Here is a 506,895-nt window from a genome sequence, read left to right as displayed (position 1 = left end):
ATCTACAACAAATGCTATACATAATTTTACTAGTAAAGCTCTCGAAATCTTGGATAGTGGCAAAACAGCACTAGGCATTTTTTGTGATTTGTCTAAAGCTTTTGATCTTGTTAATCATGAAATATTGCTTGAAAAACTTAATCATTACGGTATCCGAGGCAAAGCTCTTGAGCTAATGTATTCATATTTGCACAACCGTAAACAGAGAGTGGAAATAAAATCAAACAATAACATAGTGTTCTCAGACTGGAAAGTCATTAAACATGGAGTCCCTCAAGGCAGTAACCTAGGACCTCTATTGTTCTTAGTGTATATTAATGACCTGCCTTTAAACATCCCACAAGCCAGCACAGTGCTATTTGCTGATGACACCTCAATACTAGTGAAAGGTAAAAATGTAGACAACATCGTATCTAAGGCAAATTTAATCCTTGGCCATCTAAATCACTGGTTGGAAGCAAATAAACTTGTACTAAATACCTCTAAAACAAATTGTATAAATTTTAGGAACAGACATAATCCAGTAGAAGAAAAGTTTGAATTAAAGTTTAACAGTAATATCATAACTAGAACATCAAATGTTAAATTCCTTGGTGTGAACTTAGATGAACAGCTAAAGTATAAAGACCATATTAACTCTGTCGCTAGCAGGCTAAGTGTATCCTGCTATGTACTAAGAAGACTGGCAGACATAGTTAGTATTGAAACATTAAAAACTGTCTACTACGCTCACTTCCACTCTATAATGACATATAATATAGAAATCTGGGGAAACTCTGTGGGAATTGAAACAATTCTAAAATTACAAAAAAGAGCTATTCGTATAATGACACATGACAAAATGTCAGCTCACTGTAAACAAAAATTCAGAAAACTTAAAATCTTAACAGTCATAAACGAGTATATACTAAGAATACTATTATTCATACATAAGGAGAAACGCTATTTACAAAAAAATCTAGATATTCATTTATACAACACTAGAAACTCCAATAAATTGAGAATAACAGGTCATAATACCAGTCAGTATGAAAAGGGCACAAATTACATAGGTATAAAAATTTACAACTTATTGCCACAAAATGTCACAAATATAACCCATTTACCTATATTCAAAAGAACAATCAAACAAGTTCTCTTAGAACATCCTTCCTACTCTCTTATAGAATTCTTTGACCTAATAACTGATAATAAAACTAAACTCTGGTAAATTTTATTTAAATACATCAGAAAACGAGAAATATATTGAGTTTTGTAAATTAACTCTTCACTCTGAGGTTTAGACCCATGTTCTTTTTTATGTACCCATGTTTTTTTCGTTTTTTTTTCTCTCTTTCTTACGTTTGAAATGTAAAAAGTACTGTGTAATATATATATATTTTTTTGTGGTTGTACAGTTTGTTTGTATATATGTATATATTTGTATTAACTGACTTATTCTATATCCCGGAGTCCTTACCTCCATATGGGATCTACAGAACAAAAATTGAATAAATAAAATAAATAAATAAATACAGCATATTAAAAACACGTGCTTCTGCATGTGCTGCTACCTGTCAAGCTGTCATAGAACTACTTACTAGTGGGGTGACTGCGGACAGCGCATTAGCGCGCACCGCGCGCTTTACTCAGAGTGTAACTGCAGGAATTATCTCACTTTATAAAAAAGCCGGACATTTTGGAGCATTAAGGAAAATCCGGCCGGACGCAAAAAAATACATAAAAAGGAGGACATGTCCTCCTTTTGCCGGACGTCTGGTAACCCTAGCCGCGACTACGCTAGTCAACTTAGTACCGTACTGTAAAATTTACTGGACCAGTACTTTTAATAAACAAGATTAAATTAATATTTTCAGTACCTGACTGTTATAACCAAAAAGGCCAAAGAAAATAAATACATCCCAGTAATTTAAAATACGTACCTAATTTACGTAATCATTTTCTACCGCATTTGTCTTGTGTTAACTTGATCACGTTAGTTTTGCCGAAATACGAGTGTTCTCGTACATGCGCTTTAGTTTAACGTATGGAGTACGTAATCTTTGGTGATTTTACAACACTTCTCGTACACGCACTATAGTTAAAGGTATAATATACAATACCTTTGGCATTTGTACGATAGTTTATATTACGTTGTACGAGAAATGCATACAAAATTCTCTAAAGTAAACAAAAAACAAAGCGCGCCTATATGAAAAAATGCTATGCGAGTTATGCGACGATTAATAATTTTTATTTTTATTTTGTCTGCGCTTGAAACTGTTGAGGCGACGATTATGCGATAAAAGTCGGAATATTACAAGTAATGGAATTTTGTTGTGTTGTTTTGTGAATGGTGTCAAATGGGGGTTAGAAAATTATAAAAACATATATTTTTTTTTTAAACGAACGTTCGGTTTTTCGAAAATATTTTAAGAGGTTTCGAACCGAACCGAACGTAAGGGTTCGGTTCGGTTCGAAATTTTCGAACTTCGGCCAGCACTACAATTTTCAATTACTACCTAAAACTCTTAAAAACCCACTTCGAATCCCACCTCGAATCCTACCTCGGATCCTACGAATCCTCGAATCCATAGGATTCGGTATATTCGACGAATCCAAGATTCGAAAATCCCATCCCTACTTAATACATAACATAATGAAATTACTTGAACACCTGCCAATCATTCTCCAACAAATTTTTCCAACAAGTTGGGAAGTTAGTATTCATAATGAATTTGACCTGCTGAATGACTTAAAGACATGCAAGTATTCCTGTGCACTCTATGACCTGCAAAACCAGTTGACTAACTCTTTAAGTCTAAAAATAAAAATATTCAAAGAAAATAGCCATTTTATTTTATGTTTTTATAATAGCAATTGAAGAATGCCTTAAGTACATAAAAAGTGTTTATTCATGAGACATTTTTTTACAGGATAAGCCAAAAGTTTTCAGTTTGGTACTGCAACACCATTGATTGAAAATTATGAATTCCTTACAGTTTATTTTAATATTAAATAAAATGAAAAACAGAAGAAAAAAAGTTTTAAAACAATAAAAATGTTTTACAGATTTCCCAACCAATTATGTTTGAAGATGTTTTTAATGATCAACTTCTTTCTAAAACAGAGACACATATTTACTCCAGCTTATAAGTACAAGTAGGTAAACATTAAAGTGTTCATAAACACAAATCTTTAAGATGCACTTTATTTGTAACTTATTATGCACAGAAAATGGGGTGCATTTTACATTCATCTGCATCTTACATCTCCCAATGTTGAATCTAAGATAAATTTACTGGGATTTAGAGTTTTATAATATAAATTGGCTTGCATTACTAATGACAAAATGATTATGAAACCAATTAGTATTCAGAAACTACCGTGTTTTATTGCATAATTGTCGTACATTTTATAATAAAATCAAGTTTGAAAAGTAGGGGTGCGACGTTTATGTAAGAGAAAAAAAAATTTGTTAGGTAAAGTTGTTCATAAAAACAAAACCCATACATGGAAAGTAGGTTTATTTAAAAAGTGAAGTATAAAAGAGCATGCGAAACAATTTAAATTACTAAGTCATGCCACAAAAACCTTTTTTCAACTTTAAAGAGAAAAACAAAATCTGTCACCCGAATGCGAGCCTGAACGAACGCATAACTATCGTCATAGTACACACTTACCACAAAAGAGTGTGGGCCATCAGATGTAGTTAACTCGGCACTCGACAGATAGCGCGCGTTGCATGCAATCGGCAAGATATCGATATTCGACTACGTGTGTGCGCTCTATTCGGGAAGCAACATAACCAAACATGAATGATGCCAACTAGTGCTGGCTACATTTTTATAAGCGGTACACCATGCCGACGCAGACAATCAGATAAAGGTTATAACGTTTAAAAAGTCTTTAAAAGAAAATTTACACATCAATAAACTTTGTATTTCCATTAATTAAATAAGTACTAAGTGGTAATGTCCGAATATATATTAAATTTCTACTTTAAAATACATTGCTTTATACGGAAAAAATACCTACACAAAGAGATCGGAATCCAATAGCGGGACCAAAAACATCATGCGACGATTACGCAAGAGGTTTTTTTATCCAAATTTTGACGCCCTAAAATATGGGTGCGTCGTTTGTGCGAGTGCAACGATTATGCAATAAAAGAGGGTATACACATTCTAAAGATCAATGAAATGCAATCAGATAATCTAATGGCAAGTTATAGCCAATTAATAATGTGTATTAATATTTATTCCCACTGCATTATAGGATACTAGCTGCAGTATTCGGCATTGCCCGGGTTGTACACGGCGTAATATACTGTCTGCGAGTTAAAGCAAAATGGATAGCGCTATACGACAGTATGGTGGACAGAGAGAAATAACACACAATATTGCTGTTTGTATTACTGTCGCAAAAGGGGTTCAGATTCTCGATTTAAGTAGATATGTACTTGGCTTTATGCCTAGGGCGCCACTACATGTGTTGTGGGCATGCGGACCCGGCGACTCTACTCTCAGGGCCGTGACTTCGCCCGTGTGCAGCGAGGCCCGTTCCCCCCAGTATCAATAAAAATCGTAATCACGGCCCCTCTCAGCAGGGGTCACGCTATTTATTAACACACTCAATAATGTAGGCTCTCGAAGGCGGCCCACACGCCTCAGTACTCTCTCCGCGTGGCCACGCGCACAAAACACACTGATATATTAATGAAATGAAACTTAAATAAAAACAATCTGCTGCTCGAGGCAAGCCCTGAAGTTAAAGAAGAATGATTTTGTATAGAAAAATAGCCAGATGAATGCGGATCGGTAATCGTCGAGAGCTGCCGATGACGGGAGCGTGAGGCTCCTTCTTCAGGCAGCGACGGCGACCGACTACCTTCCGGCGAGCCCTCGAGAGGCGTGCAACACTCACATCCGGCCAATGGCCATTACCATGTATTTCAATAAAGCGTGCCACCGGAAAAGAAATAAACGTACATAAACCCTTAATTAAATTAGCTTACTGGCTAAAAACAATAAAATTACATAATTAATTTAATATTAAATAAAGTCTGCCTCGGGAATGTTCGTCCACGCTCGGCATCATTCGGGAGCGAAGCACTGACGTCACACCGGTTGGCATGGGCCGACACACACACACATACACTACGGCGGGTGGTTTGAAACACTGGGGTCATAGAGGGTGGTGGTGGGAGGAGGAGCCTGCAAGGGCGAGAAGTGAGGCACATCGGGCTTAGGGAGGGCGTAGCCCCGGTCGACGTCAGTATGTATATGACCTATGATTTCTGTTTATCCATGGCGATCGGTTGAGAAGTTGAGCTGCAGAGCCATCTAGCAGCGAGTTACAAAAAAACAAAAAAGGATAGCATAAAAACAACCTTCTTCATGAAAAAACACTTCAATGTGCAAACTTTCAAGGTGATCTGTCAAACCTGACTCCAAGGCATCAGAGACACTGCTCTTAACTGCTGAGAATATTTTGACAAGAATAAAGAATTCTGCTACTTCCAGAAAAATCAGAAATAACTGATATTAGTGATTTTTTTTTTTTTTTTACAAAAGCCCTAAAGTTGTTCATTATTAGAAGTAGGGCATTAATTTTCTTTAAGCAAAAAATATTTAGTATTAACCTATTCTGTTTTTACTTCTTATTATTCAAATAGGTAATAATGCATGATTTTATTTATTTTTCCTATTACAAACTTAAACACAATGGTGGCAGACAGTCATTGCAAGCCATAACTTCAATTAACACTTTTTAATCTCTACAAGCATAACCATGTTCAGTGCATTTATAATAATATATGTATTGAACAGTGAGAGATAGGGGAACAAAAATAAAATGAATCATTTAAACAATGACAAATAACACTACATATTTTTGTTAAATATTAACAATATAAAATAAATATTGAGGTGGAAAGATCACTACCATTATTATAAATCTGCTCCACAGATAGTATTAAACACATCAGGATTCAAAATATTCATACATGATAGCATCTTTTCAACATAATGGATTAAGCTAAGCCACAATGCTAAAAGAAATTTTTCTAACTCATACAGTAAACTCCTGGTTATTTTGGTTGGAGACTTTTCGTTTATTGGTCATTCCTTAATCGCACACATTTGAAACCTTTAAATTTACATTCTGTCACCATTTATGTTCAATATCATGAGCAGTAATTGCAATGTTTTATTGTACAGTTCAATTCTGACCACACACACACACACAGACTTGGCAGGATTTTTGGTAGAATGTGGACTAGTGCTACTAATTGAATGTTCTACGGCTGCACGTAGGGATGGGTAAATGTCCAAAATTTTATTTATCTGAAATTTTCCTGGAAATTTTCATGGAAACTTTCCAAAAACCGAAAAACATAGGAAATTTTAGGAAACTTTGATGTTGGTTTATAAATAACCATTTCAGAGAATTAGACATGTGACAGTCTCTACTGTATGAAATTTTAATATTGTAAAATACAATATTCATAGTTGCAGTATTAAGAGGACATTAAAATATCTTTCGTTAGCGATGTAGAATTTACTGTGGGTGCTGTTCTAAATTAATTTCAACATTTAGGTGGAATTATTCTTTTTAAAAATACAGTTCACAAATTCATTGCAAGTAGGCCTAATCAGTTTTTAAATCTGAAAATTATTTAATCAGCTGCTTTCAACATTACAAAGAGCTAATGTAGTGGAAGAAAAATTAAGGTAAAGAATACTTAACTGCAGATTTAAAAGAAATGATTCCTTCTGAAAAACAATTACCTGGTCAATAACAGTTAAAATATTTTACATAGATTTGAAAATATTAACACTATATTATTACAATTTATCAACTGATTGGAAATAAAGACAAATAAGCTGTAACAAATAGAACACTAAAAAAAATATTGATCAACAATTAGTTGCATTCATAATAAGAAATCATACATATGTTACAGTTTTAACTGAATTGGAAACAAACATGTCCTTATTTAAGTCATATTGGGTCTTAGAAACCAATGAAATCATCATTGTCCTCATAACTGAAATCACTGTTTTCTTCCTCTTTTGTTTCATTGTTAGAACAAGATGCACTGTCTTCTTTTAAAACGCACTGTGGTAGTTTTTTCTTCTGCTATACTTTCTCACATTTGTCTTACACAATGACAGTAATAGAATCTTTCCTTTCCAATTTTTCAATGTCCTCCAGGATGTGGTGACACAATTTCCAGTTGTGGGCAATGAATGATATTTTACCTGCTCTTTCAGTGGTCAAGCGGTTTCTTAGTTTTGTATGTATACTACAATGTGTACTGAAAGACCTCTCTGTAGCAGCAGAGGTTACTGGCATACCTAAGATTCTGTTTGCAACTTTTGACAGCTGTGTATGACCACACAGACCTTTCCACCAAGTACAGGGTTCAATTTTACCTTTTTCAAGCGCCATCCAAAGAAATTCTTTGGCCCACATACCTTCTCTACTTCGGTACTGAGCTAACTCTGTTAAAACTATACCTTTTTCAATGTGTTCCATATCGGTTGAAATTTTTCATATATACTCAACAGCACTCAACTGTTACAGCTAAAAAAAATTCAATGTTTCCCAATGTTTCCACTTTTTTTCAAAGTTTCCATGAGGTCTGTAAATTTTCCATTTTTGAAAGTTTTCCGCGGGAAATTTCCGACTGGAAACTTTCCACTACCCATCACTAGCTGCACGTCAGAAGCACTGTAATGGAGACCACACGTCTTGAGAGCTGTCAGAGCAGTGATGATGAGCGGGAGAGGTTAGCGGGATGAAAGGGGAAGTAGGGGAAGGAAATAAGCATTAGAGTGGCGCAGCCAAGGTAATTGAAACCTCTCCTTGGGCACGGATGCTATAGCACGTCTAATCTTTAGTTTGCAGCATGTATTTAATTTAATGTTTATATTTTCTCACTCTCTCTTCTCCCTCTCTCCTCTTCTCTCTCTCATGCATGATTTCTGCCATTAGCGCTGTCCTTGGTATGGTGTGCTTTGATGCCAGGAAATGTAAAAAATTTTTTCCCCAATGTATTTGAAACATTGTATTTTTTAAAGTAAAATCTAGAATGAGAATTATTATTATGGAATCACATTTTCCTGTTTCATTTCATCACAAGAATCATTTGATGATATTCTTTTTTTTTATTTCTAAGGAGTCGTAATTGAAGGATGCCATCATGGTTTCAATAGTTTTTGCCCATAATTTAGTTATATCATATAATATTGAATTTATTTTTTTTTTTTTTTGAGCATAGCATACAATTTTATAGAATGCCTTGTTATTAGGTAATAGTGACCCAACGTCTACAAATAGTTTTTCAGTGAAATAATAATTGGTGTTTAGCACTGAATAATTTTTTTCTTTCTTCAAAATGACTACAACTGTAATAATACTTTCAATACAAAATACATTTTTGATCTTAATTTTTTTTAAAAAAAAATAAGAGGTTAGCAAGCTGGGGTAGTATTAATCTGGCAACAGTGGCTGCCATTTGCTTTGTACTGCAATCTAAGCGCGAGACAGACTGTATCCACTCAACATAATTATGTTGACCACATACAGTAAAACCCAGTTGTTACTACCCCATTTATAAAAACCCCTTTTTGAGGAACCATGAAAACTTTGCATTAAAAAGTAAAAAATCTGAGGAAATCAGCAAAAAAATCATTGGCAGCACGTTTATTGCATTTTTCTTGGCGAGCACTGTACTGAATGTGGCACAGTAGACAGCTCTTACACCTGTCTGATCCTATCTTCTCTCCATATCCAGATTATGGTTGTGAGATTCTGTCAGTCAAACATTGTAATATCACTTGCTCTCGTACACGCATCCCTCACTGTTTACTACTGTATTACTTGACACCTAAAAATTTTGTGATCTCGATAAACTTTAAAATTAAGTAATCTGTAATGATTAAAAGTTGGAATGTGATGTTAATTTATTTTACATCTTTAATACAAATTCCCACAAATTATAGCATTTTAAAAAATACGTTTTCACAACTTCCTTGCTAAAGTAACTTCATACTCATTCCACTGTAACTCCAAGCCATTATGACTGCTATCAGCTATGGGAAGAGTTTAGTTGAAAAATTACATGCTCTGTGTCTAGACTGTGTTACTTATGCCACTTCTGATTGCTTCCTGAACTATGAGCATCACATATGAGACATATTTGGAATGCCTGGGGTATAATTGGAGTAGAGAGAGGGGTAAAAGTGAGAAAGATAGAGAAAGTGTGCCCATGCGTGTCCATGTGACCTTCAAACAAAACAAATTTTGTGCAAACCTAACCTTGCCCGCTACTGTGCTACGGCGCTATAATAGGTACAAGTGCAACCAAACCTAGGCCTACCTTCATTTATGAACGTGACATCATAAAGTGATTTTGTCGACAGTGGCGACAGTTTATAGGACAAAATTATGTCACATGACCATTTTATATAAAAAAAAGCTTGGAAAACAGCGTGCACTGTTTTCATTTTGTTTATATCCTGTGTTTACTTCAAATACGGTACCGCATTTGTTTACAAGATACGTCAATGGATTTTCACTGAAGAAAAATTTGTTGCAAAAAGCACATGTATTAATAATCATCACGTTTATCGTGCCCCGTTTATAATAACTCGTATAAACAAGAGATTTCCGTAACCTAAAAATAAAAACACAAAATAATTATATTATAATATTTAGTAAATAACACCAAGCCGTGAAGCGTGAAAATGGCTGAGTGTTAGGCCAGCCAGCTTTCCATTTTGGAACTAAATTTAGCTGTGCTCCGCTATGCAGCGCTGCATGTCAATAATGTTTAAGATAAAATTACTTTCTTTTTGTTTGAATAAAATATTATAATAACATCGCTCATGCATTTTATTTGGCAATCAGTTCCTGATCGCCAAATCAAATGCATGAAATATTTATTTATTAAACATATTGATATTCTTGTATTTGTAACAGTTCCGGGCGAATAATCTTGCAGCGGAAAGTGTATTTACATTGAGAAGTTACGTAACTCGACGTTTGCAACACTGACTAGTGAGAAGCCAAAAACGGCATACGAATTTCGGTAAAAGTAAATACTGATACAAATATTAAGTGGATTTTACATGGAGAAAAAAATCGAACCACGGTAGACCACATAAGCTTAGTTTTTTATATTTAAATAACACAATGATTTGTTAATTAATCATTTAAAATATTTAAATAACATAATGATTTACTAATTAATCATTTAAAATATTTAAATAATGCAGATGCATCTTGGATACACAATTCTTATATCAATGGATGTGATGTAATATATTATTTATCATATTTGATGCAAAAAAATATAAAATTCTGAAACTAGAACTGACTCGACCTCTTCAAAAATTGTGTGGCTCGAACTCGACTCGACTCGAAATATGAATTGCTAAACTCGGCTCGACTCGACGCCAAATAACCTCAACTCGTCCATCTCTAATTATGTTATTAAAATTAGTTTATATTTAATTTTGAAAACTTGTTAATTTCTTGCCGAGTCATCTGAACACATACGTACTTGGTGTGAAAAATGGCCTATTGTGCTTAAGGGCGCGGTTCAAGTCGAAAAAATCGTCACTGTTCCGAAACATTATTTTGCGGTCATGATGTCATTAGGGGTCTCAAAGCGATGTCCCCCACTACTCCGCGCGCTTGTATTTAGGCTAGGGCCGGTCCCAGCGCGGTTCAGTCGCGAGAGAGTCGTCAAGCGGGGAGGTTGTGTCGCTGCTCTGTTTGGCCTTGAAACTGGAGCACGCGAGCTCTGGGAAACCTCCCTTCTCCCCTCATCCATGAGTGCCTAAATCCTGCGCGCAGCGTTGCCAGACTGCTCCCTCCCCTCCCAGGGGCGCGCGGCTGTCTGACGTGTTGGTCTGACCCGGCCGGCTGAACGCGATCCGTATGGTGTGGCGAGGATGCAGCAGCGTTTGGTTAGGGGAGTGGACGGGACAAACAATATATCAAAAGCATTATATGAAAGACACATTATCTTAAACTACGATTATATTCTCACTATCCTTTTATGTTGATTTGCAAGTGACGGTAGACATTATTTCATAGCCAAATATTCGTTGCGACGTCCATTATTTCCCTGCCGCTGTCACTGCTAGTAATTCTATTGGTAAATAACCTTTAAAAATAAACTTCACGAAGGTTGTTAAGTTATAATTACTTTAATTATCCTACAAAAATTTTACATATATTTGGCGGCACATTATATTTAGTGTCATGTCATGAAACAGTACAAAAATGAGTAGAAACTAATAAGTGAATTAAACAGCCTCATAAACATACCTTCTGATACAGTTAGCGGCTACATAAATATTCTATTAGACATGTTTTAACTTGAAATGCCAAAGTGTTCAGTTAGGAATTATTTGAATACTTTGCACCAGTTAAAACTAACTCCCTATTATGGCCTTGACCCCTCTCCCTTTGGTAACTGATATTACCATACTATTACTTATTGAAAGCGTGATCTGCCACGAAGGCAGGTATCGACCCGAGAGGCGTCGGGGAGAGAACCACTGCCCTCCAAGGTTCTCTACGTGACATGTTTCTGCGATGGTTTCGCTATTGCCTTCCGCAGTATGGCGTGAAGAACAAACACCACAACAGCTCTGCCCGAGCCGGGATCCGAGCCCAGGTCCTCGTGCACCGCAAGCCGGCGCCTATCCCACACTGGCCGCTGCCATTCAAGTGTTCACATTTATACAGTTCTGCAACTATTATTAGTATGGTGAAGTTAGAATTATGGATGAAATAAAATTTACAAACAAGAAACGAAGGTCTCAATTATATCCTTCACTTTTTTTTTTTTTTTTTTTAGAAAATTTGTTGATTGCGAAAACAATAAACACTTTGAATATTTCCAGCAACTGCAATTAACTTACGTGAAAAACATAAAACAAACACTATGTTACCTAATTCTATGTTAGCGTAACAATAAGCATAACTAACAAAACTGTTTATAACAGTGATGCAAGTGGCGATTGCTCAACATCTTGAGTGTTTTCGTCATTTGATTTTTCAATTTTCTTATTCCGAAAGTACAATTCTCTTGCAACAGCTTTCTTTGATTTCTTCAACCGGTGATAAGAGCTTTTCTCGTTGCCCATTCTCGTGAAAATGAACTAATTTTTACATTACGTATTAATTAAATCAGAGACTAAATTTGCAAAGCTTGTTTAGTCTCCCTCACAAGGTAACTGTATTCAAAATATGTTATTTAAATATATATATTATAATAATAACTGCAGAATTAAAATTGTGCTAAATATCACATTTACTGCAAAGCAATACGGCAACAGATCTCAAAAAACCTGTTCTTCTCTCTCTGCGAAGACACAAAATTGGACTTGGCAACAATGAGCGCGGCCTTCGCGGTTTGCTACTTGTGGCGCATTCTTTCGGAGCGTTTCGAAGTACATCGGAATGCTGCAGCACGCGGTGCACAAGTATTTCACATGCCATTCAAAATCTATACGGGCTATGTAAACCGCAAGTACCAATTCAAAATCTACGGAATTTCCTCTTTCAACGATGTTAAGTATAATGTGTTTAAAATGTGTTTTTCAATCAAAAAATGTAGTTTTCAAATGTTGATTAAATGCTACTACAGAGAAATAAATTATTTTAAAACTTTAATATAATATTCCATTCAAAGTTTAGGAGCTAATTCCGTACGAAAAAGTGATTATTCTTATAATATAATTTTTTTTTTATAGTTTCATTTGTTGTTTTAAAAGTTTTATTTGAAATTCTCATGTATTACAGCACATATGTTGCATTATAAATAATGGCAATTTTTTCACATTGAAAAAATATTAACCATTGGAACTCCTATTATACTTTTTAAAATAACCTTTATTAATCTATATGTATAAAGTAAGTCCTTGGTTTACGTCGGGGTTACGTTCCTGAAAACCGCGACGTAAATAGAAATGACGCAAAATGAGCCATGTTTCATGCCACCGGCCGGCCACGGCCCAAGGTCGGCCGGAAGCGCTAGCATACAGACGTGACAACGGGCAATTTTATCAGCAAATGACAACCGACAGCGTGGGAAACAAGTCCAACTAGTACTTCTCAGCTTTGTAGAATGGTTATTTAACCAGCTGCTTTATTACCTTTATTGATTGAAATATAAAAACAGATATATAGTACATACTGTACGTAAGAGCAGGAAGCGTCCCTCATGATGTATGATAAGGCGGTGAACGTGTAGCTTACACTACATAGCATAAATTAACTACCGAAGGAAACAAAGAATTATAAACGAATTATATACGGTGTTTTGGTTAAAATAAAGATTTACGGTCATCATTGTAAACGACGTTATTGTGAATCGGCGACAACTTAAATTGAAACATGAGTACTCAAACATTAGCGACGTTAATCCGAAACGACGTAAATCGGTACAACGTAAATAGAGGACTTACTGTACATGAATAACTTTTCCAGTAATCATATTTTAATGCCAGAAATTACAGCTATAAATGGTGCCAAATTGAAAATTTTGTTCAACCGCGCCCTTAATGAGTGATGGAGGCAAAGTGTTAAGTGTACAAAAATCACCCTTGATGTATTAAGAACAGTTGATGTGTAAACCGGCCATGCAGAGTAACTACTATTTGGTTTCATAGAGCTCCAACAACTATTATGCTCTGCTGGTCCGGTCCATTCCAAGCAAAGTGTTCCCATCAAATTATGAAGCCTAGCTTGCAAAACTTTGGCCTGCAAAAAGAATACCTTTTTTAACTGTGATTACAATATAGGTAAAATGGATTTTTACATGTATGGAAGCAAATGAAAATTAAAGAGATATATAGGGACACAACATTTGGTCATTTAATGTAGTTTAATAAATCCATTTACAATACAAGTTTTGAAAATGTGCTAAAGGTTTAAAAAAAACCTGTCAATATTGGATTAATTCAGATTTTTAGTGATAAATTATCCATTTGGGTATCCTGCAGTATCATAAAGACAAATAATTGAGAATTTGATGTTTACATCCAAAGATAATATGAACGAAAATAGACTAGACTTTTAAAATGTACTATCATGAATCACTTATTTTCAATATTCTTTACTAAACACACTATTAACAGATAAACATTAAAGTTTTCAAAATAAGCACATATGTAATTGAGCTGTACTAACTCCGAGTATAAACAAGAACATATAGTATGTTTAATGTTGAAGACCACACTAAAAATAAAACCATAAATAATGCTGTAATATCGAAAACTAAATGTCTATCAGAAAACATTTAAATATGGCAAAAAAAAATTTACTTAGCTTAACTTAAAAAGAGTGAATTAAAGAATTACATAATTGTAAAGTTTGACTATTCATACTAGACAGCTTAGTCAAACTGTTCACCTACTTATATCTTCTACAAAAAAAAAATTATACATAGTTAAATATTTATTTTTGTGCAAAGCATAGAAACTATTACATATACAGTTTATTTATTTATAAAGTACAGAAATTTGTCATTAATTGCAGTGCTTTTATAAATTATAAAAAATATAGTTATCATGAAATTCTAAAAATGGACAACTGGCAATATTGTTTACCAACTGGTTATGTCTTATATTTTAAAACTGTAAACTGGTAATGTTTTAGCCATGTAAAATCTATAAACATTCAAAAATAACTTTCAGTAAATAGAATACTGTTACACTATACAGTGCTGTACAGATGTTTCAAACACTATGTACATTTACAGTTATTATAAATAGTTTTAGCATACTATCATCAAAATAGAGTGAATTTTTTTTTAAATTAAAGAAATGAATAAATATTTGCAAAGAAATAAAATTTATTAAATTTATTCTGTACCTATGTAACAGAACTACTAACACTGTTGAATGAATGTTCAGTTCCAAGACCTTAGAAAACTGATAAATATACGTACAAAAGCTCACTTCAAACATAATCACATTTCTACAATAAATAATAAGTTAACACACAAAACTATACAAACAAGATATCATTTCATATACAAACAAACATAGTTTAAAATGACTGTAATTTCTACCAATGAAAATATAATTCACTTCGGCAAAACTTAAGTAGTTTAATTTACAAAAAAGTTCATGTTTCAATGATCATACATAAAATGTGGTTTCCTGCATACAACATATTAACTAAAAACTTTAACTTCAACTGACTACTTCATAACTTGTTACAGTATCTCAATTGAAAAAAATATATATATATATATTTTTTTATCTTCCAATGAAATAAAGTTCTACAAAGCAATTTCCTTCATTTTCTTTCAGTAAGCGAAATGCAAGTAAAAAGTACCTGCAGAACGACACAACGGAGGGACGAAGACTTGCTAGGGGTGCAAGCAGGCAGAGACGCCTCACGCAACGTCGCAACACCACCTGGCCGACAGCAGAAAAATCAGCATGGCTTAGCTAGCGGGTCACAGGTCACTTCTGCAAGGCAAACATCAAGTTATATTGCAAAATGCAGGGATCGGAACCTGTGCCAAACAGCATGCAACATACAGGATGTGCAACAAGCACTGTCGCTAGCGTCACCACCAACAAGTAGTTGAAAGTTCCAAATGGAAAAAATTACATTAAAATATTAACACAAATGGTTTAAAAATATAAAAAAATGTAGAAAAAAAGAACTGCACGAAGGTGTGCGATTAAGACTGTGAATATCCTTTGTGGATGTTTGCGGAAATTCTAAGTTTGGTGTGGAAATTTTTTATTTCCTACGATATACCTCTTCCAGAAACTTTTAATTAATGGCTCTGGCTATAACTAAAACCGCAAAACTCCTTGTCAACAATTATAACAAATACCGTGTTTTCTCGCATAATCGTCACATATTTTATTCTAAAATCAAGTTTGAAAAGTAGGGGTGCGACATTTATGCAGAAAAAAAAATTTTGTTAGGTAAAGTTATTCATAAAAACAAAAGCAGTTCATGGAAAGTACGTTTATTTAAAAAAAGGTGGAGTATACAAGAGCACGCCAAACCATTTATATTAATAATTCATCAAACAAAAACCTTTCTTCAACTTTAAATAGAAAAACCAAACTGTGACACGAACCCAAGCCACTTGAATCTGTGACGTGAACTAACGCATAACTTGCCACGAAAGAGTGCGGGCCGTCAAATGTAGTTAACTCGGCACCCGACAGAGAGCGTGGTGCACGCAATCGGCGAGATATTAATATTCGACTACGTGCGCGCGCTCTATACGGGAAGCAACATAACCAAACACGAATAATGCCAACTAGCGCTGGCTACATGTTTACAAAGCGGTACACCACGGCGACGCAGACGATCAGAAAAAAGAAATAACGTTTAAAAACCGTTCAAACTTAAGTATCAGGCAGCACAAGAATTCCGTGGAAGGAATTTAGTCATGAAAATAATTGAAATAGTAACAGCACAGATGAACACAGTGGGCTAGCAATGACGAGACAGTTTCAACAATAACAGTATGGTAAATGCAGGCAGACAACAAAACCTGGACAAAGTAGCAAATATATTAAATCAATGATAAAGATAACACAACAACAACTGGCATCTGTGGCATCTGTTCCTGTCATCAGGCAAAAACAGTGCCGAAAAGTCGCAACTGTTTTGTCATAGGAAACCTACTGTGTTTGTAGGTGTTGTCATCATTATGTTGTCCAGGTTTTGTTGTCTGCCTGCATTTAATATTATTGTTGAAACTGTCTCGTCGATTTTATCCCACTGTGTTCGTCTGTGCTGTAACTATTTAATTTTTCCTTCCACAGAATTCTTGTGTTGTCTGTTATTTAAGTTAGAATGTGTTCATCTATGCTGTTGTGTTGTCCATAATACCTGTTTAGGTTCAACATTGTGTTTATCTGTCTGATATCAGCTAATTTAGGCTTGTTATCTGTGGGTCTATGTTTTCATTTTTATTTCTTAATTTGCATTCTTAAATATTTTTCATGACAAACAGTGTAAAACTGCAATGTCGTTTTTGTCCAAAACATTTGTAGCATTGCAGTATACAAGCCTTTTCTACTAATAAAAGTGTTACTAAGAATGGGTTAGGTTGCCAGTATATTTTATTCTGAATTTATAATTATGTTTTTAATTATCATGTTTCTTCTGTCATCCTTTCAACTTTGTTTTGCTACTTATATTTACCTAATATTATGTGTAATGAGTTTTTTCTATTATTTATTTAAATTTGAATATTGTATTATTTTTATATATTACATTTTAATTAGAATGCAGATGTTACATAATGATTCTAGAACAAGGGATTGTACTGTGTCTGGGGTGATATGTAGAAAGAGAGAGGCATAAGAGGCCTGTAAGTGCAAGTGAGAAAGAAACAGTGATTCCCAGTAAGAGAGAGACAAAAGCTGGGATTTCCCACTGGTCGTGGGAACTGAGTGATAAATGCTGTCTCACGATGTGGGAGAGAGAGCAAGGATGTAAAGTCCCTGGCTCTGTGTGTAGAAAACTGTTTTCAAGGTGTGTCATGTATTCATATTGGCTTGTGATGTGTAGTGTGAATGAAGCGGGTGTGTGATTGGTCGGTAAGGTCATGTGACTGCCCTCCCTGCGTGAAGGATACAGTGCCATGATCTCACCAGTCGTCTGTCGATTGCTGCACGTGGAGGGTGCGTTCGGAGGCTTCTCATAAATTATGTAGTAATTGTGGAAGAGAAAATTTAACGTTGGTGGTCAGCTCCCTTGTCGAGCTCTAAGTTACCCTAATTGTTTTTATATTTTCATTCGGCCATTCTAATAAGAAATTGTGACCACCTTCGTCGGTGTTTGGCTCATGGCGAAATTCGGTTTCTCTGGGTGCGGCCCTGTTTGAGGCCGCACTGATCTCGTGTGCTTACAGTAAGATGTTACTGAAGTACTTAAGCTACGTTTGTTTTCTTTAATTTTCATCGCCCGAGCTGCGAGCATTTCTCGACAGGCGGATATACGTGTTGAATGAGTGAACAAAATATTGAAAGTGATTGGATTCAGTTGTTTCTTCTTTCGGACAATAAAACTCTCAAATGAAAGAGGAAGAAAATCTTTTTATTTCATATAACGAACCGTAACAAATTGTATTAAACCTCTTATTAGTATTCACACATATAACCTCATTTTATGTTCCGTTCTGTATCCATCTCAATGTTAAGGTCTATTTTTCTATGCATAAACTTTAAAAGCACATTTCTTTTGTCACAGTGGGCAAAACAATATATTTCCCTCCCTTCACCTATCTCCAATCTATCACAGCTAGTAGTAAGTCCGTGATTTTAATTTGAGAGAGAGCAAATCCGAAGCATAATTTTTTACATCTTCTCTATGTACAAAATTTCCTATAAAATTCCATCCAAATTTTAGATTGCATGTGGATAAGCAAGGCTGTATTACTTCCATCCCCAAAAACAAGTATTCCTGTCTTACACATACAAATAAAATCCTTATCACAACAAAAATGGACAGTATACTACAATACATAAAATAATTGGATATATGTAATTTCTTTTATAAATAACAACATAAAATAGCACAATAATATATAAGGGCTACATAAGGATAAAAAAAATGAAAATGCCTAATTAATGATGAAATAGGTAAATTCAAAAAAAGAAAAACAAAAACAAAAACAAAATGGACTATGAATAAATGCAGAAAAACTGGCACAGACATTGAAAATAGTTAGTGACTGGGAATGGCTTCAAATGAAAGATATATTTTCCTCACAAAGTCTCTTAAAACACTGGAACAGGCCCTGTGCATGAAAGAAAGTTGACAGAAAATTACCAGCCTCAGCCGAAACCCACCGATCAGAAGTGAGCTGGAAGGGAGGATTAAAACTTGTTTTGTTCAACGCCACTTGGCAGCACCACTTGCAGCAAGGACTTGATGGCCGTCTTCTCTGAGCAGCACAAAAAACAAACGCAATTGTTTACCATCAGGACCACAGAGGGAAGGCACTGTCCATAAGGTATCTTTTTTTTTAACTAACCTCTTTATACAATAGTTTAACATTCTGGTTTGTGCTATGTATGTCTGCAAGCAAGTAAATTGTTTCACAATGGGTAATGGAAAACCAAGCTAGATTGCTTTAGCAATGATTTGTCAAAAAAAAAAAAAAAAAAAAAGAATACAACGTAAATAACATTTAGTACCATAGTAATACTATTGTATATTGCAGGAAAGAGTACACTTAAGATAAAGAAACAAAAAAATAATAATAATAATCAAAATCAAGATAATTGTAGTAATATTTAAACAACTGCTCAACATTTGTTCATATCAAAGGTTAAATCAAAATGTTAAATCTATGGTTTTACAGTCCAAAAATTTTAGGACGTCGGACTCTTAATTAGTATTTTGTTACCAACTCAATGCTTGTAAATTAAGTCTTCTTTGGCATTGGAATAGAACCACAGCCTTCGCATTCAATGCTATTAGGAACCCTTCCTTACATAACTGTTGCCATATGCAAATGGATAAAAATTAATATTAATAAAGTGGGAAAATTTTTCTCACCTATATTGTCACTGAAGCTAATTCTTAAGTTTAGTCATGTGCTCATGTCCCTTCCAACAATGCTTTTTTGTGTGCGTCCTCAGGCTTATGTTGGTACCTATATTTTCCTATCACAATATTTGTGAATTTTTGTGTGTAAGATATAAAGGCAAACTCTTTAGCCACTGCCAGTCTACAATCATTGTTTTTCTGAGCAAGAAAGTTAATGTATAGTATAGCATTGTCATTCAGCTCTCTCTCTCTATATGTGTGTGTGTGTGTGTGTGTGTGTGTGTATACATATAATGATGTTAGCTGGCAAGGTGATCAAAAACTTTAATAATAAAAACAAAAAGTTTACTGATTAAAAATAGCAATACAATATGATCAACAGATTTGTTACTTTTCTATTTAATTTTACCCATAGGTGTTTTTCTAGTTTTCGTGACATTTAAGTAGTACATACTTGAAATATTCGTGAGCTAACAATACCATAACACTAAATACTTGATAAGGTATATGACTGAAACAGAAAACTTTTGTGTTAAACTTTGCTATGCTTAAAAGACCAAGCACACCATGGTAAATAAAGCAAACTTGAAAAAAAAAAAAAACATTGATACTCCATGCAAGTAAGACACAAGTATGGTCCCATACAACTATCTTAGTTGTTTTTTAAATGTTCATATGGTGAAAAAATAAAATTTAATGCTATATTAATTTTATAATTATTGCAGTTGTTTAATGAATAATATGTGTTAGTCACAACCATATTTTTTGGCATAGAATAAGACAAAGTTAAAAGTTAACTTTTAAGTAATATAACTAGCACAAGCGTAATAGTATTTTAAAATTTTCAAGTTTGAAATAGACAAAGACCAATAAATTAAACTAAAAAATTGAAATTCTGTGTAGGCTGTATTTTTGACTATAGCTACCAGGGGTTTGTTTCATTAATTTACATTGCGCTGAACAGAATGTTGTGTAAGAAATAAATAAAATAACTTAACAAAATCGATGTTCCTTCACTTTTTGACATGAATTCGATGAACATCTTATTTGATGGTCGGATGGCCATGCAAGAAAAATTTTGACATAAAACTGTGACAAACTCGGCCCATTGCTCACAACCACTGGCTCAACTGACTCCATATCAAAATCTAAATCATCAGAGAGCATATCAAAAATTTTCTGCATTCTCCGTCGCTTCTTGCAAGGTAGCTGGCTGAGGCTCTCTCGAGCGTGAATTTCACGCTTCGTTCTGGGTCTAGTTTTGCCCCACTAGCTCATTCCTCTCTGCTATTTTTTTTGCCTCAATCTATACCTACAACACTTCTCTGAATTTTTAATTGCGCTGCTCGGGTGATTTCGCATGTTTTCTTTCTTTTCTCCAAAAAAACCCGTTTTGCTTAGGAATTTTGCAATTAACAGATCCAAAACCAAAGTTGGTAATTTTATAGTTATTCCACTCAATTGGCACCACTCAGTGCTCACTAACAAGCAACTTAAAGCTTAAATCACACTATTTGGTCTATAACTTCAAGAGTTACAGCAGTCACAAACAAATTATACGCTCCTCACCAACGCTCATTAAGTCATCACTGCAAATGTTAACCAGGTGAGTCATACGTAACGACCATGAGCAAAGTCTGCTCTATTAAGCTATATTTACTTCAACTCTGTAGCTTTAATACTTTACGAGTTTTAAGTGGTGTCGAATCCTCAGCCAAAGTGACACCCAAACCATGATTACAGACATTCATATTCCCATCGGAAATTGATGTTGAAATAATACTGCTTAGATTTTACTTTGTGTATCGTACTCTCGTTTCTCTGCCTGGTTAATACCACCACAAAGCACAGTTGCTGACAGACCACCTTTAACTCCCTCCCTCCCATGCAAGCCAGCAAAAGCAAGCAGCTAGGCGAACCATGATTTTGGTCGTGAAACTGAGTTTGGGAACGGGCCCGCACGTGAATTATTTTTTCTGCAGGCGGCCAAAAAAAATATTACAGTGTCTTATTGAAGATGTTCTGGATACAAGTTCCAGTGATGTATGTAACTTAATATTTTTTGATGGGCACGAAAAACAATAATGGGCTGTCAACAATTTCCAAAAAATACAAGTCACAAATCTTACAACCTACGTATATTTTTTTACATTATTGTTGTGCTTACATTGGCGTGGAATGCAAATAAACAAAACCGATTACTAACAGCACTGCACAGGGTAAATGGATGCAACTCTCACTTTTTCAAAATAAACAAAACAGTTATGAGTATATTGCTTAAAAAATTCAGGTAAAACATCTTTGCTTATGGATTAGATGTGAAAAAGTAATAAGTCATGATATTGATAATGCATGAGTCTGCAAATACCTTGTGAACCAATTTCACGACGGTTTGGGACCATTTCATTGAAATTGTTTTCAATATTTTTATATCACAGGGTCCATTTTTTTTTTCACACAAGCAAAATTAAACTTAACATGTATTAAATCAAATTATGTATTAAGAAGACTGATACAAGTTAATTTAGAGACACTAAAAACTGTTTACTATGCCCATTTTCACTTGGAAATGACATTAATGACTTATTATAACATTGAAATTTAGTGTAATGCAGTGCAAATTGAAAAATTATAAAAATACAAAAAAAAGCTATTCCAATAATAACAAATGAGAAAAAACTAATCTAAATGTAAACCAAAATTTAAAAAATTAAAAACATTGACTGTCATAAATGAATACATTCTAAGAATCCTTTTATTCATTCATAAGAATAAAACAATTGAAAACATAGATATTTACATATAGAACACTATAAATTCTAAAAACATGAGGATAACAGAACATAACACCAGGCACTAACTTGTAATCATTTTACCGAGTTTATTGTTATTTTGCCGTACAAATTTAATATAATTTGGTGAATAAGTAATTTGATTTATTTATCTTCTTATTAAATTTCATACTAATGGAAAATATTTTGGTGGTACACTGATGAAGTTGATAACGAGTTAAAAGATGCAAAAAAAAAAAGGGCTAAAAATTGTTATATTTAATTCTTAGTCTTCAATTTTAATTAGTTTCAATATTTTAAGTAATAATAACAAACAGTTTACCAGTATTAAAAAAAATAACAGTAATTCTGGTGGTTGCGAAATGGGAGCTCGTAAAACATGGGCAGCAAAATGCTTTTGCAAGTGCATCGAAATACTGACGAGTAATTTGCAGGCAGGAACTACATATGCCTTAATAAGTGAGCTGTAGGAATCTCATCAAAAATTCTACAAGAAATTTCAAAGAATTTTGCACATCAAGGAAATGAGAAAGTTCAAGCTGGTTTTGCACTGGAATGATGGCTAGTGGCTGTAGAAATGAGTTGGCAGTGAATCAACATGATTTGCTGGGCGTGTTTTTACCTGGTTTGCCTACATATTTGCACGAGCCATGTACATAACAAATTCACGCAAATAGTTCGAAAATGGCATCAGTTCTGCAAGAAAATGTCGCCCCACCCCTACTACGAGACCCATGCTGCATGAAAATTTAATGGCAGTTTTTTCGCGTTGAGATACGCTGCAGTTTAATGCTTTAGAATTTACTGTACATTTTAACTGTTGTGCTGAATTATTTTGGGTTCAATATTTTTGTGCTGTCATCATTTGTGGGTTTTTTTTTTCGTTCTCTTAGTACATTTTTCTTTGTTTTTCGTTGTTTTGTTGACCATATTCCTGTTACGGAATATTTTGTGGTGTTTATATTGTTGTTGTTAACAACAATTTTTTTATATTTTTTTCTTCTTCTTCTTCTTCTTCTTCTTCTTCAACAGAAAAAGTTCTTAGCAATGGCGTATGTCCAAAAACTTACATCAAGTCATGCACTCCCATTGCACAAATGTTTCAAAGATAATCCCAAATATGAATTTGTCAACTTTGGAGAGGACACTGACAGCCATCACGGTCCTTCCAAAACAATCACTAAAATCAAGCTACATCAGTTACAGACAATGAAGTTATGCGATGATGCTCACACAGGCTGTGAAAAGCCAATGTTACCTGACAATACTACAAATATTCAGGAGGTTTAACACACCCCTGTGATCAAAAGCTCAGGTAGAAAGGCTTTCCTCCTATGTTCTATATTATTGATAGGGGTATGCACTTTTCTTGTTTATTTGTTCACAGAATTCGAGGTTAGTTTTCTGGAAAATTGGTGTTATTTTTCTCTGAAAGTGTGGCCATAGGCGGCATGGCCACTTGATTTTATATTTATTTTAATTAATTTTGAATTATGGCTGTTACGTAATTTTAGTTTTAGTATTTGCCCCTTTCCTTTTTTAAAAACAGAAAGTATTGGTTTGTTAAGTTTTGTAAATCTTATTTTTAAATATGTGTTTATATTATGTTATTTTTTACGTTAATGGTTTAGTTTCTTAATATTTAATAATAACGTTTTGGACTTTTAATCAAATACTGTGTGCGACGCTTCCCCGCTGTGAGCATGCAAATGGACTGTTCCGAGGCTATAAGGTGGTGGGGGAAATACGTCAAAGGAGGACAGAATGAGCTGTGCGTGAGTCGTCAGCTGATCGCCGGGTGACGCGTGTGCGCTTCGGGCGCGATGATGGCTCGTGGTATTGGGCCGGGCCAAGCTCGCGAATACTGTTTAAATAAAATCAGCTGACGTGTATTGAGCATTGGGGAATACTTACGTTGTCACGGGTGCTGCCAAGAAGAAGAAGAGTTCACGCTACATTTTCCGTTGAATGCAGAGTTAATATGAAGCATTTAGCACCTCTGCTAAATTACAGCCCGCTAAACTCCGGGCCAGGAGGTCCGGGGTGTGATTCGACGTACATCGTTCATCCAAGTAAGTGATTCCGGCTCCGAACTTTGGCCCCTGTAACCCCGGGGCGTTGATTTAGACTTCGCCAAAATAAGAGTGAATAATCCGAAAAATAACTTCTGCCAAAAGACCCTGATCACAACTGCGAGTGTATGTTCCATCGTGGTACCCATTTTTAACGAACCTTGTATCATGCTTGCCGCGAAGCGCCGTAAATTAAAAATCACCCGGGTGTAATTAAGACATTTTAGAGTGACATTTATTTTTATTAACTTTTATTTAAAAAGAATTGTAATTCATTATTTATATACATATATATATATTTTAGGAGCTGCTTGTCATCAATGTTAGATTTTATTACAGTAATAATTTATTGGTATATACTAAAACGTGGCTCTATTAAAAGCCTCTGTAGCACTATAGGGCAAAAGGTTATAGGCATTATTGTAATCTTTTTGAGATTTTGTTTTCAATTAAATTGCCTGCCATGTTCATGCGCAAGTAGTCCCATTAAAGTTGTTGGCATTGCAAGTAATTACGTGTTTTTCGTTTTAAATACTATTACTCTGTTCTCTTCCTTTTCCAAAAGGTCTTTGAATAATTTACTTAAGAATTTTGGGGCACTCGTTTATTGTAGCAGCGCGCAAAATAATAATTTGAGGAAGGCTGTTCCCAGACGGGTGTCTAACTTGTGGTGGTGTGACACAGGGGGTGTCAACCACGACAAAAGGGAGGTTATTTTGACTACCAAAATGGATAACAGTAATACCAATTTCATATCTCAAGTGTCGTGAAAATTGCTTTAACACTTAATACACACCAAATACTAACCTAACTACCATATTGATCCGAAGATAGGCAGACCTTTTTTTGACAGTTTTGTCAACCTTGAAATCTAAAGTCGGCCTATAATGGGGCACTAGCAAAAATAGTATAATTAAGCACATACATTTAAAGGAGAATCACTTATGGCATAAAAATGTTATCAGATATACAATTCATTGAACTAAAATTACGCCGTACTTACATGGAATTAATTTTTCCAACTTAGAAATTTAGTAAACACACTTAACTCCAATAATAACGTATCATATTTTAAGTTAAGTACACAGATGTGGTCACTTGTAGCACATAGCTTTTAAAAGCTCGGTCTGGTTATTTTTTAACTGTATTTAACTGGCTGCGGTAATTTTATTTGCTTGTAAAATGTGTTATTTACAGTAAAAAATTAGTAAAAACAGCAATTTTGCCGTAAGGTTATTTACCGTAGTATGCTTTATTTACTCTTCTACCACAGAAAAAACAAAATGGCACCAGTGTTGGCAACTTGTAGTTGTGACACGAATAAACAAATAGCGGTACATACCAACCATGGGGAGGAAACTGGTATAGGAATCGGTTGCAATGTTATGTAGCCTTTTTTTTGGTAGTTTCTGTTATTCCCGTGCCAGCGGAAACTATCGCTAGTTGTAACATATTAGGTCATACTGGAGACTTTTGACAATTATATTTTTACATATTAACGTAAATAAGTAGCTTTTAACAGAAATATTAATAATTTTTATTTTTAAATTCAAAACTATGTTTTAGTTAAGTTATAAGTAATCTTGTAATTATATATTTGACACATGTAGTCATAGTAGTGTGTTTGTTTGTGTTTGTAAGTTGGAATTAACGTGCATCTACGAACATACAATTATTTTTCATTTGGAATATTTAATTTACACAGTTGGAGATATACCTACTGATAAAACATGAAACTAAAGCCAGACTTTGCATGGAGAGGGAGGCGAGTGCAGTGGCATGCAGGTTGAGGACATGCGTTGTGATTGTGCCGTTTGGTTTGGTTAGGCATGTTTTTGTGCTCTGGCAGAGCAGTGAATTGTAAAGCCGTAATATCCTATGAAAAGAGCCGCATGCGGCTTGCGAGCCACGGTCTGCGACCCTAGCTCAAGGGGAATGATCCAATAGTTCCATTCGTATTCATTTCTTTGCTCTTGTTGATAGACGATACCTACGGACAAGAAATGAAAAATTCCATTGACCTTTATGAAAAGAAATTACATTTAGTGCTGGGAAAAATTGTATCCTATGTTGCATATGTAAAATTTAATTCTTGAGGAAAGTACTATGAAAACACAAACATTTATAAAAATGTTTACAGATTTCCAATTTCATAGTAACTACAAAAATGATAACTTTTATGTACAAGTTCTTGGCAATTGTTGCGGGAGTAATTTGGTAGACATTAATTTAGCAGCTTCTGCGAAACAATCAATGTACATATTTATCAAGATCTTTGAGAATATAACTTTTTGTCACATGTGGATTTTTATTGGTGGCTTTTGTTTTTAATGATACTTTCCACATGTGCCTATGTGCAGGGCAGAAATTTAGGATAGGTTTGCGAGATACATATGGGTAAAACATATACCGTTATTTTCACACTCGATTATAATTGTGCAAAATTTGTATGTAACGGGACAATTGAGAGTTATTTAAAATTTCGGAAAAGGTATACCTTTTTACAGATAAATGTGCATAGTCTATATTAGCCTGCCACTATAGTTCAGCCCCATGATATTTTGACACATTTATTGTAATATTTAGCATGGAAAATGGATTGTGTTTTGCGGAAACAATGGAATAGTCGGTATTCAATTTAATGTTAAGTAGGTAAAGAAAAATTCCCAGTATAACTTTTGTTTTGTTAATATTTAAGAAACTGTTCGACACTGCCAACCACAGAAACAAATGTAATATATTTGAAATTTAAATTGTAGTTCATGTACAACCCAGCCCTCACTAACATGGAGGATTTATTATGACAGGTTCTAAGTAGGGGCCCAATTATGTGAAGATTGGTTTTTTTCTATGCTTATTTTTTCGTATAACATACCTCCAAGTAGGTCACTTGAAACTAAACTTATTTTTTCAAAAATCTCAATTGGTTACTAAAGTTTAATTGAAGTCACTTGTCATTTTTTGTACGTTTTTGTAGGTTATGACATTGATCAACATTTATTATAACTTGACATTGGTGTTAATATATTTCTTAAAATAAAATTTTTTTTTTTTTGTGGTTACGTAGTTTGTGTTATGAAGAGGGGTAAAGATGACGCTGGTTATTTGGTTGCTATTCTGGAATCATATCCTTAATTGTTACCATCCTGTTTCTGAGATTGTATATTCAACATGTTTCCCTACACATGTATTGATTATGTGTAATATCGGTTGCTTAAATTTGTCAAGTTTATATGTTCACATGTTAACTTTTATAAGCCACTTTTGTAAAATCTATTCTTTCATTTAACATATTATTCATTTGTGAGAGCTTATGGTTTTTTTTGCTTGCATTTTCATGTTTTAATAGAACTTGTTAAATGAGTGTATATACTACAGAGACTTATGAAGATGTTATTTATTTCAGTGCCTTGCTGCCTGACTAAAAATATTTGTGTTTTGTCTTATCAGAGTGATAAAAGTCGTTTCTGAACTGTAGTTGCATTGGTGACCATGGTGCTTCACAAATATAGCTGTCAGAAATTCTTACATTGTTGATGTGTCACATTGCAAATAAACTTTCTCTACACTTGCATTAAAACTTTTTGATTAATCTAATTTCCTTTTTTTATCATCCTGTAGTGTAACCTGACAAGCAGAATATTTTGCTCCACTAATTTGTTAAAAACTTCTGTTAATTAATATTTAAAATAATAGCACATATAGGTTTTTCTGCTAAAACAAGATAATATAACTCATAAAAATACTAATTAATTAAATAGTGTACATACCAATTCAATTAGAATGCTAACTCATATTCCCAGATGAGAACATATTTTTTTAGTATATGGTATACCCTTTTGATGTTTGTAAACATGTTTTTATATTCATTAGGGAAACTTTTTAACAGAGGTGTTAGTTTCTCCCCAAACCTTTCCCCTTAAAATTAGCATTTGTAAGTAAATTAAAGTTGTAAATCTGGGATAAAAAGTTGTGTATGTACTTTTGTATGAGAGTTTCTAGAATATTTAATAATAATTTCGTTTACTATGTTATGGCATGTAATTTACATTTTAAGCAAAATTCTCGTGATATCCACAAGTTTTTACAAAAGGAATATATCAATATCCTATGTCAAATCTATTGCAACTTGAAACAATGTCACGATGCGTCTTAATAATTTTAATATACGGAGGCGGCAGCAATTAATTATGTAACATGTTAGAACCCACATGTATATCACGTCATAAGATTAGCAGCAAATAAGTATTACATCCGAAGCTGATCCAAACTCCATTATGCTTTGACAAGAAAAAACATTTTCATGGTTACGTTACCGCTACCAAACATAAACAAACAAAAAAAACATGAATGTGTGCGTGCGTGACAGCTTCCCACTGCGCATGCGCAAGTTGTTAGTTCTTATTTTGTCCGTGCCAGCGTCAACTTCGCTGCAAACGCTCCATAGCAGCCATGATAGCAGTCTGCTTATCGTGACACGCGTTTAACACTGCGTTACACGCATTCAAATTTTACCATGGTTACACGCAATGTATCTACCAGATACATATATTAATAAACATCACTTATATCTTTAAAAAGTATAATTATTTTATGAGTAACTTGTACATAATAGTAAACAAATGTTTGAGTCGACTTGCGAGTTAAGAAAATAAATTTACTCATTTGTTTACATGGTAATCATTACACACTTTAGTTATATAAGTTTTACATACACCTATACCGTTTCACTTTTTTGTTGCGGTATTTACTCAGATATTCGTTCAAAAGCTATATTCACTTATTCTTCTCGTCCCATATATGTTTCTTTTTGAGTATATTATATTTTGTTTTATTCTTGTTCCTGTGCAATAATGAAACATCCCTCTTATGTTTTACTACCCATTTCAATTCTTTTTGATCACACACAGTTTATCTCGCAAATACAAGTATTTTTGGAACAATTTCATTTACCACAATAGCATGTATACATTATTGAAAAGTAAAGGAATACTGAATTACTGGTATAAACTATTTAGTCTAAAAGAACAATCGGCTAAAAACTGGGAAAAAACAGTTCAGTCATCACTATCAGGTGTTCTGTTCGTTGCACAGTCTGAGCACACAATTTTTGCATGTTGCAGACACAACCACTTATTGCATTTTATGCAATGATATTTGGTAAGGCAAGTTTTCTTTGTGGTAAAACAAGGTTCACATCTTTTCCTCTTCCCATATTCTTCTCTGCCTGATTCGATCTTCTCCTGTTCATTTCGCCCTTGTAACCTCAGTTGCAATGATGATGGAATCCCTCTGGTACTTTGTGCTCGATGCTCTATATGCTCGGCTGTCAAATCTCGCACTAACTGTTTCAGAAACTGTCTCCTATATTTGCTTTCATTTTTGTTGCCCAAATAAATAACTTGAGCATTTACAGCTGCAATATTCAACATGCTGTAAAACACTACCATCGGCCAGCGCCTTGTATTTCTAGCAACGTTGTAAGTTGCAGTCATTTCATCCAAGACATCGACACCTGATTTGGTAGCATTATAAAACGTTATGATTTCTGGTTTCCTAAGGTCACCACTCTCTCCATCAATTGCTGCATTATAATGAAGGCTTGACAGAAGAACAACTGTTTTTCCCTTTTTTGGCACATATGACACTAAAGTCATTTCATTTCGAAAGCCAAAGATGCTACTTCGTTGCTCTCTATCTCTAGCAGAAACAAATTCAACAGGCAGCTCTCGCTCTCTCAATGGTGCCAACGTAACTAAGCTTATATTTTTTCAACTTTTCTACGAGTTCCACACTAGTAAACCAATTATCACAGGTTATATTTCTACCACTACCATAAATATGTTCTGAAAGCCTCATGACAATTCACTACCACTGTTGCCATTTTTGAATGGCCCATCAGGCTGCTGTCCAACATAAACTTCAAGATTGCTCGCATAATACATTTTTGCATCCACCAGAGCAAAAATTTTGATCCCATACTTAGCTGGTTTTGATGGGATATATTGTCGAAATCCACATCGCCCTCTAAAAGCTTCCAGTTTCTCATCAATTGTTACATTTTCTCCAAGAGAATAGCATGCCTTACAGTTATCAACAAATTGTGTAAAAATATCACGCACTGCAGCCAATTTATCAGTTTTCTTTCTTAGTTCTCTTGTGTCCTTGTCGTCAAAGCGCATGCAGCGAATCAAAAAACAGAATCTATTGACGGACATCACAGTACGAAACATCTCGACACCCATTCCATCTGAACTCCACAAATCTCTTACATGTAGCCGGTTGTTTCGCAGCAAACCCGCCAGGTATAGTAAGCCAATGAATGCTTTTATCTCTATTTTATTGGTATTCTTGCAGTCTCTTTCCCGAGAATATTTCCCCTTGATAGAATCTATGTACTGGTTTGTATGTTCAACAATAATGTTTAGCATAGAATCATCAATGATACAATACCAAGAATCCTCTGGTGTTTTGCAGCCTACAGCTTTACCACGAACTCCTGGTAGATGAACAAGCAAGTTGTGTGATCTGGTTCTGGTGTTCCTAGCTGGCTCACGAGCACTCCATTTGGAATTATCTTTCCCTGAAATGAAAGTGCATGAAATGGAAATAATTATTATAACACATGAATGAAAAAACAACTAAGAGTGCAACATTTCTCTATACTGGATAGTAAACCAATGTAAAATGGTGAAATAATCTACACAAAAAAAGATATATTTCAGCACATTTATTCAGTGACATAAGAAATAAAAAATCAATATTCATTTTTCAAATTTTATGTTACTACAGAAAAAAAAAAAACCTGTATAAATTGAACTACAGTGCCGTGGTTCTTCATCAGCGACACTCTCATCAACTTCACATTCATGGTCAGTGTCAGAATTTTCCACTCTTTCTTCAACAAAATCACTATCTGAACCAGAGCTATCGCTAAAATTGTCATCTTCGCTATCGCTATCATCTGCGAACAACAAACGGTGCACTTCTTCGACGTCTCTTTCTTTAGACAGGTCGAAAATACGACCAGTTCGCCCCATTTCAATTTCTTCACTGAGCTCGCACAACTACACGCAATGTATCTCTCAGATACAATACTGCTATCTACGTGCTGAGAAAAGGAGTAACTTGGGAACCCCCCTGACACCAAAAGCAGTATCGTATTCTGATAAGGTACCAAAAATATCAGTGTTGTAACATGAGCCATTTAAAAATAAACTCAAGAAAACAAAGGCATGTATCTGTCAGATTGATTGCGTGTGACGCAGGGTTAACATGGGAGTTTCCACTCTTTCAGAATGATTGTATGCTCGTTGATACCAACAGTAACAAGAAAAATAAAACCTATTTGCAATATTGGCTGTTTTATGGTTGATTCATACACATTTACATGAAACCATTTTGGGTTTTTTACGTCAAAATTAAACGAACCGGTAAATATTTTTACGTCACAATTTCTATGAACTTAGAAAATGTAACCATTGCCGTATAAAATGTTTGCACCACTACAAAAGAATGTGAAGATAAACGGAAACACAGCTTATATACAGTAGAACCCCGATTTTGCGAACACGGATTTAACGAAAACAGCGATTTAACGTAAAGGTTTTCAGGAACCAACAAAAATCACCAATTTATTAAAATAATAATATAGATTTCCAAACAATGCAAGTAAATAGTAATGGAATCTTATTAAAAAATACACTCTGTGGTGTCAGTAATAGAATGGAGGTACTATATATTAATATGTGCCTTTGCATCATCTGTCCAAATACGAAAAAATTAAAAAAATTGTTCAAATTTCTTAAAAACTGCGGGCGCTGTAACTGAATTGCGTAGGTGCGTGCCAAGGTCATTAGATACCAGGTCGTCTCAACAGAAGAAAAACGAGTTTGGTCGTTCGGGTGTTTCCGTGAAATGACGTATCCGCTAGACCTTCAAAGTAAACAAAACTGTGAAATTGCGTGCATGTTTTGATTTTGTTTTCGTGCTGTGGTTTAGTAATGTAAAAATGCCTGCTGTTGAGAAGAAATTGGTTGCTTCATTTGTAAGAATAAGGACTTTTTTAAGATTGAATCATTTCAATCGACAGCTAAGTAAAAAACGTGTTGGAAGAAGCAGCAACAAAGTGTGCAAGAAAATGAAAAAAATTGTAACATAAATAGTAGGCTTATAGATTTTTTGAAGGAAGTGTCATTTAATTTAGATTTAGCAAAAAAAATTGTGGGGTGTGTTTGGAGTGATAGTAATCTTTTGTATTTCATATGAAATAATTTACATGTAAATTGCAGTCATGGATAATTTCAGAATGTGTGTTTGCTACAGAATTGTTTAACAAAAACTTATGACTTCGCAAGATAGAACTTCTAAAACTGTTTGACAGGACTAAATGTTATTGGATGTATTATGTTTGTAGGAAAACAATAAGGCTCCTGATATTGCTCAGCGTTCATTGAATAAAAGCATGTTTGATGTGAACAACACCTAATGAACTTCATTTTCTGGTTTAATTAATTTGTCATTGCTTTGTTTATCTTTAAATAGCAAACATTCCATAGCTTGTCAGATCACTCATTCTTTCATTGTATTGTTTTCTTTCTCTGGTTTTTCACTAAATTGAAACTAAATAAATAACTCTGGTCATATTGCAAAGAGTTGTCCCTTGTTACATTCACAAGTAATTGTCTATGTTCTTATTATATTTACATATTTGTGCATTTTATAATTTTTAATATGTTTTGTGGTCATAATTGGGCCACAGTGATTTAATGCAGTTTAACAAAAAAAAAACCTGAACCTAACCACAGTTGTTTTCAACATGAATAGAAAATATGTAGCATATCAAACTAAGTAATTCGGATGCATGGAAAAGTTACAAATGTGTTTGTATACTTAAGTAACAAGCAAGTGCACCAATGTGATATTTTGAGGGGGGGGGGGGGGGGGGAGGAAGTGAGATCTGGAGGTATATGGTGTTTTAAATATTTTGGAAGACAAATGGTGATTTGTAAGTAGGTACATATATTTAAAATCTTCTACGTGAAAATATTTCAGTGTTGGATGACTTATACGTAACTACATTTTTGTCTTTCTCTATCAAGGGGGGGGGCCCAGGTATGGGTGCCCATGGTAACAAGTAATAATCTAGTGATGTAAAATATGTCTTGTTAGCTCCAAATGAAGTATTTAGGGAGTCATGCTTAGTTTTACCTCAATTTATAACCTGTATTTGTCTACCACACACCAAAATTTATACTAAGCATCATCATCCACTGTTTCCAGCCTGTGGCTGGGTCAGCCAAGTGGGTCTTGTGACTTTGTCCATTTAACAATCACATTAAAGTGTGATGATATTGAAAGCCTTGCATTTTATATTTTATTCGTACAATTATATAGTAATGTATGTGTGTGTATGTATATATATACACACACATACATACGCCATATAAATTTCAGAGATAAAGAAAATATGGTATTAATTTTCATGGCTAGCTGCCACACTAATTCTTTTTATCCAGGATTTTGTGCGAAATGACTTTTATAAAAAAAAAACTAATGGCAACAGTATAATAAATAAATTTAACATTTAATAGAGGTGGTATTAACCAACATGTAAATAATGTTATATCATTTACATAAATATCTTGGTAACAAAATTTATTTATGTACATATTTCATTAAGGAGACTTAACGCTAAACCATTTGAAACTTCGCAAATATGTAAAATTACAGAAAAAATATTAAATTACTTTTTATGTAAATTAATGTAATAAATGATCAGCTACAAGTTGGGAAAACAATTCCTACACATTTGCATTGAAAAAAGCAATTAAAGCAAAATAGTAATGAGATAATGCCTGTAGTAAAAAATAAAGTTTTGTGTATTTTTGTCAGCTTTTTATTTATCTTTCAAATATGTGTTCATTATAAAACATACTTAAAGTGCCTATTTATGTTGATGAAATATTTAGAAAGAAAAATCATGTCAATTGATGTAGTTTGTATGACAGAACATAGTGACTAATTGTATTTCTTTTATAGCTTCTTACTCACCACAATTTATAATAGGCATAAGTAAATGTAGATTATTATGGATTACCAATATATTTTGTTAAATACTGAATTTTGATGTAATGAATTATGTTCTGGGATCAGATTTGGAGTGTTGAAATATTTCTGATGAATTATTTGAGAAAAATTACCTTGTTACTGTTTCTAGCAGTAAAGAATTATGATGAGAGTATACAGACTGCATCTAATAAAATGAAAACAATTTAAGATATGGAGAAATGTGTTATGTGCATGAAAAATAATGAAATTCTGTTAAATTAATGGTGACTTTGAAATGCAAATCATCAATATAATCACGAGTACATTTAGTAATAAATTTAATAGTCACAAAAATAAATATTGCAAGTTTTAAAAGATGTTACACTCCTAGGATACAAACACTTACCTACAATGAAATATTTTTCACAGTAAATTATTATGTTTATTTGGCTCAGTGGTTTGTACGTAGTTATGGATTACAAGTTTCCAGGTTTAAATCCTGTCACTTAAGAATTATTTTAAGTAGGTACATACATTTTTACTACATTTTAACCCACTAGAGTTATAGTGGATTATATTATTGATGGTTATTTGTTCACATAATTGTTGTAATTACTATTGGCTTGGTCATTTTTCACTAGGTGGTCTTACACATTTATATATTTTTTACTTGTAACAAAAAACTAATCTTACAAACACAATCAAGGAGATTAATTACGAACATGTAAATAAACATTTATATTGATACAAATTAAGTGTATATGTTTGTTTGCATGCTGTTTTTTTTTATATACAAATGTACAATTTTATTCTACACAAATAAAGTTTTGCACTTTTAACCTTTGAAACTAGAGGAATGTCACTGTCTAAACATTTAAAAAACCTGCCTCTTTTTCTACCTCTTACAGCAGAAGTTTGGCATTTTGTGGTGAAATTTTTTGTAACTAACAGTTCAAAATATGATTACAACTGTGAAAATCTGATCACAAAATAAAAAAAAAACTATTCTCATGCTCCATCTTCTACCAGTAGTTTAATTTTCTGACAAATTAAAAAAAATATATTTTTTTATTCTAGTTACTCTCGTTCAAAAAAAAATTATGTTTGTCTTAACTGCAAATGATGTTTATGTGATACTGTTTCTCATTAACGGCTTAGTACAATTTTACGTTCCAATGTTAAGAGATGAAATAAAATTACCCAGCGATGTATCATGTAATAAAGACTTTGAACAATGGTCTGTGATATTTGTGTTTTAAGCCACATATTTGCGGACCACTTGTTGGAAAGTATCACAAGGTAGGAATAAAGTGTTTCAGTGTTTTAGGCATGTTTTCTTCCAGAAGAAGTGTTCAGGTAAATCAGAAACTGAGTATGCCTTACTGCCTGCACTATGGTGCGTAAGTAGTGGCCGTAGTGGGAAAGGAGCATATTTAGGAATACCAGCTTGGAAACATGTACCTGCCAAGAATGCCAAAATACCAAAATATTTTTATCATGGTAAATGATCTGGGAGTTTGTTTTGCAATTTTAATTTGAGATTTTATATCAAAATTTAATAGTATATGTGGTAATTTTGGAGACTATTAGTTTTTGGTAAATAAGTTGAGTAAGGATTACAGGGTGGCCACTCTTCTGGGATAATAAAATTCCTGGTTTTTTCCAGGTTTTTTCAAGGGTGGTTTTTATCAATATTTGCCTACAATTTGCATTTTTGTTACACAAAGCACACACAATATGATGTTTTATTGGCGTTAAACAATAGACAACTTAACTATAGGCTTAAAAATTAAATCAATGAACTTGCTTAAAACAAAACCTACCACCAACAAAAAATTTATAATCTCACGTCACAAAAATTACTTGACACCAAACGCATGTGTTTTGCCTCTCTTGCGTGGCTGGCTAATGCTGTTCTTCCCATCCATGCTACCGATATTGATTTTAACATTACACAAATTGCAAATAGCGTGTGTCCTGCACTTTGGATCTTTCTCCACCCATTCAAACTCTTCCGTATATTTGTCATTGTACGTGGTGACCGAACTCGTTCACATTTTGATAGTCTGCGCCAATTACATGTTAGTTTAAAAAATTCAAAACAACGTCCCGCACAACTAAACATTTAAAAAAACTCAAGAAAAGTATCCGTGATACCGTGACGCAACAACATGAGCGCAAAGTTTAACAAATATACATACAAAACTAGTGCTACCAACATGCAGTGCGACAAATTACTACCACCCTACAACAACGTTTTCAGCCAAAATGCTGTTGCTTTTGAATACAGAAACATAATAAGTATGGAAGTCTGAATTGTTAACGGTTTCTTACGTACTACAAAAGTTTTTAAATGCAATATGAACAAATTAACTTTCACAAAATATAGCTCACGAGCACGCTGTCGTGCTTCGACGGGTGGTGAACGTGATCATTTAACAGCCGTATGTTATTGTGATCGTTACTTCATAAAAAAATTCCCGGTTCTAATAAAAATTCCTGGTTGATTCCCGGTATTCCTAGTTTTTTTAAGAAATCCTGGCTATTTCCCGTATTTCCCGATTTCCCGGTTGGCTGGCCACCCTGGATTAAAATGAAAGAATTTAAGCAGGGAAATACATATCTTTTAAAGAATTAATTACTTTAAAAAAATAATTGTGTTATTATTGTTAATTATTATTAATCTTTCACTTAGAGCTACCATTTTCAGAATTACAGATCCTAGTTAACCTAGCAAACCTTTCACATAGTGATCATTTACCATGTTACTCAGGAGTTACCATTCTTAAGAATTACAGCTGATGGAAAGGGACATGGTTAATAGTAGGCCAGACAGCTTTAGAGTGCAGTTTAATTTTTTTTACTTAAATTAATAATTATAAATGACAGGTCTGTAATAAAATTTTCTATGCAAAATTACTAGCTCACTTAATATTAAATTAATTGTAGGAAGAGGGAGTGGTGACATGGAGTACGTACCACAGGGGAGTGCCATGGGGCCCTTGCTGTTCATAATGAAAGATGTCTGGGAAAGCATGATGAGTAGATTAAAAAAAAAAAAAAAAAAAAAAAAAAAATAGCGGACGGTGAAGAAGGGAGTAGGGGTCTGGGGTTAACTGCTATGACACTAAAGGAGAGAAATAAAAGTCAATGAAAAGGCATCTTCCATGCTGGTGATAACCAGATATGGAATACGCCACAGGAATTTGGGACTCGTACCTAGCGATGGACATTTAAGAGTTATAAAGGTACAATGCAATGTAGTGAGATAAGTGACAAATATCGGAGGAGAAACGATGACGGAAGAAGGAAGATGCATAGACCATCAGTGATGATGATGGAGCTTGTGTGGGACACACTGTAAAGGAGGAGAAAGAAAGAATGGTGAAATAGGTAAAGGTAATTAAAGGGAGGGGATTTTGGAAAGCTCAGAGATAGGTAAAGGGCAGAGGGATCACATGTGGAAGATCCACAGGTTAGAATGCAATGGATTAGACAAAATCATATTACTGCACACAAATATAAAATTTGGTAGTTAAAGGGCCATTAAATATTCTTAGAATATTTTTTGGAGGATAGTCATTACCATAAAACTTGTTATATTGTATGATATTTAATACACTTACAAAGTTTGTTTACTACTGCAAATGAACGTAACACGTTGAAACTTAAACATCTAGCAAGGAAGCTAAATGTAATATTGAATATAATTACTTATCAATGGTAACAAGCATAAACAAACTAGCATTAAATAACACAATGTTGTGAATATTGCAAGAACAGCATGCATCACAATGTTTACCAACAACACCAGTTTAGATTTTAAAATACACATTTGAGCCTAATTTACGATTAAATAACTGACAACATAACAAAGATTAAATATATTACTAGCGGAAACACGTGATACATTTAACCTGTACATAAATTACATCAGTCTATGTGAATCGGAAAATTTAAGAAAGTGCCATTTAGACACGTGATTAATTTGAATTCCCGCGGCAATATGGTCTAGCATGTACGTCAGACGCGATTGACCAATAACAGTAAAATAGCGGGATGAGATGACCTGGTATCTAATGACCTTGGGTGCGTGCCATTGCGCGCGCCTGGATAGATAGACTGTCCGCGACACATGACGTCATGAAGGGTTTCTTTGTCCGCATCCCCCTCCCCCACCAATGCCTGGCTTGACTCACCACGTTATCTTCCAAACACGCCCGCATAGTAACAGTGCTAGCCAATAATCACACGTTTCCAAATATTCCCTTTCCCATCCTCCAGGTTTTTTCAACTTGTGACCACGTCACACCAATACGCCATTATCATTATTCTCTAGATGTGTAAAAGTAACGTAAAAAAGCGTACCCGTATGTATTCGTTACTATAACAATTAGTACTCGTTACTATCGTATCGTTACGTTACTCGTTACTTCTGAAACCGCATTAAAAAGCTATGTTATGTTGCACCAACGAATCGAGTCGTATTGCGTACGCGTACATTATGACGTCGCGTAAATAATAATAAATAGAATATAAACAATTAACAATATTTGATAATTAACCGTTTTTGTTAACCAAGAAACAATTAAATCTCATTAATGCGGCTTTTTTATATTATCTCTTTTAAGATAATAACAAAAAAAAACGTGAAAATACGCTATAATAAAAAACAAAAACATACATATTTCTAATTTGTAAACAATACTTTCTTACGTTGTTTCTGTTCCAATCTCAAACTTTGTCTACACACACAATACCTTTAATAAACAGTAAAAAACTTTGACGACGAATTTCCAAATTATACTTTACTTAATAAACAAACATCGTTCTTTGTAACGCAAATTCATCGAATATGCGCGCGCATGCGTAAAACATACGAAAAATGCGAGTAACGAGATGCAGCCGTGTGTAACGTTTCGTTACTCGTTACTAGATGGCGCACCCGTTACTCAGTACCGAATACATACGGTTTGCTACAGCTCTATATTCTCAGTAAGAGCTTTGTGCGCGGTGTTTAGTTTTTGGAATACGTTTTTTTATAAGTGCTGCGCATAGGGATGCAAACGATACATCGATGTTTTCAAAACATCGATGTATCGTTCATGAAACATCGATGTTAGCATCGATGTTTTTAAGAGCGATACATCGCCGATGCATCGATGAAAAAGTCCAAAAACATCGACATCGTTCATCATTAAAATTACCCTAGTTTTTATTAATATTTTGGCTATCATTTCATGAATATTTATTGAATATATAAAAAACATTACGATACGATATTTAGTTTTTAAGATACAATTTTTTTAACTGTCTATACTTACTATAAAAACCTACATTTTTAAGTAGGTATCAAAAATGTTGTAAATACTGAACTATTTGGTTGATTTCAGTATCAATTTTTTTACAGTACTTTAAAATGTGTAAAATCATTTGCAGGGCTGGTGCAAGGTAAATTAGCGCCCTAGGCGAAAAACCTTAATTCCCTCCCCCCCTCACCAATCTCCCCAAAAATTTTTTTTCCTTGCCTCAAAATACATCACGTAAGCCTAAGATTTTGTCAACAATCAAATGTAAGCAGGCTTGTGTTTTTTTTTTACTTTTTTACTTATTACAAATCATAAGCAGGTCACCGTGGACTTTAAATAATTACTTATATCAATATAAATATTCCAAACTGTTACAAAAATCCATTTTCATCTAGTTTCAATAATCGTTAAACATATTATATCAGTTGTTATGTGTCGTGCTGTGCCGCCCCCAGCTACTTGGCGCCCTAGGCGGTTGCCTAGTGCGCCTATATGGACGCGCCGGCCCTGATCATTTGGAAAAAATAAATACCATTAAAAAAATTGGTTTACATAAGAATTTTCTTTTCAATTTTGATAAATATAGGGAAAAAGCAGTGAGACGTTATAGACAATTTCATAGCTTGTTGTACATACAAGCTTTTGATTGGTACCGATACGGTCTCGCTAGCTCTATCGAGAAAATTAATGTTACATTTAAAACCTGCACATACACTTCATGCTTTTTCCTTCTTTTTTTTTAAATTGCTTTTAATGCATGTTTTTGTTCTGCATGAGACACGACTGTAAATGGGTTGTGGATATTGTGGCTACATACTATAATTTAAATCATTTTGGCATGTTTTTCCTGATATTTAAAAACATCGGTTAAAACATCGATGTATCGGTTTTCAGAACGATGTTTTTTGACATCGATGCTTTTTCGTTTGAACATCGATGTTCGTGATATCGATGTTTTTAAGAGCGATTTTGCATCCCTAGCTGCGCAGCTAGGCGAACAAAGAGAGTCAGCCGGCGGCCACGCCGCGCCGTAACAGCAGCTGACCGAGTACAATGACCTTTCTCCGCGTACGGCGCGCTATGGACGGTAAATTTCCATCAATTTGCGGCCTTTTTTTTTTTAATTTTTTACTGTGACGCAATGTGTATGTAGCTCGTTTTTGTTATAAACGCTGCAGGTTGCGACTGTATTTTAATAAACTTTAACGTATTTCTTACACTTTACATATTTTTAAACTTTTTTTATGCCTCATTTTTCACGGTTTCTAAAAATCTGTATGTACGACCGAGGTGTACGTACGAACCGGGGGCCGTACGAGCGAGATCAAAAACGTTGAAGATGGAAAGTTGACGAAGTCTGAGATAGCACGGCAGCACAAGATATCAGCGTCGACCCTGTCTACGATATGGAAACGTAGGTACGCGATTATGAGTGCGGGGGTCATTGAAAATCGGTAAATCGGATTTAACGAAACATCGATTTAGAGTAAACATTTTCGGTAACCGTAGCACTTCGTTAAATCGGGGTTCTACTGTACATTTATAAATTTTGGTAAGTAAGAATAACACATTTTGTCAGTTCAATAAATACTAACTTAGTTGAAGTGTTACTGTGGTAATATGCTGCTGATAATCATTTTAGTTAGTTAACATTTATTTTTCCCTGATTTTAAGTGTCCTGTAGTAGGGGTCAGCCTATTTTCGGACCAATACGGTACTTAATATTAAAAAAGATGACATTAAAAAGGTATAATTGACATTGAATGTCCAGTATTTGGAGAAGTATGAAGTCATTTCTCAATTCTTATTTAAATACTTACTGTACTCACTGTTTTGTTCACTTCAAACCATTGGCAAACTGGGACCTTAGTGCTTCAAAATTATTACAACACTTAATCAACACAGCAAACACTATTTAAAATGAAAGTTAACTTAAAATAAATGAATATCAATTAAAAACAACACAGTAAGTAGGCTATGCTCACTAAGTTATTCACAGCTCAAATCTTCAAAAGAAAATATGGCCATTGTTGCAAGTTTTGACTTTGTGAGTGTTGTTCTATCCGTCAACACTGTATTGTACGAAGACAAGAACCGTTCACAGTCAACATTGGCACAAGGGAACCAAATCGCTTCGAAACACTTGGTCACAAAATCTGGCCTTGTTATTAATTTCACAACTCTCAAAGCTGTGAGAATGTTTGGGCAATTACTTTCTGAAACCTGCTGGTTCAGTGCCGCTTGCAACTGACAGAAAACTGAATTTATTTCTTCAGTATCCAGTGAAGTAAATCCAAAAATATTTCTAATATTTTCAACCAGGCTTGGGTTACTGTTGCTAGGATGATATATTTTGGATCCAATACTTTAAGGTGTTCAAACATTTTTTTGCTGGGATCCTGTGCCATTAATGAAGTCAACTTTGCTTGGCTTGTGAAACTATTCTTTGAAGTGATAGTTTTGCTTCTGCTGCCTTAGTTGGGGCAAGAGACTCTAGTGCAATTTGGGTGTTATCAAAGTAAACACCATTTGAAACAGCTGTGTAGCATTCTTTGAGATGCTCCAGTTCACCATGTAGCAAATGTGAAGTTGGATATGATGAACCCTCCAACTTTAGCATCAAATCCACCAATTCCTTGGCATGCTCCTTTACGAAAATTGGTTGTACATGAACAGCTGCCAGATGCTGTTTGCTGATGGCACTATTCTACACCAGCATTCTGAAGCGCTTTGATCTCGTCTTTTTGGCAGAAGTCAGCAATATGAAGCAAATAATCTGCAAGGTAAAACACAGATGTGAACCAAGAGTTCCACCTAGTAATTACAGGAATGAGGGACAAAGGTCGTTTCTCTCCGTACTTCTCTTCTAGGAAACTTGCATACAGGTGTCGCCTCTTCCTAGTATTCAAAAAAATTTTCTTTACCTTAACAACTGTAAGATTCAGATCGGACAGTTCTTTGATTCACATCCCACCTACAAGATTGAGTTTACGTGGCCAGCACTGCACATACTGTAAATGATCGCAAACAATGTTTTCCAAAGCTTTGCTGCACTTGACCATGTACCTTGCAGAGTCTGTAACTAAGAATCTCACATTGTCATATTTGATGTCGTACTTATGCAAGGAATCAACAATTGCTCTTGTGCATGTAGTTGCATTAGCTGCAGATAAAAAATGTAAACCACCCAAAACAATTTGTGGCTTATCAAAATCATCAACAAAAAAACAAAATAAAACAACAAACACACATCTTCCCATACAATCTGTCGTTTCATCACAAAACACATCCACTCGTTTCTCTTTCAGGACTCTCTTTAGGTCTTCTACTCGCTGGTGTGCCAAGTCTTCCACACATTTTTCTCTCAAAGTACGTGCATTCGGCAGATCCTTCTATGTACTTATCGAGCCATTTCTTAATGTTCGGATTATAAAGTTTTTGTAAAGGTATATTTACTTTAATGAAAGCCTCTGTGGTATCCTTGATGAAGTTAGTCTTGAAATCTGTCTTCTTTGCGATGTTACTGAAAGATGCCAATATCGAACACTGCCGTTTTACACTTTGCTCAGCAAAACTTTCTGTTGCCTGTTTCTTATGTTTTTCACTGCCAATATGCTTCGCACACGAGTCTTTGCGGTCCCATGTCACAGACACATTACAAAAACGACAGAAAATGGTTTTTTCATCGCTCACATACAAACCGTGTTGTGAAAACTCTCCGGCCCGTTGTTTGGCAGTCATTACAGGTTTCGGCATTTTTGTCAACAAAAGTAATTACGGTAAATTAACGCAGTTTTGTTAAAAATATTTATTACTTTGGATAAGTATGTAGGCCTATGCCACGTAAGTGTTAGAGCACAACTACCACGCCACGCAAGTTCAATTCATACCGTTTACAAGTTAGTCGTATTCAACCACGCGCAGGCACGGCCGTAAACAGCTTTGTTTTGTTGTGACTTTGTGTGAGTGTGCATGAGCGTGACTGCGCGTGCAGCCTACCGGCTGCCAGCTGCACTGCTGCTGCTGATTGCATCATTGTGTGAGCTCAGCGAGTATGGACGTGTTGTGTAGCTACTGAGTATTTGTTTGATGTTTTGTGTACAAGTTTATCACACTATACTCACGTCTTTGCTTACATCGTTCAAGTTATTCAAAACATTCAATTTCGCCTCTATACATATTTACACAGTTTTTCTTACCATAAATACTAAAAACATTGTCACATGTTCGCGTGTGAGAGGAAGCAGCGTATCGTACTCTAGTTGGATTATGGCGGCTGTGTTGTGTTTACAAATTCTGCACCAGGTTAGGCCTGCGTTACTGACTTCGTCATAAGTACGTATTTTTAGCATAGTTTAATCAAATAATTACGGATATCAGGTTTATTTGTTTTCAAACGTTAAGATTCACGTAAAAATGGTATCCTATAATGTGGATATTGGGTTTATTCGTTTTAAAATGTTCAAATTCGCGTAAAAATGATTTTATTGCAAATTTGTGATTATTCGCTTTAAAATGTCAAAATTCACGTAAAAAATTGTTTTATCGCAAATGTGAATTTTGCATACCCCTAATTATTGATAATTATCATGTATTTATATATTTTTAAAGACACAGATTCAATTCAATTTTGATAGGCATTTATTTTTGCTAAGCTACACTTTGTTATGTAACATATACATGTAACTGATTTTGCCAAAGAAATAGTATGTGATCCTTTTATTTTTTGATGTATTTAATTTTTTTTTAAATTCTTAAAGAGAGTATATTAGGGAGTGTGAACAGTCTACCTGATGATGGCAGCTGCAATGACTGCCGAAACATCGCAAGACAATTACTTGACACGGCCTACACCCGGAAGCCAAGAAAATGCTGTAAGTTTTCCTTTAGGATGTTGAGAAATACCCACAATTGTGGTCTTAGAGCTCAAAAATACAGTGTTGATATTAATAGTGGTAAATTTGCATATTCATTCATAGGCAAATATGAATATTTGTGTTTTCATATTCTCTAATATGCAAATACAAAGATTCACACAAAAATACTAATACAACTGTATTCGTATTCACACCTGCAAATATGAATATTCTCTTATTCATACCGTACACTGAAAATCATAGAAAATAATTTTTTCACATACAATTATGCCCACTACTATTTTTAACATGCTTTCAGTAACAGAAACAGTCTCAGAGAAAGATAAAAAAAGAATAGTTGAATAACAACAAGCAATATGAAGTTTCTGAGGAGACTATCGCTATCCCATCAAATGTTACAAAATAAAGATAGTAACAATGAAGATGATGACGCATCTACCAAGGAAGGCCTGGACTATAGAAACAGTCACACTAAGAGTTTGAGCACTATCAAGAAGGTACTACTTCACACAGAACAAAACAACATGTCACCCGCTGAAATCATTATGTTACGGCATCTGAACAGTATGGCATCAACGAAGTAAAACAGTGCCATGAATCAGAAGACTGTTCTAGATTTTTCTCAAAATCTTTAAATCAATGTCTTTCAAGTGAGTTTAAGGTATGTAATGTCATGCAAAGATCAATATTAGTTAGTGTCCTTACATCATACAGTCTATAATTCAACCTATATTTTTCCACTTTTATATAATTATTCTTGTCAAAAAAAAAATGCTTGCAGTACATTTTTAAATGTCTTGCCAACCCTAACATGATACAACAACAAACAGTAGTCTTAATATTGCTACCATAGTAATTAAGTAACTCAAAATAGACAACCTGTTTTCTTATTCTAACACTGTCCTCCCCGATTTTGCTGTACCGAAGTTTCTACTGCCCACGTTAATACGGTTAATCGACACTCTACAGTAATCTCAAGCAGATAAAAAAAAAATAATCTTTCAATTGAAACTACCACAAATAAAAATATCTCTAAGGAGCAAAAATAAATGAGCCAATAAAGGTGAGAAACCAAATGACCCGCAGGAGCGTAATAATTACGTGCAGAGGAAGAGCAGAAGCTCAGGGTCTCGACCTGCCGGGCCACTGGGACTCCTTGTCCGTGAGCGGGACGTACACCACGCCCATGAGCGGCGTGCGCGTCACCGTGCCGTCAGCGCTCTTGTCGATCTGCTCCAGCTGCTGGTTGCCGCCCTCCGGCCCCACCGGCACTATCAGCCGTCCGCCCGGCTTCAGCTGCGCCATCAGCTGCGGCACAGACAACATTCACTGCCCCGCGCCCCGCCACTTCCCACGGCACACCACAGTGTCGTGACATGCCCCTCTACAAGTTTACCTTCACCTTATTACCCTGGCATGTAGCAACCACTCCAGTGGCCGTCCTATCCCATCGCCCTCATGGGACCATTCACCCTGTCTTCTTGGATCACTCAAGAACTAAAACAACTGGAGATAATAAACGACTGTCTGTCAAGTTAGTTGAAGTTCTATATTATTTTGTAAAAATATATTTTCTGAAATCTTTTCTTTTTACTGTACACAGTTTGTAATTTTTTTTTAACTTAAGTTTTCTTGATAAAACTATAGTTTAATTGATAATGACTTTTCAAGAAGTTTGATATTTCTAAAAAAAATAAATATATAGTGGACCCTCAATGCATGGATCCCGCATCTAACATTTTTCCGTATCAAATGTTTGTTTATTCTGGTCCCTTCGATAAGTGCACTTAAACAACGTTAAATAGTCCCGTTTGTGTCGTTTTTGAATGTTCATTTTTCCCGTATTGATCGCTCAAAATGTTGGAACGCACCCTTTGTTTTTCTTGTATCGATCGTTGAACAACTCAAGATGGCGGTTAATGTACTTCTACAATCGATAGTTGCGCTTTTACCCATAGCTCGGGCAGTCTTTTTGTCTTGTTGGCAACACTACACACTTTTTTTTTATGTATCTCGTCATCATTGGTCTAATTCATTTCTGTTTTGTTTTATGTACCTGTAAACATTTTTTGGCACGTGGTCACGTGATAATACGGTGCGTTTGAAAGTATTCAGCAGCTACATTAAATATATTTTAACGTTTTTATTGTGACCCTGGTGATGGCCCGACCGAAAAAAGTAAGAACACTAGAAGAGAGGTTAAAGATTGTCGAAGAAGTGGAGAAGAATCCTGACGATAAGAGAGTGGATGTTGCTAAACGTCTCGGAATTCCACCTTCTACACTAAATTCTGTCTTCAACAAACGTGAAGAAATACGTGCGCAGGTCAGCAAAAACGGTCTATCAAGTAAAAAAAGAAAGACCGGTAGGGATGATTCATGTACATATGTATTTTGAAATTAGTGATCTGCTTAGTTTAAAGTAAAACTGATTAAACAAATGATTACTTTTATTTAAATTTTTATAATGATTTTATGTATAAAAGCTTGGAAACCATTGCTTATGCACACATTTACCGAGGTCTGTAAACACATCTATTGTTTTCCTGCATGCATTGTTTTTTTCTGCTGGTCCTTTGAAAAATGATGGATAGAGGTTTCACAGTAAAACTTATTTATTTTTCAAAATTTTGGTTTCCCATTTAACTAGCACTCAAAAAACCCAAAAGCAATCAATACACAACACACAAAATGCTGCACATTTTCCAAAATTACTATAAATAGTTTTAATTTTACATTAACTATTTAACTTTTTATTAAAATAAATTATGAATGTTTTTATCAATTTAAAATAAAATAAGAGGAAAGTGACAAGGGAAAGGAGTATTAAGTCTCACATTACAGGTTGCTTATTGTTTTTGTAACCCCATCTCTGCCAACATAAGAAAACTGGACATTTTTTCACAGCTCATGCTCCATGTAGCACTATCGTCTAGTGAAAAAAAAAAAGTGTTAAATTGAAAACTTTAGCTTCCTTAATTTAATTCTATATGAATTATAATTCATTCTTTCCATTTATCCTTTAACTATACAAAAAAAAACCTGAGAGTTAACCTTTTTGCACAGCACACAAATGCAGTAAGTAAAACACTTCATATTCCAAACTTTACAGAATAAAATATGATATTGCTGATTAATGCAGAGTTCCCACAATTCTCCTGAAATTTCTCCATTTACCCTGTCCAACCAAACATTAAGTAAACATAAGGTAGTTCTTTAGGGCTGTGCGGGATCCTGAAATTCAGGTATAGTGTTTAATTCACTATGGTGTTAAACCCATTGGGAAGCGCTTCAAAGCGCAAATAAAGTTTTTTGTGTTTCCTTACACTTAAATTATTTTAAATAATTATTACTAAATTAAAAGGAATAAATTTTCACAGAAAGAAAAAATAACTAAATAAAATAGTTTCACTTACTTTCAATCGAAACTAAAATGCTTTTTAGTCGACATTCTATTTAAAACCACCCTCCAAATATTTACCCAGTTTAAAGATGGTCAACTCATTTCTACAGCAATTATTTTTATTTTCTTTACATTCACATCAAAACTTACTAATTTTGTTTTAAAATATAGTTTTTGACACAACATTCTGACCGTAGAACACCTCTTAGTTCCTAAAACCTAAGATGTATGTTTTTAATGTTACGAAGGAGGAAAGAACATTTCAGGAAATATCTTGATTCTATGTAACTATGTAGTTAGCACTGTTTACTTCACTAAAAGTTTTTCTTGATCCCGTCCTGATTCCCGCAAGAAAAATTATTTCCTGCCCAAAAATTACAAACTGAAAAATCCATTCCCACATAGCCCTGTTTTTCTTTCCTCTTCATTTTGCTATATTATGGTAATGAACAAAAAAAATGACAAATACAATTATATTTATTATTCTTCGTTACCAAACATTTTTTTGTAAGCCTGCAGGAAAGAAAATATTTATGATTTTTATCTGTTCCATCCTGGAGAAAAAACAGCCTTGTTCAAGAATAGGCATAATCTATCTCACTGAATTACGTATTCATCACTTAAACAAGGGAGGCTTTTCAATAGGCCTACTTTTATAATAAATATCAGCATTTTTATTACTAGGTTACAACCTCCAATATTTCTTAAAAATTATAAAATCAATACAAAAAGAAATATTACATACCTATCAATTGGAAAACCAATTTTAGAAAGCTTACCAAATATTCTGTCATTATTTTCCAATGGTTTTAAGAACTCTGTTGAGTACTGGAAAGGCACAAAATTGTGCACGTATTGAGATACCAATCAGGTTTCACTCTGGTACTGTAAGCTGAGAATTAATTATTCTAAACCTAGACTTTTTAATTGCAGTGATATATGATAGGTAAATAAAGGCCTATTTTATGATTCCCAGAAACTTGTTAAGCTTGTAAGGTACTCACTGCTTTAGGCAGGTTCGGCGACGCGGCCCCAACATGGATGGCATTGTACGGGGCATCTTCCTCGTAGCCCTGACGACCGTCACCCACTGAAATGCACAAAATCACAACAGTGTACAGATAAACTGACCACCTGCTGCATAACCCTCTGCTCAGTGACAGTTACACGAGGGAGGGGGTCAAGGATGATGGCCCAAAGATTTGGTGAACACATTCTAGAGAGCAAGCAAGAACTTACAAAGGTGTGTCCATAAAATTAAGGAAATTAAGAGAGAAATATTTATTTTTTAGTATAAACTGTATAAGTTTTATGGAAACCAAGTTTACTTATTCCTTTTTTTACGGCCTACTGTAGCAATATCTTGTTTGAGCTGACCAAAGGAAGTGGGTAGGTGAAAAACTACACAGTGGAGTCCTACTAATCCAAAAATTTGGCTAAACCAAACGAGTCTTCAACCAATTATCAACATCTTTAGTGATTTTGTACTTTTAAAAGTGTTATATACTGAATAACATGATAACTTAAAGCTTATAGAGATGTATTTTATATTTTGTATTACTACAATTATTTGGCTAATCCAAAAATTATGGTAATCCGAAAAAGGTCTGGTCCCAATTGCTTCAGATCAACAAAACTCTACTTTACTGCCTTTTTTTTTTTAAATTCTAACTTGGTTTCAGTCCTGAAGACATTAACATATGCGACTGCCCCCCCTAATACGCAGCCAGATGAAAAAGAAGCAAGCCAGAGTAGGTATGTTATGTTGTAGTTAGGAATGACCAGACACGTGCTGAGCCGGCACGCGCATCTACAATATTCTGCAACCAACGATGTGACCAACCCACGAGCTTGACCCGCCCGCTCTCCAGCAAGTGCGCGTGGTCCTTCATGACGTTCGCCCGCGAGAAGTTGACCAGCTCCGGGATGTGGTCGATGCCGACGGCACGTCCCGTCTCGCCCACCATCAGGGCCATGCACACGGTGAGGTAGCCGCTGCCCGAGCCCACGTCCAGGGCGCGCTCCCCCTCCGTCAGGTGGCCACTCAGCAGCTCCAGGGCGTGGGCGTGCTGCCCGACACACACACACACATGCGCTCATCCTTGCACGGCTCGCAGGACTATCTTTCCACAGCTAACACCGCCAAATTAACGTGGTCAGCAAATGATCTTTTATGATGGGTTCAACAGCGAGATACCAGTGTGGTAGGACACAGGACTTGCCTTTCCGAGGACCCCAAGGCCCCAAACCCTGGTCTTGTCATCCTGATTTCGGTTTACCATAGTTTCCTGAAATCGCTCCACAAATACGGGGGCTTGGTTCATGGTCCCTAACAAAGGCCAAGGATGATCACTTTTCTAACATTCCTGGTCCGTGCCACATGTCGTCATCTCTCACAACCTCATTGTCAAAAAGACGTTAAGTCCAGATAAATTTTTTTTGTAAGAATGTTAGACATGACCACATATGTTTTATTTAAAAACAAAAACATTGGTCATAATGTGATTATTGAGGTAGGTTTGGACGTGATTAACGAGAATGAAACCATTACATACAAATACTCTATGCTAATTGATTGTAATCCTTTACAAAAACTGATCAAAATTGCGGCCACTTGCTTCAATACGAGCTTTTTGTACACTTTCAGAATGTCGAGGCAGATACCAGCAAACACACACACATACACCACACACACTCACAAGTCTTTCCTTCAAATCAACTGGAGTCACTTGAGCAAGGCTCTTCAGGTGTCCCCCCAAATACAAAATTGACGAATGGGGCAAGGCTGGGTGAACAGAAACATCATGCAATGGGTTCACAGGAGCAAACTATTGCTCACCAAAGCTGCAGTTCAAATGTCCTATGGCTTCTTTTACAATCTGTCCAGTTTTTATTTTTTAATTACCTTACAACCAATATGTTTGAAAAAATGGAAATTCAAGTTGCATACCTGGCTACTAAAAAATTTGAACCAAGCAGTTAAAGTTTACTTATCATGGAAAACAGTAAAATATAGTGATGAATACAAACTTTCAAAACCTCTTATCTTACCTTTAACTTTTCAGTTGCCCATCAATAGCACATTCTACAGCTGTTATTAACTGCTTTGCATACTCGTTGACCTCTACAGTTTATCAATTTACCCTTCCCTCAGTTACAAAAAAAAAAAAAAAAAAAGGTTTCAGGAGTATTACTTCTGTAGGTAGGCCTCTTAACATGTAAAGGTAATTAATTGCTTTCAGCTCTGAATACTTACACGTAAGGCAGGGACCACAATGGTCCATCACATTTATTCGTCACGCAATCTCTAGCCAATCACAGAGCCAACTGTCTCTTTGTCAAAATTAACTATGATTCTCAGAATAACTGTTAATATAATTATGTAAGAGTGAAAACAACTGTGTGTAACGAACAACTCTTTCTGCTGAGCATACGTGTTAGTGGATTAGCAACCTTTCAGAATACAGTTGAATGGATTGAAAACAAAGAGTCCATCAATAGCTGGAAAATGAGTCACGTAACTGAAAACAGACAGGTGAAAGATGGATATGAGGACTGTAGTTTTTATTCCAACCCATTTAGCACTGTACTCACCATATGAGGTGCGCTGATAGTTACACCATAGCCTATACCCTGGGGGGCATCCATGTAAGGGTTTGCCCGGGCAAACTGCCCACGATCAACTTTAAGCATAGTTTCTTCAACAATTTTGCTGCGGATTATTCCATTAGCTGAAACACATTAATCATCTGTTGCTGTAGTTGAATAATTCAGGTTTTAAAGACAGCATTTACATTGTATACACAATGAAACAACATATTGGAAATGAGTAAGTAAAAAAATAACACATGAAGAATTAAGTCCATACATAAATACTAACAATGTCCTTTAAATCCATTGCCAGGATCCTAGAAAAGGTTTTTTCATTAATTCTCTGGTTTAATTACATTAGCAATAAGGATTCTAAAAAAGTAAGTTTAAATGAACTAGTGACTGATCCAGCCCACTTTGCTGGGTTGAGAGCAGTAATAGAAATAAATTATATTTGTAATTATTATGGTTTTTGGGATCATCAGCAGTTATATACTTAATATAAAATAACTCAGTATTTGAATGTCAGAGGATGTATTTGTAAAATGCTAAAATCATTATGTATACTAAAACAGGAAATTATATGAAGTCTAATCAATTTTTTTTTTAGTCAATGTGTGTGTATTTGTTGAAGCAAAACATAAGAACTGTTTGAACAATTATATTGATTTTCTAGACAGCTTAATAATTCCTTTTAAAGGAAAGCTTAATGTTCCCACATAAATGGAACTAAAACTGACAATTGATGATTACCGTAGTAGGTATAAGACACAAAACTCTCACAAAATTACATTTTTTGTCTCCTTTCTAGAAAAACTAAAAGAGTTTTTTTTCTGATCATTTCAATTTGGACAATCAATCAAATATTAATTTGGCCATGAATAAAACACTACTTTTTCAAATCTGAATGTGCATATTTGCATGTTTGTTGAACATAATTATTTTAATTAATAATGTAAATTCAATGTTTTAATGAAAAAATATGGAGTATATAAGCCAATTATAGTCATTAGGAGTCTTAAGAACTTTGATTTCCTATTCCTTAACAAAATCCCTTTCGGCAGCTGGGCATACAGGGCCAAGTCGCATTTCAAAGTTTAAAATTCTCTGAGAAGATTCCTAAAACCTCTAGAACTTTCTAGAATCTCTATGTTCAAAATATATATATATATATATATATATATATATATATATATATATATATATATATATATATATATATATATATAGAGAGAGAGAGAGAGAGAGAGAGAGAGAGAGAGAGACACACACACACATTCTTGAATATTTCACAAACATTTTTGCATATTTTAAAGGAGGTACAATAACTTATATATTATCTCAAAACTTTGTCTGAAACAATTTTTGATATGACAACCCCGACTAATTTCTCCCTTGAAAAATACAATATGAAGCTTTTTTTTTTTAATTTTTCTAAATATTTCAATAGAAAAAATATTCTATTTTTTTTTTTATAACTGCAACTCTCAACACAAGGGGGCAATAAATTTGTTTATGCTTAGGTTATGAGAGTAAATGAGCAATGTATTTACATGAGTTTCCACTATAGAGCATCCCACTCTTAGATTGCAGTGTGGAAGTAAATGTGTGCATTCTCTCTCTCTTTAACACACGTCGATTGCCGTTAGCACTGTGCTTGTTTCTTTGTGCGTTGTTGCCAAATATCAAACGAAATTTTAATTTTAATTTTTGGACCAAGCTTTTTTTCATATTGTATAGCATCGAAATACACATAAGGCAATGCTTATTTTGAATACTTAACATTATTTTAAGTGTCTGAAAAAATTAAAAAAACATAACTTATTCGCTACGAACTGTTTCGAAGTATTCCGATATGTTTCACATAAAAAAAAAACCTAAATGTGTATTTCATTCAGATTTTTTTTATTAATAAATTAATGCCTTAGGACGCCACCGAACAAATGTTAAGACAAAAACTGTACAGGTTTCACTTAAATAATTTTTTAAATACATATATTGAAATGCATTTTCTCACAAACTGACACATCAAAAAGTTGACCAGCGGAAAAAAAATTTTCTATTAAAGATAGATGGGGGACGAAAGCGTGAAAAATGTTCACAATGAATTGAGTTAGTTATTAAAAGCAGCTCCATCTCAATTGCTTCTACAGTTTCCGTGGAAATAGCTGTTAAAGATGTGTCTTATTAGTACAAGAGCGCGCGCTGCCGTCGTAAGAGGAAACAGGGTCGAGTGTTTAGATAAGTGGGGTTCTGTCCTACAAGCAATTTCAATTTCCTTAGTCAACAAAAATATTTTAATTGATTCTTGAACATAATATGTAAAATGTATGAAATAAATACGAAGGAATTTAATAGCGATCATGGTACAATATTTTGAATTATTTTTCTAACCTTCTCAACACCAAGCATCTTATCAAACATTGTTTTAGACAAAGTTTTGGAAAATAATTATGATATTTACAAACTATTTAAACAGATTTTATAAGCTGTCTACTAAGGCAGTTACGTTTTTTTTGTCCGGTGAAAATTTTTTTTGAACCCATGCAGTTATGGCTGGTTGTATCAAAAATGTATTTAGAAAACATTTTTCGGCATTAGGTACTCCGAGTAATCATACATTAAAACGGATTCGATATTATTCATATTATAGGAGTTGTTGCGATTTTTCTGTTTTTCAAAAAATCTTCCCCAGGTCGAACCAATTGTTCGGATTTTTCCCATAACATACTCGACCGAGAATTTCCATTACCATATTTTATTTATCATTTTGGACATGACTTGTCCAAAAATACGGCATTTATCGGGCCCATGAAAATGTGATATATATATATATATATATATATATATATATATATATATATATATATATATATATATATATATATATATATACACACACACACACACATACACACACACACACACACACACACACACAGTGGAACCTGGATAATTCGAACTTCTTTAATTCTAAATCTTCTTTAATTCGAATTTTCCTCTTGGTCCCTAGCATTTTGTATCTAAACAATGCTAAAATTCGTGGATAGTTCGAATTTTATTTTGGATAATTCGAATTTTTGGTGCGTCTAATTTAGTGAATAAATTATAAACTACGGCTCAAAAAATTGTAAATTTATCGGGAAATACGTTTTACAAACAATACTCGGCAAAAGTTAAGCGTTTGACCAAATGCGCGGTAGCTTGTAGTGTGATGACTCACCCTTCCCCTCCCGCACACTTGTGCCGAGTGCCGACCGCCTGCGCGTAGCAACAACACGCAGCAGTAGTGTCTCCAAGGTCACCCCTCCCCACACTCACCCCTCTCCACTCCGTACTGTACAACTGTGCATCGTTCTGTGTATCGTCTGTTTTGTAACATACAGTGTACTGTAGCTTATTTAAAATTGTCTTTTGATGTGTGATTACGTGTAGTTTTTACGTACAGTGACGTTTAGTGAGTGAACTGTGAGAGTAGCAACCATGGCGTCGACCTCGTCTACAAAATCCCGTGCTTATAAAACTTTGACTCTAGCTGAAAAAGTAGCGGCGATTAGGGAAGTGGAAAAAGGCGTGAAAAAGAAATTGGAAATCGCGAAGGACTTTGGGATTCCACCCAACACTCTATCCACTTTCTTGAAGAATAGAGATAAAATTCTCAGCAGTGCAGAGGAATTTGATAAAGACCGAAAACGACTACGAGAACCAGATAACCCAGACGTCGACAATTGTGTTCTTAAGTGGTTCAAGCAAGCCAGAGACAAAAAAATTCCGTTGAGTGGTCCCCTAATAAGGGTAAAGGCCGAGCAATTCGCTAAAGAATTGGGCAAACAAAATTTCAAAGCTAGCACTGGATGGCTGGATGGTTTCAAAGAACGTAATAAAATTACGTTCAAAGCAGTCTGTGGCGAAAGTGGGGCAGTGAACCAGCAAGAAGCCGGCCAGTGGAAGCGAGATTTAGAAGAGATGATCCAAGATAGAGACCCAAACAATATTTTCAATGTTGATGAGACTGGCCTTTTTTTTAAATGCACACCGGACAAAACATTGGCATTTAAAAGCGAAAAATGTCATGGTGGAAAACTAAGCAAAGAAAGAGTGACGCTTTTAGTCGGAGCAAACATGGACGGCTCAGAAAAGCTGCCCTTGTTGATGATTGGAAAATCGGTTAATCCCCGTTGTTTTAAGAATGTCAAGTCGAAACCGGTGGATTACGTTAACAGCTCAAACGCTTGGATGACAGGCGACCTGTTTTCAAAGTGGCTAATAAAGTTGGACAAGAAGTTTATTAAAGAAAAGCGTCAGGTGGTCCTCTTCATCGACAACTGTACTGCGCATAACACCATACCAGTGTTGAAATGTGTTAAAGTGGTTTTTTTCCCAGCCAATATGACATCTGTTGTCCAGCCAATGGACCAAGGGATAATAAAAAATTTGAAACATTTCTACAGAACCTTGCTGGTAGAAAACATACTGTCCGGAGATGGAAACGCCCTGAAAATAAAGCTCGATATTCTGCAAGCTTCCAGAATCTGTAAGCAAGCGTGGGACAGAGTGAAGCCAGAAACAATCAAAAACTGTTTTAAAAAGGCAGGTTTTGTTAAAACCGAGGACGAAACTGTGGAAGCCACTGAAGCGGAAGCCATTCCAGCAGCAGTCGACGGCTGGGAGAATGTGGGAGCCGACCCGACCATCTCGTACGAAGACTTTCTCAATGTCGATGAAGATGTTGCGGTGTGCGGTGACGTCACTGACACCGAAATCATCGCAGAGGTGCTCGGCAGTGAGAAGCAAGACGATGACGGGGAAGGTTCGGAAGAAGAGATCGCTGGAGTAGAAGAAGAACCGGTGCCGAGTGCAGCTGACGCCATGAATCACATAAAAGAACTTAGACTTTTTTTGAGAGCCGAATTAATGTAAGTGATTCATACTTCATCTCTTTGAATAAGTTAGAATCTTTTGTAATGGCCGAGAGCCTTAATTCGAGAAAACAGGCCAAAATATCATCTTTTTTTCAAAAACAATAGGTTGTTTTTATGTTTCAGTTCAATAGTTTTAAGGTCATTTTAATATGTATGTATCGTTTAGGCATTAATCGATGTATTTATTCAAAAAATGTCAACCAATAAAGAGTTTTAATAGAAAATATGATTTTTTATTGTTTTGGCCCTATTTATATTACGAACTTCCTTAATTCGAATTTTTGGATAATTCGAAGTTTTTGACTGGTCCCTTGAGGTTCGAATTATCCAAGTTCTACTGTGTGTCTATATATATATATAGACACACACACACATACATATATATATATATATATATATATATATATATGGGATTTTTAGAACATAAAAGAAAACTATAAGAAATTTTTGTCTACAATAGGTAGTTTTTATTTTAAATTTACATAAAAGTGGCATTATTACAAAATTATATGTGTAATAGTATAAAATATTATAAATTACGATATGATTTCTTAAAATGCTTCTTGTTCGATCCGAATTACAAAGACACGCATCTCCTGAAATTTGTAATGTGTTAGAGATTTGGCAACAGCGCGCGCCATAAGCCGTGTACTGCAATCTAAGAGTGGGACGGGCTATAGCAGCACAGCATAGAACTTACCAAACAGGACCTAATGGGCCAATGTCAAAAATATTGCCATGTCCTACATATTGAGAATAGTCCAGAAATTCTATGAAAATTATTTAATAATTCTGAATGCATGGAATTTGCAAGGTGACTTTTAAAATATTTACTTAAGAACATACAGGAATTTTAGTTTTAAAAGTTTCCAAAATGTTCTAGAAAATGATTTGTGCCTAATTAATTAGGGTGTAAATTCAATTAAGGGTGAAAACAGTCCTAGCCCCAGCCATAACGTACTGACATTAACACCCTTGTTTTAATTTTAAGAAATTTAAAAAAAACTTAGTTATGCTGAATTTCTCAGGATCTCTGGAGAACCACAGGATCAAGTAAACAGTAGGGTGGCGACAACAATCATGCCACTCTCTCAAGGAAAACAGTTTCGGCTAAACTATTAAAGCACAACATGGCAATGGCCACATCAGTGTACAAGCTACCTAATGTACCCTACAAATGATACTTCTCAGACACCTGCATGAATTTAGAAACGCTGGTTGAAGTGTAAATTGGGGAAGATATATCTGTATGTTTAAAAACAACAATTATGATGTAACAATGAAGGTAAATCTGTATTGTACGGATTAGCGCCAAAAAAAATCGTACAAATATGAAATAACTTTCATTATATGCTCTTTTACGTCCTCTTTTCAAAACCGCCTGCGAAGATTAAAAATTCCAATTACTTTTGGAGATATCGCCGTTCTTATTTTGCAATACAAGCCCTATGTAATCATTCAACAGACGCCATTTTATATTTTGCCGTGTGTGCGTGAATGCCTAAATAACAGAAATTTTCCATTAAGTAAGGTTAGTTACATGATAAATACTTCAAAATAAACGGAAATTAAAAATAATATCAATTAATTTTACTTGTATAATTTTAAGTATTTATAATGTAACTGACCTGACCTAACAAAACGGGACAAAGGTAGATTATGTCAGGTCAGCTACAGTATAAATACTTTGAAACTGAACGGACATTAAAAATAATAAAAATTAATTTTAATGGTTGTTTAGTTTTAAAGTATTTATAATGTAGCTGACCTGACCTAACAAACCGGGAAAAAGGATGAACAGTAGGAACTCACGTAATTTTCATTTTACGTGATGTAGTCGTTCAACTACGTCGCGAAAAAAAAAAAAAAAAACCATACTTGTAAACAAGCAACAATGGTGAACGCGAAGCCTACGATTCACTCATCTTTCTGGACATACCCGAATATTCACGTTGGCAAGCCTTCTTTCAACAGACGAGAGGCAAACGCCCGATCGTGCATCTTCGGTTTTTTTTTTTGTTTTGTTTATTGTAAATAAATATGCAACTCATGAAAACTAATGGTCAATTAGGTTATGTTAGCTACATTATAAATACTTCAAAACAATGTGGATGGTTGATTTGGTTAGGATAGCTACATTAAAAATACTGTGAAATCATGTAAACGGTTTCCTAGCGCTGGATAGCTACATATTAAAAAGTTATTTGCTAAGCAACCATAAAATGATTTTACAGTTTTTTTAATGTAGCTATACTTACCTAATATAACCAACCATCCACAGTGTTTTAAAGTATTTTTAATTACTTCTTGCTAATTTTAAGAAAAGAAGGCTTGCCAACGTGAGTATTCGGGTATGTCCAGAAGGATGTGTGAATCGTAGGCTTCCCTCTCAACGCCGCATCAGTGCACATCATGAAAATTAAAAAATTCCATATCTCCTAAAGTATTTGGAATTTCTGATCTCCGCCGGGTTTAATGAAAAGAGGAAGTTAAAGAGCACAGAAGAAAGGTATTTTCGGATTTTTAAAATGTTTTTTTAAAAAAATCGCCAAAAAATGAATATTAAAAAATTCGATATCTCCAAAAGTAATTGGAATTTTTTATCTCCGCAGGCGGTTCTGAAAAGAGGACGTAAGATAGCATATAATGAAAGTTATTTCATATTTGTACGATTTTTTTTGGCGCTAATCCGTACAATACAGATTTACCACAATGAATAATGATCATATCAGATAAAATAAAAATCGGGAAATTAAGTTTTTTTTTTTAATTCCTAACATGGTTTGTATTGTAATATTTTTGTTATGTCGAGGATCTTTCGACGTACTAAATTAAAACATCAAACATCATGTACTATAGGATTAATCATACAATATCATTACAACAGGCTCACAGGGTAACATAAAAACTTAATAACACACAGGCTCCAAAATACCTACCTTTTAAATTCCGTACCATGTCAGCATTGTCTTTTCCATGTGACCTCCACGCCATTCCGATGGTACGAGTGAATGAGAGGTATAACAGCAAACCTACAGCAACAGGGACAATGTTGTCAAGTATCATAGGTAAGGCCTATATCTTGTATTTTAACCTGCAAAAGCACAGCAATATTTGAAAACAAACAACATTATTTATAGAAACACTAATAATATCAGTTCATGTAAGTTAACATTCATTGATTACCAAAAATGACCATATAAGAAGTTACAACACCTGAAAAATTAACCCCACGAAGACGACTGCCGCTTAAAAACAATAAACACATTGCTGCATAATAAAACCAGAGACTACCAAAGTTAAAGACTACACACTTATGGCTATCGGTAGAATTTTATTATTTATTTTAATCACTTGTCTCATATAAATTTGAATATATTGTCCAACTAAATTGTTAGGAATAATTTATAAAGATACCAAAGATGAAGTTAGTTCATCCAATCATACAAGTTAACGCCAACCGTCGATGCACATCTGTCGCACAGGCCGTTATACCACTTAGATGCCCAACCCTATAATTTGTGTGTACCAAGAACACATCGGTAGTGTAAGAGAGTGCAGCGAAGGGTATGGAACCGAGGTCGATGGGTCGCTAGCCACCCGCGCGGCTATGGAGTTTTAATGTGTTCTTTCACTGATGCTGTGTTTGTATTCGTCCGCCGGATGTAGTTCCCAGACTTTGTTATGTAGATATATATTTCATTGTTAATTGTTAATCAAAGTAACATGATCGTTTGTCTTTCCTATTTAAAAGAATATTGTTGGCCTTTTTGAGTATGCTACAAATCTTAGCCCAAGTCATTCCCATGCTTCGCGTACTTTGCGCAGGAAACATGGCTCTTAGTGGCTCGGAGTTTCCGAGGCCGTGCTAATCACCACTCACTCAGCACAGGGGTCGGGCACATATACGCACCATTGGTCTACAACATTTTGCCATAACCATCATAGTGTAAGTTTCTTGAGCCTTTTACATCGGCCCTGTGGTCGGCCCCGCTTTCGGTGCGTTTTGAAGGAACTCGCCACATAACTTATTCTTTCGTTCAGAGTAACGAGTTTTTGAGTCTTACATTTCCTTCTTTTGTATTTGATGGGACTAGTGCGCGCATCTATCCTCAGGTAGGGGGTATTACATGTGAACTTTCAACATTGCCCGCACTGGACTGCCTATGGACTAAATGTGTCTACATTCTACATAACTTTTTAACTAATACGTTAACCTCAAGGATCTGTGGTAGGTCTTGCTTTTCTACATGAGAAATGTGCTTGTGAGAGCCTGCTGTCCATATTTAAAACCAGAGATTATTCTTCTCTTGCAAAACTTCGTCACCATTCCAAATTGTAACATAACTGAAATGAATTCAAATCCTCGAAAGAGATATCAAGCTGCCAACATCCGTGTCTCATAGCTCCATGCACAGACTCCCTACCAGCTGTGTGTGTAATAGTAATGTAACTGTGTAGTGTTCAATTTCCATGTTCTGTAGTGTGTATAGTGTTTGGCGTATTCTATGTCACGGACATGATGTATCAGTATCATATCATAGCCCATGGACTTTCACATGAAATGTCAGATGGACATTCGTTATCATTGCTGCACACCGGCTTAAATCGTAACAGTAATGATTGCATTTAATAAGTACTCAGAGACATTCTCTGGCAGCGACACAATACGAGCCGAGTGGTGTGGTAGTACCATGTAACATGTTACATCTTTTATAATAAATCAACATCGTTTTGGAGGTTTTTTTTTCCATTCAATCACTGCTGTCTCCAGCCTCATGACTATGAACCCCCCTTGATAGCTAACCGAGCACAAACAATGGGTACTTCAACCACGAGTCAGCCCATATGATGACAAAGTAAACATTTTCATTCATACAAGTGTCATAAAAATACGTATCTGATGCTTAACTGAAACGTAAACATAAATACGAAAGGGTAATTTTATCTGTAGACAGTAAACTTACATCTGTGCTCTACCTAATAATTCGAAACTAAATTAAAGTTTTAAAAGACAATTAAAAATATAAACATTATTTAAGCATCTACCTTTGTTAAATGTAAATTTTCTTAACTTTTTAAGACAACTGTACAAAAAGTGTTTCCCAAGAAAGGTTACTAAAAAATTTAATTAGACCATTTATTGAAACACGCCTACCTTTTTTTTGTGCATTAAACATTGTCATGTTGATGCCGCCCGTCGGTGCTCCCTCTGTTCGCACAGGCCGTTATGTATCCTCAACACCCGATCAGGACAAGTGCAACGAACACGCCCGCGTGTGCCGGGAAGGGTGAGTTAGAGCAGTGTGCCGAACAGCATGACACAAGTCACAGCTGGCTGTGTTGTACGACGCGCCCAGCCAGGTGCGGCACTGCACCATCAAAACATAGTGCACATGTAATTGTAATTCAGAGAAAAACTAAAACTTTTTATTTCCTTAAAAACTCTAATTAATTCATGTTGATCCAGGTGCTTTTGTGTTACAACACTGGCCGTCACCATCTCCCCGCGCTCCGTAACTTTCCGCGGAAAGTCGAGCCCTCCCTGGCCAAGTTGCCCGGGAGCAGAGTCAGTCGCAGTCAAGCACTTATCATGGCCGGCAGCCCTGCGCACGTGGAGCCTTCACCTTCGCGAAAAAACCAGCATGTAATATTCAATAGGTAAAGTTTCTAAATCCGTTTTCATCCGTTCCACGGCCGGCCCTAACCGACCGTGCGAGATTTCGCGCGGTCCTTAACTAGTTGATTTCGGCTCAGCCATGAGAATTTTTCGCATCCTACGTAATTTCCCTTTGTAAGGGTACCACGCAGATGAACCCGTGCTTCACGCCTGAACAGATCTGCTAGGAGTTTGGACTTTGCCCACGCGGGGCTTCTCTGTAGCTAAATGCATTCACCAACATTTTAACAACGACGGAGTTTCTGGGCTGTGTAGTGGCCGCGTGCAAGTTTTCCTTGACATTGATAGCGCCGCGTCCACGCCCAGCACTCGTGCCCGCTACACCACAGCAAGAACGGAACTCTGGTAACTATTTCCAATCCAACCTGAACTCTACATCTTAACGGATTCATTTCGCTCCTCAGAGCACTTTCCGGTCAGGAGTAGTCATATAGTGGTAATCCTAGGGCTTGTTTCTGCTATCAGCCACATGTGGTGTCCGCCTGCGTCAAGGGCGTGCTAGTGCAGAAACGTCCGGCACATGTACATGTAACTTTCAATTCTCTAGGGTAATTTGCAGTCAGTTTAATTATTTAGTGACTCCTGATAATTCCTAACTATGCACACATAGTCCTTTCCTGTAAAATATTAATGGCAGGAGTGGTGCTGCTGACAAGGCTAGTAGGACTCAGGCTCTAAATACTACCTTAGAAGCTAAGATGTCAATACATGCGTTTAAATGTCATAACTTAAATTATTTGTATACATTTAAAGTTTTCTACAAAACAAAAAATAAAAAAAACACAGGGCTTACACCTTGTTCTATGCCTTACGCTAGGTAAACTGGACAGTTTTCTTGATAAATACTAAGCCAATGTTGTCTCCCTGCATAGAAAACAAGAATTGGTCTAGATTGCAGTCATATAAATGGGAAGGCTTCTTTTCACAGATGAGAGAGCCAAAACCCGAAGTTCCCCGAAGTTGTTGCTCGCTTTTCCCCCCGTAGCTTTAATGTAGCTATCCTAACCGAATCAACCGTCAAAAATGTTTTAAAGTATTTATAATGTAGCTAACCTAACCTAATTGATCATTAGTATCCTTTTATCTACACATTTACAATGAACAAAAAAAAGGGTGTATGGCTCTCTCGTCTGTGAAAAGGTTTCCCCATATAAATATGTCTGACAACTTTCTATCCTTTTCGAGAAAAAGGAGGTTCCAGCTGCGCTTTGGAGGAGGACGGACGTGTTCCGTAGCTGCTCTTCCAGAACTTCGAGATCGCCCCTTCAGCTGTGGCTAGCACTTTTCAGTGCTACCCAGCACTCGATGCTTAAGCTGTAGTTAGCACTTATTAGTGCTACCCAGCGGCTGTGAAAGGTGCCTGTGTGCTAAATGCGCACAGGCGGTAACGGTCATCCGTGTAAGGTGTAAGTTGTAATGATCAACGAACTTGGCAACACCCGGAGAATTAGATCCCCTGTAGCCTAGCCCGAACCCGGCTAACTTAGCCCTGGGGGACGGTCAGTGGGTGGACCCGAGCGTCAGAAGACAAAGAATTACTATGACAAGTAAATATGTCGAGATGGCAGTTAGTGAGTCCTCTTCAGGGCCTAGCAATGACCAATCCAGTGACTGGATAGTAGCCACTGGCAAGCGAGTGAAGTGCCTGCACACGGAGGTGTCTGGTGCGGGCAGCGACGACGAGGCGGGCACCGCCCCCCACCCCCAGCAGCCAACCGTCACAACCGAAACCACCAAGAAATCGCCCCGAGTCAAGCCCCTGTTCGTTTTCCTCAACCAGGGGCACCAATACCCGAGGGTATACATCGCCCTTAAAAAAGTGGTGCTAGACAAGTTCACATGCCAGAACCGCGGCCGTGACGAAATTCAAGTGAATGTTGTGTCCGTCCCCGATTACCACAGGGCAGTGAAAGCCCTGCAAGCAATTGGTGCACAGCACTCCGTCCTCCTTCAGAAGGACGAAGTGCCGAAAAAGTTTGTGTTGTGCGAAATGCACCGCCACACACCATCTGAGTTCCTCCAGGAGGAATTCAGCATCCTAAATCTGCTGGTCCAGAACCACTGGTTCTTGGAAAACTGGCAACGATGCGAGAAGTGCGATGCACTTGTAATCGAGGTGCCTCAGAGCTGCGACTCTGAGCGCATCTATGGACTGAAGGAGTTCGCCGGCATGCTTGTGCATGTCGACGACTACCATCACCCCTCAGGCCCCTCTCAATGCAGCGTCTGCCAGTACTATAATCATGTTAGCAAGGCCTGCCATGCGGCCCCTGTGTGCCGGTGGTGCAGTGGACCACACCGAGCTACCGACTGCCCCAATGGGGGGAACCTTGAATACAAAAAATGTGCGCACTGCAAAGAACTGCATTGCGCAAACTACAAAGGCTGCCAAGAATACAAGAAGGAGACATGTAGGCACCTCCCGCCCCAGGTGCGCAAGCAGCGCGAGCAGCAGTCTCACCACGACTTGCGCGACAATCGGCGGGCCGCAACGCAGCCCCACTCGCAACCGACACAAAGGGCCCCTCAGGGCTACTACTTCGACCCCCCGAGGCCAAATCCCTGGGGAACCCCGAGGTGCCCCCCTCCCCAGAGCTTCGGCGACTACCTGCCTCAGGCAGGTAACAACAGATTTGCGCCCTTCGAACAGCACTGTGAGCCCAGCAACAACGAGCTGAACTACCCAGTGATGGCAAATAACCCCTGGCAGCGGAAGCAGGGGTTCAAGAAGCACCCGACGGGCCATAAAAATGGCCAGAGCAAGCCCCCACGACCCACCCAGGACAGGCCCTCGCAGCCTGGGCCGGACAGGCCACGACAGTCTGCCCAGGAGAAGCTTGTGGCAGCCAAGGCTGCACCAGCTCCGGGGAGGCATACGACCGCACTCACCCGGCCGCAGGTAGCTCCGGCACCTGAGGCCAACATGGCGGTGGATGCAGCACCAGTGCTGCCAACTGCATCGCCCGCGCCCCAAGAGCAGCCAGCCCCGAAACCAGGCCTGGCCGACTTCCAGAAAGTGCTTGAGCATTCGCGCACTTTCAACACAGATGAAAATCTGGCGGCCACAATTGTCCCCATGTGCCAGCTTATGGTTATATGGTGTGACCCATCTGTTTCCCTAATGGAAAAAGTCCATGCGATGATGGGCTTCGTCCAGTCACTGGCTGCCAAGCCCAATGGCAGCCACTAGACGGGCCCTGTGTTGCATAACAACCCAGGCCGATAGGTTAAGTCTACATTCCATCCTTTTCTGGAATGCACGTGGCATTAAACATGAATTACCGGAATTCATCCACCACCTGGAAAAATATAAAATTAAAATAGCTGCCATTAATGAGACGCACTTGCGGCCGACCGACCGACTCACTATACTAAACTATATAGTTTATAGGCGCGATAGAGAGCCAAATAGAGGCGGAGGAGTAGCTCTGGTAGTTCACCGCAGCATTAATCACACTGCATGCCAGCTAACCATTTTTCAAAATTTAGAATAAGCAGTTGGAATAAACTTAAACATAAACGAACAAAAACATTAAACTCATTTCAATGTATGCTCCACCAGGTAAATCCCTCAGTGTGGCGGATCTAGATGCCCTGTATAGGGTAGCCCCGAACTTCCTCGCTGTAGGTGACATAAATGCGAATCACCTGGAGTGGAATTGCAGGTGCGTGACGACAAATGGTAGGCTTCTTTATGCGCATAAGCTTGATAAAAACTATCAGGTTCATGCTCCTACTGAACCCACATTCGACTCAGGTAGGCTGAACAATCTTCCTGAAATATTAGATATCGTGCTTAACAAGCGTGTAACCTCGGGATTCGAACTCGAGGTCGTACACGACATGTCGTCCGAATACTTCCCTATTCACCTTAATTTCGACAATGCGAATATGGAAACAAACCCGCCACGTACAATTCGGGACTACAATCACGCCGACTGGGAAAGATTTAAAACTCAAGTCGCGCAAAATCTGTCAGACTTCGCTGACATAACCGATAGCGAAAGTTTAGACACCGCAATAACTAAATTTACTGCGGAAATACAGGATGGTATAAATAAGCCAGTGCATCTCAGAAAGGGAGGTTAAGTTAGTGCAAGATGAGCTGCCAGCATACATACGCGACTTGATATCGCGCAAAAACAGACTGCGTCGTGAATACACACGACGACGCACTCTTAAAAAAAAAAAGAATAAATGAACTACAAATCAATATTTCTGACGAAATCTCACTGTGGCGAAGCAGTCAGTGGGAAGCAAAAATCGCTTGACTAAATATTCAGGACGGGAGTGCCTGGACTATGACGAAGCGATTTTTGAATAAATCTGAAAAAATTCCACCTCTCGAAACCAATAATGGCCTAGCCTTCATACTCCTCGACAAAGCACAAGCTTTCTCTAGTATGCTGGAAGCAACCTTTCAACCAAACATGGTACCTTGTGATAGGCAATATACAGCGTAAATTTACCGCGAATTATGCGAGAAATAGCGCCAGACCACTATTCCTGAGCCTTTATTAACTCAGGCACAGGAAATCAAGCGAACTATCAGGAAAATGAAGCCGCGAAAAGTTCCTGAGAATGACAGCATACACGCTATCGTTCTCAAACAGCTCCCAGATGATGTCTTGGAATATTTGGCTGAATGCATTAATGCAAAGCTCAGGCTAAGTATCTTCCCCTCCCAGTGGAAGGAAGCTAAAGTAATTGTTTTCCGTTTTCCACAAGCCAGGCAAAGATAAAAAACTGCCCCAGTACTATGACGACAGTCGTCGTGCCCTCCTAGGCTTAGAGGCTGTTTCTGCCCATAGCCGGGTACCTGAGGGGGCATGCCATGCCCCCCCCCCCCCCAGTGTTGTACAGTGTAGTGCTACATATTAGCGACGCACCCGCGTGCGCCATAATAGACCACTCAAAGAAGGACATTTCTTGTATATTTGTAAATATTGCTTAATTAATAATTTTATGTTCATTAGGGTTTATGTGTAGCTATGTAGAGGCCGCACCTGGCTCGCGGCGAACACGTGGACTCTTCGCACCGACTTCCCTCCCTCCACCACTCTCCAATAACGCGGCGCAGGACGCGCGAGAGGCGGGAGGATCTAGTCACTAGTCAGCAGGGTCTCCAGAATTAGTACTTTCGTACTATATCTAGTACTTTTATAACTTTTTTGTGGTTTAGTACAGATATAGTATGTTTTTCTTTAATATAATAATATTATTGTAACTCCAATATGTTTTTTTACTAAGCGTAATTATTTAAAAAAAAAAACTATGGAATGCATGTGTTTGTGGTGTGATATTTAAGTTCGAGCATTGCAATGTCATAATAACTTCCTAAATTAATAAAAACCATAACAAATTATAATTTAGTACTTTTTTCTAATCAAGTACTTTTTTCTCGCCTAAGTTGGTACGAGATATTTTTTTTTCTTGTGGACACCCTGCTAGTCAGTCGCCGCTTGGCTGACAAGGAGTGCGGATCTGCGTCTCCGCGCTCCGCGTGTTCTGGCACCCACAGCCACGTACGGGCTTACGTTTCGACTCGTAGTTTTCGGCAGTTTAACGTACTGGTCTACCTACGTCTACGGACTAGATTTTCGGTGTAAGATTCTTTTCGCGGTGCGACGGGAAACGTGTGTTTCCGTTACTGCGGGACAGGTGCGGTCAGGGCTAAGGTGGACAAGCCGCAGAATAAATCAATGTGCAAACAATTAGCGGACGTTTCCTAATTTTTAGACCTGACTTCCAACTCCCACTAGCAGTGGCGAGGTGTGAGGTTTACATGAGGGGAAGCAACAACTCCGTTCACACCAAAACATGATTGTGGGGGTGGGGGTCCAGGGGCACTCCCCCGGGAAAATATGTATTTCAAGGTACAAAATGGTGCTATTTAAGTAGTTTTCTTAACTGAACATTGACTATTCCACAGGTAGAAAAATTGACATTTTTTTAAAGTAAATTATTTTTGAAAAATATTGTTTGACTTACATTATTCTGATAGTAAAATACCTACCTACTCTACATTACTTATATACTAAGTGGGAGTGTAGTATCATCGATATCTGGTACAAAATATATAAACAGACAACTCATGGCAAAGTAAGTACTTAAAATAAAGAGAAGAACCTCATAAAAATGTACTGGAATAGTATAAATTAAATCTTGGTATTTTTCATCCCAACACAAAAGAAATTATCTTCATACGTGATCAGAAACTCTGTTAACTGGTACGTGTACCAAGAAACTGGCACGTCAATCATTCCTGAAATGCCACGATTTTTTTCCCTAGCCTAAATTATTCTAAGTGTGTAAGGGGAGGGTCCAGGTTAGGGGAGGACCTAAGTGTGTCTCAGGCCGAAGCCTATACACTCCACCATGCGGGCTTTTATTAATGCAGGACAAGGGCGCGTGCATCGTGTGCTATTGGGGTTTACTAGCCAGCCATGGCTGCGATTGGCGCCATGACTGACGCGCCATTGGTCGTCTAGCTTAAAAGCTAGCTAATGTGACCCAGGTAAAACCTGCATAGACACAGGGAAAACCCTGGGCCGGGTCATGTGGGGATCAATTAACATGCATTAAGCAAGCAGGTAACTATTGGACAAGAGGGAAGAAGGGTCCAGGTAAGAAGAGTTGGAGGGGCTGAAAAATCAACCATGCTGGAGTTGGGTGCTTGGGCCTTGCGGCCCGCATTTAAATGTTGGGTACTCCTGGGTTATTATTAGCCAGGGCGCATGCACCCCCAGGGGCGGGCGACTTCACTCGTCAGCCAAGCCCAGCTGCCCAGGCAGCCACAGTTAAAACAGATGTGGGCAGACGAGCCAGTAAATCGGGTGCACGGGGCGAAAGGCAGCCTGACATTGCGCTATCTTCATCTTCCTTCTTCCAGTCAACAGCCAACAACCTTTGAAGCCAGGGTGGGGGTAAGTCGTTCAGGCAAAAGAATTATCTTGCGAGTCGGACCCTCTTGTCCTCCAAAATCCCAGGACGGTTGAAGGTCGCGCCGCCCAGGCTACCACTGGCTCCAACAGGGCCCCGACTTGAAGGCGCCGCCATCTCTTCCTTCAGAGTTACGATGCTGTTCAGTTCCGTTGCGCGCGCAGCAGTCCATAACTCCGCAAGTTCCAGCCCGCAGTTAGTCTACACTTCGCACCTAGGGCATATCGAGCTCCCCTGCGGTGCCTTCGCCGACGGAACTGCTTTCTGCCACGCGCCGAGTTGCGTTCAGGCTACCTTTCACCCCGATAGCCGTGATAACGACTCCACAGGCCGGCCATTGGTCCGCGGACTGCTATTGGTTATTCACAGTCACCCCAGCGAGATTGCAACTCTCTAGCTGGGATCCCGTATCCGCCACCCGCGGGACGCGGTCGGTAGCAGTTGGCACTGCTAGGCCGCCTCCCGTATGCCCACAAATCCCCCTCGTACTGCCAGCCAACAGCCCGCGAGAGAGATGCGCGCGCCCCGAGAGACGACCGCCGACTGAAACGCCACCTCGCCACCTGCCGTGCCGACCTGTAGCAGACATAGCCGAAGCAGTCGGCGGAAGAATTCCACCGTCTGCTTCGGCCATGTTCGCTTCAGTTCGGCAAGAAAGCGTTACCTTCGTAGCTTCTACCGTGTATTTTTACAGCCAATCCCCTACCTGAACATTTGTACTATGTCACCCCCCTTCCGAAAAGAAACTACTGCGGCAGCCTTCCTGCTGAAAGCGTTCCTACCAGCGCTTCTAAACCTAGCAATGCTTCTAAAACAGCATGTTTTGTGTGTCAACGGGTTATTTTCTTATAGCGCACAGTGCACAGTATTGGGTCCCAAGAAGATAGTGTAAAAAATACATACACCTAACTGCACGAGCCAAAGTAAAATACTATTCTGAATAAAATATTTATTTAAAAAATACAATGTCTGGAAAGTGTCTGGGCAAGCACTGCTTGCCTTGCTTGCCCTGACGAGAAGCCATTGCCCACTAGTCTGTCCGAACCTCATTTCTTCAGCTCCCGGTCCCGGCCAAAGTAGTCTGGATTAGCCGGGCAATTCGTAATAATCCATATTTCAGACATAAATCAGGGACCGGGAAGGGACCAAGACCTCTGGGGACGCCAAATGGCGCCCAACTAGAGTGGCCACTGGACATTACGAACAGGACGCTTGACGCCGGACATGGACTTCCACGCGGAAACAGGGGTTGGTGCGCGCCACGGCGGCACGACAGGAAGAAGCTGCGTCTGCACGTCGTGGGAACGACGCGAACCGGAGATGGTGGCATGTTAGGATCCATCTGCGCGCGATAACGCCGCGAGCCGAGGGTGGGTTGTGTTACCGATCGGCGAGGAATATGAGCGCTACCGATAACCATGACGGGAAGAAGAGCAATTCGAGATACAGAGGATCTGATAAGATTTGACACAGTGCAATACGCCGCGCGGGATACGATGGCGAGTGACGCTGGCGATGCAGATAAATACGCTGCGTGGGACGCGATAAGCAGAGTCGTTGGCGACGGAATAAAATACGCCGCGCGGGACACGAAAACCAGTGACGTTGGCAATACAGTGAAATACGCCGTGCGGGACTCGAACAAGAGTTACGTTGGCGATATAGGGCAATTCGCTACGCGGGACACAATAACCAGTGACGTTGGCGATACAGTGACATATGCTGTGTGGGACACGATTAAGAGTGATGTTGGCGACATTGGGCAATTCGCCGCGCGGGACACTTTAACCAGTGATGTTGGCGATGCAGGGCAATACGCTGTGCGGGACACGATAAGCAGAGACATTGGCGACGCAGTGACACACACCGTGCGGGACACGAAAAACAGTGACATTGGCGACGCAGGGCAATACGCCGCGCGGAACAAGATAGGCAGAGATGTTGGCAAGGCAGTGAAATTCACTGCGCGGGACACGAAAAACAGTGATGTTGACGACGTGACACAGTGACACACATTGCGCGGGACACAATAACCAGTAAAGTTGGCGAGGCAGTGGATTACGCCGATTGGGACACGATGACCAGTGATGTTGGCGATGCGGAGAAATACGCCACGCAGGACACGTTAACGAGTGACGTTGGCGATGCAGGGCAATTCGCCGGGCCGGACAGGCGCATCGACGGCGAGGTGACAGTGATTGAGTACATGAGTGCGCCACTTACGTTACCGACATTTCCGGGTCACGACAATGTGGATCCACGGGAGTTTGTGCGGGAGTGCGAACTCTCCTAAAACTATACCAGGTACGGCCAGCCGAATGGGCCTCGCGGGCAAGCGGACAGCTCCGTGAATACGTGAGGGACTGGTGGTCCATGGCGGGGAGTTTTAGCACAGGATGGGGTGATTTTGTACGTCAGATCGAGGCCCGTTATGACAACGACCAGGTGCGTGCGAGATGCCAGAGGGCTTTCTACTGCCGGCCACAAAGGACGGATGAGGGGGCAGAACGCTTCGTTTACGAGAAGCTGCACCTTCACTGGCGGATGGTGGGAGAAGGGACCCGCGTGCGGCGTTACCTACAGTCGTCGAACTAATGCTACTAGAGTTTCGGTCCTTCATGAGGACGGCGGTCGGGCGGAGTCCGTAAGAGTTTGTGGCCTTCGCCTGCGAAATCGAACAGGATCTGCTACAGTGGAGACCGGAACGAAGGACTTCGCACGTGCTCCAGGCCCAGCTGGGGACAATTGGACCGACCTTAACTGAAGTACCGGACGGCGGCCGACCGGTGGTGAGATTCCGCGGCAACTCAGGCTACCAGCAGGTGTCCGGTCAGGGACAGCAGGACGAGTGAGGACAAGGACGAACGTCCGCCGCGTTGCAGTTTCTGTCCAGAGGCTTATCACTGGCACCGCGTGTGCCCCACGAGGGCCGCGCTGGAGCAAGCGCACGAGTCAAACACACCGTCGGCGGGAAACACGGAGCCTGGGGCGATCAGACAGCTGGGTGCCGTGCCCCGGCCCATCAGTCATCAGCAGATCCAGCACCCGAACTGATTCACCTACCACATCATGCTCGGGGGATCCAGACACGGCCGGCGGAGCAGAATGGAGAAGCACTGTTGCCATTCCCGTGGCCTTGTCAATGGTCCACCGGGGGATGGACCCACCACTCCGTCGGCCTGACGCCGGCAGAGACACCCACCAAGAAGACGACGCGCTGGTGCCGGCACTGCCAACGGAGGACCTCAAGGGTTTTCCGTGTCCGGGCGACTTGGAGCCTGGTGACGAAGGGGGCCAGGTGCTGGTCTACTTGGGACGAGTCAGACCCGAGGAGCCGGAGCTGCTACGGGTACCAGTCCGTGCTGACGGCCAGGCGATGCTAGCCCTGGCGTGGCGTTTAATTGTTATGATGTCGCGAAGCCCCACGTTGCGGGACACTTGTCGCGGGGGGGGGGGGGGGGGTCGATCGGTCGGCTTTACAGTGGATTGTTAGAGGGCGCCACCACGTGGAATGGCACGTGGACCCGGTGAGACTCCTAACTCAGGGCGTGACGTCGCCCATGTGAGACGTGATATTCCCTCTTGAAAACGTCTAGCCCTAATTCCTGCCCGCTCTCAGCGTCGGGCACGCTTTTCCCTACGAAGTAGGCTCTCAGGCGTCCCACACGCCGTCACTCTCCACGTGGTCACACAGATAGAAAATAAAAGAATAATACATTAAATTCGCACGTCTGATTTATTCCGCTAATTCCGCTCACACACGTACACGGTTGAAACAGTACAAAAATACCCGCGGCACGAATTGGTCTACAGGTGATGCGCCACCACGTGGTCACACATTGAATTACATTGTACAAGATAAAAGACCGAGACTGGTTGTAAATTAATTAATAAAACAGTCCCCCGACCGAGAGCTGCTCCGAGGACTAAAAGAAAGCGATTGAGATGAAATTAAAGTTAACAGAATTACTTAACAGAGAATACAAGCGCAGAGGTCCCCGGAGTGCTGACGCGTCTGCTCTCGGTCGTTGATGGCGGCAGACTAGGGTGAGATCATGGCTCGCTCGACTAACATGGCGTCCTACCGCCGAAACAATTGCCGTTAAAAGATATTAGCGAATTCGTGCCACGGGAAACTAAATTAACATGACAAGAAAGCATTGAAAATTATGTAACAATTTTTGAATGAATTGAAAAGATTGTACAAATTATTATTACTAAGATTTAAATTTAATTATTGTCTGGCTTCGGGTTTCCTCGGAAATGTCCGGAAACGCTATGATATTTTAATACATTAGTTAAAAAATAAAAGTACATAAAACCCTCCCGGCCGATCTGCCGTCACGTTGCACTTAGGGAAAATAAAAACAAACAACACAATTATAAATTCTTATGTTTTTAGGGGTGCGGCGCACTGCATCTAAGCGCCCTCTTGCCGGGCGAGCACACACGCACGCACACGTACGCACGGGTAGGCGGGAGGTTTGAATAGAGGGATGGTGTTTGGGCGGTGGCATATCGGACTTAAGAGGGGCCGTATGCCCGGACGATGTCAGTTACATTTTGAGTACCATGTGACTTTGCACCAAAGCATGAGGGTGCGCCACTACCGCCCGCCACTGAAGGTGCGCCACTGCCGCCCGCCACGCGTGCCACTTTGGGCGCGCCGCCTGCTGCTGGATGCTCCACGACGCCGCCGCCGCCGCCGCCCACCTTGGCCGCCCCCATGGCGACAGGTGCGGCCCACAAAGGCACCACGACGCCGCCTCCCAACTTGGCCGCCCCATGGCAACAGGAGCGGCCCACGCGCACACCACGACGCCGCCGGACACAGCAGGTTAGTGCTTAGTGCGCCAATCAGTGTACCTCTTCCATGCGTGTGAGGAGCAGTGTTGTTGAGCATAACGGCCTCGTTGAGGGGGGGCATTTGACGCCAACCGCCGGTGCTCCCTCTGGTCCGCAAAGGTCGTTATGCCACAACAACACTGGCTCCGAAGTGCGGCGAACACGCCTGAGCGTGATCTTCACAAAGTGTAAGAAAGTGCACCGCAACGAACGCCGCGACGACGACAGCGCCCGGCCGGGTGTGGCAATGCGCCTAACTAAACACTTGATTATTTTGTTAATTAAAATAACCAAATTAATAACAATTTAAAAGAAGGGTTCATGTAAGGGAAATTATGTCTAATTGTCTTATAAGCATATGTTGTATAATTTGTTTCTAAGTCCAAAACTGGTCGGGTCGGTTTTCCCGCGTTCCACCGCCGGGCGGTCTCGCGCACAGTCTTCGTCGGGGGCTTTCAGGGGTCGGACGCTCCGCGAACGTCGGGCCAGCACTTCTCGTTTCTCTTCCACATTTTAGCAATAGTGTAAGTTTCTACAAACCTTTCAATCAGCTCGGCGCCGACCCCACTCCAGTCGCACGATACTTCGTGCGATTCTTAACTTAATAATTACTCCCTACAGGGATCTTTAACTTAATACGTAAGGCCATGTCCAGTTGAAGGACAGCGTAATATTGGCACGCAGTTTGCGGCTTCAGTAGCCAATTAATTGTTATCGTCGAGAATCTTGTGAAAGACTGAATAACTTTCATATTGTAACTTTCTTCGTGTTTTAGTATAATTGGTAACGTGTGTTTTAAGTGACTATTTTGCCACGCATTGAGACTTTACGCGTACGTCGCTCACTGACGTGATTGCATAACTTTTCGAGACTTTAGTTTTTGTCGCAGGCTAGACTGCAAACCGCCTTAATCACAGGGTTTCCGCTATTCGTTTACTTTTCTACATAATTTGTTGCAACTATAATTCCGTGACTGTATGCTGAATCTTACTCAGGGACACGTAGCCACCGCTTCAACCCGTTGATTTCACTTTGCAATCTACCCTAGTCGCGCGTATTTGTTCGCCCACGTGTATACGTGTGTCACAGCGGTTCGACAACGGACGCGGCCAATAACAGGACCAATCAGTGTATCAACGTTGAATAAAGTGCAGTGTTTCGGTAATCTGTTTATTAGTCATTTACAAGGCTTACTGGTGGCCTAAACAGCCCAGGTAATTTTGAACGTAATTTTCAAACTCCGAGACGCACTCCTGCCTGCAGCCACGAGGCCGAACCCCCGTTAAAAACCCTGAGATCTTTTCAAACATTCATATTTAATTATAAAACATAAACAGGCAGCGGGGATAGCGTCATTTAGCGCCCAACTAGTGTGGCTTTCGAAAAACGAACTTTTGAACGTTTTCAAAATTATAAAGAATATCAAAATTAATTCAGCACAAGTGAGTTTAAGGCCGGCAAGTGGCAGTCAGTTTTTCGTGACATTTCATCATTCCGGGACTATTCAATAAGGAACATTTGTATTTTAAATCATTTTAAATTTTTTTTTTATTATCCCGACGCGACGGTCTCACGCCAGGGCGACAGCGGAAGCCGGCGCGCCAGGACACGGGAGACGGCGCAGCGAGATAGCGACGGGAGACGGCGCGGCGAGATAGTAACGGGAGACAAGGAGATCGGTTTCGCCGCGACGCGATAACGCCAGCACCGCGGGATACGGCCGGGATCGGTTGCACGGCGTCTCACCGCGATCGGTTACGTCTCGGAACCGCGGGAACGACGCGCAGCGACCGCGGGACACCTGCACGGCGCAGAGTGACGTCACACAGACACAGCCGCGCACAACCGCGCACGCATCACCGGGCTTCCGCGGGACAGCAGGCGTGCGAGCACGGGACACCGACTCGGGGGTGAGGGGAGGCGGTCCTCCCTACCTGCTCGCGCCCTGTCATCGGCGTCCTGATCCGTCGACCGGACAGTCTGCCGCGACCGCGTTACAGAGGCCGCACGTCGTTATCAACATGAACTACTTCCAGGAAGCATATGAGTCCTGGGCCGATGCGGGCTTCCCAGAGCCAGCAGAGAGTTGCTTGCACTACTCAGATTATGAGTGTGATTATTGTTACGAGTACCGGACGCATGGGATGACGGTGTGCGGTGTGCCATCATGCCCCGGCGGGACAAGTTACGGGTGGTTCTGCTGGACGTGCGTGAGTTTATGGCACAATGAGTGTTTACATCCGATCGCTCGAGAAGAGGCGGAGATGTCTGGATTATTGAGGTGTGAACGTTGCCGAAAGAGGCAGTGTACAGGCGGGGCCGCAATCGCCACGACAGAGGATCATCCTTAACTTCGACGTAATAAACATCTCAGATGACCTTGGTCAGTCAAAGATCATCACAAGACATGGAATTAAATATCCACATAGAATTCTCAACACATAGAAGTCCTCACTATCTTTGATGCTTTGTGGGAGTGCAGCTAGAGAAATTCTGCCTCCTTATGTGGTGTATAAATCTATGCAATTGTGGAATACTTGGTGCCAGGGAGGATCAACTGGTGCCAAATATAATCACACACCATCTGGGTGGTTCGATGGAGCAACCTTATCCGCTTTGATTAGGGATTTGGTGGTTCCTCACCTCTGCAAATTGCCTGGCAAAAAAGTACTCATGGGGATATCCTTGCAAGACATTTCTCAATCTCTGCACTTGAACAGTTGAGCGAAAATGAAGTAATTATTATTTGTTTGCCACCAAACACCACACAACCACTTGACAAAATGGTATTTAGGCCAGTTAAGGGCCACTCCTATTGAGCTGGAAAGAAACAAACTCAGGTGGAATGGGAACAACAATTGACAAACAGTATTTCCCATACCTCCCAAAAAAGCTGTGGGATGCTATAATTCCACAAGTTTGCATAAAACTAAATGCAGGTTTTGAAAGCTGCGAAATTGTGCCCATTGCACAAGATAAAGTAATGTGATTTGTTGAAAGCTCTGAAGTTGATAGGTACCAATTATTTGCAAGCTTCTTTTATTGAAGCATTAGAAAGAAAACAATAAGAGTGGATTAATTTGCGAAAGTCTAGGAAATGAAAGAGAATTAATGTGGTGCCTGTAGTGGATGGTGAAGTGTCCATGACAGATGATGATGGTGCTGCAAGTTGTGAAAAAAATTCTGCCAACAAAATGAATCACCTGGGGAAATATTTTGAGTTTTGATGACAAAAATGAGGAAGAAATTCAAAGTTTTGCAAACTACAGCTCTGAAGATGAAACTTTGGAACAAATGGCTGCACGGTTTGAACAGGAGGAAAAAAAGAGCAAGACTTCAACACATTCATAATCAGCGGAGGGAATAGTAATATAAAACTTAAGAACCTCAACAAAGTCGTCTGTGAGCATATTGTGTATGAAGGTTCGTTCTTACCTGGAAGAATTAAATCTATTTTTGATAAAACTGTTACTGTTTCAACCATGGTAAAAACTTTGAAAGCATGGAAATGGCCAACCTCAGCTGATGAACTTGAAAATGACTGGGAAGAGGTGTTTGGTGGGATCGAAATTCCTAGGCTTTTTAACAAAGGAGGATTTTACTCTAAGCCAGAACTTGGGAATGTATTTGACAGTTGAACAGATGATTTGTCTTTTTCTTTGGGTCTTAATTTCTTATTAATATGGTAGTTTAGATTTTTTGTAAATTTATCTACATTGTGAAAGTGAATGTTTTGGTGTATCTTAAAACAGTTGATAATCAAAAAGACAATATGCTTTTATTTTAATTGTTTTCCTTCTGTAATTGATATGTGATGTGTTAAGGGCATAGTACAAAAGCTTTAAAGTATTCCTACATAGCTGACTTTACACCTAAACATATTTCCTAGTATTTGTCAGAGATGAAAAATTATTGGTACAAAATCACTTAAACCAGGATTTCTTTGCACCCAGAATTATATAAAAAAAATTTTGTTCATAAAAATTTGTGTAGAATATATTAGCAACTGACATATGAATTAACACTGTTAAAACACTATATTTATAGAATTGTTAAAATGTAATAATTTTTTCAAGTGGAATATCACTGGAAATGAATTTGTAAGTGTAAAATATGGTGCAAAGTCAGGCCATGTGTAAATGTCCTTTAATTATCAAGTTATGTTTTATGAGATTTTTTCTCTGTTGGTGTTTCGTAACATGTATGTTTTGTTTAAAATTAAAAATTTATGTGCTCTAAGTTAAATGTTGTTTTAGTAAAATTATTAGTTCAATATTTTCTTCTAAATACCTTTATTGGTATGGACATCATTTACCAATCAGTGACCCTGATTTTAGAAACTTGTTTCAAAATAAATGCTGTCAGTGATGCACACCAGCCAGGTGTGTAAGTAATTCACCCTAAATTTTGTATGGTTGATTTTTTTTTGGAAATTGGTGGGTAAAAGAAAACACAAGACAACCTATTTCGTCACTTTTGTTATGTGTTGACGTCGACCCAAGTGTCTCTTCGGCTCCTTCAGGCCGTTATGCCTCGTCAACGTCCTCCCTTGCGTTACGAGTGCACCATCTGTGTAGTGCGACGGCCAGGGACGCACCCGCGTGCGCCCTAGCATGCCAGTGGGCCTCTGTAAGTGTGTAAATAATGTAACCGTAATGTATTAATTATTGTGTAAATAATCTTGTAATTTTCTCAAATGTCTCGCAGTGTTAATATGTAATCGCGGCCTGGCGCTCGTCCGCGTCGCGAGGGGGGGCGCTCTCCCACGCAGACCGATTTCTCCTCCCCTCCCTCGCGGCTCGTGGGTCTCGGCCCGCTGGCGGGCGGGGAAGGGCAGTGTTGCTCAGCGCTCGATCAGGGACAGACGTGGACGCCGCTCCGCGCTGCTCGCGAGGCGCGTCTTCCGAGCTCGGGGTCCGATGACAGTGTAGCTGCACGGGTTGTCGCGACAGCTGAGCTGCATCCGCCGAGTCGCTCACATGGTTGAGCTTACGAGTTACGAGTTACGTCACGGGTCGAACATCCTAGGACGCGTATGTATGGTTCCATTTCCGTTTTTTATTCAATTGTAATGCAAAACTGAAATAGAATGGAATTGAATTGATTTTTATAGCTAATTTGAAGTTTGTTTTAAATTCTAGCATAGCATAATTCATTATGACAAAAGGTGCCTGCACTAGTCTTTAGTAAATATTCAAAGTTTAAAAAGCATAACAAATTTCACAAAGTTTTTTGTAAAAAAGTAATAATAATGTTTAAATATGAGAAAAATACTTGTTAAGGCTTGGTTGTACATGCAGAGTTTGTTAGTTAAATTTCTTGTTTTTTACCATTACATAAAATATTTTCCTGTACATTTTTCTTATAGCAGTCTTTCAGTTGTTATTGGGTCACAAATTTTCTAACCAGATACAGTGGAAACTCTTCAATCTTTGTACAACCAGAAACACGGCCTCTTGGGAATATTTATTTTGCAAGATTATTGAATATCAATATATTTTTAATGTGAATACCAATGAAAAATTAATATATAGTACGACAGTATTTTAAACAAGTTGTAATAAATTGCCTGTAGAACGAAAAAATATGGATTAGGGTTACTTTCTCTCACTAAATCACTACGGAAATGCAGCAGTGAAATGTGATGTGTAACCAACCCGCTTTAAAACGGTAAACACTGTACTGAAATGAAAACTGACAAACGTTTCACTGTGAGAAAACTAAAAATGCCGGCAGCAGAGTAATGTCACGGTCAACAGCCGGAATACACCTGCAAAAAGTCTGGATGCGAGCGAGCGGCTCACTTGACACCGGATTAGAGAATGTGTGAACAATAGAATGTCAGATTAAAAATATTTCACTGTACTTACCTACTCAACATTATTACAGAGCTTCAAAAGGTCACATAAGTTATATATTAATTATTGATAACATGTGTGTGATTTTAGATGATATTAATAGGAACAAGATATTATGGTTGTAATTTTAGAGTTATTTTACTTATTTTGTTTTTAAAACATGAGATTTTGGTGTTATTGTTTTTATTTTTATAATTTGTCTTCATTCATAATGAAACCAAAATATTTCTTAACACTTATTTCAACAAAATAGTCTCATTATAACTGAGGCATGATGCACTTATACAATAAAACCACTAGTAATAAATATGTCTATAATAATAATAATAATAAAATAAAAAGGGTTGAGTTTGAAACATCTGCCAACATCACTTATGTATAAAAAAAAATAAAAAAAAAATAAAAAAAAAATTTAAGAGATGCAAGATGAAACAATGTAATTTTTTTTTAAATTTAGGTAATACATTTTGTTAAAATTAGTGTTAATTTACATTTAATAATTAAAATGACACTATTTTTGTAATTAGAGTTTTGTCAAATTGCTTATTGATTTCGTGTTTTTGGTTAAATGCTGATATTGGTGCTACATGGTGCATAAACTTGCAAATTTGGTGTTATATGTATGTTGTATTGACATGCTTTGTTATGTAATTTCAGTTTTACAGCAGTTCACAGAATAATCTTGTTCCTAGGTGTAAAGTAAAAATATGTTGAAAAATTTTGAGAGGAATCTTATAATGTAAGAGAGCTATTAGGGCAAATTTACAGGAAGAGCCTCCCAGTACTTTAAATAAAATCACAATATATTTAAATAACCAATAGGAATAGTGCATATTTTCCCTAAAAATAATGAGATAATGAGACAATGAAATAATTAATTTTCATATATTATGCATTCATTATTTAAAAAAAAATTAAAACACGTTACAGCTTTCTCATATAAAAGTATATAAATTAACTTATTTTAGATTTTACAGTTTATTATTTGTAACACTCAAAACTTCTAATGTCACAAATATAATAAAATTTATAACACAATCATGACAATAACAAATAACAACAACAACAACCACCACAACAAAAATAACACAGTATACTGGGGTGAGAACAGTTAAGAGTTAATAGCAAAGGGATGATCAGCTACCGACAAAGTAATTCTTTGAAAATATAATTTTTATAACATAATTTTTGCAAGGAAATGCAATTAGTTCCGGCATCTCAATAAGCTACGCTACAGGCAGCTAGTAATATGCAAAGGAGAACAAGTTACTAAGTTGTGCCAACAGATTTACAAAAATATCTTAAATATTTTATTTCTTATCTGATAAGAACTCTTTTTTTTCTTTCCAGATCTCATACAATCCTAAATATTTTCTTTAGATGTAAAAAGTTAACTCCGGTATGTAAACATAGTACAGTAGAATCCGTCCATTTATTATGACTCCGCCTATATTGACGAACCGCCTATTATGAGGTAATAACACAACAAAATTTGGTTTTCATATACAATTTTTTGTAAATAAGTCGGATATAATGACTTTGCTTACAGTGACATGTCGCTTATTGTGACCCATTTTTAATAAATTATGTCCGGTTATAATGACCGGCATGATTCTTTACACCTTCGGCAATGTTCGTTAATTCCCGATGACGTGGCACGTGGCTCGTTTTTGTTTTGAACCTCAATGAGTAATTGACACTTGAAGGTCATGCGTTGTTGTTTGTGATATCCTGTGGAAAAAATGTCATCTCAACGCCGTAAAGCATTTACGATTGAGGAGAAAGGTGCAATTATATGCAGATTAGAAAATGGAGAATCAAACTCTTCTCTCGCAAAGGAATTTGGCGTGGGTCATTCGACAATCTCAATGATTTTCAAAAACAAGAACCAGATTAAGCAATCGTTCAATTCAAATGTATTGAAACCGAAGAGACTTCAAAAATCGCGACAAGAAAATGTTGATATAGCATTAATTCAGTGGTTTAAAATCACGAGAAACAAGGGAATACCTGTCAGCGGCCCTATGCTACAGGAAAAAGCAAATATTTTTGCCACGCGTTTTGGTATTCTCGACTTCAATTGTTCTGCAAGCTGGATCAGTCGTTTTAAAGTTCGACATAACATTGTGGCGGGAAAAATTGTCGGTGAATCCTCGTCTGTTGATCAAAATTCAACAACTGGTTGACGTCTGTGTGGCCGAATCTACAAAGACAATTTTCTGATGAGATTTTTAATGCTGATGAAACTGGACTGTTTTACAAATTAATGCCGGACAAAACTTTGAAATTTAAAGATGAGAATTGTAGTGGAGGCAAGTTGTCGAAAGACAGAATAACTGTCATGGTAGCAGCAAATATGAGTGGCACAGAGAAAAAGAAATTGCTTGTCATTGGAAAGTCACAAAAACCAAGATGTTTTAGCAGTGTCAAATTGTTACCTGTCGATTATGCTAACAATCGTAGAGCTTGGATGACGTCAGAGCTTTTTGAAAAATGGCTTCGATATTGGGAACATGATTTGGTGAAGAAGAAGAAAAAGATTTTATTGCTGGTTGATAATTGCCTGGCGCATCTAAAAGTTACTAATTTAAAGTCTATAACACTTGCTTTCCTTCCGCCAAATACAACATCAGTACTACAGCCAATGGATCAGGGAATAATACTATCACTCAAAACTAATTTTAGAAAAAACCTTGTGCTCAAAATTATTGTTTTGATGCTAATGATAACAACTCTTCTACGAAAATAACGGTGCTAGATGCAATTCTGATGGTTAATGATGCCTGGAATAAAATGTCACAAAGTAACATTCACAACTGTTTCAAACATGCTGGATTCATTGGAAACCACAATGGTTTACCTGTTCAAACAGCAAAACATGAATTTGATGAAGAAGATGACATCCCTTTATATTTGTGGTCACGAAACCTAAATTCAGATTCTTTAGCAGCACCGGAAATGTGGGAAGATTATGTTGACATTGATAGTGCTCTTCTCACATCCGAATAACCCACCGATGAAAATATCGTACAGAACATTAATGCTAGGGAACACCTCGAAAGTGATGGGGAAATGGAAGAGGAAGTCTAGGAAGCACCATTACCTACCGCAGAAGAGGCATTAAAGGCTGCAAAATTATTATCACGATTTGTTCATAGCAATATTGAAAATGATAGTAATTTGACCATGGCAATGTCTTCTATACACAATAGTATTAGAGACTGTTATTACAATAAAATTACAAAACAAAAGCAGACAAAAATTACAGATTACTTAATTTAAAAATGAAAAATATGTATTTATGTATATGTTTCATGTTTGTACACGTGTTTATATGCTAAGTTTCTCTATTAAAATACATAAGTATTCACCTAAATAAGTTTTTTTTTTTTTTCACAAAACGCTTTGTATGACGTCCACTTATTATGACGTGTTTGTCAATTACCTTCGATGTCATTATAAACGGATTCCACTGTAATTTGAATCAAGTTCTCTTAGTTAAATAAGCTATAATGGGTACATTAAAAGTATAAGTTTCCCTCCCAATTTAATTACAGTTAATATTGTGCCAGTTGTTTTTTATCAGTAAAAACAAAATGAAATTAATTTGCAGTTTAATTAATTTTTGTGTTTGAAGTTGACTAACAAAGTAAAATGGGCTGTTTTTAGCTAAGCATTCCTTCAGACTATTTCTTATTTTATACAAGGAAAAAATTCGCAAATAATAATATTATATATACATCAAAACACACATTTCTTAATGCAAGAGTGTTATGCCTGAAACAGTCTTGTTAGAGAAAAATTATGGATTGTTATATCACTAGTTTCAAATCTAGTAGCATTTGGGTAGAAAAATTTACAAATATTGATAAAATGACAAGTACAAAAATAATTCATATACATAATAGTACACTACTTTTAAAAATATCACAGGTCATAAGTTTTAATCTCTCACACAGATTATATCCTAACAAGTGCGTAATATTTATTTACAGGAAGTGGAAATGTACAAATGATAAAAATAAGTGAGTGGATAAAACATCATTAAAAATTAACATTCATAAAAAGGCCGCATTCACAGAATTCATGAAATTATTTACACTACTAGGTATCTATGTGTTTCACATTCAGTGTCTGAACATGCTAGCTAATTCTCTAAAACACTAGGATACAGACTCATATACAGACAATGGGAATACATTAAACAGAGCATTGTTTTGCAGCATCCAGTGAAATTTCATTTGCATACTTGAAAAATAGTGCCACTTAGAAATTGCTAGCGACATCTTCTTACGAGGTCCGAGAAGTCTGAAATAAAAAAAAAATATTAAATAATATACATATAAAATATTTTTAAATAAAAAATACACACCATTTCATAAAATTGAAATACATAATTGAGGCACTAGCTGCAATAAGGGCCTTTGTGACTGAAGGCCCTTTTTTCGGAGAACGCATTTTCTGAATCTCCATCTTGTTTTTAGTATACTCACCAAGTTCTGTTCATTTCCAACCTCTTTGGAAGATTTTACAGCTGTTTTAATAGTTCAATGTCAAAGGCCCTTCTTGCAGAGAACATCTGGCTACTCTTCAAACTTTATTTTTTTTTTTACATGTTTAGTGTGAGGTTAAGATTGTTTTTAAATGATTTAATGTGATTTATACTAGTTCTCTGTAAAAATGGATGGTGATAATATTCTTAATAATAGCAGGGAAGATGTTTTGAAAAATAATGTGCCAAAAGGAATGAAGAAGAAAGCTGAAAACAAAGAAGGCTGGAAGAGAAGTATTGCAAAGAAAACCCGTATTCAAGGCAAGGAGTATGTGTCTCTTACTTCGGGTAAAACTATTTCAAATAAACAATTTATATTCTTGAGAGCTTGTTGTGGTGAAAAGTGCGCTGAACATTTTTCAAGATGTGAACAACAAAATTTGTTTGATTCTTTCTACGATCTTCAAAGTAAGGAGTGTCAGGATATTTATTTGAGTGGTTGTTCGACATTGAAAAGTGAAGTGAAACATAGAGTTGTTGAGCCCAAGCTTAAGAAAGAAAATTTCTGGGAGTCCGATAAAGGTGTGCCGAAAATTCCTTCTCAGTCTTTTTCAATTATCCCAGAAAAGAATTAGAGTATTACAGAACAAAGTTGTTAGCGGGGCTTCTTTTGAGGAAAAAAGAGGAAAAACACCTAACTCACAAAAAATACCTGTTGAAGTGTATGAATTAGCTATGGAACACCTGAAAAGTATACCACATAGACCTTCTCACTATGCTGGCTCTAAGAGTAACAGACTTTACTTTGACAACACTGACTTGAACATCAAAACAATTTTCAATGAGTTTTCTAATAACTATTTCCCAGAGAAAACAAACTCAACATTGAAAATGAAGTATAAAACTTACTTCAAATTTTTTTGGCAAACAAATTTTACTTTTAAACCTGTGAAAACAGACACTTGTGACTCTTGTGAAGAGTGTGCAGTGAAATTAGAGAATAACCCAAATGATGAATGTTGAAGACCTTATGAAGCTCACCGAAAAAAGGCTGAGCGATTCTATGAGCTGAAAAAAGAGTACATTGAAAAGGCTAACTCAACAGATTCTTCATGTTTGGTAATTGAGTTTGATTACTCTCAGAATCTTCCACTACCCAAGTTAACAGTAACAAAGCAATTCTATAAAAGACTTTTGTGGCTGTATGTTTTTAATGCCCATGTACACGACAATTCCTCTTTTTTCTATACTATGTTGGAATCAACAGCAAAAAAGGGTCCAAACTCTTTTGCGTCTTTCATTTTTGACTGCATCAGCAAGAAAGCCAATGAAATGACCAACTTGAAAGAGATAATTTTTCTTTCTGATGCAGCAGGCGGTCAGAACAAGAATAAAACAATGATGTTCTCTTCTTGGGCTGCCAGAACGTTTGGTGTTGACATCACTCATTTCTACCCAGTAAGAGGTCATTCTTTTGGTCAGTGCGACCGGAACTTTGGTGTGTTGAAGTCATCATTGAAGAAAAAAGAAGTAATAGAGGTGCCTGATGTGTATTATTCCAAAATAGTTGAATGCCGCAATGAACCATCACCATTTGAACTCAAAATCAATATCGATATTCTCGAATGGAAGACGCTTTAAGATCTCATTTTCTTAAGAGCCCACAATCATTAAGAAACAAATTTACGCTACAAAAATTTTCTAAACTAAAATACAGAAGGGATGGAACCATGGTGGCATATCCAGCATACGGAAATCTTGTATGTACACCGTACAGATTTATGAAGACACACCCTGAAGAAATCCAGCTGACAACAGCCAAAAGAGTTCCACTGAAAGCAGCTAAAGTGAAGGATTTGCAAGACTTATTCATTTATTTGAAGGAGGACAGTAAAGTTTTTTATGAAAAGTTTCTAGCAGATGCAGTATTACAAGATGATAGCAATGAAACAGATAGTTTGAACGGAGATGTAAATGCAGAACTTGATTTGGCTAATGAATAAGAATGTTGCAATGATTTTTATTGATTTTTTCGCTTTTTAATTTTTGCCTGATAAGCAAATATTGTATTGGTTTCTAAAATTATTTTTGTTCTATTCATAGGCCTACTTATCATGATATTTCAAGTTTCTGAAGTTTTATTGCATTAAATAACCGATGTAAAAATGAAAGCCTTTAATGCAGAGAACTGAAAATTGGTCTTTTTCTTGTTCTCTAACAAAAGGGCCTTTGACATGGTTCTCTTCTTTATTTGTTCTAGATCAGAGTAATTGACTGTCTGGCATTCAAATGTCAGATCTCCATAATAAAAGTTATAACTAATCAAACACATAGGGTTGAATAGTTTTAATCTTCACTACAGTTTTCCACTACATGAATGAAAACTTTGACAGCCGATATCTCAAAACACAATTTTTGAATGTAGGCCCTTATTGCAGCTACCGCCTCAATTTTTATTTCTTAAAATATGTATTGTGTTTTGAATATAAAATAATGTACTTTTAAAAGCTCTCTACTGCAAAATTATTTTGCAGCCCATTTTTAATGGGATGTACAGATAAGATGATAATGTGGAGTCGACCAGGGCTACACCCCCCTCACTGACCACCATACCCTCTATGTCCGCCACGTGCTTTTAAAACTTCCGCGAAGGTGTGTGTGGAAATGTGCATGTGCTGTGCTCGTGTGGCAGATATAAAATCAATGCCATTCTCCCCTTTATTATTACTTTAAATATGCTAATTAAATGGTAACTGTACGTTTCTTGTTTTGCCCAAATATACTTGTTTCAGGAATATAATAACAGGCAGCACTATACGCTCACATTCATGAACACACCCCACCTGGGCGGTTTAAATTTAAGGATCTACTCATTTGTTTTAGTAACAATGTAATAATGATTAATTTTTTTTAAGGCCATCATCTTCGCCGCTCACAGCAGCAAGCAGCTTCCGCACCTTGTGGACTTCAATCTTTTGCATACCTGATCTGCTGACATCCACTATTCGTGTAAGAATTTTAATTTCCCCCTGGATGTTTTAAATTAAGGACGACAAACGATTTCCAGGCCAGGCCACGAGGTGCCATGGACTGCACATAAACCGACTAACTGCTGCTAGCAATTTTAGCAGCTTTATTATTTTATGTGTTCTCGGACAACTAACATGTGGAGTATTTATGTTAATAACTCGGCTCATTCCAAAGCTCCATGATTATCTTTTACCCGACCCCATGCGTGCGGACATAAAAACATTTGGTTCTTTACATTCCATAGCCACAACTTAACTTGCCATAGCTGATGTTTGTACAACAGCCAATAGCGTAGTCAGATCTGCACGTGCATCTCTTTCCCCCTCGTATGGCTAACTATATGTCGCGGCACATCTGTTTTTTACCGAGTTGAAACAGACTTCGTGGTGTTATGACAGATTTTTTTTCTGCCTGTGGCAATTTTGTGCTAATTGAAATTTACAGATGTGCTAAGTGAGGGATTGGTGTGTATGTAAAATATCAGATACTTGCATGATATAATGATTCAACCATAAAATTACAGACATGTAAATTTGTAAGAATAACATAGCATTCTCATGATTATGATATTTTAGTTGCAAAATCCCAACATTTTAAATTTCTGGCAAGTCTTGCCTTCTATATTCTATAGTTCCTTTTAAAACTTGACTCAAATTAGTTTTATCACAATAACTTTGACTTCAATTCAAGCCAAACGATTAAAGTAAATATGGCTTCAAGATTCAAACACATTTTACTAAGTTTATTTTTACTGCAAAATTTATAGGATCCTTTAAATTAACGAAATATAAATTCATATTCTTGTTTAATCTGTTAAAAAATCATAATTAGAAAATTCAAAATGGTATGTTTAAGAAAAGATGGTTAATATCGGGACAAATATTATGTTACTCGTATTATTTAACGTAAGCTGTGCAGATGTTAAACTGAAATATTAAAACTAGGGGATAGGATTCAGTCAGGAAAGATACTGAATTTTTGGGATTGTGATTGGAAGCAACATCATTTACTTTGTAACGGTTCGTTACTTACAAAAATAAAAAGATTTTCAAGCGTCGATTGTAGTGTTTGTTTTATTCCTTCAAATTAGGATGCACAGAACAATCCATAACACTTTCAATTGTTCATTCACTCGTTTCATTCGTACATTCGCCTGTCGAGAAATCCTCACAGCCCGGGCGATGAAAATTGATAAAATAACGTCGGTTAAGTCCTTCAGTAATGTTTTACTGCAAGTACAAGAAAATGGGGCGACCTCGAAAAGGGCCGCACCCAGCGAAAACGAATTCCGCCCCGAGCCAAATGCAGACGAAGGTGGCCGCAATTTCTAATTCATTGTCCGAAAAAAAATAAAACAAATTAGGTTGACTTACTATTCGGCCTGGCTCCGACCACCAACGTGAAATTATCTATTAGTACATTAAATTATAATTCAGTGAGAAGCCACCGAACGCGACCTACTGTGGCAGCGATCGACAGACGACTGGTGATCTCATGAACTCGTCTCCTCCACGCAGGGAGTAGACGTCACATGACCTCACCGACCAATCACATGCACGCTTCTTTCACGCTACAGATATCAGCCAATTACAGAACAAGTTACAACACATGAAAAAATCTTTTACATACAGAACACTGGGCTTCCCCTGATCGGTCTCTTTTCAATTTCACATCGAAATCGGGGACTTCCATTCTCGTTCTCTCTCCCACACCGTGAGAGAGCAGTTATCACACAGTTCCCATGCAGGGGGGGAATCACCGTCTTTATCTCGGTTGGCGGGGAAGCACTGTTCCTTTCTCACTTACACTTACAGGCCTCTCATGCCTCTCTTTCTATCCCTGAATCATTCCACACGTTAATGAACACTACAAATAGCAATTATAATACAAATTACTTTACCAAATTAAAATCATTTAGAAATAACCTGAAAAAGTAGGCCTAAACAGGTAAAAATCTACTATAACAGCTCATTTGTGAATAATTTCATAAAAAATAGTAATGATTAAAAACGTCTGTTAAATATACAAAATACCTTCTTAAAACACATAGCAAGTGAAAATAACATATATTAATAGCCATAACGTTTGAGTATACTGTCTCATAACATACACACCACTCTAAAAACATTGACTCATTTATATTTACTTATACAGAAAGAAGTTTAAAAGAAAATTACTTAATTCAGAGGGCAGGGTTCTGCAATGTTACATAACCCCCCCAACTTTTCAATTAAATTAACACTACATTTAATTGAAAAGTTACAAAAGTGAAAAACTAATCTGTACAAAAATAAACACAAGACATCCTTCAACTTAAATGCATCCTGTCATTACACTCTTGTTTATAAAAGAAATTAAAAAACAATTATTTATTTTTTTTTTTTAAAAATTACAAAGATTAATACCAATTTTCTGTTAAATTTAAAAATGATATTACAGTTTTGGTACAGTCAACAATCCTTATCCCTCATGTTCTCTTGGTTTTATTAATACAAAATACAAGTAGTTTCAAAATTAATTTCTTCACAAATTTCAAGTAGTGTTCCCTGGTTTACGAAGAATCCTTCTATCACATCTCAACTCTGGTTGGAACAGCGGTGGACACCTCTACACAAACTGCAACAACTCCGACAAACTTAAATCTCGACGACATAACTATCTCAGCTGCACTAGCTGGAACAAGAACTGCAGGCATTACGTCCCTCTGACCACCTGAAAATAATCTCGGCGACAAAATACAAACTCGACGATAAAAACAATCTCGACGACAACCTACTTCAGCTGTGGAGCACCTCGACACTAGCTGGCACATCTAACCCCAATTGACGATAAACAACAATCGCCTTCCCAAGACGACAACTGCACGACGGATAACTCCTCTATTACCAGGACCCCCTCACTTTCATTTATGAATCAATCAATTCCTCCACCCCTCATACTTGCACCAACAAACTTTAATAACACTAACTCAGACTGCTGACCAAACTTCTGATTCGACCTTTCTGCTGTTGATGCCTTTAATTTTAACTTCAACCACTGGACAACACTTATTTCAAAATTAAAACTAGACCGCTCAACCTTGATAACTTATGAAATATTAACTTCTAAACCGATGCTTCAACTTCCTACAGACACTGAAACTCACATAGTAAACTTTCCACAGTAGATACACCTCCAAAAAACATTAAATTAGTTATTTGAAACTTTAAAAACTTTTTTATAACACACTACCTTATCACTCATCATATTCCAAATTTCTTATTAACATGTTACACCTCATAGCATTTACACCAAATACACATTAACTTAATTCTGTATCACCATACTGCATTTTCATTTGACATTATTCACTTACATCTTCTATTCTCATTAATCATAATATAAAAAACACAAAAACATCATTATCATCACACATAAAAATTCAGTTCTTTTTCCTCCAACTTCCTTCTCCCTCATTCCTAGCTCCTGAGCTAGCCGAAAGGTAAGGGGCGCTCAATTACAACCCTTTTAGCTGCTAGTCAGCTCGGCTAACCTATTACACAAAAAAATATACCCACAAATTACATACAGTTTTTCCAAACTCCTGTATCATTCCTTCCTAGCTCCTGAGCTAGCCGAAAGGTAAGGGACGCTCAATTACAACCCTTTTAGCTGCTAGTCAGCTCGGCTAACCTTGCTGTTGGGCCCTCTCCCTGTGTGGTCCCTGCGTCCTGCCCTGGTACTCTGGGTCCCTGCCACGGAGCCCCTCTTCTCGCTCATCTCGTCGATCGAGAGTTTCGAGCAGCGTCACTACCTCCTCAACACTTTTGGCTCTTAATCCTAGGATGCAATTTTGTACCTGTCGGTTAAAATGATGTACCACATGAGAAATGAACCGCTCATCCGCTATAGGATTACTGAGGTATTTCGCCTGACTGTGCAATTTGCGAACATAATTAGCCATGGGACCATCCCTTCCTCGGTGTTTCCCTGAAAACAAATATTGCAAAAAATCATCCTGCACATAAATTCCCCAATATTTTTCCAGAAAGGCTTGCCTTGCCTCTGCAAAATTGTTCCACTCACTTTCCTTTTGCATTCCCCATTGCAATGCATCACCTGCCAATTTTGATACAAACAATTCTACTTGCTGTTCATCTGAACCCTTTAAATATCCAAAAACCTTTTCACACTTTGTGATGAACTGTATTGGGGTTGCCCCTCTGTCATCCCCATAGAATTTTGGTACGCTTTTCTCAAAAATGTTAACTTCGTCAACAGTAAGCACTGTACTCCTAATTCCTCCACTAGAATTTCCCCGTATTTTTCCCAATTTTTCTTCTACTTTTTTCAACCACTCTTGCCCAACCTCGTCTCGAAACTTTTCAAATTGGTTACCAATCCTTCTATTTTCCATCAAAACATTTTCAACGTTAACCTCAAATTTGCTTTTGATATCCTCAATTTCTCTTTCATTTAATAGAATACCCCGGGCATTCTCATTTGCTTTACCATGTACTTCAATAAGCTCATTGTGGTCCCTATCCATGCTAATTTGAACCTGACTGACATTTTCCTGTAATGCCGATATTTTTTCTCCATGTTCTTGTATATTATGTTTAATTATTCCTACACTTTCCTTTACACTGCCCACCTCCCCATTACAGCTTTCTAGGCCAGTCTGTAAGTTATCAATTACCAACTCACATTTCTCGACCCTTTGTGTACAATTGTAAATTTTTTCGTTTACTTCTGTTTGTACTTTCTTAAGTTTGGATTCTGTATTCACTAACTCCTGCCGTACCTGGTTGAGGATTTCATCTTTAACCTGTGAAATTTCTTGTTTTAATTCCTGCTGTCCTTGTTCCATTTTTGTTTGTACCTGTTCAATTTTATTTGTCATTTCCTGCTGCCCCTGTTTCATTTCCTGTTGACATGTAAAACCCTGTTCAATTTTTTGTGTCATTCCTTGCATCATTTCCATTAATTTCTGTAGCATATCTGACCCCCCCATAACCTCAATTGGGCTACTAATTGTGCGGGATTCCATATCCTGACCTAGTTCGGCAGGATGTTCCATATTTACAGGTTTTTCCTGTTGATATGAAAAATCCTGTTCAATTAAACTTGTTTTCAAATTTGGATTAGACTGTTCGGAATTTTCTCCGTTTTCCTGAAAACCCATAAAATCTGATTCGCTACTGTTGGTACTAGCGTTATCCATGTTGACATACACAAATTACCAAATTTTACACAAATACAAGTTAAATTTTCAAAACCAATACAAATAATACAGTTTTCTTAAATTTTCCACTTGCTATTTCGGCGATTCATCCCACGTTGTCCCGCGAAGTGACGATCTCGAAGTCCCGCGATGCGACAGGCCTGAAGTCCCACGGTGCCTTGGGTCGCTCTGTCCCTCGAAGTACCGTTTTTCGTCGTTTCTCTGGAACACTTCACTCGCTGAAGCAGCTCGTAGACTCTCGTCGCGAAGAAAAACCGCCTTCGCCGCTCAGCTGCGCCGATAATTCTGGAAACACTTTTCCGTTTTCTTCTAAACTGTTCACTATTTGTCGTAGATTGTTGTTATTTGAGGTTATCGTAGTCGCAAACTTGTTTTGAGAATGTTTATATTTTTTATTTACTGCCGAAAATGTCCGTCTTAATCTCAGGGTCGTGTCCAAATTCAAGCCGCGCGGCCGGGCACCAATTGTAACGGTTCGTTACTTACAAAAATAAAAAGATTTTCAAGCGTCGATTGTAGTGTTTGTTTTATTCCTTCAAATTAGGATGCACAGAACAATCCATAACACTTTCAATTGTTCATTCACTCGTTTCATTCGTACATTCGCCTGTCGAAAAATCCTCACAGCCCGGGCGATGAAAATTGATAAAATAACGTCGGTTAAGTCCTTCAGTAATGTTTTACTGCAAGTACAAGAAAATGGGGCGACCTCGAAAAGGGCCGCACCCAGCGAAAACGAATTCCGCCCCGAGCCAAATGCCGACGAAGGTGGCCGCAATTTCTAATTCATTGTCCGAAAAAAAAATAAAACAAATTAGGTTGACTTACTATTCGGCCTGGCTCCGACCACCAACGTGAAATTATCTATTAGTACATTAAATTATAATTCAGTGAGAAGCCACCGAACGCGACCTACTGTGGCAGCGATCGACAGACGACTGGTGATCTCATGAACTCGTCTCCTCCACGCAGGGAGTAGACGTCACATGACCTCACCGACCAATCACATGCACGCTTCTTTCACGCTACAGATATCAGCCAATTACAGAACAAGTTACAACACATGAAAAAATCTTTTACATACAGAACACTGGGCTTCCCCTGATCGGTCTCTTTTCAATTTCACATCGAAATCGGGGACTTCCATTCTCATTCTCTCTCCCACACCGTGAGAGAGCAGTTATCACACAGTTCCCATGCAGGGGGGGAATCACCGTCTTTATCTCGGTTGGCGGGGAAGCACTGTTCCTTTCTCACTTACACTTACAGGCCTCTCATGCCTCTCTTTCTATCCCTGAATCATTCCACACGTTAATGAACACTACAAATAGCAATTATAATACAAATTACTTTACCAAATTAAAATCATTTAGAAATAACCTGAAAAAGTAGGCCTAAACAGGTAAAAATCTACTATAACGGCTCATTTGTGAATAATTTCATAAAAAATAGTAATGATTAAAAACGTCTGTTAAATATACAAAATACCTTCTTAAAACACATAGCAAGTGAAAATAACATATATTAATAGCCATAACGTTTGAGTATACTGTCTCATAACATACACACCACTCTAAAAACATTGACTCATTTATATTTACTTATACAGAAAGAAGTTTAAAAGAAAATTACTTAATTCAGAGGACAGGGTTCTGCAATGTTACAACTTGGTATACTGAAAAAAATATTTAATATTAAAATTTGCATATTTATGTCACTCATACAACCATCCAAATTAAGAGCCAAATGATTTCAAATTTAAAAAAAAAAAATGGGTCTGTGCACTTATATACTCACATTAAAAGTTATACTTACTTGGCATAATAAAAAACCAATTTTGATTTTGCATGCAAATAATTAAAAGAAATGAAATAACAAAAGGACTGGAGTGATATTATAAATATGGTTGGTAGATTACAAATTCAATCAAATTAAAATTTCCTTAAGCTGGCATACCATAGTCAATGTGCCTAGCCGATAGATGCCAGTTAATGTTAAATGTGATACAGACCACTGTATTGCAATTTGTTGAGCTCTTCACCAGCTGAACACAGTGTGTAACTTTATGTTAGCTATCTGGACTTGGTGTGTTTACCAAGTGAAGTATTGTTCCTCCGATGATTATTTAAGTTTCTCTTAAGTGTGTGTACTGAGCAAAAGTGAAGTATTTTGGCATATATTATCATGGCAATATGAACATTTGTGAAGATTGTCTTCTTCATTTTAAATTCTAATAAAATAACATACTGGTGCATGGCCGTCACGCATGTCGGAAGTGCAACTTCACACACAAGAGGGATAGGAAATTTTTTAGGGTACTTTAATATTTGAAACACTCGTAATCATTCATTGAAAGTAGACTTTCACTAGTGTCTGTGAAATCTAAGAATGAATCAATGGATTTATGATAGCTCAAAATATGATTAATAACCCTGTTGGAAATGTTTATAATATTGTCATAATTTTAATGTTAAGATCGGAACCAACTTCAGAGATGAGAGTTTAGAGTTGCGAATTACGAATTGCGAATGTAAGCAAAAGTATGAGAAAGTATGTAAAAGTTTACAAAAGTATTTGAAAGTATATGAAATCTTAAGCTGTTGCTGCCATCAGTAACCCGAGCCATTGGGTAATATTCGTGTATCGCGCCATCGAGCAACCATTCACCAGCTATATCTCTCTCTTTCTCTTCCCCCTCCATGGCAGCGTTAGACAGTAACGCTAATGTTGAACATGAGAACCTCATATAAGAAATATAGCTTCAAAAAATATTGACACACAAAGACAAATAATAAGTAACAGATAATGGAAATAAAAACAAACATCTCACACCCTATTCTACTTCAAAGTTTTGTGAAGAAATACCAATTCTTTAACATGTTCACTTGTTATTTTGTTACTGACAAGATTGGATACACTAGAGAAAACACATTCACTGGTAACCTCCATTTCTAAGTTTTTCCTTGTCAAATGACTAACTCATTTTTAGCTTTAGGATGTTGTATTACATGCCTGTGCATTCCTGTTGTTGAACCATATTCAGTTTTCAGGACTGAAGGGAAAAAGTGCAATGCATCCTGTTATCAGGTAATTTTTTGAAGAATTTCCAAACAGGTGCTGAAGTCACACCTGGATCATCTTTGCCACTACTGCCTGAAATGCCAAATTTAAAAACAGCATGTTTTTATTTCATAAAATTTACCGCACACAATTATCACATCCACTTTTGAATTGCATTCTTATTTTTTGTAACTTACTTTTGATCATATATGATGACAAACTGCAAAAACCTAAAACTGTTGTGATGTTTCTGGAAATTGAACAGAAAATTATGGCCAATATATCTGAAACAATGAGTTTGTATTGTCTCGAATGTCACAAGTTTGGCACCATTGTTCATTACTGCTCTCGTGAAGTCCATTTTCAGACATAACCTAACAATACAGTAAAGATGTTTACTTTCGTCAAAAATTAATTTTTTTAATTTTTTTTGATCAATTGAGTACTTTATCTAGTAGGAGTTTTTATTTTAAACTGCATTAATGAATGTGTGCAAATTTACATTTCACAGATAGGGCTTATGTGTGTTTTTATGATATCTTTGTCCTTTGGTCAATACATGTGCAAAGTTGCTGTTTTTTACGCGGCATAAGTTATATGGTGACATATATGTAAGCATATAATGTTTTTATAATATAAAAAAATATTTTGCAGCAGGTTTTTACAATTAAAAAAATTGGTTTTCACGAGGTATTATCCTGAGGAGAACAGTTACTTTCCTGAAGTTTCGGAATGGTCTCTTTCCTGATTTTTAACCCGAGTTTCGGGATCCCGTCCACCTTTAATTAAAACTGGCCACACAAGTTAACAGTACATTGTTTTAAAAATTATGTGATAGATAAAATTATAACATTTTATGTTCCTTATGAATTTTGCACAACTTTTAACAACCAAACAGCAAATAATACTTTTGTTTCCCTACTCTTGACAATAAACCATACAAAAAAAAAATGGAAAAATGTTGACACCCAGTAGCCAGAGCTCAAAACAAAATACCTATAGTATACTACATTATTTCTCAAATGGTTGAATCTGTAATTATTATATCACTAACACTATATTTAGGAAAAGTTGAAGGAAAACTTTCAAAACTAAATTGTAAAAATAGTTTAAGGTATAAAATAGATGGAATCTCAAATTTTCATTCTTTTCCCCTCATCACTATTCCAAAAAAAATATATCTGTATCTTGGCTGATCTGACTCACCTGACACCAGTTTTCTTCAAGTCTTCCTCATTCATTGTGAGAAACTTGCTGAAATCAATATTTTTGGACAGAAACAGTGCATCGTATTTGCTGAGGTTCAAAAAGTTCAAAAACTTTGAGAGGCTCAAACTTCCCCAACCTGAAATCATGCAAACAACATACAGCAGAATGACTTTCCTTGTTCAAAGTTGAACCTCAAATTCAACACAAGATGGTATAGTGTTGCATCAGACTGAGCCCAAATCCAAGCAAACTTTCGAAGAAGAACACAATTTGTGGCCCAGCTGAGGTTCTGTTCGAGTGGGCCATACCTTCTGCAACTTAAGCAACCAAGTCATACATAAATTACAGTTTTTTCCAGATTGTAACAAAAATAATTCCTTTTACTAGCCCTTTTGGATTCAGGTGGTAGTTAGTTAGTTATTGCTTGCTGCGAATGGGTAACAACCCGGTGGCAAGCATTACCCCTACTTCCCTCTCAGTCTTCTCCTGAACTGAGCCACACTACTAGCCAACACACACTCATCTAACACATTCCAATCCCCCATCGTTCTTACAACCATATAATTTTTACCCCTTTCTGTATTTCTTAGTTCATTACAGACCTTCTTGATGTTCTCCCTCCAACTTCTAGGCTTCCCCATTGCAAATTGTCTCCCCAGCTCTCCCCACCCTCCCACCCTGCTCAGCACTGGCTACATCCTAACTACCATATTGGTCCGAAGATAGGCCGACCTCGAAAATAGGCCGACCCCTTCTACAGCCCACTCAATCAGGGAAAAATGAATTTTAACTAACTAAAATGATTATCAGCAGCATATTACCACAGTAACACTTCAACTAAGTATTTATTGAACTGACAAAAATATTTGAGAGTTCATATTTCCGTTTATCTTCACATTCTTTTGTAGTGGTGCCAACATTTTATACGGCAAAGGCTACATTTTTTAAATTAATAGAAATTGTGACGTAAAAACATTTACCGTTACGTTTAATTTTGACGTAAAAAACCCAAAATGATTATCTGCAGCATATTACCACAGTAACACTTCAACTAAGTAAGTATTTATTGAACTGACAAAAATATTTGAGAGTTCATATTTCCGTTTATCTTCACATTCTTTTGTAGCGGTGCCAACATTTTATATGGCGATGGTTACATTTTCTAAGTTCATAGAAATTGTGACGTAAAAACATTTACCATTAAGTTTAATTTTGACGTAAAAAACCCAAAATGGTTTCATGTAAAACGTGTATGAATCAACCATAAAACAGCCAATATTGCAAAAAGGTTTTATTGTTCTTGTTACTGTTGGTATGTACCGGTATTTCATGTCGCAACTACAAGTTGCCAACACTGGTGCCATTTTGTTTTTGCTGTGGTAGAAGAGTAAATAAAGCATACTACGGTAAATAACCGTACGGAAAAATTGCTGTTTTTACTGTTTACTGTAAATACAACATTTTACAGGCAAATAAAATTACCGCAACCTGTTAGATACAGTTCAAAAATAACCAGACCGAGCTTTCAAAAGCTATGTGCTACAAGTGACCACATCAGTGTACTTAACTTAAAATGTTAAAATATGATACGTTATTGGGGTTAAGTATGTTTACTAAATTTCTAAGTTGGAAAAATTACTAATTCCACGTAAGTACAGCGTAATTTTAGGTCAATGAATTGTATATCTGATAACATTTTTATGCTATAAGTGATTCTCCTTGAAATGTATGTGTTAAATTATACTATTTTGGCTAGTGCCCCATTATAGGCCGACCCTAGATTTCAAGGTTGACAAAACTGGCAAAAAAGGTCGGCCTATTTTCGGACCAATACGGTAGCCTATCCTTCTGCCTTCTGTCCTTTAGGTTCTCCCACCACATTTCCTTCATCATCTCTGTTGAACTATACTCTCCCTCTTCATCACTACCAATTCTCCTCCTCTTACCCTTCACCCGTGATATTTAAGCTCTATGTAATTTCTACATCCACAAATGTTTTCTCTCTACACTTACCACACCTTTTGGTGCACAAGTTGCAAGAGGTATATCCTACAGTGGGGGGTAAAAAAAAAATTTTCCTACCAGGTTTTACTATTGTGAAAAGTATTGAAAAACCAAACCATCATACTAAACTGGATGCCATTAAAGTAAAAAAGAGCAGCTCCTAGCTGGTGATCAAGTTTAGTTGCCTATCATAATAATGAATTACGATAAAACTGAATGTATGTCATTGAAATGTAACTCAACACACCCTATTAACACCACAATGCTAATAAATTACATAAAACATATAAAAAATTAAAACAAATTCCTACTTAAATAATTACATATTCAATGAACATTATTAATTCAGAACTTAGTTCAGTAAGTATTCATACCAAGTGGAACCAAACACCATGAAAAGTAGAGCCAGTGCCTGTGCCATGGTAAACTCACATGTCCCAACGATGTTGATCCAGAGGACGTCAGCCACTTCCATGAAGCCCAGAGCCTCCGCCACGCTGAGAGCAGAGGTGCCACTCCCAGTCACCACAGTGGCATCCGCGCCACAGCGCAACAACACCTTCACGAAGTCCATGTTGCCGCAACGCACTGCGACCATCAGCGCCGTCTCCCCGCTCTGTGATGCTCTGCAGCACACCGGCCAATCACCAGGGTGTGTACAAGTAATTGTTGGCAGGGTCATCGAGAGGAAGAGATGGGAAGGTGGGAAAGGGAGGAGTGGGGGGAGGGAGAGGGGGCCACCAGAGGCGGCCACAGTTTGATTTTGGGAATTTTTAGTTTCATGCTTAGGTTCACCCTAAAATGCCAAAAATCACAAGTTTATAGTTAATATAACTTATAGGAAACCTTACAAGTAATGCAATACATGCATATCACAATTACAATTATGGCCACAGTAACATTTAGTCTTTTAGACTTTTTTTATATTGAATTAAGGAGTTTGAAAAGTTGTACATTACATAATAGGGAGAGGGCCCGAAAAAATGATTTGCTACCCAAGCCTTTGGTTTCCCTTATTGGCCCTATAATTTGGACCAATTTCATGATTTTTTTCAAGGCCTTTTAATTATATTTTCCTACAACTTTTTTATATCACAGGGTAATTTTTTTTGGTATATAATAAATAATAACCAAATTTAAACACAATACCAAATTGAGCTAATATTCGCAGAAACATGCAGAATCTTATGTTAGAAAGCAAAAAGTTTTTCACAGATAATTTCCACATTACATATTTAAGTTGACATGCTCCAATTATTTAGCGTACCTAAATTTAAATGTCAGACTATCAACTGAAGAAAAGCATAAAAATAATACAGGGAGGTGTAAAATAAATGTAAGTTAGCATTAAATTTAAGTTTCATGGCTTACAGAACAGTTTCTGTTTATTTTCGGAAATCTTTCACAAACAATCCTTCAGTTTTACTTTTTGGTGGTTTAAATTACTTTTGTGTTTTTAATGAGTTTTGTGCGCTGTACACACCCTGGTCACAGGACACACATATCAGCACAGACCACGCCTGATGTAGTGTTACTCTGACGTGCTTAACAACAGTATTTGGAGCGTTTTAAATACTGAGAATAGTACAAAAATAATAAAATCTTTGTGCACAGGGTAAATGCTATCAGACAAGCAGCTTCTGAAGTTGAAACTATTCACATTTGTTTTCATTGTCCCAGAGATAATAATAACTTGTACAAGGTATCTACAAAATCAGTTTATACAAAAAAAAGTTAGTACTTATTTGAATGAATATTCGTTCAAATTGGCCAATCTAGTTTTTATCAGTAAACAGTCATGGTACACTGATAACTTCATGATTCTGATATACGAAATAATGATTTTAACTAGGTACGGATACTGAACCACCAAGATGTTTGCAAGAATGTGTAGCATAAAAAACTATTTTCAACTCATTTCATGTGAATGATTGCAAGTAGACTTAAAATACTCCAATAATTTTCATATATTATCCTCAGTTTGCAATGATATTAAATTTAAAAAAAAAAAACTTTAAACTATATTTAAAAACATTTTGTTTTTCATTTCTTTGTTATTCCAAATAATTAACAGCATAATTGTTTTATTTTTGTACGTATTAATATAGACAACTAGCCAATCCTTTTCTTGATATCATTACACCTGCCATATACATAAACTTCTTCCCATGAATTATGCTGCTAAAAATCCTTCAAGCTGTAGAAGATGATGGGTTCTGTAATTTCACAGACCCACTTGCCTAGACGATGTACACACATTCGTAGTATATGTGTTGTACCATTCTGCAAAATTGTTAAAACATTTAGTCCTTTTAACAAGCAACAATTAAATGTAGTGTTTAGCGTGAATAAATGCTAGAAAACTTCTTGCAACACACTGCAATTAGCAATGTAAATAATATAGGTACATGCAAACATCAAAGTAAAATGAAAAACAAATATTTCAATTGAAACTGAAAATAATATTTAAAAGCAGTCACTTTGTTTTTAACAATTGATTAAAATCACGTAGATTAGTGATGCACGCAGGCCAATAACTAATACACATACACTAACCTTCCATGCAGGGTAATACATATACATGATTTTAATTCTATTACACCTGTCCCTCACTTAGCACGGCTTCAGAATGCGTGAATTCATTTAGCGCGATGTTAATATTACTGCCCCAATCTTGAATAGCACGTCTGTAAATATCAGTTAGCGCAAAATCTCCACAGGCAAAAAAAAAAGTCGGGCACGACGCCACGAAGTCTGTTTCAACTTCTGTAAACAACAGAAGTGCCGTGGGATAGTTAGCCAAACAAGGGGGGAAGAGATGCGCGCGCAGATCTGACTACGCTATCGGCTGTTGTACAAACTTCATCTATGGCAAGTTAAATTGCGACTATGGAGTGTAAAGGACCAAATTTTTTTACGTCCGCGTGTATGCCGCCGTGACGTACCGCTGTCGACTGGACATAGATCGGGCCGTGAACTGTCTAGCCAGTGGCAGGAAATTCACACAAACCAAAGCAACGTCTGCCCATTCAGCTGCCGGTAACTGTACGTGCTTGATCACTCATAATGCATCGTGTTCAAGTATTTGAGACAGAACTAGAAGTATTACGGTGCGCAGATTGTCATGAAGGCCACTTATGTTGGTTGCACTTTAGTTTTAAGCAAGTCAACTGTGCGCACAATTTTCTTTTAAAGACTTTATAAACGTTATAACCTTTATCTATTAGTCTGCGTTGCCGCTGTGTACTGCTTATAATAATGTAGCCAGCGCTAGTTGGCATCATTCATGTTTGGTTATGTTGCTTCCCGTATAGAGCGCGCACACAGTCGAATATCGATAGTGATATCTCACCGATTGCATGCAACGTGCGCGCTGTCTTGTGCCGAGTTTACATTTTATAGCCCGCACTCTTTCATGGTAAGTGTGTAGGTACTACGACGATAGTTATGCGTTAGTTCAGGCTCGCATTTGGGTCACAGATTTTGTTTTTATATTTAAAGTTGAAGAAAGGTTGTGTTGCATGACTTATGAATTTTAACTGATTAGCGGGATTTTTTATACACTACTTTTTAAATAAACGTTCTTTCCTTAAATGGGTTTTGTTTTTATGAATAACTTTACATAACAAAATTTTTTTTTGCATAAAAATTGCACACCTTTTTAAACTTAATTTTAGTATAAAATGTATGACATTATGCGGTAAAACACGATAAGCACTTTAATTTTTGTAAAATTAAAATGTAAATATCTTGACAAGTTTTGAGGATCTCTCCTCCTATTTGATAACCCAGCCTTCATGCCTAAAAGGATTTTTAAGGCTGGGGCCCCCATGGGCATGGAAGCGGATACGCCGCATACGCAACCAGGAGGGCGTTAGAGCCGTTAGCTATACACAGAGGCTGAGGCTACCCATCCCAGCTTATGCACCACCTCCAGCCCCCTACCCCACTCAGCTCACCAGCAAGTTGGATGCTCCCTAGGCCCTCTGGAGTCATCACTTCTGGCGCCTACCCCAGTCTCCCGCATCACACCGGGACTCCTCAATCGCCCAGCGAACAATTATCTGGACACAATCTACTCAAAGTGGTACAATTGATTTAAGCAATTTTGAAAATACAAAACTTGATGAGAAGCAAAATGATGACTTGCAGACAGAGCATTATGCGATGAATATTACACCTAATAAAGAACAAGAATCTAATTCACAAAATTTTCCGACTTCTAATGAGGTAGAATTTGAAGCAGTAGATCATTCTAGTTCTTGCTGTTCTAAATTCTTTGGGTGCATTCTAATTATCAGGACAGTAATATCGGTTCCACTGTTAGTAAAGGATGGTTTGGAAAGGTAGGCGACGTGAGTTTGTCACGCCTGGGCGGGCAAGTCAGCCAGCCGACTGACGATACGTATCTCCCGTTACACGGTGTCGTATTTGTCATACAAAGTGTGATGGGAGGCATATAAAGATTATTGGTGTGACATATTTATCGTTGAGTGTTGTTATATGCATTTATATTACGTACAGTATATTTTCCTACACAATTTGGGAACACATTAAATAAATTAGCCTTGCTATTTATGGAAATAAATGCTTCAGAATAAGTGATTTTGAATAACACAAGGATCTTTAGGAACGAATTAGTCGTGCTAAGTGAGGGATAGGTGTATAATAAATAAAATGTCACAAGTGAGCTTCAGCAATTTGTTACTCGGCAACAGTACACTTGAGGCTAGTTTGTATATTAAACTATAGGTAGTAGTAGCACAAGGGCTGTTATTTTTATGTACTGTTTTTAAGGGTGTGTTGGAAAGGAAATTTAGCTTCGGGAATCATTCGGAAGGGAAAATCCAGATTTTACTCGTGAAATCTAAATAAATATATAAAATTAAAGTATGGCTGTCTTACATGGTGTTTACGTCGCACTTGTGCTGGATAAGGACCTGCAGGCACTCCAACTGGCCCATGTGAGCAGCGTAGAACAGCGCTGTCCAGCCTCTGTCGTCAACTGCTTCCAATGCTTCCTGCCGAGAGCCGTGTTTTACACATCCATCTCAGAAGTTCTTACAGCAAGTGCTTACAACAAGATGCGTAAACAGCGCTGTTACAACATTACAGCGTAATCCAACTACTATTTCAAACACTATCAAATCCATGGTAAGAGTCTCCTTTCAATTACTATTCAAGTCGTAACCTGTCCTATAATATTTTAAAATGGCACAAGTAATAATCCTGCTATGTTCTTATTAAAATTTTTTGCAGTTGAGGTTGTCAAATTGTTTACAATGGTTCAGGTTAGCTTGACTGTACTGTAGTTACTGCAAATGTAAGTGCAGAGAGAAAAAACTTTAGAAGGTAGAAAATGCCCAACAAATAAATTCAGTTTAGACTTCACCCTTTTTTTATAACCTAATTTTTTTGTTAATCATCAATATTTGGGGGATCACAAGGCATTAATCATATATTAAAAAAATGTATTTATCTTGTTATGGTCTGGTACTCACTGACACTCTCAAGTTTTTAACAATCACGAAGAAATAACCAATTACTTCATGCGAACCTCTAAAACTGTGTCAATAACTACACCAATCCACACACAAATACCTCAAACACTGAAAAGTCTGATTCTATGCCTTTTCAAGCCAAGAATGCAAATTGTGGCTAGTATTTGAAAAATCTGAGGTGAGTACTAATCACTCTAAACCTTTTTAAATAATAGCACACTCATAACACCTATGTTTTTTTATTTAAGTCTACCTACTACAACAGCTATCTGAATTTCAATTACTACCCCCTCCCCTCAAAATAAAGATTTGTAATCATAAGCTTTAGGCTCACACACTGAACACATATATGGTACACTTACATCAATGAGATTTATTATCAAAATTAAAATTTATGTATTGGTGAAAAAACACATGTTCAAGAAAATGAGAAAATCTAACTGCAAAAGATAAAATTTAGCTGTGACTTTTGCACAAAAACAGATGATTTAATTTAAATTAGTGTTACGTAAGCACATCAGACAAGTAAACACACAAATTCTATAACAATAAAAAAAGTAAATTATAGTTTTTGCTCCTAATACATAAGCCCTCTCTTAGGTCTTGCCTGTTCTGGGAACAAGGATAAGACATTAACTAAAACTTAAGTTAGTTAACTACCTATTTAATATACATAGATATGCTTACAGTGGGTCAATAGCTCCTCTCTGCTTTCCAAAATCAAATTAATTTATGCAACTCAACTTCACCAAAACATACAATTTGGCCCTCAGTATTGTTATTACATGATAGTGTGGCCAAAATAAAGTCACCTCATACACCCTCCTGGATTTGTAAAACGTAACACATACGTAAAACAATAAGCTGTACCAAAGTTTTAAGTTGTATGCATATAATATAAATCTTAAAACACATGATATCGCTGCAACATTACGCCCCCGCCACAAGTCTAGGTTTACTAGACTGTAACAGCTTTGCTATACAGGGAACAATAAGCTTTACAGGTCTGCTGCTCGAAAACAATCGGACATATCTGGATGTAAGTTGGAGAACACGAAACCAATTTTTTTTAAATGATGACAAATGATAAAACAGTGTGCCCACAAATATTAAAAAGCTTTTGCGACAGTTTAAGAATACTACGAAATCTTATAAATTAACAAAAAGTTCACATAATTGACCAGTTATTTAAAATAAAATAAGCATAAACTTCAGCTGATCACATAAACATTCTTATGACAATTCATATACTATGTAACAAGTCTGAATACATCTCTGTGAAGTTTTAACATTTTATCAATACAAGGCATGAAGTGAAATTGTATTTCCACAACTGCCCAAGATCCTCATTTTGCTTAATAAGTGCATTGTCAAAAACTAAGGCTCACGCTAAAGAAAACCATGCTTTGCTCCATAATATTAGTGAGTAACTGTTGATTAATTTTAAAGTAATATGAATATTGGCTTTCACTGAGCTGTTTCGCTATACCTAGATATTCTGTTCTACCTGAGGTGACGACTGCAGCAAGACGTTCAGTATGTCAGCGTGGCCATAAGCTACCGCCAACATGACAGCCGTACGACCCACGTTGTCATGAACGTCTGTCGCTGCCCCGTGCTGCAACAGCAGCTCCACCAGGCGCGAGTGGCCGAAAGCACAGGCGTACATGAGTGGCGTCCAGCCTGTGGCGTTCTTCCTCGATATTTCATGCCTTCCAGAAAGGAAAAAAATCATTACTTAGAGAAACAAACAGTGAGCTTTAAATTGCAACTTGTAAAATCTGTATTAAATTACTTCCCAAATAAAGTGATTACCAAAATCTTACTACGGAGATAGGCAACAGCGATAAAAAAGAGGTTTTAGACAAACAAACAAAAGACTAGAGTGCTGGTCAATGAAGAATGGGATGGAGTTAAATGTAAAAAAGACAAGTTGGTTATGTTTACAAGGAGGAGTACAGTATTAGAGGAAGTTTATCATGAGCAGAGGCAGGAGATACCTGGGGGTAAACTTATTGATCATGCAATGGGGAAAGTGGGTACATCGGTTAATAAAGAAGGGAAGGGTTGACTGGCAGGTCACTGGAGGGAACAGGAAGGAAAGTAAAGGCATATTCCATGTTGGTGAGGCATATGATGGTACGCACCAGCAATTTAGGATCTGTATCTGGTGATGGAGAAAGAGAGCTGGAGAACGTGCAGCACAGGGTAGCGAGATGGGTAATGAGAATGTGGACGAGGAGGCAAGGGGAAGACACATGGACCACCAGTGATGGCCACGGAGCTAGGATGGAGAACACTACAGGGGAGGAGGCGGACAGAAAGAGCACTCATTCCTAGGGTGGTCAATAAGGGAGGGGAATGTATTGGAAGAGGTGCAAAGAACCGCCATGGTAAGCTAAAAAAAAAAAAAAGGAAAGGGGAATAGGTGCATACCACCGGGCGAAAGCCCAATTGAAGTGTACAATATCTTCTTTAAATTAATCTTAATTCTGAGTATCAAAAAAAATATATTTAATGAATAAAGTTAATAAAATTTCAACCATTCAACAGAGCCAACCAAAACCTAATGGTGAATCGTTATATAAAGTAAAATCCCAAATAATGTTAAATATTTTTTGCAAATTTATTTCTGAATGTAATTACATTTTTATCTTTAGCTTGGACGGCAAACAAAATATAGCTGCTCTAAAAAAAATACGTCAAATATTAAACACGAGTGGTATACCGTTTACAATCTACGAAAAATTCCAGAACTCCAAGGCTTGCAGCCGTATGACAGTCAAGTGACATTTCTCGTTTCCTTTTAAAACCCTCCCAACCTGCAATTTCAATATTACCCATTCACCAAACAGGCATGAAAACATGCATTTACGAATAAAGCAGAAACTTAATTTCATTACATATTTCGTATACAACAACAATTTTCACTTTTAAATTTCTTCAAAGACTAACCAGAACTTGTAGTAGGACAATATTGAAAACTCGTCGATAAAGCGGGAGACACGTTACGTAGCACATTCTAGCGACAGCGCCTGATCCTACCGCATTAACGCATTTACGATAAGGGTATATTGGAATTTTTAATGTACTTTTAGCCCCCTAGTTTTAAGCAGTTATAATTATTTATTATTGTTGGAAAAGTTCATGCAATGTATGGTCAGAACAATTAATTACGATGTTGGTAACTGCTCAAAGACGTTTTTTGAAGTTATATTTCTTTTTAGGCGCATTTGTGCCGAAGTCATTTGCGTGTGCCGGTAATAACTTATTTTAAATTGTCTAACATGAACACCGGGGAACATATCAAGCGTGTCGGTGTGCCAAATAAATCTCTGTGATAGTAAAACTGTTCTAAAATTAATAGTCATACAAAGAAATAGTAGCAACTTAATAAATACATTATAATTTTGAGATTACAAATTTAATAACCCATTATTTTACCATCATAACATATTGGTATATTTAGTATTGTTATTGTGCTTAACTTTTAATTGACAACACATGGGTTGAAATCCCGATACATTAAAAATATTTTTTTAACCATTTCTTATATGGCTCATTATTACATTTTAACACTGTAACTGAAGATATGTGGTAACCAATTAGCCTATGTTTGTATCCGTCTCTCGGTACTATTACAGGTGTAGTAGTGTTGTTGTGGGCAGGGAAGTTTACTGGACTATAATCTAACATATATGTACACACTTCTGCCACATAACACACTGGTACGGTACTGCAATTGCAATAATAAACACTAATAAGAACACACACTAGCCTATAGATTGTAATAAAACCTTTATAGTGATACAGGAATACTTAGCTACAATAAACCAAATAGTGGTGGTTATAAATAAATATTCATATGGCTTCAGAATATTCAGTTTCAGAAATAACCCATTTGACGCGCCCCCCCAACCCCCCCACCCACTACCTCTAATGATTTTTACGTGATTTTAATATTGTTCGGGATCTCAAGGTAGGTTCGGCCTTGTGGCTAGAGGTAGCGGTACAATGCAGCAGGGCCCCCCGAGCTGTTATGGCCACTCGGGACGCCTGAAAGAGAACACGAAATTCCTGATTGATGTCTGGTGAATTTATTACGGCACAGCCCTATACATAGTGCTGCCCGCCCTGAATGTAACGGTTTTCCCGAATTGAATCGTCACACGCGCGGCCACTTTCTCAGTGGCAGCACACGATTTTGTTGCATGGGAAGATCATACACTTGCACACGATGCGACGGTTACAGAATAAACCCTAACATGACATACTATACCCTGACTAATAAAACACATCACAGTTACACGTTACGTATTACACTGGGCTAATAGCATGTAGGCCTGTAACTCCGGCGACTCTACCTGACTCTTAGACTTGTCCCAGATATTGACTCGTTAGTAAGTTTGGTTGCACGTGTTACCTACTGGCTGCCCCGTGCGGGCTGAAAACTAGTTAGCCGGTTGGCTAGGTTATTGCGCGAAGCGCCGACGTAACTTCTCGTAGATCACCCACAGTACTTACGTAAAATGCTGAACGCTCATCTCTGAGCACTGAATTAATTAAGTGAAATACCACATGGTAGGTCGAGGCCGACCACGGAACTGTACGAAAAGGATTGCGAAGATGATACCTATTGAAACTACATATTGGTGAAAAAACAAATTGCTGGTCCCGTGTTGCGTGGAGGCTGCCGGCCCCTCTGAGCTCCGGAAGGATACTGCCCCCCTCCTCCGCTGGCCCTCCCACGGAAACGTGTGATTTTCGCAGAAAACTGAACAGGCCAGGTTCGGGACAAGGCGCACAGTGAAACATAATTTTGAAAGAATTAAAATATTAATTGATGAAAATAATGTCTAATAAAATCCTGTGGAAAAAAATACATATATTACATTTGTTGTAGTTCGGCGGAGGGATATGCCACACCTGGCCGGATCCTTCCGCCGATGTAGCACTTGTTGCCTGGCGTTCACCTCTTGCATGCTCTACACTTTGGTGCGTGCACGAGCGCGTTTCGTGCACATGCCTTTGCGAGACGTTGATGAGGCATAGCGGTCTATGCGACATAGAGGAGCATTGGCGGTCGGCGTCAAATGCCCCCCTTCTCTGAGACCGCTATGTGCATCAACGCCTCGCTTCACACGCTGAGAACTTCACTGTCGTCCGCCGCACTGCGAGCCCTACACTAAGAGGTGGAGTAGTGGTGTGTTGTGAGGTAATGATTCTGCCCGGAATGCCTCTCCCACTCGATGAATGACAAGGGGGTATGCCCTGACCCGTGTCTGCTGTCCCCCTGAGAATGGGCGGCGACGTGCGCCTCCCCTAGCACAACCTGGTGACATGTGGGTGGAGGGGTCAGTGGGGTCGGGGTGTGGCGTGGTGGTGTAATAGACGATGTGGATGGGTGGGATGATATGAGTCTGGCAACGTGTGTTGGCGCCCCTGGAATGTCCTCTACAGGCAGCGCCCGGGTGGAGTAGCTCGATGGGGACCTGGACCACTCGTACTCCACCAGGTAGGCCGGGGGTCGACGGGCCCTCTGTGGTCGTGTGGTGGGAACTGTGTTGGTGTGTGTCTCCACTGGGCAAATTGTGGTAGGCTCACTCGTGTCCGGTTGGGTGGTCGGGAAACTGGTCTCCACTGCGGGGACAGGGGTGAACTCTACCGGCTCACTGTCATCCACATAGCACATCCTGACCGGGGCCCGATGTCTGCGTATGGGGTGTCTACCCCTTCTGTCTGGTTCCTCCTCCTCGTCCTCGGGCTCATCCACGGACATCCGGAACGTGGCGTCCACCAGGCTCAGGTCCAGAGGCCACAGCGGCTCGTCGTCCTCTTCCTCAGAAACCTCTCCCCTCTCCTCGTCAGGGAACCAGACTAACGGACTCTCTACCTCCGCGGGGACATGCTGAACTGTAACCGTAACTGTCCCGGAAGTCGGGTTCGGTGCACTCGGGTGCCTGGTTGTGGTTACCCCTGTCTGGGTCGCCCATGCGCGTGTCCCCCCGGGTGGCGATTTCGGGTCCTGCTCCTTCCCGCGGTGTCACTGTGGCATCCTGGAGTGTGGGGGGTGGGGAAGAGGGGGCAGTGGGGTCAACTCTGACTCTGTGGGCGACTAAGCGCAGGTTGTCCCGATGTACTTTGGCGGGTCGCCCCCTTGGCATCCGGACCGCATAGGATGAGGGGCTCGTCCTCCACAGGACCTCCCGCGGCTCCGACCAATTGGGCGCTAGCCCCGCACAATAGTTTCGTGCCCCGAATGACAAATGGTGCTGCCTGACATATACCAGCTGACCTGGCTGGATCGGAGGTGGGGAGTGGCTACTCAGGGGCATGTGGACCGCCAGGAATTGGGCCTGTTGTTGTCTGGCGTGCTCCCTCCCCTCCTCACGATTGGGGCACATCACCGTGCCCATGGCGACGTCGGCCACCCTGCTCTCCCCGGGCAACGCCAAGTTTTTCCCGTACAGGAGCTCGGCAGGGGAATGACCGGTGACGGCGTTGGTGCGGCGCCGGAGACAATAGAGCAGCTTTGGCAGTTGGACGTCCCACTTGGAGTGGTCGTCCCCCAACCTTAGCCGCAGCTGTGCCTTGACCTCCTGGTTTCTCCTTACAGTGGGGTTGGCCTGGGGATGGTAGATGGGAGTGGTGTGGTGGTCGAGGCCCCATCGGCGACAGTCAGCTCGCCAGCACCTCCCGCTGAACTGACAGCCATTGTCCGCCAACAGCACGCGCGCGAAACCATACCGCCGGATTATTTCATGGTCCAGTAGGGTGGCTATGGTCCCGGTGCACACGTTGGACACCGGGAACGCCTCGACCCACCGAGTGGTCCGCGGGTAGGGCCCCATTATGTCAAGGGCCAGGGTGTAAAATGGGTCGCGGGGCCGGCGGGGACGCTGCTGCTCCACTCCGTCAGACCGCCTCGTCTTCCTCTGCTGGCACTGCTGGCACCGCCAAACCAGGTCCCGCACGTCCTGCATCACCCTCGGCCAATGGAAGGTCTTACAGATGTCTAGTTGTGTTTGATGTGCGCCCGGGTGGCCCGCCAGTTCGTGCGAGTGGTGGAAGCCCATGACCTGCTCACGGGCACCGAGCGGCACATGGAGGCGCCAGGCGTCCATGTCCCCGGGTACCCGGGTCTCCAGCACCCCATCTATGCACCTGTGGTAGGGGTGAGCCTGCTCCCAACATGACCGCACCTCGGCCTGTGTGGAGTCGTCTGTCTGCTGGGCATGTATCACGAACTCTACTAAGTCGCTCAGGGTCCCCACAGGCAAGGCAGCGGGATGGTCGGGGGCCCTTGGGATGTGAAACAAGGTTGCGGGAGCCTCCCCCGGAGTGACTGGGGGCACGACTCTCTCTGGTGGCAACAGCCCTTCCCAATCCTGGTCGTCCTTAAAGGTGATGTGCGGGTCGGGATGGCGCGACAGTTCGTCGGCGAACTGGTTGTCCCGTCCAGGGACGTGCTCGACCGCGAAGTCAAAGTTCTGGAGCATCAGCACCCACCTCGTGAACTTTGACTTGCGGCCCTGAGCGGAGTCCAGCTTGCGGAGACACTGGCTGTCCGTCCACAGCGTGAACCAGCGGCCCTCCTGGTGGTGGCGGTAGCTGCACATAGCCCAAATGACGGAAATGCACTCCTGCTCATTCACATGGTACCGCCGTTCGGGATGGCCGAACTTATACTCCACCACTCGGCGCCCGCCTTTGTCCCCCACCTGGTACAGGATGGTCCCCATCCCCTCCTGACTGGCGTCCGTCTGAAGGTACAGGGGTAGGTCAGACTGCAGACAGGTGAGCTGGTAGTACTCGCGGAACTACCGCTTTACCGCGGCCAGTTCAGCATCCGCCCCGCTGGTCCACTGAAACCTGAGCTTGGGTGACATCAAGTCCGTCATCGGGGCTGTGATACTGGCGAAATGAGGAATGAATGAGGGCAGCCAGTTGAGTAGGCCCATAAACTTCTGCAGCTGCTTGCAGGTTCGTGGGGCGGGTTTCGACTCTATCAGGTCCAGGTGCTTTGGCAGGGGCCGGCAAACCTCGGCGTCTACTATGTGCCCCAAGTACTCCAGTTCGGCCGCACCCACGTGGCATATCTGTGGGGTGCACGTGAGGCCGTGTCTGGCCAGCCGCTCAAGGACCAGGCCGAGGTGCCAGGCGTGGTCCTCCCATGACCGTGACCAAATGATGATGTCGTCTATCAGTTGGTCCGAACCCGTATGGCTTCACGAAATGGGGTTGGTGAGTTCGGGTGGGGATGGCGTGTTCTGTGGTTGTGGTATGGCGGAGCATGTCAGTGGCTGCAAAAACCTGAGGATGTTGGGATAGGACGCTATTTATGAGCACTACATGGGCAGTTGGTACACCATTTCTCAGGTCCGCGAGCATGATAGGAGTTCCCTGTTAGGCGGGTGGCCGATAGCGCAAGCTGTAAACCGTACGCCGCTCATGATGGTCAACGTGCAGTTTCCCTCCCTGACATCCACAGTGGCATCCTCCTGTGCTAGCCAAGGTAGTCCCAGGATTAGAGTCTCCCGTAGCCCCTCTACGACTAAGGCAGCTGTGTGGCTGACATGATCCCTGATGGAGAGGGTCATGTTCACACAACCGACAATACGAACTGTTGCCCCTTTCGTCGCTAAATGTACCTCCTCCGCACATGAGTCAATGTCCTGTAAGCTCGTGCACTGGGCTGACACATACGTATGGCTGGCGGCCATGTCGACGGGGCGTGCAGGTGCGTCAGTGGGCACCGCAGGTGCTGCAAGTGTCGCCGGGGCCACCTGGTGTCCGGTGCGGCTCGCCGACGACCCGGTGCGGGCTGCTGACGGGTCGGGTGAGCGGCGCCCGTCCGTCCTGACGGGGCGTGCTGGTGTGTCAAGCGGTCCGCAGGTGCTGCCGGTGTCGCCGGGGCCATTTGGTGTCCGGTGCGGCTCGCTGGCGACCCGGTGCGGGCCGCTGATTGGTCGGGTGAGTGGCGCCCGTCCGTCCTGACGGTGCGCGCCGGTGTGTCAGTGGGCACCACAGGTGCTGCCGGTGTCGCCGGGGCCACCTGGTGTCCGGTGCGGCTCGGCGACGACCCGGTGCGGGCCGCTGACGTGCTGGGTGAGCGGCGCCCATCCGTCCTGATGGGGCGCGCTCATACGTCAGTGGAGGCCGGACTAGGTTTCCAGGGGCAGTGGCCAGCCAGGGCACCACCCCCTAGTGGACGTTTCTCGATGTGGGCCTGCCCGTCCCGCAGGCTTGCCAGACAGCTGCCTGCGTGGGGCAGACGTCGTGCCAGTGGTACCTCTCCTCGCTGCAGTACTTGCAGCGGTGGGGCTCTCTGGTTTGGTGCCTCGGCGGTTCCCCTGGTTGTGGTGTGTCGGTACGGCTGCTCCCCCTCTTGCCTCGGTGCTGGCGCCACATACGGTACCAGGGCCCTGGAGTCCTCGGGTGCCGCTAACACCGGTGGTGACGCCACTGGCCGTCGGATAGGTGGCTCGCGGCCGCGGCGAACGATCTGCACGTCGCGCTCCACCTCATTCGCTAAGCGCACGAACATCTCCAGGCCCCTGTCAGTGGCGGCTCTGAGGAATGGCCGCAGTTCAGGCAGCATGAGCTGGACGACCACCCCTAACATGCTGCTGTCATCCTGCCTTCCGCCAGCCGTCGGTTGAGCCGTGCCTTGGATCTGTTGAAGGCTTCCGCACTCTCCCCCACCTCCTGAGGCTGGCAGAACAGTGATTGCTGGCACCGAGCCCGGGCACGGGCGTCGTTGAAACGTTCCTCCAGTCTATCAGCGAAGTCGCCCCACTCCATCCCGTATTCACGGGCTGTGGCCCACCAGTCCAGGGCACACCCTCTCAGCTGGTCGCACACCTTCACCGTCCACTCGTCTGTAGGAACCGAGTATCGGGCCATCCTGTCCCGGCATGTCCGTAAGAATTTTACGGGATCCTCGTGCTCCTGCCCCGTGAACTCCGGTAGCTTCAGAGTGCCGCTGGGGCGCAGTGTGATAGGGGGAGCCGGTACTACTGGCGGTCTGTCTTACGCGAGCTCGCACGCGCGGCACATAAATAGCCCATCTCTGAAGTTGAGAAACTCATGTGCCTCTGTGCACGAGCGGTGCCTCATGTACCACATTGGTGACAGAACGCCATCTCATCGGGCCGCCTATGGCACCCCACCGCGCCACATTTAAGTGTCGACGTTGGCCCAGGTTTTCTGTCGTCAACGTGTGTTTTGGGCTTCCTCTTCGTGTCGCAGGTACAGATGGCGAATGTCCCTGTCGCGGCATGATTTACCGGCAAGCCTGGCAGTAGGCATGCATGGCATACCCCTTCCATGTCTATGCTCACGGCTCCGTCACTGCTCATGTCGACGCGCGCGGCAGCGACGCAGCTGCGTCACCCGATCTCTGTGTGAGGCGCGCGGATTTCCACTCCCACAGCCGTTATAGCGCCTGGCGCATAACTTGATGCGCGCCTTTAGTGCACCTTGCGCGTAACTTGACGCCTGCTTATCGCCAGCGCCCACTCCTTTGGCTGTCTGCGCCTCGCGTCTGTTTCCGCGCGATTCCTTTGTCCCTAGACGAGCCCTTGCTGCTACACTAATTTTGATGCAAAAAAGAAATTTGAAAATTAATAAAAGCCACACTAGTTGAGCGCCATTTTGACACTGTCCCCACTACCTCTAATGATTTTTACGTGATTTTAATATTTTTCGGGATCTCAGGGTAGGTTCGGCCTTGTGGCTAGAGGTAGCAGTTCAACGCAGCAGGGATTAGACTTTTATTGTATATATTTTGTTTTTAATTAATTGTAAATAATTTTGGTTTAAATTTTTACTTAATTTTTATAGTTGTATTGTTCACTGGGCACCTAGGCCTTGGTTTCCAACTGTGGCCAATCCTCGTGTTCCGTGGGCTCGCGAAGGCGGGGGAAGACACGGGCGCTCGGGTGTGCTGGGCGGAGTGGGAAAGTCAGTCGAGATCTTGCCACGAAAGGCATGGGTCGCGGGAGAGGCGTCGCTCCGCGCTGGGGATTGGGACAGGCAGTCGTCATCCTGGCACGAGAGGCAGCGGTCGCGGGAGAGGCATCGCTCCACGCTGGTGGTGAGAGAGTCTAGCTGAGAGAGGACTTGACCGTGCGCGGCATCTATAGTAGTCATTAACTGTTCAGTGCCCGAGTTAACCATAGTTTTCGGTCGCGTGTTAGACACAGCCAATTTTCGTTCAAGTTTCAATGAGAGTCTTGTGAGTCGTGAACTATTGAACTGGAAGTTAGCCGTCGCTAGCATAGTTTTTCATACGCGTCTCCCCAGTCACTGTTTCATATAGTTTGTCAGTCATCGGGTTGGACGCAAGTCATTGTATATAGTCATTGCTGCTTTGTTTTATCCTAGAGACTATGTCAGTGGAGTATTTGCCGGAATAGGGACATACGGATCTTGTGATGTTTTCCTTATTTTTCACCAGGCTACGTCAGCCATGTTTAGCTTCGCATCTAATAAGAAAGGGTCTATATCGGCACGGGCGGGACGTTCGTATTTAACATAGCAAAAGTGCGCGGATCCGGGCTACGCATTATCGAGATTGTCACAGGCGGATCCGCGGTAGGCCCATGTAAAGTGTCTACATTGATGTGTATAAAGGACCCGGAAACTTTATTTGGACTTCTTATTTCTGATGAAACTAGATCCCTCGGCCACGCGGCACTAACCCCCTCTACCGAACTCCTTAGTAGCGGGCAACACCGTAGCAATATTAGTGACTAGTCCCCAGCAGACGACAAAGCTTTACATTTATATAGGAATTATGTATAGGAAGTTTGCATACTGGACCTTAAAAACAATAGGAATTTAACTATCTACATAATATTCCTAAAAACCACTTTTATTACATTTTCCCACCCCTTAAAGTGGAATTTCGGTACTTCTTTGTGAAATATTTAACAATTAACATTTACAACAAGAGAAATATTTCAAATGTTATTATTGGCTACATCTTAATGTAAATAAAAGGTGTCAACAACCTTTATAGAAGAAATCTAAATTAAATGATTGAGTATGAAGTAACGAAGTTACATACCTGCAACATTTAATCATTTTAAATAATTAAATTTTTATATAATAATGTTTTAAAAACATTTTGTAAATATTAAATTCTAATTTAATAGAATAGATGCACTTCAAAAAAATTAACTCAATTTCTGAATTTTTTTTAAATTCCTCTCAATCTGTTTAATAACAACTAAACAGCATTGCGATATTTTAAGTAGTTCCTAGTACCTATAACAATTGTTTACTGTTTTGAACAGTTGGTGTGGTTAGGTTAGTGTTATGTATGGTAGTAGGGATAATTGCCTAGAATGGTAAATTTGCATAGCCTCTGTCGGTACCACTGTCAAGTCAAGATGGACAGTTGCTGTTGTGTTGTGTATGATGTGTACAAGCCACAATAAATCTAAAACTAAATATAGAACACTGGCGACAAGGATAGTATAAGTAATTCGTCTAACAGCAATATCGGCATGGCTTACCTGTTAGTCCACATTGAGAAGTTCGATGCGAGTCGGCCGCAGGGATGGGATGCGTATGCAGAAAGTTTGGAATTCTATTTCGAGGAGAACGAGATTACAGCGGCCGGGAAGAAATGGCAGTGTTTTTGAGTGTGTGTGGACAAAAAACGTATGCAATAATACGGTCTCTCGTATCACCTGAGAACCCAGCAACGAAAACGTATTCAGAAATCGTCGCGTTGTTGAAGCACCATTTTGCGCCAAAACCTTCCGAAATTTTTCAAAGGTTTAAGTTGACGTCGTACCGACCATGGCCTTTAAGGCCTTGCTCCGCACCGCCAGTACCGGATCCCGTTTTCGGAGCGCACCCCTAGCCCATCCGGAATGAGTCAAGCGAGCGCCCCGGGCGTGACCTCAATTAACTGAATTAAACATCAGGACACGAAACCCCAGGGGCTCGACTACGGAAAACAATTCCCACGAGGCATTAAGACAAAATTAATTAATCACAAGCAGTGAGCAAGTGTGTTGTAGAGACTCCGTGCGTGCGCAGCATGCACGGAAATGAAAACAAACCTCGTTATGTGCCGTGTATTAGGTATTTAGGCACGTTTTATTTAAAAATTTTGTAATCTTAAATATTTTTGGAAATATTATTATTATTATTTTTTTTTTATAATTTTAATTTTAGGTATGACCTTTCAAATTAGGTATGCCTATAGACGAAACCATGCTCTGCTACCATTTTGTAATACCCCAAGTGTCTTAAAGAATAATTAAATAATAAGGTTAAAAGATTTGGAAGCTTTGATTACTGAGGCCCTCAATTAATAACTATAAAAGTCAACAACAGAGGCGACACTAGAAGTAAACAAAGAAAATTTAGGGCCTCCCTACAAATACTTGGGAGTAAAAGGATCGTTATTATATATTAAATAAATAAAAACAACTGTTACGTCTATAGACTTACTTATTTTATTAATCATTGTTCTTTTTTTTTTGATAGATTAAATTTTCCTTAGTAAAGACTGTTTTTCATTGATAAGTGATCTTATTTACATAACTCACAATTACACTTATTATATGATATTCCTTAACGTTATTTACGATAGAGCCGGCCCTCAATGTATAACAAAAATTAAAATATTTAAAAACAAGAATGAAATTAACATTAGTAACTTTAAAGATTGTACATATAGTCCTTCCAAAACATAATATAAATTTCTTCTCCTCGAACTGCCTTTTACTGTCCGCTGTCTTAACTGGATTACACTAATCTTGGGTTCGTGAATAAAAAGATAGAATTATGCGGGTATCAACCGGGGCTGTAGGTAGACGGTGATCAAGGTAGTAGGCCTAATGATGTTGGATTCTGCGCAGGAACCGACTCCAGAGGTTCTGGCAGAGGATTTTGGTTGCCCCAAACTTGGAACCCTGTCTGAAACAAAAGTCCAAATTCCAAAGAATTAGACCTGTTTCCAGACAGTATACTTAAATGGCGCAAAAGGCCAATAGAGGGAAATAAAAGGGGGGGGGGGGATGACGTCAAGACTTACCAAAACAGGGTGTTGGTCCTGGCGCTCAGGAGAGGGCGTCTCGTCTCCGCAAACCCGAACCACGATTCGCGGTAGCCACGGAAGTCATCATGATTAATTAAAAAAAATAATTTATATAAAAATACTAAGTTTCTCTACATTCAACTAAACTACTGACTGGTTAATAATTTTAGCTAGGGACTCCATCCCTTTAGTCTGAGAAGACTACATAATATACGATGTCGATGATTCGCAGAAGATCGCAGATACAAACGGTACCAGTCAGTCCGGAGGCGCGCACCGAAGTAAGTTCAGAGCGCGATATCACCTGAATATCATAAGCGCGGGGTCTCTAGAGAATGGGAGGGGGGTTAGGCTCTGAGCCGAAAATTACCGAGTCCACCCGAAGGTGTCCGGCATAAAAAAAATAGATCTTACTGGAGTGACTGCGCGACTGAGGCGCTATCTTTTGGTGGCGAGAGGAAGTACTAATAAATCGACTAGTGACCGACGAGAGTGTCAAGCTAGGGGGTTAATGGAGTAACCAGTGGTGCCACCTAGCGGCCTGAGACATAAGGAGGGGAGAGAGGTTGTCGTTACCTCCGCGCGAGCGCGGTAGTGTCGGCGCTGCCGACGCCTCACCAGTGGCATTAGTTACCACAGCCGTCGCTAGGTGTCGTTAAGGTGCAGAATCGTAACTGCGGCTGTGAAGCCTGAGATGGCCTTGAATTCGGTTAACGCACTCGAGCGGTCGTCGCTCCTAGCCACTTCTGAGAAGAGAGGGTGGGTGAGCAGGCGGGGGGGTGGCTTCAAAAAACGCATGGTCTGTGGGACACAAGGCCCACGGGATCCTCCTGTCGTGTCTTGCTGCTAGTGAACCTTATACCGATTCGTGACAGAGTTAGCAGGGCTCAGCACTGCTTCACAAGCTGCTCTTAGCAAAAGGTGACCCGCGAAGAAATAACGTTACCGGCTCCGACGTGCCTGGAGGCGGGAGAAATATTAGCCAGAATGCTAGCCTAGCATGAGGCTGGGAAAGAAAATCAGCTCGCCTCTGAGAACAGAGGCTGAGGGCCTGGCCGTAAAGAAAATAAGATGAGAAAAAAAAATAATAATATTTCCAAAAATATTTAAGATTACAAAATTTTTAAATAAAACGTGCCTAAATACCTAATACACGGCACAGTTACTAGCTACAGCGGCTATTGGCCTTGATTAATTGCCTGTGATAGTAGTCTAGCCAAACCAAGGGAATTCAAACCCAAACAGTGCACGTTGAGACAATTTATAGTTAAATTTACAGTCGCAACTTGGTGCCGCTTTTAAATTATTAAATCATTTAAAACAACTGTTAAGCCTTAGGCAACTATTTACCAGGTGCAAAGTTTTAATCAAGCACCTGGAACATGTTTTTAATCATAGTATAACAAATTAGGTTGTTATAAGTTTTTGGCGCCGACTCACAAAGGAGGTGAAAGTTCCCTCCCTTGCGAAGCGGCCATCTTTCGGCAGTCGCCAATCACTCTGCGCCGGGAACAGACGTGTGTCCGTGGGCAGCATTCAAGTTAGTTTCACTGATTATTTTTATTCTGCACTCTACCTTCATAACAAAATCCTTTTATTAATTCACCACTGCCCACATCGACTCGGCGCGTATTTTGCGGAACTAGGCCTATCCCGACCGTCTTCATTGTGATACCGCGCTGCGTATCGGATCACGAAACTTACGGTACTGGCCGACTCCAGCGAGAGCATTTTATTTAAGGACGCCTTGCATATGCCTGCCGGCTGCACTATCACGTAAGTGTTACTCCGAACTTAGGAGCCCGCTCATCGAGCCCCCCCCCCCCCCCCCCTGCACCCATTCACTTTCGTTGCTGGCCATCTCCAGCGAGCATTGACCCACGTCCCGCGAGACTGCCGTGGTAATCATTTCAGTGTCGCGTAGTGTAGTGTTTTATGTTTTTTGATCGTTTTGTAAGTGTAACTGTGTAACCGCTAGACGTTGCCAAGTGTTGGTGAGAGATTTTGTAGCAGGACTGGACCGCGGAGCGAACGTGTAGAGCGTCCCGTGTACCCACGCGGACCCCCGGTGAAGCTCTCAAATTAAACGTAATTCTCACCAACTTGTGTTACAATCATTTTCGTAGTCTTCTGTCCTCCACACGGCAAAACGGCCTTCACAGCCTAGGGAAAACCATTCAGGTTAGATTTGAAGCCGTGTACCTGGCAGGGAAACGCGGGGGGCAGAGTACCCACGACCCGACATCAACGGCCTAGAAGCCCACTAGCCTGGCGCCCCTCCGAACTACAACAGCATCGCGATGCCCGAAGCGCCCTTCAGGTACCTCCCAGGCCTTTCACAGAGGTCGGGTGACGGCAAAGTTTCATCAGCGATGTCAGCGTACCAGTGAGAGTATTGCTGAATTTGTGGCGGAGCTGCGCAGCTTTGCTGAACACTGCAATTTCGGTGAAGGGTTGGACTTAACCTTGTGGGACCGTTTTGTGTGTGGGTTAGGCGACTAAGTGGTGCAGCACAGACTGTTAGTTGAAGTTACATTGTCGTTTACGCAAGCGCAAGAAAAGGCCATAGATTTTGAAGCTGCCTACCAGAATTCCAGAGAAATCAGAGGGGCTTCTGCATCTGTGGTAAATACAGATAAATAAAGTTGTATGCCTCTCCAGGCTGCACCGGATCAGGTTGGTGGAAACAAAGCACATCTTATAAAGCGTGTAGTTCCTTGCTCAAGCTATGGAAATCGTCACAAACCTCAGTGTAGGTTTAAGGATAGTGATTGTTTTTACTGTAAGAGGAAGGGGCACATGGAGAGAATCTGTCTAACCAAAGCAGCACAGTTGCAATCTAATGTCAAGGTAAATGCTGTACAGGATGCGCCACAGTCCGCGATAGTCAACGACATGCTCGAACCAAATGTGTATCACCTGTGGAATATAGGAGTGTCGGAAGCATCGGAGTTCAGCACTACCGTAACTATAAATGGCTAGTTAATTGAAATGGAAGTGGACACTGGTGCGGGTCTATCAATAGTGGATGAATGTATCTATCAGAAGATATTCCTTTGCCCACCTACCACACTCAGTAAGGGAAATTGAGACGATGGGCTCTTGCAATGTCCAGGTACAATATGGGTCACAACAGTGCACACTTCCCCTCATCATTGCGAAGTGATTGAAGCGTTCCCTTCTTAAAAGAAATTGGATGCACGCCTTGAGGATAGAATTTATTGGTGTGTTACGTATCTCAGAAGCGTGTAACGATGTTATCAAGGAATTTCCAGAGGTATTCAGCAAACATTTGGGTAAGTTCAAGGGACCACCTATATCGTTTTAGCTTGACCCAGGAGTCAGACCTATACAGCTTAAGCCTCGTTCAGTTCCATTTGGACTCCTTCCAAAGGTGGAAAAGGAGTTAGAAAATCTAGTTTCCCAGGGTGTATATACACTGGTTAAGCATGCGGAGTGGGCGACACCGATTGTTGTTGTTATAAAGCACAGTGGGGAGGTCAGAATTTGTGAGACTACAAGAGCACCTTGAACAAAGCATTAGAGCAAGACTTGTATCCCATTCCACTTGTGCGCCAGCTACTAACCAAATTGAATGGGGGCACCACTTTGCGAAGATCGATCTTGCACAGGCATTTCAGCAGCTTGTCGTTGATGAAGACGCTGCAAAGGCTCAGGCAATCATCACACACAAGGGTGCTTTTCAGGTTAATCGGCTGAATTTCGGTGTATGTGTTGCCCCTGGAATTTTCCAGTGGTTTATGGAAAGTTTATTATCTGGCCTAGATGGAGTGGTTCCATATTTCGATGATGTTTAGGTAAAGAGTGCATTAGCAGAAGATTTGCATAGCAAGGTTCGACAGGTACTGCAGCATTTCCAGGAAGTTGGGATTCATGTTAAACCAGGAAAGTGTCAGTTTGGAGTACCAGAGGTAATGTTCTTAGGGTTCGTAGTGGACCAAAGTGGGTTACGACCCACACCGGACAAGTTACGTGCCATTCACGATGCACCAACTCCATCCAAGAAGGAAGAGCTACAAGCCTAACTTGGACTCTTAAATTTTTATCATTCCTTCTTGAAGAATAAAGCTGATGTGGCAGAATCCTTGTACGATCTATTGCGAAATTCAGCGAAGTGGGAGTGGACACAGCGACATGAAGCAGCTTTTGCCGCGACCAAGCGCCTCTTGTCAGATATCTTGTTGGCTCATTATGACCCTGACCTACCACTAATTCTGACGTGTGATGCATCTCGATTTGGAGTGGGAGCTGTTCTAAGTCAGATGAGCGCACAGGGTGAAGATATTCCTATTTCTTTTTTACTCCCATACAATGACTTCCACCGAGTGCTATTATGCTCAGATTGACAAAGAGGCACTGAGTATCATTGCTGTAGTCAATAAATTCCATGACTTCTTATATGGTCGGCGGTTTGCGATCCACACAGACCACAAGCCGTTGCTTGGATTATTTACGACAGACCGGGTAACTCCAAACATCATTTCACCATGCAAGCTGCATTGGAGTATCATCCTCAGTGGCTATGATTTTGAGCTCCGCTATAGGCCTGGTTCCAGCATCGCAAATGCTGATTGACTCAGCCGTCTCCCATGGCCTACCTTTATGTAGATATTCCAACTCCGATGGAGGTCCTTCTTCTCGAAGCATTAAATGCACCACCTCTGACCGCATGTCACATCGCTGCGATGACTCGAGCTGATCTGATCCTATCACGTGTCTGTCATTGGGCTTTGACAGGCTGGCCACATGACAAACAGGAGGAGAAAGGCTGCGACGGCATGTTGACCAGCTGCGAATGAGGTATCCATCAATGGTGGAACGTGAGAGGGATTTCTCTCCAGATGCGAGGGGTTCCCAGGAATCACAAGAAAAAGGGGCAGATCAGCCAGAACCGACAAGGAGTTCTGAAAAGGGAAATGCACAGGCATTGTAATTCCCAGTCAGTGGGGAGGAGGCTGGAGTCAAAGACGTCGGCCAGCCTCGAGAGTTGTCACGGCCGCCAGGGCTGCTACCACCACTTCCGGTCCAGGACGAGGAGGCTTGGTTCAAAAGATTCAAAAGGTGCATCAAGGGAAGAGTTCAAGTAGAGACTTGTTGTATGATGGAGGCAGGCCACTCAGGGCATCAGTGAAACCAGCATGGACTAAGGACTATGTGATGTGAAATTGTGTGTCATATGCTGTGTGTTATTGTGTATAGTAGAGTGTGGGAACCTGATGTAGGGGAAAGGAGTGTTATGTATGGTAGTAGGGATAATTGCCTAGAATGGTAAATGTGCATAGCCTCTGTTGGTACCACTGTAAAGTCAAGATAGACAATTGTTGTGTTGTGTATGATGTGTACAAGCCACAATAAATCGAAAACTAAATATATAACAGTTAGCTACATTGCAAATGCTGAACAATGATGTAAATGTTTTGTTAGTATAAGTTAGCATCATTAATATCACTGAATAATGTTTCCAAGGACATTAGTACCGAAAAATACCACTTTCGGAGTTTTCATATATGTGTATATATGTGTGTGTTTGTGTGTTGTGCACCAATATTAAGAAATTAAAATTTTATAAATGTTATCAGGTTTTACGAAATTATTACTGACATAATAATAGATTTACAAAAATTCTGGTTTTTCATTATATTTTTGTAGATTATGAAAACTTGTTTAGTTTATGAATATATTGTTTTTATAAAAACGTATGAAGTGTAAATTCACTAATCTACGACAAGAAGATTTCAAACTATGAAAGTAGTATATAATAGCCGGAGCTGCGCCAGGATTCAGGATGTGGATTGATGATTGTCTGTCCGCCATCTTGGATTGTGACGTCACGGCGGCCATCTTGGATGACCTTGACCTTGACCTTTGACCTTGACCTGGAATTTGATCCTCAAAAATCGCCAAAAATGACCAAAATTGGGCAAAAATTGCCCAAAATTCCTCAAAAATCGCCAAAATTTCAATTTTTTTGAAAAAAATTTCCGCCAAAAAATCTCAAATAATTCCACAGTTCAAAAATTAGGATTTCGAAAATCCTCAAAAGTCGCTTTGCCCTAGAAAAAACGAAAACTCCTAAAAGCGGCTTAAAACTCCTAAGAGCTAGCCGCTTATAAGCCGCCGACCTTGAAAATAAGGATGTCATGGCAGCCATATTGGATGATGATGTCACCGTTGCAAATTTTGTTACGGCCGCCATCTTTAACTTTTTTATTTATTATCCGATTTTAATGAAAAAAAAATTTAAAAATTATAAAAAATCCATTTAATAAAAATTTAATAAATTATTTATAAAAAATGTACTTTACGACACGGAGCTCAGAGTCCTCGGTTCGAACCCGGTGAGGACAAAAAAAAAACTAAAAATGACATCCGATCCTTCCCTCGTGGAGGGCGCTGGCATACTGACTCCCACCACTTTTTTCAAAGCATATATATATTCACCTAGTATGACGTCATGTCCGCCATCTTGTCTTCGATGCTGGAAGCCATCATCATTGTATCGTCGGCTAGAGTGCGCTGACGCCATGTTAGTTTAACTCTTACCCGCTAGAGTGCAGTAATCATTTATTACTAAGGTGCCCGCCATCTTGAAATTTGGCCGCCATCTGGAAAATCCGTAATTATTTAGCTAGAAATTCGGGAAAAGTTCCAAAATTCATTAAATAAATCACTCATTAACTTACATATCGATTCGACCCGCTCCTGTTCTTGGTTCGATACCCGATCGATGCAATAATGTTTAATTTTATGAAAAAATAATAATTTCAATAAACCATGTTAAACTTTCGTAAAGAGACTCTAAATCCTCTACTACCATCATCCTATCAGACGTCAAGACTACCATATTGTAAATTCGTAATTTTAATGCTAGAGATTCGGGAAAAAGTTCAAAATTCATTAAATAAATTTTTTAATTTATATACTGATTGATTAGATCGAATAAGGTCCTTGGTTCGATCCCTGGCCGATACAAAACAACTTTAATTTTAAAAAATACCACGAAAGCGACAGGTTTGAGAAAATAAAAAACACCACAAATTCTTTTAAAAAAATTTATTACATAAATTCAATACACTACAAGTACAAAAAAAAACACTGACAAATTACCAAAGCCTTTTGGATTCCACGTTTCAAACAGTCTTCTTATTGTACGGACTAAGCCTTTTACATGACTTTAAATGTCTATCCGATCCGTTCATTACCTCAGCCAGAGACGGACTGAAGTCCATATCACCAGGGTCTCACTTATATAGACTCATCAGTCGGTACAACACATGAGTCAAAACAAGAACCATGTTCATTATACTCACACTTAACTTTCTCGGAGCATTTTACATAATGAAGATGTAAGCTATCAAGACGTGAAATTAGTTTTTTGCACTTATTGCACTGAAATTGTATTCTTTTAACATTATTAGAACAACTGCTTCTTTCATGTCTGCGAGCATTTGAGGTGATAGTAAATGATGCGTCACAGTATTTGCACTGACGCAATGTACGCTCTTCATTAGTTGAAGAATCCATTGCTGACGATGAAACTTCGGATGATGGTGGTATCACGTCTGTTGAAATCTCCTCCACTGTTGACATCGTCGGTGCACACGGGATCTGCTCCTTCTCCGTCGTAGCTGTCGTCAAGGTTCCCGTAGTCGATGGTACAACCTCCGAGTTCAACGTTAAAGACGGTAAAGATGCCATCGAGGTCTCAAGAACAGCTAATTGACACGACTTATGCACCAGAAGAAACAAACTAGGTGATCCTTACACCGCTGTCGTCAGAAACAAACTGAGCGTCCTGCTGTCTAGGACTCGCTTATATACATGCACCGTATGGAATAATACGATAGTCAAATCAATAACCAATTACTAAAATACTAGAGTCAAATCTACAAATTAAAAAAGAGGATCATTTGATCGAAAAAAAAACTCTATCTCTCCAATATACGCCAGGCTCCAAAAGCTACTATTCACGTCATCAGATCCATCTACATTTTGCTCCTATGCTTCAATTGACCATTAGCTGCAATTGCTCCAACAGCTCCATCAGCTCCAACACGTAATGTACGCAATGTACGCGCAATACATGCAATTTACACGCAATAAATGTAATGATTACACAGTACACACAGAAAACTGAACGTACACACAGTACACACACACAGGAAACTGAACGTACACACAGTACACACAGGAAACTAAACGGACACACAGTACACACAGGAAACTGAACGTACACACAGTACACACAGGAAACTGAACGTACACACAGTACACACAGGAAACGGAACGTACACACAGTACACACAGGAAACGGAACGTACACACAGTACACACAGGAAACGGAACGTACACACAGTACACACAGGAAACGGAACGTACACACAGTACACACAGGAAACGGAACGTACACACAGTACACACAGGAAACGGAACGTAAACACAGTACACACAGGAAACGGAACGTACACACAGTACACACAGGAAACGGAACGTACACACAGTACACACAGAAAACGGAACGTACACACAGTACACACAGGAAAATGAACGTACACACAGTACACACAGGAAACGGAACGTACACACAGTACACACAGGAAACGGAACGTACACACAGTACACACAGGAAACGGAACGCACACACAGTACACACAGAAAACGGAACGTACACACAGTACACACAGGAAACGGAACGTACACACAGTACACACAGAAAACGGAACGTACACACAGTACACACAGGAAACGGAACGTACACACAGTACACACAGGAAACGGAACGTACACACAGTACACACAGGAAACGGAACGTACACACAGTACACACAGGAAACGGAACGCACACACAGTACACACAGAAAACGGAACGTACACACAGTACACACAGGAAACGTAATGATCACACATACAGTAGCGGAAACACACACAGGCTTTGTTGGAAATCAGAATACAAGAAATAAAAACATTAAATTTTTACTTTCAATATTTTATTACTTCTCAACATTACACAAATACAAGTAAAAGAAGCCATTATTGTATGTAGCCAGCTTTCCTCAGTTATTTGAGTATGAAGGATATTTCTTTGATGCACGGATAGTTTCCTGCACAAAGCGAGCCATGTAGAAGTCTTAGCCGGTCAACCAATATGTTTGGATCTTTCCATGATGTGTAATCAATCTCTTCTACCACCATCTTACTTGCTTGTTTATTATAAATACTTTTAATATCACAATCGTCCCAGTGATCATAATAAGCATTATCAGATTTATTTAATATATCACGTCGTTTCCATCGTTTCGGTCTCAGGACACCGTCACATTCTTCGATCTTGTCAGCTTTAGGTGCTTCATCATAGTCTATGTCTTTGTCAACAGCCTCAGAGTCACTGTAACAATCACCGTAGAAGGAATCGTCTTCACCCAATTTACCGTAATAATTCGTTGTTGATGATTTCGAAGTGTCTTCATCGTCTTCATGCTTCCTTTTTAGGAGTCGATCATTTTTACAAAGTAGGAAAGATCTACTTGAATTCGGCTGGAATATATTCTCACTTTTCACGTTAAGGATTCTTCCATTGTCTTCATTCTTCCGTAAATCATCAACCTCCTTCAATTAATGTTCTTCCTCACGATCGGGTGAGCTAATACCATCACGCTCAGGACAAGGAAAATTATTGTCATAATGCAGATCACTCTTCTTTAGTCTAGTGGATCCATCGGTGTCCTCTATGCCGTAAGTAGTCTTGACTTTACATGTTCTACCATGTCTTTTTAAGCTGTCAATTCGTGTTAACAACCTGCTACAACGATTACAGCTTAACATGTTGCGTAGTGGGTTTCTAGCACAATCATTCTTCTCATGACGTCTAGCATTCCTTCTCATGACAAAATCCTTGCCACAGTATCTACAGCGGCTTCCTTCCGATTCAGCTATAGATAACAAACCACGATCCATGGTAGCTTCTGTGACTAATGTTAGATACAAACTGTCAGTTTTCTCCAATTGGAACCATTTCTTAAATATAGTTTTTGAAATATTACATCAGCGAGAGTTAAGTTATCTAATGCAAAGCAAATTGATGCAAGTAGTTCCGGCTATCGTCAACAGATGGCGCCACGTGTTGCTTGCAGGTAAATAATATTTAGTTCTTTTATGCGGGATGCGGGATGCTCACTAACGATCGCAAAAGAAGGATGGCTTCGCTAGACTCCAAGGAGAAGGAAGTCCGTCCTTCCTGTTAGTGCTTCTTAGATATCTCAGAGATTATTTGACTAAAAAATGATTTTTTTTATTTTCCACCTGATAAAAATATTACAAGTGTTGATTAAGTAGCAGAAATTCACTAATTAAATATAACCTTAAATAAATTAACATGACTCATTACATAGAAAAAATCCTTCATGAAGAGATCAATTGCTCATCTGTAACCAGAAGCACTTGCAGAAAACCATCAAAATATTGCCAAGTATAATCAGGAGCACACGGAGAAAACTATCATAATATTTTCAAGAATAAACGGGAGCACACGGAGAAATCCACCATAATATTGACAAGAATAATCAGGAGCACACGGAGAAATCTACCATAATATTGTCAAGAATAAACGGTAGCACACGGAGAAAACCATCAAAATATTGACAAGAATATTCAGGAGCACACGGAGAAAACCGCCGCAAGTTTTCTTTGATATCATAAAATAATACTAAAAAATAAAAATAAATTAATAAAAAATTAAAAAAAAAAAAAATACATAAAATTCTGGCTTCTACTAGAACTCTATCTTTGTTCAACAATGAGAAGTTCACAAGCTAGCAGAATATATTTATGTATTTTTTTATTTTATTTTTTTTTTAAATTTTTTATTAATTTATTTTTATTTTTTAGTATTATTTTATGATATCAAAGAAAACTTGCGGCGGTTTTCTCCGTGTGCTCCTGAATATTCTTGTCAATATTTTGATGGTTTTCTCCGTGTGCTACCGTTTATTCTTGACAATATTATGGTAGATTTCTCCGTGTGCTCCTGATTATTCTTGTCAATATTATGGTGGATTTCTCCGTGTGCTCCCGTTTATTCTTGAAAATATTATGATAGTTTTCTCCGTGTGCTCCTGATTATACTTGGCAATATTTTGATGGTTTTCTGCAAGTGCTTCTGGTTACAGATGAGCAATTGATCTCTTCATGAAGGATTTTTTCTATGTAATGAGTCATGTTAATTTATTTAAGGTTATATTTAATTAGTGAATTTCTGCTACTTAATCAACACTTGTAATATTTTTATCAGGTGGAAAATAAAAAAAATCATTTTTTAGTCAAATAATCTCTGAGATATCTAAGAAGCACTAACAGGAAGGACGGACTTCCTTCTCCTTGGAGTCTAGCGAAGCCATCCTTCTTTTGCGATCGTTAGTGAGCATCCCGCATCCCGCATAAAAGAACTAAATATTATTTACCTGCAAGCAACACGTGGCGCCATCTGTTGACGATAGCCGGAACTACTTGCATCAATTTGCTTTGCATTAGATAACTTAACTCTCGCTGATGTAATATTTCAAAAACTATATTTAAGAAATGGTTCCAATTGGAGAAAACTGACAGTTTGTATCTAACATTAGTCACAGAAGCTACCATGGATCGTGGTTTGTTATCTATAGCTGAATCGGAAGGAAGCCGCTGTAGATACTGTGGCAAGGATTTTGTCATGAGAAGGAATGCTAGACGTCATGAGAAGAATGATTGTGCTAGAAACCCACTACGCAACATGTTAAGCTGTAATCGTTGTAGCAGGTTGTTAACACGAATTGACAGCTTAAAAAGACATGGTAGAACATGTAAAGTCAAGACTACTTACGGCATAGAGGACACCGATGGATCCACTAGACTAAAGAAGAGTGATCTGCATTATGACAATAATTTTCCTTGTCCTGAGCGTGATGGTATTAGCTCACCCGATCGTGAGGAAGAACATTAATTGAAGGAGGTTGATGATTTACGGAAGAATGAAGACAATGGAAGAATCCTTAACGTGAAAAGTGAGAATATATTCCAGCCGAATTCAAGTAGATCTTTCCTACTTTGTAAAAATGATCGACTCCTAAAAAGGAAGCATGAAGACGATGAAGACACTTCGAAATCATCAACAACGAATTATTACGGTAAATTGGGTGAAGACGATTCCTTCTACGGTGATTGTTACAGTGACTCTGAGGCTGTTGACAAAGACATAGACTATGATGAAGCACCTAAAGCTGACAAGATCGAAGAATGTGACGGTGTCCTGAGACCGAAACGATGGAAACGACGTGATATATTAAATAAATCTGATAATGCTTATTATGATCACTGGGACGATTGTGATATTAAAAGTATTTATAATAAACAAGCAAGTAAGATGGTGGTAGAAGAGATTGATTACACATCATGGAAAGATCCAAACATATTGGTTGACCGGCTAAGACTTCTACATGGCTCGCTTTGTGCAGGAAACTATCCGTGCATCAAAGAAATATCCTTCATACTCAAATAACTGAGGAAAGCTGGCTACATACAATAATGGCTTCTTTTACTTGTATTTGTGTAATGTTGAGAAGTAATAAAATATTGAAAGTAAAAATTTAATGTTTTTATTTCTTGTATTCTGATTTCCAACAAAGCCTGTGTGTGTTTCCGCTACTGTATGTGTGATCATTACGTTTCCTGTGTGTACTGTGTGTACGTTCCGTTTTCTGTGTGTACTGTGTGTGCGTTCCGTTTCCTGTGTGTACTGTGTGTACGTTCCGTTTCCTGTGTGTACTGTGTGTACGTTCCGTTTCCTGTGTGTACTGTGTGTACGTTCCGTTTCCTGTGTGTACTGTGTGTACGTTCCGTTTTCTGTGTGTACTGTGTGTACGTTCCGTTTCCTGTGTGTACTGTGTGTACGTTCCGTTTTCTGTGTGTACTGTGTGTGCGTTCCGTTTCCTGTGTGTACTGTGTGTACGTTCCGTTTCCTGTGTGTACTGTGTGTACGTTCCGTTTCCTGTGTGTACTGTGTGTACGTTCAGTTTCCTGTGTGTACTGTGTGTACGTTCCGTTTTCTGTGTGTACTGTGTGTACGTTCCGTTTCCTGTGTGTACTGTGTGTACGTTCCGTTTCCTGTGTGTACTGTGTGTACGTTCCGTTTCCTGTGTGTACTGTGTGTACGTTCCGTTTCCTGTGTGTACTGTGTGTACGTTCAGTTTCCTGTGTGTGTGTACTGTGTGTACGTTCAGTTTTCTGTGTGTACTGTGTAATCATTACATTTATTGCGTGTAAATTGCATGTATTGCGCGTACATTGCGTACATTACGTGTTGGAGCTGATGGAGCTGTTGGAGCACTTGCAGCTAATGGTCAATTGAAGCATAGGAGCAAAATGTAGATGGATCTGATGACGTGAATAGTAGCTTTTGGAGCCTGGCGTATATTGGAGAGATAGAGTTTTTTTTCGATCAAATGATCCTCTTTTTTAATTTGTAGATTTGACTCTAGTATTTTAGTAATTGGTTATTGATTTGACTATCGTATTATTCCATACGGTGCATGTATATAAGCGAGTCCTAGACAGCAGGACGCTCAGTTTGTTTCTGACGACAGCGGTGTAAGGATCACCTAGTTTGTTTCTTCTGGTGCATAAGTCGTGTCAATTAGCTGTTCTTGAGACCTCGATGGCATCTTTACCGTCTTTAACGTTGAACTCGGAGGTTGTACCATCGACTACGGGAACCTTGACGACAGCTACGACGGAGAAGGAGCAGATCCCGTGTGCACCGACGATGTCAACAGTGGAGGAGATTTCAACAGACGTGATACCACCATCATCCGAAGTTTCATCGTCAGGAATGGATTCTTCAACTAATGAAGAGCGTACATTGCGTCAGTGCAAATACTGTGACGCATCATTTACTATCACCTCAAATGCTCGCAGACATGAAAGAAGCAGTTGTTCTAATAATGTTAAAAGAATACAATTTCAGTGCAATAAGTGCAAAAAACTAATTTCACGTCTTGATAGCTTACATCTTCATTATGTAAAATGCTCCGAGAAAGTTAAGTGTGAGTATAATGAACATGGTTCTTGTTTTGACTCATGTGTTGTACCGACTGATGAGTCTATATAAGTGAGACCCTGGTGATATGGACTTCAGTCCGTCTCTGGCTGAGGTAATGAACGGATCGGATAGACATTTAAAGTCATGTAAAAGGCTTAGTCCGTACAATAAGAAGACTGTTTGAAACGTGGAATCCAAAAGGCTTTGGTAATTTGTCAGTGTTTTTTTTTGTACTTGTAGTGTATTGAATTTATGTAATAAATTTTTTTAAAAGAACTTGTGGTGTTTTTTATTTTCTCAAACCTGTCGCTTTCGTGGTATTTTTTAAAATTAAAGTTGTTTTGTATCGGCCAGGGATCGAACCAAGGACCTTATTCGATCTAATCAATCAGTATATAAATTAAAAAATTTATTTAATGAATTTTGAACTTTTTCCCGAATCTCTAGCATTAAAATTACGAATTTACAATATGGTAGTCTTGACGTCTGATAGGATGATGGTAGTAGAGGATTTAGAGTCTCTTTACGAAAGTTTAACATGGTTTATTGAAATTATTATTTTTTCATAAAATTAAACATTATTGCATCGATCGGGTATCGAACCAAGAACAGGAGCGGGTCGAATCGATATGTAAGTTAATGAGTGATTTATTTAATGAATTTTGGAACTTTTCCCGAATTTCTAGCTAAATAATTACGGATTTTCAAGATGGCGGCCAAATTTCAAGATGGCGGGCACCTTAGTAATAAATGATTACTGCACTCTAGCGGGTAAGAGTTAAACTAACATGGCGTCAGCGCACTCTAGCCGACGATACAATGATGATGGCTTCCAGCATCGAAGACAAGATGGCGGACATGACGTCATACTAGGTGAATATATATATGCTTTGAAAAAAGTGGTGGGAGTCAGTATGCCAGCGCCCTCCACGAGGGAAGGATCGGATGTCATTTTTAGTTTTTTTTTGTCCTCACCGGGTTCGAACCGAGGACTCTGAGCTCCGTGTCGTAAAGTACATTTTTTATAAATAATTTATTAAATTTTTATTAAATGGATTTTTTATAATTTTTAAATTTTTTTTTCATTAAAATCGGATAATAAATAAAAAAGTTAAAGATGGCGGCCGTAACAAAATTTGCAACGGTGACATCATCATCCAATATGGCTGCCATGAGATCCTTATTTTCAAGGTCGGCGGCTTATAAGCGGCTAGCTCTTAGGAGTTTTAAGCCGCTTTTAGGAGTTTTCGTTTTTTCTAGGGCAAAGCGACTTTTGAGGATTTTCGAAATCCTAATTTTTGAACTGTGGAATTATTTGAGATTTTTTGGCGGAAATTTTTTTCAAAAAAATTGAAATTTTGGCGATTTTTGAGGAATTTTGGGCAATTTTTGCCCAATTTTGGTCATTTTTGGCGATTTTTGAGGATCAAATTCCAGGTCAAGGTCAAAGGTCAAGGTCAAGGTCATCCAAGATGGCCGCCGTGACGTCACAATCCAAGATGGCGGACAGACAATCATCAATCCACATCCTGAATCCTGGCGCAGCTCCGGCTATTATATACTACTTATGAATGAAATTATATGCCCATATCGCTTAAGGGAATTTGAATTCCGAAGGAATTCTCCAAGTTGAGTCGCTTGGAATGGAGAAACCACGGCCAGGCAAAGTGAACCAGGTGTGAGGGCCAGCACTGTGCCCATTACCTGGCACCAGGGCGTACAAGCAGGAGTCTTGGCATCAGCTTCCCCAACAGGAAAGGAAGAAAAGGGAAGTGCAGTTCCGTCGTGCAAAGCAGAACAACCAGTGGGCTGCAACAGCTGTCAGTTCTCACCTTCCCACCAGCAAGCTGGCCCCTCTCACCACAAGCCACAGGAACAAGTCTGTCATACATCGAGGTATGTCCCTCTCTCCAGCAATGGTAGCAGCCAAATTGTAATTTCCTAAACCAGTACGTGGCTTCTGACCCATGTGAGCTGGAGTCATGGCGAACCCAGACAAACCTAGAGGCAAACGCCTGCTCCAGAGGCCTCTGAAGAAACACCATTCGGGACACAAAAATGGTAAAGGCTGGGGGCAAGGACAGGAGAAAAACACCAGCACCCAAGGCCACAGCCACACCTCCTCCCAGGAATTCCAATAAGTTTCTCCCGAGAAACAACAAGAGGCCAGAATGATGCAGATTGAGCCAGCACCAACAGTGATGCCAACTGCTTCACCACAGTCAAATTTTCAGAGAAGCAAGCGATGGGCATGAGCGATTTTCTGAGCTCGTGGACCAATCGAATGCCTTCAACCAGGACCCTAATCTGGCACACACCCTGGAACCAATGTCTCACTTATGGCCAATAGGTGTAATCTGTCCATGTCACTAGAGGAAAAAATAACAGCCACCATCATCTTTATTACAGCCTTAATGGTGAGCTTTAATGCCGCACACCCATAAAATAAATTCTGTCATTAATCCGCCTCTCATTGATAGTAGATTAAGTACCATCCTTTACTGGAACGCACGAGATATTTGAATGAAAATAATATAATTTAACGACCATTTAAGTACCCATAAAATTTAAATTGTGCCACTAAATGAAACTCATTTGATTTCAACTTTTACGCCTTACGATCTTAAATTATGTTTATAGGCATAACCGCGATAATAGAAGCTGCGGTGTCGCCGCCTTAGTGGTTCACAAAAGTATAAAACAAACAGAATATAAATTACTAGAATTTAACAAATGAGAAGCAGTCTGTATAAATATTATAATAAATTATCAGCAAAAGTGCTAATCTCAATATATGCACTACTGGGCAGGTTACTAACGAAGAATTAGCTGGACGTCTTATACGGCTCTGCTCTAGCACTTTTGGTAGTTGGCGATATCAGTGCCAAACACAAAGACTGGAAATGTTGGACAACACAGCCAATGGCGTGTTGTAGTACAGACACGAGTCTAGAAACAATTATAAAATTCACGCTCCCTCCGAGACAACTCATGACAGTGGATCACTAAGGTCCAACCCGATTACTATATTAGATATTGTGTTAGATAAAATATTTCAAACGGGCTTCAAACTCAGAGTGATACACGGAATTTCATTTAATCACTTTCGAGTCTACTTATTAATATTCGATGCGGCAGACACAGTCACCAATCCGGTGAGAAAAGATAGAGTAAAAATGAGCTGACTGGCGAGGCTTTAAGATGTAATGAATTGATAATTTGCTAGCAGTAGATGCTGCCAACTTAGAAAGAAAAGATAATGTAGAATTTGCAGTATCAGAACTTACAGTAAAATTTCAAACCTCAATAAACTCTTGTATCCCGGAGAAGGATGTTAAATTTAAGCAGGATGAACTGATGGGGTATACCAGGGCTTTATTTATCTTAGAAAAATAGATTAAGGAGCGAGTATACTAGATGCAGGCAGCGCGACATAAAAACTGGCATTAATGAATTGCATGGAATAATTTCCAATGAAATAACTCTATGGTGAAGCACCCAATGGGAGGCGAAAGTTTCCCAGCTTCATGTGCAAGATGGTAGCCTCTGGAGTATGACAAAGTGATTTCTCAATAAGAAAGATAAAATATCTCCACTACATATCCACACCGGAGTCGCATTTAAATCGACTGTAATGGCACAAGCCTTCGCGAATACCCTCTAATTAACCTTTCAACATAATCTCGAACCCTGTGATCCACAATTTAATGAGAGACACATTAGAATTAACCTTAATCAGCCTTTAGCTTTAGAACCTTACTTAACTCAAAAACATGAATTTAAACTGGCTTTCAAGTGTATTAAACCACGTAAGGCACAGGGAAACGATGGCATCCAGTCATTAGTCCTTACGAAAGTGCCTGACAGTATTTAGAAAACCTTGCTGAATTAATAAATGCCATACCTAAATTACAGTAAAATTCTGGCTTATATTAAAACACTATCCTTGCTCATAAAAGAAGTTCACAAGCTGGCAAAAGTTGTTTTTGTAATTTTTCATTCAATTCTTGTTTTTTTTGTTTTTTATTATTATCATTATCGTTTATATAATTAGGTATATAATATACATAATACAATTTAATTTTTATTTTTTGAACTTTTCTGTGATTTTTCTGGTATTAAGGAAAAAGTGCGTTGTTTTTTCCGTGTGCTCCTGATTAATTTAGCTAATATTTTGATGGTATTATTAGTCCTGTTGAGACTTCTGCTGATATTCTGCGAGTGCTTCTGGATGATTGTGAGAAATCAATCTCTGCAGGAATTTTTTTTTACTTAATGAGTCACGCAGTTTTATTTTGAGTTACATTTAAATTGAGGATTTCTGCTGCCAAATTATCGCTGAAAATATTTTTGTCAGGTGGAATTAAAACAAGAAACATCCATTACTCAGTCAAATAATGCATTGAGACAGCTGGAAAGCACTAACATGCAAGACGAAATTCCTTCTCTTTGATGTCTAGCGAAGCCTTCCTATTTTTTTTTTTTTTTTTTTTTTTTGCGATCGTTAGTGAGCATCCCGCATCCCACATAAAATAAATAAATCATTCTTTCCTAAACACAACAGAGGCGACATCTGTTGGCAGGAATCGGGACTACTTACAAGTTCTTTTGCATGAGATAAATTAACTCTCGCAGCTGAATGGAGTCAAAGACAGTTACAGTCAAGTAGTCTCGTAGCCTCGTAGACTTGTTGCCCAGTAGTCTTGTAAAATAATAGTCTTGTAGCCTCGTAGTCAGTTGAAGCCTGCTTGCAGTCCTGTAGTCTCACAACTTCGTAGCACATAATCTCGTAGCTAAATAGTAGCTAAGCATAAGACAGTTGGAGCCAAAGACAGCTGGAGCCAAATACTTTTGGAGCCAAATAATTTTGTAGCCAAAGACTTTTGGGAGTCAAATAATGCTGCAGCTAAAGACTACTGGAGCCAATGACTGTTGTAACCAATGACTGTTGGAGCCAAAAAGACTGATGAAGTCAAAGACGGTTGGAACCAATGTCCAATGGAGCCAATGACCGTTGGAGCCAAAGACTGTTGAAGCCAATGACTGTTGAATCCACTGACTGTGGGAGCTAATAACATTTCGAGCCAAAATACTGATGGAGCAATAAACTGTAGGAGAAATATCCTATCGTAAACTGACGATCAAATCATACTGATTTAAATGTTCATGAAAATATATGTCCATTTCGTTAAATATACATAATCAAGCCTTTATTATCGTATCTTACTGCTGAGAACGTATCCTTTTCGATGATTGTGCCTCCTTTTCTTTGATTAAGCTTCCAATTGTGCTTCCTCTTTGTCGAATGTGCTTCCGGATGTGCTTCCTTTTCGTTAATTGTGCTTCCAATTGTGCTTCCTTTTTGTTGATTGTGTTTCCTCTTTGTCGAATGCGCTTCCGATTGTGCTTCCAATTGTGCTTCCTTTTTGTTGATTGTGTTTCCTCTTTGTCGAATGCGCTTCCGATTGTGCTTCCTTTTCGTTTATTGCGCTTCCAATTGTGCTTCCTTTTCGTTTTTTGCGCTTACAATTGTGCTTCCTTTTCGTTAATTGTGCTTCATTTTCGTTGATTGTGCTTTCAATTGTGCTTCATTTTCATTGATTGTGCTTCCTGTGTGTTCATTTTGTGTCCAGTGTGTGTACTGTGGGTCCATTTATTATCCGTACTGTGTGTTCATTACGCGTCCTGTGTGTACTGTGAGTCCAGTGTGTGTACTGTGTGTTCTTTTCATTGTTGATTGTGTGTTTTCGTTAAATATGCGTAGTAAAATCTGTAGTAGCTCTGAATAATTACTAGTTCAAAACCTCTTAGTCTAGATAAAACATTTTCAGGGATTCTTTGTCCTTTAGTAAGGTAAAACATGTTCTGCTGGTCTAATTGATTTTATGATACTTTATGTCTGACGGTTCGAAGTCTTAGTCTTTACTGGTTGAAATATGTTATATTAGCTATCGACGAAGGTCATGAGGTTCGGAAATGTCTGGTCTATACGACTGACATTGTTCATGACCTAGAGGTGGGTTGGGACAGCAATTTTCGGTATCAGTCCCAACCTGATACTGATACAGTAATGTACCTAGGTACAAGTCTCTGATGCTTCTGTATCAGACGGTCCCAGGAGGCAACAAAGCTCCGCGTACGCAGACCGTGCGACCGGAAGGAGAATCTGATACATTATTTATCACGCCCGGTAATTCTCTACCTCTGTTACTCTCATGCCCGCCTGATACAGCCAGTATCAATCAGTTCAACATTCACTGCAGTTCGTCCTGGCCGTGTATCACCATGTACATTGTTGCGGGCTGTCATGCTTTGTAGTTAGTATATTTATAGTGAAATAAGGAATGGATAAGTGCACGAAAAAGACTTCATTTGTGTGGAATTTTTTCACGGAAAATAATGAGTTTGCTAATTGTAATTTGTGTAAACAAAAACTGAGTTATAAATCATCGACTAATCTGAAGAAACATTTGAAAAAACATTGATATAGTATGCTTACTAATGTACCTATCTGTTTTTTTATTTTTTATTTTTGATAAAATCGTGAATTTTTAATGTATAAAAACACTAGTTACTAATTGTTTTCGAAAAAAGAAAGTCCATATGTTGATTACATCTGTTATTAGTGTCAACTGAGAATTTATTTGCATTTTCATAGCTGTTAGGTGCACAAATATAAATATTATATCTTGTATTAATGTACTTTTTAATATTAAAATTTCATTAGTTTTATTATTGAACGAGACGGTGCACGCACTGCGCACTGAGCGTACTTTGAAGTAGGACAATAAACAAAACGACTTGTAACCAGGGCTGCCACTCTGATATTCATGAAAAACCTAGATAACCTACAAAAAAACCCAGACACATGGGTAAAAAACCCAGATGCGTCTAAAATGCTATCGTTGAAAATGTTTGCGTACTAATTCAAAAATATAAACATAACTGGTTTTAATATAAAACAATTAATTACCTTACAAGACTGAAAACGGTTAAATACAACCAATACAAGAAAATTACACTGCAGCAAAATGGCTGTATAAGTAATTCTTGGACCAGTACATATCATAAAAAAACCTACAAATATATACATGACAAAACAAACACCATCACTGCATCCTTTAAACCGGTAATTGTTTTTATAAAACTGCATCATGTACGTTAGTCTTTATTCAGAGTCTGATTCTACAAGATTGGTTTGAAGGTTAATTGTTGCATTGGTTTTGTGTTCTGCAAGCCTCTTTGAAGAATGTGTCTAATTTAATATTCGACTTAGCTTCTTGAAAACTAGTTTTGTGTTTATATGTATTTTTGTGTGTGAAACACATAGACTTGTTTGCATTTATCAAACAGATATTGCAACAGATACAGTAGCTACTACCTTTATTATTGTTTTAGGTATAAAAATAATTAAAATTATAAAAAACCTAGAATTGTTGGAATTCATTATTTAAAAACCCAGAAACCCAAACACCATTGGAAAAACCCAGATCTGGGTGGAAAAACCCATGAGTGGCAGCCCTGCTTGTAACAATATCGCTTTGCGCCTCTCCTTCAAGGCTTCAACGCCTTCCCCTGCGCTTCCTCCCCTACATTCTTTCCCTTCTTTATCCCTTATTCGTCGTTCCTGCTCCCTCCCCTTTCACAAGCTCCGCCCAAGTGACCGTCATCTGCGATCGGGTACTGTATTCATTGGCCGTGGTGTTGTTCCAGCTGAATTCTGAACTGATACTAAAGTCTCTGATACTTTTCAAGTGTACTCGTTTGCCGTTCCTGATACAGGCGCGTATCAGTGCCAAAATATCAGGTTGATACTTTTCGACCCACCTCTATCATGACCTGGTCTCGTGGTCCGAAGACACTTGGCCTATACGTGTAGCATTGTACATGAACTGGTCGGAATTTATTCTAAGTATCGAAAGATTAAACTTACATGTTAGGAATAGCAACAACGTATTTGATTCGTTGGACAGGTATCTTGTCTAGAGTTGTTTTTATTAGAGTGAATTCTCCATTAAAGGTAATGTGAAACAGAATTTAATATTAATTTTAATCTTTAGATATTCTTATCACTGATTGAGAACCAACCCAAAGACAGAAATCTATCGCGTCAATCATTAATTTAATAAGGGATATTTTTGACGAATTTTCGAAATTTTTCCGAATTTCTAGGTCAATAAATACAAATTTACAAGATGGCGGTCATATCGGCTTATTGGATTCTGGTATATGAGGAACTAAAGCTGATTGCAGGATTTTGAACATGATTTATTAAATATGTATTCTTTGTCTAAAATATATATATTTTTTGCATTGCCAAAGGATCTACCAAGAACAGGAATCCATCGATTGAACCAATAAATTAATAAGTGATTTTTTGATGAATTTGGGAATTTTTCCCGAATTTTTGGATTAATTATTATGAATTTTTAAGATGGTGGTCAATATGTCATCAATGGCTTACTAGAGACTGGTAGATGGGGAACCTGAGTTTCTTTTAGGACTTTACATAATATTTTATTGATTAAGAGAATTTTTCTATATAAAATTATTTATTTTGTATCACCTAGGGATCGATCCAAGGGCAGGAACTTATAGAATATATCAGTATATTAATTGCATATTTATTTAATGAATGTTGTGATTCCCAATTTTAAAGCATAAAATTTGTGGATTTTCAAGATGGCGGTCGTAAAGATAATTGCATGATTACGTTATAATTCAATATGGCGGGTGTGAATTAAGAAATGTTTTACATATTCATTTTTTATAAATAATTTTTTCAATATATTATTAATAAATTACATGTTTACTCTCGCCGGGAATTGAACCGAGGACTGAAATTGATTAAGTAACTAAACATATGAAGTAAGCAATTTTATAATAATATTTTTTGGAATTTTTCGGAAAAAATTAATGTTATGTTTATGTTAATGTTCATGTTTATGGTCAGGGTCAAGGTCAAGGTCGTGACGTCGGTGGCTTAGGGGCGGCTTGCTTTTAGGAGTCTTAAGCAAATTTTAGGAATTTTTGTTCATTCTAAGGCAAATGTCTTTTGAAGTTTATCGAGTTCCTAATTTTTGAATTATCAATGAATAAAACGGGAAAATTTCCAACAACAAGGGAATTTTCCCCTTCGAAATAGGGGCAGTTTTATAAATCTTGAGTAATTTTGAGTGTTTTTGAGTCATTTTGAGTCCAAGATGGCCGCCGTGACGTCACAATCAGATATGGCGGTCGGCACCTCAGGCACCAAGCCTTGAAGCCTGGCGCTGGATGCCCTATTATATACTATTATTGTGTGTTATTTGCTTTTGTTGGGTCAAGATTGACCTCGTGGTTCAGAGATGCCTGGAATACGCCTGATATTGATCATGAACTGTTTAAAATGTTCGTCGAGTATCATCGAAAAATATCTCTTGATTAGGAGACGCTTGGCCTATACGTACAGAATTGTACATGATCTGTTTTAAAGGTATTCCATGCATCGGAAAGTTAGACTTCCATGGTAGGCACAGCGAAAACATGTTTATTTCGTCGGCCAGGTATCTTTGTATAGAGTATTTTTCGTAGAGAGAATGATTAATAAATTCCACTAAAGATAATGTGTAACAAAATTTAAAATTTATTTTAAGCTTTAGTTACTCTTATCACTGGTTGAGAATCAAATCAAGGACAGATATCGATCGAATTCATCATTATTTTAATAAGTTTTTAATTGATTTTGGAATGTTTTCCGAATTTCTAGTTCTATAAATATAAATTTTAAGATGGTGGCCATATCGGCTTACTGGAGGCTGGTAGATTAAGAACTTAAACCACATTTAGGATTTTTCACCATATTTTGTTGAATATTTTTTAAAATTAAAATTACCTTTTTTTTTTGCATCGACCAGGGATCGAACCTAGGACAGGAATCGATTGAATCAATCAGTATATACAAAGGCGATTTATTTGGATGAATTTAGAAATTTTTTCCAACTTTCTAGCTTAATAATTACAAATTTAAAATATGGCGCGCAAATGTCAAGATGTCTAATACAGTGACAGTTGACTGTTAATAAATTATTCCTGCACTCAAGCGAGTAAAAATTAAACCAATATAGCGGCAGCTCACTCTGGTAGACGTGTACACTAGCGCTCCTGGTTTAGATTACTGAAAACAAGACGGCGGAAGCACTCTCTAGCAGGACTCCTGGTAACACGTATTGAAAATAAAGATGGCGTCAACGCCCATCAGCAGGTGATGATATTATTCCTTCAAATTAAAAAAAAAATACAATTCCTAATATGTGTGTTATTTTTTTGTATACCTACCTTATTTAATTCTCGAGCTGGTACATGTCTTGATGGCCGGGTGAGCCAATCCAGAGTTCCGAGCTGTCATGGTTCGAATCACAGCACTATCAATATATTTTGTAAAAAAAAAAAAAATTATTCTGCCGATAAGGACCACAAAAACATTGGCAGGTAATGAAACAGAGCAATGCTGGTGCTCTCTAGGAACAAACAGCAGAAACAAAGATGACAGAATACAATATGACGGCCTACAGCAGAACAGAAAAAAAACAAAATGGCGGTCATGAAAACATCCAAGATGGTGGCCTCCAGCAGACTAAAACAAGATGGCAGACATGATGTCAATATAAAACAGTGGCTACTATAAGATTCAAGATGACAGACATGTTGATATTAGAATTCAATATGGCGACCGTAACGAAAATTGCAACATTCGGGAATTGTGGCGCTCAATGACAAGATTTCGAAATTAAATTTCAAAGGTCAGGGGTCAAGGTCATGTTCAAGGTAAAAGTACAAGGCCAAAGTCAAAGGTAAAAGTTAAAGGTCAAGATCACAGTCAAGGTCAAAGTTCAAAGGTCAAGGTCATTAAATATTGAAACCGTGACCTCAAAATCCAAAATGGCGGCCGTAATGAAAAGTGCAACAATGACGACGTCATTCAAGATGGCCACCGTGACGTCATCGGAAATGTAGGTTCCAAGGCAGCAGAAACCGCCACCTCACACCTCTCCCTGGATCCTGTGCCATAATGCCCATTCATATAGGGCCTACTACTCTCCTGGAATACCAAATAAACAACAGCAGGTCCCACTATTTTTAGGCATCACTGGCCAACTAGTAATGCTTACAAACGTTCCCATAACGACTGCTAAAAACAAATAGATTCGTTGACTTTTTAGTGTTCCGTTAATTATTTATTAACCAGTTTTCATTGCGTACCACTATCGGAAACTTATCATGGTGTAAAAACAGATTTTAGAGAGCTGCATCTTATACATACGTATCAAGCGATTAAGAGCAGAGAGATGGTGAAAAGCTTTAAAACTGATTATGCACCACAATCAATTATACCAAACTGCAACTTATTACCTCCTGTTATCAAGCTGAAATATAACCGCAATGAATCAGGAATGCAATTTTTAACCTAGTTTTTGTTTGCAATACTAGTAAGTTAGGCTATTAGAAAACGAGAGAAGGTTTAAGAATAAGTGAATTGGTCAACCCAATACCACTAAAAGAATCCATAAAAATTACACCACTCCTTATGTATCTGCTTGTTTGAATATTCCTGCATTACGTGAATTGAACACTACTGAGCGAGTTTGAATGAAACTTTTTGTTAGTAAGAATTTTGGCTAGCCCCACTAGGAGTGTGAATGTGTCTATATATTTACTCTCTCATACACACGCACACAACCACATACACACACACATATATAATTTTACCCGTGACGGGACGGAAACTGCGTAAATATTATTTAATGCTAAAATATCTCCAAATTTAATTAAGTGGAAGTTACAATATTAAAAATGAATAGTGAACAAATAAAATACTCTAGCTACCCGTCACCATTTTTCGTTACTTTTTTCCTCTAAGCGGGAAAAGGGGGAAATATCGTTTTTTATGAAAATTATTTTATTTCTTTTAATCAAGCAGAATGGGAGATAAGAAACTGAGCACCAATAACGTAAGTGAAAAGTAGTGTAAATTTTTCCAAATTTGACTGATATGTGGTGGAATAAGGGATAAGATAAACTCGATTGTAAAATTTAATTTCTCTGAAGCAAATCAAGTATTAAAGAAACTGAAGTTTAGTGACATAGTTGTTTTTGCTCATCAAAATTATGTCACTAAGAGGTTGAAAAAGCGTGATAATAATAAAAACAGTAATGTGGCTGAAAATAAATAAGCTCATGTTATGAAGTTTAGTTTATATGATAACCATACTAAAACTGCAAACGTCTATACGCTAATTACCAAAATTCCGCTCCTTACGGGGTGAAATGAGATAAGTCAATTTTTATAAAACAAAAAACTATAAAACTAACTAAGCGAGATGTAAGAAACTTAAGAAAATACATACAAAGTATTAATTTTCAGAAATTAAATAGCAAAGATACTTTTTATACAGTTACTTTTCATAAGTTATTATGATATTAAAAAATTGTGCATCATAACAATAAAATGTGAGCTAGTCTTTTAGTACTAACCTCGGTAACAAGCAAATTCATATTTTCTTATGTTGCAAATACACTTATAATAAAAAAACTCGGAAAAGAAAATTAACGTAGAATTCAGAATAATGCAGGGCGTGATAAATAAACGCAAATTGTGTTTCCAAGTACATTTATGGACGTGAATCACACGTAGTGTCCGCACCCACTGCTATAATTTGCACAAGCTTCATCATGTTCGCAAAGCAATACTCGAAATCACAGGCACGAAGCAGACAAAATATTAGAAGAAAATGTTTCCCCAAATCGTAAAAATAAAAACCCGAAACAAAATATTGGCAGAAAGTCACTACTTGGAACATAACAATAAAATGTGTGTGAAACGTAAACTAGGGTCAAGATTTAAATTTCCTACCACGAAGGGGGGGGGGGGGGGGACGCAGAAACAATCGGTCAAAGAGGGGCGGAGCTATCCCATTTTTATTCCTGGCTCTCGCTGCCAGGGAAGTGTGATTGCATAGCCAAATCTGTTAGTACCGTAAAAATTAAAAAAAAAAGGTGTAAATGCTATTGCAAAACGCTCAACCCGAATGAAAATGAGATCTATAGCACAGTTAAAGAATGGGTCAGGCTTGTACGTACGCCCTTTTCGCTCAGCAGGAGAGGGCAGTGGCGGATATAGAACGCAAATGAGGGGTGGGAAATGGAAACGAAAAAAAAAAAAAACTTTTCAAAGCGAGCCCTTAATACCGCTAGTCTAAAGAGAGCTCTATTTTTTTTAATACCACATTTTAGAGTCATATTAATGCACGGTGTTTTACCCGGAAAACCGTGGTTTTACGAGATTGGTATTCCTAATTCTGACACGTCTCGAGAGCCCGAGATTCACTGGATGGCTTACAGCGAGGAGGGCGCAATGCTCAGTATTTTGACAGTTTTGGAGTCTTAGACCCGCTGATGGAACTACGCAAGTATTTGAGAAACTGTGAAACAACATACAATTAGGATAGACTGCAAAAACTATACACATGAACTGTGGACATTTAAGTTTGAAGTTTATACATAGTGTATATAAAAACTATAAAATATATGGTACACACTTAGTGTTCAGTGGAATGTTAAGTACACAGAAAAAAGGATCCTTTGGACAAAAGTTGCCCAAAAAAATAGTTTGCAATACAAGAAAGATATTGTAACTTTGTACAACACACGGGTATGGTTATGTTTGCATATATGAAATACGTTTTTCGATATAATACTCAGCAATTCTTATAAAAATTGGCACATAATTTTTTTTAACGTTAAGAAGTTTTTAAAAAAGTTTCTATACTGAAGTCCCGCCAGAATTAGTGATGAAAAGCTCTTGTTGCCAACATTTTTAATATATCTCGTGAATCAAGGGTTGTATCGCCAAATGTTGTACAATAGAGTTGCGATAACCCGAGCCTCGATAATCCGAGATTCCGTGCAATATGAGATGTAAAAAGAAAACCGCTTGAAGTGCGCCAAGTCACCAAAACAAGCGGTGTACGGTATAGTAATCTAGAGCTGGCTCTTGATTGTTAGGCAACACTACGTCCAAGGTCACTTACGCGGCGGCAGCGTCTACTTGTACTATGACCGGTTCGTGCTCATTTGTGTTGTTCAGTACAGTGCGTTACTACAGTAGGCATACTGTAATTTGAAACTTGATTTTATTGTTCTTTCGTGAGTTATGTTTTGCAAAAATGAGTGGAAAGGCCAAGAGAAAGTTTGTTTCTATAAAGGAAAACTAGAAGCATTGAAGATGATTGATCAAGGTGAAGCACTAAAGAAGATTGTAGCTGACTATTGTGTTGGCGAAAAAACAGTAGGAGATTGGTGCCGATACAGAAGTAAAATTGAAAAGTTTTCTTCTGTTGAATGTGTTAACATTTCGTCGTCCAACAGAAAATCAATGACAAAAATATGATTAGGAAAGAACTAGTGAAATACTTTTTTTTTTTTTTTTTTTGGTTTAGTTAAAAGCGCCAAAAAGAAAGTCATATTTCGGGTCCCATTCTTCAAGAAAAGGCTATGTTTTTCCGTAATGAACTGGAAGAAGGTGAAGAAGTTTTCTCTGCAAGTGCAGGATGATTGGACCGATGGAAAAAAGATTTGGTATCAGACAACTTGAAATCTGTGGTGAAAAACTGTTCGCATAATTTGAAGTTGTAGAGAAGTTTTACGAGAATTTTCAAAAGATTATTACAGAAGAAATTCTTACGTTATAACATGTGTATAGCTGTGACGAAAAAGGACTAAATTATAAGATGTTACCTTCTAAGACCCTTGCCTCTAAAGAAGAAAAGGCGGCACCGGGTCTTAAAAAATCAAAAGAGAGGGTAACAGTGCTTGCTGCAGCGAACGCAAGTAGTGACCACAAACTGAAGTTAATGGTCATCAGTTAAGTTGCCAATTTTAGGGCTTTAAAAAACATCACAAAATCTACATTGCCTGTTATTTACACCTATCAGAAATCAGCGTGTATGGACAAAACAATTTTATAAATTGGTTTCTTGAATAGGTTTTGCCCAAAACAGAAAAACAATTTTTTAAGGAAAAAAAAAGTATATGAAAGCGATTATGACACTAGACAACGCAGGGTGTTACCCTGATGAATAAGAACTCACTTGTGACGGAATCCGAGTTCTATTTTGGCTACAAAACGTCACAAGCACGATACAGCCCATGGAACAAAGCGTATTAGAAACAATGAAAAAAAAAGTATCGACGTCGTTTGCTACAGATCAAGCTGCAAGCAACCTAAGGTGAAGTGACAATAAGCAATTTTCTTAAGAAAACTACAATGAACGATGTTGTTTATTTGATAGCCGAATCTTGGGATGAAGTGAGCGCTGAAACCGTGAACAAATCTATGGAACAAAATTTTAAACCTAGAAATGAACAAAACGATCCATATGACTATTTTACCTTATTATAACTCATAAAAAATATTTCTGGTTGTGAGAACACAGACGTCAGTGAAGTTTCTAGTGGTTGAATAATGATGAGAAATTTTAAGTGACTGATTCTGCTGTCATCGAAATGGTGTCTGAGCCAAATGAAGGAAGTGACGAAGATAGCTGTGCTGCGACTGTACCAGTGATGACTCACACAGACGGACTGGCGGCATTGGAGGCAGCGCTACCATACGTTGAGCAACAACCAGAGGCCACCCCAAGCGAAACCCTTCTACTTGGACGATGGCATGACATCACTGCTTTAAAGCGTTTTTTTTAAAGCAGAAGACCTTGGACAGTTTTTTAAAATTGTAAATGCTTATAACGAGGTTTTCTTCTAACACTAATTATGTATGTAGTGTATATCTGTAATTTTATTATCTATACATAAAATTTGACTTAGTTTTACATATATGTAGTTGAAAATTCCATTATTTTCCTTTTTTCCGAGTTTTTTTGTAATCCGAGTTTTGTACCATCAGCCCCAATTACCTCGGATTAGCGCGACTCTACTGTATATATTCTGAAAATAGACCACTATACGTTGCCTGTTAGTACCCTTACGCCATCGCGCGCCTACGCGATTGAGCCTTGGAGAAAGAAAAGGGGGTGGGGGGTAAAAAGAGCCTCGAAATTCACTTTGTGCGACCAAAGAATTAGTTATAATTCCGTAATGGAAAGGGTTACATCTACATGGGTTTTGTGGATATTCAGGTGTTCTAAAAGGTTAGCTAAGTAGTGGAAAAAAAAAGTTGTCGAGTGAAAAGTTGTGCCGGGTGACAGTTTACATAACGTTCTAAAACTGCTTGTATCAGGCGTTCATTGTTCAACCACTAGAAACTTCACTGACTGCTGTTGAACCTCCAAGGAGTTCTGAATGACTACGATCACTAATGCGTAGAGCTCATGCGTCGGGGCATTGAATATATATAAGTTATATATATTCAATGGTCGGGGGTAGTGGGCTCGACTCCAGTGACACGTAATGGCTCAAATATACAAAGACTGAGTTGGAGTTCAAAGGTTCAGAGCCAATCACCTTCTTAGATTTCATCGTCTAAAACCACTATGCACAAGCGCAAAATGTATCCTATATACAGAATTTGAACCTCCAGGCCCGTGAGATGAAATAAAGTGGATAATATTATTAGAGAAGCCCTAGTTTTAAAGGCATTCGTGGTTTCTCTGACGAAAATATGTAATAGAAGGAAATCATAGGGCATGCACCATTTTATTCACTTGTGATACAGATGACATCTATATGTGATAGTTTGCAAAAAATAAGTCACAATACATAATAATAGGGGAAAGTCTTACAGTACCGACCGTCTTACAGTACCGACCATCGTTAGTTCTCGCTTGTGGCGCTAGATAGCAGCACTTTACAGGCATTCAGCGAAGTGTTTTATCTTCATTCCTTATATTCTTTGGCGACACCTTTGTCCGTTCAGAGTTGTGAGAGCTACGGGACCTTGAATGTGCTTGTTGTTGTTTTCAGTGTTGAAAGTTATTTTGATTACGCTGTTTCTCCTTTTTTGGGTGAGTTTTTGATTTCTTGTTTACATATATTTAATCTACATGCAATTACGTCAAAATGCATGTAATGATTTTAACGATGTGATGAATAAACAATGCGTGGTCGACACTACTGCTACCAGTGTACGTCGTACAGTACCGACCACTTAACCATCGTACAGTACCAACCACCTGTCATCCAGTGCTTACCACTCAAAAATTGTCCACTGAGCCAATCAATCAATGTAATTTGTATTAAGTTATAAACAAAAAAGTATCATTTTCGTTTTTTGTCTCTTTTCAGAAAAGAAATGGCTGAAAGTGAGAGGAGAAAAAAAGGAAAATGGAGTGAGAATAATATGAAAATGGCTATTTCTGAAGTTCGTTCTAACAGAATGTCACAACGTCAGGCGGCTATAGCATTTTCGGTTCCAAAAACAACACTAGGAGATCGACTGAGAGACATCCAAGCTGGGAAAACTGTAATGTTAACTCCTCAGATGGGAAGATTTCAAATAACTTTTAGTAACGAAATAGAAAATCAACTGGTTTTTTATATGAAAGATCAGGATGACAGATTCATGCCCCTAAGTAGGACAGAATTTATGAAATTGGCATTTGATTTGGCTGAGCATCTTAAGATACCTCACCAGTTTAACAAACAACAAAAAAGTGCTGGTAAACAGTTTTATTACGACTTTATGGCACGCCATCCTGAGCTTTCTCTACGAACACCTGAATCCACAAGCATGCAGAGAGCGTTAGGTTTCAACAAACATCAAGTTGAACGTTTCTTCAAAAAATACTCAGAGCTACTTGACAAGCACAGTTTCTCTCCCAGCAGGATTCACAACTGTGACGAAACTGGCGTTTCGATTGTTCATGACAATGATGTCAAGGTGATCGCACAAAAAGGTAAAAAGCAAGTGAGCAAAATCACATCGGGGGAGAGGGGGAAAAATGTGACTGTGCTACTGTGCATAAACGCTGCAGGTGACATTTTTGTACCTCCTCTTTTTGTCTTTCCTAACAAACAGCGAGTAGATGCAATTCTAAAAAAGGATGCCCCTTCTGGAAGTGTATTCGCTGCTGAAGAAAGTGGTTGGATATCTGCCAAATCATTCTTGAAGTGGTTGGAGCTGTTTGTTGAAAGAACTCATCCTACTAAAGAAGAACCAGTTCTTCTCATACTTGATGGGCACAGCAGCCACAAGGATCTTAATGTTATTCTGTTTGCAAAAAAACACAATGTTCACATGATAAGCCTTCCGCCTCATACCACACATAAAATGCAACCCTTGGACAGGGCAGTAATGCGGCCTTTCAAAGCAGCCTACAATCAAGCATGTGGTGTTTGGATGAGAAAATATAGCCCTTTGAAGATCTCACAGAAGGATGTAGCTAGTTTGGTCAACACTGCCTACACTTCAATATGTAGGATGGATTTGGCGCAATCAGCTTTTGCATGCACTGGACTCTGGCCTATTAACCCGGGTGCCTTCACAGAATTGGATTTCATACCATCTGAGCACTTTCGACAGCCAGAAGCAAGTGATTGTGAATCTGGAGCAGTAACTTTAGAGGCTCGTCAATCTGTAACATCTACACCCTGTGAGATGTCAAATGTTCTTGACTGTATAATTACATAACCTCTTAGTCCAACCGACTTATCAGAAGAAGGACCTGCATTAGCTGTCACTTCAACTCATCTCACTGTACTAGAAACAAGGACTTCAACAGACAACAACCTGTCAGAAGAGGAACCTTCATCAGTTCTTTCTCTTCTGGAACAAGGAAATTCGACCCAAACGAACATTCTAGAGCACGGAACTTTATCAGCTCTCACTTCAACTAATCTCACTCTACTGGAACCAGGAACTTCAACACATATGAACATTTCAAGACAGGGAACTTTACCAGCTGTCACTTCTATCCACCATGAACCACAGCCAGGACCTTCATCTGCTCTTGTTTCAAACTCTTTCGTCGGCCCATCTCTTCCAGTTTCTTCAGTTTCATCTGATTTCAAGAAAATTCTTACAGATATCTCTCCAGCAAACAATTCTTCCCGAATTAAGGTGAAAAGGAGAAAACAACGATCACAGCAATCTGAGATTCTTACATCAACACCGTACAAAGAGCAGCTTGAGGAAAAAAAGAAACTTGCCGAAGAAAAAAGAATGAACGCAGAGAAGAGAAAGGCTGAAAGAGAGCTACGAAGAAATGAAAAAGATAAGAAAGCACGAAAATCAGGTGTTCCTAAAGAAAGTAAAAAGAAAATAGGGGACAATCCATATAAGAAGCATGTTAAGAAATTGGACTTTGATGAGGTTCGTAGTGTTCCTATGTCAACAAAAGAGATCACAGAGTGCATAATTTGTCAAGAATCGTTTGAAGAAGACTGGGTGCAGTGCATCAAATGTCAAGGTTGGGCACATGTTGAATGTACGGACCAAGAAAATATTGTTCATTTCACATGTGACGTTTGTAAACATAATTAAATGGACAGCAAACAGAAATGTCAAAACTAGGATGTAGTTAATATCTAATTTTGTAATATAATAACATTAGTTTTATAAATTAACATAGTTATGTTTGCCATTGCTTTTATAATATCTGTAATTACGAATTACTACATTAAAATTACCATGGTACTATTATTATTAGGAAATAAAGATTTTTAATCATCTAAAAGAGGAACTGGTCGGTACTGGACGACACATTTTTAACTTTGATATATTATGACATTTTTGATTTTGTTTTCAAATAATATACTTCATAATATTTTGATACATTGTTAGTTTTATTTTATAAACGATTGATTGAGCTAACATTTTAAATTTTTTAACTGGCCATTTTGTACATCCCTTTAAAGTTACATTCAAAAACATTAGGGTGGTCGGTACTGTAAGACTTTCCCCTATATCTTCCAGTTTACTATCCCAGACCTCCGCTGAAAAAGAACAAACAAGAAAACACGATTCAGATTTTGTTGAACAAGGTAAGTTATTTTTTGAGGAGAAATTATAACTTTGATATGTAAACACTTTTCAGTTTTTTTTAAAACTTTACTTTAAAGAAACAACGTAGTACAAACTGTAATTGTTTTCACATCTCGCGATGATTACAGAGTAAAAAATATAAATCTTGTATGGCTACCAAAGTCACCTTTCAATGGCCTGTGATAAAATACATCATAAAGTTTTGCACTTAGGATAAACATGAAACGAACACAATAATCTTTAATAGAGAGCACATCATTCTTGTTCTTATAAATCTACCAAATTAAAACCTATTTTTCCTACGCTGATTCGTTAAAAAAAAAAAAAAAAAAAGGCTATATCTTAAGTACACAGTATAAAACTCTGCAGGCTTGCATGCACTAGCGATGCGTGATGTGGGTCACTGCGATGTAATGGTCACATTGTAGATGCAGAACGAAGGAAAATGCCGCACATGAAAGCTGTCCAAACTGTTCGGAGCAGCTCGAGCAGCCGTGTGGACGTCTGGACAGCCCCTGAGCCGGGGAGCGACTTGCTCAGACGCGCGGCGCGAGCGTGAGGTACGTCTTGACGAACTGGCCGACCATGTTGAGAGCCGGGAAGGACTTCCTGCTGGACAGCCGCCGCCGCAGCAGCACGTAGAACAGCGTCCTGAAGACCACGTAGAAGCCGACCAGGCCCACCAGCGACACCCAGAAGTTGGCCTTCTCCATGCTCGTCTCCACCAGCAACGTCTTGGGGTGCCTGCGGTCAGGACACGGGACACGAGCCTCAGCACACAGACAAAGGTTCAGGGCCAGTTACAAACCTCTGTGCACAATCACACAATGCATATTATGTACAGCATATGCACCTGCACGCCCCTGGGGTGAAATAAGAGGTTGAATATTATGTTCTTTAAATGATTCACGCAATGGGAAATTTTTATTGAATACAATTTTGAACATAAGCCATTGCAGTTTTGTCACGGGGAAAATTCATAAAAGTAAAATAAGAAATAAAAATTAGAACATAGACCCACAGAAAACAAGCCCAAATCAGCTGAGTCAAAAAGATAAATCCAACGATGAATCTAAACATGTATTATGGGCAACACAACGACGAAAGTACAGACGATCACATTAAAACATTAAATGTGCTGTGCACTGTCCCCCACTTGACTGTTATGTTTCATATGCCACCTCGATCTATTTTAATGCTCATGCATTAAAGAAGAGCGGACAGTTTCACCATTTTCACCAGCCTTCCTGATGTGCGGTAGCTATTCTGGCAGCGATTATTACGCTCATTAGACTTTAAACAAGGGATATCTGCGCCAGCGGTTTCTTCCTTAAAATTAGTGACCGTCTGCAAGATGAGCTAGTTCCTTATTTGGCCGGGACGTGTTTTCTTCCACACTATGATCCGTGTACCAACAGTAAGCATGCACCTGGAAGAAACTCAGCTAATCACGAAACACAGACGATGTTACAATGTTTTAGCTAGAGCTAATCTCGAAATATTTTCGCGAAAAATACATGTCCCTAGTGATCTGTGATGGTTGAGCTAGCCTAAAGTCTAAGTTCTATTTAACCCCACCTACTCTATTGCGGGAGGAGAGCAGCGTGGGCGGTAAGATGGAGCGGAAGTGGAAATTAGAGTATGAGTTACTTGTACTCTTAGAAATGAATAAACATACATTCAACAAAGAATGCGCCTCAAATAAAAGAAGAGTTCTTCGTAGTTCCAGACAACTGTGTATTCGAAGAAACTACGCAGGACTCCGACTTTAGAATTCTCTTTTCCATTGTAAACAAGGTAAACATGTACATGGGCTGAATAAAAGTGGTTTCGCTTTAGGCTTAACGATTTTTTTTCTCTCGATAATGTTGACGCACTAATATTCTCGCGAGTCTATGTTTGTAATGAGGAAACTCAGTTCCCGTGAAATTACGAAGTCGTCCGTAACTATGTCCGAAGAACCCTGGGTAGTTTGCAACCAGTGTTCATCGTAAATTTAGGGAGAACATTTTCAACAGTTGTTGGTAAGCGTCAGTAAGATGACTAGGACATCATAAAGTACATCCATGTATTACTCAGGATTCTAACTCAGAGACCCCGTACCATAGCCCGGTGTGTTGCCGACTACACGACGAAGGCAGTCTCCGCTCGACCACTAATTCAAATATACCTTCCTTACAGCCCCACTGTCTCAGTATTGTTTAATGGTAGTAATGGTCACTAAAAATTTATTCCGCATATTTTATATGAAGTGTATAATCCTAAGCAAGTTGGTGGATGCTGTTTGTTTGGATGGCTGAGTTCTTTGGGAGACTGGCTCATGATGATGATAACGCGTCAGTGTAGAAATAGTGTTGCAATGATTTGTAAAGAAAACTGGAGTGTACGCTGATGTTTGATGTGATAAGGAATTACAGGATGTTTCAGCAATTAAAAATAGATAAATAATTCTTTCACAAAGCAGTAGTGTATAAAAGGGGCTCCTGTTACTGGAGGCGGAGTGAGGATTAGGATGGGGGTCAATGACCGACCGATCTCTGACGTCACGGCGGCCATCTTGGACAAAAAATGCCTCAAAAATGCCTCCAAATTCCTAAATATTCCTAGCAATTGCCCTATTTTGAGGGATGATTCAAATTTTGAAGGAAAATTTCCCGTTTTCATCTCCGAACAAAATCTGGAGGGCTAAAATTCCTCGGAGAAGGGCAATTTTCCTCAGAGATGGGAAATATTCCTCGGAGAGGGAAAAATACCTCAGAAGTTCCATCATAGTCATGACCTTGACATTGACCGTTAACTTGAAATCTTTAATATTTGACCAAAAATCTTTAATACTCGATCTAAAAAATAATAATAAACTGTTAAGTAAGTTACGTTTCTGGCAATGCAAGCACGATCTATAACGTCTCGCTTTTGAAATACAAGGAAACATTGGACGGACATAGATCAGAATGCGCTGAATTTTCGATTGTTTCAAGATTACTTTATATAAATAAAGAATTATCAATATTTTTGGTACATAGATCAATTTGCCACGGAACACTCCAATACATAAGTATACCAAAGGAACAAAGTTGTTAGGCCTAAAGGCCCTGTCACACTGTCAAACTTTCGCTTCCAACACATTCAATAATTTTTTGGTTAAATAATGTTGGAGTGTTATGCCATCACCAAAAACATCAAAAGTGCAGCCATGTTTGTTTTACAAGTTGGATGACTTGAGTTTCCATAAAATATTTTGCATATAGTACGGGTGCTAAAATAGGTATGTAAGATGACGGACGGGATTAGCCAATCAGAATCATGCCCAGTGAAAACGGATATGGGTCCGTTTGCGCCACAACGAATCTATAAAGTGGCGATAAACACATTTGTGATTAAAGGGGTTAGTGAAATTACTTAAATAAATGAATATAAATGGTGTTTCGAATATAATTTTATATGTAAAAGTACATGATATACTATACATTTGAAAAATAATGGATCATGTTTTAAACAACGTTACAAGTATAAATGTTCAATTTATAGATGTTTAAAAGTTAATCAAAGCACAAAAGTCATAACAAGTTTAAAATTTCCATCCAGCACTGTGATATTTAAATTTAAAAATTATATTAAAATCGAAAAGTTTGAGATAGCTGAATCCAAAAATGAACGTAGTGTGGCATGATTAAAAAAATGTTTGAGGCTATCTGACCAAATTTATTTGGTGGAGAAAACTATAATACATTTTTCTTCCAACATTTCCCTTCCAACTCTATTGTCACATATTTTTGGGGACGGAAATTTGTCAGTGTGGCTGGGCTTTTAATAGAAGCCTTCTAAATTGTTTTGTTTCTATTAGTTAATGATTTTGCACATGATTTTTATGACATATATAAACAGCTTTTTCCACTAAAAAGGTCCTTCATTAATGGTATTTATGAACTTAAAGCAAATTTTTAGGTTAATGCTTGCATGTACTGGAAGCATGAAATCGTTTGGTATACAGTTCTGGATTAACATGTCGTATGTAGGCTTAGTCTTGAACCTTTTTTATTTTTAAGTACGTATTAAATTTATAAATAAATAAAAATTAGGTTTCATTGAACCGAGGAAAAATCCGGTTTCTATAGTTTTGGCAAAACCTGATTTCTATTGATTCGTGAATGATTTACTAAAACAAGATTTTAAAAAAAGGACTATATACGAATGGTTAATCCAAAACTGTGTACCACACGACTTCATGTTTTAGTATATGCTAGGGTTTACATAAAATCTATTACAAACGGACTTATTGTTTAGTAAAAAAAAAATGTGAGCGAGTGTTTCAGAACTCGCCAGTGATGTGTAGACATCTAACCTCCATAAAGAGCGCATTCATGTGTTCTCGTGTTGTTCGTGTTGAAAATAAACTTATAATTCGAATCACAGACACTAAATGTAACGTAGAATTCTTTAAAATAATGCAGTGTGTGATAAATGAACTATAAAACAAAAATATTCGCTTTTTAAGGACAAAAACTTCTGGATACGAATCAAACACATAATTTCTGTGCCCGCCGCTATAATTAGCTGCCTGAATTGTAATGGTTGCTTGCCACCATCGAACGCAGACAGCAGCTAGGGATGAGCGAAATGGTTATTTTCCAATACCAGTCATGGTTCCGATTGAATAACTGGTTATTTAGATGGCTAACGTTATCAGTTATTGGGCATGAACGTTTTGTTTTCAATCATCCACTATTCCAATTGCAAAGAGTGACTAAAAAAAATCATTACAGCCATGAAAATTATGGCGTTTTTTTAATACTGGCATCGTAATTCTCTTTTTAATTTTTTAAATTAAAAAACTACATTTTATCGCTGTTGCAGATGTAATTATATATAATTTTATCCAAGCAACCTATTAATGTGCATAATTAAGAATAAATTTCAACTGATTAAATGACACATTTGATATCATTTAGCTCATATTCTGCTTAACTTTGACGTGCAGACACTATAGTCTTACTGACAAACACATGAAACAACCATAAACTGTTAGTCTGTTAAAACCAAGCAATTACAAAATATTGAATAACTGCCACTTCCTGGTAGTTGTTAAATAACTGAGAATTGGTAAAATTTCGATTGCGTGCACAGAACGATTTCTGTCGATCGTTAGCAGAGAACTGTTTCTGTAGATCGCGAGCACAGAACTGTTAACGCTGATCATGAGCAGAGAATTCTAGTATAAATATTACTTTAAAGAGTTGCTTTTAATTGAAGAATTTAAAAGCTGCTTAAATTCTTGAAAAAACGTTAAAAATGTCAACTGTTTAACGATTATTTTATAACCGAGAACTGTGTAAAGAGAAAGCACGGTATAGATAGTTTCGTTCAGAAAATAGTTGTTGCTGTTTAAGAATCGATACTATCGATATCATGAACTGGTTTTGCGCTAGTAAAATGCACATATCGCGATACCTGTGGCAGCACAAGAGTTGAAGTTACAATATTTTATTTGCTCGCAAGATCGGGCCATGTGCGCTACTGCACATGTGAGAATTAGTTTCTCTTTATTCGATAACCAGTTATCAGAGACCCAGCAACGTAATGAAACGGTTTTGGTTTTATAACCTTTGTATATACCGGTTATCTTAAATACCACTCAATTATGCTATGCTATTATATGCTATTATATAATTATGCTATTAATAGCAGCAAAAAACGACTCAGATAAAACCCCGACTTTGGACCTGATTAAAATACTACCAATCATGTAAAATTCACTAAACAGTTAATTATATAAAGTTTCCGCACACTTTGTAAATTATTCTTCTATGAAATTACTAAAATAGTAACCTGAAACATTTAAAACACATTTTACCAATAAGGTTATATGTTTGTTTTCGCTTAAACGACTAAAATAAGTCCGTAAATACTTTCTAAAAACTAACCTTAACATTATTGAGATGATTTTTTGTTATTATTATATTATAATGTTATTAAAAAAGTAATAAAAAAACTCCCAGAGATGAAATTTGAACTACATCCCTTGAAGTTGACAAGCGTGCGCTTTACCGCTGTGCTCAGTAGCGGATCCAGAGAGGGGGGGGGGGGGGGCTAAGGGGCTCAAGCCCCCTCCAAAAGCATCTGGGTCCACTATTGTTTTAGTGTTTGCCTTGATAAAGCCTAGCCTCAGCTGGGTCAAGCCCCTCCCAAACCAAAATCCTGGATCCGCCACTGGCTGTGCTATTAAGCAAACTGTCTTTTTAGGTATGTTAAAATTTGAGATTACCTTTTACTATGACTATTTTAGTTTACCAAATATAATCCAGAGTAAGTTCACTATCATAAAGTTTCATTTGGCACACCGATGCATATGGTACGTATGTACCATAATGTTTTCGGAAGTAACTATATACGGGTTTATGTTGCTACACGCGAGTCCGCCATCTTTATTTCACATTTCCGTTCATCGACTTCCGTTCCATTTTCACGAAATTACTCTTGCCAAATGTCGTACACCGGGAGCTAACTGTTTACGTGTCAATAATCTTGTAATAAACAATTAAATATGGATACATCCGGAATGGATATAAATCAAAAGCAAAATGATTGGGGACACTTCCCCGTCAAGCAGAGCGTCGGGTCGTTACCACAACGCCAAAATACCACAACGCCGAACGTACAATAACGCCGAATACCATAACGCCGAATGTCAAAATTGACCACAACGCCGACAGCTAGAAAACTGCTGTGTACCGCAACGCCGAATTACAACGCCGAAATATGATTTTGCGTGGAAGGAGGGGGGGGGGGGGGGCACAGGAGCAAAATGAAAAGCAACTGAATGAATTTGTGTGCGAACCTTACCTAACGTAACCTTTGTGGCAGTCCTGCAATGACATTTTTCGGCGTTAATGTATTTCGGCGTTGCGGTAATTCGGCGTTGTGGTACACAGCAGTTTTCTAGCTGTCGGCGTTGTGGTCAATTTTGACATTCGGCGTTATGGTATTCGGCGTTATTGCACGTTCGGCGTTGTGGTATTTCGGCGTTGTGGTGCGACCCCCAGAGCGTCACGTGACGACGTCGAGGGCCGGTCGCCTCACCTGAAGTGGCAGTACGCCTCCTGCGGCGGGCACGCCATGGGCGCGCGGTCGTTGCCGTACATGGCGATCGTGAGGCCCTCCAGCGAGTAGCGCAGGTAGCTCATGTACATGAAGGGCTTGATGTACATGGGGATGGTGGCGCTGCCGCCGCCCAGGCCGTAGGCGGCCAGCAGCATGAGCGGCACGGCCAGCGTGGGGCCCAGGAAGATGCTGTTCTGCAAGGTCGCGACACGGGGCTCTGTCACCGGCGCGCAGCGCGAGGCACGGAGACACGGGCGCCACAACTAAACTTCCAAAAAGGGGGGGGGGGGGGCAATATACCTTTTTATAAAGAATCATCGATCCCCCCTATTGAAGCGGGGAGTCCGGGGGTCCTCCCCCGGGAAAATTTGTATTTCAAGGTGGAAAATGGTGCTATTTAAGCAGTTTTATTATCTAATAATTGATTACACAGCACTTTCTTTGCCCCGTTTGCCCCCACTACAAGGTTTCAGAGGGGGGCAAAATACCCTTGCCTTCCCCCCCCCCCCCCCGTTGTTTCGCCCCTGCACGGAGACACGCATCTTTCGACGTGAAGGGGCCAAAGGATACTTTAAAAATAATTTTCGTCGCGGTAATGTGCATGATGTGTGAGTGTTTCGCCTGTCAGTTCATTAAAAAAAATAATTAAAACCTAATAATATTACTTATGGCCTCTGAAGTGGGAGTTGAACAACTATTTTATTGCGAATAATAGAGAAAGTATTTAATATAGAATGCTTAGGGTCTGGATAATGTTCAGTTAAATAAATTTACACAACCTCTGAGAAATTGGTCGCTATCATAAAACACGCCAGAAAAATGTATGGAAAAAATATATTTGTTACTCTTAACAATATTAATGAAATCATTTACGACCGCAATAAGTTTTGCATTGGTTGTAGAACTTTGTTTAGTGCAATTTTATTCAGACGCTTATTACTCCGTCTGAAATACTTTCTCTATTATTTGCAATAAAAAACAAATTGTTCACTTCCCACTCCAAAGCACTGTAGACCATAAGTCGTATAAATATGTATGTATATATATACACAATATATATTATATATATACACAATAATCTTCAGCTGCAGCATCATCAAAAATAAGTTGAAAACTTATATATAAGTTTTCAACCTTTTTTTGTGATGATGCTACAGCTGAAGATTATTGTTCGAATTATGATTCAGTTTGTCAATTATTTATCTGCTCATATTTGGTTTTATAACGTATTCCAGTCAAAACTTGCAATACGACATTAAAAAAAATTAAACTATACACCAATACATTGGTGCCCCATATTTATATCATAAGATGAACAATAATACGGTGTAAAATTAAGAGCAAAGTAGTAGGTTGGGACAGGGTGCTTCTGCGCACACCAACTTGGACACATCTGACGTCAAAGGAATTTCGCAGCGCTGCGGGGAAGGCTGGAATGTCCCTGAATGAATGGGTTGGTTAATGTCTCATCGACCTTGAGTTCGTTAGAGACGACGGGGGGTTGAGATGTGATTGGAGCATTAGTGGAATGAGTGGGCGGGAGAAACTGCAACAACTTGTACGGATTGCCATGGTTTGGGGGAAAGCGAGCGACTAAGTAAGGTTTCCCCATGGTTGGGAACATTTACTTCTTCATACTGACACTAGTTTTGCACGAGCTGGTGTATTTTTGCACGAGGAAGAAGAAAAATATTTCTTAAAAAATAATTAACTAAAGTTTAATGAAAATGACACATACATTTACAATATCATTGTTTTAATTTTATGTTTTGTGGTTATAAAAAATTAAAATATAAGTTAACAAAATATATCCATTGCATAGGTTCTTAAAGTTTAAATACTATATTTTTATGATTATATACTAAACAATATATGAAAAAAATTAAGACATAAATGGTTTTTGTAAAAAAAAAAAGAAACTACATTGGAGGAAAGAAAATATACATTGGCAGCTGTATTTAATACTGAAAACGAGTATTCCACGAAGACTAAAAAAACAAATAACTTACAACTATCCCCAGGGTCGAGGAAATGGCATAGCCGAGACTCTCAGAAGACACTCCAGTGAGCAAACAGATGGTCAGGAACTGCGCGTATCTCGAGATCTCCAGAGGCTGTCCCGTCGTTATGTACACACAGGCCAGATAAGTAGTGCCCAAGAACAGCTGAAACAACAGGAAACAACGTTGCAGCGTCGTAACGTAACGCATTAGTGACTGTGTGCCATCTGCGAACTGCTACTGTCTCGGTAGAACCAAAATTAATGAGTTCAGAGTCTGTCCTGAGACGAAAATACTTGATGTAGAGGTGGAGCAGCAGTAATCTCACAAACAGTGAACGAGGTAATCAAAGAAGAGAACCTAAGTTTTTGTGGTATTCGCAACATTTAAAACTTAACTATGAATACACATTAAAAAAATTGTGAGCGAGTCTTTCAGTAACTCGCTAGTGAAGTGCAACAGCCAGCAAACTCATGTGTTCTCATGATGCATAAACACTTGAAATACTAAACTTTGTCATGAAATACAACGTAGAATTCTTTAAAGTAATGCCAAGCGTGATAGATATACGCGAATTGTGTTTCCAAACTACATTTTTGAACATGAATCACACGTGGTTTCCGCACCCGTCGCTAGAATTCGCTGCTGGAGCAGCTACGTCAACTGTGAAATCATTTTATTTCCACAGCAAAATTTTAAACTATTTAATGAAACGGTTCCGATAAAAGCAAAAAGACTTAAAAAAAATAATACAAAAACCCGGTTTTGGACCTGATTTTCGCAAGGATTTTTTTAAATTAAAATACTGTCAATTTTGTTAAGATCGAAAAAACAACCGATACTCTAAAGTTTCCCTGTTCTCTTCGTGAAATTTGGTTTGCATCATCCGCCACAGATTGCAGCACCGTGGATGTTACACATTTCCGTTCCTTGACTTCCGTCGCATTCACGAAATTACTCCCACCGAATGCCGTATACCAAAAGCTAAGATGTTACACATCAGAAATATAATCAGAATACCCAACTGAGGGAGTCAAGGTCAGAAAAAAAAATGTCTCAAGTGGTGTGAGGCTCATTACTGACTGCTGAGAAAATGTTAGTATTTTCGATGTGGACTTACCTCCAGTGGTAGTCTCGACAAGGTGAGAGCGAAGAAATATGCGTTGAGACTGTACCACCTGTTGAAATACTCGCGCTTCAGCAGCTGTACTTCCACTGGGACTGAAACACGACAGAGACGAAGATGGCAGTCGCTCACGGAAGAGGAGAGCGAAGACGCGGAGGAACCCCCCGGCCGAGGCTACTCACAGTTCAGCAGCACAGGGAGCATGGGGATGTACAGGAAGACGATGATGCACGTGTAGATGAAGCCGAAGTTGAAGAGCGTCTTGGAGCCGTCGTTGCCCATGCGCCAGAACATGATGGTCACCATGAAGGTGATGAACAGGTAGAGAACCACTTTCATGATCAGGTAGCTCTAAAACACATATTTATTATTTGTAAAACCTCATATAATTACTATGACATAAACTTTTCTATGATATGTGAAATTTTTTTGGAGAATAAAAACAAACGATAATAGTACGAACATCGGCCTTAAGGTGACTACTACCAGCCTCTCTACTGGACAAATAGAATGAAGAGCATTACCCATAGGAAGATTGTAACTCGCAACAAACATCAGCTCAAAAAAATTTCTAAATGCTTTAAATTTAGTAGATATTTTTTTCTTCTTCCAAATTTCACGTTTCTGGCATGCACTGTAAAACAATTCGCAAAGTTGCATATCCAAAGCGCAAATAATTTTATATTTTGTCATGTAGTGTGTATTAAAAAAAAAAGAGTACAATTTGTGTAATTTGATACAAATATTACCAGAAAACCAAATTGTGTTATTAGCCAATGGCGTTTGCTCAGTGAATATATTGCTAAATTGCTAAATTTATCGCAAATTTCCTGCGTTTGATGTGCTAAAATATTTAAAATGGTTTTTAAACACCCATGATAATAATGTATGAAGTCTAGCAAGAATTCGATATGTAAGTTGATTTGTATGTATATCTGAAAAACAATAAAAAATATCTAGGCTGTAAACCAATAGGTTGTGGGTTCAGTACCTCAATTGTTACTCAGACTGTTAGAAGTATAAACTTGATCATCAAAAAGTTTGAAAATTAAAAATCGTTCTTAGGTTACTATTATTTATTAAAAAGTAGAAGATATTTTTTTTTTTTTTTAGAAAAAGTGCAAACTTACATTTTAATTAGTGATGTTACGTTATTAAATAGTGAATTATAAATGACAGAAAGTTTTGGTAAATGTCACATGCATGCAAATGTAAATTTATTTACCAACTAGTGAAAATATGCAAACAGTTTTAGCATAATTACCAAGTCATTTCAAGGGTATATTTTAAAATTTGATAGTAATTTGCTTGAGCACATGAGAAAAGAACAATAAATTACACTAACATCCGCGAAGGCTCTGCTGTGTATACATTTTGTGTAAAATTAAACAATTTTTTACACTAAATGCTTTATTCAACTAACTAAGTTTAACATTTTCGCATTTTTATTTAGTCACTTGTGAATGACGCACACTAAACTACAAGGTTTTAAATTAAAACTTTGCATTTATAAAAACCAAACATATGATACCTGGACCCAATTGCAATATTGTGCTAAATTAAATGGAAATATATTATGTGCCGTAGGTTCAAAGTACTTGAGCAGCTAGCAAAAAAAAATATTTTTTTCTCTCGTTTTTATTGGCTCGTAAGAACACAAAATAACGCCTTAAAAAGAACTAGACAAGATTTTAAGGTTAGTTCTACTACAGGTTAAGAAGAAAACGTCCTTACGTTTTGTAAAGGGAAGATTTCGGCCGCTAGGTGCACTCGTTTTCTCTCTAGGTAACATGTCATGCTATACGTAGAGACCCGGAAAATTCGCGGGTTCAATAACCTCCAGGATAGACTCCAATATCATCTACACACTCGGGCAAATGCCAACTGTTCATTGGCTGCTGACTTGTGAGTCGTCTCGACTGGGTGGCCCGTGATTCGACACTTCTATGAGTGAGGGTCTCTAATTGGCCCTCAGTCCTCCAGATTAACAGTGAACCAATGACAGAAGCAGCACTAATGTATAATTATTTGAATTTTAGCATAACACGAAATGAACCCGCAAATTTTCCGGGTCTCTAGCTATACGTAAGTGGTAGAATTATGAATCGTGATCAGTTATCTTTTCAGAAGAAAAAAGTTTGCTTTTTATTAGGTACTGCAGCTATGTGTTTGTACTCACGCACTACGAGATTAAGAAATAAGTGTCGTGTCTCCATTCTTGACGAGATAACTTAAGTGCCCGAATCTACATTTTGGACTTAAAAATGACTAAGTGCGAAACCAAAGGCAGGTACTTAAGTAGTTTTTAGATGTTGGGTCAGAATTTAAGCAGATTACACAAAATTCTATCCAATACCGTCTTTACCATAAGGGCACACAGGGCCCGTGTCCAGGGCCCCGAAGCACCGACAATTTCTCTCACATTTATTCTCAAAACATTTTTGTCGAGCACAGTACCTAACAGCGCCACCGTCAAAATTTTTGTTTGTCGGGTTGCACTAATTAATAATATTTCAGAACGCATCCTAATTTACTAAGTACACCATCTAGCGATCAAACATGTAAACCACTCCAATTCCAAAGTCAAGCTGCACAGTCTAAACAAGGCCTAAAATAGATGTTGACATTGTCTATGGTTGGGGAAATCCCCGGATGATGTATTAAACTTTCAGTCGGATAGAAGTGGCGTGATTTAGTTTCGTTTAATCTATTGTGTATTAGAAGTTTTGATTTGTTCGTTTGAACATTATTTAATTATGTATAAATGAACATATTTAAGTGGTTCACAAAAAATAAAAAAAAGTTATAGTTCAAAAAGAAATAAGGGAAAACTTCCTAAGCTTACTACTTTTTTTACGGTTGAAGAAACAAATAAGCTGAGGGACTCTTCATTCTCACCACCTCAAGATAAAAATACCTCTGAATATCAACAGGAAAATGAGGTTACGTGTGAAGAAAATGACAAACACACATATCAGAGCTACTGTGCTACTGTGAGTTAATAACTGCAAGCTTAGAGGATGTATCTGTATCTCCTGACCCTGGTACGTACTGTGACGACATATTAATGGAATAAGTCCGTGATATTTGGATTCGAAAAGGGCCAGAGTTTTTACAAAATAAAACTGTGACTTCTCCGAAACGTCTACAAGATTTCCAGATTCAAGTGGTAAAACAAAAAATAGATTCTTGACTAAAAATATTTTTACCCGTAAATTGATGAATGGTGAGTCTTTAGAAAGAAAATGGCCCCTTTATTCACCAGCAAAGAAATATGTGTACTGTTTTTGCTGCTGTTTATTTACGAGTAATACCACTACTGGAATTAATTTGAGTTCTCCAAATGGATATAAAGATTGGAAGCATATAAGTAACTTCTTGATGTAGCATGAGAACAGTAAACAGCACAGGCAATTTATGATGAATTATGTTGCAAGAGTGAAAACTACTGGACGAATTGATAGTGAGTTGCTGTCCCAATATAATACAGAAATGAACTATTGGAAGAATGTGCTTAGGAGGATTGTTGCAGTAGTGAAATGTTTAGCTTCAAGAGGTCTTGATTTTCGTGGTAATAATTAGATATTGGGATCGCAAAATAATGGGAATGATTTGGGATGCTTAGAACTGATTAGTGAATTTGATCCTTTCTTGCTGATCACATACAAAACTGCGGAAATCGTGAAAAAGGAAGTACATCATATTTATTTGCAAATATTTGTAATGAATTTATTAATTTAATGGGACAGCGAGTTTTAAAAACAATTGTCAAAGAACTTAAATCAACAAAATTCTAATCTATTAGCATAGATTCTATGCCAGATCAGTCCCCCGTTGACCAACTCACTTTAATCGTTAGATAAGTAAAAGACGGACAGCCTATTGAGAGATTTTTGCAATTTTTGCCTATGGATGAACATAATGCGCAATATATACCAGAAACCATTTTAAACCTTTCTGAAAGCCTTGATATTCCTATCAAAGATTGTCGCGGGCAGAGCTACGACAATGCATCAAATATGTCTGTAAAGTACTCTGGTGTTCAGTCAAGAATAATAGAAGTTTGCGAATTTGCAACTTACGTTCCATGTGCGGCACATTCTCTAAATTTAGTGGGTGTTCAGGCTGTTGAGTGTGTTACTGAAGCAGTAGCATTTTTTCAATTTGTACAAAAATTGTTCAATTTTTTCGCAGCTTCCACCAAACGGTGGAAAATTTTGACAGAGCATTTAGGTGCAAATAAAGTCCTGAAGTCTCTTTCGGAAACTAGATGGTCTGCACGTGCCAATGCTATTAATGCTTTGAAAAATGGTTATCTAAATATTTCTGAAGAATTGTCCTCAATCTCAAGTGACACCAATCAACCAGGAGACACTAGAAACGAAGCCCGAAACCTAGCAAAAAAATGGAAAAATTTGAGACTGTTCTTCTAACAGAAATATAGAATGATCTTTTGGTAATTATGAATAAAACAAGTCTAAGTTTACAGAATAATACTATGAACATGGATATTGTAACAAAACTTTACGAGTCTTTGATAAGTTATGTCAATAACGCACGCAATAATATTGATCAGTACGAAACGGCTGCTAAAGAAAAAATCCAGATGCTGACTACAAAGATAAATTTGAAAGAAAAATAATTCGCAGCACACGCATCAGTTTTTTTGAAGGATCATCAGAAACTGCACAGTTGAGAGGCAAGGAAAAGTTTCGTGTAGATACTTTCATTCCCATAATTGACACATTAAATACACATTAAAAAAACGTTCGGCAGCATACCAAGAAATTGATAGTCGATTTAGTTTTTTTTGTCAGTTAACAACAATCGAATATGGCGAGTTGACCAAAAAATGCAAAGAATTTGAAGAATTTTATCATGAAGACATTAATGCATATGAGCTCAAAACAGAATGATTTCATTTAAGCCAATATTTAAAAAAAACATAACAAAGCAATAAGCGATTTAAATATCTCAACATTACATAACCTAATAAAGTCAGATAAATTACAAGAAACATTTTCAAATGTTAAAGTTGCTACAAGAATATTCTTTTGCCTAATGGCTACCAATTGTAGTGGAGAGCATTCATTTTCGGAGCTTATAAGAATAAAAAATTAATTGCGAACAACAATGTTACAAGAACGACTAAGTAATTGGACAATTATGTGCATAGAAAGTGACATCCTTCAAACAATTGACTTTGAGGATATAATAGACGATTTTGCTCAACAGAAATCCCGAAAGAAACCATTATCTTAATCGTAACCAAAAAGCCAGCAGCATACTAAATAATATCATCAATGACATATTAGATTGTTTATTTGATTACCCATAATAAATAGAAGATCATAATAGAAAAAATGTTAGTATAATTCGCTATCTTTACTTTCCAAAAAGGCCCCAAATTCTTGTGTGCCCAAGGGCCCCAGCATAGTTTAAGACGGCCTTTATTCTATCTATACGTGAACACGAATTCACACTTCTCATGAAACCTAAATCTTTAATTTGGCACTGTTTCTAACACACCTTTAATTGTTGCCATAGGTTAGAAAACTAGGTATGTGAATAAAATGTAGCGGGATGAAAATTATACATTTTAGTTGGTACCTAATGTACAGTATTATCGCTAAAATCATCCACCTCGCCTAATTTAAATTTATGATGACTTAGACACGAGTGCTTCCGTTTTGTAAATCGGTGCAACACCAGCTAGGATATGGTATAATATCGGCAACGGTAAACACGCACAGGGGAGCCTAATGCACAGAGCAACAGCAAACAATTGACGAGTGTCACCGAGAAATAACGTGACTGCTATCTGGCAGCGAAACAGTTCAGTGTGCCAAACTTGTAACATTGATCTCCCCAACGAGTAGTAGAAAAAAATAAGAGCGATTCTTTCAGCACTAGCCAGTGATGTGTTAACATCTAACCTCGCTAAAGAGTGAAATCAAGTGTCATCATGTTGCAAATACACCTATAATACGAAACTCGTGCACCAAATTTAACGCAAAATTATTTAAAATAATGCCGATCGTGATGAATATTCCGACGCGAATCACACGTAGTTTCAGCACCCGCCACTAGAATTCACTGCTTGAGCAGCTACGTCGACTATAGAATCATTCGATTTGCAGAGCGAAATTTCAAACTAGGTATTTAATGAAACGGTTCCAATAAAAGAGAAAAAGGTCTTGATAAAATTACCAAACCACGGTTTTGGAACTGATTTTCAACAAGGAATTATATTAAAACGGTGCCCATTTTGTTAAAATTCATTAAAAAGTTAGAACTATAACGTTTCTCTGTGATTTTTGGATGACGCCATCCGTCACAGATGGCAGCATCGTTCCAATCGACTTCCGTTTCATTCACGAAATTACTCCTATACCAAATGCCGTACAGCGAGAGCTAAGGTGTTGCACATCAACAAGGGACTGACCGAGTTCCTCCACGTCTGCAGCATCATCCTGTACACGAGGATCCTGAACTGCATCCACGTGGAGCTGTCGAAGTTGTAGGTCTTGTTCGAGATGTCCATCAGCTCCGAGCAGCTGGTCTCGCTTCCTGGAGCAACACACAAGAGGAAATCATTAACAGGTATCCTAGAGGTCACGAACATTACAGAAACTGAAAGACTGGTCTCGAAATTGACCAAGAATTCCCAAGTTAAACATTATTTTACTGGAAGTCACGAAACATTAATTTATTGCAAGCGCTTGATGACTTCTTTTTTTTTTTGACGCTTCTCTTCGTATAAAGTTGCACATTGAATTGAATTTGTCGGAGACAAAAAAGTCAATTAAATTCTATATAGGCATAATAGTAATACTTAGAGTCTGCAAATACCTACTACTAATACTACAGACTTCGTGTAACATTTTATCTTGCAGTTATTACAAATCTTGAGAAAAAATCCTCTCCCCGAAATAAGTAAAATAGAAAAGAGTATAATCCACCAGAGGAGTCAAAAACTAACAAAAAAATTAAATGGTTTAGTCCTTAAAAATAACAATAACTTATTCATATCTGAAAAATATTTTTTACGAAAAGAGGTTTAAAGTAATACCTATTGATAATACTCATTGAACTGATAAAATAATTAAAAACAAATAACTATGGTTATATTATAAGTTTTTTTAAATCGTGAACAAAATTATAAGAAGGATAACTTACGATAGGAAGTCCCGGAAAAGTCAGGGAATTCAGTTCATGAGTTTTCCCGGCCGCCCTGGAAGTTGAAAACAGGGTTGATGTACGTTATCCGCACGGGGCGAGTGCGCGTGTGACGATACGAGCGAGTGAACTACAGTTAAATAAAAGTCGGAAGTTAGTATTACATATTATAACAGTGAACCGTGCTGATAACCGCGGGACATAGGTGCAGATAATTGAATTCCCGAAACGTTCTTGTCCGTATCTTTGTGCTGAAAGTAGACACCAGTAGAGCTCCGCACACGCAATGTGCCTTAGGCTGGGTTAATAAACCACGTCGGAAACGCAAGAAAAGCAACACGCAAAAATGTTCAGCGATCACATTTATAAATGTCTGTTTATAACCACACCAAATGCAATAATGTAACGCGTGAATTTTTCAACTTTCAACTTTGATGCGTTTTGAATTGCGTTTTCGACGACCGCATTTGAAGGAAAGTGGTCCGAAAACTTTTAAAAACTCAGACGTTCTATGCATACACTGTTAAAAATTTCCGCATTAAATTTACGAATAAAGCTGGTTACAAATCATTCAGGTTAATTTACGGTTACCTCCGTAGGTTTACGGGTTTTGAGATCACTCACTTTGAAAATGAGTCAACAAAAATAATCTTATAATAGTAAACAAAACATTAAAAAACGTTTTAAGTCCAAGCAAAAAAAATTTTTCTTCCAAGTGAGTTTACAACATAACATATAACTAGGGAGTCGGAACTCGGCGTAAATTATACGAAGATCCAGATATTTGTGATTACGAAAAACTCTTCGTTTATTTCGGGTTAGTTGTTAAATAAAAAATTTCCTTAAATTTAGTGTCTTTTCTAACAGTGTATAAGCTTACAGCATTCTTTTTTTTATTATATACAATATGTTTACACTTGTTAAACTTTAACACAGCGAAGAAATCGATTTAAACAAAAAAAAAATATCAAAATTTTGACAATTTTTTTTTGTTTTCGTGATAAGTATGGATTATCACAATAAGCCCGGTGTGTAAATTTGTCATTCGCTTTTTTTTTTCTCCCATACTTTAAGTAATAGGGTTTTGGTCACGTATTGCGACATGCGTTGGTTGCGTTGTCGCGTTCCTCGCGCGGTTCATAAACGCAGCATCGACCCCTTGCTGCAGCAAGAGGAAGGTCAGGTCACTACCCCCCCCTAGCGAGGACCAGCGCCGACCTTCGGAGACGATGTCGGCGCTGCAGGACGGCAGCTCCGGCTCCGGGGGCGACGGCGCGATGCCCTTCCAGCTGTAGCAGCGGCCGTTGTCCACGGCGGCCACCATCTTCTCCGTGTGGTCGCCGTACTCGCCGCTCGACACCTCGATCACTGCGGGACAGACCACCGGCGCCTTCAGACTGCTGCACTTGTGTCTAGCCGCTGACAACTGTGCCGCATCTTCGGCTAGCCTCGGGTATGCTCGGCACACCCGACACTCCTGACGAAAAAAAGACGGCAAATAAAAATACGGCGCGGAAGGATGGACAACTCATGATAACCAATGGTCAATTAGGTTAGGTTAGCTACATTATAAATACTTTAAAACATTGTGGACGGTTGATTTAGTTAGGATAGCTACATTAAAGATATTGTGAAATCATGTAAACTGTTTCCTAGCGCTGGATAGCTACATATTAAAAAGTTATTTGCTAAGCAACCATAAAATGATTTTATAGAATTTTTAATGTAGCTATACTTACCTAATATAACCAACTATCCACAATGTTTTAAAGTATTTATAATGTAGCTAACCTACTGAATAATTCTTTAAATTACTTCTTGGTAATTTTAAGAATGACATCTTATAAGTTAAAGGCAGTTTATTTGAACACGGTAACTGAAAGTGTGAGCGCAGAAAAAAATTGTTGTTCAGCTGCCGTCCTCGTGCCTGGCGGGGCGACGGACCCAACGCGACCAACAACAATCAAAGATCACAAAAAAAAAAAAAATTCTCTTGCCGTTTAACACACGACAGCCATAAAAAGAGTAGCCACAGGTTTCTTTAAGGGCGTACTTCTCGTTTCATTCCATTATTCTATACTTACGTTCCACACATTTTAACTTGCCGACTTTTTGAGTGGCTCAACTTTCACAAAAAGAAATATCGCATTCGTTTCGCATAATTAGCTATCAAAGTTGCATTGTTAACGGTTTTGTGCTGTATAGTCCACCCATTAGGTATAATTTTGGTGCAAAAGGTTGAGGAGTTTTGAAACTTGGCAGGATTGTAGACTTGGGAGCCTGAAATATAACCTTAAGTTTGCGACCTTGGGCAACCTCCACGACCACCGCCATCTTGAAAAAATGGTGCCCAAAATAGGTTTTTTGCAAATAACTTAGTTCCTGAATGTTTTACAGAAAAATGTTTCAAATAAAACATGTAGAAGATAAAATTATGTACAAAATTGCTTTTATGTGCTTTTTTCGTCAGACCTAAAATTTTCGAGTTATAGGGCTGAAAACTGAGGCAAATATTTTAAAATTGCATTATATCCGCATTAGCAAGTTACTTTGGGCCGATTATCTGCCCATTAGCTTACTAAAAGTTGTTTTAAGCAATAAAGTAATAAAAGTTTATCATTCAATCAACTTGTTTCCACACCACCCATGAAGTAGAGTTGAGCGGCGCGTTTTTTTTAAATGTGGTATCCCTCGTAGGCCTAATCCACGCTCAAAACAGTCCTTGCTCAAAACAATTCTTGCTCAAAGCTTACATCTGTCGTTTTGTACTAAACGATGTCACTGGTTCACTATGCTCACAATCTTTAGAGTCTTGCTCGTATCCATCCTCCTCCAACACCCTCTCCAAAGAATCGAGGATGTCATCAACCTCGAATGTGTCTTCTGAGTCGGAATCCGCTACTAAATCGGGAATGTTTTCACATGCTGTCCCATTGCAGTAAAGACACATCACCGAGCACTTTAAGCCAATTTTCCGACATCCACATGCTCCTACATTTACAGGATATCGATTTTAAAATGATGTCGGGGGCTGGTTCTGACGTAGTGCGAATAGCATCGAGCTGATGTTTCGTTTTCTGCCAGCCATATTTCTCAGGATCTTTTTCACTATCACACCACATCGCGACTTGGTGGTATGTTCGCAGACAGTGTTGTCTTGCAGCATCTCTTGTGGGTGGAAGGGATGCAAGATTAAATTTTTTCTTGGACACAGATTTCACAAAAGTTTTGAAGCGTAGTGAATCCAATGTGTCCTCTGCAGACGATCCACCATACAGTGCCAATAAGAATGTTTCACCAGCTGCGGCGAGAGCCTCTACATCTGCTTCTATGTCTTTGAAGGTTGCTGCAGTGTGAAGCAACGATTCGTTTTTTCCCAAGAGACTGAGGAACTTCAATTTACCTTGATTAACTAGAGCAGAGGTGGTATCACAACCACTGATTGCATGTAAAAACAAAATATCCTTAGCCACATCTTCGTTATATTTCGGGCTTCGTGTCGAATAAAGTGTTTCTACACTTTTGCCAATTGCCGGTTTCAGCAAAAAAAATATTTGAATGATTTCTCGCCTTTGCAGTTAAGAGAACCAACAAATCTATATCTGCTCCGACAGCAAAAACACGTGTAAATGTTGACGACATGTCGATGGCGGTCTGAATGGTGAGCACATCCGCATCTTCTACTGCCTGCTTCACTGTGAAATTATTTTCTTCAAACTTTGTAACCAACATTGAAATTAAATTCCTTTTGTTAGCATCGCTCGCCAAAAATTTTTCTTGCGAAACAGGCGGAATCATATCTTCACCAAAAATTATATCAGTAGACATATGAGCTCTGGAGCGTCGACATCTTTCTGCACTCTTTGTATTACGGCTAGCAGCGTTCGCTGGATAACCGTCAAAGACTACAACTGTACTAGGACCAAAGTGTCTTTGGACATATTGCACGTAGTACATGCATATTGTGCCATACGAATCGTTGCGATGCTATACCACTCGATGCAACAAGAAGCCGCCATACAATATATGCAAGCTGTCATTCAGTTGTACAGGTTTGTCCACTTGACTAAATGCTTTAAACAGTGACGATTTTGTTCCTTTTCGCATACCATCCTCATTAAATAATGATAGAGGGAATGGTGCAAGTTCATATTTGAAATAATTTTTCAATTCTTCATCACTTTTTTGGCGATACAGATTCTTTGAAACAACAGCAGTGGATGGATGAGTTATCTACTTTGATACTGCTATTGGCTGCTCCCAATGAAAGTACTACATCTTTACGCTTGAATTTTAAGGAGCCAAAATTGTTGCCAACAGTCTTTGTGACAGCCACAGCACCAATTTCTCGGGCCATATGGCAATTTAATGTTCCAACACCAACGATTCCACTGTTGATGGAGAGTAAACTGTCGACTTGCGGAAACGGATTATGTTGTGACAACCATTCTGTAATCTTTATCACATCGTTCCTTTCACGTTGCATACGTGTTGGGCGCATATCAACATGCTGCTCTGTTGTTCCCGTTCGGATGTTGCTGAATTCTTCTATTTCTTCACAGACATTATGCAGATAGGGCATCCCTAGTGTCCACATGGTTAAGACACTGTCCGTCATACTGCGTCCAGGTGTCAGACCACCAATGGTCTTCATGGTGCGCATTAGTGTCTGTTCTATGGTCATATCCGACCAAATGCCGGACCAAAATTCATCTGACCGCCTGATGGTGAAATGGCCTTTCTTTGTAAAGAGCTCGTATTCAGCCGGATCCATTTTTTCTTCCAGTGCGAACATATCCTGCAAGTACAGATGATTTTAATTTGCATAAAGGAAGTGGCCGCAAGCATGGAAGTAAGGCAGTATTTGTTGCATAGTCTCTAAATGAAGCTGCCAATTTCCCATACGTTCCGCTTCAATAAACTGTTTTAGTAATGAAACCATGTGTAAGTATTGCACCCAAAGCTTTGCCGTTGGTCCATTGGCCTCAAGTTGTGCTAAACTCAACTCGTCCTCGGGGGTGGGGTGGAAAAGAGTTGGTAGAAGTAAGAGGTTTTTTATTTCTTTATTGCATGAAACGTTTTTTCGTACGCTATTGGGCGGGAAATTGGTGAAACGTAGCTTGTAAATACTGATTTTCTACAGTTTATAACCACTCACTTGATGTTTTGGCCCTGTAACTCGGAAACTTTAGGTCTGACGAAAAAAACGCTTAGGTGTAATTTTGTAGAAAATGTTATCTTCTTCATTTTTTATCTTAAACATTTTTCTCTAAAATCTTCAGGAAATAAGTTATTTGCAAAAAAGCTAATTTGGGCACCATTTTTTCAAGATGGCGGCGGACGCGGTGGTCGTTCAAGGTCGCAAACTTAAGGTTATATACAGGACACCCAAGTCTTCAATCCTGCCAATTTTCAAAACTCCTCAACCTTTTGCACCAGAATACCTTTTTTATGTCTATAATGAGTGGACTAGTATGGATACCCAAGGAGAATGAAATGTAATATAAAACTGGAACATTTTAGGTTTAAAGGAAATTTTTTCTGGGTTAATTTCTTTCAGAATTTTTTGCTAAATTTTACATGGCCTTTTAAATTTACAAAATATTTTATGAATTTAAAAGTTCAAAACAAAATTGAATAAAAATTTCTAGAAGAATTTTAAAACATACCTACTACGCAGTAGCCATCAGCATTGCCTTCACCTCGGAAAACGTTTTTATTCATGACATTTGGTTCTCCTTATCCACACTGCATAAAAATGTTAAAAATTCAATTTTGCCATTTAAATATGGAAAAAAAAGTATTAATTATATGTACTTTTCATTTTGTTCAAGTTTGGCCACTCGAAAATCTCAAAGTTTAATTGTGTTAAACGTAAAAATAAAACAATGACCTGGAACGGAACCGACATGTTTGAGAGAAACATTTTTAGTTCAAGTTAAACATCCGGAAAAAAATCATTATGCGTGAAGACGTTTCAAGTATTCCACGAACAAATCTAGCAAATTTTTACGATGTGCGTGCAGAATGCAACAACAATTGACAGGATGTATGTGCTTTTAAATTATATACTTTAGAAATCGATATTGAATACTGGTCCATATAAATAAAAAATTTATTTATTTTGAATATTAGTAATAGAAATTGTGTTTATGAATATTATTAAGTGTATTTATATACGTAACGTTAGGTTTCCGTATGTAAATCTTATTTGCATTATAAATTATTACATTATATTTAATAAATGAAATTACACATTAAGTATATTTTTTGATTTTCATCAGTCATTAAAGTTTATATCGTTTATTTTACTCAACTTAACAATTAATTTTTACACGTGTTTACATTAATATTGAATACTGAATATTTATTAAAAATTTCAAATTGATTCAATTTTTTTTCCTTTACCAACCGTATTTATAATATCGCTGTACTCCTTTTATTATTTTATTTCTATTTAGTGTTTGCAATCAAAATTTAAGTTATTTTTTTATAACGCCAAGTAGTATAACTTCTAACGCCCGCACGAAAAGTACACGCACAATTTTTTTTATGACCCCGGGCATGTGTCGTTTTGCCTAAAGGCGTTTTGCCTAATTTTAGGCAAAACGCCGTTTAGGCAAAACGCCGTTAAGCAAATCGCCGTTAGGCAAATCGCCGTTAGGCAAATCGCCATTAGGCAAAACGCCTTTAGGCGAAATGACTTTAGGCAAATCGCCGTAAAGAAATCATGCTTAGGCAAACCGCCGTTAGGCAAATCGCCTGTTACTTAGGATGATTCGTATGGCTTCTAGAGCAACAACGACTCAAATGACTTCCAGAAGCACGACAGACACTGCAAGGTTGCGTGCACTCACCGAAGTCGGCGGGGTTGTAGTGCAGCGGGCAGTCGACGCCGACGGAGGCCAGGAAGGGCACGATGCGGCCGCCCGGGCCCTGGAACACGCACTGGCCCGCCGCCACGATGTACACGTGGTCGAACATGGCGAAGAGGCGCGCGCTCGGCGTGTGCACGGAGCAGACGACGGTGCGGCCCTCCTCGGCCAGGCTCTTCAGCAGCGAGATGCACTGCGAGCTGGACAGGTCGTCCAGGCCCCTGCGGCGACAACCACGTCACACAGCATCACTCACTACATCCACTTGGACGACGAAACACTGCGGTACACGACATACTATCGACAATACCATGTCTACGGAATTTTACATCTGGGGAGTCAGCTCTAGTGTGTTTGTCCCGACGTTTACAGCGTGTTTTATCCACGATAGGCGGACGCTCCTGACTGTTCTAGAGCCAAGGAGTTGCCATGTGACATCTCGCCTGTGGTTTTGCCAACGCGAGCCCCAAGGCTTTCCTTGGATCAAGGACCTGCGGCCTGCTGCTGCGGGGGAGGACTCTCTGCAAGCTGCGATCACGTCGAGCTGACCGGCATTCCACAACTGAGCCAATACAGACTTATTGTCCGCTCTCTCGGTTCACCGTGGGGGGCCTCCCGATGCAGTGCTCGCTCGTGTTACTTTACGAGCAGGCAACAGCTGCGTAGTCAGCACTCCGAACAAACTAGGTACTCAGGCCGGCAGGGACACTAGGTGCATCAGAGTGACGGACCTTGGGGTGCCAGGTACAGGCGCCGGGTTGTCGTGACCGGTGAGCTCCTCTCAGGCCCGTGCTGGCACGTGGCGACTACCCCTCCCTCTCCGGGCCAGTCCTAGGATGAGTACATCCTCGCCCACAACCAACGCTAGCACGCCAGACTGCAACTGCGACCTGGTGGTGTGGGCCGTTAGGGTGAGGAACGGATGTCTGTTCTAAAGATGAAGACAATCTGGCTAGCAATTGGTTGCCAAACAAAACGTAGCTGTATCAAGTTTAATACTATAAGCTTGTTAAAAAGCTCAGGAAGAATTGTAAAATTGCCACCTACAAGTCAGTACTGTTAAACAAAGACGTCAACAACATATCAGCAAGTAATTATTATTGAACTTCATAATAACCAAAATAGATTTTGTTATACAGATACGAAAGAAGAGAAATACGTCTATTCTCATTTTAAATCAACTTCTACGAGGGCGTATCAATAAGTAACACACATAGATAAAAAACAATTAATTACAACATGTAACATATAAAAGTATTACCCATTTATTACTTTTCAACATAACATACATGAATGTTGAGGCATTTTTCCCAACGATGGATCAGTTTGAAAATCATGGTATCATAGAGTAATCAGTCGGCTGCAAGAAAACCCACATTCGCACGGCCCGTTTGAGTTCGTTGTCATAGTCAAACTTCTTACCGCCGAGGAACTTCTTCACTCCTCACGGTCCAAACAGATGGAACTCGGAGGGGGCCAGGTTTGGGCTGTAGGGTGGCTGCTCCAAAACTTCCCAACCGTACGGTCTTTTCCGTAAACTTAACACCATCTATGAATGGATCTCATCAACATTCTTCCCTTTTCCTCCACAGTTAACGATGTAATCACCAGCGCCATTTTACCGGTGATTGACGAACGCTATCGGTACGAGGAATCACGAGATTTTGGATTGCACCCAGTCAGAAGCGCACTCTAGTTCCCTTTTAAGTAAATTATTTCAATTTTACTAAATATTTTCCTACTTAAAAATTTATATGTGCGTTAATTGTGATACGCCCTCGTAACATAGCTAAAAACTGCACACACTCACTTCCTAAACTTCTTTCTTCATGTGAGCTTCGACTTCGTAAGAGCCCGCAAGGAACAGTATCGTGTGGACTACACCACCGGCTACACGAAGGACAGAGATTTTCGGCTTGGATTCGAGGTTCTGTCTAATTTTCAAGAAAATCTGTGACCTGATGTTTGACCGTGTGCATTGGTACAACAACAAAAGAAAAAAATTATGCACTGGTGTACGTCCAAGATGTCGTCCTGTAAATGCTGGGACATCTTATTACTAAAACAACGGGCGATTCCTTATTGACATCCGTGATACGTGTAGTGTCCCTTCCAGATCATCTCGCTGCCAACGGAACGGAAAGCTTTGGACCAAACAATTGATTTCTTTAACACTAAAAAAAAAAAAAAAAAAAAACCCTTTATTAAAATATGAGCGACTACAAAGATATGTTGCTGCCAAAAACATGTTGGTTTGACATATAAATTGACAATAAAAGCTAGCTTGTAAAAAAGTGGGCAAAAAAAATGTTGTGGAATGGGGAAAAGAGTGATAGTCCATTCCAAGTTACGAATTTTTATTTATTGGGTGGACATATTTATTATTACTTTAATCCTAAAATTCATTTTTTAAACTTTTCTCTCATCTAAAGTTGGAAGAAAGTACTGAAGTTCAGTATTTTAGACCACATATTGTGTAAATATTCCAAGGCCAATCTCTTAATTATTTGACGCCATGATTTTAAACGGCATCCTTCTTTGTACGACAGTCCGTCCCGAAAAGTCTTCCGCACCTAGCTTGAATCGTCATTAGAATGGTACAAAAGGTTTTTTTACGACCATTTCTTTGAAAAGGAAAATTTTGTATTCTCAGCTAAGTATTAATGTTCAAATAAAACATAAATAACAAAGAAAATTCTAGTAAACATAATATCCCAAATTTAATCTTAAAATTAATTGAAACAATAATAAATTGTTAGATGTATTTTTGTTTGCATTAAAAAGTGTTTTTACAGTATATGTGGAAAATTGAAAGTTTGTCCATTTGCCACGTGAAAATGATTACTATAAACGAGTTGTCTCCGTTGGAGAAAAAAAGTAGCAATATGCATTGCGTCTTAATGATAAGCGATGTTTCTTGCAACAGTTTGGAAAAAACTAGCCTTTCCCTCTGCCTAAATAATGCAAATAACTTTAATAATGGCTTCGAACAATGGCGAAGTTCTTACCTTGGAAAAATAACAACACAATAACCTTGGGAACGTAATAACAGGTGAAATAGCATGATGAAGTGAAGGCCGCAACTTCAAGGCATTTTTTTGTAACTGCAGTCAACTTGCCGCCACGTGGTTATTGTTATATACCGTCGCATACACGACGCAAAGATGGCTCTGTGGTTAAATCCATTCCCTAACTGCTGAAGTATCCTGTTGCTCACCTGTCCCTGGCAACTGCGTCATTTTATGACAGTGTCACCACGAGAAAATCATTTATGCTGGGTTTGTATTTGTAATAACCGTAAGTATTGCAGCAACGTAACGACGCTAAACGTTACTAGAGCAAGAAAATAACGGTCATTAATGTAGCACGATAGCTGCAAGACGCTACCAACCCTACAAAAATAAAATTATAAAAAATATAATAACATTTCTTTTTCTTTTTTAATGATTCATGTTCGTCAATAAATTTATTTGAAATTATCAATAATTTGATTACAAAGTGTTATTTTCTTTCTCTATCAGAAAGTTTAACAAGTAAAAACTTGATGCATATAAAAAAAAATCATAGTCTTCAATACACAAACGTCTTCGTATATAAAAGATTTTAGAACCTTCACTCCACATATGGAAGGCGGAAACTGAAGAAGTTGAAATTTGGCCGATGCTTGCGTTGCGTTTATGCGACTTGTATTATTTATAAACGGGTATTCGAAAAACTCGTGTTTAATTTTTCGCGTCTTACGTTTCATGTGTTCTTGCATTTCTTGCGTAGTTTTTAAATCCGACTTTACACATAGTGTTTCTGTTTCCTACCCACCACTCCTACTATCTCGTATTTTTAGTTCTCACAATATGATAGTAACCTTGAAAATTTCCGTTATTTTTTGTGGAATATGCTTGGTGAAATTTGACACAAACATTACCACATGGATAATTATAAAGAAAAGCATACAGCACAATCAAAACACAGCAGCCTGACTACAGGTGACCTAGACGCTGCGTTGGCTTACGAGAAATTAAAGCTGCTGCAGTTGGTAGCGATAAACATAAGCGCAGGAATTTCGATATTAATTGCAGAAAAAAATTTTTTTTATTTTATTTTGGAAAGTTAAAGCTTAATTATATCTTTAAAAAATACATACAATAATATACCACAAAGTTGAGCTAAAATACGTATTCTATCATTATTAAATGAAGTTATTAAATAACAAAAGAAGTACGACGTTCAAACTTCTGGTTGGCCTAAAACGTAAACGATTTAAGTATTAACACAGCTTTAAGCAAGAGTTAAACCTATAGTGAACACTTCTTAGTACTAACACCTAACTTGTGTAATTGCTTATCGCAATGTACGAGTGTAGCTTGTTAGATTGAATCACGCGAAGTTTAACTGTTACGAATTATAAGTACTGTGCTTTACTAGTAAAATGATTATGTTTATTGTGTTTGGACCTTAATGGTGTCTTAAGCTTTTTTGAAATAATAGTCACTTATAAACCACGTAGAAACCAAAATGGCGGAAATCAAACATAACCACTGCCATAAAAGGTAAGGTGATTCCAATCTTTGTGGTACATTTTCTTAAAGTTCATGTAATGTAATAAGTTACGTTTAGAATCTGAACATTTTCCTCTGAATCTAAAATAATTCTCAATAATTCTAATAAAAAATATTATTATATTCATTGTTGAATACCTTTCTTTTACTGTACATGGTGTTAATAATAATATTCTACAAAAATAAATAGTAATTCACGTTTTAAACTGATAGCTATAAAATGTATATTTATGGTTGCTAGGAACAATATGTATAATATCTAGTATCTAGGATAGAGCAGACAGCTCTGTTCTCATATAAAACTATTTTTTTAAAATTGTTCGGCTGCTTTTATACCATTTGGCCTTCTTTCTAGAACTGACTGGAGTGGTTGTGAAGTGACGCGTCATCCCGGGCCGAACCGACGCTCGAAGAATACAGAACAGCGGCGCATTAGTCAAGCTACTTCACGCGGCGGCCTCTGTAGGCCCGCGGAATTGATGACAGCGTCGAGGAAGGAGAGCCGGGGGGGGGGGGGGGGCAGGGGGTGGCGAATCCGGGCCGCCCTAATCCCCGACGGTATGCGCGCGTGACGCCAGCCGCCCGGGAGCCACTGGCTCGTCAGACTGCCCAGCAGGTACCTGGCACGCCCCGCGGCCTTGGTTCCCGCGTGCTTTGTAACAATATTATTGCTGTCTGAGAAATACAAAATAATCGAATTCAAGTGTAAATATAATGTAATTATACCATGGTAAAAACGTTTGTATTGTAGTAAACCATATATAAGAATACCAATTAGTACAAAAGTTTCAGGCAAAGTTGCATGAAATACTGAAAAATATTACAATATTCTATCAAATAAACCTTACTTTAATGAAAAATAAACAAAATAATTGATGACTTAATTAATTCATACATATTTAATTACATGATTAAAAAGAATGGCCAAACGTAAATTTTGTGCCAACGGAATAATTTTGCCCCAGCCAGAAACATACATAGGGAGAAGATACATGCCAGTATATATATATGTATCCTAATATTGGAAATTGTTGGGAGCGAGATCAGTTGAAAGTGTGACAGGGCCTGTTCCCTGTCATTACCTATTTTAAATTTACGTTTAACACAGAAACAAATTGTAGACTCTTTGAGTGGCAGTACATCAGCAATTAATTAGCTGGCATATTTGAATTTTTGAAATTTTTGTGCAGTATCGATAAGGAGAACCAAATAAAATAAACTGAAAAATTTTGCGTTTGAAGGTTTGTTTGGTGGCTACTGCATGATATGGTTTAAAATAATTCCGGAAGAAATATATAAATATATATTTTTAGTTTTTTTTTAATAATAAAATTTCTGATAGTTTTAAAACTCCAGGTAAAATTTAATATATTTTTTTTCTTAAATAAACTAATCCTAATCATATAACAACCAGTAAAATTGACAATAAAACTAAAAGGTTCCAGTTTTATATTCCAATTTTATTATCCTTATATATATTACATAAAAATTTTAAAAATGCAAATTTCCTAGCTAATTATGTGAAAAGTATGCAACGTTAATGTGATGCAGTTGGACCACTGAGGAGGCGCAACTCACGTGGTCGGCTCGTCGAGGAAGATGACGGGCGGGTTGTTGACGAGCTCCAGCGCGATGGACAGCCGCTTCCTCTCGCCGCCGGACAGCCGCGAGGTGCAGGTGTCGCTCGCGCCCAGCAGCCGCAGGTTGTCCAAGATGTGCTCCACCTGCGACGAGCGCGGCGTCCGGCTCACAAACATGTCTCACTGTGTCGCAGCCGGGGGAGCACAGCGAACAAGAACAATGTCCCCAGTTTCAATGGTATTTCATTTGAACCATCTGCAACGAATCATACGTCAGATTGAAGGTGAACTGACCTAGTTTTCTTAAAAAATGTTCAATACGGCACACATCCAACATAAAGTACAATATTCTTCCCACACTCTGGTTAACACGTCAACTCTGGCTAATCATCAGGTAACGCCGGAACGTAGATACGATCTTTTATAAAGCCCCAAAAGGAAAAAAAAATCGCATGGCGTTATGTCAGGTGAAAAAGAGCTCTGTCGTCTCGACCATTACGACCCAGCTGTCAGGGACTTCGACGTTCAACCACTCTCGTACAAAGAGATTCCAATGGGGAGGGGCTCCAGTCCTGTTGCCAAATAAAGTTTACAGGTTAACTTTCTACTAATTGGGGAAAATAGCCATTCTTTCGCGCTGAAAGCGAGGAAACAACAAAGCAGTACTCGCACATGCTCTTATCTAAAACAGTTTGAATTACTCTATAATTGTGAACTTGAACCACGCTAAAACGCTTACAGTTGATTCTGTAAAATTTTATAACTGGGACATTATTTCATTAACGTACTCTTTTTGGTATATAAAAAAACGTAATAACTCCAAGTTATACAAACTCTTCGAAGAGGTAAAAAAGATGACCACAAGATACTATATTGCAGATGAACAATGGAAACATGCAAGGAGTTCTGGGGATGATACGAGAAAAAGAGACAATACGAAGAAGACTAAATTGAAGAGGAACAGGAAAGAAAAGGGAGGTGAAATAGCGGTTAAACAAACGCAAATTTTAATTATTTTTTAATACATAAGGAAAAGTGTATTTAAACCAAGGATAAACGTTTATTTCAATTATTAAGAGTCAATTAGAAGATAAAAGTTTATTTTAGAAGAAATAATTGTCTTACGAAATATAAAATTAACTAACTGAAGCAAGCAATACGGGATACTACACAAATGTGCTAAAATATCAACAAACAATAAACCTTAGAAAACTAGTTTTTTAAGATAAGAAGGCCCAAGAATACGTTTTAAACAGGAAGGTAAATCATGCGTAAAGTTAAATGTCTTCATAAAAAAATAGAATCACAATGATATAAATACTAGCCAAAAGTTGAAAGAATGGAAGTATTTACTTGAGTGAAAATAAGTTTGTCACCATATTTACAATAATATTTAAATTATTGTACCAAGAATACCGTTATGTTATATGCTTTCAGATGATACTTGAAAATGGTCTTAACTGAGCATAATAATTTAAATAATATTATTCTTAATTTGAAATACAGTAAAAAATTTGCAAGATCCTCAAATTATTTGATTCATGATCATGATTTTAATAATGTTATGTATAATTACCAAAAAAGTAAAATAAAACGAAAAATAATTTATTGTGAAACACTTAAAGTTAATAAAGAAGTTTCTAAAAAAAAAAGGTTACAAAAATATTATTCTTTAATAGGCTATACGCTTTAAATCACCAATAAAAGATTTAGGATATTTTTTTAATAAGATGAAAACTTAAAGGTTTCTTCTAAACTGTTTTCGTACGATGGAAATTTTCGGCGTTACATTTTATTGTATCATTAAGTAATTGTTGAAAGCCAGTATTAGACAAAAAATTCTCAAAAAATCTTTAACTATGGAAATACAACAAAATTACTACCAATAAGCGAATTTTATTATGACTGAATAAATGATTACGCGATAGCGGTTGTTCAGCTTGGAAGCTGGTTTGGTTCCCCGATAATGGCCAAGAGGTGATGAAAGATAATTCTGCTCAGGCCTATTTTGCCATCCGAATGATGGACAGCACATAATTACAAACAAAAAAAAAATCTGGCTTGTGTTAAAACTTTATCCCTGACGAACAAAGGAGAAGTTCACAAGCTGACAGAAGTTGTTTTGTAGTTTTTTTTTAATGAAAATTTTCGTGACTCACTGAGCTTGATTTAGCAAGACATACGTTTCACTCTCCGTGTGCTTCTGATTATTCCTGTCAATAATTTGTTGGTTTTCTCCAAGTGCTCCTGGTTATTCTTGGCGAGACATTTGCTAATATCCTCTGAGTGTTTCTGGTTATTCCTGAAAAAGCAATCCTTGAACGTATTTTTTTTTGTAGTGATACAAGCAATTTTATTCAGAGTTTCGTTTAATTGGTGAATTTCTGTTATCAAATCAGTACTAAAAATATTTTTGAATCAGGTGGAATTCAGACAAAAAAGATCCATTACTCAGGTGATTACTTTGTCTTAAAACAACTCATGCAGATGTACGTCCTGAACGTAGTAAAGTCTGTCTTCAGGACTAAATATTTAATGAATCAAAACCTATTCGTCTGGTAGTATGCGCAAAGCATTTTTGAGGGACTCTTCGTCCAATAGGAGGCGTAAAAAGAGCTTAGTTAGTTGGTTTATTTTATTCTAATAGATTCTATCCATACTATAGGTCTAACCGTTCAAAGACTCTGGTATTTTTTTTACTCGAAGTAGGACATAATTGTTTGAAATATACAAGTTTCGACGAAGAAGGTTGAACATTTTCGATACGCTTGGTCTATATGCCTGATACTGAACATGACTGGTATGCAAGAAATTCCAGGTAGGTATCTTAATCGACGAAGAAGACATCTTCATTAGGGGTCGCTTGACCTACGCGCCTGACATTATACATAACCTTTTCGAAAGATATTACAAATATCGAAAAATTAGACGTCTTGGCTACTGACTGTATGTACCTGACCACCAAATGGTAATGCCTGACCAATATACTAGTTGTGCCTGGCCAATCCGTTAGATGTGTCTGTCCAACCTATCTGACGTGCCTGGCCACAGACAGGCTGTGTCTGGCCACAGACTGGATGTGCACGGTCACTGATTGGGTGTACCTTGCCACCAAATGAACGTGTTAGCCTGACCAACCGATTGAACGTGCGTGCCTGGCCAACCGACGGATATGCATGGTCACCAACCAACTTGACATGCGTAGCTTATATCAATACCTGCCTGGCCACATGCTGGATGTGTCTGGCCACTAACTGGAGGTGTATAGCTAACAACTGGATGTGCCTGGCCATCGACGGGATGTGACTGGCCACCAACTGGTCGTGTTAGCCTGACTACAAACTGAAAGGGCCTAACCACCAACTGGAAGTGCCTGGTTAATCGACTGTCACGTGGAACTGCCCTGGAAACCATGCCAAGACATTAACACGAAAACAATATGTCGGATCCAAGATAGCGGCCTCTAGCAGACAAAAAAATGGATGCAATGACGTCATGCTGGCAGATGTAATATATTCCTTGACTTTGGGGGTCAGTCTACCGATGGATTCCGTGGAGAAAGGAGCCATCGCCATTTTTAATCGAATGACCTCACCGGGTTCGATCCGAGGACTCCAGGGTGTGAGTGCGTTTTTTATTAAAATTTTATTAAATGAATTTTTCTATGAATTTTTAATTTTTTACTATATTCTAGCTTAATATTTTCGGATTTTCAAGACGACGGATGTGACGTCATCCAAGATGGCATCCGAGGTCAAGGTCAAGTTCAAAGCTCCCATTCAGAGGTTTATAAATGGGGAATTTAAGCTTCTTTGGGGACATTTGAAACTTCTGACATGATTAGGGAATAAAACGGAAAATTTTTGCCCTAAAAGGGCTGGAATTAAGAAAACTTTAGGAATTTTTGAGTTATTTTTTAGAAATTTTAAGGAATTGTTGACACCAAGATGGCCACCGTGACGTCACAATCCGAGATGGCGGTCGACTCCCGCCTTCACAACCAGATACCAGTCCCAGTAGCCCCATTTGTATACTATTATATATTACTTTACGAAATCGTTAAAATTATATGGCGTCTCATAAATAAAATTTCGGCACTGTATAGTTCACGTAGCAACTTCCTAAATTTTAGTAAATACGTCAATTTAGAATAAAGCGTTATTATGTGCAGCTAATAAGCGTGAAAAAAAACAGCGAGTCACCTAACCACTTCAGAAGGCCCTATCAGACTGCCAGTTTCTATGAGCAGCGTGTACCAACATTTAAGATGTATCCTAGCTCATTATTTCGTATGAGGTCACATTTTCCAGGTGACATTAATGAGAGGTTTCGTTGGAGATTTCGTGTAATTTTTTTTTGTCTGGTACTAGCAGTACCGTAGCCAAGAATAAAGGTTCGGGAGGGGCAGAACTATTGTGTTATATAACAAAGGCCACAACTGCTAAATTTTTGCATTTTTATAATCCCTCCTGACAAAGCATGTGGCGCCAACTGTTGCAAGAATCGGGACTACTTACAACAAGTTACTTGCATTAGATAAATTAGCTCTCGCTGCTGAATGGAGTTATTGTAGCCAGTTGCAGCCTTGAAGACTCAAATCCTCGTATCCTCGTAGCCTTGTAACCTCGTAGCCATGTAGACTCGCAGCCAGTTGGAGCCTTGTAGACAGTTGGAGCCTTGTAGTCAGTTGGAGCCTTGTAGACTCGTAGTACTGTAGCCCTGGAGCCATGCAGCCTAGTACCCTCATAACCTTGTAACCTCGTAGCAAGCTGGAACCTCGTAGACTCGTACCCTTGTAGCCTCGAAGTCCTCGTAGCTAGTTGAAGCCTCGTAGACTTGTAGTATCATAGTCCTGTTGCCTCGTAGTCTCGTAGCTTTTGTTTAATCTAGCCTTGTAGCCTTGCAGCCTGGTAGTTTCATATACTTGTAGCTTCGTAGCCAAGAAGCCTGTAGCCCAGTAGTCTCGTAGCCTGTTGCCACGTACCCTCGTAGTCTCGTAGTCTTTGTTTAATGTAGCCTTGTAGCCTTGCAGCCTTGCAGCCTTGTAGTCTCATAGACTTGCAGCTTCATAGCTAAGAGGTCTATAGCCATTTAGTCTCGTAGCCTGTTGCCATGTAGCCTCGTAGTCTCTTAACCTGTTGCCACGCAGCCTCGTAGTCTCATAGATTCGTAGTATCATAGTCCTGTTGCCTCTTAGTATTGTAGTCCTATAACCTCATAGTCTCATAGCCTCGTAGTCTTGTAGTCTTGTAGCTTCGTAGTATAGTTGTCTTTTAACCAAATGTTGCTGGAGCAGTTAGACCTAAGAGATGGAGCCAATGACTTTTGAAGCCAAATACTGTTGGAGCCAATGACTTTTGGAGCCATAGACTTTTGAAACCAATGACATTTGGAACCAAAGACAATAGGAGTCAAAGAGATCGTATCCCTGCGATAAGATAGTATCCTACTGAGTTGAATTTTCATCCAAAGCGCTGCGCCCTTTTCGTTAAATGTGCTACCTTTTTGACGAAGGTGTGTCCAATTGTGTATGTGTCCATTTTTACGTGTGTATATCCATTGTGTGTCCATTGTGTGTCCTATTTGACAAGTGTGCTTCCTTTTCGTTTATTATGCTTCCAATTGTGCTGCCTTTTTAAATGTTGTTTTGACTCACTTATTAATGTAATTTGTTTGTGTTTTCACTCGCATATTATTACAGCGGCAGCAGGCATGTAAGCGAGTCCCAGACGACAGGACTCTCTGTTCTCCTCTGACCGCGGTGCAGATCGGATCGGCTCTCTTTAGTAAGTTTCGTGATATGTAGTTGCTGTTCAAATGTCAACTTTAATGGGCTGTCTTCCATCGACAGTGTAGACCTCGATGGCATCGACGACGGAGGCGAAGCAGATGCCGTTGGCATCGTTGACGAGAACTACACAGAACTCGATAGAATGTGTACCATCGTCACCGACAACATTAGAGGAGACTTCAACAGGTGTAGTTTCACCAGTACAAGAGACTTTAATGTCTGCAGTACTGGCTGCAGAGGTAACCTCGATAAAAAGTACTTCGCTGTTGAAGTCTGCATCGACACTAGCATCAATGATTTCTACTGATGGTGTATCGGCATTTCCCAGCATTGATGTCGTTACTGTGACAATATTTTCTCGAACAGGGGTAATTTTCGACGACATGAGAAGAGAAAATGTGCCAATAATCTTCATTACACATAATTTAACTGTGAGAAACGTCGCAAGGAGTTTGCAAGAAACGATCATTTAAAAAGACATGCCATAAGCTGTGAACAAAGTGCTTCTCCCACCAAACCACCGAGATTTAAATTGCAGAAGACTTGTGTTAGTGCATTACTGAGTAAGGATACATCGAGGAATACAGATAATCGATATTCATGTCACCTCTGTCAGAAATACTTATGCATATGCTCATGATGCACAGAGACATGAGAAGAAAGAATGCTCGAAGAACCCCATCACGCTTGGCGTTTCACTGTGATAAGTGTCATGCGTAGTTTACTTGTGTTGACAATTTGAGGCGACATGCGAAAAACGGCAAAGGTGAAGTTCGTACACCCACTGCGGACCAGCTAGTGTTGCTGTCTGCCCCGCAAGTTAAGGTAGAGACTCGCACGCGCAATGTCTCTAACAGTAGAACAGGTCTGCTGTAAGAAGCTTCGACATCGACCCAACATGCAGCACAGCCTACGACTGTTCTCGGTGCGTTGACGACGAATGAAAACGGATTCTACCTGGCGAAATCAGCTTTCCATGGATTGCTGAAATACTTTTACTACCTTAACGGTTCTCTTGTGCCAAAAAGGTTTGTACCTTTCTATCTGATGTCAATAAGGTTATTGTTAATCAACTTGAAGAAGTATTGGAAATCAATCACTCTGTGAAGTATAATCTGTGGATGCAATGTACCTATGGTAAACATGAGCTATTTGAAGACCAGACTTACAAAAATTCATTTAAGACGATGAAGACTGCTCTCTACCTATCGCATGAAACGGAAGAGTTTGTAAATGATGGAATTGAAAACATCGGTTTTGAAGAAGCATACCAACGAAAAAATAGCGGATGGACACTTAGCCATGTAAATCGATTACAACTACGAACAAACTGTGCTCATTGAGGAAATAACATTTATTATTTGCTCGTCTCTGTGTACTTGTAGTAGAGTAGAAATTACGTAATAATACATTTTTTGTTTGTAAAATAACTTGTGGTATTTTATTTCTTTAACCTATCACTTTTATGGTATTCTTTTTATCAAATTACCTTTTCTGCATTGGCCCGCAGGATTGAAGCAAATACGGTAATCCATCGATTCAATCAGTAAATTAATGAGTGATTTTTTTTATGAATTTTGGAATTTTCCCCGAATTTCTAACTAAATAATTACGAATTTCCAAGATGGTGGCCAAGAAAACCAACAAGATGGCGGGCGCCCTGGTAATAAATGATTCCTGCACTCTAGCGGGTAAAAATTAAACTAATATGACGACAGCGCCCTCTAGCAGACTAAAACCTTTGTCGGAACCAATATGGCGGTCTCCAGCAGACGAAAACAAGATGGCCGCAATTACGTCATATTGACTGAACGTAATATCTGCCTTGGCATTAGTGGTGGGAGGTCAGTTTTCTGGTGGTTTCCGTGGAGGAAGGATCTGTCACCAAAATCGAAGGACCTCGCCGAGGACTCCATGACATGAGTGCGTTTTTAAATTAAAATTTAATAAATTACTTTTTTATAAATTCATGAATTGTTCTCGATTTTTGTCGAAAATTAAAGATTTTCAAGTTTATGGTCAAGGTCCGGAGGTTTGGTTTTTTGGCATTTTAAGGAATGTTAGCCTCTTAAAGAGGAAAGTTAAGTCATAATGAGGAAAATAAAACCTCTCTCAGAAAAATTATGCCTCTGTCAGGAAAATTAAGCCTCCAGAATTTTTTTGAGGAAATAAAAACGGGAAATTTTTCTTCATAATAGGAAAATTTCTAGGAATTTTGAGTCTGTGAGGAATTTTGAGGAAATTTGACACCAAAATGGCGGCCATACGTCACAAACCGAAATGGCGGACCGGCACCTCGGCACCTCAGCCTTAAGCCTGTTCCTGGATCGCCATTTCTGTACTACTTTGCATGCATAAAAGCCAAAATATTTGCAGTGCACAAAATATAAGTACCATATCCAGATATGACTTGTGTCGGTTAAAAACCACGCACAAAAGTTCGGTCACCTCTTGCGAATCCTATAGATTTGCACCTCTGTATGTGTGTGTACATATATGAACCAAAAATAAACATCTTGATTTCAAGAGCTTTAAGGTCACAACAATTATCTATTGTTTTATTTTTAAAATTTGGTCGTCGTTAAAGCACAGGGTATAATCAAGCGGAATGCCTGAAGTTAATTAGTGACTGGCTGCTACAAGTAAGTATTTTCCTTTTTGAAGTTATTAGTAATTCGAATAGAATAATTTTTTTTGAGAATCGGCGAAACAATAATAATGTGAAAAGACCTTATTTGATGGTTTAAAAATAGATTCAAGGAAGTTTTCTGCCTTAACGAAGACTACGGCGACATATCTTTAAAAAAAAATTGCGGTAATCAGAAGTGTCATGAATACTTAACCACTGCCTTGAAACCCGGCTCCAACAAGGCCCAAATTTCAAAGCTGTGATTATCAAGTGTCAAGAAAAAAAAACTTTATGAAAACACGTGTATAGATATTCAAAGGACTGTTTCAAAATCATATGGATATTGAAGAAATCGATGAAGTTTTTGTAGCAGAGTAGAATAAAACGTAGTAAATTAATAATTAATATTTGTTGAAGACTTCTGCGTTTTATTTCCTGTTTATACTTGTTATCTCACCTAGGATTGATTCCATGACCTCCGAATTTTCAGTGTTTTTTTCTCTCAATTTACTGTAAACCAACACAAAATTGGACGATTCCAAAATTTAAGCTAAGTGGGATCACTTTGATTTAAAGAAATTTAATCGTAAGATCAAAGATTAATAGTTTTTTTTTCCTTTTGCGGGGGAAAAATATTTTCGTCGCCAACTCCTATATATATATATATATATATATATATATATATATATATATATATATATATATATATATATATATATATATATATATATATATATATATATATATATATATATATGAAACATATATGTTTTTTCTTACTCGAGATGTGGCCACAGCATTCTTTTAAGGTTCGGCCTCTCCAGCCATGTTGGTTTATTCAATTTGCATGACATTATTAATGTTTAAGAACTGTTCCTACTTCAGACTTTCCCTGTGTAAGAATTTTACTTACTTTTTTTAAAAAAAAAAATTGTTTCCAGATAATTGCAACACGTTATCTCTATTTCTAAACAAAAAGTTGTTTTTATATGGTTTCTTTAGAAGTAAATTTTCTTGTGCTGCAGACCCAGATTTTAAGTATTTATTCATAAAAATATCAAATAAACATAAACAATTGCGAGCGACGCCGAGATTTGAGAAAAAAATAAAAACTGAAGGATTTAATTTTAAATTCAATAATTTTCAGGTGATGAATATTTTAATATCGTTTATTATTATATTATTAATTTTTTGGGAAATTATAAAAATAGCGCCTATTGATAATATATTTTACTTTGGAGTTAGAGAACGGGAAGCGGGGAAGAATATTTGTTGAAGTCATTTGTTATCTACATCAGGCGCTCCATCATAGAAGCAAAATACATGAACGAAATCAAATTTTCAACAATAATACTAAATTACAAACAATTGTACAACCTAAGACTTTTAAATGAAGTCTTTCGGTTTAATATTGCTCCCCCTTAAGGCTAAAGGACATCCACAATTAAAATGAACTCTCGAAACTCTAAAGGCCACGTAAGAAGTCCTCACCAATTTAAGTAATGCCACGCTTTTGGGATCGAACCTACGACAGTAAAACCTAATCCGAATAAAAACCAAAAAAATAATAAGTGTAGATTGCAAGCTTTCACTGCTACTGTCTAATAAACTATATTGGCTTTCGACGTTAAGCCACGTTAAAATGGTGGATTGTTCCGAAATTTCGCTCTGAATTGCAACAGGCATCTTCAGGGTTGAGAAATCAAGCTAGAAGGTGAAGATATTCGGGTAAGGTAGCGAATAAGCACTACCTTGTTGGGTACAACTCGTAGACCGTATTCCAGAACGTGTCCAAACATAATCCCTGTTAGGTAACGAAAAAGCAAACGTTTTAAAAAAACTGTGCCCTGCACAAGGCTCGAAAATGATTTCAGTGCATTCGGCAACCATCGATACATTTGCTACGCCAACTATCCTACAGATAGCAGCACTCCCACGCGAATTACATGGTGTAATTTTAATTTTCTCAAGCACTTTTAAAGTTGCGATTATTTGTTTTTATGACCATTTTTATGTCCAAAAATTAAAATGTATTCCAGGATAGTTTCTCTATATTAAAGTGTCATTCGGCACACCAACACGCTTAGTAGGTCCCCCGATTATCACAAAAATGACTATATACGAGTTAATGGCGCCAGATGCGGTTATGCCATCTGGACGAAATCAACGAAAAAGTGAGCTCTGGGCATGTGCGTAATTTCACCAACAGAACGGCAACGGATAGGAATCCAAAATTCGTTTCATAAAAATAAGGGATTGGACGTGTGCTATAGTGCACTAGGAATATATTTAGGGGACAGGTGTAGCATATACAGAACCTAAACCCTTATTTTTGTGTCTTGGAATACCGGCATAAATATACTGCCAGGGGTCGTCTTCAGGAGGCCAATCAAGAGAGGTATCTTCCTATTAGCTCAGGTGTCAGCCAATAAGAGAAGAATCCACCTGCCGTTGGCTTCTGTGTCGGCCAATCATGTTGGGCATCTTCTCTTTGGCTGTGTGGTGGCAAAATAATAATTTTGTAACTTCAACCAATTTATTTACTTTCGATAGTGAAACCTTGCTGTTACTTTTAACCACTTAGTGACATGAGTCAAAGTTTTTTTTTTTTTGTGAATTAAAATGTGTTCTAGATTTCGTGTGTATTTGTCTTCGGAGGGAGGAGAGTGTTGGGGTGAAGTAGGGAAGCAGAAAGGAGGAGGGTGGGGGCAAAATCACCGGGGCCCGGTTGAGTTTCAGGACATTTGTTTAATGGGTGTGTCTACTATGATAGTAGGACAAACATTTACAAATATAATACTAAAAAAATCACAGGAATTCTTACAAGTCATGCGATACGCGCATGTCACGTTTACATTTATGGCCACCGTAACGTTTACAGACATTAAATTTGTATTTTGGGTTGGCGGGGATTGAAAAAATTGAACATCAAGTAATGAGGTGAGCGCATGTGAAAATTTTTTTTTCTCCCAGCGATCTTAGGTCGACTGTACGGCTACGGTTCTTGCACGGCAGTCTCTTTGGAGATAATCTCACGTTGCGCGAGACCTTCCTACAAAACAACGGGCTGTTGTTTTTGAAGTCACCGACCTCCGCGCGCGGCGCGTGATGGAGGGGCAGCTTCGTCTCGGCCGAGGACGCCGGAACCTGGCTGTCGCAAGTCACGCTCTGAGCTGGGCGCACATGTCAGGCGGCCACGTGATCCGCCTCGAGGCGTGCGAGGCCAAAGCCCCCGTCACCCTTACACCGAGCACACACACAGCCTTAAGGTGCCCGCCTTGTCGCGGGTGTATCTGTTAGTGAGGCGGGATATGTGTGCTTCTAGCGCGCTATCGCCTCTAGGCGGCGCACAGTCTTCTCGTCGTGCTTAGGACAACTCTGAGCTGTGGCCCAAACATTAGATGGCGGAGAAATTAAGGTGTAATGGGAGTACATTGAATGTTTCGATAACATCTATAGGATGTTTCATGCCTAAAAGTTACTCTAAATATATGCGCCTTAGCCATTTCCACTCTTCTAATATCATCGTTAAAATCATAAATTCCGAAACAAACCTACTATTCTGCCTACAGCGTATTTCTAAATGCTTTTCGTAAACAAACCCCACTCGGATATTTTGAGCAGTTTTCAAATCGCGTGGTTTCTTCTGATGCTATAAACACTGCAGTGTTCTACTGACATACGATGTGCAGATCTTTAGGAAAAAAATCACGTGATTTAAAAAAGACTGCTCATGCCATCCTAGAGGGGTGAGTTTAAGAAAAGAATTTAGGAATACGCTGAGGGCGAATGAGAAGTTGTTTCCGTGGTTAATTTTTTAACAGAATTTTTAGAGGAATGAAAATGGCTAAAACACGTGTTTTTATAATAATTTCCAGACATGAAATACTAGGTACATATTCTTTAAATCTCTCAAGGGACTTTAATTACATCTTTATCTTAATTTCTACGCCATATCCCTACTAATATTATAAATGTGAAAGTGTGTTTTTCTGTTTGTCCTTTCACGCAGCAACGGAGCAACTGATCGACATGATTTTTTTTCTTCATAAAGACAGTTTATGGGCCGGACAGTGGCATAGACTACATATAATTATAAAATGCCATCCCTAAGGGAGTGAAAAATGTGTAAATTCAGTTTTATAATAGAGAATAATAGGAGGTAGGTTACATACACACATACAGTGAGTTTTATAATTTCTCTATTTTCGCCACACGGTCGTATAGTAAGCAAATTCCTATCCTTCTTCTTGGAGAAACCCATCCGCTTAGTTAAGCTCGCGGCTGCTAACGAACTAAAGGTGTTAATAACAGTTTAGTTTATAACTTCATTAACAAATGGCTTTACCATGAATTTTTAACGCACATATGTTAGGTGCGTCCATCATGTCTTGTCTGGGGTTTACCTTCCTTCCCACAAAATCAAGCTGAAGATTGGCTTCCTGATTTTACTGATGCGTAGCCTTGATGTACCGAGAGTGTGCAATCAATGGGACTTTAAAATTAAAAATAATCCCGTTTTTCAAGTGTAGCCTATGTCCTACAGACTTGAAACTCGGAAGTGATGTTGATTTTAATTTTATGATGTGTTTAGCCCGGGCAACGCCGGGTACTTCAGCTGGTAGTGTTATAGTTCCGTATGCACGACGAGGAGCTACGCGCCAATTCGGAGCCTTGTGCTTAGAGGCGCACCGTGCTAGAAGCACCAGCGAGTGTCGCACTTATCATCCCGCCTCACCAACACATACACTCTGACTAGGCGGGCCCCTTAGTGCTCGGCCTCGCAAGGCGAGATGGCTATTTCATATCATTGTCATTACTTTCCATTAATGGTCATATTATTTGAAAATTCATTACGTCAGCTCTCTTGATTTTGTTGTAGGGTCACAAATATGCTAGCTGCTATTTTCGAGCTGAAAATGTAATGCAAGCAATCATAATTATGTATACTCTCGCAACATTTGTTTTTTTTATCGTTATTTGATAGGTAATATTTGGTAAATACCTGTTGAGACAATTCGAGTCGAAAACTAAAATGATTATAGCTATCTCGATAATTTTACGATAGGCAGCCTTCAAGCAACTGAATGACCAGGAAATGAAATTAATAACACAGCGTGTGAGACAGAGCCTAAAGTTTCAATTTTTTTTCCCCAAAATACATTTTTAAATAGCACTGAATATTTTCAGGAAAAATCATTTGAAATGCTAAAAACATACTATTGCATTTTCTAAGTGGAAACCTTAATTATGGTTTGAAATAGGATCCGAACAACATTTTATATCGTATTAATAAATAAAATATTTAAGTTAGAACACTGAGCGTCTGGATAATATTTATTTGAAGGAAGTTCTACAACCACAACAAAACTAGTCGCTGACGTAAAATTATTACATTAAAATTATTGGGGTTAACACCTTTAAATTCCAAATATATATTTGTGGGCTTATTTAAATAAACTCAATTTACGACAGCTACAAAAATGGCGGTGGCTGTGTAACTTCATACGATTAAAAGTAATGCAGACGCTCATGTTCTATCTTAAATATTTTATTTATTAATACGATATAAAATGTTGTTCATCTCCAGCATCACAAACGTATACCAGCCTTGAGAAGCACTTCAGACATAAAGTCGTATATACGTTCGCAACTTGTTTGGTCGTGTTGAAGCTGCAGCTGAAGACTGTCGGTCTAACCCAGACTCATCCCGTATGTAAACAGGAGGTGGCCACGCCCGCAAGTGTACATACATGGTGAGGGTTTGAATTCGTTTCTTTTCCCTCATTCAATCGTTGCGCCAAGTTGGTTGGACGCCCAAAACATTGGATGAAGTTTTCATTGAGGAAACGTTTTGAAATTACTTTTTTTTTTTTTTAATTTTCTACGAGAGTGACTGTTTAACGCCAGAGATTCTAGTTCATGCTCAACTCACCGACATCAGACGTTATCAAGCACTACTTCATCAATGTTCAGGGCGAGGCAGTACGGCGATAGCGAGGTTAAAAACTGCGACACAGCATGTCAAGCTGTATCCAGACGATTCCTAACTCCATGCAAGTGAAGAACCAACCTTACCTACTTGTTACTTGGACCAGAGAAAAGCCGAAAACCGAAGCTGCAGGTACGCGGGTGATACGAGCGAGAGAGCGGTGAGCTTCTATCGGAACACCAGGGCCGCAGCCAGGATATCGTGAAGGAAGGGATTATACAATTTAACCAGTATGTCTTCTTTTTTTATGACTGAGTTCTCTTTATAGTTGCATTTTGAAAAGAAAATTTATTTTACCACTAAAATCCCGGGGAATAGTGGACTTCTAACTCCAAAATTTACACATAGAAATTTAGGCAAAGATTTGGTTCGAGAGAAGAAAAACTAACCATTATAAATTTCTGTTTTTATTTGTCACAATACTTTGTTTTTAAGCAAACTTATTTGAAGAATTCGTTAAAACAAATTCATAAATATATATTAAAGTTATTAAACGTATGAAAGACTCATGCCAAGTTAGTAATAAAGAAATGATTATGAAACACGTGTGTACAGTGGAATTGAATATCTACTACTTGGAAACACAAAATCCCTGCCGCTTTTGCGTGCGCGTGTGCGTGAGGCATGTTCGGCTATAATGGGGAGGATGCACATTATTGCAGTGGATGCTAGCTTGACACTCACCACTTGTCGCTTGCGCTCGGCGGAGAGGCTGTGGCCCAGCTTGAGGTTGGCGGAGATGGTCATGGCCTCGCGCACGGACAGGTGCGGTTGCAGCAGGTCCTCCTGCATGATGTAGCGAGACAGCTTGCGGAACTGGCGCAGGTCGCGCGGCCGCCCGTTGATGCTGATGCCGCCGCTCGCCTCCGCCGACCTGCGGACCAGCACCTGCCCTCACACACTCTCTCCCTCTTACATCTTCTTCAAGTTACACTTCTTTAGGGAAAAAATGATCGGAGAGAATTTTTAAGATGTGCGCGCCTCATGCAACGAAATTTTCACAGGATAAAAAAATTATAAATGTGATTTAAACCATATCCTTTAGTGATTTTTATTAAATACTGGTCCATATAATTTAAATAAATAAATAAATATATTTACTGTGAATATTAAATATATAAATTGTGTTTATAAATTTTTTTCAAGCTTATTTTCAAAAGTGAGGTTTTGTTCCCGTATGTAAATTTTTTTTGCATCATAAACTGTTATTTAATAAATAAATAACATTGATAAATTAGAATAAACAATCAGAGTATTTTATTGATTTTTCATTACTAATTAAAATATTTTTTTTCTCGATTATTTTACTAAATTAAATATTTATTTTTATACACATGTTCATATTAATATTGATTACTGAATATTTATTTAAATTTCTTCATTTGACTGAATTTATGCTTTACCAACCGTGTTTATAATATCACTACAATCCTTTTATTACTTTAATTATTATATTAATTATTTGCATGCAAAATTAAAGTTAGTTTATACGCCAAGTAGGCATAACCTCTAAAGCGCGTGCATAAGTACACGCATCCATTTTTTTTTGTAAATGGAACTGAAATAAACATGTAAAATTACAGATATTTGTAAATATGTATAATGTTCGCATTAATGTGGGTTCGGATTCTTCCCTGGACATTTATGCTTTGTGTTGTCTCTGTACCTCCAATAGTTAAAGTTATTAACAAACCTTTCCCTGAATAGATTTACAATATTAACTGTGCACATTAATAATTGCAATAAAACCAAATACAAACCAATCGTTGAGTATTTACTAATTTCCCTGTGGTTTAAAGGCAGTATTTTCGTATAAAACATCAATCAAAATTTATAAATATGCGGCAATTTTCGTAAGCGCGACGCTAAAAATTCAGTATTTATTCCAAAATTGTATTTCATACGTGCAAAAATAACCATAGAAATGCGTTGTTAAAATTCACAGCATTTTTTCTAATAGTTTTACAAACTATTCCTTGGCAACTGGTTTCCAACGGAATATTATTTTGTAAAAGAACGAAACAAACTTTTCTGTGCAGTCTCTTGGAGAGAATCTGTCTGACCGTAGCTGGCGAACTTGAACTTCCGAGGTCAGAATCTGACATGATAAAAATATTCACCAATAAGAAGCATTATGAGTACAAACGAACTGTAAGATATCGTAATAATAAGCATTTACTAAGAATCATTTTCATTTTAGATTATTATAATTTCTTCTTGGGCACCATTTTGCTGCGATTGCTTTCCGTTAAGTTGCTTTGAAACAAAATAGGAAATAGCTACCCGAAAAAAGTAAATAAAAATATAAACGTGTGTAGGCATGAAAAAAAAATTGGTTTGGCCCAAATATATATTTAACACCAACAAATTTTCAATAAGTGTATCGAAATTTCATGAATACAAATTTCATCTACCCTCAATTTTGTATAAATCTCTCGAGTAACGCCAAGCAAACCACAGTGCTGCTCTCTTTAATCGGTAATGTAATCCAGATGCACGCTACTACAGATAATGAATCAGACCGCATGGTTGGACATCACAATCAGACAGATACAACTGCGCGAATGCGACAGTGCCTTAAGTAAGAAGATACAGAGAATTCACTCCCATGTTGTAGAAACTTCCTTATTGGATAGTCTCTTATAGGGTGGGTAGTTGATCTCTGTATATGTACCAACCGTGGCCAATGAAAACAGGAAACAAAACCTTAAAAAAATTAATAAATAAAGATTTTTTTAAAAAAATATGTAGTGATTATATCCTGCATACTAATGTCAACATATATATACTTGTGTTAAATGTTAAACGTTTTAGTTTTGTCATAATACATTTTATATCTACATTCTGACAACATTTATTTTTCTGCCATGCAAGGCAGCATTTTCAATGATTTTTGTCTCTCAAATATGTTAATTTTTTTCTTCTCAATAATCCTTCGTTTCGTTTCGGGGAGGTTTTTGTTCACAACTTGCACCAAACCATTTTCCGACTCATTTTTGATTTTTCGAAACGAAATAAATTAGATTTTCATGAAAGTGTACACTAGCGTAAGACTACAAGCATAGGATAGCATACAATTAAAAGGGATGAAATCCACAACTACAACTCAAACAGTGCCGAAATTCACGAAAAAAATAAGGTTAGGATAGGTTAGGATCAGCCAGTGTAATAAATAAAATTTTATCATATTTTCCGAGAGGGTAGGTAAGGTCCGGTTGTTGTATATTAATTAATTGTTGATTAGGTTGGCGTTATTAAAAAAAATACTCTATCATCGTAACCTATACAAATCCTTGCAGTATGGTGTTTTCTAACGAGCGATCGGCAATCTTCAGAGAACTTTGGTACTGTTCGAGTGTGGCTCTAATCTCTGCTTACTGAAGGCTTCTATAAGCATCTGCCACAAAACTAAATCTAAAGTACTAGTGTGACCACCCTTTAGAATTGTTTTATATGTCTACATTAAAAGTAATGATTTCGGTACACTAAAGTCAATAGTAGTATATCAATTATAGATTTTTAGAATGCAAAATAACGACTTTTTATTTTATCGGAAAAAAAATATTTTTTCGCTCGAATACAAAGCGTGCCTTTAAATCATACGGGTTGATGCATTATTTCGATGTTAGTAGTATCATGGGGACTAACTTCCTAAGAGCTTCGTGGGCCCTAGTGTCAGCCTCCTGGGCCAGAGCACATGCCAGCATTAACGTGGCGCGGAGGTAGTAAGTCGTGGAGAGGGTGCGTGTAGTATTTGTCTATATAATAATTGAAGCCTAAACGAGAACGACCAACCCCCCCCTCCTACATTTTACCTTTTCCACAATCTGAATAACAAAACATTTTTCAACTGAAACCTCTTTCCAGACAATAGGGTAGGTCGAGGCGATGACTCATCAGAACGTAACGAAAAGTGCAACGCTCATGAGTGGGGATCTGAGGGGGAGGGGAAACGGGAATACTGAGCTAACCAACTCCTCACTCTCGGTTAGGTATAATCCTTTAGTGAAGCGATGTTACAGAGGTGCATTTTTCGTTTCGCTGGAATCAAATTATGAAAATATGTTGACTGCTACACGCGAAGTTTATAAGTCATAGTTATACATGTACATACATAGTATACATACATGTATACTTTACATAGTGATGTGTCTGATGTTGAGATGTAGTCATGGGGTTGGTAATTGTATAAGAAGATAGTATGCGGCGACTTAGTTGAAGTAATTTTTCACCTCACCATCGCCATAATGAAACACCCAAAACATTTCTAAAATAATGCTTCCATACAAGTGATTTTGGTTTATAAGTGTAAACTAGAATTTCCTCCATGCTTTCTCCATGTAAAAAAAACAAGCATTAAATAACATAATTTTTAATGGTAATAATAACCAGATTTGTTGTCTTTATGTTACTAATTATAAATGTTCTATGTCAAAATATGTTATGATTTGAGGAAATTTAAGGCATTGACGGTACATTTCTGCGGCTAAAAATAGCTGGCACAGAGAACTTCGGAAGGACAGCTAGAAAATTTACTACGATTATTTGCATAACAGGTGAAGTAGACATTTTTTATGAACGAGTTTAATATTTTACTTTGGCTGAGTCCCATCCTCAAGATACTTAAATCAACTCCCAAATATCTACCAAGCCAATTGGGACACTACAGGTGCTGGAGCCGAACACCCTTTTGAAGGTTTCGGTTAAGTTGAATTCCCGGTGTTGTTTGTATACTTCCTTTAAATGCAGACCAACATACCAATGCCATCTAACAAAACACTGGTCACGAACTCCCATAACTTATAATAAATAAATTACCAAAGGATGAGTTCAGTGACGTTCTGTAGGCAAACTGCGTGTCCGATCACATAGAGGCGGCAATAAATATGCTTTGTCACAAATGGGGCCGATTCGTAAAAATAAAATATTAATTTATATTTGAGGGTATATATTTGAGTTCCTTTTCATTATACTTGTCGAATATGTAAAACGACGACGAGACATTTCAAGTTTGTTTTACCGATAGCTTATTGTTTGAATTTTTTAGCTAGGTTAATTTAAGATATATTTTTAAAAAATAATTTGGAATCGTGTGGATGGTTGGTGAGTTTGGATTGAAGAATAGTATAGATAGTTAGGTTAGCTGCTTTTAAAATACGTACTCTGAGATAGGGAGTATGTATGGTTGGTTAGGTTTGGAAAAAGAAAGAAACTTTGAAATTTGTTGTGGTGTGACAACCAAGGAATATTATGGGAAATAGGTCGTTTTCGGAACAAATGTTTCAAAAGGTTCAGCCGCTGTTGTCGGAGACGTGGTGCCAGGCGAGGCAGGCGGCGAGCGGCATGGCCGACGGGGGCCTGCGAGAGGCGCTGCGCGAGTCGCTGGCCTGCCAGCACGAGGCCATGCACCGAGCCCTCCAGCTGCAGGCGCTCAACGTGCAGCTGGAGGCGGAGGCGCGCGAGAAGGACGCCGAGGCAGTGTCGCTGGAGGCCAGCTGCAACACGGCCGTCAGGCAGAGGAGGCAGGAGCTGCTGCGGCAGGAGGAGCGACTGGAAGAGGCCCTCCAGCAGGTGCTGGGGCTGGAGAAGGAGGCGCTGCACCTCGCCGCGGACAACAAGAGGCTGACGGCCGAGCTGGAGCAGACCTGCGGGGACTGCCAGAGGCTGCAGAGGTTCCTCGACCAGTGCCACCAGGTGACGCCTCGTCGCCTGAGAATCGGAGTGTTCTATGTCCATTGAAGTAGGAACTGAGATATAAGCATTTGAAAGTTCAAATAACTATGAATAGCATGACATAGAACAAAATAATATTGGTCTTAAATTAAGAACAAACATGTTTATGTGCGTAGACGTGTGTGGATATAGTACAAATGAATACTAATATTAATTTAGTGTCCATAGCATAAAAAACCTAAAAAGTGGACATAGAACACTCAAATACTCAGGCGGCGACCTGCCGAGTGTTCTCGGCGGCTGCAGGAGACGCGCCTGCTGTTACACTGCCTCCCTTACCTCCGACCGTAGTCTGTGTCATGAAACTTGTCTCAAATCCTACAGTTCTCAAACTAGTACCAGTGGTGCCCATTTATTAATGTTCATTTGCAAGAACACCACATCATATTTCTTTCCCGACTCTAGCAACCACATGGTGTTGTTTACAGACACTACTGACAGTAAATAAGTACCAGAATGATATGTAGACCATTAGCACTACTTCAGAGAACTGTTTGCCCACTGGTTGTACATGAACCAAGACTTATGCAACATAATTTCTGGCATTTCCTTTTTTAAAAGTTATTACTACAATAATGTAATTGCTTGTTGGTTAGGGCTATCTGGAGCTGCATGCTCTGGTGGTCCGATCACGTGCCTGTCGCTAGGGCAAAATTTACGCCAAGCATTAGTGTGCACGTGGAAATTAACATTAAAAAGTTGGTTGGTTTCAACTGATTTAGGTGCGCCATTTGTAACATAACAGATTTTTAAATTGAACTGTGTATGCAGCTAGGCTGGTGGATAATTACAAAATAGCCTGATAAAAAGATATGTGATTAATGTGAAATATTGAATGAGAGATGAGCCTATGTTCCAAAAACGGACCTTGGGAATAAGTTTTTCTACAAAATATTACAAAAGAGAGTTTGGTCCAGAGACCTCTTTTTTGTTGATTTCACATGTGAATTAAAATTTCATAATAAAAATTGAACTAGAAGGGTATTGTTATAACAACTTAATGTAGGATGCAACTCTAATATAAGTTAAAAATTTTACACTACAATGTAAGCTATCTTAAAATTTGAATTTTTCTTTTAGCGCCATTAAAAAATTAGTCATTTGAATTAAATATTTTATGACAATTAAATAAATTGAATAGCATCCAGAGATAAATATATGTTGATTGGTCGTAGGTGCAGTTATAAACAAGCATCATATAAAGGGATAAATGCTGGTAGCATGTAGTTGCAAATGATGAATGGGCACCAGAAATGAGGTAGATGTTGAGTGTGCGCATGTGCAATGGTAACACATGGGCGTAGAAAAGAAGTGCGGAGGGGCGTACAGTCGCGAAAGGAGCAGCCTGAAGCAACAACCGTGATTGCTACTGGTAAACGATTTGTTAGGCACTTCAATCGTTGGGGATTAGCTAAAGAACAACTCCTGCGATTCAAAAAAAGCTAAATTCATCCGAGCATCAGTTAGTGCAAGATATCAGCACTAGTTTGAATTCCACTTCTATATGATAGAGCGTCTGTTAGAACAAAAGCGGGCCATATCGTTGTTTTTTGCTGATCAGGAAACACTCACAAATTTGACGGCTCAACAGTGGTGTTTGATGGAGAAAGGCATCAAACTATTAAAAACCCTTTGAAGAAATAGCCAAAATATCAATTTCTGGTCTTTCATGTGTCGGAAGTAATGCCACATGTTGCTGTCTTAAAAAAAGTAGTTATATAAAGATGAAACTGAAAGCTGACTCCTCAAGTGAAGACTCCAACCACTCTGCTCGCAGGAGAAGAAGCGGCTGGCGCGCGAGCTGTCGCAGCACGTGGCTCAGCGACGGGACCTCGCGCTGGAGATCGACCGGCTGGCCTGCGAGAACACCGCCCTCAAGGCGAGGCTGACGGAGCTGCAGGTCCGGCAGTGCAAGTAGACGAGCCCGCCACTGCCGCTGCTCTCGGTGTCCGCGCACCAGCAGGTAGCACACCATTCACGGTCGCTCAAGGAACAAGTGGAGGATCCAGAAGGCCGTGAAGGAATTTAATGTTTCATTCAGTCATATTGTCTTTCTGAAATTGTGATATCATCTAGTGTGCAAATCCGAAGTTTGGGGAGGGCAGCGGTTTTGTGATTCAACTATTCAAGCCCTCCTTGGAGAACTGCATGTTGGTACAGAACACAGTTACAGCTTTTGAGGTGGAACAAGTACAGGCAGCAGTAGTTACGGGATAGACTTCTGGCGTAATGAGGTAGAGGGGAACTCCAGGAGTCTGGAATATCGCCTCCCACATAGAACCAGGGGAACTGTTCTTAATATTTGATAATAATCACTTTGTATATATATATATATATATATATATATATATATATATATATATATATATATATATATATATATAAGATCAAGACTTATTTATTAATAGTTATAAACCAGTCATTGATAAGTATTTATAATACTAAATACCCTAAATATTTACTTAAAAAGTAATTTCAACCACTAAATGTGCTACTCTTCGTGGGGGAAGTGTCACGTGCCCCCATGGATCCGCCTCTGAATACAGGCACAAGCTTCCTGTGCGCAACATAAAATGGAAGCCTTAGCTGAAACAGCAAGGGACTAAAAGGATTCGGGTCGTAATGGCAGTAACGCGAAAATAAACTAAGCTAAATAATTTCCCCATCTGCGGATCGATTCGGCGAGAGGCAAGTGATCTTGTCACGTCATCGAGGCCCAGAGCAAATACTGGACACGTTCCACGCCGTTCACATTTCGCTATTCCCAGTCGTGCTATGCTTGAGTCTATACCTGGTTTAAACTGTGTCATTATGTCATATTTTTACCCTTTTGGAGTAAAATTTCAATCCTATCTTCGGCTATAATTCGATTAAGATATATATATATATATAAAGCAGAGACCTTTTAATACAGCTGCCAAGATCGACTGGAGTGTATGAACTGTACTGTATGTACACTGACGGGAATTGGACTGGTATTTAAAAGTATCAAAAACTGCTTCGTTAAATCGAGAGGCAATACTTAATACTAAAATACACTGAACCCATAATTGTATTGAAGTCAGTTGCCCGTACCACACAAAACTCCACACACAATGAAATAATTTCTTTGCTTTTAATTGTATCGATCTGGGACATGTGCATCGAAACAATTGTCGAATTAATGCAGTTTGAATTTCCAAGGGTCATCTATTTCAGACAGCCGCGGAAATGTATTTTAACTAACGTAATTTTAATCTACATTCGCCCATGTTGAATACTTCATGCTAAATGCTTGATTATTTCCGTATTTCGTTCCCAAATCATTCCATGTTGATTTAATTCATAGTTCAGTATTGACTGAAATTGTGATGGAGTTGAGAAGTTTGTTTTAACACGAAGAAAATTCATTTTGCTATTGAGTGTGTACATATTTCATTACCGCACCTTTTATGTAGTGTAAATTTTCTAGATTTGCGATGTAAGAGAGGAAGTGTACTGATACCTCATGAACAACCCCTGTGTGTACAACCACGTGTAGATAGTTTGTGTTGTAGTTGAAATCAACTGCTTTCTAAATTTAACGTATATGTTTTATTTCATTAAATACTATTTTTTTTTCTCCACAGATGACCGCAAGTGTGTCGCTGTCTCTGAAGCCTGCGGGCACTGCAGCCAAAACTCTGAGGCAACATTCCCGTAACACCCGTCTAAAATTCTCGCACTGTAATGCTAACTTTTGTACTGGATTTACGTAAATTAAAAAAAAATTTCTTCCCGCAAATATTATTCATTTTTGTAATGTAAGTATTCAGGCATGAGACATCATACATCAGGTATCTATGAAAGCCGTAGAAATGAGTGCTCTCGTAAAGAAGCGCGAGTTTTTGAAGTGAAACTTCTTTAAATAAAGGCGATCACTCATAAAGCGTAATGAAACGTGGCGGAGAATGAGAAGGGGGAATAAATAATTAAGAGCGTCTGTCAGCTGTTAAGACTCTTTACAAGTTATTCATCGCCGTGTCTGTTACAATCATGGAACTCCATCGTAAACCTCCACTGTGTATTTTATTGTTTACTTTTATCGTTCAAGTGAACTACTGAATATTTTTTTTTTATCGTTGAAGTGGATTATTGAAGTGCAAAGATTCACTTTTAATGTATATGGTGGCCATGCAACCATTTTTTTTTGTTTCAGTTTAGTAACGGCCCCGACTCGTACCCACAAGCCTTCAAGATTAGTACATTTCTCTGTCACTGATGTTGCATCAAGACGACCAGTGCCGTGCAAGCGGGGCTCCAGGGACAGTATCCAAGGCGAGAAGCTGGGGAAAGGTCAATGACCAGTCGCTACCTTGGATTTGTGACGTCACGGTTGCCATATTACGCGAAATTAACATTGAATAGAAACACCTTGACAGAAATATGTTACGCCGAGTGAAAATTGACACCCCGATACGGTGTACCTACACCTAAAAACTAAAACTACAATAATATTTAAAAAATTTTTTTAAAGCGTAATTGAATAAAAAGTATTTTCTACTCCATGGATTTGGTGTCTCCAGTTCTACCCAGCAAAGGCGATATATTGGAAAAAATTTATAATTTCATAATTTTTAAAATTTTATTTTTTGAATTCTAGTCTTGGTGATATGGGTCTTCGGGTCAAACGCGTCGGAAAAAATAGTAAACATTAAAAAAAATAAAAAATCTAAACAAAAAACACCATGCTACATCACGAACTTTGAAAGTACTGGGTTGAATTCCCGTTGAATGTAATGGTGGATAAAAGTCAACATATATTTCCTCCGCAAAATTAACCACTAATGCCAAATCATATATATATAATTCCCACCATAATGACATCATGACAGCCATATTAGATACTTTCATGTTGGATTTTCTTTTCGTCTACTAGAGTGTGCTGCATCCATACCTGCTAAAGCAAGCTATTATTGATTCCCAGATTTTTAGCTATAGTAACTTCCGCCATGTCGGCTATCTTAGCCGCTCTCTTGAGATTATTTGAAAGTTATCCAACTATTCGGAAAAAAATTTCAAAGCATAAATATTTATTTATTACTAAGGTGCTTAATTTTATCGTTTCAGTCCTTGGTTTGATCCTTATTCTGTGAAAAATGTATTTTAAAAAAATTACTCTTAATAATTTAATTAACAATGTAAAATTCCCCAAAGCTGTTTAAAATCCTCCTACTGCCCCCCCAGTAATTTCTTAAAGCTATATTACCGCCATTAAAAAAGTAATTATCAAACTAAAATATAGAAAAATTTACAAAATTATTTAAAATGTTTGCCTGTGCTTGCCATGTTGATTAACTTTCTTGATTCCAGTACTTGGTTCGACCCTTCGTCAGTGATAAAAGTAATTAGTGTTTAAAACCATAATTAAAATTAATTATTCCCCAATAGCTTTCAAGGAACACACTAATCGTTCTTCTTAAGATGAATGACTATATACAATGCAGTTACCTGACCAAAAAAAGGTAGGTACTGTCAATTTCTAAATGTTACTTACTGGTGTAGTCACTGATAAACAATGTGAATAAGGACCAATATGTAAAATTTTAAGTTGTGTTGGATGGCAGGTCTTTTATACGAATATTGAGTTAAAAAATACACGACAGGACTTGTAAAGCCATGTTCACTTTGAATATGAAGGACAACGATGGGGTACTATACTAAAGAAGAATGTGCTGTAGAAGAAACAGATTTTTCCTGTCTTGAACGTGATTATGTCCATAGATCTCCTGATCTCGACAAAAAAACTTGAATTGACGTACATTTATGGTTTAAGGAAGACTGAAGACAAAAAAAAAGTATCATTACCGTGAAAATTCAGATTATATTTAAGCGGATTTCTAGAAGTTCCTCTGAACTTGGAAAAATTATGGCCGTTTAAAAAGGATGCTTGAATACATTAAAAACGTCAGCACCAAAGATGCTGAAATCTTATAGTAATCTAGATAAAAATGATAATGTATGTGTAGACAATAATGATGATAAAAGTTGTGATGTTGATGTTTATGACTGGTGTCAAAATAAAATGATTAAAGTGATTAACAGAATAATGACAGTTAGGTAGTTAGGACGATTCGTGGACAGGTTGAGATATTTGATTGCTTCTCTGTGAGCAGGATACGGTTCTAGCATGGATGAGATATGCTTCATACTTGAAGTCCGGGGATAAGCAGGATTAATAGGATAAAATATTTAAAGTTTGGTTGATTCTTTTATAATTTTTTTATATAAAAACACATTAAAAATATTACTAATTAAAACTATTTTCATGGCCAAATAAAACTTTATGTTCATCCATAATGATGAAGGTGCGTACAAATGTGCGTTCTTGTAATAAATGTTTATCTTAATATGCATCCTAGTTAACGAATGTGTATCCCAATGTGTATCCTGGATGATGAATGTGAGTAGTTTTTTTTATGAATGTGCGGACAAATCTGCGCCCTAGTGTGCATCCTTTCCAATTACTGTAGTCAAAAAACGCATCCTTTTGAGAAATAGATGTCTCGACGTTTGTCCTAGATGATGAATATGATTTCCAATGTGCGTTATTTTAGAATAATGTGTGTCCAAGTGTGAGTCATTTTTGGGAAGTGTACGTTCAGCTGTGCTGCCTAGATAATGAATATGGATTTGGCGTCCCAATGTATCCTAGATGACGAATGTGCGTCCCAATATGTGACCTGGATGGTAATTTTTCGTACTTTTTTTTTATTGAATGTGCTCCAAACTCTGCGTTTTTTTTATGAACGCGCATATTAATGTACGTCTTTTTTGATGTATGTGCTTAGTAATGTGCTTCCTAAAGTGCGTTATTTTTATGAATGTGCTTTCAAATGTGCGTCTTTTTTTTAATGAAGTGGCTTCCCACTGTGCGGCCTAGATGATGAGTATAGATTGTGCATAACCGAGTTTATAGTTATAATTTAATATTTAATTCACTAGTGTCTCTTTGTCTGTAACTAAGCATTATTTATTATAACCATTATGTGACTCTTTTTCTCAGAAATAATTGTTCTAATATCATAGTTTATTTGCAGTGTTTGTCCTACAATTAAAGTTTTTTGTTCGCCATATTTGCAATAAACTTTTCAGTAATCGGAAATATTGTCAGGTTATGCCCGTATATGGCGTCTGACAGTTATGAGACTCTCGTCCTATATACTGGACATTGGTCATGATTTAGTTGAAATGCATGCCAAGAATCGGTGGAGAGATACTCTTGGTCCAGAGATACTTAGTCTATATGCTTGTTGTTAACACTGTAGTAGTCTCATAGGATGTGACGAATACGGTATCAATGATAGGCGTAGTGATAGTATCCACTATATTTATTTTGTCGGGTAGCTGCATTGTATAGAATCACTGCTCTTAGCGAGAGTGATTAGTGAACTCTCCAGAATTTATTGAAATGAATTAACTTTAACGATGAATTTTAAACTTTAATTAGGTACGTTTGCTTGAAACTTTCGAAGCCCATGTGCATCAACAATTCTATGAATCTTATACACCGTTCAAGAACAATACATTAATTTTTTCAATCGAAGAATGAACCTCAAATAAACAAACCATTTTTTTTTGGTTTCAAGCAACTGGGTATTCGTAGTATCTATGCCATATTCGAATGCTTAGGCTATAGTATACATATATATGTGTAAATGAAACAGAAATATGTATGCAAAATACAGATTTATTTACAACTGTATCACTTCAAAATAGTGTTTGCCGTAATATTTAGTTCCGATTCTTTCCCAAGCATTTATGCTTTCTGTTGTCCAAATACCTCCTATAGTTAAAGTTATTTGTAAAAAGTTACCTGAATACCTATCTTTCCAGTATTAGCTGCGCATATTAATAAGCACAATAAAACAAATAAAGTATAATTATCGTTCCCATGGTTGTAAAAAATTATGCTTGAATGAAACATCAATTTGAGTATATAAAATTATGCGTCTATTTTGGTAAGAAATAATCAGTAGGTTAGCTCGAAAAACGTATATAATCTGTTCAATATTAACCATAGCTAGGTGTTGTGCAAAGTTACAATATCTTTCTTGTAGTATTACAAACTATTTCTTGGCAACTGGTTTCCAGAGGTATCTATTGTAAAAGTAGAGAACTTTTATTTCTGTATAGTTCTGTATCCGTTTTTAAACAAAATAAAAATACAAGTGGAAGGAAGTGAAATTAAGACTTTTTAAACTTTTTTATACCTGAATATTATTCCTGTGAGTTCATTTATGAAGTAAGTAACGTCATTACCTGTAAATTATCGAAGATATCCATAGGTTTACGAAGATCCTTTCATAATTTCCAACCGGTTTTCTTAGTAGATTAAAGTTAAAATGTTCAAACAGTGTACCCGGATATTTCTTGGATTAAATTAATTTTGTAAAAATTTCACTGATTGTCGAAACTGAACTGGAGCGAACATTAAGTACATACGCGATTTAGCTTTTCCGTTAAGTAAATAGCGACGAGAATTCTCTTGCATATGAAAAGGCGCTCACAAGTAGAGTGATTTGTAGCAAGGTTTAGAAGACTTCGAACCAGTATGTTTTTTTTTGCAACTTTTTAAAAATATTTCTGTTCAAATATGAAATCTCACAGGCGTATGTCAAATATACAATGTGAGAAATATTGACATTTGATACAAATATAAAACAAAGTACAAATAATATAAGATATAAATAAATATTTTATATAAATACAAAATAAAACTTATAAAATTAGGTTTTAGAAATCATTCTTAAATATCACTTAGACGAAAGCTTAATCGCATATTGGTTTCATTTTTGAAACTTGCATGAGGTCAAGAAAACTGCAAATTAATTTCCTGTTTATAGGTTTCATCTATAGAAGAGGAAAACCGTTTTCATTCTGTTAACACTCAGCTCAATTTGTTTCAATAAAACTTTCTTTCAAATACCACCCCAGAAAATATTGGGTTATTTCAGTACGAAACTTTTAGGTGAAATCGATTGCAAGCTTTCACTGATATTGTCTCTAATAAACTATTTTGTCTTTCGAGAAATCAACTCTCAAAAAATGTCTGTTGCAATGTAGACCCAAACGTTGGTAAAATCTACCATTTCAAAGAGGCTCAACTTCGAAAGCCAAAATTCTAAATCGAGTAGAACAAAGATGTTTCGATACTGTACGTGAACGAATTATTCTTTCACAGTAAATTATAGCAACGATATGTTAAATTTGTAAAAAAATATAAGGAAAATGAGTTTCGAATTAATAATAAGTACAATTGGTTTAAATATACTAATTTTCATTAAAGCTTTAATAGTCAAATATTTATACCAACGCTTAATTATCTGCTCTGAAAAAAAAAACTATTTTTGACATATACGTTATAATTTATTATTTTCCAGCCCATGCAATCATTTTCACGTTGTAAAGGCGGCAATGGACCACTATAGTTTCTTATTATGCCTGGAATTTTTTCACGTTAAATCTTAGATGTATTCAATGTGAAACGGGACGTCATGTTTCAGATATGATCTAGGATGGCATGGATTTCGAGCCTAATAAAGTCCGGTTCGCGTCAAATAAGGACTGTTTTCTAACTATAGTAGTATATAATAGGGCGTCCGGAAACTGGCTTCTGGCTGAGGATTGAGGAGTGTGTCGACCGCCATCTTGGATTGTGACGTCACGGCGGCCATCTTGGATGGATGTGACCTTGACCTTTGACCTTGACCTTGACCCCGACGGCCATTTTGGATCCGCCATCTTGGATCCGCCATTTTGGATGACGTCATTGTGTTCTCGAAAATTCCGGCGATGTGTTTTCCGCCATATTGGATGATGACGTCACCGTTGCAATTTTGGTTACGGCCGCCATCTTTAACTTTTTTATTTATTATCCGATTTAAATGAAATTTTTTTTAAAAAATAAAAAAAATTAAATAATAAAATTTTAATAAATTATTTATAAAAAATGTACATTAACGACACGGAGCTCGGAGTCCTCGGTTCGAACCCGACGAGTGCAAAAAAATTAAAAATGGCGACAGGCTCCTTCCTCAATGGTGGATGCAGGCAGACTGACTCCCACCACTTTTTTTCAAAGCATATATACCATCAGGTAGTATGACGTCATGTCCGCCATCTTGAAATTTGGACGCCATCTTGAAAATCTTTATTTATTATCCGATTTTAATGAAAAAAATTCCAAAATTCATCAAAAAATTAACGTATTTGAATTCTGTTTGATTATATCGATGTACGTCCTTGGTTCGATTCCCGGAGAGTAAACAGTCGATCCTTCCTCCATGAAAGCTACCTAGACTGATATACCACCACCAGTACCAAGGTATATATCATCAACTGGTATGACATCATGTCCGCCATCTTGTCTTCATCCACTGGAGACAACCATCTTGTTTTCGTCTGCTAGAGTGTGCCGATAACATGCAGTATATTTATCTGCTCACCATACTTTTGTTCTCAACTGTTGACACTGAACATTGACCTTGACATTGAACATTGACCTTGGCCTTTGACCATGACCTTGAAATTTGACCTTGTCCTTGAAATTTGACCTTGACCTTGAAATTTGACCTTGAAATTTGACCTTGACCTTGAAATTTGAACTTGGCCCTGAAATTTGACTTTGTCCTTGTCGACCATCATGGATCCGACATTTTATGTTCAGTACATGCTACCAGGAGCTACCACCTGCTGGAGTACGCCATATTGTGTGTGTACTTGTATTATAGAGTACATTTCCATCTGGATAATTTTATTCTAACCCGCTACAGTGCAGTAATCATTTATTATGGAGGTGCCCCCCGCCATCTTGAAATTCGGCCGCCATCTTGAACTCATGTAATAATGTAGCTAGAAAAGCGGGAAAAAATCCAAAATTCATTAAATAAATTAGTAATCCATATAATGATTGATTGGATCGACTAAGGTCCTTGGTTCGATCCCTGACCGATACAAAACAACTTCAATTTAAAAAAATACTAAAAAAAGTGTTAGGTTTGAGAAAATAAAAACACCGCAAGTTCTTTTTAAAAAATTTTATTACATAAATTCAATACACTACTACAAGTACAAAAAAAAAACACTGACAAATTACCAAAGCCTTTTGGATTCCTCGATTCAAACAGTCTTCTTATTGTACGGACTAAGCCTTTTACATGACTTTAAATGTCTATCCGATCCGTTCATCACCACAGCCAGAGACGGACTGAAGTTCATAGTACTTATATAGTCTCATTAGCCGGTACAACACATGAGTCAAATCAATAACCATGTTCATTATACTTCTCGGAGCATTTTTTATAATGACGATGTAAGCTATCGAGACGTGAAATTAGTTTATTGCACTTATTGCACTGAAATTGTATTCTTTGAACATTATTAGAACAACCGCTTCTTTCATGTCTGCGAGCATTTGAGGTGATAGTAAATGATGCACCACAGTATTTGCACTGATGCAAAGTACGCTCTTCATTAATTGAAGTATTCAATGCTGATGAAACGTCAGCTGATGGTGGAACAGCACATATCGAAGTCTCCTCCAGTGTTGTCAGAGGCGTTGCCAACGGGATCTGCTCCAACATCGTCGGCGCCGACGTCACGGTTCCCGTAGTCGATGGTACATCCTCCATCGAGTACGACGTTAAAGTCGGTAAAGATGCCATCGAAGTCTCAAGAACAGGCAATTACACGACTTATGCACCAGAATAAACAAACTAGGTGATCCGTACACCGTCGAAGGCAGTAACAAACTGAGCGTCCTGCTGTCTAGGACTCGTTTATATACATTAACCGGTTTGAATAATACGCTAGTCAAATCAAGAACAATTTACTAAAATACTAGAGTCAAAACAACATTAAAAAAATAGAAGCACCATCAACAAAAAAAGGAAGCACATTTGGAAGCACCTTCAAAAAAGGAAAAACAATAGGAAGCACCATCATCAAAAAAAGGAAGCACATTTGGAAGCACCGTCATCGAAAAGGCAGCACATTTGGAAGCACCGACTACGAAAAGGCAGCACATTTGACAGCACCGACAACGAAAAGGCAGCACAATAGGAAGCACCGACTACGAAAAAACAGCACATTTGGAAGCACCGTCATCGAAAAGGCAGAACATTTGGAAGCACCGACTACGAAAAGGCAGCACATTTGACAGCACCGACAACGAAAAGGCAGCACATTTGGAAGCACCGACTACGAAAAGGCAGCACATTTGGAAGCACCGACTACGAAAAGGCAGCACATTTGGAAGCACCGACTACGAAAAGGCAGCACATTTGACAGCACCGACAACGAAAAGGCAGCACATTTGGAAGCACCGACTACGAAAAGGCAGCACATTTGGAAGCACCGACTACGAAAAGGCAGCACATTTGGCAGCACCGACAACGAAAAGGCAGCACATTTGGAAGCACCGACTACAAAAAGGCAGCACATTTGACAGCACCGACAACGAAAAGGCAGCACATTTGGAAGCACCACCATAGAAAAGGCAGCACATTTGGAAGCACCGACTACGAAAAGGCAGCACATTTGGAAGCACCGGCAACGAAAAGGCAGCACATTTGGAAGCACCGACAACGAAAAGGCAGCACATTTGGAAGCACCGACAACGAAAAGGCAGCACATTTGGAAGCACCACCATCGAAAAGGCAGCACATTTGGAAGCTCCATCAACAAAAAAAAAAAAGGCAAAAAGGAAGCACAAGTTAGAAATCAGAATACACGAAATAAAAACATTAAATTCTTATAATTTAAATTATTTATTTTATTGCTTTACATTATACAAATGCAAGTAAAACAAGCCATTATTGTATGTAGCCAGCATTCCTCAGTTCCTTGAGTATGAAGGATATTTCTTTGATGCACGAATAGTTTCCTGCACAAAGCGAACCATGTAGAAGTCTTAGCCGGTCAACCAATATGTTTGGATCTTTCCATGATGTGTAATCATTCTCTTCTACCACCATCTTCCTTACACCTTTATAATAAATATTATGATCTCTGGTGTCTTCCGTTTTACCACCAACCTCAGGGTAACTTTCATGTTTGAGACGGTGATCATCACAAGCTTGATAAGATTTATTTAATATATCACGTCGTTTCCATCGTTTCGGTCTCAGGACACCGCCACATTCTTCGATCTTGGCAGCTTTAGGTGCTTCATCATAGTCTATGTCTTTGTCAACAGCCTCAGAGTCACTGTAACAATCACCGTAGAAGGAATCGTCTTCACCCAATTTACCGTAATAATTCGATGTTGATGATGTTGAAGTGTCTTCATCGTCTTCATGCTTCCTTTTTAGGAGTCCATCATTTTTACAAAGTAGGAAAGATCTACTTGAATTCGGCTGGAATATATTCTCACTTTTCACGTTAAGGATTCTTCCATTGTCTTCATTTTTCCGTAAATCATCAACCTCCTTCAATTTAAGTTCTTTGTCGAGATCGGAAGAGCCAAGAAAATTATTGTCGTAATGCAGATCACTCTTCCTTAGGCTAGTAGATTCATCGTTGTCCTCTAGCTTGTACGCAGGCTTGGCGCTACAAGTTCTGCCATGTCTTTTTAGGCTCTCTCTCCGCGTAAACGACTTGCTACATCGAACACAACTTATCATATTGCGCAGTGGATTTTTAACACAGTCATTCTTCTCGTGTTGTCTTTTATTCTTTCTCAAGATAAACTCTTTACTGCAAAACTTACACCTATGTTCTTTCGATACAGCGTCAGATCCCGAATCGGAATTCATATTAGTTACTGAGACTAATGCCAGATACCAATTGAGTGTTTTAAATTAGATCCAATACTTAAATAGAAATTTTTTCATATTTCATCAGCGAGAATTAATATATCTCATGCAAAAGTACTTTATGCATGTAGTTCTGCTTTTCAACAACAGATGTCGCCACATGTTGCTTGCAGGTAAATCATATTTAGTTTTTTTATGCGGGATGCGGGATGCTCACTAACGATCGCAAAAGAAGGATGGCTTCGCTAGACTCCAAGGAAAAGGAAGTATGTTGGTGCTCCACAGATGTCTCATGGCGTTATATTAATTTGACTGAGTAATGATATTTTTTAATTCCACCTGATGAAAATATTGCAAGTTTTGATTTAGTAGCAGAAATTATCGAATTAAATGTAACTCCAAATAAAATGACATGTCTCATTAGACAAAAAAAAATCCATGCGGAGAGCGGTTTCTCAGAATAGTCAGAAACACTTGAAGAAACCACAGGATTGATTGCAAGAACACGGGAAAAACCATCAAAATATTGACAAGAATAATCAGGAGCACACGGAGAAAACCATCATAATATTGGCAAGAATAATCAGGAGCACACGGAGTAAACCATCATAATATTGACCAGATTAATCAGAAGTACTCGGAGAAAACCACCAAATGTTTTCTTTGATATCATAAAATTACAGGAAAAAATATTAAATATAAAAATAAATTAATAAAAAAAATTAAAAAAATTAAAAAAAATTAAAAAAAAAATGCATAAATTTCTGGCTTGTACAAGAACTCTATCTTTGCTCAACAATGATAAGTTTACAAGCTAGAGGACAACGATGAATCTACTAGCCTAAGGAAGAGTGATCTGCATTACGACAATAATTTTCTTGGCTCTTCCGATCTCGACAAAGAACTTAAATTGAAGGAGGTTGATGATTTACGGAAGAATGAAGACAATGGAAGAATCCTTAACGTGAAAAGTGAGAATATATTCCAGCCGAATTCAAGTAGATCTTTCCTACTTTGTAAAAATGATGGACTCCTAAAAAGGAAGCATGAAGACTTCAACATCATCAACATCGAATTATTACGGTAAATTGGGTGAAGACGATTCCTTCTACGGTGATTGTTACAGTGACTCTGAGGCTGTTGACAAAGACATAGGCTATGATGAAGCACCTAAAGCTGCCAAGATCGAAGAATGTGGCGGTGTCCTGAGACCGAAACGATGGAAACGACGTGATATATTAAATAAATCTTATCAAGCTTGTGATGATCACCGTCTCAAACATGAAAGTTACCCTGAGGTTGGTGGTAAAACGGAAGACACCAGAGATCATAATATTTATTATAAAGGTGTAAGGAAGATGGTGGTAGAAGAGAATGATTACACATCATGGAAAGATCCAAACATATTGGTTGACCGGCTAAGACTTCTACATGGTTCGCTTTGTGCAGGAAACTATTCGTGCATCAAAGAAATATCCTTCATACTCAAGGAACTGAGGAATGCTGGCTACATACAATAATGGCTTGTTTTACTTGCATTTGTATAATGTAAAGCAATAAAATAAATAATTTAAATTATAAGAATTTAATGTTTTTATTTCGTGTATTCTGATTTCTAACTTGTGCTTCCTTTTTGCCTTTTTTTTTTGTTGATGGAGCTTCCAAATGTGCTGCCTTTTCGATGGTGGTGCTTCCAAATGTGCTGCCTTTTCGTTGTCGGTGCTTCCAAATGTGCTGCCTTTTCGTTGTCGGTGCTTCCAAATGTGCTGCCTTTTCGTTGCCGGTGCTTCCAAATGTGCTGCCTTTTCGTAGTCGGTGCTTCCAAATGTGCTGCCTTTTCTATGGTGGTGCTTCCAAATGTGCTGCCTTTTCGTTGTCGGTGCTGTCAAATGTGCTGCCTTTTTGTAGTCGGTGCTTCCAAATGTGCTGCCTTTTCGTTGTCGGTGCTGCCAAATGTGCTGCCTTTTCGTAGTCGGTGCTTCCAAATGTGCTGCCTTTTCGTAGTCGGTGCTTCCAAATGTGCTGCCTTTTCGTTGTCGGTGCTGTCAAATGTGCTGCCTTTTCGTAGTCGGTGCTTCCAAATGTGCTGCCTTTTCGTAGTCGGTGCTTCCAAATGTGCTGCCTTTTCGTAGTCGGTGCTTCCAACTGTGCTGCCTTTTCGTTGTCGGTGCTGTCAAATGTGCTGCCTTTTCGTAGTCGGTGCTTCCAAATGTTCTGCCTTTTCGATGACGGTGCTTCCAAATGTGCTGTTTTTTCGTAGTCGGTGCTTCCTATTGTGCTGCCTTTTCGTTGTCGGTGCTGTCAAATGTGCTGCCTTTTCGTAGTCGGTGCTTCCAAATGTGCTGCCTTTTCGATGACGGTGCTTCCAAATGTGCTTCCTTTTTTTGATGATGGTGCTTCCTATTGTTTTTCCTTTTTTGAAGGTGCTTCCAAATGTGCTTCCTTTTTTTGTTGATGGTGCTTCTATTTTTTTAATGTTGTTTTGACTCTAGTATTTTAGTAAATTGTTCTTGATTTGACTAGCGTATTATTCAAACCGGTTAATGTATATAAACGAGTCCTAGACAGCAGGACGCTCAGTTTGTTACTGCCTTCGATGGTGTACGGATCACCTAGTTTGTTTATTCTGGTGCATAAGTCGTGTAATTGCCTGTTCTTGAGACTTCGATGGCATCTTTACCGACTTCAACGTCGTACTCGATGGAGGATGTACCATCGACTACGGGAACCGTGACGTCGGCGCCGACGATGTTGGAGCAGATCCCGTTGGCAACGCCTCTGACAACACTGGAGGAGACTTCGATATGTGCTGTTCCACCATCAGCTGACGTTTCATCAGCATTGAATACTTCAATTAATGAAGAGCGTACTTTGCATCAGTGCAAATACTGTGGTGCATCATTTACTATCACCTCAAATGCTCGCAGACATGAAAGAAGCGGTTGTTCTAATAATGTTCAAAGAATACAATTTCAGTGCAATAAGTGCAATAAACTAATTTCACGTCTCGATAGCTTACATCGTCATTATAAAAAATGCTCCGAGAAGTATAATGAACATGGTTATTGATTTGACTCATGTGTTGTACCGGCTAATGAGACTATATAAGTACTATGAACTTCAGTCCGTCTCTGGCTGTGGTGATGAACGGATCGGATAGACATTTAAAGTCATGTAAAAGGCTTAGTCCGTACAATAAGAAGACTGTTTGAATCGAGGAATCCAAAAGGCTTTGGTAATTTGTCAGTGTTTTTTTTTTGTACTTGTAGTAGTGTATTGAATTTATGTAATAAAATTTTTTAAAAAGAACTTGCGGTGTTTTTATTTTCTCAAACCTAACACTTTTTTTAGTATTTTTTTAAATTGAAGTTGTTTTGTATCGGTCAGGGATCGAACCAAGGACCTTAGTCGATCCAATCAATCATTATATGGATTACTAATTTATTTAATGAATTTTGGATTTTTTCCCGCTTTTCTAGCTACATTATTACATGAGTTCAAGATGGCGGCCGAATTTCAAGATGGCGGGGGGCACCTCCATAATAAATGATTACTGCACTGTAGCGGGTTAGAATAAAATTATCCAGATGGAAATGTACTCTATAATACAAGTACACACACAATATGGCGTACTCCAGCAGGTGGTAGCTCCTGGTAGCATGTACTGATTATAAAATGTCGGATCCATGATGGTCGACAAGGACAAAGTCAAATTTCAAGGACAAAGTCAAATTTCAAGGTCAAGGTCAAATTTCAAGGTCAAAGTCAAATTTCAGGGCCAAGGTCTAATTTCAAGGTCAAATTTCAAGGTCAAGGTCAAATTTCAAGGACAATGTCAAATTTCAAGGTCATGGTCAAAGGCCAAGGTCAATGTTCAATGTCAAGGTCAATGTTCAGTGTCAACAGTTGAGGACAAAAGTATGGTGAGCAGATAAATATACTGCATGTTATTGGCACACTCTAGCAGACGAAAACAAGATGGTTGTCTCCAGTGGATGAAGACAAGATGGCGGACATGATGTCATACCAGTTGATGATATATACCTTGGTACTGGTGGTGGTAGATCAGTCTAGGTAGCTTTCATGGAGGAAGGATCGACTGTTTACTCTCCGGGAATCGAACCAAGGACGTACATCGATATAATCAAACAGAATTCAAATACGTTAATTTTTTGATGAATTTTGGAATTTTTTTCATTAAAATCGGATAATAAATAAAGATTTTCAAGATGGCGTCCAAATTTCAAGATGGCGGACATGACGTCATACTACCTGATGGTATATATGCTTTGAAAAAAAGTGGTGGGAGTCAGTCTGCCTGCATCCACCATTGAGGAAGGAGCCTGTCGCCATTTTTAATTTTTTTGCACTCGTCGGGTTCGAACCGAGGACTCCGAGCTCCGTGTCGTTAATGTATATTTTTTATAAATAATTTATTAAAATTTTATTATTTAATTTTTTTTATTTTTTAAAAAAAATTTCATTTAAATCGGATAATAAATAAAAAAGTTAAAGATGGCGGCCGTAACCAAAATTGCAACGGTGACGTCATCATCCAATATGGCGGAAAACACATCGCCGGAATTTTTGAGAACACAATGACGTCATCCAAAATGGCGGATCCAAGTTGGCGGATCCAAAATGGCCGTTGGGGTCAAGGTCAAGGTCAAAGGTCAAGGTCACATCCATCCAAGATGGCCGCCGTGACGTCACAATCCAAGATGGCGGTCGACACACTCCTCAATCCTCAGCCAGAAGCCAGTTTCCGGACGCCCTATTCTATACTACTAACTATAGTGTCACATATTGGCTGATGAGTATAGCTTTAAAAAATGCAGAAATAAAGTTAATTTTAGTTTATAATCATATGTTTTTTCCCTAATGAGCAACATGAAATGCAGCTGACATTTTAAAGCACAATGTTAATGTTTTAACTGAAAAAATAATCACTATTCTCCGCCAAAGACTGTATCACAGCCGTAGAGATAATATTTAATTGTGGAATCCTGACCACAAATGCGTTAAAGTGAGCCGCTTATGGTCTTATGAGGCAACCAGTTATCCAACCTTTCGTAATGTGATGGAGGAGAGGAAGGAAGGAGGTGCTTCCATTGCAGTAGCGGGTTACTGAACTGATCGTGCGCAAAAAACTGGACGGAGCAACATTTAGGCTTAGCCTCACCATCCACGTTTTTGTTTTTGGAACTTTGCTTGTTTCCGAATTCTATGAAGAAATATTTCAAACGAGGGTACATCAAAACTATTATGTATGCAGTAGCCAGCTGCGGAAACATAAAAAAAATGAAACTATTTATTATGTATTAATTATCATCATCATCATCATCATCATCAACTGCTTGCAGCATGCGGCCGAGTCAGTAAAGTAGAATACCTCCATCTCCCTCTGTCCCTCCACAATTCCTCCTTCATTCTTTCCATTCTTCTCTCCTCTCTTGCTCTCCTCTAACTACCTGCTCTTCCCACCTCCACCTTCGCCTTCCTTGGGGCCTTCTTACTGCTTATTAAGAGGTTATTATATTACATATTATATGTATTTATATATGTATTGATATTTTAGTTCATATCTAACTATTCTCAAACAATAGACTATTACAGTAGAATAAATTGGCGGCAAAGTTCAAACTAAAAATTACTTTATTATTTATCAATAAAAAAATTAATAGAAACTCTCTTAATACATCAGTTATTACATTTAAAAAATGTGCGTTATTATGTATGCACGGAGTTATACTTCTTTTAAATATAATACACCAAAATGTTTTAAAACTAATAGTTAAAAATATTTGGTTTCATAACTTTAGTAACAGAAAAAATTATTTTCAAGCACAATAGATATAGAAAACGTTATGCGAATATATGCATACCAGTGATACACCCCAGCTTCAAACAGATGCGATCTACTAATATGGCGTCACTTAGATTTAATAAGTCAGTACTTATAAGTATCAAAACTGAACAGCATAGTTTGATGAATCGCATATGATAGGGTGTGAAAGTCAATTTTGATCTAAATTAAAATCCTAATGTAACCTACATATTTTATTGGATAAGGATTGATACAATATGGTCAAAATACCTTTGAAAATAACTTGCTATATTTTAAACAATTTTGAAAGATAAACATGATTACCGTGAGTCATGCTTAGAAGATAGACTGCTATAACGTAATTTTCTTTAAACACTTTTAGGACAAACAATTTTGCAGTACATTAATTTGATGTACAGTCATGTATAAGTCAGCGTAAGCCACGTAGACGCTCTAAAAGTGTATCTTTACAACTTTATTACTAAACATCAAGATTTATCTAATGTATTTAAACTTAATATGAATGTATTGCACACATAAACGGTCTGGAAGGAATTCTCTAAATTATGGCGGAAAAAGCATCACAATCCATGTTGTAGTTTTGAGTAAGCGAACAAACTGTCATACACGGATAACGAATTTGTTTTCAGTATTTACACTATTTAAAGATAATCTGAAATATCCTGTATTCCTCAGGCTTTCTGCAATGTAAAATGACATGTTTTATAGAAAGAACTCGAATAAAAACACAATGATTTATATCAGAAATTTAAAATATAGGTGGATAAAGAATGGGTGTAGTTTTTCCCTCCAAAATATCTATATGATTTTATATGCCTTCCTATTGTAAAATAACGAAACAAACGCACTGAGATATGAATGAAAAGTATTATGACAATTAGTTAAAGAAATAACAAGAAATAATAAGTATAATTATCTTAAACTGAATTCTAAAATACAATATTAAATTATATAATTAAAATTTAAAAAAGTTATCCTCATTTGACGGAATTCAAACCAGAAACCTTCACTTAAACACTGATCTTAATATACGTTTGTTCAATAATATGTTATGAAAATATTTGGTTATTATTAATGTAATCCCAACATTATAAAGTATTTTTAAAAATTTGCGACTCTTTTTTTGACTATTAAATTTTAGAAAATTCATCCCAAAATAGTTATTATATCACAAAGATTTATGTGGCACACCGATACGCTTGGTACGTCTCTGGATGTTTATGAAAGCCGTGACACGCGGGTGTGTAGAGCAGAACCGCGCATGCGCTTTAAACTTCATCATGTTAAACTTCCATCCTTGGTGCACGTACACTTCATTGCATTTCCGTTGCTTACTAAAATTCCACCCTCAACGTGACTAAAGAAGAGTAATTTAAAAATGCAATAACCCATTTTGAGGGTAGTGGCAACCCTTAAGTTACATATTGATATTAACGTAGTATAACCAAACTAATGATATTTTTCTCTTATTTGTCCCGGGTTGTAGCGTAAATCATTGGTGCTTTGACGGCGAGAAATTTTTTATTGGCTCAAGAGTTCTTCAACCTCACGCATATTCAAAAGTTGTTTACATTTAAGGGTATTGTCAGCTCAAATCAACTGCAAATAAGTCCATGTATTTAAATGAAACTTGCCGTTTATGACCCGCAGTCTTCCATCCCAAACAACGCTAAACGTAAGAGTAGCTGGATTGAAGATAAAAATAATATTAATTGTGGCAGGACGGGTTGGAACGAGTTCAAACCTCCACAATTAAAAGTCAGACACGTTGGCCTTGTCCAGGAGCGGAGCTGTAGTCACTCACTGCGACCAGCGAGTGAAGGTCGCAAACAAGTCCCATAATCTAGTACATTACTAAGTCTTGCACAATCTTGCGCAGAGTTGAATGTTACAAAAACCGTGTCGAGGTTGTATTCGCAGTGGAGAAATAGGAGCGAAGTTGGCCGAGGTGAGCCATGGCAGATGAAATCTGCACGGAATAGGAATACCATTACGAGACCATGTATGTGTTGCTGTGTACGTATGGGTAACAAAAGATTTAAGCTGTTGCTTTAAAAAAATAATAATAGAAAACGAGTCCGAATTCAATCCAAAATATTTTGGCTACAGGTTTATCACGGAAAATAAGTCGAAAACATGCTACGAATTATGGTCTTAAGTGCTTCTCAAGAAAGGCATACGCCTTGGAGTACTGACACAATCCTCAAAACGTTGTTACAGAAAAAAACTCTTCTTCATTACACGTACTGTATATTTTTTTTGTAAATGGAACAGAAGTATCCATGTAAAATTACAGATATTTGTAAATTTGTACATTTACATGAAAACAACTAGATAACTATGTACAAAATAGTGTTCACAGTAAAACTGGGTTTGTATTCTTACCCGGATATTTAGTTTTTATGTTGTCCCAGTACCTCCGATAGTTAAAGTTCTTCGTAAACCGTTCACTGAATATATTTCCAGTAGAAACTGCGTAAATAATAAGCATCATAAAACACAAACAGTTAAATGGTTGAATATTTGATTATCTTTTCTATGTTTAAAATTATGCTCTAACGAAATATAATTTATGAAAGTTTAAAATTATGGGCCAATTTTCGTATGAAATACCCAGGTTTATCTAGAAAAACATATTTAATATTTGCAAAAATAATCGTAGCCATGTGTTGTACAAAGATATAATACCTTTCTTGTAGCATTAAAAACTACTTCTTGGCAACTGGTTTCCAAATGAATCTTTTGTAAAAGTACAGTAAATATTTTTCTGCGCGTGTGTACATGTGTTTACAACGGAACGCAGAGTCCAGCATAGTTTCTAGGAAGATCCTGAAATCAGAAACTTCGAAGAAAACTTCTTTTTTGTGAGGTGCATTCTTCGCAGCTAAGTACGCGAATTTACTGTAATTTATAACAGTGTAGTGAAGCTGGCCGTTCGGAACACGGCCACGGTTGTTTGTAAATTCAAACAAACATTTTACAAACAAACATATGGCGTTCGCTCAACTGCGTGGGACTCAAAAATTATGAGCAAAATCCGTTCATCCCGGTTATGTGATTATTGTAGGGGTCAACACATATAACATTGAAATGCATATAATACACCATTTAGAATCAAAACGTAACTAAAAAAACACGTAATAAATCAGCAATTAGACGAAACTGAAATAAAATTACAAATATTTTATTTTTAACTACGGTAAATTGACAGAATAGTTAGATTGAATCTTTTACTAATATGTATGTACTAAATGGATTGGAGAAGGTTAGTATTACCTAGAATTTTAATCTTGCATCTCTTATAAGTTACTCATGTTTTCATTAATGACGTTGACACATTTTAAAACACACAAAAATTGGCCAATTTTTATTTTATTTTACTGTCATTTCTGGTCTTTAATATTTTTTTTCGTAAATGTGCATCACGTCTTCCTCAAAATGAGACTATTTTTTAAATTTAAATTCTAAGAAATATTTTAGTTTCATATTTGTTAAATAATACACTGTTTTATGAATAAATACCACGTACAACAATAAAAAAACAATAATACCGAAATCTCCTGTTTTAAAAACGAAATTGATCTAAAAGTAAAACAATTATATCATAATATCTTGTCCCCAGTGATCAGGTATTAAGAAATTATTAGGGTTTAGGGAGGCTAAGACATTTAAGATGAGAAATCTGTAGCACAATAATAATAATAATAATAATAATAATAATAATAATAATAATAATGCTTTGCTCCCATAAAAGTTTTGATTACTCAGATAGAAATTTGTGGCAATGGTGTGAATTGGTTTAATATGTCAGTACCATTATTCATTTATGCTTACATTCAACGAAAAACTCCCGCTGTGCAAGACTGCTTAACATCTACAATAGACACTGTGTATTTCGAAGTGTGACATCAGCTATCATACCCCAATACAAGTTGTTGCTATTGGTCATTCTGTGTGGGCTTGCACAGAATTTGGTAGAGATATTTCGTCTCACACATTTGATGCCATTCGCAGACGTTGAAAAGTGTACGGGTTTACGAATAAAAGTCAGGGACATTCCCTGTAAGCACCTGCAAAATAACGAGTTTGAAAAAAAATTGGAAGCTTATTTGGAACCAGTTGCGTCCACGAGGTATGAACAACATTTGAACGCAGTTCTTGGAAGTATTTTCTACTGGAAATTTTCACCAAGGCGACAACTTTGCAAAAGGCTTTTTTTTTTTCTCGAGGGTAAACAAGGAAAAAGTGTAAAAGATCGAGAGAAGAGTAAACATCGATTTTCTTTGCTTAAGAGGCCTTACGTCGGAGACAAACTCTTCACCTCCCTCATTTCTTTTCAAATCTTTCGCCTAAAGTACACATGACAGCGAATGCTGTATTCAAATGACGTTCACTCCCACGAACAGCAGTTTGTGGCCGAAGGTCGCCTCGATACTGTGCAGTCACTGTTGCCTGCTTTTGTAACGATCATCGCACGAGGGAGACATTTGCATAAACGAATATACGTCAAAATGTAAGGAAAAACATTATTATCCTTGGTAGCAGAACAAGCGCAAAGCAGTCGCCGTAAGAATTTATAGTATATTTGCGCACTTCTCTACGAAGAATGAAGAGTTCTGCATTGTTCCAGATAAACTGGTTCTTCGTCGAAATAATGTCATAGTTCTGTGTTCCGTTGCTTTAGCGTATCTCATGAATTAATCCACTTTTTTGACAGATTATTGTGAAAAACTGAACTAAATATTACCTAAAAAAATCACTTGTCCTGCAAAGAACAAGTATAGCCAATCATTTACCAACATCTTCCTCTGAAATGATGGAAGAATTTTCAACTGTCAAACCAAAACTTTAATAAAGCCACCTGTCAGAAAATTTCACTCGTTCGTTTTATATACCATAAACGGATAAAAATTCACTTAGAAGGACAAAAAGTACCCCCCTTTTTTTTCTGTAGACTCGAAGAGTTTTTGAGTTCAAAAGTTTGGTACTTTTGTGAGTTTAAGCTGGGAGTAAGTAAATTTAATATTTCTTGGTAATTATTAATCAGAATTCTTCTACAAGTAAATGAAACATATATTAATAGTATTTTCTTTCGAGTTGATGCAGCGTCGTGATGTTGGAGTTAACCGAAGTTTCGCTACACCTCGCTGTCAACAACGTCGGGCTAACTGAGCACAGGAAATACTGAATGTAGGTTGCAGCGAAACTTCGGTCAACTTAAACATTAAGACGTAGTTTAAACTCGAAAGTCAAGCATGCCACGACAACAGTGTAAAATACTGAGCTAATTTTTAGCCGAGAGCACTCATTGTGGCGAAAACAATGAGCGACAAGTTTGCTATTTGTATCTTACGCGAGTTTATATAACTGGACCATCAATGACAGTATTTTTCACTCGTAGTTTACGAGTAATATGAAAGAGTACAGTTGATTTCCGACATCGGGTCCAATCAAGAATAGAAAGTATACAGAACTGATGAATAATGTATATTATATTAACCATCAGAACCGCCATGAATCATGTCAAGTTGGGAATAAATAAATGTGTAAATTTTCTACCACTTTAAAACCATTTACTACAGTATTATTTATTTTAAACTTAGCGGAATTACAAGCAGAGAATATTAGTTTTCAAGGCAATCAGCAGCAACTTAATAGCTGGACTATGAAATAGTAACATGCCAGTGGTTGAAATCAAACATGGATTAACATCCAGTACATGAGCGTACAAGATGATGACACATGGTTCTATTATTTGACATACATAGAAAACCCTAATTACGTTTAGTTAGAACCTAATTACTTAGTGTAATTTTTATATCGTCAAATATACACCTACTGAATAAAAATTTGGGTTGTGTTTACAGAACTGAGAAATTCACGTTACTTTCTGGCTTCAGGCAGTTTCACTTGCACTGGCTGCTGCAACATGTTTCCTTCCATTAAGATTGCATACGGTTTGTTGAAATGAATTTAGGTATTTTTTCTTGTTGGTACATTGTTCTTGGGGACGTGGAGAAGAAAGATGGAGATGACTGATCACTGACGATGGAGACGGAAGTATAAGAAATATGAAGATCATAGAAGAAAAAAGAAGTACCTATATGGGAATCCTGAGGATATGAAGACAAATCGCGATATGGACAAATACTGGAATACCTACTTAAAATAAAAAATAAATAAAAAATAAAATGGAGAAGAAAGTGAAGAAGATTATAAAGGACAGAAGAAAACTGAAGATGAGAACTGAAGTAGAAGAGAAATAAAAAAAACATAAAGGAGAACTATATAAAAAATATAGAAGGATACAGATTAAGGGAGAGTGACATAAATTAGAAATGAAGAGGGATATGGACGTGGGTATGATTAACAATTATTAATCCTAGTTTAATCTAGAAGTGATGGTAGGGAAATACAAACTAAATTGAACGAATTTATGAAGTGAGAAGTAATGATAATGCCCAAGAAACAAGAACATGGATAATATCAGTGATAAGATGAAGAACCTATATAGAAAACAAGACTTTGAGGATGAATAAGAACACAACACAATGAGATAATTTTAAGACAAGAACACATAACAGCTAGTACATATACACTTAAAGGGATTAGATCTAGTTGGGTTATCAGGATATGTCATTAGTTTGGGGACGTGGCAATGAATTTACGAATCAACTAGAATGCCAGTATTACCGTGCTATGGTACACGTACTATACAGGTTGAGTCTGAATTCGAGCAACAAACTTCAGCCGCTGATTCATCACGACAAAAAAGGTGAAAACATTTGTAGGACTTAAGATCTCAAATTCTTCCCAAGTCTAGTATGCGTCTTTGAAGTTGGAGATGAACAACTTTGTTATTGTAAACTAGCTAATGCCCGGCATGCGTTGCAATGCCTCAAGCAATATTTTTGTAAATTTTTTGACGTAGGAACACATATACAAAACATCTATCTTACTCTCTAATTCTCTATCCATTTATTTCTCTATGTATATCACCATTTATCTTTCTATCTCTATATCTCTACCTACATATATATAAAACGTTCACTATCTCTCTTTAGCGCTATATCCCTATATCTCTATATCTGTCCTCTATATACATATTTCTAAATGTCTCTCTATTTCTATATAGACCCTCTATAGCAATGGAAATATTAAAAATCCATGTTTTACCTATATATGTTTTTATCTATCTTTTTACATGTCACAGGTGTGAAATAAGCACATAAAAACACGCGCGTATTCGAATGAAATCGTTGTGTCAAAATTTCAAAGCAATCGGTGAAAAACTTTCGGAGAATTAATATTTTTAACTAACGTTTTCATTTTTTTTATGTAGATAACAGAGAAAGTGACAAAATTTGATTAAACATATTTCAATCAATAGTGTTCCATCTTAAATAGTTTATAATGCACAATATAATTTTTTTAGCTCCAACTTCAAATACACATCCCAGACTTGCGAAGCAATTGAGACTATAAGTCATGCAAATATTTTCAAACTTATTTTATCGTGATGAACCTGCAGGCAACGTTTGTCGGTCGAGTTCGGACGAAGACGTGAGTGTCACAGGTCTTCAGCACAGATTGGGAAAGTATCCAAATGGAGCATTAGCTGTCATACATGAAGCCAGTCCCCTCCCCCCATTTTATTTCAGAGTTTCACATACCAATATGTCGAACGTTTGTTTATATTGGTTTTAGTCTGCTTTGATTAACGGCTATAGTTAATTTCGGAAGAAAGTAGTATCAAAATATTATCGGTTAATATGTTTATATATAAACTCTGAAATGAACGTTAAAATTATTGTTATGAGTTAAAATGATGACTGGACGACATAAGAATATACTTAAGTACTCAAGCCTTTTTTTGCTGTACCTAGACTCGCGCACAATTTTTTTTCTAAAAAAAACCCTTCTGAAGTAATTTGTCCTTAAACAACATGAAGGTTTCTCGATTATTAAATTCCATAAATTTCGCATAAATACTCAGATTTTTAATCCCAAATACAAGTAGGTAAAGCTAATACATTTGTAAACAAACGCCCACCATATTGGTAAGTGTAGTACGAGGACTCCGTTTGGTCATTAAAAGATAAACAAGTAAGGAAACGTTTTATAGACAGTTTCTGTTTACTATAGACCTACTTTACATATTTACATAATCGCCAATCAGTTCTTGAAATTACTCCAGTTGAAAATCGTAAGTTTTCAATTTTTGTTGTAATTGTTGACCCACGTTTCATTGAATCAACCAAAATACAACGGAGGTTCCATAAAACTGTAGCCATCATTTTTCGACTCGAGTACGGAGATTGCTTAAACTTTTCCGAAGATGTTAACAAAGCGCCTGCACGTAGGCTACGCGCATTTCGTATTCGAAATCCATGATGCGTATGTTCAAGGGGTCCTTTCAATTCCCAGGCTGCCAACTTATAAGCAAAGGGGTTAAAGAACTGGTTCAGTGTTACGGAAATTTCTTGAAACTGAATGGATATTATCCGAAAATGTGAAGTAGATATGCAGTAAAGTAAAGATGTCAATGAAAACTTCTCTTTTCAAGAATTAATTTTTTTTTTTAAATGGCTAAACGGAACTTACTTTACGAATAGCCCTCGTAATACACGTACCTATGATGGCGGCTGTTTGTTTACAACTGTATCAGCTGTACTTGTATTTGAGGTTACAAAGCTGAAGATTTAAGCAAAATTTATGGATTTTAAGAATCAAGTAATATTCAGAAAGTTTTTGACGTGATAACGTCTTATAAATCGATGAACGCCGGCTGCACGCACGTAAAAGCATGACTCATTGTCACGTTCCGCCTGAGAAGAGCGTGCAAGAATCGGCCAACCACCGTGCGAGAAAATCTTCTATAATATCAAACATGTTAAGGCGGGGTTTTTAACTAATTGTTCGTGATTATATTTAAACAATTTATTTAAATTAAATTTGCAAAAACTATAAATATGTAATATTTTAAAATTAAAAAGTATGCAATTTTTCATCAATGTGTTCTTATGACGTTATCACGTAAAATTATTGTCCGTAAACCGACTTTACAGACAACCCCCTTTTTTCAGAAAATTTTTATAACAAAACTTTGTCCGCAATCTACTACATACAGAAAAAAAAAACTTCAATAAATTATTATGTCGTTCAGCCATCATTTCAATTTGTATCAATATTATTATGAAGGTTCATTTCAGAATTATATATATGCATATATAAACTCATTAACTGGCAATATTTTGATGTAAATTCCTTCGGGACTTAACTGTAGTCGTTAATGAAAACAGGTTAGATCAGCTGATTCAAATATGTGGGGGAAATGGGGGGGGGGGGTGGCTTCACGGCTAGTGCTCCGTCTGGATCCTCCCCCGGCCGGTGGTCTCCAGCCCAGCGCGCGCCACTCACTTGTAGCCGGCCAGCACGTTGAGCAGAGTGCTCTTGCCGGCTCCCGACGGACCCAAGATGGCGGTCAGCTGCGCCGCCCGGAACAGCCCGCTCACGCTGCGCAGGATGATCTTCTTGCCTGAGGAGCACACACGCGACACGGCGTCCTTCAGATACACACGCCAGGGCCAGCCGGGGGGGAGAGACACGCCATCTTGGTTTCAGTTTTCAGGCCAGAACTCATTTTACGTATATCGTTCGACATGCAAAGTTTTGACTTCGTTCAAGCAACTTTTCCATGCGATGTCACTGGCGTTAAGTACTGGATTAATTTCTGGGAATTACTTGAAACTGCAGTAATACTGTTAGCGCATATTATAATGTAGTTTTATAAAATAACTAATTGTGTTATTTTTGCCACAACGAAATCACATTCTGAATATAAAAAGTAAAAAAAAAATTGTTATGGCATAAAAAAATAACTGAAATCAATATGGCGTCCCCTGGTTCTCATCTCTCCCCCATAAAATTATTTTGGCAAAGTTTTTAACATGTAATGATAAATATGTGGAAATATATCATGATTACATTATATTTCTCTAACATTTGTTTAGGAAATAGTCAAATGTACATGAAATACACCAATATCTAACGTTAATTTTTCGTACAGTTAAATAGGTTAACTAACTACCCTAAACTTTGCGCTAACATATTTCCGTATAGTGTTAAAATTGTAACATAATAAGAAAAGGATGTCATAAATTAAAAAATTGATATTTGAAGCAATAAACGCAACCATATTCCAAATCATTAAACGGTTCCATTCACTGGAAAAAAATTCAGGGAAGTGGTAAAATAAAACACTATAAATTCAATGAAGATTAGAAACTTAGAATTTTACTTTAATGAATTAACACTAAATTGTTTTCAGTACATTTAGGATCGATTAAAAATAAAGTAAAACACTCGCATACAAACTTTCATATTTACTGTTTAATTGGATTTGGTGACATGCAAAGCCTTAATAAAACCAAACATCCGTTTTTACCTAACTAGGAAAATAACTTTCAAAAACCGCTAAACAGTAGCATAACTACATATTTATTCTTTAACGTGAATAACGAAAGTCAAATATTTTATAATTTCGCTATTAGTGGCTACATAGACATATTATAACCAAACAAAAATTTTCACCACTCACCTTTTTAAAGCCAAGCGTGAAGTGAAAATTGTTCGTATTTAATTCGGTTATACCTATTAACCTAATTAAATAAAATTTATTCCTTTTTGTCCGACTTAGGATAAAGTCTCAAAATCTGTAAGAAAAAATATTTAAGTTAATTTTATATTTACAATGCCATCTTTATCATATCCTACTTTCAGTGATTCCTATAAATGAAAATTATTTTTTTAAAATAAATTACCTGAGACCATTTCAACTCATCAAGAATGTAAATAAAATAAAATGTTAAAACATGGAATACATAAATGGATAATTTAATATCTTTCTCGCACTAAATTTGATTTAGTGATATTATTATATTTTACCATACCAAGATCAACCCATTTTCACCACATTGGAGGTAAAATATAGGAAAAAAAATAAAAATTGAGTTTATTACTACGCGTGTTTATGATTTTTATCCAATATCTTACATTGTGCATAATCAGCTTCTAAACAATGGTTTTGTTATAAAACAAAACTTATCACTCTTCAAACTTTAAACAATCGCTTAAAATATATATTATTTTAATGGATTGTTTATGTCCGTACTATCACAGATAATGGAAAAGAAAAGAAACTGCCGCCACATCAGGGTGTGGATTTCACTTGTCCTCTAAACACTTCCCTCGCCCTGAAGTAAGCCAAATGCTCGATCTGAATACTCCATTTGTCTCAGTCAGGTTGGAAGCAAATTAAGGAAAGTGGCAGCAAGATTATAAAAATGGTAAGTTTTTTTTAATTGGTGGCATTGCAAGGCAGCTCCATGTCTAGGCCATCAAACAGCCTGCAAAGATTCACATGGTAACTGAATAGTCAAGATAAAAAAATAACATTAAAGCGCGCCTATGTCCGCCTAATTACAAAGTACCTTCTTCGGATTGGATTTAGATTCCATCTAGGAAAGCAACCGATGAGTTACGTTTTGCAGTCCCAGGGATTTTCACAAAGTGTCGTGTTGGAAGTTTAAAAGATAAATTTTTATTTTGATAGTAAACCTGAAATTTAACAGTAAAAATAAAGAAAATGTTTAAATTAAAATTGAAATGAATGTGTGTTTGCGTGTTTATGCAGCCATAGTCTATAGAATTCTAGGATAGTGATTACATGCCCCGTAGAGGCAAATTACCGACGAAGAGACATCGCGACAGTCTAAAGCTTCATGTGTAAAGGCTAAGATAAATATTATGCGCGATTCATTGTCAACCTTATCGCTTTTAGATATCAATTATCCAGCCACGTGACCAACAAAGGTAAAAAAAAAAACACTGAGAAAATAGTATTTTCAGTGATAAGTGCGAGAATGGCGCCGCATCACGCCAGTGACATGTGTACCACACCAACACATAAGTAGCGCGCACACGATACGGCACTGGGGTTTCATCTACTTTCAGGCAAATGCACGCTGGTGAATGGAATTGTCTCGCTTATTGGTTACCCCAGTGCCTGGTGGTAGGCAACAGGCAATTCATGTCTCAAACGTGCATTGCCTAACTGCAAGGCGTACAATGTACCAACGCAACGTTTCTAAAGTCTGTGTTATGTATGATATTCCCAATTGTACAGTTCTCAAAAATATAACTAGTGATACCGAGTTTCCTAAATTTTACTTTCAAAGCATTACATTGACTTGGTTTACGAAAACAGAAATATAAATTAAGGTTGTTTACACCTGCTGTCGACAGAAGAACTGTGACAGGAAGCTACGTAGACCACTGATCCGATTTTGAAACACGTTACATGACATAGACTGTACAGAACTAAATACATAGCATATTCATGTGAGAACATGCCGGACTCTCAACACTCGCGCATTAGTTTTACATTTTGCTATTGGAGAACTACTTCTTCTACGCATCTCAGGAGAGTTTCAGCCATTAATACACTTACTACAAAAGTAGAGCCTAATTACAAAGTACCTTCTTCGGATTGGATTTAGATTCCATCTAGGAAAGCAACCGATGAGTTACGTTTTGCAGTCCCAGGGATTTTCACAAAGTGTCGTGTTGGAAGTTTAAATTGACCCTTATATTAGTGACTAACTAGTGACTATAAATGGGTCTCTTGGACCACACAAACATGACAAAGAGTTGCGAAGCCAGAGAAAGATGCAACTTCATCGAGAGTTATCTTAATTTTTTTTTTTTTACTGACACGGGGAAAATTAATTTTTCGTGTACTATGAAACGATGCAACTGCATATTGCCTGTCGTTTAGTCTACATCTTGACCAAGAACTCGAATGACGATCGTTATTAACTATCTGAACTAGAGCGTAGTCAGAGAGACCTTATCAATATTAGAATGATAAAATCCAGAGACCCGGGAGTGCCTATGTAAGTAGAAAACGACAGCTATAGCATTGTCACAGAACTGGGACACTTGCAGTTTATATATGTATATATATATGCCCCTCAAAATATTTATGTCAGTAAATACCTAACCAATTTTTTTGTGGTTAACAGCGAAAATATTTGTGAAACTTGAACATATCTATTTATTAGTTACTGTTATTAATAATATTACCTCAGCGTAAGTGACAAAATAGTTTGTTCCATTCACAAAACATTTCGTGTAGTTTATTGTAACAGAAGTATTAAGTGGCGTCAAAAAATAAACGTTAATAGTTCCTTCTTAGATATGGGAAAAAAACTGCGATTTAGATTTAACTGTGGAATAGACTTCAGAGTGTTATTTACAGATGAAATGATTTCATGTGACCACCGGTGGTTGAATCACCATTCCCTTCACGTGGTGTGCATCATGTAACTTGTCTTAAATTTGACCACTCTCAAAAGTAGTTCGGTAGTCTACGTATACTTCTGTCAACTCTAGTTCTGCAAACAGTGTTTGTAAACCACTTCACGTGGTTGTCTTTGTTCGTACACAAACATAATGTATTACTTTGCAAGTCAATTTTGACGAATTTGTACCACTGGCAATACTTTAAAAATAATAATCCCTTTCAGCACAGCCTACATACGTAGGTAGATATCGAAGAACCAATTTCTTCTGGAAATATTTTGGAAACTTCTATAAACTCCTGGAACATTTTAAGAACGTAATGTAGCCTACATAACATCCTATATGTTCACCAATATTCAAACAAGTTTGATTTAACATTTTCTCATATTCCATTCAGAGGAAATACTTTGAACGTTTTTAACTTAATGCATCCAGCATTGGATGTCTTAACAAATATCATATTATGCCTACTAAGGTAGGTATGCAATTATTTTTGATCTTCAAACACTAATTTTCACCCTTGCACTAATACGTGGTCGTATTATTTTTTTTGGGAAAAATGTTTAACGTCACTTTAAGATGGTTATTAATAAATTCCGACAAATTTAATACTAAAAAGGTTTTATTTTTTTTTAAATTTATCCTCTGTTTTTAAGTAATAGTTAATTTCATCAAAAATGGTTTCAGCCAAAAGTTTAGACGTTTTACAATAAATTATAATGGATTAGATAGTATATCTATTAAAAAAAGTAATGAAATTTTGTTTATCTACACTTTTTTCCATCCCTTGCAGTAATAGTATGTATAATCAAAATGTTTCAGACAAATGTTTTAGATAAATATTACAAGATTTACAAACAATTTGAATGGATTTGATAGTGTACCTACTAAGGGAGTTATGCATTTTTTTTGTCCTCCAACCCTTGTTTATTATACCCCTTGCAATAATGATTAGTCGTATAAAAATTATTTCAGACGAAAGATGTAGAAAATAATTTGAGGCATTACAATAAAACAGAACGGATTTAACAATGCACATGGTACTTAAATTATATTTTTCTTTAAATTCCCCTATTTTATTTTAAAACCACCTGTATAAATGGTTATTTTTATCAAAAATTGTTTCAGAGAAACGTTTTAGATAAAAACAAGATTAATACCTACATAATTTGTACGAATTCGATGTTGTGCCTACGAAGGGAGATATGACTTTTTTTGTTTGTCCACCAACCCTTGATTTTTCATCCCCTTGCAGTTATGGTTAGTCGTATCAAAAACTTTTTCAGACAAAATTTTTTGGTATTACTCCTACAAGTTATAATTCGTTCAAACGGATGTAATATTTTCCATATTATGGAAGTTACAGCGATTTTTCTGTTTTTTAAAAAACCATCCCCATTTCTACCACTTTGGTTGGATATTTCCCATTTATAAACTCAACCAAGATTTTCCATTACTAGATTTGATGTATCAGTTTAGAAATGATTTGTGAAAAATTGTGACAGTTATCGTGTCCACAAATTTGTAATACATATAGACATAAAAATATATACAATTTTGAGTTGACGATGGTTTTGGGTTCTATGGACCATGAAACTTAAAACTATATAAAAATTTTCCAAAAGTCGCACCTTGGTAACGGTTACAATAGATAGTATTTTTTTTTAAATCTACCTAAAAGTCCAAACTAAGAAAAGTTACATTATTTAGGCTTTATAGGTTTCTTCCATAGAGATTTATATATAGAGCAAGTCTGAATTAGACCGCCAATTATCGGCTGCAGGTTCATAACGACAAAATAAGTTGAAAACGTGCTTCCAAAGCTGAAACACGTCTTTGAAGTTGAGGCTGAATAACATTTTTATATAAATAACAGAGAAAGTATTTAAGGTGGAACAATGAGCGTCAGGATTATGTTTCACGGAATGAAGTTATATAACCACCGCGAATTTCGCAGCCGTCACCAAAGTTACTTCTTTGAAATAATTGAGGATAATAACACGTCACATAAATATGAGTAAAATAAAGATGTAGTCTATAATTATTTAAACTAAACCATTTTGCGACTGTGATTAAATTCGCTGTGGTTGCACTTCATTCAATTAAACATAATTGAGACGCTCAGTGTCTAGCTTAAACACTCTATTATTTGTAATACAATTATTGTTGTTCAGTACTTAATAGACATACATTATTTTATTCAACTTTCTCAGAAATATCATTTCTTAAGTTGTAGCAGAGGTTAATGTTATTTAAATAAATCAAAATAAAAATGTATGGAAGAATCTAAATTAGTTTCGGAAAGATAAATTTAAATTCAATATGAATGTAAGTTATCATAATTATCCTGGAGTTCACATCTGCTGTAAAAACTTTTCAATGACGTACACCAGACTTGGGAAGCACTTTAGACCATAAATCGTATAGTCATTTACAACTTATTGTTTTTCTTCGCGGGATTCCAAGTGACAGTTTTATAGCTCGTACTAAAAAATTAAGTAGCAATCGCAATTAATACAATTTTTTTTCTACAAACTTTTATTTCGTTCCCAGTAGTTAAGTACGAGGATAAGGACGCGTGGTTCTCAGAAGCCACGCCACCTTGTCCTTCTCACGGTGGTCATCACGCGTGACTCTACTCTCGCCTCACATGACTGTTGCACAATCGTCAGTCATGTGTCCCCCCTCCCCCTCCTCTTTACTACGTCCGTCTACTGCAGAGTCAAGGCCGAGCGGCGACGTGCAATTTGCTCAGCGCGCCGCGCCGCGAACGTCAACTACCTCCAAGTCTGGAGAGCGTGTTCTGCTCGACACAGCAACCCCACCTCCCAGCGCCAGGGCGGCTTCTGCGGGAGACAGATCCGGCGACGAGGTCGAACACACTTCCCTGCAAGTCGGCGTGACTTACACTTCCCTCGTGCTCGGAACTTCGCGAGAACCGCTGCTTTGAATGCAGTGATTGGCAGTCGCGTGCTACTGCCGGCCAGTTACTGAGCCACTGACTTCGCGGTCAAATAATTGTTTTGTTTCCATATTGCATGTGTTCCTTGAGCAACCGAAATTTTATGGCTCTGAGTTCATTCATGGGGAACCTGTCCCTTAAATTCGGCCAACAGCCAGTTCACCGCTCGGCACTGGAACCCACTACCGTCCGGCTGCGAGGAATCGTTGCTCATAGCTGCAGCCGGCCACAACAATAGCTTCCCGCTATATACACGCGCTCTGAAATACACACAGGGAAATTTCTTCCAATTATAAAAAAGAATAAAAAAAACATTTGCTTCATTTTGATTACTTGATGCATCCTGATAACTTCAGTGACTGAAAATTGTTGAAGTTTGTGTTCCTGCTATGTATCATATCAACCACTAACCGAAGTTTTCACTTTTAGCGACTGTAACTTTATATAGGTAATTAACTATTTCCCTAAAATTTGAATAGCCACCTGGGAGTCACCTGTATAGGAACAAATCTACTTCTTGAAAGCTAATCTAGAAACTGAAATCTCATCTTCAAAGACGTTCCCTGGATACGTTGACTCTCACTGTACGAGCTAGCCACGTCACTAGAGACAGCCCACAAAACATAATTAAAGTGTTGTGAGGCAAAGTGATCTAAGTACAAAGTGATCCAGAAAATATCCTTCTCCAGCGCGACCTGATATAAGAAGCCCCAACGTTTCCATACAGCTCCAAAGCGAGACGTAACTAAACATTTTTTAACAATTTTTTTTGGCATCTGGATTACTTTGCTAAGGAAAGCTTTACTGCATTCGAGAAGGGTAGCGTGTGTTGCATTAAGCGCAGACTACTGTTAAGTGCAGTCGCAGTCAGCCGCATCTGAAACAGTTTGTAAGGGTGCTGGTCACGAATATGCATTAATTACTTAATTTGAAGGAAAAAAATACAAGTATATTATTGATTCAAAAAATACAGTACTAGTTAAACTGTACTCAGCCAAATAAATAAAATGTCTACCCTAGAAATGTGGAAATCCTGGCAGACACCACTCAAGAATATATTTTACCACTCTTTCAAGTTCTGAAAAATATGATTTCTTCACGAAACGAATTAAGATTTTGAGCAAGGAAACCGATTTTAAAGGCATATATATTTTTCGTAAATATCCGTTGGACGTTACGTGGTTTTTACCAAAACGCACTTTATAACTGGTGACTTAAAAATTTAAATATTTCTTATACAATGATGTGATTTCAGTGTGGTCTCATTGCTGTAAACGGTGATCAACCGCAAAAAAATCGCCAAGGTTGTTTGCAAAAAAAAAACGTCTTGTTACTCTTACAGTGGCATAGCGAGATTATTTCCATCCGAGACATGGACGTTTGAAACACGGTTTTAGCTTACCATCGGTCCTATCAAAGTCAAGACGAACTTCTTTAGCCGATCTGAGAAGATAATTAAAATTGTATTCTTTCGCGGCCATTGACTGCAAATTTTTAGATTGTGGGTTGTAGTCACGTCAATGGAGAAAGTTTCAACATTGTTTCTGTTGGCAATGCAGTAACCATCATCAAATTAGCATTCTAGGTAGGAGGCTACCACGATGATGTTGGGGTGATACTCTGATCAAGGAGACTGTTACGTCGACCAACACGTCAGTGGTAGCATTATAGGTAGGATGCTACTATGATGATGCTGGGGTGCTACCCTGAAGACGGCGACTGCAATTTCGACCGAAACGTCGGTGAAAACCTCATCCTTGACACGGCGTAATCCCACACGCCAAGAAACCTCGATTAGAGAAGCATTTTAGAGGAAAGTGCTGCAGACTTGAATGTGTTCTCACCCTATTCCTGACGACTTAAGTGACTGTTAAGTACACAAAACTGTTCCTTTTTCGGGACAGTTATATCTAAACTGATGGCTGAGAGGTACTACTATACGAGACTATTCTAAAACTGCGGTGTTTCGTAGCTGAATAGATGTTTCGGTATAGATCGTTCAGCGGTCACATCCAAATCGCCAACGCTGAAGGAAAAGGACGGATATTTGCAACTCTGTGTTTAGTTAAAGACGTCGTATGACCAGTTGCACCATTAGAGTTTGAGCGTGATCTACCATAAATCAGAAACAGGTTTGATCGTAGTTCGACCACATTTTCTGTTGCACCATCGTGTTTTGAAAGCTGAACAAGATCACTTGGCACAACGATATGAACAGACACTCAGAGCGGTTCATGGACAATGATCTCTGATCAACACCACGTGAGCAGACATGGCCGGAATTTTTAATCAGATGTAAATTTTTTAAGCTTTTTTTTATTACAAAATTTCAGATTATCAAATCAGCTCCTTATTCGAATGTTAAAACCACTTCTGAAGTAAAATACCCTATTTTAAGTGTTTGAAATGTTTGCTGTTTTGTTTTATGCTTTAATAAAGCTTTTCTTCTCGTGATAATTACTTTCTATACTATATTACTACTATTACTACAATTACTTTCAAACCCTATTGATATTTCAGACGGCTTTGATTTATATTAACTTTTAAACAAGAGTATGTGTTTTCAGTCTTAATTAAAATTGAGTCAGCGGCCGCATGTGTTGCTATCTTGTGTGATCAGCATTGATCATTGGCTAGCTGTGTCACAATCGATTGTAGCGACTCATATAGTCCCAGATGACAATTTTTTTAGACACTGCTGCTATCTGTTGTCGCAAACTGTAAATGCATGGATTTCAGTTCACGCGAGAGACAATGCTGTAGTCTCGGTACGTGTTGGCGCAACGTTTAGAGAAATGATCCAAATATTTTTTGTTTGTTTTTGGGCTAAGATCATTGAGATCGTCGATCGAAGAGAAGAATGGCGCAACTGGCCATTAGACGACTGCGCGAATGAACGGGTAGTCTAGTGTGTAACGTCTGGACGACTTCGGGGACACCAGAGGCGATGCAAGGTGTCGAGACGCTCGCAGTCTGACGACATCCGGAAGCAGCTCGTGGTCGCCTGCCGACCTGCTTCTCCCGTGGCCGTGACCTTGCCAGTCGGGGCATCCCATCTGACTGGACGCGGGCCAAGCCACGCTGCGGCCAATCAAAACGAAAGCGAAACCAGCAGGAAAAAAAACATGTCCAAAGAAAGTGTTTGACACACTTGTAGGATCGAGCATGTTTTGTTCCCACACAGCAGGGAAAATTCGTTAAACCAGCTGAAATATTTGCGAAGGCCTATTGATGAAGACATTTTTAAACACATATAAATATTTATTTGTCAACCTGTATTTTTCACTCTTTAAGACAAACTGTTGATAATACAATATGTCCATAAAAATGTCCCAAGTCATAAATTTTAGTAGTATCAAGTTTAAGCGTTGTAGAGTGTTAGTTCAAGGTCACAATTAAATAGCAACTGAAACAGTTTTAGCTAAGCGCATGCACGAGTAATGCTTTGATGTGTTTACGCTTGCAGCGCCACCTACGCAAAATGGCGACTCCTGAGTGTAAAGCGTTTTGTGTTTTGCAATTTGCTAAGAGTGAATAGGAAATTTCAGTTCAATTTGCGTTTCGTTTAAAATCCATACCGATTACAGTTACTACATGCTTTAAAGCCAGATAACTGTTGTATCAGGCGTAATGGCCGATACGACAGAGCGCTTATTCGCTGGCCTCCACGTTCATCTGACATAACACCATGCGAATTTTTCCTTTGAGGATTTATAAAAAATCGTGTCTACGTTCCGCTGCTACCTAATGACTTGCCAAAGTTGAGACACAGACCTGAAGTCCATTACTCCGAACTTGTTAAGCAAAATGTGGGAAGAATGGGACCTTAGGTTGTATGTGTGCCGTATAACTAAATGTACACATAGAACATTTGTAACATTTGTAAAAAAAAACTAGGTTAGTTTACCTTCAATTTGATAAATTATTTGTTGTAAATAGTTTAAATTGAAATAGTTTAAATTGAACTTTTATAATATACAATTTAAACTAGGACATTCTATTAAAGACATACTGTACTTTAAAAGGTCAGGCAAAACTATCACGAATGGTAAATGAGCCATTCAACAAAAAGGTAAACTCTTTCAAGTATATTGAAAAACATATGGTACGTGGTTAGATTACCGATCATATAATTTGTCATTGCATAAACTTATCCAAAATTAGGCCACCAGTGGCGGGGACTCTGGCTTTGGCAGCACAAGTCAGAATCCAGTCATCAACTGAGAGCTTATTTCATTAACAGCATTGTGGTCACGAGTTCTACAACACAGCACTGCTTGAACAATTTTTAAGTGAAACTTCTTTGCTGAGGGCGTAACTATTTTCGAGCGTTACGAAAATTCCGATTGCATGAGGGGAAATAGCTATGTATGTGGTGGGGGAACCGGCAGGGAAAGGTAGAAATGACGCAGCATACTTGCACTCTCGCGCTTTCGCGCACTTGCTCTCTCACGCACTTGCGTACTTGCGCTCTTGCTCTCTTGCGCTCTTGCGCTCTCACGCACTTGAGCACATTCATGTGCGTGCTTGTTTCTTGGGGGTGGACGACGAGCCATCCCCACTCCGGGGGCGATGGCGCTGTCAGTGATCGCTGGAGCAGCCTTGAGCGGGCTCCACGTGGCGGCGTGCGGCTCAGGTTGAACACCGCCATGCTGCAGGGATAGGCGGGTCGCAGCGGTAGGGACCCGCCTGCGCCTGACGCCACCCCGACTTGGGCAGAGGGCAACATAACGGGGTTTGAGCTTATTGTTGTGCACCATGCCACGAAAGAAAATATTGTTATTTAATATATGTTTTATTAATTTAACTACTTGTGTATATCAGTATTTTTTTTAAAAAGTGTTATGTGAGTATTGTTTTAGTTGTGTAACTAAATATTTCTGCTCGTATAATGATTTTTACGCTTTAGTTTGACATAGATGATTTTTTGTCACGAATTATCATTTGATTAAATAAATTACAAACCATATTATAGATACGAGCCCACGAGTGTATAAATATGTCATGTTCAACTAAGAGGCGTGAATATTTCTCGATCTAAGTGTAGCTGTGGGTGACTGTGGCTCAACCAAGTAGCATTGAGCTAAGTCCTATTCGTATGCCATGTTGTCACTTTCACATGTTGGATACCTACCTCATCCTTCACACGTCCAATTGGGCAGTTAGTTAAGCTGCATAAACTACCTAATTATCGGCAAGTTTCAAGTTTAAGAATTATTTAAAATCAACTTTTGTTTAAATGTACGAGGAAAAAATTGTAGAACTTTTTTTATTCGTAGAATCTACAATTTATTTATTCGTGTGGTCAAGAGTTATTTCATTTCAGATCATACCCGCGTACTTACTATTCTCAATAATCATCTCTTGTTCTGCTAAAAAATATTAGTAATTTGTCTCTCTCTATAACTAATAAGCAAGACGTTTCACTTCTATCACGCGTAGACTCCACTCACACATTTTTTTTATTCGTCCGAGTTATAATTATGTTCCGCGCCCGTGCTTGATCCAACATACAGTGCATTCCAGCTCATCTGAACATTTAATATCCTAGCTAGGTCGTTTATAACGAAGTTTAAATATTACACTTCATTGTTGCAAGGCAAACGACCTTTGAGGCGAATTTCACGCAATTGTGGAAAAGGTACGACTGCCAGAAGTTCAATAAAATTTTCCGTTTGGTAGGAAGTAGAAATGTACTACATCTCTATCATTATTTTTAACTCTCATCTTACTTTTTTATAGATTCGTGTGATATTACGCTCACACTCGCAGTCCTATTGGCAGAGATGGATCAAGTTGCTGTAAACTAGAAAATTCTTATCTGAAGGTAATATTCAGTAAAACATAACATCCATGGAGTCCATTTATACTTCCGACAGAATAAAAAAAGATGTTGCATAAGTCAGTTATTATCCTAAGAGGGGGAGGGGATAGAAATCTCACTGCCCCCGGACAACCAATCATACCAACCTGCAACAGAACAATAGAGATCGCCACGGGGTGCCTAATGAAAGAGAGTTGATAGAGTTGATACCTCGTCAAGTGCTATAGAAAGTGTGTAGGGTTAACTACACTGGACGAGATTGCTATCTATCTTCTTGCGAGTCACCAGCGGTTATTGAAGGGGCGTAATTTGACAACGATGACTAGTTAGTATGCCGAGAAGCTTATTTTATCCCTCCCCCCCCCTTTCTCAAAGTTCATCTGAGCTAAAGGAGTCGGCCAACAGTTTAGCGCCAGCACTGCCCAACCCCGTGGAGGGTAGGGACTGCTTCAGCACTCGCCTGGAGTGAAGCTGGAGGAAATCAACATAAATAAATATATATGTGTATATATATATCTTATATATATATATAAATGTTATGTTGGTTTGTGTACGCTTCAAAAACTCAAAAATTTCTGCACCGATCGAGCTGAAATTTTACCATTATATACAACCCGCATCAAGGATTGTTTTTATCTACTTTTCACGTCAGCAACATACCCGCGACCGCGAAAAAGTAACTGCGCCATTTTATTAATGTTTTTTCTCACCAATAAAAAACAAAAAAACACGCATTTTCTGTTATGGAATCGTTTCTCCATGCCAAAGGATTTCTCTTAGCAATGGAAAAAACTACGTCAAGTGAAGCGAGCGGGAAATGGCTATACACAATGAGAATACTTTTATTGTGAGGTGCAATAATTAAAAAAAATGACTAAGCGTACCGGTATGGGACTAATTATACAATATGAATGAGTTACTTTAGTGTGATCGTGTCTCGATTGAGCTGCGCCGTTATCCAAATCGTAAGTAGAGGTTATGTTTTGTATGGGTCTATCACCACTTGATGTGGGATTGCATGTAGATGGTTCTAGGCTTTTCATTTTTTGAACTCCTTAGACCCTATACCTTTTTGGTATATAGCAGAGTAGCGGTATTTGCGAAAAAAATTGCTAAAAATCCGAAAATACTTTTATTATATGATCTTTCACTTCCTCTTTTCAAAACAACCGGCGGAGATAAGAAATTCCAAATACTTTAGGAGATATTGAATTTTCTAATTTTCATAGTTGGACGATATTTGTTAAAGAAAATTTAAAAAATCCGAAATTGCTTTTATTCTATGCTCTTTAACTTCCTCTTTTCATTAAACCCGGTGGAGATAAGAAATTCCACATATTTTAGGAGATATCGAATTTTTAAATTTTCATTATACCTGTGCATTCATGCGGCCACCATTTTTGTTTACGAGTATGATTTTTTTTTTCGCGACGTAGGTGAACGACTACATCATTTTATACTTATGGCAAAGGAATTGTACCCGCCTCTAACTTAGGTGAGTTTTTAACGTTTCAAATTTTAATGTTTTATTTTTGTTATTTGGATATTGTTGCGCAAGTAATAAGTAAAAAAAAATTACGTGAGTTCCTTCTGTTCATCCTTTGTCCCGGTTTGTTTGGTCAGGTCAGTTACATTATAAATACTTTAAAATAAACACCCATTTAAATTAATTCACATTATTTTTAATGTCCGCTTAGTTTGAAAGTAAGTATTTATAATGTAACTGACCTGACCTAATCGACCATTTTAGTTCCTACTGTTCATCCTTTGTCCCGGTTTGTTTGGTCAGGTCAGTTACATTACAAATATTTTAAAACTAAACAGCAATTAAAATTAATTCACATTATTTTTAATGTCGGCTTAGTTTAAAAGTAGGTATTAATAATGTAACTGACCTGACCTAATCGACCATTTTATTAATTACGCATTCACGAACACACGGCAAAATAACAAAAATGTCGACGATCGAATGGTTGCACAGGTCTTGTATTGCAAAATTGAAAAGTTCGATATCTCTTTAAGTATTTGGAATTTCTTATCTCTGCCGGTTGTTTTGAAAAGAGGAAGTGAAAGAGCATACAATAGAAGTATTTTCGGATTTTTAGCATTTTTTTCCCCGCAAATACCGCTACTCTACATATGTACCAAGATGTCTATCAACTTAATAATGTTATTCAATCCAGTATTCAAAGTGATGAAATTACATATAAGTCGATATACACCGTTGTGGATGCAGATGAAGTAGTTAATTATCCAACAGAATTTTTAAACTCACTTGATCTGCCAGGGATACCACCACACATACTTAAATTGAAAATAGGTGTGCCAATTATTCTCTTGCGGAATATTAATCAGCCAAAACTCTGCAACGGCACGCGACTTTCAGTTAAGAAATTAATGAATAACGTAGTGGAAGCAACGATTTTAACGGGGCCTTTCAAAGGTGAAGATGTCCTCATTCCTCGAATACCCATGATGCCGACCGATACACCATTTAAATTTAAAAGATTGCAATTCCCAATTCGATTGGCATTTGCAATCACAATCAATAAAGCTCAAGGTCAATCTTTAGAATTGTTTGGTTTAGATTTAGATGCGGATTGCTTTTCACATGGACAACTGTATGTTGCGTGTTCCCGAGTCGGAAAACCAGATAGTCTTTATATCTACGCATACAGTGGAAAAACAAAAAAATATTGTATGTCCACAAGTATTGCAAAATTAAACTTATATGAAATGTATTCTTTGTTTTGTATCTCATTTCTCAACTATTCAATCACAATGTGCCACAGCGAAGCGTGGCAGGGTACAGCTAATATATATATATATATATATATATATATATATATATATATATATATATATACACACATACACACACACACACACACACACACACACACACACTAGCTGAAGTGACCAGAGTTGCACGGGCTAAACACGCCATAGTATAAGGAACATCACTTCCGAGTTTCAAGTCTGTGGGACAAACTCTCGAAAAAACGATAAATTTGGATTTTAAAGTCTCATTGATTGCACAATCTCGGTGCATCAAGGCTATGCATCAGCTAAACCGGGAAGTCAATCTTCAGCTTCATTTTGTGGGAAGGCAGGTAAACCCCAGGCAAGACATGATGGACGCACCGAACGATATCGCGTTACAAATTCAAGGCAACGCCATATATTGACGAAGTTATAAACTTAACTGTTATTAGCGCCTTTAGTTCGCTAGCAGCCACGAGCTTCATTAACTGGATGGGTTTCGTCAAGGAGAATGATAAAATATTGCCAGACCTTACTATACGATCGTGTGGCGGACATAGAGAAATCACACAAGCTAATAGTTTTTGTGTCTATGACCTACCTCCTATTATTTTTTATAATAAACTGAATTTATTACTTTTTTCACTTCCTTAGGGATAGACTCTTAAGTTATATGTAGTATATGTAATTCTCCCGCCCATAAACTATCAACACGCAAACTATCATGTCGATCCATTGCTCGGTTACTGAGCGAAAGAAGAACGAACAAACATACACAGTTTCGCATTTATAATACCAGTAGGGATTGTAACGTTACAAAAAAAAAATTGGAAACCAGTTGCCAATAAATGTTTTTTTTAACTTATATCCTTACTAATATTATAAATGCGAATGTGAGTGTGTTTGTTTGTTGGTTTGTTTGTTTGTTACGCTTTCACGCGGAAACTACTCAACCGATCATCATGAAATTTTGTGCGCATATTTTCAAGGGTCTAGTAAAGGACATAGGGCACTTTTTATATAAAACAAGTTTTTTCCGAAGGGCAAAAAAATTGATATTGGAACGTATGATCGTCCGACTGAGAGTTTGAGTAATTATAATTAAATTTAACGCCATCTGGCGTTTCAATAAGTAAATTAAATATTTCGTTTATCTAATACTGTAATACCGGCGGTTAATTCTCTATTCAATTTTATTTTTCTGTCAACGCCAAGCAATACTTTAACTTTTTTTTAATATTTGAGGTTAGGTGTCTGTTTATTTTCTTTGGTGATGGTTGTTTTGACGTCGATGTTAAAGGTTATATTTAACGTTGAAGAGAATTTTGTAATTTAGTTGAAGATGATGTGTATCTTATTACTCAAGTTTTCTCGGACTTGCAACATAATTTAAATAGTGATCAGTGGTTGTGCGCAAGAGCCAAATTGGCGCCAAAAATATAGGCCTATCGTTAATAAAATCAATACTTATATTTTAAAAGAGGTGTAAGGGGAAATGAAGGATATTTTTTTTCAATTGATACAATCATGTATACAGAACAAAGCACTTCATATCCTGCGGAGTTTTTGAATTCACTTGAACTTTCGAGTGTACCCTCACATAAACTTGAAATGAAACTAAATGTAAAAGTTATGCTTATGCGAAATCTAGATGCTCCTCGACTATGTAATGGAACGAGGCTTTGGATCACACAATTGGGGCAGAATATACTTGGTGACACTATTTTAACAAGTGTCGGTAAAGGGGAAAGTGTTATCATACCTTGAATTACAATTATTCCCACTGATCTACCGTTCCAATTCAAAATAGTTCAGTTTCCTGTCAGGCTTAGTTTTTCTGTTACCATCAACAAAGCGCAAGGGCAAAAATTGCAGGTAGCAGGGGTGCATTTGTAAATACCATGCTTTTCCCATTGCCAACTATATGTAGCCTGTTCGCGTGTGTCCAATGCCCGAAATCTACACATATTTGCACCGGACAGAAAAAAATATAACATATTATACAGGAACATCCTAGAATAATACTCTGATTTAAGGTCTTTTAAAGAAAAAATAATTTATTATACGTTAATACTTTGAACTTTTTTAAATGTTAGTTTTTATAATTATTTATTTTTTGTTATAGTGAAATATTTTTCAAGAAAGCATGTTTTCAGTTTTTAAAGCTAAATTGCATGTTAGAATTTTTAAATACTGATGATCCCAGTCACGTAATAAAACAAACCAATTACCATATTATTTTATTTACTTTGCAATGATCTTTGATACTTATTTAAGGACATCAACGCGAGCGAAGCCACGGGTAAAAGCTAACTTTTTATAGTAAGTGCTTTGCAATGCTACAATGAATAACTTGCAACGTCACGGCAGGGTCACTCTGCGCCCTTCTCGATAAAAAGATCTATGTGAGTACATATGCCACAAAACTTTACATTTTTTTGTACATGCACATTAAGAGTAGGAGATGATATCACTTGGTAATTACAAATTTTAAGTCCAGGGAGCTAATATATAGTTACCAGCTATGAATGGCTGGCGAAAAGCACAACAAATTGCAATGCAACTGTATGGATCTAACTTTGCATTAAGTGCCACCTATCGGCAGTGGGCGCAACTTCCCGAGTTCATTGTCCACGGTGTCAACGCTTACAGAAGTTCAGTAATAATACAAAAATTGGTCTTGTAATACTACTGTCAGTTGTCTTTAATTCTTCAGAAGACACATGTTTACCAAACAACATATATTTGCAACTTTACAAACATTTGTACTCTTACAATACTTCACTGTCAATTACAATTTTTTTTATCGTGCTTCCTGTGCAGACTGCGCGTCAGACATACTGCTGCAGGAACTAAACACACTCGCTTCACTGAAAGACTTCGTAGTTCTTAAAACCACAAAACTGCTGTCCTGATGAAAATTCAATAATAATTTTTACTGCTCCATTTTTTTTTTTTTTTTTTTTTTTTTTTTTAGAAAATATCAAAACTAGGCGTACCTTCTGGACATGAACGCAACCTAACAACAAAACACGATCTCTTGCAGATACTCTGAGCCAAGCAGTGGATCGAGGATGACTAGCTATAGTCTGTTTCACGCTTAGACTGCACTTCAGAGTAAACTACGAACACTGTTGCCAGACTGATGCTACCCGGCTTGTTACCGTTGAAATACTTGCTATTTATTGATTTTTCTAAGATCTTAAAATAGTGCTTACTGATAGCATTATTAAATTTATGTTCAAAACAAGATGGCGTATTTTAATTGCGTTTCATTACAAATAAAAAAATGAATACATTCAGAATATGCACTTGATGAAATACAATAGGAAAACGCATTTCCACAACAATTATTCCAAGTCGTACATGAAAAAAAAATACAATTTTTTAGATACATTAAAAAACATATATGTTACATTACAAAGGTGTGTCTGAAACTTTTGCGCTGTATGGCGTGCTAACTGGCAACAGAGCACACCGAAACAAGGACAGCGCCAATGGCATTGGACAGAGAGAGTAAATTGCAGACTGCAATCCAAGGATGAGACGTGCTATAGCAACCTCGCCCGGTGCACCTGACCCCCTTGGCCAGGGCGCTTGTGCCCTTGTTGCGCGGACGAGGCGCGCGGCTGTGATGGAGCGCCCGGCAGTGCATGCGCGCACAAGCGCCCAACTCCACTCCATCCCCGGGCGATGGATGACCTTCAGCCGGGGATCACGAGAGGTCGCGGCACAGCTGGTCAGTTTTACAACACATCATCTGCAATTTTCGCGCACGATTCTTTAGAAAAACCCCTATGAAAATGTTATTACAACCCTACAAATAAACTAAATTGTACTTTTTTGTAACCATGCAAGTAAACAAATATTTAATTTTTGTAACCCCACAAATAAACTTAATTGTACTTGTTATAACCTAAAAATATTGACCGGAAAAATTCGCGCTTTTCGAATGACCTATAGGATTGACTCCACGATCCTCTATGCATTCGGGCGAATTACATCTGCTCAATGGGTACTGACTCGTGACACCTGTTAACTGGGATGCTCGTGATTCGATATTTCTTTTGGTGAGGGTTTTTCATTGGCCCACAGCTCTTCAGGTAAACTGTGACCCACTCACTGAAGCAGCAAAGGGAAAACGTATTTAGATAAAATTATTTTGTTATTACTTATCTCTGTAGAAAACGAAATTGATGCTGATAACCAGGTTATCATATATCCCAAAGGGATATGTAGAACATTCATATAATCTTACTTTCAAAGTTACAAAAAATTAACTACTTTATTTAACGAACTATTTGTTAAAAACAATTCACTATGCGAACCTCCTTTACCAATTTGACAAATTAGTGGTGGCTAGAATATGGAACTCGCCTACACTTGTGTCTGAAAGAAGCAAAGCAAATATTTTCTTTAGAACAACAGTGTAAAGTTAACTATATGTTATTTATTGCGCAAAATTGTAGGGTTCCAAATATCTCATCCGGCATCGTAATGACACACATCCGCTAAAACTGGTAAAAAAAGGAAAGGTTTTGGTGACGCGTATTTAGCTTGAAATCCCCAGCGAGCTTGTTGTTAGTAGCTGAGAGAGCAGCTCGTGTACGAGTTTTGCAGCTGAAACCAATTCACAACCTCGCCAAACCAGTCTCGAGGCAGGAGTTGAAAATTACCGACAGACCTGTGGAACTGCCTGAGTTAAGAACCAACTAACCGGCCCCAAGGTCCCGAAAAAAAGTTGTTGCACAACATTTCACTGCGTAAAAACAACTCCAAAGTTCGGATGCAGATAGGTAGAGCTCGTAGCTGAATTCTGAGCGCTTTTACCACGAATAACCACGAATAACAGCGACGCACCTGAGGTTACACGTGGCGGGGTGATTCTGCGATGGTCACCGTTGCCTTTCGCGTTAAGGAGACTCGAGGGCAGTGCAACATCTATCCCCGAAACGAGGCATGTAAACCTCCACTAGCGAGTAGCACCCGACCAGGTGGTAATGGAAAATAATCCTGTGAATACACCACCTTGGAGTGCCTCTCTGGACACACATGCGGAGTGCAAGGCTTCAGAAAAAACGATGTGATTTAATATCTTCCCTTAATATCAGAGTTGTGTCTGTTTACGAATAGCTTTTAAGAACACGTCGAGGGCGGATTATTAGTAATGTTTCCGTATTTCGTTCCTAAATAGTATTTTTAGGAGAGTGAAAATGGGTAAAACACGTGTTTAGGCATGAAACCCCCCATACAAATTCTTGAAACCCAAGGGACTTGCATAACACCTTTATCTTAAATTTATTTCCGCCATACAATGTTATGGTTACATCTTGGAGTCTTATAGTTGTCTTACACTGCGCCAGTTCAGAGCCCAACGTTTAGAGGCGTCACCGCGTTAGATCCACCAAAGCCAAGAAATCGCAGTTATTTTTATGATATATTTTCTGAAAATATTTAAATATTAAATTCATAGGAACTCTCGAATTCAATGTAATTATGTAAAAAAAGAACAGTCATTTGCAAAGCTATATTCATAAAAGCTTTCAGCAAACCAATATTTTGACTTTAAAAGTATTTAGTACTTAATCTCAGTCACACCGAGCTGATTACAGACAGGCACGCAAGACGAATGAAAGGTAAGACGGAACATACTACAATCTGTGGTAAAAAAACTATCTCCGCATTTTCCGCAGAGATTCCAGGAAAACATGGAAAACCAGAATAAGGATGGATGGACCAGAATCCGTACCTAGGTAGTCGGGTTTCGAGTCCAACGTTTTACCAATGCATCACTTTGCTCGGTGGTAAACGTTTTCTCGTAAATGAATCAAACGATTATGGGAATTAAAAAAATGAATAATATATCACCAATTATTATAATATCTCGAGTTCCATTACGTGTATATTTGACTAAAAGCAGTACCTATAGTGGCACAGAGGGGAAAAAAAAAGCTTCGTGAATCTATAAATCTATTTTATTTACATATATTTGAGTTGTGGCTTAGTTAATGCACCAGCCTTTTCTAATAACATTGTTAGAAGTCCCGGTAAAGTTTTGAACAGTTTAAGAATCACCCCAGGCAGTGTACGCCTTCCGACTTGCATGACGCTATTCTGGCGATGTCGGAGTGTGAAGTGAAGCCTGCCTCTCAGGCGTTTCCAAACTTCAATACATTCACTCAAGAGTATTTCCAGACGTTGTGTTGTTACTTTAGGTACGCTATTCCACATGGACCTCCATTGGGGAAATTTTCCACCGCGGCTTCCACCCCCGCGACGTTGTCTTGGACATCACTTTCATAATCAAGCAATCAGAAATCACAACTACTTCCTAAAGAATATTATAATAACTATGCATACGAGACGAACAAACCACGCTTTACGTATATGAATACTCGAGTACAGTAGTGTACAAAATTATGCCCAAGTTTGATATTTCGTAGAATACATTTGGTACTGAAGTTTATTACATGCTTTACCTGGTCAAATGATTTTTCCTAAATGATCTTTCGTAAATGAAGCAAACGTTTTTAAGGGATTGTAAAATTTTAAAAAAAATATTTATATAACCAATTATCATAATATTTTGAATATACACAACGTGTACAGTAAAACAAAATAACAGTACCAATAGTGGTACAGAAGGAAAAAAAAGCTGCGTGAATCAGGAGATCCTTTTTTTAAATATTTTTATTTTTATAATTTTTGAGTTATAGTTAAGTTAATGCACCAACCTTTTCTAAAAATACATTTTAAAGCCTAGGCTCTTTGACGTTGAGAAATCAACCCCTGAAGATGGCCACTACAATGCAGAACGAAACGTCGGTACAATCTACCATTGCGACGCGGCTGAACCTCGATAAGCCAAGATAGTTTATTTCATTTTGTATGTTTCAGAGAAAAGTACTGGGCAACATGCAAGTTTTTTTTTTACTTGTGGCTTTTGAAAATTTGTGAACTGTAATTAGGTAGCAAAACAATAATTCTTCTGTGAGGCGCAAACCGATATTCTCTAACGCGTTCGCATCGAACCGAGTGCCTGTTTCCCTCCCGGGCTTCGACTCTTTTTTGCGGTGGCGTGGTCGTTGACGCGCGTTGCGTCAGCGGGTTCGACGAACCCCGGGGACGCACGTCACGAGCCGCGCGCGCCGGCGATCACATGGTCACGGAGACGGCTCTGACGGAACACTTCACTACCGCGTCTGCCGCTTCCACAATGCCCGGGAACGTAACAAAAGGCAACCAATCAGGTTTCATTTTTTAAAAAAAATATACATGCTTCGAAATCATATCATGAGCAGAATTTACATAAACAATGAAAATAAACGACAAAGTAATACTGTACTTAAAAAAAACATTTTAACGTATCTATGACATAAACAATCATGGCTACCAAAGCAGCCAAGTACTCGGCTTCTATTGGTCGTACGGAGCATTGCCGAGCTAATCCGTACGGTTTCGTCTCCGTCTGCGTGTTATTGTGGAAACTATTTTCCCGTGAGATCCGTCTCCGTTTACACGATCCGTCTCATTTTGTCATTGTAGGACGGCCCCGTAAGGGCGACGCTGGCCCGCGTGTCGCGCACCTCTTCGCCTCTATGCCCCGGGCACTGAGCTGGTGATGTTTAACGCATTTATTTTGTACAGAAAGACATTCAAAAGAGCCATCGTGAATACAAGCTGCCTGCTGTACGATAACATGGTTTTCGTTCAGATTTTGTTTATTTATTATTGTGAAATTAATTGTTAGATGTTAAGATATTAGTATTGTAATGTAAGAGTTAATTTATATTGTTAAATATGTTTCTACGAGATCCAGCCATGAACAATCTAAACTCTTATTTATATTACATGAACAATAGACATTACGGCATTTACATCACATAATGTTGCAATCTATCCTGAACTGGATTTATTTTAAATTATTTTATGTTATTTTGTTATTTAACTGTCATTTATTGTAAGTTTATTAATTATTATCACTTACCTGTATCTTGCTGCTTACATGTGTACGAAGGTCTCCTGTTATGGTCTTACAGCAGCCAATCAGCAACCAGATTTTAAGTTAACACTTTTGTTCAACAGGGAGGAAGTATTAGAATAAGAAAAAAATGTCTGAGGCGTACATCGTAAGGCTTAGCCCGACGCCGCCGCGCCGTGTAGAAATTTTGATATTACATAAAATATTTATTACGTGTTGTGATAATTTATTGTGCATCAGAATCTACACTATACCAAGGCGTGCCGTGAGTAAATGTGGCAAGAAGTAACTATGTTGTACGTAATTATTTCAATATTTCGATGGAAGCCTAAGCCATCGCCATTAAAGCCACGCTTCTCTTAGTAATGCCACTATACCAGTTTAGTAACTTCGTGGTAACTTTGTTTTGCATTACTAGCTGTGCTATATATTGAAGGTAACTGTAATTAAATCAGTTATAGCATTTTTAATTAACATTTCGAGGACATCGTAAGTTGGAATAATATACCAGAGGTCTGTTTGTCAAGTAATCATCGTGCACCCTGAACTAACTAGCCGTGGTAAATTATAATAATTAATTGTGATACAACTGCTTAAAGCTAAACTAAGACATATTGAAAGCTGAGTTAATTTTTTCTGGACCTATTTTAATTCCGAACGAACTTAAAGAACTTTTGAAATGATCTATCGCACCGTATCTCCTGTCAATTTGATCCAGTTACACATCACCAGGTCTGCCTTAATCACACTAAACAACAATCATATTTTTTCATTTTAATTTTTGTCAATATAAAGCAAACTACATCAATGCCTGTGTTCTTGTGTATATATTAGTTCTTAAGTCATTGTAAGCGTATATGCATGTGTAAGTTTAGTGTTATCATTATATTAAATGTGTTTTGTGTCCTGTGCCCCAAACCATCAAGACCTTATTACTACTATATATCCTATACATTTTCCACACCATTAACATTTTTTTTATTATATTCTCAACCTATCTCCGTTTTATTTGTATTTATTAGCAATTTATGTCAGCTGTATCAATCTTCTGGATGGTATCCACTGGTGGTACTGAAACGATTACAGCACTACACGATAAGTAAATCTGTACCAACCTAACAGAAGAAAAACGGCGCTCAACTATAATTATAATAATAATAGATCTAAATACGAGTATCAGTACAGAGAGAAATTTGTTTACCACAACGTGGAGTTGTAACGAAGTATCACACCAGTAGTAACATTAGCAGTACACTGCAGGCGTTAACAATATTTCTATCATGATTGAAACTTTGCCTTCGTCGAAGCAGAAATCATACAATAATAAGTTTTATGAGACTGTAATGGCATCATGACTGTTTGTAATATTTATACACTATGAGTCTTTCTCCGAAATAAATTATATTCGAACACCTGAAAAATTCCATAAAATTATAACTGGCCTATAATATGCCTTAACAAGGCTAAATTTTCAATAATAAAACCTATTTCAGTCTAATAATGTAAACAAAATTGAACCCTAGACGGTTTGTATCTCCCACCATCCATCTTCCATCTTCCATGCATCACTACCACCTCAACGGTGACCGCAAAGTTCCGTAGTTCATTTCCTTGATGGTAGGTTCAGAAATACTAAGAAACTAACAGATGATAATATAAAACTAACAGCTAATAATATAATAAATTACGTTTTTTTAATTAAATGAGATTTACGTTAGTAATAAATACTCCAAGTAAGACCGTTTTAAGCACGCCTCTTTGATTAGATATGTTGGTTAAAAATCTATCATCAAAAAATGTTGAAAGATTAGTGTTATTTTAAACAAAAGAATGTCGTAGTAGTGTCTCCACTGATTTCAGTGAGCAATGTTTCACTTCTTTTTAAGTAAAAACTATATCAAAAGAATAACATTTCATTTTTAATGAAAAGCTAATTATAACATATATATGTAATAAATTTACTATCAATCTTTGTGTGATGTTTCATTTGCATCATTATTTACGCTAAGACATTTGATAAACATAGTTTTTAAATATTATTTAGTCCATGTAGCCTATATATTTAACTAACTATATATATATATGTATATATATATATATATGACTACTCTTTAATTGGTTGCAAACATGTGTTTATGTACTATTAAAATTCTCGATACTAATTAAAACCCTCACATCATATTGTTACGAACGCGCGAGACCTGACCGCCATTTCCATTTTTATGACCCGACTGGTTCCCCATATCCTCTGGGGCTGCGACTGGCCTCGGCACCCCGCGCGGCTGGCGAACACAGGGCGGTCCAGATCGCCGTGTACTCACAGGCAGACATGCGTGGTACATGCTGTCTGCTCCACGTATAACGAAAAAAATATTTTTTCTCCACTTCCCCATAAGATCCCTTTGGAAACCTGTTTGTAATATTACAAGAAAGATTTTGTAACTTTGTACAACTAATATATGAAATACGTTTTTCGTCATGATACTGAGCATTTCTTACTAAATTGACGCATCATTTTATATCTCAATTGATGTTTCATTCAAGCATATATTTTTTAAAATGGAAAAAAACAGAATATCTAATTATTAGTCTTTATTTTGTTTTTATTGTACTTATTAATGTGTGAAGTTAATGCTGGGAAAGCTGTTACGGGAACGGTTTACAAATAACTTTAACTATTAGAGACCCGGGAACAACAAAAAGCATAAATTCCCTGGTAAGAATCTGAACAAAGTACTTTACTGCGAGCACAACTGTGTAGTGTTACGATCTTTTTTTTTTTTATGTGAATGTACAAATGTACAGTATCTGTGCTTCTACACGAATACTTCTGTCCGATATACGAACATAAAAAATATATAAAAAAACGTACGGTGTACCGGGAGAGCAGGTTTTGCCGGCGGGGTTGCTGGGGAATCCCCGCGTCTCCTGGCGGAACCTGCACACCTGACCCCGCTGTCAGCCTTGAGGCTGAACAAGAGTGGTTGCCAGTTTCTGTATTCAGTGATATCTTCCAGATCAGTGGCTTACCTCTACTTATTGCATTAGTTAGTGATATCCATTGCGAACTATAAGAAAATCTTTCGATAGAAATAATTCAGCTCAAAAAACCTTTGCGGGACTTTTAGCCGCAACGGCTGAAACGCGTTGCGTAACACCGGTCTAAGGCCTGGTACACCAAGAGCGTCGTAAGGCGCGGTAGAGCTGACGCACGTTAGTGGAATACTGTACATACTGAAAACGCGGCGTTATCGCTCAAAGCCGGTTATCCAGCGCGGAAGTGGCGAGATTCTCCCTTCTAACGCGCATGGCGAGGTACCTAGAGGATAGTATGACTGTGCAGTTTTACGGGCGCTTCCGTGGAGAATAAAGGAGACTGGTCGTCTTGATGTTGATTTAACGCGAGTCCGCCCTCAACGAGCGCTCTAAGTCGCGTTGCGACGGCCCACGTGCACCAGGCCTAAGAATCAGTGTTCTGAGGCTGGAGCCTTGTTACCACGCGGACTGCTGCCCCATTTGATCGCCGCACTCGAGGACATGAGTGCTGCCTGGCAGCCTGTGTTGCTCGCGCAGTTCTGGCCTTTGCAGTGGAACCACTTTTCACGCATTCCCTCGTTCCCTGCTTGGCGGACTCTCCCTGTCCCGCGCCCTTTGACGTGCTGACGTAGTGAGCGACGAAGACAGCTTCGGTTCACCGGCCTGGACAGCTGGGAGAGGTCGGGTAGGCCTTCACCGGACCGCGGGTTCGCTGGGTGATTGAGGAGTCCCAGCGTGAGGCGGGAGACCGGGGCAGGCGCCAGAAGTGATGACAACTCTGGAGGGCTAAGGGAGCATCCAACTTTCTGGTCAGCCGAGTGGGGTAGGGGGCCGAAGCTGGTACATATGCTGGGATGGGTTCCTCAGCCCCTGTGTATAGCCAAAGCTCTAACGCCCTTCCTGGTTGCGTATGTGGCGTGATCCGCATCCACGCCCGTGGGGGCCCCGGGGCGGCAGGGCCGTCAGGCTAAGAGCGCTGGGTCAAAAAATAAAAGGGGGGGGGGGGGGGGGAAACCCCTTGCACGGCATGTATGTCCCGCGCGGGAGACTTTTCCTCGACCACATCGCCGAGCCGTCGGCAGAAGCTGCGTCGTGCGGGTCCTCCGGCGCTTGTGATGCTGGAGCCGGCCAAGCCCCGCAGAGCGCGTGTGTTGTCCCACAACTCACCGTGTGCACATATGGTGCGTGGCGCCTGCTCACTTAGTTGTTAAGTTTTTTTATGGTTATAGTTGGGGTGAACTGGTTTCCACGTCCTTATTTTTTGCTTTATGGTTCACCAGCTGTGTATTCACCACCCGGTGTTACCCGGGCTAAACACATCATACTATAAGGAACATCACTACCGAGTTTCAAGTCTGTGGGACAAACTCTTGAAAAAAAAAAGGGAAATTTGGATTTTAAAGTTCCAGTGATTGCATAGACTCGGTGCACGAAGGCTACGCATCAGCAAAACCGATATGTCAATCTGCAGCTCCATTTTGTGGGAAGGCAGGTAACCCCTAAGCAAGGCGTGACGGACTCACTGTACGATAGCGCTTTACAAATTCAAGGCAACGCCATATATTGAAGAAGTTCTAAACTAAAATGTTATTTGAGTCTTTAGTTCGCTAGCAGCCGCGAGCTTCAGTAAGCGGATGGCTTTTGCCGAGGAGAAAGATAGGAAATTGCTATATGACCTTGTGGCGGACATAGAGAAATTACACACACTCACTGTTTGTATGTATGAGCCACCTCGTATGATTTTCTACTATAAAACAGAATTCACCTTTATTTTTACTCCCTTAGGGATAAATATTTATAACATTTACTTTTTTAGCATAAAGTAATTTTTTTTCATCCACTTTATATCAATATTTTATCAATGCTACGTTCATCAGATACTATTATTTATTCTTATTTAGATTTTGTTGTTAATTTAATCAAGTAAGATAACATAGAAACTAGCAATTCTGAACTCAACCTCAATACAGATTCGTGTCTTATTTATGTAAGTAACGTGTTGTTTTTTTTCTCAAATAGTGACCAGAAATATTAAATATTTTAATCCCTCGTCTTTAACTCTGTAATTCTATATAATTTTGTTAACTAATAAACAAGTTTATTCCTTCTCTTCTGAAGAGATTCGCCATGATGTGAAATAGAAAAAATTAATTAATTTGCAGAATCTTACGTTTGTATTATGTTTTGATACTTCTGCACCGCATCTAGTAGTGAGTTGTATTTCATACCATTTCGGTAACGTGTATCTTTATTTGTTACAATGTACTAATTATCATTGGTGTGTAATTGTCACTCTACCCGCGGCCCGGGACAACGGCCAGTATGAAGGGCTGCCACCCTACCGCTCTCTCGAATGTCCAGGAGCAACGAAGTCACCGCAGTCCGCAGTGTTCAAGGGAAATTCTTTGATATAAATTTTATTCCGCACGCTTTAAATTGTTCCTCTGCCTGAAACCATGGTCTGCCATCAAAAGGAAGACAAATAATCCGAACTCAAAGCTAAAGTATATCATGTAATCAGAATTTTGTGTTTTGGGTGTGACCACACAGAAGCAACTGTATGCTATAAAATTATGTGTGGCCCCAATTATTGTTAGTAGTTTTAAATTACTTCTGAGTTTAATAATTAATATAAAAAAAATTAAGTTGAAAGTCAAATGCTGTTGGGTAACAAACGTATACAAGTCAAATATATGTTTGAGAGTGTGAATGGAACAGGCAATGCTCATGTTATGAAATATTGTTTTTTGTAATGTTAATATAGAATTTAGATACAATAATGGCACATAATTATTTATTTATTTTTGATATAGCCTAAATGTTAAGTTATTTCTTTGCTGATTTGCATAACCAGTGTGCCGATTCTTTCTCGTATCTCCTTGCGACATACCAAGCAAAGAGATCCATTGAGTCTTTTGTTCGTGGGCTCCAACTACAGTTGAAGAACAGTGCGGCTCTTCGAACAAACTTCGAGAACAGTTCATAGACAAATTAATTTCGATTCTCAATCAGAAACACCCAAATTCAAAACTTGTCGAAGTTTTTCAGTTATAGACATTTATTTTTCAAAAGTGTTTAAATTCCCACCCTGCACCAAATGATTAGATACTGCGAGTAAAAGTATTTTGCTACGCCGAGCGCCATCATAAATAACTCTAAAACTACTAATAGCAATTCAAAATAAGGTTAAACATGCTATACTGCTGAGAAATAAATTCTTTGCCCTACTTATGCGACAACAATTTTTAATAAAATAATTTTGGCTATTCATAGACTAAAAAAATTACTTTGCGAACTTAGGAAGTTGTTTGCTTAAATAAGCAATATTTTCGAATAAATTAATAAATTAGCAAAGTAATATATTTACACAATGACTAGACAAATTTACCTGATAAAAATATTTTTGACACAATAAGACTTCCAAATATTTTTTCCCCTTAAAAGTAAATATAGTATGTTTGATTATATTTATTATTGTTATTAATAATAGGATTATTTGTGATTGCCTGCCAATAAAACTCAGACACAGCATCTAATGATTTTCTACAGGGCGGTGATTTTAAAACATTTGAAAAAAATCCTATAACGTAAACTACAACACTTTTGGAATTGTTTTTATTCAGAATCATAATAATTGGCTTACCAACTACTCTCGACTTGACGCTGTACACAAAATTAATCTGAATTCGACAAACAAACTTCGACTGCAAGTTCATCACGATGAAATTAGTTAACACCCTCTATTCGACATATAGTCTAAAGTGTTTCCCAAGGCTGGTGAATGTCTATGAAGTTGGGGCTGAAAAGTATTTTCATTTAAAATACTATATTAAGTATTTCAAATTGAACATTGAGCACCTGAATTATTTCGATAGAATTAAGTTCTACAACCAATGTTACTTTAGTCACCGTTGCAAAATTATTTCATTGAAATAATTGCGGGTAGTAACACGTCAAAATTAAAAAAAAGAAGTGGAAAATAAAAGTGTTACTCCAAATTATTTCAATGAAATAATTTTGCTACAGCGAAATTTTTTTTTTGTGGTTGTAAAACATAGTTCATTTAAAAATAATTAAAACGCTCAGTTTTCCATTTTAAACACTTTCTCTATTATTTTGTTCACCAACTTTAAAACATGTAGCAGCCATGGGAAGCACTTTAGACAATAAGACGTTTATATGTTTTCAGCTTATTTTGCCGTGACGAACCTGCAGCCGGACTTTGTCAGTAATATTCAGACTACACCTGTATGAATAAATTATTATTTTTTCAGAGTTGAAAATTTGCCGGATCTCAGTAACCAGTTCGCAGGACTTGGTTTTAATGGCTCAGCTCTGTTGGAACCGGTTGGATGCGGTAAAATTGCTCTTGCCGTAAATTCTGTCAGAAATAATTTTGTAATAATTATTTAGTGCAGTATAAAACGACACTTAAAAATTGGAGTCCTGAACGAGTTAGTGTGCTCGGTTGCATCATCGAAATTTAACTACCAAAAAACGCGAACCACAGCTCGTTAACTGAAGACATGGACGTTCTTCATGTCCGAGGTTGGAACCATCAGCCTCATGGTCACTAGGTTTCTTTATTCGCTTTCTAGCGGCGGAATGCGAGACCAACACGTGACTTCTTCCTCACGTTGTGAGAAGTAACGACAGAAAAAAATTATAATAAGCTGAAACAGGTTTCCTTGTTTCTATTTTTTTGACGTGACGTCTAATAAATCGATGAACGCCGGCTGCACGCACGAAAAAGTGTCCCGTAACGCACATTGTCCCACTACGATGTGTCCCGTTACGCTCATTGTACGCTTGCGCCGAATCTATCTCTCTTCCACTCGATTTGACTTTTCAATCATGTTTTCGTCGTTTGAATTATTAATATTATATAATTTAACGATCGTCCACCGATTTTCAGCACAATACGTACGGTTATTTAAAAGTAATGTTGAATTTTCAAATACGTTTTTGTACGAACAATGGTGTTTTACAGTTACACATAATAATTCAAATTACACCCGGGATCTTCTGCACAATGTTTTAAAAAACATTGTAACACATTATAAATACATTTGGTGTATTTGGGATGCGTATTTGTTATAAAATCGTATTATAAAAACGAAATAATATTATTCCCCTACGGTGCTGCCATCTACGCTGACGGACGCGAACCGAACTAATCGCGCTATCTATTAGCTTCCACGGCAACCAGGCACTCGTTAATACATATTTTCCAGGCACTCATTAATACATGTTTTCCTTTGTTTATCGTGAGGGGCGTTATTATTAATGAATTATAAATAAATTTTCGTGCCCGGGGCCACAATTGCATACCTATCATTTTGAGCACTGGAAGACATAAAAACGTAAAATATTCTCGACGAATTTTAATCTCGGCCCCAGCGCACCACGAGCGTCTGGGTTGGAAATTGAAGCCGAAATTCTTTCATAAACTTACTAATACTTATTTTATTAACTCCAAGGGCATTTTTATTAAATTCTACGTTTAATTACACGACGAAAAAACTTCGTCCTTAAATGTGTAATTGCGAAGAAGCGTAAAAACATTCTTGACGATCTTGAAGTTAAATAGCAAACATGTATAAAAGTTATAGTTAAAACTAGCTGCCCGACCCGGCTTCGCACGGCTATACTAATAGAAAAAAATTAAGCCACATCTCCCATTTACAGTAATGGTAAATAAAAAAAAATTCAGTGAAAATTTATTACAATGCTGTATAATGTACCGGAGCGAAAATGAATAGCACCGATGGTTTCCCGACTCGTGCACGCAACGTACAACTGATGTACCCGTACTTCGCTACGGCAGTCTACAGGCAGATCACTCTTGCGCCGCTCATTATACATGCCCCTCCTTGTGGGTACGCCACTGCCACGCGATGCCCGTTGCCATGGAGACGCAGAAGGCATGAACAATGCAAAATCCTGTTCTCATGCAGACAAAGTACCCACTGTTGCCTGGTTTTAACCACCCATGGGATCTAATTTTCGGGAAATGTCATCCTGCGTAACATAAGGAACATTACTGTGAAGTTTAAAGTCTGTTAAATATATATACTTGAAAAAAAGGGCAATAAAAAACAAATTAAACACAGAGAGGGTAAAAAAAACAATAGTTTAGGTTTGCGATTTAAAGTGATAAAAAGTATTTAAATACTAATTGAACTCTTATGAGGGTACTGATTTCTTCGTTGTTAATATCACACGGGTATTTTTTACTTGTATGGGAAAATTAAAATGATAAGGCATCTAGTGCGTGGCAACAATGTTAATAGGCAATAGGAAATAAACTTCTAGCGCCTGCGGCATTGTCAACACACATTTCGTACGTGTACTGCATGTTGTATCTAACTCCCTCCAACGCATTTGATTCTAAATTGGACTTTTAGTAAGGACCCCTAATGTTACTGATAATATAATATAGCCAATAGCCTTCCTCGATAAATGTACTATCCAACACTGAAAGAAATTTTCAAATCGGACCAGTGGTTCCTGAGATTAGCGCGTTCAAACAAACAAACAAACTCTTCAGCTTTATAATATTAGTATAGATAATTTCTTCGTTAAGTAATAAACATATTTGAATTAATGACTGCAAATAAAAGTAAATTTATCAATTAAATTGTAGATTTCATTTCACTCCTTCTTTGTATCCATACAAATAGTGATAATTCAATAAAAATTATTCAATTTTATTCATAAAAGTATGCAATCATTTAATCAATGTTTTGTTACGACGTTGTCACGTTAAACTATCGTCCGTAAACCGAATTTACAGACAACCAATTTTTTTATAGCTTGTCTCTAAGCGAAGACATGCAACGCTCGTATGGCATTCCTATCTCCTTACACACTATCCGTCGTATACACGCATTCGATGCCATTCCAGCAGACTTTCCGAAGGAAAGTTCATGAGTAGGAGATCCGCAAAAGTAGCGTTATTTTCTGGCTAGACTGCACGCACTTGTATACAAACCAGTCAAGTTTTCCCCCCCTGCATTGGATGTAATTTTGTTTTTCTGTCCGGACTGAAAGAACTTCGGTATTTCCTTGTTGGTTTATTGTCCTTCGGGTCGTAGAAAACTACTCGTGACCCAATAAAAATGTTTAATAATGCTTTTAATGGTAGACGTTCTAGCCTGTTTTCAAATAATAACACAAGTTTCGCATATATCTCTTCATGAGGTAAACTGAACCGAAGCAACTACAGTTCTGCTCGCTAAGCAAGTCCACGTTTTTAAATGATTTTTATTCACAACGAGTCGCATGGGTGTAGGCATGATGTAATTTCCCCGGGAAATATTTTCTGCACATTCTGCTAAACATTTATAGTCTCACTTATTGATGTGACAACGTCTAATAAATCGATGAACGCCGGTTGCACGCAAGAAAAAGTGTCCCGCTACGCACATTGTCCTGTTACGCTTGTCCCGTTATGCTCATTGTACGCTTGCGCCGCATCTATATCTCTTCCACTCGATTGAAACAACCATCGATTTGACTTTTTCGAGGCACATTAAACTTGAAACACTCCCATTCGTTTCCTACTTTTCCTATCAACGTCCTATCCTTATCAGAATAACACAGATTGGAAGAAGTTAAATTGCAAACATGTATAAAAGGTATAGTTAAAATAATCACTTCGTTAAAGTAATAAACATATTTGAATTAATGAGTGCAAATAAAAGTAAATTTATCAATTAAATTGTAGATTTAATTTCACTCCTTCTTTGTATCCATACAAAACAGTGATAATTCAATAAAAAGATTCAATTTTATTCAAAAAAGTATGCAATCATTTCATCAATGTTTTGTTATGACGTTGTCACGTTAAACTATCGTCCGTAAACCGACTTTACAGACAACCAATGTTTTTTTTTATATTTTACATTTAATTTAAGAAAAACACGTGTATAACGGGAAAAAACCGTAAATGCACAAAGTGCATTATTCACTTTTATTTAGTGGTGGCGGGGGAGAGGTGTAATCACTATGGTATTACCTTCTCCCTTTCAATCAGGCACCTTTCGCGCTAAATTGAAACGGCGTATAATTATCGGTTTTATTATATTATTATTTATTTGTGCAATGCTTCGTGACTTGATGTAAGTTTTTGGACATACGCCATTGCTAAGAACTTTTTCTGTTGAAGAAAAACTGATAAATAAAATAAATAAATAAAAATACTCAAAAAAAGATACAAAAAACACACAAAATTAAGCAAACAATTGCTGTTGTCAACAAGGATATGAACACCACAAAATATTCCGAAACAGGAATATGGTCAGCAAACAAAGAAAAAACAAAGAAAAATGTACTAAGAGAACGAAAAAATCCCCACAAATGATGACAACACAAAAATATTGAAGCCCAAAATAATTCAGCACAACAGTTGAAGCGAGACAAAAAAACATGACAAAACTTGCTTCGTCCTGGTCAGCCGGTAGTTCAGTTATAAATTCTTTCAGAAGGGCAGAGGAAGTTTTTCGTCATTTAGAGGGGGGAGGGGGGTTGTCAGGGTCAAGGTTTAGAATAAAAAAATGAAGTGTATTTCACAAATTTTTAAATCTAATAATAACTCAAATTAATATATCAAAACCGTATGAACACGATTATCAGTAAAGCTTAATTAAAGTTTAACATAGTCAATATTATACACTTAATTTATTCGTCACTGATGTGACCTGCGTGGTTAATATTCTGAGAATCAGATCCTTACAGAAGAATATTAGGGGGTCGTGTGACACTTTTCTAACACATTGGTTCTATAAGATGAATTTCGTTTACTTAATGGACGTATATAAACTCTCCTAGGAGTTCTAAACTGATGTGAGAACTGGCACGAACTACCATGTCCTTAGAAATGCTATCGCAGACCGTCGCAGCCATTGCCTGGAGTTGCTTGGCTTCTAGTGAAGATTTCACCTGACGTTTCGGTCGACCTTGCTGTCGCCGTGATCAGGAAAGCAGTTACCCGCTGCAGTCATGTCCTCGCCCGCCACCGACGGAGCACCAGGAAACTGCACCTGCGGAAGCAGCTAGCGGCAATGACCTCGGCGACCAGGAAGCTGGGGGGCCAGCCAAGGCGAATGGGCGGTCACGTGGGCATCTTGTTCACGTAACTTGGCACGGGCCGCGGCCGTCACGCGAGGTGTATCTCGCGCGCAGAGGCCTGTTTCCAAGTCTGCAGCTGTAGGTCAGCGGGCAGTCTGGTGGCAGCGACAGGACGATTATTTTCGCGACGGTTTGCAAGGGCAAAAACTGCATTTAAAGTAAGGGCCGGGTTTTACGAATCTCTGTAAGATGATACTGCAGTGGTATCCCCGTTACCTGCCGCATTATGGAGATGAAGGGATTCTACACCAATTCCTGCATCGCGAAAGGAAATTTTTCACGAATCAAAATTCCCAACCCGAAAACTTAGGTTTAACAACCAGAAACTCTCTTGTAATGGAGGAAACAGGTATGCCTCGTCAATACATACGTTTTTTACTACATTTTTTGCATTGACAAAAAAAAGATATGCTGTTGTCTAAAATATTGTTGTCAATAACAAACTACCTGCCGAACTCTTGAAAATTTTTTTATTGCCAACACGAAAGGCTTTGGTAGTGTACATTAACTAAGTAGTTTGTGGTAACAGCAAAAAATGTTTCTGTTTACTGTGTACGCCTGACGGCTAGGTTAAGAAAGGCTTAAAACTACGCGGCCGTCACTTGGGCTCCCAACCAATGGATCACAGATTAGGCGCTCATGAATTTAAACTGGCCATGTCCAAGCCTGGAATCCAAACACATATCCTTGCTTCGGGTAACAAGTGATAATTGCTACCAAGAAACAAAAATTAACTGTCATAAATTAACGGTTGTGTTGTACAAAAAATACAACGTTCATTTATTTAATAAATAAAGAAAACTACAAAAAAGAAAACACGTACTTCATAATGAGGAATCTCCGTAAACTATTGAACCCATTTCGAGAAGTCATAAACTCATTAAGTTAGGTGATACAACTAAGCAGTTTTGCACGGAGGTCTCCAGGCCAAAATGTGATTTAGTTGGTTACGTGATGAAAGCTACTGGATACTTAATCGGGTTTTTTGAATCCTGGTGGTCATTCATTTTCGTTTAATGCACACGGTGTTAGTATCCCCATTCACAAATAAATGTATAAACCTGCGATATCAGGGGAAGAGGAGGAAAAAGTGTGAAGGGACTGAAAAAATTCGTGGGTTTCATTGACATCTAGGATTGTCTCCACACTCGGGAAAATTTTCCCTGCTCGTTGGCTGCTGACCTGTGACGCGTTTAAACTGGTAGGACTATGGTTATAATCTTATTTGGTTGACGGTCTCTCATTGCCCATATTACTCCAGATAAAATTTGAGTAAATAGTAAAAACCGCGCAAAAAAGTATTAGAATTTTAGCCTGTCGTGAAATAAATCTGCCATTTTTACCGGTCTCAGAATGGGTCAGTCTCGCCCAATACAATGACCACTTCTGTCCTTCTGGAAGGATATGCATGACGCCGCATCTTCCCTCTGTGCTGTGACATTGAGTTTCAAGAAATTCCAGGTAAACTGCAATGTTCTGTCTTGAATGAAAAAAATGTAGCAAACACAGCGATTATTGATGAGTGCACACAATAACTTCATATTAGGACTGTCATGTCCATATCGTACAACTCCATTACGTTTTTTTTCGTGATACCCATATGGGACAATTGTGTAGACAGTAATTGTGTCCCCTTTACAAGACAAGTAGAATGACGATTCATCACTGGACAGGACCCCGTTAACTCACCTTGTTCAAAATTCTCCAAAATTTCAACCAAAACTTGTACTTAAAGTTGTTAATAATTTGATAACAGTTTTTAATGGTGTGCGATTTAGAGGTGCACAGCTTCAACATCCTGTGAGGTACTTAACACCATGCAAATGTGTAAAACAATGAATGAAATTAAATCACCATTCGGACAGACGTTCTTCGTGTAAGGAATGGGCTTTGAATATATACCTATACTTTATAGAAGTCGCGAGTGGATAGGATTTACTCTACGTTTTTCAGAAGCGTATGATGAGCAGCTTGGGAACTTCACCGCTGCAGTGCGCTGCCGTAACGCCCTGTATCGTCTTAGTTGTTATTTACACGTTAGAGCGCAGCACTGTCGCCCGCTGTCATTCCCCCCCCCCCCCCACCTATCATTTACTGCAGCTCCAGGTCGTTGAACGGGAGGGGGAAGGGGTGTTTGAAGAGTTCGACACTTGTCCGCTAGGGACCACCACAAGTCGATGCCCTAGAGATGATGGCGATTGCGGCGGTGAATTAACCAACTACCTCAAAACCGTATTAGAAATTTTAACCTGGGCTGGCGACTTCTATACAGTATATATATTCAAAGGAATGGGTAATGAAGTAGTCTGAACCTCACTGTAAAAATTATTTTGTACTTTTACAAGGTTAGTTCTTGGAAACTGATCTGCCAACGATATTACTTGTATAATTGCAAGGCAGAGCTTTGTGCCATTTGCAACATTACCAAACTTGCCTTGCAGTTTTACAAGTGATATAGTTCACAAATGAGTTACCAATGATTTTCCTTGCCTGTGCCTGTTTTAGCTTTTACGTTGATACGGCTGGTTTATTTTTCCATTGGGCCGCAAACATACTCATATACAGTAAATACTAGTTTACTGTTCAGGTTTTAAGAATCAAGAGCAAGAATTAGTCCAGTCTTTAATATATTGCTCTGTGTACACGAGTGTAATGGTTTGCGACTGACTTAACCCCAAATTTTAAACCATTACTCTCGTACGCACAAATTCATATTTTTTTGGGTAGGACTAATTCATACGTAGTCAAATCGTGAACGAGCTTTAATACTGTTCAAATATACTGACCACGGACCGCAAGTTGCTTAACAGCAGGCAACAAAGTCGTTTATGGCGCGGTGCGGAGAGTGTACACGTCTAGACGGATGAGTGAGGGGACAGCTGGGTAGATGCCCTTTCTTCCCTTTCTTCCGCATTTGGCACTTGAGGCGGCCTTTCACTTCTCGCACCGGCCGCAGGGAGCGCGCGCGTCGCCGGCCGCGGGGAAAGGCTTCCGGAGCGGCCGACTCTCAGAGAACGAGCAAAAAACCGCGACGGACAAATGAACCAGAGCCGACAGGACTGCAGAGAATGGGAGGCTAAGGTTCACAGCACCTGGATCAGCCCCGGACACGGCCATACGGATGTAACTGGCAACTTCCCTTCCTAATTCTCACGTCCGCTAACTGAAGCGAGCAGACGGTTCTAATAGCGTGGTCCCGAAGATGTTTTCAGCTCGCTCGTGAAAATTCGCGTGCGTAACACCGATACTCTTGGCACGTACCCCGATGTTCACGATAGCGACTATATACAGGTTAATGCCGCCACAAGCGGTCTGCTATCTGGACAACTTCGCTCGTGGACGCATGGGCATTATAAGACTTCATCATGGTAAACTTCCATAGACTACATGGTGCGCGCACATCATTGTATTTCAGTTTTTTTTAAATTTAACACTAAACGGGCTTAAAGAAGAATAACTTAAAAAAAGAAAAGTAACAAAGAATTGTTACAAGAACATACATTAATTTTATTTTTACAACAGTAAAAAAAATATGTTTACGAACGTGTGTTATTTGGGAGTCTGACTCGGGATCGATGAATCTTAGGTTTGTCGACCGTGTTTTCGTGCGCTGGGGAACGGGCGGTTTTTTGCTGACGCTTGTTGTGTAGTATTTTCGTCGCGTCCCTCACCCGCCACGCCTCGCCACTACGGAATGAGACTTTCCCAAGCGACTTGCCAGCAAGGTATTTTAAACTACAGAAAACCCCTCGGAGGGATATGGTGCAGTAATAGATGACTTGACTAGAATTCACGAAGACCTGGGCTCAAAACTCTCTCCCGCCATCTGAATTTCAGATTCCCCAAAGGTTTCCTGAAATTACTCGAGAACAATACAACTTAGATGGAGATTTAATTAGTATTCACAATATTCGAACGTCCTGGTTTCAGACCTCCAAGGGCTCCAGAGCTCACTCCACACAAATTCTGGGATTGTTTCGTTCAATATGATATGACTGATTACTTTCCCAGCATTTCTAGTTTTTATCGTCGTTTTTTATAGTATATTACGCAATTACCTCAATTTTCAGTTTTAGACGCAGAAAATTGGGGAGGGGGAGGGAATGGGAGATATACATCCCCCCTCGAAATTATGAAAAAAAAATTGTAAACTATTGGTGAAGGCAGTATGCTATTTTGGGTGAGCTGTTACAACATCTGAAATTAGAACTGTGAGAAGCAGCGTCGCCCAAGACTACTACTTGTAAGTTTTTGAAGGGAAACTTTTTTATAGCTGGTTACAGATGGCAGAAGCAGCGTATGATTACCACACTTTCCAATACTTTTGTAAACGTTTACATACTTTCTCATACTTTTGCATACGTTTGCATACTTTTTCTTCCTTTCGCATACTTACGCAAACTCGTAATTCGCCACTCTAGACTCTCAACTCTGAGATTAAATCCTGAGAATTGGGTCAATTTGCATAGAGATTTACAATAGCGTTAGGTGTCATACTTTAAGCTATCATAACCCCATTAATTCATTCTTAGATTCCATTTAAGACATTACGCATACTAAAAATATTATAGTAAGTACTCTTAAAAATGTCCTCTTATCTGTGAAGTTTTACTTCTAAGCAAATGGCGGCGACGCACGTTGTTTTTAATACACGTGTTCAAATTTTAGTTTTTTTTAATCCCCTCCCCCAATGTTGATGAGACATTAAGTCTAAATCTATAATATAAAAATGAATCGCAAAATGTGTTGGTAAGCGCATAACTCAACAACGCCTGGACCAATTTGGCCAATTTTTTTTTTAAATGTTCGTTGAAGTTCAAAGATGGGTTTTACGGCGAGAAAAATTTGAATAATTGCCGGAAAAACCCTAAAACCAGCCCTTTTCTTTTTCCCATACAAACGTTTTCTAACTAAAACGAGCACTCATTGTTGTTTAAACAATGTAGGTATGTTCCTAACGTCAAAGAATCAATTTGCACTTTATTACATCTGTACAAAGTTCAATCATATCTATCAAAACAGTGTGCGTTGGAGCACAGATAAACAAAAAAAAAACGAAATCGAATTGTTCAATTTGGTCGGCTTCGCGATATTATTTCATTTGTTTTACTTTAAAATGCATCAGTTTTCAAGTCATTACATCAGTCAAACAAAACCAGCGTTACCAAAAGTATTTCATAAGTTTAAGTTTTTATTATTTCATTTCCCTATTTTAAATACGGCTTGAAGGATTTGACTCCAAGTCATATCAAATTAAAAAAAAAGTTGAAACAACAACTGTCAGTGTTTTTTTTTCCTTGGATTTAAGGTTACCTACCCTAATGAGTTTGCTTTTGTCAACTTATACACGAAACAAATTCTTACCTATATAGTGTTTTGTGCAGTGTTTATTTACCTATGATCGCTAATTATTGCATGTGACACAATAATCTATAATATAGATATGCCTCCTATTAGACGAAATAATTTAGGTAGAAGAACCCGAAATGCTACAAACCAAGCTAATTACCGATCTAATCATGCACTACAATGAAAATAAAAATTATTATGTTTCACATGATTAACAATAAAGAGATTACTTATTTTTTTATTTATCTTTTTATTTATATGTTTTATTTAATTATATTTCTTATTCAAAATACCATATAACCAGGGTGACGGTTCTGTTCAGGAGAATTTTTTGCCCCGACTATAAAATATGTAGGAACAAAAAAATGTCACATTACAAATCATTTTGACAGGACTTTATTGCACTTTAATTAGGCAGTACGAAGTCTGCCGGGTCAGCTAGTAAATAAGTAAAAATGAGACAGATAGCTGTGATCGGAGCAGTGGCCGCACACAAGCAGAAGCAGAAGCAGAACACCGGGCTGGTTGCGACACTGCTCGCTGCTCGGCCGCCCAGGCACAGAGGTGCGCCGGCGCGGGTGACGACAGTCTGCCATTGTCACCGCGGGGGCAGCGTGTCCGCGGGGTCGAAGGCCAGCGAAGGCCTGTGGCGACGCTCCAAGTCTTGTGCGGCCCGTTGTGGTGGCGAGCCATCCTCGCGCGCTTACCCGCGGGCATTATTCATGCTTTGTGTGGTCCCAGTACCGTTCCCTGAATAGCTGTACGGCGTGAACTGCGCTCATTAATAAGCGCAATAAAACTAACTAAAGTCCTACTATCGAATATTCGATCATCTTTCCGATGAGTTGGAAAAAAAAATATGCTTGAATAAAACATAAATTAAAATATAAAATTATTATCCAATTTTTTAAAGTAAGTATTATCCCGAAAAAAAAAACGTATTTCGTGTATGCAAAAATAACCACAGCCATGTGTCGTACAAATTTACAATATCTTTCTTGTAGTACCTCGCAGTAGCCACCCAGACATTTTCAGTTATTCATTCAACTTGGTTTCCTAAATCGATACTGCACAATAATGTTAAATATTCAATCTTACAAGCTTATTAGGCGAAAAAAAAGAACTATATATATATACACACAAATACACACACACACACAAACATATATATATATATATATATATATATATATATATATATATATATATATATATATTCAAATTGTTGAATTTTGGCTACTCAAAAAGTCTACAAGTTTCATCGATCTAACCATAAAAATAAAATAATGACCAGGAACGGGACGTACACCCTCAATAGTGTAGGGCGTCCAGCGATAGCGCGACCTACTAGTAGGGGCAGATATCGGCCGGTGCCCGGACGGGACCAGGGTCAAGGGGATCCACTCGGCCTGAGTTTCCCTCCGAGTCCTGCAGTGTGGCGAAGGAGTTGCAGTTGGAGGATGAGGAGCGGGAGAGGGGAGCTGGCAAGGGGAAACTAGGTAACTTGCACATGTGACGTAACGTATGATCCCACCTCCCCTCCACGTCACGCAACGTGCGTTCGACAACCGCTTGCGTCACTCGCCGACCCCACACCCACCATCTTCCTCGCCAAATTCTCCGAAACCTTACGGCGTCTTGCTACGACCAGGGGCTGGGAGAAGCCACGCAGTGTTTATTTAGTCTTCATATGCTTGCAAGTTCGTTTCGCTTTTGCTTAAAAATTCATTATCACTAGCCATGTAGATTGTTTCCCCATTTTTACTTCGTCATTACTTTTATTTAAGGGCTACCTCTGAAATGTTAACTCGACACCTCCCTTTCATTTGCTGTTATGTCACCAACATTTTGAACTGGTATTCCCTTACTGTAATATCATGGTGAAGTGTTGATAATTACGAAAACCGAACTTCAACGAACAATGTTCGTAGTTGCAGATAACCGTATCTTCGTAGAAAATACGCTGAATTCCGAGTTCTGTGTTCTATAGTAAGCAGTCTGAACGCGGAAAGAAGAGTATTTTTGTTTGGTAGATTTGACAAGATGACATTTGAAGATGCTTTATGTCAGTTAAAGTTAAAATTATGTCAAATCTGTACTCTTTTATTTACAAAGATAGGGCCTATCCGTTAATTCGCAAAGATACATGAAAAATTTCTAACCAGTATTCTTCGTAGATTCAAGATGAAAATATTTAACATTGTGAAACTTATTTACTTTTACCTTGTAAAACTACCACATAATTATTTTGTAATCTTTCCTTTACTCAGTTTTTTTTCCAGACTTAAGTGTCTCGAAGTGCCATCTTCTCAGTCGAATCATGCTACAGGATACTCGAGCGTTTCCCACTGAAGGTCTTACTGCTTAAGTTATGCACAGCCTCATCAAGCCAAGGGTAGTCAAGTGCCGTAAACAGCTACTTGAGTTTGTTTGGAGGTCGATGTCGAGTGGGCCGCACGTCTGGCAATCAGCTACTCACGACGCAGTCCCTCCTGATTGCAACATCACTTGAAGCCGCGGTTTTCCAGAGGCCGTCAGCGGTCGGACCACGAGGGACTCCGCCTGTTTCGACGACGGGCTGGCTTGGTGTCGAGAGTGGAGACACAGCTCCGGTACTGTCGAGCCTGAACCACGCGATACTACTCAACCAGAAAAATAATAAAATTTTCCTTGCCATGATTTAGTTGGTTTTAGATTCAGTTATTTCAACCACCCGCAAACCTACCAATGATGACTTAAGAGGGTTCGAAATTTCATCTACTTTTATTTTAAACTGATCTTGGAGCAGTTTGGAGTGTGATAAACCGATCATGTTTTGTCGCCAGGAGTTCTGTCGCAATTCCAGAAAAAGTACAGGTATTCTAGGGCAAGCGTAAGGAAAGAAAAGTCTGGCCGCTAACGTCTCAATATGTGGCCTTCACCTGTTTGGGCGCTGAGAGTCACGTTTTTTCCAAGGAGGAAGAAATGAAACACCGTGCCAGAAAAAAGGAGGAAAGTAGCAGCTGCAGCCCCGGGCTACAGGAACAAAATGGATGACGTCGCAGTGTACAAAGCCCTGTCCTTTGAAGGTTCGGTGCACATGGCCTAGCCTGAATGACGTCATACTGACGCAAGGAGATCGAAAGTTCATCAATGGTTGAGTAAGGGTATTCGGAGTAGCTTAAACATTACCTGATAGACTACAAATCAAACTAGTGAGTGTATAGCTACAATTTACTAAGAAGTGAGTTTTCAATTAAATGTTAATTTTTTTAATGTACGCATATCTGAATTACATTCTGGGTTCGATTCTCAGCCAAGTTCTCAGATCAAAATTTTTTCCTGTCAGAGTTCGGGACTAAGAGTTGCGTTATTTTACTTTCATACTGTTACTATTGTCATATTGTTACTAGTATAATGTGGGGGAACTGGATTCGCAAGGGATAGCCCAATTAGGTATTATTAAATTTTTATTCATTACTAATATTTACATTAATAATAAATAATTTTACTTAAAAATGTCTGATCACCAATCACTTACACTTAAAAATGTTTATTCGCAAGTCACTCAATGTATGTCAAGTTCGCACTCCTTCACTGGAGCTAGGCTCGACAGTGATTCGCCCCTTACATCACGCCTGTCCTCACACACACTGCCTCGCGCCACTCAGTCGCACTCTCACGGTCCCGTCGCACCGCTCTCGAGGGGGTCTCTCACCCTCTTCGCCGATGTCGCACTTCCCTTCACTCGCGGAACTCTCCAAACTCCCGGAACTCCCGCGGCGGCCGGCGTCGTCGCTTATATATCCGTGGCGTCCTTCTCGAAGGGACGATAGTGGCTGTGACGTGTCGCGTCATCCCGGACCGACCCGATGCCCGAAACACCGAGAACAGCCGACGTTTATTCACGCCACTCCTCGCGGTGGCCTCTGTTAACCCGAAATTCTCAGGCCGCTAAAGGTGACAATAGACCGAGGTGGGACGGTGCATGGGGGGGCGGAGGGGAGTGGGTAGCGAGGACCCTTGTAATCCGGTCAGGCACGCGTGGCATGGCTTACGTCAATGGAAGGCGCGTGACGTCAGTGGTCGTGCGGGGCCGCCAGCCAGCTCCCAGCCTTGCGCGCGTTACGGTCCTGTCTGCGTTAGTAACAATATACTTTCGGGAAAGAAAGAGATCCATACCTTATTCATAGCTTATGTACCCGTACTCTCGCTCTACTAGTTGTAAATGAAAGGCGCAAAATATCCTTTCTTATTTCTGGTCCATGACTTTCGATGAACTTATGTACCTATGTTATAAGCTATTTAACCATTTAGATATTTAGATATATAGTGTTCAATAAGTAATTTAGTAATTTTTCGATTTTATAATTAATCTATTATGTGCCCTTACTGTTAAAACTATCTGAATCTGTAATTCTAAATCATATTTTATTTATAGTTTTACCAAAAAAATATATTGAAAATTAGAGATTGCTATGTTTCGCCCTTAAGCCAGTTCAAACAACTTTAGCAGATTAAAAAAAAATTATTTCAACTTAGATGCTAGGATGAACCTATGATTAAAATTCCAGCTCTCTAGGTGTTTTGTACCTGAAGATTTCATGATGAGTCTGTGTGTTATTAGGCATATATATATAAATGGAAATTGGGTGCCTTGATAATATTAAAATGAAAAAAAAAAGTTTAAAATGTTAAAAAGAAAAAAAGAAAATTACAGCCACAACAAAACTTGTCACATTTGTAAAATGATTTCATGGAAATAAATCGACGTAATTCCATTATTTTCCATACATTTCTCTGACATGTTGTGACCACTAATTATTTTAAAGATATCAATTTACGATAGCGACGAGTTTTGATATTGCTAGTCTGTCGGTGTTACACGTTAAATACTTTCTCTACTTTTTGAAATAAAAAAAAAAGTTCACACAACATTAAATAAATAGTCTTAGAAAGTGTAATTCATATAAAACCAATTATTTAAATCTTTAATTATCTGAAACAAAATATCAACACAAATATTTCAGCATTATATAAAAGGGACATTAAACATGAAAATTTAACACGTAGACCTTAAATTATATTTAATTAGTGAACTATTCTGATCGAGGAGAAATTACATGACTGTTAATTTTTATGTATATGAAGTGTTCATCTTAAACATTTGCAAAATTTCTTTGCTGTGATTTGTTTTAGCTTTAATGTACTTGGAGCGGATGAAACTCGGGCTGACATTTTCCACACTTACAGTGTCGAAAATCAGTTGTGCTACACATATCGGCAAAGTTTATATCTACAAATTTTACAATATTCTTCTAACATAATGAACCATGTCCGCAAATGATGTTCAGTAAAAACTCATTATAGATCAATTACCACTAAAAAAAAAATTCCAAATTTAATTTTGTCAGTTGTTAATCGAAAGCTAGCTGTAAAAAAATAATCTTAGCTTAAGCCGTATATTAAGAGGGACCTAAATGAACCAGATAAAACAATGTTACTAAATGTAATAAAGGCAGGCCGGCACTTAAGATAGATGAATGTTCTCAACATGTTAGCTACCGTATATTTTTCTTCGTTTGCACATGTGGTGTACTTTTAAGGTAACGTATAATTACTGTGCTACATAAAGTATAAAAATTTAATGAATTTATAGTGTATTTAAGTATTTATGCATTATTATTCTTTGTTTTTGTCATCGTCTGTTTTTTCGTTGGTCATTCGAACGTAGTGATGTTTGCACGAGACAGCGTATACGAACGCAAAGAAAAAAAAAATATTTTTTTTTTTTTTTTCGTCTATGATCCTGGGCTACGGTTCGAGATAAAGTTCAAGGAGACAACGTTTGTCTTAGAACACCGTTAGTCACAAGACACGGAATATTATAAAAAAATCAATGACGTCAGAGGGTAATGTTTCTCAATAAACGCGTGTTGTCTTTGGCAGGCATGTTGGTGAAGAGGAAATGTAGATTTTAAGAGCTCGTAACTTAATACGCAGTCAGATTATTTGTTTTTTCCAGGAAAATATTTCGTGTACATAACATCGAAACCACAATTGCATACCTACTGTCATAACAATGTTACGCCAGGACAATGAATGTATAGTTAACGTAAGGAAGTAATATGCATAATAAAGTTTCATTTGTATATATAAAAAAACTTTATTTTTGTTGTTTAGATTTAAAGTAATTAGTTCCACATTATAATGTTTCGTGTTTTTACTAAACATTATGTTTGTTTTGTTTCCAAAAGTTTTAACATATTTTTATTGTTTCAGTACATTTTTCATCGATGATGTGCCAATATTTATGTAAACATGTGTGTGGGATTTCCATCTCATCGACAACGTAGTTTTAAGACATGAATTCATACAGCACGTTTCGGGGCGAATGATTTATGGTATTGTAAGAAATCGTAAAGGAATTTTCTTTGAGTGGTTTTGCGAAACCATGCCAAATCGAAATCAGGACGGTGTTAGTTGGTTTCGAAGCCAAGTCCTCTGGAATGCGAGCCAACATCTTTCTACCACTGCTGGCCCGGGAGTGAGTGACAGGCAGACAAGTCAGCGAACAACAAACATACCAGTTCTTTATACGAGGGTAGATCGGCAAAACACCTCCGTTCCTAAATCAAATTTTCAATGTTTCCTGAAGAGGTAGTAATCAGTCACTCTGTTCCAAATGACACTTTCGGCAGGATTTTTTTTATGACTTAATGTAAGTTTTTGGACATACGCCATTGCTAAGCACTTTTTCTGTAGAAGAAAACTAAAAAATAAAAAAAAACAAATAAATAAATAAAAATACCCAAAAGACAAAAAACACAAACTAAGCAAAACATTGCTGTTGTCAACAGGATATCCTGTTGACAAGAGCAATTTTTTGCTTAGTTTGTGTTTTTTGTCTTTTAGATTTTTTTTTTGTTTTCTTCTACAGAAAAAGTGCTTAGGAATGGCGTCTGTCCAAAAACTTACATCAAGTCATGCACTCCCATTGCACAAATCTTTCAAAGATAATATTTTTTTTATGACAGCGTTGGTTTTCAACTGACGTAGCGGACGAGTGAACAGCAACACAATCTTCTAATTCCTCTTCTCGACACCCACTGAGCACCTGCTCACAGTGCCACAAATATAATGTTGCTGTTTCCAACCATTCCTCGCACATGCGCAAACGGAGGAATGTTTTTCCCAAATTACCCACGCAATTTCACAGTTGTAAACGTAGAACGCCTATACACAAAGGTGGAAGTTTTCGGGGTTATTTAACTACAACTTTGGTTAGCATCACAAAAAATCTTTCACAGTCAAGTGAGGGAGAAGTTAAATATAAGGCTTATTACTCTCGGTAGTTACAACGGTAATGCTATCAATTTAGGGGGTTATTTTTGTTGGTGAGGCAGGATGATAAGAACGACGCTCCCTGGTGCTTCTAGTGCAGTATTGTCCCTATGTGAAAGGCTTTGGACTGGGTTGCAGTCTTCTCGTTGTTCATAAATCAACTATTAAAATTGAGTGATGGCAATATAGTTTAATGACATACAAATAAGGATCAATGTGAGTAGTATAGGTTAGCCGGAACTGGGACAGGCGCAGGCGCGTGGTGCCGGTGCCGGTGTCCGCCATATTGGATTGTGACGTCACGGCGGCCATCTTGGATGGTTGTGACCTTGACCTTTGACCTTGACCTTGAATTTGATCCTCAAAATGTGTCAAAATCCGCCAAAATTGGGCAAAATTTGCCCAAAATTCCTCAAAATTCGCCAAAATTTCCATTTCTGTGAAAAAAAATTCCGCCAAAAAATCTCAAAAAATTCCACAAATCAAAAATTCCCGTTTTCGAGAGAAAAATTCCCGTTTCGAGGGAATATTTCCCGTTTTTAGTCCTTAAAAATCCCAGCGGCTAGAAATGTCCATATGTAGGCTTAAGCATCCATGACTACAGCCTACGATAAGCCTCTGACGACATCATGGATTATGATGTCACCGTTGCAATTTCCGTTACGGCCGCCATCTTTAACTTTTTTATTTATTATCCGATTTTAATGAATCTTTTTTTAAAAATTAATAAAAAATTTACTTAATAAAATTTTAATAAAATACTTATAAAAAACAAACATTTACGACACGGAGTTCGAAGTCCTCGGTTCGAACCCGACGAGTGCAAAAAAAAATTAAAAAATGGCGACCGATCCTTCCCCCGTGGTGGGTGCTAGCAGACTGACTCCCACCACTTTTTTTCAAAGCATATATATCGTCACCTAGTATGACGTCATGTCCGCCATCTTGTCTTCGATGCTGGAAGCCATCATCAATGTATCGTCGGCTAGAGTGCGCCGATGACATGTTAGTTTAATTAGTATCCGCTAGAGTGCAGTAATCATTTATTACTGTGACACCCGCCATCTTGTCATTTGGCCGCCATCTTGAAAATCCGTAATTATTTAGCTAGAAATTCGGGAAAAGTTCCAAAATTCATTAAATAAATCACTCATTAATTTACATATTGATTCGATCGATTCCTGTCCTCGGTTCGATACCCGATCGATGCAAATAATCTTAATTTTTAAGTAAAAATACCTAAAAAATGACAGGTTCGAAAATAAAAACACTGCAAGTTCTTTTACAAACATAATATTTATTACATAATTTCTATTTTACTACAGGATCACCTGCGAAGGTTAGCAATCTTACAAACATTTAGGTCCGCATAGGCGTGAAATGACTAATTCTTAGCTCCAATCGGTTTATACAAGACAGAGTCCAGCCAGATCCTTTACAGACATAGTCCTCCTCTTCTTGACAGAGTTTCTGGATACCTTGTTTAACAGTTTGCTCGATATCGTTAGAACTGTAAATTACTGCAGCCGATGTCTTGAATGCACACTTCTTCACTTTGTCATCGAACGGATAAGGCTTTCCATATATACAGTCCAACCACAAGTTATATTTCAAAGGTCCGTTTGTTGCTACGTCATCAGTAAGCTGATTGATTATGTCCTGTCTGATATCATCAAGAAAATTACAAATGTCCTTTGACTCACTTAACGTACTTGGATAATAGTAGTCTTTCAATGTTCCACGAAATGCAGACTGCGCCAAGTAGAAGCCATTATCGTTCACTTGTAATGCTCCGATCACAGTCTTATGTTCAGATGCCACAGCAATCGGTTGCTGCACATCAGTTTTTTTACTTGTACGCTCACGAGTCACCAATCTTAACTCAGGAGTCGTAATTGCTGCAGGTAGTTCAGCAGTAGGCGCACGGACTTCACCTTTACAGTTTATCGAATGTCGGCGCAAATTATCAATTCGAGTAAACCATTTATGACACTCGTCACAGCGAAACTTCATGCGAGAAGGACTCTTCGTACATTTACTCCTCTCATGTCTCCGTACATCATGTGCAAATGCAAACGTCATGTCACAGTAGCCACAAGGATGCCTAGTTGAAGACAAACCCGAACCAGATGTCGCTGTTACTGCAACTGAATCATTTCCAGGCATACTCTTATGCACATCAATGCATCGTTGTTGTATAGAAACCTTTACTTTCTGCCGCACTGCAGGTCCATTACATGTCTCCAAGTGATGCTTCAAATTAGCATTTCTTGTAAATTGCTTGCGACACTTAATACAACCAAACAGTTTACGATAAGGGTTCTTGGCACATTCTCTCTTCTCGTGTCGACGAGCATTGCTGATGTTTGAGAAAATCTTGTCACAGTAACGACATCGATGTTCGTTAGTTGACGATTCGCCATCCATTGAAGTCTCCATCGAGGGCGAAACAGCGTTCGTCGAGGTTTCCTGTACAGTCAGCACTACCGGCATTAAAGTCTCTTCTGCTGGTGGTATCACATCTGTTGAAATCCCCTCCAATGTTGACGTCATCGTTACCAACGGGATCTGCTCCTTCTCCGTCGTAGCTGTCGATAAGGTTCCCGTAGTCGATGGTACAACCTCCGAGTTCAACGTTAAAGTCGGTAAAGATGCCATCGAGTTCGCAAGAACAGGTAATTACGCGATTTATGCACCAGATTAAACAATCTAGGTGATCCGTACACCGTCGACGGCAGTAACAAACTGAGCGTCCTGCTGTCTAGGACTCGCTTATATACATGCACCGTATGGAATAATACGCTAGTCAAACCAAGAACATTTTACTAAAATACTAGAGTCAAAACAACATTAAAAAAATAGAAGCACCATCAAAAAAAAAAGGAAGCACACTTGGAAGCACCGACAACGAAAAGGCAGCACATTTGGAAGCACCGACAACGAAAAAGGCAGCACCATCATCGAAAAGACCGCACATTTGTCATTGGCTCCAATATTCATTGGCTCCAATATTCATTGGTTCCATCAGTCTATTGATTCTATCAGTCTAGTGACTCCAACAGTCATTGACACCAACGGCCTTTTTCTTCATCAGCTCCAATGATATTTGGCTAGAATGCTACGAGTCTAAGAGACCATGAGGCTACAATTCTACGAGTGTACAAGACTCCTCCAACTACCTTCAAGTGTATAAAGCTCCAAATGCTCCAACAGCTCCAACACGCAATGTACGCGCAATACATGCAATTTACACACAATAAATGTAATGATTACACAGTACACACACACAGGAAACGGAACGTACACACAGTACACACAGGAAACGGAACATACACACAGTACACACAGGAAACAGAACGTACACACAGTACACACAGGAAACGGAACGTACACACAGTACACACAGGAAACGGAACGTACACACAGTACACACAGGAAACGGAACGTACACACAGTACACACAGGAAACGGAACGTACACACAGTACACACAGGAAACGGAACGTACACACAGTACACACAGTAAACGGAACGTACACACAGTACACACAGGGAACGGAACGTACACACAGTACACACAGGAAACGGAACGTACACACAGTACACACAGGAAACGGAACGTACACACAGTACACACAGGAAACGGAACGTACACACAGTACACACAGGAAACGGAACGAACACGTAATATTCACGCAATTGACACACAGTACACGCAGTGTACACGCAATTTACGCAAAGTACACCCAATGTACGCAATGTACGCAATATATATGTAATGTACACACAATGACTACGCTTCGTTCGCGCAGGACAAGCATTTAATGAAAACGAAGCACGTTTGGACGGAAATTCTATAAAACGAAAGCTCATTTAACGAAAAGGAGGCGCATTCTCTCGTTCATTCAACTTGGTAGGATACGATCTTCAATGATAAGTTAGGATATAATCTCTCCATCAGTCTATGAATCCAACAGTTTATATTTCCATTAGCCATCGACTCCAACAGTCATTGACTCCAACAGTCATTGGCTCCAACAGTCATTGCCTCCAACAGTCATTGTCTCCAACGGCCTTTTGGTTCATCAGCTCCAATGATATTTGGTTAGAATGCTACGACTCTAAGAGACTATGAGACTACAATTCTACGAGTGTACAAGACTCCTCCAACTACCTTCAAGCGTACAAAGCTCCAACTACTTCAGCAGCATTATGTTATAATAGTACAAGGCTACTTGACTACGAAGCTACAAGTCTACATGGCTCCAATTGCGGCATCTGTCTTCGTCTGAATTTTCTCTTTGACTCCAACTCCGCCCGCCAGCATCTCTTCGATCTGCACCTCGATTATGTTATAATAGTACAAGGCTACTTGACTACGAAGCTACAAGTCTACATGGCTCCAATTACGGCATCTGTCTTCGGCTGAATTTTCTCTTTGACTCCAACTGCTACAGCAGCATTATGTTATAATAGTACAAGGCTACTTGACTACGAAGCTACACATCTACAAGGCTCCAATTATCACATCTGTCTTCGTCAGCATTTTCTCTTTTGCTCCCACTGCTCCAACAGCATTATGTTATATGATTCCATGGATACTTTGTTACGTAGCTACAGGTCTACGAGGTTCCAATGCATCATGTTTACGAAGCTTCCAGAACACAGGGTTACGAGACTGCGAGGCTACAGGACTACGAAGCTTCCAGGACACGAGGCTACATGGCTACGAGACTACATGACTCTAACTGATTACAATAGCACCACTCAGTGGTGAGAGTTAGGTTATCCCATGCAAAAGTACTTTATGCATGTAGTTCTGCTTTTCAACAACAGATGTCGCCACATGTTGCTTGCAGGTAAATAATATTTAGTTCTTTTATGCGGGATGCAGGATGCTCACTAACGATCGCAAAAGAAGGATGGCTTCGCTAGACTCCAAGGAAAAGGAAGTTCGTCTTGCATGTTGGTGCTCCACAGATGTCTCATGGCGTAATATTAATTTGACTGAGTAATGATATTTGTCAATTCCACCTGATAAAAATATTGCAAGTTTTGATTTAGTAGCAGAAATTATCGAATTAAATGTAACTCCAATTAAAATGACATGTCTCAATAGACAAAAAAAAATCCATGCAGAGAGTGGTTCCTCAGAATAGTCAGAAACACTTGAAGAAACCACAGGAATCATTGCAAGAACACGGGAAAAACCATCAAATTATTGACATTAATAATCAGGAGCACACGGAGAAAACTATCATAATATTGGCAAGAATAATCAGGAGCACACGGAGAAAACCATCATAATATTGACCAAATTAATCAGAAGTACTCGGAGAAAACCACCACATGTTTTCCTTGATATCATAAAATTACAGGAAAAAAATATTTAAAAATAAAAATAAATTAATAAAAAAATAAAAAAATAAAAAAAATTGCATAAACAGTTTCTGCTAGCTTGTAAACTTATCATTGTTGAGCAAAGATAGAGTTCTTGTACAAGCCAGAAATTTATGCAATTTTTTTATTTTTTTATTTTTTTATTAATTTATTTTTATTTTTAAATATTTTTTTCCTGTAATTTTATGATATCAAGGAAAACATGTGGTGGTTTTCTCCGAGTACTTCTGATTAATCTGGTCAATATTATGATGGTTTTCTCCGTGTGCTCCTGATTATTCTTGCCAATATTATGATGGATTTCTCCGTGTGCTCCTGATTATTAATGTCAATAATTTGATGGTTTTTCCCGTGTTCTTGCAATGATTCCTGTGGTTTCTTCAAGTGTTTCTGACTATTCTGAGGAACCACTCTCTGCATGGATTTTTTTTTGTCTATTGAGACATGTCATTTTAATTGGAGTTACATTTAATTCGATAATTTCTGCTACTAAATCAAAACTTGCAATATTTTTATCAGGTGGAATTGACAAATATCATTACTCAGTCAAATTAATATTACGCCATGAGACATCTGTGGAGCACCAACATGCAAGACGAACTTCCTTTTCCTTGGAGTCTAGCGAAGCCATCCTTCTTTTGCGATCGTTAGTGAGCATCCTGCATCCCGCATAAAAGAACTAAATATTATTTACCTGCAAGCAACATGTGGCGACATCTGTTGTTGAAAAGCAGAACTACATGCATAAAGTACTTTTGCATGGGATAACCTAACTCTCACCACTGAGTGGTGCTATTGTAATCAGTTAGAGTCATGTAGTCTCGTAGCCATGTAGCCTCGTGTCCTGGAAGCTTCGTAGTCCTGTAGCCTCGCAGTCTCGTAACCCTGTGTTCTGGAAGCTTCGTAAACATGATGCATTGGAACCTCGTAGACCTGTAGCTACGTAACAAAGTATCCATGGAATCATATAACATAATGCTGTTGGAGCAGTGGGAGCAAAAGAGAAAATGCTGACGAAGACAGATGTGATAATTGGAGCCTTGTAGATGTGTAGCTTCGTAGTCAAGTAGCCTTGTACTATTATAACATAATGCTGCTGTAGCAGTTGGAGTCAAAGAGAAAATTCAGCCGAAGACAGATGCCGTAATTGGAGCCATGTAGACTTGTAGCTTCGTAGTCAAGTAGCCTTGTACTATTATAACATAATCGAGGTGCAGATCGAAGAGATGCTGGCGGGCGGAGTTGGAGTCAAAGAGAAAATTCAGACGAAGACAGATGCCGCAATTGGAGCCATGTAGACTTGTAGCTTCGTAGTCAAGTAGCCTTGTACTATTATAACATAATGCTGCTGAAGTAGTTGGAGCTTTGTACGCTTGAAGGTAGTTGGAGGAGTCTTGTACACTCGTAGAATTGTAGTCTCATAGTCTCTTAGAGTCGTAGCATTCTAACCAAATATCATTGGAGCTGATGAACCAAAAGGCCGTTGGAGACAATGACTGTTGGAGGCAATGACTGTTGGAGCCAATGACTGTTGGAGTCAATGACTGTTGGAGTCGATGGCTAATGGAAATATAAACTGTTGGATTCATAGACTGATGGAGAGATTATATCCTAACTTATCATTGAAGATCGTATCCTACCAAGTTGAATGAACGAGAGAATGCGCCTCCTTTTCGTTAAATGAGCTTTCGTTTTATAGAATATCCGTCCAAACGTGCTTCGTTTTCATTAAATGCTTGTCCTGCGCGAACGAAGCGTAGTCATTGTGTGTACATTACATATATATTGCGTACATTGCGTACATTGGGTGTACTTTGCGTAAATTGCGTGTACACTGCGTGTACTGTGTGTCAATTGCGTGAATATTACGTGTTCGTTCCGTTTCCTGTGTGTACTGTGTGTACGTTCCGTTTCCTGTGTGTACTGTGTGTACGTTCCGTTTCCTGTGTGTACTGTGTGTACGTTCCGTTCCCTGTGTGTACTGTGTGTACGTTCCGTTTCCTGTGTGTACTGTGTGTACGTTCCGTTTCCTGTGTGTACTGTGTGTACGTTCCGTTTCCTGTGTGTACTGTGTGTACGTTCCGTTTCCTGTGTGTACTGTGTGTACGTTCCGTTTCCTGTGTGTACTGTGTGTACGTTCCGTTTCCTGTGTGTACTGTGTGTACGTTCCGTTTCCTATGTGTACTGTGTGTATGTTCCGTTTCCTGTGTGTACTGTGTGTACGTTCCGTTTCCTGTGTGTACTGTGTGTACGTTCCGTTTCCTGTGTGTGTGTACTGTGTAATCATTACATTTATTGTGTGTAAATTGCATGTATTGCGCGTACATTGCGTGTTGGAGCTGTTGGAGCATTTGGAGCTTTATACACTTGAAGGTAGTTGGAGGAGTCTTGTACACTCGTAGAATTGTAGCCTCATGGTCTCTTAGACTCGTAGCATTCTAGCCAAATATCATTGGAGCTGATGAAGAAAAAGGCCGTTGGTGTCAATGACTGTTGGAGTCACTAGACTGATAGAATCAATAGACTGATGGAACCAATGAATATTGGAGCCAATGAATATTGGAGCCAATGACAAATGTGCGGTCTTTTCGATGATGGTGCTGCCTTTTTCGTTGTCGGTGCTTCCAAATGTGCTGCCTTTTCGTTGTCGGTGCTTCCAAGTGTGCTTCCTTTTTTTTTTTGATGGTGCTTCTATTTTTTTAATGTTGTTTTGACTCTAGTATTTTAGTAAAATGTTCTTGGTTTGACTAGCGTATTATTCCATACGGTGCATGTATATAAGCGAGTCCTAGACAGCAGGACGCTCAGTTTGTTACTGCCGTCGACGGTGTACGGATCACCTAGATTGTTTAATCTGGTGCATAAATCGCGTAATTACCTGTTCTTGCGAACTCGATGGCATCTTTACCGACTTTAACATTGAACTCGGAGGTTGTACCATCGACTACGGGAACCTTATCGACAGCTACGACGGAGAAGGAGCAGATCCCGTTGGTAACGATGACGTCAACATTGGAGGGGATTTCAACAGATGTGATACCACCAGCAGAAGAGACTTTAATGCCGGTAGTGCTGACTGTACAGGAAACCTCGACGAACGCTGTTTCGCCCTCGATGGAGACTTCAATGGATGGCGAATCGTCAACTAACGAACATCGATGTCGTTACTGTGACAAGATTTTCTCAAACATCAGCAATGCTCGTCGACACGAGAAGAGAGAATGTGCCAAGAACACTTATCGTAAAATGTTTGGTTGTATTAAGTGTCGCAAGCAATTTACAAGAAATGCTAATTTGAAGCATCACTTTGAGACATGTAATGGACCTGCAGTGCGGCAGAAAGTAAAGGTTTCTATACAACAACGATGCATTGATGTGCATAAGAGTATGCCTGGAAATGATTCAGTTGCAGTAACAGCGACATCTGGTTCGGGTTTGTCTTCAACTAGGCATCCTTGTGGCTACTGCGACATGACGTTTGCATTTGCACATGATGTACGGAGACATGAGAGGAGTAAATGTACGAAGAGTCCTTCTCGCATGAAGTTTCGCTGTGACGAGTGTCATAAATGGTTTACTCGAATTGATAATTTGCGCCGACATTCGATAAACTGTAAAGGTGAAGTCCGTGCGCCTACTGCTGAACTACCTGCAGCAATTACGACTCCTGAGTTAAGATTGGTGACTCGTGAGCGTACAAGTAAAAAAACTGATGTGCAGCAACCGATTGCTGTGGCATCTGAACATAAGACTGTGATCGGAGCATTACAAGTGAACGATAATGGCTTCTACTTGGCGCAGTCTGCATTTCGTGGAACATTGAAAGACTACTATTATCCAAGTACGTTAAGTGAGTCAAAGGACATTTGTAATTTTCTTGATGATATCAGACAGGACATAATCAATCAGCTTACTGATGACGTAGCAACAAACGGACCTTTGAAATATAACTTGTGGTTGGACTGTATATATGGAAAGCCTTATCCGTTCGATGACAAAGTGAAGAAGTGTGCATTCAAGACATCGGCTGCAGTAATTTACAGTTCTAACGATATCGAGCAAACTGTTAAACAAGGTATCCAGAAACTCTGTCAAGAAGAGGAGGACTATGTCTGTAAAGGATCTGGCTGGACTCTGTCTTGTATAAACCGATTGGAGCTAAGAATTAGTCATTTCACGCCTATGCGGACCTAAATGTTTGTAAGATTGCTAACCTTCGCAGGTGATCCTGTAGTAAAATAGAAATTATGTAATAAATATTATGTTTGTAAAAGAACTTGCAGTGTTTTTATTTTCGAACCTGTCATTTTTTAGGTATTTTTACTTAAAAATTAAGATTATTTGCATCGATCGGGTATCGAACCGAGGACAGGAATCGATCGAATCAATATGTAAATTAATGAGTGATTTACTTAATGAATTTTGGAACTTTTCCCGAATTTCTAGCTAAATAATTACGGATTTTCAAGATGGCGGCCAAATGACAAGATGGCGGGTGTCACAGTAATAAATGATTACTGCACTCTAGCGGATACTAATTAAACTAACATGTCATCGGCGCACTCTAGCCGACGATACATTGATGATGGCTTCCAGCATCGAAGACAAGATGGCGGACATGACGTCATACTAGGTGACGGTATATATGCTTTGAAAAAAAGTGGTGGGAGTCAGTCTGCTAGCACCCACCACGGGGGAAGGATCGGTCGCCATTTTTTAATTTTTTTTGCACTCGTCGGGTTCGAACCGAGGACTTCGAACTCCGTGTCGTAAAGGTTTGTTTTTTATAAGTATTTTATTAAAATTCTATTAAGTAAATTTTTTATTAATTTTTAAAAAAAATTTCATTAAAATCGGATAATAAATAAAAAAGTTAAAGATGGCGGCCGTAACGGAAATTGCAACGGTGACGTCATAATCCATGATGTCGTCAGAGGCTTATCGTAGGCTGTAGTCATGGATGCTTAAGCCTACATATGGACATTTCTAGCCGCTGGGATTTTTAAGGACTAAAAACGGGAAATTTTCCCTCGAAACGGGAATTTTTCTCTCGAAAACGGGAATTTTTGAATTGTGGAATTTTTGAGATTTTTTGGCGGAATTTTTTTTCACAGAAATGGAAATTTTGGCTAATTTTGAGGAATTTTGGGCAAATTTTGCCCAATTTTGGCGGATTTTGACACATTTTGAGGATCAAATTCAAGGTCAAGGTCAAAGGTCAAGGTCACAACCATCCAAGATGGCCGCCGTGACGTCACAATCCAATATGGCGGACACCGGCACCGGCACCACGCGCCTGCGCCTGTCCCAGTTCCGGCTAACCTATACTACTAATGTGTAATACAAATCCCTTGAGTGCTTCCAAAAATCTATATCGGTTTTTTTCATGCTTTAAAATTATTCTAAAATATGTGTTTTAGTCCTTTTCACTCGTTAAAAATTCAGCAGTTTAAAAACTAAGTACAGAAAAAGAACCACGCATACGCCTTCAGCGTATACTTAAATGTTATTTTTAAACAGACACCACGCGGATATATGACGCAGTTCTCATAAAGCGTATTTTTTTTCTGAAAGTCTGCACGCTGTTTGTGTGTCTGAGTAGGCGGTGCCCTCAAGTGGCTAAGTTATCCTAAAGTGATTTCAATCTTTCATGACGGCTCAACATTTAACGGTCAGTTTATCACTTCCCACGTACAGGTTTGACAACAATTTTAATTGAATTATTATGCTTAATTTTTCACAAGGTGAGACTTCTATTACTCATTCTGTTTCACCTTCTTGTCGATTAAGCATGGGTTTTAAAATTAATTAATCTGATTAGCAAGGAATCTGGGGAGCGTAAGAAAGGGAAGTTAAGAAACTTTCTCGTGACGACACAGAGTCAAGGACTAATAAACTAATTTTTAGCATTTATTGGAAGTTGTTAATCATGCATTGGGTAAAGATAGGTAGGCCTATTCTCCATATCCAAGCTATCTCTAGTGTAATTGTTTAGTATAATATATTATTATTAATAGGATATTTACCGTACTTGCATGTTGCAATCACCGTACAATGTATTTGTTGATTCACAGGTTTAGGAACGTTACCATAGATGTTTCTTTACACTATACATCAGATGCTAGTTGTTACTTGACATCCGGGTCGGAGAAGCGTAATTTATTCCCATTCTGTTTACTTTACTTGCTGGAATTAATAAGAAGTACTCAGCGTTTTCTCTTTATGAACCATCATCATTTGCTAACACGTTGACATCGAACAGAACTATTCAGGTTAGTATGCGCTGCTTCACGCACAGGCTTGCATTCAATCCTTTAAGGCCCGGTATCACACTCCAGTTATTTTTTACCCTCATCGGTTATACTATTTAAGAACTATTGCAGCAATTTCAACACGATATCCCCTTTGCATTTGTTCTTCTATGACAAATACAGGGCGTCCGTAAAAGAGTTACCCAGTTTCAAAGGTATATTATAAAAGTTTAATTTAAACAATTTACAATAAATCATATATCAAAATGAAGGTAAACTAACTTTTTTTTTACAAATATTAAATATGCGCATTTGTAGTTATACGGCACACATCCAATTTAAAGTCCACTTTTTCACACACTTTGGTTAACAAGTCCGTGATAATGGTAGAAATAGCCTCTTCAACTCTGTGTCTCAACTCTGGAAAATCATTAGGTAGCGGCGGAACGTAGACACGATTAAAAAAAATTTAAAAAAATCGCAAGGCGTTCTTTCAGGTGAACGTTGAGGCCAGCGAATAAGAGCTCTTTCGTCTCGACCGTTGCGACCAATCCAACTGTCAGGGACTTCGACGTTCAACCACTCTCGTGCAAAGTGATCCCAATGGGGAGGGGCTCCATCCTGTTGACAGTAAAGTTTTCAGGTTAACCTTTTACTAATTGTGGAAAGAGGCTTTCTTTCGTGCTGCAAGCGGGAAAACAACATAGCCGTATTAGCGCATGCGCTTTTCGAAGACTGTTTGAATTACTCTTTAATTGTTACATGGAACCAACACCCTACAACGCTTACAGTTGGTGCTATTAAATATTATAATTGGAATATTCTTTTATGGACATACTGCATATTCAACAGATATTTACTAAGTGTAATAAAATTGATGTAAAAAGTCCCGCAAGCGATGATAATAATAATTATTACAAACACTTGCGCGAACTTTTTTACACCCATTATATTACACCTAATGAATATATGTTGAGATCGTTAAAGTCAGAACAACAAATGCGTCAATTTTTTTAATATTTGTTTTAGAAAAATATTATAATGAACCTTTTAAGACCTGATGATTCTATATCAGGTGGATTAAAGAATTTATCAGCTGAAGTTCACCCAAGACCTACGTGGGACTCTAATCCTCGTGCTCATACTGAAGGCTTGACATTTCGGGATTCGACTATAGCCACAATTATGGCCAGTTTATTGAGAAAAAATTTTATACGGATCGGACTAACGTATTAATAAGTCAAAAAGAAATAAAAGAGAACATGATTTCTGCCGAAAGCGTCTCTTACAAACCACTAGGTCTATCTATCTATATAAATAAAAAAGGTAACTGTTAGTTCGTTCAAACTCAAAATCTCAGAAATTTCTTCTCCGATTGCTTTGACATTTTGACAAGACGTTTCATTCGAATACACGCGTGTTTTTATGTACCTATGTCTTACATGTGACAGGTAAAATGATAAATAAAAATGCATAGAGGTAAAAACACAGATTTTTAAAATTTTCAATGCTACAGAGTGATATAAGTATATAGAATTATATACATATATATATATAGAGAGAGAGAGAGGAGAGAGAGATAGAAGGATACGGAGGGATACACACACACACACACACACACACACACACATATATATATATATATATATATATATATATATATATAGAGAGAGAGAGAGAGAGAGAGGTAGGAAGACGAATATAGAGATGTATGTAGAGATAGATAGATATAGAGATAGAGAATTAGAGAGATAAGGAGATGCTTTGTTTATGTGTGCCTATTTTAAACAATTTACAAAAAATAAAAATTGATTGAGACATTGCAACGCATGCCGGGAATTAGCTAGCGGGTAAATAAACATGCATATACACGCGCTTGCGTGCACATAAACACGCATCGGTTGAATTCGGACCAAGCTGGTTGTGATTACATACAGACGTACGGAAAGTCCATAGCTCGTGTTGTAATGATGTTGTTAAATGGTGATGATTAAGTCGAAGCTGTATTGACCTTGGGGGCTGGTTGGGACTTCCAGCCCTCCCGCAGTACGGAAATGACCATGGCTGGGGAAGACCAGGCGAGATAATATTGCGATGATCCGCCATGCCGCCTGCAGCTTGGAGGTGAAAGGACGAGGCAACACCCGGTCCTGAATATGGGAGAACACAGGAACTACCAAATGTTTAAGACCACTAGAAAATGTAATGTAATAACGTTTGGTTTTAAATTTCTAATAAATTGCATGTTAATTGATAAAAATAACTTTTACAAACTACTACTTACTTGCTTTTTATTCCTAGTCAGCAACCTTTATAAAAAGGGGAAAAAAAAGACGCAATAAGAATTTTTTTTGGACCACTATTCGTTTACGTAGGTTGACTTTACTAATTAAAATTTATAAAATAAATCAGCGTTTCTCTGTGACAGTTTTTTTTTAAACTAGATAAATATTTTTCCAAATAGGTACACAAACATTTATTCAAATCCCATTAAGTTATTTCAAAAACCTTAAAAAAAAAACTTCTGCTGTCTTAGCAATTTTGTTGTATTTAACAAATAATTACAAAAATTATGAATAGTTAATTATGTAATAATATTTTAATCTAGAATTTTAAGGGTTATTAAAATCAATAAGTACTTTGTTCCAGCTGTTTATAACCAAAAATGTATCATATTAAAACTACTGATGGTCTTAAATTTTTGGTGGGACCTGTACGAGGCAGAAGCCGTTCGCTAAAAAACATTATTTGAATGTCAAATAGAAATTGTCGTAAGGCTCTGTCGCTTACGCTGAGTAGGTCAGTTAAATTTCTTTTCATTACTTATATTTGAAGGCTTTTCGCGTCAATTTATTCCCATACTTCTCTTGAATTCCATGTTTCGCCCTGAATTTTATCAAAAGAAGTTTACTAACTACAGTTAAACAGCGTTTATCCGGACTAACTGGGACAAAAGGCAATTTGGACAATTGAAAATCCGGATAATCAGGGTAATACGGGTAATAAGCAAAACAAAGTCCTTAAGTAATCAGACTTACTGTTAATTACGATAAAAAAACTATGTTATGTAGCAAAAATACATAGTATACACGACAAATTTTTCCATAATTTACAAACAAAGAATTCGTCCACTTTCTTCTGTTTCAAATATGTATGGCGCATGAATAAAACACGGTCACGCAAACGCTTTAGGCTATCTTCAATACACTCTTAGAAATTACAGAAAATTAACGGACTTTTCAACGAAGAATTCAAATCAAATAAACGAAGAGTTCTTCGTAATTTTTATATAGCTAAATCTTCATAGAAACTACGCCGTATTTCGAATTCTGAGTTCTGTTTTTTAAGGTAAACACACTCGAAGAAGAAATAAGCATGTTTTTGCAGGAGTCTTTACAAGTTTTTGAAAGTTTTGCTAGTATACCAAGATTATTTTCATGAATTCATGTTCAAATTCAATGAACTTAGGACTCGTTAATTTACGAAGATCCCTGGATAATTTGTACTCAGCGTTCTTGAATTTTAAGGTGAAAATCATTTTTGACAGTGTAGTTCAGCTAGAGCCCCAAGAATGTCATGACGTTTGTCAGTTGGTGTGCTTTCTTAAACTCAACCAAGAACATTTTACTACCATAATTCTACAATCTATGCAGGAACTGTACTTTAAATCAAACTAAAAAGTGAATATTTGGGGTACTTATAGTTACGTTATTGCTAACGTAGTTAAAATATTTTATGTGAACATTAAATAAAATGTTTACAAATCTGATCCGGATTATCCGAAGATCACGATAAACGAGGACCGGATAGCGATAACAAGCCACGCAAGTGTTCTTAGTTATAATCGCTTGCGAGACCTTTTACATATTGAAAACCGGTTTTTAGTAAAAACCTGTTTATAAAATTTGCAATACCACACTAATAACAGGGAAATATAGGAATAAGTTTACAGAAACGCCCCCAAAAATAATAATGATGGAAAGAATATGAAAAATCTAACTCGGCGAGTGAGGACACGCCTTTATATATATATATATATATATATATATATATATATATATATATATAAATTGCCGGTATTGAATTTAAGTGGGAATTTATATTTTTGTTGCTGCAACCGTTGTACTGTCTGAATATTTTATTTCAAACGTTAACATATTTGCAAAACATAAAAGTTTGTAAAGGTCAATAGGTCTCGTCATTTCCGTCACTGACACATGCCATCCTTGCATCTATCACGCCAAAGTGAAGCATTATTGTCAAAGTAAATGTAAAACTTTTACGTAACATTTAAGTATTAATAATTTGTATTGAACCTTTTCAAGGAAGAATTTAACTCAAATAAACGAAGAGTTATCGTAATTTCAAATAACTGAATATCTTAGAAACTGCGGAGTATATTTTTATTTCCGAGTTGTATGTTTCGTTCTAAAGTTCACTGAAAGTCTTTCTGGCAGTGTACCACGCAATGAAGCTTACAAAGGCATCGTATATGTGTGTGTTGGTATTTATCGATGTAGTTATATATGTATTTATGTTCTATGTATGTATATGTGTACATATATTTATGTACGTGAAGGTTGTATTGAAAAAAAAGAAGATTAGCACGGCGTGGCCGCCAGTGTTCACAACGCCGTGGCGCTGCGGGCGAACAGGCGCCTGGACTCGAACCCGGAACAGACGGCGCGAGGGCCGCAGGTTGCGTAAGGCGCGCGGTTGCGTCAAGAAGCCGCAGTCGCGGGCGAGGCGTGGGCGTGCGGACTGGAGCCACTGGCCCAGCTGCGAACTGTACTGGAGGTGTTCCGCACCACCTAGCCCTTTCGGTCCGTTTCTCCACTCGAGTGGTCATTTACATCTCAGTGATGCATGGCTGGGGTGCGCCTACATTCTAGTGGACATCATGCTACTTGGCTATGAAATAAAGAAATTTTATTTTACTTTTAAAATTGGTTTTAATATGGTTATACATAATTATAATTACATCGTAAATTAATACCACAAAATAATCCCGAAAAAAAAGTTACAAATACAATAAAAAAATAAAATGAGGCATATCTTAGGAATTGGCAAAGGGTGGCTGAAAGGATTAAAAAGTTATTAACTAAACTAATTAATGATTTGACCTTATTTAAACGCATTAAAGTTTAAAAATAGATTTTACCTTATTTAAGAGTAGCCTATTAAAGTTAAAAAAAATAGATGAACATCGAATAGCACTAAATTTTGTTTGATTATACATTTTTACAAAAAAAAAAAATGATTTCAAAGGAAAGGTTCAGCCTGGAGTGGATTTTTTTTTACGTCCCTCAATTTTTTTTGTTCGAGAGTTTTGTTTGTGAGAAAAAGGATGACCCATGGGACCACCACTGGGTAGAAGGCTTGCAACAGATATGCACGCACCGAAAACTGCCTCCCGCCGAGACAGCCTGGGTTATTTGCAAGTGGGAAACGTGGCGGGCGTTTCTCGGTATGTCTCTCTTCCCTCTCTCCCCCTCCCCTGCTCGCTCCTTCATTCAATCAGAGCTCCATTATCATTTCAGTATCCGCCGTCTCTAGCGAACCCCGATGTCAAGGAGACGATAAGTAGTAATCAAATATTTTTGTGAAGCGAATCTTCCAGTACACGCCAGAGATATGTAAACATCTAACAACGGTTACGAGCAAACTCATGTGTTCTCCATTTGCAAATAAATGCACTTATAATACTAAACTCGGACACGAAATTTAACGTTAAATAATTAAAAATAATGGCGATCGTGATAAATATACGAAAATAATGTTTTCAAATATATTTTCAGACCATAATCACGCATAGTTTTCCGCACCCGCCGCTAGAATTCGTTACCGGAGCAGCTACATAGACTGTTGAATCATTTGATTAGCAGATTGAAATTTTAAACTGTATAATGAAACGGCTCCGATAAAGGCGAAAAAAACTTGAAAAATACTAAGTACTCCTGGTTTGGGCCTATAGTTTTCGGAAAAGGAACTTTCATTAAAATAATGCCTTTGATTTGCACCATCCGCCAAAAAATGGCAACACTGTAGTTGTTACACATTTCCATTCCTTGACTTCCGTCGCACTCACGAAATTACTCCCACCAAATGCTGTATGCTGAGTGCTACAAGGTTTCACATCAATATTTGCCATACACTGTTGTTCTGTTCCTCCACCCTTTTTATGGAGCTGATGAAAAAAAAAAATAATAAAATAAAATGGAGTAAACGTTTTAATGAAGTTTCTCTTTTATCTCATGGGTGCGGATCGTCCCGTCGACAGCAAGGTGATTACAAAGGGTAACACAACAACGACAGACACAGAACAGGGATACTGGGGAGTTAACAAACCAAGGCATACAGCAGGGATTGGAAGACTTTCGAGTACGATGAGCCAAATATTAAGTAATCAGATTCTCCATTTTTTTTTTTTTGGAGAGTCATAACATGTATTTCCTCTGTATCTATATGCAATATTAAGACGATAAAAAAGAGATAAAATAAAAATATTTCATTCATAAATTCAACATTGAGTTTTAAAAATTAAGGCTACTTATAGTTACTTATACTTATAATAGTAATGTGTTTTAAATATTTACAGTATTTTTCTTTTTGTACTACAAAATATTTCTTGGCAAAAAAGTAGATGTTCATGCAATTTTGATGATTTTTATGATTTTCACGCCATGCGGAGGAATGTGACAAAATCTGAGACGGTCTTATAATACAAATAAAATATTTTATAGTACTGAATCAAACTATCAGAATTATGTAGAAAAAATGTTAAGTGTTTTTTTATGTACCAAATAGGTACATATGAGAGTAAAAACTGGAGAAAATCTGAAGAAACAATTAACTTGATTTTGTTATGCTAATACATACATGTATACAAAATGTTGTTTAATCATAGTTCCTAAAGATCGGTAGACTGCCCAGGAAGTGCAGACATGCCAATGGACTTCCTGGCATTCGAACTCGAAAATTACGCCGTCTTACGTGTCTGCGTATATTTTTTATTTATATTTTGTATTGGTATGTACATAAGAAATTTAAAAATAAAATTAAATTACGCCGCCGTAATTGTACTGTTGTCACTAAGCCACATAATAGCTCTTTCATCTATTTCTAAATTAATGTACCATCTAATAGTGTCTGTATCGTATAAAGGAAATATATCTGAAACCTGACCAGAAAAATAAAAAAGTCTCGCTACGTTGCTGTAAATAAATAGAACAATTTTAAAAAAAGCAAATTTGTCGCTCCTACAGAGTTTTTTTATTTTTCTGGTCAGGCTGTGTTTTTATTTACAAATTAAAAATTTGTTTTTTTGTACTATATTTTTTTTGATAATTCCACCTCTTCAAGTTGCCAAGACTGATGATAAATAGTAGTTGAAAGTAATATGTAGGTAAGGTTTGTTTGAGGTAGTTTGGGAAAAGTTGCTGAGATGGCATCGTTTAGGGGAATTTCTTTTGTCAGCTGTGGGTAATTTAGTAAAAGCCTGTGGCAGCACTGCCGCTGCGGTGCAGCGACTGCACCGAGACCGCGAGTCACGACTGGCCATCACGAGGGGCAGTGGCGCGCCTGCGCAGACGAGCATTGCGCCACGAGACACCGCGCAGCCGAGCGGGCCGTGCGATTGGTCCGCCAGCCGGAGCCTGTGGCTGCGAGATCGACCTCCGGGGAAATAAATTACTTCCCGCAGCCACATTTCAAGTCAAACAGCGCCTAACGGGATCACGGGAGGGTCAGCGCACTGCTAAAAATTTCAACTTAATTTGACGAAGAACGCTGGCAAATTTACGGCTATCTTCGTAAGTTGGCGGAAACCGAGGTCTTTTTTTTTTTGAACATGAATTCAAAATAGTTTATTTTGTAAACTAACCAAACATTCAAAAACTGGTTAAGACTTCAGTGAGAACACTCTTTTTTTGTTCACACGTGTGTTTGTTTACCTTTGTTTAGAACGAAACATACAACTCGGAATTCGAAATACGGCGTAGTTCCTACGAAGATTCAGTTATTTGAAATAACGAAGAACTCTTCGTTTATTTTGCGGCGAGTTATGAGTAGAAAAGTCCGTATATTTATTGTAATTTATAACAGTGCAGCAAAAACTGTCCAAGTGTCGCTTCTTTCAAAGCCCAGCAATTCATTTTTTTTTCAGTCACTAAGACATCCAGGTATGAACATAAATACCTACCCTCTTGTGTTGTTACAAGTAATTATCGTACATCAGGATGTGCTAACTTTAAATTATCGTGTGACCTTCCGAATCAGACGTTAAATTGCAAAGCAAGTGACTTTAACTTCTTCATTTATCTACTTCTCTAACTCTTAAAGACACATTTTTTTAAAACTTATGTGTGTTTAAAGGTGCGGTATTTGCGATCGTTGTACACTTTTTTTTGTGTTTGTTAGTAAGTGTGATAACTCTTGGCTTGATTATTAAACATGCATATTTTTTGCATCTCGTCTGTCTCATTCAGTCAATGCACGGACACAAGTGGTTATAAACCTGAACAAAGTTATATTGGCAATTTCCGTGGGAGAAGGATTCTTGAATTAAAACCAGGAGTGAAAAGAACAAGTGTGTCGCTGCTCGACTAAACCGCGATCGCACAAAATAGCTCACAATCAGTCGTCAGCTTTGCCTTCCGCTGGAAATTGGGACGGTATACGTAACAATATCCTACTCAGATAAAAATTTTGAATTCAATGTGATAGTTCTGAGGTAACTGGCCAAGAGTCGCTTCTGCGTGAACAAATTTTCATGATTTGTGGGGTTGAAATTTGTCACCCTGAACAGGCAGAATGAATCAAATATGCTAAACCCTCTTTCTTCAAAATATTACTTGCTCATTAAATATATTAAGTTTTCGACTTTGCGCCTTTATTGATATTAATAACAGCAAATGCACTAGAGGCTAATGCAATACAGCTTTATACTAACAACACAGGAGAGAGTGTGAAAAATAACTTTGCGGCAAGAGGCGTGACTGCAGAAATATTTGACAGATAAATCGTTAGTTGAAGTTAGTTTCCGACTTCACCATCGATAACACTGCAACGCTTCAAACTATTACGAACGCTGGGCTGCAGGTAAACACTCAAAAGTGAATAATTAAATTAAGGCCTTGGAAGCGTCAGCCCAGAAAACAAAACAATAACAACAATAATCACAGAGGTGCCCAGACGTCGTATAAAAGAATTTTAATTTATAACCTCCTAGCAACTCTAGTAGGCTATGTGGATCGGGGATGAATACTAATGAAATAACAAGACTGATGGTTTGATTTATATAAGAGCCCTTTTACTTAACTAATTTACTTTTGTTTTTATCTTTTAATTACATTGGTATTAAAACATATTGATTAGAAAATGGAGGGAGTCCCGGGGCAACAAAATACATATAAAGGTAACACCATAATACCTATTTAATTTAATACTGGTTTTAAGTTAGCTCGCAGGCTCAAAAAAAAAACAATTACATTGAAGTTTAATTACGTCCTGTGTCCTGGCAACGGAGGTTTCGGCAGATTAACGTCCAGAAGAAATCATTTTGAGTAGAAACTTGGAGATAAACTCGGAGTTAAACTTGGAGTGGAGCTTGCAGCTTATTTTGGAGATAATCTTCGAAGCTAATTTTCGAAGCTCATTTTGGAGGCTGATTTTGGAGGCTGATTTTGGAGGCTGATTTTGGAGGATGATTTTGGAGGCTGATTTTGAACCTCAACTTGGACCCCGCCTGCAACCAAAGTCCCAAATTACTTAGACTGGTTAACAGGTGGCTAAGACTGGGCAAAAATATGCCCAGGGAAAGGCAAACAAAAGGGGGGGGGGGGGGAAGGATGACGACCACTTACCCAAAACAGCAGGGTGAAGTCATGTAGGCTGGCTGCAGGAGCAGAGAAGGCAGCTCGCGGCACGGATGGTCGCGGTAGACATGTTGAGAGAGAGATAAATAATTTAGATTAGCAAATAACTATTGCGGGCAGCAAAATTTAAAACTAAGAAAATTGAGGCCTCTATGCCTTGACGTTGGCGACTACATGACGTAGTGTCGAGTCTTGGTCGAACAACGGAGAGTAACTCTCGCGGATCGCGACGCGTGGTCCGCACAGACCAGATGCTGCCCGCCGAATCTTCAAAAAATGGCGTCGGGGCGCCTAATTAAAGGAAGCAACTGCCCCCAGCCCAAGAAGGGGGGGTGGGGTGATTGCCCGAAGGTGTCCGGGAATGCCCGAAGGGGCGAAGCAGACTGCAACATGTTCGCCGCGCTCTCACGCGAGTCGTAGGCGAACTAAAATCGCAATCGCACTGCGACTGCTGCCAAGGTCGATTGTGACAAGCTGTCTCTTATGGGAGGGATGAGCATTGCGCTCTGGTGGTCAAGACGAGAACCTCCCTGGAGGGTCACAGAAACATCCGCTAGAGTGCAGTGGGTGCGCTCGCGACCAGCGCTCAGAGCAAGATTAGGGATTTTTCCCACCGCTAGACTTCGCTGAGGGCTCTGTTTGACAAGTGGGAATGTCCTTGGGGAGACAATGCCTCCGCCCGGGGTTCACTGGGGGGTCGTTGCTCCGGGTTTGAGTTCTCGTGAAGCCACAGGTGGGTGGTGAGGGGAGGGGGGTTTAAATTTGCTAAGTAGCCTGGGAAAGGCGTCATGTGGACCGTCCCGAGGCTTCGCCGCTGGCTGTAACTTGGTCCAGAGGCGTGCTGGCAAAACCCTTACATATGCTTGCCTCCGAGAAATGAAAGTTGCTAGCAGTGGGGTTGGGGTAGCGTTCGCTAACGCGAAAGTCGTTCTGGTACATAGGGAAAACGTGACGCGAACCGCGGCCGGGATGCTGCGATCGCAAATCGTCAGCAAACAGTATCTAATTGAAGCCTGCGAACAAGCGCAGGTGCACTGGGTTGCACAAGATTACGTCGGAGTGCACAGTAATGTAAACAAAATTTAATAAAATAAAAATTACAAATTTATTATTTGGTTTTCTTCTTTAAAAATTAAAAATTAAATTTAAATTCGTAAATTTGTGCCTGAAAGTGGCACTGAAACGGCACATACTTCCCCCCTGAAAGACGGAGTCAGGGTGGCCAACTTGAGCCACCAAAAACCTAAGTGACTTACCCTGTACCAGGATATACTGTAGTAAACTACTTACAACCGATAAGAATTCTGACACGTTTAAATAGAGCTAAAACTTACAGATAACTTAATGAATAAGTGGCGCCACTTAAAACTAGACATCTTAATATAAAACTTATTAACTTAAATATCTTATAAACTAGTACCATGTTTTTTTTTACTTATAATTAGGACCTAGGAATTTTTTTTGAAATATCAACACTGTGTGTTGAGTATGGCATGCCGGAATATTATCGCTGTTCCTTGTGTAAGGAAAGTAGTGAAGAGTGCCCCTACTTCATGTCAGGGTGCACCTTCTTCACTTGGGAGATGTGGGCGCTGCGCGAAATTCGCCAGAACTCGGGTCGACTAGAGCGACGGTTACTGGCGTGAGGAATCGTTGTATCTGCCAGGGGCCATTCCAACGATACGAAAGCTTGGCTGATCGCTTGTCGATAGCCTTGCTTAAGGTGTGTGCCTTGCACAGCACCAAATCACCTACTCTGTAGGGATTGGGAGAACGTTTTCTGTTATATTTCTGTCTGCTTGCCACCTTGGGCTAAGTGCAGGTTTCTACGAGCTCTACTCCAGACTTCCTTAATGTTCCTCGGGTCGTCTGGTAGTAACTCTTTCAAAGACCATTGATTAGAGAGTGCGGTGTTGGGCTGGTAGGTAAACATGAGTTCAAACGGTGTTGTTTTGTGACCTTCATGTCTGGCCGAATTGAAAGCCAACTGTAACCACACGAGGTTAGATTCCCATTTATCCTGCGAGTTCGCATGAAATGCTATGAGAGCAGATCGGAGGTTTCTGTTGAAACGCTCCGCATGCGAAGGCTGGGGATAGTATGGTGTAGTGGTTACATGCTGTATTCCGTGTGAAAAACACATGTTTTTGAAAAGGGTCGATTTAAAGTTTGTGGCATTATCGGAAACGATGATGGAAGGAACTCCAGAAATTTTGAAAATGTTGTTTTGTAGGGCTCGAATGGTAATTTCGGCCGTGGCTCTCCTGACTGGCATTAGCCACACGAATTTTGAAAAGGCGTCTACGCATACCAAAAGCATTGTATTTCCGTCCTTTGATCTTGGGAAGGGTCCCACAAAATCTATGAAAAGCTTTTGCATGGGCCTTTCGGCCACGTCAGAACTTAAATAGCCGAACTGGGTCTGCTGCGCAGGTTTACTCAATGCACATAATTTGCATAGTTTTATCCTTTCTGTAATATCCTTGTGCATCCCGTCCCAGATAAAATTCCTGCGAATGTTTTCAATCGTTTTGAAAATTCATAAATGTGCGCCTAAAGGTGACGAGTGGTAATACTGAAAAACCATGTCCCTGAGATTTTGAGGTAGGGCTATTCTTAATCTTTTTCCTTGTTGTGTCCTTCGGTAAAGTATGCCTTTTGAAAGTTTGTAATATTTTGGAGGTGAGCCTGATTTTATTTGTTTAATTATGTCTGACAATTGTGGATCAGAATTTTGATTTGATTGTATGTCGGAAAATGCTAGTGGAAAATCTGTTAACAATGCGTGGCAGGCAATGGGTTTTTTTACCTGAATATCGGAGTTGGAAGGGTTCTCGTACATTCGAGAAAGAGTGTCTGCCACGATGTTTTGTGAACCACGAATATGTTGGATGTTGAATTTGAGAGAAGCAATTTTTACAATCCAGCATCCTAATTTACCTAGTTGCTTCGGATGGGCTAAAAGCCAAACAAGGGCCTGGTTGTCTGTTTCTAGTAGAAATTCTTTATGTTCTAGATATGGCCGAAACTTATCTATGCCGAAAACTACGGCAAGGCACTCAAGTTCGTATACCGAGGAGGCTTTTCTCTCCTGGTGTGTTAGGGTGCGGGAGGCAAAAGCTATAGGTTGCCTGCAGCCATCGAACTCTTGGGATAACATGGCACCAATGGCCACACTGGATGCATCGGTTTGCAGAATGAAAGGGTTACTGAAATCAGCCATTCTGAGCACTGGAGGGCTAGCTACTGCCTGTTTTAGGAAATCAAAGGCTTTGTCCTGTTCTGGACCCCAATTGAAAACTGAATTTTTCTTACATAGAGCATTCAGTGGTGCTGCATGCTCAGCAAAATTAGGTATGAATTTAGCGTAGAAATTTGCCATGCCGATAAATCTGGAAATGCCTTTAGCATCTTTAGGGGGTTGGAAATCCTTTATCGCTTGTGTGCGACTAGGGTCTATGGTTACTCCTCGACTTGAAATCAGGTGTCCGACGAAATAAATTTCCTGCACTCCAAATTTTACCTTCTTTGTATTGACAGTTAGGCCGGCTTTACGTAGTCGCTCAAGAACTGCTTGCAAATGAGCAATATGCTCTTCAAAAGTTTCTGAATAAACAACGACGTCATCAAGATAATTAAAAACGAATTTGAATTTCAGGTCGCCGAAAATTTGGTCTAGAAGGCGTGTTAACACTTGCGCGCCTGTGGCTAGACCAAAAGGTACTACTTTGTATTGGTAGAGATTCCACGGAACGCAGAAACCTGTGACGTGTTTTGACTCTGGAGTTAGTGGTATTTGATGATAGGCCGAGTTTAGGTCAAACACACTAAAAATTTGGCTTTACTGAACCAGTGACATGCCGAATTTAGATCTGGTAATGGCGTCATTTCTACTTCAATTTGACGGTTGACACGGCGAAAATCGACCACCATGCAGTGACCTTGACATTGATCTTTGGGTACCAAAAATGCCGGGCAGGCGAAACTGGAGGTGGAAGGTTCGATGACATCTTTGTCTAACAAATTCTGTATGTGATCCCGCATTATCTGCATTTTAGGTCCTAATAATTGATAAGGATGACACCTAACTGGGGTTTTGTCCAAAAGCTTAATTTCATATTGTGTGAGATGGGTGCGTCCTAATTTTTCACTCAAAACGTCGGGAAAGTTCCTGCATAACTTTTCTATTTCTTGTCTCTGTTCGGAGTTAAGGTGGGTTAGTGAAATGTTGTTTTCACTTTTAGCATTTGCGTGAATGGCATTTACATTGCTCTGACATTTTGCGTCAGGTGACACAAAAGAAACAAAAACTTGGTTGTTAAATTTGAAGTGAAATTTTCGTGCTTTCAAATCAATTATCATGCCTGTTTTAACAATGAAATCTGAACCAAAAATTAAATCTGTGGCTAAATCATCTGCTACTAAGAATGGGAAGGTCCAAGAAAACAAATCGATTTTTACTTTAACAAGGACAATGCGATTTACTTTCAAAGGCTGTTCAGCAGCTGTAAAACACTGTATTTCTATTGGCTCTACCTTTTGAGTCAAACGGTCCTGTTGTAATTTCCTGAACAGCTGGCCTGACACGAATGATCGCACGGATCCAGTATCAATTAGACCTGGGACTTCTTGTTTTCCAATTGTTGTGTTTGCGTAGGGCAAAACTGTGGGTAGATTGGCGAAAATGTTATGACATGTTCGTTTGTCAGTCGTGCGAGGACAGTTACATTTCTTACACCTGAGCGTAACAGTCTTGCTATGATCAGTTTGTTTTCTTTTGTTAATTCCGACTTTCTTGTTTGTTTTGTGTTTTTGTTTTCGTTGTTTATTTTTCCACCGATTTGGGGAAGCTGTGTTTTGTTGTGATTTGTTGCTGTCGGATTCATTATTTACGTTTGTGTGGAAGCAAATATTTCTTACAGTTGATTGGTGCACTGGCTCAGAAAGGATTCTTTCTGGCCAGCGATTTACACGTTTTTTGAATTTTGAGAATAGTGAAAATTTGGCCGATAGTTTTTTGCACGACACTGTTCAATGTAGTGCCCAGACTTTTTACAGTATCTACAAACCGGTATGCTCTCATCTTTGTACTGGGGCTTAGCAAAGTGTTCAGAGTTGTGCCTTTGTTGGAATTGTTTATTAGAAAATTGCTGTTTATTTTCTGTTCCCGTCCGTGCGTTGTTGTGGGCATAGGAATTAGCTTCTCGATTTCGCTGGTGGTCAGCATATTCTACGTTTGTGTTGGAGATACACAGGCGGTCAAGCTCGGCAAAGTTTTGCGGTCGAGACTGGAAAACTGCCCTCGATCTTTCCTGCGGATTAATTCCATCAAGGATGTTTGAAACTATCTCGTTCTCAGACACTCGCAACCGAAGAATTAGTGCAGCTAATTTGATGTCTGCTATGAAATTTGTAAGGCTTCACTTCTTTGTTGTAGCCTATTGTACCATTCCAGTCTGATGTTGGTCATCATACGGGCTGGAATAAAATAATTTAGTACGTCTTCGTGGAAGTGGTCAAATGAATAATTTTGCTCAATGGCGAGCATCACTCGCTCGCTCAAGGGTGGTTGTGTGAAGGGGAAAATGATTTCCAACAGTTTCCCTGTCTGTAATATTAGCCTTTTGTTTGATTCTGAATAAATGCTTGAGGAACTCGATTAGGCTCCTGGGCTCCAATCCTGTGGTTTCCTTGAAATTAGCTAAGAGCCTCTCCACGGGATGTGGAATCTTAGCATAAAAATTGCCTCCAGTTGCTTGATTGGAGGTAGAAAATACGGGTACTGGGTTCGGTGCTAGGGTAGAGGATGGAGGTGGGGCTGGTTGAGGTTGAGGTTGATTTTGAGGTTGATATACCTGCGGAGCCAATGGCAGGTATGTGGTGGCAGGGCTGATGTAAGGAAGTTGCGACTCTATCCGGCCACCGGGTGGCACAGATGCTGCTTGTGGCAGCGTAGCTGCCAGGGCGGAAGGAAAGGCTATAAGTGGCGAAGCTGACTTTTCAATGGCCGAGGAGGTGGGGTGGGCTTCCGGGGAGGTTTGAAGGGATGTAAAGGCGGACCTGAATTCACGATAGGGGTTGAAAATGGTGGGTGAGGTGGAGGGTAGGTATATGGATTGGGGCCTGTGAAAAGGGTGAGCTGTGAACGATTGAATGGGATGAGTATATGTAACATTGGTGCTCTGGTGAGTACCAGTCGCCATGACAGTCGCGGAGGGAAACTGCAAGTTAATGGATGTAGGGGTGGTGACAGGGAATGCCTGACGGCGTGGTGTTACGGGGGTTGATGGAGGGGGAGATGTTAAAGGAGGGGGGTAGGGAATGAGCTATCTCCGGGTTGCATTTGTTTTGGAGGTGGCTGTACTTGAGTGTCAGTTACTCTTCCTACCGCTGCATCTATGGGTTCAAGTAATGCTTGATCTATTGCGTCTAGTTTGTTCCACAATTGGAAGGTTAGACCAGGGATCTGTTGCCTACATTTGTCGATCTCCTTTTGGTAGATCCCATTTAATTTGTTTGCGGCTACTATCTTGAGGTTAGTAAACCTCGTGCCGATATGGCTCAAGCGAGTTAGCGCACGGAGGATGTTGTTTTTATTTGTTTCATCTCCTACAGAATTAGTGTAGCTGCAGAGATCTTGAAATTTGATACAAACACAATTAAATTCATTCAATGGGTCCAAGTTCGCGAGATTAGCTATTTGTGGCTGAATCTCTTCGGCACACGCAGCACGGAGTCTTTTCCGGAGCGTGGCCACATCGCCGAGGTCTGATAAGCCTCGAAACTGTAGTTCATACATAAGCTCATCACGGAGGAGATACTCCGGCGTGAGCATTGTGTTCATTTCGTCGTTGGACCTTGGTCCAATCTTACAAAGACAAAAAAAATACACTAAATTTTGACGTTGGTTGGTCAAAAAAATACCAACAAAGACTTAAAACTATTGTTTAAAAAGTACCTTAAATTCTATACATAAGACACTCTTAACTTAACTTAGTTTAATAATATCATCGTTACTCCAGCAGGTCGGAAGTATGTGCCCAAATTAACGAAAAATCTTTGTTTAGAAAACTTTAACTTTATACCTAGGAGGGGTCAAACACATGCATCCTAGCCGCTGTGGCAGTGCAGTCGTCCTGTGAAGGTCGTCCAGGGCGGTGAACTGAACTCGACGCGGCTACGTGCGCCGTGAGTGAGGGGGGAGGGTGTTGTTTACACCGGGTGAGCACGTCCTAGTGATAAGGCCAACAGCTGTGTGACGAAGGCCTGGAGCCCGCCTTGGGCCGCGTGGAGAAGAATACACGGCCGTCGGTCAAAGGGAAAACAGAATTTTAACTTAAATGAATTTAAGAATAAAGAAAAGGGTGCCAGTTTTAGGACTTACAACAATATGCCATACATACTGAGTCTAAATAAACTCGAAAAACCATTTAGTTATATATTACATTATGTTTCAAATTTAAAATAGAAATTTCAAATTAAAAATTAAAATTATTATTTAAGTATGCATATAAACCAAACCACGTTAAATACTACAACTTCCAACATGAAGCAGAAAATTGCTCTATGCTACCAACTTGTAGCAAAGATCAAACCACGCTAACTGCTACCATTTTTATAAGAAACCACGCTCTGCTACCATTTTTATTACGAACGCTGGGCTGCAGGTAAACACTCAAAAGTGAATAATTAAATTAAGGCCTTGGAAGCGTCAGCCCAGAAAACAAAACAATAACAACAATAATCACAGAGGTGCCCAGATGTCGTATAAAAGAATTTTAATTTATAACCTCCTAGCAACTCTAGTAGGCTATGTGGATCGGGGATGAACACTAATGAAATAACAAGACTGATGGTTTGATTTATATAAGAGCCCTTTTACTTAACTAATGTAATTTTGTTTTTATCTTTTAATTACATTGGTATTAAAACATATTGATTAGAAAATGGAGGGAGCCCTGGGGCAACAAAATACATATAAAAGTAACACCATAATACCTCTTGAATTTAATACTGGTTTTAAGTTAGCTCGCAGGCTCAAAAAACAAACAAACAATTACATTGAAGTTTAATTATGTCCTGTGTCTTGGCACCGAAGGTTTCGGCAGATTAACGTCCAGAAGAAATCATTTTGAGTAGAAACTTGGAGATAAACTCAAAGTTAAACTTGGAGTGGAGCTGGCAGCTTATTTTGGAGATAATCTTCGAAGCTAATTTTCGAAGCTCATTTTGGAGGCTGATTTTGGAGGCTGATTTTGGAGGCTGATTTTGGAGGATGATTTTGGAGGCTGATTTTGAACCTCAACTTGGACCCTGCCTGCAACCAAAGTCCCAAATTACTTAGACTGGTTAACAGGCGGCTAAGACTGGGCAAAAATATGCCCAGGGAAAGGCAAACAAAAGGGGGGGGGGGAAGGATGACGACCACTTACCCAAAACAGCAGGGTGAAGTCATGTAGGCTGGCTGCAGGAGCAGAGAAGGCAGCTCGCGGCACGGATGGTCGCGGTAGACATGTTGAGAGAGAGATAAATAATTTAGATTAGCAAATAACTATTGCGGGCAGCAAAATTTAAAACTAAGAAAATTGAGGCCTCTATGCCTTGACGTTGGCGACTACATGACGTAGTGTCGAGTTTTGGTTGAACAACGGAGAGTAACTCTCGCGGATCGCGACGCGTGGTCCGCACAGACCAGATGCTGCCCGCCGAATCTTCAAAAAATGGCGTCGGGGCGCCTAATTAAAGGAAGCAACTGCCCCCAGCCCAAGAAGGGGGGGGGGGGGTGGGGTGATTGCCCGAAGGTGTCCGGGAATGCCCGAAGGGGCGAAGCCGACTGCAACATGTTCACCGCGCTCTCACGCGAGTCGTAGGCGAACTAAAATTGCAATCGCACTGCGACTGCTGCCAAGGTCGATTGTGACAAGCTGTCTCTTATGGGAGGGATGAGCATTGCGCTCTGGTGGTCAATACGAGAACCTCCCTGGAGGGTCACAGAAACATCCGCTAGAGTGCAGTGGGCGGGCTCGCGACCAGCGCTCAGAGCAAGATTAGGGATTTTTCCCACCGCTAGACTTCGCTGAGGGCTCTGTTTGACAAGTGGGAATGTCCTTGGGGAGACAATGCCTCCGCCCGGGGTTCACTGGGGGTCGTTGCTCTGGGTTTGAGTTCTCGTGAAGCCACAGGTGGGTGGTGAGGGGAGGGGGGTTTAAATTTGCTAAGTCGCCTGGGAAAGGCGTCATGTGGACCGTCCCGAGGCTTCGCCGCTGGCTGTAACTTGGTCCAGAGGCGTGCTGGCAAAACCCTTACATATGCTTGCCTCCGAGAAATGAAAGTTGCTAGCAGTGGGGTTGGGGTAGCGTTCGCTAACGCGAAAGTCGTTCTGGTACATAGGGAAAACGTGACGCGAACCGCGGCCGGGATGCTGCGATCGCAAATCGTCAGCAAACAGTATCTAATTGAAGCCTGCGAACAAGCGCAGGTGCACTGGGTTGCACAAGATTACGTCGGAGTGCACAGTAATGTAAACAAAATTTAATAAAATAAAAATTAAAAATTTATTATTTGGTTTTCTTCTTTAAAAATTAAAAATTAAATTTAAATTCGTACATTTGTGCCTGAAAGTGGCACTGAAACGGCACAAAACATTGCGAAAATCGTGCTTGACAACGCCTGTTGATGGTTGAATGAAATGTAACGTTGCTGAACGCAGTCACTTCCAAAAAATACAGTCCTCCGGAACAGTTTCCACAATGCAAACGCTCCCCTGGATGTCAGCTGGGCAACAAAACGGAGTCACGCAGTATCAGTGTAGCAGTAATGTGCTCATGGCCGGTTCCTAGCACTTCAAAACCAGGCTGGCTGCCCTCCAATGCAAGTGCATCCACCGGAAAATAACCGAGAACTTAAATCGATTAAGTAATTAAATATTGGAAATAAATAATTATTTATGTTGTTTTTTTTTTCGAAATTTTTTGTTCACAAATTAAAGATTTTCACGTTTTCTGAGGAAAATGGCCTCTCTCTGAGGAAATTTGGCTCTTCTAGAATTCTTGAGGAAAAAATGATAATTTCTTTGAAATATAAAAGTTCTAAGTAATTTGTTTTTTTTTATTAGTCTTTTTGAATAATTTTGTCACCAAGATGGCCACCGTGACGTCAAAATCCAAGATGACGGACACCAGCACCTCGCACCACCAAGGCCAGGAGCCCCACTCCTTGTATGACTGGACAGTCCTCTGTCAGACACGGCCTTGCTGACCTGTAGCCCACGGTGAACAAGTGCAGTATCCGTGTTCGACTCGGACAGGTCGAGCTACAAGGTTGTCCCGTTTCGAGTCCCGGGTAAGGCATTGGTGGGAATTTGTAACTGACCACTTAAATCACAACATCGAAAATGTCACAGAATTTAACGACATAAGTAGTATATAATAGGGGCGCCGAGCGCAGGTATCAGGTACTGGATTGAAGATTGTCGGTCCGCCATCTTGGATTGTGACGTCACGGCGGCCATCTTGGATTGTGACATCACGGCGGCCATCTTGGATAAGCGTAACGTGACACTTTTTCGTGCGTGCAGCCGCCGTAACGGGACACAGCGTAACGGGACATATCGTAACGGGACAAACGTAACGGGACAAGTAGATCACGGCGGCCATTTTGGATCCGCCATCTTGGATCCGCCATTTTGGATGACGTCATTGTGTTCTAGAAAATTCCGGTGATGTGTTTTCCGCCATATTGGATGATGACGTCACCGTTGCAATTTTTGTTACGGCCGCCATCTTGAAATTTGGACGCCATCTTGAAAATCTTTAATTATTATCCGATTTTAATGAAAAAAATTCCAAAATTCATCAAAAAATTAACTTATTCGAATTCTGATTGATTATATCGATCACCGTCCTCGGTTCAAACCCGGTGAGTCCAAAAAAAATTAAAAATGGCGACAGGCTCCTTCCTCAACGGTGGATGCAGGCAGACTGACTCCTAGCACTTTTTTTCAAAACATATATATCGTCAGCTGGTATGACGACATGTCCGCCATCTTGTCTTCATCCACTGGAGACCACCATCTTGTTTTCGTCTGCTAGAGTGTGCCGATAACATGTAGTATAATTATCTGGTCACCATACTTTTGTCCTCAACTGTTGACATTGAACATTGACCTTGACCTTTGTCCTTGACCTTGAAATTTGACCTTGCCCTTGAACTTTGACCTTGACCTTGAAATTTGACCTTGACCTTGAACTTTGACCTTGACCTTAAACTTTGACCTTTACCTTGAACTTTGACCTTGACCTTGAACTTTGACCTTGACCTTGAAATTTGACCTTGACCTTGAAATTTGACCTTGAAATTTGACCTTGACCTTGAACTTTGACCTTGACCTTGAACTTTGACCTTGACCTTGAAATTTGACATTGACCTTGAACTTTGACCTTGACCTTGAAATTTGACCTTGACTTTGAAATTTGACCTTGACCTTGAAATTTGACTTTGTCCTTGTCGACCATCATGGACCCGACATTTAATGTTCAGTACATGCTACCAGGAGCGACCAACTGCTGGAGTACGTCATCTTGTGTGTGTACTCATATTATAGAGTACATTTACATCTGGTTAATATTATTTTAACCTGCTACAGTGCAGTAATCATTTATTACCGAGGTGCCCCCGCCATCTTGAAATTCGGACGCCATCTTGAAATCATGTAATAATGTAGCTAGAAAAGCGGGAAAAAATCCAAAATTCATCAAAAAAATCACTCATTAACTTACAAATCGAATCGATGGATCCCTGTCCACGGTTCGATTCTTGACCAGTGGCAGTTGTAACTAATTATTAAATAAATGTTAGGTTCTGTTTTCCATTACCTTTCGCGGAGTTTATTAATCATTCGCTCTACGAAAAACAACTCAAGTCAATATACCTGACCAACGAATTAAATCAGTGCTGATTAGCCTATTATGAAAGTCTAATTTTTCAATAATCTGAATAACATATAAGCCGTTCATGTCAAAGCCACACATATAGATCAATTGTCTTCAGTCCATAAGACCGAGTCATGACATTATCAGACGTATAGGCTAGTCATTTCAGGACCACATGAACTTCGTCGTCATCTAATTATATTCTATTAATCCAACGTGACATTTTTTAAACATACTAAAGGACCAAGTAACCTTGAAAAATATTTTAGTAACACCAAGAGGTTTTAAATTAGTAAATATTCAATCACTACATTTTGTACTACGCGCAATCAACAAAAGGGAAGCACTGACAACGAAAAGACAGCACCACCAACGAAAAGGCAGCACATTTGGAAGCACCGACAACGAAAAGGCAGCACATTTGGAAGCACCGTCATCGAAAAGTCAGCACATTTGGAAGCACCGACAACGTAAAGGCAGCACATTTAGAAGCACCGACAACGAAAAGACAGCACATTTGGAAGCACCGACAACGAAAAGGCAGCACATTTGGAAGCACCGACAACGAAAAGGCAGCACATTTGGAAGCACCGTCATCGAAAAGGCAGCACATTTGGAAGCACCGACAACGAAAAGGCAGCACATTTGGAAGCACCGACAACGAAAAGGCAGCACATTTGGAAGCACCGACAACGAAAAGGCAGCACATTTGGAAGCACCGACTACGAAAAGGCAGCACATTTGGAAGCACCGACAACGAAAAGGCAGCACATTTGGAAGCACCGACAACGAAAAGGCAGCACATTTGGAAGCACCGACAACGAAAAGGCAGCACATTTGGAAGCACCGTCATCGAAAAGGCAGCACATTTGGAAGCACCGACAACGAAAAGGCAGCACATTTGGAAGCACCGACAACGAAAAGGCAGCACATTTGGAAGCACCGACAACGAAAAGGCAGCACATTTGGAAGCACCGACTACGAAAAGGCAGCACATTTGGAAGCACCGACAACGAAAAGGCAGCACATTTGGAAGCACCGTCATCGAAAAGGCAGCACATTTGGAAGCACCGACAACGAAAAGGCAGCACATTTGGAAGCACCGACAACGAAAAGGCAGCACATTTGGAAGCACCGACAACGAAAAGGCAGCACATTTGGAAGCACCGACAACGAAAAGGCAGCACATTTGGAAGCACCGCCATCGAAAAGGCAGCACATTTGGAAGCACCGACAACGAAAAGGCAGCACATTTGGAAGCACCGACAACGAAAAGGCAGCACATTTGGAAGCAACGACTACGAAAAGGCAGCACATTTGGAAGCACCGACTACGAAAAGGCAGCACATTTGGAAGCACCGACAACGAAAAGGCAGCACATTTGGAAGCACCGACAACGAAAAGGCAGCACATTTGGAAGCACCGACAACGAAAAGGCAGCACATTTGGAAGCACCGACAACAAAAAGGCAGATCATTTGGAAGCACCGACAACGAAAAGGCAGCACATTTGGAAGCACCGACAACGAAAAGGCAGCACATTTGGAAGCACCGACTACGAAAAGGCAGCACATTTGGCAGCACCGACTACGAAAAGGCAGCACATTTGGAAGCACCGACAACGAAAAGGCAGCACATTTGGAAGCACCGACAACGTGCTGCCTTTTCGTAGTCGGTGCTTCCAAATGTGCTGCCTTTTCGTAGTCGGTGCTTCCAAATGTGCTGCCTTTTCGTTGTCGGTGCTTCCAAATGTGCTGCCTTTTCGTTGTCGGTGCTTCCAAATGTGCTGCCTTTTCGTTGTCGGTGCTTCCAAATGTGCTGCCTTTTCGTTGTCGGTGCTTCCAAATGTGCTGCCTTTTCGTTGTCGGTGCTTCCAAATGTGCTGCCTTTTCGTTGTCGGTGCGTCCAAATGTGCTGCCTTTTCGATGGCGGTGCTTCCAAATGTGCTGCCTTTTCGTAGTCGGTGCTTCCAAATGTGCTGCCTTTTCGTTGTCGGTGCTTCCAAATGTGCTGCCTTTTCGTTGTCGGTGCTTCCAAATGTGCTGCCTTTTCGATGGCGGTGCTTCCAAATGTGCTGCCTTTTCGTAGTCGGTGCTTCCAAATGTGCTGCCTTTTCGTTGTCGGTGCTTCCAAATGTGCTGCCTTTTCGTTGTCGGTGCTTCCAAATGTGCTGCCTTTTCGTTGTCGGTGCTTCCAAATGTGCTGCCTTTTCGTAGTCGGTGCTTCCAAATGTGCTGCCTTTTCGTAGTCGGTGCTTCCAAATGTGCTGCCTTTTCGTTGTCGGTGCTTCCAAATGTGCTGCCTTTTCGTTGTCGGTGCTTCCAAATGTGCTGCCTTTTTGTTGTCGGTGCTTCCAAATGTGCTGCCTTTTCGTTGTCGGTGCTTCCAAATGTGCTGCCTTTTCGTTGTCGGTGCTTCCAAATGTGCTGCCTTTTCGTTGTCGGTGCTTCCAAATGTGCTGCCTTTTCGATGGCGGTGCTTCCAAATGTGCTGCCTTTTCGTAGTCGGTGCTTCCAAATGTGCTGCCTTTTCGTTGTCGGTGCTTCCAAATGTGCTGCCTTTTCGTTGTCGGTGCTTCCAAATGTGCTGCCTTTTCGATGGCGGTGCTTCCAAATGTGCTGCCTTTTCGTAGTCGGTGCTTCCAAATGTGCTGCCTTTTCGTTGTCGGTGCTTCCAAATGTGCTGCCTTTTCGTTGTCGGTGCTTCCAAATGTGCTGCCTTTTCGTTGTCGGTGCCTCTAAATGTGCTGCCTTTTCGATGACGGTGCTTCCAAATGTGCTGCCTTTTCGTTGTCGGTGCTTCCAAATGTGCTGCCTTTTCGTAGTCGGTGCTTCCAAATGTGCTGCCTTTTCGTTGTCGGTGCTTCCAAATGTGCTGCCTTTTCGTTGTCGGTGCTTCCAAATGTGCTGCCTTTTCGTTGTCGGTGCTTCCAAATGTGCTGCCTTTTCGATGACGGTGCTTCCAAATGTGCTGCCTTTTCGTTGTCGGTGCTTCCAAATGTGCTGCCTTTTCGTTGTCGGTGCTTCCAAATGTGCTGCCTTTTCGTTGTCGGTGCTTCCAAATGTGCTGCCTTTTCGTTGTCGGTGCTTCCAAATGTGCTGTCTTTTCGTTGTCGGTGCTTCCAAATGTGCTGCCTTTTTGTTGTCGGTGCTTCCAAATGTGCTTCCTTTTCGTTGTCGGTGCTTCCAAATGTGCTGCCTTTTCGTTGTCGGTGCTTCCAAATGTGCTGTCTTTTCGTTGTCGGTGCTTCTAAATGTGCTGCCTTTACGTTGTCGGTGCTTCCAAATGTACTGCCTTTTCGATGACGGTGCTTCCAAATGTGCTGCCTTTTCGTTGTCGGTGCTTCCAAATGTGCTGCCTTTTCGTTGGTGGTGCTGTCTTTTCGTTGTCAGTGCTTCCCTTTTGTTGATTGCGCGTAGTACAAAATGTAGTGATTGAATATTTACTAATTTAAAACCTCTTGGTGTTACTAAAATATTTTTCAAGGTTACTTGGTCCTTTAGTATGTTTAAAAAATGTCACGTTGGATTAATAGAATATAATTAGATAACGACGAAGTTCATGTGGTCCTGAAATGACTAGCCTATACGTCTGATAATGTCATGACTCGGTCTTATGGACTGAAGACAATTGATCTATATGTGTGGCTTTGACATGAACGGCTTATATGTTATTCAGATTATTGAAAAATTAGACTTTCATAATAGGCTAATCAGCACTGATTTAATTCGTTGGTCAGGTATATTGACTTGAGTTGTTTTTCGTAGAGCGAATGATTAATAAACTCCGCGAAAGGTAATGGAAAACAGAACCTAACATTTATTTAATAATTAGTTACAACTGCCACCGGTCAAGAATCGAACCGTGGACAGGGATCCATCGATTCGATTTGTAAGTTAATGAGTGATTTTTTTGATGAATTTTGGATTTTTTCCCGCTTTTCTAGCTACATTATTACATGATTTCAAGATGGCGTCCGAATTTCAAGATGGCGGGGGCACCACGGTAATAAATGATTACTGCACTGTAGCAGGTTAAAATAATATTAACCAGATGTAAATGTACTCTATAATATGAGTACACACACAAGATGACGTACTCCAGCAGTTGGTCGCTCCTGGTAGCATGTACTGAACATTAAATGTCGGGTCCATGATGGTCGACAAGGACAAAGTCAAATTTCAAGGTCAAGGTCAAATTTCAAAGTCAAGGTCAAATTTCAAGGTCAAGGTCAAAGTTCAAGGTCAAGGTCAAATTTCAAGGTCAAGGTCAAGGTCAAATTTCAAGGTCAAGGTCAAAGTTCAAGGTCAAGGTCAAAGTTCAAGGTCAAGGTCAAATTTCAAGGTCAAGGTCAAATTTCAAGGTCAAGGTCAAATTTCAAGGTCAAGGCCAAATTTCAAGGTCAAGGTCAAAGTTCAAGGCCAAGGTCAAAGTTCAAGGTCAAGGTCAAAGTTCAAGGTCAAGGTCAAAGTTCAAGGTCAAGGTCAAAGTTCAAGTTCAAGGTTAAATTTCAAGGTCAAGGTCAAAGTTCAAGGTCAAGGTCAAATTTCAAGGTCAAGGACAAAGGTCAAGGTCAATGTTCAATGTCAACAGTTGAGGACAAAAGTATGGTGACCAGATAATTATACTACATGTTATCGGCACACTCTAGCAGACGAAAACAAGATGTTGGTCTCCAGCGGATGAAGACAAGATGGCGGACATGTCATACCAGCTGACGATATATATGTTTTGAAAAAAAGTGCTAGGAGTCAGTCTGCCTGCATCCACCGTTGAGGAAGGAGCCTGTCGCCATTTTTAATTTTTTTTGGACTCACCGGGTTTGAACCGAGGACGGTGATCGATATAATCAATCAGAATTCGAATAAGTTAATTTTTTGATGAATTTTGGAATTTTTTTCATTAAAATCGGATAATAATTAAAGATTTTCAAGATGGCGTCCAAATTTCAAGATGGCGGCCGTAACAAAAATTGCAACGGTGACGTCATCATCCAATATGGCGGAAACACATCACCGGAATTTTCTAGAACACAATGACGTCATCCAAAATGGCGGATCCAAGATGGCGGATCCAAAATGGCCGCCGTGATCTACTTGTCCCGTTACGTTTGTCCCGTTACGATATGTCCCGTTACGCTGTGTCCCGTTACGGCGGCTGCACGCACGAAAAAGTGTCACGTTATGCTTATCCAAGATGGCCGCCGTGACGTCACAATCCAAGATGGCCGCCGTGACGTCACAATCCAAGATGGCGGACCGACAATCTTCAATCCACTACCTGATACCTGCGCTCGGCGCCCCTATTATATACTACTGACATATGTCAGTCATTAAAAAAAGGGGGGGGGGGTTGGCTTGTAGGTAATAATAGAATTACCAAAAATAATTATTTATTAAAAATAAAAGTGTTAAGATCCCTTTGCATCCCACCAAGGCGATGGGTTCGATTCTCGGCTTGATCAAACCTGGATTTTTTCTCGAAGTTGGAAACTTGGCGGACGTAGCCTTAAGCTAGTTGGGCCTTCTCAGGATGTATCCATTCATTTCAACAATGAATTCCGATAATGATGCATCAGTTAGTCTGATTCATAACAAAATCTTTAAACATCTGAAATATTAAACCACGACCCATTTTATTTTCGTCTTGGTCCATCACTGCTTTATTTTTATTTTTTTGCTACATCCAGCGCGACAAAATAAATGATGTTCACTATGCAGCATTGCACTTCCATAAAACTATTCTGGTTTCATTAACTTTGTTCGTCTCTTGATTACCTTGGCGGTGACGCGACCACAAGACTTTTGTTTATCCACTCACCCAGAGAGGAAGATGGCCCTTCGTCTCTTGAGTTTTATGGTACATTTAAATAGTCTGGTAGTAACCTGTACCTTGTAATGGACGTGTCTCAGGACGAGCGAGCTGGCGACACTTAACCAAGGATCTCTGGTTCTTCAAGGCCGCCAGCACGGGGTTAATCAGGCTGCCGCTGCGATTTCATGATACTGGGATATGAATGAGTCTATACTACACCACCTGAAATTATAAACCGTGAATAAAAACAACTGTCATCGTCAACTGATAGTCTCGATGACGACGGGACATTACGGCTCAATTGATTGGTTCCTTTCAGTAAACTGACAATTTTTTTATGTTAATTGAACAGACATATTCATGTAAAATTACTTATTCTCTTACATTTGTACATTTACATGAAAACAACTTAATCACTACAAGATTGTGTTCGCAGTTGTACTGGGTTCGAATTCTTACCCGGGCATTTACACGCATGCATTGTGTTTTTCAAGTCCTGAAACAGTTTAAGTTATTGCACATAATAAGCATGATACAACAAAATAAAGACTAATAGTTCTATATTCAATTATATTTTCTATGGTTTAAAAAAATTATACTTGAATGAAACGTTAATTAAAATATAAAATTATGCGCCAATTTTAGTAAGAAAAAACTCACTTTTATATCGAAAAAGATTTTTCATATATGCAAAAAATAACAACAGCATTGTTTTGTACAAAGTTACAATATATTTATTAGAGTATTACAAACTATTTATTGGCAACTGGTTTCCAAAGGAATTTTTTTTGTAAAAGTACAGAACATTTTTTTCTGTGTAAACCCTCTTAATTTTTGTGTTGACGTAAGTTTCCGTCTCTAATGACCTTGCTGTGAACAAGACTTTACGATCATTAAAATTGAAAATAATGGCAGTAGTACTTAATTACCTTTCTTTCTTCGTGCGTAGTTTCCGCCTGCAGCAACTACCCACATGGCAGTAAACAGTAGGCCTAAATATCTTTAGTCGCACGCTTCGCGCCGTTGCGAATACAACCGCTCGTGTCTGTTCGGTTCAGCCATAGAATATACAATTCAACAGAAGCAAAACTGAGAGCGGAATCTTTGCTGCAGGTGAACTCGTTGGTTATAGACGACCGAAAATCTATCCTACGGGAAAAAAAATTTAAACTTCTGAGAACTGTAACAATTTAACTAAGATTTTATATATCAATTATTCAAATAATCTAAAAATAACCAAGTTTTTATTTCAGTTGTCACTTAGACGTGCGAAAAAACACTGTCCCGAAAAAAAATTTCATCTAATGTTTACCAAAATTTTCTAAAAATAACGTAGCTGACCTACCTAACTTTTACTTCTACAACAAAGAAAAACTAGATCGAATGTTTGCCAAAATTGTCTAAATTTAACACAGCTAACCTACATAACCTTTACTTTTACTACAGCAAAAAAGAAAGGTTAAGTATATGCACTAACGTGGATTATTCAGACTTTAGACTAGGTAGTAAGTAGGCTTACCTCGCCGCAGCAATAACAGCTGTTCAGATGTCTGCTCTACCCAAAACTTTTTTATTTATTTTTAATCGTGCGACAGTAGAGGCCATGAGAGGCCTAGTCCGGCCAGCCTTTGTGCTTGCAGTCCGTTGCCCAAAGAGCGCCATCTTGTAGGTGGTCTACTCGTCGCAACGATGATGATGGAGCAGTAACGGATTGAACCGGCGAGGGAAACGGGGGTACCCAGAGAAAACCTAACGAGCACAACAATTACTTTCACCATGTCTCCCACTTGAGAAGAATCAGTGTTTGACCTCGCACTGGTAGAAGGTGGTTGATATCTTCTCGACTACAACGGAATCAGGAAAAGTGTTTGTGGATGATCCCTGACAATGCGGAGGGCGAGACATTGAGATATACGTCTCCCAGTATGTAGAAGGACTGGATTGCGACTGTGTACATGAATGTGCAGTTCCTCATTTGTCAGGCGTGAGAGACGAGCCAGTCTCGACAAACCGGCTTCCAAACATGACTGTGCTACGTCCCCCACACTCATCAATGCCCACGCAGTCAATAATACATTAAGATACAATATTTGTGCACGGGAGGGGGAAAATTCCTGTCATTTTACAAGAGCTTCCTTTAGAAACCATTTGCCAAGAATTAGTTTGTAATAATACAAAAATTACTGTAACTTTTTTACATCGCATGGCTTTGGTTATTTTTGCACATATGAAATAGGTTATTCTGGATACTAATTTCTTACGAAAATTGGTACATAATTTTATATTTTTAATTGAAGTTTCATTTGAGCACATTATTTATACAAATGGAAAAAAATAATCGAATATTCGACAGTTTGACTTTAATTTGCTGTCTCATGCCTATTATGTAAGCAGTTAAGCCTACTGGAAAGCTGAGGGAACGGTTTACAAATAACTTTAACTATTGGATGTAATGGGACAACACAAAGCATACATAAATGTAAGAGTAAGAATCCGAATCCAGTATTACTGTGAACACTATTTTGTAGGGATATATGGTTGTTTTCGTGTAAATGCACAAATGTATAAATACCTTTAATTTTACATGAACATAACTGTTTCATTTGCAAAAAATATATACAGTTTGGCATAAAAAAATACGTAGCGAAGGAAAAGTAAGGTTACAGCGTCAGAAATGATTTATTTATTTTTACTTCGTCAAAATATAGATGGAACCAACATTATAACTACTTCAAACGTATCAATCTCAAATTTTCCAAAAGAAAAAAAGACATACGTAGCTGGCAAATGCAGCGTTTCAACTACTAGCAGGTTTAGGAAACTCTAAGGATTTTCGATGTTACTGTCCATCCTGTGTTTGGCGTAGAGGCCAATTCTGTTTTCGGTGTTGTAATAAATTTTGTAATATATCCCAAATGTAAAGTACAATTCTAGGTGAAAATGTCTAGTAAATTTTTTCAGAGTTTTTTTCTAGTTTTACATATTTTTCTGCGTAATTTACGTTAAGCGTTATCTAGAATTTTGAATTTGTAATTTGGGCATTACTTTTTAAAGGACTTTTAATTATTTTAATTTATAAATGGCCCAAATTATTTTTAGAACAGTCGTTTACTACCGAAGCCTATTTTTTATTGCATTGCACAAATTCTCTGTCATTCGATTAATTTAATGGAAACGTTTTACATGATCTGTTCACTTTGTCACAATATACATTGGATTATTTTCATCACACTACATTTTGATATCTTGCTATATTAATGTTGAATATGAGATATAAAACAAAACTTATAAATCTTTGCACACTAAATCCTACACAAAATATTCTCTGTATAGCAATACAAGTCAAAACACAATTAGAGTGTACTCAGGCTATTCTGCTGGGTGGCAAGTATAGTGCAAAAATAATAGAATATATTTCGATACAGAAACATGTGAAAAATATTTTACTAATGGGGTATTATAATGTTTTATATTCAAGCGAGAGAGATGGGGAAAAAAGTTGCAATTTAGTTTAAAACAGATTTTTAAGTTATAACAATTGTTTATCGTTTCATTTTCAAAATTCGGGCTTACGCCAGCCTAATAATTAAGTCGAATGCCCGAAGTTTAAAGTGACTGGCTGCTGCTAAAAGTTTTCTATGTGAACTCACTAGCTTTCAATATGTAATACATCATTATAATGACTAAAACTGTAATAATACCTTCAACAGACTCTATATCGTCACTTAGCTAACAATACGGCCTAATCACCATTTCAGTAACTTACAGGAGGGTCATAAACTGCTTATTTTCAAGTACGTATATTGTGTATTTAATGTACTGCAATTTTGATTTCAAAACATATTGTATCCTCTTTTCTTTTTACTATAAACCAAAGGTAACCAACTCTACTCCTCCTATTACCTCCTCATGGAGCCTACTGCAGTGTCTGCTGTGTGTGTTTAGGCAGTTTCATTTTAGTGCGATGGTGTTGCTATCAAAATGATTTTTTCCCCTTAAAAATTGTGTCGGTGGATGCAAAACTTCTGCTAGAATGTGTTGGAACCAAAACGTCAATTTCATTAAAAATGTCATGCGGTATTGTTTGCTAAGTGACGATATTATCGTCTTTATAAATCCCTTCTTGTGTGCTTTCTGCTTCAACGAAGAAAACTAAAAAAAAAAAAAAAAGATAAAATATTATTATGGCGAAATAAAATGTTGAAACTAGTGTGGTGACTTTTGATATTCATCTCTCACCCTTTACCCATACACGAATAATGAATCATTGTTATGGGAAATTAATCTCAAAAGATGCGCGGAGTCTTAAAAAAACTAATATTTCTGGCCTGAAAATTTTAGTTCAAAATTTCAGGTTCTCTTGCAGTACGTATGCGTGTCGAAACAAAGATAGGACTTTGATCATAAATCGTGTATTGAGAAGACAGTGTTCACTACCCTGTGATCTTTGATATATAAGAGTGAAAGTCTCAATACACTCAATACTTCTTTTGTTGCAGAGCCGCGAGTAATTTGGCAACCAAAAAAAAAAACTGCAACAAAAGAAAGGCTCAGCGTTCGTAACTGAGCAGCCTTTTCACTGTAGTGACAGACCATAAACAAAAACGACAGCGAATTGATTATAGTTTGTGAAGCCTCGTTATCACGTGTATTGTTCCTTTTTTCAAGGACCACGTTTCTATTTATTTTAAAATACTCGTTTTAATTAGTTATTTCTCATTTTTATCGTCAATTGATCACTATATTGGGACTGAAGTTTTACAACACAGATTAGAGTCAGGCTGGATTTTGTAACTCGATCTTCGAATGTTTCTTGCGATGGGAAAGCTCGTCTTAAAACATTATGTTGAACATACGCATTGCTTGTTTATCTTGTGTGTCATAGAGGAAACCTGAGAAAAGAACAAGTGAAAGATGAATACTCAAGCACACACAGACAACCAAGCCAAAATCAGTGGTTGATTCAACATTAGGGGAGAATAACTGTCTACATATCATTTCGAAGAAAATACTTTAATGCCCCATCCACCAATAATAAAATTTTCTGAAATAAACCATAACATGTTTGTATTATAATAATAAAAAATAAGAAGTCTCTCTTATTATATAGGTAAACACTTATAATTAACCCTCTATCCATTGTGTTGTAATTTTTTTTTTCTGTTTTGAAGTTATGTAACCAAAAATTGATAATTTTTGTAACTATTAATTTCAAAATAGGTAAGTGTATTATATCAAAAATAAGTATAACTTCTAACGTGAGTACGTAAGTCCACGCACAACAGTTTTTTTGAAATACTTTAACGAAGCTCATTGATATGCACCAACACATTATCATTTGTGAGGTATTTTGAAATAGGACATGGTCATCGATGTCATAACAAATGGAGTACCCAGTTTTAAAAATGGTGCATGTGTGGATGGTATAAATTAAAGTTTTTTTTTTTACTGTGGGAGAGTTTTGAAATTCAAACTGAAACCAAATAATATACATTTTGTGTTGATAAAAACTACGAAGGTGGTTCTGTGATGTTGAAAAACGGCTACCTATCAAATACGATAAAAATATCCGTTCATCCGTGAATGTAACAGTTTGGAATGACAGAAAGGGCTCAATGTCTAATCAACATCGGGGGTCATCAGAGACGATGAAGGCTAATGAGATGAGAACGGATCTCTTACGGACCAAAGGTAATGTCCGCCGTTGATTAATAATGTTGATTGAATTATTATTTTAATCGCTATTGCTGATTACACTATATGCCATGTACAAACTTTAATAACGCACAATAAATATTAATGTGCAAACGCATAGATACCAAGCTCAAATTAGCTGGCATAAAAATTTAAATAATGCATAGACTGCTCACAGAATTCCGCGAAGGGGATAGTCAGAAAAATGTCACAGCACAGACGGAAACAGTGTGCTGAGACAGCTGATTAATATCCCTTCACCACTTGTGTAAATAACAGCTTAAAAAATAAATACGAGCTTACTTTCGTGCATGTTCTTCATAAGAGGTGGAAAAATGAATATGAGATGGTTTATGCACAATAAGGCCGAGAAAAGCCACAAAGATTAATTTACCCCGAATGTTTGTATTTTTTTTTAAATATTTGGGAAGTATTTTTTTTTTAATTAATGAAATTAAACTTAGAAAAATACAGCTAGTATACCTAGCATAATTTCATCCTCAAATTTGATACTTATACCAAATAATAATGGAGAGAAAATATTATAGATATTTCACTTTTTTATTGACATGGCCTCAGTCTTTACAGTTCGAAATATTTTGACTGCCAACGCCGAATTTTACGACAAAGTCGAAACGTCTTTTCTAAATCTGCGTGTGCATGAATAATTATTCATAGTCATGTATTGTCCTTATTTTGTATGACCTGTACATCTTGTTATTTGAAATATGTTCCTTCTGTCCCCGCAACATTTAAATGCTTTTATGAATTCCATGTGTGTGTATCCATGACAAGCAGTGTCCGTGTTTCATTGTCATAAGTTTGTTTTGTACAAATAATTTGAGCTGCCTTTTCTTTATACTTTTTCATTCCTTTTGTAATGAATTATTTGACCTAGTTTTACTCGCACGGAGAAAAAAATTTGATTCTCGGAAGAGATATCACTATTAATAATACCCTGCCATCCGCCTCGCCCCCCCCCCCCCCCCCCCCCTAATCCAAGAACTATAGAAACTCGGCTAGATACGATCGACTTCCATCCAGCAGCAACCTCATTTGTATCCGTGACTGGTATAACTGTTAATATGGCACAAAAAAAATTACGCGTTCGTTCGACTGTGGTGAAGAAAATGATGATGATCCCTTGCGGATACAGTTTCCTGGCGTTTACCGGCGCTATAAGCAATTTCTCGTGGTCATCACTAAGAACTGTAATTTCGTGGAGGGGCGAAATGGCCAACCACAGTTAAATGGAAAAAAAGGTATGAGCCAAAAAAGAAAACTAAGAATCGCCGCTACACCTAAAATCCGTTCGAACACCCGAGGCCAAATATCATACGAGTCTCAAAATGTAATTTACCTAGATGGCCAAACCCGTTATTAAGTGCCAATTTACGTCTATAATGGAATAAACTTCCTAATGATTACACCCACTTTATTCCCGGCATTTTTTCTTCATGGATAGCCCTGCATTTCAGTGGTGAATCTCCTATGCGTTATAACGGTTAGAGGCTCGAACATTTCCGCGTATAATCTTCGCGGCAGGGTAAAATGCCAATACCTTTTTACCCCAGAATTTTCTCTGCGATTGAAACATAACGTTTTTTTATATAAGACTCTGAAACAGTGAGGAATACGGAACGATAAGTAGAGATGCTTGTTTACCGACGAATTATTTTGTGTTTTGATGAGAATAATATTTATACTTTATATACATTTGCAAAATAATTTTCTTGTTGACTCGTATTGTCGAATAAAAAAAACCCAAATAACTTCGCTCCTCACTTAACTCAGCCAATCAGGAAACACGAACTGCAACACAGAATATTCATGATTCGCCCTGAAATAACTATGTAATGTAAAAAAAAACATATTCCTAGCATAAAAGTAAGAAGTTACGGTGGATTACAGATTATGCCGTGGAAAAAAAAGTGTTTGCGGTAAATCATTATTTCTACTCACAAGTAGAGCGACGAATTTTTCACGGATTTATTGATTATTGCACTCCAAGTTAGCTTATACTCAAACTGCCTATACATAATCATAACTGTTTAGAATGCCCGTTGGTAGATAACAAGGTTTAATACTTTGGGGGGTTACAAGTGATTGGCTAACCCCTTCTTCTCCCTGTCAAGGGCGTGTCAAGAGTACTTTAGTCTAATTATCTATTTTGCTACCCAATTACCTAATTTGTGAAATAAACGTGGCTTTCCCCATAAGTAAGGGCATGTATTTTTCGCGAAAATATTTCGAGACCAGCTGAGAGTTAAAACACTGTAGCATGGCCTGAGCTTCGTGATTGGTCGAGTTTCTTTCAGGTAGATGCTTACTGACAGCACACCAATCACAGCCTAAATGGCCCAATCAAATAATGCAATGGCTTCTCTTGCAGACGGCTGCCAATCACAAGGAAGAAAAAGCTGGCGCGGGCATATGGGCGTTCAGTTTTTTTTTGTTTCGGCGAAAAATACTTGTACTTACTCGTAAGTCTGCAAGGAATGAACATGTGACATTTGCCAGAATATCTATATATAAGTAAAGTCTATCGAAATATCGTATCATGTTGCTGAGAACCGCAAAATTTTCTAGTTCTGTGCCCAATGGTGATATAAGCTGAATCCACTGTCAAAGTATGAAACTGTCAAAAAAATACTGCACATCAGTGTCATTTTACTGCAAAACTAATAAACCTGATTGGAACTGATCGACTGATGGAGAAATTATAACAGTTACTCAGTAAATTGGCAATGATTTACAGTAGTGTTTACAATCTACAGCTGAGAGTTCAAGGAAGAGCACTGAATAACTGGATTTTTTTTTATTTTTTTTTATTATTATTTTTTTTTTTTAGCAAAAATTATTTTTCAACCTGAACACTTATGGAATCGAAGGAAACAAAACTGGAGCGGCACCTTGACATTGCCGCTCGCGCGAATCTGCGCGCCAGAAAGTTTTCTATACCTACTACTGTCCTGGTACTTGTGCCTTTGGTACCATGCATCACCAGGAAACATTCATGGTACATAAGTCAGGGTTCCCGTACTCTTACTTTAGTCACTTTCCTCTGACTTTTCCTTATTTTCCCTGTCCAACCAAAGATGTTTACAATGATTCATTAATAATTTCTTTCTAGATGACATGACTAATTATATCGCGTTGAAAATGCATTTAGAAACACGTTTTGACTACACGTAATGTGTAAAATTGACCATAAAATATTCTCCCCACACACATATGGCCCTGTTATTCTTTACATCGTGCTACGAAGCCAATGCTGCCAATATGTAATATAAAATCAGTTAATTTTATTAAACATTTAAACAAGGTGACCAGGTGAATGACTATTGACATATGATTGTGCGCATTAAATAACTGTTGATTCGTTAGTTGTTTTTACGTACAATCAATGATAAAATATTTGTTATTTTATTAAAAACTGTTTTTAAAACGTTTTGGTAATTAATATTAATATTTTGTCACTTTCCTTGTTTTATCCCGGTTTGAAGACACCTTTTCAATTCCCTGAGTTTTCGGTATTTTCCATATTTTCTTTGTTTGCGGTAACCATGTATATGTAGTATTATTATAATTAAGTGTAGATAAATAATGAAACCGGTTATTCTAATTTTTTATAGAATAGAGACCTAAATAATATTATCAGAATTGTATGTTAATTCGGCATATGTAAATGAAAATTTGTCTAATCTTTTTATAAGATTTCAAATAAAAGTATTTATATATTGATAGATATCGTTAATGTATTTTTCACCATTGTTAATGAATTGAAATTAATTAAATACCTTATTAACTTTGTCACACAATAATCCTTATCTTGAATGTCCTGTGCCACGATAAGAACATGGTGACATAAGAGCCATGTCACCGCACGTCAAGAACGAAGTGCAAAGGACCATAGACAAGCTATAGTAAGTGTACGAATATCAGCAACTTCCGTGTTGAAAACCGCGGCTGCCTTAAACAACCGACAGTAGGAAATAGAAACCAAGGTATACAGAATGTCCATAAAAGAATGTCCCAGTTTCAATGGTATATCACAACTATTTAATTTAGACTATTTACAATAAAGCATACATCAAATTGAAGGTTAAAAACTTTTTGTTACAAATATTTAATATATACACCTTTAGTTATACGACATATATCCAACCTAAAGTCCAATTCTTCCTACACTTTGGTTAATAGTGGAAGCAATAGCTAAATTCTCTGTCTCAACTCTGGCAAATCATTAGGTAGCAGCGGAACGTGACACGATCTTTTACAAAGCCCCAAAGGAAAAAATCGCATGGCGTTATGTCAGGTGAACTTGGAGGTCAGCGAAAAAGAGAATTGCGGTTTTGACCATTACGATCAATCCAACAGTCAGGGACTTCCACGTTCAACCACTATCGTACAAAGTGATTACAATGGAGAGGGGCTCGATCCTGTTGCCAAAAAATGTTTACAGTTTCATCTTCTAGTTATTGGGGAAAGAGCCATTCTTTAGCGCTGCAAGCGGGAAAACACCGAAACCGTATTCGCGCATGCGCTTGTCTCTTAATTAAGACTGTTTAGTTATGACCTTGAACCAACAATATAAAACTCTTACATTTGATACTATTATATTTTATAGCTGGGACAATATTTCACGGACATATATATTATGACGAATGGAAAGTAAAACATATTATTCATGTTTTTGATTGCCCACAGAAAAAAATAAGCAAAAAAAATTATTTGTAAAGAAAATAGTAAAAAAATATATTACTTCATCACTGCTTACATATAGTGTTGTGTGATTACCACTCAAATCTCATAGTTGTCCTATGCGCGATAGTTCAGAGCCTTGGGCATAGAGGCGACACCGCGCTAGACACACCAGAGAGCATAGCACTTGTCATCCCGCCTCAATACACAAACACACCCCATGACTAGGTGAGGCCTTTAACAGAGCCTTAAAACGCTATGTTGCAGATCTCTCAAGATGGAAGTAACTGCACTCTAGAGCTAGAATTTGATTACCCCCTCCCCCGGTAGTTTCATGGCGTTAAAAGTAATTTGGCACATTGTCCCTAGGATGACAAATTAAAATTTGCAGATTTACGTACAGAACATAGAAAACTGGCCAAGATAAGCTTGTGCCAATAAAAGAGAAGAACGTAACACACGGAATTCAGAACACCAACACGGAACTCAAATGAGCGAACGATAAAATGGACTAAACAACAGCACACTGAGTGCCAGGTGACGGGAGCAGATCTCAGTTCTCGAAACATCGAAAACACTTTTCGTCGTGTGGAGCCTGTCGTGTTCGTCCATGTTGTCTTCGTTGCGTTGTTGTTAATTGGCGAGTTTTTTTCTTTCGTTACTCTGCTCTGTCGTCCAGAATTGCCTGGCTCTTGTCAGCAATCTGTTCTTTGTGGTTTTGCTTATGTTGTCTTACTCATCCAAATGAGAAAAATTGTTAACAAAAACTGTAACCTATACTAAAACACACATACAGATTTTGCACAGAAGAAACAACAGCCATTTGGCAATATTGCTAGACGCAAGGTCCATCAGGCAATGAAATAACTGACAGCTAATTAAAATGCTACCGCCGGTGTCACGTATATGTTAATTAATCTACCTCTTAAAATTTTCAATTTACAATAATAAATTTACATTTACGTCAAAGAAATGTGGTAATTTTACACGATGAATAATTAAGTACTAAGAATATAAAAATAAAAATATATAACAGGAAAATTCCACTACAAATATGACTCATCTCCAAGTTATAAGGAAAAATCGCTTCCCAGAACCAAGAAAAAAAAAACAATCACGTTGATGTAATCCCGGATGTGGAAAAAATAGATCCTGGACTCTTAAGGTTAAAAATGAAATGCTTGGATCTGCTAGTCACAATTTATTGCAAATTTGAATGGAATACAGTTTGTTTTTCAAATTGGTTTTGAAAACAAAAATTTTCCAAATGGTGATCGAAGTATGAGATGCACAGATGCTATCTGTTCCCGACGTGCCGCATAAAAGCTCGCTCTCACACGTTGAGTTGTTTATATCAGTTTATTGTCTTTAGAAATAGTTTAGGGATTTTTCTTTGAACTGGCCACGATAGCTCTTTTGCAGCTGCTGTTAGGTCACACATTTACTCACTAGACCTTTACCAAACAGTATTTTAGAGCAAAAAATGTCACGTAAGTGATCATCATATAACGAATTTTTCACTGTAAGAAATAAGCCCACACATTAAGAGCACATGTTAACAATAATTAATTAATTATACTTTTTTTTCGTAGTTTAAGTGTGAGCTATCTTCTCAGTTTAGTCATTTTTAAAGTGATCATTTCTGTGTTTTTCCATTTAATGTTTGTTTTTCATATGTAAAATTAATATATATTTTTATATCTGTAAGAATAAGTGGTTTCCACGTTTTAACTTCACCACATGTAAAATTAAGAAGAATAAATAAATTGATAAATAATATTCAACACTTACGTGATTTTTTACCACTATTAGTTAATATTTAGTAAAAAATATGTTGTAAAAATTTGAGACGTGAATAAATTGCAGGAGGGCTATCATGACCTATTTACAGGAAAAACTTTCAAACTAGTAGTGATAACAATAAAACTAAATAACCGAGATGGCGGCCAGTTGATCCGCTCGGCCCAAGTATCGGAACTTGACCGGAACTACGTAACGAAATGGCACGCAGCGCACAATTTACGATCGAGGTCTGTTTTGTGTTGTGTTTTTGGGACTTCACTCAGGGGCAAGCATGCTGCCAGATGTAATACACGACTTCATTGACAACAGCTGTACACGCTAGTGGTCTTAGTAGAAAGAAAACGTTATTTCACCGTTTTTGTTTTAATGTATATATATTAAGATTTTTTTTAACCACACAGTGTAAATAACATTATGTATAAGTTTTAAATTCATGTTGTCATAACATAACGAAATAATTACTTCGACAACGATGCTATAGCTTATAAGTAATAAGAAATAGCCATTCTGGGCAAGGATTAGAGCTGAGGTGAAAAACCAGCCACCATGTTGGATTCAGTGAACTTCGGGATTTAAAATTGACCACTTTTTTACCCTAAAATAATTCTAGCTTCTTCAACGAAATCAAAATTTCCTATTTTCCAAAATAAATTTTATCCCTACAGATATTTAAAGATTCATAATTTCCTCGCAACAGCTAGAGAGTTTTTCTCACATCATGTGACATTTCTTTATATAGACTCATCTGAGTTAACGATCGTGACCTTGATTCCAATCACCGTATTGGATACAATACAGAGTGGAATAAAAATTTCAAAACCATTATTAAAATACTAAAAAGCCTTAAGTAAAAATTATGCACTAACGTCACAGACTTTGGAGTTTCGGTGTTAGTTTCCAGATGAATGGCCTAGTAAACAATTTCAAGCAGTAACCTTTCTGCACAATATATACCAGCAGACTGACAACAAAAACTACTACCAGGACATTTATCACCCCCGCCAATGTGAAGTCACGGGAGCCATCTTCGAACCACTACATGAATCCTCTTTTCGTGTGCTAGTGTATGTTAGAGTCAATCGCCATATTGCTTCACTCTTCGCTTATTATCCACTAGAGAGTACAAGTATCAACCACCAGATCATCAGCCATCATATCATTCGCCATCTTGTTTGGAAAATTGACCGCCATCATGGAAATTTTAAAAATTAACTTTTTAAATCATTTACTTAAATCATTTAATTATTTTAAATGTTAAGGTCTTTTGTTTGATCCACAGTAAGTGCAAAAATGCTACATTTATTTAAAAACATATTTTATTAAATATCGCCTCATTTAATGAATATCTCTTGGTAAGATTATTCACTTTTCTGTAGCATACATATCAGATTTAGAAAATACATACATAAAAAAACATTTATCATGTAAATATACACAATACATGAATTATTGTAGTCCTTTAGCGCTACTCATTTTCTCCATCCACCTCCAACGTTTCTATGTACTTTGGGAAAATAGTACCCAGGCAAATGTCATAATATGGTGGCTGGCTGCTGCTAGATCCTGAAGGAAACATCCCATGGGCAAAATATGTCTGAAAGTCATAATGTGAGTTATAAAAATAATTTGTATAATGTACGTATTAATTATAAAATTGTAAACGTCGGAGGTTTAAAAACTAACTGAAAGCAAATCTGAAATCAGCTAAAAAAAAATTCACTTAATTTTTTATTTTATTTTTTTTGAGAACGGAAAAAATAGTTTGTCAGTCAATGTGATTGGCACGCTAAATTACCGCGTCATACGCTCAGACTTAGGAACGGATCATTAACTAAATCTAAACCCACTGTTATGTCCCAATTACGCGTAGTTCTTGAATTTCATCCCACCACAAAATAAATGATGCACACGTTTTCGCAGTTTGTATCAGTTAGATACTATTTATTTTGAATACAACCAATAACAATATTTATTATTTCTGGAACGAATGACGTGACTTCTCTCACAGGCACAGTGCTTAGGTTTAAGTTTACGTTTACTCACTGTCAAGGAGATCGCATCGACATCGAAAATATCTTTCGGTTAATTATGCACAGATTATTTTAGGAGAAAAAAATATGTTGTAACTTACATCGAGAGGAACCCGTAATGTGCATTGCTTTCATAGCGGAATAGAGAACGAATTACATCTTTGAAAGTTACTGACGTGACTGTTGGGAAGGATTGATCAAACATAAGAACAAAATTAAAAAAAAAAAAACGTTACGTGATTCCTAACGTGTTTACAGTGACACTAAGGTTGGCTTGCACAGTCGCGAAGTATTACATAAATATCTCTCTCTATTTGATTAACCCGCGAAGTTCTTGTTTGGTTGCAGAAAGCTGAGCTACATCGACGGTTTGCTTGTTACAATGAGAGGCGCCGAAGTGAATTCCGTATTCAAGTAGAACAATGTGTAAAGTAGAAAAAAAAAATGTTTCAGTAAGATTTTAGGCATCAACAGGGTGTATAGACAATACTGAGGTGTCTTGTTATTATATATAGTTTTTGTTTTGTTTTGACAACTGCACTAAGCCAGTTTGGCGTCAGAGGTGCCAACGCTAATGGCGTCGTCAACTTATGGCCTCAAAATAAGAAAAAAAAAGGTATAATTACTTAGCATTTTTTTGTAACTATTAATGTTGTTTGAAGATCCCCGGGGCCATATTTTCCCCACAATTTGCGGTTTTCTGCGTAATGGCAACAAAATTGCTTAATCCGGGACCTTTTCATCTTGCATTTCCACTTTACCGTCACTGCATCGTGGTACGTTAAAAATAAAAGTAGTTATAATTCGCGTAGAACATTTTTAATTTGAAAAGAAATCTATATATGTGAATGAAGAAGCGTAGTTCAAAACAAAATTTCTATCTATTTATTTTGACAGCTGTAAACAAAAAACACAGCATCATAATTTATTATACACCTATACGCTATTTAGATGTTTCAAAATAATATAGTTATTTGAAAAATGCAATATTATAGTAAACATAAGTATTTCATTATACACCTGAAAAAAAACTTTGAATGAATTCAACCCAATATTTTATAAATTTGTAAAAAAAAAAATAGGAACAAACATTAAGATTTTAAAATACAGCCGAATATTCTTTACAGTTTGCATACTTCCACAGACATAACCCTACTAATTGTATACTAAAGTATCATTACTTTATACTTAAAAACATACAGTAACCAGTGGTGTAAGATTTGTAACAATAATTATTGACAGAAACATGTAACCTGTACTTTGCTGTGTCTTTCACTGGTAGCCGACACACAGATCAGAGGCAAGTTTTATTTTACTTCGGACTTGATTGCACACGAAATTCGGTCATAACATTTATTCATGCTTATAAATGTGTCAAGGTAAAAAAAACTAAATTTTCGTATGGTTATAAAACATATTGAAACAAACATACGCTCTTAATAAAAGTCCAAGCTGACACAGAATGAATTTGCGACTAATGTTGAGTGAAATACGAACTTGTCACGAAAGTTAAAGTACCCGTTGCTGGAATATTCTTCTGTATCTTTATCGCTATGAAAAAATTATAGCCTGTTTTAAGATTGAAGAAGTAAATCAAATCCATAGAAAATAGACAACATTTTCATAGTGAAGTTGAGTACTAAACATAATTTCATTTGAGCGCCTGATATAGTATTTGGTAAAATACAACGCAGAGAGACATTATTTTCTGTCGTTAAAGCTACAGGCATTTATTTTATTTAAAATTTGATGACTCACAAACCAAATTATGGTGTAATGTTTATTTATTAAAAATATATCAATATGTGTAGGCCTAGTGATTGTGATTAGAGTGGAATCATATTTTCAAAACAAAAATGTTTTTTTTTTAATTATAAATTGTCAAAAATCTTAGCATGACAAGGTTTGAATAATACATTCCCAAGATTTTTTATTTTATTACAGTCTTACATTTAACAACAGATTCCAAAATAATATCGCTGGGGGAACATAGGTAAGGGTGCAGTCACAACTTAGAAACACACAAGATAGAATCATTTAAGTTATGCCTGTTTAAGTAGTGTATTTTTAAGTTATGTGTCGTTCCTATAAATAGGTAAGGTCAAGAAGGATATTTAAAGTGTCTTAAAAATTTCACTGAACCACAAACATTGACTTTAACAAGTGTCAAAGTATAAAAATCAAGTTCCTATACCGTGTCAAGCCATAATACTGTGTTGTTTTAAAACTTTTTTGTTTAGTAAATAAATAATACTAATTGTGGCGTTTTATACGAGAAACATTCTAGTCTAATTAAACCCAATTCAGAGTTTCACATTATACGAGAACGTGCATCTTTAAATGTTACTTTTTCTCTGTTTCAAAGCGTTCTAATGGTAAAAGGAAGCTTCAGTCAGGAGTTTTATGTACCGAAGATCCTTACAAATATTAGTTATTTTTTTATTATAGGTTTTATAGGTTTTATAGGTTTTTTGTAGGTTTTCTCATACGTAGGTGATCGTGAGGGTCGCGAATCTGCAGGATTCTCAAGGAGGCAGCCCGAAAGTTTTTCACGTGGGTTTTAACCAACACAAGTCATCGCTGGATGAGTGCTTGTACCGCCCACATTCTTGCCTATACCCTATGCATGCAATATGCAGGAAACATTTAAAATGTACAGAAATTTTCCATATACCTCAGTTTTGAAATTTAGGTATGTTTATGAGACCTGTTTCACAATCACGATTTTGCAAGGGCCCCCTCAGTGAGGGGCTTCTTAATTCCAGTTTGGACCCGGGCCCCCCTGCCCCCTTCCGGGATCTTTGCCCATGACTAGAGACCCGGAAAATTCGCGGGTTCATTTCGTGTTATGCTAAAATTCAAATAATTATACCTTATTGCTGCTTCTACCATTGGTTCACTGTTAATCTGGAGGACTGAGGGCCAGTTAGAGACCCTCACTCATAGAAGTGTCGAATCACAGGCCACCCAGTCGAGACGACTCACAAGTCAGCAGCCAATGAACAGTTGTCATTTGCCCGAGTGTGTAGAGGATATTGGAGTCTATCCTGGAGGTCATTGAACCCGCGAATTTTCCGGGTCTCTACCCATGACTAAAAGGAGAGGTTTATTGGTAGGGATAGGAAAAATTCGCGGGTTCAATGACCTGCAGGATGACTTCCATAGTTCTACGTACACTCGGTCAAATGCCACCCACCCATTGGCTGCCGTCTTGTGAGACGTCCCAACGTAGCAGCCTGTGATTCGATAAAGCTTTGGTCGGGCGTTTCTAATTGGCACAGAGTCATCCAGGTGAGTTGTGAACCAATAGCAGAGGCAGCACTGAGGTGTAACTATTTGTATTTTAGCCTGTCGCGAATTGAACCCGCGAATTTTTCCTATCCCTATTTATTGGGTTAGCTGAGCAACTGCGAATCGCGGAAGTGTATGGAATCTCGTGGCCTCGGAGTTGCACGGGGGAGGCGGTCGTGATCGGGGAATGGAGAGATGTGTGTCACCGCGGGCACGGCCGCCAGGAGCGCTGTGCACCCGAGTGAGGCAGCTGGCAAACTGCAGGCCTCGGAGTCCAGGGGAGAACCCGGCTCGTGGCGTCGAGCGGAGGAACCGGTGGGACCCGTTTACCGCGAGCCAGTAATCGTGTGTGTCCCCGGCTTGAATAGTAGTTCCCTCGTCCTATCTTTCCACGAGCAGATGCACGGGGATTGGCTTCCGCCATTAAAACAATATTTCCCTTCGTTATTCCCTCCCCCCCTAGTAATTTTAAAACTACTTCATTAATCAAACACCAACATCGTAACAAGCGCTTTCCCGTCAACGGCCCACTTCGTGTCCTCATTTGACACCGGTTTAGTTTCGCGTGGTTAGGCACTCTAACGAGAACAATCGAGCCTAAGGACAGGGATCGCCTGCGGTCGAGAATCGATAGTCCTGGTTCGATGCCGCTCCCGGGCATCGCGAAATTCACGAGCAAGCGCAGTTGTGTTTCGCGGAAATGCTCTAGGTCTTCTCGCTCCCCGTGGCAGACGGAATAGATTCACGCATTTATTCTATTGTCCAGATGATCGCGGACTTTCAACCGACTGCGCTTTGACTGTTCTAGCCACTAGCAGAAAGAGATGTACTCACCGATCCTAGCCAATCAAGAAAGGAGCGTTGCAAACTCACAGTAAAACTCCGCGGATTTTTTTTTTGGCGATAGGCTAAAGTTTAAATGCATACCTACACCTCTGCGCTGCTTCTACTACTTGGCTGACAATTTGTCTGGACCGTGGGTCTGTGAGAGGCCCTCAGATAAAGAAGTATGGAGTCACAGGCTTCCCAGTCGAGACGCCCAGTGGGACAAGAGATAACGAGCAGGGAAGATTTGCTTGAGTGTCCAGAAGATTGTGAGAACCCTGAAACCTGCGAGTTTTTCCGATACCCACACATTGTGTTTAGGACTGAGGAGCAGTTAAATAGTTCCGTGAAATACAACTCTCTCTCTGATTAAGAGCATCTTATCGGTACTCTGTTGGTTCGTGGCTCACTGTAATCGCGAAAGCCCCGTTGCTTTAAGCCTGTGGCTCCAAGCTTCACCTTCTAGCGCTTTAAAAGTGCATTTTCTCACGGAAAATGACGGCGTGACTGATTTGCGAACTTTGAATCTTGCTCGGAAGACTTCGGAAAGGAGAACCCGCTGGCGCAACCCCGCTTGGCAACCAGCATGTGCGTAAATCACGGGTTCCAATTTCCGCAGGCACACTTTCACCTTGCCGTTTAGTACACAGAAACCATGCCATTGCATGGCTCATTCTGTCCGGGGATCGGGGAGCAACAAGAACATTGAGGCTATCCCGCCAGCATCTAGCGTCCTGGCTAAAAAAAAATAAACAACATAATACAGTTTCGTATGATCTTTATTATTCTTAAAAAATGATTTTATCTTAAATTTTTATTATCGGTTACCCACAGCTATCGTGGCATTTATTAAAAAAAACATGAATTCATTTTTGTCCAATTATACTGATAATTCGCCCTATAAAATTAACGCACTACGCATGACTCATCTTGTACACAAAAAACACATGCATGCCCTTATACACTGTATTATAAATAACTGGAAAACAATAAACATACCTAGACCATTTGAGTAAATTTAGTCAAATTGAAACGAACACCTAGAACATTTTACAATAAATGAAGCGAATTTATTTAATTGCTTAAATTTGTATTGCTATAACACATGAAAACTTGTTTATTTTAAACCTGTTTACATCTTATTTAATGAATACATATGTAGAAAATTACGTTTTCTTATGAATGTGATAATCAGGTCAAGAATTTTGGATTATATTTTATTTATGGTCCTCAAAACATTTTATAATGTTACAATCGTGACATTTTCACACACACACACACACACACACACACACATATATATATACATATATATATATTGGCACTCACTCTTACGTTAAAATATATTATTATTGCTGTGTAACCGTTAGTTTGATTATTTATATTTGTTGAATTGTTATATTTGGGCAATATTTTAATCAAATTCATCAGGTCCAAGACCGGGGGTTCAGTATTTTTTCAAGTCTTTTCCGCTTTTATGAGAACTTTTTCAGTATATAGTTTAAAGTTCAGCTCTGCATATGATATGATACGATCTTTGACGTAGCTGCTCCGGCAGCGAATTCTAGCAGCGGGTGCATAAACTACGTGTGATTCACGACCACGCACCAAAGTTCACAAAGACAAAGATAAACTTTATAATATTAACTGTTTGATGAATTTGAACAAGATGGAAATTATTTTAATTATATTTCTGGGGTTTAGTATATTTTCAAGTCTTTTTAGTTTTTGCCGGAACCGTTTAATCATATAGTTTAAAATTTGGGTCTGCTAATCAAACGACTCAATAGTCGGCGTAGCTGCCCTGGCAGCGCTAGCGGTGGGTGCGGTAACGTAGGGTGATTCGTATTCACAAATGTAGTTGAAAACACATTTTGCATATGTTTATCACCTAGGTATTAATTTAGAGAATTATACGTTAAATTTAGAGTCGGAGTTGCGTATTATAAGTGTATTTGCAACATTAGAACACATGAATTTGCTCGTTAACGAGTTTAGATGTAACATCTCTGGCGAGTACTGAAAGATTTGCTAACACTTTTTTTTTTTTTTTCATTCAAAGGTTGGTAGTGAGTTCAATGTGAATGCTCGAGAATCGTTGCATAAGGAGTTGGGTGCAATGGCCTGCTCTGAAGTCACGGAACGGGTTTAGTGGTTTGACCTAAAATGATTGTAACAATAGGGCCAGTACGTGTTTGGGGTTCGCAGCTGCTTGGAAAAATAATATGCTAATTTTGTTTGTTGTGTACAAATCGCACCAATAATAAAGTATTACGTTTTACCTGATCTAAAACTGTAAAAAAAAAAATTATCTAATTTTCAGACTAAAAGAAAAAAAAATAGCTTTAATGAAACCTTTAATGGCATTATGGCAACAAATTGAATGGCTCTGTCGACTCAAAAATGTATCCAAAATGTTTTCAAACTAAAAAATAATAACAAATGAATTTATCCATTCAGTGAGGTGAAGCAGTAGAAAGACAATGTACTCGCATCCCAGAGAACACAGATTTTAATCCCGTTTCAGTCATTCTGATCTCGGTTCCCCAGGTTTTTGCTGTATAAGGCCGGGTTTTTAAACTACGCAACGATTGCATCGTCGCAACAACGCAAATGCAAGGAAATCACAGCACGCAAGTCGCAACACATTACTCACCCACTTAAAATTGTGAAACAGTATAGAACAAATTGACAGGCCTGGGCGGTAATGCGTTACAAGTAACGCATTGCTTGTAACAATTTACTTCTTTCAGTAATCATATATATAGTCCGTTACATTTGAAAACCAGTTATTTTATAGTTTATTCATTAAATATTTTCTATAAAGTAATTTTAGTTACAGTAATGCATTATAATTAATATTTATTTTATTATTGAAACTATTTAAAAAATGGTGTATGACACGATTTTTGACGTGACAACGTCTAATAAATCGATAAATGCCGGCTGCACGCACAAAAAAAGTCCCGTTACGCACATTTTCCCGTTACGCTGTGTCCCGTTACGCTCATTGTACACTTGCGCCGCATATATCTCTCCTCCACTCGATTGGAACAACCATCGATTTGACTTTTTCGAGGCACATTAAACTTGAAACACTCCCATTCGTTTCCTACTTTTCCTATCATCGTCCTATCCTTAAAAGAATAACACAGATTGAAAGAAGTTAAATAGCAAACATGTTATAAAAATTATAGTTAAAATAAACTCTTCGTTAAAGTAATAAACATATTTGAATTAATGAGTGCAAATAAAAGTAAATCCATCAATTAAATTGTAGATATCATTAAAATCTTTATTTGTATCCATACAAAGTAGTGATAATTCAATAAAAAAAATTCAATTTTATTCATAAAAGTATGCAATCATTTCATCAATGTTTTGTTATGACGTCACGTTAAACTATCGTCCGTAAACCGACTTTACAGATAACCAATTTTTTTTGTAAAAACTCTACTACTAAACTTACCTACTAAAATATAAACTCTAGTGGCAATGTTGCCAACGTAACGCTTATTGTAGTTACTGCCAGTGCTCTTCACCCAAAATTTAAACTCGGTACTTAGCTGGATCCTGTCATAACTGATTCTGAATGTGATACTGTCAACACATTGCTTCAAAAAGAAACTATCAAGTGAATCGTAGAAGAGAAATAATGTGCTCACAAAAATTAAGCCATTCGGAATTATAGAACTGATGATAGCCAACGTTCATTTAGCAGTGAGAAAGTGAAAACTGGACATATTTTTTACAGATTTTGAATTATCCGCCATACCGCTATATTTCAAAACAAATACTGTAGTATGAATGTATTCTGTTCCCTACCTTAAGTAAAATGCATAATTTAAAAATACAATACGCCTTTGTCAACCTGCGCAGCTGTTGAAGGATTGTTAAGTCTGGCAGTTTGTGTTTCCGACCCAAACGTAGCTGCACAAGTGACAACAATTTTGAGATGCAGCTTTGCTATACTAAAACAACTGTACATATTCTCTCATAAGATTATAGTTCATTTGATAAAACATGTTTTGTTCATTCCTAAGTCATTTTGTAAAACATTTTTTATACGGCATTGTGTCGTAAAAAGTAATCTTAAAAGTAATTGGAACTATTATGTACGTACTTTCGAAGCGTAGAAAATTTACAGGTAATTCATTATTTTTTGAAACTTAATTGTAATTGTAACAAGTGACATATAAACAAGTAACAGCCCAGCCCTGCAAATTGATAAATCATATTAATCATGAAAACATTATATTGTCAATAATTTTATTTACTTTCAATGTGCGTAAGTTTAACAAGGGAAAACTTAATGTATGTAGGTATTAAATAAAACATCGTAGGCTTGTATACAAAAAAAGTCTGCGTTTTCGGATCATTTCACTTCCAATATGGCCGACGGAAACGCAAGATCAAACGCAAAAAAGTTGGAAGTTGAATAATACTTGCGTTATGTTACTTCGCCTTGCTTAGTTTATATACCAGTACTCTGAAAAGTGGTTGCTGAACAGTTTGCGTCTAACGAAATGCGTTCTTGTGTAGTTTATAAACTTGGACTAACTGCAGGCATAACTAGACCTAACAGCAAGTCCCTGTTTTATATCTTTGCGTGTTACTTGTTCTAACGACCTTGATGTTGACGAGACAACCAGCCTAAAATCCAAATAATTAAATTATCTTAGGAAAGGTCCCATCGTGCATGAATAACGAGAATATAAAAACAATAATAGAATCAGAATGACTCGACAGAATTCGATGGTGTTTGTGTTGTCGGCTAGACATTTTCATTACGGAGACCTGAATGTACAGAAATAGTCAATATAGTGTATAGTTTAGTAAAAATTGTAAACGGATATTCATAAAACAAGGGCTTGAAACTAAAAGAGAAACAAATAGGTATAAAAAATAACTGTAAAAGGATTTCAATCACATTTAATAAACTTCGTTATTACGAAAATCTTAGAACGAATATATATTACAATGCTAACTAAATTTAAACTAATTGAACATCTTTTGTGCATTTTGTATAAGTAAATCACTGAAATTTATTGAAATTACATAATGAGCTAGAATTTTCTAGTTGAATATCAGTCGTCTGCCACTCGTAGCCTAACATTGTTATTTCCAGGCAAGTGAAAGTTAAGTGGAAAGTTGGGCATAACTTTAAGCTTGGTGCTTCATACAGTGTATTAAAATAAACATGTTCTAATACGAAACCACTTAAAGCAGAGTCATCTGTTTGGCCTCGACACACACACACTTCAGGACGCCGAGAGAAAATCTTCCTGAGACATCTTTGTTATTTCAGACATTCTGGAGCCACTTGAACAGAGTCAAAAACAACATCTTCAGACAAGCACTCTAGCTGAAAACATATTATAGTTTCTTCAATTAAATATTATCTGAAATTTTCGAAAACAATTAACTTGATTTAAACCAGCGGCATTTAAGGTCGACGCTTGACATTTCAATCACCGCTCTTTGCACGCTTGTTCAGTTCTGTGGACATAACATTAAATTGATTATATATTTGAACCCTTTATAAAAATTAAGGTGGCCCTCTGGCTGGATGATAATTTCGTTTTCAGGGCTAAAGCTCAGGAGAAATAAGGGGGACAGTAGCTTTCTCATCAAACACCTGTCACCTACCCTTTGCGAGAGGCAATAATTTGGCGTGTGCGTATTTTCGTTGTGGCAACTTTTCTCTAACACTCTTAATTTTGAATCGTGGGAATTTCTCTCAAAAAAAAAAAAAAAAAGCTAAATATGACCCCAAAATAGTTTCACTTTCTATCACTTAAACTCTACTTATTATCTCAGTAACGCAAGCACACTGATTTATTTATTACTTATTTCTAATTGTTTAGCTAAAAAATTTCAATGATTTGATCGGTGAATTTCACAATTCCAGGAATTGAACCCCAGCGAAGACCACAGAGTTGACAGTCAGTAAATAATTGGTGTTGGTTTCCAAAGGATCTGACGCGGAGGCACAAACAAATAAGTAAACAATGTGCCAGGCGACGCCAGCCGCCAGCGGGGAGGCTGAGGTCACGGCGAACGCCCCGCTCGGAGGTCAAGGTCGCGCGACGTCACCGCGGCCGCGGAGGTCAGCAGCACGGCCCCTCGTCGCGACCCTGACCTCGTGGGAGGGTCAGCCTGGCCTTCCTTCCTTTACACTCCATCGCAAGAAGAAATAGTCGTGGCATTTACTCCGGTACAACTGGAAAAATATAATTACTTACATTATTTTATAAATGTCATATGTTTTACAGTAGGTTTCATGTCTTTTAAACGTAATACCAAAGGTCTACGTATCCTTCTGTCGCATGGGAGGGGGGGGGGTGTGTTTGTAAATGTTTCTGAAACCGACAGTATTTCGATAAAATTCTGGGATTCAACTTTTTTTTAGGAGGGTAATTGTAAGCCATACAATAATAATCAATAACAAAAGAAAAACATTATGAATCAAACATTTTTTTGAACAACTGTTTGTGAAGATTATTAAAAAAATTTATTTTACTTCAGGGCCTTGTTTCTTGTTTTATTTACTTTTTTTACAATTTGGAAAACGGGGAAGGAAAGCTACCCTCTACCCTCCTTGCCACCCGTGGATACTTCCATGACATCAGATGGTTGTCAATGTTCGTAAACCAACTTTATGTACATTGTTTTGCAATTGACACTTGTAACGTAGGTGCCACTGGTAATACTACATTAGGAAATGTCCAATTTTAGTTATAGCAAAATATTTTTGTGAAACTAAAAGAGAGAAAAAAACTTTATCTTTAGCACTTTAGCACGGCAGTAATTTGCCCTTATGGTGCACGATGGGCTTTACAAAGATTACGTATGACGTTTGTCAACCTTATCCTCATAAGTGTATTAATTGCTTATACTGCGTTTTTTAGGTTTGTCTTTTGCATTCCACTTACTTCCCATATTTCCTACCATTTAAATGACAACTCGGACTCAGATTGTGGAGTTGTGTTCGCTTACAACCACAGCCCGAATAAAGTTTACTAAAACACCGTCTAGTAAAAAGATAATTTTCTTTGATTTTATAGAAATTTCAGAATATTATTACCTTATATTTTCACCACATTATGGAAAAATTTTCTAACAAGTATTCCATATATGATCTTCTAAATTTGACGTGAACAGAAATTAAGCCAGAATACATGTTGACGGAAATGTACAGTATCAGAATAGCGACTACACTTAACAGAACCACGGACGATGTTCATACAACTACCACTACTCTCACTCCCGCACTTCTCCCTCTCCACGACTTCTTCCACTCCCACACCACTCATCCCTCTCCACGATTACTTATCCCATTCCCACACCACTCCTCTCACTCCCATACCACTCCGAGCTCTACCACACCAGTAGTACTCTTAATCCCAAACCCATCCTCCAATTCCCATTTCACTTCTCCCTCTCCCACACAACTGTTATCACTCCCATACCACTTAACCTTCTTCAACGCAACTCCTTCCTCTCTCACAGCACTCTAACCACTCCCACACCATTACTCACGCCACTCTTCTCAATCCTGTACCGTTCTTTCCTCTCTCAAACCACTTCCACCACTCCCACAATACTCCTTAAGCTCCTGCATCACTCATACAACTCCCACACTCTTCTCCCTATCCCCCACCACTACCACTCTTACACTAATACTTCAGATCCTGTATTACTCTTCCAACTCCCACATCTCTTCTCCTTTTCCCACGCCACTCACTTTATGTGACTTTTCCCACTTCTACATCTCTCCTCCCTTTTTAACATCACTCCTTCTCCCACACCATTTCTTCCTCTCCCACCCCACTTTAAAACTCCCACTCCCAAACCACTCCTCCGGCTATGCTCACTGGTTTTCAGGCAGTACTAGCTAGCACTGCCTAGTAGACATGATGTGTGCGAAATATCCTTCATTAGTTCTGCTCTATGGCCTACGATGAATTTATGTACCTATATTAACTTTCTAACCCTTTGTTTATAAATTCAGTTTTCAATGCGTTTTGGATTGGGAAATAAGGGAGTTAAACCATGTTTAGTCTAAGGGAAATTTCAGAACATTGAATATAATAAATTGGTCCATCTTAAATGCTCAATACAAGACTACGTAGTAAATTTTAGCTTCCTATATCTTTGGGATCTGGATATTATTTGTTCATCAGTAGGTAACACTGTACTTTGAAAAAAGGCGTGGACAAAAGGTAATACAAAATATCATGATACATTAAATTCAAAAACTGCAGTTTTTTATGCAAATTATTTACTTACAGCCGAGTTACATTTTACGAGTGCACTGCAAGGTACGGGGGAAAAAATTGACACGAAAAGTCAAGACCACTCGGAGAAAACCAACAGAAGTATAGTCAAAGATGACCAGAAGCACTTGGAGAAACCGACAACATATTGACAGCAATATGAGCACTCGTAGAAAACCAACAAAATATTGCCAGAAATAATCCTTCCTAGCCACTGAATAGACTGCCTGGCCACCGACTAGATGTACCTTGCCACCAACTTTATGTGCTTAGCCAACAACTGGACTTGACTGATCACTGACTGGGCATGCTTAGCTGATAACAGGATATGTCGGCCACAAACTGAATGAACCTGGCCGCCGATTACGTGCATGGCTTATGAATAGACATGCCTACCTACCAACTGGATGTGACTGGGTACCGACTGGATGTTCCTGGCCAATGATTGGACGTGCATGATTAATCGTCTGTCATGTACATCTGCCCTGAAAACACATGTCAAGGCATGCAAATGATTTGCTTCGCCTTCTAAGAAAGATCGTAGAAAAAGAGAAACACTAGTATCTTTTTTTTTCCTTGTAGAAATTATATAACTTTTTATTTGTAATTTCGTTGTTTTGTTTTTTGAACCTGTATCTTTTTTAATAATTGTGATTAAATATTTTTTTACATCGAGTAAGGATTGAAAACAAGGACGGTATGCGATCGTATTAATCATTATTTTAACAAACGATTTTTGTGTTAATTGTTTTAATTTTTTCCGAATTTATAGGTTAATAATTACGAATTTCCTAGATGGCGGTCAATATGACATCTGTAACTTACTGACGGCGGGTGGATGGAGAATTTAAGCCTTTTGTATGGTTTTCGCCATGTTTTATTGAATAAGTTAATACAATTAACATTTTTCATTTACCAAGGACCAAATCAAGGACACGAATCGATTGAATCGATTAGAGGCTGGTAGATGAGAAATTTATTCCTTTTTTAGGATTTTTCAGGAATATTATAAAATAAGATTTATTACATAAAAATACTATTTTTGTGTCACCTATATTTTTTTTAGATTTTCACTTTATTTAAAAAAAAAATATTCTTTAAACTGATATTACAATTTTTGCATCGAGCATGGACCAAAGCGAGGACAGATATTAATCGAATTAATAATTATTTCATTAAACGATTTATTATTATTTTTTTTACTTTCGAAAATCCAGGATTTAAAGATGGCGGATGTGGTTCGTCTAAAATACCACCGACTTCGTGAATATAGTCATCGAGAGGCGAACACGCCTGAACTTGATGGAATCCGTACGATTGACAAGCCGCCACAAGAATCCACCACAAAATTGTAGTCTTATTAGAATAACATTGTTCCTGTATCAGCCGAATCATACTACTACCGACAATATTCAAGTATGAAAAATTATATATTTTTACGGTCAATAGCATTTCCTTCACAACTAATTTTTATTAACAATCACAACCACGAAGTTGTTTACTTAGATGTTTTTGGGATTTAACTTTTATGACACACTACAGTATGTCATAAACGTATTTTTCAATTGGTGTATTAAATTTTATTACAATTTTATTGATCACTAATATTTACATCACTAATAAATAATCTTACTTAAAAATGCCCAATCCCCATTTATTCGCACTTAAAAAATGTTTATTTCCAAGTTACTCGGTGTCTGTCAAGTTTCACAGTCAGCACTCCTCACTGGGCCGCACTCCTCGCCGAACTCACTTCGGAACTCTGTCGTGGGACTCTGTCGCCAAACTCTCGCCACACTACTCGCGAAACTCACAACGGAACTCCGTCGACGAACTCTTGCCGCACTCGCGGCACTCTCGCCACCCAACTGTCGCCTCAAGAACTCCCGCGGAGGTCGGCGTACTTACTAAAGTAGTCTCTGGTTCCCTTCTAGAACTGACGAGAGCAGCTGGGACGAGTCGCGTCATCCCGCGCCGACCCGACGCCCGAAGCGTTGAGAATAGCGTCGCTCGCTCCCGCCACGGCCCGCGGAATTTCCAAGGCCGCTCAGCGATAGATAACGGCGCCGAGGCAGGACGATGTGTGTGGAGCAGAGGAGGGAAGGGGGTAGGGACGACTCTTGTAATCCGGCCAAGCACGCGTGGCATGTCTTACGTCAGTGGCGGCCACGTGATACGCGCATCAGGGCTGGCAGCCAGCTCCGAACCTGGCATCGCGGTCTGGTCTCTCGCGTTCGTAACAATTATGTATGTGTATACCATTCATGGTCAAACCTATTGGAATCTCTGATATGTATACTGATGTTAAGGCTTGTTCTCACATATCATGTTGATTTTATTCATTTTCATTTTATTGCTATTATATGAGAGCTTTTTATGAAATCATAACAAGATAGCTACCTTACATATGTTTTTATTTCACCAACACTTTCAGCAGCTATTCAACCTGTGTAACGTAATGGGTATAATTTGAAAGTGATCGCAATTACAAAAACTTGTGCAACCTTTTATTACACACATTTTATTATAATTAGTGAACATCTGATGAGAATATCAATGACAGAACCACAAATGCAAGTATTTTATCGTGTTAAATTTTCAGAAAAAGCCGCTTAAATTAAAGATTCAACGAGAAAATGAAAGTAATATCATAATTGTGTGTGAGATCGAATTAACACTCTTCTATCCTCCTTCTGCCTGGTCCTCCAAGCAACGGTATACGATATCTTAGTTTCGCAGCTCAAATTCTCTGCTCTATTTTGTTCAACATAGACGATTTTATTTTTAAATAAGTGGTTTGTGTTATTAAAAACGTAAGGCGCCAAATCCTGCTTGAAGTGTGCAAAACTGATGTGAAGCATCTGTTTAACTTTAAAGGGTAACCGATTTTGTCTGGACCTGCTAGAACCACTCCTCGTTTATTTCTGCTGCTATTATGTGTCCTTATCTCCATCAAAGAGAAATTCTGATCGTTAGTTAATTTTTTTATCCTCAGTTTACAATAAACAATAAAAAAAGTACTCAGTAACATGATTATTGCTTTGGACAGCTGAACCTATGATAATCAGAATCAGGTCATCAGGGTAGGTATCCCAGAGTATGTGCTATGGCGCACCTTGCCAAGATAAACAACTCGAATGTTGTTGAGACATCTACAGTATTAAAAGGGTCATTAAAACTGATGGAATTATTTTCAAATATATTTTTAAGGTCTACAACATTTTCATTAATTTAAATAGTTTCTAAATGTACGGGAAGGTTGTGATAACGATAGAAACGTACTACATACTTGGAAAAATATATAAAAAATCTAGCTGAAGTACCCGGCGTTGCCAAGGCTAAACACACCATAATATAAGGAACATCACTAACAAGTTTCAAATCTGTAGGACATACAATTAAAAAACGGAAATTTTTTTATTTTTAAGTCCCATTGATTGCACAGTCTCGGTGCATGAAGGGTAAGCACCAGCAAAACCGGGACGTCAATCTTCAGTATCATCATGTGGGAAGGCGGTAACCCCTAGGCAAGACGTGATGGACGCAACAAACGATTGAGCGTTACGAATTCAAGGCAGAGCCATTTATTGACGAAGTTCTAAACTAAACTGTTATTATATACTTAAGTTCGCTAGCAGCCGCGAGCTTCACTAAGCGGATTGGTTTCGCCAAGGAGAAGGATATGAAGTTGCCAAAAACCTTACTATGTGACGACGTGGTGGACATTGAGAAATGACACAAATTCACGGTTAATGTATCACCTATTATTGTCTATTATCAACATGAATTTACCCCTTTCAACTCCCTTATTTTAGGAACAGAATTTCATAATTATATGTAATCTAAGTCATTCTACTGTCCATAAACTATCAATATGCAAAAACTAATGTCGATACGTTTCTCCGTTGCTGCGTGAAAGAACAAACTGACAAACACACTTTGGCATTTACATATAATGTTATTTTTATATTAGTATGAATTATTAATCATGTCTTATTATAGCCTATATTGATGATATAAATGCATAGATTACACTAAACGCCTGCATTGGTATAACTTTTGAGAGCTGTAAAATGCGAGACAAACTACATGACGCTCATAAAACTGGTTAATAGCCCAGAAACAAACGTTCCACCTCGAAAACATTTGTCCAAAGCTGAATTTTTGCACAGTGGTATAATCTACTATGATTAATAACATACCGAATGTTTACTGCTGTAGACCTTGTGCTTATCGCCGAAAACGTGCAGTTAAGTCCTAGATGAAGACGACATACAGCAGTTCATTAAAAAGCATCTCATTTACTCAATTGTTAACATAGACTCTCCATAAAATTACCAAAATAATCTAGAAAAGCTATTACACATATTCGTATTGAAAAAATTCCAAATGTTAATACTAAAGAGGGGCTATAAATCGATTAATTAATGAAATTAGTTCTTTTTAATCTCAGTCAAGGAAATACAACCTGATTTAAATATAAATTACGGGTGCGACGTAATAATCACTTAACAAAAGTTGTTGAATACTTCTCTTAAGCTTTAAAGTGACATATTTGTCAAGAGGCTAGCGTAATTCATCGCAACACCAGAGGTTCGGAGCGCAGCAGTGTTGTGTGTGCGGTGCCACAGCCGCACGCCTGGGGTGACTTTCGCTCCCACGAAGTCGAGGTTTCTTAGTCTCTGGAAAATTTTACCCAAACGGAAATATCAACGATTTATAGTAACAGGTGAATCAGTTAGGTCCGCAAACCTTGTACGCCACACCGTAAACGTGCTGTTAAGCCCTAAATAATATATCTTGAGCGCTCCACATTATTATTGTACTCTGTAAACTTTATTATTATAGTAGACCTTCAGTAAATAAAATCATAATTAAATAGAAAATTAATCTACATGATAAATTTGAAAAACGTTTCAATATGTTTTATTAAGTATGCAATATATTCAATAATATTAGGAAAAAGGATTTCATTCAAATTCAATGAAAATATATATTACATAAACATGAAGACCCAGACGTAAAAATAGCTTAATAAACTGTTGATGCATATTTATTAAGCTTGAAAATGCTATATTTGTTAACAGTTTATAGTAATCAATTGGTTCACTACAGTGGCTGGAGCGTCACAGTGTGCACTGCACTGGGCGCATAATACAGTCCTTTGAGTTGGGGAGTTCAAATCCCAGGATCAAAGATCTTACTAAATGGGTAAACAGTCACTAGTGAATTGATTCAATTATGTATTGTAAGCAGATGGAAAAGTGTGGTTGATATTTATTACATTTCACCAGAATAAAAATATTTCCTTATGATTAGAAATAACGTACATACATGAGAGCTGTGTTTTATTTTATAATAGACCACGTAGCCTGGGTAAGATACAAATCAACTGCCTACGTTACGAAAATGATAGTACGAGTCAGTAACTTTCAAATTATACCTTTTTGTTGTTTAGTATGTGTATTAATTTTAGAAGTTAAGTTTTTTGAATCATGATTTTAATCTTGTATATAGTTATTTTTTCTTGATGATTTAAATACTGAAAACATATTCATACGATATTATGCTTTATCCGAAATGTGACGTGAAGTTCAATCCCCAGGATAAATGACTGTAAACCTTATTAGTGATTCCGTTCTCCCATTCCAGAACAAACAGATACCAGCCAAATTAAAAATGAACACTTAAGTCGTGCTTGATGAGAAAGAAAGTCTACCTCAGTGTTTATGTATATATTTACATATATACTTATTTATTAGATTCTAGGATATTCCTGTTAACAAATTCTAATAATAAGTTCATTGCAATATTATTGAGCCATATTAAAAATCCTTCACAAAAGAAAATCAATTAAAATATTATTTTACGTGCGTTAATTTAATTCAAATATACTAAATCGAATAAACGTAATATATTTGCAGTATTTCCTAAGCAAATATAACTCACTGACTTGTGAACCTGACCATGGAGGTCGTGCAGACCGGAGCACCGCCACAGCACGGCACACACTCCGGCGCCCAGGCTGCTCTAGCGATGCAACTAACCGCGCCAGACTCTCTAGAACTATACCGCCTTAAAGCTTAAGGAGTAGGGAAAAAACTTTTACTAAGACGTTTTCACGTTGGGCCCTTCATTTGAACGTAAATAATATTATTACTCCCAGGATGAATTTATAAAACATCATTAATAACATTATCAATTTTGACGTGACAACGTCTAATAAATCGATGAACGCCGGCTGCACGCACGAAAAAGTGTCCCGTAACGCACATTGTCCCACTACGGATGTCCCACTACGGATGTGTCCAGTTATGCTCATTGTACGCATGCGTGGCATCTCTCTTCCACTCGATTGGAACAACCATCGATTTTACTTTTCAATCATATTTTCGTCGTTTGAATTATTAATATTTTGTAATTTAACGATCGGTACGGTTATTTAAAAGTAGAGTTGAATATTCAAATACGTTTTTAACGAACAATGGTGTTTTACAGTTACACATAATAATTCAAACTACACCCGGGATCTTTTGCACAATGTTTTAAAAAATATTGTAACACATTATAAATAAGTTTTGGTGTATTTGGGATGCGTATTTGTTATAAAATCGTGTTATAAAAAGGAAATAATATTATTCCCCTACCGTGAAACAAATTTTTATAAACATATATATAACATCTGAAACTACTATTACTAATACGGCCTCGTGGCCATGCGGTTTTGCATCGCTGACTACCAATCCAAACTTTGACGGATCGAATCCTCGCCGCCGCTGTACTTTCATTTTTGTACTTGTAAAATTAAATACGGCGCACGCGACACTACAAAAGTAATAAACATATTTGAATTAATGAGTGCAAATAAATGTATATTTATCAATTAAATTGTAGATTTCATTTCACTCCTTCTTTGTATCCATACAAAATAGTGATAATTCAATAAAAATGATTAAATTTTATTCATAAATGTATGCATAGGTAGATTTTATCATAAAAAAGATAGAAAAATTAAAAAAAAATACTTCCTCAAAGAATAACATATTTTTAACGAACAATGGTGTTTTACAGTTACACATAATAATTAAAATTACACCCGGGATCTTTTGCACAATGTTTTAAAAAATATTTTAACACACTATAAATAAGTTTGGTGTATTTGGGATGCGTATTTGTTATAAAATCGTGTTATAAAAACGAAATAATATTATTCACCTACCGTGCTACTATCTACGGTGACGGACGCGAACCGAATGAAACGCGATATCTATCCGCTATCGCGGGAACCAGGCACGGCGAGGTCAATAATAATAGATTATGTTACAATTGACTAAATAATTATGGTGATTATTATAATTTATGATAGATATTTGATTACAAGTTATTTATATGAAAACTTGTTCATAATTATATTTAAACTTTATAGCTAAACACCAGTTTTTAAAATTAATTACAAGTCATCTAGACGTGAACTGTTTCGTCGACTGTTTATAAAGTGAAGTGAAAAGTTAATGTGGTTTTCATTGCTTTTTACAACAACAATTTCGGCAATAAAGGTTAATTATTCTTGCATTTTAAAAATCTTTTTACTAGTATAATTTCAAGTATTTATTCTTTTAGTATTAAAAAAAGTATCATCTGTTGGCGAGTACAGTAATAATAGGTTATGTTAGATATTTGATGATAGTTTATTTATAAGAAAACTTGTTCATAATTATATTTAAACATTTAGCTAAACGCCAGTTTTTAAAATTAATTACAAGTCATCTACACGTGAACTGTTTCGTCGACTGTTTATAAAGTGAAGTGGAAAAATGTGGTTTTCATTGCGTACTAGAACAAGAATTTCGGCAATAAAGGTTAATTATTCTTGCATTTTAAAAATCTGATTACTGGTATAATTTCAAATATTTATTCTTTTATTATTTAAAAAAATGATTCAATTTTATTCATAAAAGTATGCAATCATTTTATCAATGTTTTGTTATGACGTTGTTACGTTAAACTATCGTCCGTAAACCGACTTTACAGACAACCAATTTTTTTAATTTCAAACTGAGTATTCGACTTTGAAATATTTTTACATTGTTTTGTAGAATAACGTTTTTTGTATTATTTTGATGGCCTTATTGAGAATCTACGGTAGCAACTGCGTTTACGGGAAACATTTTAACGGATGGCTGCAAGACGCTGTCATAAAGGACTTTTGACTGCATGTTTTCGGTGTGACGCACAAGGTGTACGGTGGTAAACTTTTGGTGTGTTATTATTACGAAAACGCGAGAGACAAGAACGCGATGCGCGCCAGGTTCGGAGCGGGTTAGCGGCCACGCACGGTCACTGACGTCACGCGCCGTCCATTGACCTAACCCATGCCACGTGTGCCTTGCCGGATTACAAGGGTCCTCGATACCCACCTCCCTCCACTCCGCCTCGGGCTATTGTCACTTTTAGCGGCCTGGGAATATCGGGCTTACCGAGGCCGCCGCGAGGAGTGGCGTGAATAAGCATCGATGTTCTGGGTATTTCGGGCGTTGGGTCGACCTGGGATGACGCGACACGTCACAGCCACTTACATCCCTTCGAGAAGGACGTCACGGATGTATAAGCTACGATGCCGGCCTCCACACGAGTTCGGAGAGTTCGGAGAGTTCTTTGAGTAGGGGAGAGAGTCTCCCCCTTGGGAAGTGATACTGGCGACACCCGTGCGATCAGCGAGAGGTGAAGAGGGCGAGTGGTCCTTGCTGAGCGAACCGGACCTATCGGGTGCGACGAGAGATAGTTGAGGACTGTGCTGCGGCGCGGCGTGGATGTGCGCGAAGGAAGCGGACAGAGGCGGACAGAAGAGCGAGCCACTGTCGAGCCAAGCTCTAGTGGAAAGTGTTAATGTTCCAATGATCAGTGTAAGACTAATTTTTGTGGACAGAAAACTTGAGTGCAGTAATTAAATATATAGTGTAGACATTAGTAATAATTAAAACTGTACTATTTAATTGGGCTATCCCTTACGAGTCCAGTAGTTCTGCCGACATAAATAGTAACATTATTAAGCTTAGTCGACTCTAACACTGTAGAAAAATTCAGCTTTGAACAATTTTTTTTGAGGTTTGTGTCTCTTTTGTTTTTTTCCTCGACAATAGGTATACATAGTGTGTATGGAACTGAAGCTGCACGAAGCAGTCTGACTACAACGGCCTGCGAACCGAAAATTTCTTGGCGCGAGGTCGCGGGTTCCGCGGGTTGTTGCGTTGACACACACACGAGCGAGCGATTTCCGCCGCAGGGGGTTGGCAGTCCGATCCAGGTCAAGGCCCCCCCCCCCTCTCTCTCTAAGTCCACCCCCCTCCCCAAAAAAACCAACCACTTTCAGAAGCCTTCTATACCCCTGCGTCGCTTCGGGGCTTCGCAGTGACTCGTTTTTATTTCAGAGGAAGTTCGTGTCCTCGTGTTTTGCCTGAGGGGCAGTGTAAACGTTAAACCCTGCTTTGACGCAATACGCATTTCCAAGGCTTAACAGTTTACTAAAAATTGCACAAAAAATTGATATTACGTTCCCATATTTTTTTTATAAATGAAACAGAAAAATTAATGTAAGATATTTGTAAATTTCTGTATTTACATGAAAGAAACTATACCACTTGTTCTTAGTAATACTGAATTGGGATTCTTCCCTGGGCAATTATGCTTTGTGTTGTCCCAGTACCTCCAATAGTTAAAGTTATTTGTAAACCGTTCCCTGAATAGTTTTCCAGTATAAAATGCGCTCACTAATAAGCACAATAAAACAAAATAAAGTCCAATTATTTAAAATTAGATTATCCTTTACATGGTTAAAAAAATTATGCTTTAATGAAAAATCAATTAAAATATAAAATTTTGCGCTAATTTTTATAAGTGTAGGCTACTCAGTATTACCTATCTCGAAAAAAGTTATTTCGTGTAGTCTATTCAAAAATAACCATAGCTAAGTGTTGTACAAAGTTACAACTTTATTATTTTAGTATTACAGACTATTTCTTGGCAACTGATTTCAAGAGGAATATTTTGTAAAAGTACAAACTTTATTTGTGTGGTTTAATAATTTTTTTATTTAATTGGACTTTTAACAACTTTGAATTTAAGTCGTTATGCAAATTGGTAAGCGCCTTGGGGGAGAGGTGATGACGTAAAAACTTGACTAAACTTAATGCTGCAACTACTTATAAAAGCGACACATGTCCATATTTTACCCTGAGCCCATGACCTCTCACGCCCAAAGTTGGCTCTTCCTAGGACGACGGTACGGAAATCAGCTGTTGGAAATCGACTGTTGGAAATCTGCTGATTGAAATCTGCTGTTTGGATTCGATGACAGGTTACTGCGAAACATGCGTAAAAGAAGTCTTATGGCACGGCAATTCTAACGCCTCAGTAATCTGTATTGTTTCACCTATGAATTCCAGACTCTAGGTACGTATATTTTAAATTTAATTTTCAGACATTACCAAAGGAAAAAAAAAATTATTGTGTAATATTTTCTAGTGGAAACACATGTGGCAATCATAAAACCACTGGGATTTAATTAGACCGCTTTATCTTATTGAATTTGGGCTCAAAATTTTTAAAGGAGAGCGTTTTTCTCAGCTCGACCATAATGCTGTCATATTTACACATTTGAACACTAAGAACGGAATTCCAAGAAACAAAAATAGGGTTTAGGTGTTAAAATGCTACACCTGTAACCTAAACTTATTCCTAGGCATGATAGGACAAAGCCAGTCCCTTATTTTTAGGGTACCGATTTCGGTTACCTATCCGTCGTCGTTCTGTTGCCCAAATTTTGCGCATGCGCAGAGCTTACTTTTTTGTTGATTTCGTCCAGATAGCGGAACCGCTTGTGGCGCCTTCAACTCCTATAGGAACATTCAATTTCGTAAACATCGGGGGACGTACCTAATATATCGGTGTTCCAAATGTAACTTTATAAAACGAAACTATCTTGAAATACATTTTGTACACTTTATTGGCCATAATAAGAATTAATCAAAACTGAAAAACGGAGAAAATTAGAAAGGCAGTTCCGTTTTTTTATGCAATGGTTTTGATATCCCTAGGATTTTTGCCGTAACAATTGTATTGAAGGATGTGAAACGTCCGCTAGAATGCTTTGGAACCAGTTCCTAGCCTCGCGCAGGGTACCGCTTTTTAAAACTGTTGTCGTTCTGTTACCTTACTGGGATCCGGTACGGCCTCGAGTTGGGTTACGGTTGTGTCCCAACAAGGCAGTGCTTATTCGCTACCTTGCCCGAACGTATGGGAATACTGCGTTAAGAAGATGACCGGTTTATCATGGCGGGAAATTATTTTTTTCTGGCAATGAAAGAACACGAATAGGCTCACCCATGCGCTAGTCTTCCCAAAAAGACGATTGGCACCTCTCCAAATGCATCCCTGAGGAGACTTTTCAACGAGGAGTTACAGAGCTACTGAAGCCGGCAAGTCGTCACCATACCTGCCAACAAACAGATTTTCACAATTTTAGCAACCAGAGTTGCCCAGACAGTTCACACTCACATTAAAAATAAACCAAATGATGTAGGTTATCAACTTTATCCTTCATATGATAGTATTTCACATGCAGTGTTCATTACATTTGATATACCTGAAAATAAATTTAAAAAAAATAATGGAAGAAAAAAGCATTTGAAGAAAGAAAGGTACATACAAAATATATCCTAGCTACACTGTGTATTGAAAAAAAAAATTGAGTTATGTGCAAACAGCTGCAAAAAATATACGCACTATCTATTAAAGTTTTAATGTGGCTGTAAAAAGATACATCTTCATCCGACAATACTGCAAAACTATTGTACATTATATTTATTAACAAGTCAGTTCAGAGAATATCTAGTGCAAGAACACTTTTGATACATTTTCTTTCGTTGTAAAATAGCGAAAACTTGTATTGGATACAACAGACCTACTAACCGTAAAAGTAGGGTATCACTTGTTATACATATATCATAGGTATATCACCGGCAGAGGAAAAACAATATTTTCAAGAGTTTTGCAAAAGTTCACTTAGCGTAATTTTTAATTGGGTAACATATAGCTCCATTAATATGTGCTCTAAAGGATGGTGGTGAAATCAAATCATTAGTAAATAGTTTGCACCAAAATATGGTGTGTCTGATAAATAAAAAATTACACAAGTGAAAAGTTATTAAAGTATTATCTTACTTGTGTTAATTTAATTCGAGTATACTTACTCGTATAAACTCAACATATTTGCAGCATTTCCTAAACAAAATGTATTCACTAACTTGTACACTCGGCCATGAAGGTCGCGAGTAACGCACATCGCGCAGGCTTGCTACGACCGGAGCACCACCATACTTGGAGAACCATGAACAAAAAAAAATGTCGATACTAATACACAAATTGAAGTTTTTTAATAACATGTAAAACAAAATGGTTAGCACGAAATACTAAGTTTTTACGTACCAGTAGCACAAAAAAACAATAATATAATTTTTTTCTACAGAAATTAAAGTTTAATTTCCATTATTCTAGGAAACTTAAGGAATCGTAATAGACAGTACAAATTATTAACAAGGCAAATAAAAATATTCTTCGACAAACTCACTGCAAAAAATACATTATACATTATAGAAAGTTCGTTTGAAGTATTAGGCCCATGGTCTTATCGTAATTTCGCGTAGTATTAAATTTTCTCACTTATCACCACTATATCAGCTTTGTCGAATAATGAATGATGAAGTATTAAGAAGCACACACTACAGAAAAAAATTCAGGTGACTTTGTTTTATTCGTACCAATCAAATCGCGAACATTTATTTACGCCAAACATTTTGCTTGAGAGCATATGTGTGTGTGTGGGTGTGTAGGTGTGTGTGTGTGTGTGTGTGTGTGTGTGTGTGTGAGAAAACCCCATGGTAACGAAGCACTGTGTAAGGCTGTAGGATTTATTTTCAAGTCCTCTTTTAAAATGTTTGTATTTGAGACTTCTACAAAATTACAATTTTCTTTTATTCATAATTGCTTTTACCTCACGGAATGAGAATTTTTGTTTTAAGTGAAATCTTTCATAATGATGTCTGCACGAAAGTCTGTGGCAAGCGCATGACCACATTATTATTATTTTTTTGAGTCAGCGAAGAACCATAGAAAAGAGAAAGTAATATAGTGAATAAGAACGGATGGAATTAAAATATCAGTGGTTATCATACGACGGAGTCGTCAAGTAAAAAAAGATACCTTAAGTGTTGAAAACTCGTCGACAATGAAATTCTGATATTATTTCCAGGTGCCAGTGTACCTACGTCGGTGTGCCATCTCCAGGGCAGGCTACCAGTTAATCTCAAAAGCTTGGTTGGAGATTCCAACTTGTGAAAAAATATATATATTAAAAAGTTATGTATCAAAATTTCAAAGAAATCATGTTGGGCGAGGTAGCGTGGTTGTAAACACTGCACTAGTCTTACACAAGATTCAGCGTCAAGTAAGGCAATGGTTTCCCTCGCAGACAGCCGCCAATCACCAAGAAGAAACAGCTGGCGCGGGCATAACAAATTTCAGTCTAATGGACGTTCGGATGTTTTTGCGAAGAATCCCTGCCCCCAGTCAAATTATTATACCTCCATCTCCAGTTATTGTTAGGTTGGGTTGTCGTCGCTATAGGAGAGCCACTTGTGTTATTTGGCGTGTTCGTGTTTGATTTTTTTTCCTCCAATAAGAAAAACAGCCCCCCTCCCCCCCCCCCCCAAAAAGAAATTAAATTCAAGAAAGGTAACAAATAGAGATCAGGAAATTTCGTGGATTCATTTGGTCGCAAGTTAGATCGTAATCCTTCATACTCTTAAACTGCGTTCATCATCAAACCGCAGTTATTTCTACTATAAGCCCCTTTACGACTTACACCCAGCTGGGCGAGATGCAAATGTAGTGCCTAATACCAAAAAAATTTTTTCTCACGAACCAATCAGTCAACGGAAAAGAAAACATCGGTAATGCCAACATAGGGCTTTCAATTCTATCCTGACGCCAGATGAAAAAAACGAAATTTCCGGATCTCTAATGAATAAAATATTTCTGGCAGATCGGACACTGTTTGAGCGAAAGAGCGACACTGAAAAATTTCATGGCTTATGTTTCATTGACCCACGAACAATCACGAACATTTTCAAAAATTAGTCACTCGCTCATACAAATTTGTGGTCAGAGAGTTTAGAGAATCCATACATGTTCCAATTTTAGAGTTATTTTTTATGTCACTGACCTAATACAACCAATATGTCACATTATTTATGATCACCTGGACGTAAGAAAAAAACCTACTCTCACTGGGGAAAAATGAACTCTATCAAGAATGTTAATATTTTCACAATGATGATTTTACGAATTCTTTATGTAACTGACATAACACAACCAAAATTTCATTTAAAATACGATCGAGAGAACGTTCGAAAACCTTCCCTCCCGGGTGAAAAAAAGTACAGTTTATTGTGAGAATATTAGTTATGTAAAACGCCTAATCTAAATTTAGTTTTTATAAAAACAAAAAAAAAATGCACGAACGCTGATTATTTGTAGAGAACGGAAAAAAAATCGCGTATTCTTTTCGCGATATGCTAGAATCCAAACAAACATACCTTTATATTGCTTCTGTGATTGGCTTACAGTTTATCTGAAGGACTCCTGAGTCTCTCTATACTATATATAAGCATCCCATAGTTGACAGTTACCACGAGTCGATAGCCAATGAGCCGGTGGCATTCGCCCAAGTATGTAGGACATTGTGGAGTCCATCCCAGAGGTCACTCAAAGCGCGAATTTTCCCAGTCTCGGAATTATTTGGATTTACTGACTCGGGGTCAGTGTAACTCAGGGTTTCCCGTCCGAGAATAGAGAAAACCACAAATAGCTCGTGAAAGTTGATTAATGCGGCGGAAGGAGGCACGGGGAGCTGCAAGAAGCTTGCGTGTGTGTGTGTGTGTGTGTGTGTGTGTGTGTGCGCGCGTGTGTGTGCACGGCAACAAGAAGAAATTTCGTGAACGTTCAACGAACTGCGACTCCAGCGTGGCACTGCGTCACTTCCTCCGGAGGGGCGTGGGGGGGGGGGGGGGGGGGGGGGGAATGGGCGTGGCTTCCGCCGCGCTGAGGCACGGAACTGTTCACCTCACGCGGAAAACAATCTTCTCTACTTTTGCAAAAGATTCCTCTGGAAACCGTTTGCCAAGAAACAGTTTGTAACTCTACAATAAATATACTGTAACGTTTTACGACTCATTTCTATGGTTATTTTTGCATATATATTAAATAAGTTAAAAAAAATAAATACTGAGTATTTCTCACGAAAATTGGCGCAATATTTTATATATTATTTGATGTTTCAGTCAAGTGATTTTTTTTAAATCGTAAAAAATACAATCTGATATTAAAAAATTTGACTCTATGTATTATCTTGTATAATGCTTATTAGTATGTGCGCAGTTAATACTGGGAAGCTGAGGTAACGGTTTACAAATAACTTTAACTATTGGAGGCACTGGGACAACATAAAGCATACATAAATGTCCGAGTAAGAATACAAACCCAGTATTACTTCGAACACTATTTTGTAGCGATGCAGTTGTTTTCGTGTAAAAGTACAAATTTACAAATATCTGTGATTTTACATGAATTTATATATATACACACACACGCACACACACACACACAGTCCACAGAAGCAAGTTGGCGAGCCGGACCTGTCTACGTAACCGTGTTCGGTGGATAACTGGTTTACTGCTTTTGAAAATGACCTGCTTTTTAAACGCAGTGTTCCGCTCCAATAACAAACATTTACCTACCGAATTACTGACAAACCTGCAGAGACGAAGCCAATAAGCAGGTACTCGTAACTTAAATAAATATGTTAGATCAGTTACATAAATAATGAATAAAACCGTTCTTAAAATATTTTAATACTCGCGAAAATTCGTTCATTATTATTATTGTTTTCTTGGGAAAGGCAGGTTTTCGCAAGTTTAAATGATCGTAACATGAACGAAATGTTCGTTAGGTTATGTCAGTGACATTAGAAAAAAATAGTCTTAGTGCTAAAAAACATAAATTCTAAAAAAAAAAAAAAAAAAAAAAAGACATTGATTGAACGGTTTGTGTTCAAGTGCCTGCAGCCTAGCCTGTTACTAGGAAAGAACACGAATTCTGAAGGTCTCTAATTTTATTCGTTGAGCCTTTATGCGTACCCTTTTAACTTTTACTGGGACACCAGAATAAACTTTCGCCTTGTAACTGCGGGCAGCGAGGGGGAAACTCATCGCGGTGTCGCTTTCCTCTCTCCTGCCTTCGGCTCTTCGCGGCGTTGCTCGGGGCGAGCCCCGCTTCCGGCCCGCCTTGACCCTCGTCGCGATCATCGTCCGAAGTCTGTGGACGCGTGGACGTGGCCCGCCGATATCATCCCGCGCCGGGTACCGGGAGTGGTGGGGGAGGGGGTCGGCGCCTCCTCCGGGAGCTTGTTGTTGTTGTTGTAGGACCCGGAGGGCCATCGGCCCCAATGACCTCACTCCTTCCGCTAACTCTGCCGACGTCCGAGCGTTACTTCATTGTGCGTACACCCCGACCGCGAAGTCGCTGGCGGTCACGGGCGAAAACTACCCGTGTGCACGACGAACTCACTCCGCTCGCACCCCCGTCCATCCCTCACCGAGATGGCCGCTCTGCCAATCAGCGCCCGTTATTCTGCGGGTAGAGCAGCCAATCGTACGCAAAGGCTTCTCTTTCAGTTGCGTAATGAACATCGGCGCGAATTTATTTTACCAACACGCCGTCCTGTACACGTCTGTGCGTTCCTAAACGCAATAGATTTGCACAGTTCGCATTACATTTTTTTTCTATACCAGGTTTAGATAACAATAGGTTTTTATATTTAAACTAGATAATGCCCGGCATGCGTTGCAATGCCTCAATCAATTTTTTTTTGTAATTTTTTAAACTTATACTAAGCATCTCTCTTTATCTCTCTAATTCTCTATCTCTCTATGTATATCTCTATAACTCTCTCTAACTTTCTATTTATATCTCTATCTCTCTATATATCTTTCTAGCGGACCCGACAGACATTGTCCTGCCCAAATGTACTTTTTGTGAGATATGGATATGGCGGTAAGTATTTCTACGCTGGACATTTTGTATCTTCTCATTATACATACCCCTCCTCTTGGGCACGCCACTGCCGTTACCAAAAACCTTTCCCATGGTTACGCAGAAGGCAACAACAATGCAAAAGCCCGTTGCCATGGAGGCTAATTATCAACAATGCTTAGTTTTTTTTTTGCTTTTAAAGCGTGTATTTTTAGTTTTTCTTAACTCAGAATCGAGATAAAATATCCAATTGTGAATCTAAACCATCCTCGAATCCCCGTGAACTCACACACAAAATTTCATCAAAATCGCGTACAAACAGACAGACAGAAAAAGTACTGTTTTATTATAGTAAGATAGATAGATTATTCTTACATGTTCGCATCCATGCAGTATATGAAAAATCAGCATGCATAGCCCCACACCTATAACTATACGTATCTGCTGCCCACGACTTTTTCCGCATGGAATTTTGTATTATCTTGCACCATTTAGAAATTTAAACATTATAACATAACAGTTGATACAGTTGTAGTAGTTTTCTTATGTTCACAAATGATAATTTTTCTCACCTCTATTTCAGTCTTTGAAATAAAAATATGTTACTACCTAAATTTTGAGTAAATATGTTTCTACTTTCAAATGTAATGACGGGAAGACACTTCATAAAATGTCTTTGTAAACCAAATTTACTGTTTTTTCCGTCTCGAGCTAGAATGTAAAGATTGTCTGCATTACTGACCCGCGAGCAAGCTACATACATTTCAGAGAGAGAGAGAGTGAGAGAAAGACACCTATTGAATGTCTATCTAACTAATTTTTTATGAGAGCATATTTTCATTAAATAAATCATGAAATCATTCAACGATAAAAGCTGTTTATTTAATTAAGCGGACGGGTTCGCTCCAAGGAGAAAATTGACGCGGCGAGACCTCGTGGACATAGAGAAATGACATATACTCACTATTTGTGTGGCTATGAAACATGATTTTTTTTTTTGCAATTTAAATTGTAATATACAAAAAGGGTATTGAAAATTGAAACAAATATGGCGACACTATAAACTGTCAGGATCATTATTTTTTTCTTACTCTCTACTTAGTTCCTTACAATAGCAAAACTTAATGGCTTCTAATAATGCGTTGCAATTTTTGCTTTTAAAGCGTGTTTTTTTTAGTTTTTCTTAACTCAGAATCGAGATAAAATATCCAATTGTGATTCTAAACCATCCTCGAATCCCCGTGAACTCACACACAAAATTTCATCAAAATCGATCCAGCCGTCTAGGAGGAGTTCAGTGACATACACACGCACACAAGAAATATATATATAAAGATAACCCTTGTCATTGGACCGCGAGTTATTTCAGACGCTCTGGAGAACTTGAATCCAATGTTAACAGTGTATGCAAGCAGCTTCATGTGGTCGTCAGTGTTCGCATACATATATATATATATATATATATATATATATATATATATATATATATATATATATATATATGCTTTGCAAGTAACATTTGGGAAATGGGTACACGAGACATTGGAAATAATTTTAAAAACGTCATAGCCGAGACTAGATTCATGACACAGACCCTAGCATAGGGCACAAGCAATAAAGTTTATGTTTGTGATTCGGAATCGCTATGTATACGGTGTGCTTGTAAGCGATGAGTCGATAGACGCTAGAGGAACTCAGAAATGCACCACAGATTCGCTGAATTGCATACCCGCATTATTCAGGTCTGGAGTCCCTAAAATGTCACGCCCGTTGAAAAGTACGTTAAATGTGTAATCCAGGCAGAATTGAACTCGGCCTGAAAAAGCCTTGACTTCAGTTATACCTGAGCTGGGCAGGTGAAGTCATTTCGCAGATGCCGTATTGGTAGGGGCAGGCATTTTTCGCGAAAATAATTTTAGACCCGCTATATGTTAACAACTTTTAAGTGAATTTATTTCAGGTACATTTCTACAGTCAGCACACCAATCCCAGCCATCCATTGCGGAAGCAAGCGTGTCCTGAATGGCCCAGCCGAATAGGACAATTAATTCCCTTGCAGACAGCCGCCAGTTACAATGGAACAATCGTTAGCGCAGGTATACCTTACTGCAGTCTAATGAGCGATCAGACTTTTTTTTCTTCGCGAAAAATACTTTCCCCTAAGCAATGGTTTTGTCCAAAACATAACATTTTGTACAATATTAAAATTCTGAATATATCTCAGGATTGAGTACTTTTTGTTTAAGCCCGCAAACCTACATAAAAATAAACTGAAACTATTTCTCATTAAATATTTGTAATAATCTTAGTTTCAGGGACATATTTTACTAGTGAAATTTTTCCTCTTCAAATAGTTGCATTTGGAGGGTTTTATGGGATGGTCCGGTTGTATGGGATAGAGTGGTGATATTAATTAAGAACATATAAATTTGAAGAAAAATATGTTTTACAGATAACATACAATTCAAATGTTCCTAATATTCACATTTTACATACCCATTTCTTAGTAATATTTTTGATATCCTAAAAAGAAATATTCTCTCCTGCTAACGTAGCATTGTTAGTAGACGAATAAAACTCACTGCTGAGTATCATGGAAGGATTTTGAAGTTGCTAAAATGTTTTACGCTTGTCAGCAACAATTCACAGAGGATAAAAAATTGTATTTTTTGCTACCCGAAGTTCCTCTATATATTTAAATCAACATTTAAATACAAGTGACTGGTCGTAAACTTTGAATGAATAAATGGGTTCATTGTTTGTGAAAACTCTGAATCAGACCGACAGCGAGTGAAGGAAAGACATGCCACCCAGTAGTATATTAAAGGGTTTCCAATATCTGGAGCGGGAGCGTGGTGTGCGGTGGCGGCTTCTGCTGCCTTGGAACCTACATCTCCGATGACGTCACTGCGGCCATCTTGAATTATGACGTCACCGTTGAATTTTTGTGACTGTGACCATATTGAAATTGATAAATCACAGCAACCATTTTGGATGACCTTACCTTTGACCTTTACCTTTAAATTTGACCTAAACCTTTTGACCTTGACCTTTGAACTCAGTCGCCATATTAGAATTCGCCATAATGTCATCGAGTGCCCCAATCCTAGAACAATGCAATTTTCGTTAGATTCACCAGCATTTACATTTACCAGATTGGGAATTAACTAAGGTTATAAAAAAACACATATTCAGACTTTTAATTTTTTTAATTTGAAGGAATAATTGCGTCACTTGCTAAAGGATGTTGACGCCATCTCAATTTTCAATACTGGCTACAAGAAGCGCTAGTTAACACACATCACCTGCTAGAGAGCGCCACCGCCATCTTGTTTTCAGTATTTCTTACATAGAGTGCTAGAATCACGTAGTACATGCGTCATTTACTAGAGTGTGTTGCTGCCATATTAGTTTAATTTTTATCCGATAGAGTGCACTATTCATTTATTACCTTAGCATTTGCCATCTTGTCGGCAGTCGTGTTCGCCATCTGGAAATTCTGTATTTATTAAGCTATAAATTTGGGAAAATGTAAAAATTCATCAAAAAAATCACACATTAAAATAATGCCTGATTCAATCGATTTCTGTACGCACTTCAATTCCTGGACTACGCAAAAATGGAAATTTTAGATAAAATAACATTTATTCAATAAAATATGGTGAAAAATCCTAAAAGAAGCTTAGGCTCCTAGCCTATCAGCCTCCAACAAGCCGATGATGACATATTGGCAGCCATCTTAGAAATTCGTAATAATTAACCTAGGAATTCTGATACAAAATTTTATGCCTCCAGAAGACAACAAAATGGTGGTTATATGGTTAGAATCCAAAAAAAAAAAAAAAGGTGGACATCAGACTCAAGATGGCGACCGTAACGAAAACGCAATGGTGACTTCAGAATTTAATATGGCCACCGTGACTTCAACGGAGATATAGTTTCCAAGGCAGCAGAAGGCGCTGCCACACACCACGCTTCAGTTCCAAAGGTTGGAGCCCCTTTAATATTCTACTTGTCCTAAAAGCTTATCAAAAGTGTTTGAATTGATTGCTGATTGTTTTTGCAAATACAATGAGAATAATGGCTTAGCTTGTTTATGTTTCTAACACTATGGCAGCCTTGCGTGACCATCGCAATGACAAAATTCATTAGGAACATACCAAAGTTTATTCTGGAATGTGGCGATAGGACACATTCAATTGAAAGCAGCTTAGCGGGGTTCATATGTTTATTTAAGATGCCGTTTCGTAACATTTTATCTACACGACTCAATTCCCTATGAACCAATGACTCGGTAGACAGAGTGAATCTATATATAGGGACGGGAAAAATTCGCGGATTCAATGACCTCCAGAATAAACTCCACAAATCCTCTGCTAACTTGGGCCAATGTCACCTGTTCATTGGCTGATGACTTGTGAAGCGTCTTAATTGAGTAACGAAATGGCTTTCATTGATGGTCTCTAATTAGTAAAGATTATTCCTGATTAACAGTGAACCAATAGCAGAAGCAACTAAAAGCTATAATTATTTGAATTTTAACATATCACGAAAACATTCCTAAATTTTTTCGGTCTCTGGCTATGTATAAGCTTCATAGACGTACTAACTCATATTCAGTACAGTCTGTTTCATGTAATTAGTCTCAGATGTTACAGTTTACAAAAGTAGTACCCTTTATCTTCGTATCCTTCCGCCACTTTCTGTCAAATTCTACAGTGTTTGCAAATAACGTCATGATATTGTCAGCATCCGTAAACAAACATCATACGATGTCCTAAGTCCTGGCTCAGTTTTATAGAGTTTTCCAAAGTATATAAGTACATATCTTAGTCCGTAGTGAATAGATCTTGTAATTGTTAGACATGCAAACATTTATAACAGATGTGTGAATACGAAGATTATCCATATATTTGTTAATCTTACAAACTAAATGTAAAAATAATTCAGCAAATCGCTATATTTCTAAGCTTTCTACGTTTTATTTTCATGTAAATGCATATTTCAGTTAGTCAATGTATCACTGTAGATTGTAGCATGTTCTGGAAACATGTAAACCGTAAAAATATAAATGACGTTTCCAGGACTTATGGAATCAACCAAAAACAAGGCTCAACGGAAAGTAAATAATAAAAAAATAATAACTAAATAAATATGCCTTGTATGAGACAGTTGATAAATTTACATCACTAGAACTTCTTTTGAGAACCGTCAAATTTGAGGCATGTTTTATGACATACATCTTATCACTAGAGACCCGGATATTTCGCGGATATTGTGGTCGAAAGAGCGAATGCAAACACAACTTTGCATTTTATTTAATGATTGGAACACAATTTTTCCGACACTCCCCTCTACGCTAGAAGTAGAGTGGTCGAATCACATCGACCCAACCCAAAGAACGAAAGGTACTAAAGTAGATAATCAGCCCATAGGAAAGCATATCTGTGTACAGAACATATAGGATTCTGCATTTTAGCCTGACGCCAAATGAAACCGCGAAATTTCCGGGTCTCATAATATTACTTGTTATCATACGCGCTCCAACAATACATCAGAAACGCGTGACAGGAAATAAAGAAAAAAAAAATTTCAACACCTAGCTAATAACGCGCGGAATATCTCGCGCAATCACAGGGTGTTGCTGTTATTGTACTACTGTAAGAAGAGTACGTGATTAATTCCAAACATTTTTATTAAAAATTAGACTTAATAGATGGCCAGTTGTTTAAAATATTTGATTCATAACAAAAAAAATTATCCATGAATTAAGTATATTTTCTAAAGTGGCAATGCCTAAGCCTTATTTTTTTTAATTTTTAGTATAGTTTAAGTATGTAACTGATTTTATTTCCCGTTTTAGTATGTTCGAGGATATATTTTACCTTCACAAAATCATGCTTGCTTTACAGTTCATGATATAGCCAATAAATATATATATACATAAAAAAGTGGGTGAGTATTTTAATACTCACCAGTGATGTGTAAACATTAATAACCTCGTGAACGAGACGATTTATGTGTTCACATGTTACAAATACACTTATAATGCGAAACTTGGACACGAAATTTAACGTATAAATCTTTAAAATAATTCCTAGCGTGATAACTGCATATACGCAAATTGTGATTTAAACCAAATTTCTGGACGCGGATCACACGTAGTTTCGCACCCGCCGCTAGAATTCGCTGCCGGAACTGCCACGTCGACTTTGGATCATTCAATTGGCAGAGCGAAAGGTTCAACTATATAACAAAACGGTTCCGATAAAAGCGAAAAAGTTGAAAGAAATTAAACCCTGGCTTTGAACATGATTATCAAAAGGAACTTTATTAAAATACTGCAAATCTGGTTAAAATTCATAAAACGGTTAATACTTTAAAGTTTCGGCACACGTTAGATGACTATAAATTATAACATTTATTATTAAAGGGTAGCTGTACTATTATATTTTTAATTTGTTGATACCTATGCTAGTTCATGGAACTTCTTTTCCTATTGAACATAGATAATTTAATAATAGTATATAGGCCTATTTTTTATGAAATAATCAATCCAATAGAAGTATGTACCTATGTATTTCATAATTTTTCTATCGATAAAATAAACAAATAAAATGTATTCATATATATTTTCTCAAAGAAAAATTTGTATAATACAGTTTAATATTATTAAGAAACGTTGAAATACGATTTTTCATTGACAAGGTTTGAACCACGTCCTTTGAAATTACAAACCGCGCATTGTACCACTGCGCTACCAATCCTGACAAGAATTTCTAAGGCGAATATATTATAAAAATTGTAATACGAGTTTTCTTAGGGATTTTAAAACTTTGAATTACTCTTTACTTTGAATATTTTAGTATACCAAATAAATCTAGGGTAGTTTCACTATCACGAAGTTTCATGTGACAGACTAATACGTTTGGTATGTTCCCTAATGTTTACTAAAGTGACTATATACGTGTTTATGTTGCTGTTCATAGGTTCGCCATCTTTGTGACACATTTCTGTTCCTTGACTACCATTCCATTTTCACGAAATTACTCCCACCAAATGCCGTATACCGAGAGCTAATAGTTTACACATAAAAATGAATAACAAGCACCTATTTAATTTTAATTAATATTATACCATCATTTATACTTTTAATTTTTTTTTATTTTAATTTTAGCTATGAAAGATTTTATAACATTCGTTCAGGAATATTATACAATATTTTACAACATTCTCGAACATTCTGGAATGTTCTTCAATATTCTCGTACCTTCTGGTAGATTATATGTTATTCTGGAACATTTTACAACATTCTCAAAAATTATACAACATTCTCGAACATTCTAGAACATTCAAGAAGATTCTGTTAAGTCTCAGCCTCTTCGGAAATCGATTCCCAACTACTTCACCGACTTCCCATTAGAAGTCCATTAGTGTGATGCCCTCTTTTTGACACCCATATCTTCGAACACAACCCCAGCAGTCAAACCGAAACCTTATTCACGGATGTATGATGGAGGGCTACCATACCATATAACCTCCAAAGGTGCTGCGAGGGTGGGTTGCGGAGTAATAGTGGCACGCACAGACAAACCACGCTTGTTTTTACTACTTATACAATACACGGGCGTAGATCGGGGGGAGGGGGAGGGAGCTCACCCCATAGAATAAAAAGGACTCACAGCCAGCCTGTGCTTTCAAAAGCGTGACTGTGAAACAGATTTGATGTCAAAACTATATTTTATGGAAAACTTTCTGTATATTTTAAGGTTATCTGCTTATTGCATGCATATAGGCGAGGATGTGGGCAGTACGCAACATAAAAGCACACCACACTAGCCAGAGATGACGCATGTCGATACAGACCCCAACCTTCCTCCCTCCCCCCCTACCCCACAATCCTATAGATATGGGCCCTTGATACAATATATTGAATTTGCTTGGGAAAAAAAGGTTTAAGTTATCTGCTTTTATAAAATTGCACTATGCTATTAATTTTAAATGTAACTGAGAAAAGTGTTAACTGTAAAACCGCGATTACTTAGCGGATTCCCAGGGCAGAAAAGTAGACTTGAAGCACACGCAGTTGCGTGAATGATCGCACACAGTTGCCTGGACGCGACCCTGAGCCAGCTGTAAACAGGCCGGGGAGGTCGGAGGTCGCGACCCGGGGCTCGAGGAACCGGGTCTCGGCCCGGCGGCGTGTGGCCCTGGCAGGTGCCCCGCGCCGCGCCGGGAGTCTGAATGTTACCAACTAATATGGGGGGAACTGGGTACGTAAGGGATGGCCCACTTAGGTTTTTTATTACCGTTTTATTAATTACTGATATTTACATTACTAATGAACGATTTTAATTAAAAATGTCTGATAACCAATCACTCGCACTTAAAAAATGTCCATTCGCAAGTCACTCAGTGTCTGCTAAGTTCCACAGTTAGCTCTCCTCACTGGAGCTAGGCTCGACAGTGGTTCGCCCCTTACCTCGCGCCTGTTCTCACACACACTGTCTCGCGCCACTCGGTCGCACTCTAACGGTCCCGTCGCACCACTCTCGAGGGGGTCTCTCACCCTCTTCCCCGATGTCGCACTTCCCTTCGTACGCGGAACTTTCAGAACTCTCGGAACTGCCACGGAGGACGGTGTCGCTGCTTTTATACTCTTGGAGTCTTTCTAGAAGGGACGAGAGCGGCTGTGACGAGTCGCGTCATCCCGGGCCGACCCGACGCCCGAAACATCCAGAACAGCGGCGCTTATTCACGCCACTCCTCGCGGTGGCCTCTCGGTACACGGCATTGGGCGGGAGTAATTTCGTGAATGCGACAGAAGTCAAGGAACGGAACTGTGTAACAATCACGGTGCTGCCATCTGTGGTGGATGGCATGAACCAAAATTCATACAGACAAATAAAAAAATTTACAGAGTCAACTGTTTAGTGAATTTTAACTAAGTGGGTAGTATTTTAGTAAAATTTCTTGTCGAAAATCTGGTTTAGTATTTTTTTCAAGCTGTTTTCGCTTTTATCGGAGCATTTTCATTATATAGTTTAAAATTTCGATCTACACATCAATTGATTCGATAGTCGAAGTAGCTGCTCCGGCAAGGAATTCTAGCGATGGGTGCGAAAACTAAGTGTAATATCCGTCCAGAAATGTAGTTGTAAAACAATTTGCGTATATTTATCACGATCGGCACTATTTTAAAGAATCATACTATATATAGGGTATCCGTGTTTCGTACTATACGTGTATTTGGACCATAAGAACACATTGATTTGCTCGTTACTGAGGTTAGATGTTACACATCACTGGCGAATACTGAAAGAATAATTCACAATATTTTTTCAGATAATAATTTTTTCCTCGTCTAAGCGATCCTAACTTAAATGAAAGGTTAGTAATGCTAGGTGAGTTACATAAATAACACGTATGATAGTTTATAATTTATCACAATTTTCATTAAAATTAGTTGTTTTTTTTTTCGCCTGGGAGAAAACTTGTTCGCACATCTAGGTGATAGTAATTAAAATGACAGGATCTTCAAGTTGGGCAAAACAAAATCCTAAGTGGTGGAAATGATCTGGGGTCAGTGAATAGTTGGCTTCTCTCCATTCATTTGGAGAGGGATGGGCGGAGTCGCTGTCCATATGTCGTGATTGTTTATGTAGTCCTCGTCTTGCTTCGTGACTGGGAGCACTGAGTCAGCTGAAGAAGCCGCGTCATGGCAGGCCTGAGTCAGGTCCCGACTAAACCGACTACAGCGGCAAAAACAACAAACTGAACACGGGCATCTAACCACCATAAACGTCCCTCTTGTTACAGCACTATGTCAAAAACTACTTATGCAATGATTACTAAAAATATCCCTACCTCAGTTTCTAACTAATAGCAATGTTATTTTCATATAAACAGAAAATTTAGATTAACGCAAGGTACCTTAAATTTGATGCGTTTCTATAGTTTTGATACAAATGCAATCTGCGTTGTATTGCGAATTTTTTTTCGCATGGTAGATTTTTGGGGAAATTAATTATTACTTAATTCCTTTTACAATTAAATCAGAAACGATTTGCTTCACATAATTGCTTGACTCGTAAACGACCAAAAGTTTACATAAATGATCGGCATAGAAGCAAAACTCCCTTTTTGTATTGATGACTTTCCACGTCCCAGCAAAATGCCGGTACGTAATCGGACTAAGTGTCGAAAACTTTATCAGAAATAAAGTCGCAGCAATAATTTTTTTTGTATGTGAGGTTTTTTTTGTGTTAGGTAGAGTGGGGCAGAATCAGTGGCCTATTTAATGCAATAGGAAAATAAATGTGATCATTGGGACAAATCTCTTGGTCGCAAGATCGAGTGTACCTTTCGTACTTCAGCAAACAGAATGGTGGTTTGAAGATGACAGCAGCATGGATAAACCTGCCAGCTGGTGTGCAATAACGACATTGGCGATCCCTTAACAAAAATAGTGCTCTCAGAGCTCGATTACACTGAAAGATTTGCTAGTAATTCCGCTACCCGCTCAAGTGCAGCGAGTAAAGTTATTTCTTCGCTACTCGCCTGTGAATGCTCGTTTTGAAGTCTCGTTAGCCAGTTGAAGCATTATTGAAAAAAATTAATGAAAATAAAGACTTCACCGATTCGTTCAATTCAGAACTGAAGCAAATGAAATAATAATAAAAAAATACTATTATAAAGCATTGAAAGCAACGAGATTGAAAAATAAAAAAAAAAATGTATCTTCGCAGCGACGTATCTTGCGAGCGAGTAAACGAGGTGCAACTCGCTGGGCTGGTGGCGAAATGCTCGCACGAGCACGAGTGTTTTTGCCCAAGAGCAGCTCGTATGATACAACTGAGCCTTTAACGGCAGGTCCCGAGGGCGTACCACTTAGCACGCGACCTCCGTCGCTCGGCGCTGTTCCAAATAAGAAAGCAATAATCCCCGAGACGTGCTCGAAGGGCCAAACAGCCTCGCTTGGTGTGACGCAACTGGCGTTCCAACACGACTCGCTGATGAGGAGGCTTCGGGCGTGGTCCTCATGGACCTTGACACCCTAAAACATGCTTTCCTAAAACATTTGTCACGGATCGTCCGGTTGGTAATTTGTTCATGACTGTTAAACCATTCTAGACATTAGTCTCTGTGTTTACTGGAGCAATTTGTTAGTAAGCTATTACCCTGACACATTAACAGAGGCATCGTACTGGATGTGGACCCCACACAGCCAATTTGCATTTCATTATTTATAAATAAATTTAGATTCTCTGTAATTAGCACTATTTTTTTATTTAATAATTTACTTGCTGAAGTACCCAGCCTTACCCGGACTTTGCGCATCGTGAAGAGGTGTCTTGTAGTATATGATATATTGGTACAATATATATTGTATGTTTTTCACCACTTACGTGTTAAATCTCGTTATCATGGTCAGTAATATTTCTATGTTTATTATAACTTTAATTATGATTAATTAAATTTGGAGATAATATTATTAATTTTAAAACTATATTTACTGAAATGACACAGTTGTTTGTGTTTATGTAAATATTAACAGTTAACAATTATTTGTATTTATATTTTTAAGATGTGTCTTGTAGTATATTATATATTGGTACATTATATATTGTATATTTTTCACCATTTAGGTATTAAATCTTGTAAATGGTAAAATTATGGTTAGTAGTATTGGTATGTTTATTATTGAGCCCCAATGACTTAAGTTATGCTTAAGTGTAGAAAGCAAAATGCAAAATTCATTGCCAGGAGCTGAAGAGAGAATCACGAATGCAATAGCTACATTTTTTAAGAAGTACCTTATTCTGTTTTAAGGGGTATGGGAATGGGAAATTTGGGTGGTTTTCCGAAATCTAATGTAGACTTACCTTCCACGTGTTTTAAAGCAGAATAAAATGGTTTGTTTGTATAAGATACAAACAAAAGAAAAATTCTTATAAATATATACTAAAATGAATAAATAAGAAATTAAAGTGATGAAGAATTTGTTGTATAAGTGAATACTGCAATGTTTATTTTCAATTAATCTTTGGTAGTAATGTGGGGGGCCCTTACTAAATCACAAGGCGCACATGTAGCAGGAATTTCAAATCCATACTATTTTTAATGTATGTTATGTAGTTTAAGAATTGTTTAGGATTTAAGGAGCATATATTAGTTATGGAGGAGTAGTCTACGGATATGGTTCATTCATCGGGACAAGAGAATCAGAAACATCCGAAAATAGTTATTTATTTCCGTTGAAACTCGTAAGTTACAATACCAGAAAAATTAATCAATGATGTGTGTATCGCTATTTTTAACTTCTGTCAACCGTCCATTTGATGCGCCTCACTCAGAATGAGAACGAGTGGATTGCTTGTGACAAGGCCTTCATTACTTACCCAAGATCCTCCTGAACACTTCTCGTGGATAACGTAATACAACAAGTACATCATCTAAGTTCGAGCCCGCAATAAAAAAAAGCTAATTTCCCAAGTGCCATTTTTTATCTTAAAGGTTAAGTGAAACAAACAACAACAAGATGCTGCCATAATCGTTAAGTAGGTATGTTGTTTTATTAATGTGGTTGTTTTACATTTTGCCTACAGCAACAATATGAAACGAATAATGATGATTACCTTGAAACTCATATGAAACCAGATAAAAAGAGAGAGATTATTTACTAGCATTTCACAACACGAGCGCCAAGGTCAATTTTTTTCTGTGTCTGTAAATATTTCATACCTTTTTCCTTTTACTTTAAAAATAAATAACTTGTGACCTTAGCATTCATGTCTGACGCTTTAAAAGGTTTGGTTCCCCACGGAAAACCAAACTATATTTAAGACCAAAAAATGTTAGTCTAAACAGTTTCATCAAGGACATATAAATTGTTAGTGCCAACCATTGAATATGTGCCAACTGAGTCATGAAACTATTTCACCAATAAATATGTGCAAAATGACCAATGAACGCCCGTTAGTATTTTATTTTATAGATGTCATTTGTTACGAGAAGAATATAGGGGAAGGTAGCCTATATTGGACCGTTTTGACTATTTGTCACTGTAATTCAGTTACCTGAATCGCAAAAAAAAAAATATTAACAAACCAACATATTCTACAATTAATGGGCTTACTCCTGATATACAAAAAATACATAATATACAAGCGATAAACAAAAATATGAAGGTTGTTCTGCACTGTTGCAAATGGTCCAAATTAGGAAATCGGTTTCTTAAATTGGACTTTAGGTTTCATTTATTGTACCAGGTGTTCTAAAATGGACCTATTGTTAAACATCTTCAGTAAACATATTAATTACAATTTGGTTTTGCCTTTCATGATATTACATATAAGGAACTAAAAAAAGTCTCCTTTTAACTTAAAATTATTAATGTAATTTGTGTAAAATAATAAAATTAATAAGTAAAACATATTTATGAATACTTGAACACTTGTCGCAGTAAAAGATACTTATCCTTGTGTAGAAAACCTTACTAAAAAATGTCTATACACACATTACACAGAAAAATTTCTTAAAGTGGTGTTTGACATTGGCACATTTTGAATGTACCCACGTACGGCAGCCTAGACACTGGATCATGTCCTCCTGAACATCCACGTCGCACATGATGCAATACCAGTCACTATCATTTTCTTTCTTGCTAGGTGTAGACTGTACTTGCTTAGATTTCTTCCCAAATGTAATTCGTTTCTTCCTTCCAGATTGAGATAATTCAAATCTTCTTTTATAGGGGCTGGTGGTTAGAAGTTCTGCTTTTTGAGCTTGTCGACTAGGCCAGAATTTCGATGTAGAGCATTAATTCATTTTCGGGAGAGGAGACACTTCCTTCAGATGGTGGCGGAATGTACAGCGACTGTTGTTTAAAGACTTCTGATTGCTACAAGCCTCAATTTCATTTGCATCATTGTCTCGAGTGTCTAGTTCACAAGGTGTTCTTAGGTTTTATAGAGATTGTTCCGGTTCTTTATTTTCAGTCAAAGGCATGTCTTTGACAATAGGCCTACATAGGCCTACAAAATGTAGGCTAATTTGAGTGCAAGAACAGCAGACCTGTAGCCAAAGGGGTATTTTGGCGTCCAACAGCTCTCCCCTTAAAATATTTTATGAAACATAAGTTTAAGTAAACTATCAAAAATCGTTCTTAAAAATATTACAATTTTTACAACTGTATATTAAATATTTGACTCAAAAATCACCTAAATTTCCCAAATTTAATGCTTGAACCCAAAATGCCCCAGGGGAATGGACCACCCCCCCCCCCCCCTTTTTTTTCCAAACAAAATCCTGGTTGCGGCCCGGAGAAAAGACTGCAGTTATTGGCAAAACAATGTTTATCATACATTTCCTAAGTTGGACCAGTTCAATTTCGGAAACCTCAAATGGTCCAACATCGGCAACATCCACATTTTGTTTCTTATACACGTGGCATAAATTAGTAACAATTATTATTATTAACAATCCTGCTGAATGTGTAGCCTACATAATATAGTTTTCAATAACATTATGTTTAATTTGTTTGCTTACCAAGTGGTTTTGTAAATCACTATGAACTGTCGCACAACATTTACACCAGCTTCAACGAGAAAACATGAAACCACCCTGCGCGCGGACCAGTGGCGCTAGACACTCGACCTTCGGCACGGTCACGCGTGGAGGGGGTAGCTACACTGCGCACTGGCCACACAGACAGTTGTGTTACCAGTGGAGCGGAAAATTCCATGGTCCAACTTGGGCGGCGGTCCAAATTCAGCTACCTTTCCTTATGTTCTTGACTTTTGTGGTTTAACTCTATAACATACTCTATAACATGCCAACCTAAATGATGGATTAATGTAGTTGCAGTGTGTTTGAAATTGAAAGATTTGAAATGAACCATCAATCATACGCAAAATGTGCTTTCGCCCAAAATTGATTCCCGTTTTAAAACACGTAGGACAAACCACTAAAACATAATCCTTAATACATGTGTCAGTTTCGAGACTTCTTTTGTTGTTGTTGAACAAATTCGATATGTATAAATATAAAACTGTAAAAATGAAATATGTTAACTGTTTTAGCTCGAAAAATATAAAAACATTCAGTAAAATAATTAAAAAGGAAAATCCAAAAATATATCAAATATACCCAGTTTATCTATTTTAAAACATGCTGTAACCTAAAGTCATCGTTGAACGTTCATTGCCAGTTGTCACAATAATGCATTCTTTTTTTTTTGCAGGGATGAACAATATTTTGTTATGCTAATTTTCAGTGTTAATTATACTGGTGTGGGAACATCAAGGGCAGATTTAAAACATTGAGTTATTTAATAAAATTACAATTGACTTTGCTTCAATACACTTGTCATTTTTACACTAATCATCTTTCCTCATTTAAACTGGGCCAGTGGCAATTTGGGTTTACTGCCTTTATCTAATATTTTTAAAAAACCAAACACGTAATCATAATCTAACAAAAACCTTTTGTTTAGTTAATTTGTTCAGGTTTATATTTTAATTGATATTTCTTTGAAGCATAAATGTTTTAAACCATGTAAAAGATAATCGAATATTCAATAATTGGACTTTGTTAGTTTTATTACGGTTATTAATGTGCGAATTTAATCCTGGAAAACATTTCAGGGAACAGTTTCAAATAACGTTTTTTTATTGGAGGTACTGGGACAACACAAAGCATACATTTCCAGGGAAGAATCCGAACCCGGCATTACTGCAAACGCAGTTTGTTAGTTATACATATGTTTTCATGCAAATGTACAAATTTACAGATATCTGTAATTTCACATTAATATTACTGTTCCATTATCAAATACATTTAACACTGTATTGACACATAGTTAAAACATTTATTCATACAAATATGTAATTAGTAAGACAATAATAAATTGAAAGTGACAGGGGAAGTCAGCTAGAAAAATATGCACAACCATCTCTGTGAGTCAAATGAACACAATGAGAATATTGCACACAGAAAGTTTCTGATCTGACTGTTCCCAGTGATGCACGTTACAAAAATTTACATATATTTTTTTTATAAAAACCATGAAAAGCAAATCTTGACTATTAAAAGGAGAAGTGTTGTATCCATGGAGGTAGTAAGTCAGTTAGTGGGTGTTCAGAACCTTTGCCACGTTTATAATTGAAGTAAAAATGAGATCGACCTCCCGTCCCCACCATCTCCCTTTCCCATTTAAACAGTAGTAAGTTTATTTGTCATTATTAAGTTTATCACTAATTCATTGCTGATCTTTGATAAAAATTTTAGTTACTAGCTTCATGATTGAAATTTTACGGTCCTTCTAAGCGAGTTTCTTTCACGCAGAAAAAAAAAACTACTTTTTGATTAACGATAAAAATTATTTTCTGTGTCCCTCTTTGTCAGTAGAGGAATTTCCAGCAAATTTCAAGAGATCGTGCCACACGCATGATAATGTGTTGTTTATGGCTTATCTGAAGAACGGGTACAGTGACGAGGCTTAGCCAAAGAGTTAGAAACTGTCAGGATACAGATGCTGTGCCGTAGTTGAAGTCACTTTTTAACCATACCGTTCCGTCCAAATCACTGCGCAAATTTTGTTTGATAACGTCTGATGTTGGTTAGCAAGTCAAAACAGTAAATTTAAAACGGTTTTCACAACGCAAGACACCAAACTTCCGCCAGTGGTTTGAGCGTTTGACCAATGCAGCGGAACAGTTGGTTGAAGGAAAACAAGCGGCTTCACACAAACACCACGTGACCACGCAGACACTGCCAGCCCCTGGGCTCGGCCGCCTTCACCTCGTCCGGCTCGCACCGTGACTGGCGGAAAGCGATCCTGCATCCGATCCAGGCGCGCTATGAATCATTTGTTGATCCGAGATCACGCGTGCGGCACTCCCCGGATGACCCTGAGCCAGTCACACGCAGCCAAGGCAGCGGCGCACGTGTAAGCCGGTTAGGTTCGCACCGCTTGGAGACCATGGAATCCACAAGTCTCCCCCCTCACCCAGGATTACTAAACAATGGCCACAGTGGCCTCAGCGGCCAGAAACTGCGGCAGCCTCCGTCGGCGCCGTGCCTAGCGTCTCGTGGCGCGCGGCCTGTCGGATGGGCGTGACGTCACGGAAGGGGTTGCAGCAGAGCAGATTTAATCTCCCGCTAGCCGTTACTCCACCGCGGGAAAGTCAGGAAGGGGATGAACTCCACAGTGTGGCATGATGGTGAGTGGGAGCCTTGAGAGCAGGCGCTGGTTAAAACAATTTGTGGTTGCCTGTATGAAATTTTTTACTTTTTTTTTACTTAACTTAATTCAGATATTTGAATTTTATAAGAATATTGTAAGGCTTTTTAATAAAGAAACCAGGGGAGACATGATAGTGAGATTTTAACCATTTATCCATCGAATTAAGAAGCTCACTTGTTCTTGCATAATTGTGTCTATGAAAAGAAGTTGATAAACATAATAATGTAAAAACTATATCTTATGGATAACCTTTTGTATATTTTTAATTTTTTTGTTGAGATTATTGCATGCATATATAACAAAATATGGGCAGTATACAACATACGAACACCGTATCCAACGATGTGTCATTTATCCCAAGCGCAATACTCTCCAAATTTGCACCGCTACATGTATGAATAAAATCTTATTTTTAACACAAGATGAAGTTTCATTATCACAAGAGCGATTATTCTAATATAAAATAATTCAAATTTAACCTCCTGTTTATCGTCAATGTGCAGACCTCTAGGTAAATGGATCTCAAAAAATACCCAATGCTTTAAAAAAAAAAAAAAAAAAAAAATATATATATATATATATATATATATCTCCACGCCACACGCAAATAATATCACGGAATGTTTGAATTTCCAACATTCCTGTGTTCGATATCTGGAAATGCTCAACGACAGGACTGTGCGAACATTCTAAGAGGTCAATGGACCTGCGAGTGTTTCCCATCTGCTAGGAAAATCGCAAGCTGATGATGGCGTCGCTAGCAGAAGACGCCCGCAGCACACACTCAGACCCCGCCATTTCGAATTACGTTCGAAACCACACGTTCGCTCCTCGCGCTTGATTAAAAACCGCGCCCTTCCGACGCGACTCGAACGGAAGACGAACGCTTTCAGCCCTCGGGAGCGCGCGCCGCGAGCGGAGCTGGTCGAGATGAGGCAGGCCTTTGCTAATGAGCGAACGGTTCGAGCTCGGATAATACCCGTGGCTCGGCTTAATGACGGGTTGGAAATATAAATTGGGGGGTAAAAATAAAATTGATTTATTCATCTGCGTGTAGGTATCTATCCGCGAAATGTATTCGCCGTACCGTGAAGTTCCCACCTCTTTCATTAAGTCACGTTAAAAAAAAAAAATCAATTCATTACTGTTCCACATGCGAGTTTTCCCTTCATTTGCCAGAAGTATAATGGGTAAGTAATAGTATTATTAGCCACTTACCTCGTTTCATTAACCGCACGATTCTAAGCAAGTTGAAACCTGCTCAGACGAGCTAAATTTTTCTGGTACTAGTATGGACTGCTCTCACTTGGAAACAAACCAGTCAAATATTTTTTTTTGCGTTGGCGGTTGCCTTATATTTATCTGGACTGCTTATGGTTGGATAAAATGAATTTAGGTGACGTATGTGGCATCTGATCCTAGTTGTCAGCATCTAAAAAAAGACAAATAAATGTCACAGATTCATGTAGCGCTAGGTTGGATTCGTAGCACTTTTTGTTAATATTGGCTTCAGGAACAGGTAAATTAATAAAAAAATACCATCTTGGATTCAACAGGTTTATAAGTCATAACAACTGATATATAATTTTTGTAATTTTGCTTTTGTTATGGCAGGAAGCATTAGTTTATAAACTTTCAAAACCTTTAAAATCCTGACTTTAAATAACGTTTTTATAGTTGCAATCGGGCTCTTAATAACAAATAGTTGAAATTACTCAAAATGAAATGAGTTTTTTTCTGCAAGTTTGTTAAAAATTCTTAATTTAACTGAGTTTATTCCTACAGTTTGATTCATTGAATAAAGATCACTGAATTTACATTATTTTCACTAAACTTCCATTGAAATTCCACATTTTAGACACATATTCATAGAGAAACTTTGATTTAACTTGGAATAAAATTTGTTGCGTCTTTTCATAAACTAATTTCAGATAGGCCTATTTAGGTAAATTAAGTCGTATGCCTTAGTAATGATTATCAATCATTCTCGCCACTAAACCGCGGAAAAGTCTCCAGTCACGCAAATTATTCTTTCGAGCAACAGCACCCCAGTTACTCAGGTTTATTCCATATATAGCAAAAATTTGAGTAATATACCAGAAAATGCTAAAGGTAATACGTCCGTTAATGTAAACTTTTCCCACATTTCCAAAATATGGATGTAGGAAGCTGAACACCTGGGCGTGAGAAATGCTCGTCATGTTAATAACTGAAGTTAAAAGGAGAACGACTCACACTCTTCCGTTCGGACAGCAAGACATATATAAGTTATACTGGAGTTTAATTTTCATTCTTTGGTGATGTGTTGTTATACTTTATGTTATAAAATACTCACTCAATGATGGCAATTTTACAATTCTTCCTAGCAAGTTCATTTCAAGCTAGTGAACAACATTTTTGCATTAGCATTTAAAAAGCCACGGTTTTTTTCTGCCAACAAATTGGCAACCAGAGTGACTGCATCCTTAGAATAGACACTCGCTACTTATACCTACGCCTCCATGGTGCTAATAGACTACTTTGTAATTGAGGCCTTGGAACTGATAATTTAAACCTGGCTCTCCTTGTACTGACTTATTGACGTCACGCTGGGAACAAGGCGACGCCGGTTACAAGGTCGAGAAGGTGTCGATTAGTCGGCACGGGGTGAAATCGATCCCACCAGCAGCATTTGATTGGCTCATTACAAAAATATTTTCGTGAGTCCCTACTTGTTTTTTTTTTGTTCGTGAATTTTCAAGTCGTTAGTCTTATTGCGATTTCTAAGGATGTTTCATTATGTCAGCATTGCATATTTCTTGTAGCTCTTCATTTTCGGACCAGATGATCTCTAGTTTCATTCTGCTCTTTGTAACATTTCGGGCACAGCCATTGCTAGGATTATTAGTGTCATTTCACTCACTACCAGTTCATTTCCTAAGCTTCCATATCTGAATAATAAATAACACAGCTTTACTTTTAATATATATGTATTTTTAACTGCATCTTCATAAAGATATTTGACTGAAAAAATACAGGAACTTCATAAATGGTGGGTGAAGTCAAAACTTCAGTGCTAGATGCAGGCTGTTTGAATTTTTTGTAACTGTTACCAAGACCATTCACAAATTCGATTTCTGTTTTCTCAGTGAAAGTCGAAAAACATGTAATTCGGTATTGTAAGTTTTTTGAACGTATGTTTCATATTTACACAATTTAAAATCACCGTTTAGAAACAAATTACAAAAAAAAAAAAAATGAAAGAGGCATAGCAACGCATGCCAGACATTAGCTAATTTACAAAAAAAAATAAAGTTGTTAAAACCCAACTTCAAAGGTGTACACCAGTCTTGGGAAGCGATTTAGACGATAACTAACGAGATATGAAACACGCAAAACCCTTTCTACAGTCTATTTGATTGAAAACCCGAGATACACAATAGTAGTATGCTTTGGTATGTCCGGGCGCAAGATCCAGGCTGTGGTTTGTGGCGGTTTCTGCTTCCTTGGAACCTACATCTCCGATGACGTCATGGCTGCCATCTTGGATGACCTTGAACTGGACGGCCATCTTGGATCCGCCATCTTATAATCGAGCGCCCCACTCACGCATGATGAAATTTTCGTCACGGCCGTCATATTGATTTTTTTCTGTTCTGCTGGAGGCCGCCATATTGGATACCGTTGACTTTGTTTCTGCTGTTTGTTCCTAGAGAGCACCAGCGTTGCTCTGTTATTATGGTCCTTATCGACATATTAAATTTAATTTTTTTATGCAAAATACATTGGAAGCACTGTGATTCGAACCATCACAGCTCTGACCTCTAGGTTGGAAAACATACGCCTTTAACAGCACGACCATCGTGATATTTACCAGACTGAGAATTAAATAAGGTATATATAAAAATTCATGCATATTAAGATTTGTATTTTTTTTTTAAATTTGAAGTAATAATAGCATCACATGTTCGAGACAGAACTGCCATCTTGTATTAAGATGTAACTGTTGCAATTATCGTTATGGGCGCGATATTGAAAATCTTTTTTTATTATCCGATTTTAATGATAAAAAGTTCAAAATTCATTCAAAAATAACTTATTAATTACTGATTGATTAGATCGATTACCATCCTTGGTTCAAAACCAGTAAGAGTAAAAATAAAAAAAACAACAGAACCTTCCTCCACGGAAGCCACATACAGACTGACCTCCCACCACCAATAACAAGGTATATATCGTCAGCTGGTATGACGTAATGTCCGCCATCTTGTCTTTGTCCGCTGGAGGCCACCATATTGTTTTCGTCTGCTAGAGTACACTGATGCCATGTTAGTATAATGTTTTGTTCGCCATACCTGTGACCTTGACTGTTGGCATTGAACATTGATCTTGACCTTTAACCTTGACCTTGAACTTTGACCTTGACCTAGAAATTGTATGTGGACCTTGAACTTTGATCTTGAACTTTGACCCTGACCTTGAACTTTGTCCTTGACCTTGAAATTTGACCATGACCTTGACAAACATCTAAGATCCGCCATTTTGTGTTCAGTACTTTCTACCAGGAACGATAGTTAACATATATTACCTGCTAGAGGACATTGCCACCATCTTGTTTTCATCTGCTGGAGGACTCCATCTGTGTGTGTACTTAATAGATAGAGTGCATTACCATCATACTTGTTTAAGTTTTACCTGCTAGAGTGCAGTAATCATTTATTATTACTGTGACACCCGCCATATTATCATTTGTGTGCCATCTTGGAAATTTGTAATTATTTAGCTAGAAATTCGGAAAAAATTCCAAAATTCATTAAATAAATTTGCAATTAATATACTTATTGATTTGATTGATTCGTGTTCTAGGTTCAATCCCTGGTCGATATAAAAAAATTAATTTTATGTAAAAAATAATAACTTGAATAAATCATGTTCAAAATCCTAAAAGAGGCTTAAAATCCTCTACTACCAGCCTCCAGTAAGCGATTATGACAGCCATCTTGAAAATTTGTATTTATTGACCTAGAAATTCGGGAAAACATTCCAAAATCCACCGAAAAATTCCCTCATTAATTTACATATTGAATCGATGGATTCCTGTCCTCGGTTTGATTCTTGACCAGTGTCAAGTGTAACTAAATATTAAATAAATTTATATTCTGTTTTCTCTTACCTTTCGCGGAGTTTATTAATAATTATTCACTCTACGAAAAACAACTCAAGACAATATAGCCTACCTGTCCAACGAATTAAATGCGTTGCCGATAAGCCTAACATGAAAGTCTAGTATTTCGATACTTAGAATAACCTCTAAAAGATCATGTACAAAGCCATACATATAGACCAAATGTCTTCGGACCACGAGACCAGGTAAAAACAAAGTCAGACGTAAAGACCAGTCATTTCCGATCATCAAGACCTTCTTCATCGACAGCTAATTATTTTCAATTAAACCAACGTAACATGTTTTAGACTTACAAGAGGACCAAGAATCTCATCAAAAAGAAAGCACATTTGGAAGCATGATCAAAAAGGAAGCACATTGGAAGCACCATCAAAGAAAAGAAAGCATAATCAACAAAAAGGAAGCATATTTGGAAGCACTGTCAACAAAATGAAGCACATTTGGAAGCATATTAAAAAAGGAAGCACATTTGGAAGCACCATCAAAGAAAAGGAAGCACAATCAACAAAAAGGAAGCACATTTTGTAAGCACCGTCAACAAAATGAAGCACATTTGGAAGCACATTTGGAAGCACAATCAACAAAAAAGAAGCACTATCGGAAGCACATTCGACATAGAGGAAGCACAATCAACCAAAAGGAAGCACAATCAACAAAAGGAAGCACATTTAACGAAAAGGACGCACATTTGGATAACAATAAATAAGGAAGCTGTGTTACGAGAACTTAGTCTTAGTTAGAAATCAGAATACAAAAAATGTAACATTAAATTTTTATTTGAAATATTTAATTTATTTCTCAACATTATACAAATGCAGGTAAAACAAGCCATTATTGTATGTAGCCAGATTCCCTCAGTTCTTTGAGTATGAAGGATATTTATTTGATGCACGAATAGTTTCCTGCACAAAGCGAGGCATGTAGAAGAAGTCTTAGCCGGTCAAACAATATGTTTGGATCTTTCCATGATGTGTAATCAATCTCTTCTGCTATCATATTCCTTGTAATTTTACTATAAATACTTTGAATATCACTACCGTCTCAGTGATCATAATAAGCTTTATCATATTTATTTATTATAACGCGACGTTTCCATCGTTTCGGTCTCAGGACACCGTCACAGTCTTCGATCTTGTCAGCTTTAGGTGCTGCATCACAGTCTATGCCTTTGTCATCAGCCTCAGAGTCACTGTAGCCATCACCGTAGAAGGCATCGTCTTCACCCAGATTACTATAGTAATTCGATATCGTTGATGTCGAAGCTTCTTCATCGTCTTCATGCTTCCTTTTTAGGAGTCCATCATTTTTACAAAGTAGGAAAGATCTACTTGAATTCGGCTGGAATGTATTCTCACTTTTCACGTTAAGGATTCTTCCATTGTCTTCATTGTTCCATAAATCATCAACATTCTTCCATTTAAGTTATTTGTCGAGATCGGAAGAGCCACGAACATAATTTCTCCCAAGACAAGGAAAATTATTGTCGTAATGCAGATTTATCTTCCTTAGTCTAGTAGATCCATCGTTGTCCTCTAGCTTGTACGCAGGCTTGGCGTTAGAAGTTCTATCATGTCTTTTTAAGCCCTCTCTTCGCGTAAACGACTTGCTACATCGAACACAACTTATAATATTGCGTAGTGGATTTTTAACACAGTCGTTTTTCTCATGTTGTCTTCTATTCTTTCTCAAGATAAATTCTTTGCTGCAAAACTTACCCCTGTGTCCGTTCGATACAGCGACAGACAACGAATCAGGAACCATATTAGTTACTGAGACTAATGCCAGATGCAAACTAAGAGTTTTTAATTAGATCCATTACTAAATAGAATTTTTTAAGAAAAACACATGGCTTTGAATTTTATCCTGACGCCAAAACCATCCGCGAAATTTCGCGATGTCTATGTATGTCCTTGTTAAAGATAAACAAGAAATAAAAAGAGGGTTATCCCGCGAACAAGTTGCATAAGCTGAATCCCGCGCTACAAGACAAGCGCATACAAACGTGGTTGCATCACCCTCCACAACTGGCGGGCTGGGAGACGGGAAAAGTACGTGGACGTAACGGGCTCTGAGACAGGTTTGTTAAATAACGAAACCTTGTCCCGTTGCGAACTCCTGCTGCTAAATATGCGATTTTCTCGCAAACGGTTACCTTCGGCGAGTACCGACAAGACGATCCTTCATTCGCAGAGACCGGAGAAGTGCGCGGATTCAAAATTGAGATACATAGTTATAAATCAGATCTTCTTCCGCTGTTGGCTAACGACTAATCTGGAGGGCACTGTACTAATAAGAAACACTGGACCAAAGCTGTATCACAGGCTACGACGATGGAGCATCTCACAAGACAGCAGCCAATAAGTGGGTGACATCTGCCAGAGTATACATAGAACTGTGGAGTCCATCTGGAGATCTCCCCGGAAAAACACGCGAGTTCAATAACCTTTCGGGATGGCCTACACTGTTCTATGTATACTTGGGCAAACGTCCCCTGCTCATCGGCTGCTGACCTGTGAGGTGTCTCGACCGAGAAGCCTGTGACTCGATATACTTCTCCTGTAGAGGGTCTCCCATTGGCTCAACATCCTGCACATAGCAGAAGCAGCACAAAGGTACGAGCATTTCAATTTTAGTATGTTGCAAAATTAATTTGCGAATTCCTCTAGTCACCTCACTTACTGTTTAGTTTCCATATGCAAATTAATATTTCTGAATAAAAATATGCTTGAAGCACGTTTTTTATTTATTTTTTCTCAATTACGGGTCTAACGTCATTTGCAAAACGAAATTTCGTAAAATTATTTAAACCAAACGCTCGGAAGAAGCATTTGATATTTTTTAAAACTAACACTCATAGCTTCCAATATATTTACCTTATAAAATAAATTATAAATGCATTTTAGACTACATTTCTCACACAAGATAAAAAACAAATTCTGAAGTCCTGATTTTACATTGCGTTCCATCGAGTTACAGGATTTCTGCCAATGAACCTACTCAACATAACTCCAGTGGATGTAGCGCTTGAATATTAGGCTAGAGAACAGATACATTCACGAGCTTACTTTAGTACCGAAAAAATACATGCAGCTTTTATATTGCACCTACGTTGGTCAAAACTGCCGATAAACCCGTCAAACTATCAGGAAGTCTATGTCATCGCCAATAAAATTAATGCCGGAAGCAGTTTTCCACACTAAAAATGGAATGAACTGAGCTTTAAGTCTCGTAGACATTAAGGGTTATTAATAGGGATTGGAAAAATTCATGGCTTCATTGAACTTCAAGATAGACTACACAGTCCTCTGTATACAAGGGCAAATAACGCTAGTTTATCGGCTGCTGACTTGTGAGTTGTCACAACTGGTTTTCCTGTATTTCGATACTTCTTTCGTTGAGGGTCTCTCATAGGCCCAGAGTCATCCAGATGAACAGTGAGCAAATAGCAACAGCAGCTAAAAGAATATGCATGCCAATTTTAGCCTATCACGAAATAGATCCGCGAATTTTTCCGGACTCTAATTATTATGGAGAATAAATTATTTATTAAGTGCTAATGCAGCGTTGGCATTATTAACCAAAGGGGGAGAGGTAAACATGAGTACACCGAAAAAAAAAAACACAGACGCACGGTAACGTCCGCCACATTTCCGGCTAGGAAATCTGACCGCTCATCTACCGTGGCCCCTGTTATAGACCGTCTCACGCTTGGATTGCAGAACACGGCTTATGAAGCGCGCTGTTGCCAGATCCTTAACATGTTACGAAGAAGTTCAAGGGGTGTATTCCTCTGGAATTCTGAGTGCACGAGAAGCATTTTAAGAATTCATATTAGTAATTTATGATGTTTTAGGCCTATACCTACTATAACACTAATAAATCTTTAATAAATCACATTTTTTAAACCTACAACAAGAAACAATTCACACGCATTAATTGATACGAATTAATAAGAAAATTGTAACGTTCACTTAATAAATAAAAATAACCAAAATTATCCAAAACCTTCAATTTCAAATACTTATATTTGGAAACAGAGCACGTTACAGCTTTAGGCTATGAGAGACTCCTAACTTACTATCTTATGTTTAAGTTGTTATGGGTTGCAGTATTTAATTACCTGCAGTTAGAGTCAAGCATTTTTCGCGAATAAAATCTGAACGCCTATTAGCCTGCAATAAGGTATGCCCGAGACAGCGGTTTCTTCCTTGTGATTGGCGGCCGTCTGCAAGAGAAGTCATTGCCTTATTTGACCGAGCCACTCAGAACGTGTTTGATTCCGCGCTGAGTTACTGTGATTGGTGTTCTAACAGTAGACATGTACCTGAAAGAAACCCCACCCGATCACGATTCTACAGTGTTTTAACTCTTAGCTAGTCTTGAAATCTTTCCGCGAAAAGTGAATACTCCTTCCTACCTTCAGTATGAGCAGAGACCTATCAAACTTACGTCATTATTTGGTGATATTCACTGGTCATTGCCATTGGTCAATGGTTGTTTTAAAAACCTTTGAAGACTAGAAAACAATTTAAAAATAGTGAGTGATGAGTCCTTCAGTACTCACCAGTGATGTGTGCACATCTGGCCTCGGTAACTTGCATATTCATGTCTTCTTATGTTATTCGTGTTGCAAATAAACTTATAACACGAAACTAGGACACGAAATTTAAAGAAGAATTCTTAGTAATAACGCCAAATGTGATAAATATAGCCTACGGATCAATAAAATATTCGCTTTTCAATTACATACCAAAATTTCGAGATGCGATTCACACACTTACTTCCCGCGCCCGCCGCTAGAATTCGCTGCCTGAATCACCAAAGTTGCTTTCCACCATCATACATAGATAGCAGCGTGGATAACAGACTTGAAAATTTACTATCCCCTAACTTTGGACCTGATTTAAAACAATGAATTATTTTTAAATATTGCCCTTCTTGTTAAAATTAATTAAACATTTAATATTATAAAGTTTCCGCACACGTTTGAAGTTATACTTATATGGCATTACTAAAATATTAACCTGAAACACTAGGTACATGTTCGTACCTTTGTTTGTACCTTTTTTTTTTTTGCATAAACGACTGAAATCTGTAAACATCTTCTACAAGCACACCTTACGATATTGAGCGGATTCAACGTTGTTATTATTATTATATTATGTTATATAAAAAAGTTAAAAGAATTCTCAGTAATGACATTTCAACTACATCCCTTGAGGTTAACAAGCGCGCGTTACTTCTGTGCTATTAAGCCAATTGGGAATTTAAAAAGAGAATATTTATTATATTCATTGTAATACCAGTTTCCTCAGGTATTTTAAAACTAAAGATTAGTTTTTACTATGACTATTTTAGTTTACCAATTATACTACAGGGTAGTTTCACTATCATAAAGCTTCATTTGGAACACCAGTCAATTTGGCATGTACCCTAATGTTTACGAAAGTTACTGTATACGGGTTTAAGTTGCTATACATGGTTCCACAATCTTTGTTTCACATTTAATTTGATCGACTTCCTTTCCATTTTCACCAAATGCCGTATACCGATAGCTAAGATGTTTAAACATCAAAAACTACCTAGGGGAAAAACGCAAACAATTAATGTGCGACACGAAGTAGCAGCATGAACAAATGGCATGGACATGATCAAGCACACGTTTGTGTATTCTAATCTGGCCCATGAAAATATTGCGAACTTTGCAGGTCTACCTTCGAGCAGAGCCACGATTATTACTAGGTCCTGGGAAAATTCACGGATTCATTTTGCGATCGGCTAAAATTCAGATACTTACAGCTTTGCGTGTTTCTTCTGCCGTTGGCTCATCGTTTGTCTGTATGACTCTTGCTACAGTGGGAGACACTCGGCCAAAAAATGATAGAATCGCAGGCTTCACAGTCGAGACGTCTCACGGCTCGGCAGCCGATGAGAAGGAAACGTTTGCCCGAATGCGCAGAGGACTGCGGAGTCACTGCTAGAGTACACTGAATCCTCGCGGTCCCCAATCATTACGCTGATTCATTCGCTGGCCAAGTAGACTTAAAGCACCAATACACCTGCGTCACGTTAATGAATGGAATACAGTGCTAATGACAAGCGTCTTTATGACCTATACCGGTTATAAACAAGGAGAAACAGTTGTTATTTAATCACGAGTAATACGCCAAGAAATGTGTCCTTGTCCGTAAGTACCGGGAACATTCGTGGGTTCATTGACATCTAAGAGAGTCTCCATAGTCCCCTACACACTCAGACCAAGTCCCTTGCTCATTGGTTGCTGTCACGTGATACGTCTGAACTGGTAAGCATGCGATCCTATAAATATAGACTGGAAAAATTCGCACTTTCATTGACCTCTAGAATATACTCCATGATCCCCTGCAAACTCGGAAAAATGCCACATGCTCATTGGTTACTGACTTGTGATACCTGTCAACTGGGATGCTTCCGATTTGATACTTCCTTGGGTGAAAGTTTTTCATCGGCTCAAAGTCTTTCAGATAAAACATGAACCAATCATGTAAGTTATATGAATGTACATGTGTTTGGATAATAGCATAACGTGAATTGATTCCGCGAATTTTTCCGATCTCTATCTGTAAATTCTTTGGCTGAGAGTCTCTCATTGCACCAAAGTCATTCAGATACACCGTTGGCCAATTACAGAAAAAACGTAATGTTATAAGTCTTTGTATTTTAGCCTATCTAAAAATGAACCCGCGAATTTTTCCAGTCCCAACTTATCAGAATTTTAAATAAAGGCTTGATTATTATTTTATCCAGGCAAGCTGAGTCCTTACTGGTGAATGTTTTGTTAATATACCAAAATAATAGAATTTTGGATTCATGTCCAAATTAAGTGATCTGAAGAGTCTGTAAATTTCGAAGATCCCTGGATTGATTTGTAAACAGCGTTGTTCGGTAATTGAAGGTGACGCTGTATGACAGGTCAGCTGCTGAGTGAGTGCGTGCAGCACCGGCGAACACAGCTTGCCGGTCCCATGGTGTAAAGAAAGGGAGGTGAAACCGTCCGGCCGCCCAAACTCGTCCTCCACTGCGCACTACGTCACCTTGGTCGCACCGCCTGGTCTGCACGCAGCGCGCTTACGGGAATACCACGCACAGACAGTTCATTTACAATCGTTTGAATAGTAAGAGTTACCACGAAGCGTAAAAATACTTTGCTATGTACATTGTATAACATGCATTTAAAACATTTAGTTTAAAAAAATATATTAGTATCAAAACACGGGGTTTATATTAAGTTAATAATAAAATTAACGAAGAAATATTTTTCGGCTGTTTCATAACTTATATATGTTTACTGGGTCTTGTATTTATCTAGATACCGCAATGGCCATGAATGTCAGCACAGTCGAAAAAAAAATATTTTACATAAAACGACACAGAATGGTAATGGGAATTGGAATGGATATACTTCCAAAAATATTTAGTATGGATATTCATAAAATAGAGATAATAAACATCCAGGATGCAGGCAACAAAGAATAATACACATATTACAAAAAAAAAAAATCTGACACAAAACAAAGTTTCTATTAATACTTATTTGTAATTAACATAAACATAAGCGGTTTGATTTATTTACTAATTTAAATTTAATTTCACTACAAACAATAAACAAAAGGATAAATAAAGATAGAAAATATATTTAAAAAATATATTTAAAACATATTATTAATACCAAATAGCTCTACAATATTCAGCAAAAAACAGCTAGCAGGCATTACGCTGAGAATGTACTAAGGAATAGTCCCTGCAAACTTTATTTTTAAGTATTTAAAACGTCACTTTTTTAACGCGTTAAATGCTATTTAAAGCGTAAAACACAAACAAAATTGTACCATTATCTAAACGCTTGAATGGAAAAAATTGGCAAAGTCAAAATTAGATAACAATGAATTAATTTACGTTAATTTTCATTAATGTGTGTAAACTAACAACATAACACAAAACAAGCAAATTGTAATGCTGAAATCTTAAAAATACCTTTAGGTAATTAACATATTATTAAAATCAGTATCATCACATGTAACTATAAAAGTAATTCACTTTCACGCACCTCATTTTGAGCGGTATTTTGCATTAACATTATTAAGTTAAATACATATCTTAATGAAATAAAAATTCATTAATTCCAAAGCCTATACGAATTCATTTAAAACAAACATATTAGGCCTTGAATATGAAAATCGGTTGCATGTAAGCCTGTTTCTTTTTTGTATATTTTATATTTCTTATCTCACGGTTTTGCGTGCATACTTTAATATATTTAAACGTAATGATATCATACGTCCTCCCCACTCCATTAAAGATGACGTTTTGAACAATAAAAAAAAATGTGCATGTTTCTTTATGATGTATAGGGGGTTCACATTCCTACAATCATTCGATTTGTTTACATGCATGGATGAAATATTTCCTCCCCTTTATTAATGCTACACAACCTAGTTAGTGTTTAGGTTATTTCTATAACAAACAAGAAAAAAAAAAGTTAAATTGAAATAAATTTTGTAGTTCTCGCTGATGCCCGAACACACAAACATTAAAAAAAAATTGATTTGGGTTTTTATTAATGTATATATATACATTTAAATATCATTTTTAATAAATTCATTCAATAAATAACCTTTTTAACGTAAAATACTTTATTATTATAGATAATAACTCAGTATTTGCACGAAATATATTCCTTGGCCTAATATTAACCTACATTTAATCATACGAAAAAAATTAAAAATAAATACTCGTATTATTAAACAATTGAAATTTCTATTTAAAATCGCGTTTGTTTAAACTGACCTCTGCTAACACAGAATTTGTCCTTCCTTTTTCATACGTTCACCCACTTATTGCAAAGTTCTTAATTCTTTTGGAAAAGAAAAATATTTTCTTCCAGAATCTCGAGTATTTTTGACATGATAGTGAAATCCGAACACTGCACAGCTACATAAAAGCACTCAGGATTGTGTAAGCACCAACAATAACAAAGGTCGCGCGAGACGCAGACGAAATGGATGGGAAGCGCCTGGAAGAAGAGCGCTGGCTACAACCAAGGTGACGTAGCGAGGGAGCGCGTGGAGGGGGAAAACCTGCGCACGGTTTCACCTCCCCTGCCTTACACCATGGCCGGTCCAGCAACTCCGCGAGTACCCGCCGGCACAGCGCCGAGTCTGCTGGCGAATAGCCATGACCTCCTCCCCTGCCCCCCCGCAGCCGTCACTGACCGCTCTGTGACCCAGCGGCCAACACGCGGGTCAACTGGGTCAGGGCAACCGCAGCAGCTTGGTCGCACACGCCATCATATTCCCGTCAGGAATATCAATGTCTGTAATCTCGGGTTGGGTGTCACTTCGGCTGAGGATTATCCCCGCTTTAAAACAGTGTTGAAGTAAATATATCTCAGTAGAGCAGACGTTGCCCGTGGCCGTAACGTAGTGACTCACCCGGTTAACATTTGCAGTGATGACGTAATGAGCGTAGGTGGGGGGAGCGTCAAATTGAAGTCGGTGAGAGCTGTAACTCCGAAAGTAATAGGCCGATTTGCGTTATTTTAATTTTAAGTTGCTCATGAGTGGCGCTAGTTGAATGGAATAACTATAAATTTACTAAATTTGGTTTTGGAGCCATTAACAGCAAAATGCCTAAGCGAATAATAATGGTCATGTTGGAGAAAATAAAGAAAACAAGCGAAATATCCCAAGCAAAAGCAATTAGAAATGCATAGAAGTGTCGTACGTAGCGAATAAAGTAAAAAAAGTAGCCCAGAGAAATGAACCAGTGGGGCAAAAAGAGCCCCCGAACGAGGCGCGAAATTTTCGTTCGAGCGAGCCTCAGCCGTCCACCTCGCGAGAAGCGACGGGGAACGCAAACATTTGTTTGGCAAGGGACGTGGACTTGCTCTCCGATGATCCTGATGTTGATATGGAGTCAGTTGAGCCAGTGGTTGAGGACAATGGGTTGAGCTTGTCGCGGCTGGATAGCGCAGACGATTCCGAGAGCAGCAGCAAATAATACTCGACGGTGGATGAACATATTTGTCGTAGTTCGTAACGTGTGTGATTGGCCATGGTTCGCGAATGACATTACGAAGGTAAACTAAATCCACTCGCATGGCATTAGTGGCGAGCGATTTCGGAGCAGACGCTGAAGGGGCTGACTTCCAGGGCGTGCAAGACTGGTGTGGTCTATTTCCAACTCTGTGTACAACGAATGTATTAAAGTATCCCGACACGTGAAAGTACGAAGGCTCGCTGCGACCGCGCGCCAGCGGGGACAGCAGTCAGCCTCGGCGCGGTCCAGCCCCGGCCGGCCCTGAGACAGCACGTGGGGTCTCCGAGAACCTGTTCCTCGCAGCACGTGGAAAATGCCGCGCCGCGACTCCACTGCGGAGGATCTAGTGCCCGCGCTTTGACCTGTTTGCCCAAAGGACAAGTGCGTAACGAACAAGAGTGAACCCACTACAAGTGTGTGAAAAAAAAAAAAAAAAAAAAACCTTTACAATTTCTTGGACATGCGCCATTGCAGTTTTGCACTGTTTGTCATGGGAAAATTAATAAATGGGGAATAAGAAAATAAAATGAAAACATGAACCCACAGAAAACAAGCCTGAATCAGCTGCTGTCAACTATATAAACTCAACGATGAACCTAAACATATATATCATGGACAACACAGCACAGACGAACGCATTCAAACTTATGTGTCAAACAGCACAAGAATTCCGTGGAAGGAATTTAGTCATGAAACAAATTTTTTTAAAAAATGCAAAAATTGCACGAACACAGTGGACTAACAACGACGAGACAATTTCAACAATAAGGCCCTCCTCACACGGGGATACTGAAGTTGCCTACAAAACGATCGCTGGTAGCCTGGAGACTAGGCAACTGTGTGACTGGGTGACTCTAGTCGCCCGTTATCTTCACACGACGCTACTAAAATATCAGAGACTGGGAGGAAAAAATGCATCGTGAGTACAGCCCGAGTATCTTGTGGAACCGTGAAGTGCCTATATATTGTATGTAATGTCCAGTGATAACAGCAGTGACGATAGTGATATTGTTATCCAATATTATCAACATTATAGAAAACGAAGTAGGAAAATATTGTGGGTTCATCCATATATAGAAAGGAACATTAATTGTAGATTATTTGTCGCGGCCAAAGAATTGCAAGAGACAGACTCAAAATTCATCGCTTTCTACAGAATGACGAAGGAGACTTACCAAATGTTAACGGAAATTGTTACACCTGCGATGTATTATAGGGATACCACTATGAGGGAATGCGTGAGCCCCGGTGAACGATTGCTGATAACTTTGAGGTAAGTAAGTTAAGAAATACAAATTATTACGAATTTTTGTTAAGGCACTTCTAAATGTTTCCCTTCAACACAAATCTATTTCTTTCCAAGTATTTTAACGTATATACTGATGCTTGGCGAATAAAAACAATGTATGCATTTTAACTTGAGGCCGCAATTACTTATTTTATCTGTGGAAAATGGCTGTTGTATGGATCTTAAGAATGTGCACTTTAACGTTAACAGGTTAAATAATCTAAAGTTATTTATACCCAAGTATTCCAGTCAACTGAAAGGTGAAAGTATAAACATATCTTATGCATAAATTCATTCCAATGTTTAATTCAAATATACCTAAGAAATACACATTCAAATAATGTACTGCAAAAGAAAAAATGTATATATATAAACTATTTAAAGAATACCCATTACACAAACATTCAAATCATGACTGTAAACACAAAAATAAACAACATAATAGAGATAAAAACACGTACACCAAAGTTATATGTTTACACACCCAACAAAACATCACATCACATTATGTTCCTGCTCATATTGTAAAGTCTCTTGGATGACTTCAAAATACTGTTGCGTTTCAGTATCTTGTACTTTCTGTGGAATAGTTTGATTTCCAGGCGACGAACAAATTGAAGCATTATCTGTAGCCAACGATGAATGCGTGGAAACACTGTAGGAGTAAGTTGGGGTCTGTTGGTAAGCTGGTACGTGTTGGTGCATGTCTTTTGGATTCGTGATGTCATCAATAAGCTGCAGAACCCTACGTCGGAATGATTTCATTTGTGCATCTGTCAAAGGTTCGATTTCTGGTAAAAGGCTTAGAAGAAACGACTTTTTTACTTGCCTATCATCGTTTGAATTCGATTCAAGTTTCCTTTTCTTTGCATTCATGTATTCCATAAAGGACTTGTCCACTTCCGTCACTGTTTGCTTTTTACGCTTTGATAAATTATCTTTTGGGTTGGAAAAGGGATCATGAGTCATTTGTTGGGAATGATGAGCATGTTCTTGCGAGAAGTCAGTATTTGGCAGCATAGGTGAAGGAAGGGAAAGTTGTGGTGTTGTAGTTAGTATTGCGTTATCTGAGATATATTCCTCCTCTTCAGCCGCAACGTCTTCCGTATTTTGTGTTGGGTCAGATGAACTGTGTTCCAGGTTTTGTTCATTGATGACTTCTGGCAAATTCCCCGATGGTGTACCAAGCGTTTTTATGAATGGTAGGGTAAATTTCATTGCCTCCGATAGATAATATGGTTTCTTATTTTTGGAACTTGAACCACTTGGAGGTGGCTTTATGTGACGGACAAAAACTGAACGGAGATTTTTCCATTTTTCTTTGCATTCGTTAACTGAAAACAAACAACATTGTTCACATAAATATAAATCGTTGCAATGGATGAATTCCTAACTAATTTACAGTAAACAAAAAACAAATACAAAAGTGAAGTAGTATTAAGTATAATCCAGATATATACAACATATGTTTATTATTTGAAGAAAAAATATATAAATGGTACATGGGGAATGTATTATGAAGTAAAATTTAATTTAACTTTGTTGCAGGTATTTGGCAACAGGAGGTACATTTGTATCGCTGTCGATGTACTTTGCTAGAGGAGAAAGCACAGTTATCAACATCATACGAGAAACTACCAAATTAATTTGGGAATCGTTGAAAGAGTCCTACATGCCTGTCCCAGGAGAAGAAAAGTGGAGAATGATAGCACAGCGTTTCTATTCACTGTGGAATTTACCCAATTGCTTGGGTTCATTGGACGGTAAGCATATTCGAATAGAAAAATTACCTGGAACTGGCTCAAGTAACTTTAATTACAAAATGTATCACTCAATAGTGCTGCTGGCTAGCAGTGATGCAGATGGTTTCTTCACTCTTATTGAAACTGGCTATGCAGGTAGAAACAGCGATGGAGGAGTGTTTCGCGCATCAGCTGTCAAACACTGGATTGCAAATGGAGGACTAGACATACCACCGCCTTCACGATTACCAGATGACGACAATGAGATTGACTTTCCTTTTTACTTTGTTGGAGATGAGGCCTTTCCATTGTCACAATATTTGCTGCGTCCTTACCCTCAGAGAACACTTGATGATGTTAAAAGAATATTCAATTACAGATTGAGCAGAGGACGGAAAACAGTGGAGTGCGCTTTCGGAATGATGGCAGAAAAGTTCCAAGTGTTGAACACTGCTATTCGCTGCCGAACTACGGAAAGAGTGGTTGATGTAATAAAATCTGTCTGCATTCTTCACAACTTCATTCGGAAAAGTGAAGGTATTAAATATTTTGCTGGTGAACCATTTGGCAACTCAGAAACGCCCAACATCAATCCACAGCCACTAGAAGACCTAACGTTACATGATCGGTCTACTGCTCATGAAGTGCGGAATTACTTGGCAAACTATTTTCTAACACCCCGGGCTTCTGTTCCATGGCAGTGGAAATACTGTTACAATAACTAATTAGGTATTAAAGTATTTCATGTGTTTTTGTAGGTTACTGTGAGTATGACAACAACTTTGAACATGTGGTAAGTTTTATCGAAGTTCGTAAAAACCATGCGTAATTCCCTTAGGAACCAAGAAAAGATATCAATAGAAAGTAATTTTTATACGTTACAAACGTTTTAGAATAAGGTATTTCTTCGAAGGACGAATAACCATTGTATAAAAACTATATTTCTTTTACTAATAATGTATTTGTGAGATACTAAATATAAAACATGCTGTTTACATATACATTTTGGTTTTTCACAAGTTAGTTTATTATGATAGATATTTTATATCTAATTATTGTTGTTTAAGATATTGTCAACTTACCTGTGAGTTGCACTTCTTTTGCGACATCATTCCATGCTTTGTCAGTCACATCCTTTTTTGAATACCCTTTCAACTTGTAGTTATAGAGTTCTGGGTGTTTCTCAACTTCGTTTACAAATTTGATATTAAACGCCTGCTCGCCCATTGTTCGCTACAATACAGTATCGCGCCGCGTAGGCTACTGGAGTAGCGTGGAGACCAGCATGCTGAGTCGCCGGGATTTACGTTGCTTACGACTTCCAGTCTCCGCCACTCCAGTATCGCCGTCTGAGTGACGCCATGCCTATCTACATGACGAGTCGCTCGGTCGCCGAGTCTCGCGGTATCTAAGCAACTTCAGTATCCCCGTGTGAGGAGGGCCTAACAGTAAATGGAGACAGAAAACACCCGGGCAATGCAGAAAATATACGAACACAACGACGACAAAACCGACGAATACAATAGGTTTTCTGTGACAAAACTGTTGCGAAGTTTCGGGAACTAGCATCTTTTCCCGTCATCAGGCACAAACAGGCTGAAATTATTCCCGTGACAAACAGTGTGACAGTGCAATGGCGCATATCCAAGAAAATGTAGTAAATCAAATTTACCATTGCGTGAATAATTTATAGAACGAATCTAGTTACAACTTGTAACGAAAAGTGAATTTTCACAAGATTACAAGTGATTTACTTGTAAGCTAACTTGGATTAGTGAGAAAAACTTGTAGGTGACCCCCGTTGTTTACTACGCATTTTGTGTGTATCTTAAAAATAAGGCACAGTGTATTTTAAGATTTTTTGATAACACTTCCAGAAAAAATGTAGTGGTCTAGTTCTTATTCAACGGAGTTAAAATTAAAATAACTCAAATGAAGTATAATCATTACCAAATGTATGTAGCAACCAAACAATGAAAGAATATTTTTAATCAAGCTTATAGGGTCAAATCTTGTTAATTCCCAAAGTTGTTACGTTGCCCAATTTTTTTACGAGTGTATCAAATTAACGTGTCACACACAACTGAAACTTTAACTTGCTGATGGAAACTTTAAAATATCTTCGTGAAACGCTTGTTCGTAATAATTTGAGATTGCAAGAGCAATTTTTTTAATTGGCTCCTTTAGGCGCACACGAAGCAGCCCACAGACGAATGACCGCCGGGGAAAGGACAGCAAAAGATTCAGCCAACCCAACTAAAACACCACAATCAGAATGGATCCATGTGCACATTATTGGCCATAGTTTAAAACTGGTCTGTATGTTGCACCATTTCAAGAATATAAGGTAGTAAAAAAAGGAAACACCTCAAATAAACTAATAATTCTGCGTCGTACCAGATAATGGATATTCGTAGAAACCATATGCCTTACTCCGAATTTAGAGTTCTGAGTACTGTGTCGTGAACAGGAAAATGCGTTCTGAGTACTGTGTCGTGAACAGGAAAATGCAAGTAAGGGTGTTTTTTTAAACTGCGCACATGAGCAGGTTAAACACGGTTTTATAATCACTACAAAATGATTCTTGTGAGATCATCACAAATTTTAGTACTCAGTAGCACTTAATTTACGAATTTCACGTGACATTTTTTAAACCAGAGTTGTTTTTAAAATTGTGTTGGAAACCCTCAAAAGTGCGTAAGCGTTTATATGGTTTGTATTCAGCTAGGCCCTTTAGTTGATCCTTTACTGACAGTCTGGGAGAGTAGTGGTACATACATTTGGGTTTATGGAACCACATATATGTCCACTCATTGTGAGAACTGGAAATTTTATGGTTTTTTTGAAGTACAGGAGAGAATAAACTGAAATTTATTTTAAAAATATAACAAAAATATCCATGTAAATTTACAGATATTTGTAAATATGTAAATTTACATGAAAACAACAGCATCACTAAAACATAGTGTCAGCAGTAAGACTGCGCTCGGATTCTTATGCTTTGTTTTGTCCCTGTACTTCCGATAGCTGAAGTTATTTGTTAACTGTTCCCTGAATAGCTTTCCAGTATTAACTGCGCATATAAATAAGTAATATACAACAAAATAAAGTCAAATTGATAAATATTCACCTATCTTTTCCATGGTTTAGAAAAATTATGCTTGAATGAAGCATCAACTAAAGAAAAAAAAATATTGTGCCAATTTTGGTAAGAAATACTCAGTACTATCTCGAAAAATGTACAGCACATAATTATGCAAAAATAACCATCGCCATGTGCTGTACAAAGTTGCAATATATATTTCTGGGCAACTGATTTCCAGAGGAAACGTTTGTAAAAGTAGCCTACAGATCATTTTTTTCTTCCACGCACTCGGGAATGTCGTCGCTGGCTGCCGACTCTGTGTTGCGCTGCCTGCGGTCCGGCACTTTGGACTGCCGGATTGCTGTCGGCGCAGGAGGGCCTACCGGCGCGACAGTGCATCAGTCGGAGGCAGGGTGTCCACAGTTAGTACTTTAGTACTATATCTAGTACTATTAGAAGTTTTTTTTAGTGGTCTAGTACATTTACGCTCAGATCTAGTACTTTTTTCCTTTTAATATAATAATGTTTTATTATTAACCGTAATTATTTTTAAAAACTATGGAATGTATGTGTGTGAGGTGTGATATTTAAGTTAGAACATTGAAATTTCATTATAACTTCCTAAATTGTTAAAACCATGACAAATTATAATTTAGTACTTTTTTTTCAAATCTAGTACTTTTTTCTCGCCTAAGTTGGTGCGAAGTATTTTTTCCTTGTGGACACCCTGGTTGGAGGAACGCCGCGACGCGTCCCTGTTCCGAGGACGCCGAGTCCGAGTCCACCCGGGGCCCGCGGGTTCAGCGGTGAACTCGCCGCACACTGAACCCGGACCGCCGAGGCTTCGACGGCGGACGGCGATAAGCACACAATGCCGGCGGACGCGCGCGCGTGGGAATCTACGATGACGCAGCGACGCCGGCGCCGAGAAGCTTTTGGACTCGCACCTCTTCAACGAAGTCAGCGTGAAAATAAACACCGTGGAATAACGGGCATATCAGGAATGCTCAGAAAATTTTAACTTACTGGAAAAAAAAATTATGTCATGGTTAAAGAATAAAGTATTAGGTTATGGACACATGTACATGCGTAATTTGTTTTGCCTTAACATAAAATTTTACCACTGCCATTGCGTCGAAAGTTTTTTTTTCCGTGGTCACAAAACTAACTGCTGATTATGGGCGTAGATTCTGGGGGGAAACGTCCCCCCCCCTGGAAATAAGAAACCCCCTCACTGAGGGGGCTCACCGGCCCTCTTGCGCTTCCAAAATTGTGACTATTAAAAGGGGTCGATCAAAACGTCCGAGTGTTCAACTAATAATTACATAAGAGAAGACAAATTAATGGATTCGTTTCAAGATAGGCTAAAATTAAAATACGCTATTAGTTAACGATTTATATAGTGGACTCTGGGCCAATTAGAAATCCTCAACCAAAGTTGTATTGAATCACGGAAAAACCTACGTTGTGACGTCTCACAAGTCAACAGGGGATGTTTGTTCACGTATACAGATTACTTTGGAGTCCATCCTAGAACTAATCGAAAAAGCGAATTATTTCCGGTCCCTATAATTATTAACGACAGGACAAATTCTCGGAATAATTTCGCGACAGGATAAAAAAATTCAAGTACTTATTACTTTGCCCTGCTTCTGATTTAGGCGTACTGTTAGATATCGGCAAAATCCGCGCTATTATTTGGTGATAGTCTAAATTGCAAATTTTTGTATACTTAATAGACTTTGTCGTTGGCTAGCGAGTTACTTGACAAGCACCTGAAGGACTAAATGCCAATGAAAAACGTCTGCACTAAACCTGACCAAATCACGCTGAGACCCGGAGAGAAGATGAAGTGTAGTAGCAGCCAATGAACAAATGGCATCGACTTGATTACGTACAAGTTTGTTGAACCTAGCGTGAATGCATGAAAAAAATGAAGCGAATTTTAAAGCTTTATCCGGAGAACTATGGGCCAGTGAGAGACTCTCGGCCAAGGAAGTATCAATAGAGACCGGAACAATTCGCGGATTCATTTCGCGACAGGCTAAAATTCAAATAGTTGTACATGAGTTCTTCGTCTGCTATTGGCTCGCAGCTCATTTGGAGGACTCTGTTCTAATAAGGAACACTGGACCAAAGCTGTATCGAATCGCAGGCCACTACGACGGGATTAGTGGGTGACATTTCCCCCGAGTATACGTGGAACTGTGGAGTCCATCCTGGAGGTCACTGAACCCGCGAATTTTCTCCGGTCCTTGCTCCGAGGCGGGTCCCAGCCTGTAGGCTTGCGCAGGGCCGCAACTAGAGTCTCTGGCACCCGGGGTATGAATGGATTCATGCGCCCCCCCCCCCCTTTTTTTTTGCACATGCCACACCAATAAAGCGGAGGGTCCGGGGGCCCTCCCACGGAAATATGGTGCTATTTAAGCATTTTCCATACCTACATGTAAAAGTTTCTGTGCTACTGTAACTTCCATGCATGAACCCAATATGTCCATAAAGTAGTCCGTATAATCACTAGACTTGTTCATTAAATATGTTGAGACGTTATATTGTAAATCAGATTAGACATTCCGGACATGCAAGTTAAAAAAAACCTTTTTTACCAGTTACCAGTTGTAGTAGGAATTACAATGCAAGCGATTTCGGCGCCCCCACAGCTTTGCGCCCGGGGCGTATGCCCCGCTTGCCCCCCCCCCCCCCCCCCCCCCGCCTAGTTGCGGCCCTGGGCTTGCGAGCAATGGGTCGACCCGCTTCCTGCCGCTGGCTTCTCGGCGACAAACGCGCGGGGAGCTGCGAGACGGCGGCCACACGCGGCGTCGAGGCTGCTCGCTTGGGATCGCTTTAGCCGGCGTGATCCGCTCCAGGGCAGTATTATATATCCACCTTCCTCGCGGTTAAACTCGCCGCCTATTCGCTTGGATCAACTTTCACGAAAATAAAAAAAAAATATATGTGTCGTATTTATTTTGCATAATTAACTGTTAAAGTTACTTAAGTTTTAAGTTTAAAGTCAATTTAGCCGCGAGGCTACTGATTATTCGGGAGGGGCAGGTAGGCCATGCTAGAATAAACAGATAGGTCTACTGTTGCACACTATTTATTTGCGCCGTAGAGTGCGCTAGCAAATTTACATCTGTGTGCAGTGCACAAAAGCCTACTCGTGCTAAGAGACAGACTGGAACCGTCTCTTCTCTCCTCCTCGCCAGCCTGCTGCGTAGTGCGGTAGATGTCTTCGCGATGTACCGCCACAGTCAATATTACTAGCTACTGTGTATTGTGGTTTAATTTCGTTCAGAAAAAAAAATATTTTAGCTAGCCTTTGTATCTCCTCGGATTTTCATTATTTTATACAGTTAAATATAATCAAATAAAATTGTCTGAAGATAAATTTGCAACACACCACGCAGAAACACCAGCATTGCATTTAAACCAAAAAAAAAAAAATTCAGTTTTCTGTTTTGTTTTACATTTAGTTCTCCTTATCCATACTGCACAAAAATGTTACACTTTTCAACTTTGTCAGGTAATTATGCACAAAGTATGGGCTACATATATTTTTAATTTGGCCAATAAAAACGTCCACAAGTGTGACCGTGTTAAAATAGTGAACTGGAACGGTACATACCCCCTTAAGTGGCCCGCAAGGGGTGCCACTGTGCTATTGCCGCGGTGTGATAAGTGCGACGCTCGCTGGTGCTTCTAGCGCGGTGTCGCCTCTCAGCGTAATGCAATCGTCTCGTCGTGTATTGGACAACTATGAAATTTGATCAATAACCAAAACATTATACGGCGGAGAAATAAAGTAAAAGGCGTACTTTAAGGCCCTTTGGGTGCTTTCACTAATCTAAACCGGGCGATTCATGTCTAAAAATAACTAATATAATACTCACCTAAATATACAGTTTAAAAACAAAATACGGAAACCCATTTTCCCTCAAAGTGTTCTTAAATGATTTTCGTAAACATACATGACTCGTATATCTTGAATGGTTTTCAAATAGCGCGGGTTCTTTTTTTAGCTCTCCACACCGGATGTGTGATCAGGTAGGCTGGGGTCCTTAAGCCCTAGCTCACAAGGACCTACGAGCGAGTGGCATCATGCGGTTAAGTACTTCAGTAAACATTCCTAAGTAAGTAAGGAATTAAGCATGTCAAGGGCAGAGAAGCGAAGTACAAGTCTGTGTTTGTTTGAGAGGTTATCGTCTTCACACCCACCACAAAAAAAAAGTTTTTTTTTGTCAGCACAGGCTACGTTACCTACGCTAAGACCTTCACCAATTGTGAGAATTTTTTTTAAGTTCGGTGTTTAATACTCGCTTCACTTTATTAACACCACTTATAGGAATCGTAGGTAACTGTCGCTTGTTTCTTCGTCCTCCAAACAGCATTGATATATTCTTAGCACGAAGTGACTGCGTAATAGCTTAAACCTGCAGTTTAGCCTTGAAAGCTGTAAAAATTTGTAAAATATCTTACAGGTCAAACGGTAGTTTGTGTATGCATTTATTTTTATCTTTCAAAGACTGGCCCCTCGTTTGCTAAAATAATTATCATGTTCGTGTTACGTGTGTTAATTAGACACTTTTTAGCAGTCGTAATATAATTATCGTGTGGAATTTTTTTTTTCTCAGCTAAAATATTCCACAGCCACTTTCTACATCTTGAAAGGCACTTAAGTACCACGGGATTCAGTTAAGCCGTTTTACAATGTAATGAACAATAGCGTATTAAATAAACTACTACCACAAATATTTTATCAGAAGTCCAAAGATTTAATCTGTACTACACTATTTAATCACGTAAGAGTCCCGCCTATCTAGTTCATGAAATGAGTGTTGTTTGAAAGGCACAATTTCTTTTTTTTTTTTCAAAAAAATATTAACATATTTATTTCGGCCTTAGATATCAAACATAAGACAAATAGTACCATAAAACTAATTCTAGAATAGCGATTTCTTTACGAATTATTTTTCTTTCAGTATAGACTACAATGATTTTTATACACAGAAAAAAATTGTACTTTTACAAAATATTCCTTTGGAAACCAGGTGCCAATAAAAGTTTCTAATGACACAAGTAAGATATGGTGACTTTGCACAACACATGGCTAAGTTTATTTTTGTATATATGAAGTAGCATGCGTTTTTCGAGATTATACTAGGTATTTCTTACGAAAATTGGTGGATCATTTTATATTTAATTGATGTATTCACGTATAAGATTTTAAACCATGGAAAAGATTATCTAAAATTCCACAATTTGAATTTATTTTTTGTATCATGTTTATTACGGGTGCAGTTAATAGTGAAAAACTATTCTGATGTATTGGGACAACATAAAGCATAAATGGCTGGATAAGAACCTGCACCCAGTATTACTGCGAACACTGTTTTGTAGTGATACAGTTGTTTTCATGTAAATGTACAAATTTAAAAATATCTGTAATTTTACAGGAATATTTCTGTTCCATTTACAGAAAAATACAGTGTACGTAATAAATCCAATTTACTGCGATAATTAGCCCATACATCTGATAATGGTTACTCATATGATTAATTAAAAACTTCTCGTGTTATAGTACTAGTTGGGGGTAATACAGGAACTTTCAACGTATCTGAGCTCCAAAAATTACAAAAATGCAAAGTTCGCGTGTTTTTTTTTGGGTATCAGTTTACACTGTATGAACTGGGGTACAACCCATTCTATGTATTTTTTTATTTTTCTCGCATTTTAAATTCTGTCCTGATTTCATTTGGTTGGATAACATTTATTTAGGCATTTTATTGTTGGTTTGATATCCTCTATGATCAGGCAAACTGCCCATTAACAAATGAAAAAGCCAACTAAGCGTATCTCTAAATAGTATAAAACAGAGTCGCTATTCGCTCCTGTCTGTTTGATCGCTTGCTTCTTCTGAACTACACAAAGGATTTAGATCCGGTGTTAACCATCATTTAGAGAATTTCTTCCGGAAGGTTTATGTGTATAACTCATTTATATTAAATTTTAATACAATAGAGACTTTTTTTGTAATCCAGTAGTAAGAATACGTTTCGAAAGCGTTTACATGACTTACGCTTACATGACTGATAGATCAAATAAAAATACTACATAATTGTAATTTTCCAAAACAAATAGATTTCAGCGTTCAGTGTTTTTAAAGGCCTTTCCTCAGCGTGACTTCTAAACCAAATCTGTTTGTGCTGTCTCACGAAAAAAAGTTAACATCGAACCCCCTTCAGGTGCCCACCTAGTCAGAGGTGTATTTGTGTTAGTACGGCGGAATGTTAAGTGCGACGCTTGCTGGTGCTTCAAGCGGAGTGTCCTCTAAGCGCAAGGCTCTGAACTGGCGCGCAGTCTCCTCGTCTTACATAGGGCAACTACATATAATATTTGAGCTGTAACCATAACGATTTATAGCGGATAAATGAAGATAAAAGGTGTAATGCAAATCCCATGAGTGCTTTCAAGAATTTGTACCGGGTTTTACATGCCTAATATATTATTCTAAAAACACGTGTGCTAGACATTTTTATTCTTCTAAAAATACAGTTAAAAAACGAAATATTTAAACAGAACTACTCGTCCGCCTTTCTTAAACAGACACCAGACACGGATTGCTCGAACAGCCTTCAAGTAGCGTGGTTTTTAATGATGCTGTGCACACCGCGTGCGTGTACGAGTAGACGGAGCTCTTAACTCTCTATTATTCTCTTTTTTCGTTATCCTTATTTTCGTTACTCTCTTATGAAATCATCGTCTTGACCTAGCCCTCCAGGCTGCAAAGAAGCTGCACTTTAGAAACCCGAAATTTTGCAGACGTCTTCCAATCATCAAAGTAGTTTAGATGTATGCGTGGTTAAAGTCTACTTTACTACAACAACATCCACAACATCCTCATACCTCTTCACTGTTAAGATTAAAGTAAATTTACGGAATATTCTCCGAATAATTCACCTGAAACAAACGAAGAGTGCTTTAGTTTTCTGATAACTCTGTCTTTGTAAAAACAACGCCGTATTTCGACTTCTGAGTTGGTTTTTTTTCTCTCGTTATAAACATGGTGAACACACATGTGGAAGATACAATTGTGATTATTGTAGCAGTAGTCTAAAGTGTTTTTGAAATATTTTATTTATTCTTTTCCGAAGTAAGTGTACTTATTACCCGTAAACCTACGAAGATAATGATAGATTTACGAAAAATCCATGTAATAATTTGTGACCAGAGTTTTTCGTACATTAAAGGCGGAAAATCGTCAACAGAATATCCACCATTGGCACAGGAAACGTAACGAGGACCTAGTCACCTGGCTCCCACCGCGGCGAGGTCGGCCTCTGCACGCGCGGCCGTTCTGGTCGGCGACTCCACAAGCTCCGGGGACGAAGCACAACAGCGAACACCACTCGCCGAGCCAGCGATAACGCCCCCGCTCGTGTGACTACGGCCACAACGCCACAGCGCAATCTCCCGCCACGCCCCGGCCCAGAGCACAGACATGTCCGGCCACAGTTGCCACAGCGCAATATCTCGCCACGCCCCGGACCTGAGCACAGACATGTCCGGCCAAAGCCACCACAGCGCAATCTCCCGCCACACCCCAACCCAGAACACGGACATGTCCAGCCAAAGCTGACCACGGTTCAATCTCCCGCCACACCCCAGCCCAGAGCACGGACATGTCCGGCCACAGCTGACCACAGCGCAATATCCCGCCACGCCCCGGCCCTGAGCACAGTCATGTCCAGCCACAGCCGCCACAGCGCAATCTCTCGCCACGCCCCGGCCCGATGCACGGACATGTCCGGCCACAGCTGACCACGGTGCAATCTCCCGCCACGCCCCGGCCCTGAGCACAGTCATGTCCAGCCACAGCCGCCACAGCGCAATCTCTCGCCACGCCCCGGCCCGATGCACGGACATGTCCAGCCACAGCTGACCACGGTGCAATCTCCCGCCACGCCCCGGCCCTGAGCACAGTCATGTCCAGCCACAGCCGCCACAGCGCAATCTCTCGCCACGCCCCGGCCCGATGCACGGACATGTCCAGCCACAGCTGACCACGGTGCAATCTCCCGCCACGCCCCGGCCCTGAGCACAGTCATGTCCAGCCACAGCCGCCACAGCGCAATCTCCCGACACGCCCCGGCCCAGAGCACAGACATGTCCAAACACAGCCGCCACAGCGCAATATCTCGCCACGCCCCGGCCCAGAGCACAGACATGTCCGGCCACAGCGACCACAGCGCAATCTCCCGCCACGCCCCAACCCAGAACACGGACATGTCCAGCCACAGCTGACCACGGTGCAATCTCCCGCCACGCCCCGGCCCTGAGCACAGTCATGTCCAGCCACAGCCGCCACAGCGCAATCTCTCGCCACACCCCGGCCCGATGCACGGACATGTCCGGCCACAGCTGACCACGGTGCAATCTCCCGCCACGCTCCGGCCCTGAGCACAGTCATGTCCAGCCACAGCCGCCACAGCGCAATCTCTCGCCACGCCCCGGCCTGATGCACGGACATGTCCGGCCACAGCTGACCACGGTGCAATCTCCCGCCACGCCCCGGCCCTGAGCACAGTCATGTCCAGCCACAGCCGCCACAGCGCAATCTCTCGCCACGCCCCGGCCCGATGCACGGACATGTCCGGCCACAGCTGACCACGGTGCAATCTCCCGCCACGCCCCGGCCCTGAGCACAGTCATGTCCAGCCACAGCCGCCACAGCGCAATCTCTCGCCACACTCCGGCCCGATGCACAGACATGTCCGGCCACAGCTGACCACGGTGCAATCTCCCGCCACGCCCCGGCCCTGAGCACAGTCATGTCCAGCCACAGCCGCCACAGCGCAATCTCTCGCCACACCCCGGCCCGATGCACAGACATGTCCGGCCACAGCTGACCACGGTGCAATCTCCCGCCACGCTCCTGCCCAGAGCACAGACATGTACGACCACGCGCCGCCCTCAAGGTTTGGAACATTGGTTTCTAAATCAGTGTAATATCCCTGCCTGAAAATTTAGGGATATCTATAGGCAGTGATTTTTCGTGAAAAAGATATCCAGACCAGTTGTGTATCAAAACACTTGTAGTATCGTCTGTGTTTCGTGATTGGTTGAGTAGTTGGTTAAGGTACACGCCCACTATCAGCACACAAATTCCAGCGTTTCCATGCGGGATCAAACGCTTTCTAAATGGCCTGGCCAAATAGGGCAGATGGCTGCCAATCACAAGGCAAAAATCACTGGTGCAGACATATCTTATTGCATTCAAGTTAGCAATAAGATTGTTTCGCGAGAAATAACCCCCTCTGTTTATAGCTATATCGTTATTTTCTGTTAAGAGGCTTCGACGTGTCCTTTGGTGATTGTGTAACATTTGGCCTTCTGTCGCAAATGTAAATGATTGGGTCACGTGAAATTTGTTATTTTATTATTGGCTCTTGTCCGTCACAGAGAGAAAAACCACAAGTGTGTTAAAACTCTGAGGCATAGTCTGTGTTTCGTAATTGATTTAGTTTTTTTCAGGTGCATGTCTACTTACTATCGTACGAATCACAGTTTTTCAGAGCGGAAACAAATTAGTCCATAAAGAGACAATGGCTATGCCCAGAGACTGCAACTATATTTAAGGAAGGACCCGTTAGCATTAACGTACTTAGTTGTAGTCTCATATGCTTACAGATCTATTTCATGGAAACTACCTACCCCTATCCATGATTGTGGCAAAATGCCATTAAAATATAGGTACTATAGTAAACATTCTAGTCTGTCTATAAATAACGACTTAGATTTCACAGGATTTTAATTACAGTCAGTTTTTGGAAATATTCGAAACATTCATCGGTTTAATGTGGTACAGGACCGACTTCATAGTCCTCCGTACACACAGGGCCGAAGTTGTTTTCTCTTCATTTGGAGCTAAGTTGGTAACATTTTGGATGCTCGTATTCGTTTTTTTTTTTTTTTTTTTTTTTTTTTTTTTAGGGGCAGGTGTGATTTTGGTGCAGATTATGGGCCAGTTGAAGTTTATGCAATTAAATACAATCGATTGTAATTTAGTCTATCACAAAATAAGCACGTGAATTTTTTTCTCACCATACAGTGCATTCCAGTTAATAACGTTTTTAATTTAGAATGAATAGACTGTTGTTTAGTACAGTTGCTGAATAGAAAATTGGTAGGTCAATGCTTTAAGACAGTAGCTACAATTACCTGTAAACGAAAGTAAATATCAAGTAAATTATTTAGGTTCCATTAGTCAGTTTAATCTAGTAGCCTTTTTTCCAATTCATTGCAAGTTTTACTCAGTAAAACTTGGAAAATTGTCACTAGTTTGAACTCACTTTCAGCGTTCCAAATTTAGATCAAGATATGTTTTTTCTTGGCACTTATAACTTTATGGTAAAGTTCCTAAAAAATATAATGAAAGTGAATTACACTTAATAAATCTGTTGGAATTTCTCGCGAACCCATGGTTTTCCTTCAAAATGTCTTTATGAAAAAGTAAAATGCACACGAAATATACCACGCTTGTTTGGTAAGTAACTTCTCGTAACTAGTGTGTAGGTAAATTACTTACATTAGATCACTACCAAACATTCCTTACAGTGTGCATTCGATAGCTAGTCCTATCACGTCTAAACCATTGGTAGAGACCGAAAAAATTCGCGGATTCATTTCGTGAGAGGCTGAAATTCAAACATTTGTACATTTCTGCTGGTTATGCTATTGGTTTATAGTTTAACTGGAGCTCTCTTGGCCAATGAGAAACTATCGACCATTGAAGCTTCGAATCATAAGCTACCCAGTGCTAGCTAGTGCAGAGCTAACCTCACAAGTTAGCACCCAATGAACACGCTTGTTTCTTGAGAGGCTATCCTAGAGGTAATTAAATCTGCGAATGTTTCCTGTCCTTACCCATTGGTATGGACAGGAAAAATTCATGGGTTCAATGACCTCCAGGATGGACTCCACAGTTCTATGTATACTCGGCCAGATGTCACCCACTCATTGGCTGCTGTCTTGTGAGACGTCCAATCGTAGTAGCCTGTGATTCGATACAGCTTTGGTACACTGTTTCTTATCGGCTCAGAGTCATCCGATGAGTTGTGAGCCAAAAGCAGGGGAATAACTGAGGTAAAACTATTTGAATTTTAGCCTATCGCAAAATGAATCTGCGAATTTTACCGGTCTATACCCATTGGTAGGGCCATGAAAACTTCGCGAAAAAATCTGAACGCCTACTAGACTGCAACAAGGTATACCCACACCAGCGGTTTCTTCTTTGTGATTGGCGGCCGTCTGCGAGAGAAGTCGTTGCCTTGTTTGGACGAGCCACAAAGGACGAGTTTGCTTCCACACTGAATTAGTGTGATTGGTTGTTGTAACAATCGACATGCAGCTCAAAGTAACTCACCCAATCAAGAAACACAGACGATGCTACAGTGTTTTAACTTCCAGCTACTCTCGGGATCTTTACGCGAAATTTTCATGGCCCTACCCATTGGATTTTCAAACTTTATTCGAGGTAAATGCTATTACCATGCGGCATAGGCTTTAATGACTTATTGGCTGGACTGCACACTATTCTAGATCATAACGCTGATGAATACACTTATGGGAATTTTCGCGGATTAATTTGGTCAAAAACTAGAATGAAAATCTTCAAACACATGCACTGCGTTCATGATTGGACCGCAGTTAATAGGACAATTTTGTCACGACCGAGAGCCAACTAGGAGGAAAAATTAATAACTATATCTACGAATTAAATTAAATGTAATTAATAATTGTAGGTACCAATTATTAACATACAAAAAATTACAACCCAACCCCAATTTTTATATTTTGCGAAATTCAACTCTTAATGGGTGAAAAGTGGAAAGTATGATTTAAAAATTAATAATTATATCTCCGAATTTAATTAAGTGAAATGAATGATTTTGGGTACCAATAATGATCATACAAAAATTTTCATTCACAATTTTTTGTATTTATGAAATTCAACCCCTAAGGCGTGAAAAAGGGGAGAATATGTTTTAAAGATTAATAATTTTAACTTCGAATTTTATTAAATTTAATAAATGATATTGGATACTAATACTTAACACACGAAAATTACCAACCACAATTTTTACATTTTGAAAAATTCTACCCTTATGATGTGAAAAAGTTGTATGTTTTTAAGATTATTATTCATATCTCATAACTTAATTAAGCGTAATAAATTATTTTGGGTGCAATAATAAACATACGAAAACTAATTACCACAATTTTTATATTTTGCGAAATTTAACTCTTAAGCTGAGAAAAAGGAGGAAGTATGCTTATAAGATTAATAATTAAACCTCCAAATTTAATAAAGAGTAGTAAGTGATATTGTGTACAATTAATAAACATACAACTACTAACCACAATTTCTATATTTTGCATAATCCAACCCGCAATAAGTGAAAAATAGGTAAGTTAATTTTGATTAATAATCATATCTCCGAATTAAATTACCTATTAAGCATGGTAAAATATTTTGGTTACCAATAATAAACCTACGAAAAATACCAAAGAAAACTTAAACATTTTGCGAAATTCCAGCCATAAGTAATGAAAAAGGGGTGAACATGGTTTTAAGATAAATAATTTAAACTTCGACTTTAATCAATCACAATAAAAAAAATTGGATGCTAAAAATACACATACGAAAACTATCAACAACTGTTCTACCATTTTTTAAATTCAAACTCTAAGATTGGGAAAAGGGGTAGGTGTGTTTTAAAAAGACAAACAAAAAAAAACATGAACACTCGAATTCAATTAGAACTAGAAGTAAGATACTAAAAAAACCTGCATCTAAAGTTATTTATTGCTTTATTTGTTTATAAAAATTCGTCTTTTAATGGGGTGATTGCGGGGTGATTTTTTTATTTAAAAAAAATCGTATCTTCGAAACAAATTAAGTTTTATGTAAAAATGATAAACTAAAAAAATATTATTTTAATTATTTGCAAGATTCATCAAGGGGTGTAAAGGGGTAACGTTAGGAGTTAAGAAAAAAAAATATATTTCCGAATTTACTAGATCCAAGCGTTAAAAATTAAGAATGAACAACAAGCATATAGAGAGTTACAAAAGGTATAGGGCTATGTATTTTTTTTTGTTTTTCCGGATTTCTTCTTTTAAGTGTAGGAAAAGGGAGTAAGTTATGTTTTATAATAAAATATCATAGCTCTATTACCAATAAAGCAGTATGTTTCCAACTTAGCATAATTAAAGTAAATAATTAATTATGTATAGATGTAGTATGTATAGAAGTAGGGTTCGTGTATTTTCGGCGAAAATATTTCTAAACTGGCTGAAAGTTAAAACTCTGAACCATCGTCTGTGTTCCATGATGGGTCGATTTTCTTTCAGGTAAGTGTCTCCTGTCAGCAAACCAATAACAATAACTAAGCGCGAAGTAATCGCGTCCCTAATGGCACGTGCTAACGATGCAATGAAGGTCACCAGTTAATAGGGTTGTAACCGCTGGCGCGGCCACGTCATATTGCTGTCTAATGGGTATTCAGATTTACTCACGGAAAATACCTGCTTTTACCTATTGCTAGAGACCCGTAAAAAATTCGCGGGTTCATTTCGTGTTATGCTAAAATTCAAATAATTATACCTTAGTGCTGCTTCTGTCATTGGTTCACTGTTAATCTGGAGGACTGAGGGCCAATTAGAGACCCTCACTCATAGAAGTGTCGAATCACAGGCCACCCAGTCGAGACGATTCACAAGTCAGCAGCCAATGAACAGTTGGCATTTGCCCGAGTGTGTAGATGATATTGGAGTCTATCCTGGAGGTCATTGAACCCGCGAATTTTTCGGGTCTCTACCTATTCTTGTAAAAATCGGAATGTTCATTAGATGCAATGTCATGAGGCAGCAGTCTCTTCCTTGTAATTAGTTGGTGACCGTTTTCAAAAGAAACAAATGCCTAATTTTACCAGGCCGTTCAGGACGCGTTTGCTTCCACGCCGAATGGCCAGAAAACATGTACCTGGAATAAACTCAGTCGATCACAAAGCGTAGATGCTGCCGCTCCCGCATTGTTTTAACTCTCAACTAGTCTCGAAATCTTTCCGCGGAACTTACATGCCCGTAAATACACGCTTTCCGGACTACGCTCGCGGCTGAGCGTGAAACGAGCGGGAAGAAAGCATGACGAAGAGAGGATGCCCTTCCAGCCGGGTGTAGTACGCGGTCTCTCGCTTCCCAGCGCGTGTACCTCGACGGACCCGCTGTTACACTGCCCTGCGAGAATACTGCAGAGCGAGGACAGCAGACGGTTCTGTACGGTCACAGTTTCTTTAAATGAAACGAAACAGAAAAACAGTATGTCGATAAAAGAATTGAACGTCGAAGTCCCTGACCGTTGGATTGGTCGTAATGGTCGAGACGACAGAGCTCTTTTTCGCTGGTCTCCAAGTTCACCTGACATAACGTCTACGTTCCACCACCCCTAATTATTTGCCAGAGTTCAGACACAGAATTGAAGAGGCTATTGCGTCCATTACTCCTGACATGTTAACCAAGTGTGGGAATAATTTGACTTTAGGTTGAATGTGTGCCGTATAACTAAAGGTTCACGCGTTGAACATTTTAAAGAAAAACCAGCTTCGTTTCCCTTCAATTTGATGTATGGTTTGTTGTAAATAGTCTAAATTAAACTGTAATAATATACCATTGAAACTGGGACATTCTTTTATGGACACCATGTTTTCATGAAATCAACTGTATCACTACAAACTAGTGTTCACATTAATACTGGGTTCGAATTCTTACCCGGGCATTTATGCTTTGTGTTGTAACAGTCACTACATTATTTAAGGTTATTTTTAAACCGTTCCCTGAATAGTTTTCCAGTTTTAAGCATGATACAACATAATAAATTTAAATGTGGAATTTTAGATTATTTTCCAAAATTAAAAAAAATGGTTTATTGGAAATATCTATTAATGTATAAAATTCTGCGCCATTTTCGTATGAGATACTCAGTATCATCTAGAAAAACGAATTTCATGTCTACAAAAATAACCAAAGTCATGGGTTGTACAAAGTTACAATATCTTTCTTGTAGTTTTACAAACTATTTCTTGGCAACTGTTTTCCAAAGAAATCATTTATTAAAGTACAGAACAATTTTTTTTTGTGTAATAGGTAGTGACCGGAAAGAATTCGTGGTTTTATTTCACGATAGGATATAATTAAAATACGTATGTACCTATACCTCTAAGCTAGGGGCGGGTATTTTTCGCGAAAAGATCTGAGCACTTATTAGACTGCAATAAAGTATACCCGCACCTGTGGTTTCTTCCTTGTGATTGGCGGCCGTCTGCGAGAGAAGTCGTTGCCTTTTTGACAGAGCCACTTAGGACGCGTTTACTTTTGCACTGAACCACTGTGATTGGTGTTGTTACTATAGATATGTACCTGGGAGAAACTCTCCCAATCACGAAACATAGACGATGCTACAGTGTTTTAACTTTCATCTAGTCTCGAAATCTTTTCGCGAAATTTGCATGCCCCTGCTCTAAACTAATTCCGCTACTGCCACAGGTTAGAGGGAATACTCCTGGCCAATGAGGAACCCTCAACCAAAGAATTACCGAATCACAGGCTGCCAAGTTACGATTTGTCACCAGTCAGTAATAAATAAAAAAGGAACATTTTCCCCAGTACCCTGGAAATAATTTAAAATGCAGATCTATCCGATCCATAATAATAGAAAGTGAATTGCGAAAATCGCGTTTTTATTAGCGTAATTTTGGTTTCATTTCGCTGGGCTATAATTCAAACCATTACACCTTTGTACTACTTCTACTATTGGCCCAAAGCTTATCTGAAGTTTCTGGGCCAATAAGTATCCCTCTGCCAAAAAAGTCTCGAATCACAGGCGTCCCAGTTAAAGACGCATGACATGTCAGCAGCCAATGAGCAGAGAACATCTTCTCGATTATGAAAAGGACCCAGGTGACTATCCTAGAGGTCATCGAATTTTTGAATTGTTCAAGTCCCTAGTTTTTATTTGAACATAGGATATAATTTACGCCATTACACTCTTAACTGGCATTTATTGGTTCTTGGGTAGAGCCCGGGAAAACACGCGCGTTCAGTGACCTCTCGGATAGTCTTCACAGTCTTCTGCAGACTCGGGTGGACGCTCCCCGCTCATTGGCTGGTCTGTGATACGTCTCAGCTAGGAAGTCTTTGATTCGATTGTTCTTTGAGGTTCTCTCATTGGCCCAGACTCCTTCTGATGAACTATGAGCCAATATCAGAATTATCGCAAAGTTATAAAAATTTTAATTGTAACCCATCGCAAAATGAACCAGCGAAATTTTCCAGTCATCATTCATGGGTATTATTCGCAGATTTATACATAATATGCTAAAATTTAACTTTCGCGCTTATGCTATTAGTGTTTCGGATCCCGAACTAATCTGAGAGTTCTCGTTTCTAAAGACTCAGTGCATACTAAGGACCGTTAAAATTCGCGATCTCATTTGGTGATAGGATAAAATTGAAAACTTTCTACCTTCGTCTTGCTTCTGCACTCCAGTTGTGACGTCTTACACTCCAGTAATCCATGATAATGCCCCAATCGTTAAGTATATAGACATGTGGACTCCATTCTAGAGGAAATTGAACTCACGAATTTTTCCAGTCCCTATGCACAACCATTCATTGTAAGGCTCTATGAAAAAAGACAGACTACCAGTCTTGTAGCACTTCAGTTTGGACAAATAAAATTTAAATTGGTACATGAAATTTTTTTAACATGCATCAAACTTGGCAAGGGACCTGCATTAACAGACACCGGCAAAATTCGATTTATCATTTTAAGACAGGCTGAAGTTCAAACCAAAATACACTTTAAACTGGAAACTAATAGGACAATATGTAGTTACGAGACGCTCTGAAGACCAAGAAACCAATAAAAATATAACAAATTTGCAATGACCTAATCACACGCAATCCGGCTGGAATGTAAAATATTGTGAGTCACAGCAAAAATGTTTAAAATACCGTTTTACAAATTAAACAGTAAAATTTTATTTCAATAAATGTTTTTCGCTCACAACGAGTTGATGTTGCATCCTTCAAAAAGGAAGCTGCGGACGAACAGGAGACGCCAAAATATGTGTGTACGAGCATGGGTCGTACCACATCCTGGCACCAGAAAATAAGGCATTGGTAGAGACACGAAACATTCGCGATTTCGATTACCTTTAAGGTAGACCACGCAGTCCTCTGTATACTAGGGCAAATAACGTCAGTTCATTGACTGCTGACTTGTGAGTTGTCGAAACTGGTTTGCCTGTGATTCTAAACTTCTTTGGTTCATGGTTTTTCATTGGCCCAGTGTCATCCAGATGAACAGTGGGCGAATAACAAAACCAGATCAAATATACGCATTTCAATTTTTGTCCTATCTCGAAATAAAACGGCGAATTTTTCCGGTCTCTACGCATTGGACGTTTCCTACACCTTCTCTATCGACGCAGCAATAGTCGTCCCTGAAAGTTTCATGGAGGAGTGTTCACGACTTGGAGGAGTGTTCACGACGTGGAGGAGTGTTCACGACGTGAAGTCGTGTGTGGAGAGACTCTTCGTGCTGTGCCTCGCACAAACGTGGCCACGCCCAACTCAAACAGTTCACGCACACTGTGAAAAAGAATTACGTAGTCTTACACGTAATGCATGCATAGGGCCATGTACAGGATGTCCATAAAAGATTATCCCAGTTTCAATGGTATGCTATAAAAGTTTAATTAAGACCATCTACAACCAATCATACATCAAATTAAAGATTAACTAATCGAGTTTTTCTTTAAAATGTTCAATATGTGCCTCTTTAGTTATACAGCACTCATGCAACCTAAAGTACCATTCTTCTCACTCTTATGTTAGCAAGTACGGAGTAATGGAAGCAATGACCTCTTCAATTCTGTGTTTTAAATCTGTCAAATGTAGCAGCGGAATGTAGACACAATCTTTTATAAAGCGCCAAAAAAATAACCGCATGGCGTTATGTAAGGTGAACGTGGAGGCCAGCGATAAAGAGCTCTGTCATCTCGACAATTACGACCACCAACCCAACGGTCAGGGACTTCAATGTTCAACCACTGTCATAAAAAGAGATTCCATTGGGGTTAACCCTCTACTAATTGGGGAAGGAGACATTCTTTCTCACTACAAGCGAGAAAACAACAAAGCAGTATTCGTGCATGCGCTTATGTACAACTGTTAGAGAGTTACTCTTTAAATGTGACCTTGAACCAACACACTATAATGCTAACAGTTGATACCTCGGAGCTGCTTCTACTATTGGTTCACTTTTAATCTTGAGAACTCTTGAGCAGTTGGAGACCATTAGTTATTAGAGATCGGAAAAATTCGCGGATTCAATTCACGTTATGCTATAATCAAAGAACATGTACATTAATATTACTTCTATGAATGGCTCACAGTTTATCTGAAAGACTTTGAGCCGATGAAAAACCTTCCAACTAAAAAAGTATCGAATGGGAAGCATCCCAGTTGACAGGTTTTTACAAGTCAGTAACCAATGAGCATGTGGCATTTGTCCGAGTATGCAGGGGATCATGGTGTATCTTCTAGAGGTCAATGAAAACGCGAATTTTTCCAGTCTCTATCAATGAATTATCGAATCACAAGTTACCCAGCTGAAACGTTCCGTAAATAAGCAGCCAATGAGTTGGATTTTGCCCAAGTATGTAGAGCATTGTGTAGCCTATCCTGGAGGCCATTGAACCAGCGAATTTTTCCGGGCCCTAGACCCCTAGACTTTGATAGTTATCACAGCCCAAAATAACAATGGCACATGTCCAAAATAATAAATTTTCCTCATTGCAAGAATCAGTGAAAGAAAAAATTGCTGTCGCAGACATGCCTTATTGCAGTCTAACAGGCGTTGAGAAGAATGCCCGCCTCTATTGATACGATACGGCAGCACTGTAAAAAAGAGCGTGACTCCGAATGAGCATGATGTCACTATTTGGAGAGGAAGACGCCAAAAAATAAAGACGATGAATAACCCCGTCTTTCACCAGTCACGAGATCCACTTACAAATTTTCACGAAGTTAATCTCACTGCAAGAAAATTGTACGTTGCACTTTTAGAAAGTTTAAGGTAAGGTTTGTAATTTACTGCGAGAAGATCTGGCAGTTAATCTTCAACATGCGCAGTTTATGGCTGCAAAACTTATAATTAAGGGCAGGTATTTTTAGCGAAAATAGTTTAAGACTAGCTGTGAATTAAAACTCTGTAACATGCTCTGTGCTTCGTAACTGGTAAATTTACATTCATGTGCATGTCTACTGTTGGCAGACCAACCACTGTAATTCTTCGCAAAAAAAACGCGTCCTGAATGGCCCTGTCAAATAAGACAACGGCTTCCTCTTGCAGACGACCGTCAATCACAAGGAAGAAACCGCTAGCGCGGGCATACTACGTTGCATGTAATCGGCTTTCAATTTTTTTTTTGGGATAAATGCTTTGACCCTACTTATAATTTAATGGCTTTGTCCGGCAAAAGAAGGCTGTGTGGTTTTTGAATGGTACGAAGATAATCCAGATGTTTCTCTAATGCCTGAAATAGTACGAAGAGGTTACAGTGTTTCGAAGACAAACTTGAACCAAAATACTTTTTTATAATTCATCATAATATCTAGCTACAGTTAGAGTAACAATATATTTTTTTATTTTTTGTCATTTTGCTGTGTACTTGACTACCAGGCTAGACTCCATTGTACTACTCATACTAAGGCAAACGCTTAGGTAAGACACTGACTTTCTCTTTGACACTTAAGGGGATTGGTGCACCAGCATCGTATTAAAAAAAACAATATATTTGTTAATGATTCAGCTGCTAGAGAAGATTTGAACCATTCTGGTGAAAAAAAAATTTTTTTTATTTTTTTATTTTAATTAAGTTATTGCTGATTTTCGGGAATTTTTTAAGTTCAAGCTTTATTAAAAAACTATAAAGAAATCAGTGGTAAAACTTTCGCAGATAAATTTTCAGACACGGGAGATATGACTGTGACCATTTTTTTTATCTGTAATCATTATTAATTTAACGTATTTACAATTTGAATTTTAATAAATGAGCTGCTACGAAATTGCGTGATATTCATTTGTGAATTTAATAACATTCGCGTTTTCATTTGTAATTCAAACGCCTACATATATGTCGGCTGAATGATTGACTTTATTTTAATCTTTAGCTTATTGTAGTCGGACCTAAAGTAAAAACGTAGCTGTAGAAATTTGAGCAGCGTGCAAGCTCGGATACGAGGAATTATGGAGCGCGCTGGACAGTAGTGACACCTTGCGACAGTTTTCCAAACTTTTTGCAGCTCGTTGCCACCCTGCCACAGCTGTCTGCCTTTTACGAAGCGGAGACGGGATTTCGCGGGAAACTGATATGAAGATCAACGTACTCAATTTAAGTAGATAAGAGAACGTGTTTGGTCGAGCTCGGCGTATAATTGAATGGTTATTCTCTATTATTATTTAGCACAGTGATTTAGCTAGATGTTTTTTGTTGTAAGCGTAAGATAAGAGATTATTTTATTATAGCTTTTTTTACCATATATTTATTTTTCAGAGTTGCGTATGTACAACGCGATGGACGCGATGTGACAACAAAAAGATGTGTAAAATTGTAAACATGTTTTTTTTCAGCAATGCGTGAACCATTCATAAACTATACTCAACATGTATCCGTATAATTACGTTTGAATTTTTTTTATGACAGGCATCAATGTTAACAAGTTTATTAAGCCACAATAGACTTTTATCAGAAAACTAAGTGTAGCAGAAAACACTCAACATAGTCTCACACAAAATCTGTTTACATGAATGCAGTTTTAAGAAGTAAGCTACGTAAATAATAGTTAAACATTATTTAATATCTGCTGGTAACGTTTCCAAAGTATCAGCTTCGCCTTCATTCACGAACAATATTCGTGAGCTTATTTATGTATTTTGCTGACTATTCGTTGGTGACTGTTAGGACTGCAAAATTAGTAAATATTTTTCACCCTATCCTGAGTTAAATCTAAGTGTGCGCGGTTAGATGAGGACCTAGATGTGTCTCAGGCTTACGCCTTTACACTCTACTCATGCGGAGTATTAACCATGCGCGTAAGGGCACGTTGCCATTGACCTGTAGGATAGTCTCAACAATCCTCTACGGACTCGAAAAATGTCACCTGCTCATTGGCTACTTGACTTGTGACAACTGTTTGTTGTAATGTCTGTGATTCATCGTTGATTTTGTTGAGGAGTTTTCAGTGATTCAGAGCCTCCCATTTAACTGTGGCCGAATTGAAGAAGCAGTACACATGTTACATGCTTGAATTCATAGCGAATGGAAACCACAAATATTTACTGATGTAGTGGTTGGTAAAAAAAAATATTATTCGTATCGCGTCCATCGCTTCGCGCCATGTTGGCTCCTATATTATATGGATTTACAAAATATAACGATTCATTTACGACACTTAAGATAAGGTGTGTAGGATTTTAAGAATTCACTTGAATTAATATTTAAGAACATATTTCAGGATAACTTGTGAAGACGCTCGTACAGACGGCACCGGTTGTGATGACTCATTATTACCAGAGCAGGGGCCATCTCGTGTACACGAAGTGGCATGTGAAACCTCAACATAACTCGAAAATCAGTTAGTGTTACATTGAAATGTGTCCGCTACAAATGTTCAGGAATTATAATTTTGAAATCGAGTAGAAATATTCCTGCAATTAGCATTAGGTATATTTTAATAGACATTGAAAGCGAATCATTAAGTAGCTTCAAAATCCAAATACCAGAATACAGATAGTCTGTAACAATACAGACCTCACCGACTAGATATGGTCCAGATTGTTAATACTAACACATTTGAAAAACTGACTAGTTACTGAATATGTTGAAATTTTGCAAACCTGTTACTTTAGATGATTGGTGATGTAATAATGTCTCTTGGAAACTACATAAGATTTTAGCTGCTTTTATTTCTCCATAAATTCGCAAATCACCATGGCGGCCATTTTACGATCACGATTTAGTTCTTAAATTTTAAATTAGTTTATTTGTTGAGAGCCTGGTACAATGTGTCTGACCACTAAAGCGATCAGAGCCGCGTAGTGTATACTACTGCGAGGTTGCCGAAGTAGGCTCGGGTCGGGACGAATTTCGCTGTGAAGAAACAAAGGTTTTTAATACATGGAAAACTATCCCAAAGCCGAAAATTTGTACAGTAGTAGAATGAAAATTTCTTAGTAACACGTCAAAAGTTTAAGTATTGGCGCAAACCTTGTGCGTCACACCAAAAACGAGCAGTTAAGTCCAAAATGACAATTTTTTGCAACGATCCACAATAATGGATATTGAAAATGCAGTTTATGGAGTAGACCGTCAGTATGGAACCCAAAATAATCTAGAAACATTGCCCTATCTGAGGATAGTGATAAAAAGCACAAAGTTTAAACATGTTTCTATGAAATAGACCTTTTAAATCATTAAAGTTAACTAATTCACTTTCATTCAATTTTAAGGAAATATAAATACATCTTACATAAACTTAAAGAGCCCAACGTGGAAATCGTTTAGAGTAAACGTTGTTGCATATTTATTCATCTTTAAATTGGTATATTTTTTAAGTGTCTCATACAATTAGTCTGACCACTAAAGCGATCCGAGCCGCGTAGTGTATACTACTGCGAGGTTGTCGAAGTAGGCTCGGGTCGGGACAAATTTCGCTGTAAGGAAACAAAAAATTTTAATACATGGAAAATTATCCCAAAGCAAAAATTTTGTACAGTAGTAGAATGAACATTTGTTAGTTACACGTCAAAAGTTTATCGATGAAAACTTGTGATCACACCAATAATGAGCAGTTGAGTCCTTAATGATAAGTTCTACAATGATCCACAAAAATGTTTCGTAAATTTAATAACTTTAAATTTTTTTAAGCCGGTTATCATTATGGCACCAAAGTAATATAAAAGAATGTCCTACATGGAAACTGTGATAAACACCTCAATGTTTAAACGTGCTATTATTAAATTGGTAATTTTAATAATAAAAGGTAAGAAATATATATTTTTTTTATAGAAATTTGACTACATGTTACATAAATATGTTGAGCGTAGCGTCAAAATCACTTCATAAATATTGTCTGTGTTTTTTTTGTAAGGTTTAAATGTATATATTTTGAGTGTCTGGTATAATAGTCTGACCACTGATGTATTTCAAGCTTCGTAGTGTGTGTGCAGCAGTGTTAAAGTCGCTCGTGCTGGGACGTTTTATGCTCCAGAAAACTAAGGTTTTTAATGTATGGTAATTCCAGACTGAAAGAATAAAAGTTTCCAAACTGCAAGTGATTTTTGCTGCAAACGTAGATAAAAATCTTCCAGGATGCGATTTGCTTAGGTAAAAATGTTAGTATGATCGACTCTTTAATTTATAAATTATAAATAAATAAAAACAATAGAACTTCCCGGAAAGTTGTGATGAACTGACGATATTACGCGAGTAGCAGACCCGTACGTGACTACAGAGAAAGGCTATTTTCCTTGACCGTTAGAATTTCTGGGACGAACATCCTCTCACAGCTGGGGTTATAAAATACGGTCAAACTCTTGCAAAAACATCCACCACTGCTCTTTGCCACTAGCAATTCAACGAAGTAAGCTAGGCGCAGCACTCCAATGAATTAACTTAGGAAAAAATACTAAATATGTAATTCTATCAATACATTTTACAACACAATTTATGTTTTATTTATTTTCTGGAAAAAAAATATTATCATACGAATTATGTTATAAAAGTGACAAAACTCAATAAGCACATTTACGGTGTATCGTTTTCTTCAATTGTTATGTAGTAAATTAATTTCATACAATTAAATATACATATATTATAATATAGGCTACATTAAAATTTTTCACAGTTCTGATCTAAAATAATTTAATGTATTAGAAATAAAAAAATAATTATATTTTTTGGTATTAAAATAATTCTTAATAATAAAATTTTTGTAACAAAATACGAACACACATATATAAAACCAGAGGTCCTCTAGAATTTTGATTTACAAGTTCCAAGCAGAAATTGTTTATTGTTAATTTTATTGTATCAAAAATCATTCATATAAGAAAAAAGAATATGTATATCTCAATAGATGTAACATGAATACACCCTACCATATGCATTAAATATATTTTAAGTATTCCCTAAATAAGACCAAGTTTATTGAGTGTCGCAATACACAGCGTGTTTCAAAGCCCGCCGGCCGTGAAACATCAGTAGGGCTGCAGTACACTGCAACGCTCGGGCAGCTTTAATGAGGCAACTAATTATGCTAGACTCTTTATAAATATACTATCTTAAAGCTAAAAGTATAATTAAAAACATTTATTTAGACATTTTTTCGCATTGGGCTCTTCAAATCGGTGTAAATCGTATTTTTATCTGGGTGGCAAATATAAAAAAATATATGTCGTGAATTAATCGCTTTATATCATATCTTAAATATTAAATATTTAAATTTTTTCTAACATTAATGGGTGTATTACAGTTTCTAGATTATTTTGGTAAGTTTACGGACAGTCAAAATTAAAAACTGTATAAATGGGTAGTATTTTAATGGACTGATGCAAGTTGCTGTCACCTAGGACTTAAATGCAAAATTTCGGTGATAACGCACAAGGTCTACAGCGGTAAACTTTCGGTATGTTATTAAGCATAGTCAACTCTACCACAGTACAAAAATTCAGCTTTGGACAAATTTTTCACAGGTTGTCTTGGTTTCCTGGAGTAACACGAAAGTCTACGCGGGGAAGGGCGGCTACCTGATCCGAGAATGAAGGATAGGGCGAGATGGGAAGCGAAGATAAGAGCTGGTTGGGTGTCCGTGTTGGAGGGGAGAGAGAGAGAGAGAGAGAGAGAGAGAGAGAGAGAGAGAGAGAGAGAGAAAGGCGATATTGTGGAAGACCTTCGAAAGATTCCCGCTAGATGGCAGGCCTCAGAGCTGCAGTCTTCGACAACCTCCCCTCACGGAAGCTCTCTCGCCACTAACTTGCCAAATCTCACCCGCTAGCTTATATACGTGCTGGCTGGCCGTACAGTAGTAATAAACAAGCATTTATGAAACACTTAAGCTCATTTCCAACAAATTCTGACGAATGACTGTTTTTTGTCCTGCACCAATCCCCTTAAACCGCACGGAATTATAACACAAGTTAAACAGTAACCATTTGCTCGAGATATACTATATCATATCAGATTAGCAATGGTCTTATTACTAGGCCGGATTATTAGCACACATAAGTGTGTAAGGAAGCGCAGTGTTACAGTAAACTTCGAAATGGTTTTAGGTATTCGATAACTCACTCGGTAGCAACGTAGACTTGAAGCACTAATGCATTTTATTTTTGGCTTTCCTATATAAATGTGAAAACCATGCCAATCAAATGGCAGTTAAATGTTTTCAGCAAATTAAAAACAAAAATACAATATAAACAGTTTCATAATTTTTGTGCGACAAATCTGCCATTGAAATAATGTCAGTCCAAAAGTAGATGATAACATGAATGTGCAGTATTGACATAGTACCTATTACTTTAAAATGTACAAATTTACTGTAAAGAGGAGTTTCCTGTCGGTTCGGCCGTGCGTAGCGCGAGCTTTTCGCATCGTCGATGTCTTTTTTGCTTCGAGGACTCCCAGCCTCGCTATGACGACTTCGTCTTGATAGGGATCAGACCTCCCCATCTTGAAATTTCAAATATTTTGATACTGCTTGCAATAAAGATTTTGTGCTAATATATATTTTTTACATGCCGTAGAGCTTAGTTTTTTTCTGCTTGTTGAAGTCAACACTTGTGAAATGGCGTGATTATCATGGCAGTTGCAGTCAAACAGCTTGAAGTAATAAGTTACTTCCTCGCGGCGCTTACAGACATAAGTATAGAAAATCTGGGAGATATAACTTATGCCTTGACATGCCACAAATTGGGATCAGTAACTAAAAATTAGAATTATAGCATAACTATGGAGAAAAAAAAAACAATTCGTGTAATCATTGCCAAACGGCATCCATTTACAAACCGCTCTAGAATGATTGAAATTTGTCATATTAGGAAAAGCATTTAAGATCCATTGCAATTGTCCATGAAAGTTTCGTCCTATTGTTTTGTCTATAAAATGTACATTTTGGACCGTGGAAAAAAAAACTGAAACGGGTGTTATACATACGTTTTTAAGTATGAAAAAAAAAGGTTGTCTGTAAAGTCGGTTTACGGACGATAGTTTAACGTGACAACGTCATAAAAAATAATAATGAAATGATTGCATACTTTTATGAATAAAATTAAATCATTTTTATTAAATTATCACTATTTTGTATGAATACAAAGGAGTGAAATGAAATATACAATTTAATTGATAAATTTACTTTTCTTTGCACTCATTAATTCAAATATGTTTATTACTTTAACGAAGAGATTATTTTAACTATAACTTTTATACATGTTTGCTATTTAACTTCTTACAATTTGTGTTATTCTGTTAAAGATAGGACGATGATAGGAAAAGTAGGAAACGAATTGGAGTGTTTCAAGGATGATGTGAAGGAAAATGGCTTACCCAACACCAAAAATGCAGTCAAAAATAATATATTTGCGCCACTGACTCTGCAGCAATGGTAGGAGGAACGGGTGAGCAAAGAACAATGAAAATGTTACATTGAAATGCATGAAAACAGAACATACGCTACGGACTCGGTCGCAATGCTGGGAGGTTCAGGTTAGCAAAGAGCAATATAAAATGAGCGTGATGGGACACAGCGAAACGGGACAGTGTGTGTAACGGGACACTTTTTTTCGTGCGTGCAGCCGGCGTTCATCGATTTATCAAACGTTGTCGAGTCAAAAAAAATTTCTTCACGCAGTATCGCAAATGGTATAGAGAAGTGTTTTTTTTTTAATATCCCAGCATGCAATTGTGCGGTTACCGCTCGAAGTCCCATAGAGACTGCACGCCAGCTCGGCGCGTGGGGGCAGCGAGTCTCCGGACAGGCAGACGCGCTCCGGCGACAGTACCCTCCTCTTCGCCGCGACGACGGAGCGCCGTCGGTCCTCGCGGGGTGTCGCGTCCCCCGACACGCGGCGTCCTCCCAGCAAACGTACTTCCTGTGCGCATGACAACGGCTTTTCTGACGTGACAACGTCTAATAATATCGATGAACGCCGGCTGCACGCACGGAAAAAAAGGATGACTCATTGTCCCGTTACGCTTTGTCCCGTTACGCTCATTGTACGCTTGCGCCGCATCTATCTCTCTTCCACTAGATTGGAACAACCATCGATTTGACTTTTCCGAGGCACATTAAACTGGAAACACTCCCATTCGTTTCCTACTTTTCCTATCATCGTCCTATCCTTAACAGAATAACAGAGATTGGAAGAAGTTAAATAGCAAAAATGTATAAAAGTTATAGTTAAAATAATCTCTTCGTTAAAGTAATAAACATATTTGAATTAATGAGTTCAAATAAAAGTAAATTTATCAATTAAATTGTAGATTTCATTTCACTCCTTCTCTGTATCCATACAAAATAGTGATAATTCAATAAAAATGATTCAATTTTATTCATAAAACTATGCAATCATTTCATCACTGTTTTGTTATGTCGTCACGTTAAACTATCGTCCGTAAACTGACTTTACAGACAACCAATTTCTTTTAGCATATACGGAATACTTTTTGCCGAGATAATTCGGAGTAGTTCTTGCGAAAATGGGCGCATTATTGTATAATTCAATTGACGTTTTCACTCAAAAATAATTTTTTTTAACCATGAAAAAGATAATAGATTATTCAACCGTTTGAGTTTTTTTTTTACCGTGCGTTTTAAATTTGCGCAGTTATTACTTACTGGAAAGTTATTCAGAGAACGGTTTACAAATAAATTGAACTATGCCGTGGTAAGAATCCGAACCCAAAATTACTGCAAACACTACTTCATGGTGATACAGTTATTTTTAAGAAATGGTAAAAATTTTCAAATATCTGTTATCATACGTGAATAATTCAGACATATTTACAAAAACAATTACAGTGTATTTTTACAGTATTTACAATATTGATACGCTCTTATAAATAAACTCAATATAAAAATAAAGTAACTAACACATACAAAAAATTATAAATAAGTGTGAACACATCTATTGTCTATGATTTTAGCCTAATTTGCAATCTCGAATACAAAAACGTCCCAAATGGTAATATTTGGCTTTGACAAGTCTAATGGTTTATTATTAAATGTTTTTGTTGTTAAAGTAATAATTCATTAATACTTGACATTATAAATTGAATGATCAATTGAAGAAAAACAGGGTGTAGCCTTTTCCTCGGTTTTTTTTCCTACGTGAAACGTCTTTAAAATCACACCGAAACATGTGGGTACCAGAATAGAAATTTGTAACATAAAGAAAAGGCATATATCGTCTGGCCTAAATAATACCCTAACTATTAGTCTTAGACGCGTAAGTACAGTGTCCGTATTTAACGTATGTAGTCAGTTCTCTGATACAATCTTGAGTTTGTTGATAGGCGGGTTGGCGGGGAAGTGGAGCCGCTATGATTGGTAAAAACTGGCTCTCTCGCTCCTTTCTATTCAGTGCAGCTCACGACTCGACGTGATAGCGCTGTGATAAGTGTGTTCGTGTATAGAAATTTTCACAGTGTGAAATATAACCCCCCCCCCCCCCCCCCCAAACCAAACTTACTTTTTCTTATTTGTTTCTACCAATATATACACCTGTCATTTTAAACGAATGTAATAATTTTAAACTTAAGTTCATTATCATATGTGTTGCATAAATTAATAAATTAAACCAAAAAAATATATTTTCGTCTTTGATGTAGTTTCTCTAAGGAATTTTGGGTTTGTCAACATTTGCAAAATAAATATTATCTTTGAAGTAAATTTCCATTACATACATATATTATAAATTTAGTTATTAATTTAAAGAAAACCTTTGTAGTGATATATAGTGTTACGAACGTGCCTGGTGACCCCCCACGACCATTAACTCCTTCGGGCATTAACAGCCATACCTCACCCCCCTTGCCTTAGCGTTCTCCTTCCTCGAAGCTGTTATCTATGTCCTGGCGGCCTGAGAATTCCGCATGGAGTTGCATAAATAAGCGTCGTTATTCTGGATGCTTCAAGCGTCGGGTCGGCCCAGGATGACGCGAAACATTATAACCACACCAGTCGGTTCTAGAAAGACTGCCAAGGGTATAAAAGTGGTGACGCCGGGCTCCGCCGGAGTTCCAACAGGCGAGTTGAGCGAAGTGCGAGTTCGGTGACCGGCGGGACCGTGCGGGTGTGACCGAGTGGCGCTATACTGTGTGAGGACATGTGCGAGGTAAGGAGGCGAACCATTGTTGAGCCTAGCTCCATTGGGGAGTGTGCACTGTGAACTGGACAGATACTTAGTGATTCGTGAAGACATTAAGTGTGGTAATTTAATTAGTAATGTAAATGTCAGTAGTAAATAAAACTATATAAAATTAATTGGGAAATCCTTACGAACACTTTTACTCACTAGTAACAATATTCAAAACAATAACACAAATTATTCCAAATAAAAAGGTAACTGACCGTAAAATTATCAGTAGTTTCCACATAAAAAAATAAAAATACGTGACCATTTCGTTTATTATATTCCGTATGTCTATGATATTGTTCTAAAACCTGAGACAGGTAACACAATTATATATTTACTCTTTGCTGTAAATAATCTGTAGCGTAGCTATGCATGTTAACATTTAAAAATATTAATATTAACATTGCCCCTGTAGGTAAATGAATTAAATACTATACAATAATTTGTGTAATCAACAAACGATTAACGGACATTTGTTTAGCGGAATTTTTTTTTATAATTGACACATTCTTTTGTTGCCTCTCATTTGGATAACGGCCGCCAAACTTGCTACTGCGGACAGTTCCACCTCGCAACATACGAACGGGCGGGGTTGGTACGTCTTGTACAATTTATGCATATGCGCTTGTATCCAATCGTTGCAATGTGTACGAACCTTATAGAGGCAAATGGTTGCGCTCTCATAGAAGTATTATATTTCAAAGTAAATAGTATTCTTGTTTTTTTTTTTACTTGCCTTACACGTATTTAACGAAATTATTCTTTATAATTCCTTAATTTACTCAAATATATTTTGCCTGAAGTTATATCTGTAAGCGTTGGGCTTATTTAATTATTCATATTTTGTTTGAACCCACTTATGTTAATTAACGTTTTTAATTTTACTTTGTGTTATAAGAGGTTGAACTTACGAGGCTGATTGCTACTGGCGATTAGGCCCTTCACTCTGATTATATAATTTATTTTGTCGGTTTTTTTATTATTTTTCACACCATATCAGAGAATCGCGGACAGCATTAAAAAAAAGTTTCCATTTTGGAAAACGGCAGTAATCGTTCTATAGTCGTACCGAAAGGATACATTAAAATTAGCTCCTGCGTGAAAGACTTCTCGTTGAGTTCGAAATACTTATTGTAAACCGAGGAAGCCATTATTATATTGATCGACGAATATCTGTAATATAAATATTTATAATTCTCTACCATTACAAGAAATAAAAAGGAGTTGAAGGAAGTGCCATTCAGCGGACGTTCTACGTTGTTATAAGAAGAGTTAGATACCTGGTGCTGCGGCGCGGAAACTTGCTGATTTGTATTTCGCGTCAAGAGGTGAGATGAGGTCGGGAGAGGGCGGGGAGGGTCTCGTTCGAAAGGGCAGTCCATGACGTGTTGTCACCCGCCTGGTCAGTTGCTGCCATGCGTTGGACCAACGAGCAGCGCGCGTTTGCCGTCGAGGCTTACTTTTCTAATGGCCGTTCCATTATCGCCACTCAACGAGCGTTCCGTATTCGGTTCAATATTCGTCCTGCAGCTCCAGTTCCTGGTCGGCAATCGATTGTTACGTGGGTGGACACATTTAGAGCGAGTGGAAGTGTGATGAAAAGTGGGACAGGAGGTCCGCGGACTGTCACTACCCCCGAAAACATTGAGAGAGTGAGGCAGTCATTTTTGCGCTCTCCACGGCGTTCAGCACGTAAACACGCCGCTGCTCTGGGGATTTCGGACCGCAGTGTGAGACGAATTCTTCATAATGAACTGAACTTTCATCCCTACAAAATGGTTGTGACACAAGTACTTAGTGAATGCGGTTTTATTGCTCGCCGAAATGCATGTGAAGTGCTCCGTGAAAACTTGCCTCATGACGCACTCGTGTTCTTCAGTGATGAGGCAGTGTAAACAAGCAAAACATGCGTTACTGGAATTATAACAATCCACGTGAACTTCATCGGCGGCCACTTCACTGTGAACGAGTAACTGTGTAGTGTGCAGTTTCAAGAGTGGGGATAATTGGTCCTTATTTTTTTTTTGAGGAAAATACGGTGACTGCGGCTCGTTACACAAATGATTGAAGGATTTTGTCTGTCTTCACTCGCCGAAATGAATGTTGAGGATGTCTGGTTTCAACAGGATGGAGCCACGGCACACACCGCGCGATGTTCAATGGATCTTTTGAATTAACATTTCGCAGAGCGCCTTATCTCATTGAGAGGCGACCTTGTTTGCCCCCCCCCCCCCTCCCCATCGGTTCACCCGATTTGGCTACGTGTTACTTTTTTTTATAGGGTTATCTGAAATCAATTGTTTACAGTGACCGTCCAAGACCTTACCTCGTCTGAAAAACAACATACGCCAAGCTATCGCCAACATACCCGTCGATATGCTTGAAAGAGTTGCACAGAACTTCAGAACTCGGGTAACTCATTGCATTGACAATGGGGGCCATCATTTGATGGATGTCATCTTTAAAACTATATAATAGAAAAATTTTAGGTGATATGTATTACAAGAAAAATTTACTTATAATGATATCTCTACTACTTTATTTTTTATTGGCCTTTCAAATCAGCAAGTTTCCGCGCCACACCTTGTATCATTGAAGAATAATTACAAAACTTCCTAGAAAAGGAGTAAATCGTCTTAAGGTGTCAAACGAAGCGGTTGTTTCCAGCATCAAGAGAAACTCCTAGAGCTGTCGGTCAAATCTACAGCCGCGACTAGTCGACCACTACAAAGTCACTTGAATAATGAAACTACGAAGAATCTACGTCAGTCCAGCATCCCGAAGGAGGGATGTCGTTCTGTTGGCGGAGCACCACGGAATAGCAAACACCGAAGACATCACTGCTGAGTTGACCTTTAATTCCAGCTGTATCAGCATTAGTCGATCCAGAACTTCCAAACCCGAAGGAGTAAGTTTCCGTCATCCGCAGTCGCAGTTCTACATCGCAGAATGAAGGCCTAATCCAAGAGGTTCATCGACGTCACCATATTCCGGTATACTTCTAACTGAGGTGGGTGGTTCTTCCCAAGTAAACACCTGAATCTTCGTACCCCTTATTATAGTCGAACACGATACTAAACTTTTCATGATTTAAAGTATTAATCTGTCCCATGACAATACTGTTATTTTGAATTTTTTTACTTTAAAACTAGTGATCTGCCCCCTAATTTCCACTTCCAAGACTCTAAACAACCTATGATATGATTTTGTAATAGTAATTTATCGTAACTTTTCTTGTTGTGAGGTTAAACTTAAAACGGATGGTGTCTGTTTTCCCCTTATAAATACTAGAGTAGATTTAATAACTTTCCTTGAGTTAACCTTTGCGCTTATATTAAAGTCCACCTTCCGGTGGTCCATTTGCTGAACCACTGAGCATGTTTAGCCCGAGCATTTGAAATAAAAAGTTTTACACTTATAAATAAATTTTAACTTGAATCGGATAAATATTCAGAACACCATACATGCAGCACACGTGACTGGTCTCCATTTGATTATGAGAAATAATGAAATAAAGATATGCAATGTTTCTTTTGATAGCTAATCGGGATAATTAGCATAGTATTGACAGAACTGAGCCCGTGATAACCGAGACCATCTGTTGTTATTTAAATTATAGTTAAGAAACAGGGTTTATGAGTGATAGTGTTTATTGTGTATATTGTTTATGTTTTGTGGAAGTGTGTTGACATCGGAGTACTCTGACCCTTAATAATTACACAAAATATTCTTTACTTAATTTGCATTTTATTACAAGTATATTTTATGACCCTGAACACATAAAATATGATTAAAAATAAATTACATCTTGAACACTATTACATTATATAAATTTCACGTTAATGTCATAGAGATTACGGCAGTTCTGTTCGTTTCATTTGTGCTGTGGTTTTGTCTTTATAATGGAAAGATATACTAGTCAGTATAGGTCTTTCGAAGCATTGTAAATGATTATTATTTCGTGCATAATGGTTACTGGAGGATGACACAACTGTTTTCAAAGAGTGTCTGCATCACGCCCCAGTACAAAAGAAGGGTAAGATGCGGCATTAATATTTACGATGCGCGTGGCAAGGAGACGGAAAACGACAGCCAAACGGCCCGTGCGACCCGTTAAGACTGGGGAATGTTTGCTTGCAGGTCGTTCACCAGCTTGTCGGCCGGTGACGCACCCAAGACATTCTATTCCTTCTCTCCTCTAGAATTGGGCAGTGGTGCGATTACTAGAGACCCGTAATATTCGCGGGTTCATTTCGTGTTATGCTAAAATTCAAATAATTATATCTTAGTGCTGCTTCTGCCATTGGTTCACTGTTAATCTGGAGGACTGAGGGCCAATTAGAGACCCTCACTCATAGAAGTGTCGAATCACAGGCCACCCAGTCGAGACGACTCACAAGTCAGCAGCCAATAAACCGTTGGCATTTGCCCGAGTGTGTAGAGGATATTGGAGTCTATCCTGGAGGTCATTGGACCCGCGAATTTGTCGGGTCTCTAGCGATTACATAGGTAAAGCAAACACTTTATACTCTTTATTTTTTTTAGCTTAATGTGTCTTGACATGCAATGAACATTATTGACCTATACATTTGTATGGAACAATTAAAATGCAAATATTAAATACCCTGAGTATTTTCCTTGAAGCTAAACATATGTATGGGGTTACACAATTTTGGTATGTTTAGGTTCCCATTCATAAGTAGCTACAGGTTAATGACGTCCATCGTTGCCACAAATTTTTAAAGCGCAGTGTTTGAAGTAGGAACTACCAGAGGAGAACTGATTGGACAGAAATGTCTGTGTTGAAACTTGCCACATATTCAACACTTCTCAATAGCAGTAACGGTGGTAACCCATTTATCAACTGTCGTTTGCAAAGCATCGCATCAGGTTGTTTACGGACGCTACTTACAGAACACCAGTGGCAGAAGACTACGTGGAACATTGGTACCAGTTTTAAAGAGAACCGTCAAATTTGGGATAAGTTAATGACGGACTATAATGGACGGCCAGTCATAATTTGTTGGTACCAGGGCGTAAGTGGGTTCTACACTGTTTGTAAATAAAATATATAAAAAAACAAGGCTAGCGGACGGACGTATGAGCTCACTCCGGCCGATAATGTTATCTGACGGAAAGAACGACAACGCGGCGTTTATGAAGCGGGCGCGGGCTCAAGGTCAACAACCCGTGTTGAAACAGTTCGCGACAGTTGACATCTGAAGGTCGCGGACTGTACACTTTGTGAAGCATACTATCCACTGACCCCGAGTCAAACGGCGTTAGTGCGTCGTGCGGCATTTTACAGGAGTATGCACTTTCGTGAATGAAACGGAAGTCGCCTGGAACGGAAATGTGTAACCAAGGTGGCGGATGGCGCGAACCAAAGTTCATAAAGTCAAAGGGAAACTTTAAAGTATTAACTGTTTGATGAATTTTAACAATATAGGCAGTGTTTTAATAAAATTCCTTGTAGCAAATCAAGTCCAAAGCCGGGGTTTAATATTTCTCAAGACCTTATTGCTTTTAACGGAGTCGTTTCATTACATGATTTAAAATTTCGCTTTGCTCATCGAATTATTCGTAGTCAACGTAGCCGTTCCGGCAGCAAATTCTAGCGGCTGGTGCGGAAACCACTTGTGATTCGCATTCATAAATGTAGTTGAAAACACAATTTTAATATTTTTACCACGCTCGTCATTGTCCTTCGTTAAATTTTGTGTCCAAGATTCATATTATATGTGTATTTGAACATGAGAAGACATGAATTCGCTCGTTACTGAGGTTAGATGTTAACACATCACTAGCGAGTACAAACAGAAACACATTTATTTTTATGTTGTTAAAGTTTAAAGTAGGTTATGTTATCTCTGTTACATAAATTAAATTCTTGCAAAAAATATATTCAGGTCCTTGATTAGGCTATGTCAGTGTCATTTAAAATACTCTAAAACCGTAAAAAAAAAATTATAAAATCTCGCGAAATTTATTTATTCTTATTTTTTTTTCTCCTAACCTAACCAAACCACTGTCTTACGTAGGGAGGGACCCAGGTGTGTCTCAGGCCGAAGCCTATATGCCTAGTCATGCCGGGGATTAGCCATGCAGGTGTGCTTTGTACGCTGATTGGCAAGCCATGGCGGCTATTTAAGCGGTGACGAACTCCCATATCTTAAATCTATATACAAACTATGCGAGGTGCAATGAGCATGAATTAAGTGTGGGAGAATGCAGGCGACAGGATGGTCTGGATGAATAGTTGGTGAGTGCAGAAGAGACAGAGTAGCATGCGGGGGTTGGGGGCACTCGGACGCTAGGTCCGCTTTCATATTTTAATCTCATCTGTATTCTGATAACCAGCAACGCACCTGAAACTACGGTAGGAAGAAAACAAACCAAGTTACAAAACCAGGCACTTCGCTAGGACGTGTTATGCCACGCGAACGCCCTGTAGCGGTCGGGGTCCGCTGAAATGATGCACGATCCAGCGGCGAACTAACATGCGTTCGTGTCGGTGGTCGTCTCTCGGGGCGCGCGCATCTCTCTCGCGGGCTGTTGGCTGGGAGTTCCCTGCGACCTATTGGGTAACCGAAGGCTGGCAGTGCGTGGGGGATTTGTGGGCGTACGGGAGGCGGCCTAGCAGCGCCAACTGCTACCGACCGCGTCCCGCGGGTGGCGGATACGGGAGCCCAGCTCGAGAGTTGCAATCTCGCTGGAGTGGCTGTGAATAACCAATAGCAGTCCGCGGACCAATGGCCGGCCTGTGGAGTCGTTATCACGGCTGTCGGGGTGAAAGGTAGCCTGAATGTAGCTCGGCGCGTGGCAGGAAGCAGCTTCGTCGGCGAAGGCACCGCAGGGGAGCTCGATGTGCCCTGGATGCGAAGTGTAGACGAACTGCGGGCTGGAACTTGCGGAGCTATGAACTGCTGCGCGCGCAACGGAATTGAAATGCATCGGAACTCTGAAGGAAGACATCAGGAACCTTCAGCTGGGGCTGCTGTAGGTCTGGCAGTAGTAGCCTCGAGCGGCGCGACCTTCAACCGTCTCGGGGATTTTGGGTGGCGAGGTTGGTTCCCTCCCCCCACCCTGGCTTGAAAAGTACTGCTGTGAAGAAGGAAGATGAAGATGGCACAACGTCAGGCTGCCTTTCGCTCCGTGCGCCCGCAGTTCGGGCCGGTTTACTGGCTCGTCTGCCCACTTCTGTTTTAACTATGGCTGCCTGGGCAGCTGTGGCTGGGCTGACGAGTGAAGTCACCCGCCCCTGGGGGCGCTTGCGCCCCTGGTAAATAATAACCCAGGAGTTCCCAACCTTTAAATGCGGGCCGCAAGGCCCAAGCACCCAACTCCAGCATGGTTGATTTTTCAGCCCCTCCAACTCTTCTTACCTGGACCCTTCTTCCCTCTTGTCCAGTAGTTACCTGCTTGCTTAATGCATGATATTTGATCCCCGCATGACCCGGCCCAGGGTTTTCCCTGTGTCTATGCAGGTTTTACCTGGGTCACATTAGCTAGCTTTTAAGCTAGGCGACCAATAGGGCGTCAGTCATGGCGCCAATCGCAGCCATGGCTGGCCAGTAAACCCCAATAAGCACACGATGCACGCGCCCTTGTCCTGCATGGTTAAAAACCCGCATGGTAGAGTGTATAGGCTTCGGCCTGAGACACACTTAGGTCCTCCCCTAACCTGGACCCTCCCCTACACACTTAGAATTAACTTAGGCTAGGAAAAAAAATATTGCGTACGGGACTGATCGGGGGTCAATGAAAAAAAGGGTTCCCGCCCACTTTAACAGCGACGACCTGTCAGTGTCGAGCACCTAGGGCACGCTCTACTCATTCTCGACCCGAACTTTGTCGCGCCTCGCGCCTGTGGCCGCGAGGCAGCGAGGGTTTTGCTCCCTCGTGATCCCCTGTCTAGAGGCGATGGCTCACTTGCACCTAGATTATATGCAACCCACTAAACAATCATCTTCTATCATAGGGAAATAAGTATTTTTGAAGTAAATGATTGTTTGAAGTGAAACTTCTTTGCTCAGGGGGCTACAATTTCCGAGCGTTACAAAAATTCCGATCACATGAAGGGAATAGTTAGGTAATTGGTGGGGGATGATGTCATTATATAAAAAAAAACTGCAAATCGAATGATCTGATTGTTTGCGTAGCCTCTCCGGCAACGAATTATAGCTGAGTTTGCGGAAACTACGTGTGATTCGCGTGAATAAATGTAGTTGAAAACACAATTTGCGTATATTTATAACGCTCGGCATTAATTTAAATTATTTTACTTTAAATTCCGTATTATATGTGTGTTTGCAACTTGAGCACACATGAATTTGCTCTTTACCGAGGTTATATGTTACACATATCTGGCGAACACTGAATGACTAGCTCACAATTTTGAAAACTATATACTTAGTTATTTTAGGACAAATTACGGACGTTATGTTTTGAAGCACTCGTTTTCTCATTGGCTGAGCTAGGTGCGATACCAGCTTCTTTCGCCGATCATATACAATTAGAAAGGCCACGTTGTAACATGAACAAAGTGTGTTGAATCATGATCATGATCATGAAGCAATGACCCCCATAGCCAATATTTTAAATAAAAAATAACGTGATGTTGGCTCACCATGAGAATACGATACATAGCCTACCGTTTTTGGTGTCTGACCTTAAACTGTCCTTGAGATGATCGAAAACGCACATGAAAAGTCGTTTATTTTTCAAACTCATTTTTCTTAAAAATCTATAAGAGCTAGAAAAATAAACCCAACAAATTGTTAGGAAAATTTCAAAGATTAATATTCCCTCCCCCCCCCCCCCCCCCCCCCAGATTTCTGCAAAATAGATAAAAAAAATGATTTTTTTTTTTTTAATTTTTCTTAGAATTCTAATACATTTACACCAACAAAAAAAGAAAAAAAGCATTTATAGTTTAAACATTTACTAAAAAAAGTTTCACTAAAATCAAAGTTCACTATAGGGGCCATTTATCCCTTTCCATTCAACATTATATCTGCCCGTGACAGCATTATGTTGAACAAGTGTGCCGCTATAGGTACTTACAATGTATTTAAGATAACAATGCAATTTTTTAAGGTGCTACTGTGAAAAATTAGGTATTTGACACATGGATACTATAATAAATAGAAACAAAGTACATATTAATGCATGATTACCTATTGTAGTGCTAAATGAATTTGTTTCTTTTGTGAATTACATTGCAATGTTCAGCTGTCTAAAGTCGGAATGCTAGCTAAAGCACCTGTAAGAAAAAAAGTACACCTTCTTTGAACAGATTATATCACTGCCTACATCCGGTGATGAACATATTTGTATTCGTATATACTTATATGAATGTATTTGCAAAATTTATTTTTCTATGAAAACAAATATGAATACGAATGTGAATGCAGTCGTATTCGTATTTTTGTGTGAATATTCGTATCCACATATTAGAGAATACGAATAAACGATTAAAATATTCTTATCCGCGTATTCGTATTCGCATTCGCAAATGTTTACAAATAATCGAATTCTCGTATTCGTTTTCGCTTATCAGTGAATACGCGAAATTTACCACCTTCATTCATATTTAAAAGGTTTTCCCGAGCTCTAGTGCCCAATTTTAGGTACTTTCAACGTTCTGGGGGTATTTTTATATCACTTTCCACCGGGTCCACCCCTCTCCCTGAAATAAGATCTTCAATAATTATAAACAAATTAAGAATTTCAATAAATTAAGCAAATATTTAACATTTCTTATACAAAATTAAATTATGATGTGTACCACAAAAATATTTCCTACCAATGTTACATTTTATCAGTTTCTTCTAAAATGTATAAATACACGATGTTAAATTAAAAACTTTTAGTTATAAAATCAAGAAACAAACAATCTTACAATTTAACTTCACCGTAGTCTGTACCCTATGTTGCCTTAATATAATACCAAAATAACTTATTTTAATGTTTTATTCTGATGTGTTTGGAAACAAATATATTATAATTTGCTTCTGCCATATAAGGAAATAAAAATAAAAGAGGCGATTAAGAGTTATTTTCATTGAGTTTCAATAATTTGCAATGAAAATTAGTTGCTTGTAAAATAGAGGGGTTATGCGACTATAATTTTTATATTTTTTTTGCAAGAAAGTATAGGATCCACATATGTATATACAGGATTCAATTACATTTAGGATGGATATGTAGACAGGTTTTCTTTCAGTTTAACTGTAGTTGGCAGTTTTGCAGTGAAAGAAATCGTAGTAGTGTAGAATGTTTCAAGGTCACGAGTTCGCTCAAATGTAATACTGTTTGGGGTTGTTTAGAATGTTAGATGCAACAGGGAGCGTCATGGCTATCTAGCTAGCTTCTGCAAGTAAAAAATAACTCCGTCTTAACTACGTGCCAGTGAAACATGTGAAGCTATGCGCTTTCACTTGGTGTGCACGGCGTGTTTGTTAGGAGTCTGCTTCCTGCCTGGATATTTCGTTCAGCACGGTAACAAACAATCAGGACGCGAATGCACGTTTACACAAATACGGGTGCGAATGTAATGGGTAGAGACTTTCAAAATTCGCGGTTTCGATGGCCTTCAGGATAGACTGCACATACCCCTGTACACTCGGGCAAATAACGCAAGTTCATTGGCTGCCGACTTCTAAGTCGTCTCAGCTGGTTTGTCTGTGATTCGATCCTTCTTTGGTTGAGGGTTTATAACTGGTTGAGATTCGTCCAGATAAACAGTAAGCCAATAGCAAAATTATCTAAGAGTTATATGTGTTTGAATTCTAGCCTATCACCGAATGAATCCGCGAATTTTGCAGGTCTCTAGTAATGGGTAATGGAGCACGCGAACGGCCGGCGAGGCGATGGCACACTGCTGCCTAGAATGCCACTCCGACCCCCATTTGACGGCCAAGCAGGTCCTGCAGTTCTGCTGCCTGTTCAACAACGTGTGTCCGTGCGCACTCCCTGCTCGCAGACACAAACTCACCAGGTCGCAGCACCAAACATTATAAGATGAGTGACACAGGCGGTGGGACTGGATCAGTTTGTAAAGCACATTTTCTACAAGATGCCGAGGATTCACTCGAGTCTCCCCGAGAAAACAGCGGTCCTTTAAGGAAACTAAGATCCTCTATTCAAGTGGCATTAATTGGTACCTACTTTAAACCTTTGAACGCTTTATGTTTAAAATGTGCTACTGCTGTATCATACCAAGTAAAAAAGAAATAACAGCTGATATTTCAAATAATTAGAAATTCATAACGCATTTCAGAAATGACCGAGAATTTCAAAACTTTTTTCGCTACTAAACGAGATGAATTCGTGATATCTAACCCACGTCAGATCAGTGAAATATGGCTGCGGAAATATTCTTCGTCCCTATCCCTACAATCTCAATTCGACAAATTGATGGTAGATTTTATTATAAAGTCATGATACCTTTTAAGCAGTCGATAATCCCACTTTCCGAAAACTTTTTGATTTTTTTATATCTAAAAAACTGATTTGAAATTATGATTCAACGACCTCTTAGCAGGAAACTAGTTGAAAACTACTTAAAACGTGTTGAAGACATTAGGGAAATTTTGTGTCAACGTACCTAGGGTTTTTAATACAGCCAATATCTGGTCTGGAGGTAAGAGATGTTTGACTGGCGTTACCAAAACAGATATGGTTTCATAAGCAAAAATATATGCTATTATTTACCTTTCTATAACTGTTACATAATTAACAGTGTTTATTTAAATGTTACTTCATGTTTTATTTTATTGTATTATTGAAGATATTGATACCATTTCGTTCTAACCAAAGCGGCATAATATTTTGAAATAATTTTTTTTTGTATTCCATCCATGTAGCACAAGGCACAGACTATTGACATATTTTATTGTATTTTTATTCTTTTTAAAAGTACAAGTTTATACTTTATTATCACTTATTAATATATTTAAGAAGAGAATTGATTCGATTAAAATTTTACAGGCAATTATTTTTGTTTATGCTACACACTGTTATGTCACATTTGTGTATATTTTACTTTTGATTGAGATAAAACAATTTATGTTTGAGTTAACTGAAGTTTTTATTTTGTTTTTAATTCTTAAAGGATATATATGTATATATATGTATATATGTATATATATAGGGAAAAAGGAGGGGAAGGGTGTTTGGTAGTGTGTGGACCACAAGTATTTATAGTACCCAAAATTGTGGTCTAGAGTTTGAGAAAACCGTTTAAATAAGAACAAAGGTAGTAAATTCACGTATTCTCTGAGAAGCGAACATGAATACGTATTTAAATATTTATACATACTATTTGTACATATTTGCGGATAGGCTATAAATAGGCGAATACGAATATTATATTCATGTATTAATATTCTCTAATATGTGAATACGAATACAATTGTATTCTTATTTACATTAGTAGGTTTTCATAGAATATAAATTTCGGAACACATTTATATTCGTATTTACGAATACAAACAAGCCCATCACTGCGTACGACAAAAGGATGTACATTATTTTATTAATATAATTATTTATATTAAATTGTTTAAACCGGTGGCGTTTCTCGGGGTATTCCTGTATCCCTCGCCCATTCTTTCCGTTAATGCTCCATTATCATCTCAAAACCTCTCAATATTACTAACGACCTCTATGTTTACTAGGCGTTAATTCCACTCATTCCAATAATAAAACACATGGATAATGGCTAGGGACTTGTATTTTTTGCGAAAACTTTTTGGAGACTAGCTGAGAGTTTAAACATTGTAACATCGTCCGTGTTTAGTGATTGGGCGAATTCTTTTATGATCACTAATCAAGTAATCACAGTAGTTCAGTGCGAAAGCAAACACGTACTGAATGGCCCGGTAAAATAAGGCAATGAATTCTCTTGCAGGCGACCGTCAATTACATGAAAGAAAAACATTAGCACGGGCATACCTTAGCGCAGTCTAATGGGCGTTCAGATTTATTTACGAAAAAAAAATCCCCTTAGTATAACCAAACTGAATCACAAGCGGTTCTGCCAGACACGTGTCTCCATTTAACCGTTGATTACGAAGTTGTTTCGTGAGTAAAGGTCTCGGAGTTCCCAGCAATTAGACTGCAATTCCACGGCGGAAGCTTGGTTACCGAAGCGAAACTCAATTCCGAAGCACGCATTCACTAATTTCGGTTGTAATTAAACTTAAATTGAAGTCGTGACGAAAGAAACAGTTTATTACATATGAAAGTGGCGTGACTTCTTGTGAAATAAAGCGTCCCTACACGTTCGTGAAGCCCACGATTCACTAACCCCCGATCAATTCACGAACATTTCCGAAGTTTGCTGCCCGCTCGCTTGTGCAACTTCGCGATCGGAATAGTATGTATGTATGTATGTATGTATGTATGTATGTATGTATATATATATAATTTCACACATTTTCACAATTATGCAGTATTATTAATTTACCTAACCTAACCAACCTTTTATTTTAGTTACCAAACAAGCAAAAATCTATTTCCCCCCAAAAAAAATTGTTTTGCAATTTCGTAAATGGAGAAGGATTTTATTTGGCATATCCTAAACCTAGAAGAATGTACCAATAAATATGACACTGGTTAAGTGATTTGTCGTAGCAATAATTTGACTGTTTGTTAGTCTCCAATATATGCCTACCTGTCTGGAGAATTTCTTTCATTTCAAGCTCGGATACGCCCAATGCAGTTTGTTCCACACTGTTACGGACAAACAAGAAAAAAGCGGCTGTATTATTAAACGTCAGTGATTCGTCTCAAGATAAAGAATCTGTCTACACATTATCCTGCTACACTCGCGTTATTTCAAGACACGCTTGAATGTATACAATTATGTGCTTGACTGTTCTATTTAATTTGTAGCTTACCGCTCAATGAAAAACATAAACCATAAAAAAAACTACATTCAATTTATTCAATAAAAACAGAAGGCTAAATTCGGCAGCAATCAATACAAAAAAAACTGGTTTGTGTACTAGAGCGTGCAGTCTAGCTTGGCACCACTAAATAAATCTAATTTGGCAGTAATCCACAGTAAAAAGTATTTTTTTTTCCGACTATGAGAATAAAGCAGAATTATTATGCATATTTATTTTGCTACTGGATAAAACTGATACCCCAAGTAGATCTGTGCTGCTTGTACTTTTAGCTAATAGTTCACACGTAATTACTGACGGTAATGACAAACCTGCCAAAATTATTTTTGCCAATTCACGGGTGACCCAAGTCACACGCACAAAGTCAGTAACCAATGAGCAGACTATGCAGTGTGTACGCAACGCTGGGGAATTTATACTGCAGTTCATTTGCTGCTGGCACAGTTTGCTTTGTCATATCTCTCTTGGTCGCAAATAATACGGAAATATGATTCTGAGGCGTTTGTCATTCGTCTCTAGTCCTTCAGGGAGTGTTAAGTAACCTGTGCTCCAAGAGCCATGCTGTGTATAAATACGTTGCTGTAGCTCTATAGTATGTGACCTAATAACGAGTACATTGCAGATCTTTTTACCAAAAGCTTAAGAAGTACCTAGTTATTTTTCACCTTGCACGATGTTTAATGACATATAGGATAGCCTTCACAGTCCTATGTATACTCGGGCAAATGTCCCCTGCTCATTGGCTGCTGACCTTTGAGACTACTCAGCTGGGAAGCCTGTGATTTGAGACTTCTTTGGCCCAGATTCCATTAGCTAAACTGCGATACAATATCAGAAGTAGCACAAATGTGTAATTATTTGAGTCCTAGCTTATCGCGAAATTAACTTGCGAAAAATTGTTCAGTCTCGAATTATAAACAAAATGTGTGAGAGGTGACCACAAGAATGAATCAGAGCAACAAAAATGTAGTTTAGATGGTGCAAGCTAGAGCAGGAGTGTAGTACTCGAACGAGATCGTGGAAAAATCAATCATGAGATGGTATGACCATGTTCATAGGCTGGTAAAAATGAGGCTACCCGGGAAAATAATGATGGCGTTGAAGTACACAGGGAAGAAGATCCCAAGAAAAACCAAGGAGAAGGTGAGAAAAGAGCAGATAGTTTAAAGGCGTGCAGAAGAGAGAGGAGAAGACTGGACTAAAGTGAAGGATGATGAATGATGGAAGAATAGAACCCGATTTCTACATTGCTGTCTCGAAGCAGTTTATAACGAAGATGATGTGTGAGGTGGCTGGCAATGCTCGGCGAGTACTGTCGCGCCGCACGCGAGAGAAACCCGGCCCGGCTCCGAACCAAGTGCTGTGACGGCTAGCACACTTGGCCGCAACACCGCGCCTCGTCGCTAGCAGCGCGTCCCACGGAGCGAGAGCTTCAGTCCCGCAACCCGTCACCTCGTTAGCTTCAGCACTTCTCTAGCGGCAGAACCGGCCGACAAGGACGAAAAACTACCCCTTTTCAGACCTGCACTCATGTGTAGAGTCCCGGAAATTTCGCGGATTCCTCCGGCCTCAGGATAGAATTCAAATTTATAGGTGTGCTCGACCCATGTTTACTTTCCCATTGGTTGATTTATTAGCGAGAAAATTTTTATCCCCGTTATTTGGCACTAACTGATTCGCTTACTTCTCTCTTAGCTGGACGTCGTTGGCTCACGGTAGTAGAGGGGCGTGTCCAAATAACTGCGGTCCAATCATGAACACAGTGCGACAGTGTGGAGGTTTGCATTCTAGCTTGCGACTAAATGAATGCGCGAAAATTCCGTGGCTCTACTCATGTGTAAACTGCACAATTTTCATTTACGCAACATAACCACAGCCATGTGTTTTACAAAGTTACAAAATCGATCCTGTTGTACTACACACCATTTCTTGGCAACTGGTTTCAAAAGGAATCTTTAGTAAAAATACAGAATTTTTTTTTCCTTTGTAGTGACCTAAAAAAATTTGCGGATTCATTTCGCGATAGGCTAGAATCCAAGATCGTTTACCTTCATGCTGCTTCTGTGATTGAACCACGATTTATCTAAATGACTCTGGGGCAATGAAAAACCCTCAACGACAGAAGTATCGAATAGCAAAAATCCCAGTTGACAGGTCTTACGAGTCAGTACCCAATGAGCAGGTGGCACGCGCCCGTGTACATAGAGGATTGTGGAGTCCATCCTATAGAGGCATAGAAACCGCTAATGTTTCCAGCCCCTACTTATGTGCCTGCGGGGTTATCATTTTATATTTCGCAGGTAGAATTCTCTGCTTGCTGGATTTTAATACACTGCATTCAAGTTTGCAACGTTCTCTTATTTACTGTCAGTCCTCTTTCTTTATAGCTAACAAAAAAAAAATCATTTGTTACTCTTAAAATAATTTAACTTAAATAAAAAGATTACACAAAATAACCATAATGTTATTAGCTGGAAATTAAAAGAAAAGAAAAAAAGATTATCATGAAGTCATTTCGCGATTGGCTAATATTTAACTACTTATATTTTTACGCTGTCTATGCTTAGAGATCCGAAAATTGCACGGATTCATCTGATGTCAGACTAAAATTAACAGTCCTGTGTATTCTCTACCTAAAATGTTTACCTATTGGCTGATTTATTACTGTAGACCATCCCCTTGTTCTAATTGTGGGTCGATGTGATTCACTCTTTCTACAGCTACGGGGCCGCAGTCGTGGAGGGGAGTTTAGGAATGATTATGGCCCAGTCATTGAGCTATGAATGTTTCATAACTCCCTTGTCCCTGGTATATATTTATATTTTGGATCACAGATTATCTCAAGGACACTGGGCCAATGTGAGACCGTCAACCAAAGAAGTAGCGAATCACAGGCTTCCCAGTTGAGACGTCTCACAGCTCAGCAGCCAATGAGTAGGGGGACAATTGTCCGAGTATGTACACTGTAACGAGTTTTGTAAATGAAACAGGAATATTCACGTAAAATTACAGATATTTGTAAATGTGTACATTTACATAAAAACAACTGCATCACTACAAAATAGTGTTCGGAGTTATAGTGGGTTCAGATTCTTACCCGGGCATTTGTATTGTCCCGGTACCTCCAATCGTTAAAGTTATTTGAAAAACCGTTCCCTGAATAGCTTTACATTATAACTCACACAGTATTAAGCATAATTTAAAAGATCGTATTATTTGGATATTTGATTACCTTTTCCACGGTTTAAAAAAAACTCTTTAATAAAAATTATTTATTAATTTATAAAATTATTTGCCAATTTTGGTAAGTAATAATCAGTATTATCTTAAAAAAAGTATTTTATATATGCAAAAATAAACCATAGATAGCCATGTTTTGTACGTAGTTACAATATATTTCTTGCAGTATTGCAAACTACTTCTTGGCAACTGATTTTCAAAGGAATCTTTTGTGAAAGTACAGAACAATTTTTTATTGTGTAGAGGACAATAGAGACATTACTTGAGGCCATTCAACAAGCTAGTTTTTTCCAGTCCGTAATAATATGTATCTTCGAATAATGAGGTTAAAGTTGCAAGTGTCCATTGGTCCTCTCAGACGTCCCCAGTGTGAAGAGAGTTTCACGCCTCACACTAAGGCCGTGGTTCTCAAACGTTTTGAAGTTGGGGCGCATTTAAAATCCTGTAAATAAACGTAGGCACACCATACACAAATTTCTGAGTTATGTGTAGGGACCAGAAAAATTCGCAGTTTTAATGACATATAGGATAGACTCCATTATACTCTATATATTCCGAAAAATTACGCCTGCTCTTTGGTTTCTGACTCGCGACACTTGTTAACTTGATGCTTGTGATTCTAACTTTTTTAATTGAGGTTTATTCTTTGGCTTAGAGTTCTTGAGGTCAAGTGTGGTCCAATCACTCAAGCAGCAAAAACGTTGAATGCATTTTGATTGTAGCCTAACGCTAAACCAGCTATTTTTTCCGGTTTCTATAAATACTTGTTAATAATTAAACAACGCGTTAAAAAATTATGTCGAGTCTTTCAAATAACATATAACTAATGATATGTTAGCAAAAAGAGCGTGTATCCGTACGAAAATGGAGTAATAGAGTAAAATTTTTATTTTTGTATCCAGACACTCATTTATCTGGAATACCACATTGCGCACGCGTAAATCGTATTCACATGAAACGAATTTATGTACTCTTAAAAAAAATTATTTTGGAAACCTGTTGTCGAAAAATAGTTGTAATACTACAAGAAAAAAATATGGTAACTTTGTGCAATACTATGGATATGGTTATTTTTACATACATGAAACACATTTTTTCTAGATAATAACTGAGTATTTATTAGAATAATTAACGAATAATTTCATATTTTAATTTGTTTCATTCGTTAAAAAATAATCGAATAGTTAACAATTGAGATTATTTTGTTGTATCATGGTTATTATGTGCGCAGTTAATAATGGAAAGAATGCCCGGGTAAGACTCCGAAGCCAGTATTACTGCAAACAATTTTTGTTTGTTTTGTTTTCATGTAAATGTACAAATTTGCAAATATCTGTGATTTTACATAAATATTTTCTGTTCCGTTTACAAAAAAGAGAGAGAGAGAGAGAGAGGGAGAGGGAGAGGGAGTAGGGCGCACAGTTCGAACGCCACGGTAGCCGAGGGTCGAGCAGGCAGAAGGAGCGCGGAAGTCCGGCGCACGGCGGCGGGTTCAGGCGGCGGGCGGGTTCAGGCGGCGGGTTCGGGCGGCGGGTTCAGGCGGCGGGGTGCGCCCGGCTCTCGCCAGGCCTCCTGCGGCCCGCTACGCGAACACGCGCCGCGGCGGTCACGGCCGACGGAAGGCGAGAGTGGAAGCAGCGGAGGTAACCTCACGAGGCATCTGCCTCCCCCTCTCCCCTTTCTGCCCAGGCACGCATCCAGCACCTTCCCAATATGTTCACGACATCACCGGGAACGTCACTAGCTCAGCCACGTTTTTTTTTAACATGAATTTCCGACAGGAATATCTATGTCTTTAATCTCGGTTTGGGTGTCACTTCGGCTGAGGATTCGACACTCGTAAACCATGAAATCTACAGAGCTGAAGTAAATATGTTTTAGTAGAGCTCACTTTTCTCGTGGTCGTTATGTATGACTCACCCCGTTAACATTTGCAGTGATGACGTAATGAGCGTTGGTGAGGAGCGTCATGAAACAAAACCCTGGCGGCTGTCCAAAATAAAGTCTACCCAGATTTTTTTTTTACAAGTTGGATGACTTGTGCTTCTATCAAATATTTTACAATTAGGATGGGTTCTGAAATATATTGCATGTTGGACGCAATCGGCCATTAAAATTCGTATCTGTTGGAAACGGTAATGACATCTGTTTTCGTCTCAAAGATTCTTTGAAATGGCAAATTAAAGATGCTATGAAAGTTAATTAACATAATAATGTTTATATGAATGTCTTATGCGAAAATATTTTATGCGTGAAAATGAAATTATATTTCTACAACATAAAACAATCTCTGAACATTTATTTTATTATATAACAAATATTTCTGTTATTTAAATTTATAAAAAATGTTCAAAAAAAATTTTAATGAATAAAAAAAATGAGAAGTTCGAAAATTACGCCCAACACTGTGGTGCATTATTTCATTTCCAAAATTGAGAATCATTTTGAAAAGTTTGAGATAGCTCAGACTACAATTAAACTTTGATAGTATGACATGATTTAAAACAAATTTCAAGTTATCTGTTCAAATATATTTAATGGAGAAAATTGGAAGTCATTTTCCGTCCAATAATACCACTCTTAACGCTAATGTAAAATACATATATTGGAGACAAATATTCGACAGTGTGACAGGGCCTTAAGGCCTGGTTTATAAACTCCGCAAGAAACGCCACTACACAACAGCGCAACACGCGACCAACGCAAGAAAGCCACAGTCGTTAATAAAGCACCCAAGTCGCAAAACGTCACGAACCATATAACTGAAAAAATATAAAATAGTAGAAAACATAGTTGACCCCGGGCGTCTTTCCTAATTAACACGGAAAAAAAGTAAATATCAATGGTTTTATTAAACAAAAAAATTTCTACCCAGGTGTGAAAGTTTAACAAGCGAATACATGATGTATGCCTATATAATAAAAATAACATAGTGGGCTTCCATGCACATAAAACCTGCGTCTTTAAAGAATTGTAAAACTTTACTTCAAACGTGGTGGTCGAAAAAGCCAATCAAAACGTAATAAAGTTGGAATTTGAATAATACTTGCGTTGCGTTATTGCGACTTGTGTTTTTTTTTTTTAAACTAGGGCTTAATCGTGCCGATCATCTCTTCTCCGGCGAGAAACATCGGGGAAAGTTCTTGTATTGGTTACAATGAAACATACTGACGTTCTTGGACTGTCTTGTTTTGGAGAAGAATGGTTCATAACAAGTTCTTGGATATATGGTTAAATATAGTTGTCGTAGAAAAATCCTAATGTTTGCGCCTGATGACTGAAGCCGATGTCACTTCCCGAAACGTCGCAAATGTTTTGTCATAGAAAGCCTACTGAGTTCATCCGTCGTCATTGTGTCGTCAAGTATATCTGTTTAGTTCCAAAGCTGGGTTCTTCTGTGTGACTTTGCGTTGCCCAAGGTGATTTGTTCTTGCTGCAACTGTCTCATCGTTTTTTCAGCCCACTTGAGTCCGTCTGTGCTCTAAATGTCCCTGACTAAATTCCTTCCTTGGAATTTTGACTTCAGCGATATAGACCGTTCTTTGTGTGTTTATGAATTGATATTTTTGGTTCATTATTGAGGTTTTTCTATGACAATATCAACTGAGGTAAAATATTCCGAGGAAGGAATTAAGTCAGGGAAAATTACACCACAAACAAACTCAGTGAGACATAATTCCCACCTTACCAAAATTCTAAAAAATCAGCCGGTATTACCAAAAGAAGTGGCAGGGTAGTTCTATCTTTCTTCCCCTTCCCCAGCGCGAAATGAAATTTTGCGTACGCTCCAGTTTCTAAGGACAGTAAAAAAAACAAAAAAAAAGAAAAATGTGACAGCGGCCAAGGTTTGACTGACACAGGTCATCGCTCAATGACATTTCCACGTCCTGAATGGCCCGGCCAAATAGAGCAATGTGTATGTCCATGTGGTATTGGATTGTTCTCCTTGAGTTTATGAATTCATATTTGAGGTACATTCTTGATGTTTTTCTATGACAAGTAGTGAAAACCAGCAGTGTTGTATGTACACAAAAGGCATTTAATTCGGAAACATATGGTCCAGCACATTCTGTTATCCAGCACCAATCGAGTCGCTCTCGCTTTCGTATTTTTTTTCGAGTGACTCCGGCTATTGAACTTGGCCACCAGATTGTATTATTGCACTCCCGGTGTTTTTTTTTGTTCGATCCAGTTTATCGTTAAGGTCGGTTATCACTTCAGTACAGTGTTTTCTGTTTACTAGCGGGCTAAATTTCACATCTTAGATTTTCACACTTAATATTCCCGTTGAAAATCTATTGACGTTCAATAATCCGAAAACAATGGCTCATCCAGAATGAACATGGTTCTTAAAGAGCTGTACTAAAGACGTTTTACTTAACCATTCTCAACAGTTATAACAGTGTCAACGTCACTTGCAAAGCAAAATATCTCTACCTCAGGCCCAAAATTATCCAAGTCAAAATTGCGCTATTATAGGAGAGTAAAAGAAAATCTAGCCTGACTATGATAATCTTGTTTTTAAGAAACGTCCACATGCGTACGACAGGTAAGAAGGAAATTGTGATTAATTTATTCCAAATGGAAGATTTATTTCTAACCGCCATAGGTACATGACGAGTGTTTATCTGGCTCAACTGAAGCTTTTGGTATTAGGCTCTTATAACTCTCATGAAATGTTTTTGAACATTTTCTGAGTGAGTTACGATACAATGGTTTGATAATAAAATACCTATTAAATAGGAACTGGAAAAATTCGCTTTTGTAATGACCTCTAGTATAGATTACATGATCCCCTACATATTCGGACAAATGCCACATGCTCATTCACTACTGACTTGTGATACCTGTCAACTGGGATGCTTCCGATTCGATAATTCTTTAGTTGAAGGTTTTTCATTGGCTCTAAGTCATTCTAATAAACGGTCAGCCAGAAGCAATGTGGATGAACAAGTGTTTGGATTTATAGCATAACATGAAATGAATTCGCGAATTTTTTCGGTCTCTAGAATTATGGCATAATATAAAATCCAACAAAAATGACCTAATTTGGACTTAGGATCGTTTTGGTTCCGAAATATAGATGTGATATTTATTTAATAATACAGATAACCACACGAAGTGTCAGAAACATACGTAGGGCATGGATAATAATTTTAAGAACTGTACAATTTTAGACAAGAAAAATGACACAGGCTATATGATGCTTATTCTACCGGCTGCAGTCCGCACCAAAGTCTTTGCCGGTGGAAATATTTCGTGCGGGATGTGCTGACGAGGTAACTTTCAGTCGATATTTTTTTCCAACGGAGACCATCCGTCATTATTATATAATTATATAACCAATCATACATCAAAATGAAGGTAAACTAACCTTTCTTTACAAATGTACAATATGTGTACCTTTAGTTATATGGTGCACATACAACCTAAAATATATTTTCCCCACACTTTGATTAACACTTTCGGAGTAATGGAAGCAATATCCTCTTCAATTTTGTGTCTCAACTCTGGCAAATCATTTGGTAATGGCGGAACGTAGAAAAAAATAATCGCATGGCGTTATGTCAGGGGAACGTGTAGGCCAGCTAAAAAGACCTCTGTCGTCTCGACCATTACGACCAATCCAACGGTCAGGGACTTCGGCGTTCAACCAAAGTGATCCCAATGGGGAGGGGCTCCATCCTGTTGCCAAAATAAAGTTTACAGGTTCACCCTCTACTAATTTTTGTAATGAGCCATTCTTTCAACATAGGTGGCCCTGCAAGCGAGAAAACAACGAAGCAGTACTCGCGCATACGCTTATCAAAAACTTTTTTTTTTTTTTTTAGTTACTCTTTAACTGTTACCTCGAACCAACAATCTAGAACGCTTACAGTTAGTTGATGCTATTAAAATGTATAACTGGGACGTTATTTTGTGGACTTACTGTATTTGAAGGATTGGTTCAGGTTCGGAGAGCGATGTCCTCCGACGCGACGTTGCGGCGTCTGCGCGGGGTCTCGCCTCGGGAGACCTTGAACTCTGCGACCCTGTTCCCCGCGGCCCGCGGCGCGCCTGCCTGCCTCTGTCCGTCTCCCTTTAGCCCGTCACCGCCACGCATGCAGCCGAGCGATCTGCAGCTTCACTTCGTCCGTCAGTCAGGATATTTCCCAAACAGATTCTGTAGAATACGCAAGGGAGCAGGGTTTGCAGCGGAAATGTCCAGGCAAAGGGGTCCGCGCGGCCCGAGGGTTTCACACGCGGGGTTATTCCGACACGTCATCTCTGGACACGGTGCTTGTATGTTGTATACCGCCCTTATTTTGACCTACACGCATGAAATAAGCAGAAAACATTAAAATATACAGAAAGTTTTCAATAAGACATAGTTTTGACAAAAATAAACTCGTTTCACAGTCACGCTTTTGCAAGCGCAAGCGGGCCCCCTCTCGATGAGGGGCTTTTTAATTCATTCCAGGGGTCCCGGGCACCCCTGCCCCCAGCTCCACCAGATGTATGCCTATGCTGCCAACAATCAATGATTTTGTCTTGGAGATTTATAAAGGGGTTGTTTCCTATATATGTCGTTGTAATGTACGTACTGCATTAGCATTTCCTCGGAAAAATTCACAGTCGTGATGGAATTGTTGAACATGAATTTTGAAAACCACTAAGTTTTAATATAAATCATCCGAACGACCTATACATACACTACAGACTTACATTCTGGTAACAATTGACTATCGTGGCCAAAAACCAAAGATATAATCCATCCGTCCGCCCGTCAGAAGTTATAACATGCCCAGCTTTTGGATAGAATTAATTCTTTCGGACCGTCTGATTGGCTGCAGACCACGTGACCGACGGACGGAGGCGACGGGCTAATGTAATTCCTTCCGCGTTTACTCGCGAGCCGACGCGAGCAGGGCATGCGTTCCGAAAGCCCGTCCCACGTCCCGCAATGCTGCCGACTGACCGCGGACCACATACCGGCCCGCTGGCCTTCACCCGGACCCTCGCTCCGGTCATCAGCTGCGGGCCTTGTCGGAGTGACGGCGTGTGGCGGGAAGACTGTGGTCATCGTCGCTGACTGTTGGCCGGAAGAAGCACCACGCCAAGTATGCTCGCTCTTTCTGTTAAAGTAAGATTTCTTAACGCATGTCATGAAAACATTTTTGAGAGAAAATTTTTACGTTGCGCGCGCACCATGCAACAAATTTACATAGAATGAAAAAAAAATCTACAAAATAAAAAAAACGCTACATAAAAATAAAAACTTTTAGTTATTGTAAATATTAGTGATATAAATTTTGTTCATAACATTTTCAAATGTATGTTCCCGTATGGATAATTTATAAATTAGTACAATATTATCTGATAAATATTTAAAATTAATAACTTAGAATAAACATTCGGCATATTTATTGATTTTAATTTTTAATCAAAATTTATCACGATTATTTTAATAAATTAAAAAATTGATTTGATACGCATGTTTATATTAATATTGAATACCGAGGCTTTAACTATATATTTTTTTAATTTGAATGAATTTATACTTAACCAACCGTATTTATATCACTCCAGTCATTTTATTATTTTATTTCTATAAACTATTGTACATGCAAAATTAGAGTATCTTATTTATTACGCCAAGTAATTATATCTTCTAACGCGCGTACAAGCGTCCTTAAAAAAGAACCACCGTGTTGAAGTCTTCTTTGGAGAACCTATACCATTTCGCTGTATAATTCAACAAATTACTCGAGAGCTTAAAAATTGCACGTTATCTCCCCGCGCGTGATGGAGCCTCCAACCATCCTCCGAGACTACAGAATACTGAGCGGACGCAGACGTGCATGATAACAAACCAATGAAAACAGAGGAAGGAATGAACCGTGACCTGGAGCCATCCAAAAATCTGCCACAAGTGATTCCAGGCAACACACTGTTAGAAATTACAGTAAATTTACGCACGTTTCAACTAACAATCAACCTCAAATAAACGAAGTGTTCTTCATAATTTCAAATAAATGAATCTTTGCAGAAACTAAACCATATTTTGATTTCTGAGTGTATGTTACGTTATACACACAGGTAGGATCGCATGTGGACGAAAAAAAAGAGTGCATTTAACAAATTTTTGAAAGATTTGTTAATATAATAATAATATTCTTTTGATATTCTTTCAGATTCATGTTCAGAAAAAGTGAACTCAGTGTCCGTAAACCAATGTTCTTCGTAAATTGAAGTAGAAAATTTTTAACAGTTCATGGGCTACCGAAATCAGGGCGGCTGGAACGGGATACGAACACAGGTCTCCAGGGAATGTGAAAAGGACAGCGGAGAAACTATCACTGTTCAGTCGCACACACGCGGTATGCAGAACGTAAGGTAAACCACTTGATTAGTAAACTGCTCAACATATTCGAGTGGTGTCTGATTAGGAAGAACACTTAAAAATACGCTGATGGCGGATGAGAAGTTTTGTTTCCGTACCTATTTCTTTTGAACTGTTTTTATATGAGTGAAAATGGCTAAAACGCATGGCTACATAAGTCATAAGTCACGAATAAGGGTTTCCCCCCCCCCCTTTTCTTTGATAACCCAGCGCTCTTAGCCAATCAGCCCTACCGCCCTGGGGCCCCCACGGGCGTGGATGCGGATACGCCGCATACGCAACCGGGAAGAGCGTTAGAGCTTTTGGCTATGCAAAGAGGCTGAGGCTACCCATCTCAGCTTATGCACCACCTCCGCCCCCTACTCCACTCAGCTCACCAGCAAGTTGGATGCTCCCTAAGCCCTCTGGAGTCATCACTTCTGGCGCCTACCCCAGTCTCCCGCCTCACACTGGGACTCCTCAATCACCCAGTGAACCCGCGGTCCGGTGGAGGCCTACCCAACCTCTTCCAGCTGTCCAGGCTGGTAACCGGAGCTGTCCTCGTCGCTCACAACGTCAGCACGTCAATGGGCTAGGGAACCCTGATACCTGCCCTTAAAGCACTCGGGGCACCACTCCCAAGTACGAGTCCTTCCCAACAAGAATCCTGGGCCTATAAGGAAACCTCAGCGGGGCACCATTCAAACATGGTGGATTCTCCCCGTACTACGACAAACTTTTGGTCCCGTCGGCAGACTGTTCGCCGGTAGCTTGACCAGACCATCACGCTTCAGAGTGCAGCCACGAGGTGTCCTCGTCGCCTCGGAAAACCCTCCGACCCGCCGTACCTCGGCCCGGCGGGTTTACAGCCGGGTAAGGCCCGGATGCGACTGCACCCCTCCGGCGACGACCGCCATCAACCCCAGCTGGAAAATGGCAATCACAGTGCCCGGGTAGGAAGCACCTGGGGGTTGCCTCAGTACCTCCACCGACTACAAGGCTAAAGGGGAAACCTCGCCGTGCAGTTTACAGCCCTTTTATAGGCCCGGTCGCCCGACACCATAACCACCATACCCAGTCGAACTCCTTTACCAGAGGGCCTGATCCATTCACTATGGGGCCCTTTGGGACCGATGCACCGAGGCTCAGCCGTCGAACCCCCCGGAAAGGTTTCTATCGCATCTGCTGTTGCCCGCAGATTCAGCCCTTTCACCATTTCCGGTCTCATACATGCAATTGAGGATGCACTGAGGCAGAGTTAGACCCGGCAGCGCCCTCTTTAGTTAGAGAGGTGCTATGACCAGAGGTTGGGGAACCCTCCCAACTTAGTCACCACGATCCTCTCCCAACAGTGGTGCCAACGTGGAGGCAGAGGGTTGCCACTTGATGTGGAGAGGCTATATAATCGCTTCACACACCCTTTCCGCGGACTTGATGGCTCATGTCACGGATACTAGAACCGGCAACAGTTCCGACACCTCATGGCTACAGTAAACTGATAAAGGGTTTCCCCCCTTTTATTTTGTTAACCCAGCGCTCTTAGCTTTCGCCCTACCGCCCTGGGGCCCCCACGGGCGTGGATGCGGATACGCCGCATACGCAACCAGGAAGAGCGTTAGAGCTTTTGGTTATGCAAAGGGACTGAGGCTACCCATCTCAGTTTATGCACCACCTCCGGCCCCCTACTCCACTCAGCTAACCAGCAAGTTGGATGCTCCCTTGCACCTCATGGCTACAGAATGACATTTAGGCATAAGACACTCGACACAGCCACTTAAAAGCACTCAAGAGACTTGCGTCAAACATTTAGCTTCATTTCCCCGCCATATAATGTTATGGCCCCCACTCAGATCTCGTAGTTGTCCTATAAACGACGAACCTTGCACTTAGGGGCGATACCGCGGTAGAAGCTCCAGCTAGCTTCGCACTTATCATCCCGCCTCACTAACACAAATTTACCCTTAAGTCCATACGCTAGATCGAGACCCGCAACCTGAAAGCACTTTGACAGGTACGTGGTGTAAATTGTCTCAAATTCTACAGTCCACGAATGTAGTTTCTATAATACCCATTTACCGACAATCACTTGCAAAGCAACAAACGATGTTTATTTTTTCGGACAGTGATAATTACATAGAGGTGTTTGCAAATACTGTTGAAATAACAGCAGTGGCAGAAGCCTCAGTACATCGTTGGTACTACTTTTTAAAAACTGTCAGTTTTGAAACAAACTGCACGACACAGACTTTAGGGAATGTATCAGATGTATGATGAAATCTAATAACTGCGCAAGTTTCTCATAAAAAATAATTTTAGCAGGCATCGAATACGCAACCTCGTGAATGTGATTCAGTTATTTTCACCACAACAGAGATACGTATACAGGCATTAATAACATACCACCTTTTTTTAAAAATAAAGAAACTTTGATTATGTTGAACCGACTGTTAAAAACTTTGCGTCGAACAGAGGCTCATGCTAATATATAATAAATAATACTGACAATAAAATATGTCAGCTTCTTGGACACAAATTATTTATGTTACTAGTAGAAAAACTGGTTTTCACGTGATATTACCCCATTACAAACATCTTTTAAAGAAATATATTTAATGTGGTATGATTCATGACGTGACGGTATTCACTGCCTGTAGCAGTGAAGCAAACCAACATCGTAATTGTAGCTCCTTGATTAAGGCTCGCAATAATAAAAAAAGTTCCAATGAAAGAGCTCAGTGATACTAAAAAAATTTAAGGATAAATAATAAAATAAACTATCGTTTTGTATGGATTATTGACGTATTTTTTCACAGAATTTTTTACGTAACTATATTTTTCCTAAATGGAATAAACATTTTATTTTTCTCTAAGGCGCGCAAAAAAACCTTGGTTAGGTTGCAGAATACTACGCAGCTTACGACAGCTGTGGTCTCTCGCGAGCACGACAACACAGAGGTTTATGCGGCCAAGGCCAGAGGCGAACAAGCGGGAGGGAAAAAAGCGCGCCCGAAGACAGACGGTCTCGTTGAAACCGAGGGAGGGGGGGGGGGGATGGATGGGGGGGGAGGGACCGGGTGTAGGGATATTACCCCTAGCGGGGGGTCCTTCTTGTTTCCATCCAAGGCCGGTCACGTATCGCAGTCGTGAAGCAAGAGACGCGCGAGTGCCGCAGGGGATACGCGACGTTTTGCACCTTGAGCGTGGTTAACCTCCCTCTCCCCCCTTCAGAAACCAGCGATGCCCAACTCGCGGCCCGCGACTTCGCTTAGTGCGGCCCGCATCAACGATCTTTTTTTTTTCTTTTTTTAAAGGCATGCTAGTTTTTTTAGAACGCGCCGGAGATGTATAACATCTAACCTCGGTAACGACCCCATTCATATGTTCTCACGTTGCAAATACAATTATGATACCAAACTCGGACACGGAATTTAACGTAGAATTCTTTGAAATAATGCCGGGCGAGATAAATATACGAAAACTGTGTTTTAAACTGCACATCTTGGCGCGATTCACTCATAGTAGCCCAGCAAACATAGGTTTAAACCTCCAAAAAATGTGTATAAAAAGCTGAATTTTTGGCACGGTGGTAGAATCTACTATGCTTAATAACATACCGAAGGTTTACCGCTGTAGAGACCTTGTGCGTATCGCCAAAAACGTGCAGTTAAGTCCTAGTTGACAACGGCATACAGCAGTCCATTAAAATGCTTCCCATTTACTCAGTTTTTAACGTACTCTCTCCATGAACTTACCAAAACATTCTAAAAACGCTAATACAGACAATCATGTTGCAAAAGGTCCCGAATTTTAATATTAAAGGTAAAATATAAATCAATGAATATTGATATAACATTTTTATCTCAGTCAATGACATAAAAACAGATTCAAGTAATAATAAAGGATCGACGTAATAATCACTCTGACAAAAGTTGTTGCATACTTCTCAAGCTTTCAAGTTGCATATTTTTCAAGAAGCTAATGCAATTCATTGTATCGCTATAACGTTCGGAGTGTAGCAGTGTTGTGTACTTGCTGCGACAGTGCTCCAGCCGCAAGGGTTGGGGTAACTTTCGCGCCCACGGAATTGAGGTTATTTGAATCTCTGGAAATTTAATTTGAACGGAAATTTAGCACAGTGGTAATATAAGCGTTTTCTAGTTACATGTGAAAAGTTTACCTCCGCAAATATTGTGCGCCACACAGAAAGGGTGCATTTAAGTCCTACATAATAGCTTTTTAAGCACTCCACAATATTGAATTCCGTAAACATTATTATTAGGCGATAGTATATTTTCAGTAAACCAAAATATATTTAACTTTAATTTATTTTATACTTTACAAAATTAAATACATTTCTTAATTATTTACTAAATATTAATATACTCAAAAATAATATAAGGAGAAAATAAATATTTTATTAAAATATACAAGGAATAATCAAAAGATTAACACCTCAAACCTTGTGCGTCACATCGAAAACGTGCAGTTAATTCCAAAATGATAATTTCTTGCAACGATACACAACAATTGCATTTCGTTAATGAAATTTCTATAGTACACTCTCAGTTTCGACACAATAATATTCTTGAAACATTATTCTACTAGTTATTAGTGAAACAAGTATTTAAGTTCCAACAAGTTATCATTTATTGACAATGCAAGTCAATTAAGTTAGAAAATATTTTTTTTTTAATTTACAGAAATCAAAATAGATACAAATTACATAAACATTAATGGTCCGACGTGAAAATCATTTACCTATAGGCCCCTAAAAAATTTTTATAAGATTTGAAATGCTATATATGTTAACAGTCTATAGTAATCAATTGGTTCACTACAGCGGTCGGGGCGTCGCAATGCACTGTACTGGGCGCCATGATACAGTCATTTGGGTTAGGGCGCTCAAATCCCAGTAAACAAAGAGCTTACTAAATGGTTCAAAAATCACTAGTGAATTGCTTTAATTAAGTACTGTAAGTAGATGGAATATCGTGTTGGTTTTTATAATAATACACATCAATAAAAATATAACCTTATGATTGGAAATAACATACATTCATTAAAGCTATTTGTGTTCTGTTTTCTAATAACGTAGCCTGGGTACATTAAAAATCGATTTCCTACGTTATGAAAGTGATAGTATGAGTCAATAACTTTCAGGTTAAACCTTCGTTAATGATTATGAGTATTAATTTAAGTAGTTAGTTTTTTAAAACGTGATTTTTAATTTTAAAATTGGCTTTTTTCTTGTTAATTTACATACTAAAAACATAATCTGATATATCATGCTTTATCCGAAATGTGACTTCATGTTCAATCCCTTGAGTGTATGACTTTAAACGTTATTAGTGATTTCGTTCTCCAAATACAAACAGATAACAAACAAAATAAAAATTAAAGTAGTATATAAAAGGGGCTCCTGCACCAGGCTTTCGCAGGAGATGCCAGCGGAACCAACGCCATCTTGGATTGTGATGTCACGGTGGCCATTTTGGAAGACCTTGAATAAAGTGCGAATCAAAAAGACTTTAAAAAACGGTTGAATCCAAGAGATCTTTGGCTGTTCTTTGGATCTTACTGTTTATCTTACGTAGTTTCAACGAGGAGGGACATTGCCGTACCCATGGTGGGAAGAAGGAAAGGTACTACCGTGCACATGTCCCTCCCATCCACGTACTTCCTTGCAATATCACCTTGGTTGTAGCCGGAGCTCCATTTCATTTACGTCTGGTGCAAACATTTGGTATAATCGTGTGTGCTATATGTAGTTAAAATGCCAAACTGTGCAGTGTACGGATATCACAATCACCACAAACAGATTGAGGATTCTTGAATAAAGGTCACATTCTGTGTTAGAAGAGGTAAGTTTAAATAAGCGAGGTTTTTACACAAACAATATTTTAATAATTATTTTTTTAAATTTCTATTTAATGATGTACCGTAGATTATGTTTACGTCGAGGGAACTATTTCGTGCACATTATCAATATAATAATAATAATAATAATAATGCCATTCAGGATGAAAAAAATATTATTCACTGAATGGATTTATGGGGAAAAAATACAATAGGAAATAGATATTTACATTACACTTGCACCCACGCATGTATAATGAGCAGTGCGAGAGTGTTCCGCCTGCAGACTGCCGTGGCGAAGCGCCAGAAGCTGTTACAGTTAAATATGGTTGGTGACGTCGGCAGAGCATTCCAGTTGGTTGTACCGGATGTTCCGCTACTGCTACCCACTACACAAAAAAAATTTTTCTGTGCTTTTACAAAAGATTCCTTCTTTTAAAATTGCCCAGAAATAGTTGGTGTTACTGTAGGAAATATATTGTAACTGTGTACAACACATAGCTATGTAGATATATTTTTGCATTATGAAACACTTTTGTTTTTAGATAATACTGAGGATTTATTACGAAAGTAAGTGTATATTTATATATTTTAATTGATTTTTTATTCAAGGATTTTTTTAATCTGTTGAAAAGATAATCGAATATTCAGTATTTGGAATGCAATTTGTTATTTCATGATTATTAATGTGCACATATATTACTGGAAAGGTATTCAGGGAACGGTTTACAAATAACATTAACAATTAATTGTAAGTACTGGTACATCACAGAGCATTAATGCGCGGTTAAGAATATTCAACTATAATATTACTTAGATTTTAATAAAATAGTTGTTTTCATGTAAATGCGAAAATTTCCAATATCTGTAATTTTACACGAATATTTATGTTCCATTTGCAAAAAAAAAATTACCGTGTAAACCTACTACAGAACTATTTTGTGTTACTTCCTCTGCTGATGTCAGTCAGTGCATGAGAGAGCAATGGACGAATCATTCGCCGCGTGCCCAGCGAGATATGACGGAGAGAACAACATTTTGGACACGCATCGGGGAGGGAGTCGAATTCAGGGCCAGCTTTGCGGATGTCAGTTTTTTTCCCGCGTCTTAATCCCGGAGCCAACCCCGATGTAAACGTATAACAAGTATAACATGTATAACAGGCTCAAGACGGAACGTATCAAGAGACCGGGTGTTTCGCAGGAGCATAAAACAAAACAACTTCTGGAGCACGAGGAGACTGGTGACCGAAAGCTTTCCTGATTTCTGCGACTCCTCCGACGTTTGGTCGGAACAACAGTCTCAGATGACCCCCTCATGTCATTGTGGCTCGGCTGACTCTGGTGACACGAGCAAACTTTTCCTTACACTCACTGGCCCACCTCGCAAATGGCAATGCAGATACTAGTCCGAGATCACAGCAAGGGGATGCAGTCTCGTAATAAACCATGTTCGAGAGGCTTCACCGTGAGCAATGGTCGAGTTCTTACAACAACTTCTTTTGTACTGTGATGGTTGTGTGAGTCGTATTCCTATGACCTGGCTATAGACGAGTCTTTAAAGCTCTGTCTCACACGCCATGTTAACTTTTTTTTTTGCGGTTTTTTCTTTATTATGTCTTTATTCAATGGCTTTTTTTCTAAAATTTTAGCTCGATACCAATCTTGCACAAATATTTTCAACAGATATTCACTAAGTGTAATATCATGGTCGTAAAATTTCGTGCAAGTAATGATAATTGCGAAGGCTTACGTGCCTCTTTACACTCACGATGTTACAGTAAGTGAATATCTGTGAAAATATTTGTGGCTGAAAAAAATGCAAGGCAGGTATCGTGTTAAAATTTTATAAATAGCCCTTAAATAAGAGAAATTACGAAAGAAAAAAAGTTCAACATGGCGTATGATGCTAACGCCTAAACACATATAATATTTTTAAAAAGTACTATGTAATTATCTGTATTTTTTAGAGGGGGGGAGGGTACTCTGGAACATAGAAAAGAAATTACAAGTTGTATTCCATTTCGTCCGGGTTTAATTCCCAGCAATATTGGGAATTTTTCAGTCATGCAAAATTATCCTTCCATAGTTCAGGACCACGTGTCATGCTATCCCTTTACTTTTATACTGCGGATGGAAACTGCGAACCATCGGATAATCATATCTCCTGGCGTGCCCAAGTCACGCCGTGGCGTTGGCTGGAGACCACAAACACCCTTAGGTGTGAACCCACCCCATCATGATAGCTTCTGGCACTGTACGGGAGCACTAAAGACACTGCCACACTGTCACACTGGGAGTGTTCCTTCCTCCTCCTAGGAGCGTGGAACCTCCCCGGGAGACTGTGATTGTCTCTTGAGGTGTTGGAGCCGTTGTCAGCGCCAGTATCCGAGACATGACCCAATAGGAACACGGAATGGGTGCAGGGATGCGGATATACAGCCTATCCGCGCCCAGGCGAACTCACTGCCTCCACGTGGTACCAGTGGTCCGGACATAAGTGAACTCTGCCCGGGAGTACTCGTCCCGACACCTAAAGAGGTATCTGGTGAGGTGGAAACCCCTAACTGCGGCAACAGCAGAGGGATGGATACCTCATCGGGGGGTCAGCACTGCCGGACCATCAGGCCGTGGGTCCCAAAGGCCTGCTTATCAATGTTGAGATTTGCAAGGCAAAATGGTAGCGGACGGATGTATGGCAGGGCTTCTGTCTCTGCGAGTTCCACAATCGGGCCTTAAAAGCTGTAAACTCCGGGAAGCCGGAGTCGGTGGGACATCCGAGGGGCTGGTCCTACGGGTCTCCAGTTCCCGAGGTGTCCCTGTGCGAGCAGATCTGGGACAGTCGCCCTGGTTGTGCCGGAGAAGCCCCAAGTGCCATGAACAATATAGGCAGTAGTGCGGGACGGGTGTTATGAGCCGTGTGGTGTTGGTTTCGCACTGGCATTCTGATGCAGGTCGGGCGGCCCCGGCCGGCAGTCTGGTGAAGTTAAGTGGTCGCTTGGAGCTAGCTTTACGAGCAAGCCCTAGGATTCCCAAATCCGAAACGGGTGGACACGCGAGCTCCGGCACTAGCCTGGGTAGCTAGTAGAGGCTTGAATAGGTGTCTCAGTCGGATCACGAGCTACCTGCAAGCACCGACCGGTATATCCGGTGGGGGTTTGCAGAATGTGAGAGGTTCAGGTAGGCGCTAGATGGTAACTTACCGGGGAGGGGGGGGGGAGGGCTTGCCAGTGAGGAACCCGCTGGTTTTCTGTTTGTTGTTGCTCAGTGGTGCCGGTTCTGTGATGGGTTCCTCATCTTCTTGACATAGCCTTCTCCGATGCCTCTGGGTTTCGATGAAACGGCGTATCCGTGTTCCTCGCCATATGGGGGCGCGCAAAGATCCGTCGGACGCAGCCCCGCTGGGAAGCAGATGTCGGCCCGCAAGTGTTTGGAACTGCGCGTTAGAAATTTTTTGCGGCGAGAAAGCTATGATTGATATGCCATACTGTCGCACTTTCGCTTCCAAGACCTTCCAAAAGTTGGTCAAATAATGTTGGAGGTTTATGAAATCACCGATAATGTCACTAACGAAGCCATGTCCGTTTGGCAAATTGGTTGACTTGAGTCTCCATAAAGATGTTTTGTACAAAGAACTACAGATGTTAGCTTAAAAAAAATTGGGGGAATTTTTTTTTCAAAATCAGTATATTTTCGGAAAATAAACAAAATAATTGTTTTCAAACTTTTTTTATACAAACAGAAACAAATCAATTATACAATTGATCTTTCTTCCAAAGCAATAGCTCACTTAATATTTGACCCATGCTACCCTCTACCAACCGATAAGAACAAAATATCGTAAATTTTAAAACAGCACCTACCCATTTGTGTATATGTATATATATATATATAAAATAACATATTTTATATCATTAGTCTTAAAATATATAAATGTATTTATGTAATGGAAAAAGTAATATCTTCCGGAAATATTCGTGGTGACGTAAAACCAAAGCTTTTTATTTACTATTTTATAGTTTTCTGATGATTCTAAAGTTAAAGTACCCTTCTTTTTTTGTTGTGGCATTAATTAAAATTGTCGTGAACTTCAGGTAAGTATGATAATGATTTATTTTGCTGTGATAATGATATTACAATAATGTTAACAAAAGTGAACTTAAGGGAAAATAATTTTTTTTAAACTTTTATTTTAGTAATGTAATATGTAGATATATACTTCAGTCAATTTCCCGAGTACTCAACACCGTGAAAGATCTATAATTCATCACTATATGGTTCGGCACATTCTGTAATCCGGCAGCTATCGAGCCGCCCCCATCCGTAGTTTTTTTTTTCCGGATGGATATTTAACATTTTCAATTTAGTATTCCCGTTTGAATTACCGATGTTAGATTAACAGGGAAAATCGTTAATCTGCATGTTAAACTTGAATAAATTTCACTGCATATGTAGCTACACTGTATCTCGGAAATATACAGTGTTCCATCGCTGGAAGTCAGGAGATAAGGCCCCAACTCGCCGCCCTTTTCGACCCCCTGGCGCTACTTAACCTTAGAGCAAGCAGCTGAAGTGTCGTGGTGCCTTCTCCCTGGGGGGACTTCTATCTTATCTGCTGTCCAGAGGTCGGTATGCAGCTTAACTTGTAAGTTTCTGGAGGGGAGAGGTCAGGCTGCGGGAGTCGTCCAATAAGGTTCACAGAGTTTAAGTAAAAGAACGCTGTTGTGTGGACCATTATCAATTGGAAAAATCGCGCATTTCTGTGGCTAAACGTTTCTGAAAGATAAAACGTAAATCCAAGTTTCACGGTTGAAATATAATCAGGCAGTTTCTGAAACAACGCTTTGGAATGACCATTTCAAAAGAGAACATCACAGTGAAGTGAAGTATTTTTTGTAAAATTACAAATGTTTGTGAAGTTACAAATTTTTGTTCGCTAACATGTGTTTTCTGTACAATTACAATAAAAGTAACAGTACCTGTAGTACTAATTACAAAACCCAATTTTATGTTATTACAGAAGTTCTGTAGCACTCATATCATGGTCAATGGACTCGGGAGTTGCACCCACTGCGATAGACAACACTTAATGTTAAATACGATCGAGACAATTGTATTGAATTGCGTGAAACTATGTTAGATCCACTTGGTAAGTGTAATTACCAAGCAATGTAGGCGATATTCACCGGATAATGTAATTACATTCTCCTAAAGCATATGTACCGAAAAATAAAATGTAATGTGTTGTGGTATCATTCGACTTTCTTCGGGAAGGAACGACTCTGCCTGTCATTTACTTATTGTGAAAATGTAAGTTATATATTTTACGATTGCAAAACTTTGCCTTACAAACTAAAGGGGTGGGATAAACAGTTGATTTCTAATAACATGTTCCACTGCTCCAGCTAAGAATTATTAGTAAGGCACAGCCATGTACTTACAAGAAGAAAATATATGCATACAAGTGTCGTTTACCGACAATCGTAAGCCGTTACACTCGTACACACAAACACATAGTAGGGCTCGGTCTCACAAGCCATGTTGGTTATTTTTAGAGGCATGTGCTTTTCGTTAAATAATCAGATCTCTCTTCAGACTGCCCACGCTAGCGATTGTTCCCTTGTAATTGGCGGCCTTCTGCAAGAGAAGCCATCGCTCTATTTGGCCGGGCCATTCAGGAAGCGTTTGCTTCCGCAGTGAATGGCTATGGTTGGCGTGCTGGCAGTAACGTGTGTCTGAAATAAACCCAGTCACCACGAAACACACACAATGCTACAAAGTTTTAACGCACAGCTGGTCTGGAAATTTTTCCGTGAAAACTAGCTTACATAGCCATAGTTATTTTATATATTTTGTGAGAACTTTTCCTGTAAATTTATTCCTGCTGTCTAGAATTTTATGCTTGGTTTCAGATTTTTAACACATATTTAGTACATGTTATAAAAAAAACCTTAACAATCACGCAAAAATTTATAATTTATGTTACTTGCGTGACGTTTAACAACTCGAACACATAGTAAGGTAAATTTCTGGTAAAAATATATGTGATCAAAACCACGAAATGAAGAAAGCTTTCAACATGAATTTACAGGAAAATCCCTTAGATAAAAGCAATCACGTGAAAATTACTTGTAGTGTGTTATCAACAAGGCAGTCCAGGAGAGTGGCTGAGCCCAGCGAAGGCACGGGTTCCCCAACTGTGCTGAAGTTAGCTCCACCTGCTGGTTCTGTCCTGCCGCCAGGGTAAGTCATCGCTCAGCAACAACAGACTAAGTCATTCCACGTAATTTGAAACATAAAGAGCTTTCTAATTGTTTCTCTCTGTCTCTCTCTATGTCCAGACTAAGTCATTCCACGCAATTTGATGCATAGAGAGCTTTCTACTTGTTTCTCTATGTCTATGTCTATATGTATTGTTACGAACGTGAGCAGGGCCGCGGCGCGTGCAGGTTCGGAGCTGGCTGGCGGCCCCGCAAGGCCACTGATATCACGTAGCCGCCGCAACATGAGACGTGCCGCGCGCGCCTGGTAGATTACAAGGGTCGTCACTTCCCCCCTCCTTCCCTCCGCTCCCCTAGCGACGCTCTGCCTTTGCGGTGTTAACCAGACACCTGGCAGCTGTGGGAATTCCGCCTGCGGTCACGCGAGCTCCCGACGCCTTTCTCAATAAATCTGGCGTCGGGTCGGCGCGGGATGACGCGACTGACCCCAGCCACGCTCGCGAATTCTAGAAGTGGAGCTGGGCCTATATAAGCCCAGGACGCCGACCTCCGAGAGTTCAGTGGAGTTCAGTTCCTGGGCGATAGTAACGCGGGTGCGGCGGAGTTCCTGGGCGAGGAGTTTCTCGGCGATAGTTGGGTGGTGAGAGTGCCGCGGGTGCGGCGAGAGCCCCGAGAGAAGCGTCGAGCGGATCCTCGGCGAAGGGAAGTGCGACGGTGGCGGCGGAGAGCGGCGACGGAGTCCCGCGACGGAGGTCCACGAGGGGTGATGCGGCGAGAGTTGCGCCAGAGGTGCGGCCCAGCGAGGTGTGCGGTGTGTAAAAACCGAGTGACTGGGGAGTAAACATTTTTTAAGTGTAATTGATTACTAGGAATTTTTATAAGATTATTTGTTAGTGATGTAAATATTATAAATCAATAAAACTGTGTAGTAAAATCTTTAATTGGGCTATAGATTTACGAACCCAGTAGTTTTCCCACGACGATTATTATTTCATTTTTAATAATCCGTAACACTATGTACATATATGTGTGTGTGTGTGTCTACTCATTCAGGAGCTATATAGGTTAAAGTTGGGAAAATTTTTTTAAAAAATAATGTTTCTGACAGCATTAAAAATCACACATTCAAAGCCTTCAAATGCCTTGGTGCAACCTGTATGATGGTTCGCACTCTAGAACATGTAGGAAGCCCTCTATGCATCAACTCAATCGGTATCATGTCGCTCATTCTTTTATGTAAAAAAGTAATTAGGCTGTTGTCCCGAGCTCACTGTGCGATGACGCACCCGGCCGACCAGATAAAGCCAGAGCCTAGCGGCGCGACGGACTGTAAGAAGGCACTTGCTGCTCGTTGGTCAAGAAGGCGTGACGTCAGGTCGCGGACGTGACCTCGCGATGTGTTAAGGGCCCCATACACTAGCCAAGTCGGCGAGCATATCCGCTAGTTTATGGGGTGGTGACGGCGGGCTAGGCAGCAGACTGCCCTGAGAATCCGCAACGAACCAAATAGCATTCTAGTGGCAATGGCGAACCGATTAAATTGACGAATACGAAACTTCTTCAAATAATTACAACTCTCTTCATTTCTCCGCCAAATATCTTGGTTACCGCGCAAATCTTGTAATTGTCGTATGCACAACGAGAAGATTGTGCGCTAGTTCGGAGCCTTGCGCTTATAAGCGACACCATGTTTAACATCCAGCCTGACTAACACAAATAACCCCCTGAATAGGCGGGTCCTTCTGAGGGTTTGTTGTTATACCACTAACTTTGAACTGATATTCACGTAGTGTAGTATAATGGTCGTAAAAATTCGCGCAAGTTAAAGTAAATAATTATCAATTGCGCGACGTTTTACATCTATAACATTGCACTTAGCGGATATCTGTTGAAAATGCTGGAGACGGAATCAGAAATGGAAGGGAGGTATCGGATTGGAATTTCGGAAAGAACCCTTAAATCAACGTGGCGTGTGAGACCGAGTATGGAGCGTCTGCGCACAACCACGTGACGTGAATGAACAATTAAACTGTTTAATATTTTATGACGGAGATTGTTGATCTCTCGGATGTCGAGGTGGAACACATGGAAAACAAAAACACGTGCCTCCCACCCGACTCCCAGCTGACGTCGACATTTGTCGTCAAAGTCCTCGTCCGAGCCACCGTCGCGTCGTGGAGACGCTCTTCGCGTCCTGCATGCGGTGACGAGACACGTGTCGGAGCACTCTAGCCGCTGGCCGGCAGTTATCTGTCGGTCCAACACATCTATATACAGACAAATGTAAATGTTCGTTCGACATATTAAATCTCGGAAAGTTCTTCACCGATCGCTATGAAATTTTCACACAGCTTTGCATTAAAATAGGTGCGTGTTTTAAATACCAAAGTCACACCTGTGGTAAATAAAAGGATACATACATAAAAATATAGAAAGGTAGATCTATATGTAAAAATTAATGTTTGTGTCTTCGTCTTCTGTTTTGTAAAGCTAAAAATATAAATAGGAAGATACAGACATCGAGAACTAGAGATATATAGAGAGGTATATAGAGGTGTTGAGAGATATAGGGAGATGTACAGATATATAGATATAAAGAGATAGAGTGAGGGATGTATAGATATATATAGATGTGGAGAGATAAATATATGGGGATAAATTGAGATATAGATAGAAACATAGATACTTAGAGAGATATAGAGTGAGATGGAGTTATGTGGAGAAATATGGTTAAGAGATGTATAGATATATATAGTGAGATAGAATTATATAGTAAAATATATAGAGGATTATATATAGAGAGATAGAGAGTGATGTTTTGTATATGTGTACCCACTTCAAACAAATTACAATAAAATTGAAAGAGCCATAACAACGTATGCCATGCATTAGCTAGTATGTTATAAAATAATAATGTCTTCTGCGGTATACGTTGTTAAATAAGCAAACAATTTACGAATCTCACCTACTGTCTAAAATTTAAGCTTCCACTGGACTTAGGTTGTAATAAAAAATGTATACATATATGTTATTTTCATTAATATTTTTGTTTAATTTTATATATATACACACACAGTGTACGCCTCCGTCTTGTTTTCGTGGACAACGTTCGTGTGATTGATAATGTTCGTAAATAAACATAGTGAGTTTGATTTTCCGGTGAAAAGGTGGGAAACGGGTTTCAGAGCCGTCAAGTATAGACGAGTTACGTGACACAGACTGTGACATCCACGACCAGTGCGACGCCGTGGACCGGGAACGGCCTGCCGCAAACGCCCGTCGTGACCGAGCGAGTGCATTGGGATGGAAATGTGTCAATCATCGGTGTCGCGCTTCACGTTGGCAGTTTCACTTTATCGATAGGTCTATCGTTTAAGGGATTTTCCCAGAAAAATTAATGACGATAGGTCTCTTGCTCGGTCGCAAATTGCTTTCACCAGATATTTACAGAACGTAATTATTTGCGAGCTGTAAAATGTCACGCTAACAATCAATACCGATAAATTTTTAAAAAATCGATGTCTGCCGGTGATTTTCACATTTTTACGTATTAAGAATTATTATTAACGTGAATATTTATTATAATTTGGGATGCCAGTTTGAAAAGTGAAGCTTATAAAATATAAATGGAGCTTGGTATAATGGATTTGCACATATATGTGGGTAGGGTAAGGAATTACGCATGCGTCATTCTAAACAGTTTTGATGAGTTACAGGTTACTATGAGTAATAAGCGAATTTCTAGAACGTTCGATTCAGGGTGACTATCCAATTTGAGAGCAGAAATTCGACACACGCGGTAACATTATCCATTTTGTGCAGAAAACAGTGAACTATTTAAACCACGTTTGATACCTTTACGATATAATAACTGCGAGGCGAAATTACGGAGAATAGTGCGCAAAAATGACCATTTTGAGCATCATGGTGAATTTAAACAATCGGAATTGCAAGAAACGACAATTAGAAGAAAGAACGGCTTGTGAAGATTTCAAAAAAGTGCCACTCGCCGTTTCTGAACGAACCAGGCTCTGCAGGGAGAGGAATAAAGCCAAGATGGCGCGGCCTAGCACGAAGTTCTCACGTTAAGAAACTTGCGGCCTATTCCCAACACAGCCTACCCCAATTTTTTGTCATAAAATTAGATACCTAAACCAAATAAAACGTTTTAAAGTGTAGATATGTCTCTACGAAAAACTGTATCTACCTTAATAACTGCTCATGATATAGAACTAATGAAGACTTTATTTTATTGTGTTTCGAGTTAGTAATTCCACTAAAATACTCAAGCTTGCTACTAAACGTAAAACAATAAATTATATTTTAAAGAGATCAATAAATGTAAATTTAATTTAAAAGTGCATATTAATGAACAATTATTGTTTATTTTATCTAAATAACTTTTCTGGATATTTTACCACTGTTAAATAAAACTTATTAAATATCTGTACATCAGAGACATAAGACACTATGTTCAATATTGCGCAAAATTAACTTTTTATAAAATTTACCACCGTTTGACTGTCTTCCTATCGACATACACTATACGGGTATAAGTTAGTTGAGTGTAATAAGTGAGGCATTATTAAAACTGCTCTCTTGAAAAATGTAGTTTTGTGAAATAGTTTCTTATGCCTCCGAGGTACAAATACAATGTATCCAAAAAATAGTGTCCCAGTTGTAAATTTTAATAATATGAACTGTAAGCGTTGTAAAGTTTTTGTTCAGTGTCACCATTAAAGATAATCTCAAAGAGTTTTAGATAAGCGCATGCGTGAATACTGCTTTATTTTTTCTCGTCTGCAGCGCCACCTACGCAAAATGGCGACTCCTGAGCGTAAAGCGTTTTGTGTTCTGCAGTTTGCTAAGAGAATATCTGTAATTTCAGTTCAACTTGCGTTTCGTTTAAAGTTTTAAGTCAAAGTCCCTTATCATTGGATTGGTCGTAATGGTCTAGACGACAGATCTCTTTTTCGCTAAACTCGACATTTTTCTTTTCCTTTGGGGCTTTATAAAATATTGTGTATACGTTTCGCAGCTACCTAATTATTTGCCAGAATTGAGACACTTCCATTACTCCGGACGTGTTAACCTAAGTGTGGGAAGAATGTGTTTTTAGGTTGGATGTGTGACGTATAACTAAAGGTGCACATATTGAACCTTTTTAAGAAAAAACTAGATTAGTTTACCATTGATTTGATTTATGACTGGTTGTAAATAGCCTAAATTAAACTGTTATAATATGCACCTGAAACTGGGACATTCTTTCATGGTCATACTGTGTATTGTCAAACATTTGTGACGTAACACAATACTCAACAGAACCGTCGTGATGAACTTACAGGAATAGCCCTGGGATACTAGTGCTGGAGAGAAAAGGAAGAAAGATACACTGGTGTTCCAGACGGAGCCTTAAGGAGGACGGAGCGTATTCTTTCGGCCGTAAATCCGGCGAGCGACCGAGTGAAGTGTTCTCGGAAGGAGACACGAAGCGGCGAGGACACTCACGGGGGACTCTGGTGGCGGTCGTCTGACGACCGTCGCGTCGGCAAGACGAGCACCACGCCACCTCTCCCCGTTTATGGTCGCCGCGGTACGTGAACAAGTTTGGTCGTAAACGTCCTACAGTGTGAAGGTCCCGCTAGGTTAACCAGATAACGAACTTTCGTTTCCTCACAATTGGACGTACTGTAAAAAAAAAAAAAAAAGAGAAGTTGGTAACTTTGACCTTTGGTGTATTTATAATGCATTTAAAAGTAGATTTAAAAATATCACTTGAGAAAGTGGAATATATCTAACACTTTATAGAAAGAGAAATCTAAGTAGGCCTTCCCTGACTACGAATCAAATCTCAAGTAGGTGTTGCGATGGTACACGTTTTACCACCAATGTTTTACTTTATTAAAGATTTTTTTTTGTTTTGTCTTGAGTTTTAAATTAACTGAACCTTCAAATTGGCAGATGTTTGCATTGCATTATCCTATAAAAACCGTAAACTTTCAGTATTTTATATTTTGAGTTGATGAATACGTTCAAAGTCTTTGGCGGTTACTGTGACCTGTCACATGCGATTGCCAGAACGTGTGTTAGCATATTCTAACATATATTTTTCATAATATACTTATAACATCCGTGGTTTGTGCAGGAGAGAGCTGTGGGTAACGATTAACATACCAACCAAAAACCACACACGCTCATGCCTAAAGTGAACTCGAACCCAGACGACCACAAGTTATTTGTAAATTAAATATAAAAAATTTCGTACATCGGACATTAACGTCGTATCTTAGCCATACCAGATTTGCGTTTAACTGAATGTTTCAGGAATAACAGCCCACATTATTCATTTCCAGTAGTGGTTTATAAATTTTATGGGGTCAAGTGTAAGGGAAGGTTTTTATACTTAGCTCCACCAAAAAATTATACACAAATAAATTACGTAAAATTGTATATCGTTCTACCTGTTGGTAAAAATGCATATATAGATTTTTAGAAACATAAATACGCACCTATAACGACAGTTTTTATTATATTCAGTCTAAAATAAAATGAAACAGCTTCCAAATGACCATCAATTTTTTTTTAATTTTTCAACAGGGCAAAACCCGCAGTACAGACTGAAGCCCAGCTGAAGGCCGACTAAAGCATGCCTACGAATTTAACTACTTGGATATGACGTGCGATGAAGCCCTGCGATGAAGCAAATGAATATATATATATATATATATACATATCTGTATATATACATATATATACTCACATACATATGTGTGTGTATTTTTGTGTGTGTGGAGTGTATATTTTTTCAATCGACCCACCCTGGCTTCGCACGGATGCGATATACTAATGTGGTGTCATTTAGATTGAATAAGTACCTATGTACTCATAAGTATCAAATTTTTTGTATGTAACATGCACTGACCATAACAAAAGATTTTTTTGTAAACAACATTAATAGCTTATTTTACATGAGACAACACAAACATATTTTATTTAGAAGTCACACGCGAAATGGCTACATAGTGTTATGAACGCAGACAGGAACGCGACGCGCGCCAGGTTCGGAGCTGGCTAGCGGCCCCGCACGACCACTGCTGTCACGCGTCATCCATTGGCATAAGGCATGCCACGCGTCAATGACAGAATTTAAAGGTTTATCGCTAACCCCATCCCCCTTTCCACAACCCATGCACCATCCGGCCTCCGCGAGAGTTCCGAGCGAAGAGCGGAGAGAGGTTCTCGATCAGCGGGAGGTGAAGAGAAGTGGCCCTTGATGAACGAACCGGATATATCAGGAATCAATACCTGCGAGTGAAGGCCTGGCGAGCCAGTCGGGTGCAACGATCGATAGTTTGGTACAGTACTGCGGCACGGTGTGGATGAGTGTGAGATGTAAGCGACAGAGGGGGACAGAAGAGCGAGGCACGACTTGATTACAAAAAAAAATCGACATTTCTGTACTATGTTTAAATTTATTTAATGTGAATGTTTTGTTTTGTGCACATAAAACTTCCAGAAGAAATTCTCTAAAAGATGATTAAAGCCGCTTCAAAATGTATCGTTTAGAAGTTGTAACTGAACAAACATACAGACGTAGATAACGACTTTGTTTCATACTATTTAATTAAGCTATATATAAATGTATGTGTATGGGGCGTTAGGGAAGAGAGAATAACACTAAAATATAATTTACTTACGTCTACCAGGTGAGATGGAGCCGAGCTGGCATCAAGTCAGTATCACATATACACTTAATCCCTCTGGCCTGGAATCTCTGACCAAAATGTAAAATTTTAGGTTTGACCTAAAACTTGTTTTTTTTTTGTTTTTGTTTTTTGCAAAGAAGTAAGCATTGACCACAAAGAAATATTTTTTCAAAACTTAGTTTCTAACAATTTTATTGTATCCATACAAGTAAAGGTACAAGTAAATATATGTACGTACGTGTATTTGTTTCTGTGAAACTTAAAATCTGTGTGCTTTTATTGCGTGTTTATCAATATTAGGATAAAAAAATTTACATAAACAGATAAAATATAGTTCCATCCATTTTACAAAGATTTATTTTACGATTTATAATGTTTATACTTTTAGATTTTTAAGCATATATTGTGGCAAATATTTTCAACATATATTTTGCCAAAATTTAAAACAAATACAATAAGTTTAAATTGAGGATATTAGGTGAAATGACTCACTAGGTCAACACTGAGAAACCATCTCAATATTTTTCCGGAGGTCTGGCGTGATTTATGGATTTTGGAAAATAAAAAATTTAAAAAATCTGGATGTTTGTACCATGAAGATAATAAGACGAAGGTGGAAAATATTTTATCTTAGCTCCCTTTCTTGCCTGGTTAGCAAAACGTTGTTTTATTACAATGAAGTTTATTGCTGATTATTTGCTAATGTGTCATCATATTTGCTTGACTACAGTCACTACATCTTCCTAGCGAGTTCCTCTTCAGCTACTGAACAAACTTTCAGCATTCAGCTACTATTTGTTTCGCTAACTAATTTGTAACCAGAATTACTTTAACTTATGAACACCGTGGACCAGGAGCGCAAAGAGGCGTCCGCGGAAATTCGCAGAGAGTTTTGTGCGTGGGAATCAACCAACATAATACATCTCTGGATATAGTGCTTTAGATGTGTAGTATACAGCCCATATCTTGGACTTTTTGCATAAAATAAGCAGATGACTTTAAAATATATAGAAAGTTTAATATAAAATATACTTTTGATGTTTGCGTTGGTGAACCTCGTTTCACAGTCACAATTTTGCAAACTCAAGCGGTCCCTCTCAGGGAGGGGTTTCTTAATTCCAGGAGGGGCCGGGTCCCCCTGCACCCCCCGTCCCCGTGATTTACGCCCATGCCGTGGACTAATACGAATATGCTTGGTTCGAACCAAATTCTATGAAATGCAAATCCGTTGAGTAATTATCAGAGACCAGAAAAATTCGCATTTTCAATTAATTCTCTGATGGACGCCACAGTATTGTGTATGTACACTCGGGCAAATGTCACCTGTTCATTGGCAACCAACTGGTGAGACACTCAACTTGGTAGCCTGTGATTCGATAATTCTTTAATTGAAGGTTTCTCATTGGCCAGAAGTATTCCCTATAAATTGTGTGCCAATAGCGTAGTTAACTTAAAGGGATACATTTTTGAATATTATCCTTATGAAAATCATTCCGCGAAGTTCTCTGGTCCCTAAATATTTGTTGGCTCGCAAGCCGGTGACGGAGCTGAGAGACCAAGAAAAGAAAAAAATATCTTAAGAACGAAACTTCCATCAACGCCAATGCGTTTATTATAATGAGGGGTCAGCGTCCGGCGGTATCCTGCCTGCTAACAAAGAGGTGATGAGTTCAGTTCCCCTTCACGCAAGAATTCAAGCGGCGTTTTAGAAACGCAAGTCACGTAGGCGAGTTTTTCCTGTTAGATTTTTTTTTTGTGGATTACTCAGCTGTCTGCATTGTATGTGCCTACGGCGATGACAAAGAAACATTATAAAAAATTACGCTTTTACTGCAATGTCATTAATCTTGATAAGCATGGCATCAATTAATGAAGGAACGCTAACTATATAAACACATAATAGAACATGGTCAGGTGAGAAAAGAAATATCCAAACCCATTTTTTGCGTTTTTAAATAAAGAAATAATAATTACAACTTATATTTTCAATGTCGTGATAATTTTTATCACACGATTTTTTAAAAGCCCTTGGAAATCTCGCATTTTCTTTCATTCAACACTCTCAGAAGCACTATCACAGATTTATTCCTGTCTCGCGTGCCAAAAATTATATAAATCTGCTAAAAAATATTTGGCACACAAGTATGTCCACAAACATATACAACGAGTTAAGCAAATCCCCAAATGCATTTCATAAAAATCTCACTTAAATTTCCTGATATAACAAATTTTCTCCCCTTGATTTTTTCCAGAAATGCACAATTAACTTACAGTTTTTTTCCATATTTTCCCCTGATAATTGACTTCCTGCAGAGAAAAGTTTTCACGAATTTAATCGTCAGCAAATTAGAATGTAATTTCTAAATGTGCTGTACGACCTTGACCCACTAATTGTGATCTGATCAGACGCGACCTCTATCTACGAGATTGAGAACCCTTGCCTGACCTTGGTATTGGCCAATGAGCATACTAAGAAAGACTTCAGTACAGTCTGTCTCATATAACTTGTCTCAAATTTCACAGCTATCAAAGGTGTGGTACCTACGTCCCAACTGTAACTTTCAAAACATAATATAAATTTTGTTTACAAATACTGACAACCGGTTGTTTACAACCACTTATTACAGAAAAGTTGTTTTTAAAAACTGTCAGATTTCAGAAAAAGTAACGTGACACAGACTATACATGGAGCACATATGAGTCTAGCTCGCATTGAGAAAAATTTTGATAAATAATTGAATATAGAAGGTTGTTAAAAATTTAAACAATGATCTGTGCACATCACATGACCATAACATGTTGCGCAATTTTGGTTGCCGTAAATAAATATATGTGTACCTATTTAATTTAAAACAACACCAATGCCAAAGAAAGGTACGAATTTTGTTACAATAAATGAAGGTATATACTGTTTTCCAACGCACATTCAAGCACAGAGGCATGATGTGACACCTCGAAGATTTTTGTAGACTTGGAACTACTAAGACTAAGTGCCTACCTACTCAGTGATATTAACTAGGTATATGTAGTCATGCCTGAATTGGGACCGACGAAGTTATACATATTTTACACATTTTTGTGTTGGCCTACCAAACAACACTTTTACGTCTTCTGTTTTGATTAGGAATCAAGCATAACTGTGGTTAAAAGAAGTTGTAAAAATAATTATCTTTTTTTGTGTTTAAAAAAAAGTACACCGCTAAGAACAGCCATACACACTTTGTATATATGGATATGGTGTGTCGGACATTAGACATTAGTTTAAATATGTGTATAGTTTTCAAAGTGATTCTCGAAAGAAAACTATGCGCATTAATATATATATATATATATATATATATATATATATATATACACGTGTGAGGCCGGGTACCACAGCTAGATTGTAATAAAAATATTTCCTAGCTTCAGCTTTAGAGGCGTAGGTATGTCAGCCCAGGGAGGCAGTTTAAAATACAAATCGCAAAAAGAATTTTCAACTTATATTTTCTTCGCGAACCTACAACCTACGTTTGCAGATTGAATTCTCACTAAATCTGGATAATTAATGTTGTGTGTTTGACAGTAATGATTATAGAAAGGAAAAAAAAATTGGGGATTCATTTCGTGATATGCCAAAATTAAAATAATTATATTTTTGTGAGGCTTCTGCTAATGGTAACCTGTCAATCTGGAGGATTCTGGACCAATTAGAGACCCGACTATACAAAGTATCGTGGACACAGTCCTGAAGGTCAATGAACATAGTAATAAGTAGGGGTGTGTATTTTTCGCAAAAACTGGCCGCTATCTTGAAAATTCGTAATTACTATCCAATTTTAACGGCAAAAATTTAAACTAAAAAAATTTCATTTGATTAAATTTTTAATAAAAAACGTACTTCTGTCATGGAGTCCTCGGTTAGAAACCGGCGAGGGCAATCGATTAAAAATGGCGTTGGATCCTTCCTGAACGGAAGCCACCGGCAGACTGACCTCCCACCAGTGTTGCCAACCTGTACCCTCATGAAATCCCTAGAAACCACACATTTTCCCCCGCAGATTTCAATAAAAATCCCTAGATGGTAAAAAAACAATAATAAAATTCAATCACATCTAAAAATGTTTAGTTATAGAATATAACATTGGTGAAAATCTGAACTATAAACCAAAAACCAAAACAAACAATCGCGAATATTCACATGAAAATTACTAGTAAAATCTGTTAAACTTACCTTACTTAGCCAGTGTAGCAATACATAGACGACCAGAAACACACCAGAGTCTTGAAATAAAATAAATTTATTACTGGCTGGAAGTAACTTGAAACACTATTTCACTGACTCTTGCTTGTTTAAATGTGAACCAATAAGACAAACTTCCAAAGAGGAAGTATGATTTATTATGTTAACATCTCTAGTTAATTTATGATAGTATTTACACTTAGGTACTAAAATATTTGCAGGATATCAAAAATAATTTTAAAATTAGGTGTTTTATCCTGGAAATATAATTCAGTTCTATGCCGCAATACTGGTCACTTTTTTATCATGGACTATTCACAAGCAAAGTAGCAATAATCTAAAAAAAATTAAAGCAAATCATAACATTTTAATAAAATTAATTTTACTGTTAACTTAATATGAATATATTGTTACTTACCAGATTGAGTTTAGAATTAGAAACAATTAGGTCGACACTTCCTCTAGCCACAAAAATTAAATATTCTCTTAAATAGGACCAAATACCTTACTATATTAATACCAAACACACCTATCCTGAAAGCATTGCTTCAACTGGTCACAAAACATGTAGCACTTAACAGTAGCAACCCACGCACGCCACTTAAACTGGGAAGGTACAGTAAGTATATGGAAGCAAGACATGAAGGGGAATTCCCAAAGTGCAAAGCGCGGGAGTGATAATCACATGAAAGAAGGGGAAGCACCTCCTGCAGGTAAGTTTAAGAAACCACAAAAATATGTGATAACAATTGACAAATTAAACATTTTTTTAACTATCTACAAAAAATTGCCTTCATTTTTGAACACCCATGTTTTAAAATGGCAATATTATTAGTTTTCCCTAGAAAAGGCCTTTTTGAAAAAATAATTCCCTAGTTCCCTAGATGACCCGTGAAATCCCCAAATCTGGGGATAAATCCCTAGGGTTGGCAACACTGCCTCCCACCACTATTGCCAAGGCAGATATTACGTCAGCCAGTATGACGTCGAACAGCCATCTTGTTTTCGTCTGCTGGAGGCTGCCATTTTGGATCCAACATATGTTTTCATCTGCTAGAGTGTACTGCAGCCATATTAGTTTAATTTTCAACCACTCAAGTGCAGTATTCATTTATTACTGTGGCGTCCACCATCTTAGCATTAGGCCGCAATCACGGAATTCTTTAATTTTTGAGCTAGAAATTCGGGGAAAATTCTAAAAAATAATCAAAAAATGTGTTCACCTCAGTTCGATTCCTGCTTGATGCAATACAGGATAAAGATAAGTGAATCACAAAAAAAAAAAATAGAAAATTGCAAAAAAAAAGTTTCTGTCAGATAGTGAACTTTTCCTTTGTTCAGCAAATATAGGGTACTAGCACAAGCCAGAATTGTTTAGTTTTTTTTTTTTTTGCAATTCTCTAGTTTTTATTTTTTGTGATTCACTGATCTTGTGTTATGAAAATGTTTGTTAGTTTTCTCCCTGTGCTCTTGATTATTCATCTTAATAGTCAATATTTTGTTGGTTTCTTCAAGTTTTTCTGGTCATTCATGGCGACGCTTCTGTTGGTTTTCTCCGTGTGCTCCTGGTTATTCCTGGCGAGACTTCTGCTGATGTTCTTCGAGTGCTTATGGTTATTTCTGAGAAATGAATTTCCGCGTGAAAAAATTTGTACTTCATGAGACATGCAATTTTATTCAGAGTTACATTTAATTAATGATTTTCATTTACCAAATAAGCAATTATAATATTTTCAACAGGTGGAATTCATACAAAAAAACATTACTTAGTCATATAATATGTCTTAAGACGGTTGAGAATCACTATCATGCAAGACGAACTTATTTCTTCTTGATGTCTAGCAAAGTCTTCCTTATCTTGTGATCGTGAGTAAGCATCCTGCATCCCACATAAAATATAAATAATATTTACCGCTACGCAACACGAGGCCACATCTGTTCTTGGAAAGCAGAACTACTTGGCCTCGAGTCTTTAAAATTGCAATTTAACTCTCGCTGATGAAATATTAAAAATTCTATTTAATTATATGTTTCTAATTAGAAATCTCTGAATGCATCTGGTATTTGTCACAGAAGCTATATCGAAAGTGAAAGTATCCGCCACTGGTTGGATCATTTTCTGTTTGAAATTGGGATAATGATTTTAATGGCATATCAGCATGGTTCCAAAAGCAGTAAATTCAACGTCGGCATATATGTGACGATACTATGGCATTTTGTCCACTAATACCAACAATTCTCGACGTCATGAGAAAGGCAATTGTGCAAAGAATCCTTTGCGGAAAGTGCTATGTTGCGATAATTCCGGCTTTCAGTTTGGATAAAGTCATAAATGAAAAATACTCATAAAAACCTGCAAAAGTAAACTTTTTTTCGTCTACTAAGAAAAAGTCTGTGTTTGGACCGAATGTCTGTGCAATTGGCAAAAATCATCACACTTGAACATCTGCATCGCCTGCTTTGAAATGTAATGAGTAGAGACCTGTAAAATTCGCGATTTCAAATCCCTAAAGGATAGACTCCATGATCCTCTACACACTCGTGCAAATTACATCTGCTGATTGGTTACCGACTCGTAAAACCTGTTGACTGGAATTATCGTGATTCGCTAATTCTTCTGTTAAAGATTTTTCATTGGCCCAGAGTCCTTCAGATAAACTGTGGCCCAATCACTGAAGCAAAATAATGTCAAAAGTATTTGGACTCTATCCTATCGCGAAATGAATCCACGAATTTTACAGGTCTCTAGTAATGAGATATCAGCATCGAAGAAATGACAGCAAGATACAGTTCTACAGGAAGAAAATTATGAAAGTTTCCTAAGATGAGTCATGAAGGATTTGATCTTTCCACAGAATTCTCTGATGGATTTTCTGTTACTGAAGCTGAAGGATTAAATAATATTAGCGGAAACTGTGACAGCAACAGCGAATTTACAGAAAATGAGAGCAATATAGAATAATTTGAAGTTTTCAATGATGATGCACTGAGACCAAAACGATGGAAACTTCGTGATAAAATAAATTATTCTGATAAACTTGACGATGATCACTGGGCCGATAGTGATATAAAATATTTAAAATAAACATGCAAAGAAGATAACAACAGCAGAAGAGATTGATTACGCATCAAGGGAAGATCCTAACATATCGGTTTATCGCCCGAGGCTACTCATTGCTTCGCTTAGGGCAGGAAACTATTCGCACCTCAGCGAAGTAGCCACCATATTAAAAGAACTAAGAAATGCAGGCTACATACAATAATGGCCTGTTTTACCTGCTCGTATATAAAAATAAAATAAAAACAATTATTTGAATTTCAAAATTATTGTTTTATTCTCGTAATCAGATTTTTAACGAAGACTGTGTTCACGTAGTATCCTACTAGTCGTAGGCCTGTGTCGTATCCCTCCGATGAGATCTATCCCTGCTACCAGACCGTATCGTTGCGAGAACGTATCCATGTGGTAATAACGTAGCCCTGTTGCGAGAACGTATCCCTGTGGCATATCCCTACAACGAGATTGTAATCCTGCGTCGTATCCCTACGACAAGATCGTATCCCTGCGATGAGATCGTTTCCTATCAATTTGAATTTTCGTACAAATCTGTGTCCTTTTCGTTAAATGTGCTTCACTTTTGTCAAATGCGTGTCCAGTATGTGTACTGCTTGTCCATTTATTTTTTTGATTGTTCTTCCAAATCTGATTCCATTTCGTTGTTTGTGCCCATGAGAAATTTAAGCTTCAATAGGTAATTATGTTTGAATTTTTGAGGAATAAAATTTTATTTTAAAAAGGGATTTTTTTTCCTCATAATACAAAATTACTAGGAATTTTGAGGATTATTGAGTCATTTTTGAGAAATTTTGAAGGTCAGGGTCATCTAAGATGGTGGCCGTGACGTTACAATCCAAGATGTGGCCGACACCACATCCAGAAGCCAGCGCCAGTATCGGCATTTACATAATTACTACTCGTGTGGAGACTATCGTAGAAATAATTGAATCCGGTTTATTGCGATGAGCTAATAGTTGTGAAATGCAATTGCATGCAATCACTGCTAATTACCAGAGGATTGTAATTTTTAAAGTAAAAAAAAAATAGCCAGTCATGGGGACTGTCGACAGAAGTGAAAACTTAAAACTTTGTTTTTAAATGTGTAATATGACATCATTTCTACGTCAAATGTACTTAAGAAAATGATTTTGATATTATATCAGTACGATGTCATCATGATATCATTTATCCTTACATCATTTTTTGGTCACAACAGATGTCAGTGGTATGTCAAAATTACGTAAAAATTCATTACCTAGCTATGCCTTACCCCAATGATGTCAGACCTAGGTCATGTATTCACGTGGTCAATTTAACTTTACTTACTGCTACTAAAGCATGTTGGTGACGCGAACTCACAAATTTTACCCATTCAAAAAGAATCAAACACGCACATGATGCATTCGAGTATATACAATGTATTACGTATTAGTGTCAATATGCGTATACATGTACACAGGCCGGTACGCGTCGCCAGTCTGGCGCAACACGCGTCACTAGCATGTCGGTGACGCGAACCTATAAGTTTTGCCCATACCAAAAATAGCTCAACGCGGCTAAAGAAGTTTTCACTTCAAAAATGTTTTTCATGATATCAAAACCAAAAATATTCAGTAGCTACGCTGTAAATACCATAACCACAAAAAGCAGTGTAAGAATATTTCACAAAGTAATTGTAAGTGATTTCAATACCTAAGTTTAGAGACCCGAAAATTTCTCAGATTAATTTAACAGATCAAATTCCGAACAGGTTTTTGTAACATTTTTTATGGGACCCGCGGATGCTTCTACACGATTGTTTGGTGTATGTATGTGTGTGTGTGTGTGTGTGTGTGTGTGTGTGTGTGTGTGTATAAGCTACGGAAAAGTTTTTTTCAAATTCAGGTACCTCGTTCCTGACTTATTGGCGAAAGAAACACTTTCGACTATGAAAGTGCGGCTGCTCTACTACTGAATGCGCATGCTTGGCCCCTCAACATAACAAAACACGGGATTGACCCCCGACATAACAACGAGCACATAAGTCAACTTAACAGTCACAAGAGTAATAAAAGGAGCTACTGTGATTTGAAAAACTATTCAGTGGGAGAAATAACGCAACAGCCGTTGCGTTCTAATTGGCCAGTAAAATTTTAAAACATTCTTATATCGGTTAATAAAGAACCAGAAATAATTTTCAAAATATTAACAGGGTGAATTAAAGCCTAATAAACAGTCAAATTATACCCCGATAATTAATTATTAGAGACATGAAAACTCATATGTTTAAGTACTTACTCTACACAATATTACGTGGGAAAGCAGACGTTGCGTTACAGATCGTCTGTAATTCGTCTGAAAATAGCCACGCCATATAAAAATATTTCTTTCAGCCAAAGTAGTGCCAAGAAGCTACGGTGATTTGTAAACCATGTTGATGCCCAATATCTTGTCGCTAAAAAGCATAATTCATAAAGATCACTGATACAGTGATAAGTATAGCCTGGAAAAATTCGCGCTGTCACTGACTTCTAGGATAAACTCTACAATCTCCTACACACTTAAGGCAAATGTCATCTGCTCATTGGCTTTTGACTCGTGAGACCTGTCAAAGGGATGCTTGCAATTCGATATTTTTTTGGTTGAATGTTTTTTATTGGCTCAAATTTCTAGCACACCTATCGCGAATAAATCCGCGAATTTTTCCTGTCTCTACTTATAAGGGTAAACAAAGAACTAGTTATTAATCGAAGTCAAACTGGAATATGAAATTAAACTTATTAAAATTATCAAATGGGTGTCTTTCTTTCAGGCTAGTTATTGCCTTGCGGCACATTTTATATTTTGTCTGGATTATTTGTGACTTAGTGATACTCAGAAATAATTATTTATCACAAAGAAAACTTTTTTGCCAAGAAAGTCTGATATTCACACACTGTAAATTTTTTTGGTACTTTTATAAGGAAAATCCTTGGAAACACAGTTACCAAACGAATTCCTTGTCAAACTGGAAGGCAGGCAAGGTAAAGTTGCTCTGCCTCGCAATTTTACAAGTGATATCGTTGGCAACTCAATTTCCAAGAACTATACTTGTAAAAGTACAAAACAATTTTTACAGTTCAGTAATTCTTGTAGGCTACTCTTGTGATCGATATAAATGCTTGCTTTACATGAAATTGTTGTTTTAGAAGGATCAATGAATTTTTGTACCACAGTGAGTGTTTTTCTCACTAGCTGAGTTAAAAACGGTACAAGCTTCTTTAGCCGATAAAAGCCAATACGAAAATAAAAGTTTCATATGCAGGCAAATAGTATTGACGCTTATTAAATAGTAAAAATTTCCCGTGACAAATAAACATAGCTATATGTATTTTGTAATTGGTTTGCTGTCCTTTATGTCTTGTCAAACAATTATACTTATATGACACCATGATAATTCATTCAAACTTATAAGTTTAATTTCATATTCCAGTTTGACTTCGATTAATAACTAGTTCTTTGTTTACCCTTATAAGTAGAGCCAAGAAAAATTCGCGGATTTATTCGCGATATGTGTGCTAGAAATTTGAGCCAATAAAAAACATTCAACCAAAAAAATATCGAATTGCAAGCATCCCTTTGACAGGTCTCACGAGTCAAAAGCCAATGAGCAGATGACATTTGCCTTAAGTGTGTAGGAGATTGTAGAGTTTATCCTAGAAGTCAGTGACAGCGCGAATTTTTCCAGGCTATACTTATCACTGTATCAGTGATCTTTATGAATTATGCTTTTTAGCGACAAGATATTGGGCATCAACATGGTTTACAAATCACCGTAGCTTCTTGGCACTACTTTGGCTGAAAGAAATATTTTTATATGGCGTGGCTATTTTCAGACGAATTACAGACGATCTGTAACGCAACGTCTGCTTTCTCACTGGCCCATTCAAGTGCCATACAAGCTTCTTTCGACGGGCAGAAACCTTAAGTTATTAAATATGCCGTAAACTTGGTGCGAACAGAGACCGCGCCCAAAATGTGAAGCACATAATTACTTGAGTTTTTCACGGAACAGCTTGTTGCCCAATAGACCTGTCAAAATAGTACCTATCATGACGACCGGTAGTTAGAGCGTATTTGAGGTTAGGAAAACCTCGTGTCACTTTGTATATCTGTGTTTCAATACAGCAAGAGCCTGATATTTAATTAAATGAGCAGTTTAATATTTTCTCTTTCAAATTATTACTTTATATTTAAAGATTGTAACAAGACAATACATATTGGTGTATCGTTGTCAAACAAATACACGTGGTCTTTGCAGAGGCGGCTCCAGGATTGATTTTCGAGTATGGCCCGAACTGTACCGTAAGCTTGTAATAAGCACAGTTCTGAGTGCGGGCTCCACCTAGGGGGGGGGGGGGGGGAATAAGGCCAAAATATCAGATAGATATCCGGGTAATCTTTAAAATTCAGATGCAAAATTGTAAGTTTTGTGGCTTTCTGAGGCTAATTTATTTCTCTCTGAAGTCCAATGTGTGTAATATATTAAACATAAAAATTATTATACATTTATGATTGTATGTCAATAAAATACACTTTAATACCTATAAAGGTCACAAAATTAATTCTTAGTATTAAACTTGTGTTTATTTAAAGTGAATATTACAACACAACTCGTACGTTAATGTAAAACGTTACACATCTGCAAGCGAATCTATAGATTCATTTCATTGCCAACTGCCCTTTTCACAATAAACCTTACGTTTAATACGAATTTTGTATTTTTATAAAAAAGGATTAATTCTAATTTTCAATTTTAAAAATGTTGGGAAGGCCCGGGCCTACCCGGCCGGCCCACTGGAGCCGTCACTCTGTCTTGGCTTACAACACCTGGATATAGCAGTTCTGCCAACACCTAGTGAGACAATGATTACGTCATGCTGAGAAGTCTGGAATCGACCTACATTACGTAAAGTCTATGAATAGGCCAATGATTATGTCGTGGATTCGTTGGTTAGCAAAGCAGACTTGAGACACACATGCGTGTGCTTCACTTTGATGATTGGACTTCAGTGTTCCTACACGTCCTTGACAACTCTTGACCAGTTATAGACAAGGAGAAGCGGTTACTCAATCACGTGTGACCTGCCAGAGGACGTGCCCTTGTTATCGACCAATGATAATTCTAATAATGCTTGCTTATACGTATTAGGGGCCTCGACAATATGGACACACATGCGATGTGTAGAGGTTCAAAAACAAAAAACAGGCGATTTTAAAACTCTTCTATATATCCTAGTGGTGTCCGCATTCAATATTGCGTTGAAGGCGAATGAGTAGCTTCGTTTCCGTATTTAGGGTATAAACTGAATTTTTAGGAAAGTGAAATAGACTAAAACGTGTGTTTTCAAAATAATAATCCGGTACAGATAATTGAAACCTTTCCAGGGACTTGCATTCCACCTTTATCTTCCATTCTCCGCAATATTATGTTATATTACCGCTTAAACCTCACAATTGTCCTACACACGACGAGAAGAATACGCGCCAGTCTACAGCCTTGCGCTTAAAGGCGATACCGCGCTAGAAGCACCAGCGGGCGTCGCACTTATCAACTCATCTCACTAACACAAAAATATGCCCCTGACTAAGAAACGACGCGACGAATCACCACACACGGACAGGCAGCGGACCTCACCTCTGATGCCGCTGGGGATGGTGTAGCTGAGGTCGCTGAACTCTATGTCGATGAGCGGCCGGTCCGGCAGGTACGCCAGGGCGCCCATGGTGCGAACGCTCTTCCTGCGGGCCTGCAGGGCGTCCAAGCTCACCGTCTCGGCGGCCATTTTTATCAGCACGAGCTCCGCGCCCGACCGGCGATTGGAGGGACGAGTAAAAAAAAATATATAAAACAGAAAAGGGAACTAAGGAGAGGCTCTCGAACACGACACGACACAACGCCGGCGCCGCACTCTCGCAATCCCCGGCCGCAGCGGACTTGTCGCCTTCCCGCCCAGCGAAGCCGCCTTACTCGTGCGGGCGAGCGCAGATAAACAAGTGAACAGCTGGCCGGAGTCCCTTCCCCTCCGTCAACCGTCCTTCTCCTACTCCCTCTCCCCGCCCCCCCCCCCCCCCCCCACACCTATTGCCATGGACTGCCACGCGCGATCAACCCACCCCTCTCCCCGCCTAAATCTTCCTCCGTGCGTTCTTTGGCCGAAACGATCATTCACTCTCAAGCGCGTCTCGTCCTTAGTTTGCGGTGCTCACTTAAATGGGCACTAAGGCCCCTTCTACGATTTTTTGTAGTAAACCGTGTCCGACGGACACCGAAATCTGATTGGCCCACGTGACCCTCTGACGTCATGCGTGGCGTGGGCGATGGTCAGAATTTCCCTTGTCCAGATACATTGGCCAACTTGAACTTTTTGTCCCAATCTGTGTCCTTTGGTAGCATCGAAGAATGAACATTACGTGATATTTACTGTTTCCTGTTCCCGTTCAAAAGGCTGACAGAAAATAACAGACATTTATTTAGAGAAAAAATAAATATTATTGACCTCCCACAAATTCAAAGCTTAGCTGCGTACACATTTACAAAGCGTAAAAACAGTAAAAAAAAACAATCGAAAAGCAATAATTTTGCTGCTCTACATATATTTTACAGCGCTCTGGTGACTACTTTAGAAATCAGTAGCTTCGGACATCGGACACAGCAATTGCAGACTGGGCTGTTTTCCGTGTGATAATTTGACGTCATTCACGTTAGGATAAGGACACAGGCCGCCCACAGTTTCCGAAAATTGTAGACGGGCCTTCACTCTCTCTTCCCAATGCACGATTTTTGCCATTAGCGCTGTCCTTGGTTCAGTGTGCTCTGTCGTCAGGCATATATCACAGAGCATGAAAGAACACAACTTTGTAAAACAATTAATTTTTTTGATACTTATTTGTACCATTATAATTTGTAGAAGTGAATTTTGGAAATACACTTTCATTTTGTATTACATCACGAGCGTCGTGTGACATTATTTAATTTTGACTTTTAAAGAGAAGTAACTAAAATACGCCAACTTGGTTTCAACGGTTTGTCAGGAAAAATAAATTTTTATTATCTTTTCAAACAATTTTATCTCTGTTTGAGAATAGCAAATAATTTAATGGATTGTCTTGTTATTGATAGTTTCTCCTGCTAAATAATCATTACTATTTCCATTTTTTAGAATTAATACAACTGTAATATTATTGCCAGTAGACTCGATTTTATGGTCATATAAAAATAAACATTCAGTGATATAAAAAAATGTTTAACTTATTACAACTAACGATTATATACGAAACACGATTTTTAACGCAAAGAAGCCGGGTAGTATCAATATAGCAGAATTGGGCGCCATTTCTCTGTACTGATATCTAAACGTGAGACACTCAATAGAAACGACACGGTGTTAAAATTATTTCTATCCAGCAAGATCGTGCTTTTACTAGCGTGACTGGAAACGCAGCGCAACGATTTATTCTCCTCCGCTCGATGTAATAAATATTTATAGACGCCTGCTCTACTTCGCGAAAACGGTTTCCTAGCGTATTTCTCACAACACAGTAAATCATTAACCACATTGTCATTGCGATACACGTTAAAAAATGCCGTTACCTTTTTTTTTGTCAGGCTAGAATTCACGTGCGTGTGGTTAATTAAGTTGATGTCACGTGTTTGTTGGCTGCTATCTCGTTTCACCTTCACTCCGGAACTTACGTGATTCGGTCAGATTTTTACCTAGTTCTTTTTTTACTACATTTTTTTTAAGTGTTCTAAGGAACGTAAATAACCCGTGATTGAATTGTTAGGGAATAAAGACCGGAAAAAAATACTAGAGGGTTCAATAGTAGTATGTTTTGGTTCCTTTTGGCACAGGCGCAGGCGCGTGGTGCCTGTGCCACGTCAATGATCAATTACTCTGACGTCACGGCGGCCATCTTGGATTACCTTGACCTTGAACTTTGACCTTGACATTGACCTTCATATTTGCCAAAATTAGCCAAAAATTAGCCAAAATTCGCCAAGATTTTCATTTTTTGTTTTTTAATATTCGTCCAAAAAATCTCAAAAATTTTGATAACTCAAAAATTAGGATTTCGAAAAACTTCAAAAGTCTTTTTGCCTTAGAAAGAACTCAAAATCCTAAAAGTGGCTTAAAAGTCCTAAGAGCTAGCTGCTTTAAGCCACCAAGGTTGTGACCTTGAAAATAAGGTTGCCTTGGCAGCCATTTTGAGTTATGACGTCACCATTTGCAATTTCCGTTACGGCCGCCATCTTGAAAATCTTTATTTATTATCCGATTTTAATGAAAAAAACTTTCAAATTTATAAAAAAATAATAAATTAAATTTTAATAAAAATATTTAAAAAACATACAGTTACGACTTGGAGCTCGGAGTCCTCGGTTCGAACCCGAGGTCAAAACTAAAAAAAAAATTACATAAGGTCCTTCCTCCACGGAAGCCGCTGGCAGACTGACCCCCCCCCCCCCCCCCCTTATGACAAAGTATATAAATCGTCATCTAGTATGATGTCATGTACGCCATTTTGAAAATCCATAATTTTTATGTTAGAAAATCGAGAAAAAATTTAAAAATTAATAAAAATATTTATTAATCAAATTTTAATTAAAATCTTTAAAAACACCGTCATTTTTATGCTAGAAATTTAGAAAAAAATCAAAAATTATAATAAAATTTTATAAATCACATTTTAATAAAATAATATTTCAAAACACACGCCTTGATGTTCTCGGTTCGAACCAGCTAAGAGAAAAAATAAAAAATATGTCGATAGATCCTTCTTCCATGAAAGCCACCTCCCGACTGACCCACCAATACCAAAATATATATATCATCAGCTGGTATGATGTCATGTCCGCCATCTTGTCTTCGTCTGCTGAAAGCTACCTACTTGTTTTCGGCTCCTAGAGTGCGCTGACACCATATTAGTGTAAGTTTTACCCGCTAGAGTGCAGTTATCATTTATTATTACCGTATCACCCATCATCATGAAATTTGGACGCCATCTTGGAATTGTGTAATTATTTAAATTTAATTCGGGAAAAATTCCAAAATTCATCAAAAAAACATTAATGCACATATTGAATCGATACTTGGTTCGATCTCTGAACGAAGCTAAAAATAAATTTAATTAAAATATCAGAAAAGTGTCGGGTTCAAGTAATAAAACACCGCAAGATCTTTTACAAACATTAAATTTGTTACATAATTTCTATTCTACTACAGGAGCAATTGTGAAAGTTAACAATCTTATAAACATTTAGCCCTTTATAGGCGTGAAATTGCTAATTCTTAGCTCCAATCGGTTTGTACTAGACAGAGATCAACCAGAACCTATACAGACATAGTCCTCCTCTTCTTGACAGAGTTTCTGGATATTGTGTTTAACAGTTTGCTTTACATCGTCAGAACTGTAAATTACTGCAGCTAATTTCTTGAATGCACACTTTTTCACTTTGTCATCGAATGGATATGGCTTTCCATATATATAATCCAACCACAAGTTATATTTCAAAGGTCCGTTTGTTCCTACGTCATCAGTAAACTGATTGATTATGTTCTGCCTGATATCCTCAAGAAAACAAATGACTTTGGCACCAAATGCTCAATCGGCTCCAAATGCTCAATAGGCTCCAAATGCTGAATCAGCTCCAAATGCTTAATCGGCTCCAAATGCTGAATCAGCTCCAAAGCTCAAAAGCTCCAACAGATCCAACAGTTCCAAAGCTCAAACAGCGCCAAAGCTCCAACAGCTCAAAGAGCTCCAAAGTTCCAATTTTTTCAAGTGCTCCATCTGCACCATCTTCATTTGGCTCCAACTGATTTCAATTACCTTTTTTATCGAACTTGACATGATTACTTGCATGACTTTATTAGTATTCATTTTGACGGGCAGTGGTAACGTTTTTTACACCTTTAAGTTATAAGTTTTATTTAGAAATCAGATTTAGAGAAATGATAGATTCCATTTTGAAAAAAAAAATATTAATTTTTCTACAAGTTTATTCACATGCATTTAATTTAAGCCATTATTGTATGTAGCCAGCTTCCCTCAGTTCTTTGAGTATGAAGGATATTTCTTTGATGCTCGAATAGTTCCCTGCACAAAGCGAACCATGTAGAAGTCTTAGCCTGTCAACCAATATGTTAGGATCTTCCCATGACGTATAATCAATCTCTTCTGATACGTTCATCTTCCTTGCATGTTTATAATAAATATTATCTCTGGTGTCTATCGTTTTAACACCAACCACATGGTCACTTTTGTCATCGAGCCAGTGACTATCACAAGCTTGATCAGGATAATTTATTTTATTACGACGTTTCCATCGTTTTAGTCTCAGGCCGCCATTACAGTCTTCGATCTTGCCTGCTTTAGGTGCTTCAGCACAGTACTCAATCATGTCAGCCTTAGATGTGTCAGCACAGTCATCGATCATGTCAGCCTCAGATGTGTCACCACAATCTTCAATCATGTCAGCTTCAGATGATTCATCACAGTCTTCTCCGTCTTTCACATTTTCATGGAGACGACTAGATATTAGTGTATATATCTTTTCATTTCTATTGAGGTTGCTACTTTCTTCGTTTGTTTTAAATTTTAAATTATTATCGCGATCTAGAACAGTATTTTTAGCATTAACTTTTTTACATTCTTCGTAATCATTATTGTCGTCTAATATTTCGCCTTCGTTCCTCTTCCGTGATGTTGTAGCCCAGTCTTCGTTATCTTTATTTACCTTAGTTGTACTGGTCTTGCAATGTCTATTCAAGTAATATCTTCTACCAAAAGATTTCTGACACTGACTGCAATTAAATGGTTTTTTTTACAAGGACCCAAAATACACTCGCTTCTCTCATGTCGTTTAGCATTCTTTCTCAAAGTAAACACCTTGCTGCAGTATCTACAGTGATGTCGTTTTAATACAGCTACAGACAACGGACCAGGGTACGTGTTAGCTTCTGTAACTAATGGCAGATGCAAACTAAGAGATTTAAATTGAAACCATTAATTAAATAAAAAATTTTAAATATTTCGTCAGCGAGAGTTAAGTTATCTCATGCAAAGGTACTTGTTAGTAGTTCTGCTTTTCAACAACAGATGTCGCCACGTGTTGCTTGCAGGTAAATAATTCTTTTTTTTATGCGGGATGCGGGATGCTCACTAACGATCGCAAAAGAAGGATGGCTTCGCTAGACTCCAAGGAGAAGGAAGTTCGTCCTTCCTGTTAGTGTTTCTCAGATTTCTCAGAGCTTATTATTATTTGACTGAGTAATTATATTTTTTTAATTCCACCTGATAAAAATATTGCAAGTGTTGATTTAGTAGCATAAATTCACTAATTTAATGTAACCTTGAATAAAATTACATTTCTCATTAAGAGTAGGTAAAACTCCTTCATGGAGAGATCGGTTTCTCTGAAATAACCACAAACACTTGGAGAAACCACAGGAATAATCGCAAGCACACGGAAAAACCATCAAAATATTGACAAGAATAATCGGGAGAACACGGAGAAAACCATCATAATATTGACAAGAATCATTGGGAGCACACGGAGAAATCATCATAATATTAAAAAGAATATTCGGCAGCAGACGGAGAAAACCGCCAGACGTTTTCTTTGATAACATAATATTTAAAAAATATATAAAAAAAATTTAAAAAATTAAAAAAAAATTACAAAAATACAAAAAATTCTGGCTTGGACTGAAACTCTATTTTGAGACTATATCTTGAGAAGTTCACCAGCTAGCATTTAAGAATACGCTGAGGGTGGCCGAGTAAATTTTGTTTTCGTATTTAGTTTTTAAAAAGTATTTTTCTAAGAGTGGAAATGGCTAAAAACGCGTGTTTTCAGAATAATGTTTAGGCATGAAAAACACGGTTCATATTCTTGAAGGCATTCAAGAGACTCCATTACACCTTTATCTTCATTTATTCGCCATTTAATGTTATAGTTACCAATTAAATCTCAGAGTTGCTCTAGGCACGATGAGAAGAATGCGCGCCAGTTCACCGTCTAGTGCTTAGAGGTGATACCGCGCTGTATCCACCAGCTAGCGTCGCACTTATCATCCCGCATTACGAACGCAGATACACGCCTGACTAGGCAAGGCCCTTAAATATAATTGTATAAAACATATTTTGGTTAAATAAAAAAAAAACGACACTTAGCTAAACTGTACGTCGCTGCATAAGAAAAAAAAAAATTATTCTCGTTTATATTCAGAGACAGGCTAGACTGTATACCACCATAAGCTTGAATTGAAGTTTTAGCGGTTCGTGAGTAGTATGTCACGTCCACGAAGGCCAAAAAAAGGGAAGATAATTCCTTATAGTCCAGTCAAATTAGGCGTAAAGGTAGACATTTAAAATAACAAACCAGGGCCACTGGGAAAATGTCGAGGACACCTTCCTTTGCGTCCATACAAAAATCCCAAAAAATCCGGTTGCGGGTTTTCCGCCATTTTGAAAAATACTGTCACCATTTTGAATTTTCACATATATTTACTAAAACATTCGTAGCAACTAAACGGTTTCACTTTTCGGGATGTTTTTTTTCCTACATACTTCCTATAAATTTATCTTTCCATAAATGTTACTATACACATAATTTCTTTACCTGATGTTTGCGTTTCGTTGTTTTAAGTATTGCCGTTAATCGTAGTTTTTACTTTAGGCTGAAAAACTTAAGAATTTACACCAAAACGGTAGATCGCATTCAAAAACGTTTCAAACAAAAGTTGTAGAGCATAAAAAAACCTATCTAAAACACTTTTAACATATAACATACGGAAATAATTAGTCTTGTAGAAAGTGTTTCTCTGCGCGGTGGCGTTAGGTTACAAGGGAAGTAAATACACAACATATTGCAGCAGAAATTTTATCCTAAATTTGAAACATTAAAGCGTTTTTCTTTATAAAATGTTATCGTAATCCCCATTACCTATAATTATGAAACTTGTTTGTGGCACTCTGCATGTAATTTTTTAACCCGAACTATTTATTTTGCCTTATACGTGGACAAAAAAAATTAATCTCAAATAATTTTTTGTTTCAATCTATAAAATGTTTTTTATAATATATAATGTTTATTTTAAAATCTCTTCTGCTCTTTTTGTTTCAGTGAATAAATGAGCAAAACAAATAGAGTGTTGCTGTCTGCGCCCCTGTCTTCGCCCAGATGGTGAAACTGTTCAGCTTACAAAAAAAGGCCTGAACACTATTATAGAAATAAGCAAGTTAAGGAAAGATGGTCTAGATCGTGAACTTGTAGGCTCTGAGGGATTAATTGTACATGTAGAGTGTAGAAAAAACTACACTAGGAAAAGAACTGCTGCACAAACGTCCACTACACCTAAGATAACTCGCACAAATATACCATCATTCAACTTTAAAAGTCAATGTCTGCTTTGCGGTCGTAGTTGTGTTGATACCTCAAAACTACGTAATCCTGGAAAAGAAGAGTGGAGTGTAGTATCTACACTGCACATTGTAGACTCTATTCGGCATATGGCAGAGAAGAGAGGAGATTGTGACTGGGCTAAAGATGTGCTCATTAGACTAGCAGGGGTTATAGATCTTGTTGCTGAAGAAGGTCGGTATCATCGGCATTGCTATCAGCGCTTCAATGTGTGTGGATCTTCAAAGCCCGGAACAGTACAGAAGAGTGGGAGACAACCTGATAAACTACGTGAGGAAGCATTCCGAGGTTTATGTCAATTTATCGAAGAAAATGAGGATTGTCAATTCACAATCAGCGAGCTTGTAGAAAATTTGGCTGAAATAAGTTCGGATACGCAACCATACAGCGAGAAGCATTTGAAACGGAAACTTTCCGAACATTATGGTGAAAATATAAATATAACACACTTGCCAGGAAAACAAGGTGTTGTTTGTTTTTCGGATGTTATAAGTACAACAATTACAGATAAATGGTACACCGAAAGAAGAACTGACGAAAAAGAAGAAGAAAAAAGGATAGTTGTAGCTGCAGCCAACTTGATAAGACAAGAAATACTTTCCCGTCCTTACGAACATGACTTTTTTCCGACTGTAGAAGAAATGAAGACAGGTAATACAGAGCTGGTAGGCGGATTACTGAAGCTATTTACAAGTACAGTTTTGGCTCCAAAAAAAAAAGAACAAAAGGATTCAGTCAAAATGGAAAGGAAAACATTGTCTTCAGCATCAGATTATTGCTGCACTTCGACCTAGGTCATTTACTTCACCTCTGCAAGTAGGTCTGGGTGTTTACCTGCACAGGAAATTTGGATCTAAAAATCTTGTTGATCTGTTGTCAAACTTCGGTATTTGCTCATCTTACAGTGAAGTGGTTAGGTATGAGTCCTCCGTCGCTACTAATGCACAAGCCACTGTAGATGACCATGCATATATACAGTTTGTGTATGATAATGCCGATCACAATGTGCAGACTCTTGATGGTCATCGAACTTTCCACGCAATGGGTGGCATTAAGTGTGTAACGCCTGCAACAGCTGTTAAAACAGAAAAAAAAGTACCTAGAAAAGGTGTTATTTCAGCAGCTAGCACAAGTTCTTTAGGATTAAGTAAAATATCATTCTACAAACAGCCTAGCAGATCTGGTTATAGTAATATAATAGTGCAAGATGTTATGGAACTTCAATTGAAACCAAAAAGTGCTGAGATTGCCCAGCAACTTGATTATTTATGGATGTCAGGAACATGGCTAGATATTTTGCCTCGTTGTAACTGGTCGGGCTTTATGGAGCGAGTTTGTCAAAATGAAGAATTTGAAATATCAGCTGTTTTACCATTGCCATTTTTTAATATGGATCCAGGGAATCTTTCTACAATATATTCATCACTACTACAAGCAGCAGAAGAAGGAATCAAACGTGGTCAATCGAATGTGATGGTGACATATGACCAGCCACTTTTTGCATCATCTCCAGAAAGTCCACTGAATTTTGTTGTCGTACGTCTCGGTGGATTTCACCTTCTGCTCTCGTACATGGGATCTATGGGTCATATAATGAGTGGAAGTGGATTAGAAAATCTATGGCAGATAGTATATGCCAAGAATAGTGTAGTGCACATGCTAAGTGGACGAGCATACTCAAGAGCGTTTCGTGCTCATTTATTGACCCTACAAGCTTTAACTACTCTCATCCTTGAGAAGACTGTCGAAGATACCGCCTTTCTTGAATGTTTGCGACAGTGTTACACTTTAATGTTCAACAAACCTTGAAATCTCCAAAATATTTTTGAAGGCCAGTCTCTACAGAAGCTAACTGAACTTCTATTGGAGGAAATGAAGAATGTCGAAACAAATGGTGGGCGCACTGCCAAATTATGGACTCAGTACATGAATATGGTCAACATTATGTGTTTGTTTATCCGAGCTGAGCGTTGTGGTGACTGGCAGCTGCATCTTTATGCTATTCAACAGATGCTACCATACTTTCATTCTGCTGGCCACTTCAACTATGCCAAATCTGCTCATGTATACCTTCAAGAAATGATTCAGCTTGAAGATTAAATGAATCCAGACGAATTTCAGAAGTTCACCAAACAAGGATATTTCACTATTCGCCGATCAAGCAAATTCTGGTCGGGTATATGGTCTGATATGACCATTGAACAGGTACTAATGCGATCAATGAAGAGTACTGGAGGTCTCACGCATGGCCGCGGAATTTCATCATCCACTCTTGCAAAATGGATCCATGCAGCACCTAATACATCGAGAGTTGTGGATGCTGTAGAAGAAATTGGTGGAGTTTGGATCGAATCCTCAGAACAGCACACTGATCTCAGGTTATCAAGACAAGATAGAGATAGATCTGACATTCAGTCTTTCATAAATTGGCTTCATGAACACAATCCCTTTCAAAGACTCTCAGATGACCTAACTTCTCTTTCCAGTGGGGTGATTGGAGACAAATCTTTAAACTGTGACAAAGCTTGGGAAGTTGGCCAATCAAATCTTAAGAACACTGTAGGCAAATGTTTTTCTGAAGTTCACTACCGACGCACAGACAAGGTGAAGTGTTTAGACAATGCAAGTAAAGCTGTAAGAGTACACAATGAAGAAATTGTGATCAACCCAAACCAACTTTTCCACAGAATGCTGTGCCTTGTAAGAAGTGATGAAGAGCTGGCATCCTTCTTAGCATACGAACTGGCTGCTCATCCACCATCGCTGTTTGATGATGTATCTATTTGTAAGGGCACGAAGTCGTCTCTTGTACATGTCCTTGATGAATTGTCGTCAAATCAGTTGTCTCTTCCAGATAATGCAGTATATACAATTGATGGTGGCCATTTACTGCACAAAGTTGTTTGGCTTCGTCCAGCAACATTCAAGCAGATATGTCAGCAGTATGTTAAATATGTTGAGGACCATTATGTTCACTGTTACATCGTATTCGACGGATATCAAGCAGGGCCCAGCACAAAAGATGTTGAGCATTTACGCAGACAAAAAAATAGAAATTCAGTAAAAGTAAGTGTCAAAGACAATATTCATGTGCAGTGTTCACAACAAGACTTTCTGTCAAACAAGACTAACAAATATGGATTCATCAAACTTATGAAAAACCATCTCCAAAAAGCTGGGTGTAATGTTTATGAAGCAGATGGAGATGCAGATACGGCTATTGTTACCAAAGCCACAGAGTTAGCATTGTCAGGTCCATCTGTGCTTGTTGGAGAAGATACTGATCTGCTAGTCTTGTTGATCACGCATGCAACAGCTGACACACATATGTTGATACCTGGTACGAAAACAAAACCAGATCGCATATATAGCAGTCAGAAGCTGCAAGCCAGTTTAGGGAACATGAAGAAATACATGTTGTTCCTTCATGAATTTACAGGGTGCGATACCACTTCTGCTCCTTTCAACAAAGGGAAAAAGAATGCATACAAACTGCTTTTTGATAATGATTTGCTTCAAAGTCAAATTGAAGTCTTTAATAGTTCATCATCATCCAAAGATTCAGTTGCAGATGCCGGAGAGAAATTTTTTCTAGCAATGTATGGCGCTAAGGGACAATATGATCTTGACACAGCAAGACATCACCTTTACCTTAAGACTGTGGGCAAGCTGCAAGTCAGTGGTAGCTTTAACTTAGCAAAACTCCCGCCCACGACGGCAGCAGCACGCCAGCATTCCCTACGCGTTTATTTACAAGTGCAGCAGTGGAAACATGTGGATCTTTCGCCCACAGAATGGGACTGGATGCTTAACAACAATAGGCTCCTTCCAGTTCCAACACTACAAAAACCTGCTCCAGACAACCTCATGAAACTTGTAATGTGCAACTGCAAAATTTCATGTGGAAAAAACTGTGAGTGCAAACGAAGTGGACTTGAATGTTCTGGTATGTGTGGTCAATGTTCTGGATATGGCTGTAGCAATAGTCCTTTTATAAGCACCAACTGTGAATTTGGTGAAGAAGAAGAAGTTGCTGACATTGATGTGCAAAGTGCATTAAAATAATAATTTCCTTTCTGTTGATTCAAATTTGATAGGACAAAATTGAGTGTCTGAATTTTCTTTGTTTTGATATGTTTAATTTCAAGTTCTTCGATTCTTATAATAAGGAATCATGTTTACCATTCAGTATATAATTGTTTGTTAATTCCTTAATATTTATATGAAATTTAATTCCGAGCAAACACCTGCAAAAAACATTTATATAAACCACAAAATATGTCAGTCTTGAAGGATGCAATGACTTTTAAACAATTGTGACAATTTCAATATGTTGTACAAAGTGACTTTCATAAAATTGTTTGGTGACCATTTGCATTTACACATAATTAACATGTCAACAGCATTCATTAACATTTTGTTTTAATGCTTAATAGTATTTACTATTTATTAATAAGACTTGCAGTGTATTTATGTAAATAACAGAAAACATGCTGACCAGTAAAATATATGGTTTACAGATGGAACTGGACAAATTATATTGACATTAAAACTGTACTTTCTGTGGTACAGTGGAAATAAATAAAAATTATAGATTTTGAAATAAATTAAAAATAAATCAGTTCACGAGTTTTATATCTCATAACATAAAAATGTATTTCCGAGAATATTATTGGTTATTAAAAAAAGAGGGCAGAGTTCGACAATAATAACTTTATACTACTTTATTGACGAGACATAGGATAACATTGCATGAAGAAATACACTTTGATGTTTCAAATTTAGGGTAAAAATTCTGCTGCAATATGCTGTGTATTTAATTTCCTTGTAAGCTAACGCCACCGCGCAAAGACACACTTTCTAAAAGGCTAATTATTAGCGTATGTTATATATTAAAATTGTTTTCGATAGGTTTTTCTATGCTCTACAACTTTTGTTTGAAACGTTTTTGAATGCGATCTACCTTTTTGATGTAAATTCTTAAGTTTTTCAGCCTAAAGTAAAAACAACGATTAACGGCAATACTTTAAACAACGAAACGCAAACATCAGGTAAATAAATTATGTGTATAGTAACATTTATCGAAAGATAAATTTATAGGAAGTATGTAGGAAAAAAAACATCCCGAAAAGTGAAACCGTTTAGTTGCTACGAATTTTTTAGTAAATATATGTGAAAATTCAAAATGGTGACAGTATTTTTCAAAATGGCGGAAAACCCGCAACCGGATTTTTTGGGATTTTTGTATGGACGCAAAGGAAGGTGTCCTAGACATTTTTCCAGTAGTCCCGGTTTGTTATTTTTAATGTCCGGGTTTGCCTTCATTTTTGCCTAATTTGATTGGACTATTAATCAAAGCAATCAGAACAGTATTGGCCGTGTCGCTGGTGTGGGGGAAGGGGGGGGGGTTGTTTGTCCAAGTCCATGCAGTCTAAAGCATGTCTCATTCTTTCTTAGCAGTGTACATTTGTATGGGCATAAAATCTCTCTTTTTTAATGCAAAATTTCTGCCAGTAGCGCTGGCCTTGTTTCGACATGCTCTGTTGCCAGGTATACGCCAGAAAGCACAAAATATTTAGACACAACTTTTGTAAAGTAATGAACTCTCTTTAAAATGTATCTGAAATATTATATCTTGAAAAGTAAAATATGATAATATAATTTTTATTTATTTTTCTTAAGAGACATAATTAGAAGACATCTTGGTTTCAAATGTTTTTGCTAAAAATAATTATATTATTTATATTAAAAAGTTTGGCTCTTTTAAGCACAACACATACTTTTATCAAATTTCTTGTTTATATTAGTGATCGATTGCTACAAATAGTTTCTCCCGTAAAATAATAATTGGTGTTAAACATTGAACCTTTTTTTTATCATCTATACAACTTTAGTAATACTGTCATTAGACATTAATTTATGGTCTTGGAAAAACCTGTAACGGGTTACAGTAGTTACATGCAACGGTTCTGCAAACTGTTACTTTTTTTTCGGCGCGATGAACGAGGAATGCTTCACCGCACCCCTGAAAGGACGCAACCCGCTGCGCTTCCCAGCGCGAGGTGAAACTTAGCACGCCTTTGAGTTAGGCGACCCGAGAAGCTTGAGCAAGGTTCAACAAGGAGGTTCTCGTTTGTTTGACTGCTATGTGGCACCGTGAGTTCCTCCCGGTGCTTACGCATCCTACACAGCTTCGGCGAGCGGAATAAAGAATATTCTGGTTCACAATGAACGTTGCCCCTTGAGGGGTATATACACCCCAGAGACCGGCACCGCAGCTCCAAGAGTGACCCAGCGAAGCTCTGCCCACCCTCACGACTTGCGTGACTGGTTTGAGCTCTCGGACGAGCGACCAGCACTCGCCCAGCGAGCACGAGTAACCCAAGGAGTGAGAACGGGCAGCTGCGACCGTACAGCTGGGAGGACGACGACGACGACGAATCCTTCTGGTGCCGACGGGACGCGTAGGTCAGAGACTGCATCTGCACTGCGGCAGGCGGCGAGAGCCATGCGTGCTATATGTGATCTAAAGAATTGTTTGACGTATATATTATAATCTTTCTGAATTAATTATAATGAATATTATTATTCTTATGGTAGATGTTAAAGCTCCTAATAATAAGATAATATTTCATGAGGTGAATATATCTGGATAATCAGAGTATCCTGCCAGACCTAAGAAGTGTTGTTAAAAAAATGTTAAATTTACTCCAATAAACATTGTATTGAATTGGATTTTTAGCTATAATGGATTTATCGATAATACTGTAAATAATGGGAAACGTTGGCTGAAACCTGATATAATGGCATACTGTATACTGCTTCTACGGAACGAGGCGAGCAGTAACAGCGACAGTGACCACATACTCGGCGATTTTACGGTAGCACCAGAGTTTAAGGGGGGAAAAAAGTCAATAATTGAAATGTTAGTTATTTTGAGACGTTTTCTGTGCTGCGTTTTATGCAAAGTTGTAAATAGTCAGTCAAATAAATTTTCATGGAGAGTAATTTCGTACTTGCCATTAATATTTTAATTTTGTATAGAAACAAATCGTAAAGCATAATTTGTACTAATGCAAGTACAGAATAAATGCTCAGTATCAATTTGAAGCCCCACAGTTGTTTTTTTTCATAAATTGTGTCTACTGTGTGGGTTTTGTATATATTTTAATGCGTGTTGCTGATGCTCATATTCTTTGTGTTCGCAGCTGATGAATAGTGAAATACGACTTTTAGAAGTCGCCAGTTAGTTTCTTTAAGTTCACAAGGCAGGAGTATTCCACACGTTTAATGAAAGCTTATAATTGAGTGGACTACGTCAATAAATGTTTTGTTTGAACCTATTGTGTTTTGGCACGTAAGCACACTCGCATATCCCATATCCTGTTCACTAGAGAGTAAACAACCCCATACATAGTAAATTTAAAAAATTATTATAGTAAAAGATTGTTAAAAAAAAATTTTTAATGTTAACAAGCTGGGTAGTAGCAATCAGGAAACACCAGTCGCCCAGGAGCGCACATCTGTAGGATTTGCAGGGGGTACCGAGAGGTTTTGGGCGTGGGTTATAACTGACACAAGACATCTGATACGGTGCTTGTATGTTGTACCCTGTCCATATTTTGGCCTATGTGCACGAAACCTTCAAAATATACAGAAAATTGTCCATAGAACATAGTTTTGACGTTTACGTTTATCAACTACATTTCACCGTCACTATTTTGCAAACGCAAGTGAGAACCCTCAGTGAGGGGTTTCTTAGTTCCAGGGGGGACCGGTGTTGACCGGGCCCTCGTGGCCAAACCCCCCCCCCCCCTTCCCCCCTTCCCAACCAGGAAGTACGCCATTGCCTGTAGCCATTTACACTTCACTGCAATCTAAGCGTGAGACAGACTATATAGCCTATGTACAAGGAAATGACGCGGATTTCGCAAGTGTCTCTATTCATCCGTTGATTGTCTCGCTCCCCCTCCGGCGACCGGCCGCGGCGCTGGCGTGGGAGCGCGCAGTGACGCGCGCACTAAGTGCTTCCTGGCCGCCGCCTGCTAGCTACACCGTCAAGCCGCGCCGCGCGACACTGCGTCAGCGCACGGTACGTTCTACAGCCACGGCCGCGCCGGCATTTCTCACTCCGCCCGACTGTTGAACGTCAACCAAGTCCTAACTAGGGTGTTCGGAAACTTAACCGATTCACAGATCCGGGAATTTCGCTACTAGTCTTCAACACACCCGAGAATTCAAGGGTACTTTCGATACAAGTTTTTTTTTTTTTTTTTTTTTTAATGGTGCAGCAGTCGGTGCTTAAAGTATATAATAGTTTAGAACGATTAAACCAGTTTTAGAAACCAAAAATAAAAAATATACACTTTTGTGTTGCAATTTTGTTTTCTCGATAAAAAAAACGTGAACCAATCACTTTATTCTCAGTGTTTAACTTTGGAAAAAAAAAAATTAAACAAATAATTTTTTTTAATGCATGCAAATTCCCAGGATTATTAACTTAAAATAACATCTATTCTTCCCATAAATAACTTAAAAGAAAGTATTTGAAGAGTATTTGCGCAACAACCACAGGCGCACACACAACAGTCCGCACACAGACCAGCGACTGAGTAGCGCAGACTTACTCCCCTCTCCCTGCCCGCAGAGATCGCCCTCGCCAGAGGAGAGTAGGCCTACTAAATGAAAGTATTCTTACCGGGCAATAAAAACGAAATTTTATGCTGTCCATTTCAAGTTCCGAAAGTACAGAAAGATATGGGAATCGATTTTAAATTCCAGGTTATTTTACTATGTCAAGATTATCGGTAATTCCCGGTGCTTCTGACAGCTTGTGAACTACTCCTTTCTTGAGAAAGGCTTGAGTTATAGTACAAGCCAGAATTTTTTTGTAAATACTTAATTTATATTTGTTTTTATATTTATTTGCAATATTCTGTTATTAAAGAAAACGTTTAATGGTTTTCTCCGTATGCTCCTGATTCTTCTTGTCAATATTAAGATGGTTTTCTCCGTATGCTCCCGATTATTCTTGAAAATATTTTGATTATTTTCTCGTGTGCTCCTGATTATTCCTGTGGTTTCTCCAAGTGCTTCTGGTTATTTCTGAGAAGCCGATCTCTGCATGATGGATTTTTTACTTAATGAGTCATGTAATTTTATTCAAGGTTACATTTAATTAGCGAATTTCTGCTACTAAATCAGCACTTGCAATATTTTTATCATGTGTAAT

The 506,895-nt window shown here is 38.3% G+C and overlaps 5 protein-coding genes across 29 annotated transcripts; 1 reads left to right on the top strand and 4 right to left on the bottom strand.

Moving 5' to 3' along the window:
• Window positions 1-13,872: 13,872 nt before the first annotated feature.
• On the bottom strand, window positions 13,873-59,879 carry LOC134530966 (protein-L-isoaspartate(D-aspartate) O-methyltransferase). Of its 17 annotated transcripts, none has more exons than XM_063366344.1 (8): window positions 59,780-59,879; window positions 59,503-59,595; window positions 51,645-51,781; window positions 49,894-50,119; window positions 49,055-49,140; window positions 45,784-45,956; window positions 18,826-18,935; window positions 13,873-15,431 (listed from the first exon to the last, which is right to left on the bottom strand). In XM_063366344.1, the coding sequence occupies exons 1-8, from the start codon at window positions 59,829-59,831 to the stop codon at window positions 15,310-15,312; spliced, it is 999 nt and encodes a 332-aa protein (XP_063222414.1). In that variant the 5' UTR covers window positions 59,832-59,879; the 3' UTR covers window positions 13,873-15,309. The 17 variants fall into 17 exon arrangements, 15 of the variants coding, with proteins under 15 accessions (XP_063222414.1, XP_063222416.1, XP_063222415.1 ...); XM_063366346.1 differs by having other exon boundaries at window positions 59,503-59,657; window positions 59,780-59,869; XM_063366345.1 differs by having other exon boundaries at window positions 59,503-59,657; window positions 59,750-59,843.
• Window positions 59,880-83,804: 23,925 nt separating this feature from the next.
• Window positions 83,805-107,376, bottom strand: LOC134530964 (ankyrin repeat and SAM domain-containing protein 3-like). Of its 8 annotated transcripts, none has more exons than XM_063366337.1 (8): window positions 107,312-107,369; window positions 105,916-106,120; window positions 103,813-103,928; window positions 99,340-99,533; window positions 96,901-97,039; window positions 95,892-95,944; window positions 95,647-95,787; window positions 83,805-84,196 (listed from the first exon to the last, which is right to left on the bottom strand). In XM_063366337.1, coding segments are annotated over exons 1-7 (816 nt in total). In that variant the 5' UTR covers window positions 107,314-107,369; the 3' UTR covers window positions 83,805-84,196; window positions 95,647-95,680. The 8 variants fall into 8 exon arrangements, with proteins under 8 accessions (XP_063222407.1, XP_063222405.1, XP_063222412.1 ...); XM_063366335.1 differs by having other exon boundaries at window positions 107,137-107,357; XM_063366342.1 differs by having other exon boundaries at window positions 107,249-107,357.
• Window positions 107,377-149,232: 41,856 nt separating this feature from the next.
• Window positions 149,233-490,259, bottom strand: LOC134530962 (ATP-binding cassette subfamily G member 4-like). Its single transcript, XM_063366331.1, has 12 exons — window positions 489,873-490,259; window positions 232,137-232,254; window positions 198,045-198,234; window positions 182,947-183,092; window positions 176,795-177,033; window positions 171,156-171,305; window positions 169,204-169,328; window positions 162,941-163,109; window positions 162,753-162,853; window positions 161,642-161,797; window positions 159,612-159,826; window positions 149,233-153,278 (listed from the first exon to the last, which is right to left on the bottom strand). Exons 1-12 carry the CDS (start codon window positions 490,018-490,020, stop codon window positions 153,071-153,073), a joined length of 1,965 nt encoding a protein of 654 aa, XP_063222401.1. The 5' UTR covers window positions 490,021-490,259; the 3' UTR covers window positions 149,233-153,070.
• On the top strand, window positions 201,702-207,623 carry LOC134530963 (flagellar attachment zone protein 1-like). Of its 2 annotated transcripts, none has more exons than XM_063366334.1 (4): window positions 201,702-201,916; window positions 202,650-203,054; window positions 204,871-205,056; window positions 206,702-206,856. In XM_063366334.1, the coding sequence occupies exons 2-3, from the start codon at window positions 202,704-202,706 to the stop codon at window positions 205,009-205,011; spliced, it is 492 nt and encodes a 163-aa protein (XP_063222404.1). In that variant the 5' UTR covers window positions 201,702-201,916; window positions 202,650-202,703; the 3' UTR covers window positions 205,012-205,056; window positions 206,702-206,856. The 2 variants fall into 2 exon arrangements, with proteins under 2 accessions (XP_063222404.1, XP_063222402.1); XM_063366332.1 differs by lacking the exon at window positions 206,702-206,856 and adding an exon at window positions 207,271-207,623 and having other exon boundaries at window positions 201,719-201,916.
• LOC134530961 (uncharacterized) lies at window positions 397,609-400,791 on the bottom strand. The gene is made up of 2 exons (XM_063366330.1): window positions 400,092-400,791; window positions 397,609-398,601 (listed from the first exon to the last, which is right to left on the bottom strand). The coding sequence occupies exons 1-2, from the start codon at window positions 400,234-400,236 to the stop codon at window positions 397,763-397,765; spliced, it is 984 nt and encodes a 327-aa protein (XP_063222400.1). The 5' UTR covers window positions 400,237-400,791; the 3' UTR covers window positions 397,609-397,762.
• Window positions 490,260-506,895: the final 16,636 nt, after the last annotated feature.

This window comes from Bacillus rossius, chromosome 3 (genome assembly GCF_032445375.1).
Source record: "Bacillus rossius redtenbacheri isolate Brsri chromosome 3, Brsri_v3, whole genome shotgun sequence".
NCBI lineage: Eukaryota > Metazoa > Arthropoda > Insecta > Phasmatodea > Bacillidae > Bacillus > Bacillus rossius.
This window is presented reverse-complemented; position numbering and strand designations above follow the sequence as displayed.

Excerpts from the sequence above, each read along its gene's own strand:
- LOC134530961 (XM_063366330.1), bottom strand. The coding sequence starts at position 400,236 with ATGGGCGAGCAGGCGTTTAATATCAAATTTGTAAACGAAGTTGAGAAA. Across the intron at positions 398,602-400,091 it reads AAAAGAAGTGCAACTCACAG|TTAACGAATGCAAAGAAAAA; the intron begins GTAAGTTGACAA and ends GTTTGTTTTCAG.
- LOC134530962 (XM_063366331.1), bottom strand. The coding sequence starts at position 490,020 with ATGGCCGCCGAGACGGTGAGCTTGGACGCCCTGCAGGCCCGCAGGAAG. Across the intron at positions 177,034-182,946 it reads TTCCTCGACGAGCCGACCAC|GGGCCTGGACGACCTGTCCA; the intron begins GTGAGTTGCGCC and ends TTGTCGCCGCAG. Across the intron at positions 161,798-162,752 it reads TGTCGAGACTACCACTGGAG|CTGTTCTTGGGCACTACTTA; the intron begins GTAAGTCCACAT and ends CTGTTGTTTCAG.
- LOC134530966 (XM_063366343.1), bottom strand. The coding sequence starts at position 59,831 with ATGTGTTTATTGTTTTTAAGCGGCAGTCGTCTTCGTGGGGTTAATTTT. Across the intron at positions 49,141-49,893 it reads CGGGCGGGTCAAGCTCGTGG|TGGGTGACGGTCGTCAGGGC; the intron begins GTTGGTCACATC and ends TGTGCATTTCAG. Across the intron at positions 18,936-45,783 it reads GAGTCCCAGTGGCCCGGCAG|ACGGCCATCAAGTCCTTGCT; the intron begins GTCGAGACCCTG and ends TGCTCAGAGAAG.
- LOC134530964 (XM_063366335.1), bottom strand. The coding sequence starts at position 107,252 with ATGGGTAATATTGAAATTGCAGGTTGGGAGGGTTTTAAAAGGAAACGA. Across the intron at positions 103,929-105,915 it reads TGCTGCAGTCGTCACCTCAG|GAAGCATTGGAAGCAGTTGA; the intron begins GTAGAACAGAAT and ends GGCTCTCGGCAG. Across the intron at positions 97,040-99,339 it reads GATCAACATCGTTGGGACAT|GTTGGGGAAGTTTGAGCCTC; the intron begins GTGAGTTTACCA and ends GCATGATTTCAG.
- LOC134530963 (XM_063366332.1), top strand. The coding sequence starts at position 202,704 with ATGGCCGACGGGGGCCTGCGAGAGGCGCTGCGCGAGTCGCTGGCCTGC. Across the intron at positions 203,055-204,870 it reads TCCTCGACCAGTGCCACCAG|GAGAAGAAGCGGCTGGCGCG; the intron begins GTGACGCCTCGT and ends CTCTGCTCGCAG.